The sequence below is a fragment of the Pelodiscus sinensis genome, chromosome 5 (assembly GCF_052426305.1).
Source record: "Pelodiscus sinensis isolate ZL-2025 chromosome 5, ASM5242630v1, whole genome shotgun sequence".
NCBI lineage: Eukaryota > Metazoa > Chordata > Testudines > Trionychidae > Pelodiscus > Pelodiscus sinensis.
The window spans coordinates 54,771,294-55,348,009 of record NC_143056.1 but is presented as its reverse complement, the minus strand read 5'-3'; the positions used below and the strand labels follow the sequence as shown (position 1 = coordinate 55,348,009).

Below are 576,716 nucleotides of genomic sequence, written 5' to 3'. Positions count from 1 at the left end.
GCAAAATAGTATTTAATTTGAAACATTTTGTCATTTGACGTGAATGCTAAGGTTTCTGATTAAAATGAATATATTGCAAGTGATGTAAAGATAGAACCACTGACAATAGTTAAACTATCTTCTTTCTCCCACTCAGAAACACCCATTCACAGTTTCATAGTATCTAAATTAAGGATCTGATTCAACAAAGCATGTAAGTGCATGCACAAGTGGCTTAACTCCTAGTGACTGCAATAGAATTATTCACATTTATAGTTTTAAGCACATGCTGAACTGGGGACTAAATTGGGGAAGGGGAATTACTGAGCATCAGTTATTCATAAAAGTAACAGTTGCCTAGCCATTTATAGCTGTAAATGGCAAAAAATTCGATCAAGTGTCACGTAATCTTATTTAAAATGGAAATACACATTTTAAAAGGGATGCTCTGGCTGCCTACCGGTAATGGAATGTATTGCCATGTAAGGATATGAGTTCACAGATGTGACTGTGTAGCTATTTCATGGTACTCTATAAGGATGCATGTATGCGACTCGGCATAACTTGAGGTTGACCTGGAGCTTATCTTTGAGAAAGACAGCCAATCCTGATGTTAGCTACTAGTTATGAATAGTATACCCTAACCACTGGTGGCATGAACGTCTGTGTGCATATGTACACTGGAGTAGAAACACAATGAGTCTTTTGTTCTAATAGGAACTTTCTTCTCAGTGTCATCTAAAAAAATAAGATAATAAAGCAAGCAAATGCAGTTTCCACAATTTGTGGAGGCAGGAAGTGGATCTTTTAAATTGTCAAACTTCTATAATGTTTTACTTTCAAATAAATTGTAGAGATTTGCTTAGATGATGAATTAAGTCACTGCCTCCATTTCCAAAATTAGATCACTGTGCTAGCTCTGCCTTTGTCATTATATGGCTCAGCTGTAGTTCTCAAGTGTTCAGGCATTTCTTTGTAGGACCCCGTTGGACTCAAGGAGTACGCTGACACAAAAGGCTGTGTAATCATCAGCCATTCCATCTCGCAGTCACAGTTTTTGGGCAGATGGATGTAAGTTGTAACAAGCTCTCCAGATTAATCAAAGAAACAGACTTTCATCTTTGTATGGTGTAAACATTACATATGTGAAACACGAGAGCCTTTGGAAAAAATACCGCTTGGATTTCTCGTGATTTATTAATATTATTACTGAGCCCAATTTTCAGATGTGAGTATCTATATTTAGGTGCCTAAATCCCTGTATTTAGGCATCTAAATGTGAAAGTCACCCCTGTTCAGAAAGCCAGCTTAAAGCTTATGTCCCACTTAAGCCTCACACTGGCATCTCACTATGAGGTTCCAAATGGCATTATAGCTAGACCTTAGGCTGGTTGCCTGTGCAGGGGTAAATTTCACTGCTAAGGGCTGATTTAGTTCTGATAAACAGCTTTAGGTGCCTGCATCACCATGTAACTAATGACTGGTAAAATCATGGCCATACTGAAGTCAATGGGAATTTTGTCATTAAATCAATGAAACTAGAAATTCACTCATGATGCCTAAATATTGATAAGTGCCTAATTTTAGGTGACTAAGTTAGAAAATGTGGACTATTATTAATAAGTATGCCAGACCAAGACGAGATGTTTAGCCTGACATTTAAGTCCCAATAGGGGTACTACCCACTAGGGCCCTCAAAAATGTATCATGTGTCAGAAAGGCACAGCCACTCCCTGATCTGGTTGGTGTACAGTGGTACCATCATTTAGGACCATTCCATTCTCTTTGGTGGCTAGTGAACCATTGGAAAGCACCACAGTAAACTATGGCACATTGAATGCCCTCGTTGTTTATGCTATAACCCTACTTCTCAGCTGCCAGTTGAATAAAAGAAAGAAACCTCATTTTCTTTTCTGATTTGAGCATTAACTATACCTAGAGGTAGTTGCACTTCATATAAATGATATCTATTTATCCAAACTGGGATCTTTCTAGTTGAACAGTGCTGTAGAATGGAAGTACTTTTCTGGAAATCTGAAGTCTGAAATGTTTATTATTAAAACACGGTGCTGTGATGTTTTCTAGATTTCAGCAAGCTGAACTGGGATTTAGCTGCCTTCACTGGAACATTGCGGCATACATACAATTTTACTGTTGTTATCTTTTAGTGGGGAGCAGAGAGAAGGGAAGATGGAGGCTTTGACTGAAAAGCAAAATTATTTGTTGACATGTGCATCAGAAAGAGACTTTTTTTGGCTCCAGCTGGAATTTCACCACTGGACTAGTCTTGTGGGCAATGACAGTTAGAAAGCTATTGATTCACAATAGAAAACAAATTGTTTGTATTATTTTAATTGTTTCTTTCACCAACTACTGACAATGTTTAAACAATCATCACTTAAATAACCACTGCACACTGAGGCAACTGTTGGAGAAAATATTTTCTGGGAACGTCACTGTATTATATCCAACAGGTGTTTCTTTTCCTCTTGCTTTTTGTCTCTTTTTTATAACAACTTTAAAATCTCTTCTCCTCAGGCTCCATATAAGCCATTCAAGAGGAAGAACAGTCAGCACAGTACCATGTCTGTCATGACAAAGACAGAAGAAGTGATCCTGAAGCCAACAAGTTATCAGTGCAGTTGGCCTAGCAAATGGATGATGACGTAAGGTGTGAAGGGTAGGAGGGCAATATACAGTTTGGATCAAACTTCTAGCACATGTGGGACCTCTCTCTTTCTACTTTTCAAATTTAATTGTCTTGTCAGCAAACATCAAACAAGAAAGAACATGATTATTATTCTTTCCATACAAAGACTTTATTCTCCCTAAAAGGTAGATTTGCATAAACATTTTGTACACATCGGAGCTAAGAGGTAAAATATTAATAATTGTGTATTCATTGTAAAATATTTATGTTTAATTTATATTTAGATACATTTATATTTATATAACATTTCTCTGAAGTAACCTAAATGTTTTAAAGACACTTTCTCTTAGCATTTAGATAGATGCTTATAGCACTGCACACATATGTAATATGATTTTCTTTGAGGGGAGAAAGGGAAAGGGAGGAACATATGCACACATGGACCACAAATTACACATTTATTTACACTATTTTCATTTATTACTTAAAAATCAGGACTGATTCCTTTGAACAGCTCAGAATCTATTCACCATACTATGCACCTTATTCTACTCCCACTGAAATCAGTAGAAAAATGTTCACTAACTTCAATGAGAGCATGCTAAGCCCCTGTAACTCCAACTCAGAAAAACACTTTAGCACATGCTTAATTAAATCCATCCTTATTCATCAAAATATGTGCCTTTGCCATTTTTAACACATGCTTAGCTCCTAATTGATGACATAGTAGCAGAGAAAGCATTTAGTGGTGGTGGGGGAAGAGAATCTGGACCAGTATATCTTACAAAAACTGAAAATGGAATTATAATTTGTCATCTTGTAATAATAACAACGATGGGTAAGTTTCATGTGCTTTGATACAATTCACAGTGTAAGCAATACCTATAATCTAAATGTATTTTATATCACGTGATCTGTGGTCAGATAAGTACCTGGTTGAGATAAGAATGAGAAAACATCCATATATCTATGAATTGTGTGAACCTTGGGTTTATAAAATATTCTGGAATGAAATATCATACAAGTAGATTCTTTCTTTAATTCTAGTATTTTTAGCTTCTGGTAGGTCTATACTACCAAGCGTGCATCTACACTGCAGGGCTTAACTCGAAATAAGCTACGCACATTGAGCTATATCAATTGCATATCTCATTTTGAAATAGCTTATTTCAAAATAGGGAGCGTCTAAACAGCACTTATTTTGAAATAGAGCACTCTTCCTCCAACTTCCCTTATTCCTCATACAATGAGGGTTACAGGAGTCAGAGTGAGAAGTTCTCCAGCTTGACAGTATTTTGACACTATTTCAAAATAACTGCCTGCTGTGTAGACACAGACTAAGTTATTTCAGAATAGCTCAAGTTATTTTGAAATAGTGTTGCAATGTAGATGTACCCTAACTCTCTCCAAGGTTTCTCAGTCATTGCTGGCAAGAATAAGAGCTAGATTGAGTCTTAGCTGGCAGACAGAGCCAGAACATACATAGAAATACAGCATTTAAAAATAATGGGGGAAAAGTCATCTGAGCCCGGAAAAGGGATGGCTGGACTGGTGGTCGATTCTCATTTCATTCCAGCTGGTTGCTCATTAAGCCAAGCTGAAATTTGTCTAGGAGGTCAAGGTTCATACCTCAACCCTTGCAAAAAAAATCTCACTTTTATAGCTCATCGGAAATAAGATGAAATAAGATCAGTCTTGCACAGTCACTGCTACACCCACTTATAGCATCAGTTTAAAAATGACTGTGGCCCTGATCCTGCTATGCACTTGCTATGGAGGGCTATCTGAGCTTGCACTACACACAAGTTCATGTGTATGGCACAACTCCAGGATGTGCAGTTTAGAGAGAATACAAATTATCTTTAAAAAGTGGACAAAGGCATTTTATGGATCAATTAAACAATACACATTTTCTCCCATGACAGAGCTGTGAAATAGATTCCTCTTTGGTCCCAGGGGACCTTTTCTAAATCTCCTAACCACTACTTTCTCTGGACAATGCATGTAAATACTGGAAAGAGGTTGAGAGGAGAAAAATACCTTTCCCACCAGAATTAGTGGCTGCATAGTGGATTGCAGCATGGACTCAGACTACGTGATGCTGCAGTTTGGCCTAATCATTTGGGACATGTCAGGTTCCAGCGTATTGATCATTTCAGATTCTGTCTAGCTGTTAGACTTGAATTGGTCCCTGTAGCTCTGCTGTCAGACTAATCTCAGTAATAAGAAAGATCTCGTCAGAACAGAGGTAAGATATAGTAAGACAGGACTCTAGCTCTACCCCAGCCATAGCACTGAGCATCTACTGAATGGTTACCATGGAGAGGACAACGTGGGAAGTGGTGGGGGCCTCATGTTCCCTTTTTCTCCTTTGAGCCCCACCACCCAAAACCAAAGCCATACAGCACTGAGCAAACTGTTATAACAACTGGCATAAGAGTCAGAAATTTGGTTCAAGAAGATTAGGTTAATGTTCAGTTTTAACTGTATCAATCAGAGACAACGTAACTCTTGATGGCTGCAAGAGCCCAATGTAACGGTTCTGGGGGAGAGGGCACATGACAGGCAGCAGAGTGAGAAGTGCCAAGGTAGAAGGCAGGGGCCAGCTCCAGGGGAGTCATTGGCCATCACCAGGATCCTTCAGGAAAGAGGCAGAGTGTGTCAGGGTACAACTCAGAGCTGTATCACCTGCCCTGTCTGGGGAATGCTTGGTTGTATAGAGGAAGCAGGCCTGGGAGGACTGCCCTACTGCCAGCCTTATCCCATCTCCCATAGCATGGAGAGTCAGGGGCCCAAATGGGCTAGGTGACTCCCACCCACTTCTGATTCACTGGCTCCTGGCAGGAAGCAGGCAACAGTTTTCTAACTGTGGGGCAAGTTCCTTGGCAGGAGATGGAGGGTCATCCTGCAGTCTCAAAACCTCTGTGCTAAATGGAAGACAGAAATCTGGAGGAGCACGTGACCCTGCACCTCTGGTCTAAGTGTACTCAAAGCTGCTCTTCCTGATTTATCAAAGTGCAACTTATGACAGTGTGTGACCAACAGACATTTCAAGTAGTTGAATACCGTTACTGCAGCTTACTAAAAGACATGCCATCAGGGGCAAAGCCTGCCATGTAGCCACACAAAGACCCGTAGCAGTGGCCCTACCATGGTTCCAGTATACAAGGTTTGGAGATCTGTCTATTATTCCCTGCATGGTGTTCAGCTCAACAGGCTGTGAGAAGGGGTCAGATGTATGGTGGTAGGGACAGAGGAGCCACTGCTGCATTGTTTGAGGTATCAGATCAAAGCAGCCTCTACAGAATTGCTTTTCAGAGTGTAGGCTAGGGCAGAGAAGAGATCTCCCAAGGCCATTTGTCCAGAGCCCAACCTAAGCTATTCTCTGGACACTAACAGGAGGTTTTGATTTTCAAAACAGTTATAAATATTGCCAGGCTTTAGTACATATCAGCTAGAAAATACATGTCCCGGGCTGTCTCCTAAACTGAAACTAACCAAGCCAATTAGCTTTCAAAAATATTTGTCTATTTTTGATGGCATTGCCACTAGAATATATGTAAGTTAGACATCAGCATTTAGGCTGCAGAATAATTTACTAGCAAAATAGCAGACTGATGGATACATCATTCAAAAGAATACGTGCTGCAGGCTGAGGAGGAAGTAAATATGGCAAGAAGAAGCAGCAAAGAGACATGCAGCAACCAGAAATAAAGATTTGGGATCTTGATTAGTTGACTAGACATGAATATAATAGGCTTCCCAGTTAATGTTTCTAAAATAAAATGACAGCAGAGAGCACTTCTGCAGAGGGTCACTGCATTATAACCGGAAACAGAATGGCTTTTTTTCCCTGGTGTGTTTTTTAACCCCATCAGTGCAAACAGTTAGTTGCATGCTGACACTTTCTCAATTCTAAATTCTATATCCTGGCCAGTGTAGACAAGCCCTATGATACAATTTTAAGTTACACAATTGCATAATTTTTTTATATCCTGGTACCTCATCTCATTCAATACAGGATGAATCTGGTTTGTACAGTTAATGAAGCTGTTGTCTATAGGACCCCTGTATAATTTGTTACAGAAGATGAAATGTATGTACAGGTTGAACTTTTCTAGTCTGGCACACACTGGTTCTGTACCACCCATGGTTTGACCTGATTTCAGTTAGCTGGATGTCCACTTATCAGGGGTGTGGCCAAATTTCCCACATTCCCATAAAGTTTGTTACAGCAACCAGTTCTGGTCTCAGTGTTCTGTGCTGTTATTTAGTTTTAATTTACCCCTAAGTCTACGTCTAGACGGATATGATTTTCTGCAAATGCTTTTAACGGAAAAGTTTTCTGTTAAAAGCATTTGCGGAAAAGAGCATCTAGATCGGCATGGACGCTTTTCCGCAAAAGCACTTTTTGCGGAAAAGCGTCCGTGCCAATCTAGACGCACTTTTGCGCAAAAAAGCCCTGATCGCCATTTTCGCGATCGGGGCTTTTTTGCACAAAACAAATCTGAGCTGTCTACACTGGCCGTTTTGCTCAAAAGCTTTTGCGCAAAAGGACTTTTGCCTGAACGGGAGCAGCATAGTATTTCCGGAAGAAGCACTGATTTCGTACATGAGATCGTCAGTGTTCTTGCGGAAATTCAAGCGGCCAGTGTAGACAGCTGGCAAGTTGTCTTCTAACAGTCCAATAAGCAGTGGAAGTGTATTTGTCATTCATCTATGTAATCATATACACTACACAGTATGTTATAAATCTATTGACATCAGTAAATATTCCACATAAAAGAAACTCTATTTTAGTTGCATATAAAAATCCACACCAAACTTTTATATCCCCCTAACTGATTACTGTGTGTGCAGGGCACATACCTTGCTCTGCTGGCTGAGAAATGCCCATTTGCATTGCTTTTGTGTTTATATACCTAGTTTTGTTTATTTTTCAGAACATATGCTTCTCTTTCTCTGTGAAGCTACACAGATTTGGAACACCACTCACCCCTTTTTGGAATCACTGCTGTGTTACATCATACTCTTTTGGAGGTGGGCCAGGTAGTAGAATGCAGCAGTCAAAGTGATGTTGTCATGGTTTTTAGGGAATCCAAAAACCCATGGGAATGCAAGGATTAAATAATTTCTTCTTTTTTTCAGCTGCAGCAATGAAGTATCCAATTCTTCAACACAATTTTTCAACATAAGGGACTTTTAGCCAATTCTAATGGCAACAGTTAGAGCATATGTGAATTGAGATTATAGTGTAAAATGTTGTCCTGGCTCTGGGAACAAAATCATTTCTATCAGTAAGGAAAGAGAGTTTAATGAAGAAGTTAAAAGTTCAGAGTAGCGTAACCCCTTCCCACCCCCCAGTTCTTCCTTTCAAATGCCGACAAGGTTAACACAGTACGAGTATGTCTATACTTAATGCTTATTTCAAAATAACACAGCTAATGCCATTGAAATAGTGCTGAGCTGGAGGGTCGGGATCTGGGGTGGAAGCAGCAGCAGGAGTGGCCAGCAGGTGGCCAAGGGCAGTGGTGAAAGCTGCACACATGGTCTGGCCTTGCTGCAGCAGCTCCTGCCAAGTGTTTTGGCACAGCTCCAGGTCTGCCTCCAGTCTGTGGTCCTGCCAGTTCAGGGAGCACTGAAGGGCATGCATGCAAACAATGTGTTCCCACTGCAGGACTTCCTGGCCTTGCTTTTACCTGTGGGTCATGCAGGGTTGGGAGGATGGCATGGGAGGTTAGTCCAGTTGGTCCAGTTGTGAAGAATAAAGAGAAGGGCAGTCATCTCAGGAGACAGGGTGCATGAAGCCAGCCCTCATCTCTGAGCCGACACAAAAATTCTTGGGTCAGGTGAAGGCGATGTGCTTTGAGCAAGGCCATCTGTGGCCTAGACAGTGGGCCCTTTCCTGCAGGGGTACAGATGTCCCAGGAGGGAGCCTCACTACCCCCACATCTCAGGGACAAGCAGACATGGGAAAGTGCTGGCCAGACTGAAAGCCAGTGAGCAGGAGGGAGCCACTGGGCAGCTCAGCTTCCCTCTGCGCTGTGCACATGCCAGTCTGGCAGTGGTGGTATCCCACAGGGAGAGGACTTATATCCCTGCCCAGTAGAGGAGAGGGTGGGAGGGTGTGGGGGAGGTGTGTATTAGTGGCAGATGCTGTTTGCCAGGGAGGGTGTCCCCTCCATTTCCTTCCCTCTGGCAAGTTCTCATGAAGGGGCTCAGAGTCCTCTGCCTCACCGCACTTGCCTGGGAGTGGATGCTGCCCAGGAGTGCAGGCATGATCTCATGCGGCACTGCTGTGTGTGTCCATGAGCCCATCCTCCTTAGAGATGGCTTGTGGTGAGAAGTTGTTCCACCACAGAGTCAGGAGTAAGGCAGACCTGTGCAGGAACCCTGTGAGCAGGAGCGCAAGGTTCCTTTGTGGCAGACTCCTGGGGCAGTCTGCTCCAGACTGGCGCTCCATGTGCACAGGCTACTTTGCGATCCCCAGGCTGAGAAGGCTGAGCGAGGAGTATGCAGCACCCTCAATGCCTGCCGCCTTCCCCCAAGTGTGTGCAGGGCGAGTAATGGAACTCATCTGATGAGCCATCTCTGGCATCGTCCAGTCCCTGGGTGACATCCTGAGACAGGGGTACCAGCTCCAGGACCAGGATGACCCCCTGGCTGATGGTCATTGTGTCCATGCTGGCCTCCTCTTCCTCCTCTTGCACCTCCTCCTCACCCCCGGCCGTGCGCTCCAGGTGGCTGATGAAGGGTGTCTCCAGCCCAGAGTCTGCAACAAGCGGGGGCGTTGGGACTGACCCTCCTTCCAGGATGTGGTGGAGATACTCATAATAGGGGCAAGTCTACCGTGCCATCCCTGAGTGGGAGCTGATTTTCCTGAGCACCTATTTCTGGGTGCATATGTAGCCCTTGTGGCCTAGGCTATTGGCCATCTGGCCATAAATGTTTGCACTCCTGTATCGGGTTTGGAGATCCTGAAGGTTTGCCTCCTGACCCCACATCTCAAGGAGATCCAGGATCTCTGCACTAGACAAGGACTAGACCTTGCCCTCCTCTTTTGGCCCCGGGCAAGGTCCTGGAAGCTGCCTGAGGCAGTGCTGGCAACTTTGGAGGGCTCAGCTGGAGCAGCGGGCTTAGCCATGGCAGCAGGGAAGGTTGTGCAGGGTACTGCTGTGTGACAGGATGTCAGCAGGGCCTGCTTTGTGCCACAAGCCCTTTCCCTTCTGCCTGCTGGGGAAGGGGAACTAAAGAGTTTTGAAGAGTGTGGACAGAGTGGCCAACAAGGCAGCTGTGAGATTTCCTGAAGGCCTCTTATTTTGAAATAACTTCAGGTGCCCCATCTACACATGCCTTATTTTGAAATAGCTATTTCAAAATAGGCATTATTCCTAGTAAAATGAGGGTTGCAGAATTCAAAAGAAGAAGCCCATTATTTTGAAATTATTTTGAAATAACGGGCTTGCTGTGTAGACACTCACTTTGTTATTTCGAAATAAAGAGAATCACCGCAGAAGTGTTTGGAAGATGCATCTAATTCCTGTGTTACTACATTTACAGCAGTTTGACAGGTGTGAAGCATCGACACAGTATTACACATTTAAGATAATCTATAGTATTTCTTTTCATCAAGCAACAAACTGCAATGGCATGTTGCACAAAGCTCAGTGTATTCAGTCTCTAGGCATTTGTGCTTGCTGCCTAAAATAGCATGTCTCACTGTGACGGGTTAATCCTTCTTTGGCTCTGGTCCTGGGCAGATTACTAGCTCTAGAATTCTGTGAAAGACTGCTGTGTAAGGCAAGTATTTCACTTAAGTCACTTACCACATTTTCTGGACAGTACAAGTATCTTGTGCATCTGCCAGTCTTTATGTTGAATAATTTCAATTGTCCTGTGTAAAGCTTCAACTAAGTATTTTAATAATTAATTTTAATAATGCACAATTGAAGTTTTATTCCAAATAATATTTTTAAAACACAGGTTGAAACAAGAGCCCTCACGTATATCTGTGCAATTCCAGAGCAGTGTGTTCTCTAAAAATGGCTTTTACTGTTCAGTTTTGTCATGTTTGTATTGTTTAAAACTGCAGAGAGTCTCAACTGTATTAAGTGATGATAATGTTGATAAATGGAGGCCTGGTTTACATCCAACTGAAGGTCAATGAAGAGAGCCCTGCAATTACTGAAAGAAATAGTCAGCAAATATTTGTCCTAACTTTGAAATGGTCAGTTTCATCCCAGACTCAGTTCTTTTCATGTGAGATATCTGTTGATTTTCAATCAACTGAGTTTTTGCTGACATGAACAGTCACAGAAACCAAGCTGAGGTTTTCAAAAGTGACTTTGTTTTTAGGTGCCTTAAGCATGGTGCCTAACTTAAGATACCTTTTAAGGGCTGAGCACTTTCTGAAAATTGGCCCTTTGTAATGTGTGTCAACATTTTGGGCAATCAAAAATGAAGCCCACTCCCCAGATCATAAAAAATAAATTTTGAACATCATGGCATAGTTTAAGTTTTTGGTACAAGCTGGGAGTGCTTGTATGCACAGCTTATTAGAGAATAGAAATGGTACAGTGTGATCAAGCATAAGGACATATAGTTGTGGATATCCCATGAGGAAAAAAAAAGAAGAGCTAAACATGCCAGATACATTTACTGTGAATTATCCACACACAATAAAATACAATAAATAATAAAATAAATAAATAAAAATTGTAATAAATTGAGGAACAAAAAAGTCAACATTGGATTATGGGAATGGAAAGGAAGCTGTTATATATCAATTTGTAATGCAACAAAAGCATATTATTTTTGTTTTAATATTCTGTCATATTTTATATTCTGGCAGTAAGGTTGGATTAATTTAGGGTGAAATTTCAAAGAAGCCTAAGTCCCATTTTCAAAAGTGCCATAGGCACTTAAGAGACTAAGTCTGATCCATTGACTTTCAATTATGTAGACTCTTGAAAATTTTATCCTTAGTCTTTCGCAATTCCCATTATATTTTCATGCTGGAAGAATTTCTAAAGGAGGATAAATAATTATTCAGTAGTCAGTTTTCAGGCTCACTACTTTAGTCCCTCTGAGAATTGACTGTACGACATGGAAGTCACCAAAAGTTTTTAACTTCACAAAAGATCCACAATCACATGGGGAAAGAGACAGTCAGAGGTCCCAGAGAAAGCACTGAGATGTATTTGAAATACATGAGAGAAATGGTGGAAGTTCAGTTTCTCAAGGAAGAGCAGGGAGAATGAGAGGCTCTATGTGAATGGCACAAGAATCATTGCTGACAACAGTTTTGCCAAGGTCAGCAAGCACAGCACAACACTAATTTTTCTTAAGTCACCAAATGCAAGAAACACTGCTCAGAAGCTTTAGTACAGTGGTCTCCAACCTTTTTACATCCAAGATCACTTTTTAAATGTCAGAACAAGCCAAGATCTACCACCCCAAACTTCCCCCAAAACCTCACCCCCTCCTTGAAGCCCCGCTCTCTGTTTTCCTTCTCTCCATCACTTTCTATCCCCAGCCCTTATACACTCTCAGGGTACAGCTACACTGCCACTTTTTGTTTTTATTCTGTCTAGACTGGGCCAAATGTCAGAAAAACCCCTTCTTTCGGAAGCCCCCTTATTTCTCATGGAATGAGCAATACAGGGGTTACCGAAAGAGCATGTTTGCTGTTCTGCTAAAAAAAGCGGAAGGACAAACTCATCCCTGGACACAGAACAGTTTTTCCGGGATACCTCTGAAATCCTGGGAAAACTCCTGCAATCTAGCCATACTCTCACTGGGTTGAGGCAGCATGTGTGGGATCTGGGGTGGGAATGAAAGGTTTGGGTGTGGGAAGGGGTGAGAGGTGCAAGGTCTGGGAGGGAATTTGGATGCAGGAGGAGAAGGGGATGCTGGCTCGGGGAGAGGACTCCAGGATGGGAAGTGTTGGGGTTGGGGTACTGAGCAAGCCGCATGCTTGTGGACGTGAGGGTGCAGGAGTTTGGGCTGGAGTATGTGAGGGGATCAGGGCAGAGAGGCTGGGAGTAAGATGGTGCAGATTTGCAGGTGTGTGGATGGTGCAGGAGTGTTGTGGCAGAAGACTGAGGATGTGGGGTTGCAGGAGTTTGGGGATGTGAGAGGCTCACGACAGGGGGTCCCAGTGTATGACAGGCTCAGATCTAAGGTCCGGGGGGGGGGGGGGAGGTACAGGAGTGTTATAATGCTGCGGCCAGATGGGGGTTTGGCGTCAACTGGGGGTTTGTTGGCCAGGCTTCATTTTTAAATAAAATATGTCAAACACAAAAAGTTTCAGCGTTGTCTTTATTTATGAGAAGGGCGGGGAACCTATTTTGAGTCAGGGGTCACTGACCCACAGAAAAGTCAGTTGGAGCCACACAAGTGAGATGCAAAAAAAAAAAAAATAACTCCTCCAACCCCTCCCCCCCACCTCACTAATGTGGCCCCAACTGTGGTGGTAGGAGCAGAGGACATGGTACTGGGGAAGGGTGCTAGTGAGTGCTGGGGCAGGGGACAGGGTGCCAGTGGGGGGCAGGGGACAGGGTGCAGGTGGGGTCTGTGGCAGGGGATGGGATGCCAGTGGGTTCTGCAGCAGGGAACAGGGGACCAGTGGGGAAAAGGGTCAAGGGACAGGTTGCCAATGGGGATAGGGTGTCAGTGGGTTCTGCTGCAGGGGACAGGGAGTCCCCAGCACGCGCCTCCTCTGGGGACTCCTCCCCCACCGAGGAGGGAAGTTCGGTCACGCACCTCTTCTCGGGACTTTTAACCCCCCGCCCATGCGGAGGAGGGAACCCCCAGTGCACGCCTCCTCTGGGGATTCCTCGCCCCTCCCCACATAGAGGAGGGAAGCCTGGGCGCGCGCCTCTTCATGGGACTTCTAACCCCCGCCCCCTCCCAGCGCGGAGAAGGGAAGCCCTGGCAAGTGCCTCAGACCTGCTTTGTCGTACAGTGCCAGCTGTTTGGGGGAGGGGGAGCAGCCTGCGCACTTCCTCAAACCCAGAAGTGGCATGCAGCTTCTGGATTTCCGTCCACCCCACAGGAAGCCGGCACTACTTCCCTCGTTGCAAGAGGTAGGTAGTGGGGCTTCTTCGGGGTAGGGGTAAATGAAGGGGTCCTGAATGCCTCGTTATCAACTGGTTGGGGCTTCCCGATCAACCAATTGATCGTGATCAACGGGTTGGTGACCACGGCTTTAGTGTAATCAGCCTAGTGAGAGTCAGGTTAACACCCAGGTCATGAGCAAACAAATGGGACTGATCACTCCCCACCAAACCCACAATTGTTTGTACATTTAAGAAAGATGCTGTGCCTTCATTACAACCAACCTGTCTCCTGAGAGCTTAGGGGCATAGGGACATGGGAATTCCACTGATAAACTGGACTTTAGATCTGTGCCTGTCCTGCTAATTCTCAGTGGATGCTGGGGGTGAGTAGGTTATGATAGGACAGTACCTGTAAGAAATTCAAGATACTTTCAGCCCTGACTGAGAGGAACTTTAAGATTTAATGCTGTGGGTCTCACTACATTTGGAGATGATGCTGACCCTACATTGTCACTTCTGAGTCATTACCAATAAAGGAACTACTTCTGTTATCACTACATGTACCTCCCTGTATTCCTTGTCACTGTCTGCACTGCAACAATGCAGTAGCATAATTCATTCAATAACTAGCAGCATTCTTGTAGGTTTCTACTATATTTGAATAGTCCCTGTAACATCTCCTCAAGTACATGCTGCAATTAGTCTCTTAAGTAAATAGCAGCTATCTGAGTTACAATGCCTTTAATTGGCAGGTGATTATGTGTAAAATATGGCCTGGAAGGAGTCCCGGCTTCATTCATGGTCTTGAGGTTTGATTTATATATATATGCACAGTTGAGACTGGGATTAATGTGACAACTTTGCTGGAGTGCCTGGAACAAGAGAGTGGAATTGTTTTGGAGAGACATGAAATGTAAGCTCTTTCAGAGCTGAAGGGGAATACTGTTGGCATGTCAGTAATAGCGCTGAAGCTTTTATTAAGCCATTCACCTCATCTTACGGGAGACATTGTAATTAACTAATATTTCGTAAGGGCCAGCAATATACCTGCTCTGCTAAAACAAAGTGAAAAAGAAACGGTCCCTGTCCCAACACACTTGCCATTAAAACAAAGAAATGGAATAAAATGCATTGGGAAACTCAGAGGAAGCTAACCTTTGAGGGGTTTCCCCCCCTTTCTTTCAAGCACTTTACTAAAGCAGGTTAGCATTAGTGCTCTCTGTGATTATAATGGACCTGGTTAAAACCATTCCTCTTTCAGATCTACTCTCCTGAAAACATTTAACAGCCACAGGTGATTGTAGCTTTATTAGGCCATTGCAGCTCAAAGCACAGTGCAAACTGGCTTTTATTCGATGAAAGTAATTAGCTCAGGGGTTCCATTCATCTTTCTTTTCTGGGCTTTTAAATATTTTATTTTCTTAAATTAACTTTCCTAAGAGAAATAGGTTCATTAATTATCTCTTAAGTACTAAGGCAGCATTTAGAAATCATAAAGTATCAACATTCAACTCTTTCCCTCTAAAGAACCCAATTTGTTTCAGGCGGTTGGGCTCTATTGTTTTGGGAGCAACGCCAAGATCTGGTTCTCTAGTGAAGTAAGAATGCTGCAGAAACTGGAGATCAGTGTAGCGGAGGAATTTAAATGTGTAGGTTAAAAATAACTGATGTGTCAAGTATGGGGTCAGTTTTTATGTGGGACATTTATGGTGAAGGGATTGAATCTGTTACCCATTGTTGAAAGTATTTATTTATAGGAAATTAACCATTTGGAAGCATATGCCTGTCCATTACACTCTGCATTGGAGAATCAGAGAATACGCAGAAACTGATGGCCAGTAAACAGAGGGAAATTGCTTTGTCCTTATAAAGATTAGCTAAGATTTTCTTTAAACATGACATTAATGATTTAAGGAGTTGTCATGTAACAATTCATATGAGATACAGGATTTCCAACTGTCAGAAAATGTATGGACATTCAAAAAATAGAGCATTTTTGGTCTGTCTGTAAAAAACATTCTTTCTTATGAAATATTAATTTGAGAGCACATGAAATTTTGGATTCCTGCATGATTCTGTTCTATATTTACTATCTTCATAATTTTATGAGAGTTGGAACAATCTGTTGGATCTAACCCTCACACACACACACACACACACACACACACGCACAGTATTGAACTATTTCAACTACTACCTATTTTCCAATTTTAAAAAAAGGATCGGTATTATAGTGTTTGAAAAAACATGGCATAAAAGTAGGGAAATAAATATTTTACAGTTTAGTTTAATGAACAAGTCCTATTACATTCCAGTTAAGTAGGGGGAGAGGGAAACCATTGGACAGCTGCAAAAACTGGTAAGTACAATTTTTTTAAGCTGGCAGCCCTGACTGGGCATTTAGAGGCAGTCTCTGGGTTACGTACAAGATAGGGACTGTAGGTTTGTTCTTAAGTTGAATCTGTATGTAAGTCAGAACTGGCGTCCAGATTCAGCCGCTGCTGAAACTGACCGCTAGTTCTGACTTACATACAGATTCAACTTAAGAACCGCAAGTCAGCTGCTGCTGAAACTGATCAGCCGCTGATTCCAGGAAGCCCGGGGCAGAGCAACTGTGCCTCGGGCTTCCTGTAGTCAGCGCTGGTCAGTTTCAGCAACGACTGACTTGGGCACACCTGGGGCAGAGCAGCTGGAGTGCTGCTGGGTTGCTCCAGTAGCGCTCCTCGGTGCTACTGGACCAACCCAGCAACACCCCAGCTGCTCTGCCCCAGACGTCCTGATTCAGCCGCTGCTGAAACTGACCAGCAGCAGCTGAATCAGGACGCCTGGGGCAGAGCAGCTGGGGTGCTGCCGGGTTGGTCCAGTAGTGCCCAGAGCGGCGCTGCGGGACCAACCGGCAGCGCCCCAGCTGCTCTGCCCCAGGGTCCACAACAAAAGCCTAGTCTGCTGGGGGGGAGGAGGCACACTAGCTGCACCCTCCTCCCCCCCCCCCCCCAGCAGACCAGGGACACAGGGAGCAAAGCCGCAGCGGCAGCGGGATGCCTGCCTCTGAGGCTTTGCTCTGGCGCGGGACCCGCCACCACTGTGGCTTTGCTCCCGGTGCCCCTGGTCTGCTGGAGACGGTCCCCAGCAGACCAGGGGCACCGGGAGCAAAGCCGCAGCCGTGGCGGGTTCCCGCGCTTCTGAGGCTTTGCTCTGGCAAAGCCTCAGAAGTGCGGGAACCTGCCACGGCTGCGGCTTTGCTCCCGGTGCCCCTGGTCTGCTGGGGACCGTCTCCAGCAGACCAGGGGCACCGCGAGCAAACCCACCGGGGCTGCGGCTTTGCTCCCGATGCCCCTGGTCTGCTGGAGACTGTCCCCAGCAGACCAGGGGAACCGGGAGCAGCTTTTCTTGCCCCGGAGGTCGAGGTGGCTGACCGCTGCCTTCGAGCTCCGTGGCGAGAAAGCCCCGTTCGTAAGTGCGGATCCGACATAAGTTGGATCCGCGTAAGTCGGGGACTGCCTGTATTAGAACTAAAGACTTTCATGACATGAGTGAGCAATACTTTGTGTATTATGCTGTTCATATATAATAGCCCCTATATAGCAAAACACTAAACTTAATTTTGAGCAAAAGGTTAAGACACAGTATAGATTTAAAAGAAATGTATGTGTATACTTACATTCTTTAAGAAATAGGACTGGGATTATTCATGTGCTTAAAATGAAAGCAAGTGCTTAAGGGGTTATATGAATCAGGACCTATTCATTGATTATCTAGGGGAACAGCAATTAATGATAAATTGTGTGTGCACCTGTATTTTTCAGCTGTGCTAAATTTGTTTTATACACTGTGTGGTATACTTCATAAAACAGATCCTTTTAAGAATGATGAATTCTTCTCTCACTTACAACTGCCCAATTAAGGGCAGAATTATTGCTTGCTTCAGCCACCAAGATCCTGAAACAATATCAAGGCAACATGTGTAGGGCAAAGAACCCATTTAAAGCTCTGCAGCCTGGCATCTGACCACACTTGTATTTGTATAGTTTCTTTAACCTCAGTGTTCTGAAGCAGCTATAGTGACTCAAACTAGGGATTGAGCGATGTGGTCTGGCATCCCTGCACCATAAAATTTAGAAAGAAACTGATTTAGAGTAGAATATTTCTCATCTTATTTTGGGATGGATGGAGTTCCCAGTATTCTTTCTTGCACCAAAGTCAAAGGATCCATTCTTAAAAGACCTGCTCACTAAAGATGGCTGAGCAAAGGTATTTCTGGAGTAGTTTAATGCCAATCCTAATGTGAGGTCATAATATTCTCTTCTATATGGAAGAAGGCACTCCCATGTAGGATAGCATTTAAGCCAGTTCTTAAGTCCCATGTTTTATGCTGTGTGTAAACCCTGGTGTGCACTAGGGAGATATTTCAGAATAACCCTCCTCTTATTTTGAAATAACAAGCAGAGTGTCTACACTACCAAGCCTGTTATTTCCAAATCATGGGCTGGTTATTTCAAAATCTGTACTCTTGCTTTCCTTGAGGAATAATGCTTATTTCAAAATTGTTATTTCAAAATAGCATTAGTGTGGAGTATCCGGTGCTGCTAATTCAAAATAATTGGCATTCAGAGGTCTCTCTCAGCTGTACTTGTAGATGCTATGGCCACACCTGCCAGCTCCACTGCTCCCATCTCCTGTGGAGCTTAAAGCAGCATGCTGCAGGAAAAGGACTTGTGGTGTGTGGAGAGTTTTGCCAGCCCCATGCCACACAGCCTCAGCAGACAGAGCCATGGCAGACCTCCAGCACTTCCTCTGAGCCCCCTGTAGCTGCCAGGACTCCTGCAGCACCTTCAGCTGCCACTGGCCAGAGATGCAGGAGAGTATTGGCCTCGCCCCCATCATCATTGAGTCCAGCCAGGACATGCCGAGCTTCAGCCTCCATGAGGGCAAGATTGTGGAGGAGGAGGAGGAGGAGGAGGCGAAGGAGGTATCCAGCCAGGAGACCATGCCCATAAGCCAGGTCCTGCTCCTCACCCTGAAGCCAGTCCTCTCAGGATGTCTCTGAGACATCAGATGAACCCAGGAAGGCACTTCAGGTGAGTTCTATAACTTTGCCTATACACACAGGGGGCAGGTGATGGGCTGCGAGGAGCTATGTGCTCCTTGCTCGGCCTACTCAGTTTGGGGACCACACAAGAGCCTGTACATGTGTGTGCACATGGAGCGCCAGTCCGGAGCACTCAGCTCCATGATGGTGTCACACAGGAACCCTTCAGTCCTTCTCACAAAGTTCCTGGAGGGGACTGCCTTATTCTGGCCTCCATGGTGGGACACTTTCCCATGATAAGGCACCACAAAGGAGGCTGGGATTATGGAAACACACAGCAGTACCACACACAGCACAGGTTCATGCCCATATTCAGACACATTCACTTCCAGTCAAGCATGGCGATATGGAGAAGACCATCCCCAGCATGGAAACCTGCTAGGGAGAGAAAAAGGAGGGAATCCTAGTAGCACTGTCTCTGGCAAGTGGCCTCTGCTGCTCACACACACCTCACCCAAGACGCCCCCTCCAGAGGGCATGGATAGAAGTTCTCTCTCTGCAGGACACTGCCAGTGCTGGATCCTCTGTGCACGGGACACAGAAGGAAGACAAGCCGCCTCATCCCCCATCCTGCACGCATGCTCCTGGTCTGACTGGCACCTTCCCATGCCTGCTTGTCCCTAGGCTGTGGGTTTAGCATTGCTCCCCTGGGACATCTATGCCCCTGCAGGAAAGTTCCTGCTGCCTAGGCAACATATGGCCTGGCTCGAAGCACATCGCTATCATGTGAACAGAGACCTTTGATGTCAGCTCAGAGATTGGGGCTAGGTTTCATACAGTGTTTCCTGGGATGGCTGCCCCTGTAACTTTTCTTCACAGCTAAGCCAGCATGGGGCATCCACCACCTCCCATACCATCTACCCAACTCCACAGGATCTTCTGGAGGAAACACACCCAGGAAGACCTGATGCATGAACAGATGGTCTCATCTGGGGGCTCAACAAGGAGTGCTGGGAACAGGCTGCTGATCAGAAGGAGCAGCAGGCTGACTGAGAACAGAAATAGACCTCCTGGGACCAGCTCATGCATCAGCACAAGGCCATGTGCTTCTCCCTCACCTCAGTGATAGAGCACATGGCCCCATGCATACAAGTGGGCCACCAGCCACCTCCCTGTTCCTTCCCCAGGGGGTGCCGGGTGCCAGAGCCCCAGAACATGGGGTGGTGGAACCTCTCAGGCAGCTGAAGCCTCCTGGAATGACCAAGGCAGGCGGCAATCCCAGTTCCATCCTTGAGCCCCCTTCCCCTCTCTTCCCCCTTCTACCATTCCAGGTTATTTTCTCAGTCCCTCCTCTGTTGTATATCCCCCAAATAAACAGACTTGTTTTTTCAAATAAAAAAGGCTTTTTCATTTGCTCTGCAAGGAATAGGAGAAAGTGGGAAGGGAAGACAGGAGAAAGGAGTGATGGGAGAGGAAAGGCACACAGAAGGAATGCAAGGGCCCCTTGTGGAGAGACACAGGGGAGAGTCTCACAACTGGCCTTGACTGAAACTCTCCCTCAAGACCTCCCTGATGAACATAGCCCCTTGATGTGCTCATTGAATGGCACTGGTGTCTGGCTGCTCATAAGCCCTGGCCAGCCATTCAGCCTCTGCCCACCACCCTGGCAGGCAAGTCTCCCCCTTGCTCTCACAAAAGTTATAGAGCACTGTCACGTTACTGGATCTTGAGGGGAGCAGCCAGATCACCGATGCACCCATAGGTGGGGGTGTTGGCCCCAAAAATGGTATAGAAGGGGGCCATGTGAGGTATTGAATAGAAGCTTACTGTCTGATAATCCTATGTACGCTGTTCATGTGTTTGTAGAATGTCTGTGTGTACAATTATTAGCATGTAATTGTATGGATACTGAAGATTTCCCTGCATGTGGTTGAGCATTGGGCAGGGCCGGGCCTGTAGACATGCTAATTAGCAAGGCCCTGTGGGACAATGGCTCTCAATGGGCCAAGGACACACCTAAAGAATGGGGGCTGTCACCTGAGAGCTGCCAGCAGGGAACACAGAGATTGGCCGCTGGCCAGGTGACCAACTACAGCCAAGAAGGGACCAGGAAGGAGGTATAAAGAGGCCATGTGGTCGATGCCATCTTGGTTCTCAGCTCAGCACTTCATCCCAGAGGCAGCATTGCAGGGATCGAAGAGCCAGGAAGACCTGTGAACCCATCCTGATGCTAGGATGTGCAACAAGAACTTTTAAACCAGCAGCTGTAACATCTCTGCTAGAGCCTGCATCGAGGACAGGGAGATTCGGTGCATGTAACGTACTAATCTTTAACAACCTTACTCTCATGCTTTTCTTTCTTGTGATAATAAACCTTTAGATATAGATTCTAAAGGATTGGCCCAGCGTGATTTGTGGGTAAGATCCAGAGGGTAAATTGACCAGGGATCTGTGGCTGGTTTCTTGGAACCGGACAGAACTTGTTCGGGGTAGGTGGGATTGGGTGCTAGGACTCCCCCACCTGTGTATAGGCCCGGGGCCATCTGGGGCATGGATATTGCTGGGGTGTCGGAGGGGTTTTGCTCGGGAGGCTTCAGGCAGGTTACTGGAGCGCTCTGTGGGACTGGTTTGTGGCCTGTTTGGAGAGGTCACCAGTCTGGGGGCTGTAAGGAGCCCCGGATTTGAGCACTTCGCCCTGAGCGGACACCCTCAGCTGTTCCCAGACACGGCCCGGTCCATCACACGCACATAGGAGGCCACCGCCATGAAGGGGATGTTGCACTTGCTGAGGTCCACGTGGGTGAAGAGACTCCTGAACCTTCCCTTTAAGCGTCCAAACACTCACTCCACAATCATATCACTTCTGCGCAGCCTGGCACTGAAGTGCTCCTTCGTGGGGTCCAGGCTACCCGTGTAGGGCTTCATGAACTGTGGAGTAAAGGGTAGCTGCATCACCCAAGATGCAGATGGGCATGTCCACCTGCCTGATCCTGAGGTGCGGTTAGGCAAAAAAGTGCCACCATTCATCTTTTGGAGGAGGCAGGCATTCTGGAAGATGCAGGAGTCATGCTCCCTCCCTGACCAGCCAACACTGATGTCAGTGAAGCATCTCCTGTGGTCCACGAGAGCCTGCAGCACTATGGAGAAGTACCCTTTCTGTTTATGTAGTTCCAGGCATGGTGGTCAGGGGCCAGGATGGGGATGTGTGCGCCATCTATGTGCTCCCCTCCCCCCCACAGTTGGGGAAGCCCATGGTGACAAAGCCATTGATGATGGTGTCCACGGTCCCCAGAGTGATGACCTTCCATAGCAGTGCATGGTTTATGGCCTTGGCTACTTGGAGGAGCATGGCCCCAACTGTGGATTTCCCCATGCCAAATTGGTTCCCGGTGGGATGGTAGTTCTCTGGCATGACGAGCTTCCCAGGGTGATGGCCACACATTTCTGTAGGGGAATGGTGGGTCACAGTAGGGTGTCCTGTTGCCTGAGGGCAGGGGTGAGCCACTCACAGAGTTCCAGGGAGATGGTCTTCTACATGTGGAAGTTCTGGAGCCACTGCAGGACGATGTGGTCTCACCAGTCCAAACTGGTTTCCCTCTGCCAGAAGTGGTGTTCAATGGTGTCTAGTGTACTGAGGGGCATTTGCAGCAGCAGGAGCACCAGGACCTGGGTGAAAAGATCCTCCAGTTTGGGCTGTTTCTCATCCTGTGGGCATTCTGGATGAGCTGAGCCATTAGGTGCATCATGAGGCCTGTGAGCCTTGCACTGCTTTGCAGCATCTCTGGCTCCATGTTGTGAGTGCTGGGGCATCTGTAAGGGCAATCAGAGGATGCTGCATCTTTTTGGTGTCCCATGTGGTGGAGGCAGCGGAGGAGTGGTATGTGCCCTTCCCAGAGTGCTTCCGCAAGCTCTAAGTTCAAGGCAGGCTTCAATCGGTGTGGATGCATAATTCTGACTAGTTTCAATGCTTTCCCATAGTGGGGGCATGCTACTTGGATTTTGTTATTTTGAGAAATATTATTTCTATTTTACTTATTTTGAAATTATTTCCTAGTGTAGACATGGCTTAAGTGATTTTCTGAATGGAGCCCTGAATATGATAGAGTTTAAGAAAGGATTTATAAGTCAGCTAGTATGACCTCATGTACATCAGGTCTCAATGCCTCTTCTATAGCCCTCATAGTCCCATCCTGGCTGAGGAGACAAACATACAGCTCAGAACCCAATCTTACTTGGTTTACATGGCAGAATGAAGAATGATTTTGGATGAATAAATGATAAACATGTGATCATTCTTGGAACCTGGACAGGAAAGAGGGACTTGCAAGCCAGACAAGGAACTACCCATAGTAAGCATGAAAGTTAGAATATATCTAAACATAATGGCTGTGTCTAGACTGGCAAGTTTTTCCGCAAAAGCACTTGCTTTTGTGGAAAAACTTGCCAGCTGTCTAAACTGGCCGCTTTGAATTTGCGCAAGAACACTGACGATCTAATGTAAGATTGTCAGTGTTCTGCAAATACAATGACTCTCCCATTCAGGAAAAAGCCCTCTTGTGCAAATGCTTTTGCGCAAGAGGGCCAGTGTAGACAATTGAGAACCATTTTGCGCAAAAAAGCCCCGATGGCGAAAAATGGCGATCAGGGCTTTCTTGCGCAAAACTGCGTCTAGATTGGCACGGACGCTTTTCCGCAAAAAGTGCTTTTGCGCAAAAGCGTCCGTGCTAATCTAGATGCTCTTTTCCACAAATGCATTTAACGGAAAAAAATTTCCGTTAAAAGCATTTGCGGAAAATCATGCCAGTCTAGATGTAGCCAATGATTTTACTTTAGAAAGTCTCAGATGAGTATCCATGTTAGTCTGTACATTTAAAAACAATGAGCAGTCATCTGGCACCTTATAGAAATATATAGGATCATGAGCTTACATAGGCAGATCATCTGATGAAGTGGGTTTGACTCACAAAAGCTCATGATCTTATATATTTTTGTTAGTCACTAAGGTGCCACAAGAAATGCACCATTTTCTTAATTGTCTTTTAAATATTGCACCAAGGCACCCAGCTGAAATGCTACTTCTCATTTACAATATTTAGAGATTTGTCTAAAACATCTTCACAGAACAGAAAAACCCAAAGTTGCTGCTTTAAATGCCTTCTGTCAATGGCACAGCAGAAACATGAGCAGATTTTCTTTACCAAAAATAAATATTTAAAATGAATTCTGTGAAGCTCAAGGATATGCATCTTCAATTGGAGGATAATGGACTACTTTATAAACCTCCTTAGTAGTCTGCAAAAAGAAGATTGGCTACAGGGTTAAACTCTTCAGTTACTTTATCATAATGAATAACTCATACCATATGAGCTATTTAAAATCATGAGACAGTTGTTACATTGCAGCCATTTGTATTACTGGGAATAACCAGGCATACAAAATAACTTGGTTATGTACCTTTGTCCTTACATAGCACTTCTGGATTCCAAATAAAGGAAAGCACACTGAGGGCCTGACATACAGGCAAATAGTAATATTACCATGTTACAGATGAATAAATTGAGGCAAAAAGAGTGTTAGGCCAATATTTGAAAGCATAGTGTCTAACATTATGCCCCCAGAAGTGACATTTAACCTCTCATATCAGATTATTTTGGGTGCTTAGATTTTGGTTTAGATTGAAGGTTACATTTTCAAAGGACCTTAGGCCCATAACTTCAAAGGATTTAGGCACCTAACTCCCAATAAAATCAATGGGAACTGGGAGACTAAATACCTTTGAGGATCAGGACTCAAATGACCTAGACACTTAGGCTATGTCTAGACTGCATCCCTCTGCTGACAGAGGGATGCAAATCAAGCACTTCGGAAGTGCACATGAGCCCGGGATTTAAATATCCCAGACTTCATTTGCATACTCACGCTCGGGCGCTGTGCCGATTACGCGCCCTTTCAAAAGTGAACGTAAAGTGTAGCTTCGGCTCTGCTGACAGCGGGGAGCTTTTTCGGCAGATTCTGTATTCTCCAAAAAATGAGGAGCACAGGATCTGCCAAAAAAGCTCCCTGCTGTCGGCAGAGCTTTCACTTCCGAAAGGGCGCGTGATCGGCACAGCACCCGAGCGTGAGTATGCAAATGAAGCCCTGGATATTTAAATCCCAGGCTCATTTGCACTTCCGAAGTGTTTGATTTGCATCCCTCTGTCGGCAGAGGGATGCAGTCTAGACACAGCCTTAGGGCTCATCTAGACTACTCTAGAGTGTTGAAAGAGGATATGCAAATTCCATGGTAAAAAGAGCAGCTTTTTGACAAGGGGAGGAGGTTTCACTAAAAAAGCCGCATCTAAACTACTTTCACTCTCTAAAGCAGAGCTTTCGAAAGTGAGATCGGAAGAAGATATGCAAATTCCAGCAGAATTTGCATATCCTTTTTCGACATTCTAGCGTAGCATCTACACAGTGCCAAATTTTGAAACAAAGTGCTATTCCAAAACATCCCTTACTCCTTGTAGCATGAGGTATACAGGGATGTCAGAATAGTGAGCTTGAAATAATGGGCTTTCTGTGAAGACACTTGGTAGCTATTTTGGGATACTCTGGTATCCCAAAATAGCATTGCAGTATAGACATACACAGAGAGAGGATGGAAGGGTGATATCCCCTATTTGCTAGTTTAGGTGGCTCCACCCGTAGTCTGCTGCCTTCTGTGGATTATTTTAGGTGCTTCTCTCTCCCCACTGATTGTACCAGGAAACCTAGGTACCTAACTCAGTCTCTGTGAATCACATTTTTGCTCCTGTAATTTTCTAGGCACCTAAATGTAAGACGCTGTGATACTCAGCATTTCATACCCAGGTCTGCTTGTAGATACTATGGTCAGATGCTTTTGAAAATGTCACGCTAAGGGTATATCTTTACAACCCATGGCAGCGAGCCATCCTGACCAGATCAAGAGTCTTGGGCTTGCAAGGCTGACATCAGCACAATAAACATAACTTGTAAACAGTGCTTTGAAGTTGCCGCCCAGGCTGAAAGTCAGGCTTTGAAGCCAAACTGTTTCTCTAGACATCAGAGCTGGAGCCACAATGTCTATGCGGCTATTTTTAGCATGGTAGTGTGGGCCCCAGAAACCCAAGGGAAAAGCTACATGGCAAAAAACAAAAACAAAAAAACCTCGCAGCAGCAAATCTCAGAGCCTGGGCCAACTGATTCATGTTCATGTGGCTCCTGCTATGGTGCTAAAAATAGCAGTTTGGATCTTCCAGCTTGGGCTGGAACTCAGGCTCTGAAACCCAATGGCAGGGGAGGGTCTGAAAGCCCTGGCTGCAGCCCAATGTCAGATATCTTCACTGGCATTTTTAGCCCCACAGTGCAAACATGATTCAGCTTCTCTGGAGACTCAGCCTTCCTGATGTTGTGGGAGGTTTGTTGTTGTTATTGTTTGTTGGCTTTGTGTTTTGACATACCTCACATCGGTAAATCCCGACTGGGAGACTTGTTGCTGTTGAACATGTAGCATACCCTAACTGCCTAACTTTAGGTGCTTAACCTTGACAATTTTAGACTTGGCCAAGGTCACTCACGGTGTCATTGGTGCCAGGAATAGAAGCAGGGCATTTTCACTCCCATGCTCTAAGCTTTACATAAAGTTCCACTTGCAAAATTTCAGTCTGGAAAATGCAGCTGTTGGTATTGCTGTCTCTTAAAGGTTAAGCAAGCTACATGCTCACCATTCATGGACAAATAGAAAATGTATCGGCAGTAGCAGACACGATGATGTACAATAGGTAACCGCATCAAACAAGTAAATAGCAGTTGCCACAAAGTGTTTACAACACAGTATCATCCAACACAGAACAGAATAGGGTATGGTCACGAGAGCTGGAATGCTGAATGGTTTAATCATTAATATCTGTAATATCATACCATATCATAAATAGCATGTACCAGTATGAACAGTAGTGTTAGGCCTCAGTCACAGTGTAGTTATATTGCACCTCTTTTAAAATAAAAAGTTGAATAAATTCACTACTCAAAGCTGAGACAGATTTGCCAGCTCTTTGCTTAAGTGCAAAATAAATAATGATTCCTTTTGCCAGAATTAGGGGAGTTACACTCACTCATTCCTTGAATTCCAGCAGGAGAACCAAATATCTATCAGGATGATTAGCCATAGAACTTTGTCACAAGAGTGTGAGATCATTGTTCAATGTTTAGCTGTCTTTTCAACATGTTTGTGTGTCTGAAACTGCTAATCTTAGGGAGTTTATTTAAGCTGAAGTGAGCTTGTGTTGAGTAAGGCTGTCAGGCAAGACAGCTGCATGACATTTGCTTTAATTTGTGGATACTAACACTACTTGCATTCATAACTGATGGGAGGCAGTATAGGTAATGCCTCACTGAAGGACTCAGAGCATTCTTTGCAGGGCAATTTCAGACCAGAATGCGCTGAACTAATGATAGGAAGGACTAGGAAGTCAAAGAGATGTGGTAATTCTCATAATAATGGAAATCTGATTTTATGTTTTGCAAGTGATATTTGGAGCAGTTTTTTAAAGTGGAGGTTTGAAAGAGTGAGATGCTGCAAACAAAAGTGTAAAATTTAACCTCACTACATTCTATTTCATACATGCCCTGCTAAGCTGCTGAACAAATTACGTAAGTAGCATGGTTTTATGTTACCCAAAATGGATACTATAGCTCGTTGCATATCCAAGCAAAGAACATTTCTGTTCTCGTCTGCCTAACAGGCATCAAACAATCTGCCTTATTTCTGCACTGCTAATGGGCATAGAAATGTTATGGAAATTAGAAAAGTGTTCACTAGGCAAGAACATGGTTCTGATTTATAATAATTTACCACTTGATAAAATATAGCTGCAACCTAGTTTATTTCATACTGTGACTTTCCAAAATATTATTAATAATCATCTTCTCATTTCTACAAAAGGTTTATTTTTATCTATTCCCATGTTTAAAGAAATGTGACTTCTCAATGCAAGTACTGGTGTGGTACCTATTTTTCATGAGATATTTTACTTATTATAGGGAAATTGGTGGTTGCATGAAGATACACTAAAATGCAGATTGAATTCCCCTTTCTGAGCATTTATCCCTCTTTTAACCTCATGTACTAATTTTTACTTTACATTGAGATTTCACAAGTTTTCTATGTACCGAAAGCTTTTGTATTGGTTTTAAGTTGTACCACCACGTTAAGATGAACAATGTCATATTATTGAATTCTGAGATCTGACAAATCAGTTTAGTCTTAAACCCTAATCAACTAAGTATTCTTATTCATTTTGACATAGTACCCAGAGACCAATCAGATCAGGGCTCCCTAGTGCTAGTTGCTGTAGAAACAGGATAGAATGACAGTTGCGGAGCCAAAGATAATATAAGCTAAAAGACAGGCCATAACAGGTGGATGGGACAAAAAAGAGGGGGTTTGAAGGAGATGGTGTAACAAAAAATAATAGGATTGTACAATTCTTAGTGATAACATGTGATTCCTGTTCCTGACTGGCTGTTTAGTCATAATCAACTGGCAGTTTTCTGTATGCATTAGAGAAGATAGGAGTTTTGAGGAGGGACTTGAAGGGAAATAAAGTAGCTTTATAGATTTTGTATTTAAGCATGCATGTCAGCCTTTATATACACACACTAAAACTAACTGTAGCCTGAGAACACAAGTACAGCCATTTCATTTTTTGTGCTCAGGTAAATGTCAATCCTATTTCTTATTTTTCTTTTCATTTTAAGATTTTTAGGCCACACTAACAGAAATAAAACCCTCCCCATGTACTCCTTCAGTGTTGCTCAGATTTTTTCTACTGCAGCATTTTGCCAACTTATAGGCAGGCTGTTCGAGCCTCAGGGGAATGGGACAGAGAACAGAACTGGTGAAGTTGCATGCCCTGGATCTGCCAGTCTCCAGTGCAAATGCGCTCTTGCAGCCCTGGCTAATGCAGTGAAAGCCTGCTTGAAAGCCATGGACCTTCTGTCCCTGCTGTGACAGCAGCTCTTAATGCAGTAAGCCACAGGAGCAGCACACATGTATAGTACAGGGCTGCAGGCTCAAGAAGCAGCTCACAGTCTGTTCCCGTGGAACTCATCTAAGATGCAATATTGTATGAGACTGGCCACTCAGAGCCTCCAGTGAATACTCTCCCCTCAAGCATCACAGAGCCTTTTGCTGAGAAAGGAACAGAGGAAGGAAGGAGAGGAAAGAGTGAGCTGCATAGTAAGAGAGGAAAGAAATGAGGCTGCACCATTCCCAAATAAATTCAGAAGTGGAAGGGTGACAGGAAAAATAGTTTGGCCCTATCTCCTAATATAGGCTAATGTTCCAGGCTTTCACTAATTTGTTGAAAACTAGTTCAGCTACAGGAATCCAAATCCACTGTCATAACTGGTGCCAAACTCCCACTTGTGTCACAGGCAGTTTTCATGATCAGTACAGGATCAGACCCGCCCAGCTAAACATCTAAACAGGACTGAATAATTTCCATTAAAAATCTTGCAGCAGTTAGTTGATAACAGGCTGCACATATGCTGCCACTGCAATTTTCAATCTCTTTTTTTATAGGAGCATCTGGAGGCAGCCAATGACAATCTGAACTATTAAAATTCACTGTAATTCAATCTAGTAATTACCCTTCTATTGTAAAATAGGATATTAAATAAAAGAAATTTACAAGCCAGGCTATATAACATGATCGAAGAACAATAAAAATGTCTACAGAGAGTGTAACATAGAAATGCACAATTAAAAGAAAACAATAGATTCCCTCATTAATTGTATTCTTGTAACAACTAACAGGGCATTATGATGGCATGCACTTTTTACTATTAGATATGCCTGATTCCTCTTGAATAATTCTAGACTTTTGGCTAGGTTTACCTAAAGCTATTCCAGAATGTGATCACAAGTGAAATAAGGTGTTATCCATGAGGATTTCATTTGGCAGGCAATGGCAATGCTGAGAACTTCTGTTGTTTAGCTCTATCTATCCAGGTTTAAAGTCCCCATCACATCAGAATCTGGACATTTGAGGAAGGGGAAAAACCTCTGTTGTGAAACATGAATCTCCTCCAGATAATTATTGTTATTCATGTACTTGTATTTATTTTACAATAAGATTCAGGGGGTTATTATGCAGTAAGGAAAGCACTCATATGCCTCTTGATCCTTAGCTTTTCCAGTGAGGGCAATATTAAATTAAGGCGCTACAGTACTGGGTTCTCAATTTCACCCAGGAAGCTGGTGCCTATGGTGTGAAGTCCTGAGAATGACGTTAAATCAATTAGAAGTCAGACCTCAGCAGGCAAGGGGAAGGATTCTCCCCAATATGGGGTGGGGATAAGAATTTAATTTTGATTTACTAAAACAAGATTTTATATCAGAATGGGCTCTTTCATTTGCTTCACATGTCATTATAAAAGATTTTTGCAGTCATTTTCTGATGAACTCTAACAGCCTTCATTGCTTGTAGCAGATTTTTGAAATTCAGCAAAACGGAATGCAGTAGGGCCAGATAAGAGTCTTTTCTCTGTCCCATGCATTTTAATGCAGTTACAAGCTATTGATCAGTGCTATTTCCCTGCTGTCACTTGCATTCCTCAAGACAACATGAGCAGCCTAGCAAAACAATCACTGAACAAGAGCATTCTAACAAGCTATGCCCATCTTGCTTCGGAGCAGCAGCAGCACACAGTGGGACAGACAGGCCAGCTGCTGTGCTGTCTTTCCCCTCAACTCCCCAGGGGAGGAAAGAGCCGGGCGATTCGACTACCAATTGGACCTAACAATAATCCTAGCAGCCCATCCCTGACCACATGGGACTCCTTCTACCTTCAAAAACAGTGAGGCTGGGATCCCCCTGACCATGCCATGAATCCAATATGTGGCCTCAGTTGCCCTTCCTCCACTGTGGGTAGATGACATGGTACACTCTCTCTCCCCCTAATATCCAGGATGTGGGAATAAGAGAAAGCCAGGCTGGGTTCCTCTTGTCACGGGCGGATGAAAGTTTTGCGGGTCCCAGGGCAGCACAATTTCTACTGGCCCCCTTTTGGAGAAAAAAATAGAAAAAAGGCATCAAATGCACAAATTGAAGGATATTTTCATATTAAATGTGAATTGGGTAAATTTGATAGAAACTTAATTTAGTTGGATAATTTTTATTCTAATTATATTGTAATTCCTTTTTAAACAAAATTCTGCATTAATAAAAAGGGGAGGGATGTCCAAATGTTGAACATAAAAAGTGCCCTCCCCCCAAAAAATAATCATGGCACCTTTAAATCTCACATTCTCCATCCCCACCAGACATGGCAGGGCAAGAATGTCCCAAGTGGCTTTCCAGCTGAGAAAAACTGAAAATACCAGACATTTTACTGGTCTGGTATTTTCTGGTGGTTTTTTTTTTTTTTTTTTTTTTTTTTACCTGTCAGAAGCCAAAAATACTGGACTGTCAGGGCCCATACCAGACACCTGGCAACCCTAGTCATAACTTGAGCCTGCATTTACAATAGGCCAAGGATGTAAGTCTGGGGTTTCTGGCCCCTTCCCCACTGCGGAAAAAGGTCATAATGGTGGGGAGGAGGGAGGGTCGTAAAACTGGCAGTTATAAAGCAGGGGCCTCCTGTATTTGTGGCAGGGGTGGGAAACCTCTCTTGGGTTAGGGGACACTGACCCTACAGAAAAATCAGCTGGGGACCACACAAGCGGGCTGGGGACTAGCAGGCCTGGAGCGGGTCTGGCGAGGGGTTTGAACTGTGCCCCAGGGCAGGGGATTGGGGTTCAGAGTCTGGGAGGAGGATTATGTGGGTGAAGATATCGGAGTGGGAGTAGCTGGGGGGCCGGACACTTCCTAGAAGCGCTGCTCGTCGGTTTTTCCCACAGGAGCTGCCTGGCCATGTGCTGGAGGATTTAAAGCCTGAGGGGAGTGGTGATTGGTGGGTTCCCGCAGCTGCCATTGTCCAGATCCGGCCAATGGGCTTGTGCGGGGGGGCGGAAGTGGCCCTGAGGGACCCTCCCCTGCCGGCTCACAGCTTCTGCACCACAAAGGGCCCCGCCGCACTGTTCTGTTCTGCATGGGGGCGGGGCTGTTGCTGCCTTGCGGCCAGACCCAACCAGCGTGGGGTTTGCTCTGGCCGCTGCAGCGCCTGCGCGGGCTGCCTGCTGCGGTGGGGGCGGGGCTCGAGTGTCCAACGTGCTACATAGGGCTCCCTCGCGGGCCCCAGGCTGCCGACCCTGCTCCAAGCAGGGTGGGTGAGGATTTAAAACACCGGCGCTGGCGCGGGGCCTATTAAAGCACGAGGCCCAGGGCAGCCGCCCCGCTCGCCCTGCCCAATATCCACCGCTGACTCTTGCCCATTACTCCAGATCCAGCACATGGCCCTTGGAGCCCGCTATGGGATAACAGCCTTTTCCTGCTGCCAAGTAATGTAGTTCGTCTGATAGCTCAAGCTACACCAAAGTGCTGAGGGGTCAAGTTTCAAATTCTACTGATCATGCAGACGGGGGAAGGGAATGGTTCAGGTTTCAGCATGTAACATTAGTTATCAGTTATCATTTTTCCTTTAAAACTACCCAGGAAATTGCACACAAATGTTAAAAGTGTGTTATTACAGTTGTAAAATCAAGCATTCAAAGTTAGGAAATGTCAGCTTTAAGGCTGCTTGTACCTTAAAGACTAACAGATTTATTTGGGCATAAGCTTTCATGGGTAACTCCCTTCCCCCACCCACAAGGGTTTTTACCCACAAAAGCTTATGCCACAAAAATCTATGAGTCTTTAAGGTGGAGCCACAGGACTCCTCATTGCTTTTGCAGATACAGATTAACATGGCTACCCTCTGAGACTTGTCACTAATTTGGTACTCCTTGTGTACATGCACTTATTTACATGATCACATATTTTTCTTTGGAGGTCAATATCTAAGGGTATGTTTACACTTGCACCCTATTTCAAAATAGGGATGCAAATGTGGGCATTCGAAATAGTAAATGAAGCCGGGATTTAAATATCTCTTGCTTCTGTAGAGGTCAATTGCAGAAGACGGACAGCCATAATTAAATGCCACTATCATGAATTTCACATATACACTCAAGTTTACAGCCCTGCGAGGTGGAAAGAGACAGTCTGCATTGGAAAGAGACACCCAGCTGCCCTCTTAAGGCCAACTACAAATTGTTGCTAAGGAACTAGAAATAGCGCCCCTCCCTTTCATGAGCCCAACTTGCTAATTTACCAAAGACATATTATAAACAATTGCTGCTGCATATCTCTCTTTGTTTTGTTTTTGCTTCACACCCCTAGACAAGCACCTATGGACCACACCTATCACCTGTCGTGAAGACACTGTTACCACTCCTATGCATCCCAATGAGAATATGGGGGCTCATCCCGGAATCCAAGCTTGTGAGCTAATCAGGAGCTGGACACTGACATCCAAAGAGAGGCACATTTGTATAAATGCCCTGGAATGAATGGATGTGTCCTTTTAAACACCACATTCTGGATTCCTTGTAGAATAGAAACTGATACTGTGGGGAAGTGTGTTATGGATGATATATTCAATCAGATCACTGTGGTACTCACTAATCATGTGGGGTGCTTGTGTGTGGTATCTACTATACCTGTTACCTGGAGTGACCAGACACTCAGTATAACCCCCCTGTCCATGAATGCAGGTGCAATGCCTGTGCCCTAAAAGCTGGTGGGCGCATTTATGCCAAGCCAGTTTATCAGCAATCCGAGGTTTTGGCTAAAATTGGACTCTTTCCCTTGGGCCAAAATGGCAAACAGTGTGGGATCAGTTCCACACCCTTAATAAAATGACCAGGTCATCCGCGAATGGGCATATCGGCATGAGGTGCAGTGCCCCACCACCCAGGGGTGGAATGTAGGGGTCAATTGCAGAAGAACTCTGTATGTGTGAAATATAGGGGTGATGAAGCCTGCATTCTCCCCCCTTTCCCATTCTCTCTCCCCTCCCCCCCGCCTTTCCATATTACTGATGAGCCAGAAACAAGCCTCTAGGAACATATGCCATTGTAGCAAGCACGAATTGTAGATAAGGGTGGGAACGTAGCAATCTTGTTTACCTAAATGTACTGATCATATAAATAAAGTCAAAGAACAAGCAGTACAGCTGAGCCATACTGAAACAAGCAATGAGTAACTCCCGGAAATTTCCAAACTGCCACAAAAAAGGTAGAGACACAGTATTTAAAGCTGCACCAGAGCACAGCAATTTGGACTGATGTTGTTTGGGTACCGGCACCTCAGAAGCTGAGACAGTCTCCCACTTCATCCGCAGCCAAAATGGGGTTTCCAGCTAGCCGAAGGGATGTAAGAAATGCCACTTTTCCTATCATGTTGTTCTTTTAGTTAAGGGGCACAGCTAATAGCTGTCAGGAAATAAACTGCTTGTGTTTGGCAGATACCTGTATAGTGTTTTTTTGTACTTTGAGAACCCAGTGTCAGACCTGAGACTCACTCTTGCCGGTAACAGCTTCATTAGCATAATTGCATCTGAGCGCGATTTCAAAATAGTGCTATTTTGAAATAAAACGCTCTGTGTAACTGCATTATTTTGAGAGAAAACCCTTCTCTCGGAATAATTGGTAAACCTCATTGTATGAAGAATAACAGTTATTTTGAGAGAAGGGTTTTCTCTCAAAATAAATGCCATTACACAGGGCATTTTATTTTGAAATAGCGCACGGATGCGATTATGCTAATGAAGCATGGGATATTTAAATCCCGGCTTCATTTACTATTTCGAATGCCTACATTTGCATCCCTATTTCGAAATAGGGTGCAAGAGTAGACATGCCCTAAGTGATGTTTATTTATTGCCTTTTTTAACAAAAAGCAAGTATTATGTCTACACTGCACTGCTCTTCCGGAAAAAGCTATGCAAATTGCGAACCTCAATTTGCATAGCTTTTTCTGCTTCTTTTTTCAGAAGTGGCTTTTCTAACATTTGGCCCATCTACACTGGGCCAAATATCGGAACTCCTCCCCCTTTTTCGGAACATCCCTCCTTCCTTGTAAAACGAGGTTTACGGGGATGCCAAAAAAGTGCATCTGCTCTTCCAAAAAAGAAATCGGAAGAGCAGACACATTCCCTGGATGCAGCAGAGTTTTTCTGGGGTAACTTTGTAGTGTAGACATAGCCAAGGACATTCCCAGACACAAATTCCATCAGCCAAAATCCCCCTCCCCTCAGAACCTGAGAAAAGCGCAGCATCTTATACTGTGCTCTGAAAAAAAAATCAACAAACCTGAGCTCTGTTGCACCACTGGGACTATGCATTCTGGAGTCCTTACCCCTCAACCAGGTATTCTTCGTGCCAAATCCTAGATTGCTGGTTTGTGTGCTGCAGCTGAAATGAGAACAGAGAAGGCTTCCAAGTTAGACAGGATCAAAGCTATCCAGGGTTTTATTGGTTAATCTCAATTATTTGAAATGTACCAAGAAGCAAATAGAAAACCAGTGCAGTTGTCAAAGAAATGGCATAACATGTTCCTTGTGGCTAATACTACATAACAAGTGGGCAGCTGTGTTCTGCACGACCTTTGCTTTCTAAGCGCTTTTCAAATGTAACCCCAAATATAGTGCATGACAGTCACCTATTCCAGAAGCAATAGTGATAAAAGCTACCATGGCAAGATCTGAGCATGACAACTAATTTTGTTAACAGCAGATGGGTGAAATTCACCTTGTGGAGAGGGCTTTAAAAGAGTGATGCATGGGCTTCATGCTGGGACTCTGCATGAGGTGAATTTCATCCTAAACAATAAGCTTCTCTCTCATCCTCTTTGTATGTCTTCACTGCCCATACTCATGCACATTTTACTGAGATGCCTCGTTAGTTCTCTTGTGGCGATGCAGGGATACAGAGCAGCCCCAAACAGGCACAAAGGTTAGATAGAACCCTAATAGAATGGTGAGTGATCTTGTGATATTCCCATTAAAACTGAGGCAATGGGGTACATGAAAGCTGTTATACACAAAGCATGACCTGAATATCTCACTTGCTGCCACAGTATAAAACAGCTAACTGGCTAGTTGAATGCATTGTTTGGTAGGTCAAGTGATAAAGGAAAACACAATGGATCAAGGACTAAACTCTTTGAACCCCCCACTCCTCAAAAACAGTTTCAAAAGCAGATTTGGTATTCTCAGTTAATAACCTTGCTGTTGAATTGACACTACTGTCTGACCCTGAACTTTCAGTGATAGTTTGGGGTGATAAACTCTGCGGAGACAACTTTGCACATAAAATGTCATGGTTTACTTTGTTGTAAGCTTATTTTTTGATCCTGAAATATCCCAGAAGCCGCTAATATATTAGAAACCATATCTATAGTATTTTCTAACAAGGTATTGTATTATTGCAAAAATTTCAGTATTTAGAAAGATTTTCAGGAGTGAACAGGTGGTCATCCAAATGCTATCTAGTAACATCTAATAGTGGTGTGAACTCACCATGTGTATTAAGACAAAGTTTTCTTAACATTTTTTGTATTATTTTTGTATTCTTTTAAGAGCTCAACTCTTAGTGGAACTAATTGATGAGTGCACCCTCTCCCTACCTGGAAGAAGTTCTCTGTAAAACAGAAAACAGCCAGATATAAAAAAAGCTTTGTCTCCTCTCATACTATGTGTTTGTTTTACCTGCCTCTAGCAACGACCCTAATTGTACATTGCGACCTCTGCAGATTCACTTTTATGCCTATACGAACCATAATGCAGTACTGGGGCCAAGGTTGTTTATCTCTAAGATGACTTTTTGTCATAAATGAAAACTCTGTACTGTAATGGTTAAAAGTTTCTATTTTAATAGAAACTTGCTGAATACAGTGCAGTCCTTCAGGAAAAAAAATGCTCTCTACTCTTTGCCTACTCATTATATTATTCTCATCTTTCAAGTTTTCAGTCTGGAGTCAAATTTGAAACCCACTGGATTTCAGTCACAAATGTTGACATGAATTACACAGGTTCCTCAAATGAAGTCACTTCTTAAACAAACTCTATCCCTGGGGGTGTAAAGTCTATTCAATACTTCCTTCCCCAAGTTATCTTCCATGCTGCTTAACACATATTGGGTAAATAAGTTATTGATGCCAAGGAGTGACACTAGCTGTTCTGCAGGTGAATATAGTGTCATTTCTAATGTTAAGAATTTCAGGAAGCTTGTGTTAAATTATACATTCTGAACATCTTTACCAACTATGCAGTGTCTGTGTTTAAGGCCATTACCATCATTCCTTGGGGAATTACAGAGAACTAGCAAGAAAGAAGCTTAAAAAAATTAAAAACTTGTTTGTTGCCTAAGGCATGTTTTAGTTTGTTGTTCAACTCAGTTCATTTCAATGCTACACTTGATTAGGATATGCAGCCAAAGGAAGGGGAGGCACATGGAATGGATGTAAGTGGCAGGATGCACCTTTATTAATTTAGCACTGAGAAGTGATGCTAATTCCTGCTTTCATTAACCAGATATGGAACCACCTCAGTTCTGGAAGAGGTAATAGGATTCCTATCATCTAACCAATTACCCAGGGTAGACCTGCCTAGGACTTAATTTGACCTTAAATCCTCTCTTTCTCCCACAGATGAAGGGTGACATTTATCAAGGGAAGAGAGAGTTTCAGTCTGCAAAGATTTCAAGTTTCCCATTCTCCTATAGGAACAAGGTCCAGCAATGAAATCCCAGGCCTTTTTTAGTGGTATATGGAACGACACATTGCAATGCCACACTTTCATCTTTATGCAATTATGTAAAAATGAGGTGTCCAACCCACCAACAATCTACATCATTTGTTCCCAACAGTATTTATGGACTGAGACATCTGTCTATGGATCTCATCTTCTGAGATGCCTTTGGTGAGCAACTAAGCCAATCCTCAATTAGCAAATCCGATTATAGATGATGCACAAAAATCCGCCATTTGTGGGTGTTGTACATTCTTTTTGGATCCTATACTGTTCTTGTAATGTCCAGATAAGTTGACTCTCGAAGCACTGAGAGCCTATACCAGGGGTGGCCAACTCACAGCTCTTCTCCCCCAAAGTGCAGCTCGCAAAGCTGCTCCTGTGCACCGCCCCCCCCCACCAATGGCCCCTGCCCACAGCTACCCCTCCCCCCCGCCCAGCCTCTGGCTTACCTGTGCTTACTGGGGCAGTGATTCAAAATGGCACCCAAGGTGGCAGTCATCGACAGGAGCCTGATATGGTCAAAAAGCCTAAGCTTGTTTCTTAAAGGGGCAGCCTTTTTTCTTCTTCTCAACAATTCTTGTGTGGCTCTTCACATTTTTTCCACCTCTCTTTCAGCTTTCTTTGTTAAATGGGTTGGCCATCCCTGGCCTATACTATAGTTTGTCATCAGAACAATCTTTTCTGAGCAATGATTCAGGTCCCCAGTAGATATGCCACATGACTTCACATTGGCCTTTAAGATATCTTTATAATGTGTATACTGACCAACAATAGAGTGCTTTCCATGAATAATCTGGCTGTAGAAGATCATCTTTGATATTTGTGAGGCCAACAGTATGCACATAGACCAGTTCTGACACTGTCAGCTTTTCTGATGGGTATTTTATTCTCTGCCTCTCCATTTCTTTATGTGCCTTTGTGCTGGATCCAATGCAACTAGATATGCTTTTAGGGTGTGTCTACACAGCACCCTTACCTCGAAATAAGATACGCAATTAGCACTATGAAAATCGTGTAGCTTATTTTGAGGTAATTTTGAAATAGCACCACGGTGTACCGGTAGTTCGAATTAGAGATCCTAATTCGAACTACCTACTCCGTTTCGCGTGTATCTGCGGGCACGGAGTTCGGACTAAGGGGGATTTAAAAATGGCGGCGCCCGGGAAGATGCAAATGAAGCCCGGGATATTTAAATCCCGGGCTTCATTTGCAACTCCAGTTGCCCTCATTTGCCTACCTAGCTCGAACTAATGTGCTAGTGTAGACATACCCTATTTGTGCAAGAAACCCCTGCGGAGTGTCCACACATGCCTTTTTGTACAACAGCTGTAGCGCAAAAATGAGCTTACCTACTCTGCAAAAAGCTCTCTGTTCTGTAGTTTTAATGTCAATTTCCTTGTGCAATAGCATGCTTGAGGTGTGGACACTGAGTTTTTGTGCAAAAACCCTGCAGTGTAAACGTAGCCTCTGAGTATAACAGAAAATTATATGCAGGTAGAACTGGATCACACGAAGTAGATGATGCAGGTATCTGGATCCAGAACTTGAATGGCACTTCAAGTTATGCATTATTAAAAAATGAAGAAATAGGCTGGTGCTAAAAAAACCTATTTGTTACCTTAGCAAATAATATTGCTGCTGCCTGCTCCTGTTTTGTTTGTTTGTTTTTTAAATTCTGGTTATACTGCATTATATTTGAGAACCTCTCTTATAAGGGGCTTTATCCCCTCAGAAACTTTTATTAAGGATTTTTACATCCAAGTTAATTTTGGAAGAATGTTCCCAAATTTCACACGGATTATACTACTTGTGTAAATTGTGAATAACTGGAAGAATAGTGGGGATTTTTTGCAAATATTTTGCAAATTATAAGCATATATTTATCTATACACATGCAATACAGTAAGAAGAAAGAAAAGGCCAATAATTCTCTATATTTAGAGCCAAACAACTACTATGAACTGGAATAATTTTTGCTACTTCACACTCGAGTGAAACAATACCTTGACAAAATGGTTCACTGAGAACATATGCTAGCAGTCTGGCTAGGAAGCCTATAGCAAGTTTAAGCAACTTTACATCTGTCTGATCTAAGCCGTATGATTGAAGTAGTGGAAAGGCCCTCAAACTCTCTTTTTATAGATCAGAGTGGCAGAGGTAACATAAGCTTTCTGATTAGTTTTATGGAGTGGTGGAAACTGCTGCAAGTGCACAACCTGTTAGGGCTGGGGGGAATAAAGGGAAATAGGAAGAAGAAAACCAGGTGAAAAGACTGCGGTTGATCATCTTTTTTGGAACAAGATTTTAGGGGGTTGAGGTGAAGCAGGGTCTTCAGCAAGAAGTACACAGGAGCCTTTCACATATTAAACTGTCAAGGCAAAAAGGAGTTAAACTGGTGGTCTTCTCCAAGCCCCTATTCGTTTGCACCAGACAAACATCATATATGACAATGAGTAGGCTGCTGCTGTACTGAAACCACTGCTTGCATGTGGACCAATATTGTCTCATCGTTTCTTGTGCTCCTTCATCTGTCTATAGCCATCTGGTCTCTCTTGTCCTCTGCTTAAGAGTGTAAGCTCTTAGGAGCAGAAGCAGTCCTCTTGTTCTGTGTTTGTACAGCACCAACCACAATGGGACCCTGCTGGTGACTGAAACTCCTGGCTACAATAATGCTATCTTGACACAATTGGTTGCTGATGTTTACTAAAGGGAAAGCCACAACTACAGCAGCAAAAATAAAATTAATTTAAAAAAAAATGCAGTTCAGGACCGAAGAGTCCTGGAGATTTTCATAGAATCATAGAATACTAGGACTGGAAGGGACCTCAAGAGGTCATCGAGTCCAGTCCCCTGCCCTCATGGCAGAACCAAATACTGTCTAGACCATCCCTGATAGACATTTATCTAACCTGTTCTTAAATATCTCCATAGATGGGGATTCCACAACCTTCCTGGGCAATTTACTCCAGTGTTTGACCACATTTCATGTAGCATTTGACTGGCTAACATCAGTGCTTTGCTCTACAATGTTAAAGGAAATAAATTTACCCTCAGCTATTTAATTGTAGAAAATAGATTATTAATAAGAATAATAAAAATAAGAGCATTAAAATCAATGCTTCAACATCAGAAATGAAAAAGTAGCCATCCTTCATTGCTCCCCCCATTCCTACCAATGGGATATTTGCAGATTTTTTTTAAGTGCAAACACAGTTGAAGCACATTCAGGATTTTTCAAATAAATATGGTTTTTAAAAATATTTATCTTTCTTTATTAATTTGGAATTGGAATTCCAGAACTCTGCAATAGATTTCTTCCTCAGCTACATGAATATTGCCATTGGTAAAGTTTAGTGGGCCAAAACAGGGCCCAAATGGTGTCTATAGATATGCATCTAAATGCCATCAATGTTAATAGTATTTTACATGTATACTTAAGGGTATATATGTACAAATCAACTTTATATATAGAGATGACACTGTTTTTCATCTACTGCAACTTTAAATGTAAGGCATTGACTTGCTTTTCTCCTGCCGGTAAGGTAGTCTGGAGATTCAGAATGAAGGACTCTACAGTGATAGAAAATCACATTTACTTGTTTCTCAAGGGGGGCGGGCGGTTATATATTCTTTCTTTCTTCACCTTTTTTCTTAATGCAAAATCTCTTTGGAAAAGGTGGCTACTGAACTAATGCAAAGGGAAGCTGTTCACATTACTGAACACAGCTTGTTCTCCCCATGAGCATTTGACACCAGCTCCCTGATGTCTGCACATGCTGCCCATTCGTCGTCTTCAGCTGGAGTTCTGGATTGGTAACGATATCTAAAGTTCCAAGTGGCCTGGGACCTGCCTATTTTTGAATGGCCACTCTTTCTAGGACATTGTATTATAGGTGTAGTCAGCTGAGTTGACTGAGCTGTACTCCTCTCTGTTCAATAGAGAGGATGCTGCTAGCAGGGCCTATTCTGTGAGGGGCCCAAGACTGTGAATAAAATTTAACTCCTCATCTCCCTCATCTCTTGGCCCAAAATAGCTCTATCTTCAGGGCACTTTGCAAATATCAGGGCCTTTGAGAAGGAGGAGGAATAGAATTTCTGGGGCTGTCAAAGGTGTAAGCAGTATGGATTATGTGGCTAGAATTAGACTTGTGAGTGCTTTTCTCTACATTTTATTCTTTGAATCTGGAAAACACATTCTCACTGGTGAAAATAACATTATCACCTGCCACATGTCACACATTGTTGCCAGTTAGGTACAATGTAAATAACAGTTGCCTCACTCTACTGGAAACCTTTGCGACTGACATGAAATTAACCTCTGTCATTCACCATTGAACTGGCTGGCCCTGACAATATTCAGGAGGGTTCCAATATGTGGCTTGTTAGCGGGTTCTCACCTTCTTTTGACAGCAGCAGCTCTATATAACACCTATCTTGACCATTTGAATTTTGATTTTTGTTGTAGAAATCTTCAAAACACCAGCTGTTGTGTTTTTTAAAGGTTAAAACATTTTGAACATGTGAAGAATGAGATTAAGTGCTAACACCATGCAGTAGACCCTGACTGTGACAGTAATCCAGGAAATCATTTCATGCACATTTTAGAATAAAAAAAATGTAACTGGTACAAAAGAATCCATCTCTAGGAAACAGTCTCCTTCCCAGGAGACTGAGCCTTTCATCTAGATGTACCTATTAATGGAAACCTACAAGGATATGTTGCTAAAAGGAAACTTGCAGCTTATTTTTGTCAGCACATCTACTTGCAGAGAAGAGTAAGATATTTTAAACTTTCCTAAAATGTTCTAAGAAAGGATAGTTATGTAATTTTGGATATGCACAGACATCCTAGCTGCAAATATGGTTTGGGTAAGACTAAATCTGAAATACCATGTTCAGTCCTGGGCATTTCAATACCAGGAACATTCCATACTACTGTTTAATATATTTAAGCATAAACTTTTCTTCACCTGGCCTTTGACATCTATTCAATTCTCAGGAGTGCACGTATTAAGTTAAATTTCTGACCTTTGACAATTAAATTAACCTCCAATGGTCAATCAGATTAAAAACAATTTTACAAATTGGAATAATCTCAATTTATCCTGGTTTTTCAGATTAAATATTATGAAAATCCTCCCTTGTTTGAATTACCTTTTCAAGTTCTTCTTGTTTCTGCCCTTGAGAGATTTAACATTTGTTTGGGCAGTGGGACTATACAAATATGGAAAATGATGCAGGAATCATTATATCAAAATAAAACTATCATGCTCTGGCATTTCTTTATTTTATTCCTTTATTTTTTGGCTTTATCATCTTATACTGCACTGGTGTAACAAAGATCAATAGCAACAGTGAATTAATTTAGAAAAAATAAAGTATCCAGAGACACTTCTTGTCTATATTTAATTTGTGTCTTGGTCAAATTCTTTTAGATCTAAACTAACAAATCTATATTCAAGTAAGTTCAAAGCAGCTGTAAATTCTCAAATACTCCCCTTTAGCAAACGACACTTCCTCTCTGAAATTACAAAGTTTTGTCATTGACTTCATTGATCTCAGAATTTATACTCTAATCCCTTTTGTAATAATCCACTATTTCTCCCATGCCAGTATATCCCTAAATTGGAAGACTAGCATAAAATGATGAAGATGTTTTATACAACATCTAGATAAACAGGGAAAACTATAAAATAAAAAACCAATTTAAGAAATAATATTATTATGTTTAAATTACCTTGTCAGAGTATTTTCAAATTCAATGTTTTCTTAAAAATAAGTGATAGGGACAGCTAACAGATTTGAAATATTGATACAAAATATTGATGTAAAAAAAAAGTCAGATTGTTCCAAGTCTATGATACATTACTTAAAAAAGCAAGAGCAAAAAAAAGAAAAATCCTCACATTAAGGCTACATCTACACTGCAGGTATTTGTTGGCAGGGAGTATGCTAATGAAGTGCTCATTTGCATTTGTTGTGCTGTCATTTGCATATCTCTGCCGATGCTTTTTGTGAAAGAGGTTTTTGCGCAAAAACCAGCAGTGTAGATGGGTTTGTTTTGCACACAAAAAATCCTTTTGTGCAAAATTCTGTATACCTCCTTTTGAGGCATAAGGGATCTTGCACAAAAGGTTTTTTTTTTGTGTGCAAAATGGACCCGTCTACTCTGCTTGTTTTTGCGCAAAAACCTCTTGCACAAAAAACATCGGCAGAGATATACAAATGGAAGCACGACAAATGCTAATGAGTGCTTCTTTAACATACTCTCTGCCGATAAATACCTGCAGGGTAGACGTAGCCTAACAGTTCAAAAGCTGAGTCTGGGGGGCAGAGGAGAGAGCAAGGAAACAGACCTCTATAATGTCTTTCTGTTTACTAACAATATGAAATGCTGCATGGGCCTTATTGAATGAACCACTCCCAGGGTAATGTGAAATACAAAAAGGTTAAAGCAAACCATTTGCACTGGTAATCTTCAGCATTCAGCAGTGTAGTTGGATTGTACTTAGTTGAGTTAGATCTTTTGGGAACAAATTAATAAGATTATTCAGATTGAATTTCATTGATTTTGGTTTCTCAAAGAAGACCTAGGACTATTGCACAGGAAGTTTTAGGGATGTGTTAACTTGTTTCCTCCTCTTAGCTTGATCTTCTTATACTAATGTCCCAATGCAGGAGATAAAAAACTTCCACAAAACAGCCTTATGGTAGGAACCCCTGTCACTGTGAGAATAAGGCAAATGCTTGCTGATACACAAATGCTTTCACTATATACATTAAATAGAATAGATGCCAATTAGTGACACTGAAGAAGTTCCTAAATTTTGTGGGACCAATGAAACTTCTTATTGGGTACTGCAAATGCAAACAGCTCAGATTAGGAATCATTGTATGAAGTAAATTGAAGATCCTGGCTTTCTGATCAGCATTTCTTTACCTACATAGCAAATTCAAGCTCTGTCCCAAAAGAGAAAGAAATATTACAAATCTGGGCTTCTTCCACAGAGCCACCAGCTCCCAGGGACAGGCAGAACAGGCAGCGGTGTCTGAAACTGCACTCAGGTTTAAGGTAAACATCTCCTTTTTACATGTAAATACAGGAAGCATTCCTTATGAAGTGAGATCTTTTCCATTGCTGTTCATGAATAGTTCCGTCTGTTTGCTCCTACTCTTAGTTATCACTTTCCTGTCTTAACACTGAGCCCAAGTTGGGTGCTTGTGGTTATTTACCGCAAGTTCTAACATACTTTGAGGTTTTTGAGGAGATTTAGAAGTGATTTGACTCAGAATATATTAACCGTCCTCCCACCCTTCCAGTTCTAAGGACAGTTTTTGTTTGATACACCTGGGTTCTTGATATTTTAATTAAAATACCTCATGAAGCCAGTCATATATTTCAAATTAATTATTAATTAATTCTGTGGATCTACATTTTTTTAATATTTTCATTAACAGCTCAATAATCCCCTTTAGCTGTCATGTGTAACCACATCTGTCCTTGCATCAAAGAATTAAATACTAAGAATAAGAAGACAGTGTGCAAATCCCACAATAGAGACCTTTCACAAGGATCTTCTCCAGATGTAACAAGGAATCCCCATGCCCATCTATGTTTTCCATGTGCCAGTGCTGCTGAGTGTGGTAGTGTTTTTCTGCCTGGATTTTTATTTATTTTGATTTTTGAAATGATCAAAAAATATTAAAAACTACATTTAATTTTTACATGACAAAGCATTTCCTAAAATCTTTACTTTTTAAAATGCCTTTTATAATAAACCTAAAACCCACCGGCAGGCACATTATCTGTCAAGTTTTTATTTTTACAGTTTAGAGCATGTAGAAACTGTCTTAAAATGTATCCTTACAGGAAAGTTAAATAGCTTTTATAGACAATGTGGAATAGAAATTTTTTCTGCTAAACTCAGTCTCTCATTTCTTAGCTCTTCCTTTTTATAACCATTTCTCAAACTACAGTCATTTGCAGTTTAATTTTTCTACTCTGTGTGCATTCTGGGAAGGCTTCCTGCAGGGGTTTTGCAGTGTAGCATAGAGGACCACTTATCCTGTCTTCAGTAGACTTAAGGTTTAACATTGCTATAAATTAATGATTACATCTTAGCTAAAACCAAATCCTTTATTTTCAATTATGCATAAAGGCAAAGCTTTTGTTTGTTGCCAAAGTCTGAGGGTCAAGGAAATAAACTGAGATACTTGTGATGTGAAAGGTTGACTTTAGAAGAAGTTAACTCAGTGGAGAATTGATAGGAACAAGCTACAGACTTGACTTTTGTCAGTTTTATTTTAGAAGAGTAGGTTTGTTTTGTCTTGGTTTATTTTGACCCCGGGGAACCTTAATTAGCAAATTTTTTCCTCAATTACTCAAGGAAAACTTTGCAAAACTTTAAGGAACCATTCTTTCTACATTCAGAGAGGACCTCACTCTTCAGCTGAATTCCTTTCAGAATGATCACATTTTGCAAAATAGCAAGAAAGAACAAATAACTCACTACATGTGAAAGAAAGAATTCTGAACTTGTGGCCTAGTCAGTGTCTATACCACAAAATATACTTTACCCTGAAGCCACTTTAGGATACACTCTGAAGCCGGAGTGGGCAATAAAATGGTGGCAGTTCACCACGGGTAGCCCCTGGTGGCCGCTGCCTCTGTATTTATTTATGCCTCCACAGGATATGAGTGATCACTATGCCCATTGGCCAGGAATGTTGATCTGTGGCCAATGGGAGCTGCGATCCCCTATACCTTCAATGGTGCAGGTAAATACAGCCATGAAGGGTGTGAACCCTCCATTCCAGTGACACAAGTTTCATGATGCCTACACCAGACCTACGTCTTCTGCTCCTCTACAAAGTGGAGTATTTATGCCAATGTAGTTCTATAATGTAGACTTGCCCTGAGGGACTTCTAGTAAAATATCTGATTTCAGAAGAATATTATATTGTAACTACACAGTGGAGAGTTCTGATAGTTAGGGGAAAGCTTTTTGATATATGCCAGTATTTGTAGCCCAGGAAACCAAACAGTCTGTGATTTATAACTTTGATTTTTCCTCTTCCTTTAAAAGGAACTGTGCATTGGATTATTTGGGGATGGCACAAGGAAGGGCTCTCCTGACTACTTCAGAAATTCTCTTACCAGCTTGCATGGTCCAGCCTGGCTTTTCTTTTCCCTCACAAATCTCTTCACACAGATCTGGTCGGATTCTCCATCTCCAGTTTGGTCTGATCCAGTCTCTCATCACCTTTCTACCCCATTCAGGTTTCCCATCACCTTCCAGCCCCATATTAGTCAACTGCTCACCTTCCACAATTAGACTGGTCAAATAAATGAAAGACTAGTTTAGTGAAAAAAGTTAAAGTTACTTTTGTTTTAAATGGTTCAAAAGTGAGACCTTTAAAAATCATTGATTGTTTTTACAAAAATCATTTTAGAAAAAAATCAAACTTTATTGGTGAAATAGTTATTAGAATTTGTAGTTTACTGTAATTTTTTTAAGCAAATGAATCCATTTAATTTCAAGAAAAAAAATCAAGACAAATGTTATATTTGGGGGGAGGGGAGAATTTCAACCATCTCTTTCCACCATCTAGCCAAACTCTGTCTTACTTTCTAAAATGCAGCATTTTTCTTTGAATTCTCCCAGCCTTGTAACTATGAATTCTTGAGTGCTACTGTTCCATGGAAAGATTGCAGACTATGCTCCTAATCTGAATGCAGATAAAAGCCCCATATGCACAGAAAAGCCTGCAGAAGCAATTACATCTCTCATTTCTGATATGGTGTTTTGCTTCTTTGGTCCAGGCATTTTGCCCTTTATGAACACACAGCATGAGCAAGAAATTAGGAATATCATATCACAAAATTGACCGTCATTAGTTAGACAACTGTTTGATTCCCCCCCCCCCCCCGTAATTCTTCAAGTTATTTTAAGAAACGGTCTGTAGCTCATTTTGTAAATCTAATGAAGAGAACTACATGATGGGCCCATAATTGCTTGCTACAGAAATGGAGATTATAATAATCAAGGTCTAGGAAAATACACAGCAATAATCGGCAGTAACCTGATTTTGCAGATGATAAAGATCTTTTTCATGAAAATATTCCTAAATAATAAAATATAGAGAAAAAAGCAGAAAATATTTAATTTATAGAGGCATGATTATATCTCCTCCATACCACTGAAGGCACCATCAGCAGTAACCAGCCACAGAGTCTTGTGTTTTGTTTAAGAATTCTTTTCCATTTGCAACCTTCGCAGTCTATGCACTGCCTTCAACAAGGTTGATCGCTACTGCTCCTGGAAGAATTTATATTCACTCTGTTCTCTTGGTAGTTTTCCAACTTCTTCTTTAATGTCTCCTTTGGAAGCATCTCTCACACTATTTTCTCCTAAAACTCTATCTTCAGTTGTCTTATTACCTTTTACCATATTCGCACCACTGGTTCCTCTCACGCTCTCTCTCTCTCTCCATTCATTACCTGTTCCATTTTGTTCATGCTCACATTTCCAGCTGCCTCTCTGAGATATGTTCCTGGGTATGCCACTAACAATTCACCTAATATGGCTAAAATTGAACTCCTCTTTCCTTCCAAACTCTATAGTTTTCTAGTTCTGTAAAATGTATGGGAAGAAATACTGTTTTGAAGACAATTTATTCCATTTCACATTCCATTTCATGAAAGCCATTAAGATTCTCCTGCTTTCGTAGTCTATGGGGCTCAGTACTAGCATCTTACCTGAATAATGGTTACAGAAGCTATATTGGGCCTAAGTCTCAGTTGGTGTAAATTGGCATGTCACCACTGAAGTCAATTAAGTCACACCAATTTACACCTCCTGTGATCTGGCCTGTTCAGTTGTCGTTTAAATTTTATCTGGTCATTTCCACAGATTCGGGTTGTGGTAAAGTAATAAAATTAAAGCTGAAAAATGAAATAGCATGAATGAGTGCTACTTTGACCATAGGTTCCTCTTTCTAGAGATCTCTAAGGGCACGTCTACACAGCAGTGTTATTTTGGAATAACTGAAATTATTCCAAAATAACTTAGTCCACATCTACACTACAAGCAGTTATTTTGACATGTCAGAATAATGTTGAGCTGGAGAACTTCTTACTCCAACTCCTGTAAGCCTCATTTTATGAGGAGTAAGGGAAGTCAGAGGAAGAGTGCTCTAACTCAGACTTCCTGCTGTGTAGACAGCGCCAAAACCCAAAATAATCTATTTCAACTTAAGCTATGCAATTGACGTAGCTCAAGTTGCATAGCTTATTTTGGCTTTAGCTCTGCTGTGTAGACATGCCCTAAGGGAAATATGACTTCCATGTTGCCTTTAAAAGATGAATGCAGCAATATCACCCCCAGTGACATCTCAGGAAGAAATACAAAGCAGTCTAGAAAAAAATAAATATTGGACTTGTACTTCTAGTACTGACGAGAATAAGGCAGTTTTACATGGCCCTCTGAGAACATGTGAAAGGACCTTAGGGACTAACAGGTAAAACAAGTGGCTGAAAGAGTGAAAACAGCCTTACAACTGACTTATCAGTTCTTCTTGTGAATGTTCTTCTCATACAACTACAGAGAATGTCATGTGACGAAGAGCAAAGGTTCTTTTTCTCCATCAGGGACAGAAAGGGTCCTGGTATAATCAAGTATAACCACTTTGAGACAATATGGAGCTGCAGCTTGAACCTCTGAGAACCAGAACACACTGTTCCAACAACATCCATGATCTAGCAGGACCACGGATATTGCTGGACCAGAGAACCCAGCTGAGAGTGTGAAATGTTATTTTAAAGCTATTCTCTAGTATAGCTTGTATTATTCAAATAAAAAATACTGTTTATTTCGGAATAGGCCTATACCCAAATTACACAGTTGCAACCCCACTGAAAGCAGTCAAGTTACATATGTATAAAGAACAGTAGAATTTGGCTCGGGGGGGGGGGGGGGAGAAGAGAGAGAAAATGAATATGTTTTTGGGAAAAAAAGTACAGTACATGAGGGTCAAGGTCACACATTTGGAAAAGGTACATGATACTTTGTGATACTCATATATTCTGTTTCCTTACATATTTCCTTTATTCTGCTAACAACTTTAGAGGCATACTTTTTGCTGATAGTGTAACCATGTTGCCCTCATTTCCAAAGTATATTGATATAAATAAATGTATGTGTAACAATTTGTTTCTGTAACCTCTGAAGTGCAAGTTGGTACTTCAAGTTAGATAGGAGCAGAGAAAAACAACGGCCAAACTTCTAAACAATCCTTTAAAACCAAACAGTGCCTGGTCTCTCTATTGCTCTAGTATTTCTGTGCTAATATGCATACTACCCACATCTTTTCCTAATACATCAGAAAATATGACTGTTGCTTTGTGCTTGCCCCTCTCTCTTTTTTCTCCTCCTGAAAAGAGAACAGCAAGAAGAATGGCAACAAATACAATAATTTTCTCATCTGCTGACTATAGTTTCCAACTACTTCAATCCTTGTGTCTTCTGTCTGTTAACATACTGTGCAATGGGCAAGTGGAGAACGTGGTCATTGACTGATGCATTCTCTGCAGTTCAGCATTCATTGTTGTTTTTCTGAATTTGCTTCTTACATACCTTATAGGTCCTACAATGTTCCTCCTTTCTATATTCTGCTTATATTTTTTATTTTTTAAAGTTTTCTGCTTACTGCTAGTGCTAATCTTTATATCCCTACTTAACCTCATTGCCTTCTGTTTCCCTTTTTCATGGTTGGACTTAACTAGGATACATTTCAACTGAAGCTGTTTCTTAGACATTTTCCACTTTCCATAGGAGGCTTCTCTAATAAATACAAGATTCCAGTAAATATTCTTGTGGGTTTCCATAAATCCAGCATTCTGAAAAAATAAAAATGCGTCTGCTGTTCCCTCTAGATAGATATCTTCATCAATGTCTAAACATTTAACCAACTTGAAATGACTAGCTCTCTCAAATTCAGTCTGCTTTATTACACTTAGCTGATTTCTTAGGATTAAGACTAGAATGGTTACAACAAATAACAATACTCAAAAGCAATAATATCAATTATAGATTAACCTATAGTCTGGAAGGGCTAATTCCCAAGGCACTAGTAAATGAAAGCTGAAGGAATGGAGTACACATAAGCAATTTTCATAAAATGTGTCTATTGAAATTCTGATTGGACTCAAATCATTTGTTTCACTGTAGCCACAGGATAATTTTCAATCACTTGTGATATGATATGGAAGGGAATTATATAAATTTCACAGCAGTAAATGGGTGTGCCTCTGAATTTAGATAATTAAGATTAAGCCACAATCAGTAAATGTTTATCTACATGGTGAGTTAAAACATGGCCAGCCAGGAGGCAATTCTACAGACCACTAGTTTGCCATGAGCTAAATTGCCATGTAGACCCTGCCAAAGCATCTTAAAAATTATGAAACTATGTCTAAGCATACATGGAACTTTTAGCGTGCAGGAAGGTCCACACAGAGTTGGTGCATGGCATGTGAGTGCACTATAGAATCACTCCTTGGCTGGCTGAGACTAACTTGCCATGTGGACAAACCCCAGGTCTAGTGGTGTTGAAACTGCTGAAACAGACATATTGAAAAGATTAGAAGAAAATGTAAATTACAAGTACAGAAATTACATCTGGACAAAAGTAGTCTGAATTTGGCTCATTGTGTCCAGTGCATTTTTTCTATACCTGAAACATTCTCTTTGCTAAGTTTGGTATCAGTGTTCTAGGCAGGTGTTTCTCAACCTTTTTTTATAAAGTAACACTTTAAAAAAAATTATAAGTACCCCCAGTACCTACAGTTTTCAGACACAATTTTTTTTTTCTACCATTGCAACACATTTGTTTAAACAACTTAATCATAGCCTGGTGGGCGATGAAATGTTTGAGCGTAAACAGTACAAAAATAATAAAGTGCTATAAAACAAAACAAAAAAATTCAGTTTTCTCCAAATTTCAGTTGTGCTGATGTACCCCCCAGACTTCTCTCAAGTACCCCTAAGGGTACTCATACCACTGGTTGAGAAAGACTGCTCTTGGCTGCTTACGGGAGCCTGGGGGAAATTTTGTTTTTTGTTGTATTTTTACACTTCCTGTACTTTGGTAGAGGTCAAACTGTATTAGTGTCCCAAGGCAAGAGAAATAGCTATATCACATGGCTTCCTTTGTTATCCCAGTTTATGGCAATTACTGAAATGATCTACACTGTTGCTTATTTTAGTATTTTCTGATCTTGAGACCCACATAATGTTCAGACATTTCCAGCACATTCTACATTTGGATTGTTATCTTTCTAGGGGATCACGGCTATCTCCTTGACTGCCAGTTATTTCAGTCATGTTATACATATTCTTAAAACCTGCAACTTCCATCCTTCAGTCTTCCTATAGCTCTTACGAGCCCGTGTAAATGTAAATTTTTTTTCATAATCCTCCATTGGTTTATTTGCTTACTTTGTCCTAAACATTAATCTACTTGCCCAAGAAGTCAGACTGTTCCTTGGTGATGTCAATTTCAGGTACTTACTACACTGAAATTATAGGTATTTGTTAAGCAGTAGAAGCAAGTCCTAGCCTCATCTGTGGGGGGCTCCCCAAGCAGCAAAACCAGGGTACCTTCATTGTAAAGTTTTTTTTTAAAAAAAGAGGGAGGCTTCTTTGCATTGGCAACAGGGCTGGCATGGGAACAGTGTCACTGGAACACTTATAATATAGGGGGTGCTGAAAGCCAGCTACCTCACCCCATCTGAGCTCACACCACCCAGCTGGGGCCAGGAGCAGGATCTTGTCTCTGGTGGGAGGGGTAACCCAGACAGCAGCCAGGGCCAGGGCCAGGGCTAAGACCCTGGGAGCATGGTCCTAGCTGCAGGGCCTAGGACTAGCACCCAGGAGCAGAGCTGTGCACATGGGATTAGTGGCTGAGAATTGGGTTCTGAGCACAGAATCTGGGAGCAGAGTCCTGGGCACAGGGCCCCAGGTGCGAGGTTTCAAGCATGGGGCCAGGAGTAGGGCCCTGGATACAGAGCCCCAGGCCTGGGGCCAGTGCCTAGAGATTGGGGCATGAGTTTGGAAGCCTGAGCTGGGGGGAGGAGCACCTGGTATGAGGCTGCCAACCAGGCCCCACATAAAACCAGAAGGATGCTGCAGCACCCCCCAGGATGACCCAGGATTTGGGCCACAGAACATACAGTTGACTCATGTGTGCATTCGCTTCCTCTAAATAAGTGCAGCTTTGACCAGCCCTGTGAATCTCCCTGAAAGTGTCAAACACTGACACTTCATAAATGTTTTCTCTACATCTCTCTCCCTTAGTATCTCTCATGAATACATTCAGCCAGGCCCCCTGAAGGGGGATAGCTGGGAGTGCAAAGGGAGCAATTGCCCCAGGGCCCAGCAATTTAAAGGGTCCCGGGGATCCCGGCCACTTCTGCTGCAGCAGTGGCCAGAGCCACCAGGACCTTTAAATCACCACTGGAGGGTCTCAGGGCTGGGGAGGGCACCATGCTCTAGGCAGCACAGAAGACTGGCTGCCCCTGGCCCCACCTCTTCTGCCCAAGAGTCTCAGCTCCCTTACATTTCCCCAGTGACTTCTGTGATCACCCAGATAAAAGAACCCCTTGGAAGGGATTAGTAACATTTCTTAAGGTTGTATAACGCAAACTTTGCTGTAAAAGGATTTCTTAAACACACCATTCCTTAGCTGAAGTGTTTGGCGACAAAGATGCAGGCTTTCCACCTGATGCTCCCTGCATTGCCACAAGCCCCTTGGTCCCTTAAAGAGAAGTATTTATCCAGCATCTACAGAGTAAATAAATGAAGTCACCAGAACCATATACACATTTTCAATGACAGATTCCAACTGTTTGTGAGCTATAAATATAAGAGCTACAAATATTATCATCCATCAGCAGTAATTACTATGGTACAGATGGTGTCCTGCTGCTTCACAGATGAGCAACGGTGGTGAGGGCATAAGAAGCTGCCTCCTCTTTTCAACCCAAGCAGCCGCTAACATAATGGCAGCATCCAGGCACAAAGGTAGCACATCTCTTCCTTGATTGCCCTAATCACACCACCTCAAAATGGGGGGTGGGAGATGTAGCCATGGCAGCCCAGGTAGCTGGGGATGAATGCAGCACCCTCCTAAGGCATTTTGCAGCAAGCCTGCTCCCCTTGCACACCCAGGAGGAATTCTGTCTTCTCTGAGATGCATTTGCTCTTGGTGGCACTTCTGCATTCCACCTGAAACTTAAACTTATGCCTAGGAATAAATTAGGCCTAGTTCACCCTCATCATGAAGTTCCGCCCTTCGGAATGATCCATGCTATGTATTTAACATATTCTAACTTTATTGAGTGGGTGATGAGCCCCCCCCTGAAAAGGCTTGCCTCACACCTAGCTTATATTGGTCACCTGGGCAGAATTTAGGGTTGTGGGAAGTGGTGAAAGAGAAGAAGGAAGAACTCCCTTCAATATACAATTAAATAAAAAATGAATTCTTACAAATAAAATTTAGAAAGACATTCTATGCACCCACAAAGTACTTAAACAACAAATGGTCCTGCAGCACCTTAGGGTATGTCTAGACTACAGGGTTTTGTTGACAGAAGTTTTGTCGACAGATACTGTCGACAAAGCTTCTGTCGACAAAGAGCGTCTAGACTACATCCAGTTCTGTCGACAAAGCAAGCCGCTTTGTCGACATAACAGTGTGGACGCAAAGGACAGTGTAGATACAATAATGCCTTCTATCAACAGAACTCTATCGATAAACAGCGTTATTCCTCGTAGAATTAGGTTTACATACATCTACAAAACTGCTGAGTTATGTCGACATAACGTCGACAAAACTCAAAGGCAGTGTGGATGCAGGTATAGTTTTGTCGACAAAAGTCCACTTTTGTCGACAAAACCCTGTAGTCTAGACACACCCTTAGAGACTAACACAAAATATAGATGGTTATGTGCCCACGAAGGTTCATGATACCATCTACATTTTTTTGTTAGTCACTGAAATGCTGCAGGACCATTTGTTGTTTAAGTTTTTTTTCAGTTACAGACTAACACAGCTACCCCTCTGAGACTTTTACACAGAAAGTAGTTTCAACACATGATAACCTTCCATGAATTACACTGAAGTCTTTAGAGAGTTAACTTTTCATGGCTGCCTTTGTGAAAGTCAAATTACGTGCTCTATACCAGTGTTTCTCAACCAGTGGTACGAGTACCCTTAGAGGTACACAAGAGAATTCGGGGGGGGGGGGGGGGGAGTACGTCAACAACTGAAATTTGGAGAAAACTGACATTTTATTAAGTTTTATAGCGCTTTATTATTTTTGTACTTTTTACACCCAAAAAATTTAATCGCCTGCCCGGCTACGATTGAGTTGTTTAAACAAATGTGTTGCAATGGTAGAAAAAAAATGTGTGTGTGTCTGAAAATTAGGTACTGGGGATACTTTTTTTTTAAGTGGTACTTTATAAAAAAGGTTGAGAAACACTGCTCTATACCATATTAATGAATTATTAATATATACATGTTAGCATTCATACTACTGTTGTAACTAGCTTCACGGCACTTTCAAAACATTGTTTTGAATAGTCATTGTGCAAATTACTTCAATGAAACTCAACAAAAACAGATATTTTGAAATAGACTCCTAGCATATGTCAAATCTAAAGGGACTTCTAACACTTTGAGACTCAGGATTTTGGCTGGTAAGAGCTTATATTTTTAGCACAAAACATGTATATTATGTTGTGATAAGCAACATATCCAGGGATAATTGCTACATGCCAACTATGAAACACCCATCAGATTTGTCTAAGTCTGACTTTTGTAAAGAAATAGCATCTGCTTACAATTGCCAGTCATTCTTACTAAGGGGAGGAGAGGACTGAAAGCAGCAGGGGAATGATAAATATCAGTTTGAGTAACAAAAAAAAGTAGTTTATAGCTTTTTTGGCTTATTAAAGAAAAGCTCTGAGCCTTTTTTCCTCATGAAAGAATGAATACAGTTTTTAAATTAGATTAGATATTTGGGTCTTGTCTGTTTTTGTTTCCTGGAAGACTGTATGGGAAACTGGTAGACTAGTAGAATTGACATTATAACAAGTACCAAGAAAACAATACCTGAATGATTGAGAAGAGGAAGAGATTCTGAGTCACAATTGCTTGAAACAATATTGTTGTTTTGATTTTGTTAAGCTGCTATAATGCTCTGATTCAAAGTCCCAGAACCAAACTCACCTTAATTTAGGAAAAGTTTGGGTCTGGCTCATTTTAGCTTTGGCTTCAGAAATATTAACATGATTACAGATTTACACTATAACAGACTTCATATGGCTAAAAACACACTGAAAGAAGTTTACATAAACCTTTGTTAATTTCTTTTTTTTTCCCTTTTCTTTTTACATAAAACAGTGGAACAAAACCCTCCTTGATCTGATTTAGGGAAGCTAAGTACTTAAGGCTGCAGGAATGTTTAATGTTTATTAGTGAACAGGGCTGTCCCTAGCGGAGTGGGGAGTGTGGGGCATGAGGCAGCCTCTCTAATCCAGGTCTTGTTCGCACCCCGCATATTCCTTGAATCTATCCCTGCCTCCATAGCCCACGGTGTTGGGTTTAAATCCCACCAGCCCTGGGAGCTGCCGAGCACCCACCACCAGCTTGCCAGGTCTGGCATGGGTGCCAGGCTGAAGGTGGGCAGGATAAGGCTGCAGAAGCTGGAGTGATCCATCAGCCTGCCCCAACCTGCTGTCCATCCTCCAGCTGGATCGCCCTACTTCATCACGGTGGCAGGAAGCAAAACTCCACTTTCTGCAGCTCCTGCCATTGCCATGAGTGGAGTGCTCATCTGATCCCTGCTGTAGCCCCATGCACCGGGCCCTGCCACTGTGGCTAACATGGGGACTGTCCTGCGGTCCATAGTATGGCTAAGGCAGCCACTGTGGGGGCTCCCAACGTGCAGGACCCGAAGCAGCCTTCCCAAAACAGCCTACAGGTTGGGATGGCTGTGTTTATGAATAATGAGACAAGCCAAAACTGTATATATGAGTACCTGTAATATATTTACAAATTGACCTATTGCATCAAATATCAGCTTGACTTTCTAATACCAGTGTAATAATGGATTGTGAATGTCTTCATGTGTTCCTTTCTTAGCTCTATAACTTATTTTAAATTATTCCTTCTTGTACACAAACCAAAGAGAACTTTCTAGTAGCTAGGATCTGCCAGAGTGCAGTGACACACTTACGGGTGTAGTACATCAGTTCTGTGCCATCTGCACTTTCTTCTACCCTGACGGAAGAACCACAGGAACAGTGAAAAACAGTTATAAGAGAGCCAAAGACCTGGACCTGTATATCTAAGTGATTACTTATTTGCGACATTTCCTGTAACTATTCCTTTGACATGCAAATAAAATGGTGACAAACATGTCTGCCTCTCACCTGCATGAGACCACTAGCATTGTACCAAACTTAAATTAGAAAATTGAAAACCTGGTCAGAGTCCCGAAACTTAGCTCACAGGAGACTAAGTGAGTTTCAGGTATTAGGGAAAAATGCATAGTTGCAGATGGAGATCCTAGAAAGTGAAACCACAGTTTTTCTATGGATTTGACTCCAAACTAATCACCACTTTCTGTTTTCAGTTTCAGTTTCCTTTGAGATTTGTGTGATTTTGACACCAAACCTGAAGCAAAACCTAGGAGATGGACACCCAAGTAAAGCAGATTTCAAAAAGAGTTCGTGCAAAAGCTCCTAATTTTACCCAGCACTGCTGATAACCCCTACCATGCTGACACAAACAGGAACAACAATTTCATGTGTCAGCAGCAATGATCTTCTCTTGTTACTCCTTACCCTCATCCCAAGTATTAAAGTAAATAAGGCCTAACGGTCTAAAGGATTTAAACAAATGGAGTGCAAGAATCCACCTGAGAATTTCAATCCCTCAATTAGGGAAATGTCATTACCATGACCTGCTCAAAAACTTGACTGAAATTTCTCTAACATCACACAGTGCTGGAGACAGCATGCCATTATTTCTGCCCAGTACAGCTATTTTCAGGACTTTAGCTAAGAAAAATAGATTCGAAACAGAGCAGAAATTTGGGAGAATGGCTTAAAGAAAGTGAAAGGCTCTCAGCTATAGAATACTGCTTTAATATTCACAGTGACACTGGATCTTTACCACAGAAAGTGGTAACATTAAATGCTATTAGAGGAGATACATCTCCCCTTACTAACTTCATTGTACCTGGTGGCAATGGAACACAAGTACACGTGGACTTGGAAAGCGGCACCATGTCTAGAAATGTGGGGTAAAATTTTTGATCCCTATTTATAAATATGCATGGAAACTAGGATGAGTCTATCTAACTTATTTTTCATTGTGACTAAAGGGGGATTGCTAAAAGGAAAGGCTAGTTTATCAATTCTCTGCTACATGTAGATCTTTCTGGAATCCTAATTTGACGCACTCCCAGAGCATGTGATTAGGGTCAGAGGATTTAGGCTGCAATTCTAACAAGTATTAGATTCAAATAATCCCATCTTATCTGTTGGGACTGTTATCCAATTTATTCTAACAATCTGCTGCATGTCTTTTTAAGATTTAATGAAGTTTTATTAATGTCTACGCACACCTTTCCAGTGAAAAGAATATGACAAAACAATATTGCAGAATCTCAGAGCTACAGACATCAGTTATAAACTGAACATCTCCTGTGAAACCAAAATCATGGTATCAAGCAACAGCAGAGACAAAAGAAAAAAAAGCAAATACAGTATAGTAAGGCGTTAAATATAAACTGCTAAAAATAAAGGGAATGTTTAAAAATAGATTTGACACGGTAAAGAAGTCCCCGGGTTACGTACAAGATAGGGACTGTAGGTTTGTTCTTAAGTTGAATCTGTATGTAAGTCGGAACTGGCGTCCAGATTCAGCCGCTGCTGAAACTGACCGCCAGTTCTGACTTACATACAGATTCAACTTAAGAACCCCAAGTCAGCTGCTGCTGAAACTGATCAGCGGCTGATTCCAGGAAGCCTGGGGCAGAGCAACTCTGCCTCGGGCTTCCTGTAGTCAGCGCTGGTCAGTTTCAGCAGCGGCTGACTTGGGGATGCCTGGGGCAGAGCAGCTGGGGTGCTGCTGGGTTGCTCCAGTAGCACCACTCCTCGGCGCTACTGGACCAACCCAGCAGCACCCCAGCTGCTCTGCCCCAGGCGTCCTGATTCAGCCACTGCTGAAACTGACCAGCAGCGGCTGAATCAGGACCTGGGGCAGAGCAGCTGGGGTGCTGCCGGGTTGGTCCAGTAGTGCCCAGAGCGGCGCTGCAGGACTAATTGGCAGCGCCCCAGCTGCTCTGCCCCAGGGTCCACAACAAAAGCCTGGTCTGCTGGGGGGGCACACTAGCTGTGCCCCCCCCCAGCAGACCAGGGACACAGGGAGCAGAGCCGCAGCGGCAGCGGGGTGCCGCGCCTCTCAGGCTTTGCTCTGGCAAAGTCTCAGAGGCGAGGGACCCCGCCGCGGCTGCGGCTTCAGTCCCGGTGCCTGTGGTCTGCTGGGGACGGTCTCCAGGAGACCAGGGCCACTGGGAGCAGCTTACAAATGGGGCTTTCTCGCCCCGGAGCTCGCAGGCAGCAATCCGCCACCTCGACCTCTGGGGCGAGAAAGCCCCATTCGTAAGTGCGGATCCGACATAAGTCGGATCCGCGTAAGTCGGGGACTGCCTGTATCTCGAGGCTTGTTTCATTTAAAGAAGATGGTAACTAAGAAAAAATGCTCCTTTTTCAAAGCTGTATTAAGTCAATGTTCAGTTATAGGCTTTAGAAAGGACCATAACATTGTGTTCAGAGTTACAAACATTTCAGAGTTATGAACAACTTCCATTTCTGAGGTGCTCGTAACTCTAAGATTCTACTGTATATCCATTCTCTGAAGTCCATCTATTTATCATTTCCATAAACATTCATATATCAGATTGAATTTGTTATAGACTTGTGTTCCTGGGCCTTAAGTGTCTGGCTGATATTTGATAATTAAGCCAGATACAGGCAAAAAGGTAAAAAAGGTAAATATGGGTATGTCTTAACTATAGAGTTGTGTCAGAAAAATGTCAACCAACCTCACCATTCCTGGCCAGCGTGCACTGCCCTCCATACCTGACTGGGCTCCCAGGACAGACCCACCTAATCTGGTACCTGGAGCCACATCTTCCAACAGACACACATGGGGGAGGGCACGCAGGTTTGCAGATTTCTTCTGGGAGCTGCTTCCAGCCACAGGGGATGGGGACAGAGATGACTTGGCCCATATTTTTGCAGAGTTCATCTCTTCCCCTTACCGCTCTCCTGTGGCTGGAAGCACCTTTGTCCCTTCCTGCCCACACTGTGCTGAAAATCAGCTAACACCTCCAGGCTGCTGCTGGCTACTAACACAACCCAGCTGTTGCCTGTTTTCTTGTTCAAGCATGGGCAAGGATGGGGTTAAGCCCTAAGAATGCATAGTGCATTAGGGCCCAGAGAACATGGCTGCAGGGGCTACAACAAGCCTACCCAGAGAGGTGGATCAGCAAGGGAGAGTGCCTAAGAGATGAAGCAACTCTGTGCTCCCTGAGGCCAGGTGAAGAAGGTGCTAAGCCCCTGCCCAGGAGGTTGCTGTGAACCCTGCAGGATTGGGGAAAAATACAAGCTGGAAGTTGCTTCCCTTCCACCACACCAGAGCTTAGCTGAAAGGTGGAAGAGCTGCCTCATGCCAGCAACAGGGGGTCTTGTTCTTTCCCAGGGCACTGGCACAGCCAGAGGCAGTGGGGGAAGGAAGGAGTCTGCCAGCCAGGCTGTTGCTGAGCTCAGCAATCCAACCAGAGTCTGGTTCTCTGCACTGTGTTGAGAGGGGATGTGCTGGGAAGGGACATAGCAGGAAGAGGAACATATAAAGGACTGATGGGTGGGCAGCAGCAATGACAAGTAACCAGATGCCATCTGATACCTACCTGCACTCACCAGCCACCACTGCTCATAGCATACAGTCAGTGCCAGCCAGAAATGAAACACGGGGTGGGAACCTGCTGGCCCAGAGAGGGTCTGCAGCAGGGGACCTGCAGATGGACCAGCAGATGGAGCAGCCAGCTCTGCGCCCTGCAACTTTGCCTTGTCACCAGCTATGGACAACTCCACCATTGTCAGCAAATGGACTGTCCCGCTCACTGCTGGTGGGAAGGCAGCTGGTGAGCAGGGATCTCGCAGGGGTGGAGATAGAAAATATAGGACAATTTGCCCATTTTTAGGAAAAAGTTGGGACATGTATAGGAAATACGGGACTGTGCCTTTAAAAACAGGACTTGTGGTCACCCTCTGTCTCTCAAGCTGTTAGACAACACCAATAAAGGGTATGGTCACCCACTGCTAAATACAGAAATATTCTGGACTTACAATCAATAAATCCAAAGTGGAGAATATCATCTCTTGTGTCTGGAATGCAATTTTTTGATATAATTAATCTCTTTCCACTTCTCATGTAGAGCCCCATTCAAGTGCCTATTTAAGAACATCTAGGATTTTCTGGAGACTTATGCCAAGAGAGAGCTTCAATTTGGCTCATTTTAAAAATCTAATTCATAAATATGATACAACTGTATTTAAACAACAGTCAGATTTAAAGGGATGATGATGATGATGATGATAAAATAATAAAAAACCTGACAAGAGCCTGCCACAGGGGGAGCACTCACCACTGTGGCACCTCCCACTGGTCACTCAGGTAATCAGCCCTCCTTCCTCAGAATGTCCTCTTCCGGTTGGTGTCCCAGCCTCTGTTGCAGGTCTTCTGCTGGTTCAGACCTGTGTCCCTTCCTCCCACAGTTCCCCTTCTTCCTAGTACTGTCCTATATTGGTGCCCCTGCACTCTGGGGTCCTCCCCTCCCAGGGAACCCCCAATTGCCCTATATCCACCCACTGCCAGTCATCATCTAGCACCTGCCTCACGGGCAAACTGCAATCTGAAATGGCCAATCATGATTGGCGAGGGGGTGTGTCCTGCTGCCTTCTTCATCCCTGGATGCCTCCCTGCAGCCCTACTACCCTCAGGCCTTCCCTCAGAGCCTGTGATGTGGGGATGAGGTCAGGCCAGAGCTTCCCAGCTCTGCCTGCCTTTCCCCACCACTGCTCTGTCTCAGTTCCTCGCAGCCAGGTCCTCCCTATTCCACAGCTAGAGCAAGAGTGAGTTCTCCTTTACTCCAGGAGCCCTTATGTATACAGCCCCAACTGAGCCTTAATTGGCTATATCTGAGCCTTAATTGGCTATATCTGCCTCAGCTGTGAGCTCCACTATCTCAGCCCTCTCCCAGGGCTGGGTTTTAACCCTTATAAGGCCACTGCCGGGCAGATGCTCCATCACAGGGTCCAAAATCCTATCCTATATTCAGCAAGTGTGTTCAGGGTGGGGATGGAAGAGAAGGTAGAGACAGTCTCTCATGTCCTCCAGCTCACCAGTGCAGAAGATGAGCAAGATCTGCTCTCATGAATAATTGAGGCTGGAGGAAAGCAGGTAGCATATCTGTTGGCGTACAACAGGCCTAAGGTAGGATGAGTTACTAGGTTAGGGGTATTGCCATCTCAGCCCCCAGAACTTGGTGTCTACGTTATTGATGACAGCAGGTGCTAGCAAGGAAGTACTGAACTCTTTTCTAAATGAGAAAAGTATGGGGTGTTTCAGAACATGTCTTCCTCAGGTACTTCAGCCCAAAGACATTAGATTAGGTTGGGATTCTCCTCAGGGCTGTCCCTGCAGCTTGAAAGAGTCAAGGCAGAATGTTTGCTTCTCAGAAGAGAAAATAAAATAGTGTTCAGTACTTTTGAATAGATCAGATGAACCTAATCTGAAAGATATGTTAATTAGACTGGAAGAAAATAAACAGGAAGAAAATAGGAAGAGATAAACCACATGGGCATAATCTGTTTTAAATGATTGGCTTAATGCAAATAATTTCAAATAGGCATGAACACGCTGTCAGCAAACATTTTGAAGGAAGCTCTGGAAATCTTTGATGCTATTATTTTTTCTTCCTTTAAATTCCATTAGCCATTCTTTCTCTGAATTCAAACAACTGCTGTAAAGCAAGGCTTTTTTTCTTTAGATTAATCCCAGTGCCATGATTGTTCAAGTAAAGGATGCAATCCTGAAATGTGCTATGTACCCTCATCTCACAAGGCGAGTGAAGGGTGCTCAGCTCCTTGCAGAACTGAGCTCACAACACAGAACATTGTCTCACGAATTACAACCACCGCAGGAAATAGTAGTAACTGAATTGATTTCTTAACTGCTATTGCTGCATATAAAAATAAAATCCTTGATGGTAAGGAGAAAAAGAACTAAACCTGATTATCTGAGTAGAAAATGGAATGCAAATGTGCTACCCCTAATCATAGATGTAGCTAGGAAATTAGCACAGTAAGACTCTGGTTATACTCGAGTATGGGAGTGAAAAGTGGTAAAAGGATTAATAATGAAATAAATAATATTAATGCCTTTTTTATATTATATTTTCATCAGTAGATACAATACACTTCACAATGTTATAATGTATGTACCCTTACAATACCACCACAGGGAAAGCTATTATCCCTATTTTACAGGTGAACAACTGAGAAAAATGGAAGCTAAGTAATTTGCTTAATGTCACATACAAAGCAAACAACAGAGCAGGGAATTGAACATAGTTTCCCAGTGCTTTAACCGCTGTACTATCCATCCCATTCAGACAATTTTGCTTCCAGCATTCTAAAAAGGTTTATACTGGCTCTAGTTAGCACAGAATAAAACAAGACAAAAGGGTTCAGAATACATAATGGTCTCCGCAAACATACTTATTACTGTAACACAGGATTTTGACAGCCCAAATTGTCTGTTGATTTAATCATTACAATAGTTGTCTATGCACAGATTATATTCTTTATAGACTGGATAAGAAAAGTCAGAAATATTTTCTTATAATACAGACAGATCAATAAAGACACAAGAAAATGAGAGGCGATTTATTTCAAAAAAGGAAATATCTAAAGATTCCACATACGTTGCGTTTAATTTTTTTTAGAGTGGGAATTGATAGCAAGCGGCACAGAGACACCAAGGAAATCACAGTGCTATGCTCCTTAGCATCTGCAGATAAATAGCTGTTAAAAATATGGTTAATGTTGTAAAAATGCAACACAAAAAGGAAAAAGAGCAAAGCAATGAGATAAAAAGATGATTTATCCTGTGGCCAGCATGCTTCAAATTGACCAGAGAAAGTAATCTAATCAGACTTTATTAAACTGATTCTGCAGTACATCCCCTATGCCTAGAAGCAGTGTCTGAGCTGGTCTGTAGTCTAATCCTACTTTAGGAGTTTTGCCAACGATTTAGCCTTTCAAAGCGAAAACACAGCTACATACAATTAAATTATTGTGACCTGCTTTTTTCTTTAAGGAAAAACAAATATATTGACAATGGTAACCATCGAAGATGGACTAAACTGGTACCAAAAAAGTTTGGATAACCCTACACACAGACAGGGAATCTATTTTGTTCCCAGGGTTGGCAGAATTCTATTTTAGCCACCTATCACACAGGCTAACAAGCTGCTGCTTGGTTGGATAGGTTAGAGCATTCAACCAAGCCAGCCTTGTAGGTGTAGCACACAGGAGATTATTATTCGAGGGCTTCCCTTTGCTTCCGACACTTTCTCAGTTGCAAAGTAATCATCACTTCCTGACAAGGTAGCAACTTCATCATGTCAAAAAGTAGGGCACAAACCCCACATTGATTAAGAATTCTACATGTAGACATTTTCTATACTTGCCTGGAAGGTCAAATTGAGATTCTCAACTCCAGCTACATTAATTGCGTAGCTGGAGTTGATGTACCCTAATTCAGTCTTCAGCACTGTCTCCACAGCAGGAAATCGGTGGGAGCAAATGCTCCTGTTGACTTCTCTTACTCCTTGTGAATCAAGAAGTACTGACGTTGACAAGGACACCTTCAACATTCAATTTAGTGGGTCTTTACTAGACCTGCTAAATCAAACTCCAGAAGATCAACTGCTGCAGCATTGATCTTCTTGGTAGTGAAGACGTGGCCTTACATTTCACCAATCAAGTAGCAAGAATAAATTCCTCAAGCACTATAACAGCCTAACCCATAGAGCCATAGTCAGTCCTGTGGATACTTTGGTTTATTCTGCCACTCAAACAAACTTGCCTTTGTGCTGGATGGTCTCTAACACTAAAAATCACAATATTCAGGTTATTCCCATTATCAAACAACCAGTCACTTACCCTAGGTCAATTGCACCTTAGACTTCACATCAGAGACAATATTTGTAGCCAATCTTAAACTAAGTCAATGTTTATTAACCGAGAAAAGGAAATGGGTTATTTACAAGATGAAACACTAATGAGTTAGTCTTAGATTTCAAATGTTAATAGAAACTATTACAATATTTTAATTATGTCCTCTAGAGCGATCCACGTGAAGTAGTTTACTTATGCTTAGAAATATTACCCTCCCTAAAAATTGCAAGCAGCATAGCAATATAGTTTTTCCAGTCAGGAATTTTTATTCCCTTCCCCCAGAGTTGGAACTGATGGGATGTGTTTGCACCCATCTCCTTATCATCAGTGGACCAAAGTCACAGTGGCTCATTTGGTTTCATTGAGCCTTCTTGTGTGAAGGACTTGCACTTTCTCTCTCTCTATAAAAATTTTTTCCCGTGGGAAGACAAAGTGATATCATCACGTTACAGCATCCATAGACTGGGGGGGATAGACATGGGCAGGTAAATCCCCACTCCCAGCACTGCTCCTTTTGCCCCAGGCCCTCTCCCTGGAGTCCAGCCCTCTCCAGCAACCATGTGGACAGCCAGGCCTGGCATGCCATGGTCTAGCCTTCCCCAGCCGCCAGGAGTAGAGCCAGGCCTGGGGGCGAGGGGGAAGGTTAGAGTTAGGCCACTGCCGAAGGCGGTGAAGGAGTAGAAAGGGCCCAGGCTGGTGCAGCTGTGGTTGGGGTGTGGAGGGAGAAATGGCCCATGCTGATGTAGCCAGGGGCAGCGAAGAGTAGGAACGGTCCAGGTTGGTGCAGCTGAGGGAGGGAGAAAGAGACCAGGTGCAGACAGGAGCGGGGGAGGAGAGAGAGGAGAAAGGACCCAGGCTGGTGCACCTGGAGATGGGGTGGGGTGGGGTGGGGTGGGGAGGGAGAAAGGGCTTGGACTGGTGCAGATGGGAGCAGGGGAGGAGGGAGAGGAGAAAGGGCCCAGGCTGGTGTGGCTGGGAGCAGGGTGGGGGGAAGGGAGAAGAGGCCTGGGCTGTCTCATCTGCAGCCCAGCATTCCCTCAGGGCTGGGGGAAGAGCTGGGGTTGTCTACCCTCATGAGAGGGGGTTTGGTAAGTGTAGCAAGCAGGGGGCACAGCCCCGTAGTATTAATAAATGCTTCTTTCTAATTTGGTGAGTTACACAGTTACAGAAGGTTACAATACAAGCACTCAACTTCGTACCATGGAATACAGCTGTTACAAGTGAAATTCATATATGCACCATCCTACATGCATTTCATCAAGTCTAAACACCTTTTAAATGTAACATCCATTTAAGCAATGCTAACACTCAGGTGAGCCGGACTGATTTCCAGCTATGCGTTTCTCAGGCATTGGCATGAGCTGGCATTTGGTCTGTCAACATCACACATCTCCATTTACCCCTTCTGTGATCCATCAATATTTATGTCCCTCAGCTCTGTTCTCCCCTTGCTGTCAAGTCTCTGTGAACTCATTTACGTCCTCTCCACTCTTCTCTCCTCCTCCCTTTTGTACTCCTTCACATTTTTCATCTCATTGCAATGTCCATCTTCTCTAATCCTCTGTCACTACATACACTTCCCTCCCCTTTTGTTCTCACACTGCTTAATATTTCTGAAAAAAGTCTCATAACCACCCAGACCTTCTCCCCTCCTTCAGTTTTGCCTTCTTCCTGGTCAAGAAACACTCGCTGTCTAATTTCATTCACGTATAGTATGGTCTGGTTTTGAAATTGCTGACTCCATCTAAATCAGGGGTGTCCAAACTTTTTTCAAAGAGGGCCAGATTTGATGAAGTGAACATGCGTGAGGGCCGACCATTTTGCCTGACATTCTTTGAACCATTAAAATTAAATGCAAATTAACTATTTTATGCAAACTTTATTGCAAACGGCATACTTTTCATTTCGTCACATGGATGACAAATCTAAACAGGTGTTAAATCACTCTGCCTTTCATATCTGAAGGCCAGGGGGCACATATCCCCACTTCTCGCTCCCATCACCAAACCTTTCCCCCACCTTTCCCTCACCTCCCAATAAATAGCACGCACTCAGGTAACATGTGATGGTCGTTTATTTACAAGAGAAAGAGGGTGGGTTGTGGGGAGGACAGGGGCTCTCAACTGGGAGGAAGGAGGAGGGCTGCGATGTGGGAGGGCCTCGTGGGTGGGAGGGGTGGCCTCTCCCACCGCTACAGGTGCGGGGGTCCCGGTGCCCCTCGTGCTGGGTCGGGGCAGGCTGCACCAAGAGGTGCTGAGGTTGGGGAGGCTGTGGAAGGGGGCATGGGCACACCGGGGGGGAGGGGTAACTGAGGGGGGGGTCAGCTGCACTGTGCTGCAGTGCAGGACCCATGCACTCCACGATAGTGCCCAGGAGGACACACACATGGGCGCAGAGCTCCAGGTACTGGCCCCACACCCGCTCCTGCCACACCTTGTCTGCGCGGATCTTAACAGCAAGTGAGTGCTCCATGCGCTCAATCGCACAGACGTGGTGGTGGAGCAGGTGGTGGTAGTCCCGGGAGCACTGCAATGGGCCTTGGATCCTTGGTGCTGGAAGGATGGAGTTGGAGGGTCCCACGCAGGCAGAGGGTCCCGCTGTGGGGGAAGCAGACGACAGTGAGGTAGTCAGTGAGCCCTGCCCCATGGTGTTCCGGGTGCCCCAAGCCTTCCTCTCTGTGCCACACGTGCTACGATGCCTGGGGATGGGTTCAGCTGGCATGAGGGGATTCCCCCAGGGACAGCAGGGGAGCCTGACACAGCCCAGGGACCCCTGGGAGGCCACAGGTGCAGGGGGGGGCTGTTGTGTCGTCCCCTGGGGCAGCTACCGTGTCCCATGGGCAGCCGTGGTGGCATGCTCTGTGTGTGGCACCCCTCGGGCTGTGTGGGATCAGGGCTGCGCCCTGGGATCTGGGATGCTCCCAGCCAGACACCCCCTCCCCCAGGCTGGGCATGTGCTGGGGCTGCCTGCCGCATCTGTGTGCCACTCGGTCTGGCTGCACAAGGTTACATATGCTGCATGCTGCTGCACGGCATGTGGCCAGGTGGAGCCGAGTGTCGCTCCCTCTCCCCCCACCTTGTGACCTCCCTGCCCCATCCACCCTTGCGCGTTGTAGCTGCGACACTAACCGGAGGATCCCTCGCCAGCCTCTGAGGAGGCCCAGGACACGTTCTGGCTTCTGGGCTGGGCTGGTGGGGTCTGGCTGCTATCCAACTCCTCCTCCTCCTCAGTGGACCAGTTGCCCTCCTCCTCCTCCTCCTCTGGTTCTGATGGCCAGACCACCAGGGTGGCCACCGCCAAGTTGACCCATGCCCTCAGGGCCTCGGCCCCCTTGTCGCCCAGGATGGTGTCCAGGCAGTGGTAGTGGGGACAGGCGGTAGCTCCGGCCCCCCCATGCTCCACACATGCATGAGCCGCAGGTATTTGACCTTGGCCCGGACTTGTTCGAGGGTCTGGGCTGGGTGTCCTTTTGCGGTCAGCTCCTGGGCCATCCAGGCGAAGATGTCTGTGTTTCGCCTCCTGAACTTGGGGTTCCAGAGGGCACTCTCTTGGCCCCAGACGTCCAGGAGGGCCTCGACCTCGGCGGTGCCCCAGCATGGGCCCGCCACTTGGTGCCCCTGTGGGCCTGCTGGGTGCTCTGGGGTGGCTCCTGGGTGGGGCCTGCGGGATGTCACAGTGGCTGGGCAGCTGGCATGCTGCTACCCAGGCTGCATGTGCTGTACAGCTCCGCAGGGTGCCTGTGCCTTTAAGTGGGGGGGGGGGGCTGGCTAGGGGGAACGAGCAATTTGTGATTGCGTGTACGGAGTGTTAAAGAGGCCACCTGTGTTTTTCCCCCAGAGGCCAGTTCTTGTGCAAGAAGCCCCTGCCATGCGTCCACACCATCCTCTTGTGCAAGAGCTCTTGCGCAAGAGGGCTTACACTTGTTAGAAAAAGAGCGTAGCTCTTGTGCAAGAAGCCCTGTCTTCCGATGCCGTACTGTAAATCTTCATGCACAAGAGCAGGTGGGCAGTGTGGATGCTCTGCGGGTTCTTACGCAAGAACCCGCTAGTGTAGACATATCCAGAGCTTTCTTGCGCAAGAGTGCCCATGCAGTGTGGAAGCTCTCTTGCACAAAAACGCATTGCTTTTGGAATGCACTTTGTGGTGTGGAAGCGCTTTTGTGCAAGAAGTTTTTGTGGCAGATCTCTTCTGCAAAAAGCTTCTTGTGCAAAAAGCCTGCCGTGTAGACATAGCCTTAGAGACTAACATATACATACATACATATATATATAGTATCAAGAGCTTTTGTTGGAAAATCTCACTTCTTCAGCGTTTTACCCACAAAAGTTCATCTCTCTATATCATTTTCTTGGAGATTCATCTGAGAGCATAGTGATTGTCCGGTTTCACCCACATAGTTGATACTGGGGCATTTAGTGCACTGGATGAGGTAAATCACACGTTGTGATAGGCATGTGTAGGATCAATGGATCTTGAAAGCTGTGTTGTGAGCATGCTGATCATTGTAGCAGTGGAGATATGTCTGTAGGTTTTTCATCTGTTGTTTTGGCAGGGTCTAGTGCTGCTTTGAGTTGGTGTGTCTGTGTGAAACCCACACACCTCTTGGGTGTGGTTCAGTGTCCCATGTAGTGGCACTTAGACCACTTACAGAGAGACAGAATGAATCTGCTCTATGGCCTTAGCTGAGAGGCATCTGTGTTTTAGCTTATGTGGTAGAGGCTCATGCACTAAGCTCGAAAGGTCCCAGATTTGGTTCCACCTACCAGTGTTACATATGCACCATTATTCTCTGGCCAGAGAAGCAGCCTTGGTTCATTTTTTCTTCCAATCCATAAACTTCATTTTAAGTCACTCTGACACTATGAGTGCTTCTCTTGATCCTTGTGAGTTAATTTACTGTCAGATTGCTGGAAAGCTGGACTTCAGAGTGTACTGTGGGACACTACAGAATCATAGTAACTGACAACCACCGATGTGATTGGACAGGTCCGGTATCAGATGCAGGGTCAGCAAAGAAACATGCACTCCCCGTGACCCTGATGCATAAGCTAGAACACAGTGGCTGTGGGAAAAGTTCTGCATGATCTTAAAGATCAAAGAATTATTCTAGAATGGAGCTAGGATAAATACCAACATTGGCTAGTTTGTTGAGACAAAGAGGTGGCTATGAATTATTATTGGCTGTAGTGCTGGCACCTCATCCAGATTAAGGGCAGGTCTGCAGTAATCATTGGTTTCCTTTGTTCTTTCCTGCAATACCACATCTCATCCTGTCTTCCTGATATCTCTTCCGGGATTGTTTGTCATCACTTTCAATTTAAGATTGCAATAAATGAATCCCTGATCTTTCCTCCCGAACACTCACGTCTCCCCAGTTCATTGTCACCAGTGACACCCCTATCATCATCCTTGTCACTTATGCCCTAACCTCTCATTTATTTGTAACAGCTCCCTCTTCTTTCTCACACATACCCAGGCTGTGTTCAAATGATGCTCCCAGATTGCCTAACATTTCCAACAGCCAACTTTTCCTTTCTGTCCATAATGTCAAGCTCTCGTCACCTCCTGTCTGAGCTACTGAAATCTCCTCCACTCTTAATCATCAAGCTGCTAAGATTATCCTCTTGTTCCATTGTTCTGACCATGTCACTTCCCTCTTTGAAAAGCTCCTATGGCTCACTTAATAGGAGCATAGGAAGATAGTACATAGGACTGGAACAGACCTCCTCCTGAGTCAGAGTCCAGTCTCCTGCTATCACAGATAATCTTGGCACATACTCCCATTATATCGAGTTTTCTGTTGTTTGCTCCCACTACATCTAGTGTGAAGCTGTTCTAGAAGCTCACTCCCCAGAGGGTTAGAAACCCCTTTTTCTAATTTCCAGACCTATGAAGGAAAATTGAAAGAATTGGGCTTGTTTAGTTTGGAAAGGAGAAGACTGAGAAGGGACACGATAGAGGTTTTCAGGTATCTAAAAGGGTGTCACAAAAATTGTTCTCCGTGGCCTCTGAGAATAGAACAAGAAGCAAGGGGCTTAAACTGCAGCAAGGAAGGTTTAGGTTGCACATTAGGAAAAACTTCTTAACTGTCAGTGTGGTTAAACACTGGAATAATTACCTAGGGAGGTTGCGGAATCTCCATCTATGGAGATATTTAAAAGCAGGTTAGACAGACATCTATCAAGGATGGTCTAGATCTGGGTTTCCCAATCTATGGGTCGAGACCCAAATATGGGTCGCCATTACATTTCAAAAGGGTTGCCAGGTGTCTTCCCCAGGTGGCTCTTAAGGATCCATTCACACATTTTTTGAATTGCCCTGTGTCACCCAGTCTTCCTGAATTGTTAAAATGGGTCCCCATCTGGAAAAGGTTGGGAACCGCTGGTCTAAATCAGTGGTTCCCAGTGCGGTGACCGGGGGCACCATGGTGCTCGCCGGGGCATTTATGTGCGCCCGGCAAGTGACCAGGGCCGGCCCAAGCCATTTTTGCACCCCGGGTCCCGGGCGTGTGGCGCATGCACGGTGCTGGTCCCAGGCGCATGCGCTGGCACGGCCCCGCCCCCGGGCAAGCGGTGTGGCCGCGGCCCCACCCCCACCCCTAGGCTCACTGCGCATGCGCGGCCATGCCCCCAGGCACCCGGCAGCCCCAAAAAGTTGGGGATCACTGGTCTAGAGGGTACTGGGTCCTGCCATGAGGGCAGGGGACTGGACTCGATGAGCTCTCAAGGTTTCTTCCAGTTCTAGTGTTCTATGATGCTATGATTTAGTCGTGGCCACTTATCCATTTATTTTCTGCATTCAGTCCTCTTTCCTGACATTTGAGTCCCTTCACAACCATCTCTTCTTATACATTCTTGTATTTTATTTGTTCCCTCCACCACTCCCAATCATGCCAATGATGACAAATATAAAAACCAATTGTCAGTCTTTTGCCACAAAAAGCTTCCTGCTTTCTTTCAGCAAATCCCTCCTAAATTCATTTTAAGGCCACTTCCTCATTCTTCTTAAATCCCACTTTTGCTGTGATACATACAAGAAATCACACAACCAGTGGTGGCTGGGTTACATGGCCGTCAGGGGTAACTGCTGTTTTGATTCATTTGCTCTTCTCTGTTTTGAAGAAAACAATTAATTCCTTGGGGCTATGACTCTCTCCATCTTTGTACAATATTTAGTTAAATGGGGCCTGATACCGAGTGGGCTCTTTGGGTGTTATCACAACAGATAATAAATAAATAATGTTAACCTAATGGCATGACTTAACTTTAAAGCATATTAAAGGCCTGTAGGAAACAAGTAATCAAAAGCTGTGGATAGAGTGCTCCCTCTAATTAAAGGGTCTTGCTACCCACCATGCTTCAACCACTCTTCCTGATCTTCCAAATTGCAAAGACTTACCCACCCCCCTTGATCCCTTGTCAAGGCAATTTATGCCTACTGTCCATCCAATTTTTGATTGATTGATTGATTGATTGATTTTGCTTGCACAAATGCCTTGCACTTGGAAGGCTGCCTGGGGAGAGATGCCTGAGGGAAAAGCAAGTTTAAAAATAACTTGGATTTCCTTTATAATAAAAAATGTATGGGCTTAATGGGATCCCCTTCTTCTACATCTCCAGCTGAATATAATAGAAAAGAACATCATTATCACTGTGGCGTATGCATTTGCAATGTGTGGGATGTACTATTTATAGCACAGTGTCCTGTGTTGAAGTGCTGATCTGCTAGTGACAGCAAATCTATTTTTGGCATTGGATAGTGGAATTCTGCCTACTCATTCTTTCTCCTTCTGCATTGGTTTCCTCTTGGCACATGGTTTGGATTAAGAAATTTGATGTTCACTAGAGACCAGCCAAAACTGAAATTTCAATTTGAAAGCCTTTGAAATTTCAGAGTATGGGTTGTATTTGAATTCCAAGACTAGAAACAGCTTTTCTGTTTTTAGCTCACATTGTATCCAGAACCAGATGGGACCACAATGTTAGCTCTCTTCCAGACCCAACCAAAATATGCCAATCTCATATAAGGTTCTGGTCTAAGGTGAGGGTATCATTAAGGCTGGCCAGCTAGTAGAGGCTGAGGGGCCTGGAACAGGACAAAACTTGGAACGTTAATGTCACAAGCACAGAAACACAGAAAAAGTTCCTCGTAGAATTTCACACACATAAAATGATACTTTTCAAAATTGAACTTCAGCATCTTGTGAGAGAGATGCTTCAGCTCACAGATGCACAGAAAGGCACAAATGTAATTAAAAATGCAAAGCTACTTTTTTGTTGTTAGAAAATCACAGTAGTACCTAGATTGGAAGAGCTGCCATCACTGGCTGTGCTACAAAAGCTTTTTCTATCACTTCTGACCTTCCACGTTTTAGAAGAGATAACAGTTCTGTTGATACCCAATTGACAAAGGGAAATGCTCTTCGGAACTGCTGCTGGGAAACCTGCAAATTATGTGACCAGAGTATTTAAATGTCAGTGAGCGGAATGGGCTGGTAAGCTACTGTAGTGGCCTTGGAAAATGTGTCCTTCCCTGAAATTGACTATTTCTGGAGCTGCTGATTCAGCATTAGTTTGCAGTTATCAGCATCCAGGATTGGGCCAGAATTCATTAGAGAACCAACAGGATGCAATATTAGCTTCTCACTAGTTAAACCTGTTATGGCTGCATGCAAACTTATGCATGGGTAGATTGGCCAAATGAAGTCGGCACGTGGGATTGTGATATACTTTTGATGGACACACAGAACCCAAGGCACTGTGTGTGGAGGAGCTCTGTGTACATTGCAGTGCAATAGGGCTTGAACACTAGATCATAGCTTAATTCAGACTTAGACCCTCCAACACTGCAGAGTCCTATGGCTGAGTCTGAGACTGAGAGATCTGTGTGTGGATGGAAGGGGGAATCTGGAATCAAGCCTGATTCTCTGAGTTGGGGCCTACATTGCTATGAAGACATTCCAGCTACATATAGACTACAGTTTTATTGGGAAAAGGCATGCAAATTGCGCCCTGCAATTTGCGTGCATTTTTCCACTTGTTTTTCCGGAAGAGGCTTTTCTGAAATTTGGCTCGTCTACACTGGGCCAAATTTTGGAAGAACTTCCTCTTTTGGAAGATCCCTTCTTCCTCATGAAACAAGGAATACAGGAGCTTCTGAAACAGTGCATCTGCTCATCTGCAAAAAATGTCGAAAGAGCAGACATGTTTCCTGGATGCGGTGGAGTTTTTTCAACCGTAGTCTAGACGTAGCCTTCCAAAGGGACCTTGAGAAATCATCTTGTTCAGCCCCTTACCTGAAGTATGAACAAGTATATGTACACCTCTGTAGATACATACAGCATCTGATAGATATTTTTGTGAAACTGGTTCTTCAATTCTCCAATGACAGGAATTCCACAATTTCCCTTTGAAACCTATTCTAATGTTTAAAATATCCAAATAGTTAGAAAGTTTTTCCTAATATCATCTAACTCTCCCATGATGCATATTAATTTGCCCCTTATTTCTTACCCTAGCATCAGTGGGCATGGAGAAAAATTGATCACAGCCCTCTTTATAACAAAAGGAAAAAAATTATGTAGCACTTTAAAGACTAACAAGATCGTTTATTAGGTGATGAGCTTTTGTGGGGCAGACCCACTTCTTCAGATCATATTCTGAAAGTGAATTGGCATGACCATATATAGCAAAGGAATACAATGGAGAAAGTAAACAGATTATAAACTAAGAAATCAGCTACTAGAACAGAAGGTGGGGTAAGGGGCAAGGAAGAGATAAGGAAGGAGGAAATAGCTTATTGTAAATCAATAAGTGGCTAATCTGGAGTTACTACGAATATCAAAAGGTAGGGAGGCTGTCTTTGTAATGTGTAAGGTAATTAGCATCTTTATTAAGGCCCATTCGCAACATGTTGAATTTAAGCATAAATATAAGTCCTGAAGTCTCCCTCTGTAATCTGGTGTTAAAGTCTCTTTGAAGTAAGACACATGTTTTCAGGTCTTTATGGGAATGACCAGTTAGATTAAAATGTTGACTAACAGGTTTTTCTGTGTGGAGATGTCTCATGTCTGATTTGTGGGCATTAATTCTTTGGCGAAGTGACTGAGCGCTTGTCCAACATATATCGCAGAAGGACATTACTGGCACATGATGGCATATATCACATTGCTGGACGTACAGGAACATGAGCCCTTGATCGTATAACTGACATGGTTAGGTCCATGGGCCTTTATAACAGTCCTTAATATATCAGAAGACTGTTACCAGATCTTTTCCCCCCAATTTTTCCCCCTCAAGATTAAACATGAAAAATTTCTTTGTTTCTTTGGTCAGGTATTGTAAAACTTTTGTTGCTGTCTTCTGGACTCTCTCCAATTTGTCTCCATCTTTTTTAAAGTAAGGCACCCAGAACTGGACACAGTATTTCAGCTGAGACCTCACCAGTGTCAAGTAGAATAAGACGACTACATCCCAGGTCTTGCAAATGATGCTCCTGTTAAAGCACCTCAGAATTTAATCACAGTTAGCTGCTATTCAACATGCATTCCACTATACTCCCCAGATCCACTACAGTAATACTACCACCCAGCCAATTTTTTCCCATTTTATAGTTGTCAATTCAATTGTTCCTTTTTAACTATAGCTCTTTGCGCTTTATTGAATTTCATGGTGTTGATAAGTTTGTGCAGGTCATTCTGAATAATAATTATGCCCTCCAAAGCATTAGTAGCCCCATCCCTCCTCCCCAAGTTCCAATTTTTGTTTTATGCTTGCTAACTGGTCACCCTCATACCCAGCCTCCAGAATTACATGTATTTCAATTTTCATTTCAAGTAAGATTACCCAGTATTATTTAAAATCATGGTCAGTATCTGGGATTCCTTTAGGATTCTGATTCCCCTATGCTCTTAACAAATATCAGGCATCCTTGCCCTACACAAGAGTTCTGTACTTCTGTGCAGATTTGATTGAATAACAAATGATCCCTATAATGGACAGCAAGCATTTACCTACTGGCTCTACAGGATCCCTATGTTTAGTGATAAACAGTGGCAGCAAAGGGAACATACTGTATTTTTCTTCTGCTCCAGTTAGTACCAAGTGTTACAGAAATTAACAGATATTGACTGTAGTATTCCTTGCATCAAAATCTTTGCGGAATGTGACATTGCAACGTGTCTCATAACTGGTGATACAAAGTAATGGGGGATGGGAAAGTGTTTCTAAATAAAGCTACAGATTTTTTGTCCACCCTCCCCCCGCTTTTGTCTCTGGTTGTAATGCTGTGATATTAATAGAGAATGACAAGTTTAAAGCCTTTATTCATAGAAGTGGAGAATATTTTTGTGAAAGCTCTAAAGTATATGGTTCTGTGACTGAGACATTTGACAGTGGTGCTTGTGAAGGAAGAAGAGATTTCCCTAAAAAAACATGACCCAAATCAGTAGAGCGTTACAATAATTAGGAGAGACATTATTTCATGAGCATTTCTGCCAGTGTAACCATGCAAATATATGCTACCAAAATTGATACTGTCAAATATTTGTCTCATTTTAGCTCGTTCAGCACTGGAACTCCATTGTACCAGTCACGAACAAACACATGAAGGCAAAAAGGGCAGAGCCCCTGTTGATGTAAATTGTCATATATCCATACTAGTCTCTCACAGTCAACCTGTTCTACCACTGTTCATCCTTGCCACCATATCAGAATAGATAGATGTGGAAGCAGGATGATAGGAAAAAGCCCAGCTACTCAGATGGTGTGTTAAAAGATAATCCATACTATACCTCTCCCACTCAAATGAAGGGGCTGCTCTATTTGACCTGCATGGTCATAACTGGCCTAAGTGTTCACTTGTGGCTTCCTAAATCATTTTCCCCCACCTATGAATAGTGGGCTTCAAATGCAAGAAGTATGGAAAATTAGCAGGAAGAACTTGTAATACTACAAACAACAACTATGACATAGTTGGTATCACAGAGGCTTGGTGGGATAGTGTAGAAGGCTAGAGCTTGTTCAAGAAGTACAGACAAGAAAAAAGGGAGGAGGGATGTTCCCTTATATATTAAATATATATATATATATTTGGACTGAGGTTGAGATGGACACAGATTTGTTGAGAGTCTATGGGTAAGGATAAAAATGATAACAATAAGGGTGATATTATGGTAGGTAGTCTACTAAAGACCACCTGACCAGGAAAAAGAAGTGGGTGAGGCTCTTTTGAACAACTTACAAAATCATCCAAAGCTCAGGACTTGTTAGTGATGGGGAACCTCAATGATTCAGATATCTGTTGGGAAAATAATACAGCAGTGCACAGATTATCCAACAAGTTCTTGGAATGTATTGGAGGCAACTTTTTATTTCAGAAAGTGAAGAAACCTACTGAGGGGAGCCTATTCTAGATTTGATTTTGGCAAATAGGGAAGAACTGGTTGAGAATTTGAATGTCAAAGGCAGCTTTGGTGAAAGTGATCATGAAATAGTAGAGTTCTTGATTCTATGGAACTGTAGGAGAGAGAATGTCAAAATGATGACAATGGCTTTCATGAGGGAGGACTTTAGCAAATTCAGGCCTGATTTACACTAGACCACAAAGGCTGGCTTAAGGTTTGCAACTCTAGCTAAGCAAAATGTGTAGCTGGAGTCGGCTTACCTTAACCGGACATTGTGTTGAATGTCCAAAGTAAACATGCGTGGGCAATAAAGCAGTTCCTTTTACCCCATCCACTCCTGGTTCGCCCACACTGCAGGAAGCTGTCGGCTTCCCTCACTCTTCCCAAAAGGAGGAGTACCAGATGCTGGCAAGAGCTGCCCTCAGTTTTTGATTTAGGGGTCTATAGTTGTCCACTTTAAACCCTCCCTACCCGCCCCATCAATCTAATCTGTACAACTTCATCTATGCATATAGCACAGCTGAAGTCGATGTACTTACCGCGGTGTCTTCTGTGTGGTAAGGTCAATGGGGGCTGTTCTCCCATCAACTCTGGCTACTCTTCTTGTCCTAGTGGAGTACCAGAGTAAATGGGAAAGTGCACGAATATTAATTTATCATGTCTAAGCAGTCTAAGAAGAAGTGATAAATCGACCGCATTGGATCGATCATTGCAGCATCGATCCACCATGAAGCGAAGACAAGCCTTAAATCAAATTAGAGTGCAATCAAGAATACAATCAGAAATAGCACAGACTTTATTTTTCCTCACAGCATCACCCACATCTTTGCTATCCTTACAATTCAAAAGGTAAGGAAAAAATATGAGTGTCTTTTGAGGAACTGGACTAGATTTATGCATCTTCCACGGCTTAATGCAGAGCATACTCAGAAAACTACCTTCTTACTTTCCATTTAATCCTCACGATGAACCAACTGACAACTTGAAGAAAAGCACTACCACTGTAGATCTCAGGCTTTAATTTAATTTAATTTACCTACCCACAGATAGGTAAAATCTAACAGGAGGTTTTCAGTGACCTGCTATACCTAAGCTAATATTTCCTAACTCTCATCATCTTTACCAGACACATGTTAGAATAAGGCAGTAGCTACTATCTCCCTTTATCCTCTTTTTCTTTCTAATCAGTAGTACAAACTGGGTGCACATATCTACTATTCTGATTTAATAACATGACCTCCTCCTTGACTCTGGGGTAAATGCATTCCAATGGAGCATGGTATACTTTCTTCCCAGAAGCTGTGAGCTTATAGCTGGGTGTAATTTTGCCATTCTGATGTGTCAGTTTACAAAATACAACATGATATCAGCATGGAATAGAGGCAGACCTGGGACTAAAATGAGAAATCTCTCTTTGAATTGCCATCCCAGAAGTACATGGAGATCTTTTGTGATCTGCTTGGAAAATACAAGTTCAATCCAGATGCTGATCTTTAAAAAAAAAATAATTTACACAGACATATTCATCACCAACTCACAAACCTACCCTCAACACACATCTATGCCTGTAGGGCCTCTGAGTATTTTGGGAGGCTACAAGATCAACAGCAGCACAGTCGTAATGTAGACACTTCCCATGTTGAAAGATGTATTCTTCCAATGACCTACAGTGGGGAGTTAGGTTGTTCCTACAGTGGGGAGTTAGGTTGACCGAATGACAATACTCGGGGCTCAATATTTTTCACAGCCCTGAGAAATATAGCTAACTTGGTCTATTTTTTTAAAAAAATGTAGACTTGGACTCGTGTTTAATTCTTTCTCCACCTTCTCATCCTACTCCCATTGACAGAAACACGATGAAGGCTATTATTCCCACAGCTACATTCCCAGAATCTCTGAGTTACAGAACACACCCCTACTTTTCCCAAACTTCTTTACAGTTGTGAACAGAAACATTCCAGTTAAGTGCCTAACTAAAAGGCATTTGAAAGGACAACCTAAGCACGTCTTTTTTTTTTTTTAAATACGAGTCACCATAATTGTAATTCCTTTTTGGATTTACAGTTTAATAGCTTCTATGTTTAAGGAACCATTTCAGCAATAATCGCAAATCACATGGTAAATAACCATTCCATATACTTTTACTTTGCTAATACATGACTTGAAAATCTTGCAGCCATAATACGTTTACAGATCTCTGCCATTATCCTCTGGACTATATATTAACATAAGCAATTTTACAATATAAATATTTGCAACTAAGCTCTTGAAAAGCATTTGCAAGAGATACTATGATTAAGCTACAAATAAATGCATCCATTTCCTGTCCACAGTGGCATCATTGGGACAACATATAATAAATATCAGAGGTTTCAGACTGGAAGTAAGTGACAGTAGAAGATCTCAATCCAGATTCAGCCGGACAAACAAAAGATTATTTGTACTTTTTATCTTGAATGTTGCACATTCCCTTTTTGTTGCACTTTAAATGACCTTTTTTATTTTACTGCTTGCTAATATTTCAAAAGCCCTCAGTGAATTTGTAAAATCATACAGAATTAGATATCATGGATTAAATTAGAGGAGTTCTAAATCATGTCCTACAAAAAACAAAAAAAACACACATGATAATTCATGGTATTTCTAGGAATATCTCATGTCATAATTCTTCTCTGTCAACACAATCAGCATGATTGTTAAATTTTCTTCTGAAAATGTTAACCCAATGATTGACAAATTCAAAGAGGAGATTCCTGGATGCCTTCCTGCTAACCTCAAGAACAGCTCAAATAGATTATATTCCTCTTTTGTCAGCAACTGGTACACTAAAAATAGTGTGGCATATTGTAGATTAATTTTATTTGAATTTACACAGTTTATGTGTAATGTTCTGCCAGCTGAAATCTAATATAAGTACACATGGAAGGGAGAAGATTAAAGTGTGGGGGAGGAATGTGGTCTGCCACAAAAGCTGATGTCAAAATTTGGCACTCTTCCATCCCCCACACCACCGCTGCCCTTGACCCAGAACTCTAGTTTTCATTAGGGTCTCCACTCTAGGAAACCAGGCACAGGAAAAAGCCAAAGAGCTATTGTGTGAGATAGAGAAATGAGCGGTGTATACAACACCACATCAGATACATTTGAATAGGATTCAGTAAAATATCACAATCTGACAATGCAATATTTCTAATCTGTATTTAACTGATTGACTTATGTTATAGTTTTTATATTTAGAATAACATCAACTTTTAAACCACCCTTTTATCTGTTCTGTGTAGTTTAAAAAAGCAACTACTATTGTTCCAAGCACTGAAGATCACTGTCATTGAAAGAGGTGACTGAGGACCCTACTTTAAACTTGTTTACTTTGGGCCAAATCTCAGGGGGCATGAGATGCTCCATATAATGGGTTGCAGAGTAGAGAGGGGAGCAAGCTGTATAGAACCACAACTTTCCTCTTGTCATTCATGAGAGGGAGGGAGGCTAGGAGTGACCAAGCAGTGGATGGTGACAAGTCCTGTAGAGAATAGCTAAACCCAACATTGATGGAAATGTACTTCACTGGGGGGTGGGTTTGATGTAAGGTACTTATTCAGCAGAGGAGGTGAAACTGGGAGGCAGAATATAAACTGGAGAGTCAGTTTGCTCCCCAGGCTTTTTGAGAGATAGTAAAATAAGGGACTCCAAAAACCCACAGCTCAGACCTTTCACTGTCCTCATATCAGTCTCAGTCAGTTGCTTACTAAGGGGCTTGAGGAAGAGGAAAACAATGTTTTAAAAATTAGATTCTGGTTATAAAAAATCTCAAAAATCAGCAGGTACTTACAAGGCAGGAGCAACACCTAAAACTATTTTTAACTTTTTTGTTTTCTTTTAAACCAAATAGATTTCAGTATCTGGTTGTCCCCTTTATAGGGTCTTCCCCTCCTGTGAAGTAAAAGGTAACTCTACATTGGAAGTAACATTCTTTGTGCCCTTGGCTTTTGATGGTAGCCTGTGAGAGATCTTGAAGATCAATTTTGTTTTAGGTGTAGATAATGTAAAAAATATAAAACTGAAGTGGTTAAAAATCTAGGAGTTCTTCTCTTTTCCCTCCTCTAAAAAAGCAAGTGCTTGAAAATGAGGGAAAACAAACATTGTAAATTCTCTCGAATTGTCTTTCAATCGGTTTATCAATTGAAAATTGATACCAAGTCCCCAGTCCAACAAAGCACTCAAACACATCAATAATTCCCTTGAATCATTGGAACTTACTCCATGCATAAATGTTTTCCATGCATCTATATATGTGGCAATTGCTCTTTAACCCACTCACAACTGTGACATGCTGCAGCAGAAGCAAGGTAGCACTTTCACTTGGAACTTTTCAGGTAGAAGGAATGTATTTGGCACTGGAAGAACATAGTTCCCTCATGCCACCTCCCACATATGCGGATAGCAGTTTAAAAAAATAAAGTCCAATATTTTCAGAGAAGATATATAGGAATCATGTAATTAAGGGAGCAGACTTTTCTTAACCTAACTAATGCAAAAATCATATGAAATCTCCCCCCCCCCCCCTTTATTTTTATAGTAAAAATGATGGAAACTCTTAAGACAGATGTTGCAGATTTTCCACATCATACCTGGCCCTGTGGCTGATATGTATTAATCTGCAAATGCTCAAGTTCCAAAAGAGATGCAGAACCATGTGGCATAGTCTATATGTGTGTGTTATTTGTAGTTGAAGAGCAATTCAGTTATTTGCCCTCTTTACTATTGCTAAGGAGGGTTGTCATCACATAAAACTTTGGTATCCAACGCAGTAGCCTCCTAGAATATTTGCAAAAGCAGAAAGTACCCCATAAGTTTTAAGAATATTTCTTTATATACCAAACACAACATTTATAGAATTTGTTTGTGTGTTATGTTATGCCATGTTAAAGTTGTTCTATGCTTTAGGAACACACAGAACTTCATGGCCACAGTTAAAAATCAAGACTCTATTAGACCTGCTCAAACAAAAATGTTTCCTTGAACTCAAAACTAAATACCGTATTTCATTTTCATTTCAGACATTGTTAACAAAAGCAAATGGAATTAGGAAATAGAGAGTTATATTCACAGACAGACGTGAACACCTAACACCAGCATTTTGGCACTATTCACAAAACTAGGAAGAGAGAGGATATGGTATCTCAGGGTATGTCTACACTAGCTTGTTAGTTCGATCTAGGTAGGGTAATGAGGGCAAGCGGAGTTGCAAGTGAAGCCCGGGATTTAAATATCCTGGGCTTCATTTGCATGTTCCCGGGTGCCACCATTTTTAAATCCCCCTTAGTCCGAACTCCGTGGAATTAGGAGTAATGGTAGTTCGAATTAGGATCTTTAATTCGAACTACCTACTCCATGCCACATGTAGCCGTGGGCACGGAGTTCGGACTAAGGGAGATTTTAAAATGGCGGCGCCCGGGAACATGCAAATGAAGCTCGGGATATTTAAATCCCGGGCTTCATTTGCAACTCCGCTTGCCCTCATTACCCTACCTAGCTCGAACTAATGAGCTAGTGTAGACATACCCTCAGTGTTGCTACTCACTGGAGCAGTGACTGGAACCTCGGTGGGTGACTCTTCAGCTCATTCCTCTTCTCTCCGGCCCAAGGAAAATGTAATTATTTATACCAAGTGGAACAGTGTGAACAGGACAGATTCAAAAGAGACAATATCCACCCTGAAAGGGCATTACCTTCCCCACAATTTTGGCACATACTGGCCAAAATGTGACTGGCACATACAATTTGGAGTTAAGTTTGAACCTAGCCTGAAAAATCAAAAGACTTCATTTTGAGAATGTTAAAATAAATGTTTATAGTTTAGTTTATATTTCCTGAAAAAAATTGCCAAAACTGACAAAAGGTTGTGAAATGTTTCTGTTGACCAGAATCTGCATTTTTCAGAGAAAAAAAAAGTCAGGGCTAAAAAATTTGTTATCCTATAGTAGAAACACGTTATACAGGTAAATGGCCCTATCTGAAATTGTTCTGCCACACCATGTTATCATTTCAAAAGTGCTTCAGGGAGATATAATTTCAAAGCTATATCACTGTTGAGGATTGATTTAGATATGGGCCAAAATCAGAAGCATTTTAATCAAACTCTCTGAATTGGGGGAGTTTTGGACAAATTAGGACCCAAAGTTGGTTCGCAAAGCTAAAATCTGACCAAAATTTGTAAAAATCAGAACCAATTATAGTTTTTCTCACATCTGAGCTGAATGTCTTAGATTGTTTAATTATTTACTTTTACCTTGCATTTGTTGAGATCCAAATTGGAAAACAATATTTTTAAAGAAACCATTCTCTTTCTAAATGCTCCTATTTCAGGAAAATATTGGAACATTGTTGGTGTCAGTATGGATAACACCTTTACTTGTATGCTGCTTACTGACCTAAACTACATAAATAAAAGGGCAAGTGCAAACATGATAGAATAAGATGCAGTGCTTCAGTAAAGAACACATGCTTAATATTATTTGGCATTGTGCCATTCTGTTCAGAATTAAAAGATGGATTATTGTGGATTTGTTTTCTTTTAGGAATTAGGGCTGGCACTGGCTTAGCTTCAGTATTGCAGAGGTATTAACTGAAATGCATTTCTGTCTTACAGCTTCATCCCATTTAGCCATTGTGACTTTGGAGTGACTTCCAAAGCAATCCAATCAGAATGAGTTGGCAGATTAATGTTAACTTTCATGTCAGGACTGAAGGCAATGCAAAATGAAAATGCTATAAGAATAGGCATTGCACCAGCCAGGCTGCAGCTATAAATAAAAATGAACTATCCCATGTGAGCTAATGAGCCTTTGTTTAATCTACAAATGGGTAAATAGTTGGTAACCTGGCATTGTGTGTATTAATCATCCTCACATTTACATTAAAATGATGCAATTGCTCCTGGCCAGTACAGTATGTCTTGCTTAAGGGTTCTTCTCTATTCATGAAAAATATCTGACTCAGCCTCAAATGTTCCCCTCCCTAACAGAGCCAACCTTTGCACTCACTGAGACTAATCATGGTAAATGTTATCATAGTTCAGCAAGAACAGCACTGTCCAGATTAAAATGGGATTTATTGTCTCATCTTTTGTGTATGAATGTTTTCCTGCCTGAGAGCAGTGTATATAGAATACAGCTACATTTCATGCCATCATATTTTAAGGGTGGGAGTTCAGTACAGATATAATTTTAAAATATCCACCCACTGTTAATTTATATAATTGATATGTAGGTAGAACCAGTGGCCAAATTTGTGGAAGAGCTGATCAGGAGCGAGACAGATTGTCAGAGCTGTGCAGAGAAGCTCACTGAGATGCCACTCATCCAGTGTTTGACTGAAGTCTGTGCTTCTACCACATCCCTCTCTGATGATCATGAACTACCCACAAAGTTAAAAATACAATCTCCTTTTGGCTCCATAGTAGCTAATTATATGGAAAGCTATTTTTGGTCTTGAGATATCTGAATGATCTGCATGACTGGTAGTCCACATCTGAAATTCCTGCCAAGGAATTCATGTTCTCTAGGAACACAAATGACACCAACATGCAGTATTAATAGGTATCTGGCAGAACGCTTGCTATTGACCTAGATGTAATACCATCAGTTGCAGTATAACTAATCTGATGTACTGCAAAAGGAGGCCTTGAGCCATTTTTACCCAGATACTTTACTTTCAGTAATAGCTGGTAATTCTGTGGGTTGAGATAATTTCTTGTACATTACAGTTGCTAGGTCTCAGAGATTTACATTCCTAATTTGCAAACGCAACCATCCAAGAGTAACCTAGGGTTCCCAAAGCGAAATCACACCCACAAAAAAGAAAGCAGGTTTGGTCCACACTAAAAATGATGCCTCAAAATGTTAATATTTCAGTTAAAATCCACAGGTTGAATAGGTCACCCTTAACTCTGCATGTCAGCAAATACATGCAGATGGTATCATGAGCTTTCGTGGGCACCACCCACTTAATCTGAACAAATGGGTTATGCCCACAAAAGCTCAAGATACCATCTACATGTTTTGTTAGTCTTTAAGGTGATACTAACCTTATCTAATTTGTTGATACTAATTTGTTGGTTTTTAAGCTTGATTTTAGGAAGGCTTTTAACACAATTTGCTTAGAGAATGTAATATGAGAAAATGGGATCCATATGAAATTACTATAAAGTGGGTGCAAAACTGGTTGAAAGATAGTACTCAAAATGGAATACTCAGAGATCGTTGTCAAACTGGAAGGACATATTAAGAGGGGTCTTGCAGGGGTCGGAAATACTATACAATATTTTCATTAAGGATTTAGACAATGGAGTGGTGAGTATGCCTATAAGGTTTTGCAGAAAACTCTAAGTTGGGAGCTCTAGCTAGCTCTTTGGAGGGCATGATTATTATTTAAAGTGACCTTCACAAATTAGAGAATTTGTCTGAAATCAACCAGATGAAATTTAATAAAGACAAGTACAAAGAATTACCCTTGGGAAGGAAAAATGCACAACTACAAAATGGGGAATAACTGGCCAAGTGGTAATACTGTGAAGAGGATTTGGGAGTTATAGTGGATCACAAGCTGAATGACTCAACAATGTGATGCAGTAGCAAAAAAGGCAAATTATTCTGGGGTGTATGGGAAATATGTGATGGAGTGTTTAACTGAGACCAGCTCCCATTGGTCAGGAATGGCTAACTGTGGCCACTGGGAGCTGTGAGGCTCCATGCCTTGAACAAACTGTGTTGCAGCCTGCCAGCGCCTAACAAACTGCCTTGCAGCCTGCTAGCAGCTAACCCTGATGAATCCTATGTGGCCTACAAGTGGACATATCCAACCCCTGATCTATGTAAAGTTGGGCTTGCTGCATTGGAGGAAACTGGAGTAGATGACCCTTGAGGTCTCTTCTATGATTCTTTGTGTTAGACCACCATATGGACTAAAAAAAAATCTCAATCGTCCCTTAATTTAGCCTATATATTGTATTTGCAATATTCATATTCCTTAGTTTTAATCTTTAAACATCTTTTGTTTCTTGAATGATTTTTAGAATCTCTAATTACTTTTGTTGTTCACAACAGAATAGCTGTTGCAGTATATAATCTTGCATGCCCACTCATTTGGCTCCTGGTGCATTGGGGGAGTGCATGACCTAGAATATAGAGACAAAGAAAACTAACAATTTAAAAAAGCAGAAATTCCCACTTTTGATAACTTACCTGATCTAGTTTCCCATACACACAAAAAAGACAGATTTGCTGGTACTATTTTGACATTTTCCCATAATCTAACAGCTCTATTAAATATATTATGAGAGAGAGAGAGAGAACACGCACAATAGCAGACTTAGCAAGTGAAATTATTCTAATGACAAAATTCTTAGCTAAACAAATATCAACAGAATGTCACCTCCACAGCTATTGACTATTTCTGCCAGCAAACTGCCCCAGAAATTAAAAATAAAGAGATAATGGAAAGAGGACAGATACACAATTCATGGAACGTATTTTGAATGAGAATAGTGTATCTGAAATATTGACACTACTGGACCAACCCAGCAGCACCCCAGCTGCTCTGCCCCAGGCGTCCCCAAGTCAGCCGCTGCTGAAACTGACCAGCGGCTGACTACAGGAAGCCCAAGGCAGAGTTGCTCTGCCCCCGGCTTCTTGGAATCAGCCGCTGGTCAGTTTCAGCAGCAGCTGACTTGGGGACGCCTGGGTTTCTTAAGTTGAATCTGTATGTAAGTCAGAACTGGCATCCAGATTCAGCAGCGGTTGAAACTGATCAGCTTCAGCAGCGGCTGACGCCAGTTCCGACTTACATACAGATTCAACTTAAGAACAAACCTACAGTCCCTATCTTGTACATAACCCGGGGACTGCCTGTACTGCTTCCTTCGTGTGCAAGAGCATATTGCCACGCTTGATTTGCATAAATAAGTAGGGGCCATTTTTGCGCAAGAGGCTTTTGCGCAATAAGGATCCATGTAGATGGCTCCTTTTTATTCAAAAAACCCCTCTTGAACAAGAGCCATTGTTCCTCATTTTTTTCAGAAAGAAAGGCTCTTGAGCAAGGGGGGGAGGTTGTGCAAAAAAGAGCCGTCTACACAGCTCCTTTTTGAACTAAAACCTCTTGCACAAAAACAGGCCCTAATTAATTATGCAAATGACGCATGGCAATATGCTAATCCACAATTTATTTGCATAGGCTTTTGAGCAAGAAGGAAGCAGTATAGACATGGCCTCAGTGGCAAACCATCAGAGGGAACTGTATACAAATGGAAGTGACATGAAGGTTTTAGAAAAAGGAAATTTACAAGACAGAAATTCTGTCTAGGAATAAAAACAAAGGCAGTTTTCAGTATAACAGGGAGTGGAGAGAGGCACTGTTCATTCATTGAGAAACGTCTTGGTGGAACAGGAGTGTTCATGAACTCTTGGATCCTGCTTCTTGTGAAACCAGTCAACTATGCAACATATAAGGCAAAGTTAAGTCTGGCATGGCTCTGAGAAGAGTGCATGAGCAGCTGAAAGGCTGGTGGTGCTAGAGAACTGATGCTAGGCACAGACAAGACTCCTTGACTCTGAAGTCAAGGATTACAAGGTGAATCACAATCCTGGCAACTCAGAGAGCTGTCCCATAAGCATTAATATCTCCATTTTACAAATTGATTTTGGGGTGCCTAATTTGAGACAACTTGGATCCAATTATCAGAGTTGGCAAACATCTTCAGCTTCCATTGACTTCATTGAAAGCTGAGTATTTAAGATGTCTGAAAATCAAGTCCAAGGTTGCTTAAATCTGACACTCAAAAATAAAAGCATGCAAAATCAATGGTTACTTTTGGAAGTTTTGGACTAAAGGGTCAATTGTGTGCTTATTAAAGTCAATCCCAAAACTCTTACTCATTTTGTGTATTACTGGTGTAGTCCTTAACCAAAGTCAGGCAGGAAATCTATAACAGATTTCGCCTCTAAACATCCAATTTTCTAATCTCCTGAAAAATGCATTCTTCCTTAAATGGGAGACTAGCATGGTCAGAATGAGTTGAATTGCTATAAATTAATCTCTTCTATGAATCAGCACCATGCTTAGCCAAAACCAATATTTTTATGATTTTCGTCCATTGGGTCCTATGCCAAATATACATTGGGCCAAATATTCACGTTTCCTAATTGTCTCTGAAATGTTTGGCGTTAGACATGCAAAAGCTCTCCCATCTAAAACTCCACGATTGTTCATGCTGCTTCCTATGTATAATATCAAAATTAACTTTGCAACCAACAAGACAAATAAAAAATTTGAACTCAAATAATGTTTCTTCTACAGTTACGCATCTTTTCTGCATTCTGTCTAATTTATATTTTAAGATCTTTGAAATATGTCGTCTTACATATCTTTAAACTGGCACACATTAACAGTGCTGAAAAAGCAATGCACACTAGGACATCTGCACTTGCAGTTATCGAATAGCAAAAAAAGGAAAAGCCCCAAATCTCTAGTCCTAACATCTTTGACACTTACTCCTGCTATTGTAAGTCCAATTAGACTCGGTTATGAGGAACTTGGTCTGTGCTCTTTCCTTCAGACCATGGAGTCTCTGTAAATGCCATTCTCGAGTTGATATGGATGTTAGAGTGTGCCATAGACCTCCTGTAAGGGATTCTCAACCTATTTACCTTTGTGGGCCACGTATGCAGCTCTCTGTGTGTTATGTGGGCCACATCAACACTATATATATAGATATATACACACACACAAAGTAAGGTTTAGTATTTGTTATATGACAGCATCAACATATATATATATATATATATATATATATATATATATATATATATATATATATATTGCTACAAAAATAAGGTTTCATGTTTGTTATATAACAGCATCAATCATAGAATCATAAAGTTGGAAGAGACCTCAGGAGGTCATCGAGTCCAACCCTCTGCCCAAAGCAGGACCAACCTGCTCATAGGCCCTCATAGCCCAAGCCAGCGGGGTTCCCCTTTTTCATGGGGCAACCAGATCTAACAGCCAAAGCCAAAAGAGACACCCCAGGTTAGCAGGGCATTGAGGCCTAGCAGACAGAGCCAAGAAAGCTACTCTGATTCACTGGGCAGCAAGATCTAGTGGCCTGAGAAAGGACAGGCCACTTCCCCAGGGTGGGAAAAAGGGAGAATGGCTGGGGTAGGGGAACCCCAGGCCCTCTCTGCTCCACCAGCTCCCAGTCCATGGCCTTGGGGGTGGCAAGTGAGTTCACCACTGAGCCAGAGGAGATGCTTGGGAGTAAGGCTAGTTTCTCCCCTGGGCCACTTGCTACCATGGTCTGGGTAACTGGGGTTTCTGAATTCCTCTGCCTGGAATGGTTCTGGTGGCCCTAACATCCCTGGAGTACTCACAGGCATCCAGGTATCTGCTGGGTTCTCAGCATCTTTGGCTTCCACATTTAGGGGCTGCCACTGCTCTGAGATAGGAGCCTTCAGCACATATCCTTCCCTTTATAGTTGTACTGCACTTTGGGCATGCTCAATAGTGACAAAGGTGTGTCGCTTCCTCGACCCACAATGAGGAATAACGTCCTTCGAGTCCTGTGTAGGGTGAAAGCACCCTGTCACAGCAGTCCACTGGAAATATTATTAGGGAGTGATAGTTATTCCCACAGGCCCTAAACCAGAGGAAGGTTTAGATTGTACATTAGGAAAAACTCTCTCGCTGTCAGTGTGGTTAAGCACTGGAATAAATTGCATAGGGGAGAGGTTGTGGAATCTCTGTCACTGAAGACTTTTAAGAGCAGGTTAGACAAATACCTATTAGGTAGGATCTAGATAATACTTAGTCCTGCCATGAGTGTAGAGAACTGGACTAGATGATCTCAAGGTCCCTTCCAGTCCTACAATTCTATGATCCAAGCAAATAACTTATGTATAGAGCTAATCTCTTACTTAAATTATGCACTTAGTTAATTCCTTGGTGGTCAGGGGCCACAGCGGAAAATCATTTGAACAGATCAATGTCTTATATTTTTGTTGATTTCACAGTTTTTGGTTTGGTTGTCTTTGCATTGTTTTCTAATCTCAGCTGCTATTAGGTATTTTTCTTCCTAAATATCAAACCATTTCCCCTAAATTCCTATTTTCTCCCCCCATTAAAGTGACCAACATACTGTTTAATCTGTTCTATCTGTACCTATGCAAGAGGTAAAAGAAGTATCTATCACATATGCATAACAATTGTCTCGTGTTGGGTATCTCTAAGTTCGGCTTTAGGATTTTATCAGAAATAAGATGTACAAAATTGAGGGAAGTTACATCTTGGTCATTCAAAAAATAGCTAAAACATTTCTTCCTAAATATGATGAAGAAAATGCATTCTTGGCCATAGGATTTGTGTACAAAGGCTTAGCCCAGTGGCAGGAGCTTTATCAAATTATAAGCCCCAAATATTAGTTTGTTATGGAAACAGTCGCAAAACATTAATTGTAATGTAATTTCTATGTCAATATGTTATCAAATACTTAGCAATGCATTTGTGCCTAATACACACTGTACACGGGTGGTGGTCTTCACTATGTACAGCTTTGTGCAGTTATTATTTGTATAACTCCAGTGCATTAGAAGCGCTACAAACAATAATATTTATTTTGCCTTATTTCTGTTGGATTGTGTTATCCAAAGTACTACTCCTTCTCCGTGCACTGTGCTGTATTATTGATCCACTTATAATTAATTTTGTAACAACAATGAAGGCTATTCTTGAAACAGAAAATAGTAATCCCATATGCAACATAAAAGAAATATTAGGGAATGATACAAATGGTACAGTATGTAAGGCATGTAAAGCTCCCTTTGGAAGCCTGTAGTTAAAAGAAATTACTACTATGGATTGTTTGCATTCACATATGAGCACTTACAAGGGGTGGAGGATTTTGGCTAGCCCAGATATTTCTATGCTCTTTCTCCAAATATAGCCTAAATGTGATTGCCATTTTGTTGACCCAGCCTCTACATGTACAGGTCATAATAAACCACTTTCAGGAAACAGAAAGATGATTATATATTTTCTTTGATTTACTCCTTATAATAGGTGTACGTACACTTTGGTTTGATATATTGAAAATATTCAACAACTTCATTTTTTAACATATTCCTGCACTAAAACCCTATATTTGATTTTTCTTTCAAGACAAAGGGGTTTTATTGCTGATTATATCATAGAATTTTTAGCCAGTCTGTCTGGCAAAGAGGCTTATGAGTAATAAATGAGCATCTGTGATACTGTACAGTACTATACATGATGGCTTTAATGGACTACTAGAGAAAGACCACATATTGTTAAAATTAAGATAACGTTTTCATTCTAAACTCTTGTTTTTGTGGTGATGGTATTTATAACAAAAGTTCCTAACCAGGCTAAAATTGGACATAAATGTGCAAAATTTAAGGCTTTAGTAAAACAAATCAGAACTAAATTGATTCACCTCTGTTTTATTTAGAGAAATAAAAAAATTCCAACTTTGATTCTTGTATAATTCTAAAACATTGTTTATAAACTCCTAAGGTGACACTAAACTGATACCTTTATTCATCTTAGGTAGCACTTTATTCTATAAGTAGTTCCATCAAATTCAGGTAATTAGTAATATAATATTTAAAGATATAAGAATTTGGCCCTTATATAGGATTGCCCAGGTGGGGAAAGGAAAGATGGGCAGGTGTAGCATCCAGTTGCTAGCCTGGAATTTGAGACCCCAACTTCAATTCTTTGCTGTGCCACACACTTTGTGTTATAGCTCTGGAGTGCAATCCAGACCTGCTAGGCTGTGTCATCACTTGCCCTGCAATTCTGCATGTCTTACTATGGTTTGCTGCTGTAACTCCTAGCTTGAGATGCTTGCAACCAGCCTACACACACATAAGTCAGACCCTGAAATGCCTTTCTAATAGGTAGCCCTGGTTTAGCAACTCTGACCCCAGCAGTCTGACTACCACCCCATTACCCAGCTTTGGCTTTCTCCACCTTGGTTACAACAAGGAAGATGACTCTGGTCTACATTAGGACGTTGTTTCGAAATAACCCCCCCTTAGGTCGAATTTATAAGCAGAGCATCCACTCTACTGATTAAATCAAAATCTGTACTCCTGCTTTCCGCAGGGAATAACATTAATTAAAAATTTTTTGGCATCTCAACTGTTTCCCCCCTCCAAAATTTTCAGCAGGATAAGGGCTTGTGCCACATGGAGAATTGTGAAAGCCATGTGTGACATAGCAGCAAGCAAGGTAGCCATGAGCAAACCTAGGGCTTCAGCAGGCCTTCCCATGGCTGCCAGCACTCCTGCTGCTCCCTTGGGAAGCAGAAGAGCTCTGCCTGTGCTGGTGTGGACATCCTCATCATGGTCAGGGGGGAGGAGACCAACCTCCAGGATCTCTGCACCAGAAAGAGAAATGCTGAAGTCTACAGATGGATCGCTGCCAGCCTGCATGACAAAGGCCACACTCAGACACTCTACCAGGTCAGGATGAAAATAAAAGTGCACCAGTCAGGCCTATCACAAGGCCAGAGAGCAGAGCAGACACTCCAGGGTGGCTATTATGCCCAGCTGGATGCCATCTTGGGAGGGGAGCCAGTCACATCCCCTGCCGTCATCATGGAGTCTGGCCAGGATATGCCCAGTATCAGCCTCCAGAAGGGCAGTGTGGTTGATGATGAGGAAGAAGCCAGCCAGAGGACCATACCCACCAGCCAGGACCTGCTCCTCACCCTGGAGCCACTCCCCCACTCCCAGGATGTCTCCCAGGTTTCAGAGGAACACAGGGAAGGCATTTCAGGTGAGTTCTATAACTTTTCCTATATACACACAGGGACAGGCAACACTCCTGTTGAAAGACTGCCCACTCCTCTCTCAGCCTACTCGGCCTGGGGACCGTACAACAGCCTGTGCATGTGGATGCACATGGAGCACAAGTCCAAAGCACTCAGCCTCAGGATGCTCTCACACAGGATCCCCACAAGAGGCCTGCCTTTCTCCAGCTTCCCATGCCAAGACACCACTCAGATGTCTGGGGTCGTGGAACTACACAGTAGTGCCACACACGGCACAGGGTCATGCATTGGTTTCTGGTCAAGCACCATGATGTGGAGGAGATTGATTCTGTGCATGGGAACCTGCTGGAGGGAGAAAGAGGAGCGGAACCTAGTATCACTCTCTCCAGCAAGCTATGTCTGCTGCTCACACACACCTCCCTCATCACCATCTCCCCCTTCTCCAGTGGGCAGGGATAGAAGTTGTCTCTCTGCAGGATGCCACGGGCACCAGTCCTGGCATGTGTGGGACACAGTAGGAAGCTGAGCTGTCCCATCCCCCCTCCCCCGCCTCCTGCCCACAGGCTTCTTCCCATGCCTGCTTGTCCTCGGGCTGTGGGTGTTATGATGCTCCCCTGGAATGTCTGTGCCCATGCAGGAAAGTGCCTGCCATCTTGGCAACATATAGCCTTGCTCGAAGCACATCACCGTCATCTGAACCGAGATCTTTAGTGTCAGCTCAGAGATTAGGGCTAGGCTTCATGCACGGTATCTCCTGTGATGACTGCCCTTGTAACTTTTCTTCACAGCTGGGCCTTGGATGAAACTCTCGCTCAAAGCCTCCCTGATGAGCACACATGTTTGATGTGTTCTCCAAATGGCACTGATGTTCAGCTGCTCACATTCCTTTATTTAACAACTCTCCCTGACATACCTAATTTTTAGTCATAGCTCCAGCATATCCTCAACATAACCCTCAATATACATCCTGTCCGTTCATCACACAAGAATATTTCTGGGTATGTCTACACTACCCCGCTAGTTCGAACTAGCGGGGTAATGTATGCATACCGCACTTGCTAATGAAGCGGGATTTGAATTTCCCGGGCTTCATTAGCATAAGCGGGGAGCCGCCATTTTTAAATCCCCGCTGCTTCGAACCCCGTGTAGCGCGGCTACACGGGGCTCGAACTAGGTAGTTCGGACTAGGGTCCTATTCCGAACTACCGTTACTCCTCGTGAAACGAGGTGTACCGGTAGTTCGGAATAGGCACCCTAGTCCGAACTACCTAGTTCGAGCCCCGTGTAGCCGCGCTACACGGGGTTCGAAGCAGCGGGGATTTAAAAATGGCGGCTCCCCGCTTATGCTAATGAAGCCCGGGAAATTCAAATCCCGGGCTTCATTAGCAAGTGCGGTATGCATACATTACCCTCCTAGTTCGAACTAGGAGGGTAGTGTAGACATACCCTAAGATAATTGAATTACTAGTTTTCAAGTGACACCTCACAAGACTCATTTTGTACAAAGACTATTACAATAGCATGTAGGGTGTGCATACAGGGGAGCTTATTGTCACAGCGAACTTGGACTCGACCACCCCTTAGTTCACTAGCACTAAACCAAAGCTACTTTCCTACCTCCCTGGGGTATTGTGAGGACAAACATTAAAGACTGTGAGATGCTCAGATACTACACTAATTGAGGAAAATACATGTGTCCAAGAATGAGAACCTGTTTTTCACCATCTGTCTTTAAAACACCTCTTACATTCCAAGTGTTCAGTTCCTAATCTTCACGTAGTTACACCAGATCTCAGCCCCAAAGGATACTTACCCTAATACTTAACTGATAGCTTACTACGAATTACTGTAGGCACTCTACCTCTTTTGGCCCTGATTCTTCACACATTTACCCTTGCCCATCAGAGAAGAGTCAGGAGGTGTGAATCAGGAATCAGTGGCACTATGGTGGTGTGATGCTGCTGTGGGAGGACAATCAGGCCCCTCCATTTATTCAGGATGTCAGCTGAATGTTACTAAAATCCACCAACACAAGTATAAAAATCCCCTATCACAGGGGTCACTCACAGCTGGGGCCTCCCCTTGTAGGTGGGGCTGAGGATCAGCTTCTGTCTGGTGTAGCACACCCTTCCATTGATTACTTGCCTCACAGATCTTCCCACTGTCCAGGATTCAGGGTGCTTTCTCGTTGTGTGTCAGACCTCCAGCCACATTACTATCCCAGGGTAGCCAAGTCTCATTGGACAATCTGACCATGTGCCACCTCAGGCAGTCTTCTGTAACTATTGCTTTCTGGCACTTTCCCAGTGACTCCCAGGGAAACACAGTTTTGTCCACTACGCCGGATTTCAGCCCAGTATCAACCAGGTCTACAGTCTCAACTCTTACTGATTTTCCCTTGAACTTCTTCTAGTTTGCCTTTCTTTGCTTTCCTCCCTTTTAACTTCTGTTAGAGACAAGATATCAGGATTTTTACTCCCTCCAGAGTTTCCTGCTACCCACTATCTGTGCTCAGAATGCAACTTCAGACTCTCTTCCTACAGCCCTACCTGCTCCTGCCCATCTGGGTTTCATCTTCCGTGAGTGCATATCAGTCAAGCCTGACTTTTGTCCAGGTGCTTCTCAGCTACTTCTATCCCTTCAGGGCTGGGGTGGGGATGAACACATCATCATGCCTCCAAAAATATTATGTTGGACTTCACAGTAAAACTCCTTGTTAATGTGCTTTTAATATAGTAAATATTCAACACAGCATTTCACATTTATCTGACATTTCACCTAACAACCTTGTTTACAGGTTAGGTATGGCCTCAAGGGAATTTACCCACCAATTAGTAAAATACAATTCCTTACCAAAGCAACCATGCTCTTTGAGCACATTATTAATATACCTACATATATGGGTGCCTATATAGCCCATTGTCAGACTATCTGATGAAATAAAAATAACTATGCACATTTGAATCTGCATTCTTGGGGGATGAAAGCCTGTGGAACGTAAGATCAGAAGTTTCTACCAAACAGTGTGCATTAGGACCACATCTCCCAGGCTTTGGTTCCCAAGGATACAAATGGGGACACATGCTATTTCCTTAATCAGAAGACTCAAAGAAGCAGAGGAGGCTGGCAAAAAGTAAGTTCACGTGAACAGTCACCTCAAAGAATCAGTTATTAAGGTGGACATCTGGGGAGTGCGGAAGAGTATTTCATTTTGTATTGCATACTAATTGATACCAACCTGCCTCAACCCAGTCCTGGAGGAACAACACAGAGATCTCAAACCTTATTTGATCTTTTTCCTTTGTGCTCAAACTGGCAACAAGAGTAGCAATCAGTGTCAACTGTGGTGATTTGTGTGATGTGGACATTTGTTTCCTAGAATGGAATGAAAATAATAATTAATTTCATGTAGATCAAAGTCCTATATAGTCTTCTGAAGAAAACCATAATTCTCTATGCTTAAAATAATTAGGATGAGTAAATACTAGTACAGTATTAGATAGGGTATATTTTTTCAAGACAGTTGCCAAATATTTCAAGACAAACATTTCAAGACAGTGCACATATCCTACTAATGCCTCAAATTTTTCTCTACAAATTAATTGTTTACACCTTCTTCCCATTTTTTGGATGAGCTCTTCAGCATAGATTAATACCACCTCTCCACATACAGCACTGCAACGATACAGTTCTATCAGTTCAGCTGAACTGCATTTGATAAAGGCTCTCTATGCCAAGAGGAGAGCTCTCCCATTGGCATAATAAAATCATCTCCATGAGCAACAGGAGCTATAATGGTGAGAAAGCTCTCTTGCCGACATAGCACTGTGCATACAAGTGACTATGTCAGTGCAAGTTATGTCACTCAGGACAGGAGGTGGTTTTTTCACACCTCTGAGCGACATAAATTATCCCAACAAAGGCTGTAGCATAGAAATAGCCTAAGATCCTCCCTGATAGGATTAGCAGAGACAGCATGTTTCTGAATGGGAGCTTTGGGAGAAACACACAGTATTTAATAGCATTAGTCTTGTAGCAGCAATTTTCTCAATAGTGGTTCATTACCAGCAGTTACCAACCCCCTTTTGGCCTTTAATTAATTACCTTGTCTTTGAATCTTGATGAAGAGAATATACTGTCAAGGGCATTATTTGCTCAATTACCCAAAAGCAATAGACAAATGCTTAGTAATGAATATACCGAGAGAAAACCCTCAAAATCCATTCAATGTTATCATATTTAAAGCTTCGGGAGTAGCCGAGTAAGTCTGTACAGAAAAAACAACAAATGGTCTGGTAACACTTTATAGACTAACAAAACATGTAGATGGTATCATGAGCTTTCGTGGGCACCGCCCACTTCTTCAGACGCCCAGAATTTTGAGTTTAGGATGTGCAGACCCAAAATAAATAGGAGAGAAGGGGGTGAAGGGGACAGAGGGAAAAAAGGACGGGGGATGGAGACAGGTTGCTAGAGGGAATTAGTAAGTATCTGAAGATTGGGTAGTATATTTTTTGTTAGTCTCTAAGGTGTTGCAGGACCATTTGTTGTTTTTTGAGCTTTTTATGTGCATTAAAGATGATAATGAGCCATTCCCATTCAAAATAATCTTTTCTAAGATTTACAAGCAACGGGGACAGCATTAATATTAGACTTTTGGAACACCAGTTTTTTTTTTTTTACTAGAAAGACCTGGGAATTAAGTGTGTAAATACTTTTGTGGATTCATGCCATAGTGTATTAAGCACTCAAGAAAAGGGATAGAATCTAATTCAAACAGAAGAGACAGTGTTTGTCATTTTATTCAGGAAAAAAAATATTTAGCTTATCTCCTGTTGGCATAATGAAGGTCTTACAGCATGTTGAATGTAATGATCTTGTTCTTCATGCTGGCTGAATGGGATTTCAAATGAAATATTTAGAGTCTGTTATAGGCACAGGATATAGTGCTGTTTGATTAATAACTGAAATGTTCCAATAGCAGCACCATGGAAGTGGTCCAACGGTTCTGTAGCAAAATGGTAAGAACCAGGATGAAGGCTTCACTGAGAAATCTGAGTGCAACCCTAACTTCCATGTATCAAATTTAACTCAGTTTCACCTGTGCAAATACAGAATAACTTCGTTGTGTTTAGCAGTGTCATTCCATAGCTACCCTAGCTGACACTTTGACCTCAAATTGTTCACACTAACAATTATATGGAGAATTCATTTTCTCTGTAGACAACAATGTTGATAATGATGTTCATGTTCATTTCCCCTCCCCGTCCCTTTCTTTCTAGATATAAGATGGAAATGGCAATTTGACATTGCAGAACTCTGTGCTAATACACTGGGACCCTCACAAAGTGAAGTACTGCACACTAATCACAAAAATAATGTACATTGCATGTGTCCCATCTCCTATTATTAGATATAACAATAATGTTCATTCAGTCATTTCATGTTAACCATCAGCTTTTGACTTGATAGGTATCTTTACATTTTCCCCAAAAATTCTTAATCCCTGTGAATTGTTTCTTCTGTGTCACAAGAACCTGTCTCAACACTGTTTTACAATATGCAGAAAATGCCACTGCAAGTTTTTCTGCTACATCGCCTCTAGGGATAATGATCATCGATCCAGTAACACATGAATGACAACACTCCAAAGGCACATCCCCCATTGGCTTTTCTTTCTTCCCTGGTGTTATGATTTTAACCCTAATGAATAAAAATCAAGCATGTTTTTTATGGACTCTAGAAATACTGAAATTATCAATGTACTTTTCCCCTGTACACCTGCCAAGGAAACTGCAAAATGTAGGTGTGTTACACATTCAAATTTAGTAAGTAACACTTGCAAATAACACACAAGTACAATTAGAATGCCTGACAAAAGAAAATTGCAACTTCAGTTTCTTCTGAGCAATACCTGTGCCCTTCCCAAGAAAAAATATTTTCTACCTAACCATCTCCACCACATACTCATCTACCCTCCACACACAAATGTATTCAGCACTGTGCCCCTCCTCCTCAAATTATTAATTACCCTCCTCCTTATGGCCTCCTCTCACCTGTCATGCTTTCCCTTCCCCAGGATCTCAGTAACTCTGTTTGTCACAGGAACTGCATGTGGTAGAAGTTGTCAGGCATTCAGTCATGCATGTTCCAGAAGTCGATGGGTGGGTGGGTCCTCTTTGGTCGACTGGGTGGCTAATTGGGAAAATGGATTTATTATGGTTCTTGAGCAGGAGAATAGGGCTTTCCTGACAGGTGGAGGTCTCTCCTGGCTAGTGAAGAAGATGCAGGAATGGAATGCCCCATGGTGGTGACAGTTTAAACCTGAGAAATCTCTCTCATGTCCGGTGGCTAAGGGAACAGGGTTCTTAACTCCTTATTGGCTTATTATGCACTGGCATGGGCAGGGAAGCACCTGAAGGAATGTGATGTGAGGTGCAAAGGCTAAAAGGGTTCTGCTCAGTGCAGTAGCCCTGCATGGAAAAGAAGGCAGTAGCCCTACTTGGCACCTTTCTGGAGAATGGGGAAGGGAGGATACAGTCTGGTGCATCTCCTGTGAGCATCTAGAGGCATTATTTGGGGATGCAAGGAGGAAGATCTTGGAGGAGACCTGGAGTTGCAACAACAGAGAAGGCTGGTACGTATGACAAGCAGATACATCCCTTAGCATATTTAGAGGGAATGCTGCAAAACAGACTTCTTGCCATCTTCAAATGTGGGTAGTTTTTCTATGCTATCTCATGACTGTGTGCAATTCTGGCCTAAAGCTTTCAATTTTCCTAATCAGTTTACATTCATTTAGGATCCCAAGGCTACATTTGTAGGGCTTGAAACTTTTTAAAGTTGAGATTCTCCATGCTGGCAAAGACCAGCACTTTTAACCCAGAGTATGGGCGAGCTCCTCCTCCAGCCCACCGCAAGAGTGGGAGTGCTCCATGGTGTGATGTTATTAAAGTGACAAGGGAGCAGCATGCTATGACCACATATGTCTACATATGGCCAGCAATCTGTGGAAGAAATGCAGTTTCAAAACTTCAGTACCCAAAGATGTCAGTAGAACTCCAATGGACTCTGGAGCAAGCCGTTAATGAAAGCATCCTGCAATTCCTGTCCAGCACATAAATGCATATGTTACATGCTTAAATGTAAGACTTCTGATGATACCACTAAATCTTAAATATATTCCATTTCCATTTTCTTCCAGAAATTTAAAATCTCTGTATACTAAGAAACTAGAATTACCAATGGGTTTGAAAATACAGTAGAGTCCATTTATCTGACCATCCATGATCCAGTTCTCCATATTATCTGAACAACCATGCACACAGGTCCAGAAGTGGGCACACTCTCTTGTTGTCACTAGACAGCAGTGCAGCCACACAATCTCCAATTCAGCAGATTATCCAAATTTTTGCTGATCCAATATGGCCCCATTAACAATTATATTGGCTAAATGTCTATTTAACTGTTTCAACCTAGACTTCTCCACTATGTGAAGAAGGGCAAGCTACTGTACATTATTGCAGTAAAAGTTCTGACCTTTCAATGGACACTGTGATTTAATATGGAACTACAAGCATAGCATCTGATACACCAGTTGCTACACTGGGGGCCATTTGCCTGTTAGATGTAAAGCTGTTAACTTGTCACTATTTTAATTAGTGTAATGCTGCTTTTAACCTAACCAGAAATTTAACATTATTTATAATCAAGTCTAATGAATTGCTGACCCATTAAATAGATTAATGTTGAATCCAAGAGACACTTAAAAATAAAGACAGAAAAGAATCAACTGACACTGAAAATTTTTATCTGTACAATATTTCACAACCAATAATATTTCCACAACCAATAAACTCAGAGCATGAATGTTCATACTATTTAATTTAATGTCAACTAACTAAAGGCAAATAAATGAAAGCATGTATATCTTGGTCTTAGTAAATTGAGATGAATAAATAGAGAGGGTGTGTGTGTATACAAATTCTGAATAGATTTGATATTATCCTCGTTTCATTAAGACATGGAGAACTATAGCCTTTTTTACAATTATTCACATGGGAAGAATCATAGAATACTAGCACTGGAAGGGACCTTGAGAGGTCATTGAGTCCAGTTTCCTGCCCTCATGGCAGGACCCAGCACTGTCTAGACCATCCTTGATACACATTTATCTAATCTACTCTTCAATATCTCCAGAGATGGAGATTCCACAACTTCCCTAGGCAATTTATTCCAGTGTTTAACCACCCTGACAGTTAGGAACTTTTTCCTAATGTCCAACCTAAACCTTCCTTGCTGCAGTTTAAGCCCATTGCTTCTTGTTCTATCCTCAGAGGCCAGGAAGAACAAGTTTTCTCCCTCCTCCTTGTGACACCCTTTTAGATACCTGAAAACCGCTATCATGTCCCCTCTCAATCTTCTCTTTTCTCTTTTTAAACAAGACCAATTCTTTCAGTCTTCCTTCATAGATCATGTTCTCTAGACCTTTAATCATTCTTGTTGCTCTTCTCTGGTCCTTCTCCAATTTCTCCACATCTTTCTTGAAAAGAGGTGCCCAGAACTGGACACAGTACTCCAACTGAGGCCTAATCAGTGCAGAGTAGAGCAGAAGAATGACTTCTTGTGTCTTTCTCACAACACACCTGTTAATGCATCCTAGAATCATGTTTGCTTTTTTCTCAACAATGTCACACTGTTGACTTATATTTAGCTTGTGGTCCATTCTAACACCTAGATCCTTTTCTGCTGTACTCCTTCCTAGACAGTTGCTTCCCATTCTGTATGTGTGAAACTGTTTGTTCCTTTCTAAGTGGAGCGCTTTGCATTTGTCCTTATTAAACTTCAAACTTCCTGTTTACCTCAAACCATTTCTCCAATTTGTCCAGATCATATTTGAATTATGACCCTGTCCTCCAAAGCAGTTGCAACCCCTCCTAGCTTTGGTATCATCTGCAAACTTAATAGAAGTACTCTCTATGCCGATATGTAAATAGTTGATGAAGATATTGAACAGTACTGGTCCCAAAACAGACCCCTGCGGAACCCCACTTGTTATACCTTTCCAGCAGAATTGTGAACCACTGATAACTATTCTCTGAGAATGGTTATCCAGCCAGTTATGTCCTCACCTTATAGTAGCCCCATCTAAGTTGTATTTGCCTAGTTTATTGATAAGAATATCATGTCAGACTGTATCAAGTGCCTTATTAAAATCTAGGTATACCACGCTTCTCCCTTATCCACAAGACTCGTTATCCCATCAAAGAAAGCTATCAGATTGGTTTGACATGATTTGTTCTTTACAAATCCATGCTGGCTGTTCCCTATCACCTTATTATCTTCCAAGTGTTTGCAGATGATTTCCTTAATTACTTGCTCCATTATTTTCCCCAGTACAGAAGTTAAACTGACTGGTCTATAGTTTCCTGGGTTGTTCTTATTTCTCTTTTTATAGAAGGGCACTATACTTGCCCTTTTCCAGTCTTCTGGAATCTCTCCTGTCTTCCATGATTTTCCAAAGATGATAGCTATAGGCTCAGATACCGCCTCTATCAGCTCCTTGAGTATTCTAGGATGAATACCATTTGCCTCAGGTGTGCTTACCCTAATTATACAGTTTTAGGGTTGTCTAGACTATAGGGTTTTGTCTACAAAAGTGGACTTTTGTCGACAAAACTATACCTGCATCTACCCTATCACCGAGTTCTGTCAATTAACGTTGACAGAACTTGGCAGTTTTGTCAACAGCAGTAAACCTCATTCTACGAGGAATAATGCCTTTTGTCCACCGGGCTCTGTTGACAGAAGGCGTTATTGCATCTACACTGCTCTTTGCGTCTACACTCTCATGTCGACAAAGTGGCTTGCTTTGTCAACAGAAGTGGATGTAGTCTAGACGCTCTTTGTCGACAGAAGCTTTGTCGACAGTATATTGTTAGAAAAAAAACTGACCCCTCCCCCCGCCCCAGTAAAAAGTTTGGCCAGGCCGCTCTTGCTATCGTGGGCCACAGTACTCCTTGGGAGAAACCGGCCGCACCCTTCCTGCATACCATTGCCTTTAGAAAAGGGGAGGTGTGAAAAGGGTAAAATAGCCTTGGACTCTCCCACCCGTCACCTTGGCGTGAGAACTGCGGGGCTTACCTGGTCACATGAAACCTGCTCAGTTTTGGCCCAGCCCCTGTGACACATAACCCACTTGGTGACCGTTGGGCCATATATGGCAATATACAAGCGCGGCAAAGCGATGTGCAGACTTGGGATAAATACTCATCACACAGTTTGCTCAAGGAGGTCTTTGCAACACACGCACCACCATGCGTGCGCCTTCCTGTATACTTCAAAGCGCTGCCAGCCTGATCAACCGACCAGCCACCTCCCCCGACTCTCGGGCGTAACCAAGGCCTTCACAACTGAACTGATATCTTTGAAATGTTCCGTGTGCTGTGTAAGTTGGTATGTATGATTTGATTTTTCTTGTTGTATAGCTTAGTGTTATAGTTGTTTTGGTAGTACATAGAGTTTGTAGTTATCACTGTTATTAATTAGTATAGCTTGATATCTTTAGAGCAGAGACTATTCCCCTTGCCGTTCCCATCCTTATATTTCTGATATGTTCAACTAGAAATCGTAGAATAAATATAATAAATATTGTAAATTCATTACTGACACTGTCAATTAAAATCTTAGAATAAATACTATAAATTCATCACTGTCATAAATAAATATCTTTTATTTACTAAAACGGTCCACCTGGTTCTGTCCTTCCCTGCTTGGGTATGCATCATCGGACCCGTGGTTCTCGCAACATATATGTCGACAAAGACTCTGTCGACAAAAGCCTGTAGTCTAGACGTACCCAAAGTTACCCAAAAAAGGTGTGTCTACACAGCAGCATTATTTTGGATTAACTGATGTTATTCTGAAATAACAAAATGTGTGTCTGCACTACACACCTTTATTTTGAAATAACGGCAAGCTGGAGGACTTCTTACTTTGATTCACGGTAGCCCTCCTTTCAAAAGGAGTAAGAGAAGTCGAAGGGAGAGTGTTCTTCCTTTGACTTCCTGCTGCGTAGACAGCGCCAAAAGTCGAATTAAGCTATTTTGACTTCAGCTACACAACTGACGTAGGTGAAGTTGAGTAGCTTAATTTGACTTTAGTCTTGCTGTGTAGATATACCCCAAGTGTGCAGAATATTAGCCATGTGATATAGGTCACCATAAATAATGAATAACTTATAGTGGAGCCATTTAGTTTTTCTAGATATTTCTTCAATACCCATTGTAATGTTCTATACCTTGGGGGAGCAGCCTATAACTCACATATTCTTCATTTGTTTATAATGGTCATCTTGCATGTAAACCATGGTAAGGTATCAGGAGAAAGAATGGTGAAAAAATTAGGAGTACGGGTTCTATTGAAAAGGGTTTTCTTTTTCAAAAGAACTCCATCTAGACTGTGGTTTCTTTTTTGAAAAACCCTTTTTTGAAAAAGCGCTCTTGCGTGATTATGCAAATGAAGCACAAGATTTGTATATCCGCTTTTCATTTGCATTTTTGATCGGGCTTATTTACATTCTTCTTTCAGAAGAGGAATGTAGTTTAGACTTTGCCTGAGAAGACTCCAACAGGGGAGGCTGTCCCAGGTTTAAGGGACAAATCTGTATATTATATATTGCAATACCTAGAGAGGTGAGAAACTGCTTAATTTAATTGTTGCCCAGTCTAAGAAAGTTGGAAGTTTAGACTGTGTGTTTTATTTTATTTTAGTAGCTACTCTGTGACTTTTTACTTATCACTTACATTCCCATAAATCTGTCAATTATTGTGCTCAAACTTATTTAACTCTCTCTTTATCAATGAGTTTGTCTGAAGTGTTTGGCAAGGGTGCTCATGCAGCTTTGCAAAGAGCTGGTGCAGCCTCACTTTCCATTGCTGGAGTGGGAAGCCAATTCATACATTTTCACTGCTTATGTTGAGCAGTGCAAAACAGTATATTCTTGAGGTACTGTGCTAGGCAGATAAAGCTGGGACTTTTCTGTGTGTTATTCATGAATGGTTCCACATGCTGTTGTGCTGACTGATGACAGGGACTCAAGGGATTTGCTGCTTGTCACTAGCAAAGCATTGTGAGAAACAACCCAGGCTGGAGCATTAAAGGGGGCACAGTGGTCCCAGAGTCCCAAGCTGCACTCTGAAGATCCTGTCACAACCATCATTTCAGTAGTCATAATGAACAGTTTATGAACTGCATAGAGGATGAAATATTTGCACAAGTGTTTAACAATTATAATAGCAAAGGGGAAGTTTAAAGGAGTCTGTTTGTCACTTTCCATTTATCAAATAAACTGCTTGCTATAATAATGAACATAGTTCTTCTAGCTCTGTGTAGCCATAAGACCAAGGTTTAAAAAGGTATCACTTTCAAACATATAGATACTTAAAGGGCTACTCGATCTAAGATCCCAAGTATCTACTGAAGCTGACACTAGACAGCCAATAAAGGCTTTATAGGACAAGTCCAGATAATCCATCCAATTCAAAACTCCCAAACAAGATATGCATGGACTTACTATATTTAGTTCTATTAGTCTATAGAAAAATAAGGATGTGTGTGCAAAAATAAAGTCAGGAGGAAGAACGGAAAAAATAAGCAAAGAGTATATATTCAAAATAAATACAGCAGTAATTTTATGTAGTCTTTTACCTTTAACTCACATTTCACTAAAACATTTCACAAGGATTTTCAAAGCACTCGGTGCTGGTCTGACTGCTCCTTGCAGCAAATCCTAAACACTTCAATGGGAGCAAAAGTAGGTCAATGCTGAGCACTTCTGAAAATCTTATATGTAGTTTTTATTTGCTGCAAGCATCTGTCTGACTGGTTTCTTAGTTAAACAAATGGTATGTGTGAATGTATGGTACAGTAGCATCACATCTTCTAGCAGACTTCCTTATATGTAAAAAATACTTTATACAACATCCAACCTAAGTGTTTTTAGTATGAACTTCTGCACGTTATCTGCAAATGGGGGCTATTTTTGTGTTGCCAGCTTCCACAATTTCACCATAAGCTGTCTGTGCTGGAGACAGTCTCATAATGATGTGAACAATTCTTCATGCTATTACCAGTCTAGCACAAATGGGAAAAAACTTTCTGATTGTCTGTCTTCCCCACCTCCTGGGGAAAAGCAGCCAATCAAGGTTATTGGCAGACACAGGCAGAACTCTCCCCCTTCCCTTCAGCAGCAGAGAAGAAATTTTAGGTAGGGGAGGTGGGAGAGGGAGCAGCCTACACTATTTTTGCAAGAAGGGACTGTGGAGAATGAAAACCCATATTCTGGAGGTCAGGATGACTCTGTTTTTTCCTCACCCTTCCCTGCCAGTGTAAAATGAGTCAGCTTCTCTCTGCTTGTCTGGGTTGTCATGTTGCTTTGTTTGGGTCATAGCTGAGATGCCAAATTTAAGACAGACTGCAGGATACAGGGTAGATACCCCCTAAAATTGTCAGCTTAGTCTGTCATTAGAGGTCACCAACCCAGTAACAAAAGTGAGCTCCTGAATCACTACACTTGTTCAGGAAAAGCCACACAACAGTCCCCTAGGAATTCGAACCTCTAGTTACCTCCCAGACAAATGGACTTAGTAACGAAAGTTTATTCAACCCCAAATTCACCATATACTAAGTTCTTCTAACTTCAGAGCATCAGACACAAACAGAGATCAATATGTACTTCTGGATCTTACCCAAAAGCTATGCTGATAGCCAATCCTTCACTAACTCTGGAGCATCAGTCTTAGGCTACATCTGCACTGCAGGCTTCTTGCACAAGAACAGCTGTTGTTGCACAAAAACTTGCAGAGCGTCTACACTGCACGCACGTTCTTGTGCAAGTAAATTTACAGTAAAGCATCGGAACAGAGGGCTTCTTGCGTAAGATTTATTCTTCTCCGCACGAGGAATAAGAGCTCAAGATGGGCAGTGTGGACGGGCAACAGGGGTTTCTTGCACAAGATACCCCTGTGGCTAAAATGCCATCAGAGCTTTCTTGTACAAGAGGGCATCCACACTGCCATGGACACACTTGCGCAAAAGCGCATCTCCTGCGCAAAAGTATATGGCAGTGTGGACGTGCTCTTGCGCAAGAACTCTTGTGAAAAATAGTTCTTGTGCAAGAAGCCTGCAGTGTAGACGTAGCCTTAGGGTAAATGTATACCTGACCTTAATATCATTAGAGTTAGGTCAGTAACAGAGTCTATGATTTTGTGGCAATTCAGAAAAAAATTATTGACTTTTTTTCAATGTTTGGTGAACTGAAAAAAGTCCACTTTGTGTTTATTGCTGAGCAAGGATTTGAATGTGAGTGAAGCCAGTGAGGTAAAAGTTATGAGGAGGAAGAGCATCAGTATCATTACTATTATATCGCCTTGGGCTGTTTTGTGACTGGCTGAAACCCTTTGTGTCAAATTGCCAATAATAGTTTTTAGTGAACCCAAACTGCATTTTTAGGCAAATCATTATTTTTGTTCAGCTATTAGCAGCAGCATCAATGGCAATAAATATTTGTCCAAAGTGCTGACAGAGCGAGCTCTCACCCAAAAGATTTTACAATCTAGAGTTCAAGCCATACCATTAAATGGGTCATTGGAAACTTGCTGTTTAGCTTGTGAAGAAGTGACTTGCAAACTTGTTATGTTGGAAAAGCAGCTTACAATAGTGTGTTGTCTTCTGACACATGCTGCCTTTCAAGGCCCAAACATAAAGGAACAATGTAAGGTAATATTTTTCTGGGTCACCTTGTCAATCCCTGCCTGCAGCAGGAAAGCATCCTTCTTGTGGCTGCTGAGTGTCAGTTTCCCAGCACCACCAATCTTTCAGGAACTCTCCTCTGGGCGATACTAGCCTTGGATCTGCCTTGCAAATTAACAGTAGCTGCATTCCAAACCCCAAGTCCCTTTGAAGGTTCCCCTGTGACATCCAGCCTGACACACTACTTCAGAATCCTTACTTCTTTGCACGTGGATCCCAAATTTATCTCATGTTACTGTTTCTGTAAACTATACAGCACCTGTGAGCATTTATAACAAAAGCAGGTTTACTTAAGAAAATAAGGATTTAATAGAAACAAGAGAGTGGTGGAAACAAACAGCGACAGTACAAAACAAAAATCATAACATGCAAACCTAGGTCTGCATTTATCAATTCTTACTTTCCTGTCTAAAACATGTCATGGACCATGAAACCGGGTCTCCATATATCCATTTATGTGCTTTTTCGTGTATTTATTCAGGTTTTATGGAGGTCCCAACCCAAAGGAGGTTTGAGAGAGCAAGATTATTGTAGAAGAGGCATGATATTGCCATACTTACTTCTCACCTGACTTCAGAGACCGATGGTGGGAGAGTGGTGGCTGCTGGCCAGGTGCCACACCTTGAAGGCAGTGCTCCACCAGCAGCAATGCTGAAGCAAGCGTGGCAATACCATAACACATCGTTTTTTACTTCTCTGTTGCTGCTGGAAGTGGTGCCACCTTCAAAGTGGGGCTCTAGCCAGCTGCCATCACATGCCAGCTGCACAGCTTTGAAGGCAACACCAGCAGTGCACAAATAAGGGCATCAATATTATGACCGCTTGCTCTGGAATAAACTTGGGACCTCCTGCCACAATCCCCTTTTGGTCCAGGGTCCCCAAAGTTACACCACCATGAAATTTCAGATTTTTAAAATCCTATGACAGTGAAATTGACCAAAAGGGACTGTGAATGTGATTAGACCCTATTAATAAAGACCCTATTCACACACACTATCTCAAAGTTCAGTCTGGGGCACAGCTGGCTGATTTCTCAAGAACCAGGATTCATTTTATGAAAGTAGCCCCTCTGCCAGGGGTTTTCCTCCTCAAATGAATCCAGAGTGTCTGTTTTCTCTACTACGGGGTGTAGAGAAAACAGTCTTCAGTTTCTATTCAGCAGCAGGGAAAACTTTTGTCTTGTAGAGGTGTGGTTTCCACACCCACTTGTTTGTGGCTATCTCTGATGATTTTCCAGTAACTGTTCTAGGATGTCATGAAGGTAGACAACAGAACTTTCTGGCTGTCTTGACTAGGCCATCATCAAGACACCTTTCCTCCTGGTGACCAACTTCTACTCTGAGTCCATTAAGCATACTGTCAATATAAATACACTGTTCCTCAAATAAGACTGGTACATACATCTCATAGGGATTATAAGTTTTGACTAGTTACGTGCTTTCTGGAAATACCTTACATATCATTCTTTATGGATAAATATCCTGGAAGACATGTTGATGAGTTTGTCAAGTATGATGGGATAGCTATTTGCAAAGAACAGGAGATCCCTTGCCAGTGGGTCTCTGGGTATGTCTACGCTAAAAACACTGCGGCAGTACAGGGGTTTCCCATTGCTGTGGTAAATCCATATCAGAAGCAGTAGCTAGGTGGATGGCAGAATTCGGTCAGCCTAGCAGTGTCTACATCAGGGCTTAGTTTGGCTTGATTACATTGCACAGAACATGAAATTGTTCTCAGCCCTGAACAATGTGGTGAAACTGACCTCACTTTGTAGCATAGACCAGCCTGAGGTGTCACACCTAGTCAAATGTGCTTTTGTTAAATTAGAACCAATTCAAGTTCTGTTTATGGATCTTTAACATATCAACAACATTTGCTAAAATCTCTTTTTGAGTCTCTATGATATGGATTCTTATGAACGGCTAATGTGCTCTTCCCACTGTTTCTTTTTGCAGTTTTGCTGGGAGATTCTTGAATAGTAAATATGCATACTACAGAAAAGTGCTATTTCCAACTATAAACAATAAGAGTATGTCTACACTACAGCGTTATTTCAAATTAACTTATTTCAAATTAGTTAATTCAAAATAAGCTAATGCGAAATAACGTATCTAGACCCAAAAACTAATTCAAAATAGCGTTTTTCTAATTCGAAATAGTGCATCCACATTGAATGGACCCTGAATCGAAGGTAAGACTGGCCGGAACCAGTGCCAAAAGGGCATCAGGGTCGGACTTAGTGTGGAGCTGATGCCTCAGGCTAGCTGAGGTCTGTGTTAAAGGGACCCGACCCCCCATCCCGGACAGACAGTCTCAGGTTTCTCTGCTCGCTAGTCTACCTCGCTGAGGGACAGCAAAGCATTTGTGTCTTGGAGTGCTCTTGCCCTCACTCCGGACACCATGGCACTCTGCAACATGGAACCAGACCTGCTCCCGGAGACTCTGCTGCATCTCGTGGACACATTGCCAGCAGCCTGGCTGCACTGTCTGCAGGCTGCCATCCGGGAGGACCATCGAGGGACTGTCAGGATCCAGGAGGCCCTGCGGGAGAGCGTCCCACCCCTCAGAGCCCTCAGAGCCACACCGGTCCTCCCCACCGGGGGCTCATGCCCCATTCCTCCCTCTCGTTCTTCCACTTACCCTTCCCTAGCCACCCCTTCCTGATGTCAAATAAAAGACACTTATTTTCAAAAATATAAACTGGGTTTATTTAACACAACTGGGGAGGGGGAATGAAACTCTGGGGAGACAGGGGAAAGGAGGTGGGAGAGGGCAGGAGAGAGGATGGGAGAAGGGAGGGGGAAAACTGAGAGGAGGGAGCTGGAAGAGGGAAGCAAGGGGAAGAAGGGAGAGGGGAAGCATGGTGGATGCTATGCGGCAGTAGACGGCTGCCTTCTTCCACCTAGTGTGGAGATAATGGACATTGGGGGCCTCCCCCCAAACCTCAATGAGGTCCATGATCTCCGCACTAGTTCACGAAGGCGTGCGCCATCTATGGCCCCTGCTGGCCCCTGGGTGCTAGGGGGGCTGGGCAGGAGACAGCTGGCTGCCACTGGCTGCCTGCCTTATCCTGGGGCCACTGGGCCAGGGGCAGAGACTGCTGGCAGGCCTGGCTCTGGCAAGTGCTGTCTGGCCAGAGTCTACCCCTTTAAGGGCCCCGAGGCTGGGGGAGAGGAGAGGCGTTTTCCTGGTTTGGCCCAGAGTGGCCACCAGGGGGAACCGGGAAGGGCTGGAGGCCCTCTAATTCGAAATAAGTGTCTACACAGCACTTATTTCGAATTAGCTATTTTGAATTAGGCATTATTCCTCTTAGAATGAGGTTTAGTTAATTCGAAATAAGGGCTCCGCTATTTCAAATTTATTTATTCGTATAGCGGATTGTATGTGTAGATAGCTATTACAGTTATTTTGAAATAACGTCTGTTATTTCGAATTAACTTTGTAGTGTAGACAAACCCTAAGGCATTTGTATTGCCTATTAGCTATAGGGCTCATCTGTTAAAATTTTGCATAATGATGAGTGTGGGGAGAATGAGATAACTTAAGGTAAAATGCATAATATGTTTCCCAAACCAGAAATGTCAAAACTACACATGCACTGAATTTCAGTAAGGTATTTGTTTAAAATCATAACAAAAATCCATAGATTTCATTCAGATAACTTCAATACAAATGGTACAGCAGCATTCTCTGTCAGAAATATCCATACTTTTAGTTCAGAGGTATTTCCCACACCCAAAGTAAGTGTGGTTTTAGATAAAATTCTGCACGTGTTCTTGGTCAGCTCTTGCACTTATATATAAATACAAAATCTTTAGAATTTCAGCTTTTGGAGTGTTTATCAATTTCATGATTCTGGCTTGGGGCTTTCAAATTGTCACGAGGCTCTCTGAGTGGGCAGCCAGAGGTTTGATGTTAACAAAAAGTGATGGTGCTCATATCTGGGACTATGTTAAATAAGGTTAGGTCAACTGGTTTTAAGTAAATATTCTATTTATAAATAGCCCAGGTTTTCAAATTAAATATTTTTTTAGGAGAAGCATGAGTTAACTCCTCTGCTTGTCCCTTATTTGCCCTTAATTCCAGGAGAAGTAGTTGCATATGGTCATTTTGAGTTAGTCAAGCTGTAACAGCTCTCTACCCATTTATCCCTTCCTGCAATATTCATTTTCCAAAGCTAGATGACAGCTGAATGGAGTCTATAAGAAGGAATTTAACTATTCAGAGAGAAATAAAACATGAACTATCTATGCAGTAGTAAAGGAAATGGTTATATCTGATAGTCACTTGCTTTTACTACAATCTTCTGACTGTCCAAGAAGTTAGATATTATGCATATTTGCATTGTAGATGTGCACAGTACTGGAAGAGATATGTCCTGTAAAAATGCCCTTTTTATGTTTGTTACTGCTTTTATAAAAAATAGTGGCTTATTTTTGAAGCCTTAGGCCTTATGTACCAAAATGTGAGTCTACACTGAACACCTAACAAAGCCAGAACTTCTAAATAACTCCCTTTCCATCTTTGGAAGGTATCAAGAGCCCTCAACTAAAGTAGATCAGGAATTTCTTTGTGAAACAAATTTTATTAGGAAACATTGATTTGTCAAAATGAGAACTTTCATGGAAATGTATCAGTCTCCATGAAACATCTCAGGTTCAGGGTGGAATTTGTGGCTAGAAAGAGACAACCCTAGAGCTGTATCTTTTCCTCTTGCTGATTCAGAGCAGAACCTGGATTCTCCACATGAGAACTGTGTATCCTAATAACCAAGCTATTGATTCTTCTGGAGTAGTCGGTAGCCAGGCCCATCCAAAGGGTTTGCGGGACCCAAGGCAGGACACTGGGAATAGGGCCATGGGCCTGGCCAGTGGATGGTAAACACTCAGCAGCATGGGGCCCCAAAAGCATGGGGCCCAAGACATTTGCCTTGCTTGCCTTGTCCTAGGGCCGGGCCTGTGGGTAGCTGGTACAAACACACACACACACATACACACACACACGTCCCAATAAAACATGAAACACAATATCAGAGCTTTACATTGCTTGTATAAATAGGATTCTTGTGTTCCAAGCCAGCCCTATCCTAAGCTTCAATTTACAACAGAAGCCTGCTAGCTCATCCTGTCAGGGAAGAGATGCAAACCTCATCCTGTCAGGGAAGAGATGCAAACCTACCTAACCTAGGTGTTCACTCAAAACTAAGCAATGTAGCTTGAATACTCACAAAAAGATATCTAAAATCCAGGAATTAATTGGTAAATAATTCTGAACAACAACTAACTTTGAGAAAAAAACATTCTCTGGTTGCAGAATTTTACGAACAGCCAAAATTAGTCTCATAATTTGCTCATTTCAGTTTCTAAGTAACTTGTGTGCCTAGATGCAATGGTGTTATGATGATAAAAGGGGGATTTTTTTTTCTCCTAAAGGGTTCAAACTTGTACAGTGCTCATTGAGTTTTCTGTATTATTAACAGCTCAGTTTTCATTTTTCTGTGATTAAGAACACAAATTGCCCTTACTCACTCTCTATAGCTGTGTCTAGATTGGCCAGTTTTTCCAGAAAATCAGCCGCTTTCCTGGAAAAATTTGCCAGCTGTCTACACTGGCCACTTGAATTTCCGCAAAAGCATTGACTTCCTACTGTAAGAAATCAGTGCTTTTTGCAGAAATACTATGCTGCTCCCGTTCGGGCAAAAGTCCCTTTTGCGCAAAACTTTTGCGCAAAAGGGCCAGTGTAGACAGCTGAGATTTGTTTTCCACAAAAAAGCCCCGATTGCGAAAATGGTGATTGGCACTTTTTTGTGCAAAAGCGCGTCTAGATTGGTCACGGATGCTTTTCCGCAAAAAGTGCTTTTACAGAAAAGCGTCCGTGCAAATCTAGACACTCTATTCCGAAAATGCTTTTAATGGAAAACTTTTCCGTTAAAAGCATTTCCGGAAAATCATGCCAGTCTTGACGTAGCCCATGTGTAAACTATCAAAAATGTTATCTGATAAATCAACCTCCCATTCTTAACACATAATTCTCATGGAAATTTACTTTATTCATGTCCACATATATGGTGTAAATGGCCATCTATCAGAGGCTATGTCTACCCTGCATATTTATTTTTAAATAACTCACATTCTTTCGAAATAACAGAGTGCGCGTCTATTCAGCAAACCCACTATTTCAAAATAATTTCGAAATAACAGGCTTCTTATTCCAACTTCTGTAATCCTCAGTTCACAAGGCGTAAGGGAAGTCAAAGGAAGAGAATTCTTCCTTTGACTTCCTGCTGTGTAGACAGCCCCTAAAGCCAAGTTAAGCCACTTCAACTTCAGCTATGAAATTAATGTAGCTGAAGTTGCGTATCTTAACTCAACTTTATCCTGCAGTGTGGACATACCCATACTTATTTTTCTGATATTAGAAAACATAAGGACATTAAGTTGAGGATATGTCTTAAGTGAAAAATAGGGAAAAAATAGAATCAGAGCTGATGTCCATGATTCAGTAGATAGAATGGTGTGTGAGACAAAAGCCTTTTGTAAGAGATACTCTGCTCAATAGATATTATTGCAGTGACAATATTTAACAAAAAAAAAAAACCCTGACCCAATGACACTGAAATTCAGGAGCTTGTCCCACCTGTGAAGAGTATAGTACTAAGTGTTACGTTTTATTATTCATTCTATTATATGTAGTATTTAGGGCTCACTGAGTCGTGGCAAGCCCCGCTCGCCAGCTGTGCTGTCCGGCAATCTGCGCATGCTCTTCTGGGTTGCAATCTACTTGCCATGGGTGAATAGATTGTATTATTTGTCGAGCCCTGGTAGTATGTGACAGCATCAAGTTGTTTTACAAAGCGTCATTGGCAACTGACTCAAGTCATTGTCTAAATGAACTTAAAGGTATGAGCTAAAAATGTAATATTTTAGCATATATATTAGCTAATAAACATCTGTGTATTATAATATCTTAGCTGCATAAGCTATTGACAGCAAGCAATGCAATCAACAAATCCGGCCCCTTTTCTGCTATGTTCTCTCTGTGAAAAGGCTTCATTTCTGCTGAATGTGGTCTTTATTAAAATAATTTGAAGGATTTATATGCACATATGTAACCATTCTTGCTCAATCCTGGTCCCTGATTGGTGCTCAGGTCTATACTTATTAGTCTGGCAGCCCCTTTAAGACAGTGGGGCCTGAAAGCGGGTCAGGCCACAATGCCTACACCAGCCTAAATGGCAGCCGGACCCTGGTTCAGTTTGGAGCAGGAAAGCAAACTGTTCCCACCATCAGTTTTTAAGCCCAAGCCCTGGTTCAGGGTGGGGCATGCAAACAAACAGTTCTTAGCACACATGGGGAGGGGGAGACTGCCACCCAGTATGGGAGATGGTGGGCCCTCCCTATGCTATCATGTCCTAGCCCACAACCACTGGGGCCACATGGTGGCCACTGGGGTCAGCAGGGAATCCTCTCCAAAACATGCTGACACACATCACAAGGTTATCAGGTCCACCTGACCATCATCCACTTCCCCTGGGCCACTTCTGGACTCCCCCTCAGTCTGAATCTGGCTTCCAGGCAGCAGCAGCTTCACAGGGTGTACATAGTCCACGTTTGGGGGTAGGGAAAAAAGGGTCTCCTCCTCGATGCCTGGACCTGGCGGCTTGGGCCAGTCGTCAGCCTTGGCCAGATCCTCAGGTCCTCCCAGCATGAAAGTTAAGGATAAGCCTCTGCTCCCTCCTGTGGCTGGGGTCCTACTGAGCTTCTAGGCTCAGCTTTTATACTGCCTGCCCCTCCCCTAGGCCTCTGTGGACTTAAAGGGGCAGGCTCTGTGTCAGCCAGTCTGAGCTCAGAGAGGGGTTCTTCTTCCGTGGGATCAGTGAGCAGCCAACCTGTTCACTACAACATATTTTAATGTCTAGATTACTTGTACATTATTATCCATGACTATGGCTTTGAGTGGTTTGCGGTAAATGAGTTTCTCCTCTTTATAACTGAATGCTTGCCAAACCCACAAACATACTAGAGAGTAATATGAATATTTACAATCCAAATATTCATGTAGATATTTTGTTCTTAAGTATTTGCAACTCAACTAATATTGTGTGATGAAAAATCTACAATCATATGCATGCAACATGATAAAAATCCACATATACATGAATTTGCAGAACATAAATACTATCAAAATAAAGTTGTGACTCCTACTCACAAACGTTTGCAAACACTTTGGCCGCATCTACACTAAGACTACCTTATTTATATATGCAAATTTTGTTAGTTTGGTTAAACAACTTGCATGAGCATAAATAGCAGCATAACCATGGTACCATGGAGAGAGGCAGCAGAAATAGGGTGGAGCCATGCAGAAAACAAATCCACCTGAAAATGGTAGGCATGTTCTCAGCACAGCACAGCACAGCCATACTTCCACTATCTCTATCCATGCAACCATGGCTATTATTTATACTCATGCTAGCTCAACGAGAGCTAGCGTATGTATGTATACATGACCAGAGGACTCACATCCATAAATTGTACTGTACACATAGACTTTGAAGCATTATTCACCCAATTCCAATGTGACACTTACTTAGTATTTGTATTACTAACTCACTCCTAGGCTTAGTCTACACTGCAGCGTTTTTGCACAAAAAGCCTTTACGAAAGAGTTCTTGCGCAAAACTTCTTGTGTAAAAGCACATCCAGACCTCAAAGCGCATCGCAAAACTGATGTGCTTTTGCACAAGAGAGTGTCTACACTACAAGGACACTCTTGTGCAAGAAAGCTCAGTTGGCCATTCACAGAATGGCCATCAGAGCACCTGTGCTTTTTCCAATTGGGGTTTCTTGCACAAAAACCTGTCCAGAGCATCCACACCTGCCTTTTTGCGTAAGAGCTGTAGTGCAAAAAGGAGTTACTCCTTGTGGGGAGAGGAATAACTATCAGCAAAAGCCCTCTGTTCTGTCGATTTTCTTACACAAAAAACGTGCTTGAGATGTGGACGCTGCACTGTTTTTTGCTCAAAAACCTGGTAGTGTAGACATAGCTCTAGAGTTTCCACCTGAGATCAGGGTCCCATTTTGCCTATATGCTACACAAACACACAATAAGAGACAGCAGCTGTACCAATAAGCTTATAATCAAAATAGGCAAGTGACAGGAAGGATTGCTATGTATAGATTTAATTTAAGTCATGTTCAGAGTAAGACCTTGTGATTCATGTATTATCTAATGCACATCTACCAGAAAATGAGAAAAGCATGGAACATGATAGAAGTACAAGTGTACGTGCTTGTTAAAAATTTGATCTCTGCCAATAAAAATGCAAGAACGAATACAAGAAACATTTGAGACTTCAGCTCTTTGAAAAGATTTTACAGGTAGTCTATAGACAGATGAGCCTCACCTGTTGTTCATCACTAGTGGTGCGTAAATGATGTACTGGTAGATGTTGGTGACATAATTCCGAAAATGACAAAAATTAGTGATTCAATAAAGCATGAAGAAATGTCACTTTCATATGAAAGGAATACCAGAAAGGTCTTTCTCTAGAAGAGTATGAACATAAAAAATTGTTCAAATTATTTTTAAATATTCATTGTTTTATAACAATCTAAAGAACCATCAACTCTTCAGCAAGTGCTAGACAGACCATGGCAAATTCCATTAACTCGATATTTTGAAGGTAGACTATTTAGTGGTAATTAATTAGTATTCAAACTACTTTGAATCGAATCATCTACAAGACACATTTAGGGAAACAGTAATTTTTCATATAAAATATATTGTCAAAAGAGAACTTTTGATCAATATTTTCAGATAGTGCTGTACAGTAGGCTAATACAAAATTCAAAATATTGCATTTGGAATCTTAGAGATGTTACATTAAATCTAAGATACCTTAAGGCCAGATGGAATAGCAAATTAAACTGCCCAAATTGTCAATAGTCAATTTAGGCAAATCTGGATGCTTTGTTTACTGTACAGTACATTCATATACCCCAAGAGGACAATCTGCATTCAGCCACCAGTTACTAAAGGTAGAAATCTGTAAATAGGTGTATGGTAGTTAAACTGTACAACTGTGATACAATTAAGAAAATATTAGAGCTTATTTCAGTTTATACCGCAGAGATACTTTATTTGGCTTCGGAAGAAACAGGAAAGATATACTGAAAGTTCCAGTGCAGATACTAAAAGCTGGAATATCATCTTCTTCCATGGCCTATACTGATATCAGAATTTGGTCAAAAATAGGTGGAAAAATTCCACAGAAGAGCTCACAAATTCTGGAGCATTTTCTATCGTGTTTTATAACTGTCTACCATGGTCATTTTAAAAACTTACTGATGAGGACGGCAGAGAGATGAGACAGTTATTATAGCATAGTTAAAAACAGATTGTACTAGACTGGATAAGAATAAAAGAGGCATAATCAGTGAACAGGAAGGAGAGAGATGCAAGGGGATAAGGGTAATGACAAGAGCCCAGGAACCAGGGCTCAAGAAGAAAGATAGTTACAGGCAGTCCCCTGGTTACGTACAAGATAGGGACTGTAGGTTTGTTCTTAAGTTGAATCTGTATGTAAGTCGGAACTGGCGCCCAGATTCAGACACTGCTGAAACTGACCGCCAGTTCTGACTTACATACAGAATCAACTTAAGAACCCCAGGCGTCCCCAAGTCAGCTGCTGCTGAAACTGATCAGCAGCTGATTCCAGGAAGCCCGGGGCAGAGCAACTCTGCCTGGGGCTTCCTGTAGTCAGCGCTGGTCAGTTTCAGCAGAAGCTGACTTGGGACGCCTGGGTCAGAGCAGCTGGGGTGCTGCTGGGTTGCTCCAGTAGCGCCGCTCGGTGCTACTGGACCAACCCAGCAGCACCCCATCTGCTCTGCCCCAGGCGTCCTGATTCAGCCGCTGCTGAAACTGACCAGCAGCGGCTGAATCAGGACCTGGGGCAGAGCAGCTGGGGTGCTGCCGGGTTGGTCCAGTAGTGCCCAGAGCGGCGCTGCAGGACCAATCGGCAGCGCCCCAGCTGCTCTGCCCCAGAGTCCAAAACAAAAGCCTGGTCTGCTGGGGCGGGGGAGCACACTAGCTGTGCCCCCCCCCCCAGCAGACCAGGGACACGGGGAGCAGAGCCGCAGCGGCAGCGGGGTGCCGCGCCTCTGAGGCTTTGCTCTGGCAAAGCCTCAGAGGTGCGGGACCCCCCCGCGGCTGCCGTTTCAGTCTGGGTGCCTGTGGTCTGCTGGGGACGGTTCCCAGCAGACCACAGGCACCCAGACTGAAGCGGCAGCAGCGGCGGTTCCCCGCGCCTCTGAGGCTTTGCTCTGGCAAAGCCTCAGAGGCGCGGGACCCCCCCGCGGCTGCAGCTTCAGTCCGGGTGCCTGTGGTCTGCTGGGAACCGTCCCCAGCAGACCACAGGCACCCAGACTGAAACGGCAGCAGTGGCGGTTCCCCGCGCTTCTGAGGCTTTGCTCTGGCAAAGCCTCAGAAGCGCGGGAACCCGCCCGGTGCCCCTGGACTGCTGGAGATGGTCTCCAGCAGACCAGGGGCACCGGAGCAGCTTACGAACGGGGCTTTCTCGCACCAAATTACTAAATAAGCTATTTTGAAATTGACAAGCTATGGAATTTGCATAGCTCAGATTGTGTAGATGATTGCAAGCTATGGGTGCAGTGTAGATGCACCCTCAGAGAAGTGTGTTTTTATGTTCCAGTGAAAATCTATCTGGATTTGATTGCGTTACATGCTCTTCAAAAATCACTATTTCTATGTGCTCAGGAGCAACTAGTTTCTCTGAAAATCAAACTGCACAAAGCATGCATCAGTCCCACAGCCAAACTGTGAATCAGCCCAGGCACAAAACTACAACTTTGGATGGGAGGAACAGGAAACATGGAAAGAAGAGTTTAAAGTAAGGAAAAAATGGGTATAATGAAGTCAATGGAGTTATGCCAGGCCTATGTCTCTTTCTACTTAAATCAGAGAAAGCATTTTAAGTTTCCACTTCAAGTGCAGTTAAAGTCTGTATATCTTAAGCCTTTAATTGTGTGTAACAATAAACATGGACAAAGTGTTAAAAGTTGAATGTCTTCATGCTGGATTCCCTTTAGAAAACAAGAACCTCCACAATACACAACAAGAAAAAATGTTTAGTAAGAATCCTGAAATCTCCCAAGCCACCTGAGAATGCTGGTTTATATCTGATGTGGTTGCCAAGCAACAATCACAATCTTTCAGCTACTAAAAATGATTTGACTGGAGTTGACCTTACTTTTATGTTAAGGTTACCCCTGCAGCCTTCCCCAAAATAGCAGAATTCTGTCAAACTGCCAGAATCAAAATTCTGTCATTACGCAGAAATTTTTGCAGCCCATTAGTCCATAATAGGAATAAATGCCTTTAGCTACTCCAGAGGGGAAGACACAAAAACGACTGATTTATTTCATTTAGAAACAAGGTTTTCACTTTTCACGACATGTACACTTTTTTCTCCTATGAACATTCATAAAGATTTAAAGCATGTAGACTTTGGGACCCAATTCTGCAGTCCTGATGCAAGCAAACTCCCTGTTAAATGTAACTGGACTGTTGCCTTCTTTAAGAGTGAGGTATCATGTCTTACTATTATGTACAGCAGCAGTATCAACTAAACAGAGGCCAACAGCTACAAATGTGTGGTAGTCTGTTAATGTCAGACCAACACAACAACATAAATAACTCAGGAGTCATTGATAAATGTTATTAACACTTACTTTACATATCACATACCTACAACCAGCCATAGATCTCAAAGGATCATAGAATCATAGGGCTGAAAGAGACCTCAGGAGGTCATCGAGTCTAGCTCCCTGCCCAAAGTAGTACTAACCCTAACTAAATCATGCCAGCCAGGGCTTTGTCAAGCTGAGACTTAAAAGCCTCTAGGGATGGAGAGTCTACCATGTCCCTAGGTAACCCATTCCAGTGCTTCAGCACCCTCCTAGTGAAATAGTTTTTCCTAATATCCAACCTAGACCTCCCCCATTGCTCCTTGTTCTGCCATCTGTCACTACTGAGAACAACCTCTCCATCCTCTTTGGAACCTCCCTTCAGGAAGTTGAAGGCTGCTATCAAATCCCACCTCAGGCTCTATAGCGAGGAGGCTGGTACAAGGATGTATATAGAGCAAAATGGAAAACGCACAGCAAAAGGAAATCTAAGACATGAACACTTAAGAGTTTTATATAACAGCCTGCATGAACGCTGCTATAAAACATCCTTCTACCTTTAGCCATTTGATTGGTCCCTTTGCCCATCTCCTTAGCAAGCAGCCCAGGAGACTGGTATCTTGGGGAGCCAGATGCACTAGCAAGAACCGACTGTCCAATCTGCCTGGTTTCTCTCTAAGGTTTTGACAGAATAAACATGTTTGAGTCTATCAAATCATCATTTTCTGGAAGAAAACTGTTCTTTTAGAATATTTTCTATCAGTTCTAATTGCACAAAGCCTTCAGCCCATGGAACAATCCAAATAATTCAGAATATGGAAGCAGATCTCCTCAACAATTCAGGCTTCTGGGAGCACATTAAACCTGACCACTGCTTGCAACACGGCTTTACATGTAATATAAGGGAAAAGTCTCAGCCCTTTTCATCAGGGAGGTTAAAAGCCTGAATCCAGCATTTCTAAAAGATTGCCTAATACTTGAGGATAAAGACTTGTCAACTACTGTGTTCCTCAGATACAATGCAACTTTCTACCATAAGAGCATTTGTGGAGGAGCCAGAACTTTACGGAAGTCTGATCCTAGACTATGGAAATAATTCTAGCAGGTACCAGAAAATTCCACAGATCTCACCACCTTCCACTCCAAGAAAAAGTTGCACTTCTTTCACCTTGATATCTCTGACAAACACATGGCAACATGCACATATATTTTTTTTCAGAAAGAGTCCTACTAAAACACTACACAGCATATGCAGTTTTCCCCATTGGGAAATGGATAAGAAAGAAAATAAACTACACATCACAGATTAGTCACATCACTTAAAGTGCTGCTGGAAGGTGCTCTGACACTACAGTGATATGGGTGATACAAAAATGTATATGGAATAGAATGGAAAATGCACAGGAAGAAGAAATCTAAAACATGAAAAAATTGTGAGTTTTATATAACATAGTCTGCAGGTACACTGCTCTACCATAAAGATAAATATAATCCTGCCTTTAACCATGTGTCTGATCTCTTGGACTTCAACAGGATGATTCCTGCTTAAAATTAGGCATGTGCTTAAGAGTATCTTACTGAACTGAGATCTCAGTAAGAGGTCAGACATATAACATGGGAACTTAAATATGCACTATAGTTTATCTACACTGTAATGGCTACCATATTGGAAGATCTACTTAAAAATGTGATTGGCCCTGAACTGGTCAAAACATGGCCTTATTTTTCAACATAGACCAGAGCAAATAGTACTGAAGCCCTTTTAAATCCCAAGTCTGTATCACAGTATAAAAAATACACATCCATGTGACATCCAACCTGTAAAACCGAAAACCAATTCACACAACTAAAACTTCAAATATGGCTAAGGAATCCATCTCACCCCTATGTCAAATTAACAGGGGCTTTACCTAGAACGTACTGATCTTTAACGTATTTGTGCATCATTGTACAAGATAAATCCCACTACTAACACAGTGTTCATAGATTGCATCAATTCATAGTTTATAAAGCCAGAAGGAAGTATTTTAATAATCTGATTTGATGTCCTGTATAACACAAGCCACAGAAGTTCCCTGAATTAATTTGTTTGAAATAGAGCATATCTTTTAAGAAAAATATCTGTTTTTATTTAAAAAATTGTAAGCAACAGAGAATCCAGACCAACTTTTATTAAATTGTTCCAATGATTAATTACCCTCACTATTTACAAATTGCTTCAATGTCCTACAATTGGGTCTCATTATAACTTTTGTCTTCTAGATTGAAGAACCCTCTCTCAAATTTCTGTCCCTGATGTATGTGTTGATGAACTGTGATCAAGTTGCCCTTTAACTTTCTCCCTAATTTTTGCACAGATTAATCTCCTTAAGTCTATCACTATAAGGTTTGTTTTTCAGTCCTTCAATAAACACTTATGAGACTTCTCTAAATCCTCTCCAGTTTATCAGTATTTTTCTTGAACTGTGCACACCACTAGTGGGCACAGTATTGAAGCTGTGGTTGTATCAATAACAAATACAGAGGTATCATAACCTCTCTCCTCCTATTCAAATAGTCTCTTTTTTACGTATCACAGAATCTTATTAGCCTTTTTTGCCCCAGTGTTGCACTAGAAGCTCATATTCAGCTCAGCAGCCACCATCACCCATGCCTCCTTTTCAGAGTCACTGTTTCCTAAGATAGAATTCTCATCCTGTATGGCCTACATTCTTTGTTTCTCATTTGATTATATTATACCACATGTTGTTTAAGAACATAAAAATAGCCATACTGAGTAAAACCAAAGGTCCATCTAGTCCAGTATCCTGTCTGCTGGCCAATACCGGATGCCCCACAGGGAGGGAACACAACAGGTAATCATCACATGATCCTTCTCCTATCATCCATTTCCAGACAAACAGAGGCTAGGAACACCATTTCTACCCATCCTGGATAATAGCCATTGATGGAGCTAACCTCCATGAATCTATCTAATTCTTTTTTGAACCCTGTTAAAGTCCTAGTTTTTACAACATCCTCTGGCAAGGAGTTCCACAGGTTGACTGTGTGCTGAGTAAAGAAAAACTTCCTTTTGTTTGTTTTAAACCTGCTGCCTATCAATTTCATTTGGTGAACCCTAGATCTTATATTGTGGGACTAAGAAAATAACTTTCCTTATTCACTTTTTCCACACCAGTCGTGATTTTATAGACCTCTAGCATATTCCTCATTAGTCTCCTCTAAGCTGAAAAGTCCCAGTCTTTTTAATCTCTCTTCATATCGGACCCATTCCAAACCCCTAATCATTTTTTCTGAACCTTTTCCAATGCCAGTATATCTTTTTTGAGGTGAGGTGACCACATCTTTACCCGGTATTCAAGATATAGGTGTACCATGGATTTATATAGAGGCACTAAGATATTCTTTATCCCTTTTTTAAAGATTCCTAACATTCTATTTGCTTTTTTGACTGCTGCTGCATACCAAGTGGATGTTTTCAGAGAACTATTCACAATGACTCCAAGATCTCTCTCCTGAGTAGTTGTAGCTAAGTTAGCCCCATCATATTGTATGTATAGCTGGGATTATTTTTTCAATCTACATTACTTTACATTTATCAACATTACATTTCATTTGCCATTTTGTTGTCCAATCACTTAGGGTGTGTGCACACAGCATCCTAAACTCGAAATAAGATACGCAATTTGTGCAATGCAAATTGCGTATCTTATTTCGATTCTATTATGACATATTTCAAAATAACACACTATTTCAAGACATCTCTTAACCCTTGTGGAATGAGAGTTACAGGGATGCCGAAATAGCGCGGCCTTTATTTAAAAAATATTTCAAAATAGCAGGCGGCTTGTTAAGACGCAGGGTAGGTATTTTGGGATACCTCCGGTATCCTGAAATAGCTGTGCTGTGTAGACGTACCCTTAGTTTGGTGAGAAGTTTTTGAAGCTCTTCACAGTCAGATTTGGTTTTAACTATCGTGAGCACTTTGGTATTATCAGCAAATTTTGCCACCTCACTGTTTACCCCTTTCTCTAGTTCATTTATAAATAAGTTGAGTAGGATGGGTCCCAGGACAGACCCTTGGGGAACCCCACTAGTTACCTTTCTTCACTCTGAAAGCTTACCATTTATTCCTACCCTTTGTTTCCTGTCTTATAACCAGTTATCAATCCATGAAAGGACCTTCCCTCTTATCCCATGGCAACTTACTTTACTTAAGAGCCTTTGGTGAGGGACCTTGTCAAAGGCTACATCCACACTGCAGGTCTTTTCCAGGATACCTCTGGAGGAATTCATCAGCTTTTCCAAAAAAAAATTCAGAAAAGCAGACGCGTTCTTTTGCCATCCCTGTAAACATCGTTGTAAAAGGAAGAAGGGATGTGCCGAAAGAGGAGGTTTTTCTGAAATTTGGTTCCAAAGGCTTTCTGGAAATCTAAGTACACTATATCTACTGGATCCCCCTTGACCACATATTTGTTGACCCCCTCAAAGAACTCTAGTAGATTAGGAAGGCATGATTTCCATTTACAGAAACCATGTTGGCTTTTCCCCCAATAAATTATGTTCATCTACATGTCTGACAATTTTATTCTTTATAATAGTTTCATCTAATTTGCCGTACTGATGTTAGATTTGCTAATCTGTAATTGTTAGGATCGCCATTAGAGCCCTTTTTAAATATTGGAGTCACTTTAGCTATCTTCCAGTCATTAGGTACAAAAGCTGAATTAAAGGATAGGTTACAAACCACAGTTAATAGTTCCACAATTTCACATTTGTGTTCTTTCAGATGTTTCGGGTGAATGTCATCTGGTCCCGGTAACTTGTTACGGTTAAGTTAATCAATTTGTTCCAAAAATTCCACTAACACCACCTCAATCTGGGACAATTCCTCAGATTTGTCACCTAAAAGGAATGGCTCAGGTTTGGGGATCTCCCCAATATCCTCAGCTGTGAAGACTGAAGCAAAGAATTAATTTAGCTTCTCCGCAATGACTTTATCATCTTTGAGTGCTCCTTTAGCATGTTGATCATCCAAGGGTTTGCATCTGCTCAGCTTACCAATTGATCCAGTTCATTCTATATCAGTCATGAGCTGAAATAAAAAGCTACACAAAAGAGGAAGTCTTTTGTAAGACATAAGGTTTATTGGATCTACGAAGCCCAGGAACTATGCTATATATTCTTGAATTCCATCTAGATTCATCACATATTTTAACTATTTACGTCAGGGTTGTGCAAATCATGGCCCATGGGCCAGATCCAATTTGCCAGGGTCAACCCCTGGTGGGTCGACACCCCTATTTTAGGAATGGGTGATTGCAGCTCCCATTGGCGGCAGATCGCCATTCCCAGCCAATTAGAGCTGTGGGATGCAGTGTTGCAGTCTGCATTGCTTCCCGCAGCTCCCATTGGTCAGGAATTGATCTGTGGCCAATGGAAGCTGCAAGCATCTGTATCTGTGGAGATGTAGTTAAATATAGTGGCAGTATCCCAGCAGGAGCTAACTCCAGTGAGCCACCACTATTTTACTGTTGCCTAATTTACATACATCCACACACACACATGCATATCTATATATACAACAATCAGACATGCCTTACAACAGGTGGAAGAACCATCTTTTTGGTACATGCCTGTGTAAAAACTTACTTACCTACTCTGATTCTTCACTGGACTTTCTAGGCATTACCACAGTATTGATAGTAACTAGAAAATGCAGCTTGAAAAAAATTAAATGAAATGGGTTTTCATTGGAAATTACTAATTTCTACAAAACAAAGATTATATTAGTCTGTGAGGGTATGTCTACACTACCCCGCTAGTTCGAACTAGCGGGGTAATGTAGGCATACCGCACTTGCAAATGAAGCCCGGGATTTGAACTTGCAAATGAAGCACGGCTACACGGGGCACGAACTAGGTAGTTCGAACTAGGCTGCACGGGGTTCGAACCAGCGGGGTTTTAAAAATGGCGGCTCCCCGCTTATGCAAATGAAGCCCGGGAAATTCAAATCCCGGGCTTCATTTGCAAGTGCGGTATGCCTACATTACCCTCCTAGTTCGAACTAGGAGGGTAGTGTAGACATACCCATAAATACTAAGTTCTTTCAGAAATCAGGCACGGTTTTGAACACTTTCCACATCTCACAGAATCTTGCCTGCTTTCCTACTATTTCATCTAGTAAGTGGATGGAGATCCCATGGTCCATGAATCCAGGACAACCAGCATGGCAGACTGTCCTGGAGGAAGGGACATTAGAGATTCGAGCATCCACAATCACAGAGACCTATGGGCTTACATGGTCCACTGTCCTGGGGGCAGCAAGCCAGATGGACTGCCCAAGAACCTGAAACACCTGGGCTTTTCTTTTGTGCAGAATTTCTGTTATTGTCAAATCAACCCCAAGCAAATTCAAAATATTGAAATCCTGTGTAAAATGGAATTGTCTTTTTTTAATAAGCTTTAATATTCTAATTTTAAACTACGTTTATAAGTGGTGAGTCTATGAACAAAACAAATGTTTGAATATCCATTAATATAAGCAAAGGGACATACTAGAAAAAAGTATTTAGTGTACAATCAAACATTTGTATCTGATCATATATCTTGAGTTTTCTTGATATATCATCAGGATAGGATTCTGTCATTTATTTTAATGTTCTTATACAACTATGAGCATTATAATGTGCACAGTGTCCAGTGACTCTCTTAGAGTGACCAAACATGGTCTGATGAAAAGCTGAGATTCATGTAAATGTTCAAATAAATAAATTTATATTAGAGATTGTGTGTCTGCGAGTATGTTTGTTTGAGAATTAAATGGTACGAGCTAGGATGACCAAATTTGGTATGCAGCTTTCTCCTATCCTAACTTAAAGCAAGGTTTGGTCATGCCAGGAAATGGGATGTGCCTGGAATTCTATTGATAGAAATGTAGCCATGTTAGTCTGGTGTAGCTGAAACAAAAAACAGGACTATGTAGCACTCTAAAGACTAACAAGATGGTTAGTCTTTAAAGTGCTACATAGTCCTGTTTTTTGGAATTCTGTTGTTTTTCCATAACATGGAAATGGAGGGGGAAGAGAGGAGAGACACTATAGTGCAGAGTGACCACTGGGAGGCAGCTGCACCAGGAAGGGAGTGGCCAGCTGGGGTCTGGGCTCACCATCTTGCCAACTACCATCCCAGTTAAGTAGCATCCCTGCCCCAAAGCCCTTTCCCCTAGTCTCAGTTCCAGACCGGAGGGGGCGGGGGGGGACTGGAGAGCCCTACTGGCCCCACCACTGCATCTATCCCAGATGTCTCGGCTATCCATTGTCATCTCCCCGCCCCCCCCCCCCCCCCATCCTCGCTACATGAGTTATCACGCAACAGAATATTTTTGGCAAAATTCAGACAAGTGCAAGTTTCTCTCACTTTTAAACCCATAAATTAGAGTAACGATTATCCAGTTTATTACACACAAGCAAAAAAACCCACCTAATCTAACATAAAACCATTGTTTGTTTGTTTTCAGATGGATTGCCAGAATTGGGATGAAAATGAAAAAGTGGTCATCAACGGCTTACTTAATAAAACATTACATTAACTGGACAGACTACAGTCTCTTCAAAATGATTTTTACTCATACAGTGCCAGATCACTTACCCACATTTTTTGACAAGCCTAGAGATACTGAGCTGTGTTGAAACAGTAATTCTCTATATGGAACACCAGTTTACTGAGACAATGGAACTGTCTGGAACTGTCAGATTCCTGAAAGAAACATGCATAATGATCTGGGAATGATCTTCTTCCATTAACATTATTTAAATTATAATTTTCTCTTTTCCTTTGCAACATTCTTTTAAGAATGTTGCAAAGTAGTTAAACCTTTGTAGTACAGGATGACACTGCTATTTGGTCAGACAACATTGCTGCATTAAGCCCTAGTGCCAATAGACCAAATAGCTCTGACATTAATGAATGAATAAACATATACTTGTGGACATACACTGTCCTATTTATGCCCAACTATAATCACAGATTCACTCAGTTGCTGTTCACGTGCACTGTTAGTGCCCTCTGCAGTGCATTAAAATACAGAGCTAGAAAGCAGTAAAACATAATGTTAATGCTTATAAGATATGAAATGAAGCCCTCTAACATATGCATTTACTAAAAAGGCATGCTGATGACTTTTATCAAGTTAAAAGACAGTATGAAAAATTTCTCGATTTCAGAAAATCACAGGTGTTAACCTGCAAAGGCTTGTCTTGCACTCATGAGTAACTTCACTCTTGTTCCATTGATTTGAATAGCAAAGTTTTCAAGGTATTAAATTACTCCTGTGTGGGTTTTTAGGATTGTATGTGTTTGAAATATATACACACACACACACACACACACACACACACACACACACACACACACACACACATATACACTCACTCACACACACACTTGAACCAATTCATAGCTAATGGATGCCCAGAACAGCAGCATCTGTATAACCTTAGTGACACATCCTGTACATCTCCTTCCTCTTACAGAAACCTGTATCCCCACCTCTGCCATTAACTTTGCTGCTTCTTGATCTCTCTCATGGCAGCCTGTCTCTTCAAAAGAATGTAGCAAGGAAATTCTCTCCTTGTATTGCTGTTTCCATTTTCTTGCCATTCCTTTTCTTCTGAAAGGCGCTCCACCCACCTCTTTTCTTTCCTCTTACGCTGATGTGCTTACATCCATCTAATACCCTTACCCCAAGATTTACCATGAATCTGATTTTGTTACTTAGTCTTTCTTCTTCTTTTTATCATAGTCTATACCCTCATCATCAGGGATATGGTAATACCAGGATACAAATATATAGAAATGACAGACTAGGCAGTGCTTGTGCAGGAGTAGCACTATATGTGAAAGAAAGCATACAGTCAAAATAAAAAATCGTCAATGAATCAAACTAAATCATATAATCTCATGTACATGCATCTAATGAAGTGGGTCTTTGCCCATGAAAGCTTATGCTCTTACACTTCAGTTAGTCTATAAGGTGCCATAGGACTTCTCGCCGCTTTTGCAGATTCAGACTAACACGGCTACCCCTCTGATACTTGACACCAGAACAGACTGATTGTAAAATGCTTGGTGATATTTAAGAGTCTACAAAAGAAGAAAATGCAATCATGGTGAAGGACTTCAACTATCCCCATATCAACTAGGTATTTCTCACCTAAGGATGGGATGCAGGCATAAAAATTTTAGTCATCATAAATTATTTCTTGTTGGACCAATTTTTGCCACAAGCGGAAGGCAATTCATTATTTGGTCCTAAAGTAACACAGGATATGGTCTAAGAGGTAAATAAAGCTGAAGCAGTATGTAATACAAACCATAATATAATTAAATTGATCATCTTTATAGTGGGGAAATGCCAAAACAAATTCACCACAGTAGCATTTAACTTCAAAAATGGGAACTATGCAAAAATGAAGAAGCTACTTAAATGGAAATTAAAAGGAACAGTCACAAGAGTGAAATGCCTGCAAACTGCATGAAATATTATTTCAAAACAACAAAATAAAGGCTCAAATTAAATGTATTCCCAAATAAAAAATAGTAACATTAAAAATTGTAAGGGATAAAAGCAGAATAAAAGAGGTAGTCAGAGACAAAAAAGCATTGTTAAAAATTAGAAGTCAAATCCTAGTGAGGAAAATAGAACACACATTTAGGCAAATTAAATGTAAAAATATAATAAGGTAGGCCAAGGAAAAAAATTGAAGAGCAATTAGCTAAAAAAATACAAGAAAACACTGCAAAGTACATCAGATGTAGGAAGCCTGCCAAGCTGTCAGTGGGGCTACGGGATGACCGATGTGCTAAAAGAGCACTGAAGGGAAACGAGACCACTGTGGAGAAACTAAATGAGTTCTTTGCATCAGTCTTCACTAAAGAAAATATAGGAGAGATGTTCTCATCCAAGACATTTGTTTTAGGTGACAAAGCTGAGACACTATCCCAGATTGATGTCAGTAGAGAAGGTTTTGGAACAAACTGATAAATTCAGCAGTAATAAGTCACTAGAACCAGATGGCCAAGATTTCAAAGGGAACTAAAAAAAAGAAATTGCAGAACTACAAACTGAAATATATAACATATTGCTTAAATCATCCTTTGTACCAGATAACTAGAAGGTAGCCAATGTAATACTGAAGTTTTTAAAGGGGTACTAAAGAAAAGCATGGGAATTACAGGCTATTTTCAATAAACCTATTTTCAGTATCAGGCAAGCTGATTGAATCTATAATAAAGAACAAAAATATCAGATGAATAGTCAGCAGATTTTTCAATGATTTGTAATTTATGTGATAGCTCATTCCTGCTCTCCTTGTTTTACATCTTCCCTGACCTCTATAGGGTGGCAAATTTTGGTTGACTGTATTCCTGGAGATGTTATCAACCCTATGAGTCTAGAATAAATACTAAAATTTATATTAAACAAAAACAAACCCCTCAGTAAGGAGAGAAAATCATAATTAAATGCTAACATTCTATCTGGAATATTTGCTATCAAACACAGAACATTATATATCACAAGATTTTAGCTGGAACTCACAGGACAGGGGGAGAGGATGAAGTGTCAGCTTCTCATGTGAACCAAAATTTTCATTAAATTAAGGGTTTGCCCTCACTGCAGTGTGAGCTCATGTTATTAAGTTGAGTATTGCACCAACTTGAATCCTGTCCAACACACATAAAAACTTAACATGAGTGTGGTTGTGTTTTTAACTTGAGTTGGCTGGGTTGGTGAGACATTTAAACCAAAACTCAAGTTAGTACAACATGTCAGCTGCTAATACAGCCACATATAAAAGCTGTTAACTCCACTGTGCAAGTGCTTTTAACAATGGCTGACTGTCCCAAGAGAGGTTCAGGCTACCTAGAATTGGCTAATTCAGTGGCTAATGTGACCATTCTGTAGCATGGACAGAAACTAGTACCATTTGATAGTGGTCCTCCAGCACCTTACCACAACTCCTCCTGAGAGTACAGAAAGGACAAACAGGTTCTTCCATAATCCTCTGGGAAAGAATTCATAGGGCATCTCAGCTTACTGCATTACTAAGAATAATGCAATATCCTATGTTCTAATCTAGTGCCACACTCAAGTGAATTGCTGTCACATGTCATATCAAGCAGTTAAGGGATCTTATCCATTAGTAGAGAATCCTTAGTTTTGAGAACATGAGTCTAAAAGATGCCACCCATGCTCCAAATAAAAACAAAAAAGTTGGGCTAATCACAGGTCACTAATTTATTTGTTGTGATTATGGCACACACTTTCCCACTGTCATACATGCAAGAGCAATGGAACTTGATTTCTATGGGGGAAGAGCAAAAGGGAGAGGACAGGAGACCCAATATCTGAAACGTGCTAGGGGTTTTGTCTAAAACATGTTGTTTTTAAAAAAGGGAAAAATCATTCAGCTTGATGTTTTTGCATATATAAAATAGGTTAGCACCATCTAGTGGCATTAGACATATTGTCTCTGTTTTAAAACTGCACATCCCTCTATCACACTGGAGAGACAGAGACTCAAGGTTAATGGAGAATGAAGTCCAGCTGTGGAAGGGTTGTCGGGCCAGCTCTATATAGCCAAGAGGCTGAAAGCAGAGGTCGCCTGCAGGGCAAAAAGGAAGGTCACCAGGACCAAGGAGGAAGCCTCAGGATGTGGGAGAAGAGGAAGCTCTGAGATCCTTTCCTGAAGTAAGGAGTCTAGAAAGAGGTTGGGGAGCGGGGGGGAGAAGGTGAAGTAGTCACAGACAGTAGAATAGGCCCTTGTGGTAAACACAGAAGCAAGTAAATGCCCAGAAGAAAGGCTATTACAAAACAAGCAACAGGCAGCAAAGGGGACACTATACTGTGAAAGCTGCATTCCCCTACAAGGATGCATGGAGGTGCATGACCAGTCACTGGAACCCTTACTGCAGAGTACTTCATAGCACTCTTGGACTGAGAAGTGATAACGGTTGGCATCACAGCAGAGTAGCTCCTCACATAAGTAATCTAAATACAATCATCACTACTTTTGACCACATCAACTTTGACTGGAAGAGTATGCCCAGTGAGTCTGGTCTTGAAGATTTAAAATGTGAAGATGAGGAAATAGATTTAAAATGTAAGATGCCAGATAAATTTCTCTATCCCAATTACTAATATTTCCTTGATTATAAGATCCAGCTTCTACAGGCAAATGAAAATGGTAAGTCTACATATTGTCTGAAGATAAATCATCTTCAGGAAAAGAGCAACTTACTGAGTCAAGTCATAAACCCTGACTAATGCCAGTTTATACACTATAGGAGCACAAAGGGATCAAAAGTTTTCTTAAAGGGAGAGCTATTATACAGGAATCCCCTGTGGTATAAAACAAATAGGCTACCTCTACACTGGCCCCTTTTCCGGAAGGGGCATGTAAATTTCACGAGTCGTCGTAGGGAAATCCGCGGGGGATTTAAATATCCCCCGCGGCATTTAAATAAAAATGTCCGCCGCTTTTTTCCGGCTTTTAAAAAAGCCGGAAAAGAGCGTCTAGACTGGCCCCGATCCTCCGGAAAAAGTGCCCTTTTCCGGAGGGTCTTATTCCTACTTCAAAGTCTTTGAAGTAGGAATAAGACCCTCCGGAAAAGGGCACTTTTTCCGGAGGATCGGGGCCAGTCTAGACGCTCTTTTCCGGCTTTTTTAAAAGCCGGAAAAAAGCGGCGGACATTTTTATTTAAATGCCGCGGGGGATATTTAAATCCCCCGCGGATTTCCCTACGACGACTCGTGAAATTTACATGCCCCTTCCGGAAAAGGGGCCAGTGTAGACGTAGCCATAGAGACAGCCTGCTTGACAGCTCCTTCTTCCCTCTTCCTTTATATGGAAGGCACATCTCCCCATCCTATGCAATATGGAGAGAAACCATAGGAGTCAAAGGAGAAGGGACTGGAATATACCACATTGTGGAGATCTTGAGCCAGAAGAACACTCCATACAATGTTATTCCAGACAGTACGGGTTGGAGAACCCCTGTGGATGTTTATGCCGGATTTAATAGGCAGCAGGTTTAAAACAAACACAAAGAAGTACTTCTTCACTCAATGCACAGTCAAACTGTGGAACTGTTTGCCAGGGGATGATGTGAAGGCCAAAACCATAACAGGGTTCAGAAAAAAAAGAGAACTAAATAATTTCCTGGGGGATATCAATGACTATTTGCCAGTATGGACAGGAACACAACACCATGTTCTGAGTGTCCCTCTCATGTATATATCTCAGTCCATTATTCATTTTTCCTATGGTAGCACAGTAGGCAACCATGTCCCTTTTGTTCTGCATTTGAGTCTATTACTAACCTTCCCCGCCCTCAATATATGTTTCCGCTTTATTGATGTGTAAGCAATTTCCATTTTGTACTTTTGCTTGGTATTATTGGTCCCCAGGTATATTACTTTGCATTTATCTAAATTAAATCTCAGATAGTTGGCATTTATCCAATTTCTCTACAAAATCCCTAGATTGCTCAGTAATTTTTCCTTTCCTTGTTTGCAGTCAGATTAAATTTGATATGATCTGCAAATGTGATGAATGTACAATTGCTTCTTCCTGTAGATTGTTTATGAAGATATGGAAATAGTATTGATCCCAAGACAAATCTATTTTTAATGCTTTATACAACTTCCTTAATTTTAAATCTATTTACAGGCTTTCTATTTACCATACAGCAGTCAATTTATCCACTCTGCAATAACTTAGTAAAGCAAACATCATTCTAATGTCTCATTTAAATCCCATCCCATGCAGGATCTTAGTTAATAGCTTTACAAAGTTTAGAGGGGGCCAAAATCAGAAGCTCTCTTTATGCTTTATCTTAGAAAAAACCAGCTATGATGGTTTCCAGTTTAAAATCATATCTAAAATAGGAATGAAAATATTTTATGGCACACCTCCTTGGATGCAGAATAAGAAGAATCGCCATGCAAGAATTACCAATCTTAGGTGATTTCTGTTCATTTGAATCCAAATATAACAAGAATATTTCTGAAATCAGAGATTTTGGATCTTCAGCCTCTTGAAATTCAGGGAGCTCAGTTAAGTTCCTAAATATGGATTTTGGAGCCTAACTTCAGGCATCCAGTTTTGATTGCAGTCCAGAATACGGATTGAGTGATACCACAGAAACAGTCTGACAGCACAAAAATATTCCAACGGGGAGTTCTATTGTGAGGTCTATAGTTAAGGACAAGTACATTTTCTTCTCTTATTTATAAATTTCTGTAAATTCCTTGTACAAAAGAAAACAAGATTCCAGTGGCCTCTAATCATGAGAGAAAGCAAAAGTAAACCAAGGGGGACAGCTTTTGAGCACCTTCTACCAGCCGAGAATAGTAATGGGTGATCTTGGAAACATCAGTAATAGATAAGGATTGGTAACAGTTAGAAGCTGGCCAGTGTGCACAATTCACAATCTGGATGCTAATATGGAAGTCTGTCTCTTAGGCAGATGTGATCATGAAAATACCATTACCAACAGTAGAACACTGGTAAATGTCAGACCACACAGCAAAGGTGACTGCACAGTTGAACTTTGCAAACAAGTCCCCCTAGAAGAAGTCCAAGGAATACATAATTTTCAAGAAATCATATGCCAGCTGATACTAGTATACATATGTAAATGACCAACATCAATAATTCTTGATGACTCCCTACATCGGCTCTGAAAAGTCAACTGTAAACTTCCCCATTAAACTATGTGGTTTATAAATCTATTAGAGCATAAACTTGCTTAGTTATTGACTATGAGCATATATGCTGAAATGTTTCATCCAAAATCAAGATTAGATTGTCTAGTAATTTCTTGGCCTCTGTATCTTTCTTTCATACTGTCAATGCAATACTTCTATACTCTGATGTTTCAGCCATTCACTATGAGTTGTTAGGCATGGCTACTCATAGTTTAATAAGTTATTTTGGTAGTTAAAAAAACAAAAGGGATGAAACATTCAATGAGGACTAATGGTCATGTTTACATTTGGGTTGTCTGGCTGGGGTTTTAGCTTAGGGTTCACCTTATGGTCTCTCTCTATGCTACTAGCTACCATGATTCTTCAAGTTCATTTTTAACAAATGCAATTTCCCAGTGTAGATAACCCCCTGGAGAACTGAGTTCATTTCTCTTTCCAATCCAAGATTGGTTTTGGTTTTCAGCATCCTAGAAAAAAAAAAGTGCTTTTCCCAGGTTCTCTGCTGATTTAGATACACCACAGGAAATAAATCGGTGGGGGGGGGATTCAAAAGTTGCAGTAATGCTGTGGGTTGCCAAAAATCCTTTCCTAAAAAACTATTTGACATTTAATTAACATCTAAACCCTCTGAAAACAGCAGTCCAACCCAAATAATAAACTTCAAAAACTGCCATTATTTCTTTGGGCTCCCCATGCCCATTTGTTGAATTCATCTGTTATCTCATCTTACTTAGATGTTAAAATCCTCAGGGGAGAAACTTTTTTTTTTTGTTATACATATAAGCAGCACCTACTAGAGTGGGATCCTGCTCTGTGAGTGGGAACTGTGGGTGGCCCCACAATACAATTTATAAATAGTTATTATAAGCCTTGATTTTACAATGCAGGTAATTCAAAACATCCTCAGGGCTTTAGGGTACTTGCCAGGTTTAAAACCACTCTTGTTCATTTTACAAAACTCTTCGTTATATTTAGATTTATACTATGCTACCAAGATGACTAACTTACCTGTGCTATATGTACAATGGCATGCTTTCTGTCATGACCTGGGGCAGGGGAGAAGGTAACTTAGCAGAAGATTTACTATTCTTTTCTGACAACAAACAGTCCTGTGGCACTTTAGGGTATGTCTAGACTACAAGCTTTTTTCAAAAGAGAGCATCCACACCTCAAAACAGGATTGAAAAAGCGATCTGCTTTTTCAAGAGAGAACATCCAGACTGCATGGATGCTCTCTCAAAAGAAAGCCCTGATAGCTATTCACAGAATGGCCACCAGGCCATCTGTGCTTTTTTCGATTGCCTCTTCTTTCGAAAAATGTCCGTGTTCTAAGTCCACACAGGCCTTTTTTTGAAAGAGCTTTTTCGAAATATGTGTTCTTGCTCGTAATTTGATGTTTACGAATGTTGAAAAAACCCTTGCATTCTTTTTTTCGATTTAATTTCGAAAGAATGCTATTGCAGTGTGAACGCAGGTGAATTTTTTTTTGAAAAAACAATGTAGTCTAGATATACCCTAAGGGTGCATCTAGACTACATGGCTCCATCGACGGAGCCAACTAAAGTAGTTTACTTGACATAGTCAATGAAGTGGGGATTTAAATAATCCCCGCTTGATTAAAATAAACATGGCTGCCACGCTGTGCCAACAATCAGCTGATCTGGCACAGTGCGGCAGTCTAGATGTGGCGTGGTTGACAAGGGAAGTCTTTGTCAACTGCTCCGGTAAACCTCGTTTCACAAGGCATACCGGAGTGGTTGACAAAGGCTTCCCTTGTCAACCACGCTGCGTCTAGACTGCTGCGCTGTGCCGGATCAGCTGATTGTCGGCACAGCGCAGCGGCCATGTTTATTTTAATCAAGCGGGGATTATTTAAATCCCCGCTTCATTGACTATGTCGAGTAAACTACTTTACTTGGATCCATCGATGGAGCCATGTAGTCTAGAAACACCTGTAGGGTATGTCTACACTGCCACCTTAGTTCGAACTAGGGTGGCTAATGTAGGCATTCAAAGTTGCAAATGAAGCCCGGGATTTAAATATCCTGGGCTTCATTTGCATCTTGCCGGGCGCCACCATTTTTAAATCCCCGTTAGTGCGGACTCTGTGCCTGTGGCTACACGTGACACGGAGTAGGTAGCTCGAATTAGGCTCTCTAATTCGAACTACCGGTACGCCTCGTTCCACGAGGAGTAACGGTGGTTCAAATTAGAGATCCTAATTCGAACTACCTACTCCGTGCCACGTGTAGCCGCGGACACGGAGTCCGCACTAACAGGGATTTAAAAATGGCGGCACCTGGCAAGATGCAAATGAAGCCCGGGATATTTAAATCCTGGGCTTCATGTGCAACTTTGAATGCCTACAATAGCCACCCTAGTTGGAACTAGGGTGGCAGTGTAGACATACCCTTAAAGACTAATATATTAGATATGTTCTTTTCTGATAATGGAAATCCCATGTCATTTAATAGTAAAGAAAATGTTTTCCAAACTCTGCAGTCCTTATCTTCTGTCCCACACCATGATCTACTTCTCACTGTGTGTTGAGGACAAGAGCAGATGTAAGGGAAAGGGAGTAAAGGGAACCACGATTGTTCAAAGGCTTCTTTATGAATAGATTAGAGGAGAGTGAAATAGGGGATGAGTAATTTTTTCTTTAATTACAATTAAGTTATCAAAATAAAGCTCTAAAAGGCTTGAATTATAGTGTAATTACTCATGCTTACTTGCAGAAGATTGCAGAAGATGAAATTTCAGAAGACATGATTTATTGTACCATAATTCATATTCTGTCATGCTCTGTCACCTAATTAACTACTGAATGATGCAATCCTTACACAGAATACAAACTCTATATTAATTTTAAACTAATTCTCTAGACTATCCATTGCAATTGACACCAAAAAGATTTAATAACTACAGGATATTTAAAATAAACTTGTAATTAATTTTATTTTGAAGCTGTGTATCACTCCAATGAAATTAGATTTTTATTTAGAAAAATAGCTTTAAGAAAAAAGGGCACATTCATCTATCATTTATCTCCTTTTAGTTAGTACATTAGAATACTCTTTCTTTTCTTCTGTTCCTACTCTTCTCTAGGCTTTTATTTCTAAAAGGGGACCTGCAAATCCTATTTGGAAACTAAGGGTCTGATCTTGCAAGATGAAGTTAATGAAAGGGTGGTATTATAATATCAGATTCTATTCCCTTTTCTTGTACAGCAAGGAGTACAAAGCAGGGTGGGGCCCACTAGGTGCTACTACAATATAAATGTTGAATGAATGAATGAAATATAAATACCTGTAATGTGGACCAATGGTATTAGGTGCTCAACACATGACATCATCCACTTTTGCTACTCAAACTTAAAAATGTTGGCATAAGTTAGGGCTTGTGTATACTACTATGGCCCAGCTGCATCACTTCAGTGCTTCAGAGTAGATGATACATACTCTGATAGGAAGGGTTCTCCCTGAGAAGCAGTAGCTAGGATAATGGAAGAATTTTTCCATTGACGTAGTGCTCTCTATATGATGATATAGGTCAACTTAACAACATTGATTAGGGGGGTGGATTTTTCACATCCCTGACCAACATGCTTAAACCACCCACATTTTCTAGTGTAGAGCAGCTATTAGGCATTCAACTCCCAATTTTAACATTTAAGTAAGACTGATTTTCATAATTGTCGAACGGCTATGCCTCCCTTTGACTTTAGTGGGAGCAGCAAGCTCAACACCAGAAAATAAGGCCATTTATCGAGATGCCTAAATTGTTATTAAAGCAAAGTTACAATTAAACCTTATCATACATCATATAGTTTAAAAATCAGGTTAATATTCAAATAACCTGTCTAAAGATTCTGTGCCTACATTTTTAATTTTCAGAACACATGAAGATTAAATGTCCTCAAGTCCAGACCAGCAAACTCCATCTTTAAATGATGGGTCAATGGACTGTAATGTCACAGGAACTTCAAGCCATGGTGGAACATGGAGCCAGCTTCCTCTAATCAATGGAGCCAGCTTTCACTGAAATCAATGGGAGTCCTTTGGTTGATCTCAAAGACCCATAGTGAGGGCAGTGCAATTCCACAAATTTTCTTTCAGGGTGATAAATAGCAAAATACCTACGTAATATTATTAATACTAGAAGAATCTGTAAGTGGGTGAAATTAAGGGACTCCGATTTTGAAAGAATATTATCTAGCACAGCACATTAAATGGCACAGCACATCTATGTTGTTTAAGATAAAATATCAGCAATAAGATGAAGGGAAATAGAATCAGAAATGGTTTGCCCTCATACTTTTACCATAATTTAAAAAGTCAACAGCAACACTGATTTAATTAATTTAATTAATATTTTAAGCAGCAACATGTAGAAGAATCATCAGACCCATACTCACAACTGACATTATGTTCCAACATGTGATACATCAAGCATAACTAACTTGAACAGCTCGGTTCAAACTTCATTATTTCACAGTACTTCATTTTAGTTCACCTGTACCTATCTATAAAGCTTGATTTAATATTGGGTAAATTATGGCAACTGTCATCACAGCCTAGATTTTTATTCTATAGACTGATGTCTATGTGAAATTGGATTTTGTGAAATTTACTATATATAGGTATAAAGGAAGAGGGTAAAGACAACTTCTTTTAAAGTGGATGTCTAAATAAGTGTCAGTAGTTTGGTAACTAGTGGATTTCATGAGCTCTATAACTTCCGTCCCTTTCTGGATTATAGACACTATGGGTGTGTCTAGACTATAGGGTTTTGTCGACAAAAGTGGACTTTTGTCAACAAAACTTTACCTGCGTCTACACTGCCGCTGAGTTCTGTCGACATAACGTTGACAGAACTCAACAGTTTTGTCGATGGCTGTAAACCTCATTCTACAAGGAATAATGCCTTTTGTCGACAGAGTTCTGTTGACAGAAGATGTTATTGCATCTACACCGTCCTTTGCATCTACACTGTCATGTCGACAAAGCAAGCTGCTTTGTTGACAGAACTGGATGTAGTCTAGACGCTCTTTGTCGACAGAAGTTTTGTCGACAGTATCTGTCAACAAAAGCCTGTAGTCTAGACGTACCCTATGACTCAGAGCAAGAGTTTTTTTATTTGCCTTTTGTCTCCGGTAGTTCACGAAAAAAATGCCACAGGAAAGCCTCTATTGATTGTGACAGTGAAAGACAGAGGTCATATCCCTAAAGAAGAATCTCAGAAGATTCTGACAGGAAGCTTGTGTAGAGCCATTCGGGGGGGGGGGGGGAGGCGGTTCCCCCAAAAATCCTTTACAAGTTTTTAAAGTAATGATCAGAAGGCTTGAATCAAGATTAAATTCACAGAAGACCAAAATTCAGAACAGATCTCAGTGTATGGGGAACAATTAAAAATTGTTCAGTAATAACAGCTCTCCCTGGGCCATAGGAAGGCTGAGGGATGAGCTGAGTTTCAGTAGCACAATAGATAGAAATTCAAAAGCAGCATGAGGAGCTAACTTTCCCTGTTTTGAAAAGGCAAGATTTGATTAATGCAAGGGACAGGAACTTGCTGAAAGGCATGAATACAATATTTGGATTCCTGTTTTCCACTAATACTTGATAGTCATTGAACTTTAAATGCAAGTGATACCACATGGGAAAATTTTAAATTGTAAGGACTTGAATTAATTTTGTACTGGATTGACAGCCCCTGAAGATTTGCATATCGTTACTCCACAGGTACCGTATGGTCAGTATTTGTGCAACCTGTCCTCTTGTATACTGCAATCCTGACCTAAAGGAACCACCGCTAGGGTTAGTTCAGGCCCTGTGCCTGCCAGTTCTTCACTTCTGTGTTGAAAATGCCAGCAATAGATCCCCCTCAGAGCTTAATGAAATTATAAATCCTACATATAATGGAAACCACTTCAAATCAAGGGATGTTGCAGCACCCCTAATATTTCTAGTTACAGCACCTATGTTCTTGACAAATCTTGTATGCAGTGTAGCTGTAGCTGTGAATGTTCCAGGGTATTAGAAAGAGAGCAGGTAAATGAGGTGCTGTCTTTCATTGCACCAACTTCTGTAGATGAGAGAGACAAGCTTTCAAGACAGACAGAGCTCTTCTTCAGATCTGGGAAAGGTATTCTAAGTCTTTGTCTACACTGCAGGGTTTTTGTGCAAGAAGGCTTTTGCAAAAGCGCGTCCAGACCACAAAGTGCATCACAAAAGCAATGTGCTTTTGTGCAAGAGAACGTCCATGCTGCATGGACACTCTTGCACAAGCAATGGCCATCAGAATGGCCATCAGAGCACCTGTGCTTTTTCCCATAGGGGTTTCTTATGCAAAAACTCCTCTGGAGCATCCACACCAGCCTTTTTGCACAAGAGCTGTAGCAAAAAAGGGAGTTATGCCTCTTAAAAGGAGGTTTACCTACACCACAAAAAGCCCTCTGTTCTGTCAATTGACAGTAGATTTTCTAGTGCAAAAATGCACTTGAGGAGTAGGCTCTTCGAGGGTTTTTGCACAAAACCCATATAGTGTAGACATAGCCTAAGGTTACGTCTAGACTACATCCCTCTGTGAACAGAGGCTTTGTTGACAGGACGAAAAAGAACTTTAAACTTGAAAATAAAAAGGCACCCAGAAGTGCTTCTGGCAGGCATGGGCGCAGCTTTTATTTCCAGGTGCTGCTGCCTGCCCTTTGAAGAGACGTGTGCTCAAAGGGATCCCCCTGGACAGCTGTTGCTCTGCTCCTGCTTCTGGCTTGTCTACCTCCTAGAGGAAAAGCAAAGCTGCTGCAGTTCTTGCTCTGGTTGCACTGCTTCCTCGGACACCATAGCAGTTTATTTGCTGGCGTTTTTTGCTGCTTTTCACCTTTTATTTGGCCATGGAGCCTGAGCTGCCCCTGGACAGAAGATGGCCACGCTGCCATACTGTAGCTTCTGCTGCATCTGCATAACTCTGTCATGAATCTCCTGCTCCATATGGACCCAGAATGCACCGAAGAGACCCTACTCCAGGATGCAGGAGCTCTGATGCAGGGGAGAGGGGCATCCTGACAAGGGGAGGGGTGGGGGGGGGAGGGTTTTCCTCTCAAGCGCTTAGGTAACCTGTCTAACGCCCTGGTTTCTATCTATCTATTTGTCTCATGCTGCAGGTGGTGAGGGCCCTCAGTGCAGAGCTGCTGAAGAGACTCGTCCGTCTCGGGGACCTGGACAACATCATTGCCAGGTTTGCCGCCCCTGGCTATCTGAAAAGTGGAGGAGCCCTCGATGGGGGACACATCGCAATCCACGCACCGCCCCATTAAGCAGCCCAATTTATAAACCAGAAGGACTATTATTCTATGGTGCTGTAGGCCCTGGTTGACCACCTTCCTGCATCCTTTGCCACGGCCTTGGGATCAGGTGGAGCGAGAGCCAGTCCTGGCGTGGGCGGGGGGGGGGGGGAGCTGTTGGGCCTGTGAGGGCTCAGGAGCAGGAGGGGCTGGGGAGGAAAAGGGGACTGGAGGAGCAGGAGGGGCTGGAGGAGTGGTGCCCGTGACAGGGGCAGGCAAGGCGAAGAGCTCCCACATTGTGGCACAGATGGCAGTGCACTGCTGGACCAGCTCATCCAGCAGCCTGGTGCGCCACTCAGCCTTTACTGGAGGGTCCTGTTGAGGTCCTGCAGGGACACTACATGCTCCCTCAGCAGGTCCGTGTACACACGCCAGTGCCTGCGGGTGCCACGGGTCCGGGATGGTGGTGGGGCAGGTGTGGTGCTCCCCTGATGGGTAGAGGGTCTGGCTGTGGAAGAAAAGAGGAGGAAACAATCACTGTCTGTGTCCACCCCTGCTGTCCCCGAGGGCATGCCGTGACTGTCAGGGGCCCTCCTTTGGACAGGAGACTCAGGGGTGTTACACGTGACACTGCGTGTGAGTTGGGCAGCAGCCTGAAAGCCCCACAGGGGCCCCATAATGGCAATGGGACTAGCTGGCCCCCCACACTGCCAACCCACCCATGTGTGGTGACCCCTCAAATCACTCACCTGATGTCCACGGACACCTGGGAGGAGTCTGGGTCCCTGCTGCCTCCTCTTCCTCCTCCTCCTCGTGCAGCTCTCCCACCTCTCCTGCCTGGGCTTCCTCCCTCCGGAGGGGTCAGTCCACAATGTGGTGGGGTCACCCGGAAAAACTTCACCTGCATCTAGACTACAGCCGTGTTGTTTCTAAATTAAATCGAAAGAATGCGGCTTTTCTTTTGACGGCGGTACTCCCCATTTCACGATGAAGAACGCCTTTTTCAACAGAGATCCATCGAAAATAAGTGTGTGGGAACGCGGGGAGCCAGTTTTTTTCAAAAAAAAGGTCCTCCAGGAAGAAGCCCTGGTGGACAGTCCAGGGTATGCTTTGCATCTTTCTGGTTCCTGTCTGCAGCCATCTTTTAAAGGGACAGTCACCCTCACAGCCAGTTGTGGCAGCAAAGCAGCCAGAGCACACATCTGTTCCAGTCCAGCCATATAACAGCCCCAGCACCCCCCTGGACATTCCAGACAGCCTTCTGGGGACCCAACCAGGGGCTCCAAACACCGGGCACCGGCATGGTCTGGGCCAGAGATCAAGGCCCTTCTTGAGCTCTGGTCAGAGGAGGAGGCCTTGCAAGCCCTGTGAAATGCGGACATTTTTGGCCGCATAGCAGAGGCCCTGGCCAAGAAAGAGCGCCACCCCCACATCCAGGACCAGGTGTGCTCTAAAGTGAAAGAGCCTCACCAGGGCTATGTAAAGGCCAGGGAGGAGAGCTCCCATTCTGGGGCAGCCCCCCACTACTGCCCTTATTATTCGGAGCTGGCGCAGATCCTTGATGGTGGGGAAGCACGCACACCACTGCGTCTCGTCCAGTCAGGCTTGGGGGACGCTGTGGTGGAAGCGCCAGAGCAGGACCTAGAGCAGTCCAGGGAGTCTGGAGACAGGGAGATGGTGCCGGAGGAACAAGACAGCAAGGAGACCGTGACCCTCACTCTGGAGCCAGTCACCCAGACCCCAGAGGCCTCCCAGGTGTCATCTGATGCCGGAGACGAAGCAGCAGGTGAGTGCAGTGAGGTTGTGTAACACAGTGGGTGATGCTCAAGGGAAACCTGTAATGCTCACCCTGGACATCATGCAGCTGGCTGTGCACATGCCAACATGTTCAGCAGTAGAATGTAACACATAGGGGTGCACCACTAGGAGGCATAAACCATGTCCAGAACACACCCAGGTGGTTTGTTAGTGTGAGGTCCCATTGGCACTTCGGGACCCCTGTGATGCTCAGGCTGATGCCCAGGTCACACATGGTGTTACCTTCAGAACATCTGAGTCCCCTGACTGAAGGAGAGAGCATGCCCTTTTGGACAGCTGTTGCACACATGATTGCGTCTTCCTCTTTTCCTCCACAGCTGGCCCAGCCGTGCAAGAGGGCTGCAGCACCCCAGCCCCACCTCCATCCCGGGGACATGGGAGCTGCAGACACAGGAGTGTCTATGCAGACATCCTAAGGCATCATGTGGCGGCCGTGCAGGAGCTCAACACCATCCTGCGAGAGAGGACAGAAGCAGAAGCTCGGTGGCATGATCGATTGATGGAGAAGCTTGTCCAGCAGTGCACGTCCCTGTGTGCCACTCTCAGGGTATGTCTACACTACCCCGCTAGTTCGAACTAGAGGGGTAATGTATGCATACCGAACTTGCTAATGAAGCCCGGGATTTGAATTTCCCGGGCTTCATTAGCATAAAGCCGGCGCCGCCATTTTTAAAAGCCGGCTAGTGCGAACCCCGTGGGTTCCATGAGGAGTACAGATAGTTCGGAATGGCTACGTAGTTTGAACTATCTAGCCCGTGCCGCGTGTAGCCGTGCGGCACGGGGTTCGCACTAGCCGGCTTTTAAAAATGGCGGCGCCGGCTTTATGCTAATGAAGCCCGGGAAATTCAAATCCCGGGCTTCATTAGCAAGTGCGGTATGCATACATTACCCCGCTAGTTCGAACTAGCGGGGTAGTGTAGACATACCCACAGGGAGGTCTGTGGCTTGCCTGCTCCTGTGCCTGGTCCTGCTCCTCCAGCACCTCATGACTCCACCCCATCAAACTTCCCTTCCACAGCACCATCCTCTTCCCCCCTAGTACCGCCCTCTCCCCAGCACCCCCCAATCCCCTAGCCCCTCTCTCACCCTGGCTCCCCAGTCCCTCAGCCCCCCCCCCCCCCCGGCCCTCCTCTCCCCAAGGCCTCCCAGACCCAAGTGCACCTACCCTCTTTTGTCCAGCCAACAGTCAATCACCCCACCCGATCTCGTGGCCATGGTGGACCCCAAACATGAGGCACCAGGAGCCTGTGAGCAGGCAAGCACAGTCCAACCTGATCCCCTTCCCCTCTCCAGGTTTCAAGTCCCCTTCCCACTTCCAGGTTTTAAGCACCCGGACCACTCCAGTTAAACACAATATTGGGTATTTAAGAAAATGTTTATTTTTGATGCAGAAAGTATACTTTGAGAAAAAACTGTGTACAATAAACAAAAGATTTTATATGTTTGCAACATTTCTACATTCTTTCAGTTATTGATATTTACAACAATAAAACAGAACTTATTCTTTTCAGACAAAACCTGGTGTTTATTATTTCTACAAACAGGGTCAGGGTGAGGGTTCTAGAGGGAAGGTTGTATTGGGCCTGGGCGAAGCCCCCAGACAGGAGGCCCTCAGGAGAGTCAGTGGCCTCCATTAGAGAATCACTCCTGTAGGGCCTCCCAGATGTGAACACCAGACCAGTGAGTCTGGCAGATGGCAGCTGTCCGGGTCTGGTCAAAGTGCCTCTCCTGACCATTAGCACCTGGCCTCCCCTTTCCTCTCCAGATTATGGAGAACACAACACGCGGTCACCACCTCAGGGACGTTGTATTCCCCCATTTCTAGCTGTGTGAGTAAGCACCGGAATCTCCCTTTTAAACGTCTGAACACACATTCCACCTGGTTGCGAGCCCAGTTAAGATGAGCATTAAACTGCTCCTTGCTCACATCCAGGTGTCCAGTGCAAGGCGTCATCAGCCACGGCATCAGTCACTATTCACATCAGCATGTGCATGTCCCCAACCGCAAAGTCATGATGCAAGAAAAATGTTCCAGCCTGCAGCCTCCGGTAGAGGTATGAGTTCCTGAAGATGCGGGCATCATGTGCCTGCCCTGACCACCCAACACAAATGTCAGTAAATTGGCCATGATGGTTGACCAGGGCCTGGAAGACCATTGAAAAGTAGCCCTTCCTGTTAATGAATGGGGCTGCTCGATGGGGTGGTGCACGGATTGGAATCCGTGTCCCATCGAGTGCTCCTCCACAGTTCGGGAAGCCAAGGGCAGCAAAGCCGACCATGACACTGTCCAGGTCTGCTAGACGGATGAGCCTGTTCAGCAGCTCAGAATTGATGGCCCTCACCACCTGCAGAAAGAGACAAATAGACAGACAACAAAATTTTAGAAGGGATGCCTGATCTTTTGGGAGGAGAACCCACCACCCACCTTCCCCCTCAAACATCCCAGGAATCCCCTCCTCAAAACTTCCCCCACCTCCCCGGCAGCTCAGAGTGAGTGGAGGAGCTCCCTCCCACGCCCACTCCCACTCCCACTCCCACTCCCACTCCCACTCCTGACAGTCTCCCTTTTTTACCCCTCCCAACTATGACTGTCCTCCTACAATGACTTACCTCCATCAGGATGGATCCAACAGTAGACCTGCCCACTCCAAACTGGTGTCCCATGGAGCAGTAGCTATTGGGGATGGCCAGCTTCCAGAGAGCAATAGCGACCCTCTTTTCCAGGGGGATGACGGGCTGCAGGTTGGGGTCCTGCCATTGCAGAGTGGGGGCGAGCCAGGTACACAGCTCCTGGAAAGTGGCCTTCCGCATCTGGAAGTTACAGAGCCACTGCTGGTCGTCCCACAGCTCCATAACGAGCTGGTCCCACCAGTCAGAGCTGGTGTCAAGCCTCCAAAAACGCCTCTCCACGAAGAAGTTTGGAGGCAAGGGCAGTGGGGCTGCATGACGGGTGAACTTTTCATACCTCTGGTCTGGGTCCAGATGGGGAAGTAGCCTCATGACTGTGTCACACAGATGCAGCAAAACTTGCAGTATGATGGCGGGGAGCCATCACCTGCCCAGGGACAGCTCTGGGTCCATGGCAAAAAAAAAAAAAAAGGGGATCCAAATCAGGAAAACCTCCAAACAAAAAAACCTGCTGTGCTGTCCCAGGAAGCTGGGCACTCCAAACCAGCACTGCAATACCTTGCTTACCTCCCAGAGGGACAACAAAGGCAGCTGCAGGAGCAGAGCAACGGGTGTTCAGGGGGCTCTCTTTCACCACGCATCTCTGCAAAGGGCAGGCAGCAGCACCTGGAAGGAAATGCTGCCCCCATGCCCTGGCAGAAGCGGTTCCGGGTGGCTTTTTATTTTGAAAGAGTGTCCAGCAGTGAGGACGCTCTTTTTCAAAAAAGCGGATTGATTTTCCGATCCGCATAATGTAGTCTAGATGCTCTTTTTCAAAAGATGCTTTTTTGAAACCTCAGGAAGATGCTGAGGTTTCAAAAAAGGGAAGATGATGTTCAGGACAATATTGCTGATATAGGTAACCCTTACATCATCATATCTGACAAAGCTTTAGAAGATTATCCAGCTCATTAGAAATGATGGTCTGATATAGCATTTGATTTGCAATAGAGTATATGAGTATACGAGCATTTTTCATTATCTCTATAACAAAGAAAGGGAAAATTGCTGGGACTAAAGGAATTGTACATTTTTTTCTTTTAATCTGCCTGCAATCAAAAGTAACATTTTGAAACGTGCTAAAACCCATTTTCAAAAGTGACTTAGGTTATGTCTACACTGCAGGCTTCTTGTACAAGAACCTTTTTGCGGAAGAGATCTTCCGCATAAAGTTCTTGCGCAAGAGAGCGTCCACACTACCATGGATGCTCTTGCGCAAGAAAGCTCTGATAGCCATTAACAGAATGGCCACCAGGGCACTTGTGCTTTTTCTGATAGGCTGTTTGAGCAAGAACCCCCTGTTTGCCAGCCTTGCACACCTTTTTGCGCAAGAGTTCTTGAGCAAAAAGGCTTACTCCTCGTAGAAAAAAGAATAATTCTTGCACAAAAAGCCCTCTCTTCTTACAATGTACTGTACATTTTCTTGCACAAAAATGTGCTTGTAGTGTTTTTGCACAAAAACTCTATAGTGTAGACATACCCTTAGGCACATAGGTGCCTGGAGCAGTGGCACAGGAATATTTTTCAAAGTGAGGGTGCTAAGCCCCCTTGCCCCTGTTCACCCCCACCATCAGCTGAGACTAGTTGCAAAGCCATAGCATATGGGGCCATAAGCCAGGACCCTGGGTGCTAGATTCTTGGCTGCCCCCTCACACACAAGGCTCTAACCAGGACCCCAACACAAGGCAACAGAGTCCCTGGCTGAGAATCTAGCATGTGGGGCTGGCAGCTGGGAGCCTACGCACTAAGCCGACATCCCAAGGGTATTGCAGCACCCCCCACTGCACCCCTACTTCCTGCACTTATAGCCTAAAGCTTCTGAAAATTCTACTAGGTTCCTCAAAACCTTTAAAAATTTGACCTTTGGGTTCCTAACTCTGACTTTCCTCTGTTACATCAGCTTGCCAGATCAGAGATTCTCAGGACACACAGTGCGACCAGCCACCAATTCTTTCTGGTTGCCACTCTCAGACTTTCTCCTAAAACACATAATAAGCTTTAGAAGCACCAAATAAATATACCCGTACACACATGCAAATTGCTGTCATTTCTTTATTGCTAGCTAGTCAGTACATTGTGAAAAGTGATGTTATCAGATATACATGTATCACTTTTCACAGACGATTTAATCAGCCCTGCCAAGCCTGTGGACAAATGGAGGGTCAGGAGAAGCAGCAGAAGCCAGAGATAATGGAGGTTGGTGGGTGGGTATTCAGGGGATGTAGTAGGTATACAAAAAGAAACTCTTAAGGTTATATTTTTTTTTCCTCTTAAAGACTGTCTCAAGAACTGCATTGCTGATGCACCAGGGGGCAGCATTTCACAGGAAAAAAATTGAATGCTGGATTCATAAAGTACACTGCTGAAAGACAGCATAGAAACAATGTTGGACTGATTACATCAGCTCAAATATTTTATATCTAGTAGTTAAGCCAATTTAATGAGTTCAAGGAACTGAACTAAATTAAACATTTTTTCCTGGATTTACTCTGCCTTCTTCTTTATTTACTGTAGGGGTGTGGTTATGTTACTCTGTTCTACGTCAGATAGTGAGGTCTGCCAACATTGCTGTTAGCTGCAGCCAGTGCATGATGATGGCAACAATTGACTCAGCAGCATGTACTGGCTCTCACACTTCAAGGTCACCTTCCAGAAGCAGCAAACTTCCAAATGCAGTAAGTTAACTTGATCGGCCAACCCCAATAATGTTGAAGCTGAGCTTCCTCTCTTATAGAATTAGGAGATCTATGTTTCTTAAAAAATAGTGGAAACTATTCAAAACAGAACATTTTAAATTAGCTGATCCTGAAATTATTTCATGAAGATGCCTGTTAATTCAGCACGACCATTTATTTTAGGGCCCTTACTCTACTGATAAACCTCCTGTGCTGCTAAATCCCAGTAATTACAAAGTATGGCTTGTGAAATCCTATGTTTTACATTCCATGACTATTTCTATGGCATGTCTTAAAAATAAAAATGAGTAGAAAAAGTAGGGCCCCCAATCGGTTAATGCATTTCCACTTAGTTTTGTCTCAGCCCACAGATGAAGAGGAGTTTCGTGAGCTTGTCCCATTTTCTCACTTCAAACCCACGGCGCATATTGGCACACTTTGCCAAGACTTGGAGCCTGCTCTGCAAAAGCCAAGGATTGAAATTGCCATTGAGACACTGAGCAATGGGGAGAAGCTTAAACAGCACTTGCTTACAATTTGTGTACTCAAACCAGTAGCATTATATTAGTATTGCATTACACCTACTCACAAATTAATATAGAGGACTTCATTCAGGGAGGTGGCTTCCCCACAACACTAACAGAAAAAACCAGTCAGTATAAGCTGCATGTACATGGGAGAACGATGCTGACCGTCTCCTCAGTAATGCAGACATACCTTAAGATTGCAAAGTGATTTTAGATACCCAAATTGAGACACCTTGGAAGATATTTTTAAGCATGCTGAGCACATGGGCTATAGGGATATTTTTTTTAAAGATGGGTGCCTTCCAGAGTGTCTCATGTTGGGTACCCACATCCTCAGTCTCCCCTGACAGGCCAAAAAATCCTAACAAAAATCCTGTCTTCATCTCTGGCTTTTCTCATCTTCAAATGTGGCCTCATACTTGTCCCAATATTTGCAAACCAAGTGCATTCATCAATAACTTCCCACAGTACACCTGATTCAATCTTTGTATTCCACTAGCACGAGCCAGCAGAACCCAGTCCCTGCCCTCCAGCAGCAGAAAGTTTGCTAGAAGCAGGGCCACAAGGCACCAGCAAACCCCTTTCTGAACTTATCAGAACCATCCCCAGAACAGAGAGGATTCAGCTGAACTTAGGAACAAAGTGCTTTTCCTGGACAGCCTTCGCTATCAAGGATCCTAAGGAACCCTGGCTAGATTTTAAAACTGCCAAGCTTCTCAGTGGAATATCGACAGGTAGACAGGCACTGTACCACTGCAGCTGGCCCACAAGGGTACATCACCCACTCTGGCATAGCTGCTCCCACAAGTCACACGAGCACCTATAGGATTGACTCCTTAAAGGCTAACAAATTTATCTGGGCATTAGCTTTTGTGGGCAAAATCCCAGGTGGTTTCAGTTTTGCCCATGAAAGCTTATGCCCATATACCTTTTCTATGCAGGACATTATTCCACTGCGTAGAAAAGATAGGATTGCCTCTTGTTATACTGCCTGACATAACTAGGAGACACTGAATGATCTAAAACTCAAAAAGGAGTCCTAAAAAAGTAGAAACTAGGTCAAAGTATAAAGGATAAATAACACAAGTATGCAGGAGCAAGATTAAAACGGCAAAGGCACAAAATGAGCTCAATCTAGCTAGCGACAAAGAGAAACAAGAAAGCATTCTATACATATTAGAAGCAAGAGGAAGACCAAGGACAAGGTAGACCCATTGCTCAATGAAGAGGGAAAAACAATGACAGAAAATGTGAAAATGGCAGACGTGCTTAACAACTTCTTTGTGTTGGTATTCACCAAGAAGTTTGGTGGCAATTGAATGCCTAATACAATGAATGCCAGTGAAAATGGGGTCGGTTCAGAAGTTAGATTAGGAAAAGAACAAGATAAAAGTTACTTAGAAAAGTTAGATGTTTTCAGGTCACAAAGGCCTGATGAAATGCAACCTAGAATACTCAAGGAGCTGATTTAGAAGGTATCTGAGCCATTAGCCATGATCTTTGAAAAGTCATGGAAGAGGGGAGAGATTCCAAAAGACTGGGAAAAGACAGATATAGTGCCCCTGCCATAAAAAGGGAAATAACAGCCACCCAGAACTACAGATCAGTCAGCTTAACTTCTGTGTCAGGAAAGATAATGGAGTGAATAATTAAGGAATTCATCTGCAAACAAGTGGAAAATAATAAGGTGATAAATAACAACATGGATTTGTAAAGAACAAATCATGTCAAACCAACCTGACAGCTTTCTTTGATAGAAGAACAAGCCTTGTAGATAGTATACCTAAAGTTTAGTAAAGCATTTAATACAGTTCTGAATGACCTTCTTATCAATAAACTAAAGAAATACATCATGGATGAGGCTACTATAAGGTGAGGGCATAACTGGCTGGATAACCATTCTGAGAGAGTAGTTATCAATGATTCACAGTCAGCTTGGAAGAGCATAACAACTGGGATTCTACAAGGATCAGTTTGGGGATCAGTTCTGTTCATCAGTAACTTAGATAATGGTATGAAAAGTATGCTTATAAAGTTTGCAGATGATACCAACCTGGGAGGGGTTGCAAATACTTTGGAGAACAGGGTCATAATTCAAAATGATCTGGACAAACTGGAGAATGGTCCGAGGTAAGTAGGATGAAGTTCAATAAGGACAAATGCAAAGTACTATTCTTAGGGAGGAATAATCAGTTTCACACATACAGAATGGGAAATGACTGTCCAGGAAGGAAAATTAAAGAAAGGGATTTAGGGGTCATAGTGAGCCACAAGCTAAATATGAGTCAACAGTGTGACACTGTTGCAAAAAATAGCAAACACAATTCTGGGATGCATTAACAGGAGTGTTGTGAGCAAGACACAAGAAGTCATTCTTCTGCTCTACTCTGCACTGGTTAGGCCTCAGTTGGAATACTGTGTCCAGTTCTGGGCACCTCTTTTCAAGAAAGATGTGGAGAAATTGGAGAAGGACCAGAGAAGAGCAACAAGAATGATTAAAGGTCTAGAGAACATGATCTATGAAGGAAGACTGAAAGAACTGGGTTTGTTTACTTTGGAAAAGAGAAGACTGAAAGGGGACATGATAGCAGCATTCAAGTACCTAAAAGGCTGTTACAAGGAGGTGGGAGAAAAAAATATTCAAGAAGCAGCAGTCTTAGATTGCAGCAAGGGAGGTTTAGGTTGGACATTAGGAAAAATGTCCTGTCAGGGTGATTAAAAACTGAAATAAATTGCCTAGGGAGGTTGTGGAATCTCTGTCATGGAGCTATTTAAGAGTAGGTTTGACAGACATCTGTCAGCGATGGTCTAGGTCAGGGGTGGACAATAATTTTTAATGGGGGGCAATCTAAGATTTTGGCAAATGGTCAAAGACTGCATGGAAGGGATGCAGAGTCTGGGATGGAGGTTGGGTGCGGAAGGGAGTTTGGGTAAGAGATTGGGGTGCAGGAGGGAATATGAGGGTTTAAGAGGGAGTTTGGGTGAAGGAAGGGGTTGCGACCTAGACAGGGGTTTGGGGTGCAGAGAAGTGTTCCCTCTAAGCCATGCAGCAGCACAGCTTCACAGGTGATTAATCAGCCCTTCCCGGTCAGTCAACTCCATGCGCAGAGCCCTTAGCCTCTGAAAGGATAGGGCTAATTTATCACCTGTGAAGCTGTGTTGGTGCAGGGTCCAGGAGAGGCTATGGGTGCAGGAGAGGATTCTGGCCTGGGGGAGGGGCTGTAGGGGGAGGAGCAGGGCCTTGAAGGGAGCTTTGACCTGCAGGAGATAGGGAGAGGGGGTACAGAGGATTTTGGTGGCTGGTACTTGGAGGGGAGAGAGCGGGTGGCTGAGAGGCACTTTACAATTTCTCTTAAAGGAGAGGCATTAGACAGTCTTGGAATGAACTGTATTCTAAGTTATTAAAGGGTGAAGAAAACATTAAGATTCTTGTTATTCTGGTTTGGAAACAATAAGAAAATTCGAAGACAGTCTGGAAGCCTAGCAGGCAAACATAATAAGTGGAGTCACAGGTGACTGGCAAGAGTGATGTGAATCTATAATCAAAGGAAGCGATGAGGAGTCCTGTGGCACCTTATAGACTAACTGAAGTGTAGGAGCATAAGCTTTCGTGGGCAAAGACCCACTTCATCAGATGCATGTGAAGTGGGTCTTTGCCCACGAAAGCTTATGCTCCTACACTTCAGTTAGTCTATAAGGTGCCACAGGACTCCTCATCGCTTCTGCAGATTCAGACTAACACGGCTACCCCTCTGATACTATAATCAAAGGTGCTTACAGTTTGCTAGAATTTAGGAACTTCCAGAGGCAGGGCATGTGAGAATGTGTTTCTACATAAATGCAGAAAAAATGTAGGATTTTTTTAAATTCAAGATTGATCTTGCCATTGAATAAACAATACCTGCTGAAGTAGAACAATAAAACATTTGATGATTTTGATGATCCTGCAAATGTCATATTTCTTATGCCATCATCTTTATCAAAATGCAGCTAATAATGATAAAAGAAGTCACTGTTGCAGGCCTTGAAGTTGCTCTGCAATATCAGATTCATTCAGGATCAATCTCCATTCACTATTGAATTCAATGAGAGTTAAGCATGCACTTAAAGTTAAGTATGCATGTCTTGTGGTTAAAATTAAGTTTTGCTGAATCTAGATCTTAATCCAGCATGGACATTTTATTCCAGACAATATGAGACAATATTCATTTGTCTGGCTTTTTTACAGTCTTAAACTTCTTGAACTTTCTCTTATATTGATCTATTCTGGCACCCTGCCTAGAAGCACTTCATACTGTACATTTTCACCGGTTATCAAAAAAGTTTGAACTCTTGAAAATGTTCTATTCTTCACCCAAAAAATGCTACCTGTAAATGATGTCCATGGGGGAAAACAGATCACATCCATTTGAGTAAATGGATCTACTTTTCCATATTGTTTTTGGTCTAAGATAGAACCAAGTTTCAGTTAACCCACAGGTGACTGGCATTAAGTAAATACCATTACAACTTTTCTACATCTGCAATCCATTCTTGAACATTCATTATATTTATATCCACAATAAACCTCACATTTTGTTATCTTAATGATCCCAGCTTATATTTTCCACTTGTTGATGAACATTGGACTAGAACAGAAAATGAGTAGGGAGACAACATGCAGATTCCTAGTCTGCACACAAACTTGACTATACAACAGTCTCCAAAAACTTCCTGTTAGAGTGAAACTCAGTTTTCTTAAAATTCTATTTCATCCAGAAAGTAATTAGAGCCCTCCTCTAATCACACATTTTTCTGATACATTTCAGTGATAACCGAGCACTTTATAATTCTAATCAACAATCTACTGTGCAGTCTCCAGTTGGAAAATTCAAAATAAACTTGAAAAACATTACTTCAGAATTCTGCATTTCTTTCCACATACAGGAAACATATTTGATTTTTTTCTTTATAGAACAATGTCTACACACATAGCTACAGAGCCATAAGCAAAACTAGAGATAGATCTGAAGTAAAACCCACATCTAACACCCCACACCTCGAACTGTGTGAATGTTCAAAATCTGAACTCAAGTAGGAATATTGCAAATAAATCAAGTCAGAATCTCCTACCGAAACCACTCTGACATTTAAAGCATTCCAGATTAAAATCTGTATGCAGATTTTGCAACATCAGCCCATCTCTGACTGCTGTAATTTCCTGAATTAAATGCTTTTAAAGAATTCAGAAGTTCAATGAGAAAGTGATTCCTAGAATTTACTAACTGTGCAAAAACATACATTAAATTAATTTCTGATTTTTTTAATTATGTAAATTAATAGTAAATCATTTCCTAAATATTTGGCATATGTGAATGCTTTGTGATTGGGCAGGTAAGTCACATGAAAGTTTCATTGCTCCCTAAATGAAAGAATATGCAATAACACAATTCTAGGTTACTAGCGTTTGTAACATTCAATGGGTTTTCTTCATTTTGTCAGCAAACTTTCCAATATGGGATATACATTGTTACCAGTATTAGGCTTTTATTGTCATGTTAGTAAGTATTTTTAAGCAGTCAGAGGTGCTCATTTCCACTCTTCTGTTCTCCTCTTTGTTTTGTGCCATTTTTATGCATTTTTAACATGATGCCGTGAGTTGGTTATCAATATCAGAGACTAAACATAGGGCCTGTAGCTCTAAGGCTAGGAACTGCTGCTGCCCAAGTTAAGACCCAGCTTCCTTAGCTCAAAGTTTGTGACAGACAAACCTTCTAGATGTGCACTATCCGCTAGATGACAAAAAGAGGCACATTGTTAATTTGAGTTCTCCACAAAACCATCTGTTTTCCAGGGGGAGGGATCTCTGACTACCTGACTTCCAAGTCTGCATATACTTCCCAGCTGGAGAATTAGCTAGCAGGGAAGATTATCAACCTGCAGATGGCTAGCAAAGAGCCAGAGAGCTAAGGGACTGGTGGGTGGGTGAGCAAGAAGCCAGGGAAGGAGGCAAGCTTGTTGTCAAAACTTTTGACAGAATGTATGCGCTACTGTGAATGTTTTGGTTCCATCATATCAAAAGTCCAACTGAACTCTGTTCCATCTGAAGAATTTTGGCCAACTCTAGTTATCCATTCCCTTTATGCAAGAAAGCTCAAGTTTCAGAAGTCCCTTAGGGTACGTCTAGACTACATGCCTCCGTCGACGGAGGCATGTAGATTAGACAGATCGGCAGAGGGAAATGAAGCCGTGATTAAAATAATCGCGGCTTCATTTAAATTTAAATGGCTGCCCCGCTCTGCCGATCAGCTGTTTGTCGGCAGATCGGGACAGTCTGGACGCGCCGCGTCGACAAAGAAGCCTTTCTTGATCGGCACAGGTAAACCTGGTTTCACGAGGCAGACCTGTGCCGATCAAGAAAGGCTTCTTTGTCGACGCGGTACGTCCAGACTGCCCCGATCTGCCGACAAACAGCTGATCGGCAGAGCGGGGCAGCCATTTAAATTTAAATGAAGCCGTGATTATTTTAATCGCGGCTTCATTTCCCTCTGCCGATCTGTCTAATCTACATGCCTCCGTCGACGGAGGCATGTAGTCTAGATACACCCTTAGAGATCACATTGTATGAATTGCCTGTTGTAACACAATTCTTCTGTATAGGTTACAGCAGTTGGCATTGGACCCTGGACTTCTATCTCCTCCTCTGCCATACACAAGACAAAGAGGAAAAGGTTTGAGATATTCTAAAGTCAATCATGACAATCAAGCCCCATTTTCTCAGACTCTGTCCAGACACACCAAAATGACTATTCCAGCCCAGAGTCTTTTGACCCATCCTTTGAACTTGGATCAGGCACTGTCCAAAGTTCAAAGAGCTGCAGCATTGTCCTGAAGGGTATTTGAGGTCTTTCAAGGGCTATGTACACCCATGATATCCTTCTCCAGTTCCTCATTTTTAACATTACTTCAGTCTCATTAACCAATTCCACTTAAATAAGTGTCCATCTTCTCTTTGCTTTACAATTACTTCTTTGATATGTTGTCAAGTGCATGCAATCTTCCAGAGATCCCCTTACTAATAAATGAATTTTTCCACCTGAATTGTTTCCAGTATTCTACAATGGTCTGTTCATTAATACATAAGAAAACAGATCCAGACTACAAAAGACTATCACAAAAAAGGCAGCTGCAAAACTATTCCAATTCATATTTACACCAGTCCCATATAAATAACAAAACAGTCTTGGGTTTTGCTGGTATGTCCAAAATTCTTGAATTATTAAAGAGCTACATCATCAAATATTTATTTTATGTAAAGTTTTTGGATTGGAATCAATTGAAATATAATCCCTAAAATTCCCCAAAAGTGTTTTTCCTGATATTGGTGGATAACTTGTAGAATTCCAGGTAAGTTTAAAGAGTCAATCTTAGAGAAAAGGCAGAAAAGTGTACTGCAGTACAAAATGTCCTGACTCTTCGATCAGAATGGGTTGTCTCTATTTTCATGCTGACTTTGTCAATTTCAGTTAAGGAGAGTGAGAGCTGAAAAAGTACAAAAGTAGTATGAGCTTATAGGAGTCACTGCCACAAAAATCCCATCTCTCTAGTGCCTACTGAAGAGAATTAAAGGCAAATAGAAGCCACAAAAGGACAGAATACTTACAAAAGGAAAACTAGGATGAAAATTTAAATACAATCTAAAAGAAATACGAAAAATGTGAGCAAACATATGTGCAATAGTAAATATTACATATAGTTGAAGAAATAGTGATTTTTTTATCAAAATAATTTGGAAGGGAGAAAGGGCATAAGAAACTAAGCTTTGAAACATCAGAAATCTATACTTGTACTCTAAAGATAAGTTTTAAACTAGTGAAGCAATCTTAGTTGTATACAGCTACAACCAACCCCTAAAGTAACTATTAATGGAATAATTTCAGAAGGAGGCCTCAAATGGGGTCCCATTTGGAATCTGTTTTGAGTTTGGTGATGTTTAACATCTTGATTAATGACCTGGACATAGGAATAGAGAGCATATAGATCAAATCTGTAGACAATACAACTAGGAATGAATTGCAAACACCTTGGAAGATAAGAGTTAAAATTCAGAGGGATCTTAATACATTGAAGAAATGGGCTATGGGCAACTAAATGAAATTCAACAAAAACAAATGGTGAGGTACCACACTTTGGCGGGGAAAATAAGATGCACAAATACAGAATGTGGAATAACTGGCTTAGTGGCAGCATTTCCAAGAACAATCTGGAAGTTATGGTGGATCAGAATCTCAACATGAATTGACAATGCAATGCAATTTTGAGTTACATTAACAACGGTATAGCATGCAAGTCACAGGAAGTTACACTGCAGCTCTACTCAGCACGTAGGTCTCCTCTGGAGTATGGAGTCCAGTTGTGATTAGCAATGTATAGAAAGGATATAGAAAAACTAGAAAGGATCCACAGATGAACAACAAAGATGATCAAAGGGATGGAATGCAAGCCATAGGAGAAAATGCAGAAGGAAGTGGGTATATTTAGTTTGGAAAAGAGGAGATTAAGGGGAAAAGACACGATAGCAGTCTTCACATACTGGAAAGGCTGACATAAAAGGAAGAAGACTTGTTATCTCTTATGACAGAGTGCAGGACAAAAGGCAATCAGCTCAGACTAGAGCATAGCAGATTTAAGTTAACTCAGGAAAAACTTCCTATCTGTAAGAACAGTAGGACAATGGAAGAGTCAAGTTTTGGAAGGTCCTTCACTGTAGGTTTTCAAAAAGAGCTGAGATACTAAACTATCTAGGACAGATGGCTAACAACAAATCCTGCATGTTGGCAGGTGGTTAGACTAGTTGACCGAGTGGTCCCTTTTAATCCTGTGATTATAAAATACCTTCTTCTGCCCAGGAAATAGCCATGCCTTCAAGGGAATGGGATCTTGAGAGAAACCTGTAGACAGTGGAATCCACACAAAACCTGCTTTAACTTCTGACCAAATCCTATTGTGTCTGTTTTAAAATTTAATCATAAGAACTAGATCATTTCAAACTAGCTTGATTTCCTTCCCTTACTATGTGTCTGGACAGAAAATGAGTAGCCCAATGTAAGGCGACTTGGATCCCAACTGGAATATCTAGGTATTATTAGGAAATAAAAATAAGGCACTTTTGTTTAGGGCTTTTATATACATTTCCAGGTCATCCCTCACTCAACACAAACACATTGCATGGAACCAGATGAATCAGTGAAAAACAAGATCAGGCAGGAGAGAAGGGTTGTAGGACAGCTTATTGGAGTTGGTCCACCTAGTAGGTGGAAGAACTACTTCATCTAGAAAAATCACAACTCAGACTTCTCTCAAGGTGTTAGGAGGCTATGTACACTGAACAATCCCACAAAGCATGCCAAATCCTAATGTATTGCACTACCCAAATGGATACTGATGGAATTCATCACAGTTCAGGCTGGCTTGTAATAAGAAAGAAAAGAGCTTTGGCATAAAATTGAAGAAATGAATGGAAATTCAACATGTATATTTGATCCCAAATAGCCACAAAATATCATTTCAAGCAGGACTGAACTAAATAGGGAATCATGGATTAGTTTGAGGGTCTTAATTCATTTGGTTTTCAGCTGTTTGTAACTAATCATATGGTAATACACTGAAGGAAGAGAAAAATACAATGCAGTCTCTCCTTTTTTTTTTTTTTTTTTTTTTTTGGTAGGAAACCAAATAAAAAAACTGGGGTAGAGGGTAGAGAGTGGCTCATGAATTTAAAAAAGAGTTCATGAATTTGCAAATGTGCCTGCCTAGTGCAGATAGTGGAAACACCTCCTCAGACATCATGCTATATAATGCACTTCGACACGGTTGCTTGAGAGGTAGTAAATGAACTGCAGTCTGTACCCAGAATGTTTGATCAAAAGGAAAAAGTCACAGTTGTGCCAAGTTTAATTCACAAGAATGGCCTTAAGGAAATCAATGTGACTGTATCTCTCCGCAAAAAGATTTCACAAACTATTTCATCAGCACAGCCTTAACAGAGCAAATAATCCAAAAATCGAAAACCAATTTAAGAAAAAGAGTAGGTAGCTGTCATTTGCAATAACTTGTTTGAAATGTGCTGGCAAAGCAAAACTTTCAATTTGAACAGCTATTAGCTGGACACCAAATCATGCAGCCTTTATTACAAAATTTGCAGCACATCCATTTATATTTTAAAATAAAAAAGTATGGTTAGCATTTGAATCCCCTTTCATACAAAAATAAAGATTAACAGCCTCATTCACCTGGGCATTTCATTAACTGAACACTTTTCATTAAAATCACATACATACATATATCAAGTCTTGGGTCTTTTGGAATTAGTTACAAAGTAGTACATAGAACATAAAGTGTCTTCCCAATTAGCTCAATGGGTGATGGATCAGGCCCTAAATTTCTGGTTATAGGACATGAAGAGATAACATGATTTTCATGCCTTTAAAAAAACACTATGTTGAAATAAGTATTGGCTTATGTTTAAAAATATATTTTAAAAAAATTAACTCTATAAATAGAAAAATAAAAAGGCTAGAATTTTTGAACATTGGGGCCTAAAGATACACACATTAAATAAAAATGAATTCAGTAACAGTGAGATGACATAGCCATCTCTGCAAATCCCTACAAAGGGATTTTAAGCATTGATCCAGCAAAGGCGCACGTGTGTGTGTATGTGTGTGTAACTTTTCACACTACAGTTCTACTAAAATTAGGAGGTTTACTCACAGTGCATAAAATTAAGAAGTTTGCAGAGTCAGGATATAATATTTTCCATTAATAAAAAATTGGGTCCACTTAAGCAATTAAAATGAATACAGTCACTGATCTTTATTTTTCCAGGTGATTAAACTGATCATACTTTTTATTTCAAAATCTAAATGTGCATATTTTTATTTCGGCAGAAGTCAGAGAGAGATGTAGGTGTCTACTATCTCTGGAAATCATGCCACTCTTCTTAAGTTCCTAACTTTAGGTGGCAAGATTTGAACATTTCGGTCATAGTATACAATACTAAAAAGGTTTTGTGAACCTGGCAAATAAATCAGTTTAATCTTTCCATATAATAAAAAAATACACCAGACTAGATGTAAATAATGCTGATGAATCAGCAGTTAATGGACATAGAAACAGTCATTAAACATCTGTCCAGATGAAACATCTGTAGTGATTTTCTACTGCACTCTCTATATTCCAGTTGATTGCAAGAAGACCAGGGAATGCAGAGATGTATGAAAAATAGTGAAAGAAAAGCTTTTCAAAATCTAAAAAGATTTTGAATTGGCTCCAGTTTGGGATATCTATACAGGTCAGTTTATATTTAAAAATAAATAAGCTGGCATATTCCTAAGTGTGTCCTGTGTTACTGTCTAAATCTGATCCTTCAAGATCTACATCACTAGCATTAATGGAGGTCTCCATGTCTATGTCCATCACCTAAAATACAATCTATGGCGAAATCCTGGCCCCACCAAAGTCAATGAGAATTTTGCCATAGACTTCATTGGACCATGGTTTCACTTTACATGTTGTAATAACCTGGCCGGCATGCATGTATACTCGTGCCCTCTTACACTGATGTCTTGTAAACTGGTTCACGTGAAACTCAAATGGGGCTCTACTTAGGCACATGAGTGATGCTGCTCAAATCACCTTGCAGGTAACCAGACCTCTGGGAGAAATGGGAGAAATTTAATCTCTTGGCTATCGCCTTACACCATTAACAGTGATTCCCCTTCAGTTTCAGTGAAAGAGTGCTGCTCTTTTGCAACAGTTGGGTCTTGATAACTGGAATAACTGAATGGCCACGTCAGGCAGTGTTATCAAATCTCATATATTTACTGTTAGTTCTTTGATGTTTTTCTCTTAAAACTTTAGCTCCTTGAGCTCCCTGGAGATGGGTTTGTCTTGGCTTTATTTAAAATTATATATACAGTATATATGTGCAAACCCTAAAAGCTCAAAAGCTAGGCAGCAAATAAGGACCCTATATTTATTAATATTCATACTTCACAATGAACCCAAACACATGATTGTTTTCCGCCTGATTCCTGGTTTTTCAACACTTGGGTTGGATGGCACTGAGCATAGTGACAATTATGAAGTCATTATTGTTTATTATTAAAGAGCTTCACTAAAACTGGAATTTCTCTCCTATGAGAGATTCTGATATTTTATATCCTAAAATGGTGACAAAGTTAAAATGTCAAAAATATTTATTCAATGATATTCTGAAAAATGTTGACATGGAAGTGGTGAAACATTTTTCATTTTGGCATTTTCTACTGAAACAAAAGAATACTGGTATTCCCAACCCTAATTTTTTGTTTTGGTTTTTTGAATGGACCCCAAAATTTTCATTAGTAACCTGTGTTTCACTGTGGCATTGCTTTGCCTTATGGGAGCTGTAGTTCAGTCATATCATTTTCCCCCATTGACTGGACTTTCTTTCTGAATGACACCTCCTATGATATATCATGTGACTAACACAGGTTGGAAGTTGTGTCCAATCCTGGGAGAGGTCATCTGGCCATGGATTCTGGTACATAGGAGAGGATGAGGGCAATGAGATACTGGAATTACAAACTCCTAGGAGACTGTGAGGCCCCACAGGTAAGTAAAGTTTAATGCTGAACTGGCCTGACAAAATATTTTGGGTCAGTTCAGCCTGAAGTACTTGATTCAGTCTAAAACAATCCAAAGTAAAATATTTTTCTGTTTTCTCAATGGAAAAAAAATTGAACATGTTCTTAAAAAAAATCAACATTTTCCACAGGAAACTTAATTTTCTGTCAAATTTCAATGAAAATTTCCAACCAGTTCTATTTCTACATTTTAAAATTATAACAATACATGGGAATGGTTTGAAAATAAGAATGAGTTGTGCTTTTTAACTACTGTGAGACAATAGGACAGCTAACTGCCCTGATCTGTACTGTCATCAATAATGAGTATACAAAGCTAAAGAGGATCCTCTAGAAACACAAATTTGCCTGGGTTGGGGGAGAGGGGAGGAAGGGAGCTGGGAAGCAGAGGAGGAAGGATAGAATACAGTGATCTTTACAGTTATTCATTGGGTAGGCTTAACTGCAATGCAGATTTACTGAAGTGACTTGCACTTGTAAGAGTGCTTTTTGCCCTCCCTCATCTGTACTTTTCATCATTCTATACAGCATCTCCAACAGGTTTGTAATTTGCATCTGAAGAGGGCAAAAATTATACATATCAATTTGAAAAGAAATCATCTCTCATATCAGTCCTTGGTGATATTTTTATTATAAATGTTAATTAAATAATTACTCCTAAATTATGCACAAAAACTACAGATAAAAAATATACTTAAGTGCCGCTGAACAAGTCTATATCAAAGTAGCCTGCTAGCAAGACAGACTCACTAGTGGGCATTCAATTTGCTCTTCAAGAGGAAATATTTAGATTTTTGCAGGTGGTTATTTAAAAGGTCTGGAGCTCTGGCTGCCACCACTGCTGCAGTAGTAGTGGCAGAGACAATCAGCAAAAAATGAGGTCAGAGGGAAGGGCCATTTACAAATCTGGCCTTAAGATGCAGAATATATGAATATAGGAAGACTATCCATCTGATCTTGCACCTGAATGGGGGTGAGAAAGGTCAGTTTCTGTCCTATTACTATCTTTGCATCCAACCATAGCAGATATTTTTGACCAAGTTCAAGTGCTTCTCAGCTCATCAAGATTCCAATTTAAATATTGCCTCCACCCAACCCTTCTACTATAATGTTGGCACAGAAAAAGTACAATATCCTTTAATGCCCTAACTCGCCATCCTATCTTCTTACCCATTCACTGAAGCCTTTAAAAATCTCCATGAGCAAAAACTCAAGAAGAATTTGAGAAAAATATTGTAGGGGCCCAACATTTAAGCCTTTTTCCTAATCGTCTGAACACCCCATGTTCCTCATGTGACTTAGATAGCCAGTGTAGATAACCAGTCTGTCTTCCCCTGGTTTGTGAATTGTGCTGGGGCCGGCAGAAGTGGGCATGCCCAGATGCAGAAACTGAGGCGTGGAGGAAAACATTTAATCTGAAGGGAAAAAAAAGATGGCTACAGGGTTCAGCAGGAATGTTGTGGCTCACAGCAGAGACAAAACTGAAATGTAGGCACCTAGGCTATGTCTAGACTGCAATCCTCTTTTGAAAGAGGCTTTTTCAAAAGATACTTTCGAAAAAAGCCTCTTTTGAAAAAGAGCGTCTAGACTGCAAGCAGTACTTTCGAAAAAGCAAGCCGCTTTTTTGAACGAGAGCACCCAGGCAGTCTGGATGGTCTCTTTCAAAAAGGCACAGTTTGCCTTACATAGCACCTTTTTTCGAAAGAGTGCTTTCAAAAAAAGGCATTACTCCTCGTAAAATGAGGTTTATCGCGATAGAAAAAAAACTGCCATGTTCTTTTGATTTACTTTCAAAAGAATGTGGCTGCAGTCTATACTCAGGTGAAGTTTTTTTGAAAAAAGGCTCCTTTTTTTCAAAAAAACCCTGTAGTCTAGACACACCCTTAAAGTCTGAGGTTTAGGTACTTATGTACCTTTGTGAAACCCACCTTCAGATCCCAGGTTATAAGGTAAAAGGAGGTCTTACATATTTATTTTTAAAAAGCCCAGAAATTTCATTTTTCCCACCTTCAACTAAACAGAGTAGCCTATTCCCTTTAGTGCCAAACTTCCACAGAGTCCTAACAATCATCAGTCTGTCAATGCCTCACCTCACTTGCAACCAATTTATGCTTCTGTTCCTGGCCCATTCTTCTCTCCTTCCCATTTGCAGTGATATTCACCTCTAAAGGGTGCATAAATGGAGCATTCCCTACTTTGCTCTCAAGCTCAATGATTATATTTGGTCCCTGGCGCGCACACATACACAGATGATGTAGAGGGGTGTAAAGGAAAAGGAGACATTTGTTTTTTAAAAGCAATATTAACTAAATTCAACCCCTGACTTAGAAGTTTAAACTAACATGTCCTGTTCCGGTGCTAAGAAGTCAGATACAAACATTAAAACTGTGAACAACAACTAAAAGGTGAAAAGGTGGCTAATTTTGTATTAATCACTGCTTCCAAGGGAAATTGTTTCACTAGAGATTTTTTTAAAACTTTATTTCCTGAGGACTAATTGACATTTGCTGCATTTTAGAAGACAATCTTTTTTAGGGGCAGGTTTTTATTTTTTTAAGTCTAGCAAATACCAATTTTTTCAACTCTGACAACATTTAGGGTGTGTCTAGACTACAAGGTTTTGTCGACAAAAGTGGACTTTTGTTGACAAAACTATACCTGCGACTACACTACCGCCGAGTTCTGTCCACAGTAAGTCGACAGAACGCGGCAGTTTTGTTGACAGCAGTAAACCTCATTCTACGAGGAATAACACCTTTTTTTGACAGAGTTATGTCGAAAAAAGGCACTATTGCATCCACACTGTGCTTTTTCAAAAGAGTGTCTAGACTCTCTGGTGAAAAAGCGGCTTGCTTTGTTGACAGAACAGTATCTGTCGACAAAAGCCTGTAATCTAGACGTACCCTTAGTGACAGTTTTTCTTTTGTCTTTGGAATCTAAGCTTCTGGAGTCATAGGATTATGTGGGAATATCAGCATTCTTTATGCAAATTTTGATCCCACAGAGTAGTAGATTCAAAAACCATATTCAAAACCTTGAGTTCAAAAGCCACGGAACAGGTAAATGCTTAGGGCTGGAAATAGCGTGTGATCATAACCACATATATGGCACAGTAGGTTAACTAAAGCAGCCCATTTTTCCAAGCAACCAGGATAATGTTAACAAAATCAGAACTGCATTTGGTAAGGTACATGATTTTTCTTTGCTGTATAGTATTCTAAAACATGAACAACAATTGCCATTGGTTGATTAAAAAAACAATTCTCTGAGGGGGAAAAAAAGCTAGTTTCACTTTTATGTTTTCAGAAGAAGCAATTTCTATGTCATCATTTTACTTACATTTTGTCTATAGCAGCTAACATTTTTCAGGTGCATCTTTAATCTTGTATCTCCTATTGAAAGAAAAGCACAGATGTACAAGTGAGAAGCACAGGGACTAGGTAGAATGGAGTAGCAAGCCAGAAATTTAGAAAAGCATTTGACTTGTTTCCTTTGTGTATACAATATATGTGTATTCTTAGTAATAAGTTTTGTATCATTGATGTAAAATAATCAGTGCAAGCTTGTACTATAACACAACACTACAAATATTGGCATTTCTACTAAGCTTGTTCATACATTTAAGGAATACACACAGCCTTTTTAAAAAAATTCTCATTAGAGAGTAGCAGTGCTGAAGTCACATTAAAAAGATAACATTCATACAATCTGGTTTTGTCACCCACGACCCCCATCATCTGAATGCTCTTCTTCTAAGCTTAAAAAAAGAGAAAAAAGGAGACTGGCCCCAAAGGAGTTTTAGAAAAAAAGCTCTTTAAAGGTCTATATTATAGGATTCTATCAATGTCTATACTGGCATCCTGCTTCTGCCAAAGTAGTCTGTTAAACCAATCTCATAACTTCACTTCCACGAGAGACATAGCTCTTACATCGATACAGTTAGGGTTAAACAATATCTGTATAGACACTATTATTTACATTGCCTGAAAGGGGTGGACAACTAGAGCCCTACCACCCATAGCGCTGAAAGCCCACAGTTATGAGCCACATGCCAGCTGAGGTTAGACCCAGGGATGCCAGGCTCCAACTGTCAGTATCCCACAATGTCCCACTTCTTTAAACTCCTTTTTGGCTTTTCTTACTATATTTTTATACTTAATTTGACAGAGTTTATTTTCTTGACTAGGATTTAACTTCCACTTCTTAAAGGATGACTTTTTATCTCTCACTGCTTCTTTTACTTGCTTGTCAAACTATGGTAGCACTTTTTTGGTTCTCTTACTATTTTTTAATTTGGGGTATGCATTTAAACTGTAATGGTGTCTTTGAAATGTTTCCATGCAGCGTGCAGGGATTTTACTTTTGTCACTGTACTGTTCTATTTCTATTGAAACTAACCTCCTCATTTTTGTGTCATTCCCTTCTCTGAAACGAAACGCCACAGTACTGGGCTGCTGAGTTTTTTCTCCCACCCCAGGTATGTTACATTTTATAAGATGATAGTCACTATTTCCAAGCGGCCCAGTTATACTTACCCCTTGGACTAGACTGTGTGCTCCACTTAGTACTGAATCATGAATTGCCTCTCCCCTTGCAGATTCCAGAACTAGCTGCTCCAAAAACCAGTGATTTAAGGTATCAAGAAATTTTATCTCTGCATCCTATCCTGGGGTGACGGGTACCTAATCAATATGGGGATAGTTAAAATTCCCCACTATTTATCAAATTTTTTCATTTCCCAGGTTACTGGGTGGGGGTTCGAGCCGGTTCTGTGTGAGATGGACCCCAAGATATTGAACCCGGCCCTGGTTGCTGCCAGACCTACCAGGCAGAAGGGTTACATTAGGAACAACTATTTTACTAGGAGGGTTGTGAAGCACTGGAAGTCTCTCTAATCTCCCTTAGCATTTCATACTCACTATCACTGTCTTACTGCATTCTTATTATTAGAGCATGGAATTCTTATTATCTACATTCTTATTATTAGAGCATAGACTTATACCCATAGAGATTCTATGGAACATTTTGGTTCATTCAATATTTTTACTTCGAATATACATTTTCTTTCATGCATAGTGCCACTCTCCCACAAGCATGACCTGTTCCATCATTGAATCATAGAATCCTAGAGCTGGAAGAGACCTCAGGAGGTCATCGAGTCCAACCCCCTGCCCAAAACAGGATCAACCCTAACTAAATCATCCTAGCCACAGCTTTGTCAAGCTGGGACTTAAAAACCTCTGGGGATGGAGATTCCACCACCTCCCTAGGTAACCCATTCCAGTGCTTCACCACCCTCCGAGTAAAATAGTTGTTCCTAATGTAACCCTTCTGACTGGTAGGTCTGGCAGCAACCAGGGCCGGGTTCAATATCTTGGGGTCCATCTCACACAGAACCGGCTCGAGCCCCCACCCAGTAACCTGGGAAATTCACACGCCCGTGGGTGCCTCTGAGAGGCAATGCTTCCCCACTCGCAAGTACAGAGTCTGAGTGTAGGAAAGAAACATTTATGGAACAGAGAGAGAAGTCATCTGCCATTAACTTGGGAAAATACCACAAACAGAGTTCATAACCCAAACATGAGTTAAGCCCCCCGCCCCCAACCAAGAATCACCCGAAATCCCAAAGTCCGACACCCCAAAAGTCTGTCCCTGGTTAGTGCCACCCAGAGTCCAAAAGTTCACTCGTAGGGTTTCACCTTCCAACCTGGGTAGAAATGGAGGTGGGGGGATAGTTAGGGGGCACCATATGAGTCACTCCACCATGCTCCACCAGCTGTCTTGTTCCACGCCACCGGATGCTCCACTGGTCGCCTGCCGCCACTACTACCAGCCGCACCGCATTGCCGCTCCTCGCCCACTGCCGCTAGTTGCCACTCCTCGCCTGCCGCCGCTCCGCACCACGCCACTGGTCGCCGCTCCTCACCTGCCACCCCCTCCGTGCCATGCCTCTGGTCACTACTCCTTGCCTGCCGCTCCTCACTGGCTGCAATGGGTCTGCCTCCCAGCCAAACCAGTGATTTCAGCTCTTAATGATTTCAACTCTTTAACTACCACCTGGACTGGCAAAGGATTCCAGCTTCCACTGGACTAGCAAAAAGACTCCTCATGGAGTCTGCTTTAGGTCTGTCCTTAAAACAAAGGGGGAAAGGGGCAGATTGGGCCAGTCTTACAGCTCACACCTGGAAGGTGTGAAACAGGCTGACTCAAGCCCTTTAAGCCTTTCCCCCAGCTCAGTTCACTCAACTCTGGAAGGGGGGAGGCTTGTTCCTCGGAGACTTCTTACAATGATGGTGGCGTCTCTCCTGCAAGCACTGGTGTCATGTTTTACAGTACCCACATTTAGGGGTAGCATGATTTGTGACCCCCACAACAGCCCCAAATTATTTACAATATACCGCATTCCATTCCAACACTGATCCTCCATCAGCCCTGGCTGAATTGGATTTACATAGCCACACCTCGTATTCCTTCCCCATCCCGGCATGAGCTGTATTTACATATCAACAGTTAACAGTTAATTATCTTTTAGAGCTAAACAATTTTAGTGGGCACACCCACCCCAGGGCAGCTCTCTCCTTTTAGCTTGCTGATAGCAAGCAGCAGTTCAGCCCCTGCTTACACTAATATCCAACCTATACCTCCCCCACTGGAACTTGAGACCATTGCTCCTTGTTCTGCCATCTGTTGCTATTGAGGACAACCACTCTCCATGCTCTTTGGAAGCTCCCTTCAGGAAGTTGAAGGCTGCTATTAAATCCCCCCTTATTCTTCTATTCTGCAGACTAAATAAGCCCAAATCTCTCTGCCTCTCCTCGTAGATCATGTGCTCCAGCCTTCTCATAATTTTGGTTGCCCTCCACTGGACCCTCTCCAATGTGTCCACAACCTTTATATAGTGGGGGGCCCAGAACTGGACGCAATGCTCCACATGTGGCCTCACCAATGCTGAATAAAAGGAAAAAAATCACTTCTCTAGATCTGCTCACAATGCTCCTTATAATATGCACCCTAATATGCCATTAGCCTTCTTAGCTACAAGGGCACACTGTTGACTCCTATCCAGATTCTCATCCACTGTAATCCCCACCTCCTTTTCTGCTACACTGCTGCTCAGACAATCAGTCCCTAGTCTGTAACAATGCTTGGGACTTGATGAACCTCATCAAATTTCTTTTGGCCCAATCCTCCAATTTGTCTAAGTCACTATGGACCCCATTCCTACCCTCCAACATATCTACCTTTCCCCCAGCTTAGTGTTATCTGCAAACTTGCTGAGGGTGCAATACATCCCCTCATCCAAGTCGTTAATAAAGATGTTGAACAAAACCAACCCTAGAACCGATCCTTGAGGCACTCCACTGGAAACCAACCACCAACCAAATAATGAGCCATTGATCATTGCCCATTGAGCCCAACAATCTAGCTGGTTTTCTATCTACCTTACAGTCCATTTATCCAATCCATACTTCCTTAACTTGCTGGCAAGCATACTGTGAAGGACCGTATCAAAACCTTTGCTAAAGTCAAGGTATATCGCATCCACCAACTTCCCCATGTACCCAGATCCAGTTACCTCATCATGGAAGCTAATCAGGTTGGCCAGGCATGACTTGCCCTTGGTGAATCCATGTTGACTATTCCTCAGCACTTTCTCCTCTTCCAAGTGCCTCAAACTGGATTCCTTGAGGATCCCCTCCATGATTTTTCCAGGGACTGAAGTGAGGCTGAATGGTCTATTGTTCCCTGTCCTTCATGTATAACAAGGGGGCTTTTGACCGTAAGACTCTGGGTTCAGTCCTGCAAATCAAGCTTCGGAGGAGTCTCACAGGAACCCCGACTCCTCCCTCAGTCATCCTTGACTGGCCAGCACACAGACTTGAGCCACAACAGCCTGGAGGACATGTAGGGAGTGGGTTTGTCTTTATGAAGCATATGCTAACTGCTTTTCTACTGTATTCTCAATAAACTAGGCATATTGCCTGTTCCCCTGAAAAAGATCCCATGTGTTTCTTATAAGCACCACAGTGGGAAGGGACTTCAGTGCTTCCTGATGGCACACACATCAATTTCATGAAGCAGTTTTCTTAGTCCAATCATTCCAAATAAATTTCATGTCACTTTTCAACAGGCCCTGTAAAAGGCGCATCCATCAGCTCCATCTGAAAGTGATCCTGCACTGCTCTCCAGTGGTGTGATGAGCATTATGAACACAATGAGGCTGATCCTGCAGTATTTAAGGATCTGTGAATCTGAAAATGAATCCATGATGTCTGATCTGCTGTGTGTGTGATGGATAGAAACAATTTAAGATTGCTGTAAGCATTCACCGAACAGCTGCACACTGTGGACTGTTGCTTCTGGTTGTACAGAAGAGGTGGAATAGGAGCAGGAAAAGGTGCAGCACAGGAGGGATCATGGGGGGTGGAGAGAGATAAGGCCATGCAGGAGTAAGGTCTTGGGGTGGAGTGTGGGTGGGGTCATGGACTAGACGCCAGTGTCCCAACACACTTCTAGGGAGCTTCCAGCATTCATATTCAGCCTCCCCAAATGTGAGAGTCATGTGCCATGTGTGGGTTACTTCAATCCCTCCTCTACCAAATGATAAAAAGCAGAGCACTCTCTCTCCCAGTATCAAAGCACAATGAGTCCTTGCCATAGCTCCCATCTCCTGCCTCAGGCATGTCAGAGCCAGAGTGCCAGGGAGCTGGCATGGTCAGCTGGGAAGATGTTATGTGAACTGTCCATGTCAAGCAGCTGTGTACTTGGCTAGAGGGCCATGGAGTTCAAAATGGTGACTAGAGTGATTACAGTTGGCATTTTACTTAGGGAAACATAAGCACTGTGGCATCTATACTGATGCTGTGTCACTCGAACCACGACGCCCTAAGCACTATATCTTTTGTTGAGGTGGTTTTATTCAGACAGCATAACAGGAGAGTTACATCAGTGAGAGGATCTGTCTTATATCAACAAAACTGTGTAATATAGACATGGCCCTAGTGTAGACAAGCTTATCTGCCTCAGTTTTCTGGTTCCACATCTTAGCTTATTGTTCTTAGTAATCATTGCAGACAGTATTTTGGACAGTGACATCTGCTTTATTAAGGATAATGGTTTGATCGTTACATTCATTAATGACAGTATTGTTATTGGTTTTCTATTCTGACCAACTCTCAGATGGGAATTGTGTAAAGGCCAGTAAAGAAGCTGGAAAGGGTTAATGACTGTTTTATAAAAGGCATTTCCACCAGTTGTTTCATCCCTGCACTTCGGGGAGAATGTGGGTGGATATTTTCTGGGGTGATACTTCTGAATATTAGGGAGGAAATCACCACTAAAATGTTTGCGACATACTCATATTCCCTCTTTTCAGGCAGGTACTATGACAGACTATATATATTGATTATCTTGCTGCTGAGAGTAGTTGGGGAAAAAATTAAGACTATGGAATTGACATCATCAGACAACTTTTCTTTATACTCACTGAACTTTAGAGGAAAAAATACTTACTTTGAGAGTATGACAAGTAATTACACTTGACTTTAAAGTTGGTTTTTTCCTTTACTTCGCTATCAGATTAGAGTAGAAGGCTGAAGCCTCACAAAAGCTTTTTTAGGCATAAAACTGAAGTGAATCCAAAGCGTCTTTCATATCCTTGAAAGGCTACATGCCATACCATGCTCCAGGAGTAAAGAACAAGATATGAGAATTTAAGTCGTGACCTTTTTTACCTCTACAAAGATTATTTCAAACTTATTGGGGTGTTTTGCTTTTTTCTTGCTGTAAACCAGTGGTTCTCATACATTTTGGCCTATGGCCTATCCCACTCAGTGCAAACCTTTCCATTGACCACCACTTGCTAATGGAAACTTGACACTGATTACATAATTATGCCCAAGCCGTTTTGTTAGTGCTGCAGCTGGGGGGGGGAGGGGGAATTCAGCTTTTTGGGGGCTGGGAACTGTGGCATTGGGTATCATTGGTGGGGGAAGGCATTGCCTTCCCAAACCGCCAGCCTGGCCCCTGCTCCAGGGCCAAGGAGGCTGGGGCCACACACTTCCTGGCCTCCTGGTGCTCCAGGGCTGGGGAGGCTGGGGCTACGTACCACGTGCCCTCCCCATAGTGCTGGAGTTAGGGCCTCTCAATGCCCAACCTGCCCTTGGTGCTGCACAGAGGTGCGGCTTGGGCAAAAGGGGCAAGACCGGGAGCTTGCCTCTCCCAGCCTTCACCCACCACCCATGGCAGGGAGCTAAAACCCAAATTCCCCATCAGGTTGATGTAGGTTGGGTCCCCAAAAGCCAGGCTACTATTCACTTGAAATCATCTCAGACTTTTGGTAACTGTTTGGGGTGGGCTGAACTTATTTCTCTATCACAGATAAGTGTGTATGTGATGGAGAACTAATAAAAAAACTAATTTTAGGTAAAAGCATTCTGGTTTATATCAATCATTTATCAGAGACTATGTCCCCATTGACTTATTCCCGACACTGCATGGAAAGAAACAATTCAATTACTAGTGTGTTGCGTTCTAAAACACGTGGGTAACTGTATGTACTTTAATGCACTTCTGCATCGATGGAACAAATTACATTTCATACAAACATCAAGGAAAATATACACTAAGTCATTCAGTGCTCAGAGATTGATGTTTAAAAAGCTAACAATAATTCACTGCATGGTTTTTATCTAATTTTTATATAAGTTATGAATGCTAAACCATCCTTCATCTCCTTCCATTTGAACTGAAGTAACTGCTTTATTATTTTTAAACCATTTCTTCTGCTTACTAAAATCCATGTTTCATTGCAGTGTGAATGCACTTTAAACTTAAAAGTGAAACAGAAAAATAATGTGGAGGTATGTTTGAGCATTAATCATATAAAAAGCATGCCACAAATGACTACCGGAGATTAATGTCCAAGAGACAGAAACATGGGAGAGAAAAACTATAGGACTGGATTAAGACCTAACCAATGCACTTTTTCTAAATAATCTGACAAGATTTCATGCATTTGGGAAACGATTAGTAATCCAAAACAGAAGAGAATGATTATTAATCTGTAGTAAGAAAATACTAAGTTTCCATTGTGCACACACACCACAGGAATTAATATACCTTAGCAGTTTGCTATGAGAAAAAAAAAACTATTGTATATATTTTAAATAGTGCTGATCATACAATGCCAAAGGGAAAATACTCAGGACTGATATTATCTACAAAACAAGCATCACAACCCATGTTGTATGGAGACTTCTCAAATCTGATCTGTCACTGTGCCTCAACCAAGGAAGGCTTGTTAGGAGAGTACGGCTCTCTGCCTCACCTGGTTTAAATCAATGCCATCTTAGACTGCTATGTAAAATAGCTGTTAGATGTCACAGATCTTATCCCTAACATGGAGGCACAACTTTTAAGCATGACAGCCTAAAGTCTTCCTGGTCAGTTCAATCTGTAGCCTGTGCTGAGTCTCTCAAGAATATCAAGCTAATTCGGTGGGTCTGTGGTGTGGACACCCATCCACTGAGTTATAAATTAAGATTATCAGATCACTTGTATGTAGAGAATCCAACAACACACAGAATATAATTTGCAGACACAATCCCCCACACTCAAAGAAGCAACCTAGAGATTTGAAGCGCCATATTCCATTACCAATCAAATGATTAGATACTCTGATGTACATTGAAGTTCCATTTATCTTTTGCTCTTGGTGTTCTGAAATATAGACTTCTGGGAAGATCACAGTCCAGCTGGGCTAGAAGAGGGTTGGTGGGAAGGAGAGGAAGCTTGGCACACGACCCAGCTGGGCTGCTGGAGGAGGAAGCCCAGTACAGTGGCAGGGCTGTGGGTGGGCCTGGCAGCAGGTGAGCCAGAAATGAATCTCCCTGGTCCAGCAAAATCTCTTATCTAAGAGTAGTCAGGTCCCTAGGGTGCCAGACCAGGGAGGTCCAACCTGACCTGTAGTGAAAAAAAAAAGATCATCACCAGCTATTCAGTTATTTTGCCTTGCCAGAGGATTTGCACACATGGAAGCATTTTTTGGAACAAGCTGAAATTAAAACAACAATATTCCTGCCTCTGAGCATTAATTTCCTTTGTAGACTCACCAAACTGCTGCACTTTGCATTTGCTGACACAGAAAAATAACACTTCTCAACAGCACGCCACCAGATGGTAACTGGCATCTAAAAATAGAACAAAATATCGAGATTGCCTGCTGTTTAGTTGTGCTTTAACTGATGTGACAGCAGTATGTCAGCCACCTGGTAAATGCAGTAAAAGGAATGGGGATTTGAATAACTGAAGGCCACAAAGCTATAGGAAGTGCCCGGGCAACAAACTAGTGACAGGGCTACTTCAGTACCATAAACTCATGAACTGGAGAGGATGTCAAGGGACACAAAAATCCCAGCAGCTATTCCACCACTTGGTATATTGGAAAATGCAGCATGATTAATTCAATCAAGCCAAATCTACCCAACATACTAAAACAGCACATTTCCAAAGAAGAGATGAAGCAGTAAACTGCGATTGCAAACACTGGCCTCCTTGTTCCAAATATACAAGTTCCTTGGAGTTGGAGCTAAAATTTCTGGAAGAGAAAACAAGTGTGAGACTTGAGCCTTGTACCATGAACAGCAGGGATTTACCTAAGGCAGTACACACACAGTATTAGCAACAAGACAAGGATAATAATAATTTTGGACCTCTGAGCAAAAATCTGGAATGGATTCCTCATTATTTCACTCACCAGTGCAATACGCTGTCAGTCCAACAAACACATGATCTGTGATTCTAGGGGCTGCTCAGTACTGGACCCTATAAAGTGCCAATACTTGGCCATGTAATATCAAGAGAGCCTAAGACATGAAGCCTGAGACCTGAATGAGTAGTAGTCAGTCCCTGTTAATATAAAGCAAAGCCAGTAAAACTCAGGTTGTGAGCATGTCAGATTGTGCCTGCAGCAGGCTCACAGATCCTGACAAGAACGCACACACATTCTGAAGAAGTACTAGGCAAAGGACACTCACACAAACACATTCCTGAAGGAGGCAGGCCAGTATGGGTAAGGACTCCTGGGACCTAATATTATTAATTTATTATTTGTATTATTGTAGTGCCTAGGAGCCCTACTCATGTACCAGGGCCCTGTTATGCTAGACATACCAACACAACAAAGTTAGCCGTTGCCCTAGAAAACTTAGATTTCAACTATAAGACAAGAGTCTGGTGAATAGAGCAATTTAGAGGGGGTAAACTTTAGGTAACAATGAGACCATATTGCTCAACATGACAGGCTATGATATTAGTGCAGTAGCGATTGAGTAATGATAAAATTGTTTTTCTGGTTGGTTGGTTGGTTGGTTGTCATTATCATGGTAAAGAAGAATTTTGAGGAGGAATTAAAAAGACAGGCAGCTTTCTATAGTTTTCCACTATTAAAAATATTGAATATTTCCTGCGGGTCCTATTGGCCAGGTCTCAGTCGGGACTCCTCTATATGTCCAGATGTTGTACAGGATGCAAGTACCCCCTCACAGTCTCTCTCATAAAGGAACTCACATGGTACATGGATGACTTCTGTTTCTGTGCTACCTAGAATCCTTTCACACCTAGTTCTTCCCAGGATAGAGTTTAAAGGGATTTCTTCCCTTATTGGCCAGAATAAGACATGGGGTTTGTTCTTTCCCCTCCAGCAGACTGACGACTCTCCAGTGGCAGAAAGAGGAAAAAGTAGCAAACCAGATTTGGAGTGGAAACAGAGTGGAGGCCCATGGGTAGATGAGTGGATTGCTTGGTCTTGATGAAGTTCAGGAGGGGCTTATCAGCAAGAAAGTTTTTTGTAATGGGGAATCGGTGAGAAGGGGAATTGGAGGCACCTCAGAGGGTTACAATAGGGACCTAGAGAGTAATAGGTGATAGAGAACCCTAAACATCAGAATGGAAGCTGTGGAGGCATCAGGGCCCTAATTTATTGACTGTGTGTTGAAGTGGGAGATAATGAGAAATTTCACTTTTTACAAAAGGAGGTGGTGCTGATACACTGACTTTGAGGTGAAATTCTGCTCGGTTACACTGGGATAAATCTGGCATTAATCCAGAGGAGGAAAGGCAACTGAACTGAGTAGGAGCAGAATTTCAACAGATTTTTTTTTCCGATGCTAGGATTGCACTGACATAAAACTACTGCTCAGATCTCCCCAATTTGTAGGATGCTATGATCATGCATGGGCAGCACAAGTCACAGAGTGGGAAAGGACTTTGTATAAGGAAACATATCATTTTTTACCTTCTGTCACCTGCTCTAGCTTAGAGCTCCAACTTGCTTGGTCTTGTGTGGTGTATATTCATTAGCACAAGCACCAGAGTTTGGGAATTCCCTGTGATAGTGTATACGGTGTCTGCTGAGCTATTGTCTCACTGAATTAGAAGTTAATGGTGAAGCATGCCAGTTTGGAAAACAGAAAGGGAGACAGGCAGCACATTCAGCTCGCAAGAGCTAATTGTATAGCCTGAAACTGCATGGAACATAGCATTTAAGGCACGTTTGGACAGTATTAGGAACCATAACTTAGGGTCATGTTCATGCTGACTGCATAATTGTCTTAGGACCACAAAAAAGCTGAGCTGGATTCAATCAAAATAAGGTTTCAAAAAATGTCAGTACTTTCCTGCAGCCCAACAGGTGATTCCCGTATACTAAAGGGATCATCAACATCAACTTCTTTAAGACTGGTCCAAGGCTTACGATGTGTGGAAGATAGAAATTCCATTTCATGTATGATTTTGAAATCAAACTTCACTTTGAATCAGAAGTAGAGTCAAAAGTTTTCGAATTTTAAGACAAAAATCTGGAAAAAAGTTATTTTGGACTGATCAAAATGCTTTATTTTTTTTAAAAAAATTAAAGGGTTATAATATGTTACAGAATTAAACATGGTAAATTCAAAATATGACATCCCAAAATAGTGTAAATGACCTATGTGAAATGGAATTTTGGTGAAATTGACACTAGTATTTCCATTTTGGCAGAATTGCCTTTTCCAACAGAACATGGTTCTGTCAAGGTATTTCTGACCAAACTTATGTAAAATCCCTTGTTACTGCTTTGGTCATCAGATGATTATTGTGTATTGCATTGGCACTATCTAGCCGTAATGCTAGAGCAGGTGTGTGTATAATGTGTTCCCTTATTAAAAATATTTTAAACAGCATCATCTTCAACTAAAGATCATAGCTAGAGCCAACAGTGTCAGGGTCGGAATTGTGTATGTACTGATCAAGATATCAGAATTCTGTTATGTACTTTATGAGCCACTTCTGTTCAGCAAATAAACAGGAAGGAGATGATCAATAGCACTTGTGTACTGCAACAAAATGAAGCATCACTTATTCCTGAGGAGAAAATTAGTATTTTAATGAAAAACTGTTTTTTATTATCTCTATAATGTATAATGTTTCTTGTGTGATAGTAACCAACAGTATCCTGGTATTTCTTGTATTGCATGCACTTTATACATAGAAACTCTCTCAAGAATATCTAAGTACTTTTTAAACTTCAGTTCAATTAAACTTCACAAACCTGCAAGTTAAAATCTTTTAGCTAGATAAATTAAGGCACAAGATGGCTAAGTGAATTCCCCAGTGTTTCCGAGTCAGTGACTGAGCTAAAGTTCTCAGACTTTTGATTCCTCATTAGATAACAACCTTCCATATTTTACTCCAATAATGGTGTAACATGATGAATGTTCTGCCCCACTCTGGCCAGAAAGGGCTAAAGAAGGCTAGAGGGAGCCTGTGCAGAGCCCTGACCAATTAGGGAGAGGCTTTTAAGAAGCCAGTCGGAGGGCATCTTGCTAGAGAAGCCCTATATATAAGCAGCTGCTCACCAGAGAGAATGCAGTTGGGTCTTGACCAGGGAGCATACAGGACTGGTTCCCAGCAGAAGGACTTTAGTGGGAGCAGTGTTGGGCAGGCTCAAAGGAGAAGGAGAGAGGCTCCAGCCTGATATCTGCCAGGCTGCAGGCCTTGATGCAAGGGCCAAGGAACAGGAGGCAATAGAGGGGGAGAGAGAGCGAGGGCAGGCAAGAATGCCACCAAAGGGTTCCTGGGCCACGACTCAGTAGTGGATGGGCCTGGGTCCCTACTTCCTCCTTGCACCCCACCTAGCCACACTGAGGAGTGGTCTATATGGACTGTGGCTTGCCGCTGAGGGGAGGGGCTAGACTGGGGTTGCAGTTGGCCACAGTGGCAGGTGCAAGATCAAGGACTGCTGATCTAAAGAGGATGCCATGATCCGGGGAGTGTTACAGGTCCAGAACAGAGCATGGAGAGAGCACAAGACCACAGGGGAGACACCAGCCAGAAGGGGGCACCTTGCTGAACACAGAGCTCATTCCCAGCAGGAGGCACCACAGTGGTGTCTCACAACCCCATTACATAGAGATCAGGAGTTTCATTCCTGAGCGACATTACAGAACAATATCAGAAGCACTGAAAGAAAAATATCAAGCGAGAAGATGGCTGAGTATAAGTAGAAATATCACAGGCCGAGGAGTGTTCATAGAAATAACTGGATTGGACACAAAACCACTGGTGAAATATGAGGAGGTAATAACAGTCTTCAGATGCGATTGTTAGTTACGAAGCCTGATTATGTTTTTTTTGTTCTATGCTACTAGAGAAGTGATTTTCAACCTGTAGACAGCAGATTATGTGGAAAGGTTGTGATTCCCATTGAGCAGTGGATTTGTTTGTGGAGCCCTAAACATTTCAAGTGGAAATTTTAAGTTTCTCTTTGGAAATCTTAGACCTAGGAGTCTGTGGAAATGTTTAGGGGTCCACAAACAAATCTTAGACATAGGAGTTTGACATTTTTAGGGGTTAACAAAAAAAAGTTGAAAACCACGGTACTAGGAAATAGACTTCCTAGTTATTACAGGTTATAAATGAATTGGATTCAAAGTTTTGTTTTGAATAACATGTCTGAGGTTCAGTGCAACACAGTGTAGCTATGGAGATTTTTTTTAATTAGGGCTAATTAACTTTGATAACTAGGATGATAATTGTATGTTGGCCTTACATCAATTTTAGTTACCATTACAATTAAAATGCTGGGGAAAAAAATCCCCTCTTAATTAGCATATGCACTGATTAAACTATACAAAGGCACAGCAGTGGTATTTCTCCTGATATTTAGCTTTGATGATTGATGAGGACATCTAATTCTCAGGGACATTTATTGTCAAGCCCTTGAATTCACAGTAGAAAAAATAGTAAGGAAGAAGCCATCGTGAATTGTGCATTTTGTCTTTTATGCAAATTTCAGTGCAATTATGTTCCTAATAGCATATTTCAAAGTATATAATGGCACAATTTCTGTTCTGCAACTCTAGATATAATCAGTACCAGAACAGGAGTTTTCCAGCAAAGCACTCATTACTATTCTTGAATATACTGTTCATCAACTTCCAGATATCTTCAGCCTAATAATCATATTTACAATTAATGGTTACTTTTTCACACAACAGAATAATGATATAGATTTAAGACAGTGAACACACATAGGACAGTAGGTTAGACTGGAATGGTTGAAACAAATGAGGAAAAAGATCTTACTATTCTACTTACACTCACCAACTACAGGTTTGACCTCCCTGATCTAACATCCTCAGAACCTGACTGGTCCCCCAAAAGGGACCCCTCTCACCACTGGCCCCCCAGCCCATTGCCAGCTTTGCTTCCAGCCTCAGCCAGGACCCCAGCTCTGCTGCCAGTCCCATCAAGCTATCAGCTCCGAGCTGTTGGCTCTTCTGCTGCCTGACTCCCGGGCACCGGGGAACCTTTGTGATTCAATGTTGCCAGAGTAGAGAATTCTGGTTTAGGGAAGTGTAACCTGTAGCACCAAATACAGCAAATGTGTACTCAGTCACCAATCCTGGTAACATATGCCATAGATCTTCTTCCAAGCAGCAGTGGAGTATTCAAGGATAGTGTAATATCACACTAGTATGTGATGCAATTCATGTTTGATATGGATCATGAAGTTAGTAGACAAAGCCATTATTGTCTGCATTCTAAAGAAATACGTGTAGAATACAAATATAAATGTAACCCAGAATGTATTTATTTGCTGACAGGATTTGTTTTCTCTTATCTAATTTGCATTCTTTCATCTTTGGCTGCTCCTAGGACACACAGAAGGAGAGATGGAGGAGAAAATTTTTCAGAAATGTTCACAGGCTGTTTTTCACATCCACATCCCTCCCAAGCATTTTGCTTTCCAATCACATTTTTTTTAAGAATGTAATTAGCTAGAATGTCAAAGGATAGCTTCTGTATTGCTAAAACTTGGAATGGAATTTTGCACATGTTCATCTTGTCCATGAAAAGGATAGAAATTACAGATACCAAATGGTTTTGTAACTAAGCAAGAACTAAGTATGTACACTAAATTTTGCATGAGTAAATTATTACTTGTAGACAAAAGTGACAGTGCCTAAAAATACTGTGAGGTCCAGTGATTGTTTCTGTATAAATGTAACCCTTCTGTCAGCTAGCACTGACAGCAGCCCAGGGCCAAGTTCATTATCTAGGGCATGGTTTCCCAACCTATGGGTCAGGACCCAAATATGGGTCGCCATTACATTTCAAAAGGGTTGCCAAGTGTCTACCCAGGTGGCTCTGCCCTCCTTCCTCCCCGTTTCTGAATTGCCTTGGGTCACCAAGTCTCTCTCAACCATCTGGAAAAGGTTGGGAACAGTTGATCTAGGGGTTCCTCTCTATCCATCCAACACAGAACTGGCTTGAGCACCCAGCCAGTAACCTGGGAAATTCACACATTCCCCTGGGTGCCTCTGGGAGGTCATGCTTCCCCAGTTTGAGCATAGAAAAGAAATTTTTAATGAAAGGGTAAGAAAAGTAGCTTAGCATTAATTTGGGAAACCACCACAACCAGAGTTCATAACCAAACCACGAGTAAACATCCCAGCTCAAATGGATTGAGCAATGTCCTTTATCTCTCAGGCTCACAAGTCCAGCTATGTAAGTGTCCCATTCACATGCCCAACCCTTCTCTATACCCCACTCTCAGTCACTGCGCTTGGTCAGAGCAGACCAGAAGTCAGAGGTGATCTGCAGAGTTCACCTCTCATTCTGGGACGGGGCGGGTAGGAAGCATCTCACCCACTCCGCTAGTCACTCACCATCCACCTGCTCACTGCTATCTGGTGCCATGTTGCTGGCTGCCTGTGGCCACTCTCACCACTCTATCCTACCAGCTGCCCCTCTGGCTGCCTCCTACTGCTCCTGCCAGCCGCTCTCTTCTACCTGCCAGCCATGTAATAGGTTTGGCTCTGGGCCCAACCTAGTGATTTCATTTCTCTGTGATATCGGTTTCTCAGTGATTTCAGCTCTTGGCCTGCACTACAGTCCAGCCAAAAGATTCCAGCATCCACTGGAATAACATTAATCAAGAGACACCTTATGGAGTCTGTTTTAGTTCTATCCTTAGAAGGGTGAGGGGAGGGAAACAGGTTGAACCAGTTTATAGCTCACACCTAGAGGTCAAGTAGCATGCTAGTTCAGAGCTCTGCCCTTTCCCCCACTTGACTTCACAGAGTCTGTCCATCCAAGATTCTTTACAATGACAGTGTCTCTCCTTTGAACTAAGTTAAACAGTCTGCTTTTCTGCATTCCCAATAATCACGAGCATTAGTGGCCTTGTTTTACAATTTCTGCAGTTAATTTAGGATTAATTACAGACCATGCCATTAAAATTCCACCAGTTTTGAACACTCACATCCTGGTCTCAGGACTTAAAGAAAACATATTTTTTCAGTTATTTGTCCTGACAGCAAGAGGAAATGTACCTTGCAACAGTGATAAACTACATATGTACATCTACTTTAAAACAAAAAGGGCATGTCTAGAGAGGAAAGACTAATTCATGGCTCTACCTAGCTTCCTTCTTCAAGAATTTGATGGAATGATTATAATAAATAAGGGTATTTGGAGAGCCATGTTTTGACTGATACAAAAGGATCCAAGAAAAAGCTAAAATACAACAACAATATTTTTACCCCCTCACACCTGTTCTAGTAGTTGCCAATTTTTTTCCACCTTCTTCCCAAAGGCTATCCTGACATTAAAAACTGTTCACCTTGATGTATGGTAATATTTGAAAGAGACTGTAATATTACTGAAAGTTGTTTTTCAATCCAGCACAATATAAAGATTATGGGATATACAGACATGGCGGGTAGAAAGTGAAGGTACGTGAAGATGATTAATTTTGATATGCCTAATACACCAAGAAAAAATGCTGCAGTAATTAAAAAGTAATTAAGTACATACTATAATAAATGGAAATGATCCTAAGAAAATAACTGGGATTGTTGAATGTAAGTGCCGAAGGCAGAAACACCAGAAAACATTAAGGTATTCTTTCCATTTGTTAGGGAATCTAATGGTACATGATTCTGCATAAACATTTGTAAATGTACTATGTATTATGATTTCATTTGCAACATTTGGCTCCTAAATTCAATAGTGCATTAACTCCTGCTAATTTTGATACCTATAGTCTATATGGGTGCATCTACACTGGACCGTTTTTCTGGAATAACGGCCATTATTCTGGAAAAACAATACTAGCGTCCACACAGCAATTGCATTATTTCAAAAGAAAATTGAAATAATGGAGGGCTTTTTCCAACGTTGGTAAACCTCATTCCATGAGGAATAATGCCTCTTCTGAAAAAGCTCTTTCGGAAGAGGGTGTGTGTGAATGCTCCACAGCTAGTATGTCAAGACAGCTCCTCACCAAGGCCACTCTAAACTTATTCCTTCCCAGTGCTCTTGGGACTCTAAATCAAAATAGCATATTCACATTAGGGGAGGTTGCCTCAGACTAATTTTGAGGCTTCCCTGTAGCGTGGACACTCTATTTTGAAATAAACTATTCCAGAAGATATCTTCCAGAATAGCTTTTTCCAAAATACACTTGCAGTGTAGACATACCCATCATTACTATTATAGCATGAATAAAAACACCAATATCATAAAACAGTGCTGCTGAACAAAGCAAGACACATGATCTAATCCAGGCGAAAAGTAGAACACAAATACAGTTTTACATATTTAGCATTATTTCCTCTGCCCTCTTTAGTATATCTCTCTCAACATAAATATTTTTTCATTTGTCTCACACGAAGGCGCTATATTTCTCTTATTAATAGCATATTTCCGTGGCATTTACAGAGTTGAAACATTTCTGTAAGCAACTCACAAAAATGATTAGTATTTGGGCAGCATGTTAAGGATATCTCTTTTTTAAACCATGCAGACTATTTATAAAGCAGAGGCACTACCATAGGGAAAAATAACACAATTTCTCCCATCCTTGTGCAGTGCAGGATTTCTACCCCATCTTGAAGTGTATTGACTTATGAACTTACAATATCTCCAGCTTAATCCTGCAGAACGGAACAGATGGTTTACTAGATACATTTTACTGCCCATGACCCTCAGGAGTTTAGATATATTAGTCAGCAGATCATTAATGTTTTGCTGTACAACCACAGCAGGGAGCTGAAATCAAAGTGGACAGCTGAAAACAAGAGCGAGTCCCTCACTCTCAATGATATATCTAACAAGTGGGCATTTGGCTGAAGTGAACAATCTTAAACTAAGGGAAATTATTTAGACTCAAGCCAATAGCAATGTTCAGAGATGATGAGTCTTTAGGGAAGTGAAGTTATTTTGCCAAAAGATTTCTCTTGACTAAAATAATTTTAAATACAAAATCCTAGATCCTTTGAAGGCTTGTCAGCCTACTTTGTGTCCTGAGTTTTAACTAAAATTTTTCATTTCCCTTCCACATTATTTACAGAACAAAGAATCTGACTATAATGAGCATCACTCAGAGTAAAGGAAGCTAAGATTTAGTACAAGAGAACTTCAAAGGTGAGAAGCAGCAAACGGGCAGGGAAGGATGAGTTCCAGGAGGTGACAAAAGGTTAGCAGTTTGCAAAATCAACTGGAAATGAAATACATACCCATTATAAGAGACAGTCCCTGCCCTGCCAATACTAAATAAACAGCACAGGCAAAGACCACGAGATAAGTATATTATAATCCCTACTTTAAAGCAGAGGTACTGTCCAAAGTCACACTAGAAGGCTATAGTAGAGTCAGCAACTGAACCCAGATCTTCTGAGTCTCAGTCTAGCACCTTAAGCACAAAATCATTCTAGCTCTCCATACAACAGCCTACCAAAAAAGGGTGATTTTTCTGTCACGTGACTGGAACCTCAGCTGCCTACTCACAAAGTGAAGTAAGATGGAGTCTGCAAAGTCCCATCAGGCAATGAGCCTCAACAGTCATTATTGGCTTAACAAGCTTCTTGAAATAATCCCCATCTAACACCATTAATCAGCTACAGATGCAGAGGCAAACTTCATTAATTGAACACCCAAATGTTTCTATCATGAAAAAAAGATACTGCTTCTGTAAAGGAATGATGGCCTCCCAGCCAATTGCTTGCTCTTGAAGGGTCATTATTCTATCTTCAGATTTAAAAGCAAAACATGAAGCGAAGGCATGAATAAATTAGACAAAAGCAGCAGACTGTCTTTTGTTGGGCCCATTTATGAAGAGTGTTGAAAACCAGTAGTGCTTGATGCAAGTGGTAGGTTCTCAACACCTTTTAAGATCAAGCCTTGTGTTTAAGTGTCTGAGCTTCTTCAAATTCTTGTTTTGAGGGAGACACTGAACAGTCTCTTGGTCAAACTCCTATGGAACTTAATGGGAGTATTGTGTTTAAATACCCCATTTAACACTAACCTTGAGAAGATGTAGTAGTGAGGAGACTAATGCTGAGGTTTTGTGCTGCAGTGTCAGTAGTGAGTCTGCAGAACAAGTTATAGCCCAGTGGCTGACAGTGAACATGCCTGCTCTATGGGCCAAACTAGCCCTCAACATTAAATTACAGTGGCCAGGAATCTCCCAAGTCTGCATGTGAAGTGCTCCATAGTCTAGCATCTGCTTCTCCTCCAGACACCTTTCATACTGTTTGCAGCTCATATACACTTCTGATGTGACATACGATGAGCCATAGCTGAGGCAGAATCCCTCCCAATGGTCTTCTGTACATTCCTCCTTGTCAATGGTGCAGTCTAGTTTGAATCATGCAGGATCTTGGAATGGTGGAGGCATATAAGTGATAGCATGGAATAGGTGTTTCTAAGCTACTTATCTCACACTTCATGTAACTGATTAAAGACATGATTGCACATTAAACTAGGTGTGAGACACAGCATTTGCCATTAAGAACTGTTTCCAACAATTGCCTCACAGCTTTCTCTTAGTCTCAAGATATGATATGGTTGTGATAGCTGGGTAAAACAATGATTTTTTCTCAGTGGTAATGCAAGCAGTACCCTGTATTCCCCTCCATTTGATTTCAAGAACTTATTTTGCCTTTTAAAAACCTTAAGAATAAGGGTACCAGAAAAACAAAATGAAATTGTGCATAGCAAACTGTTGCAAAATAGCAATTACCAAAAAGAAGAGAAATTGATCACTACACTTACACATACCTCCTCTTTCAAAAGAGGAAGATAAAATAGTATAGTTACCCTACAACAGACTCTGGGAAATTCACCTTCACAAGCAGTGATTTAAACCATCTATTTCTAGAGTAGGTTTGAGGCTTGGTCACTGGGCCCCGGCCCAGCTTTTCAGAGGTATATAGATAGTGCTGTAGTCAGTGTAGCAAGGCCTAACTCTCACTAATTTCAATGAGACCTAGATGCCTGGATGGTTGTAATGGGGCACAACCCTTGGACATTCACCCATTGAGGCCCCTAGAAGCTCTGCAGATGTATTGCCGTCAGCATCTAGTTGGTGTCTTTCAATTATCCAAACCATAATAGCACAAAACATACAGTCCCTTTGCGGAGTCTGGTTTATTAACCTTTTCTACACAATAACTCAGTTCTTTAGTTGCTTATGTTCACACTCATTCTGGGTCCATATAAGAGCTGTGGGAGGTTTTTTCCCCAGAGGTTGCCTTCTGAAGTCACTGAGGACTTGTCCGTACTTACCTGGAGATTGATGCTACAGAGATCAACCTTCAGGAATTCATTTTAGCAGGTCTAGTAAGGACCCAATAAACCAAATCCTGAGCGAGCCCCTGTTGATCCCAGTATTCAATGGAATTGCAAGGAGTAAGGGAAGTTGATGAGAGAGATTTTCCATTGACAACCTACAGTGGGGCTGCCCCAGAAATTCAGTTTAAGATCTGTAGTTGGACTCAGCGTAATTCTCATAGCTGGAGTTGTGTATCTTAATGTAAGGGGACTGTTACCCCTTACTAAAACTCTGTGGGAGTTTTTGGTTTGCCAGCTCGCAGTATCTGAAGGGGAAGAGTTCATGAGACTGACTGACCCCAGAGACAATGGAAAGCAGCCAACACTCCAGCTCAGCCTGATTGACAGGTTGGACAGGCCAGTGAGGACAGTGAGAGGCCAGGCCCCGTCCTCCCTGTGAGCAGGGATTGTTCTGGGTCTCTCTGAGCAAGGAGAGAGCTGAGAGAGCAGTGCAAGCTGTGTGCAGAAGAAGTCCTGCCAAAGGAACAGAGAGCTGAGAGACTGCTAAGAGGAGCAAGCTGTGCCGAGGGGCAGTTTTTGCAGCAGCAGAGCCAGGCATACACAACGCAAGGAGTGCAGACCCTGTGTTGAGCAGCAGACTGGCAGTGCTCAGAGAGCCAAAAGGAACAGAGAAGCAACACAAGGAGCTGGAACTGGCCAAGCAGCACAGCCTGCAGCTGGATGTGGTGAGCACCTGGGACCAGCAAAGTGTGGGGAAAGGCTCTGGACTGGGAGAGGGGTCTGGCCACTTCGAGCTTGAGACTGTGTGGTCACTACCAGAACTAGCGTGTCCAGCCTGTAGCCCCCCTGCAGCATATCCAGGGCCTCTAAGAAAGAGACTGTGGACTGTCCTTACACTCTGCAGACTGCTGTTTTGATGTCCCTGTGCTACAGAGCAGAGCTGTGTGTTCTCATTTAACCATTCTCATTTTGTCTTATTCTTTTCTCTTTAATCAGTTGTTGTTTAATAAATTGTATTTGCTTTGAACCTTATGAAGTGATCACTGGGCCAAGAAGGCCTGCAGTGTAAAGAGACACCTCGGAGTGGGGACACCCTAACTCCTGCCCCTAGTGACTACAAGGTCAGGGATTAAGCCCCAGGAAACCTGGGCCCAGCCTTGTTGGGGTTTCAAGGGCTCTGCTACTCAAGAGAGTGGAGGGGGAGCCCTCAGGATCAGGGAGCCGTGGGGTAAAGGAAGTGGGAGCGGGGACTCAGATCCTTTCGCTGGTTCATTTCACCGGGGTGGTATAGAAGCCAGGAAAGTTCCCCACAATAGCGGGATCATTCCCCCGCTTACATTAAGTTGAATTTCTGGCATAATGTAGAGCTGGCTTTAGTCTCTCCTCTAGCTCTCCCTCTCAGACTTGGGTTTCCCTACTAAAAATCATTCATTCTCTGAAACCAGGAGTCCATAGCCCCGCTCCTGGGAGCTGGGTTATAATTTAGGCCAGTTTTGAGCTTCAGCTGAATTCTTCTGCAGCTTGTCCGTTTCCTCAAGCAGTCCTTTCACCTTCTAACTAGGAAAAATTGCCTGACAGTACTTCCCTTCATAGTGCTATCTCCCCCACCATGAGAAAGTAAGTAGCATATATAATGGTTCTCTCCCTAAAGCTCATTCCACTTGGCTAGGACAGAGGAGAGCCTTGCCCCACCCATTCTGCAAAGCTTCTGGTCCCAGGCCCTAAAAGTAACAGTGACAGGATTTACTCCCAGGATCACTTTTTCGCTCTCTAGGTATTGGTGTGTGTGTGTGTGTGTGTGTATATATATATATATATACACACAAACACCATATATCACAGCAGTGTTCCCTGTAAGCTGAGCAGTTGGAAAGCCCTGCAGAGAGTCAAATACAACCCAATGATTAGCAGAGTACCCACAACCAGCAGCGTGTTTCTATTGGTAGTGCACATCTGTATCTGCATATGGAAATTTAGAGGGAACCTTTCAAAATCTCAAAGGCCCACACCATAAGATTGGTGGTGGGCTGGTCCCTAAGTCCTGCCATCCTTCAGGGGACAGATCACCCTGTTACAGTGCTTTTGAAAATCCTACTATGGTATAGGTGTGATCCAAAATGTTTGAATACTGAGTATCGTGGCACCTAAAATTCAGAAAAATTTCAAGAATGCTGTGACTCACAAAGACTTCAGGTATGTATCTAGACTTTGTATATGCTGACTGAAGGAGGGCATGCCTTAGACCAGTGGTCTCCAACCTTTTTACTCCCAAGATCACTTTTTAAGTCTCAGAACAGGCGAAGATCTACTGCCCCGCCCCTTCCTTGAAGCCCCGCCTACATTACATGAGGAAATCTAATGTAAATGTACTGCGCAGGTGCGCAGTTCAGAGAGGGCTCAAGAGCTACTCTTAGAGCCCGAGATCTACCGGTAGCTCACGATCTACTGGTTGGTGACCACGGCCTTAGACAGAAATCCTCAAAGCCAGCATGTGAGATGAGAAGCCATTTAAGCTACTCCATGGGAAATGTCAACAACAGCAGGTATATGAGTTAAGCCCTGCCCCTCTGTCAGAAAGAGGCCCTACTTCTGTTAAATATCCACAAATGAGGGGAAATAATACATAATAATAAATAGGCATTCAGCCAAGTAAATCACACGCTGCGATCTGAAACAAAATGACTGAAGTGGAAGAGGAAAACCTCTCCTATCATAGCCTTTAGTTTATTCAGTGGATAGACATTCACCCAGGATGTGGGAAACCTCTGGGCCAAGTTCCCACTTCCTTCCATAATTTAGCATAACATACACACTTCATACTGTATTCAATATAATTCAGTGTTTTAATGCACACTTCATAGTTAAAGTGTGCATTAAAACACTGCATTATATTGAGTACTGAGATGTTATTCTCTCTGAAAGAGGCATCAGTCAAGAAAAACTACAGCAAGTACAAAGTGAGACCTTAAATTGACATCAAGTAATAGTACAGAGAAAAAAATACTTCTTTAAAGTGGGGATGTCTAGAACTCACAAATGGATAGACAACCCACCAACAATACCCCTGAGAAAGTTGCATCATTTAATTCTACAAAAGCCTCTTGTTAACAAAGCCCTATGCTAGCCCTGCTTCTCAAAAGGGTTGTAGCAGCCTTGGTAACAATTTAGCAGTTTTCAACCTGAAAATTACATCAGCTGATGGAAAATTCTGCTGAAGGTGTTAAGTGGATTTTACTGACTGGTGCAGGCAACTTTTAAATACAATTAGGTGTAAATGAGATTGGTGCTCTCAGAAGAGCACAAATGAGTATTGAAAGAATGAACCATGAGCATGGTTAAACTGCAGAGAAGCCTTATACAATATGTGGATAAAATAACTATGGGAGCATCCAAACCTGAAGAAAAGGTTTATGTCTACACTACAGTTTACGTCAGCAAAACTTACCTCTCTCAGGGATGTGAATAAACCACCCCCCACACAACAAGTTAAATTGATGTAAGAGCCAGTGTACACACTACTATGTCAGCTGGAAAGCTTCCAATGCCAACATAGTTTCTACCTTTGGCTGAGGTGGTTTTATTAAGTTGACAGGAGAGCTTTCGCCTGACAGCATTCAGTGTCTTCAGCAGGTACACTGCAATGGTGCAACTTCATCAGTATGGATGTATCTACACTGCAGGGCTGAACTTGAAATAGGCTATGCAGATTGAGCTACATCAATTGCGTATGTTATTTCAAAATAGCTTATTTTGAAATAGGGAGTGCCTACAAAGCACTTATTTCAAAATAGAGCACTCTTCCTCAGACTTCCCTTACTCCTCATATTATAAGGGCTGCAGGAATTGGAGTAAGAAGTCCTCCAACTTGACAGTATTTTGACACTATTTCTAAATAACTGCCTGCTGTGTAGACACGGGTTGTTATTTTGGAATAGTACTAGTTATTTCAAAATAATGTTGCTGTGTAGACGTACCCTACAGCTGCAGCTCTCTACATGTAGACAAGCCCTTTAGACTGAAATTTCATAGGTCTAGTTTGTCAGCATGTTGTTGTAAGTGATATATTATTTTGACTGTGTGTGTTGCTTGGTATGCAGATGTCATCCACTCTCAGTCTGCTCTTGAAACATAACTCAAAACCTGATGGAAATTGAGGGGGTTTATTATATACATTAAAGACAGAACAGGCCTAATTAAGTTATCTTGTTAATCCTGATCAACCCAGAATGTTTCCATATGGTGTTTTTTCTAGTACTTTATCTCATCTAATTTTAAATACCGTACCTCCCGGGAAAGAGATTCCACCACTTCCATGAGCCTTGAAAACTATTTTACAAAACTTATGTCTTAAAATGGCCTTCAGAAGGAAGATGGACTGTCCCCTGAAACTGATAATTCGAATGTGGTATAAACTCTACCATCAAAATACATTATAATGTAAAACAATACGACAGCTATAAATTTACTAAAATTATGCACCCTGAAATATCCTATTCTATATGTGTATCTGACTCGTAACAACTACTAAGCAACTTTCAAATGTAGAAGAGATAGTCCAATGGCTCCCATCCTATTACTTGTGGATGCCCTTCAATTAAACCACAACATGTACTTACCAATGAAAACTTAGTAACTGTGGATGAAGGAGGTTAAATTATGAATCCCCATGTCCCCCTTTCTGAATTTTGTTTTAATGTTCCTTTGCAACAAGACTTTTCAAGTGGTGGGTTTTTGTCCCCATGGACAAGTGAGAATTTACTTAAGGAAGATGTAATATCCTTCCATGGTGAGTATTACATAACAAGAGATAGGTGTAAGACACACAATTGAGATTTAGAGATATATGTTAAGAGCTCCTTGGATTTAAGATTTTGGTTAAGGATAATATATATATATATATATATATATATATATATATATATATATATATATATATATATATATATATATATATTTGCCAGCCCAGACCTAGATCATGGTTTGGATTTCCAATCACCGCTCCTGCCAGAAAATTTGGTGGTATCAGAAGCTACAATTTTGATTTTGTCTTTGTTTGCTATCTGGCATGTCTAAAATATGCAAAGTACACCAACTATTTGAGCAAGAGTGAAATAGAATTCCATGACTTACCCGCCTAGGCTGAAGAAATATTGCTATACAGCAACTCCCCAGATATTAAAAGCTTAAATCTAATTAACAGAGGATTCAGGTTTTCTGTTTGGTCAGAATTAAGATGATTTCCAAGGGATTCCTTTATCTCTTTCTGAACATGAATTGACATTGCTGTGCAGACTTTTGCTGATGAAAGAATTAACAGCTAAAGGTTTTATTTCTGATAACTGAAAAAGTTATAGAAGATGATTGAATCAATACACCAGTATTGTCTCATGTAAGAAGAAAATATTGTCTCATGTAAGTCCCTCCCCTCCCTCCTTCTACTGTCACGGGAACTTAAATTCATTGGTCTACTCATAATTCTAGAATCCTAACACACTTAAACCTCTTTAATCTAACAAGCTTGGGAAACAGGGCATGCCAGATTAAAGAATTCCCCAGACCAGGGAGGATGGTGCAGGGTCTGGGCATGAGGGGGAAGGAGGTGGGGAACTTACCCGTACCCCGCTCTTGGGTGCAAACGTTGCTCTGTGCACCCTGGTTCCAACCCCAGACACTGAATCAGGGAAAATCCGCAGGAGCAGTGTGTCGCTTCACTGCAGTTCCTCTAGCTGGGATGCAGGAGGATCGGCAGTGCACAGAGTCACTTCCTCCTCCGCTTGCCAGGTCCATATGACAAATGTTCCCAAGTTAGGGAAAACCAGAGTACAGAGGTTCCCTTGTATTACCAGTCAAATCTCTTGTTATTTGATAGTAATGACTGATACAAAAAGTGACTGAAAACTTGTTTTGTTTCTTCCTGTTCTTTCTAGAGACAATAATCTGAGTCTTTTAAATGATACACAGCCAGTCAAATTGTATGGCAATGGTTGTGCCATGGCAAAATTAGTTGTATGATCCATAGAGCCTAAACAGAAGGAGAAACAGATATGAACCATTGTCAGGGACATTCTTGGCTCGCAGTCCTTTCACCTCAGAATGTATTTGTGGTCAAAAAGTGATTTTTTTTAACCACTGATTGATCAAAAGATCTATAGAATGGAGGAATACGTAAACCTATGTATTTGTTTCTATACAATACATGCTTCTGAGGTGGCTGTGAGGCATGACAACAGTGGTATAGTTTGTTCATTACAGAAGAGATTGTTTCTTTGGATAGCATTAGTCTTTAACGTTTAAGATACAATTACAAGCATTTTTAACTTGGGTTCTTATTCTTTTCAACAACAAAATTATCCATAAATGGTTTTCACTGTCACACTGAGGTACATAAGGAGCTGGACAAAATAAGACAGGATTAAAACATTTGATAATGTCGAGACAGTTGGTAAGCTGTCATTACACCCATAGTTGACTCAATGTTCCCTAGTACTCCCCCTCCTCTCTCATTTTATGGTTAGAGTGTAAGCTTTCTAGGAGGAGGAGGTATCTTCTTTGTTCCATATTTGCACAGTGCTGACCAAAGGGAGTAATACACATAATTAATTGCTAGAAGTCTGATGTTAGAATAGTAATCTTCAGAGTGATCCCATGATTCAAGAGTAGGCTAGTCACTGGATCTCTAAGTTTGAAAGGTAGGGCTACGTTGTTTTGAAAGGTAGGGCTACGTTCTACCACCTGAAAGCCCAACTCTTTTGGAAATGAAAGCTTAAATTCTGGAGAACAAGGTAGCAGTGTGATAGAAGTGCCAGGATGCTACACCCCTAAATACCTGACCAGTCCAAACCGTACAGTACAGTTGCGTTGCTACCAGATATTGCTAAGTTTTACAAGCTGGCATCAAAATCCAGGTACAGAAGAGGTAAAGATTCTTCTGACTTTAATTTGATAGCACACAAGCAGCCTGGCTTGGGTAACATTCTAATGCAAGAGCATGACTTCTTCTGTGGGTGATAGGAAAAATACTGATTTCTTGGCATGCCAGGGACATACAAGCACATTTTCATTATTGGTGATCTGTTAGTTATAGTTCTTACAGTGTAGTTTGATAGTTTAATGAACTGCTTCTGATGAGAGGTGTTTATTGAGCCACTACCTCCTTTTTCCAAGTAAACCCTTGTGAATAGTTCAAATCTACTCATTATTCTTCCTTGGCTCATACCCTGATAATCACTTTCAAAGCTATTAAAAGCCATTAACTGGTGCTCTACAATAAACAGTGTCCAAGACTTATGAAGGGCATTAAACTAAGGAAAGTTGGCCAAACTTTTCTTTGCAGCCAAAGGACCTGCCTTTTACACAAGGAATGGGCAAGGCGTGGGTAAGAGAGCACTGAGGTGCTGTTCCCAGGGGTATCTGGCAGGGGTCAGGGACTGGGTTAAAGAACTGTAGTGGTGCTGGCAGGTCCACTACATCACAGAGCCTCAGTTAACTGGTTGATAGGATAATGCCTTCTCCATGATTTTCGAGGTGACTTTTCCTCAGCAGATCTCCCAGCACCCCACCCAGATACTTAGAATAGATGTTGGGGATGGGATTTTTGCCTTAAAGTAAAACTGCACAAACTAAATAGCCACCTGATCTTACTGTCACAGTTCACATATACAAACTGTGTTGCTAATCATGCTCCATTAAAAGAACTGACATGCCAGAAAATGTATGCTGTACCACAATGAGACCAGAAATGTAACAGTTGGAAACAACCGGTGGAGTTGGTTAGCCACACTGGGATATGTGCTGAACCCTCTAGGGGTGTGTCTAGACTACATGCCTCCTTCGACAGAGGCATGTAGATTAGCCAGATCGGAAGAGGGAAATGAAGCCGCGATTAAAATAATCGCGGCTTCATTTAAATTTAAATGGCTGCCCCGATCTGCCGATCAGCTGTTTGTCGGCAGATCGGGGGAGTCTGGACGCGATGCCCCGACAAAGAAGCCTTTCTTCATCGACACAGGTAAGCCTCCAGGTTTACCTGTGTCGATGAAGAAAGGCTTCTTTGTCGGGGCATCGCGTCCAGACTCCCCCGATCTGCCGACAAACAGCTGATCGGCAGATCGGGGCAGCCATTTAAATTTAAATGAAGCCGCGATTATTTTAATCGCGGCTTCATTTCCCTCTTCCGATCTGGCTAATCTACATGCCTCCGTCGAAGGAGGCATGTAGTCTAGACACACCCTAAGTGGGCCTAGTAGGAGGCATTTCTTCCAATTTCCTCTGGGGTAGGCCAACTTTTTTTGACCTATGCCCCCACTAAGCTGTGGCAAAATGATAGTCAAAATGAATCAGCCAACCTGATCACTCAAAAATATTTCCAAATTGCTAACTGTGGGTGAAGAAGATTAATTGCTATTAATGAAATATGAAAAGCACTAAGTAAGAAAGGAGAGAGACTCTACAAAATACACTTTGGAAGTACCCATACAAATGAATGACATTGAGCGATATTGTCAGCATCAGTTCTCATATAACAAGCTAATAATCTGTACAACGACAAGGTCTCCTAGCAAAATGTATACTGAACAGTATGAGCAGCGCCCAAAAGTGACAACTCAGAGAACCAAGGTTTCAGTGGCCCAGATGCAAGTAACACTTTCCTTTCCTAACTAATTTTAGACCAAAACTATAAGGAGTCTGGTGGTACTTTAAAGACTAACCATTGCTTTAAGGTGCCACAGACTCCTCATTTTAGCTGAAACAGACTAACATGGCTACCACTGAAACCTGAGTTTGGACAGGCAGGGTTATCCCAAGGAAAAAATGTCTTTGGCAGTGCTGTAGGGGAAGTTTCAGTTGCTGGAGAATTCCATGAGGACTACATTGCGATCCTCTGTGTTTATGAGGGAAGTGTTAAGACCAACCAACATTTCCGCTGTTTCTGTGTGGATTAAAGATCAAAGCTGTGAGACTCCCATATAAAAACATCTTAAAGAACAATTCTGTTTTAAAATACACAAGCAGCAAGAGGTCACAGTGATGCTACGTCAACAGTTTTAGACAAAGTGTAAGAATCGTCTTGGGATTCCAATTCATTCAGGTCAACCTGGCTTCCTCATTCCCTTCCAGGGAATTCACATTGTCTCCACTCATGGAGTTCCAGCTACTCAAGTCTGGTCTATCCTAGATTGTTAGGTTGACATAAGGCAGGTTATGTCAGCCTATGTAAGCATCTATACTACAAAGTTCCTCCCACAGATGTAACTCATGTTATGCCAGCCTAATAACTCAATTTCCATGAGAGGTGTAAAGCTTAAGGTCAGTGCGATTAGGTTGATGCAGGGTCTATGTATACACTGCGTTGCTTAGCCTCTTGCTGCCTTTGATAGCTAGAGCCCTGCCCAGAGCTGACAACCAGAGCCTCTGGGAGTGTCCCACAAAAATTGGTGGAAGCGTTCCTGTTGAGGGCACGCACTACAGAAGGAGCATAATACAGACATCAAGAGCAGATTTAATTGCTGTAGTGGTTGTAGATCAACACAAAACAACTTAATTTTGTAGTGTAGAGCTGCCCTCTTCCTTTCCAAATCCTTTGTATTTTTTTAAAAATAAATACTTTATTGCAACCATTCCCAATTCCTTTCCAGCTCAGCTTTACTTAAGTTGTTTGAAACTATGTAGTTTGAGGAGGTTCCAAGATCCCCTGGCTTTCTGATTGTCATGGTTACAAAGTCACTTTTCTAGCTGTAGTCTTGGAGCCATAATATTCAACCTGACCTGCAGATAGGGAGAGATGTTTTAAGAAGAAAACAGTCAGCATTAGTCAACAGAATTTATTAAGCAGGGCAGGAAAACCTCAACAGAACAGGTAGTATTTCAAGGCTGCAACAGCATTTAACTACACAGGTCTTATGTAGGGAGCGTCCAGAAGCCATGCGTATTACACATTTTGGTGAAAGGCCAATACAGCTGGTCAATTTTCACCTGAAGAAGTGGGCTGTGCCTACAAAAGCTCATGATACCATCTACATGTTTTGTTAGTCTATAAAGTGCTACCAGACTATTTGTTATTTTTTAAGTTTATCTTTTCACACTGTTAGGAAAAGCATTTGCCACCCCAGGCCTCCTACCTAAAAATGAAAATGAAGGAATTCACTGATCCCCTCCCCCGTTACACACAAAAAAGTATTAATACAGCTCAGGATAAGAATTTAACTGTGCAATAGTCAGAAAGATGAAAATCACCTCTTCCATAGCATCAGTAAATCAGCAACACTGTATATAGGACTTAAACATTCAAACAGCACAGTGCGGTTGAGTTAAGTCTGATTGTGGAAAAAAACACCTGAAAATACATTTCTGTGCTATTCACTAGATCTGATTGATGTAATCAATGTCTCTTCCAGAGTTGCTCCTTTTTCACTTTGTAGATTCTCTGCATTATTGCGGGTGGTCTTATTCCAATGACTTATTTGCTGCAGAGCACCACCAAGAATTAGACTATTTTCACTTATCTGAGCTTCTTCCCTTAACTGCAGGATTCTCTTCCCTACAAGAGTCAGGCTGTGACAGAGCTCAAATTCTTTTTCAATTATTTTTTGCTGTTTTCCTGCCTTCTGTGTCCCTGGCTCTTACCCGTGAGTCATGCCAGTGCTGGGTCTAGCTCTTCACAGAACTTCTCTTCCCTGATTAGTATGATACTTTTTTTATCTCTAATGCCATCTCCCACCTCCCTGGCCTGACTGCCACCATCTTAAAGCAGAGGCCAGAGTGTCAATTTGAGCTCTTTTTGTCTCATTCGACTAAGATAAAACAGATCCCAAGCTATGGGAACTGAAATGCAGGTTACAGAGTGAATAACAAATATCCGGTGGTATTGCTCAATGTATATCCTTTTGAAGTCCCCCTCAGGAATTATGTCGCTTTGAATCACCTTATGTCCTCCCTGCTTTTGGGAGACTGTGGCTAAGAGGTTATGTTCACACTACACCTCACTTTTGGTGGCCATAGGGGCCTGTGTAGATACATGCCCACTTTTCACTGTGGATCCATCCACAATGTGGTGTGTGGCTACACGTGTCAGCCAAAGGCTCTAGTGGGGTGGGGAGGTTGCTAGGAAAAGCTGCTATTCCCTTCTGCCTCCCCATCTGCCAGAGTCCTTGCTGATGGCAAGGAAAGGCTCCCACAGCAGGAAACTGCATGCAGGAGCATCACAGGGGGCAGGGGAGATACCGAGGGACAAAGCCCCTGTCACCGGTTCCCGCTCAGGGGGCTGGCATCAGGCTCCCGGGGGCGGGGTTGTACCCCCCCTAGAAGTCCCTTCCTACCCCGAGTCCGAGCCCACCGGCTCTTGTCCTCCCGCGTGGTAAGTCCTCCAGGTGGCCGTGCCTTGCCTCTGGCTTGCTGTCCACCCCGATCTCGGCGGCTGCTGGCTCTGGCCTCCGTCCCGGCCACGGCTCGTCCATCCCTGTCGGCCTCTCACCCCGTTCTTGGCCTCCGGCCCCACTCGGATCCTCTTGTGGCCTCGGTGCCGCCAACTCCTGCAGGGGGAAGAGGAACTGCCCGCCGGCCGACCGCCCCGGCCCGTGCTTCCGGTCTCCTGCCCCCCTCGCCCCCCCCAGCCTCTGTAGGCCGCTTTTTAAACTCCCCGCCCAGCAGGGATTGCCGGCTTCCACCTGGCTGGCCTCACTGCCCTGGCTCTGGGGTTCTCCTGCCCACCGGGTTGCCTGCCGCCCTCTGCCACCTCTGCGCCGCAGCAGATGGCGTTTCCCAATCCCGGTCGCGGGAGGGGGTTTCCCGGCTCTTGTCCCCCCCTCCCGGGGGGCTGGCTGCCCTTCCCTGTGCCGGGGTCGAGTGCAGGGTCAGATTCCCTGTCACAGCCCCCCAAAACACAAGCTTTTTTTCCCCACTACTAGTGCTGCTGGTGTTACAGTACAGATGCAGCATGCTGCCAAGCCTACAGTTTTCCTCTCTCCCACCAAAGAGAATAGCACCTGTGGAGACTGCCACTACTGTGGGATGGGGGTAATGCTGCCTTTCCAGAGGTCCTTGCACACTGCTCTGGAGGAGGGGGATGCTGACTCAGAGCTGGCTCTAGGGGTGCTGGTTCCAGAGAGGGGCCAGTGGTGACCTGGGAAATGGTATTGCCACTGCCAGGCCTATGGTTTTATTTTTAATTCTGTGCAGCCTTTGTCTCAGCTGGGAGCCCAAACTCCACTGCTGACTTTTAATAATGCCCAAAGTGATGTGGGGCAGGGCAGGGCTGGCTCAATCCCAGGCATCTAGCTGGAGAGAAGAGCCCAGCCTGGCCACTGTGAAGGGGAGAGCAGAGTATCTCCTCCTCTCCCTGTCTGCAAGGGAAAGAAAAACACTCTCCTCGCCCTGCCAGAATCTCTTGTCCTCAACCCCACTCCCAGATTCCCAGTCCCTAGCTCCACCTCTTGCTTTCCCCATGGCCGCCACACCAGCTCCCCGCCCCCGAATCTAAACACTCTAGCTGTGCATGGATCAGAAGACCTCCCATCTCAACCCCTCTGGTCTCGTCACAGCCTCCTCCCCTTGCCCCATTACTCACCCCAGTCCCGTGTAAATATGGCTCATGGCTCCAATCCTGTAGGCAGCTCTAGTACCCATTCCTCTCCTCCTGCTACCTCAAAGACTTTCTGGCACTTGGCCCTTGCTTTCCTATGTTTGGTCCCAGCCCCCCATGCTAGTGCTTGTCCTTAGCCCACTGCTCATATCCATCAATTACTTGCTTTGTTTTCCTGTTTATTCATAGACTGCAGAATTGCTGTTTCAGCCTGCAAAGCTTACACTATTGAATACATTTAGTAAACATTTTAGAACATGTCCCTTTCTACTCCCAGCTTGAAAACCCAAGTGGCACCCCTGACTGCTGCAGACTTTACTCATAGTAGAGAAGGGCTCTCCAGAAGCAGAGAGCTGGCAGTCTTTCCCTCCAACCTCCTGCCTCCTGCCAAAGTCTTTCACTATTGTAGGGAAAAGCTCCAGGAACAGAGCAACAGTGGAACACTAGACTGCTAAAAGTAGCAATGTATTCAAAGACATGCCGTTTGGGTGAGCAGCGAGCTGTGTAGGGTAGGTATAAAGGATAGAAACCATGATAAACATAAGGATTTTTTATTATTAATATGATGGGCCTCTGCTGATGCATTAGGAAAAATATCAGTAACATGTTTATTGGGGAGATTTCTCCAAGCCCCTAAAGGGGCTTGGGAACATTAATTCCACTCTCTTTCATCTAGTCTTATGCTCCTGACTCCACTGGGTGCTTCTGAAAACCTCCCATTATACTTTGCCTTACCACAGTGCACTCATTTCATACAGTGTGTAACAGCAGATCTCCATTTCTAGGGTATAGATAGCAGGGACAAACTGTCGTCATTAAATACAATGTGAATTGCTGAGACACTGAGTTGCCTAAAGGCCATACCACAGTGCACTCTTCAAGAATGACAGTTTGGTCCTAATGCCATCATATAGGATGTGAACCTTGGATGCTTAGTAACTGGGAACATCTCCAAATAGTGAAATAAGAAAACTGTGCAGGGTGGGTACCAGGAGAGAAGAAAACAGCGGTGTCAGAAAAAGCCATAAGCAACCTTAGCTATTACTGTGCCACCTGAAAATGGAATGAACTGGCACTGAACAATAACACACACATTCTCCACTTTCTCTCTCTTTCGCTCTGTGCTAATAAAAAGTTTGCTTTATAGGAGGGGGAATTAGGAAGAGGGGAGGTTTTTCATTTAATATTTACCTAACGAGTTATGATAATTAGTGATGCCTAATACGTCTGCGAGGCTGTCCTCATGAAAGGATGCTAGGAGTTATGAAACTGCTGCTGGCAGATAAATGGTACCTGCCTCAGCCATCTGTCTTACAAATGGTCCTGTATGTACAGCTATTATTTCCAGACAGATGCTGGCAGCTCTACAATTGTTCACGGTCTCGGTGAAGAATGGTAGCTGTCAAGAGGTTTGAGAGCGTTATGGCTTTTAACAGACCTGTTTTCGGCTTGTCTGAAATACTGAAGAACAGCACGTGGAAACAATAGAAATGGATGTAAGGCTTATTACTGAACAGAGATGGCATATTTATTATTCTTTGCTTCGCTAAGCAGAAGTATTGCAACAAAGGTTTGTGTGTCCTTTTGACTGAAAGCAGTATGGAAAATCAGGAAAACAATAGGGGACATAGGTGAAAAGAATTGACATGGACACACATCTCCATGGACTAATATGTAGAGCACTACATCTTTCCATGTCCTAATCTGCAGCGAAGAGAGATAGAATGCCTTCTGATAGCACTCACAAGGAATGAATGGAACTTAACTTTGAGAGAGAAAGAGAGAGCAAGAGGCTACGTCTACACAGCTTCCCTCTTCTGCAAAAGCCTATGCAAATGAAACGTGGCTTAGCATATTGTGCTTCATTTGCATAATTATTTAGGACTGATTTTGTTCCAAAAGGCACCGTCTACACAGTGCCTTCTTGTGCAAAAACCTCCTCTTGCGCAAGAGCGGTTCTTCCTCATTTCTTCAGGAAGAATGGCTCTTGCGCAAGAGGAGAATTTTTCACAACAAGGCGCTGTGTAGACGGCACTTTTTGGCACAAAAATGGCTCCTAATTAATTATGCAAATGAAGCACAGCAATATGATAATCCATGCTTCATTTGCACAGGCTTTTGCGGAAGAGGGAAGCTGTGTAGGAGTAGACAGAGAGAGGAAAGATAGTGTGTGTGTATTGAGTGAAAAACAGGCCACTAACACAATAGTCACATTTTACAAATGACCCCATATTTTGGGTATGTCTACCTTCAAACTTACCGAAGATTTGTTATATTTAATAAAGGGGGTCAAAGTTTTCTGAATAAAAAATAAGTCAAAATTTTAATTTTCCATGGAAAAGGATCAATTTCATTTTTACAATTTTTTTCTCATGTAAAGAATTAAAATTAAAAAATTGAAAGATATTTAAAATTAAAAAAATTGCTGTGAAGTATCAATTTAAATAGAAAATTTGATTTTTGATATGCTGAAGCATTTGTTCAAATAGATGTACATCTTTTGAGATTTCTGATTTGAAACATCCCAGAATTTTCTGTTTGGTAAACGTTTTTGACATTTTGTTCAAATTTGGAATGGAAAATAATTTTAATTTTAACTCTTTTCCTTGAAAGAAAAATCCCCCTTTCCAGCTGCTCTAATGTTGAATAGTGCTAATATAACTATTGAGTGGAGCAGCTACTTTATATTTTTGTTGTTCCTCTGTAAAGCAGGATAGTGAACGTTAGGGCTACGTCTAGACTGGCATGATTTTCCACACATGCTTTTAACGGAAAAGTTTTTCCGTTAAAAACATTTGTGGAAAAGAGCGTCTAGATTGGCACGCACACTTTTGCGCAAAAGCACTTTTTGCAGAAAAGTATCTGTGACAATCTAAACGCGGTTTTGTACAAGAAAGCCCCGATCGCCATTTTCACCATTGGGGCTTTTTTGCACAAAACGGTTCTCAGCTGTCTACACTGGCCCTCTTGCGCAAAAGCATTTGCGCAAGAGGGTTTTTTCCCCAAATGGGAGAGTCATTGTATTTGCGGAAGAATACTGACAATCTTACATTAGATCGTCAGTGTTCTTGCGCAAATTCAAAGCGGCCAGTGTGGACAGCTGGCAAGTTTTTCCGCAAAAGCAATTGCTTTTGCGGAAAAACTTACCAGTCTAGACACAGCCTAGCTGTCTATACATCTGCAGTTTCATTTTCCACTTAAAAGCCTTCTGTCTGCGTCTCTGTATCCTCCTAAGTTCCCATGCTGAAAGTCTCACCTTCATGCCTTCTCCACCAATATTACAAAATTCTTGCCCTTTCCTTGTTTTAATTCAGAAGACAACCATGTTCCAGTATGTCTGTGAACCTATTTAACTCAGAGTCTTACTAGTCTAGTTACTGTGCAAATATACACTAAATGACAATCTCTGCACTAAAGAACTTACGGTCAAACAGAGAAGACAATAGATGGATGAAACACACAGGAGGGTAGGAGATGAGTAACTGAAATAATAGAATGTTACAAGCTGCGTGTATGCAATTTCTAGCCAGTCAATAGCAGGAGAGACTGGCTTTATCATGCACCATTCAGTTAATGTCTTTGGTCAATGCAACTGGATGTTGCATGATAAAGCTAGTCTCTCGTGTCTTTAACTCTGCATTTTTACAGAGCCAATTTTGCTTCATTAGTACTGGTCCTACAATTGACAGGTACTTTTTCCCCATTACAAATAACTTGGTTTGTTATTTCTACTCCAACTCACAAAAGCCCATGAATACTATATATATTTTGTTAGTCTCTAAGCTGCCACAGGACTACTCATTGTTTTCAATATTTTCAGAAATCAATTGGCTTCTAGTGGCCAGTAGCTAAAGGGAGAGGCAGCAGGAGGAAGAAAAAAAAAAACAGGGAAGGGGCTACTCCAGAACCAAATAAAAAAGCTGATGGGAGTGATCACAGGAGGGAAGCTCAGAAAAGAAGAGAAAAGCAGAACAAGAGATATGGACACATGATTTAGAATAAATAAATTTGTGAGGGAGGATAGATATTTTGAGAAAAAACAAACAACAACAACAACAGAGCAATGAAAAAGAAAACAGGACAGAAAGGAATTGGAAAACACAAAGGGAAAACAAAGTAACCCTTTCAAGGAGAGCTTGAAATATAATAAAATAGTGTTATAACTTTTAAGATATTGCCTTGAAGGTTTAATCATTTCATATGATATTTTTGGTGTACAGTGAAAAAAGCTGCAAGTATGAGGACAGGCAGTGGTCATTCACTCATTCCCTCTGCAGGATGAATATGGACACTAGCCCTGTCACAGTGTCAGCCGACAGTCAGGGCAGTGAGTCCCTTATGACCGGCTGAAGTTCTTTTAAAATGTGCTTGGTTCTTTACAGCAACTGAAGGAGTCAGGTTAAAGCTTAAACAGTTACTATTTTATTGTTACAGGGTAAACTTAGTTGTTAAATGCTACTGCTGTGTTACAGATAACACAGCCACTACAAAGGACAGGACAGAAATTACACTAATAAGTCACTTACAGGTACCATGAAACCCTTTTGGTTCTCTGAGCTCTTATTAAATGTATGCAAATAGACACATAACAGGTATATATTCTCACCCCTGCATTTCAGACTTGGCGTGGCCAGCGTCTTTCTCTCAATCCCTCGGGAAGAAGTAGGGTGAGGTTGGGCGTCCCACAGACCTCGGGAGACAATCAATACCTGCCAGCAGGTATAGATGATTGGAGCTCAAATGGGGTGGGCTACTGAACCCCTCTTTATACCCCTTGGGTCATGTAGGCTTCTTCCTGGGCTCAAGTGGCCAATTAGGAAAAATGGCTTTGAATGCCAAGTTTCCCACGAAGGGTGCAAAGCATAATTCACACCTGGGAAAATGCAGACAATGGGCACCTCTGGTATGTGATGGGCGAAGATTCCTCTCCTGGGACAGTGCAGGCATGTCAAATACTGGTACTAGCCATCAGGGCGACGGGAGGCCCTGGGTCATCAGCTAGCCCATTTACTGTCTGGTTTCTGTTTATGGTAGAGTCAGGGACAGGCAGCACACCTATGTTCCCATGGCATCAAAGGCTGACTGCCTTTCTCTTGCTCTCTGGGGGGGGAGGGGCGGAAACCAAGATGGGGTTCGTGTCTGGCTACACACAGCTACGTGGCTCTTCTATTTTTCCTCTATTACTGCACTGACACTTCTTTGTATTTCACTACCCCATTGCTGGTTTATTTGTTCACATCACAGAAAATACTGCCCATATTCCTTAAAACTGTCAACTCCGACTTTTCCACAAATGGTTCTCTTTGGGCATTCCCATCAACCTTTCTTGGGTGCCTCAGTTTCCCCCCGTCAACTGGTAATATCCATCTGTCACAGGATCAGAATAGTCTGGGCTTATCCTCTTCTTTAAGGGGTTTTCAAGCAGCTTCCTGCTGTTTTCTTTCTGGCCCTGTCTCTGGATTCAGCCTTCCATATTTCCTGTCCCCAAGTTCTTCCCTTGGTTGTTTGGCCCATTTGCAGCTTCCCCTTCTTCAGTTAACACCTCCCCACTAATCCTCTGAGGCTGCATCTTGACTACCACTTTTTTGAGAAAAAGGGTACACAAAATGCAATCTGCAATTTGCATACCTTTTTCCAATTGTTTTTTCGGAAGAGGCTTTTCTGAATTTGACCTGTCTACACTGGGCCAAATTTTAGAAAAGTCTCCTCTTTCAGAAGAACCTTTCTTCCTCGTGAAACAAGGAAGACAGGGCTTCCGAAAGAGCACATCTGTTCTTCTGCAAAAAACGTTGGAAGAGCAGACATTTCCTGGACACGGCAGAGTTTTTTCCAGGATACCGGAGGCATCCTGGAAAAACTCTGTAGTTTAGACATAGCCTGAGTGAGGTGTCTCCCTGCCCCTCATTAAGGCCAACCTGACTGAAACCAGCTGCCTCAAGGATGACTTCCTTTGAAGCCATCCTGAGACAGGTATCAAGGAGAAAAATACAAAAACTTGCTCACATGGCTGTGGGTATAGTGGTTTCATTGACACCACACAATTTTGTTTAGGCCAGCGATTTTTAAATTTGCCCCTTCTCAAACCTGCTTTCTGTATCTATCTCATTTGGTAGCAAGGCATTATCTTGTACACCAGCTCCCTCAAATTCTCTCTGTAATTTTGGAGCGATATGGGGACATTATATTCAGAGAGATTACTCTGCAAATAGGGGCTCAGATTCTCCAGACCAGCAGAGCTGTGCTTAGCACCTGTCCAGCAGAAGGAAAATTTGACTTTTATCCACCTTTGTGGCTCCTTGCTTCTGTTACCAACCTCATCTGCCCAGAGTGCCACAGGGCTGATTGCACATTTGGAACCTGGCCCCATCCCTCTTTCTTTGGCTGTGTTTCCTTGTCCAGTAGCCTGGAAGCAAACAGCGTAAGAGCCACTGTTCTGACCCTGGGAGAATGCTCTAGCAGGGAATTAACGTTTAAGGATTTGGGTAGCAGACTAAATGTAAAAGGCTGCAGCAGTGCCAGATTTTGGCCCATTGTATTTCAAATATTTACTGAATCCAAGAAAGAGACAATATTGCTCAGTAAGTTATTTTAAAAGGGGTGAGTAAATGCCCGAACCAGCGAGAGGTTTCAATGGTAACAATATAATTACAATAGTAATTGTAGAAATCCAGAGATTCTGTTCTCACACTTATGCAAATTCAGAGTATGTATAATCATGTAAGACATCAGTGAGAGATCTGAAACAGACTCAAAGTCTTTATATTCCATGATAATTTTGACTGCACAAATCCAAATGTACAAATAGTTACACGTAAGGTCCAGTTGCATTGCCTCCACACCTAAAATTGCATGAGCCATGTCAATCTTGCAGAACAGCCAGAAATCAGGATGCCTCTAAATTCATAATCACAAAGTAGCCAGTAGCAACTGACCTCAGGCAGACATACAGCCAGTATATACATTTAATGGCCACAAAAATGCACACAAACTGGATTAGATGCCCTACATTGAGTGTTAAGGTTAAATATATTAAGGTTGATTTTTTAGCACTCAATTTTGTACGTGGAAGGTGGAAGACCTTTGTGTGCAAGAATTAGACTTAGTTCAAAGCAGTGCACCCCCAGTAGGGTGGCTACTATCCACTTTAGAGTGATGAACTGTGCCACAGGCTATCCCACAGTGCCTGTACACCTTTGCATTCTGGATTATGCTCCCAGTGCATGTTGGGACCACAACTGTGGCCCTGGGTACTTGTCATCAGTGTCCCTTAATACACTTGATTCCTCTCTTCTCCTCCACTGAAGAGCAACATTAAGCATCTTTTCATGCCTTTCCCCTCCCCCCGGGTTAGCTGTGCAGATGTCATAGAAGTGTAAGCATGGAACTCATTGTAGATCCCATTGAGCATCAAAACATCATGATATTAACCATGGTGCTTCTGGAGTATATCCAGAGCATATCCAGGATCTGCTGGAACAAGGACGACTTTCAGGGGGGCATGATCATACTCTTCTGTGAAACACTTGACTTGAGCAACTAGCATATGCTACCGGCATTCAAGCCTCTGGATACAGTTGGTTCCGCTGCTGTCGACACACACAGAGTAGTGGGACCACATTCTGATGCAGTTATGGGGTGATTGGCCATGGAAGCAAAACTTCCATATGCATAAGGACACTTCCATGGAAATTTGTGAATTCCTTTCCCCACCCTGAAGTGAGAGAATACGAGAAGGAGACCAGTGCTGACAGTGGAGAAGCACGTGGCAATTGCCCTGTGGAAGCCCGTTGGATACCTGTCAGTTTGGAATCAATTCAGACTGGGGAAATCTACATGGGGAGCTGTTGAGGTGTAAGGAGCCAAGGCAATCAATATCCTTCTGCAATGGAAGGTAGTGACTCTGGAAAACGTGGACGACAGTGGAGAGCTTTGCCATGATGGGGTTGTCCAATTGTGATGGGGCAATAGATGGAACACACATCCCCATCATGGTACCCAATCACCTTGCCAAAGAGTACATAAACTGCAAGAGGTACTCCTCAATGGTGCTGCAGGGGCTGGTGGATTGCAATGGCTGTTTTACTGACATCAATCTGAGATGGTGCATGCCTCTTTAGGAAGTCCTGCCTCTGCAAAAAGGCATTAAAATGCCCATAGTGATGCTTGGAGATCCAGCCTAGCCTTTGCTCCCATGGCTCATGAAACTGTACACAGGCAGCTTGGACCATAGTAAGAAGCAGCTCAACTACAGGCTGAGCAAGTGCCAAATGGTGATAGAATGTGCTTTTGGGCATTTAAAGGGAAGGTTTTGGAGTCTACTGACTAGGTTAGACCTCAGGGAAAGCAACAGTGTTAATTGCCTGCTGTGTGCTCTGTAATATTTGTGAAAGAGGAACAGTAATATGGCAGTAATTTGAGGAGCTCTCTCACTACTGTTCCTGCTGTAACGAAAAGTGAAGGGCAGACTTCAGGAGATACATTGTGGAGTGTAAAACCTAATCTGTTAGAATAAGAGAAAGATCTATCTGTCTAAAGACAATACAAATGTGTTATGTATAAGGCCACAGTTATACTTTTATGTGGCCACTATGCTGCAGGTACACCACAAAATTCTTAGGGAAGCAGGCATGAACCTGCAGGAGGAAGGGATGTCGGTGTAGCAGAAGGGCCAGGCAGGGGCTCACACAGTGCCTGTTTGTTCAGCACCCCACATTTACTGGGAGAGTGCAACTTTTCCTTCCTGTAGGAGTGGATGAGAGGGAGGGGGTCCGGGTGTGGCACTACCATAAAGTTGACTGTGCAAGGTCTAATTTAGCATTACTCCATGTGAAAGCAGGAGTAATAGACTGACTTTGACAACCCTTAAAGTCGATGAAATAGGCTTGATGGACTCATTGTTTAGAAAATTGACCTAATGCAGCTAATTTCGACCTAAAAACTCCAGTGTAGACCAGGCTTTAGATACATTAGACTTTCACACAGATGAAACATTAAAGCAAACAAAATGTCATTTTTGTGAACCTGCTCCATGAGATATATATTTCCATTTACAAATGAACATGGGCTCATTGTTTAATGTTTTAAGAGGATGAGAACAATAACAGTCATTAAAACCATTAATTTTTTTCTCTACATGCAGACCCCAGTCTGGCCAGCTGTCAGAGCTGCCCTGAGCAGTGAATAGTGTATGATAATGTCTTACAGCAGGCAGCTAAGAAATGTAAAGAGAGATTAGAAATGCATTGCATTAAATGTGTTCTCATAATAAAATGCAAACATGAAGAAAATTACTTCAGACTTCCATGCTGAGAGTTGTGCCTCATTCAGCACTTTTTTGAAAATGAGTTCAATTGTTTGTACATTTGCATGATCAATAACAGCAAGAACCACTGTTTTATTCCATAGACAATTAAATCTTTACTGTGGAAACAAAGAAAACTTGTCCTTATTCATACATGAGCCTTATAGACATCATATTCAGTGTAACAGATGACAGGAGACACTCTTCTCAATTATACATTATAGCAGGGGTGTCCAAACTTTGTTCAAAGAGGGCCAGATTTGATGAAGTGAACATGCATGAGGGCCGACCATTTTGCCTGACATTCTTTGAACCATTAAAATTAAATGCAAATTAACTATTTTATGCAAAGTTTATTGCAAATGGCATACTTTTCATTTCATCACATGGATGACAAATCTAAACAGGTGTTAAACCACTCTGCCTTTCATATCTGAAGGCCAGATGAAAAAAAAAATCCAGGAAGCTGAAATGTATGTCAGGAACATTGTAAAGTACATTACATATTATTGGTAATAAAGGTTGTCTGTCAACTTTTAAGTTCAAAAAATATGAACAAGAACATAACACCAAGTATACATGTTGTGTCCAAATATATTTATAACTGATTTAGACCAACTGACATTAACTGAGATTTTACAATGTATTCATCTCAATACATATGGATTCGTTGGGGGCCATAAAAGATAGATATTGCCAAATTACCTGGGGAGCCGTATTAAACCGGAACACGGGCCGCAATTGGCCCCCGGGCCGGACTTTGGACATGCCTGCATTATAGCCACTGATCACAAAAGGTTCACAATATACTCTTTTCTGACGATCATAAAACATTTCACACGATCCATCAATATGATGGATTTCATTTAAAAATGCTTCGCAATATGCATGGGGTGAATTGCAGAATCCTAATAGTCTACATTTCACTGCATAAATACGTGCTAAAGACAGTAAAAAGGTAATTACATTATTAGCCAAATTAATGTAGCATAGTTCAGAATGATGCCAACAACAAAAATGCTTTCACCATCAAAAGTTTCATATCAATCTGGTGCTTCTGGTAGAAGAGAGGGTTACTTACCTATATCTGGAGATGCATCTAGTTGTATGGCCCCTTTATGTAGTCCAATCGTAGAGGTACATGTGCACTATATGCTGGAGCCTTAAGGCATTTGTAGCAGCATATGTTGACCCACACATGCATCATGCATCTCCTCAGACTCCCACCCAAAGTTGTAACTGGCTGTGTAGGTCAATGTCTTTCCAGTGACCCTCTTATCATTCAGTAAGCAGCAGAGCGTCTGGACAGCAGGTATTGAAATACAAATAGGGATTACATATCCCAAAGATCCTCTAGTTACAGATAAATGGTCCTCTCTTCTTCTTTGGGTGGTGGTCCCTATGTGTTTGAAGTGTGTGAGAGTAGCAAGCAGCGTGGAGATGGGTGCAAGGATGCAGGAGGAAATGCAGTCTGTAATATGGTGCAGCCCATGGAAGTATCTGCAGTCACCCAATGGGTGATGGCATAATGGCAGAGGACAGTGTGACTTGATCACCGTGCTGCAGCTTGACAGATGTCTTAATGGGAACTGCCATCCTGGAGGGTCCCTTTGGCTGGAGGAAGTTCAATAGTTGGTGTTACTAGTCTTGTACCTCTTCCCCGGGTGTTTTTTTTGGCCACGCTTTGTAAAAGGCCATGATACTCCCTGTGATCATCAGATGGAGATAGAGAGGCAGGAATGAGCACTTCATCCCCAATGGAGGAAGCAGTTCTATGGAAATCTCTTTAAGTCAGCACTTCTAGTTCCAGCACCCTGCTTACACTTAGGAGCCTGTTGGTATCACCAGAAGATCTGGAGCAGACTGGTAGGAGAGCTGAGTGGGTACTGAGGATGGTATTGTTTCCAGGATGCCCAATATGTCTAAGGGATAGGGACCTAGAGATGTCAGGCCCTAGTGTATCGGTACCATACCATCAATACCGTGTTATCAGTAGCAGTGTAAGGCAGGCAGAAGCAGATCTGTGCTTGGATATGGGGGAGGTGGGCAGGCTCTGGGCCAGAAAACCCTTTGGAGTACAACTATCTCCAGAAACATGAGATCCTGCATGACAGGCAAATCAGTGTGCTGTTGAGCAGCAGCAAATGTGGGTAGGATGGCCCCAGTTTTCAGATGAACAGAAGGGACTTGAGTTGGCTTGGGGTCCAGGCAATATCCTTGGCAGGAGCCAAAGATTGAGGCAGAGTTCAAATAGCACGCTGCAGCGAAGGTCATGGAAACAGTAGTGGAACTGGTTGTGCTGGTGCATGACATTTCATTTGACCTGAAATGGCTCAGGTGGAAAATGCTGCTCTTAGAAGCAGCCCTCAACAAGAACTTACCTCTATGCCCATGAGAATGCTTCCTACTCGGTCTAGGCTTGTCCAGGACCACTGGATCTGAGGCACAGAAGGTACTTGGAGGAGCACTTGCTCCCTGTGTTGGCCAGGGCATGGTTGATTTCCGAGATCTTGGATCCCGTATGCATGTGGCCTCATAGTCCCTCTCCACCCAGAGGCAAAGATCTTACCTTTCTCAAGTCTACAGTGGGAAACCTTACAGGCGGCACAATGAGCAGCAATATGGGCATCAGAGTCAACACTGATGCTCATTCACAGACGATGAATGAGGGCATGGAACACAATACTTGAACCAAAGACAGTGGCGCATAATCCCTGAAGCAGGTCGGTAGGGGAGAGAACTGACCTGGGAAAACGATCACTAAGGAGGCAACCTATCAAAAAGTTCATAATTTGGTTGACTTCTTCCTCACATATCACTTGATAGGAATCGTCTTTCAGTAAGTGTTTGTGACTTTCTCATAGGGGATGGCATGAGTCATTCTTTCACGGTGCTATATAGTTATATCCATCAGTTGCATACATCTTATACTTTTAAACTTCATTTTGAACAGATATAAGTTTTCCTGGATTTTACTTTTCCCCTTAATATACTTATGCATCTAAATAAACGAATAAAGGTATTTTGAGGTAATGTCCCTAACTTGGATAATGACAAACATGTAAAATTTTTAATTAAAAAATAAAGGAGGAGGTAACATTCTGATACAGACTTCTTTGAGCAGTGCAACATTTAGGAAGGAAATTAACAGTGTTTATGCAGCAGAAGAATTCAGATGCCTAGAAGGGCACAAAAATATTTTAAAATAGTTTTCACTATGGTTTCCAGCAGAACCACCACATTCTTTTGAGAAGAAATTATTGATCCTGGTACAGTAAAAAATTGGATTTTTCTTTTTAATTAGCAACCACCACCCTTTTTCAACTTTGACTGAAGAAAGGAGAACAAAACCTTACCAAAAAAAAAAAAAAATCCTGCATCATCATGACAAAAAACACCACACCAAATAATCCAGGGAATTTTTTTTGTCACAGTTAAAACATTTAATGACAAAAGTAGGGTTTGCAACAATGAATCAACAGAGTAGATCCCACTTTTTCAGAATGGCACAAAATTAATTTTTACATTTTAGAGAACTAAGGAATTAATTACAACATATATCAGCAAGTATTACAATTTTGGTATTTTATCGGAAAACCTACCTTTAAGATCATTTGTTTAGAGAGCACATTTCGTTAATATTGTCACGTGAATGCACAATTTTTGCTAGCCATATAAGTAGGTTTTTAAAACAGATTTTGCAGTATACCAGTCTCAAGTCCAACAATACAGGATCTTTATTATTTGCAGAACTTTAAAAAGGTAATATAAGGAAAACTATTGATCTTGTTTCGTTTTACAAATGCATTCTTTAATATGAAACATTAACCTGAATTACTATATACTTTATGTACACAAATATCTAATAATACTAGTGTTGTATACTACAGCTAAGTTCCAGGAGGGAACTATAATGTTCTAAAGTTCATCTTCAGCATGGGATGTCAGCACATTTTCTTAAAACCTTCCTAAGTACCATCACATCTAGCAGTTTACTGAATACCAGAAATGAAACAATGTAATAAACATTACTTCATTTCTTCAATGCATTGAATTCTTCGAAATCAATGCCGAAAAACAGTCAATGGTGCTAAAAACACCTATTAAAGAACAACAGTTTAAGCCTGTGAAAAGGGGATCTGGAATTTAACAGTGTGCCTGTGACCTGATCTGCCCAGGAGATGTTTAAACCTGTAGCCTCTTCAAGCACTATGGATTGTTACCTGAACTGAAATAACTTATCCCCAAGTATATCCATCTGGGGTTTAAGCTTCTCTTCTAATTTATTTATAACCTTTCAGTAAAAGCTCAATGGCAACAGTTCAAATCTTTCTCTTTGCCAGTGAAGCTACTTTTGTGAATGTAGGTCTCATTTCTGAATTTTCATTAATATACTTCATTTTTCATATTGACTACCCATGCTATCAGTTTCACAACAGCAGCAAAATCCTTGAGAGCTCAGTTCCACACTCTGTAAATATATGTCGACACTGCAATTAAACACTCACAGTTGGCCCCTGTCAGCAGACATGGGCTTGTGAGGCTGGCTGCAGGATTAGAAAATTGCAGGGTAGGTTTGGGCTCAGACTGGAGCCCGGTCTCTTGGACCATACCTAAATGCAGTGTCCCAGGCTCTGGCTCTAGACCCAGCCTGAATGACTACACTGCAGTTATATAACCCCACTGCCTGAACCCTGCAAGCTAAGTCAGCTACTAAGGACCAGTTGTGCTTGTTTTATTGCAGGGTAAACATGCCCTAAGAGAGGGGAAAGGATGAAGACAAACCTGCTTTGCTGTCAGAACTATACTATACTTCAGAAAAAGATTCCAATGAAATTATTTTTTCAAATATTCCTAACATTTTGTTTTCAACCAAAATCTAATTCCCAATGAGAGACTGTTTCCTTCTTTTTTGCTGGTGTCTAGTAAAAAGCCCTATTTGTCAAAATGCTGCATAATGTGTTTGTGAAGCTACAAATTCTTTCATGGCAAGTTTCAGTGATCAGTAGCTTAAATGGTGCTTGGGGCCTCACATTTTTAGTGGCCTTGTTCTCATTTGCAGCTTATGACTGGCCAAATTCTTTCCCAGCTGTCAGCTTCAGATGTGACAGGGTTCTTCTTGATGTGATCCTACAGAAATGATAATGATGCTCCCTACTTTAAGCATCTTCCATTTTGCAATTAATTTTTTTGTACAAAATAGCAAAATTAAAAATATATATTTTAAATGAACTACATGTACAAACTATACATTTAACTAGATGACTTCAGTAGGTTGACTTAGAATTTCTTCCCAAATAAAGTCTCCTTTTTGTAATATTGATATTTTCAAGAGCTATTACTTTCTTCTTAGTTTTCACTTTCTCCTTCCCTACCTCCATGTACTGCTTTATTATTAGATACTAAGCTCTTTAAAATGTCATTAATAATGCAAAATCTTATTCTGCATTAACAATGAAAATGACAGTATAAGCAGAATACACTGGCTGGCTGGTTGATTAGTAAGAGGAGAAAAGAAGATTGTGAAGATGCATGCAGCTAAGAACCAATGTACTAAAAGCTGAAGGTACAAACCTTAGCTTATATTTTGTGTATTCTATGTAAAATCAAGTATAAATTCTTGTACTGGCGTAACATTTTAATCCTATGAATAAATAACTTAAGAATTTCTGAAGGAATATGAGGAAAACAGCTGCCTGTTAAGGAAAACAATAGATCAAAAATAATTATGTTAACAGATCTGCAATGGAAAGGTATTTTTCCAAGCTAATTTCATGTTAAACATGTTTTCTGTATAAAATTTATGAAAAACTGAGTAATTTGGAAAGCTTGTTTTCAGACTTTCCTTTATCTAAGCCCGATACAAAAAATAATAGTTGAAAAGAAACCATGCAAAGATTGTTAAATTCTTTACTGTGTTAATGAGGCACAAACATTGTGTGTGTAAAATCAGATTTTTCTTACATCTTAAAATCTCAAATTCACATTCTTTATGTTATATTATACAATCCAAACTGATCTGGAAAGTACAATAGGGATATTTTCAAATGCAGCATGAATAGCAGGGCCACATTTGTAAGTCAAATTTGCACTTCTGAATGCTGGTGATGGCACATGCGAAAGTTTCTACTGAAAAGCAGAAATTATAAGGCGTGCCGTTTCACATAACAAATCTGTCTGCGTTCCACTACAGGATTATGATCTGCTATGCATATATCCAATATTCAAAGTCCACTAGCATTGTACAAAAGGGGGAAATATATAACCATTATATGGATTTTATTCTGTACAGTAATATCACTCATAGCCAATTTAATACTTCTTCCTGTATGACACCACAAAAAAAATAAGATGGTGCCAGCTTAATCTTGATAAGTTTCTTATTTGGTCCAGTTTACATATTTTCAAAAATACCTTCAACAACTTAAATACAAAATAAAGGTTGGTGATACAGTAGCATTGCTTAGCAAAATTACCATAAATGGGTAGGAATGCAACATTTTCCTGTATGTTAACTGAATGACTGATCTTCACTGAATTGGAAAGATAAAGCAGGTGAAAGTTTGGATCTCCAGTAAAAATTGCTCAATCTAGTTTTTCAGTTCCTCCTGGGAAGATTGCTATGTTAGGCAGTATCTCATCATTTGTGCTTCATGGCGAGCTGAAAAAGAACGAGAGAGAAAAAGTGATATTATTTGCAATTATAACCATTCCTGGCTAAAGCAACCAATCTAGACTGGAGATGGGCTGTACATGAAACCCCCTCATTGACAATTAGGGACTGGGTGGCCGCAGCAGCGGAGCCTCCCTGCAGGGTGGCCAGAACAAAGTGGCTGTAGCCATTGTGGCAAGAGGGCACGAAACCAGGTAAGGTTGCCCCTCGTGCCCAGACCCTCTCCCCTTTCCAAACGCCTCACTTCCCTCCCCCCAAGACTACGCACCCCCAGTTTGCTCTGACACCCACCCTTGTTCTTGCATCCTCTCTCCTGGCCACACACTGCACCCTCCCTTGTTCCTGCTCCCTCCACCTGGCTAGACACCCTTCTCCAGCCTGCTTCTAAACCTCAGCTCTCTCCCAGATCCTGCACCCCATCCGCATCCTCTTGCTAGCAGCCCCATCTTGTGCACTGTACCCCTCATTTCTGTCCCTACCCCAGAGCCTAAGGAGGCCCATAAAATCCACTAACTCCAGAACCCCAGAAAAGTAAATCTGGTCTATGGGAAGCCCTGAACCTCAGTTTCCCCCCTTCCCCTTCCCTTCACCCCATGAGCCTGGGGCACCAGAGGAGTGAGATCTCTCAGTTGGGGCCACATCAGTGAGCATTGGGGGGTTTTGGAGGAGTTTTTTTGCTACTCACTTGTGTGGTCCCCAACTGATTTTTTTTTTAATTATCTAGATGTTTCAAGAGATCCACAACCTTTGCCCCAGGCAGGCAAGTCACTATACCATTCTCCTGATCAATCCCTTATGTCTAACACCTGTTTTTTCCTAATGACTGGAGTTCCTTTCCCCAGAGAGGTAGCCTCAGTGCAAGAGGGTCCTAACAATGGGATCATTTCCCTCTGCTCCAGTTGAATGATGACAGCAGTAAATATCTATAACCCAACTGCCGCAAAACTGGAAGACTAACCCATTTGTCCAATACATAAGAAAAGATCTGGGTAGTAGTGGAGTGCAGGAGCTATACCCTTTAATGGAAAAATAAACGTTACATTTAGTTACAACAATGGGTGAAAGCCAGTGCAAGTGACTGGTTAGAAAAGGAGGACTGGAAGTGCTCCAGAATTTTTTTCCCTCCCGTGACAGTTTTGTATTGTGGGTGATTTTCCCTTCTACTCCATTTTCCCCACCCTGCTTTTTCTTCTAACTGTGAATATCACTCTAGGACTGTGCAATACCCAACATACTGTCAGCACTCAAAAGAAAAATACTCAACGTGACTGTATATTGCATGTTTTAATTCTGTGATTCCCAGAATGGGATTTTCTTTATGTGGCCTGTGGGAAACAAACAATACCGCCTTTTGTCCAAAGTAGATCTGTTTGTGGATTTGACAATGTTCTAAGCAGACAGGACATGAAATTAAACTATAAGATATTATTGCATTTTGAGAAATATTTCTAGCTCTTTAAAATTATTGGTCACATGTTTAAAAGAAGATACATATACAGTGCCCATTTACTAGTGAAATCTGTTTACACTCAAGTGGACCACAAATGCTGAAGTGGTTGTGGGTAGAAGGAAAGGGAAGTTGTAACCAAAAACCCGGTCATGGTATTTTAATAAGGTTTCGCAAGATTAGGGGCCATGGAGTTTATCTCCCTCTTCATGATAGGATTAGTTTCGTCATGTGTTTGTAAGTACAAAGTGTGTGATCTCTATAGCTGATTCAAAATGAGTTTAGAACTCTCTCCTCACATTCTGCAGTACTGTGTGCGCTCCATGAGATGGTTGTAGAAATTGTAACCTGATTTCTGTCCATGCCCAAGGTGAAGAAAGGAAATTTCTGTCAGTGTCTTTATTTCAAGTTAAGGGAACAAAAAAAAAACCAAGTAAGGGCAAGGGTAACATTTTCAAGAGAAACTACAATATGTGTGCCTCTGTGACAATCCCCTAAAGTGAGTACAAAATAGCAGAATATACTGTGTTTTACACGCTGACAATCCCCTTGTAGAACCCCCTCATCCACAGCCTGAGGAACACAGAAGTGAATAATGCTCTGAGGAAAGCAGTGAACAAACTCAAACAATTCCTGTATCTATGTAACCGAGTGGTGGTTTAGCAGTGAGGACTGCAAACAAATTAGTTTTCTAGCCCATTTTGATGTAATTTTGCAGAGTCCATTATTAGTGTTCATTATTTGCAATGAATGTGTTTGTATTCCTACAAGCCCTGCCGGCCCCAATTCTGATCAGAGTTCCAGGGATTGTTTAGGTTCTTGCACCAGCAAAATTTAAGGGAGCTCCTGTTTCACATGTGTGAGCAGGTTTCACTGTACTAAAAGCAAACACAATATAGACAAACAACAAGGAGTCCTGTGGCACTTCAAAGACTAACAGATTTATTTGGGCATAAGCTTTTGTGGGTAAAAATCACTTTGGGTGTGTCTAGACTACAGGGTTTTGTTGACAAAAGTGGACTTTTGTCGACAAAACTATCCCTGCGTCCACACTACTGCTGAGTTCTGTCGACATAACGTCGACAGAACTCAGCAGTTTTGTCAACGCTGGTAAACCTCATTTCACGAGGCATACCGCCTTCTGTCGACAAAGCGTTATTGCATGTAAACTGTCCTTGCGTCTACACTGCCATGTCGACAAAGCAAGTTGCTTTGTCGACAGAACTGAATGTAGTGTAGACGCTCTTTGTCGACAGAAGCTTTGTCGACAGTATTTGTCGACAAAACTTCTGTCGACAAAACCCTGTAGTCTAGACGTACCCTTTGTCAGATGCATGACTGACTGAGTGGCTTTTACCCACGAAAGCTTATGCTCTCATAAATCTGTTCGTCTTAGGTACCACAGGACTACTCATTGTTTTTGTGGCTAGAGACTAACACGGCTTCCCCTCTGAGGCTAATCCATAGACAGATGGGGCAACTTCTGATAATAGTTTTGAGAGGAGAAAAGAAATTCCACAAGTATTAATGGGCAAGAAATGGTATTTTTAAAATACAGCAGTAGGAGCCACTAGGATATCAGTGAGTGATATTGCCTTGTTCTAAACCAGACAGCTCTGTTTTTCTAGTACATGTTCTAATGTGAGTACACTATCACTCACTGAAGGAACTCAGAACTGCTAGTTTCTATTTGCTCCTTTGCTTCTTCCTTGGTCAGATCCTCACTATTAGTTCTATGCAGCCTTTATTTTGTTTTGCTCCATTCTATTGTATCATAACAGCTTTGGTTGGAGGCTGCCATAGACATAAACGTATTATTATTTTAAAATGATACACCTGTACTATTACAAACTCTTCTATTCTAAACACTGAAGAAACTGTGAGGAGAAAGAAAAACTGAGAAGCTATTACAAGATTTGTTGGTGACAAGACATCTCAGACTTTCCCTTCTGTGGTTAAACCTATGCTGCTTCCTCTCCCTTGCTAATGGCAATTTTCCCTATTTAGGTCAGGAATAACATTTGCAACACTAACAAGGCAAACTCAAGATCCATTATACACTTTGCATTGACTTTTTAAGGCATTCATCTATTAATGTAGTGTGCTAAAATGCTGATTAACAACCTCTGTCAACAACTCTTGCTCAATGCAGTGAGTTGCTAAATTAAGTCAAAGAAACATGCAGCTATTCATGTACGAAGACCATTAAATAACAAAACAATCCCTAACTATGTTGTACTGAACTAAAAAGCACACAAATAATCAGGTCTGGACCTGATCTGAGAACATTCACTTATGGAAAAGTGAAATGGAGTAAAACTTAACACTATCCACAACAGGATTTTATGGTATATTTTCAGGTGACACACTACCATCCAGGTCTCTCAAACATACAGTACATCTGAAATTCCATGTGTCTGAATTTGACACGCACCCCACAGGAAGACCACTAGAAATACCTATCATTTCACTAGAGCTATATACGTAAATAAAACAAAACAATACTTAACAACTTTGCAACTTCATTGCCTCCCAAACTGATCTAACTCCCCTGGTACTAAATATCTGTTCTTTCTCTCTCTCATTTTATTTCCCACTAAGGCTGTGTCCTACACTGGGCAACTGATGGGTTGGAGAAGAATGTGAGGAACAGCATAGTTCCTGGCTGTTCCCTCTTCTCTTTCATCTTAGCAGATACCCTTCTGCTGATGCCTCTCCAGACGCTACTGTTCCTACTGCTTCAATTTAAAGTGACATACTGTCGGCATCCAACCATTGTATACATGTAGGTTAAAAAAAAGCCTCCATGGAAAGTGTAGTACAACAGCATGCTCACTGGGCTGCCTCGTGCAGCTTGGCCTCTGGAAACCTTCTTTTGCATAATTTTGCATGCCACAAATGATAATAAATCTGACAGCATGGATGAAATGTAGGACATCTCACTTGTAGTGAGAGAATCGAGGCATCATTGGTTAAAAAAAAAAAGGAAGGTGGGCTGAATATTTCTAGTATCACTCTCCTGCATTCTAAAAAGAAAGTGGTGGGGGGAGGGGAGGGAGATGGAGGTGCGACTAACCATACTTACTAGCTCCCTTCACAGAATTCTACATGGCAATTTGAATTGGGGTGGGCTAAAACTTACAGTAGTAACTTCCTTTTACTCTCTCTTCCAAAGCAATCAAAATGAGTAATAGCTAGTATTGGACAGGTGGAAAGACAGTGCTGCAGCCGAGTTTTGACTGTTGGTGAGAGTCTGCCTTCCATAATTCTTGTTAACTGGCATGAAGACAAATCTATTTCTATGTAAGTGGATTCACTGTTAGCAAACTCTGCCAGCTCCTAAGTGATTAATAAACCAATTTTAGAATCTCAAAACACAGTTCAATTCAGGCACCTTGTTCACTCAACACGGAAAAAGCATGTGGGGGGAAAAAAGGGGCTAGACAATCCTCTTGGCCAGCAGAGACTCTTCCATAAATTCAGGCCATAGATTTCATGTTTCTGACACATATCCTTGAATTTTATCCTGGCAAGTAATTTACTATATTACATCTAGTCAGTATATTTTTAGGCAATATTGACATCTAGCGCACACAGCCCCTCCAATCCCACTGCATTTGGAAGGCATTGTTAAATACAGAAAACCTGCTTTACATTGCAGCTCAGAATCAGTTTCTACCCACTCCTTTGCAACAATACTTCTAAGTGGGAATGAACATAAAGTAGTTACCATGTTACTGGCAATCATATGACTAACAGAGACGGAAGTATGCAGAACATAGTATACTTTGCATGATGGAGACGTATCTTCAGTATCAAACGTTTAGCAGTGGTAGATTAGATGCCCTGCTTAAGAGAACCAGTTCAACTACAGCCACTATTTAAGAAAAAAAAAAAAGGATGAGGATGAGAATGAAATAGATTACTATGTGTAGCCTGCAATTCTAGACATTTTAGGATACCGAGGAATACAAATTAAATCCTATTTCTAGAATTATGCTACTAGGGTGGATGATACTCATGTACAAATAACAAACTAAGTGAAATTGGGCCAATTTGGCAACATGTTTTATCATATTTAGTACAAAGGTGAACCAAAATTTGCAAAATGAAACAATTTAAAACTAACGTGGGAGGAAAATTTCTAGGTTCCTGAATGGTTCTTACTATACACTTATGCAGGGGCAGGCAAAGGGGCCTCTCCATGGATCTAGTCTGCCAAGATGGGGGATCCAGCCTGTGGCTGCCCTTCTGCTTCCCCGCCTCCAGACCAATTGAGACCAGCGGACGGGAGAGCATGCAACGTTTCCTCTCCCTATCTCCCCTTAACCCCACTAGGGATGCGCAGCATCAAAGGGAACCACTGGCTGTTTTAAAACACCCAGCGTTTCTCTCTAGATACCATGTGCCCCTGGTATGGCGGGGACAGGGGGCAAGAGACTTCGTATGCTTTCCCTTGCCTCCAGGTCCTAACTAGCTTAGAGATGGGGGAAGCGTGTAAGTTCTCCTCTCACTGTGGTGCCTAGAGGGAAACGCCAAAGCTACATCTACATTGTGCTTTCTTGCACAAGAACATTTGCATATTTAATGAGCTGCCATTTTGTGCAAGGGGCTTTTGTGCAAGAGCCATTCTGCCGCTTATTTTCAGGCAGAATGGCTCTTGCACAAGAGGGGTATTTTGCACAAGAAGGAGCAGTGTAGACTGCTACTTCTTATGCAAAAGCCCCTTGTGCAAATGGCGGCTCAAGTATGCAAATGAGACGTGCCGATATTCATCACCGCACCTCATTTGCATATGTTCTTGTACAACAAAGTGCAATGTAGACATAGCCCAGGTGTTTTATAACAGCTGGCGATTTTCGGGAGTGGGGGAAGACTTCAAGCATTCCCCCACCTCCTGGCCCCATCCCTTCCACCCAAGGCCCTGGCCCTTCTGGGGAGGCCTGCAGGGCCGAAACTAAGGTTTTCTGCGCTAGGGCAAGATACTAAACTGTGCCCCTCCCAATCCCCAAAAATGATAAAATTCTTAATTTTTTGTATTAATTTTATTAATTTCACATATATTGAGATTGCCAATAGATGATAGTAAAGATATAAATGAAATAATATTTTAACTTTCTAATTTTATGCCCCTAAATGTACTGCAACTGGGGCGAGTGCCCCACTTGCCCCAATCTTGTTACGGCTCTGGCAGCCTGGGACTACTTTAAAAATTATTGCACACACCTACACGAATGTATAAAAATGGAAGTTTAAACATTTATCTATACAGGATATTTTTATTTGCTTATTGACGTAAACCAACATTCTCTTCAAACTGCAAGTGCTGTAAAAGTTTTAATTACTTTGGAAGATTATACTCCAATATCAGATACTGTTGCAGCCTCTGATGTCAGGTAGCTCCTCTCTCTCATGCATGTGCCTTGGCCACTAGTTCCAGTCATATCTTGCTACCCTGGGACATGCTAGAAGTAGTTCTAAACATATTTTGTGCACTGATCACTAGATTTAAATATAAAGGCCAGACCAGAATCCAGAGAGACTGCCAGATCAGAGAATTAGACCAGAAATGACTAGATTAAGAAATGTTTGCTCTGGAGCAGTGACTCTCCATTACGTACAAACAACATAGATCAGTGATGGGCAACCTGAGCTAGTGAATGGGCCGCATGAGAGGCCCACCATCTCAGTGGGCCACAAGATTTTCACAGCTAAGATGGTATTTCAGGATAGGATAGTTTTGCCTATCTAGAATTTGTGGGCCACGCCAACTGAACCGTAGCAGCACTTTGATTGGATGCAGTGGTAGCGCATGGCTCTCAGTCAATATTGTGGGCAATCAGCAGGCAACTCACTTCCTTGCTATATGTGCATGACGCTACCGTAATACTAGGAGGAAAAAACTACACGGACTGAAACCAACATAATCTGGCAACTCTGCACATGCACAATGATAAACAAAATGTTGCATGGGCCACACATGGAGCCCCGATGGGCCGCGTGGAGCCCCAGAGCCACAGGTTGCCCATCACTGGCATAGAGCTCTGTAAGCAGCCTTATAAGGTATAAGCCCTTTTTAGCTTGCAGGACAATCATATCTCCAGGAACAAGCTGCCATTTCCTTAAGTTGGAATGAAAACGTACTTCTTTCCCATATTTCTGCTGAAATATGAAACAGACTAAGTGGCATAGAACATATTGTTGAGGTAACATTTGCAATTCCCCTGATATTCCCCTTGTCATAAAATGGACAGTAAGATTACAAAGTTCATTTCTTTCCACTTCTATCTTTTTTCATTTGAACATCAACAAAGTAGCCCTGTACAACGGTAGCTAATATTGATTACAACTCTCAGGATAACTCTGAGGACATGTGTGCATGGAATGGGAATGAAATAAATCCTGAAATGCTGGTTTTCTTTTGATTTTGCAACATGGAAGTTATGCCTAGTCAAGGAAAGTGTCAGAACACCAGGTCGGCTGCACATGTGAGGGACTTTATAAATCCCTGTAAGTGCCTGTAATTGAGGGACAGTTGTGAGACAGCATGATGCTTGTGAATGTTGGTGATCAATTGAAAAGTGCCCAGCCATTTGTAGCTCCTGCAAAGGAGGAATAATGAATATAAAGCACTATTCTGAGCTAACGTGAACCCTATTCTGATAAAAATCTTACCTTGTGTGCAGTTTCTGCAAACTGCTGGGCACTGTTCTTCATATCTTCTGTCTTTTCTTCTGCCCGACCTAACCTTTCGCCACGCTCATTCAAAGCTTGACTTGCCTTCTGTACTGCACTGGTCACACTGTCTGCTGCTGAATGGAGTATGCTGTTTCCTGAAATGTCAAATGTATCATTAGCAACCCAGAGTTAACAAGCAATGCAACACATTTTTTTTTTTAAAGTGAAAACCTTACCAGATTTTTCTTCTGATTAAAAAGTTATTTTCACCCCTTGGTTTATTCACTGTAGAACAGCAAGCCTGCTAATCCATTACATCTAGTTAATGAATCATCACCAAATGTGGGCTTGGTTGTCTTAAACCTGACCACAATTGATTTAGTCCTAAGCTATACCATTAACTGACAGTGACCAAATCACATTAAAACAATACATTTTAAGAAGCAAAAGAAAGTTGTTATTTTGATGAATAGTTAATTGAACAGAGTGTGCTAATGAAGTCATCTAGGGGCATGTTATCGTTCAGGTCACAGATTTACTCATCTGGTAGTTCAGCTCAAGATAGTACTTGAAAAACAGAACCATTCACAGCAATTCACCACATTGATGTAACAGCTCATCATAAGTTTCTACACAACCTCTCTTCCATAAGGTTACCTAATCCTGTCACCCTTGAGAATCAGGCATCTTGCATCTGAATAACTCAGACTCATAGACTTTAAGGTCAGAAGGGACCATTATGATCATCTAGTCTGATCCCCTGCACAGTGCAGGCCACAGAATCTCACCCACCCCTCCCAAAATAATCTTCTCACTTATATCTCAGATATTGAAGCCTTCAAATACTTTGAAGACCCCAAGATGCAGAGAATCCTCTAGCTGTGATCTGTACTCCATGCTACAGAGGAAGGCGAAAAACCTCCAGGGCCTCTGCCAATCTACCCTGGAGGAAAATTCCTTCCCGACCCCAAATATGGCGATCAGCTAAACCCTGAGCATGTGGGCAAGACTCATCAGCCAGACACCCCTACTGCTCCCCATGCCACCATACAAAACTTAACTGTATTCATAATCACGCTTTTCTTATCTTCTCTTCAAATCATGGTCTGCTTTTGTGCTTTTTACATTCTTTACAACTCCCTGTCTTCACCATGCCTATGTTCATAACTTCGGTTGAGATTTCTCTCTTTTCTTTCATTGCCAGGCTTCCATTACATCTTGTTGCTTTTCCCCATCTCAACACCAAAAGCAGTACTCTCCCTCTTTATTCTTATTGCTAAAACCCTCAGTCAAATCTGGCCATATGTCATCCTACCCCTTTGACTAAAATGCCGAGGCAACAGTCAACTTTTACCTATTTGATCATGCACCTACCATGTCTTAGGAAAAAATCAAGTATGAATTTTAGAGGTCTGCTCAGACTTGTTCTACCTATGATCTCTATGTTCATTTCTTTCTAGTCCCCCTCTTATCTGATTAGTTGTCTTTACTGCCTCACTTTGTTTCCTTTCTTATATATGATTTTGCATTATCTTATAAAAGTCCCTAAACCAACAACAGCCTTCCATTTCTTGTATAATTCCAAATCCTTAAAACTGATTTCACTCAAGAACATGTACTACCTTGGTTTCCTTAGTACAGGCCTCTATGTTCTCATGAACATAATTAGCCACTTGTGTTCTGTGTGTATTACATTTCAAATATCCAAGGCTGTAAATGCCATTACAAAATCATGCTATTAAAAACATTTGGAAAATATTTACATGCCAGATATGTGTGTGCTAAAAGAATTGTACGTCCTTCCATGCTTCAACTACCATTCTAGAGCACGTGTCTATGCTGATAATGAGTTCTGCTGGATAATGATCCAAAGCAGGGTCAGCTAGTACATGTTCATTTTCATCATCTGAGTTGCATGCTTATCATTTTTACAGTGCATATATTTGTAATAAAAATAATATAAAGTGAGCACTATATACTTTGGATTTTGTGTTGTAACTGAAATCAATATTGAAAATGTAGAAAAACAGCCTCAAATATTTAATACATTTCAGTTAATATGCTATTGTTTAACAGTTTGATTAATCATAATTTTTAGTTACTCACTTGAGATAATGGCAATTAATCAACAGCCCTCCAAATATAATTGACGAACTCTCCATAAATTAACTTCTCAGTATTTAAAGCTACTTGCACTATACCAGTAGTCATTTCATTCCATTAATAAAATTGTCATACCTTCAGGACTAAATGCTAGTTTAACGAGCTATTACTTTAATATAAGGAACTAATATAAAGATTAGGCATTCACCACTTGTGTTTTATAATTCTGGTGCCTTTCACCAGAGACACTCATGTTTTAAAACCTATTTACAATCTATTTTGGAAGATAAATAATTCGCATAAGTCACACAGCAAGTCTATATGTGGACTGTCAGAAATGGAATCCAGATACAGCACCTGGTCCTTGCTTTCACCCCTACACAAGCTATTGGGCGGGTCAAAATCAACTATTTAAAAAATTGCTCTGCTAATTTCCAAAATTATCTCTTGCCCAGTTGCAACACTGTCTGTTACCATGGGAGTTCTTCCACACGTTATGAATAAACCAACTGAGATGATGCAATCAGTTGAGCTGTACTCGGAAAGTGATTCTGCATAAAGGGGTAATAAAACTCATTCAGCACACAAAAGGAAGCAATAAACAAAGTTTGCTTTATGACAAGAGGTTAGTTTCCTTTATGGGACTACCTGGATAATTAGCAACGTTTGCACAAATGTACTTAAGTAAATTTGGACTTAATTCTAAATTGAAGGACAAAATATTCTCAGTTTAAAAAATTCTTGTTTTTATATTTTGCAACTAGCTACGAAATAAATAAAACCAACAAAAATTAAAGTGAAGTCCAGTTTTATCATTTATTTGCCTGTAAGTTACAAGAGAGGGGAAAATTAAAAGTCATCTTGACATAACCTAAGAAACACCACAACCATAGTAACACCTGTTTATGCACATTTCAATGTTTGGGGGGAAAAAATCTAGTTACTGATGGCACTCATTGTATTTAATTCATAAATTACAGCCAGAACCAAGCTTTGTGGTCAGTTACAATAAAACCACACACAAATATATAACCCCTACAAAACAGACTAGTGCATCAACACCACACATGCTATCAAGTTAAGTGAATACTACTACTCCCTCTCTAAAAACCTGGGGACAGAGCAGAGGGGAAAAACAAACAAGAACACGCTCACAGACTTTAAGGCCAAAAGAGACTGTTTCGATCATCTAGTCTGACCCCTGAACATTTCCCACCACCGAACCTTACCCACTCATTCCTGCAATTAGTCCATAACCTCTGGCTGGAGTTACTGAAGTCCTCAAAACTTGATTTAAAGACTGTAATAACTCAGAGGCTTCCCTGACTATGGAAGGTATTTGCTAACAGCAGACACAAACTGACCTTATGTCATTATGTGCAACTTCATCATCCCATTACCTCCATAAACTCATTCAACTTAGTCTTGAAACCAGCTAGGTTTTCTGGCCCTGCTACTCCCCTTTGAAGGCTGTTCCAGAATTTACTTTTCTGATGATTAAAAACCATCTAATGTCAAGCCCAAACTTGTTGCTATCCATCCATTTTTTGGTGCATTTCAAATGCCAGCAAATGTCAGATCCATTGATTAAAGAAAATTTGTTTAAACACATTAATCAGGTTAAGATGTTTTGATTGAAATATGCAATCAGTACATTTCTCGCTAAAGGACTAGGGAGCTCTTGTATACAGGAAGGCTGTAGAATTTTATTTGGTGCCAAAAGTTGAAGGCTGTTTTCAGAAACTGTAAGGCTGGGTGCCAGTAGCTTGGGAGGATAGATTCATGATACCACCTACAGCTGGAAATTGGGGGAGGGAGAAACTTTGTTTTTCAGCAGTCTCCTTCAGGACATTGAGACAACTTTGGTGGTAATAGTTATCTGATTTTCCTAAGCAGTTGGCTGCTTCAGTTTTTCCTCAGAAATTCTCATTTAACTACGACTCTGCTTGTGTAAAGCTGATTCTATTGCTTTTCCTTTAGGGCTTATTTTGGCTTTTACTCAGGTGGTTTGTCCTATAAACAAAAGTACTGGAAAATAACCATAAGAAATAACACCCCTTTTTATTATATTCTGACCTTCTGTACTCTTCATTGGTGGTTTTCTAGGATGAGATTTTCAAAGGCACTCTGTTCTCACCAAAGTGAACAGTACTGATATCAGACAGCTGCAGAGTGCTTTTAAAAAATCCAATCCTGAGTGTTTTGAAATGGTTCATTAGAATGGATATTTTGCTGGTCTTGAATTACTTTCCGTCTAAAAATGGAGCACACCTAGAAATTCTTCAAAAGATTTTCAGAGAGGTCAAAATTCTATATTTAATACTTTTCAGCACTGAACAATGTGGCTCTGATTTTGTCAGCATGCCATAGTAATTAGGTTTTTTTTCCCCCTAGCTCTTATGGTATTGTATTCTCTTCAGGTGCTTTTTTGTTACATTTTGCTGTATTCGGCAATCCTACTAAGACAGCTATTATGTGACTGACTTTGGTGCCTTGTTTCTGGCTATTGGTTCCATTTGAACGGCAGTTTAATTGGAAGTTTAGTGTGGATCTGAAAATAAATGTAGTTTAGAGTCTAGTGTCTGTACAGCTAAAATAGCTGATAATGCAGGCTCCTGTTCCCTTCCTAGCAAAGGGTCATTGGATAGGTATGATAGATTTGGGAGTAATTTTTCCTCTCCTATGTCCCTGCACTCCAGTATTAAAGTGCTCCTAGGAAAATAACTAACATGATCTGTAGTCCCCATAAAACTGAGCTTTACAACTGAGAATCTGCTTGAACTGTGCATGCCCTGAGTTAATATCTAATGCTGTCAATAAGCCACTACTTACAAGTGCTAAACTGTTTTTTAAAAAAAGCAAAAGACAGTTTGTGCTTCCATTCTATTCTCTGGGGGAGGGTGGTCCTTACCTCCCCCCCCCCCCCCCCCAGTTTTCACTGAAAGACTGAGTGGCTAAGATCTGAGCCGTCCTCTCCCATTCTGCACAGAAGAGCATGTGGCAGACTTTTTTTTTTTTTACACTACTCTTTTTGGTTCCACTGAAAATTGCTTATTCAAAACTGACAAGGAACCCTTTCATGTTTCTGACATAGATAGCCTAAAAATCCCTACAACCAGAAGATTATCCACACCATTTCCTTTTTATCCTCTGAAGAAAAAGCTGGTATAAATCTTGGAAGTCAACATCATCAGACTAGTGCAGTAGATTAGTTGAGGTAAATAGCTGAGGTACCTTTACTGGGAATACTTTGCTCGCAGTTCAATGATGTTTCAATCCAAGCGTATGTGCTAACACAAATGCAGCTAGTTACAACAGTCAGGTAAAATATAAAGAGGGACAAGTGTCTATGAGGGCTCAAAACAGAATTTTTTAGGTAATAACCAATATCCCATATACCAGATGGCTAGCCAGTTCTAAATTCCACATCAAGTCCTCAAGATACTTTGGCCTAATGAAACAGATTACTGTTGATGGAATGTCAGAATACCTTATGACTTTTTCTTTTTTATAAAATTGCCTATTTTACCATTTTGATAAACAGTTGTGTCATGTTCTTAAAGACAGACACACAAACATTTGTATCTATCTCAGCTACATACTAATGAGAAATCAGGTATTTTATAGTGATTTTAACTAAATTATGTCAGCAAAATGTGTGCGCTAAGGCCAATTATTTCAGCTTGAGATCTTGAAAATTGAAGGAGCACGAGGAGCTAATTCTCTTCCTCAGTTTAATTTCACTGTACATGAAAGCACAGGCAGATCCAAATATAGTGCCTACAAGATTTCTTAATCAAGTGGCTTAATAAGCTAGATTTTAATGAAGCTTTTCCTATGTCTCTATGATGGCCTCTCTCATCGCAGTTTCTACTCCTAGGAAGCCAACATGCACTTTAACAAAAAAATCAATAGGCACAAATAAATTGTTTAGCATGGAGCTAGACATTTCATTTCTTCATTTCATGTAGTACAATATACACCAGAGAAATAAAGACCTCTCTCCCCACCCTCAGCAATTTCTATTTGCATTTCTAAATTATATGCAAAGTGCATCATGTTCCTAATGAACAGCAGTAGTACAAGGACACAAACCCTTTTGTGAATGCTATAGGTCATTTATCAAAAGTAAGAAAAGTAAGTCCTTAACAGATCATACACAGAAGAAGAAAAAAAAACCCCAAACATAGGCAGATGTCATCACAATAATCAGCACACGTGTCAGTCTGTCAGATCAAAAAACTAATTGGTCTCCAGAAATATAATTGTTGCTTGTTTGCTTGATCTGTTTTAACATATTAATCATATTCTCTACTAGCCATATCATGAAACACTTCAGTCTGACTTTCCCAAGGCTCTAACTATAACTTACGGTGTTTGATTTGTAAAGAATTATAGTTCATTTTTAATTGTGTATCTGGTAACAGAAACATTAATGATTCCTGTCTGTTTTGAGGAGGAAATATGTGTAGTTCGCTATCTAAATAGAAGAAATGGACTCGTCACATTTGTAAAATACGTATGAGTTTGAAATAAAAACTTTTTAGATCATTTTTAAAAGGCATTTATAGAGCCTCCTCTGAGCCCTGTAAAACCAGAGACTGCTTTACAAATATGATATACTCTTGACTTTGCAACTCATGAATAAAGCAGCTGTTTGAAACTCAAAGAGAAAATGTATACTAGAGAATATATTCCATACTTATCTATCTACCTATATACATGTATGTGAATACAAATACATTTTTAGTGTGAAATATTGGCCGTGGGAAATCAATGGGAGTTTTTGGCCAAGACTTCAATCCTAAATGTGTATTGTTCCTTAAAATTCTGCTTTATAATGGGTCTGCCCTCCAGCTAACTTGAAGTACCACTCAACAGTTTAATCTACAACACAATTAAGACATCAGCTACTGTATAAAACATTAAATATCAAATAATGTGAAATTAAAGTACACAGTTTGGGAAAACAATTGACCAGTTAAAACTGGGAACATGTTTGTAAGGAAGGGAGGTGTTTTAAGATGCTTTTTTGTAAGTGGAAAGCATGATCTAAGGGTGCAAGGAAGTCACTTCCATACACTATAAGAATGGAGTGTTCTGCTATCCTCAAGAGGTACAACAGCAGGACTCCTGCTAGAATGTACAATCAGAATATTTGTATATGAAGACCAAATATTTAAGCAGCATGGAAGGGTATACCAAGAATTCCATACCTTTAAATATATAGCATGCAAAATACTTGCTCTGGGCTTCTGATGGTACTTGTACACGTAGTATATAACTGGTTTGATTTCACAGTGATAGGATGTCCACAAGTGTGAAACTATGCAGCCAATATTCCTGACAATAGGTTATATTTGAGAATACTGGAAAGTGTTAAAAGTTCTTTTCGATGTGAGATTGTCCTGTTGGTGAGGTTGGTGGAGCACTTTGGAGGTTTTGGGGGTTTTTTGTTGTGATGTTCAGCGTGAGGCCAAGATTCTCGTAGAGAAGGTGCTTAAGATGGTCTGAAGAGGTACGGGAGGAAAGAGTAGTGACCATATTGTCATCGACATACTGGAGCTCCATGATCAAAGTCATGGAGGTCTTGCTTTTGGCCTTCAGTTTCCTGAGACTGAAAAGCTTCCCATTCATTCTGCAGACAATCTTTACGCCATCTGGAAACTTGCCATCATTGAGATGGAGTGTTATGGCAATGAAGATGCAGAACAGAGCTAGGGCAATGACGCAGCCTTATTTGACTCCCGTTTTGACCTCAAAGGGGTTGCATCTGGATCCACTGTTACTCAGCTCTGCGGCAGTCATGTTGTCGTGAAGCAGCCTCAGAATGCTGATGAATTTTTTGGGGCAACTGATCTTTGAGAGGATGGTCCACAGGGTGCTAAGATTGACTGACTCAAACCCCTTGGTCAGGTCAATGAAACTCATGCATAAGGCTTAATTTTGTTCACCCATCAGCAATTGCAAAAAAAAAAAAAAAAAAAATGCAAAGATCATGTGCATTGTTCCTTGGAATGGTCGGAAGACACACTGGGACGCTGGAAGAAGTCACTGTAGTGCTTAAGCTTAGGAGAGTAGTGCACATAGGAAGATGCCTATGCATGATGTCTTTTAATGTGTGTGTGTGGGGGGGGGGGGGGGGACTCTTGCACTGCAGCCATCACGCAATTCTTGAGGATAGAAGGCTTGGATCCAATGGCACGGAATCCACGACAACTGGGAATCTGTTGCAGCCTTCATACGCTCTCATAGCTGTTGTAGCATTACCCTTGCTATCCTCCGCCAGTTCTGCTGTTAAGGACTTTTAGGATCATTCTTTGTCTGGTCCCTCCCCCTTGACCTTGCCGCCATGGGTGGTCCTACCGAGAGTACAAGACTCATTCTGGCATCGCTCTTGGGTTCATTGGAATGTGCAAGCCTACTAACCACAACAAGGTGACAATCCAGAGACAGTGAGAAAAAAGTAAATAACTACCACTTAAAGGTCAGTAATTGAAGTTGTTCAAGACACTTACAACTTCTGATAAAGTTCTTTTAAGTTTAAGCTCTTAGATGGTAAGATTAGTATAAAGCAACATAGTGAACTTTCTAGTCTCTCTCAAAACTGAAGGGCTGAGACTGATGTTCTGCTGCAGAAGGAAACCACTGCTGAAAAACTGAATTTGAAAGTTTCTGAACATAGCTAATAGAAAACCTTTTCAGTTGTTCATGTGGCTCAGTCCACTTTCAGCCACGTGCAACCAACATTATCTCTTTACTTAATTATTATTGCTGTTACATTATCTCAAAACAAAGCAAGTTATACCTGATTATATTTTACTCAATGCTTATCTTTTATATTCGTAAACTCCTAAATCTGAAATAAATTTTCCCTATAACATCATAAACTAATGCCACAGGATTTAAGACTTTTTTTTTTTTTTTTACTGTATAATCTCACTCACCCCAGACTGAGGTAATAGTGATAAAAGATGGATTTAGATAGGTTTTCAAAAAGCACTCAATCTTGGTCTGAGTTCCCAATGATTGCTTAATGTATCAGCATAGCCCCACTGATTCTGATGATCAGGGCTTGACAAACCATGGCATAATCTACTCGCCAGCCCTGCACTGTGCATGCACCAGACCCGCATTGCGCATGCGCATGCCACCGGTGAATGGGGCGACCGGCTGAAATCTACTCGCCCCGGGCGAGTAGATTCACTGATTTGTCAAGCCCTGCCGATGATCAATATAAGACAATGTGTTGATTGCAGGATCACCATGTATTATATTAGCAATACTGCATATCTGGCCAAACTCAAGTGTGCTTGATTTATGCTACTAAACCTGATGTTGATATTATGTTGGATTCCATTTCAGACAAGTCCAAACCTTCCTATGGATGCTTAATGCTACGGATGTAAAAGAGTACTTGAGTTGACTACTCACATTTCCTCCTCCTTGTTGTCTCTACATCAGTTCCGGACCTACTTCCTCTGTGGTTCTGCATGTCCGGTTTCAACCACATTTAAACTGCAGAGCCGCAGCGGCCCCTTATCAACTAATCATGTACTCGATACAAATTATATCAAGTACGTGATTAGTTTTTTACTCAATACTTAACATCCTTACTTAATACACCAATAGGGATGGGTGGTGGTACAGCAAGTAAAGCAAATTGGAAAAAATTGCATTTCCAAGTTTCAACTTCAGAAAAAATATTTCTACATAGCTCTAGTTAAAGATTTATTTAAAGAAGAAGTTTAAAAAATACTGAACACAAGATTCGGCTGTTCAAATATAAACATGTTTCTCTAAGGAACAAGAAAAATCAAAGGCAGTTTTCCATAAAACAAAGGTCATCTGAAAGCTTTCCCTCTTTTCATTCTCTAAATTTAAATACTAGAAAATATACATGTGTTGCAGAGGTAAGGAGAGAAAAACTATTTTTGGCACTGTCGTCACAAAATTTCACTTTTCTAAATACATGACCTAGAAAACACCTGAAAAACAAAACTATTATATTAGAGTGTACACACTCTCTGGAAAGAGCTCAATAAGGAAATAAAAGCTTAAGTGAAGCTAAATAATAGAACCAAACTTGTAGTCAGTTTCAATACAAATGCTTGTATAATGTAATAAAGTGAGCATATCAGGTAATCAGTAGAAACTTAAAAAAATAATGAATAGTCTTGCAGCATTTTAGAGACCAACAAAATGTAGATGGAGACCCCTTAAAGTCCATTCATCTGAAGAAGTGGGTTGTGCCTATGAAAGCTCATCTACATTTTTTGTTAATCTCTAAGGGTACGTCTAGACTACAGGCTTTTGTCGACAGAAGTTTTGTCGACAGATACTGTCGACAAAACTTCTGTCGACAAAGAGCGTCTAGACTACATTCAGTTCTGTCGACAAAGCAAGCTGCTTTGTCGACATGGCAGTGTGGACGCAAAGGACAGTTTAGATGCAATAATGTCTTCTGTCGACAGAACTCTGTTGACAAAAGGCGTTATTCCTCGTAAAATGAGGTTTACCAGCGTCGACAAAACTGCTGAGTTCTGTCAACGTTATGTCGACAGAACTCAGCGGTAGTGTAGACGCAGGTTTAGTTTTGTCGACAGAAGTCCACTTTTGTCGACAAAACCCTGTAGTCTAGACACACCCTAAGATATTGCAAGACGATTCTTTAAGTTTTTTTTTCAGTTACAGACTAACACACGGCTACCTCTTTGAAACAATTAATCGGTAGCTTTTTTAAAAAAAGATGGCCACAGTGCATTTGTTTCAAGTAAGAAGTCCATGTTAGCATTAATAATTAAAGTGTCAGGTCTGTAAAGGGATCTAATTGTCAAGTGTCACCTTCACTATCATCTCTTGTTTATACAACTATTTTTACAATAATTTTAGTATTGAGCATCATAACTGCAAGACAAACTTCATTGTCTCCTCATGACACATGCATATTCATCCTGGCTGGCCTTTTGAAGTACACTAGATCACAAGAGTATGTCAATATACTACCTATGTTTCGGGCAACTTGTGTCTATGATAACTCACTGTCGGTGGTCTTGGTAGAGCAGGAAGTGATGACTAATCAGACAAGGAACCTCTCAATGAATCAGATAATTTCTTATTTAGTTACTCTCTTTTAGTGACTGCTCTTATGTCAATGTTCCAGAAAAAGACGCAACAACAGTTTGGTAGGATTAATAGTGGAGCTTGCATAAACAGATTTTTCAATTTGGTAGTAGATCAGGGAGAAAAATAAGCAACGTTCTTTTGGGTTGATATGAAATATTTTTGATTTTTGTTTTTCTTGCCTAAACAAAAATGGGGGAAAATGTTTAGGCTCAAATGGCATGGGGGGGGGGGGGAGGTGGGGAGGAGCTGAGCTCCTTCCCCAGCAGGGTCTGTAATTAGGGGGCAGGGCCTGTAATTGCCTCATGGGCCAGATGAAAGCCCAAGGCAAGCTGGATCCTGGGAGGTTTTTGTTCACTCCTGCTCTTAGGGCATGTTTTTTTAGACTTTTAATTATTTGTGTTGCTTTTCTCTGGACCATCTCCAATTTCTCCACATCTTTCTTGAAATGTGGTGCCCAGAACAGGACACAATACTCTGAGGCCTAATCAGTGTAGAGCAGAGCATAAGGATTACTTCTCAAGTCTTGCTCACAAAACTCCTGTTAATGCATCCCATAATCTTTTTTTTTTTTTAAAAAAATACGTCACACTATTGACTCATATTTAGCTTGTGGTCCACTATGACCCCTAGGTTGCTTTTTGCAGTACTCCTTCCTAGACAGTCACTTCCCATTTTCTGTGTGAGAAACTGATTGTTCTTTCCTAAGTGGAAAACTTTACATTTCTCCTTATTAAACTTTATCCTATTTACCTCACACCATTTCTCCACGCTTCCCAGTTTGGTGGTACCTGCAAATTTCAAAAGTGTACTCTCTATGCCAGGGGTGCCCAAACTTTTTTCAAAGAGGGCCAGATTTGATGAAGTGAACATGCGTGAGGGCCGACCATTTTGCCTGACATTCTTTGAACCGTTAAAATTAAATGCAAATTAACTTATTTTATGCAAAGTTTATTGCAAACGGCATACTTTCATTTTGTCACATGGATGACAAATCTACACAGGTGTTAAATCACTCTGCCTTTCATATCTGAAGGCCAGATGAAAAAAAAAATCCAGGAAGCTGAAATATATGTCAGGAACATTGTAAAGTACATTACATATTATTGGTAATAAAGGTTGTCTGTCAACTTTTAAGTTCAAAAATATGAACAGGAACATAACACCAAGTATCTATGTTGTGTCCAAATATATTTATAACTGATTTAGACCAACTGACATTAACTGAGATTTTACAATGTATTCATCTCAATACATATGGATTCGTTGGGGGCCATAAAAGATAGATATTGCCAAATTACCTGTGGGGCCTTATTAAACCAGAACACGGGCCACAATTGGCCCGCGGGCCGGACTTTGGACATGCCTGCTCTATGCCATTATCTAAATTATTGGATGAAGATATTGAACCAAACTGGTCCCAAAATTGACCTCGGCAGAACCCCACTTATGCCCTCCAGAATGACTGTGAACCATTGATAATTAATCTCTGAGAATGCATAACTGGCTGGATAACCAATCACCTTATAGTAGCCCCATCTAGGTTGTATTTCCCTAATTAATTGATACGAAGGTCACGCGAAAGTGTAGCAAATAATTTACTAATGTCTAGGTATACCATGTCTACCACTCCATGGTTGACCAGAAGCTTTGTTCATCTATCAGAGAAAACTATCAGATTAGTTTGACATGATTTGTTCTTTACAGACCCTTGCTGGCTGTTATGTATCACCTTATTATCTTCCAGATGTATGCAGATAAATTCCTTAATTATTTGCTCCATTATGTTTCCTGGTACAGAAGTTAAACTGACTGGGCTGTAGTTTTCTGTATTTCCCTTTTATAGATGGGCCCTATATTTGTCCTTTTCCAATCTTCTGGAATCTCTCCCATCTTCCATGACTTTTCAAAGATGATATTTATTTATTACAATATTTATACAAGGTCTGATTTGTTCTCCCATTTATACCATAGGTATAAAATTGGAGAAAGATCATTTAAATATTTTAATATCTTCTATCACTTGGCTTCTTCTATTTCAACAGTGATTTCATTTGCTGTCATATTTAAAGTCCAGATATTTAAGCTTTTGGAAGAGATTTGTATTCCCATCAATGTACTCTTGCTTTGATTACTGCTACCAATAGTTTCCAATTAATTCTAATTGCACCTCATTTTAAAATCAAGTCATTCTTCCTAATTTCTTAACAGATTTCATTCAGCTACTAATGAATTCCCATAACTCATTAGGATTACATAAAAAAAGAAAAATACTTAATTCAAAACATCAGGCCATTAAAGTCCTCTGCAGATCATCATCAGCCAATCCAAAACTGCTATCAAATAGAGCTGTTTATCAACAAACTTAATTTTAAATTATAAATAGGATTTAAATTCATGAATGTGTCAGTAAGTTCCGTTTCTCCATGTAAGCTGAAGCTAACTTTAGTACAGTATTAAAGCAATCCAGCCACTGAGGATCTCAGTGACTTTCTGCATAAAAGGAAACCCTATTAAATCCTGCTACAGTGCAACATGGAGTTTTGGTCACTATGTTAAAACTCTTAGCAACTAGATGTCATTTTATTCTGCATTTTGATATAATACCAACAAAATTAAATACGCCATGGATTCATTTGGCCTTTAGAAAGTCTTTAGTTACAATTCTTTTGCCACAATCATCCCATTTTCTTTGAATATCTTTGAAGGAGGGGTGTCATTTGAGACTTGATTGACCATTCAGTAGGACTTTCTGCCTGTCTGCTTCATTTCTGAAGAACTAATGTAAATGGTTATGTTTTAAATAAATACACCATTATCTGTGGGGAGAGAACAAATTCTTTTTAGAATGGGGAACAGGTTATTTTTGATAGAAGTATTGGAAATGACACCTTGTTAACTAGAAGGCAAATCTACACTAGAAGTGCTAAATCAGCAAGCCCTGAATATCAGCAAACATATTGTCATAGAGGAGTGGGGAATCTCTAGGTCCTGCACCCCTCTCCACAGCCAGATGTGTGTGTCAGCCAGCAAGCAGAACAGAAGGTTTATTTGTTCACAGGGATACAGTGTAGCACAGACTTGTTAGCACAGGAACCAGGAGCAGTCAGTACAATCCATCTTGGGGATATGGTCACAGAGACAGGATCCTGGTCCCCCTCCCTGTATCCTAAGCCAGCTGAGACTCCCTCACACACTCTGCAACCGATCCCAGCCCTGCAGGCAGCCCCACCTCTTCCTTTGTCCAATTTCCCTGGTAAAAGGTGTTATCTAGTTGCATTCCCCCCACCTCCCACCTAGGTTCAGGTTATAGGAGAGTCTGAGCTATTGTGTATGTGATGAGCTGAAGCAGCCTCCCCCTCAGTGGGAGTCAGACTCAAAGCTCCCATCACCAACTGGGAAACGGTGCAGAGCCCAGGGAAACTGAGGCATACACACAAGATTACTACAGAGTAGCACGGGACAGTAGTAATCATATACAACATGGCAAGCAGAGTGAATACAACCCCCACTTCAGCACACATGTTAAGGAAAAACAGAGTAGATTTCATATAAAAGATTAAAAAGAGAAGAAACTGTGTACACCCACTTGTCAATCAGCATGTAGTCTAGGAATCCTTCTGAACTATTCTTACACTACACCCCCAAATTGTAACTGCAGTAAAACCTGCCATTTGCTCTTTAAGGATACTCTACCCCAAACTACCAATTATCAGATATTCACACTTGAGCATAGTAAATCTACGGGTTAATGGAAAATAGGAATAAAAAATGTGGTTTAGAAAAATCTCCACCTTTAGACATGAAAATCAAGACTATGAGCTGTCCCAAATATTAACTCAAAGACAGTTTCTCTCACTGTACTTGAGACTTCTAAGGCATCTGTTATTTTATGGAGTACTAAAGCTCTCAAAAGAAGGATTAGAGATCCGCGAGGAGCTAAATACAGTGCCTTTTCAAGACTACTATTGGCTAAGAAAACCTTTTTACTAGAGAATGACCCACATTCATGCAAAATGCAAGACCCATCTTTTGTGCTACTTCCTTTTCCTAGGGAAATAGTGACATTACAAAATGTAATTATTTGCTTTCTGAATAGGGAAGAGTAAAAATGGAAGGACAAGATCTGTGAAGTCCCTGAGAACTCTTTTTACTAGTGAAGAGATGGTGAAAATTGGGATACTGCCTCATTGGGATTCAGGCAGTGTCACAAGTACCCCAAGTATAATTTCAGCCAATGCACAATCCAAAATTATTTAAATTAAGTACATTTCTGAACACACTAAAATGGCTGCATTTAATATACAAAATGTTTGTGTTAACTGGATGTTGTGTTTTTAGTCCAAGAAGATTGTAAATGTTGGAGGAAAGTCACTTGTGTAGTTAAAATTGCATTAATATACTGTTCATTGCACTGATAAAAACCACATCCATGGATAGTTTAGTAAGACAGCTGATAAAGAAAAAATCACAAACAAGATTTTCTGCATAGAAAATCAGAGGAAGAAAGTAATGAGAGATCCAAAGAAAGTTTATATTGTCAATGTTCACTAATATGGTCGATGCCAATATGGTCTATGTAAGAGATTGATTCATTTGATCATTTTAAATAATTTAAAAAAACACACATTGAATACATACCTGATACTTTCTGAACACTTCCATTTTATCTCACTTGACATCAAACTGTTCCATACAAAAAATTCTGTAGGTGCCAGGGTGCCAAATTTCAAACATTTCCCTAATGTTCACATAGCTCCCCTACTATAAAAAGAAATAATCTTCATTATATTCATTATTTGTATTGTGGTAGTAATCTCAGGCTCTAGTCAGGATTTTAATCCCACTTTACTGGACACAATACAAATATGTAAGAATACACATCTCGTTACTATCTAAAGGCTATTATTCTCTCAAAGAGTTATACACATGCTTTACTTTATGCCCTGTAAGTCGTTCCTTTAACTTTTGGTTCTATACCGCACCAGGACCTAATTTGTTCAATTAAATCATCATCAAGGAAAATTTTTTAAGTTTTAATGCACAGTTGAATACCGTCGCATTTTGCACATAACGAGCTGTACTATGAATTGGAGGGGTCTGTCCTCTTTGAAATTGTCCTGAAATTCTATAAACTATTTAATAATTTAGTTATAATACAAGACCATAATGATGTGTATGTGCAAGTTGATTCAAACAGCTAGAGATACTGAGATTTCAAAATGTCATTTGGAATGAAACCCCAACACCCAAAATTCTCTCTTCTTTTCTCTACTGTAGCCCAGACTCTGAGGCAGTTTGCAGCCCTAGAGTTGTGGACCCTGGAGTCTGGCTCTTGAGAAGCTGGGAACCTGGAAGCTAGGGCTGCTAAGGAGCCAAGTAGTTGGCAGGAAACCATACACAAGTAGTTTCTGGTGGAATTCCACACACACAACACCATGGAACATTTCAGTGTCAACAAATCAGCAAATCCCAAAGACCAAATGCTTAATCCACAATGTTATGACCAATTCTACAAATAACCTTAACATCCGAGTTTCCTGAGTGCTGACCTATGCAACTGTAACAATAGCTTTTGTATGGAATTGTATGGGAGAGGACAGAAAGATTGGTGTAAAGCAAGGAATTACTTTTATGTATCAACTGACTAGTTTCAGTGAAAATTTACATGCGTATAATTAAAATATTTTTACTGCCAAGGCAAGACTCTGAAACGTAGTGTTTATAGCTGTAAGTGTAACCACCAGCAGGCAGATTTGAACCTAGGACCTCTGAAGCATAGTACAGGAGCCTCTACCCTCTTAGCTAAAGGCCAGTTTGCTCGCAGCTCACGTTGTAGAGGTCTCTTGTTCTTATTTGCTGCTGTGGTGTAGGTGCCCCTACATGGGATAGTGAACCACACTAGGTGTGTGGGTTACATAAGCAATAAACATTTCATCATGCCAACACAGCCAAATATATGTTCAGCCTCTGAATGTGAAGGTACGTATACAAATAACTAAATACAAACATAAGAAAGAAGGAAATTGCTACCTTAAGGGCCACTTCTCAATTTCATTGAAATAACAACTACTGTAAGAGTCAGTCTGTGTTACCATAGCAAAAAGGCTATTACTCCTCAGAATTAAATCAGTGTTGTGATCACTGTGACAGCAACGGAAACAAGATCTGCTGACATACTTGACCACAGTTCAACCTGAGGGCAAACTTTGGTAATTTCCCAGGAGCTTAAGTTCTGTATCTAATTTGTACAAAATGCAATATCCCTTATATGTCTAAAAAAGGCATTTTAAAAGGCAAAAGGTCAGTAAGATGCCCAACTCCCAATGAAAGCAGTGCACTTAACTACTCCTGCCTTTCCAAGTCTTCCCCCTACCTCTTAATTTTAGAAAGGTGACCAAGACTACAGGCCTCAGGAAGTAAAGCTCAGTATTGTTCTGAACAGAAGATGTAGCATCACAGAAAGGCAGAGCAATATCATATCACCTTCTTCAATGCAGAGAACTCTAGAAAGGATGGAAATAGCAGGTGGACAGTAAACTTAAGGGCAGGTACAGTAGGTGATTTTAACAGGACACTCAGGCAAATCCTCCTCTTGTGCTAAGTTTCAAGTAAATGTTAATGTCCACAAAGTGCCAGTTTGTTTTGTTTTTAATGACTCATCACACATTAATTTCATAGACCACAGTGGAATGATGAAGGGCTGAATTAAACACCAGGGCTACGTCTAGACTGGCATGATTTTCCGCAAATGCTTTTAACAGAAAAGTTTTTCCATTAAAAGCATTTGCGGAAAAGAGCGTCTAGATTGGCACGGACGCTTTTCCGCAAAAGCACTTTTTGCAGAAAAGCGTCCGTGCCAATCTAGATGTGGTTTTACGCAAGAAAGCCCCGATTGCCATTTTCGCGATCGGGGCTTTTTTGCGCAAAACAATACCGTGTTGTCTACGCAAGAGGGCTTTTGCCCGAACAGGAGCAGCATAGTATTTCCGCTAGAACACTGACAATCTTACATGAGATCGTCAGTGTTCTTGTGGAAATTCAAGCGGTCAGTATAGACAGCTGGCAAGTTTTTCCGCAAAAGCAATTGCTTTTGCGGAAAAACTTGCCAGTCTAGACGCAGCCCAGGATTTTAATCTATGACTCCAGAAAGATCAGGTATTGCAAAACAGACACAGATAGTTTACAAACATTAGATACTCATATTTCCAGCCTCCATAAGTTAATGTCCCTATTATAAAGGAGTGTGTTATTTTCATTTTTTAAAAATGATTATCTGAGATTACTACATCCTTTTACTCAAGACTTTTCATTTCCAATGCAATGTAACTGTTAGCAACAACACTTAACAAGTACCATGTTCTCCAAATGTTAGTTTGGTGGTGGTGGTTTGTTTTTGTTTGTTTTTAAACACACTGCAGTAACGTCATCCTTGGCCTATTTGCTGCATTTTACCAGTTCCTGAATTATTTTTCAATAAATAAAAATACTGACATAATGAAGCCAGTAGCAAAGGGCTCGTGAGCTTGTGTACATCACTTGTTTAAGTCCCTTGTTTAAAAAAATATAGGTGTCAAATAGAATCTTAGAGAAATGTTATTTTTATTAATGCAAATTTGAGATGCTAATTCTACCCTGTGGTATTAAGAAGAATTTAAAATGGCATGTACACAGCGTGCTTGCAAGCAAAACATCACCAGAATGCCAATCCTCAACCAGAAGGGTTGCTTCAGTGTTCTAATGATTGGTTTCAAATACTCAGAAGTCACAGGTTTGAATCTGAGCATTATTGACTCTTCACTTCATCCATGCAAGATACAGGAAGTTCCATGCAGTTTATCATGAGGTGTCTTAATAATGGAGCTCTATTGCATCTGCCATTCCATACCCCATAAGGGGAGGAGAAGTATTCCCCAGATTAGTCAATAATTTACTCATACAGTTTTACTCTTCAACAGTGCTTAACCTCTCTGCTGCCCTAGATTCCAGAATAGGTCCATACCACTTACCGACTATGGCTCATTAAAAAAAAAAAAAAAAAAAAAAAAAAAAAAAAAAAAAAATCAGAATTTCTAGTATGTGGGAAATTCTAGCATTTCAAAATTCATTTCCAACTGGCCCAATAAGAAGAAAAGAAAGTGTGTGTGGGGGAGACAGACCAATGAAACCTGACCAGTTGCTAGCGAAAGTACTGGGAATTGCTAGCGAAAGTACTGGTATTAAACCCCAAGACAGCTATAGTTTTTGGTTACTAACATATAAACAACTTGGAGAGAGCACTTGAAAAATGAAAGGAAGAAAAAAAAAAAACAGCCAGGAGAAAGGAAAGAGAGAAAAAGGCCAAGAAATGAAACCTGTCGTTACCTAAAAACAGCACTTCTGATTTTTTTGATTGATCAATGGCATTATCTCTATATGTAACATGGTAAGTTGACTCACCTGACAAAACAATGTAGTTTAGCCCAACTCTACATTTTTGAGTTAGCCATTTGAGGTGGATCATAACTGCTATTTAATAGCACCTAGCAATTTTGACTGGCAGAAAAAAACAGTGGTCTAGGAAAGAAATATAAAATATTGTCCAATTGTGACTGAAAGGGAATTTTAGACAGAATCCAATAACTGAAGTTGATATTTAGCCCAACTCCTGTGGAAAAAGTATTATAGTATCCTAAAATGTGATCCCCATTTTCCACACTTTATTATGTAATTGTTATAATTTTTACCCATTTTGGCTGAATCCTGTACAATAAAGTATTAATTATGTAGAAGCTTTTGATGTCATGAAAGCATACTTTACTCAGTCCAATTTGCCAATTCATTGTTTTGGAATCCATTATATTTGTATTTGCATAAAACCTTTTTTTGTATCTGCAATTCTGCACTTAGAGCCAAAAATGCCAGGTTTATGGTACCACACTTGTGTTCTGCTGGTGGATAATACATTTTCACATCCTCAATAGATTAAACTGGTACCATCAAAGTTATCAGAATTAAAAACTGAACCTCCTGAATCACAATTTTTGTTAAAAAAATATAAAAGCCCAATTGATCATGAATAATATGCCCAGTTTCTCAGCTGGGTAACGTCAGCAAACAAGAGAAATGACACCCATAGAAATTATTTTTTAAATGGAATTTATATGTAGGCACTAATTTGTCATTTCCTCAACAATGACAGTCTGATGGGGGAGTACACTCCATTTCTTCAATACTTATTTTAGCCTAATAATCAGCCAAATTTTGAGACAAAATTAAAATTAAAAGACCAAATATACAAGACACATTATTATGCCTATACTCACTAATAACCAGCACTCAGCATTACACTCATGGCACATACATTCAAACATTCATCACCCTGGATATCATTTCCTTAAAACCAGAGTGATCAGGTGACAGTCCTCATTGCATAGGCCTAGAGGTATTCTCAAAAGAAAGAATGAGGCCAACAACTCAATCAGGCCAAGTTCAGTGGGCTATTTACTTGTAATGGAGGTTGCAGGAAGAGATCTTTCACATTGTAAAAGTCACCAGTAGGGGAGGAAGCAAGATAGAGTCCACACCCAGGTGGGAAAAGGGAACTTTAAATGGGGACTGGGGAGAATACATTGTAATGGTTTACAGGACTAAAAAAAGAGATGGGAAGTGAAGATTGAAGAAACAAAGGAACCACCATTTTGATCCTGGAGAGGTGGATCTTCACTGGAACAGCAAGTCAAAATGCAGAAATTGCTTTAAGTTGAAAAACCTTCTTGAAGAACTACAATTGATTAGAAGCATGTTTTTTATTTTTGTTTGTTGATAGACATGTTTATCTTATTTTTCATACTTGGTATTACTTAAAGGTATGGCCACTTTTGTTAAACTTGCTTTACTCTTACCATAAACTAACTCATTGCATTGCTTAAGTTTGTCCACCCCAGTTAAATTAGTATGTGTCTGTCTCTTTAATGGAGCAGGCAACTTAATCTCAGAGTGCTTAGTGAGAGGGCTGAACACTGCAGAGAGATGTGACTGATGAATTTGGGAGCGGGAGTTCACTGATTGTCACCCACTATTGGAAAGGCAGAGTCCTGAAGAATTTAATGGCAAGTCAGAAAAGTTGTTGTGTCAGGAAGCTGAGGCATAACTTAGCATCAGCAATGCTCCACTTGCGGAGGCTGAAAGGAAGAAATGCAGTGGCTCACAGTTCTGGGAAACCCAGCAGGTTGTCACTGAGCTGTCAGGCCCAGGACCAGCTGAATGTGCTAAACACCCAAGAGAATCCTTCCAGGATCCTAGGCAGTTGTTACTGCTGACTAAAGTTACATCTAGAGAGTAGCTGATGCTGGTCACTTGGAAGTCAGCTTTGCCCTATAACCAGTGATAAGCAGGAATTGAATTCCTATTTAAATTACTAGATGAAATAATTCAATGATACAATGCAATGGATGCTAAAAGTAGGAAAGCAAGGAAGAGAATGTAATCCAGTGTGGTGCAGTAAGAATTAGTTATTTTATGAAGCAGTATGACCAATCAATAGAATTATTTACTTCACTTCCTTTTTTAAATTAATACTACATTTATAGTCTTTCTTCTATATACAAATATAAATATACATATACATTAAACATATATTTGAGCATTTGGAGTGCAACGAGTATGATCAAGTTAACAAATAAGAATAATTCCATTGTTAGAGAAACTTAAACCTCAAAGCCTTTTGCAAACAAACTCATTGAAGATATCACTTCATAGAAATGTAGCCACAGATGGAAGACAACATTAAGAGCCCTGAACAAATGTTAGTGCTGTATCCTTAATGTTGTTGGATAATAAGGAAAAATATTGCTAGGTTAAAAAGTGATTGTTTGTTTCTTCTGTGTTTTTGTTCTTGAAGGGTTACTATGAAAAGTTGGAATGATAAGATCTTCCATTTTTAGCTTCATGAAATGTTTATCCTTACATGATGTTGAATTTTGCAGTCGAAAAATGGGAGAAATGGAGTGTAAACAATAATAGAAGATTAAGTTTGTGCTGCTCACTAGTTTATTCTTTTGTTTCAAATATAATACAAGCAATGGGCAACAGGTTTGACAGTCTTGGAGAAAGAGTACACTGCACATACTGATTCTTCCTAAAATTGAGGGACACTCTCCTTATAAGTATCAAAGCATTTGAATACATTTCAAGGTCTTTCAACCAGTAACCTCTCTACCTTTGTTAAAATATTCTTTTGCATCTTGCCTTTCAAAAGAAATGTTAATGTGACATCTTATTAGTGTGGACACCTTTAGGAGTACAAGTTCTCTGAAATGAAACAAAACAAGGTGGCCAACATCAGCAATGGTAAATTATAAAAGGCTGAGAGGACAAAGCATGAAAATCACTGGGATGGAGCTAGGAAGCCAGTTTTATTATGTACAAGATCAGGGTTTTCAATTCCAGTGTATATTCACTTGTATAAAATTGTGGGTTTTTTTAAATATAATTCCTTTGTATTCTTGTTACTAATGTGTGTCAAACAGAGCCAAATGAGGAACCAGAGTAAAACATGGTATTCAGCCATTTGCTATAATAGCTGTATGTTGGCTCAAGGAGACAAGCCTGTGCAATGCAGATCTATGTGCTCATACTCAATGAGAGGTGAATAAGCCTTATTTCACAATGCTGTCCAGTTGCCCACAACCCTATTTCTTAGACAAATACACACAAGTTGACCCATTTTACCCATCCTGGCTGTCCTCCCACTCACTTAACTTTGAGACTAATGGAGTCAATTGACAAGTCTTACAAACTTGCTACATCCCTTGCTCATTAATTCTCCACTTGAAATCAAAGTTTACCAAATTAAGAAATACTAGAAAAGAGGCTGTGAAGCTGCTTTTATTCTCGATCACAGTACTTATCTATCACAGATAATGAAGCACAAAAGCCAGTTAACAACATGCCCAATAAAACAGGAGAGCAGACTGATTGGAGATGACATCTTAGCCATGAGGCTGATTCGGGCTATGTAAAAATGGAACACTGAGCGCTTTAAAAAGAGCCTTAAGTCGTTAGTCCAGAAACATCACTTGTAGTCAAATCTACTTTCTAGGGCGTATTCATGCTTTCCATTAATTTACATTTTCTTTAAATACATTTCTTATTAGTCCAGGGTAACCTACGATTTCCACTCGAACCAACTTGCCTCTATAAAAACAGAAGGTAAATTGCTCAGTGCTGAGTAGTCTGATAACACACATGTAAGAAAGTCACAATGGGACAGGTTATGAAGATTCCATCCTACCCTTTATTAAGGGTACAAAGGATTTGCTATGGTCAAATTAACAAGGACTGCCAGTTCAAATCAGAGGACTCAGAAGCCACTGGCAAAACATTACTCATGTGAGATGCTACTTTATGGAGCTAGAGCATAATTTCAAAGTGTCCATGTTACTGAATAATTAATTTTCAATTCTGCAGTTATTTAATGGAATATTGAGCTTAGCTGACACTCTTCCAGTTTTCTTTTTGTTGAACCTTAAAATTTCCAATGTTTAAATTCTGGCATTCCAACTCATTTCTGGGAATAGCTGTTGGTAGATGCAAGTAAGCAAAAAGAGAAAAGTGAAGAGTTGGCAAATGGGATAACAAAGCTTAAGGGAATGTGTTGCTTAGCAAACAGCATTCTTGTCCCTTATAGTGTAGTACTCTGGAGTTGGGTGTTTTAAGTATTGAGGCAACATACCTGTTTTTGGGTCTTCTACCTAAATCACCATATAAAGTTTTGCTTGTGAAAGGAATTATAAAATATCCGTCTTTTATGACTCAACTCTGTATTTATATTAACAAATTATATATGAATGGTACCTTATTTCTTTTCAACCTCAGTTCCACAGGTCAGTGACACACTGGACAGTATGATTGATAGTACTGTTCGGACTTCCCTGGTTGGCACCCTCGGGACCCAAATAATGGAGTTTGCCAGATGTGGAGAGGTCAAGGCTTCCTACCTGGCTGGAGGCTCTACTTCCGGGTGGGGCTGCACTCCTCTGCTGCCTCTAGCCCCACACTGTGCCAGGCCTGGCTCCTTATTCTCTTCCCCACCATGTGTGAGTTTGGGCAGCATGCTCAGCTGACTCCAGCCCTCACCACTAGCCCCAGCCGGGACTGCGCTCCTGCACTGCGCCAGCACCAACCGAGGCTCTGCTTCCCATAGCTCCAGCCCTGACTGAGGTGCATTCCTGGCCGCCTGCCCTGCTACCTTCAGCCCGGACTAAGGCTTGCTCTCCTTGCTGCCAGCTGTGGCCAGGGCTGAGCTCTTCCCTTTGCTAGCTCCACTGGGGCTGGGCTCCCCTGCTGGACCACAGATCTTGCTAGACCAGAAAGTCCCGTATTGTAGAGGTTCAACCTGTATACAAAGCTTTATAAGAATAAAAAATTCAGGTCACACAGCTTAATTACTAAAGTAATTAAATACATAGAGCTAGGCAATGCATAATAAATTAAAATGTAACAACTTGTGTGCTATGAAATCCACAAAGACTGCAAGTTGTAATATGTAATCAGGAATACTCAAAGAACCAATAAATACAAAATCCTAAAAAGAGATAAATCACCATTCATGTGTAATTTATTTTGTATAAACACAGAGTCCAGTCATAAAAGATGGATATTTTACAACTAATTTCAAAAGAAAAACTACATATGTGATAATTAAGGTAGAAATTTTTTTAAAAAAAAGCCATCACTGAGGCACCAGATGGTAGAATTCAAGTTAGTGAATGGTTTTTATGCATATCAAGACGACAAATTTGGGGACAAGATGGAAAGTGTCATTAATTTCTTCCTTGTTATACAGTGAGGGCTTATACGCACACTGGAACTCCTCTTTTGGAAACGAAATAGTTATGAGAACAGGCAATTCAGACTCAATGTTCTCCCCACTTCAGTCACATATATAAAGGAGCAAATATGTTTGTTACTTTCAACCCTCACTATTTCCAAAGTGACTGCACATTAAAGGAAGCAGGATGTCTCTCACATTTGGTATGACAGTTCTGGAGACAGACTGTGATTATTTTGTTTGAATGGAACTGAAATGATTAAATAATCAATGTGATGCACACAAGACTTCTCTGTGACAATAGTCTATGACGACACCAGTTTTCAGCAAAATATTTCAAATAAGCTATGTATTGTAGAATTTTCTAACAAGTTGGGCTGCCAATTAATCATAGCTCATGTGATTAAAACAAATATAATCACTATTAATCACAGTTTTAATCATTCTGTTAAATACAAATTGAAATGTATTAGTATTTTGGACATTTTCTACACTTTCAAATATAGTAGCATCAGTCTATACACAGAATGTAAAGTATAAGTTCTAATTTTATATTCTTTTGATTACAAATATTTGCCAGACTGTAAAAATGATAAACAAAAGAAACAGTACTTTTCATTTCATCTCATACAAGTACAGAAGTGCAATCTCTTTATTGTGAAAATGCTATTTGCAAATATAGTTTTGTTATATAAATATACTCAAAAATAAAACAATTTAAAAATGTAGAGCCTACAAGTCTACTCAGTCCTCCTCCTTATTCAGCCAACCGCTAAGACCGCTAAATAACTTTATCATAGAATCATAGAATACTAGGACTGGAAGTAGAATAGTGATAGAAATGTAGCCGTGTTAGTCTGGGGTAGTTGAAGCAAAATGCAGGACAATGTAGCACTTTAAAGACTAACAAGATGGTTTATTAGATGATGAGCTTTCGTGGGCCAGACCCACTTCCTCAGATCAAATAGTGGAAGAAAGTAGTCACAACCATATATACCAAAGGATACAATTTAAAAAAATGAACAAATATGAAAAGGACAAATCACATTGCAGAACAGAAGGGGGATGCGGGGGGGTGGGAAGGGGGAGGAAGGAAGGTAAGTGTCTGTGAATTGCTGATATTAAAGGTAGGGAGAGTGGGATGTTTGTGAGTTAATGGTATTACAGGTGATAATTGGGGAAACTGTCTTGGTAATGGGTGAGAAAGTTCAAAGACTTGTTAAGTCCTTGTTGGTAAGTGTCGAATTTTAACATGAATGACAGTTCAGAGGATTCCCTTTCAAGTGCAGATGTAAAAGGTCTTTGTAGCAGAATGCAGGTGGCTAAGTCATTTAGAGAGTGTCCTTTCTGGTTAAAGTGGCAAGAAACTGTTTTCTCTTTGTGATCTTGTCTGATATCTGTTTTGTGGGCATTAATCCTTTGGCGAAGTGTCTGAGATGTTTGTCCAATGTACATCTCAGACACTTCGCCAAAGGATTAATGCCCACAAAACAGATATCAGACAAGATCACAAAGAGAAAACAGTTTCTTGCCACTTTAACCAGAAAGGACACTCTCTAAATGACTTAGCCACCTGCATTCTGCTACAAAGACCTTTTACATCTGCACTTGAAAGGGAATCCTCTGAACTGTCATTCATGTTAAAATTCGACACTTACCAACAAGGACTTAACAAGTCTTTGAACTTTCTCACCCATTACCAAGACAGTTTCCCCAATTATCACCTGTAATACCATTAACTCACAAACATCCCACTCTCCCTACCTTTAATATCAGCAATTCACAGACACTTACCTTCCTTCCTCCCCCTTCCCACCCCCCCGCATCCCCCTTCTGTTCTGCAATGTGATTTGTCCTTTTCATATTTGTTCATTTTTTTAAATTGTATCCTTTGGTATATATGGTTGTGACTACCTTCTTCCACTATTTGATCTGAGGAAGTGGGTCTGGCCCACGAAAGCTCATCATCTAATAAACCATCTTGTTAGTCTTTAAAGTGCTACATTGTCCTGCATTTTGCTAGGACTGGAAGGGACCTCGAGAGGTCATCGAGTCCAGTCCCCTGCCCTTATGGCAAGACCAAATCCAGTCTAGACCATCTCTGTTAGACATTTATCTAACCTACTCCTAAATATCCTACATTTATAGGGGATAATTCTGCCTGTTTCTCTCTTACTATAATGTCACCTGAAAGTAAGAATAGGCATTCCCAAGGTATTTTTGTAGCTGGCATTGCAAGGTTTCCTGAATGAGGGAGGTTCCCAGGCCAGCCCAGCGCGTGGAACAGGCCGTGAGTAGAGCTGCGCTGAGCTGCCCCCAGAGCAGCTGGCTCATCCCAGGCTCTTGAGGGGTGGAGTGGGGGATGTGAATAGAGTACTCAAGTACTCGACTACCCTCTTACATCCCTACTGAAACTATTTTGAAATGGTTCATAAGTGATAATGTGTGTGTGTAATTTTTTTGTGTTTAAAAAAATGAACTAGTTCTCCCTGCTTGCCCAAAAGACCACTACATGGCATGGTTGGAACCTAAGTTGCCTGCAAGCCGTTCGGTTGCGCAACCACACAGCCCTTTAATGAGCCCCACAGAGGATCAAGAGCTCCTGCACAGGCAGAGAGCTTAGGTGATTGGTGGGGAGGGGCATCTCACTGAGCAGCAGCTAAATGGAGCTGCCTGCATAAAAGAGGAGCAAGAGCAAGTAGGGAGGGGAAATAAGGAGGAGGGAAGAAGTGGCGGGGAGGGGGAAGGGGGAGAATTGTAGAGATGGGGTGTTTGGAGAGGAGGAAGAGGAGTTAAAAGGGAGGGGAGTTTGAAGAGTCCTATCTGTGCAAAGAGAGAGAGGAAGAGGACGAAACCCAGCACTCTCCTCAAAACTCCTGGACTAGGAAGAGAGTTTGGGGGAAGCTGACTGCACTGGGCATGAGGGGGAATGAGGGAGATTGGGAGGTGCTGGCACTGGGATGAGTTGGTGAGGTAGGGGGAGTTTGTTTGTGCTGTGTTCTGTCCTGATTTCCAGCTAGACCACTGGTGCCTGCAAGTTTGAGAAGCAGGATTTTATCCCAGCCCCCAGCTGGGCTGGGGGGAGCAGATTGCACAGGAGCAGTTGCTGTCTCCACACCTCAGACTTCTCCTTCCATTCCTAGTCGCCTGCCTAGCAAATCCTAGTCTCACTCTGAAGGCTCCCCTTCCCCGTACCCACCTTAGAGGAGTTTCCCACTCCCCTTGTCCAACCAGTCCCAGTTCTCTCTCCGCATCTAAACACTTCATCAGAGCAGACTGTCCTCCCGTTTCATCTCCTTTCCCTCATCCCAGTCATTCTCGTTCCCACTATCCGTGCCCAACTATAGTTCAGAATTCACAGATTTAATGACATGCTAGCCTGGATCAGGAAATACAGACAGTGTCTCCATTTCCTGGTTATTGTCTTCAGAGAAAATACTCTGATCGCTACAAAAGGTCAAGAGCCAGATGAAAGGAAAGCTCGAGGAAACCTGAATTAGCATGTCCAATTTCTTATAAAATCACAAGGGTCTCAGGGCCACCATGTGAGGGGAGATTCTGCCTGACTCAGTCGAAACTCCTGGTGGGCTTCCCTTGGAGCATAGCCCCTCTGTGCTACTTGAGTGCAGGGCCATAATGACACAATTTAGTCCTCAAGTAAAAATTCAGCTAGAGGAGAAACAAAAATTGATTTCAGGGTATAAAGTAGTTCATCAATCAGCTGTTTTCTGTAAACTTTGAAAATCAGTGATGACTAAAATGAACTTTCTGTTCAAGAGAATAAATACTTTTTCTCACTATGTATGACTTAGTGATAGAAATGCAGCCGTGTTAGTCTGGTGTAGCTGAAACAAAAAACAGGACTATGTAGAACTTTTTAAAGACTAACAAGATGGTTTATTAGGTGATGAGCTTTTGTGGGCCAGACCCACTTCCTCAGATCAAATAGTGGAAGAAAACTGGCACAACCATATATATATTTGGTAATAATAAACCATCTTGCTAGTCTTTAAACTGCAACGTAGTCCTGTGTTTTGTGTATGACTTGTGAATTGTCACCTCCATTGCAGAAATACTGTAATTTCTCTTCTGTTTTACTATATTCGAGTTAAATGATATTCAGGAGCAATATCAGACTATCCACTTTTATTATGTACTAGATTAACACTGAAAATAAACTTGAAGGACTATGCAATTAATTGACTAATAAACTGCTGGTGGTTGGACTGTTAAGAGGAGAGATGCGAGGCAAGAATACCACCTCCAGCAAAAGAAAATTCAGTATCCATAATATTTTGGAGCTGTTAGAGGAAACCATGAATGAATACTTGTCCCCCTGAGCACAATGCACCTTGGCACTTATCAGCTAAGCTTTATAAATCTGAGAAAGTGAATAAATCAAGTTACTTGCTCTGCTCAAACTCACTCTAGGACACAGTAACATTTAAGGTAAAGATTTCTGTGAAACTGGAAAATTAGCAAAGCCAAACAGAACATCTGCTACAAAATAGGAAGGTTTCAAAGTTTTTCAAATCTTAAATACACTAAGGCATTATTTGAGTGAGGGCAGTCATATTCCACCTATAAACATCTCACTATCGTAAGTTATCCACCATTGTTTTTAATAGAATTTAATTTTAGCACAATAGTGATTACAGGATTCATAAAGGTTTGTTGCTCCAATTTTCATCAGAACAAACTGCAAATATGATTAACTTAATGCTTTTGCCAAGGCCCACGGACTGACTGACAGCTTAAAAATTGGCTTCTAGCACATGTTTATTTTTATAGGATGTTCATTGCTTTCTCTCTCAATAGATGACAAAGGCATCTCTCTGAAAAAGGACTTTATTATACAGCAAAACATATACATGATCGTCACTTATGCCATAAACAACATAATTCAATTTAAATTAATGTTTCTAGAAAGACCGAAGGAACCACACATGTAACAAAACAAAATATACAGCAGCCTATGTGAAAGGTTTCATAATTCCCATATCCAGCAGAGGAAAAATCTAACAAAATAACTATGGAAATTATGTATTCCTTTAAAGAGAAGAGTCTGCAGGAATTGACTAAACTGATCAGTGCAGAGGTTCATCTATTCCTATAGCTTGTGTTAGATGTCAGCCGTACCAGCTATTTCACAGAAACACCACAGAAGAGAGTTATTTAATAACGTTTCCCAAAGAAAGGTACCCCTGAAACTGTAATAAAGGAAAGTTACTCACCTTGTGCAGTAATGACGGTGCTTCGAGATGTGGGTCCTCATGGGTGATCTGGTGTTGGGCTCATCCCAGAGCCACAGATCAGAGACTTTTTCAGCAGTGTCTTGTCAGGCTGTGCATGCTCTCATGACCCTGGAGTTTGCACAGTGGCCCAAATCCCCTCAGTTTTTTCATGAATGCCCAGTTGCCTGAGCTGTTAAGCCAAAGAAGAGGGAAGGAGGAGAGTGGCTAGTGGAGCACCCATGTGGACACTCATCTCGAAGAACCATTGTTACTGCACAAAGAGAGTAACTGTCCTTTCTTCTTTGAGTGATGTCTCCGTGGGTGCTTCACTGTTGGTGACTACCTAGCAGTCTCCCAGAAATGGGAGGTGGGCTTTGGCTAGGTTCTATGTGCCAATGATAAAAACGTGCTGGCTTCTGCAGAGTTCACGTCTGCTGTAGTTGAAATTACATAATGTTTCATAAAAGTGTGACTGGAGGACCAGGTAGCGGCTCAATATATGCCCATGATCAGAACTCCTTTCAAGAAGGCTGTTGACGCTGCCATAGTGCATGTGGAGTGTGCCCTAAGAGGAGAGAGTGGAGTATCCCGTCTTTACGGACTCTGGTCATAAGGCTGCGGCAGTGGGCACAGGAGTTTCCCCCAAGCATCACACTAACTTTGCCATGAATTGCTGTTTACAGTATGATACAAATGGTGCTCTTTGCACGTCAAAACAAAGAGCAATTTTGTCAGTCAAGAAGGTGACTCCCCACAGATTTATTTTTATCAAGACACTTTTATAAAATTATTGGATAATATAACGGAGCAAATTATTTATTTTCTGGCTTAAATATTGTATACTTTGCAGTCGTTTACCGTCCTCTCTTTCATTATGAATGTTTCTTTTGACTTACTTTATCATCTTCTACAATTTTATTTTCCCCAATAACAAACATACTGTTTATTTGATTGCCCTAGCATATGTTTGTTTTAGGAAGGCAATTCTGAGATATGATTACGTGCACCACTTTCCGGGAGAAATCTTGGTCCTACTTTGTTCTCAGTACAAGCTACTCTCTTTAAAAACAACAACAAATTTTGAAGTTTTAGCTGTTGATTTATATGACATCCTCAAATCAAAGAATGGTGAAGTTGATTAACTTTGTCATGCCTATGCAATGAATAAAAGTTACCATGCATAACAAAAATGCTCTTTGGCAGTATACCCTCCTTTGCTTTTTGTTTCCATCTCAACTTTCACAGTAACCAAAGTAAGTAACTGCAACTCCAGCACAAAAAAGCACTTCTGAAAAGTATTTATATTACTTCTCACTGAGAACACCGCATTCTAAGTAGCAGAAATTGAAATAATTTCAAAGAATTTGACATTTATATTATTTGCCTGTTTATTATTGCATGAAGGTTAACACAATATTGATAGTTTTTCCATTAGGATAAAAACTTCTACCACTATTTTAAAACCTGTATTAATTATCCTGCTTTATGGTACTTCGACTTTATTCATTGCTTTTTCTGCTATTAATAGACATGTCAGTTTCTATTTTATGATCAAACCTGCAACAAGGGTTTAAAAGCCACAAAAAATACCCCAAACTTGTTCAGTTTTCTTTTAGTAGCATTAATGCTTCCTTTCAATGTGTATAAATATAGCACTAAAGTAGTTATCTTAAGATCTACCTATTGAATAATACAATCACTATCTTTGTCCTTTAACCTGTTTTTTATATTTTAAATTCACTCATGTAACAGTTTGTTTTCATGTGCACAACTGCTACGAGAAAAGGACAGATATACATCCAGAACAAATTGGTTTTCTGTTTATTTTATCTTTTAGCTTGAGAATTCCCAGAAGTCAGAAATAAGCAAATTTTAAGACCAGAATAGCTCTAATTCTGTAACTAAAATACAGTCAAGTGTGAGGTTTTATTCTGAAAAGTGATTTTGTAAAACTTTGGAGACATATGGTGAATGAGGTAATATTTTTTACTGGACCACCTTCTGTTGAACGATACAAGCTTTTGAGCTTACACAGAGCTCTCTTTCAGGCCTCGGATACTACTCATTGTCACAGCTAAATGCAAGATGGACCAAATTATTTAGCAGAATGTTTGTTAAATACAAGTATCCATTTTAAATGAGGTGGCTCATTAACACCCCTTCTACTCATAGGTAGGCGAGAAGTTTGGATAGGTGTGGGGAGTCTGATGCTGGATTATAGATTATTCTAATAAGACAAATCCAATATGCTTGTTCAGTCCACAGTTTTTTGTGCCCAGAAAAGTTATGAATTTAAGCTTGCATGACTGATAGACTGGATGAATGCATAACATTATTGGCACTAATTGCCAGCCTTTGTGATTCAAAGAGGCTCCCGCTGATCCCTCTAACTGTACTATATTCTAGCTGCCCAAAATCAGTAGCCTAATGATCCACCTCAGCAGCTCAGCCCTGGGACTTTTCTACCTTCACTTCACAGATGTTATGTGGAGCACAGTAGGCTGCTATGACCACTGGAATATTTTCCTCATTGAGCTCTAATCTGCCAAAAAGTCAGCATCACCTACCTTTTAACATGCCAAAGGTACAGTCCACAATCATCTGACACATGCTGAGCCTGTTGTTGAAGCATTCTTTGCTGATGTCTGGGTTTCCAGCGTAAGGCTTCATGAGACACAGGAGCAAGAGGTAAGCTGGGATCTCCTAGGATCCCTATGGACCTTTGAACATCTCCCAGGGGAATCTTCTGCTCTAGAAAGGAAGTCCCAGCATGCAGCTTTATAGAAAGTCCAGTGTTCCTAAATATGCCTATGTCATGAACTTTCCCTGACCAACCATGTCAAGGAAATGGCACTGGAGATACACCAGTGCAAGACCATGGAAGAGTAGCCCTTTTGGACGACGGACTCCATTGCAAGATGGTCTGGGACCAAAACTGGGATTTGGCCATCTACCACCTCATCACAGTTAGGGAATTCCACAGCTGCAAAGCCATCCATTATTTCCTGCATATTACCAAGAGTCACAGTCAATGTTCCCTCTAATGTTATTGTCTATGTGCTGAATAAGAAGAAATTACTCACTCTGTAGTAACGATGGTTCTTCGAGATGTGTCCCCGTGGGTGCTCCACTTCAAGTGTCGGGTCCCGTCCCGGCGCCGCTGGTCGGAAGTTTTCCATAGCCGTAGTTGGGCCGGACCGCGCATGCGCGAGCACGGCACGCGGCGTTCGCGCCTTTGCAACGGTCCGGCCCCCCCTTGTCAGTTCCTCTCGCCGCTCGGTCCCTGAAAGACAAAGCAGAGAGACCCGGAGCGGGGAGGAGGGTGGGGCGTGGAGCACCCACGGGGACACATCTAGAAGAACCATCGTTACTACACAGGGTGAGTAACTTCTTCTTCTTCTTCGAGTGGTCCCCGTGGGTGCTCCACTCCAGGTGAGTAGAAAGCAGTAACCCAGAACGCGCTCCGGGTCAATTATTTTCTACCATGGACAGTACCGCAGAGGCTACCGCAGCGTCTGAAGCCCACCTTTTTGTTATGGCATAATGACGTGCGAAAGTTATACTAGAAGCCCAAGTAGCCGCACAGCAGATATCCGCTAGGGGAACTCCCCTTGCGAATGCAATGGAAGTCGCTACAGCTCTCGTGGAGTGAGCCCGAGGTAATGAAGGAAGAGGTTTGTTTCTAATTGAGTGACATTCCGTAATGCAGAGTGTGATTAATTTTGCAATGCGTTGAGTGGAAAGTGCTTTGCCTTTCGATCTAGGTGCCAAAGATACCAACAACCTGTCAGTTTGTCTCCATTGGCGTGTTCTGTCTATATAGAACGACAGCGCGCGTCGGACGTCAAGTGTGTGAAACAGAGCGTCTCTACTGGAGGAATGAGGTTTGGGATAAAAAGTCGGTAGAACGATAGGCTCATTGATATGAAAAGAAGAACAAACTTTGGGGATAAAGTCCGGATGTAATCGGAGTGTTACCGTGTCCTTGGAAAAAACAGTGAAGGGGGGGCTTGCCATCAACGCCCCCAATTCCCCTACCCGCCTTGCTGATGTAATTGCAAGCAGGAAGACTGTTTTCATCATTAAAATATGTAGCGAGACCGATGTCAAGGGCTCAAAAGGTGGGTACATAATGGTATCCAACACTAGATCGAGATTCCAGGAAGGAGAAGGTGCGCTTCGTGGCGGATATAAGTTTTGAAGTCCTTTCAAGAACCTCTTTGTAATTGCGTGAGAGAAGAGTGCGGAACCCTCTACTGGTTGATGAAAAGCACTGATGGCTGCCAAGTGCACTCTTAAAGACGATAGCGTAAGACCTGACTCTCGTAAATAAAGGATGTAGTCCAAAACATTCTGTAGAGGAGATGATAGGGGGTGTATATTGCTCTGAATGCACCAGTCAGAAAATCTCCGCCACTTTGCCAGGTACGTATTCCGTGTAGACTCTTTCCTACTGTGAAGAAGTACTGTCTTGACCTCTTCAGAGCATAGATTTTCATCTCCTTTCAACCACTGAGAAGCCACGCCGTCAGATGCAGCGGCTGCAGCCTGGGGTGTAACAGTGCCCCCCGTTCCTGAGTGAGGAGATCCTGATGGAGAGGAAGAAGGTAAGGTGGCTGGATTGACATCCTGTGTAAGAATGGAAACCAGGCTTGTCTGGGCCATGCTGGCGCTAGCAAAATGACTGTTGCCGCCTCTAATCTGATTTTCTCCAGTGTTCTGGAGATAAGCGGCGTGGGAGGAAACGCATACAGAAGTGCTTTCTTCCACCTGATCAGAAACGCATCGCCGAGAGAGCCTTTGCCGAGCCCTGCTCTCGAGCAATACAGGTGACATTTCCTGTTGTCGTATGTTGCAAATAGGTCTACCAGTGGAGTACCCCATCTTTGAAATATCGCAGATAGTATGTCTGTCCTCACTTCCCACTCGTGATCCGTGGGGAATTGTCTGCTGAGGGAGTCTGCAATTACATTGGCGGTGCCAGGTAAGTACGATGCTGTTATGGTTACGCTGTTCTGTATGCACCAGTTCCAGCACCGCACTTCTTCGGCGCATAGGGAACGTGATCGTGCTCCTCCTTGTCTGTTGACATAATACATCGCCGCTACATTGTCTGTCAGTATCCTTACTGTAAGCCCTCTGATCTGGGGAAGAAAGTGTTTGCATGCGTAGAAGATTGCTCGAAGTTCCAACAGATTTATGTGCAGACGCCTCTCGCTGAGCGACCATTTGCCCTGTATTCGCTCGCTGTCCATATGGGCCCCCCAGCCTATGAGCGAGGCATCCGATGTTATCTGCACCGTTGGTTGTTGCCGATGGAATGGGACTCCCGCGAGGAGGTTTTTCGCTTCTGTCCACCACTGCAGCGATCTCTGAACATGTGGTGGTAGCCACACTAGGTTCTGAATGTCGTGTCTCACGGGGACGTAAACCGTGGACAGCCAATGTTGAAGGCCCCTCAAGTGGAGGCGCGCATGAGGAACTACTGCAGTGGCCGCTGCCATATGTCCGAGGAGACGAAGGCAATTGTGTACCGATATGGTCATGTTGCCAGTGAGTATAGTAACGAGATCCTTGATTGCTTGAAATCTTTCTTGAGGTAAGTAAGCTCTTGCCATGCGCGAGTCTAGGTTTATCCCTATAAACCTTATAAACTGATTCGGAATAAGTGTCGATTTCTGCTTGTTGAGAAGGAGGCCGAGTGATTCGAAAGTTTGCTCGACCGTCGCCACCATTTGTGACGCCTCTCGCTGTGTGGCACCTTTTATTAAACAGTCGTCCAGGTACGGATATATTATCACCTGTAACCGACGCAGATGAGCTGCTACGACGGCCAGGGTCTTTGAAAACGCTCTGGGAGCTGACGCAAGTCCGAACGGTAGAACCCGATACTGAAAGTGATCGTGGCCTATCACAAATCGCAGAAAACGTCTGTGCGCGGGATGTATTGTGACGTGAAAATACGCATCTTGTAAATCGAGGGCAGCGAACCAATCATTTAGATCGAGGGATGGTATTATGGAATTCAGGGTCATCATTTTGAAACGCTGTCTGCGAAGATAACGATTCAAACCTCTTAAATCGAGAATGGGCCTCCAACCCCCAACCCCCCCGTTTTCTTTTCCGTTAGAAAGTATCTGGAATAAAACCCTCTTCCCTTGAACTGCTCGGGGACCCTCTCTATTGCTCCGATATCCAGGAGACGATGAGCTTCCTGTTGCAAGAGATTTTCTTGAGATGGGTCCCTGAACAGGAACGGGGAGGGTGGGGTGGTGGGGGGATGGAGGCGAAAGGAATGGTGAAGCCGTTGTTTATGACTTCCAGTACCCATTTGTCCGATGTTATTTCGACCCATTGGTGATAGTAAGGTCGTAAGCGGTGGTGGAACATGGGTTTTTCCAGGTTGATTGGTAGTGTGCGCTTGCCCTCGACCAGGGAGTCAAACTTGCTGCTTTGAGGCAGCCGTGCCTGTCACCGTAGGCGGTGGTGGACGCCTTCGCTGGGGGCGCTGTCTCGATCGCGCTTGGTCGAAGGGGCGATTTTGCTGCCTCCTAGACTGATAGTCATACCGTCTTTGGTATGGGAAATAACGCCGTCGACGGAATGGTGGTGCGTACATGCCGAGCGTATGAAGGGTTGTTCTTGAGTCTTTCCCAGTATGAAGGACCTCGTCTGTTTTCTCTGCAAACAATTTTACCTTATCGAACGGGAGGTCTTCTACCTTGGAGTGCAGCTCCTTAGGCACCGCGGCCGTGGCGAGCCAAGAAGATCGCCTCATTGATACTGCTGTTGCTACTCCCCGAGCTGCTGTATCAGCTATATCCATAGCTATCTGAAGGTTGGCCTTTGAACATGCATAGCCCTCCTTGAGAATAGATCGTAGCAGCTCCCTGTCTGCCTCTGATGATCTTTGGGACAGCTCAGTAAGCTTTGTTATACTATCAAAGCTATGATTCGCCAGGAGAGCTGTGTAATTCGCTATGCGAAGGAGCAGCGTGGCCGATGTGTAAACCTTTCGGCCAAAGGCATCCAGTTTCTTCGCCTCCTTATCAATGCCCGCATTTTTCAGCTGCGGGTTCTTAGCCCTTTGGAGAGCTGCGTCGACCACCAAAGAGTTTGGTTGCGGGTGAGTGAAAAGAAATTCTGAATCTTTAGATGCTATAAAATATCGCTTTTCCGCCGGTTTCGAAGTTGGTGGAGTCGAAGCCGGGGTACGCCAGATTTCTGCTGCTGATTGGAGGATAGCCTCGTCCATAGGCAGGGCGACCTTAGATTGTTGTTTAGGGTTTAGGTTCCTCCAAAGCTTAAATTGTTTCGTTGGAGTGTCCAATATCTGAACCTCTTGAGACTGGGCCACTCTCCTAAACAGATCTTGAAAGTCCTTTGTGTCGTCTGGGGGAGATGGGTCCCCCTCAAACAGTGCGTCGTCAGGGTAGGATGACGACATATCTTTTTGTGACATATTGTGCAGCTGATCGTCCGCATCCGATATCTGCCCTTCCTCAGGCTCAGATAGCTGGACTGAAGGTGAGTGGTTTTGCTGTCGAGATGACGCCCCCTTCCAGTCTTTAATTGGTGATAATTGTCGCGGTTCATGAGGAGTATGGCAACAGCAATGGCTAGGACGATAGTGATGTCTTTCATATTCAGATGCTCGATTGCCCCTATGATCAGGGTGATCAGGAGATGACCTTCGGGAGGAGTATCTACTGGCATACCCCCTATGATAGGATCTTGGGGGGGAGTAACTCGGTGAACGAGATCTATATGATGATTCCCTATAATAACGATGATACCGCTCGCGACGATCAGAATAACGAGACCTTGATCTCCATCGCGGGGACCTTGTTTGGTTATGAGAAGACGCGAGATGACTAATGCTTGGTGAATGAGAGGGAGAGATTGAAGGCTCGAGTGAGGGTGAAATTGAATGCCTCGTTACTGATTTCTTAGCAGCCTTAGTGGGGACTGCAGAGGCAGAAGGAGCCTCCCCCCCTTGCACTGATAAGGAAGAATTGGCAGGGGGAGGACTAACCAGGACTGCGTCGTCCTGTTGTGTTACTGCCCTGGCCGGCACCTCAGTCAGCTGTTCCTGCGGTGCCGTTGTAACTGTAAACTGATCGGCCGGTGCCGAGTCGGCACGGAGGGGGGCGCTCTGTCTACCCCGTTCGCTGAGCTCCCCGGTGCCGTCTGTCAGGGTTGCATCCGGTGCCGGACTCGGTGCCGGTTTACCCTGACCTAGCCCAGGCATTTGCGGTGCCGTTCTGACTCGCGGCTGGGCAGACAGCCGCGGCTCCAGCCCTTCTAGCGGTGCCGAGCGCTGTATGTCATTCGCGCTCTCAGCGGGGCGTATAGCCGGTGCCGATGACGTGCGGCTTGATGTTGCCGCCTGCGGCTTATTTGATCTCTCCGGCTATCTTGCGGCCCCGGAGGCCCCCTGTTTATGTCCCTGAGGCACACGGGACAATGAGGGTGGCGGGAGGGAATGCGTAGGGGAAGCCCTTTTCTTTTTTGTTCCCGTTGCCGGTGGGGACTTCGCTCTTTTACCTTGCCCTCCGGGCGCTTCTGAGAGATGTTGCTCAGAAGGCTGTAGCGCCTTATCGCAGAGGAGGAGTTTTAAGCGCATATCCCTTTCTCTGCGCGCTCTGGGAGTTAATTTTGCGCAGTGAGCGCATTTTTGCGGTACATGCGACTCTCCCAGGCATCTCACACAGGCTTCATACCCGTCAGAGGCAGGCATGGCCTCCTTGCAGTGTATACACCGCTTAAAACCTGGGGAGCCAGGCATAATCTCCCTCTTCTCTTCTTCTTCTTCTTTTTTTTTTTTTTTTTTTAGTATTATTATTCAATTCGACTAACTATTATTCTTCTATCTTTTTTTTTTTTTTTTTTTTAAGACTGTCCTGTGAGGAGAGAAGCGGCGTTCCGCCAGCGACCACGGGCGGCTGAGAGGAACTGACAAGGGGGGGCCGGACCGTTGCAAAGGCGCGAACGCCGTGCGCCGCGCTCGCGCATGCGCGGTCCGGCCCAACTTCGGCTATGGAAAACTTCCGACCAGCGGCGCCGGGACGGGACCCGACACCTGGAGTGGAGCACCCACGGGGACCACTCGAAGAAGAAACTTTGTTATGTACAGTAATATAGAAATGATGGACATCATGTCCCCACTGGTAAATAGCATGTGGAAGATGTGTGGCAGTGGTGGGCCTGAAAAAATTAGGGGATAGGAGAGGGCTCAGAGCTGGGGCAGAGGGTTGGAATGCATGGGATGGAGTGGGGGGAGTGCATACTTCGGGGTGGGGCTGGGGATGAGGAGTTCAGTATGCAAGCAGCTCCAGGGAGAGAGAGGACTACCTTATCCCTCTCTTACTGCAGCAGCACAAGGCTAGGTGAAAGGTGCCTCTCCCTGGGCACGGCAGCTCCAATGGGGCCAGAGAGATACTTTTCTCCTGGCTGCGGCAGTTCCATGCTGGGGCTGGTTTGTGGCCAAGGATAGGGCTCCTCTCCTCTGGCCATGACAGGTCAAGATTGGGAATGGCAGCGAGGTGAACCTCTCCATCCTACTGCCCTAAGCCCTTGGATGGGCTTAGTAGGCAGTTGCCAGGATGCACAGCTTAGAGGGAGCTTAGGTCACAGCCCTTTGTAGCAAGACAACTGATGGCCCTGCACCGTTTTATCACCACAACCCCCACAGTGGACTCCCCAGCTCTAAAATGATTCCTGACTGGATCTGACAGCTTCCACACAGTGATTGCCACTGGATTTTCCACTATGAGAGCAGTTCTTATTGCTCTGCACTTCGTTCCAGGAAGGTGGCTTTACACATCCACCACTGCTCATCATCTCATGCCTGCATCACAATTCTAATTCCACTCTCTTTTCCAAGTCTAGTGCCATTGGTCCACTGTGTGCAGCTGCTCTGAATGCTGGCAGGAATCTTGAATTGTTTCTTTCTATTGCACATAGCTGGGTAGGCACCACAGATGCACTGTCTGTTTTCCAGCTCCTGAAATACTTCAGACCCAGCTGCATTGTATCCATACACCCAGCACCAGACAAGTCAACAATTCATGATCCATGCTTTCAGGCATAGATGGAAGGCACATGGTTTACAAAGCGCTGTTACAAATGCTATGAAATGAAGTTGGAAGCCCATGGAATGAAGCAATAAAAAGAACTGTATTATGGGAATAGTGATAGAAATGTAGCCGTGTTAGTCTGGGGTAGTTGAAGCAAAATGCAGGACAATGTAGCACTTTAAAGACTAACAAGATGGTTTATTAGATGATGAGCTTTCGTGGGCCAGACTTTGATCTGAGGAAGTGGGTCTGGCCGACGAAAGCTCATCATCTAATAAACCATCTTGTTAGTCTTTAAAGTGCTACATTGTCCTGCATTTTGTATTATGGGACTGGGAGCATGTCCCCATGATACACTGCAATCCATTTCCCATGGCAGAGAGTGTGGCTACTTACATAGTAGGATAACTAAGAATGCAATGTACTGTCAAGGCAAGAGCACAAGGAATGGTATGCACGCTGTTGTAATTAAAATGGCACACGTTTGTTGACATAATGCGAGTCTACTTAACTCTAATAGGGTATGTCTACAGTACCCCCCTAGTTCGAACTAGGGGGGTAATGTATGCATACCGAACTTGCTAATGAAGCCCGGGATTTGAATTTCCCGGGCTTCATTAGCATAAAGCCGGCGCTGCCATTTTTAAAAGCCGGCTAGCGCGAACCCCGTGCCGCGCGGCTACACGCGGCACGGACTAGATAGTTCGGTTTAGAAGCCTAAGCTGAACTATCTGTACGCCTCGTTCCACTAATCCAAACTATCTAGTCCGTGCCGCATGTAGCCGCGCGGCACGGGGTTCGCACTAGCCGGCTTTTAAAAATGGCGGCGCCGGCTTTATGCTAATGAAGCCCGGGAAATTCAAATCCTGGGCTTCATTAGCAAGTTCGGTATGCATACATTACCCCCCTAGTTCGAACTAGGGAGGTAGTGTAGACATACCCATATAGATCAGGCCTTAATTTGCCAGACCTGAAGAAGGGTGCTGAGTAAGCTTCAAAGCTTGTCTCTCTCACCAACAGAAATTGGTCCAATAAAAAGAAATTTCCTCACCCACCTTGGGACTGACGTAGCTGCAACAACTTTGTAAAATGTTATTGTGAAGTCCTATGTATATGTTTTCTAAATAAGTTCTACATCAAATTTGCTCAAATGTGTTTTTTTATTTTCTAATTGCCCGGGCTGCAAACTCTGCCTGTGGTAAAATGCTCAAGCTGCTGTTCTGGGCTCTTATCCCACCATCGTCACTTATGCTGTTGGAACTTGGGCTCTGATCCAAAGCCCATCAGTATCAACTGAGAGACTCTTACTGCGGTTTGTTTACCTTAGCAAAATTAGAATCCAGCTCCCTCTCCCAAGGCTACTAGAGAATGAAACTCTTAGACAAGGTGTAATTTTTACAGTTGGTTTTCTGACCATAACTATATTTTACAGCAAAACTATTTTTAGTGTACTTTTATCACAAAGCCATGTTACTCATATTTTGCGGAAACAAAAAAAATCTTAATGAAATGGAATTTGTCCGTCACGTATGAAGATGAGAGTTTCCTCTTATTATAAAGCTCCAACTGTAGCAAGACAGAAAACTATAGTTATTAATATTTGTATATATTTTGGTTCATTTAAGAGTGGAATTCCATAATTAACTGAATATGCGCTCTGTCTTAAAGTCAGGGAAAATAGCATGTTTTAAAGATGTGACGTTAAACATAAATCAGGTATTTTAGGAGGAAATAGGATATTGAGGAAGTAATATCACTAAATGCAATCAAAACATTATTGACTAAAGGGGAAAAAAGAATCATCAAGCTTATGCAATAATGCAAAACGGCCCATTATTTTTTCCTACTCTTTTTTGGAACTTCTAGTTCTTTCCCTTTCATTCACTCGTGAATGCCTCTGTTAACAGCAGGATGAGAAAGACTTGAAAAGAAACATTACTGAGAATTTTTGCTTTTAAAGTAATATGACAGCAATTACATTTTAGTATTACATTGTCAGTCATGAATAATATTGCTAGCCAAACATATTACCTTGCATGCAAAGTTTGTTTCCCCAACATGCAGTCTCAAGATTGCAAAACTCATGGTAAATGTTTACAGCTTTGCTTGTACTGTCAAATAGGACCAAACTGGCTCACATTTAAATGTCACAATGAACCTGAAGGCAAAGCAGTTTTTAACATATAAATATGTTTACGATTAGCCCATGAGACTAGTGAAAGCACCATATTGTGCTATTTGTGCATACTGAATCTGAGCCAATTTGTAGTTGATAAAAAGCGAAGGACTCATTATTATCATCATCACTGTGGCAAATTATTCTCTGAGGAGGAAGAACCGGATGTTCTGTAAGTAACTCCTGCCAGCTGTCCTAGAGCAAAGGTTACAGAAGCTAAAGATACCTTTATTACAACAAAAAAAAAAACTGCAACAGCTGAACTGGTGAAGCTGCTTTTTTTAATTCAACTGGCAGATGGACTGCTTTCAGACTCAAATGTCTAGCATGTAGGCTGACACAGAAAGTCCCAGATCATATCAGGAGCAAGGGTCATCATTGCTGTCACTGAATTACTATATTTTGCAATTCTCATATTTATCTACAGGTGGCAGCAACTGTTTATTCATGGAAGGGCAGTTGCAATCTTAGTTAAAATAGTTCAAATATAACAGGGAGCAATCCAAAAAAAAATATTGCCAAGAACCATAAGGGTGAAATTTTATTCTAGTGTAAGCCCAATATTTATACCAGGAATTAATTTGGCCTATGGGTTCACCGATAATTTATAGAAATATGAATGAAGATATAAAGACTTTGACTTTAAAGGAAACATATGTTGGGCTTGATTCTGATCTAACAGCAGGTGTTTTGTTTTCTTTTCATATATGTATTTACGAACTTTTAACACGTTTAAAAATTGTTCTCATGTAAATATCAGAAAAACAAGCAACAGCAGTTGTTGATTAAAGTGACATGATATGGCAACACAGTCATCAGACCTTTATATTTAACAGGGTTTACAAAACGTAGGTTGTTTTTAGTGATTTTATTAAACGAGTGAAGAATTCGTAGGGGAAGTAGAAAAAGGTGGCAACCTGGGCAGCAGACCACGAGATGGTTGAACTCAGGATCCTGACAAAAGGAAGAAAGGAGATTAGCAGGATATGGACCCTTAGACTTTAACATTCAGAAAATCAATGTTGACACCCTCAGGAAACTGATGGGCAGGATCCCTTGGAAGGCTAATATGGGGGGGTGGGAGGGAAGGAGTCCAGAAGATCTGGCTGTATTTTAAAGAAGCCTTATGGAGGGTGCAGGAACAAGCCATCCCAATGTGAAGAAAGAATAGGAAATATGGTAAGCAACCAGCTTGGCTTAACTGTGAATTCTTTGGTGAGCTTAAACACAAAAAGGAAGCTTACAAGAAATGTTAACTTGGACAGATTACTAGGGAAGAGTAAAGATATTGTTCAATCATGCAAGGGTGTAATCAGGAAAGCCAAAGCACAACTGGAGTTGCAGCTAGCAAGAAATATGAAGGCTAACAAGAAGGATTTTTATAGGTATGCTAGCAACAAGAAAAAGACTTGAGAGTGTGGGACCCTTATTGAATGGTGAAGGCAACCTAGTAACAGATGAGGAAAAAAGCTGAAGGACTCAATGCTTTTTTTGCCACAATTTTCAGAGACAAGGTCAGCTCCCAGACTGTTGCCCTGGGCATCACAGTATGGGGTAAAGGTGAACAGCCCTCAGTAGTGAAAAAAACAGATGAAGCACAATTTATTTAGAAAAGTGGACATGCCCAACTGCATGGGGCCGGAGCTAATGCGACCAAGGGTACGAACAGAGTTGGCTGACGTGATTTCAGAGCTATTGGCTGTTATCTTTGAAAATTCATGGTGATCAGGGTTGGTTCCAGATGACCGGAAAAAGGCAAATCTAGTGCCCATCTTTGCAAAAGGGAACGAGGAGAATATAGGGAACTACGGATAGGTCAGTTTAACCTCAGTCCCTGGAAAAGTCATGGAGGAGGTTCTCAAGGAATCTGTTTTGAAACACTATGGGTATGTCTACACTACAGCACTAATTCGTACTAACTTAGTTCGAATTAGTTAATTCGAACTAAGCTAATTTGAATTAGCGCATCTAGATTTAAAAAGTAGTTCGAATTAGCGTTTTGCTAATTTGAACTAGCATGTCCACACTGAGTGGACCCTGAACCGAGGTTAAGGATAGCCGGAAGCAGTGCCGGCAGGGCATCAGATTAGGACTTAGAGCGTGGAGCTGCTGTCTCAAGCTAGCCAAGGGCTGTGCTTAAAGGGACCTGACCCCCACCCCAGACAGACAGTTCACAGGGGTTCCCCGCTTGCAAAGCAGTCCTGGCTTGGAGTGCCCTGAGTGCCCACACTCGGCACATCACAGCACTCAGCCATCAGCCCGGCTGCACTTGCCGCAGGCTGCCATCTGGAGGGGGGGGGTGTCAATCAAGGGGCTTCAGGAGAGCTTCCACCCCGAGGAGCCCGCAGAGCCAGCCCAGTCCTCCCCATCGTACCCCATTCCTCCCTCACCTCCTTCCACTTACCCCTCCCTAGCCCCCCTTCCTGATATATAAAATAAAGGACACGTGTGTTCAAAAACAGAAACTCTCTTTATTTAACAAAACTCGGGGAGACTGGGAAAAGGAGGTGGGAGAGGGGAAGAGAGAGGGTGAGAGGGGGCGGGCAACTAAAATGATCAGGGGTTTGGAACAGGTCCCATATGAAGAGAGGCTAAAGAGACTGGGACTTTTCAGCTTAAAAAAGAGGAAACTGAGGGGGGATATGATAGAGGTCTATAAAAGCATGAGTGGTGTGGAGAGGGTGCATACAGAAAAGTTCTTCATTAGTTCCCATAATAGAAGGACTAGAGGACACCAAATGAAATGAATGGGTAAGAGGCTTCAAACTAACAACAGAAAGTTCTTCTTCACAAAGCAAATAGTCAACCTGTGGAACTCCTTGCTGCAGGAGGCTGTGAAGGCTAGAACTAGAACAGAGTTTAAAGAGAAGTGAGAAAGTCATGGAGATTGGGTCCATGGAGTGCTATTAGCCAGGGGGTAGAAATGGTGTCCCTGGCATCTGTTTGTGGAAGGCTGGAGATGGATGGCACAAGACAAATGGCTTGGTCATTGTCTTCGGTCCATCCCCTCCAGGGTCCCTAGGGTTGGCCGCTGTCGGCAGACAGGCTACTGGGCTAGATGGACCTTTGGTCTGACCCAGTACGGCTCTCCTGCCCTAGACGGCCACTTTCCTGTGCCTAGTGCAGAGGTAGTGGATGAGGTCAACGATGTCTGCACTAGACCAGGCAGGTGCCCGCCTCTTGCGGACCTGGGCAGGCTCCCAGGAGCCACCTGCCTGGTCCCGGGAAGAGGTGGAGGGCTGGGTGGCAGCGGGTGGCTGGCTCATCCCGTGCCAGGTGCAGCATCTGCTGGCTGGGTGCTGGCAGGCTTGCACCTGGCACGGGCACCGTAGCCAGCCCGTGCCCCTTTAAGAGCTCTGGGGCCAGGAGGGGGGGCAGAAGAGTTTCCCTGGTGGTGCCCAGAGTGGCCACCAGGGAAAGCTGGGGAGGGCTAGTCTCCCACTAGTTCGAATTAAGTGGCTACACAGCCCTTAATTCGAACTACTTAATTTGAACTAGGCGTTAGTCCTCGTGGAATGAGGTTTACCTAGTTCGAATTAAGCGCTCCGCTAGTTCAAATTAAGTTCGAACTAGCGGTTTGCTAGTGTAGCACCTATCAAAGTGAATTCGAACTAATGTCTGTTAGTTCGAATTAACTTTGTAGTGTAGACATACCCATGGAGAGGAAGGTGATCAGGAACAGTCAAAATGAAGTCATCAAGGGCAAGTCATGCCTAGCCAGCCCATTTGCCTTCTATGATGAGGTAACTGGCTCTGTGGATATGAGGAAAGCAGTGGACACGGTATACCTTAACTCTAGCAAAGTTTTTGATACAGTCTCCCACAGTATTCTTGCCAGGAAGTTAAGGAAGTATGGATTGTATGAATAGACTATAACGGGTTCCCAAACATTTTGACACAGGGACCAGTAAATCCATTCACGAGCTTTTGGAGGACCAGTAACATTAATTTGCATATTCATTAAGCAAATGATGAATATTCAAATAAGCTGTTTCTGGTCCTCCCAAAGTCCCCAGTGCCAGCGTTAGCAAAGCTTTTCATACAGTCAGCCACAATATTCTTGCCAGCAAGTTAAGGGAATATGGATTGGATAAATGGGCTGTAAGATGGATAGAAAGCTGGCTAGATCAGCGTTTCCCAAACTTTTTACTTTAGTTGGAACCCGGTTTTTTTAGTACTGTTTTTTGCAGCCCAAAAATAAAAACACATTTTTAAAAAAGAATGAAAAATGAATACATATTCAGTTTTCACCCAGCTGCATCCTCCACCCAACCTGGGCCAGGGCTTGGGGGACCCGGCACTGCATGGGCACTCCAGGAGGTGGGAGCAGGAGCAGACTGGGGGTAGGGTAGCTGTCTAGGAGGGAGGGTGCAAGGAAGGGTAGGGTTGCCAGGTGTCCGGTTTTGTAATGGACAATCTGGTATTTGCGGGTTTTGTCTGAGAAACAAATTGAGAAATTACCAGACATATAAAATGTCTGGTATTTTCTAATCAGGTAAGTTTTATTCTAATTAGATGTATCAGTTCTTAGCTGCAAACTGCTTGGATAGTAGAAGTGCTCATGCTGCCTGAGTGTGTCTACCTGCCAGGCAGTTCGCAATTACTAGAGGGAGGGTAGGTGGTGGTGGTGGTGGGGATGGGGGGAGGGGAGGAGGGAATGGAATCCCCAGGCAGACTCACTCCTCTGCCAGGGTCTGCATGTGCCCATGTCAGTCCTACTCCCCCCCCCCCACCCCACTTCTCCCAGTCAAGCCCTGCTGCCCCCGTCCAGCCCTGCTTTCGGCAGCAAGTTTCCCCTGCCTCCCACCAATCTCCCCCGGTTAGCCCTGCTCCCCAAACGACCCACCCCACAACCAGCCCAGCTGCCCCGTCCAGCCCTGCTTCCCGCAGCTGGTTCTCCTGTCCTCTTTCTCCTGTTCTCCCCTGGCCAACTCCCCCACCCACCATCCAACCCTTGTTCCGCCGCCTAGCCCCCCCGATTTCTGCTGGACAGCCCCACCGCCCCAACCCTGCTTCCGCCACCTGCCCCCGCAGCCATCTCCGCAGGACAGCCCCGCTGCCTCCAACCCTGCTTCCGCCACCCGCTGCCAACCCACCTGGATCTCCACGGGATAGCTCTGCTACCCCTAACCTTGCTTCCACCGGCCGCCCACCCGCCTGCCCTGATCTTCGCGGGACAGCCCCACTGCCTTCAACCCTTCTTCCTGGTGGCCAGTTCTCCCTCCCCCCCCACCGCCACCTCCTCCCAGCCCGCCCTGCTATGCTCCCCTACCGGCAGCCACACTGAGGTCCAGTATTTTGGGAAATGCTGGACTATAAGGTGGATAAAAGCTGGCTACATCTTCAAACTGTTGATCACTTTCCGTTGAGCCTGATGTCTAGTTGGAAGCCAGTATCAAGTGGAGTGCTCCAGAGATTGGTCTCAATCAGTTTTGTTCAACAACTTTATTAATGATCTGAATGATGGGGTGGCTTGCACCCAAAGTAAGTTTGCGGATGACACTATGATGGGGAAGGAGAAGAGGAGGCACATACTCTGGAGGGTAAGGATAAGGTCCAGAGTGCCAGAGTTACCTAGACAAATTGGAAGATTGGGCCAAAAGAAATCTGATGAGGTTCAACAAGAACAAGTGTAGAGTCCTGCACTTCGGACGGAAGAATTCCATGTACTGCTATAGGCTGAGAACCAACCGGCTAAGCAGCAGTGTGTGGTTTTTTTGTTTTTTGTTTTAGATTTTTGGATTACAGTAGATGAGAATTTGGATATGAGTCAACAGATGACCTTTTTGCCAAGAATGCTCACGGCATATTGGGCTGCATTCGTAGGAGCACTTCCAGCAGAAAAAGGGAAGTGATTATTCCCTTCTATTCAGAATCTTAGAGGTTTTTATGGCCTGTCTTGACAAAGCTCTAGCTGGAATTCTTTAGCTCGGGTTGGTCTTGCTTTCAAGGAGCAAGCTGGATTAGATGGTCTCCTAAAGCCTCTTCCAACAATAAACTTCTATGATTCTATGAAATCTCTTTACATATTCACAAATTAGGAATTTCTATTAAAAGTTAATATAAAAAAATTGGATTGGTAAACTAGGTATTTTCAGGGAAGCGTGGAGGAGCAAGTGCTCAACAAAAAGTTGGGATTAGAATGTCCTCTCTGCTTTGAGTTGACTTGCTTGATAGTCTGATAAAATGTTCAGAACAGCCAATCCACCCTCTTCGATGGATCTGTACAGCGTATATTCATTCACTATTGTTCATTTTTTTAATCCAATATAAATTCCAACATTATCTTCGTGACATATTTCTGGTGTTTATCTAAGATAATTAGAGCAATAAAATACCATTCAGGGAGGTTTTGCAAGCATTTGGAGGATGGGATTAAAATTCAAAATAATCTGGACAGGCTGGAGAAACACTTAAGTAAACAGAATGATATTTAATAAGGAAAAATGCCAAATATTATAGTCAGGAAGGAATAATCAATTGCATACTTATGAAATGGGCCAGGATTAACTAGGAAGGAGTGCTGTGGAATGAGGTCTGAGGGTCATAGTGGATCACAAGCTGAGTATGAATTAACAAGTAACAGTGTCACATAAAATGCAAACATTCTCGGATGTATTAACAAGAGTGTTATAAACAACATACAAGTATTAACATACAGTTGTCCTGCTCTTTTCCATGTTGATTAGGCCTCAACTGGACTATTGAGTCCAGTTCTAGACACCACATTTCAGTAAAAATGTGGACAAATTGGAGAAAGGAAAAAAAAGCAACAAAAATGAATGAAGGTCTAGAAACATGAGCTATGAGGAAAGATAAAAAATTAGGTCTTAAGAAGACGGTAACAGTTTTCAAGTACATAAAAGTTTGTTACACAAAGGAAGAAGATATTTGTTCTCCTTAGCCTCTGTGCTAGGACAAAAACCAATGGAATCCATGACTGGAGATTTTTAAGATTAGGTTAGACAAATCTATCAGGAATAATCTAAATCAGAACTACTCAACTTTGGAAGCCCCAAGGGTCACAATAATGCTCACAGAACATGCTGAGGGCTGCAACTTAAGTGTGGTTGCATATACGTGAAAATATATATGAAAATATATGCAAATAGCTTCTTTCACACTGACAGACATGAACATAAAGATTAAGGCAAGACTAGACAACACACAGGCCCCATTTAAGTCAGTTCTGCTGATATTAATAAAATACATTTACCCAATTTCCACCCATATAACAGCACTTTTAATGAGCAATGACAGTCCAGGAATTTAACTACTAAAACACATATCAACTAGAGTTGCCAGGTGTCTGGTATTGTACTGGACAGTCTGGTATTTACGCGCTCTGTCCGGTTAAAAAAAAAATCAGAAAATATCTGACATGTGCAATGTCCGGTATTTTCTGATTTTTTTTCTGGCTGCGCACCGGACGGAAGCCTGGCATGGGCGAGGGAGCGGCTGGGAGTCCCAGCTTGGAGGCAGGGCCACAATTGCTGCTGGGAGCCCTCAATTCGTTGAGTGTGAGGAGGAGGGGAAGCCTCCTCCTCGCTCGTGCGTTGCTGGGAGTCCCGCTCCCCGCCGGCCAATTTGCTCACCCCCCACTTCCCAGCTGGCCAGTTCTCCCCCACTTTCCCTCCTGATCTTCCCCAGCCAGGCCCCTGCACCCGCCCCAGCTCTGCTTCCCGCCAGCCCGTTCCTCTTCCTTGTCTCCAGCGCCGCTGCACCTGTCCGCGCCCCCTCCAGCTCTGCTTCCCGCTCCCCCTTCCTCCTGGCCACCGATCCCCTCCAGCTTTGCTTCCTGCTCCCCCCTTACTCCTGGCCAGTCGCCCCTCCCCTGATATCCCACAGCCAGCCCCGTTCCACCCACTCCCCCCCCCATCTCCCTCAGCCAGCCCCATTGCTGCCCTCCCTTCCCAGCCAGCACCACTCCCTTCTTGGCTGCCCCACCCCCAGGGATGCGTGTTCGGAGCGTTTTTTTTTTTTAAATGATTATGGTAACCGCTAGCAGTGATCCGCTAGAAGTTGGTTGGGTTTTTTTTCCCCCTCAACAACTTTGGTCCCCACCCCCTCTTTCTTTCCTTGAACAAAATTTTTTCTCGGTGTTTTTTTTGGGTGGGGAGGGGGGTAATTCGGTATTTTTCTGTCAGCCATCTGGCAACCCTAATACCAACCCAAACCACACCATAGGCCACAAACAAATGGGCCGTGGGCCGCATGCAGCCCATGGGCCACATGTTAAGTTGCCCTGATCTAGATAATACTTAGTGCTGCCTTGAGTTCAGGGGATGAAACTAGAACTCTCGAGGTTTTAAATTAGAGAAATATCCTTGGTAGAATGTTCATACAGACTGTGGTTATTCTATCCAATCAAGAAACTCAATATTTTTCCCAGCAATGACAATCTTTTTCGATTTGCTGAAGTAGTGGTTTGACATTTATTTCATTAACATTCTACTGCTATTCTCACTTCCTGGGCCTCTTCTCCATATCCCTGCACCTTTCTTACTCTTAATTTATGGCTTTGTTGCAATGAAGTCCCAATGCCACCAGAGGCATAGCGAAGGAGGCGCAGGGGGGGCAATTACCCCCGGACGCCACGCTAGGGAGGTGCCGGGCCGGGGTGAGAGCGAGTGCATGCTGTGCAGGCTCATCTGGCATGGGCTGCAAGTTATATGGCCGGCCTCCCCGTCCCCGTCCCGTCCCTGCCGTGCGCAGTGTTCAGTCAGCTCCCCCTTGCCTGCGCATGCTGCGTACGGCATGGATGGTCCAGGGCTGGGGGGGGGGGGCGGGGGAGGGGGGAGAGGAAGACGGCCATATAACTTGCCACCTATGCCAGCTTTCAGTCAGCTCCCTCTTGCCTGCACACGATGCGCAGCGTTTGCAGGTGACCAGGGAGACGCCCGGGCGTGACATGACATCATGGCCCGGAACTTTAAAAGTGTTCGGTGCCGCATGTTGCCGGCCTAACTTCCGGTTTAGAGTCCGGGGACTTTTGGGGCCCGAGCGCAGACTCCGGCCCCGCAAGTGGTAGGCAGAAGGTAGGGCAGGGCAGGGCAGGGGAAAAACTAAGGGGAAGAGGTGGGTGAAGAAGGGGCTTGTGTGGAGGGGGGAGGGGAGAGGAGGAGCTTGTGAGGAGGTGGAAGGGAGAGGGAAGATACAAATGTCAGGGGGCCAAGTGCAGACAATGAGGAAAAGGGCAGGAGGGGAGATGTCAGTGGGAGGGGGGACAGGGTGATGCTGGGAGAGGAGAGGGGAAGGGTCTGGAGGGGGGGAGGAGGTGCTGGGAGAAGGCTTGAAAGAAGGGGTGGGCATGAGAAAGGTGGGGATGGAACAAGTCATGTGTGAGGGCACAGGGGCATGAGGGGAATGGGGGCAGAGAGTGGTGAGGGGGTAGGCATCAGGGAAAAAGAGGGCAAAGGGGGCAGGGGCAGTAAGGGAACGGGGAGGCACGAAGAGGGTGCAGGGCTAAGGGAAGGTGCAGGTGCCAGGAGATTCTGGGGGTGAAGCAGAAGGTCAGACACCTGCAGGGGAGGGACCAGCACCAGAGGAGAGAGGCAGGTCAGGTGTGTAGAGGGAGGTGTTAGGAGAGGGAATGAGGAGGGATAGCTCACCTGATCAGAGTGGGGCTACTGGAGGAGTGGGCACAGAAGGGAGAGAAGGGCTGGTAAGAGGGGCTCAGGTCGCAGGAGGGCTGAGGGCAGTGAGAAGGGCAGGAGTCAGGACAGCAGAGGAGGGTGAGGAGTTGGGGGACAGCAACCACCAGGGGAGCTGATGGAGCAAGGAGAGGAGACATGGCAGCATAGAAAAGGTAAAGGTTTTAAAATATTTATTAATAACTTGGTATGCTGCCCACGGCCAGTTTGTTTGCACCCCGCGGTGCAGTTTGGGTTTATGTGGGGATCAACACTTGGCCGGTGAGTGGGAGCCAAAAGAAAAAAGCAGTCAGTGTAATGATCTCCTGTTGATATGCGTTTTAGTAGTTAAATTATTGGACGGTCATTGCTCATGAAGAGTGCTGTCATATGGGTAGAAATTGGGTAAATATTGCATTTTATTAGTATCAGCAGAACTGACTTAAATGGGGTCTGGGTGTTGTGTAGTCTTGCCTTAATCTTTGTATTCATGCATGTCAGTGTGAGAGAAGCTATTTGTATATATTTGCTTGCATATGCAACCACACTTAAGTTGAGGTCCTCAGCATGTTCTGTAAATATCAGTGTGGCCACTGGGGCTTCCAAAGTTGAGTTGCCCTAGCTCATCCCTGACAGGTGTCTGTCTAACCTGGTCTTAAATATCTCCAGTGATGGAGATTTTGCAATCTCCCTAGGCAATTTATTCCACCCTGACAGGCAGGAAGTTTTTCCTAATGTCCAACCTAAACCTCCCTTGCTGCAATTTAAGCCCATTGCTTCTCATCCTAACCTCAGAGGCCAAGGAGAACAATTTTTCTTCCTCCTCCTCCTTATGATACTCTTGGATACTTGAAAGCAGCTCTCGTGTTCCTTTTCGGTCTTTTCTTTTCCAAGGTAAACAAGGCCAATTCCTTCAGCCTCACCTCATATCTCATGTTTTCTAGAACTTTCATCATTTGTGTTGATCTTCTCTGGACTTTCTCCAGTTTCTCCATGTTTCCTGAAATGTGGCGCCCAGAACTGGACATGATACTCCAGCTGGGGCCTAATGTAGATGGCTCAGTCCCTGCCTAGGGGACGTGAGACTGGGCGGGTTAATTTCAAATCCTCCTGTTTATTCTTTTCTTAAGCCAGGAAGGCACAGTAGTTCTGATGGGGGCTCTGCAGGAAGGCAGCCTGCACTGCCCCCTGCCTGAAACCTTGTGCAGATGTTAAACAGCTGTCCAGCCTACCCTAGAGGTGACTGCATTTCACCATGCCAGAAGCAACACAGCACCAGCAATGGACAAGAGAATGGCTCCCAGACATGGCTTGCTCATGACTGCTTCAGTCCCATTGGATGGGCCTCAGCCTCTTTTCTTCCCCTCCCCTGCTTAGCAATGGGGCTGTAGACTCTGGGGGGAGAAGGGTGGAGACAGGCAGAGGTGTCTTCCTGCAGCAGATGTAGACATGTCTCTGTATTAATCATTCTCTCATTGAAGTTTTTAGCTTTGTATTGAGTCCTTTTACATGGAAACTATAGTATTAAGTCTTGGTAGAATAGTCCCTAGGACAAGTGTGGCAGAGACTGTCCCTGTGGGGTGAATAAGGTGGGAATGTGTAAGGCGGAAGGTGAGCACCTCTGGGCAGCTGCAAAGGTTGGAGAGGGGAGGGAAGCCAGATCCAAGTTCAATGAGCCCTGGGAAGTGGGCCCATTGAAAGGAGACTGGACCTGTGGATGGTTTGGGGGTCAGCAGCAAGGGCCTGTTTTGGGAAGCTGCCTCTTTGGAGGTGAATGTGGCAGCATTGAGACACCACCCAGAAGCCGGCGCCACAGACACTAACTGCAGATTCATGGGATGGCTCTCACAGATCTTGCACATGCATAAGATGATAGATCTGCAGGGGGGGGGCAGTGGAGTAGCGAGGGGGCCGGAGGGGTCAGTTGCCCCTAGGCACCATGCTAGGGAGGCTCCAGTTTAATCCCATTCTGCTCCCCCCATTATCCCTTCAGTTCATGTGCTCCTACTCTGCCTACCACTGGCAGCTGGAGTCTCCTCCCTGCCTCTCTGCGCCAAGCCCGACCCTGCTCCATCTCTACTGGAGGGTTAGTGCATGCAGGAGCCCAGCCCCAAACAGTAGGGAGTGGGGGAAGAGGCAGTACAAGTTCCCCTCAGCTGTGCACCAGGTTCGGGGCTGTGCCACATGGCGGCCGGGGGGGGGGGGGGGGAGAGGGGTGCAGCGGTGCAAATTTTTCCTTTGTCCCTGGGCGCATAACACCCTCACTATGCCTCTGAATGGCACCCTATCCAGGGTTCTATAGTTCTTCCCACCAGCCAAGCCCTGGTCTTAAGCAGCTGACACTGCACCTCAATGTAATAAGCTCTCCAAAGCCAGCTGTCCACTGGCTGAAAGCAGCAGTACTGTGAGCAAGTAACCCAATTTTCATTCCTCAAGCTCCAAAGAGGAACTGCCAGGGTCTGGCCCAGCAGCTTTCTTTATAGTGGCTTGCTCAGCCCTGTTTGGCTGCCTCTCACACCACCACTAAGGGAACTTGAAGGACTTCTCTACTGTTCTTTTCATGGGGTGGATTGTGGCAAGGCCACAAGCCTTCAGTAGGGGACTTAAGGGCCTAATCCACCCTGTCACAAGGAGACATTGGACATCCCTGCTTAGTCCCTTTGTGCAATTCAACCAGGAGATATGCAATCCTCTTAACTTGCATAGCTCTCTGCCTAGTGAAGACAAGAGAAAGTTCTTTTTTATGATCTGGTATTATGAATGATTGTAAGTATTTTCTGACTATTACCTGATATTTATTTATCAGACACTCCAGTTTGATCTAGAATAATATAAGCAAGAGCATAGACAGCACTCATAGAATCACAGGGCTGGAAGAGACCTCAGGAGGTCTTTGAGTCCAGCACTCTGCCCAAAGCAGGACCAATCCCTAATTAAATCATCTCAGATAGGGCTGTGTCAAGCTGAGACTTAAAAACCTCTAGGGATGGAGATTCCATCACTGCCCTAGGTAACCCATTCCAGTATTTCACCACCCTCCTAGTAAAATAGTTTTTCCTAATATCCAACCAAGACCTCCCCCACTGCAACTTTTGAGACTGCTGCTCCTTGTTCTGCCATCTGTCACTACTAAGAAGAGTAGTCTTTGGAACCTCCCTTCAGGTAGGTAACGGCTGCTATCAAATCCCCCCTCACACTTGTCTTCTGTAGACTAAATGAGTACAAATTCCCCAGCCTCTCCTCGTAGGTCATGTACTCCTACCCCTTATTTTGGCCGCTCTCCGCTGGACCCTCTCCAATACATCCTCATCCTTTCTATAGTGGAGGGGCCAGAACTGGACACAATACTCAAGATGTGGCCTCACCAATGCCAAATAAAGGGGAATAATAACTTCTCCTAATGCACCCTAATATGCCATTAGCCTTCACAGCTACAGGGGCACACTGTTGACTCATATCCAGCGTCTCATCCACTGTAATCCCCAGGTCCTTTTCTGCTGAACAGCTACGGCAGTCAGTCCCGAGCCTGTAATATTGCTTGGGATTCTTCCATCCCAAGTGCAGGACTCTGCACTTGTCCTTGTTGAACCTCATCTAGTTAGTATTTTTGTTAGCATCTTTGTGTCATGATTTAACAATGATATAGGTCTATATGAACTGCAAAGTAAGGCCCTTTCCATCTTTAAGGAGAATAATTACAGTAGCTTCATTCATGTGGAAGTTCCTCCTCTTACAGGGTAGAGTTGAGAGTATCTCTCAAGGAATCCACTGATAATTCCTTCAATATTTTGTCAAAATCATCAGGAATGCTGATGGGTCCTAGATTTTACCACTTTTCATATTTGCCATTGCTTCTAGGATTTCTTCTTTTATTTTTTTATCTAAAGTTTCTTTATCAAGTATACTTATCTCCGGACATTCTACTACGTCCAAATATTTTTTAATGAACTTCTGAGCTTGGAGTATTTACTTTATAAAAGATATTATAATACTCAGCAAAATTAACACATTTCACTAGATGTGTAACTATCTTTTGGAATAATAGTTCTTAACTGGTGGAATAAATCTCTCAGCATTTTTACATAGTCACAAAAACAGATGGAGCTCACTAACCTTCAAGAGTAAAAGTGTGGATTTGGACAAAACTAACTACAGTTTCCTTCCATATCAAAATATTAATACTTTGGTAACACATTTTTATCTATACACTTTTTGCAAGATGCTGTAGCAAACAACAGACTTTTAGAATTCCAGACTTTGCTAGGTAGAAGTGGGCAAAATTAATATTTTTCTGAGATGTCATAACACATTAGAAAGCTATAGTCTTTTCTGCTTCTCTCTTCCAATGAAAGTGCATAATTATTGTCTTCAGAGACATAAGAACCAGCTTAATGAAAAATCATTTTGCCTAAAACAAAGGATCGTTTGAAATCACTCAGCTGGGAATATTTAAATGACTACTACAGGTTGCTTGAAATTTAATGCAGATTATATTGTGATGATGATACTTAAGCTAAGCTTCTGCAGATACATAAAAGATTAATTTTGACACCAACCACCAATTTTCTTTCTTGCTAACACCATTTATGTCATAGGTAAAATCTCATATACCATCACCAAATGTAGACTCTACAGGTATCACATGCAAGAAGCGGGGAAAAACTAAGCACACACTATTTATTAGCAGAATTGCTAATGGGAAAAGTGCCCATGTCAAACTGCTGTTCACAGCTTCTTCAGGAAAGAAGAGACTGAAGTGACACTTTTTTGTCCATTTTATTTCTGCCCAAGTGGTACCAACTAGCAATGGCAACACTTACCTTAGTCTTGTTTAATTCTAGTCAGCTGCTACTTGGCAAGGTTATTAAAGTAGCAGAAGAGTGCTATCTGAAGAGTGCAGATTAAAACAAAAAACAGTATTGCACTGGTTCAGACACACTGGTAACCCTGCTGTGATGAACTTTGTCCTCTCTAATTTTAAATGGCTCAAGTGAGATAGATTATTTCACAGTTTAAATTACCATAGCATTTGCAGATAATCAATCAGCAATACAGAAACAATGCCATCTTATTTGTTACCTTCACCTATGGTGACCATATTTTCTGAACCAAAATTAGGGACACATTAGCCACGTCCCCATCCCTGACCTCCCCACTTCCCCCGTTAGCTGCATCCCCTGCCACAAGAAGTCCTACCCCTGGAAGTAGTGCTCCTGGGGTCAAGATGGACACATGACCAGAAGTAAAGGGTGTTGTGTGACCCCTCTGAGAACTCCTCCCAACATCCTTCTACCAATAGGGATGAGTTTAGTCCCCATAGAACCCCCTATGCAATATCCTGCAATTGCATTAACTCGGGGAGAGAGGCTGGGGGAAGAGTTCCCTCTAAGATTTTCCTCCCATGAGCCGAATGAATTTTGTCTTGTGCACCAGTATTGAGTCCACATGCGCTTGTTCAGATGTGTGCCACTGTGGCACCCAAGCTATTAATAAATATCTTAAACCTTTCCCTTTTCCCTCTGCTGCCCTGTCTCCTCCCCTTACGCCATCAGCTTCCCTGGTGCCTGTTGCTACCCACCCCTCATTCTCTGTCCTGGCTCCTGCTCCTCTCACTTCCCTTAGCTCTTTAGGGCCTGCCTCCCTCCCCTGCACCAGCCCTTCTCTTCCCCTTGTGTCCACTCCTCCTCTAGCCCCACTCTGATAATCTGTAGCTACCCCTTTCCATCCCCTCTCCTAACACCTCCCTCTACCTACCTGCCCCTGCCTCCCTTTTCTGGTGCCTGTCCCTACCTTCCAGTGTCTGCCCTTCTGCTTCACTCCCACAATCCCCTGGGACCTACACTTTCCCCCCCTGGGATCTACACCTTCCTGGTGCCTCCCCTTTCCCTGACAGTCCCTGCCCCCCCCTCACCTCTTTCTCCCTGATGCCCACCCCCTCACCACCCTCTGCCCCAGTATCTCTCATGCCCCTCTGTGCCCTCACACATTACTTGCTCCATCCCCTGCCTTCTTCATGCCCACCCCTCCTTTCAACCCATCTTCTCTTGGCACCCACTCCTCCCCTCTTCCTCCCTCTGGCCCCCCCCTTTCCTCTTCCAGCAATCACCCTGTCCTCTCCCTTCTCCCACCCCCACTGACACCTTCTCTCCACTTCCCCTCCTGCCCTTTTCCTCATTGTCTCCTCTTGGCCCCCTCTCCACCCTGCCCCTTGGTGCCTTCCCCTTTCTTCTCCTGCCCTGAACTCCTCCCCTCAGCACAAGCCACTTTCTCTCCTCACCCCTCCTTCTTCTTAGTTCTCTCCCTGTCCCTCCCCTCACCGTCTGCCTTCCAGTTTGTGAGGCTGGAACCTACGGTCAGGCCCCAGAAGTCCCCACAGCCCCGGCTCCAGCTGCTCCTGGGGTGGGACCATTTGCTGGGACTTGAGCCAGGGGCGCCTGCTGTGCAATTTTTAGTCTGCAGTGCAGTCCTCGCAGGCTGTCTAGCTCACGTCAAGCGGCAGCTGCAGGAGACACATTCTGGTGAGGCTGTCCCGGCTGCTGGTTGACTCCAGCTGGAGCTGCCTGCAGGGACTCAGACTTGGCACTAAAAATAGCTCCACAAGAGCCTGTGCTCCAGTCCCAGCACCTGCCAGGCCTAAGCACACTCTGCCCTGCATTGCCTCCGCCAGGCTCCACGCAGCACCTGTCAGGGCTCCAAGGTGGCCTGGAGGAGGCAGCGGCAGGGCTCTGCATTTAAATGCAGAGGTGCAGTGTATGGGATGAGCGCAAGCCAAGACTGCTTGGTCCTGGCTCATGCTGAGTCCAGCAGCTCCTGTTCGCGGCAGACAGGGCTGGCCACAGACAGTGGCTGTTCTAGCAGCAGCCCCCATCCATGGCCAGCCCTGGATGCCGGAAATGGGCTGGTGCCGAAGCAGCCTCTGTTCTTGGTGGACAATGGAGACTGCTCCCCACTGGGACCCCTGCAGATAGGGGCTGCTTCACAGCAGCTTCTCCTTTCCCCCCTGCCCTCTGATTGAGGCAACAGGCAGGGGCATGAGGCATCCCAGAGACAGTGCTGGGGCAAACCAGCTTTTAAGAAGCACTGGCTCCAGTTCCCCAACATTGCTATCTCTGAGAGGCAACGGGGGGAGGGAGGAGGAGCTTGCTGCAGGGAGCACAGGGCGAGCAAGGATTCAAGCAGTCTCTGCTCGCTCCATGTTACCACTGTGACGCTTCAGACTTTGAAATGTAGCAAGAGCCCAATGCACTATTTCTCCGCTGTGCCTCTGCATCCCCTGCCCCCCAGAGATGGTGCTGCAGGCAACCAGCTTTTAAGTCAGCCGCCCCTTCCCCCCCCCAGCACCAGCAAAGGGCGGGGGGGAGGAAAAAGTCGAGTCACTTCTTGACTATTTGATAAGCTTTTGCTTGTTGGATAGTTGACTGGTAGCTAACATCTCTATTTTAACATGTGGCATCTATCTGAATACATAAGAAGGACCTGTGATCTCTGGCTCAGGCCCCAGCCCTAGTGATTAATGGGAGGGGTCTAGGATCAGTTTGCTCCAGGCCTTCCATTTCAGAAGAGCCCCCAAACTGAGTGGCATTGAGACTCAGCATGTAGGGTTGTAGCATCATTCAGGTTTGGCCTGGAACCCCCTCTGCTGTGACCTGGTGTGTTGTAACTCTGTTGTGACAGCGGGCCCATCAGGGCAAACCTGAGTGGCACCTCCAAACTGCATGCCATATTGCAATGCCTGGAAAAGAGAGCTGGGTTTCTTTCCATAGGATAGAAACCAAGGTGCCACTAAACAGTGAGCATAGTGCAGGCTGGAGAACCCACTCAACCCTGGGCCTCCCCTTACTGTAAATATTTTGGATGCATGGAAAGGGGGCCTCATTTTCAGATTCTGCCCTGCAACCCTAAAAACCCTTCTGTGAGCCGCGGCGAGCAAATCTAACTGATTGTGCCTGCTTCAAACTAAGGGCTAGTTGGCTAGTCGACTAGCCAATCCTCCCCCCACCTCCTTGCTGCCTCTATCAGATAAAGGCAGCAAAGTGGGGAGAGAGGGAGTACTTCAAAGCGGCAGTGCCAGACAGCTGATCCCGCATTCAGCTGTGTGGTGCTGCCCCCTTTGAAAAGCCACCTTGGCATTTCAAAGTAGCGCTGCACAGAGCTGACCCTGGGCTTCATGTGGCTCTGCCCCATTGAAAGACCGCTGCGGCATTTGCGTGGAACCCAGCGTCAGCTGGGGACTCCCCAGCTGAACTTGGGTTCCAGCGCAGCGCATAGAGCCCAAGGTCAGTTGGGGAGTCCCCAGCTGATCCCGAGTTCTGGGGAAATGCCGCATGGAGCCCGGAATCAGCTGGGGAGTCTCCAGCTGATCCAGACTCCGCATGGCATTTCAAAGTGGCAGCACAGCATGAAGTCCAGGGTCAGCCCCTTCTGTGAACTCTTGTACATTTCAAAGCTGGCATCCGCGTGCAGCCCGGAGTGAGCGGGACTTCCTGCTGGTCCCGGGCTGCACACCGACTTCTGCATTCCTCCTTTGAAATGTAGGAAATTTCAAAAGAGGAATGAGGATGTGCCTATTGACTAATCGAGTAGTCGATGGAAATTCCATGGACTACTCAATTAGTACATTGCTCAATATTTAATAGCCTTACTTCAAACACTTGTTCAGGAGCATGTGGGTGGTGCTGCTGCAGTCTGATGGCAAAACATATGCTGTGGGCTTTGAAGGCTCTTTGGAAAAGACCCATGTTCACTGGTGAGAATGTGTGTGTATAAAAATAAATGGGAAGGGCGGTTGATGTGAGAGTGTTTTTGTGTACAAATTATACACAACTCTTTGACCAGCTCTTCTCAACATATTTAAACCAGATCCCCAGCTGTGGACTTTAAACAGACTATCACTGAAGGAACTATATACTCCATACAATAAGCCAAAAACCAAAGCTTGTCCGGTATATGAGCTACCTTAAACAAATGGGATAAAGGCAAATTTCCATCTGGATTTTGAACACCCCAAATGTTGAAAGGTATTGCATTCTATTATTTTGGATTGATAAATTACTAGAAAAGGGTCATTTGCAAAGTCCGTTCTGAATTTAGATTCTAACACCTCCCTCATCAATCCCTAAAACTGAGTGGTTTAGACATGTTTTGGTTCAGTGCAATTCCTACTTTTCTCCCATTTTAAGCTTAGTGATATATATCACTGCATTTTTTATTACTGTCTCAGAACATTGTGCTTTCAGACAGAGATTCTTTGGAACATAACAGGCTTGGCCCTGAAAGTAGTTTAAGATTTCTCTTCACTTTCTCAGAGCTACAGATAATTCCAGTGTATCGCCAATAGCCTCTTGCTTCACAACACAGATGCTAATGTCAGTAGAGTTTTTGTGGTTACTTAATAGCTATTCTGTTTTCCTGTGAAGTTGTTTGACATACTAAAGATGCACAGGTTTGCATGTAGAACAAACTAAATAGCACCACATTCTACTCCACATTACCTAGGATCTTTTTCAGAGATCCTCCACAATTTTTATGACAATTGTTTTCTCTCTATAAATACATGTGAAGCCATAAACTGTAATACAAGCCAAAATGTTTTTTTCCCTAATACCATGAAAGCTTCTGCTCAGTCACCACCACCCCATCAATTCATTCCTCCTACCTCATCAACCCACACAACCCTCAGTTCACACTCCAAGCACTCACCTCATCTACTCAGAACCCACCAGCAAGACAGCCCAATCTCATCCTACCAGCCTCACATCTGCCTCCCTGAAACTGTAGGCTCTAATTCAGCCTTCCCAGACTCTCTTCTGCTCCTCTTAGGGCTCTTCACACTCCCCAGGCCTAGAAGGAGGGGGGCTGCAGTGGGGTTCCCTCTCCACTTGCCCAGCTGGGGCTCACAGCACAAGCTCTGGCCAACCAGGGCTGCCTGACAGCAGAAGCCTCTCTTTGTGGCAGCTGGAACTCCCAATATCAACTGTTCCAGGAGACTGGGCTCCCATTTACATTCACAACCATCCTGGGATGACAACCTGCTGGAAGCCCTGGGGCTGATTGACAGCAGGGGCCTCTTCTTCTGCATGCCCCATGAGGAAAGGTTCCCTATATCAACTCTGGGCAGCTGATGCAGGAGCGTGGACTGGGGCTGGCTGACAGCAGGAACCTCTCTTCACGGTGGCAGAGACTGCTGCTGTCTGCAGTGAGCTGACAGCAGGAACCATAGTTGCCTGGGGCTGTTAGCAAGGAACCCCGCTGCCATGCAGAAAGCCCTGGGGAATGACTGGACTGACAGCAAGGCACATCAGCCACCACCGCAATTTCTAAGTAAAATCAACCCTGACTCACAATGTGAGGACAGAACTCTCAAATGTTAGGCATCAGGATTGATTTTACTTAGAAACTGCATCTTTTGCTATTAATTTGGGAGAGTTGGCACGTCTGCATTCAGGAACAGATGTCACAAGACAGACTTATGTGGAGTTGGACAAAGTGAAACAGCTCAGGAGACAGCCAGGTGTGAGTCATCAGCTGGGAACTGGTAGTTGGAGCCATGTGAGCTCATGAACTTGCTTTACAAAAGGGGCATAAAGGAAGAAGAGCAATTTAAATGAAAATTGCCCCTAAATAGCGGAAGAAAAGCAGAGGGAAACCCATCAACCAACAAACTTAAGGAAATGTCTGAGGTAGAAGGAAAATAAGCATAGGATGGTATAATAAACTTAGGGTGGGTAAGGTGCTAAGGAGGAGGAATGATCAAGTGGAGAAGATCAAATCAGTGCAGAATTTGGAACAGGTGTGAAAGAAGTATTCAGTGAATTAGAGGTGAAAGGGAATAAGACACCCTGGGAGAGAGAGGCTTGGGGAGGGGAGTCAATTAATTTGAGGATGGAAGATAAGGGCATGCTCTGATTGTATGAGGAAGGAAACAAAGTCCAGGGGAAGAGATGGCAGTAAGAATGGATTTCTGAAAGACAAGACTCAATTTCAGAACGGCTACTTGGAAACTGAGGAGACTAAGCACTTGTGACATGAGTAGTTTTTGGGAAAAGCTTTTGGAGGGAACACAGCTTTCAACTGGAACTTTATGAATAGCTAAAAAATGTTTTCAAGGGAGGTGACCCAGATGGCTGAACTGGAGGGGTAAAAGTGGAAATGTATATTATGCATTGGTTCTTTTAGTAAAGCAGTCTGCAAAAGAAGAGGTTCAAGTGTTGTATTCAAGACTAGTCAGAACAAAATCAGTTGGAAGACTTGTGGCTCTTGATAAAGTAGTATTGTAAGCCTTTTGAAGATTGGAAGTTAAATAAAGCTTCCATCTGGGCACATTCAGATCCATTACTTCCAAAGAATTAGTGTGTAGTCACAAGTACAGTTGGGCACATACCAGCTCAAACAGTAAAAGATCTGTCAGAACTGGGGATTGCATATAGTAGTCTATCTTTGTCAAGTGAAGTAAATACCTATAGAACAAGAATACTTGTCTGTGTTACGAGCTGGTGAAAAATGAGACATTGCTTTGCAAACCTTCACTTTTCTGAGATCATCTTTTCTCATCTCAACTCACTGTACTGGGTCTTTTCCACTTCTAAAACACAGTACAGGCAGTCCCCGGGTTACGTACAAGATAGGGACTGTAGGTTTGTTCTTAAGTTGAATCTGTATGTAAGTCGGAACTGGCATCCAGATTCAGCCGCTGCTGAAACTGACCAGCGGCTGACTACAGGAAGACCGAGGCAGAGTTGCTCTGCCCCGAGCTTCCTGGAATCAGCCACTGATCAGTTTCAACAGGCTGAATCTGGACACCAGTTTATACATACAGATTCAACTTAAGAACCTCAGGCGTCCCTAAGTCAGCTGCTGCTGAAACTGATCAGTGGCTGATTCCAGGAAGCCCGGGGCAGAGCAACTCTGCCTCGGGCTTCCTGTAGTCTGAGCTGGTCAGTTTCAGCAGTGGCTGACTTGGAGACGCCTGAGGCAGACCAACCGGCAGCGCTCCAGCTGCTCTACCACAGGCGTCCGGAGAAAAGCCTGGTCTGCTGGGGGGGGGGGGGGGGGCACACTAGCTGCGCCCCCCTTCCGCCAGCAGACCAGGGAGACGTGGGTGGCGGACCGAGACGCACCGCGGTCCCGCCGCCCGGGTCCTCCGCGGCTTTGCTCAACGTCTCCCATGTCTGCTGGTCTCCAGCAGACCAGGGGGACGGGGAGCAAAGCCGTGGAGCATGTGGGCAGTGGGACAGCCGCGGCGCGTGTGGGCTGTCCCACTGCCCGCGTGTTCCGTGGCTTTGCTCAGTGTCTCCCTGGTCTGCTGGAGGGTGGGGGGGCGGGGCTTCCCCCCCTGTGGCCAGACAGCCCGCCTCCATCACATCCATCTTATTTGCCTCTCTGAAGCATACAGGGCAGAGAAGGAGCAATAAAATCAGCATAGTCTATGCTGGCTCATCTGATCCTGAGAAGCTGAAACATAGATATGAGGAGAGATCAGGATATGTGAGACTGCCACCGGCTGGCACCTATGTTGATTCGAACACACACACAGTCCCTGGAAGAGGAATTTCCCACTGAGAAAAGAATCCCCAGTAATTCCAATTTAGTTATCTCTCTTACAAGTGTAAATTAAGTTCACAACTCCCTTGTAAGAACTGGTCTCACAAAAGACAGAGCAGCCCCATTTGGCATGACAGATAAGAAAGAGAAATACGTGATCCCATGAGTATAAAAGATGGGCCCAGCACACACTCACTTTGAGTGTCATTCTACCCTGTACCTGCTGGTCGGGTTAGGTGTTTGACCTCCTGAGGTTCTATGGGGACGCCCACCTCGTATTTTCGTCTTTCCTAGGAATTGAGGGACCGGCCCTGGCCTGACATGCTGGAGTCGAGTGGCACAGAAGGGGGTAAAAATTGTACCTGGATGTGGTCCTCTGTCTTAAGTGTACACATAGAAAGAGTAAGCTGTTACTTGGTACCATTATTTCTATTTTTCTATCTTTATCTTCTTTGTAACCATTTTTAAGATCTATATTTTGCTAGCAGTATCTATATTTTGCTAGTAGTTAAGAAATAGAGCAATAGCCATTGTAACCATATGATTTATAAGCTTCTTTAATAAACCTGTAACTGTAAGTTTTAACCTGACTCCTTCAGTTGCTGTAACAGAACCAAGCACAATTTAAAAGAACTTCAGCCGGTCTTAAGGGACAGATATAGGGAGCCCTGACCGTCGGCTGACACCGCTCCCCCCCAGTAGACCAGGGAGACGCGGAGCAGCTTTTCTCGCCCTGGAGGACGCAGGCGGCGGGACCGCGGCGCATCTGGGCGTCCCGCCACTCCAGTCCTCCGGGGCGAGAAAAACCCCGTTTGTAACTGCAGATCCGACATAAGTCAGATCTGCGTAACTCGGGGACTGCCTGTACATTATTATTCGGTGGGTATTTGGTGTTCAAGCAATTTTTCATGTGTGGGAACTAAAAAGAATTGATTGTTTTGAGATATTCAGGAATCATTTGCCACATTCACTGAGCAATATCTAGAAACTCTAAAGAATACCTTAATAGAGTCCTGGGAAAAGTTAGATCTCAGTCCTGAGTTAAGGAAAGTGACAAGGAGAAGAGGTGGCCTGCATTCTTTCAAACAGTGGGAATAGTGCTCCTTTGAGTCAAGTGTGGTGCTTGTGAAAAATCCAGAATTAGCAAGAATACAGTTGTAGATACTGAAATCATCAAGAAATTTGTAAGTGAACACCAATGAAAACAAGTGTGTGCTAGAAAGAATGAACTAAGGCAAATGAAATTCAGCAATGTCAAAATGGAACCATCACATTGATGTCACTCAAGACATAGCTTCATCTGTTCCTATGGCTATGATGTCATTAAAAAAGCCTACTTAATATTATGGGCAAACTTTTTTGGATATCAGTAGCATATAAATTAATGTGCAATGGCAGGCAAGCATATAATTTTTTCACTGAATGAATGAATGTATTAAGGATATAAAATATGACCTGAAATACTATCGGAGATCAAAATTCTCAATCTGAATGCTTATATAGCTTCACACATGAAGACAACTTATAGTGTAGATGTTCTGCCAATTTCATTAGCAGGTCAGATGATGAACAAAAAATGCTTCTATGCTTCAGAAATACATAAAATGCCCAACATTGTGAGGAAGTGAAAACTTTATGAGAAGAACTGAATGTAATGCTAAGGAGGAAGAAACAGAGTTCATTGAACATAAAATTGAAACTAGAAGAGAAAACCTCTGAAGATGTCTCTAAAAAACTCCCAAGATCCTAGAGTAAAAGATGATAGAAAAGACAGTAAATAAACCATCTCAGTTATACACAACAGTCACATTAGGTCCAACATTTTTAACAAGAAAGATTCTTGTATTCTCAGAAGCTAAACATATGGGCTACGTCTACACTGGCCCCTAAAAACGGAAAAGCCATGCAAATCAGGTAAGTCAGGATAGGGAAATCCGCGGGGGATTTAAATATCCCCCGCGGATTTAAATAAACATGTCCGCCGCTTTTTTTCCGGCTTGGGGAAAAGCCGGAAAAAAAGCGTCTAGACTGGCGCGATCCTCCGGAATAAAGCCCTTTTCCGGAGGTAGGAATAAGAGATCTTCCGGAAAAGGGCTTTATTCCGGAGGATCGCGCCAGTCTAGACGCTTTTTTTCCGGCTTTTCCCCAAGCCGGAAAAAAAGCGGTGGACATGTTTATTTAAATCCGCGGGGGATATTTAAATCCTCCGCAGATTTCCCTATCCTGACTTACCTGATTTGCATGGCTTTTCCGTTTTTAGGGGCCAATGTAGACGTAGCCATGTAGTAAAAAAGAGTTGCAAAAGATTACTGTATCTCTGAAATGAGTTTTAGTATAAATGCAATTAAAATATTGGGCAGTGTTCTAACATCCAACACATTTTAAAGCAAAGTAAGTTAAAACCTTTTAAAACCATCAGGGGAAGGAACTGGGAAGGAAGATTCTCAGGTAAACTTACATTTCCCTAGAGACCAAATTACTTGGTACGTCAGCTGAATTTTTATCTATTCTGATGAGTAATCCATCTTTATTAGGATAACTGATGTCAGCTCTTAACCCAGTGGTTAATATTATAAGTAATGCCATCAGAAAAAACACTTCTACAGCAATCAGATGTAGTTCCTCCTCTTTTTTACTTACAGAATCCAAAAAACAACACTTACCACACACTTTCAATGTTCAAAACAATGCAGTCACATTAACACAACTGTGTATACAAGCTACATTCTAACCACAATATACATCAGATGAATTCATGTTCAATCTGTAGAAATATTTCAGTTTCCCTTTACTTACCTCCCATAATTTTGGACTGGCAGTTAATAAATTCTGGTTTCTTATCTGTAAGGTAGCGCTGGCAAGTGTGGTGAAGAATCTGAAAGAATGTGGATTTTTCAGAGGCTGTGCTTGCTACCCATTGGTCAAAAGCATTTTCAAATAGTAAATCAAATTCTGGACAATCCTAAAAAAAAAAAAACAGTAACATTGGTATCACTGACACTTTATTTTAAAAATGGTTTGAAGGTCACTTGCAGCAATGGACATTTTGAATAACATAATTTAAAATACATTATTTTAATGACAATCCACTTTTCTAGGGCTATGTCTAGACTGCAAGCATCTTTCGAAAGAGCCTCTTTCAAAAGATCGCGTCTAGACTGCAGGCGGATCTTTCGAAAGAGAAATCCGCTTTTTCGAAAGAGAGCACCCAGCGAGTCTGGATGCTCTCTTTCGAAGACGGCCTCTTTACATTGAAGAACGCCTTCTTTCGAAAGAGGAACTTTCGAAAGAAGGCGTTCTTCCTCGTGAAACGAGGTTTACCGCCATCGAAAGAAAAGCCGCGTTCTTTCGAAATAATTTCGAAAGAACGCGGCTTGAGTCTGGACGCAGGGGAAGTTTTTTCGGGAAAAGGCTACTTTTCCCGAAAAAACCCCTGAGTCTGGACACGGCCTAGCTGATCTAAATTTTTCTTCCTGCAGAAATTTTTCTTGGAAACATATATGTTTCTGAATGGAAATTCCAATGGATATTCTTAAGCTTTCGATAAAATCTCAATATTGAAAGATTTCAGCCAAAAGAGTTGCAGTATCTCATGGGGGTGTACTGTCCTTGTGCACCCTTTCTCCTCTAAAGATGTGTCTAAACTGTTGACAGAGGGATGTAGATTAGGCACATCGCTATTGCAAATTACAATGTGCCTAATCTGCATCCCTTTGTCGGCAGAGGGGTGTAGTTTAGACACATCCTAAGAGTGGACTGGACTCCCCTTTTGAAAATGGAAAGTTGTGCAAAATGAATTCTTTGCTTGTGGGGCATGATGAGAGATGTACTCCAAATGGGCCTTTTGGGCCATTGAGTAGAATGGGAACTCAGGTAGCGAACTACTATTTGTAACTGGAATAGGTTGCCATGTTTTCTAATAGGCCTCAGAGTTGGCAGTCTGCATTTAACTTGAGCAGCAGTAAGTCAGACAGCAAAATACAGCCACACTCCAAACACTGTGCCAACCACAAAAAGAAATGAACTCTGATCATGTGATTTGCTTCTATCACATGGCAGACCAGGATAATCCATCCATATTAATGACATGACAAGAGATATATGTACTACGCCACAACAGGACATTGGTGCAGCCTTCAGATGTGTTTAGCCTTTTGCCTACAAAGTGCTCCAGTAATTTACTAATTAATGCCACAGAGCTTAATATTGGAGCATGTCTGGTGACACTGAAAATTAAATAGAGATGTTTATTGTACTGTATTCTTTCACGAAAAAAATAGTTAATAGGAGGAAAAGAAAAAAATCTACTGTATTCCAACTAGAGTGGAAAATATATTTAAAGGAAGGCTCAAATTGGTTACATTTCCAAACTGCTTTTGACGGGATAGCTCAGCACATGTTGGCATTTCCCTCTACTCGCCGGTTATACTCTTTCCACACATCACCCCCCAACCACACAGCAGCCTCCATTATCTTTTCCCACTACACACACTTAGTATAATGGGTTATGGATTTTTTTTCATTTTCTTTTTTGGTAATAACATCTCAGATGTACACAGAAAGAAGTTGGTGCATCACCATTAATAAAGATCATATGACCAATCAGAATGTGGCCTTAGATAATCCAGGATCTCAGGTAGACTAACTACGAACATATTCCATTGCATAATGAATTTGTTTACTTTATGCTTCACAATGTTTATGGCTATAAGATGTGATTGAAATCCCCAACTCCTAATGCTCCACACATTAATTTCTAGCTGATGCATAAATAGGTTTTAGCTTTAACTGGCTTTCCTTTGCAAATCTGTCTGGTGCACTTAACACAGGCAGATGTTCAAAATTCTGAACGGATAAAAATCCAGATAAGAAGTGTTATACTGAGTTGCATATATTCCTTGAAAATTGCATCCTAGCTCTTTGGGACATTGGATAGACAAGAGAGAGATTTACATTTTAAATGAATGGTTCTCAACACATTTACCATTGTGTTATACATATGAAGCTACGTGTTATGTGGGCCACACCTGTACAATATATATGCTACCTGTATGGCCCTAATGATGTCTTGGGGGCAGGTGTTGGGGGCAGGTGAGCAAAGCCCACAGGTAAGTACTGCATGTGCGGGACTGGGAGATGGGTTGGAATTGGGGGGGACTACGGCCTATAATGGCAAGGAGAAAGGAGGGTCAGGGCACAACAGGGAGGCAAGATCAAATCAGTATCTTAGATGCCTATATACAAATGCGAGAAGTATGGGTAATAAGCAGGAAGAACTGGAATTGCTAACCAATAAATACAACTATGATATCATTGGTATTACAGAAACCTGGTGGGATGGGACGCATGATTGAAATGTTGGTATGGAAGGGTACGGCTTGCTCAGGAAGGACAGACAGGGAAAAAAGGGAGGAGGGGTTGCCTTGTATATTAAAAATGTACACACTTGGACTGAAGTGGAGATGAATGTAGGAGATAGCTGTGTAGAGAGTCTCTGGGTTAAGCTAAAAGGGGTACAAAATGAGGGTGATGGGGGACTTCAACTATCCAGACATATGTTGGGAAACTAACACAGCGAGGCACAGGCTATCCAATAAGTTTCTGGACTGCATTGGAGACAACTTTCTGTTTCAGAAGGTTGAAAAAGCTACCAGAGGAGAAGCTGTTCTGGATTTGGTTTTAACAAATAGGGAGGAACTAGTTGAGAACTTGAAAGTGGAAGACAGTATAGGGGACAGTGATCACGAAATAATAGAGTTCATGATCTTAAGGAAAGGTAGAAGGGAGACCAGCACAATTGAGGTAATGGATTTCAGGAAGGCAGATTTTGATAAGCTCAGAGAACTTGTAGGTAAGGTCCCATGGGAAGCAAGACTGAAGGGAAAAACAACTGAGGAGAGTTGGAAGTATTTCAAAGGGACGTTGTTAAGGGCCCAAAAGCAAACAATTCCGCTGTGTAGGAAAGATAGAAAATATGGCAAAAGACCAGCTTGGCTTAACAAGGAGATCTTGCACGATCTCAAAATAAAAAAGGAGTCATATAAAAAATGGAAACTAGGACAACTAACAAAGGAGGAATATAGGCAAGCAACACGGGAATGCAGGGGCAAGATTAGAAAGGCAAAGGCACAAAATGAGATCAAACTAGCTACAGGCATAAAGGGAAACAAGAAGACTTTTTATAAATACATTAAAAGCAAGAGGAAGACCAAGGACAGGGTAGGCCCACTGCTTAGTGAGGAGGGAGAAGCAGTAACAGGAAACTTGGAAATGGTGGAGATGCTCAATGACTTCCTTGTTTCGGTCTTCACCGAGAAGACTGGAGGTGTGCCTAACGTAGTGAATACAAGCAGAGAGAGGGTAGGTTTAGAAGATAGGATACACAAAGAACAAGTTAAAAGTCACTTAGGGAAGTTAGATGTCAGCAAGTCACCAGGTCCTGATGAAATGCATCCCAGGATACTCAAGGAGCTGATAGAGGAGGTATCTGAGCCTTTAGCTATGATCTTTGAAAAATCATGGCAGACAGGGGAGATTCCAGAAGACTGGAAAAGGGCAAATATTGTGCCCATCTATAAAAAGGGGAATAAGAACAACCCAGGAAACTATAGACCGGTCAGTTTAACGTCTGTCCCAGGGAAGATAATGGAGCAGGTAATTAAGGAAATCCTATGCAAACACTTGGAAGGTAATAAAGTGATAGGGAATAGCCAGCATGGGTTTGTGAAGAACAAGTCATGCCAAACTAATCTGATAGCTTTCTTTGATAAGATAACGAGCATTGTGGATAAGGGAGAAGCGGTGGATGTCATATACCTAGACTTTAGTAAGGCATTTGATACGGTCTCGCATGATATTCTTATTGATAAACTAGGCAAATATAACTTAGATAGGGCCACGATAAGGTGGGTGCATAATTGGCTGGATAACCGTAGTCAGAGAGTTGTTGTTAACGGTTCTAAATCCTGCTGGAAAGGGATAACAAGTGGAGTTCCTCAAGGGTCTGTTTTGGGACCCGTACTGTTCAATATCTTCATCAATGATGTAGATATTGGGATAGAGAGTACGCTTATTAAGTTTGCAGATGATACCAAACTGGGTGGGGTTGCGACTTCTTTGGAGGATAGGGTCATAATTCAAAATGACCTTAGCAAGTTAGAGAAATGGTCAGAGGTAAACAGGATGAGGTTTAATAAAGAGAAATGCAAAGTGCTCCACTTAGGAAGGAACAATCAGTTCCATACATACAAGATGGGAAGCGACTGTCTAGGAAGGAGCATGGCAGAAAGGGATCTAGGGGTCATAGTGGAACACAAGTTGAATATGAGTCAACAGTGTGATGCTGTTGCAAAAAAAGCAAATATGATTCTAGGTTGTATCAACAGGTGTGTTGTAAGCAAAACTCGTGAAGTCATTCTGCCGCTCTACTCTGCACTAGTTAGGCCTCAGCTGGAGTACTGTGTCCAGTTCTGGGGGCCACATTTCAAGAAAGATGTGGAGAAATTGGAAAGGGTACAGAGAAGAGCGACAAGAATGATTAAAGGTCTAGAGAACATGACCTATGAAGCCAGGCTTCATGAACTGGGCTTGTTTAGTTTGGAAAAAAGAAGATTAAGGGGGGACATGATAGCGGTTTTCAAATATCTAAAAGGGTGTCACAAGGAGGAAGGAGAAAATTTCAAAAGATCGCGTCTAGACTGCAGGCGGATCTTTCGAAATTTGTTCCTCTTGGTTTCTGAGGACAGGACAAGGAGTAATGGGCGTAAAGTGCAGCAGGGAAGGTTTAGATTGGACATTAGGAAAAAATTCCTAACTGTCAGGGTGGTCAAATATTGGAATAAATTGCCAAGGGAGGTGGTGGAATCTCCCTCTCTGGAGATATTTAAGAACAGGTTAGATAGACATCTGTCAGGGATGGTGTAGGTGGAGCTTGGTCCTGCCTTGAGGGCGGGGGGCTGGACTTGATGACCTCTTGAGGTCCCTTCCAGTCCTATTATTCTATGATTCTATGATTCTATGTCACATGGGCCATGGCTACTTGCTGATTGGAGTCCATAGGCTGAGAATTGAGAACCACGGCCTTAAACCACTGTCAGTTTATTGGATTAAGGGGAAGCCTGTAGGGAAGCACTGCACCATGAAAGAAAGGTCTGACACCTTGCAAGGAACAAATGCAGCTGGCATTTGTAGGAAGAGACAGTTCAATTAACTCTCCTTTCATGCCCTGTCTCACCTTTGCCTGTACACAAGTACTGATCCATCTTATTGGAGGAAGTATCTAGAGAAAGATATACATCTCCATAGGATAGTCAAGAGTTAGCACTTAAACCTGGGCATTTGAGAATACTGGTTATAGATCAACATGAAAAGATGAACTATCCTGGATTTTTTGTGAGGAAGAACTCAGGGAGAATGGGTAACAGTCATGACAGGACCCTGCCCACCTTCAATTCCTATAGCAGTAGTATGACCTTGATCCTCAACATTAAAAACAAACATTCTAATAAAGTTACTTTCTCCCGATACGTGCAATGTACTCACCCGATTAGAGTCTATTCCATTGACCTGACTAAGCTGCTCAAGCATCCAATGCGATCTCCTTACAAATGATGTGGTGCCTTCAAACTGTTTGACTTTTGTAATAGATGCCTGAGAAGGTTTCTTGTTCGTCACTGAAAACATAAAAGAAAGCAAAAAAGTATAAACACATGCAGCACATTTGTGTGTGAATGCTTACAGAACTGAACACTAATTGTAAGGAAGGCAATACCTTTCACAGAGTTGAGCATAAGGGAGGAAAAGAATAATCCCAATCTTTGTAAAGCACTCAGATTAATTGATGAAAGGATTATGAATGGCTTAGGTTTTATTAACATCAAAATATCAACCAGAAATCATCTTTTTTGGGACAAGCACAGAAAATAACAGTGACCTAGCACAGTAATAACGCAATGGATGCCTTAGAAATAAAATAACAAGAAATGAAAAATAAATTTTGAGGCAAAGGGAATGTGAAAAATGCTAGGAAACATCAAGACAACCAAGAAAAGCACAAAGCAGAATGACGGGGAGGCTCTGGAACGCAATCTCTGCGACAAGAGCAAGACAAAAATCTAAGTTAGAGTTGTTTTGAGTTCAGGTGCTTCACTTGTGCCATAGAAACTGCATAGATGGAGATTATAATTTTTCTCCTTTAAAATAAATAAAGATTACTTGTATATTTCATGCACAAACTATTTCCTTCATAAGTAACTTTTAATATACCTGCATTTACAATTATTTACTACACTTACAGTATTTTAAAGTTATGAATTAATTACTGCTTCATAGTCTTCCTAAGCACTATATATTCTACAGTTAAGATTACTAAAGGTAGATCATTAGTATAACTAAAAGATAGGGCTTAAATGATTAAAAAACAATCGTTCCACAATTCAAGATGTGAAAATTTGCATTCATATCACAACATTGCAAGCTTTAGATAAGTTGTTCCTTCAGAGCATACATCCCCAGGCTTTCAAAAATCACCAAGTCAGGGCTTGGAAAATTATTAGAGGGAGAGGGGGTGGGGATTGATTTTTGTTTCTTTGTATTTGCCTTCTGGTTTTCAAGACTTTATGGTACATTTGCTTCATGTTTTCATACCAGAAACAAACTTTTAAAAACAAGTAAAAGCTGAGCAACTGCTGCTCGGCCAGGCTGAGCTGCCAGTTAACTGGTTATCCCAGTAAGCATGCTGGGAAAGGCAAATGCTTAACAGGTATGAAATAACATGACTCCTAGAACTGGCACTTTAAGACAGACACCAAACACTGTGAAAATAGGAAACCTGCACAGCACCAGAAGTTGGTTAAAGCAGTGTCTTAACACAAGTAATGGATCCAAACATAAATACTTTCTAAACCTTACATATGCTTTTTAATAGGGATGACAAAACCCATTTTAAAATGTTAACTGGTTAAACAGTTGATTTAACTGATTAACCGGGATCACAGGGTGAAGGGCTGCTCCAGCCTGGCCAGGCTAGCCATGCTGTGGGCAGCTCTGGTCAGGCCAGGCCAGGCCACTGGTTAACTGGTAAGTGTGCTGGTAAGGCAAATGCTTTCCGGGTAACCCTTTACATCCTACTTTTTATTAATACATTACAAAACAATGGACTGTTATCCTGTATTATAATTATGTCATAGTTTCATGTACAAGTTGTGTTTGTTTTTCCTGGTTCCCTATAATACTTAAAAGATGCTGGGCAATGAAATCCGAACACTTTTGGTACCTGCCATCATTGTCAGCTTTCCCTAGTTAAGAGGGTTCAACTGGTGAATCTCAGCACTTTCAAGAAGCACTAGAATAGGAAAGTGGGCAATGGGGAAGCACTGCTGAAGGGCAGAAGTGGGCAGCAAATTTTTTCTGTTCCACCTAAGGATGTTAAGAAGGGGTTAACTGACTAATCGTGTACTCAGTACAATTAGTATTGAGGGCATGTTCAGTCAAACTGCGTCTCTGCAGTTTATATGTCGTAGGAGCCCAACTCCTGCTACATTGAAACTGCAGAGCCATGGGAGGCAGGTCCAGGACCAGCACGAGCCAGGACTCAGCAGTCCCAGCTCGCACCAGGACCCAGAACACTGTGGTTCTGCTTTTTCGATGTAGTAAGGGCCACAAAGTCTCCTCCCCCTGTCAGGGTGGGCCACACCTAGAAGGGACAGCCCCCTTCTGCCTGAGGCCCGGCCCCCTCTCCCCGAGGCCCTCAACCACTTCCATGCACTATATTTTTCATGCTGCGAGGCATTCTGAAGACCCTTATAAGCTTCTATGCTGCCGAATGCTTTTGCAAAAAGAATCAAGAAGTTATGCAACTGTGTCCTTGTTACTAGTTTAATATTCTTATTCCTGTACCTTTTCGTTGGTCTTGTTGTCAATGCCTTGGCCAACACACTCATGTTTTCCTCCTCTTGTATTTTGTAACAATGAAGCAGCTAGATTTTAAACTCTTCAGGCCACATGCTGTTTCCCTGCCTTCTCTTGCCTCTGCGTATTACTTTGGGCTTCTATATCAGTGATTGATTCATGGCCCAAACAACAAGGGGTCCTGTGGTACCTTAGAAACTAGCAAATATATTATGGCATAAGGTTTTGTGGGTTGCAGATCACTTCCTCAGAAGCATGGAGTGCCACAGGACTCCTTGTGGGTTTTGCTGAAACAGACTAACATGGCTACCACTCTGAAATAGCCCTAAGCATCTACCAGTAGTGTTTAGCGACTAACTGCCTACACTGATTTTATAATGACAATATTTAAAAAGTTTTCCTTCTTATTTGCATGCAGCATATTGTCAATGCATACGCAAGCTATACATAATGACAATACTGTCAATATCATTTCCCTGGATATTTCAGAAATGTAATTGAATTTTTCACTAAAAATAGCAAAATACAGTTTGATAAAAAATGTATTTTAGTACAGAACTCCTTAAATTCTCGCTTGTTCAAATAGACACCATAGATTTCAGAACAAAATAAAGAGTATGTCAACAAAAACCAATCTCTATTATAAGACCAATATGCTGACAATATTCTAGAAACATTAAAAGTAGGAGTAACACCCCATACCAGAGTGCCATTACACTTTAAAAATAAAGAAAACCGTACAACTTAAATAAACACAGTAACCTCAATGTTTTGAAATGTGCTTAAAAGATTAAAGCTAACTTTCAACAACAGGAAAAAAGACTTCCTGTATTAGATTCACTCCCTAAACACAGAAAGGAGATGTTCTTTTTGCTGCTGTAAATCAATCATTTTTGACCTCTCCACAATTAATTTAGGAACCATCTTGCAGTTTGTGAATAAGTATTTGCATATTGAGTTATATCTTATTCCTTGTCTCCTGCTTCACTTTTCTGCTGCCTTATGGTCTCTTCATTCACTTGAAAAAAACATTATCCAAGCATTTCTAACAATGCTGTTTTGTAAATTCATTGTGACAGACAACCTGATTATCTAATTCACTATGTTATTACTGTTTTCACCTTGTCTTCTGGATTACTTACACTTCTAAAATCATTTTACTTTCCCCGCCCGCACAGCCTGAGTCTGAAGTGGAGACTGTAAAGTTTAGGAAGACTTGCTGTGTTTGTTGCTTTCAGATGTTGACATTTAAATCTCTCCTTTTTTGGTACAGCACATAAAGCAGCATGTGAAACTTGCAGATGTATATATTTTAAATCAGATGTTCTATAAATGTACTGCTAAATAACTGAACAATACAAACATTTTTAAAAGAATGATAGCTTTGGTCAGGCAGTTTTTATTACTACATAATACTAAAGTAAGTCCACCATATGCTATGCCACTTCCCCATCACTTGTTAGGGGGGAAAAAATAAAGTCATTAAATACAACGTAACAAATCAAAGTATATGGGTATAAAAAGACATGGTTTTGCTGGTGCATTTGAGTAACAAACAAGGATGATCCACCAGAGAAGTAGATGGCAGCATGGAATGGGTCACCGAAATATCCTAAAACAGTGTTTCTTAAACTTTGTAAGACCAAGAAACACCTTTTTTTTTTTAAATGAGGAACACCAAGGATGTTTTGTTGAGCAAAAAAAAGGGGGGGAGGGAGGGGGAGGGGGAAAGTTATTAAAAAAAAAAGTTACCCCTTTAAGGGTGGCCACTTTGAATTCTGTTGTTCTCCGTGGCACACCCCGGAATGACTTGCGGCACTCCAGTTTGCCCCGGAACACAGTTTAAGAAACACTATTCTAAAATCCTCTTCAGTACAGAAATAAACCCCACCTGTTCACATAACCCTAGTTGTTACCTACCACCTCACCCTGGAATCCACAAGGGATATCCTCAAACAACTACAACTCATACTCATTTTGAAAGAAATGTCTCCTGAACCCCCTCTTCTGGCCTTCAAACAATCCCCCAATCTCTCCAAGCACATTATCAGAAGCAAGCTCCAACACATACTAGGGATGTAATAGTGTAGTCAACTGAATAATTTACCGATGAGCAAAAGCTTATCGGTTAATGCTGTTGACTACATGCATTACCCACCGGTCTCGAATTTTTTTAGAGGGTTATCCAGCAACCTGGCTCAGTCCCAGCTCACGCCAGAACCTGGGAACTATCCCCACTTGCTGGCTATACAGTCCAAGTCATTTAGGAGCTGGGGTGTCTGCCTGCAAAGTTCCTCAATGACTTTCAGTGCAGAATCACAGCGGTAGTAGCTCCCGGGACCCGGCGCAAGCCAGGACTGAGTGCTTACAGTGCTAATTCTTATCAATCAATCATGTAGCCAACAACATTTTTGTTGACTACATGATTAATGAATTACATGCTTCTTAACATTCCTAGCACATACAAGGACACCACCAACTCAAAAGTGGCATCAGACCCTTCCAGAACAGCAGATGTAAGATGTACAGACACCTGTCCCTCGTAATACACTTTTCAAAATCCATGGGTCCTATACATGTCTATCAGAACATGCGGCGTACCTCATCTGAAGAAATAAATGAAGCCAGACAGTCACTACACCATTCTGGAATGAACTCACACTGGACAATGGCAAAAAGACGTAAGTACCACATCACCCAAACGCATAGTTCCCGTGAGAATCTGGGCAGCCGTGCACTAGAGAAAGAAAAGTCATACACCTAATTAGAGGAGCTGCATAGCTGTGGCTCCACTAATTACGTGCCTCCTGGACCCTGGAGAGGATGTGGAAGAAGGTGAGGTGATGAGGGAAACAGAGTGTAAGTGAGGGAAATAAGGGACGGGGGGAGGGGGGGGGCAGATTTTGGGCTACCGTGACTCCCAGCTGGGTTGCAGCTAAAGTTGGATTCTCAACACAGCAGTCCCAGGGAGAGACAAGATTCTCTTGCAGCCCCATGCCAGGCTAGTAGAGCAGGCTGCACAGGAGGGTGGAAAGCTGGAGGGTCCTGGGGGGAGCAGGCTGAATGTTGGAAGGAAGGAGAATGTGCCAACATTTTGGGAAGGTTGCTGACTTTCTGGGGGTGTATTTTAGGCAAATGTTGGGCAGGGCAAATACTGTTAATACTTCCACTCCCTACTATATGCAGGGTTTCATAGGACTTTACAACCTGCTGTTTACATAGCCACTTGCCACAAGTTTTCTTGCTCAACTGGCAGTGTAGCTAAAGCTTTAGATCAGGGATGGGGAACCTACTGTCTGCAAGTCAGATGCGGCTGGAGGCTGCCATGTGGGGGGAGAGCAGGAGCACCAATGTTCCTCCCACAACCTATGTAGCTTAAGCACCAGCTCCCTGCTGCTCAGGAATAGGGAGAGATGGGAGCTTTGTGGGCCAAATCAAAGCAAGTTGCAGTCCGCACCCTGTCCCTGTGGTAACTTACAGGCTCCACTCCCTTGCTGGGAATTGTGGCAAATAGGAGTAGCGGAGGCCAGTACCTGCAAATGCTGGTGCTCCTGCAGCCTACCTCCTGACCAGTTTCCCCAGATGCTGCACTAGCTGGTACCCTGAACCCTAGCTCCCCTCTGCACACCCCTCTCTTCCTGCCTAGACCCCACACTTCCAGCCCGACCTGCATCCACCTCCTCAGCCAGATCCTGTACCCTACCTACTACCTAGACCCCACATCCTCACCTTTTGCACAGTCCTGAATCTTTACTTCTCATCCAGACCACACATACCCACCCTCAGCTCCCTAACAGGCCCCTCTCACATACTGAGCCTCTCATTTTTGTCCCCACCTCAGAGCCTTGGGAGGTGCACAAAATCTGATAGCTCCAGGCCCCCAGATTAGGGATGTAAAAGACTAGTTGATCAGTCTTTTGACTAATCGACAAGTCAATATCCCGCCCTCCCTTTGCTCCCTCTATGAGGCAGAGGCAGCAAAGGGGAGGGAGAAGGGGTACTTCAAAGTGGCAGCACTGCTCAGACAGCAGTCAAGAGATCGATGATACAACTAGCCCTGTAAATATGTCAGTAAATACAAGCACTTATCTCCCAAATGGGAACCACAAAATAATGCAAAAGCTAGTCTCTGAATATCTCTAGTTCTGGCTACCCTCACCCCAATAGCCTTAGAAAATAGAGAGATGAGTTTTATAAAATCCCGGCAAATATTTTTTAACTGAACCAATTTTGAAATGCACAATGTTTGGGGGGGGGGGGGGGGGGGACATAATCTTATTTTTTGTAATCTACTTTGCGGATATTGATTTTGGATTGCTTCGTTCTGTATGTCTTTACTTTGGAATTATAGATCTTCATTTCAAGACTCCCCCGCCCACAAATACACTTTATAAAAAGTTCACACATACTGACTGCTGAAGATTAACAGCAGGCAGTGTCAAACTACAAAATCCTTTAGCTAATCAGAAATTCTAGCACAAAAGGCTTGATTGCTTCATCGCAATACAACTGGAAATTTTATGTATTTATAAAGTGCTGAATGAATCAAATAACTACTGATGCAAGGAATTAGTGTATAAGTCTTGGAGTAGTTATAAAGGAAGTGATTGCTACAATTGTTTATATTTTAACAAAAAGAATTTTAGCTTTAACTGTGAATGCCCATAGTTGCCAAGTACTTGGACTAATTTTTATTTTATTTTTAAATCTAGAAGATTTTAAATATCGATACCAAAAACAATGGACATAAAACAATGTCACAACAAGAAATAAAACAGACTACAGGCTGAAACTTTCTGGTCTGACAACATCCATGATATAGCAGGACCTCAGATGTTGCTGGACCAGAGAGCCTTGGGGGGGGGGGGGGGGTCGCTGGAGATAGGGGGCCCAGAGTCTGTCAGCAGGGGGCCAGAACTGACCTCCCCTGGTCCAGCAAACTCTCTCATTTAGGACCAGTTAGGTCCTGTGTGTGCCAGACCATTTGTTTTATGAAAATTATGTTGAGTGATTGAAGATGGCCATGGAAATGTACTGTGGAGTTAAAAAAAATCCCTTTAATTTAGCATTTTCTTGTTTTTAAGGTTTTTAGTTGGGGTATTGTTATGCCTAGGTAACATCAATTCCTTTAAAAAACTCATTTATGGAATTGCAGATAGGTTAGAAGAGTAGTTTTCTCTAAGAAAAGACAGACAGACAGACGATTGGTTAATGTTAATTCATGTGAAAACTGAACAGCTCCTTCATAGCTTATGTACTATAATCCACTGCAGAAAATACATAGATTATTTAAATTATATGTAATAATTATGAAAAGTGAAGTGTACATTCTTTATAGGTTTTTTTTTTTCAGATGGACACTAATTTTCCCTCTCAAAATGGAGTTAGGGTTGTCTTCTTTTGATTTATGAGCATACAAAGCAACAAATATAATAAAATAAAGACAATACTGACATTTAAGGGAATGAGAACATTTACAATATATACACAAGTAAATTTGCTATCATTTTAACAATAGGGGATTTTTATCACTCAGGATAAATAAAACACGCTGGAAACAGAAAGACAACAGAGAGGCTGATAAAATTAAGAATTATACAGATATTCTATGGATTACATGAAAACTAAAGTTAAGAGTAATGCCTCTTACAAATATTAAATAAACCATGAAAACAATACTCCTTCAGGCTTTCAGGTACCACAATGTGTATATAGTAGAACTTCCAATATATAGCACGAGTACATAACACGTATTCCATTCCCAATTTTTTCTCACCCCTATTTAGCAAGCCCATGAGGAATACATAATATTTGATACATTTTCAAAATCATACCAATTAAAACTCTAAATTCAAGTTCTCAAAACTTATGTGACGATGAATTTTATATACAATATTATCATTTACTAAAGGGAACTGCAGTCTCTGACCTTCAAACACAGTTATCTTTTTGGGGTCATCTATCCAACCACTCAATTCCATGCCACTTTCTGGGTCCATCTTTATATTTAGGACAAGGTGGAGAAAAGTGACTATGCTGAAATACTACAAAATTTTCAAAGAGCCTATGACGAAGGGTAAAGATTATCAAATTCACAGTTTATATAAAGAAAAGATACCACCAACCGGGATTTCAGAAAAGTTTCAATTCCTCTTTGAGATTAACTGATTTCTAGTATGTGAACTGTCAAGAAAAGAGATGTACCTTTACTCCCATAAAATAGAAAGAACTCTCCTTTCTTCTCATAGTTTATATGACTATCCTGGAATAGTGTTTCCCAAAAGCTGAGTTTCCTAATTCAGGACACTGATACCACTTGTGCCAACTTAAAACTGTTTAATTCTGGCAAGATCCCATGGGGAGCAACTTGCATTATCATTGTCCAAAAAGAGGCCTTGCACTATATTTTGGGAAGAGTACCTTCAAGAGTAATTTTTGACATAGTTAATTAGTGTGTGTTCTGAAGTGCAGTTTGCAATAGGATTCTACAAGCAGAAAGGCCTGGGTTCAGTCTGACCTCCAGTTTTATCCCTTTCCCTAATCACAAGCCCTCAGCTGAGAACAGTCTCCTAACCTTGTAAATTTGAACTGTGCCTCCAAGGCTCACGAGATTATACCTCGTGTAGCTGGAATGATGGGATTTAGAGCGCTAGGCAGTTAACAGCTAGGTTCTAGCCCAGTTAGGGATGCAAAGATAGAGCAGAAACTTAAGCATGATATGAAATGGACTTGGCAGTCTCACTCAAGTTCAGAGCACTTGAGTGAAGACTGCCCCAGAGTTCTACACAAAGAATAAATAGAGTCATCCTAAAGTGACTCCCACTCCTGCAGATCCATTGATTAGACATCTTAGCAGTAGTCATTGCTTACTAAGGGTCAAACTCAATAACAGACCGAGGAGAAAGTATCAGGCCATCTCACATCTTTCATGATCTTATGTTAATGTCAATGAGCAGTGGGAGCCAATCAAATATCACTGCACAATCTCCTCCATATTTAGCTTGTGGTCCCCTATAACCTCTAGATCCCTTTCAGTAGTACTTCTTCCTAGATAGTGGCTTCCCATTCTATATGTGTGAAACTTTTATTTCCCCCTAAATGGATTACTTTGTATTTCTTCTTATTAAATTTAATCCTATTTACCTCACACCACTTCTCCAGTTTGTCCAGATCATTTTGAATTATGACCCTATCCCTCCAATGTATTTGCAACCTCTGCCAGCTTGGTATCATCTGCAAATTTTATAAGTGTACTCTCTATGCCATTATCTAAATCAGTGTTTCTCAAAATGTGCTCAAGACATCTCTAGAGGCTCTGCGAGGTTGACAAACTGGAAACATTGATAGGTACAACGTATACAATCAGTGGACCGCTGGGGTTCTGCATAAATTTTTATGCACCTAAAGAGCTCCATAGCCCAAAAAGTTTGACAACTGCTGATCTAAATCATCGATGAAGGTGTCGAACTGAACCCATCCCAAAACTGACACCTGCGGAACCCCACTTGTTATGTCCTTCCAGCATGACTGTGAATCATTAATAACTACTCTGAGAAAAGTTATCCAAGCCAGTTATGCACCTACCATATAATAGCCCCATCTAGATGGTATTTCCTTAGTTTATTGATCAGAAGGCAATGTGAGACTATATCCTATACTTTGATAAAGTCTAGGTATAACACATCCACAGCTTCCCCCTTATCCACATGGCTTGTTATCCTATCAAAGAAGCTATCAGATTGGTTTGACATGATTTGTTCTTTACATTTCCATGCTGGCTGTTATCTATCACCTTATTATCTCCCATATGTTTGAGGATGAATTCCTTAATTACTTGCTCCATTATCTTTCCTGGCACAGGAGTTAAACTGACTTTTCTGTTGTTTCCTGGGTTGTTCTTATTTCCTTTTTAATAGATAGGCACTATATTTGCCCTTTCCAGTCTTCTGGAATCTCTCCCAACTTCCATGACTTTTCAAAGATGATAGCTAATGGCTCAAATGTCTCCTCCATTACCTCCTTGAGTATTCTAGGATGCATTTCAGCAGACCCTGGAAACTTGAAGACATCTGAGTTTTCTAAGTAATGTTTAACTTGTTATTTTCCTATTTTCACTTCTAAACCTACCCCATTCACTCTTAAGGCACCCAGCAATCATCAATCTTCTTGGTGAAAACCTCTGCCAAGTTTTCTGTTATTGTTTTTTCCTCTTCAATGAGCAATGGACCTACCCTGTCCCTGGTCTTCCTCTTGCTTCTAATATATTTAGAGAATGTTTTCTTTTTACCCTTTATATCTCTAGCTAAACTGAGTTTGCTTTGTGCCTTCACCTTTGTAATCTTGCCCCTACATACTTGTGTTATTTGCTTATATTCATCCTTTGTAATTTGACCTAGTTTCCGCTTTTGATAGGACTCCTTTTTGATTTTTAGATCATGTAAGATCTCCTGGTTAAGCCAACGTGGTCTCTTGCCATACTTTTTAATCTTCCTTATGCAGTGGAATAGTTTGCTTTTAGGCTTTTAATAATGGTCCTTTGAAAAACTGTCAAGTGTCTTCAATTGTTTCTCCTCTTAGTCTTGCTTCCCATGGGGATCTTACCTACCAGCTCTTTCAGAATTACTGAAGTCTGCTTTTCTGAAATCCATAATCTGTGTCATTGGTAGATCCAGTCCATTTTCCACTATATAATAGGGCCCATTTCACCTCAGATGGCAAGGTCTTCCCCCACAGCTTTAATATAATCCCGTCTGTAAGAATGCATTATATCACGGCTGTGGGGGAACGGAAAATGGGTCAAAAGCCTTCTTTGGTTAGCTCCTGCTTCTATCAAGAGTGAATGTTGAATACAAACCATCTTTTTTCTGCAGAACAGGGTAAGAAATTCTCATGGTGGGAAATATTAGAGTCCCAGACAAGATGAAGCCAGATCAGTTTCACAACTCCTGTCACAGTACCAACACAGGGTCAGCATCATCCAACCAAGGCTTGCTTATGCAAATGTGGTAACACTAAAACCTAAGTGTCATTACCTTGATGCATTCCATGTTAAATCTATATCTTAACATAAAGACAACCAGGGGCGGCCCGTGGCTATAGGTGGACTCGGCCGCCGCATAGGGTGCTGCCGCTCAGGGCGCTCGCCGATGACATCAGTCCATTGACAGCCCTGCAGGCGGGGGTGCCGATCGCGCGTTCTGCCTGGGGTGCCAGCTGCCGCAGCTGGCCTCAGGCTGCTTCTGATGGCAACACTTAAAATTCTCTTCAATTTGACAGGTAGTATCGGCTATCTTTAGCCCCAATACTGAAATCAGTGTTTTTCCATGGAGGCCCAACTGCCAAACCATGCATTGAAAGTTCCAGGATCAGAACCTCAATCAATATTGATTTAACATGTTAGAATATAATGCCAGAACACCAAGTGATCTGTAGCAGGTTTTTCCACAGCTTCCAGAATTACATAGATTAAAAGGACTAAAACAATCTTCTGTCATATGGATGAGTGATAATCAACAATAGACTGAAAGCTACCCCACAGATGCATACTTAATCACAGTACTGTTCAAACAATCACTGTACAATTCAAACAAGACATTAAACTGCCCTCCAAGCACAACTAGACAAACTCACCTTTTATTTATATAAAAACCCAGGAAGGATATTCTAGAAATAAAACCTGAACATTATTCTCTGGAAGTAACACTAATAGCAGAAAAGTAGGAATAAAGATTATTAAACTAATATGGGATTCAAATTGTGCAACCTCAGTTTCTTCTTTTTTCTGTCTAATTCTTCAGTTTTATACTATAGTGGGCTATGTACAAATAAAATAAAAAGATGTTTTCTAAACAAAAAATAATCAAATGAAATAAGACCAATAGTGTGAGATGGTTATTCAAATTTAGGGACTATATATTTTAGAGCAATGTTTATGCATCTTGGCATACATTTTTTAAATTGATATTGCCTATACAATAAAAACAATTTAAAAACTTCCAAACGTATGTTAAGTCATTTTATTACAGGTTGAACTTCCTTGGTCCAGCAACCTTGTGACCTGACAAACTCCCTTTCTGGCTGTTGGCCCCGGTGCCACTGGCCAGACTCCCAGCCACTGCCCCCTTGTCACACCCCCAATGACCCCCTCCCTCAAGCGGTCCCCCTGGGGAGAAAGGTCAGCATTGAATATTGCTAGCATTGTTGCAAGCATCCCAGGGCATTTGGGGGAAGGATCAAAGGTATGAGTGTGGAGTCAATGAAGGATTCCTTTGTAGGTTGCGAGAAGCCAGAAAGGGGAGGTGGGGGGAGGGGGGGGGGGGGGAGAAGAGAAGACAAGACAAAGAGAGGCGAGAACTCCACACTTCTGCTATGCCCAAAGATAAGAGGTTGACTCCAGCCAGCTCAAGGCCACAGCACACATCTGACTCTTGGCTACCGGCCAAAAAAGAGGGGGGGCTGGAATCCACCAACCAGCAACAAGAAAGACATTCAACTGAACTGATTTGCAGAGCCAGCCCATAACAAGCAAGAAAAGTGAAGGCCAGCATGGAGGAAAGCAAAGAGAACAACAGAGTCTAGCTGGTGTGTTTTGGGAAAGTAAAGATGACCACAGAAAGCCAGTTTAAACTGTTACAAAGAGCACCAGGAACAGAGGTCGCAGAATGGAACACCCCCAAAGGAGCCCAGGACTTAAAACCCTCCTAAGAGCAGGAGCAATTCGGAGAGATCACAGTGGACCCTGGACAACCTGTATGCATAGGACCGAATTCCCGTCCACCCTTCCCCCTCTTCTTTCGTTACACCCAGGCCTGGCCTGGGTAGTGAGTGTGTATGTGTGAGTATGAAAGTGGGTTAGGGCTCGCTAGGGCTAACACTTTCTTCCTTCCTCTGAGTGACGTGGGAAACACCTATCACTCTCCGCTGTTATTTTATTATTTTATCAATAAACCTTTAAAACTTAGACTCAGACTCACAGACTTTATGACCATTATGATCATCTAGTCCGACCACAGACTCTCACCCACCCCCTCCTAGAATAATCCTCTCACCTATATCTCAGATATTGAAGCCTTCAAATACTTTGAAGACCCCAAGATGCAGAGAATCCTCCAGCTGTGATCTGTACCCCATGCGAAAAATCTCCAGGGCCTCTGCCAATCTATCCTGGAGGAAAATTCCTTCCCGACCCCAAATATGGTGATCAGCTAAGCCCTGAGCATGTGGGCAAGACTCACCATCCAGACACCCAGAAAGTTCTCTATAGTAACTCCTATCATCCCTCCATTGACCTATTTATCACTGATAATGAAGCATCAATTAGTTACCAAGATCATGTTATCTCATCAAACCATCCCCTTCATAAACCCATCTAGTTTAATCTTGAAGCCAGATAGATATTTTGCCCCCACTACTTCCCTTGGAAGGCCATTGCAGAACCTCACTCCTCTAATGGTTAGAAACCTTTGTCTAATCTCAAGTCTAAATTTCCTACTAGCCAGCTTATATCCATTAGACACTTGGTGTGTTCCATCATCTCCTCCCTCAACGATTCTGTGGCTTCAGCCTGATCACCTGACGCCTCAGGCACATTGCTAATAAAAATCTGTCACACTCTCCTCCCCCCACGCATGACTAATGACACATGACATCAGAGTATTGGTATATACAGCAGAAAATATACAACACAAAGAGGAAGAACAGTTCAGTCACTGGGAAATGAGCATGGATGTTGGAAAACTAGTTTCTCTGTTCCACCTCTAACTGATCCCTGAGTAGGATGCTGTGTTTCTCTGTGCCTCATTTCCGTCACCCCCCCCCCCCTCCCATGCCATCTGTAAAATGGGAATAGTAGCACTTACCTACTTCCAGGGTGTTGCAAGTATAAATGAATTAATGACTGTAAAGCAAACAACCTATGCTAATGGAGACTCTGGTATAGGTGGCACAAAGTAATAGGGATGTAGAAATTAGTTTAAAAATGTAACTATGTAACTGTTAAAAATCATGGCAGGTACACTGTTAAACACACTATGGGCTTTGCAATATAAAGTTTTATATTGCAGAGCATGCAGGGAAGCCACCTGGGAGCAGAACCATTCCAGGAAACCAGAGTGTAACCTGCAGTGGAGGAGAGAGGCAGGTGTGCCACAGATAGGGGCTGCTCTGGTGGGTCCTGCAGGGCTTGAGCAGCCTCCTGCCTAGAGCGAGTGAGGATCTACTCTAGCCCTGACCTGTTAACTAAAACCAGTAAGCCTCACCCGTTAAGGGTGAGGCTTACCAGTTAACGGGTTAACCATTTACATTCCTAGAGTGTAATGTCTACATTTAAGTTTGCCCAACACTTTTTATTATTCGATCCCATTTTCAGTTGCTTATAAAACTTTGCCAGTAACCAAGTGGGATGAAACTGGAGAGAAATGGTTTCCAAACCCATCATGTAATAATTAGAATTACATTTCCATACCAGAAATATTTGTTCTGCTAGCTGTTCTGCCACTGATGACAATTATGTCCTCAACACTGCTCAGGATGGGAACAGAAAAATTAAATGAACCATGGTACAAGTTTACATGTATAGGAAATAAAAGTAGAGATTCCTCAACTCACTCACAGACCTGATGAATGAAAGCATCCTGTATCCCTAGGACCTATGGTGGGATCTTGGAGAAATATTTGAGCATTCAACAAACTGAGGACTCAGGTGCTAACATTCTGGTAGTGGTAAAAAATGAGGGCAATAAATTTACCAGAAAATAATTTTGCAATCCATTCTTTTCTTTTCTCTTTTTAATTCTGTTAAATTTATGAGAAGTAAAAATCTTAAGTAACTGTTTATGGCTAGTTTTATACTTTTCAGCTTAACACTAAATTAATTTAGTTTTATTGGTAGCATGCAAGTTTGACAGTTAAACAGAGCCATGTTCTTAATTGACTTTGGCAGGTCATTTTGTATTATATTTAAACAGAAGAGCTGAAGTAACTAAAATTATTTGTTATGAAACTATTTGCACGCGTTTCTTTGAATGAATTATTAGATTGTAAATGCACATCAATATTTTTGTAGATTTGTACTTTAAAGCACTAGCTTTATAATATCATCTATCTGTATTTATATATATACTTAGAATGCTTTTCAACTAGAGGTGGGTTGGTGTTAAATTTTTTAATCGGTTGACAGCCCTAATTTAAATTGAGATTAATCACACAATTAATTGTGTGCGCCTCCCCTTTGAAACGCCACGGTGGCGTTTCAATGGGGGCAGCACTGCATGGAGCCCGGGATCAGCTGGAGTCTCCAACTGAGCCCAGGCTCCATGCAGTGCTGCCCCTTGGAAGCACTGTAGCAGCATTTGCAAGAGGCAGCACATTAGAAGCCTGGAACCAGTTGGAGATTCCAACTGATCCTCGGCTCCGCATTAATCCTGTCCTGCATTAATCGCAGGCCGTCAACGCAGGTCAATTGACAGCCCTAGTTTAAACAAATGTTTAATCTGTTAACCTTCATGGTTACATGCAAGTGCCCACACTCCCTGCTGCCTCTGTATTGGGGGGGAGAAGGCTGGAGCTGGTGCTCGCAGGGAGCTGCCTCTACCAGCAGCATGGCGAGGAGGAAAGCTAGCTCCCTGTGGGCCTCGATTCCCACCTGCTCCCCCCCCCCCCACCCCACCCGGCTGCTGCCTCTGATACAGCCAATGCTCGTGACTTAAAAGCCGGCTTCCTACATGTACTGGAACAGAAAATTTCTTTTTTTCTGGTATAAACACAGAAAGGCTTTGATTGTGTACTATTCGCTATAGATTGCTCTCTCTACCCTTCCCCCGCCAGCTTTCTCCTTATGCTTTTCAACTTACTAAGTTCATCACTTCCTACTGGATAAAATCGAGAGCCAGCTGTTTATTAAACAAAAGAATGTACGTTAACAAAGCAGTTCATTGTCCCCACCCTAGAGTCCTCTTTTTCCCCAAAGTGTTATTTTTAAACAATCTGGTTTAGCTCAGAATATTTCAGGAAAGTAACAGAACACACAACACAATTTTTAATAGCTTTTCTATAATATTTCTGGAAACTGTCATTTTGGGAAGAATTGCAGTATGTTCCATATGGGTTAATGTCACCAAAAACCTCCTCCCTCTTCTTCCACCCACAATATATTTTGCAACTAATGGGGGAAATGTATAAAAGAACTGAGGGAAGTTTCTAGATACAACAGACACAAGCTGTATCTGCCAAAATGTAAAGATTCTCTTTCCACATCCCTTCCAAGAGTTCAAATAATAAACATCTCACCACATTGATCTCAGTGTGATTTGGCACTTATGGTATCCATACTATTAGTTAAGCATGTCAACCTTTTATTCCTACTTCCATAACCCTTCCACGTAATGTCTGAAATTAGAAGAAATTTATATTAACTAGGGATGTTATAATGTGTTTATTTTTGTAAACGTGTGTCATAATCAGGAGTGCTGACCAGCACCTGATGACTAAGGGGTTAACTCATGTACCTAGCCAAGGTGTTGGGCAGTCAGCCAATAACAATGCAGGTAGGAAATTCAAACTGGAAAACAGGGGTGTTTTTCTCTCTCTTCTTTGTTTGAGATTCAGAGAAGTTTCTCCCCAAGTATCGAGGGAGATGGGAGACGCTTCTCTCTCTAAGAACAGACTTCTTAAAATGCATAAGTAGGGAAAAGTTTAGATAGTCCATCAGGGTTTGTTGTTTTCCTTATTTGGGTACTTGGAAATAATGTCTGAGCTTACTAATTGGTTTTTTTCTCTTTTGTAACTAAGTCTTACAGCCCAGGGGGTTTTCCCTGAGTATCTGTATATAATGTTGGCTCTTTCCATCTAGCCAATTTACTATGCTTGCAACTGAAGTTTTGTTTTGATAATGAAAGATTTTTTTCTAATTAACTCGTATTGGTTGATTGTTGCATCCTTAGGACTCAGTGCCTAGTTACAAGGGCAGAGTCTGAAGACAGACACTTCTGAACCCATTCTCACAAGAACCTTAGTAACTTGCAGAATCAGGCAGTATGAACTACCAAAAGTAGGGTACAGTAGTCCTTGTCAAGATATCTGAATAAATTTATGGCATCTAGGGTGCCATATATAGTGCTAATCCTTCCAAATTACTGACAAATATGGACTCAGTTGTTAGTATTATACTATTATTAATTTTCTAAAATGCTTGAAGGGGGAAATATATCAGGTGCAGTATTACAAACTCACAGATGGTATAAATTAGTTTACACAAAATACGTTGTTTCGTTATACTTATAAGCAGCACACGGGATCATCTTCAGGTGGATAAGGCAACACGCTGCATTTCTTGACAATATGACAAAGTAACATATGCATTTACACATACACACCCCCACACCCACCCACCCACCCCCCTGCTAATGGAATAGTTACCAGTCTGTTGCTTGGCCCAACCTATTGGCCAGATAGGTCAGGTGCAAGGTAGGAGCCGGATTCATGTCAGTCTGGACTGATGCCTCTCCTCGTCTTGATCTTAGCAGGACAGAACCCGAAGTATCACACAAGACATCCTATCTTTTATAGGATTTTCCTTCCATGCAAGTCTATGCATTTTGCCTTGTCAGGCCATAATTAGTCATTCAGCATCACAATCATAAGAACATAAGAACATAAGAACGGCCATACCGGGTCAGACCAAAGGTCCTTCTAGCCCCGTATCCTGTCTGCCGACTGTGGCCAGCACCGTGCCCCAGAGAGGGTGGACCGAAGACAATGATCAAGCGATTTGTCTCCTGCCATCTCTCTCCAGCCTCTGACAAACAGAGGCCAAGGACACCATTTTATCCCCTGGCTAATAGCCTTTTATGGACCTAACCTCCATGAAATTATCTAGCTTCTCTTTATAGTCCTAGCCTTCACAGCCTCCTCTGGCAAGGAGTTCCACAGGTTGACTACACGCTGTGTGAAGAAGAACTTTCTTTTATTAGTTTTAAACCTGCTACCCATTAATTTCATTTGGTGTCCTCTAGCTCTTCTATTTAGGGAACTAATAAATAACTTTTCTTTATCGGCCATCTCCACACCACTCATGATTGTATAGACCTCTATCATATCCCCCCTCAGTCTCCTCTTCTCTAAACTGAAAAGTCCCAGTCTCTTTAACCTCTCCTCATATGGGACCCGTTCCAAACCCCTAATCATTTTAGTTGCCCTTTTCTGAACCCTTTCCAAGGCCAAAATATCTTTTTTGAGGTGAGGAGACCACATCTGTACACAGTATTCAAGATGTGGGCGTACCGTAGTTTTATACAGGGGCAGTAAGATATTCTGGGTCTTATTTTCTATCCCTTTCCTAATAATTCCTAGCATCCTATTTGCCTTTTTGACCACCGCTGCACACTGCGTGGAAGTTCAGAGAACTGTCCACGATAACTCCAAGATCTCTTTCCTGATTTGCGTAGCCAAATTAGACCCCATCATACTGTACGTATAGTTGGGGTTATTTTTCCCGATGTGCATTACTTTACACTTATCCACATTAAATTTCATTTGTCATTTTGTTGCCCAATCACTCAGTTTGGTGAGATCTTCCTACCACATGTGCTTATTGGGGAAAAATCTTCCTACCACATGTGCTTATTGGGAAAAAGTTGATCTCACAGTCATCTGATATCGGTATGCTGACAGCCCTTTGAGGGTGTAGTCTTTCCGGCAAAAGTTGTGATTGGTTCCCTATCAAGGGGTGCTGCTTCCTTCTAGCTACAGGGTTGGTCAGTTTGCGCCAGTAGTCAGCGTCTTCTGAGTTCTTTCATTTAGTTGATAATTATTTGGTGCTTCTGAGTCTCTGGCCCCTCATCTGACTATTTGAGCATGCAGCGGCCTTCACACTTCTTTCTCCTAAAACATTGTCTCTCATTCACACAAACAATACAGAAAACAATACAGAATTGCAGCAAGGAACAAAGGGGCACTTCTAAGTCACTTTAACAAAGCTACAAAATCTTTCAATTTTAAACTTCTTTCTATCTACTACAAGGCCTTATCTAACACTCAAATCATTATGTATTACAATATTCCATCCCTTTATTTTAACATGCTAACATCAAACAGAACTTGAGCTAAGTTAACAAAGCTGTCTAAGTCTATCTGCGGTCTACCTCTTATACTTAAGTTTAATCCAAACCTTTGCTAGAACGTATTTATTATAACAGACTTAGTTACAAAATTCCAATTCCAGTGCTACATTTCTATATATATTACACTAATTGTGCTGCAACTAAAATATCATGGGGGAAATTTTCCTTCAGGCTAATCATTTTTTAGCCTCACTACATCATATTAAGATAAAAACCATAAAATTGAAAACGAAGACCTGTACAGTATGAAAAAAACGAGTTTTGCCTTCATGTCATTAGTTCTTAATAGATTAGTTTGGCCTTTCTAAATCAGATAATTTCTTAGCTATTTCCCCCTTCTTGTAAGCAGACATAATATCCAGGATCCCTAACCAGAAAAAGGCCTCCATTTCAAAGAAAGCTTGGCATTGTAAATTACCCTCTAGATGTCAAAAGGCACTTTTCTACCATGTGAGTTGTTATCTGCAACACTGTCCCACAGACACAGCTCACACAGAAAACTAGGCCAATCCGGTATATAGCTGTGGAAACACAGGACAAGTCAGAGTGATCTATTGAGCCTGGTCTAGGATCTATGATCAAGTGGATAAGGAGGCAGGTGCATCAGTGGGACTCCTGAATGTATTTCCTTCCCACAACTGTAGACAAATATAGTTTTTCAACTCTCTGCAAATGTTGAACATGTCTGCATGGCAAAGGGCCAGATTGGCTTTTGTTTAGGATTGCGTGAACTATCATATTAAAGCAGCATCAAGAGATCAGCCAGTTTGTTACACCCTAGTCAATAGGAGTAGGATGAGTTGGTAGACAGGTTCAGCAGACCTTTTTGTTGGCACGGCATGTTACTCCCTGCATGAGAATGGAGAGTCATTTGGAGATTCATAGACTTGAAAGATTAAGGTTTCAACTGTCCCAGCACTTCAAACAGAGCTAACAGTAAGGGCAACTCAAGGGTCTGGCGAAGCTATACGCACTGGCTCATTCGGACCAGAGACTAGAGTATAATTCGAGCAACCACAAGTGATGTGTGGGTCTGACTTCCACTTGTCAGCATGAAGCTGAATGGAACCACAGCATTCCCTAGACCGCAGAACAGTATTCCAGCTGGAGCAAAAACACCAGGGAGCTAAGACAGACACACAAAGCACTGAAGGGCCTTGCTCCATAAGAGGGTTCCAATAGTTTTCATATCACAGAAGTACAAAAAGAGATCTTCCTTTCCATGTGAGGCCGGTATCTCAGGTTGTGGTCGAGTTTCACTCCCAAATATGTGACAAGCATTTGGAGCGGCCGTAACAATCCTTGTCCAGAGAGCAAGGAAGAGAGGTTGACGGGCAAGGCAATTGTTTAGGTGGAAAGTAGTTGTCACCGACTTGGTTTCACTGAGAATTAGTATCCACTGGGTGGAAATAAATCGAAATATCCATAGCTCAGATGGTGTTACTTTCAATGGAAAGTCTCCAGTGTCACCAATACATGTTGCATTGGCACACACATGCTCTTGGCCTGTATTTCAGGAAGAACACGTTAATATACATTTAACAATAAGGAAGCCGAAACTGGCCCTTTTTGAAGGTGATTGTGGAGAAATGTAAGCTGACTGATTTTCTCCACCAAACTGCAAGATGAAATCTCTGTTAACTAAGAATTTCTTGGATGAACCACACTATTGGCCTACAAGGAATAACTTGCAGCAGCTTGGCAGTCAACCTAATGAGCCACACAGTGTCATAGGCTGTTGACAATAATGACTGCATCAAATGTTATTTTCTAGACAAGCTTCCTTGGATGCTACTTGCACACAATTCCAAATGCTCGGAAAGAAATTCAAGATCTCAAATTCAATCAAATATACAACTGCCCTTTCATAAATATGATATTCTACTACTTGTCACAACACCTTCCCCCTTCCCCCCCCCAAAAAAAACCCTTGAGATTTGGATTTGTTAAGGTATTTTGACAAGTCAAGTTCAACTAAAATTCTCATTCCCAGAACAGTCTATATCAATCCTGTTCTCTCTCCTGCATACCCGTCCCCAATTCAGCAATTGCCACTTACTTATTTACTCAAGGATAACAAACTTGCTAAATAAGTTGCATCACATTCATACAACAAAAATCCTTTGCATTTAAGTGACCAGGCAGAACTCTGCTGCTTACTAATATTGTGTTTTACTCTCTGCACCCGTTGGCTCGGAACTTCTTAAGCACAGTCAGTGCATTAGTGATCAGCATCTCACATAGCTTTTGCAAAACAATTTTATAAAAAGAATTAGGACTAACATTTAGTCAAGTATATTTAAAATAATCTCATTTCACGATGTCCTTGAATATAAGGCTTAATACTAATGAACGATATCCAGTAGAGGTCTAGGAGGGTAGCTTACTGGTTTTTTCTTAATCATATTTCAACATCAGAATTTTGTGCCTCTGGAAAACTTTAGAATTTAGACCAGGAAAATCTCTACAGTTTGTAAGTGGAATTTGGCAAAAGTCCTATATGAGTCAAACAGATGTGCCTCCGTAAGCACACAGGACACTAGGAACCATCTCACCAGTAATGTGAAAACAATGCTTGAACTTTATAGCAGCCAGAGCTCTCGGGGCAGGAAGCAACAAAGGAAAATAAGCAACAAAGGAAAATAGATGCTCCAGTTCATTACAAGGTGTATAACATTAAAAGTACTGGAAGTGAGAAAATAATGGAGTTTTTGCTTCACTGACCCAACAATTTTCCATCGCAATGGGGCCACTAGGGCTGTTAAACTTGCTGAGGCCCAGGACTGAAGCTTCAGGACTCATTGCTCAAAGAGCTACCAGTTTGGTAACTCATAATGCCATCTTCCTATCCATTTGTGGTCAGGAAAGGTCTTCGCAGGTTTCCCTGCGCCTACTGGCTACAGTGGGGATGGGGGAAGAAGCAGAGTAAGGTGGCCTCACTGCTTTGCTCCCACAGCTGCCACGACGCTCCACTCCTGCTAGGAAATACAGGGGCAGTTCCATCTCCTCACCCCGGAATGGTGAGGCCAGGAAAGCAAAGCAGCATGGCTGCTTGCTCCACTTCTCCCCCCTCCCTTTCTGCTATGAGTAAGTGTGTGGAGGAGACAGGAGGCACGCTTGGCAACCCTCACTTTGGCACCCCTGCTGCAGGTAGCTAGTCTGACAGATAGTAGCGAAGTGTAATGCAATCGTAAATCCATTTAAAGATTGTCTGGGTGAAGATAGCTTGTCCCAAGTCTCTGACTGGTTTCATTCTATGTACCGTAGACTTCCGATAATCCAGAACCTATGGGACCTAAGTGGTGCCGGATTATCAGATATGCCAAACTATCAGGAGGTACTATAAACTGGTTATATATATACACACTGTATACTGTATATAAAGTGTTCTTAACCCTTTTTATTGTACATACTGTATACAGTAATGTTTTAGTTTTTGTAAGACTTTTTTACCCTTTTTGCTCAGTTCAGCTGCTGCCGCTGTTACCCTGTGACTCATTTTTTGCTGAAGCTCACTCACTAGGCTCTTGCCATTTTGATGCCGGACTATCGGGAGTGCCAGACTATTGGATTCCGGACTATTGGAGTTTTACAGTAGATAGAAGTTCAGAGCTTGCCATATATTGAGGAAATAGAGTCAATGTTCTGCAGAAGTGAGTGGTTTTGGAGAAAAAACAAGTGAATGGCTTGATTGATCTGAACTGGAAGACCCTCCCCTCCCCACCGTTGGCAAAAATGTGGGGTGTACCATAGTGAGACTGTGCGTGACACACAGTGAAAGGTGGGTCTGCTTTAACAGATCCAAGCAGCAACTTGTCTCATGGCAGTAATTTCAGCAAGCAAGGCAACTTTCATGGAAAGGAGGGAGCACAAAGGTAATTGACCAACGGGTAGTCTTGTCAGCATAGAGACAATTGTATTCGGGTCCCATTGCCTGCTGCAAGGGTCCCTAAGCAGGCAATGATTCTCTCACAGACTGGACAGGTTCTGAGGGAGAGCATTGTGCTCAGGGTCTCAATATGATCAATAGGTCATATTCGACAGAGGTTCTGGAGATCCCCAGAACACAGGTTACCATTGACTTCGTGGTGATTGGGGGCAGTAGGTATTTTCATAGAATAAAGAGGTTTCCCATGATGCTTAAGAATAGAAGCCAAAGGGTGGTTCTTCTCCCAGTTCGGAGTTGGCAGAGAAGACAACAGATCCTGTTTCTAATGGCAGAATCATTTGAGATGGTTGAAGAGTGTGGATTATCAGTGCGGAGGATGAGGGCTATTATGTCCCCTGGTGAAAATATAATGTCTTTAGTGGTGGGAGGGCCATGGGGTGGAGATCTGGCTCTGCGAAAGCAAAGACTTTATGGGGAGCCGGTATGGCCTTGGATCTTCTTGTTATATGAACATGCAGGGCTCTTTCCTGGTGTGGGAGGGCTCCAAAAGCTCGGGGGGTGCTGGAAATGGTGTGTGGCTGGTTGGGGCTAAGCCCCTAGATTCTGCGCTTCTTGGCGGGGTTTTCTTTGTGTGCCTCAGAGGCTCGCGGTGCCCCTAATACTGCCACTAAGGCAAGAGTATCCCGCTTGCCAAGCACTTTTCATCATAGGCAAGTCCGGGGTATGGGAGGTCAGCCCCTACGTTAGACCACAGGGCCTCTCCTGTTTCTTGCAGGCAGCCCACCAGCCAGGAGGGGGGTTGGGGGAACCCGGTCCCACTCACTTGATCCGGGTTCCGGTCCAGGGCCCTATAGGGGGAGGGGGAGTAAGACCCAAGTGGGTTGAGGCCTGGCTCTTGCCCCATGGTACAGTGGCCCCTCCTTGGGCCACTTCCCCAACCCCTCCTGAGTACCTCCTCCCAATGCCTTGGGTCAGGCTTTGTTGCAAGCTGTCTAGGGTCAGTCTCTTGTGCTGGGCTGCTCTGTTCTTCACTTCTCCTCTGGTCCGTCCCTCTACTCCTTTCCCCCTCCTTGCCTGGGGAAGGGTTATTTATGGTGTACTCATCAGCCTTAACTGGCCTCAGGTGTTCTGATTAGCCTTCCCTTCAGGCTGATGACAGATAGGCGTCAGGTGTTGAACTGCTGGGCCACAGTCTCTGGCAGCCTATAATGGGAACATAAAATGCATGTATCTTCCCATGTATCTGCCTTCTACTAGGCTTTGGCAGCCCCCCTACTCTCAGGCAGCCACAGATGGTACTGATGGATGAGAACCCAGAACCACTGGGTCCCATTGTTTGTGGGTCTTTTTCTCTCACCTATGGTTCATGGACTATGCTTTGTCCCCTTGGGCTAAACTGGTGGAAGAAGAGTACATCTTCTTTGATTTGGAGGAAGACTTAGTCCCATGCTTATGGGAATACTTCCCTACCTCCCAATTAGAACCCACCATGAATCTATACATATAGTTTCACTGGCACTAGACTCAGATGTAGTAGCAGAAGGTGTGATCCTGGTAGAATCAGGCAAATATATTGGCTGGGAAGTGGGGGTTCACACACAGTCTCATGAGACATTTCTAGAGGTAAAGTGCCTGGATAACTTGGGCGTGGCTGGGGAAGGATTGACAAATATTGTTCTGTGCGGCGATGTGAGCTCGCTCAGGCAATAGAATCAGTGTTATTGGTCATCACTGACCAAGAAGGGTCATGGACAGGAGGTGCAGGGTTTGAAGCCCAGAATATTGGACAGAGTCTGGTATCTGCACATAGATACCAGGATTGTGAAAATACCCACGTGTATCTAAACCAACTGAAGCTATTTTTAAAAATGGGAGAGGGGACAAAATTTGTAAACTACTATGAAAACTGTTTAAAAACCTATGTACAACTATTGTTTCTAGAAGTGCATCTGAGGCAAAATCTGGATTGTGTGGTGGTGAGAAGGAATTGAAGATGTGGTTGACCTGCTGTTCCTCACTTTGGCACAACGAATGCAGAAGTTGAGGGCCCACAAGAACATTCCAAAGCCTTGCCTCTACAGGCTCTGATACAAAAACTTCCCCCCAAAATCCAAATACCCAGATTTTGGGAAATCTGCTGCCACCATCAAGTGTTTGAACCCACAAACAGGGGTGGACACTTGAAACCAAACACAGGGGTACCCCAAGCTCTTTCCCCCCCAAAAGAACTTGAAAAAAGAAAAAAGAGAAAAAACAAGCTGCAGTCTTTGGTAGTTGACCCCCTCTCAGTCAGGCATGCAGATACACACGGACAGACCTTCCAAGACACAAAAATCAACCAATACCAGCTAATTAGAAAAAAGAACAAACTTTTTTCATCAAAACAAAGCTACAGTTACAGCATAGTGAATTGGCTAGATGGAAAGAGCCACCATTTCATAGATACTCAGGGAAAATCCCTGGGTTGAAGACACAGTTACAAAAGGAAAAAAAAACACACTAAACTTAGAAATTATTTCCACATCCCCAAACAAGGAAACAATAACGCCTGATGGACTAGCTAAACTTTTCCCTACTTACACATTGTAAGAAGTCCATTCTTGGAGAGAAGAGGGCCTCCCATGTCCCTCAGTACTTGGAAGAAACTGTTCTAAATCTCAAACAAAGGACAGAGAGAAAACCCCTCTCTTCCAGTTTGAAATTCCTACTTGCATTGTTAATGTCTAACCACCCGATACCTGGCTAGGTACAGGAGACATTAGATAAGCCCTTAGGTCACCAGGTGCTGGGCAGCCCTACTGATTATGACATCTACCCTTTATCACCTCAAATGGAAACACAAAGTAAGCAAGGTTGCACATGCAGAGCAATAGACACACCTTTCAAACCTTACAACTCCAAATGTGTGGTGTGCATGTGTAATGTTTAGTAGAATGCAACAGAGAATGAAGAAGAATGACTGTGACATAACACTACATATTAATGGAGGTGTGCAATAGGTATCAACGTGTGTACAAATCTCTATCATCTGAACTTCTGCCTACACAGTGGAATAACAAAGCATTGTTTTTGAGAAACAGTCTATTCCCATGTTTAAAAAAACAGAACTCCTTTTCCTTTAATTTAAACTGCTTATTTATTGTAGATTTAGCATTCAATGGTTTGAAACATTAATGGATTTATATTTTAAGTTATTACCATTCTTTTTCTTTCCTCATTCAGCAAACAGAGCTTATTAAATCATTGCTAGAGGCACTTGACATGAGACTGGAGAATAGTGAAAATTTGCTCATGCGGAAAGTTTTACTGAACCTAAATTGTTTCTGATTTGCCATTGCTTTCTGGCAGTAATAGTTGAAAAAGCACACTGCTGAGATGATGATTCTAAATTCAAGTCTCACAAAAACAAAATCTGTGAAACTAAACTCTCAGGCTGGATAGCCCAGCTTGAGAAATTAGCCACTTAGCCTTCTTTATTATTATAAAAGGAACAATCAAGATGAAATTAATAGAATCACAAGCAGCTGCTTTCATCTGAATTATCAATGAATGTGAAGCTTGTCTACATTTTAGAAGAGTACTTATCTCCCTGCCCTCGTATCTGTTCTTTTCATCTTAGGAGCAAAGTAGTAAAAGAATTGCTTGAAGTAAAAAGAATTAAACGACATCGTGCTATTCTTATGATAATTGTTACAGGAGGTTATTGCGTTCATATTCACAGTTACCACAAAATCCCCTGTGAACATGCTTGTCTAATAACACACAGTATATGGATTTTTAAAAGTGAGAAGGATAACACATTATGTACTGTCATCTCCAGATATTACTGTTCATAAAAGTACGGTCACATGCTAGTCAATTCATAAAGTACCTTATGAATATGTTATATGTTGAATATGGTTAACTTAGCAAAAAGAAATAGACTTTTTTTAAAAGGGATGTTAGTAAAGGTAGCTGTTCCCAGAAGTGAGGCAAAAGAATATTTTTAGTTAAACCACTGTGAAAGCCAGTAAACGTCATTTTAAAATACATAATGGGAACTTGAATGCCTTTGAGAGAAGCTGCTCTTACTTTTCAATATAAAAACACTGAAGACTGGAACTAATACTCTGTCAGCTGTTATGTTTGCATGCTGTTCGGAAGAAAAAACATAGTATAAAAGCCCATATTTCAGCTTCTCACCAACACTTCCATCTCTGCTTCCAATTATCTCAAGTATTAACTTGCTAAAACTTTCAAGTCAAAGCCTTGTAGGTAACAAGGTCTTTCAATTGAATGTGGCTTCCAAGGGCTCCCCCAGAACCTGCAGGCTAGAGGGGCTGAAAGTCATCATCTCCTAACTGGAGGTGATCTATGTTAACTAGGTCTTGTCACAAAACAGGGGGCTGGATTAGATAACCTCTGGATATCCCCTCCAGTTACACATTTCTATGATTCTGTCAACCTCAGTTACTGCTAATAACAGCAATCTTCTGAAAAATGCTGGAAGATTCATCTGTAAGTTCTCCCTCTGCCACCAGTCCACTGCAGTTAAGTTTTTCATTGCAGTCAGGTAGGTCATCTGGCATAAATGCACTCATTTCTGTGTTTTCCTATTATATTTCCTTAAAAAAAGGTCAGTGTACAGACTCCCATGCTACAATACTGTAGCCATGTTCCTGTTAGCAAATTCAATATGTTCTGAGGATATCTATTTATTTTATGATAGTCACATCCACTTTTCATCAATCCTGGTTTCCTTTTGTAACAATTGAAATTAAGGCTCCTACACAGGAGCTCTTTCCTTTTAGAGCACATTCTAGAGGACTGGTGGGTTTGGAAGGGCATATGTATACCTTTAGAGCTGCACAAGTGCCAAGTGAGGACCAAAATTAAATCAGGGGCATGTTGGCAAATCAAACGGAACCTTTTTAAGGTAATAAAAATGGGAATTTAAAGTTGTATATACAGAATATCTATAGTGAAAATTAAAAATCTGTACCCTTTGAACAGGGTTGAACACCTGTACAGGTTGAACATCTCTAAACAGGGACTCTCTGGTCCAGAGGCTGTTCCAGGACCTAAGAGAGTTGGTGGAGAGCTGGCGGCTGGGAGTCCATTGGGCCAGCAGAGCAGTGGGCTGCTGAAAGTTGGGCTGCCGAAAGTTGGGCTGCCTGGCGAGGTCAAGGAGCCCAGTGAGGCTGGCAGGGCAGCAGGGCTGGCAGCAGGCGAACAGCTGGGCCAGGGTTGAGTGGGGTGTTAACAGAAGGGTGGGAGCGGGGGAGGGAGCAGAAATGACCTCCCCATGTCCAGTAAAATACCTCATTTGGGACTGGTTGGCTCCCAACGGTGCTGGAGCAGAGATGTCCAACCTGTAGTAGCAAACATTTACATTGTGCATACTAGGGATGTAAACAGTTAACTGATGAGCCTGGGCTCATTGACTAACCTTCAGTTACACACAGTGCCCCCTCCCCCATGCTGCTGCTTCTGTATCACAGGTGGGAGGAAGGGAGGAGTCGGTGGTAGCTGGTATGCACAGGGAGCCAGCTTTCGCTGCCTCCTCCCTCTCCCATGTAAATATGTAACTGCTGAAATTTTCAGCAATTACAAATTTACCTAAATAAACACTTAACATCCCTAGTGCATACCCTCATAACTAAACAATCCATCAAACAAGAAAGCAGACCTGTAGAATGCAAATGAAGAAGTTTACTGTTAAAATGCTAAATTTCAAAGCAAGCTGTTATTGTATGTGATCATCGGATATCAAGGACTCAAAAATGTGTTCTTCATTCTTTGTCAAAGGAAAGGCTCAAATGAGTAGTGCCAGTCAGCATGTTTTGGATTTTTTGCCTTTTTTTTTTTTTTGGACAGAGAAAAGAAACTTTAAAGTTATTGATTAAAAGTTAAAATATAACTTAGATAGGGCCACGATAAGATGGGTGCATAATTGGCTGGATAACCGTAGTCAGAGAGTTGTTAACGGTTCTAAATCCTGCTGGAAAGGGATAACAAGTGGAGTTCCTCAAGGGTCTGTTTTGGGACCCGTACTGTTCAATATCTTCATCAACGATGTAGATATTGGGATAGAGAGTACGCTTATTAAGTTTGCAGATGATACCAAACTGGGTGGGGTTGCAACTTCTTTGGAGGATAGGGACATAATTCAAAATGACCTTAGCAAGTTAGAGAAATGGTCAGAGGTAAACAGGATGAAGTTTAATAAAGAGAAATGCAAAGTGCTCCACTTAGGAAGGAACAATCAGTTCCATACATACAAGATGGGAAAGCGACTGTCTAGGAAGGAGCATGGCAGAAAGGGATCTAGGGAGTCATAGTGGACCACAAGTTGAATATGAGTCAACAGTGTGATGCTGTTGCAAAAAAAGCAAATATGATTCTAGGTTGTATCAACAGGTGTGTTGTAAGCAAAACTCGTGAAGTCATTCTGCCGCTCTACTCTGCACTAGTTAGGCCTCAGCTGGAGTACTGTGTCCAGTTCTGGGCGCCACATTTCAAGAAAGATGTGGAGAAATTGGAAAGGGTACAGAGAAGAGCGACAAGAATGATTAAAGGTTTAGAGAACATGACCTATGAAGCCAGGCTTCATGAACGGGGCTTGTTTAGTTTGGAAAAAAGAAGATTAAGGGGGGACATGATAGCGGTTTTCAAATATCTAAAAGGGTGTCACAAGGAGGAAGGCGAAAATTTGTTCCTCTTGGTTTCTGAGGACAGGACAAGGAGTAATGGGCTTAAAGTGCAGCAGGGGAGGTTTAGATTGGACATTAGGAAAAAATTCCTAACTGTCAGGGTGGTCAAATATTGGAATAAATTGCCAAGGGAGGTGGTGGAATCTTCCTCTCTGGAGATATTTAAGAACAGGTTAGATAGACATCTGTCAGGGATGGTGTAGACGGAGCTTGATCCTGCCTTGAGGGTGGGGGGCTGGACTCGATGACCTCTCGAGGTCCCTTCCAGTCCTATTATTCTATGATTCTATGATTCTATGAAAAGAAATCCCTGGACTGTATCTCTGGACTACTTGGATGCTTATAGGGGAGTGTATAAAATGAAAGTAGAGATCCCCAGAGGCAATCTGGGTAACCTGAAAAGACTTGCAGGGAAATTGGAAGTTAATTACATCAATGCCACACTTGGGAATTGGGCATATATTTTACCTGCTTTAACCTCAATAGCTAATAAATCTTCAATCAGTTTACTGTAGAATTGTCTACTTACATTGTCTTTTGCACCCAATCTAGGATATCAATTAATCTGGGGTAAGCGTGCTCTTGAGATTGGAAGCTGCCTCATGGGATGTGGTTTTTGGTGTAAATAACCATTTTCTCACCAAGTCCAGTTTGTCTGGGTGGCAAGATAGAATAGAGAAAGGGGATTTTCTGTGACTGCATGGTAAGATTGGTATAACAATTCAGGAGCTCATGTTTGTCACTAGTTTGGTGAAATCTAATTATAGAGTACACCAACAGCTGGAGGGGTGTTTGCCCTGATTTCTGACAGTCAGGTCTGAGGTCAGCACTCACAAATGAGTGCCACTCCAGACAGTAGACACTTCCCACTTCCGTTATTTATTGTACTCAACTCTGAACACCACAATGTGCATGGAACAGAATCAACATCCTAACTAGTCTACTTCTCTAAAGAGCTCTACTGGGATAAGTTTTAAGTAACAACAATGCAGTGAATGTACTATGAAAACTGTAGTGGAGACAGCAGTAGTTGCACTGAATTCTCACCAAATGGTGCATGCATTTTATCCACTGATATGAAAAAAACAGCCATTAGCTGTCCACATTTAACTTTTCTTTGGAAAGATTGTAAAAGTGTAAGCATGTTTTAACATCTTAACCTAATTAAATTTGTTACATGTTTTCTTATTAACCATAATAAAAGTAAGTATTTCTCAATTTAGCAAGCAATGTTTCAAAACAAGTGTTATAGAATTATGCTTTGCATTGCCTGAAAGGTTTAGACCTACTTAAAAGAATGTTTAATTTGTCATTTAGAAATTGTTACTTTTAATACATGAAACTATCATAGAAATGGAAAAATGGAAGGGATCTCAAGAGGTCAGCTCTATACCCCCACGCTAAAGTAGGCCCAAATATACACAGACCATCCCTGATAGCTTTTTGTCTAACCCGTCCTTAAAAGTCTCCAGTTATGGGGATTCCATGATGCTCCCGGGTAATCCACTTGTATGTATTGTGTCAATGTTGACAGTTGTTACCAAAGTGGTATCTTGGTCTGTCAATTAAATCACCCGTTCAGCTGTGTATGCTCCCCCTACGCGTTGCACTATCTCTGTGCAGATACCAGCACAACATACTACAAGAGAACCCCAAAAACCACAGAATCAGATAAGATATAAATAGGGTTGCCAGGTATCTGGTTTTTGCCCGGACAGTTCAGTATTTTGGCCTTCCGTCCAGTAAAAAAAAAACCAGAATACCTGATATGTAAAATATCCAGTATTTTCTGTTTTCCTCAGAGGGAAGGCCAGAGTCATCTGCGAGGGTGGGGAGGAGTGAGGTAATTTAAAGGCACAGCAAGCTTTTATTCTTTTTTTTTTTTGAGCTGAACCAATTTTTCCCTGCCTGTTCGGGATTTTTTGTGAAGGTATCTGGCAACCCTAGATACAAAGGCATCAGGCCAGGTTTATTGTCATCAAAGCACAGTTCTAGACCCCTGAATCAGTCATGGTAACACCAGGGCCGGCTTTAGGAAGTGTGGGGCCCAATTAGAACAATTTCGACAGGGCCCCGCAGCAATTTTGGTTGAGCAAAAAAAAAAAACAACCACAGCATACACACCGTTCAACAACACAGGCGCAGGAAGCTGACGTACTCCTCCTCCGGGGCCAGCAGGGGCGGCAGATTTGTATAATTTTTGGTGGTGCCCCATTAGCCACACCCCCTGACCCCCATGAACCACGCCCTGACACCCATTAGCTACACCCCGTGACACCATTACCCAGGCCTCAGGAGGTAACACGCTCGGGGCAAGATGGACACATGACCAGAAGTAAAAGGGGTCATGTCACCCCTCTCGAAGGACTTTTCCCACCATCCTCCAATCCTTGCCTACCAACAAGGATTAGTTTGGCCCCCACCAACCCCCCCTAATGCAACTATCCTGCAATTGCATTAACCCAATGTGTGTGACATTAACTTGGGGCAGAGACGCTGGTGGAAGCGTTCCCTCTAAGGCTATGTCTACACTCACGGCTTCTTGCGCAAGTACAGCCATTCTTGTGCAAGAATTCACAGACCAGCCACACTGCTCGCCTGCTCTTGCGCAAGAAAATGTACAGTATGGCGTGGTAAGAGAGGGTGTCTTACACAAGAGCTGCGCTCTTTTCTAACAGGTGTAAACTCTCTTGTGCAAGAGGGCAGTGTGGACGTTCGGCAGAGATTTCTTGCGCAAGAAACTCCTATGGCTAACACGGCCATTGGAGCTTTCTTGCTCAAGAGAGCGTGCACACTGCTATGGATGCTCTTGCGCAAAAGCACAGCTCACACATGGCAGTGTGGACATGTTCTTGCGTAAAACTTCTTACGCAGGGGCCTTGCTCCATCAGCTCCCCTGGTGCCTGCTGTCCCCCAACTCCTCACCCTCCTCTGCTGTCCTGACTCCTGCCCTTTTCACTGCCCTCAGCCCTCCTGCGACCTGCCTCCCCTCCACCAGCAGTTCTCTCCCTCCTGTGCCCACTTCTCCAGCAGCCCCACTCTGATCATGTGAGCTACTCCTCTTCACCCCCTCTTCTAATACCTCCCTTTACACACCTGCCCTGCCTCTCTCCTCTGGTGCTGGTTCCTCCCCTGCAGGTGTCTGACCTTCTGCTTCACCCCAGAATCCGCTGGCACCTGCACCTTCCCTTAGCCCTCCACCCTCCTGGTGCCTCCCCCTTCCCTTACTGCCCCCCCCTTTCCCTGATGCCCACACCCTCACCACTCTCTGCTCCGTTCCCCTCCTGCCCCTCTGTGCCCTCCCACATGGCTTGAAAGAAGGGGTGGGCATGAGAAAGGTGGGCATGGAGCAAGTCTTCTCCCAGCACCTCCTCCCTCTAGCCCCCAATGCCCTTCCCCTCTCCTCTCCTAGCATCACCTTGTCCCCCCTCCCACTGACACCTCCCCTCCTGCCCTTTTCCTCATTGTCTGCACTTGGCCCCCTGGCATTTGTCTCTCTTCCACCCTGTCTCTTGGTGCTTTCCTCTCCCCCCCCTTCCCCCTCTGCATAAGCTCCCTCCCCTCCCCCGCATAAGCCCCTTCCCCTCCCCCCACACAAGTCCCTCTTCGCCTCTCCCCTCCCCCACTGCACAAGCTCCTTTCCCTCTCCCAACCCCTCCCCTTAGTTTTCTCCCTCCCCTACCTTCTGCCTTCCACTCTGCAGGGCCGGATTCTGCGCTCGGCCCCCGGACTCCAAACCCGGAGCACTAGGCCACGCTGTGCTGAGCACTTTTAAATTCCTGGGCCATGATGTCACGTCATGCCCGGGCAACCTCCCCGCCCACCTGAGAATGCTGCACATGGCAGCAGCAGCAGTCGCCAGCGAGGGGGAGCCACACAGAGCCACGCACGGCAGGGACGGGGCCAAGGGGGATGCTCTGGGGGCTGGGCGGGAGGATGCTTGGGGGGGGGGGGGCTGGCAGGTGGGGACCAGGGCCCACTCCAGGCAGAGCCGGGGGAGAGGCCCAGCTACACATATTGCATAATAAAGTGATAGGGAATAGCCAGCATGGGTTTGTGAAGAACAAGTCATGCCAAACTAATCTGATAGCTTTCTTTGATAGGATAACGAGCCTTGTATATAAGGGAGAAGCGGTGGATGTCATATACCTAGACTTTAGTAAGGCATTTGATACGGTCTCGCATGATATTCTTATTGATAAACTAGGCCTTAGATAGGGCCACGATAAGGTGGGTGCATAATTGGCTGGATAACCGTAGTCAGAGAGTTGTTGTTAACGGTGCTAAATCCTGCTGGAAAGGGATAACAAGTGGAGTTCCGCAAGGGTCTGTTTTGGGACCCGTACTGTTCAATATCTTCATCAATGATGTAGATATTGGGATAGAGAGTACGCTTATTAAGTTTGCAGATGATACCAAACTGGGTGGGGTTGCAACTTCTTTGGAGGATAGGGACATAATTCAAAATGACCTTAGCAAGTTAGAGAAATGGTCAGAGATAAACAGGATGAGGTTTAATAAAGAGAAATGCAAAGTGCTCCACTTAGGAAGGAACAATCAGTTCCATACATACAAGATGGGAAGCGACTGTCTAGGAAGGAGCATGGCGGAAAGGGATCTAGGGGTCATAGTGGACCACAAGTTGAATATTGGAATAAATTGCCAAGGGAGGTGGTGGAATCTCCCTCTCTGGAGATATTTAAGAACAGGTTAGATAGACATCTGTCAGGGATGGTGTAGACGGAGCTTGGTCCTGCCTTGAGGGCGAGGGGCTGGACTCGATGACCTCTTGAGGTCACTTCCAGTCCTATTATTCTATGATTCTATGTTTCATTACATGCTTGTTACCTCCTATTCACCACCTGTCATCGTACTTTCACAATTTGTAATTCTACAGCTACCAAGAACCAGTGAATGCAAAAGTTATAACCACTTCTAATAGTATTGAACTCTAGGAGAAGCAGTCAAGGATAACTCCATCAGTCTGCTGTCACATCCATGGATTTCATCCTAACTAGCATTTCCAGAGCTTGTTACTTGCCCTGCTAGAGACTAAGGATGTTAACAAACATTTATTTTTGTAAACATGTAAGTCATGTAAACTGTGTTCTGTGGCACACTGGTGTGCCGCGAGGCAGTCGGAGATGTGCTGCAGAGAACAGAATTTAAAATGGCCACGCTTTAAGGGACAGGTGACTTTTTCCCCCCTCAATAACTTCCCCCAATCCTTTCCCTCCCCCCGCAACTCCAACCTTCCCTCCCCCCCCCAAAGAAATCCTTGGTGTTCCTCAGTTTTAAAAAGTTTCACACACACTGATGTAACCGCTGAAAAATTCAGCACTTACATGTTAAAATTAAAGAGAGACACCTATCTCCTAGAACTTGAAAGGTCATCGAGGCCAGTCCCCTGCCTTCACAGCAGGACCAAATACCATCCCTGTCAGCGTTTGCCCTATATCCCTAAATGGCCCTATCTAGGATTGAACTCCCAACCCTGGGTTTATCAGGCCAATGCTCAAAACACTGAGTTATCCCACTGCAGTGGGGCAGATAGTAGCTGATAGTTGCAGGGAGCTGGCTTTTAAGCTGGTTCCCTACAAGCACCAGCTCTGGCCTACCTCCTAGTCCTTTCCCCATGCTGCTGCCTTCAACACAGAGGGAGCAGAGTGGCAGGAGGAGGGGCACTCTGCAGGAGCCAGTAAATGCAGGGAGCCAGTTTGAAAGTCAGCTTCCTATGTGTACCATCTCCCACCTGCCCTGCTGCCTCTATCTGAGGCAGCATTGCAGGGAACAGGCGGCTCCCCTGAGCACTGGTTCATGCCTACTACCCCATGCTGCTGCCTCTGAGAAGCAGCATAAGGAGACAAGCAGCTCGGTGAGAGCCGGTGTGTGCAGAGAGCCTGCTTAAAAGTGGCTCCCCAGCACCTCCCGCCCCCCATACTGCTGCCTCTGACACAGAGGCAAACATTTAACAATAATGGTAATTTACTGCTGGGAAAAAACCTACTAATTCATAGGCAATTTTTAAGCCTACATTGAATGTTCCTCTAAAAAAATACATTATAGGAATTTTGAGGAAGTTCTACAGCTGGTGGCACACAGGAGGTCAGACTAGACTATCACAATGGTTTTGGCTTTGGAATCAATTAACATAAAAGGGAGGCGACAGCTCACACAAAATAATACAAAGGAAACACCTCATGCAACCCTACAATGTGCAGCATGATCTTTGTACAGGAGTATTCACAATGCTACTAGACACACTATGTTAATATTAGCAACTGGAAGAAAATAATTATTTTGTTTAGCAGTGTGAGCCTAAGAATTATGCATTTATAAAGGAATTTAAATTGGATGAAGGAAAGAATAATTGTTTCTCAGATCCTGATTTCATTAACCTTTAAAGGTTAATAGATAGTGTTTTTTTTAAAGCAGATAAATCATAATTGGAAGTAGGGAGAAAAACAAAATAGTAGGTTGAGGAAGGAGGCAAGTATGGAAAAGGGAAAGAGAAATTAAAACTGGAGAAGCAAAAAACAAGGGATTTATTACAGGTAACCAAAACTGTTACTCGTTTCCTCTAGTAGCAATTATACAACTGTGACTCTCAACCAGATGAGCACTTCAGACAGCAGGCAGTAGTCCCATAGCTGGGAATTACACTGACAGTTTAGCATTAAAGATTTCTTAATGAAGTGGAGCTATCTGCTTTCTGAGCCAGCTTCAAAAAAGGAGGTCATCAAAAAGGCCATATAAACTGGTTTTACATTTAAGTAGAGAAATAAACAAAGTTACAAAGTTGAAGAGACTACAAAAACAAAAATTTCAGTGTGCAGTTCAAGAAGTAGAAAACCCTAAAGAAAGCTAGTACTTGGATAACAAATATTTCAGATTATTAAAATAATCTTAAGTCTTAGAATCACACTAAACTAAATCCAAGGACAAGCAACAGGGTAGAGAAAGCCTGCATATTTACATACAGAAAACAAAGGGCTTGGAGACAAAGGAAACTGATAGGCTGTCTACACTGGTGGCTTCTTGCGCAAGAACTCTTTTGCGGAAGAGTTCTTGTGCAAAAAATTTTCCACAAGAACGCATCCACACTGCCATGTGCTTTTGTGCAAGAGATGTGCTTTTGTGCAAGAGCATCCATGGCAGTGTGGATGCTCTCTTGTGCAAGAAAGCTCTGATGGCCTTTTTAACCATAAGGGCTTCTTGCGCAAGAAATTCATGATGCCTGTTTACACTACCCTCTTGCAGAAGGGCTCTTGAGCAAGAGGGCTTATTCCAAGTGGGGAGAGGAATAACTCTTCCGGAAAATGCCCTGTTTTATAATGCTATACTGTAAATTTACTTGCGCAAGAACGCTCGTGCACTGTAGACAGCAGGCAAGTTTTTGCGCAAGAATAGCTGTTCTTGTGCAAGAAGCTGCCCGTGTAGACATAGCCATATTGTATATATTGCTGGAATACCTTTTAGATTTTCACTGTCACTTTAAATAATCATACAAGCCAATTAGAGAGCATCTTTATCATATGAGCGGTTCATTGAAGATCTCCATACTTCATTCTTCAATCTATGTAACTATTTATAGCTGCCTTATTGAACAACGGGCAAAGAGGTGCAATATTTAGTGAAGCTGGCAGTCAGTAACAACACTGTTAATATATCACAAATTAACAAGAGTTTTTGAAATCCTGCTATTTAAATATAGCCACCGCCAAGAAGGCAGATGTGCAGACTTGGGCTATCAAGAGATTTAAAAACATAACTGTGATTAATCACACTATTAAATAATAATAGATTACCATCTATTTAAATATTTGGGATGGTTTCTACATTTTCAAATATATTGGTTCAATTTCAACACAAACAATTATTTTTTATTACAATTATCTGGAAGGGTAAAAATATACAAGAAATAAACAGTATTTTTCAATTAATCTCATACAAGTTCTGTAACACAATCTCTACCATGAAAGTTGAATTTACAAATGTAAAATTATGTACAACAAAAGTAACACACAAAATTTTAGAGCCTGCAAATTCATTCATTCTTTTTGTTCAAGTTCTCAAACAAGTTTGTTTACATTCGCAGCAGATAATGCTGCCCACTTCTTATTTACAACATTACCTGAAAGTGAGAAAAGGAGTTCTCATGCCATTATTGCAGCCTTCGTGGCAAAATAGTTACGTGCCAAATGTGCTAAAGATTCATATGTCTTTACGATTCAATCAGCCTTACAGAAATCAGACACAGACATGCTAGTCTGTTTCAGCAAAAACAAGGTGTATGGTCATGCCTTAAAGTAAGGATGTAAATGTTTCTCAGATAATCGAGTAGACTATTTGCTCTCTCCCCCTCCCCTTGCTGCCTCTATCTGATAGAGGCAGCAAAGATGAGGGAGATGGGGTACTTCAAAGCGGCAGTACTGCCGAGCTCCGTGCGGCACTGTCCCTTTGAAACACCACCACAGCATTTAGAAGAGCCAGCCCGACATGGAGCTCAGGGTTAGCTGGGGACTCCCCTGCTGATTCCAGGCTTCATGTGGGTGCTTCCACTTTCGAAAAGCACGAGAGTCACCACTGAGGACTCTTGTTCATTTCAAAGCTAGCACGCCACATGCAGCCCGGAGCTAACGGGAAGTCCCGCTGATGCTAGGCTCCATGCGGGTGCTTCCACTTTGAAATGCACAAGAGCCCTTGGCTGCATGTGGAGTTCCAACTCTGAAATGCACAAGAGCCCCAGTGTGGGCTCTTGTACATTTCAAAGGAGGAATGTGGAAGTGTCTATCAGCTAGCTGAGGAATCAATGAAAATTCCATCAATCACTCAACTAGTAAATTAATCGATATTTAACATCCTTAGTCCATACACAGAATATGCAGCTGCGTACAGTACCTGAAAATTTGGGACAGCACTAGGTCTTAATGTCCACTCACCCACCTCTTCTTATCCCTGTTCTATGGCTCTGCTTCCTCTGGAGAGTATCTAGTTAACTTAAAAGTCAAAAAGCTTGTCAGAACTACTGGCAGAACACCGAACCTGTCGAAGAGCTATTGGAGTGGTTATGAAGCCATTTAAGTGGTATTTGCAAACCCCAGGTATATGATGTCAGTTTCTGAAAGTATTTGTTAATCTACAAGACCTTAGTTTAAAATTTGCTTTAAAATATTTCATTAGTGTTTTTCTGAAGATTATAAAAATCACATCTCTGAAAACATCATCATTCCTCTGCTCAGGGCTGGCGTTGGGATAGAGCACCAGTTTAAACCCCCTTCATTCCCAATCCAAGTTAAGCGTGAAGGAGATGGGAACGAAAAATAAAGCTTTTAGAATACTTATCTATCCAGCTAGAAACCATAGCCAGTGGAAGAACTAAAAACCTCACTGAACAATGTGTTTCTTTTTAAAAGTTCATCTTGCTTAGCTAAATTATACATTAATAGCAGGAGTTAGAGATTGGACCTGAGAGGTAGGCTAAATTATCCTTTTCCATACAAATCCTTTCAAATGAGAGGACTCTTAAATTTTTGTCAAAGATTATTTCTGCAGCCTTATCTCTGTGGACCATTTTGCATGCAGTAGTTTATTAGGAAGCATTAGAATGCTCTCATTTAACAGACTGCACAGAACATTTCAGCAGGAAGCTTTAACAGCAACAAAATTGGGTGTGCCTGCAGAACAAGTGTATCTGCATCCCTGGGCAACAATGAAGTGTGATGCTGAACGGAGAACACCTGAAATGCATTCAACCACAAGTTCAGTAGTAGTGACCCTTTCTATATCACGCCTTTAAAATATATATTTTTAAGACACATCTTCATGGGAAAAAATAAAAAATAAAATTTATTTTACAAGACACCAAAGAGCTTATAATTAAATTTAAGAACAAAACAAAAATCTAATAAATGTTGACCTAAATGGGGCTCTTTTCCTTAAAATCTTCGTTCTCTCCCTGCAGCTGTTTCTTATGGAAGAGGTAACTTTCTGTTGAGCATTCGCTAGAATGTCAGACAAATTAACTAGTACATCAATTATCAGAGGGGTAGCCGTGTTAGTCTGAATCTGCAAAAGCGGCGAGGAGTCCTGTGGCACCTTATAGACTAACTGACGTGTAGGAGCATAAGCTTTTGTGGGCAAAGACCCACTTCATCAGATGCATGTAGTGGAAATTTCCAGAGGCAAGTATAAATATGCAGGCCAGGATCAGGCTGGAGATGACGAGGTGGATCCAATCAAGGAGGATGAGTATGGCTGTCACTGGTACGTTATCCTGCACATCTACCAACTTAATGTATGCCATCATGTGCCAACAATGCCCCACTGCTATATACATCGGCCAAACTGGACAGTCCCTACGTAAAAGAATCAATGGACACAAATCTGATATTAGGAATGGCAACATACAAAAACCTGTAGGGGAACACTTCAATCTTCCTGGACACACAATTGCAGATCTAAAGGTAGCCATCCTGCAGCAAAAAAACTTCAGGACCAGACTTCAAAGAGAAACTGCTGAGCTACAGTTCATCTTCAAGTTTGACACAATCAACTATGGATTAAACAAAGACTGTGAATGGCTTGCTAACTACAAAAGCAGCTTCTGCTCTCTTGGAATTCACACCTCCAGATCAGCTGCTAGAAGTGGGCCTCATCCTCCTTGATTGGATCCACCTCGTCATCTCCAGCCTGTTACTGGCCTGCATATTTATACCTGCCTCTGGAAATTTCCACTACATGCATCTGACGAAGTGGGTCTTTGCCCACGAAAGCTTATGCTCCTACACTTCAGTTAGTCTATAACCGTGGTCCCCAACCCGGCGCCCGCCGGGCTCTTTACATACGCCCGCGGAGCAATCTGGGCTGGCAGGTGCCAGCCCCGGGCGCATGGCCGGTCCCGGCCCCGGGGGCGCCGCGCGTGCCCTTGCCAACTCCGGCCTTGGCCCCGCCCCCGGGGGCACCGAGCGTGCCCTTGCCAGTTCCGGCGCTGGCCTTGGCCCCGCCCCCGGGGGCACCGCGCGTGCTCTGGCCCCGGCCCCGGTCTTGGCCCCGCGGCGCTTACGGCGCGCCGGCCCTGGGCACGCGGCGCTTGCCGGGGGCGCCGGCCCCAGGCGCATGGCTATGGGGGGGGGCCCTGCCCCCGGGCGGGCAAGTTTCCCCGCCCCCTGGCGCCCGCCAACCTGAAAAGGTTGGGGACCTCTGGTCTATAAGGTGCCACAGGACTCCTCGCTGCTAGTACATCAATGAATGTGATGGCACAGTGTATGTGCATTCGTTCTGTTACCCACCAGCTCTGTGATTCTTGGGGAACCAGAACATGGTCACCTATCAGCCTTGTGCTCTTGGGGAGTCAGGGAGTGACATTCATGGAAAACCATCCCCCTCCCTCAGGCCTCTACTAGAATCAAAGACAAAGCAAAGAAAAGGCCAGGGAAGACACACCTAGCTGCTTCAGACAAGGGTGATACAATTAAGGAAACACCCCAGCCTCATTTACATTAAAGATGGAACAGAGGGACATCTCATTAGCATACAGAATGGAGAGCAGCTCTTCCAAGCCAGGAACCGCACTTAACTATGGGACACCGAAAGCAGAGAAGCACTGCCTGATGGGAAATCCCTGTTCCAGATGCTAATGAACCTAGGCCTGCTCACACCCAGATTAGTCATTATCAGACCAATTCTAGTAACGATCCTATTGACATCTAAAATACTGAAACTGCCTAATTGCATTGTGAGCTCGTTCAAGGAACATCACCCATAATCAGGGGTGATCAGTCTCTATTGTCTCTCCTCTTTCTCTTTGAACTATCCCTATAAAAACTCCTATCCTTGCCCCAAGAAAACTGTTTTGATACCTGGACTTAAACTGCATCAGTTCCATTGAGACTTCTTCATCTCCTGTCTGATCGTGCTGGGGGCTCTGTCCTGCTTTTCTCCTGCCCTCTGGACCCCCGGCTACCATCATCATCTGGGAACCCCGATCAGTGCAAGCTCCGTGGAGTGGTGAGGTCTCTCTCTCTTTTTCTCTCTCTCAACTATCTCTCTAAGCATAGCCTCCTGACCCTACCCTGTGTAAACTGTTATATGGTTACCTAACCTTTGTAATCAGTTTCAATTTAGATTTAATATTGTAATTGTTAGATTTAATATTGTAACTGTTTGATATCTATTCACTACTCAGAAATAAATCACTTTCATTGTTAAACTGGTTGCTTCTCTCTCTCTTTCTCTTTTGCTCACTCTTTCTTAAAGGGTGTTGTTTTGGCTTCCCCATTCGCTCTGCAACAACACTTCTTGTACCCAAGCAAAAGATCCCTGTAGTGCCTAAAATCCTGTGGGATTTGCTCATCGTGTGGTTTACCAGTGAATGACTGTGGTGTGAAAGTGGGGATAGGGGGTGCTGAACCTGGGGGCTTATGAGGATGGCAGCTTAAAGTGCTGTTTAATCCAGCCCACGGAGTCCAAAGGCACATGAGGGTGCAGTGTGGCATTGCTGTGAAACCCAGCCAGCAGAGTCCAGGGACATACGAGGGGGTCAGCTTGTGAGTGCTGAGTACCCAGTCCTCTCAGACGTGCTCTGTTAGTGGGTGTGAGTGTCTGTGTGTGTTGCCAAGGTGGTAAGAACCCCATCCTGAGGAATCTAGTTCCTGCAGGAGAGCTCCAGTGGGAGGGAGAATTGGCAGCAGGGAGAATTCAGCTCCATATGAGAGCCCAAGTAAGCACCAACAGCACACTGATAGAATTGTTAACCTTCCCCCAGACCCATAAGGGTAACCCTGATAAATGAGCATACCCCAGAGTATTGGGCAAATCTGGTAACAGTTCATTAGTACCAATTGTCAGATATCCAATTATCAGATTTGCAAACAAAAATAAGGCTGGCCTTTAAGTGGTTGTTAAATGACAGCTGACAACCTTAGCATGTATTCTTAACAAACTCTATGCACTCCCACCCAAAATGAATTTACAAGGTCAACTAATAGTGACTCTTGGCTTTAAAGTCAGCACCTTCCCAGGGAACCAAAAAATTAGAGATTCAATAACAAAAAATATACACCTAAACTGCCAACTTGTCAAATCAAATAGACCAGAGATTCCTGAAGAGGGATCTGTGCACTGCATTTCCAGGTGATTCACAGACCTGCTTCCATTCAAACTGTAGAAGCATGTGCAATTCAAAGAAAAAGGGGTCACCAGGGAGCCAGAGATATGGCTCTTTTGAAACTCAAGCCCAGCCCCATCCCTGGCTTCTCTGCAGGAAGGAGCCCACGCTAGTGCTACAGCTGACCTGGGCAAAACAATTTGGCCTGCAGACACAGCTAAGAGCCCCCAGGCAGACTCCTCTGCTTGCCCTCCCCTGCACACTGCTCAGAAAAGTGGCTGCGGGGCCATTTGTGATGCATAAACGGTTAGTTGGGAAAGAAGGGGGAGTGGTGCTTCACAGTTGTTCCCATACCCAGCACAATCCCATTGGCTGGTTTCTGGCCAATGGAAGCTGCCTGTTTCAGAAACTGGCAGCACGTGAAACAATTCCCCCAACCCTTCAGACTCTTAGTCACAGAGCACATGGCCCTGCAGCCTCCCTACACCACATAAGCCAAACCCTCTGCCCCCTTCCTGAGCCTAGAGGCTGCACTCCAATCCCCTCCCCCAGAACAATCACCTGCTGCCCTAGATCACAAGCAAAACCCCTGCTCCCATGCCTTAGGTCTCAACCCCCTCCTGTCCTAGGTCACAATCCAAACTCCTGCACCCCAATCCTGTGCCTCAGGTCACCACTGCCTCCTTCACCCAAACTCAGTGACCCCTGACCCAGAAAAGGTTTCCCATCCTGCCATAAATAAAGACAATGTTGAAACATTTTGTGTTGGACGTAATTTTAAATGAAGCCTGGTCAACACCTCCCATCTGACCACAGCGTAACACAACACTCCTGCATCCCCCACACACCAACCCTGAGCCCATCATACACCTGAACTCCCTTCCCTGAGCCCCACATCCCCCAGTCTCCTGCCATGACACTTTTGCACCCCCCACAGCTCCCAACCCTGTGTCCTGAGCCCATCATACACCCCAACCCAAATTCCTGCACCCCCACATCCCCATCCCCCTGCCATAAGATTGACAGAAGACAGTCTGAATGCATGCAAGAAGCTGGATTTGACCAGTTATGATGTAAACTCCAAAGAAATGTGTGAAAAATGCAGCAACAGAAGTCCCATTAAATAAAGTCTGTGTGAGTACAATGTTTCATTTGTGCTATTTTTAATCATTATGTCAATATTAATAATAAGTTGTATTTTCAGTCATGCAAATGAGCATTCTTATACGGTTCTTTGACGACTGTTTGTTCTGAATTTTGATGTAGTTTGTCTCTGATTCCAAAAGGTTGCCTACCCCTGTCCTAGAAAGTTTCAACTGCATAGGCATCCACCTTCAAGCACTTATCTCTGACATTTCCAGAGCTCCCCAGCATGCTTGTTTCAGTTTGAGTGCTTGCATAGGAACTGAAGTAGGTTAATGAGTTGCTTGGGCATCCATTTAACCACGGCCAAAGTTTTTACAGAGCAGAACAATCATAGCAGTAGCCAACACAGGACAACCTAAATAATCTTCACAGTGATCTGGAAGGATTAGGAATGCAGACAACAACATACCACCTAGCAGTGAGCTACAGCCCGGGAACATAAATAAAAAGCACAAGGACAAAAAGAGGAAATGTAACCAAATAGCCATACATGTTCTGTCACAGCTTTTTAATCTTTTCTCCTTCCTACTGGCCTAATATTTCACACAACCAAATGCTAAAACTACCATGGGAAAGGTGTGAGGCCAGGAGTAGTAGGTGATGTTTCCAACAACAGTGGTTCACTGTACAAGAAAACAGTTCAGGTATTCTCAGATTTACAGAATCTTTTGAAGAGGAAGATTCTGCCATTTTTCTGGCTGTTGATTTAGACTGGATTACTCTGAAAGTAAGGCACTACATAGTGAGTAAGGGGAGGGGAGAAGGAATCTGGCCCTCATTCTGTATGCTTACTATATTTAAATTGTGCCTGTTGATTTCTCTTGAGTGAGACCTGCAGTGGATTATTAGCCAGTGGGTGTTTCCCTGCTATCTAACACACACATAACAGATGTTTAAGAGTGATAAAAGAGGAGATAGCTTTCTCGTCCTTTCACTTTTGTCAAAGTCTGTCCAGATAGAAAAGGCTTAAATTTTGTTTTTAATCAGCCTACTGCCATGAAGAAAGGCTTTAGCTTACTGTAAAAGATAATAAGCACCTTCAAGCTATAGAACTTTTGTTCAAATTCTCATAGCAACACACACATTTTCACCCACAAAAGCAGTTGGGGATCTTTACTTCAACTGCACTGTGGCATTTAAAAGAAATGGCAACTCACAGGAAAGTGAACGCTCTCTTCTCCTTGCTTTAACCTAATTTATTGCTATTTCTCTTGGTGAAGATGCAGGTGGAGGTAGTTATTTAAGCACAAGTTACCATACTGAAAGTTTATTGAACTGACTGGAAAATAAGATTTGAGACAATCTTGCCAAATGTGGAAGCCTGGGGGTCTTGGACCATGCTGGGTAGGAGGTGGCACCAGCACTCAGTGGATGGACCCTGACTCGTGACTGCTCTTTGCTCCAGGTAAGCCCCATTGGACCAGGCCCCATACAGCAACCAGAGACTCCGTTCCCCCTGCTGCACCCCCACCAGATATGCCAGCACTCCTGGGGAAGACCCAGTTCACCCTGCCCCATCCACTCACCAGTGCCCCTCACCTTGGGAAGGATGTGGGGTGTATCGAGTTCAGTCTGGGAGCGATGTAAATCTGGTACAGTTCAGGGAATGAATAGTGACAGTGTAAATAAACTATATTAAGTTTTGCATATTGTTTTTAAAAATGTTTTAAATAGTTTTAATTTTGCCCCAATTTCATACAAAAATCTAAATCAAGCCCTGGTAATTAATATACAGGGTTCTGTCTGAGATGGGTTGACATGGAGCTACCTGGCCCCCAAGCAGGTTTTGTCAGTGAGGCACCAGTTTAATAATACTGCGTAGGGCTATGGATGGTCCTGCCCAAGAGAGTTCTGGTGCCTTCTTTTGTTTTAGCTGCCAGACAGAGAACAAAACTGTTAATGGTAACAACAAGGAGTGCTGTTTAGGAAAGGAGCTGAACTAGCAAATACTTAACTGTCTGTGCTTTAATATTTTCCTGAATATATCTTAAAAAAATAATTACTTGTTTATAAAATCTTTCCTTTTAATGATATATAACATAATCCATGCAAAGGATGGTACCTTAAGTTAAAAAAGAAGACTACATAAAAGAATTTCACTGAAGTCAATTAATTTTTACTTCTCTGTAAGAATAAGTATCTGAACTGTAAATATGCACTAAGCTTAGTGAATGGTCATGGAAAACAGGACTATTACACTAGTGGCCAAGAAAAAGAGATTTTTTTACTCTCATTCTTCAACAATGATCCTTGCAGTCCACCCTCCCTAAATTGCTCCCATAGTGGTCACTACTTCTATCAATATTACCTTTCCTGAAAAAGGCAAAACATTCATGTTATATGTAGATTTGTAACAGTGAGGGTATGTAACTAACGGAATAGTTGCAAGGGATAAAATATAGTCACCATGCCAGAAGGCTCTGTTTGCAGGAAGTCAGAATAGATGATTACTGTATAAAATTCCATAAACCCAAAAGTACGCATGTAGACACATGCTTCAATTATACATTCCAATAGTCAGCTTCATTACCTACTGTTAAGATGCATTTTACTTGGTGAATTCAACATAACAGATCACATGCTACTTTATTTACAATGTTGAAAGGCACATGTCACATTCCTATTCCAATTCAAATCAGGTATCTTACCATACAATTTATTTAGGACCGTATTTGTTTAAAAATATGCGCCATAGTAAAGAACAAAACATGTTTAAGTGGCTTACAAACTCACTTAAGCATTTTTGCCCTTAGTATCTATAGCTGGGATAAAAGCAATTAATGTGGCACAAAGTCTTTAAAATCTTGCTGACGAGAACAAACCAAATCAAAAAGCTCACCCCAATACAGTAGTCATGGAATTGTCAGGAGTTAAATTACACTTATTGCCTTGTAGGAAGGAAATCACACTCCCTTAAGGCTATTTAAAACATTTTATTGACTACTGCTCTTCTTGCATATGTGACTGGACTTTATCCTATAGCATTTTATTAATTTTTGATACCCACTTTTACTCTCTGCTACTGAATTTGCACCATCTTCACATACAAGACCGAAATAGCAATATTTTATACAGTCACACTTGGAGCCATTCAAGCACATTTCCTAAGGTAGCTTAACTCCCTTCATTTATTACAATTTGCAAGTTTTGATTAACTATTGTTGCCTTAAAAAAAAAACTACCAGTAAATCTAATGACCTTGGAAACAGTAGCTCTATGCTCTCTCACAATTACTTGCTATAGTGATGTCTGCTGAACCATCCTCCACTGCATTACATTCATAACAAGTGGGGTAGGTAGAGTCCTAATAAATGAATGAGCTTTTTGTCCAACTGGTGATTTTTGCAGGGGAACCTACATATATATTGCAAAGATGCAACGATGTTGTATTGAAAAATGGCTAGAGTTTTTAATGATCTGTTTTAAATGTTCGCAGACAGTTACAGCTCTGAGTAGTAGCTAGGGGTAAAAAAGAATAATCTGCTCACTAACTGTTGGGAAAGTATGTTTTTCTTCCTGGTCTGTATTTTAAATACAGATCTGTGGTTCTCTCTGGTGCCCTTTGTGCAGTGGCCCACAGCCCACACTGCTCAATGCAGATCTTTCTGTGGCTCACCAGTCAACCACCCATGATGACTAAACGGGTGTAAGAGGGTGTGGAGGTGGGGGTCTGGCTGGGGATGGGGGGGGGGGTCTGTTAGGGAGCGAGTGGAGCCACTTCTTGCCCCTGTGAACTGGATCTGGCCCACAAGGCTCATCCTTCCCTCCCCATACAGAGATAAGCCAGCATGGGATACCTGCTGGGGGTTGGGGGAGAGAGGAGAGAAGCCCACAACCCACCTGCAAGATGGTCATGGACCACACTGAGAACCTCTGCCTTAGTGGCATACCTTTTGCACTTCCAGTTAATTACTAATATTGGGAGAAACACATCCATCACTCTGGTTTACCTGTGATGGAATTTCCTCCCTCTGCAGCTCATTTCTTTCATCTTTTCCATGCATATGGCTCCAGTAGCAACTCCCACTGCGTTAACCTCTATCTCCAGATTAACACTCTTCATAAGGGCTCTCTTTTGCCAATATGGTGCCCTAGTCAGGTTGCTTTAACAAGCAGCTTGCCCCTTCTCTAATCCAGGCAACAGATAAGTAGAGTCATCCTTATTCTTTCATTCCACATTATCTGATTTTAGCAGCTTGCATTCCAGGCAATTACCAATCCCTCCTCAGAGGCAGCTTGTCAGTCATGTGAGCTTTCTCTCCTGCTCCTAATAATGGTGCAGGAATTAGTTTAGCTAACGGGATGAAAATCAGCTAATGGTGGGGCCAAAAAAGAAACAGTGATCTAACATTTGAATCAACTTGAGAAACTACAGACAGAAAATAAGATTAAAATACTCATTTCTCCTTGCGGTTTTCCACATATTTGTGCCATAATTGCTTTATGCCTGTATTTTAAAGTATCAATGTTTCCACATAATAAATCTAACTTCTCACCCATACATTTCTAAACAAGTAAAACTATACTAAAAGTTGATGCTTCCCACATATCCTGGATGGCAAAAAAAATCCCATTATACCAGAGGTGGGCAAGATACGGCCCACAGGCCACATCAGGCCCGCCAAGCCGTTGGATCCAGCTCACAGCCTGCCACGCCAGGAACCTCAGGCATAGAGCAGCCAGCCACTTCAGAGCAGCCCCACACCACTTCAAACAACTGTCTGCAACCCCTGGCGCTCTGCTCAGAGCACTGGGGGGAGAGGAGGAGGAGGATTTGTGGAAACTAAACTCCTTCTCAGACTCCACATCCTCTCCCGCACCCCTGCATCCCAGTCTTTAACCTCCCTTCTGCACCCAACCTCCGTTTTAGTCCCTGCACCACCACCACCCGTAGAAAAGTGCAGCTCTTGACCACTTTCCAAAATCTTGGCATGGCCTTTCATAAAAAGTGATTATCCATCCCTGCTCTACACTTAGGGCTGCCAAGTGTCCGGTATTGACCCGGACAGTCCGGTATTTTCGCCTCCTGTCCGGTTTAAAAAAAAAATCAGAAAATACCAGACACCTAAATTGTCCAGTATTTTTTGATTCCCCCTCTCTCCCCCCCCCCGGCCAGGAGGTGAAAATACCGGACACCTGGCAACCCTACAACATACTCAGCAACCAGGCCCAGCCCCGCCGGATCCAGCTCCTCAGATTCCCCCCTCCGCTTACCTGGTTCCATTCAAGAAACCAAGATGGCCACCAGCAAAAAGCCTAAAGACTTTTCTTAAAGAGGTCATGCTGGGTTTATTTTATTTTATTTTTGCTTAACTCTTGGGGTTTTTTTATTTTTTTTTTTTTTTTGCTCGACAACTTTGGTCTCTCCCCCTTCCCAACAGAATTATTTCTCCCTTTTGGGGGGGGGGGGGGGAGAGGGGGTCGGTATTTTTGGTTAAGCCACCTGGCAACCCTATCTACACTGAACAATGTTTCGGGTATTGAGGTGCTCATGTTAGTCTAGGTCCTAGGACAAGTCACCCCAGTGCCATGGACACAGAGCCCTCAGGAGGCTACCCCATCTAACAGCAACGTCTGTTAGACTATCCATATGACCAAATGCTACAGCCACTATTCTGGTTTGCCCTAGGCATACCATTACCCTCCCTGAGTACAGTGTTCCCTCTAAACTGTGAGGCAGCACTGCTTCACAGAGCATTAAACAGCCCTGCCCAGTCAGGAGCTCAGGTCTCCCTGCATGGAGCTGGCTGACTGGACAGGACTGATTAATCACCTGTAAAGCTGTGCAGCTTAGAGAGAACACTGACTGAATATACCACCTCTTCTCGCCTGGTTCATATATTCACAGAGTTTGCAAGGGTCAGTAGCACAGGGCCACTAATGAAAGCTCTACCAATTTCCTGCTGTGTCTCTGGTAAGCCATGTGCCAGCTCAGTCAAAGGCTAAGCATCAGCTGAGAATAGACACACTCATAGCAGGAACTTTAGGGGATAGCCAAATTAGTCTGTTTCAGAAAAAAACAACAAATGGTCTGGTAGCACTTTGTTAGTCTATATAAAGTACTACCAGACCATTTGTTGGTTTTTTTTCATAGCGGGGAGGCAGGCCAATTCACTTATGTACTAGTATAGATCAAAATGACTTAAATATATAAGGATGTGTTTGATGTTTATATTTCATAAAGACTAATGGGATGCTTCATGCATTGTTTTCCCTTATCTGTATCCACTTATAATGCAATAGCAAACATTCACATTGTACATACGTTGTAACTAAATAACAGCCTCACATGAGAAAGCAGCCTTGTGTCATGTAAATGAGTTTTAGCAGAAAAGTACTAAATCTTGCACATTGAAGGCAAGTGGTCGCTGAGAGTGATGATCAGAGATCAATGACTCTAAATGCTCTCTCCCAAACAAAGGAAGATGGGCAGGGACTCTGTTTTCTGTGACAAGATGCTGTAAGTATGGAAACAGGGACCAACTCTCTCTGAAATGTTTGGCTTCTTACAGGGTAGAATAACTGAACAAGAAAATGGGGATTCCCAGAGTTATTTTAGCTAGCCCTAAGACTTGTATGACACTGGCAGATTACTTTCTCTCTGCTACCATTACACACCTGTACATATATTTTTATGCATCATCTCTCAATAACTCTCACTCCTTTAACTTACTTAAGGGGGTAGTCGAGTTAGTCTGTTACATCTGACTGGTCATCTGAAGAAGTGGGCTGTGCCCACGAAAGCTCATGATACCATCTACATGTTTTGTTAGCCTATAAAATGCTACCAGACCATTTGTTGTTTTTTTCCTTTTTCTTGGCTAATGAACCTTTAATTGGTTTGTGACAACTGGCTACTGGTGGTGACACTGCTCAGAAAGAGGTAGTCAAGAGATGGACCTCAGGCCACACCCAAACTACCAGAGGCTTTTGAATGGACAGAAAATCTTTTTATTGATTTATTATCATTAATGTGAATTCGGTATTATTTTCGCTGGAGTCTGGAGTTTGACTTCACCTTAACCAAGAAATTTGTATTGACAAAAATAATTGACAAAAAATAATTGGTCTAAGATCTAGGATGCACACAGACCTGGGTAAGTGACTAGTCTCCTGGGTCTGGATATAATCTGAATATGTTTGTCACTTACACCAAAAGTCCCATCATCACACAGTTCAGCCTGCCTGAGTAGCAAGATGAGTCTCCTGAGGCTCTTTGCAGCGCATGCTATTAAAACATTATGTGTTTTAATTATTAACCAATCTAAAGTTATTAACCAACTGTAGTTGATAAAACAATATTCAGTCAGTCATTTTGCTATGAAAATATATTTGTATTTACTCAACATGCTGTTTAAATATGAATATACTGTACAGCAATACAGTAAATGAAACATCAAATTCACAGTGCTGTGGCTCTCTGGGGATGTGCTGACCACTAATTTGGCTCCTCTAAGCCACTGAGGTCTGAGCATGATAGGTCCAAGGTAATTATCTGTGCACCCATTACACGACTACTGTAGTGCTTTAGGAGTTCACATTTGTTACTGGCTTGATGAAATCTAATTATAGAACATGCCACCAATTTTTGGGTGCCCCTCCTGCTTTTGAGAGCCCACCCTAAGGTAAGCACCCATGGTCATGAGCCAACTCCAGACAGTGAGACCTGCACCACAGGGATTTCCCTCCTCGATGCCCTAAAGCTCATTTATAGCTTTGACAGGCCAAATCAAGGTCAGAATGCCTCTGCATGCAGGTATACACATAAGCAGCAAAAACTCAAACTGCCTCATTCATATTATGTTTTTAATACATAACTGTAAATCACATTTTTATGCTACTATACTACATCTTAATATCTAAGACATTCTCTCTACAATTGCTCTTCGATCTCCTGAGGTATTAAATAGTAGCCAATTATATTCCTCAATTCAGCAAGTTGGGGGATTATCTTTTTCAGGAAAAGTGAAAACCTTGGATATTATGTCCATTATATACAACATTATTTCTTGGTTTACACTGGTGTTCGCAACATTTTCCAATGTATCAGCTGTACATTTAATTAAGTCATGTTAGGGGTCTACTATAGGCCACCTACCCAGGCAGAAGAGGTGGATGAGGCTTTTTTTAAACAACTAACAAAATCATCCAAAGCGCAGGATTTGGTGGTGATGGGGGACTTTATCCAGATATATGTTGGGAAACTAACACAGCGGGCACAGACTATCCAATAAGTTCTTGGACTGCACTGAAGACAACTTTTTATTTCAGAAGATTGAAAAAGCTACTGGGGGGAAGCTGTTCTAGACTTGATTTTAACAAATAGGGAGGAACTGGCTGAGAATTTGAAAGTGGAAGGCAGCTTGGGTGAAAATGATCATGAAATCATAGAGTTCATGATTCTAAGGTTTGGTAGAAGGGAGAATGGCAAATTAGAGACAATGGATTTCAGGAAGGCAGATTTTGGTAAGCTCAGAGAGCTGGTAAGTAAGGTCCCATGAAAAGCAAGACTGAGGGGAAAAACAACAAGATTAGAAAGGCAAAGGCACAAAACAAGCTCAAACTAGTTACAGGCATGAAGGAAAACAAGACGACATTCTAGAAATATATTAGAAGCAAGAGGAAGACCACGGACAGGGTAGGCCCATTGCTCAGTGACGAGGGGGAAACAGTAACAGGAAACTTGGAAATGGCAGAGATGCTTAATGACTTCTTTGTTTCGGTCTTCGCCGAGAAGTCTGATGAAGGAATGCCTGACAGTGAATTCTAGTGGGAAGGGGGTAGGTTTAGAAGATAAAATAAAAAAAGAACAAGTTAAAAAACACTTAGAAAAAAGTTAGATATCTATAAGTCACCAGAGCCTGATGAAATTCATCCTAGAATACTCGAGGAGCTGATAGAGGAGGTATCTGAGCCTTTAGTGATCATCTTTGAAAAATCATGGAAGAAAGGAGAGATTTCAGAAAATTGGAAAAGGGCAAATATAGTGCCTATCTATAAAAAGGGAAATAAAAACAACCGAGGAAACTACAGACCAGTCAGTTTAACTTCTGTGCCAGGAAAGATAATGGAGCAAGTAATTAAGGAAATCATCTCCAAACACCTGGAAGATAATAAGGTGATAGGGAACAGCCAGCATGTATTTGTAAACAACAAATCATGCCAAACCAATCCGATAGCTTTCTTCGATAGGATAATAAGTCTTGTGAATAAGGGAGAAGCGGTGGACTTGGTATACCTAGACTTTAGTAAGGCTTTTGATACAGTATCGCATGATATTCTTATCAATAAACTAGCCAAAAACAACTTAGAAGAGGCTACTATAAGGTAGGTGCATAACTGGCTGGATAACCGTACTCAGAGAGTAGTTATTAAAGGTTCACAATCCTGCTGGAAAGGAGTAAAAAGTAGGGTTCCACAGGGGTCTGTTTCGGGGCCAGCTCTGTTCAATATCTTCATCAACGATTTAGATATCGGCATAGAGAGTATGCTTATTAAGTCTGCAGATGATACCAAGCTGGGAGGGGTTGCGACTGCTCTGGAGGACAGGGTCGTAATTCAAAATGATCTGGACAAATTGGAGAAATGGACTGAAGTAAACAGATGAAGTTTAATAAAGACAAATGCAAAGTGCTCCACTTAGGAAGGAACAATCAGTTTCACACATACAGAATGGGAAGCGACTGTCTAGGTACATGTCTAGGAAGAAGTATGGCAGAAAGGGATCTAGGGGTTATAGTGGACCACAAGCTAAATATGAGTTAACAGTGTGATGCTGTTGGGGAAAAAAAAAGCCAACATGATCCAGGATGCATTAACAGGTGTGTTGTAAGCAAGACACGAGAAGTCATTCAACCGCTCTACTCTGCACTAATTAGGACTCGGTTGGAGTATTAGGCTCAGTTCTGGGCACCACATTTCAAGAAAGATGTGGAGAAATTGGAGAAGGTTCAGAGAAGAGCAACAAGAATGATTAAAGGTCTAGAGAACATGACCTATGAAGGAAGACTGAAATAATTGGACTTGTTTAGTTTGGAAAAGAGAAGATTTAGGGGGGACACGATAGCGGTTTTCAGGTATCTAAAAGGGTGTCACCAGGAGGAGGGAGAAAACTTGTTCTTCCTGGCCTCTGAGAATAGAACAAGAAGCAGTGGGCTTAAACTGTAGTAATGGAGGTTTAGGTTGGACATTAGGAAAAAGTTCCTAACTGTCAGGGTGGTTAAACTCTGGAATAAATTGCCTAGGGAGTTTGTGGAATCTCCATCTCTGGAGATATTTAAGAGTAGGTTAGATAAATGTCTATCAGGGATGGTCTAGACAGTACTGGGTCCTGCCATGAGAGCAGGAGACTGGACTCGATAACCTCTCGAGGTCCCTTCCAATCCTAGTATTCTATGTTCACAATTGCTTTCAAGAATAGTTTTAAGTGGTTGTGTTACACAGGGAAAATGGACCAGCATATGTTTTCGAAATAACTATCCTGGAATACTTTAGCTAGTCCATGTGGGCACTCTACTCTGGGATAAATATACCTTTATTCTTGAATTGTTCGTATACGTGCTTTGGAGTACAAATGTCCATATGGAGAGATATTCCAGAATAGTTATTGCAGACTAGGTTATGCCACAATAGGTATTCCAGTCAATTTACTCACATGGCTCATAGGAAGATTTTATGAACACTATTATCAAGTTCTTTATTAGAGTCTGTATATTGCATTTACTCTATTGCAGTCATCCACCAGTTTTGAAATTTGTTTACAAAAGCCATTAGAGCTGTTCTTTGTAAGTATTGTTCCTGCTTCTATTGGAAATTTCAAATGCATTCAGCACTGGTTCTCTGAAGAAGTGGACTGTGTCTATGAAAGCTCATGATACCATTTACATGTTTTGTTAGTCTTTAAAGTGCTACCAGACTATTTGGGGTTTTTTTAAGTTTATCCTGTACAGACTAACTCTGCTACCCCCTAAAGCTCTGCAGCACTGATGTAACTCTTTGTATTACAGTCAATCAGTCCTCTGAAGCAGTGTTTCTTAACCTTTTTTTTTAAATATATAAAAGTACACCTTTTCAAAAAAAATTATATGTACCCCCAGTATCTACAGTTTTCAGACACACAATTTTTTTCTACCATTGCACCACATTTGCTTGAACAACCTAATCATAGCTGGGTGGGTGATGAAATTTTTGGGTGTAAAATATAAAAAATAATAAAGTGCTGTAAAACTTCAAACAAAAATTCAGTTTTCTCCAAATTTCAGTTGCGTTGACGTACCCCCCTCCACTTTTCTCGGGTACCCCTAAGGGTACTCGTACCACGGGTTGAGAAACAGGGAAGAGGGGTGGAGGGGCACTTGCTGGGTACCATGCTAGAGGAGCACCGGGGCTGGGGTAGGAACAGAGCACATGCTGCTCTGGGCCACGTGACCAGCAGAGACCCGGGAGCTGGCCGCGTGATGCCTCCCTCAAAACCAGCGGTGGCCAACCCGCGGCTCTGCCCCCACAAAAGTGCAGCTTGGGAAACCACTCCTGCGCCTGCCCCCGGCTTCCCTGTGTTGACTGGGTGGAGCTGCAGGGTTTTAAAAATGGCGCCCAAGATGGCGGCCATATTAAAGGAGCAGCCTCCTTTTTATTTTGTTTGCTCCACAATTCGGTTCTGGGGGGCTTTTGGGGGGATGGGCAGCTTAACTTTGGTCTCCTTTTTTTCCTCCTACAATTTTTTCCTGGGTTTTTTTGGGGGGAAGGGGGGAATTGGAATTCAGTAGTTTTTGTTAAACCATCTGGCAACCCTAGTTAGGCCCTGGCCCCCTCCGGAGCCACAAACACCGGAGAAGCAGGTAGCTAGTAGTTTTCCACCTTCCCAGAGACAGTGAAGCTCAGGCGTTTCATTTCAGCTCTGGAACAGCAGGCAACAGCCTCTGGTTCTGGAACCTAGCCACGGGCCTTTGGCCCGGGGTGCATGCCTCATTACCCCATGCCTGCTGCCATCCTCAGCCCTTCACCCATCCCATTACACCTGGCTCTGCTACCTCCCTAACCAGGGCTTAATTTATCTTCCCAGGGTTGAGTAGGTCTCCTGTGAAAAGTGATATTTGTATTTTTATTAATATCACTTCTCACTACCATGGAGTAAGCTAGCAAGTCTTCTGTGGGGAAAAGTGACATACAAATATCACTTTTCATAGAGCAGATTTATTAGCGCTAGAAGAGGTAGAAGTCTACAAAAAGGCAACCAAAAAAGCAAAAGAAACAACACACACAAGAATATAGAAATCACCTGATCTGTGTTTCTCTTTCGTTTAGGTCCAATAAAGAATAGAGAGCTGTATATTGTTTTTATGATTGAGTCTGCAAAAAACCCTCTACATAAATAAATTGCAATGATTTGGACATGCATATGTGCCTATTGATTTGATTTTCCTAAAAATGTATTCAGTATTTCAGGAAAATGTGTCAGAATGGCCACCAGCAAAAATTGGGGACTGTACTCTGAGATCATCAAACAATCTGTCATGAGAAAACCGTGAACTAGAGATTTTGGGCCATACTGGGTCCAACAGGAAGAAAAGCTTTGAAAAATAAATCTCTTATAAAAGATCATGTTTCCCTTATCTGAACTGTATTTAACCCAGCCCTTTCAGAAAATTACTGTACCCACACAAAACTGTCACTCAAACTCTAGGGGTGCCCACTTTTACCCAGTTCCTACGACTCAAGGCATAACCCTGTTAATTTAAATATCCACCCTAACCCAATTCCTAGGGCTTGAGGTGGTGTTTCCTGTGGGTTTGCAGAACCTTTTACTGTGTAAATCTCTTTCATTAGTAATATTCTTTCTCTCTGTTTATTAACAAGAAGATTTACCTAGCATTGCTTGAGTCCTTAATTTATTTTTTTAGTTTTTGGAAAATAGAATAAAAATATACATACTTCATGTAAATAATTGCTCTGGGGTGGGGTTGGGGATGAGGGGTTCAGTATGCAGGCTACCCCAGGGAGAAAGGACTACCTCAGCCCTCTTTCACCACAGCATCTTGGGGTCCTCACTCCCAAAGGGCAACAACTAGCAATCTTCCTGTACAAATTGGGGGAGGAGCTTCACACACACCCTCCCCCACACACTCTCTCTAAATGGTGCCTGGGGGGTGGAAGCCTCAAGCAGTCATGACCGGGAAAGGGGGTTAAAGGCAGCCCCTTTCACCTGCCTGGTGATTACTTCTCATAAAACCATGCAAAGAAGGGACAATTCCGACTTACATACAGATTCAACTTAAGAACAAACCTACAGTCCCTATCTTGTACGTAACCCGGGGACTGCCTGTATATTAGATATCAAAGAAAATAAGATACAGAGATTTACTGGAATTGTGTCTGATATTACTATGAATTTCATTTTATAGATTAGTTGGGCCAGCAGCAGGAAGCCGAGGCTGAAGATTCTAAATTTAACTGTTCTCTCTCTCACTACTCCCCCGACTGGTTAATGCTTTCTGACACCCTTACCGATACCCTAAAAACTGAATTTTCAAATGTCTGACAAACAGAAGCTGGAAGAAAATGGTGTGAAATTCCATGTTCTCTTCAAAAGCAATGGTATTACTGTCATCAGCTGAAACTCGAATGCTGGTAGTCCAACAAAAACTCAAGGGGGGGGGACCAAGAAACATACTTTTCAAACAAAGGAGAAATGTTGGATGAGCTCAAGCATAGGAGAAGAGTTACATTACTCCTGCTGAACATTTACTTTAAAAAAAAAAAGCAGTGAATTTTGTAAGACTTCTATTTAGCAGCTTGCTACTCTCCAAAAACACTACTGTACCTCTCCAGACACCAACTTTTATACACCTTCATAAACTAAATCTCTCACCTCTTTACCTCCCACTTCCTATCAGTCAATTGCCTTGACCTGCCTATTCAACCCACTAGTTCATTAACTCTGTGACACCACCAACTTAACTTGTTAACCACCCAAACAATAGCCTGTTGGTTATGCCAGTCCTTACTTTGCTTTGCAATACCAGTCCCCAAACCCTTCTGAAGCATCCCTCTGTAGTATTCAGCTACTTATCCACTGAACTTTAGTACCAAATATGCAGTTCCTCAAAAGAATACTATATACACAACAGCTTGAATGACTCAACTCAGGATGAAAGAAAAGACAGGACTATGTAGCACTTTAAAGACTAATATATATGGTCATGCCAATTTTCTTCCACAATTTGATCTAAGGAAGTGGGTCTGGCCCACGAAAGCTCATCACCTAATAAACCATCTTGTTAGCCTTTAAAGTGCTGCATAGTCCTGTCTTTTGTTTCAGCAAGACCAAACAAACACGGCTACCTCTCTATTACTATTCAACTTAGGATGAACTCCTTGTATACTACTAGAGCATTAAGATACATTTCTCATGAATTTGAGTGAAAAAAAATCAAGTTTATAGTCAAGTACAAAGATTTAAGAGATAGCGAGTAAGGATAATGTAAAACATCTACAACAAAAATCAATACATACATTCTAGAAACTAAACTTAACTGGTTAATCTCCTGTCTAATTATTTTAGACACAGATCAAGACAGACAGGTGAGCTAACATCATTTGTCTGAAAGAAACTTGTGTGTCAATCTTTCCTTGATTCAGTCATTAGGAATGTATTTTTATTATGCATATAACTTTATATAGTCTCTGTGTATACATTACACAATGATATTAATGACCCTGGCTTTCATTCAAGATTGAACACAACACTCTGGTGAACCAGAATGTACATACCAGGCTGAGGATATTCTCGTAATCCACTTTATCAATGGCCATTGAAGGATTCTTCAGGTCATAACATGTTAAGTACAGGCAGTCCCCGGGTTACGTACAAGATCTTAAGTTGAATCTGTATGTAAGTCGGAACTGGCATCCAGATTCAGCCGCTGCTGAAACTGATCAGTTTCAACAGTGGCTGAATCTGGACACCAGTTCCGACTTACATACAGATTCAACTTAAGAACCCCAGGAGTCCCCAAGTCAGCTGCTGCTGAAACTGATCAGCAGCTGATTCCAGGAAGCCCGGGGCAGAGCAACTCTTCCTCGGGCTTCCTGTAGTCAGCCGCTGGTCAGTTTCAGCAGCGGCTGACTTGGGGACACCTGGGGCAGAGCAGCTCGGGTGCTGCTGGGTTGGTCCTTACTATAATCAAACTCAAATGCTGTTGGAGATATAGAAGTGGTGATCTAAGGTGAAACTAGTAAACTGAGGTACACTGGTCCATTAGGAAGAGAGAATCTAGGACAGCTGTGGATATCCAGTGACCACAGGCTAATATCGCAGGGGGACCTTTGAAGGGATTCAGAATCTGGGGTGCATCTATCGTCAATAAACACAGCTAGTATAGTCCAGAGGAGAGTGCTTGAGTGACCATCCAGCTGTCTGCCTTAGGGAGCAAACACCTTGCACAGGCAAGACTCTGTCATACTGGAAGTCAGTGGCAACAAAGTGACACACAGCCCTTGAGAAGCATCACAAGTACTCACTGCTTAGTAAAGTTATGTGAGCACCTGCCTCACATAGTTATGTGAGCACCTGCCTCACATAGTTTGAGCACCAAAGTGTCACTATTCAATCACATGGCAGTTGCTAACACCAGGTTTACACTACAGATCTATATTGGTATGACTCTGTCACTCAAATATACGAGCATATCACATCCCTAAGCCGCATAGTTATAGCAACCTAACTCCCAGTGCAGACAATGCTATATCAATGGGAGAGGTTCTCTCATCTACACAGCTACTGCCCCATCAGTGGGAGAAGCCCTGAACATGACAAGCAGCCTTTAATAAGTCTGGGTATTTACTCATGACAAGGAAATTTCCTTTAAGAGGCTAAAATAGGAACAAAATGGAAGACATCAGAGCTGCCTTACAGCATGAGCAGTGTCCAAGCAGGAAAATGATAAAAAGAATAGGAAGCAAAAAGTAGGACCTCGGTTAGGAGAAACCAAGAAGTAGGCCACCCTGAAGGCAGTTGGAAGGGGCGGGAAATCAGTAAAAGAAATCTGCTTTTGTGGTCAGGGATGTAAATCCTCACACACACCATCTCTATGTGTAAGCAAAAAAAAAAAAAAAAAGATTGAAAGATAAGTCTATAGTAAATATTTTCATTTCCTTAGGATATTTCGTTGGAAGTCTGTGTCAGCATAGAATTTATTCTCATTTTATAGTCAGTGATTTTGATTTTTTTTAAACAGATATTAATTGTTCAGGATAATTCAAAGTGCTAATCTCCTGGCTGTTGAGAACAGTATCAGAATTAAACAGAAAATAAGGCTTGATATCATTTCCAACACAAAACTAGCTAGGGCAAGAGTGCACACATACACAAAAGGAAACTAGAATTCAATTTGTCCCTGGTGTGATTATGAAATATTCCTCTATTCTTTTTCCAAAGCAGACTGAATTGCTCTGAGTATGCAAGCACAAGACAAAATGAGAATTCCTCTTAAGTTTAAAGTTCTAAAAAAGGTTCATTTCAGGACAGATTGGTTACTCCTAAAATCTGTTAATCATCAGGAAGGACATGTGAAAAACAAATAAAGCATAAACTTTAGTGTGCTGGACTAAGGTTCAGTAAGGGTGGTGAAGGTGTAAGTGGTGGGAAAAAATAATTTCTGTAAAAATCTCACAATATTTACTTTAGAGAAAACCCACCTCCCATAACAAAAGAAAAATCTTTAGTTTATATCTCCCTCCTCACTACTACCTAATTAAAAATGATTCTCACTGTATCATAAAAGCAAATTCATATCCAAGATAGCAACACGTAAGAGTGTCATTTCACTAAGGGTTTAGCTCACCTTGCATTCACCTTAATTAATATGATGCACACAAATACCCCTAGGACAAAAAACACATTGTTCAAATCTTCATACACATATACAAGAGTATCTAAAACGAGAATTCCACTTGCTCTTCTTTTTCTGGTGTCTCACATCACAACAAAATCTTAACATACTTTTTGAGTACATTCTGAGAAATGAGAAACTATTATTTGTGACGCATATCATCCTCTATTCCCCGAGACCTTCCAGTCACTCAGACCCAGTAACCAGCTTAGGCTCAGCTGCTTTCTGGGAAAAGGACGGAGGAAGAGGAGGCATCCATCATAAACTGATCTTAACTCATGCTGAACATGATCTTTCAGTTTAGCAGCTTCTTGGCTGCTGCACTTGACAAACATTTACTATATTCATGTATTCCTGAGGCTCAATCTTCTGAAAAATTCTCCATTATCCATATGGACTCAGATTTTTCTGATGACAAGTAAGCATACAGATATGAGCAAAGGACTTTATCTGAACAAACTGGCTGTGTCTACTTTGGCAAGATTTTGCACAAAATCTTGCCACCTGTCTACACTGGCCGTGAGTATTTGCGCAAGAACACTGACGTTCTAATGTACGAAATCAGTGCTTCTTGCGCAAATACTCTGATGCTCCCGTTCAGGGATACGCCTTCTTGCACAATTATTCTTGCACAAAAGGCCAGTGTAGACAGGCAATGTTAATTTCTTGCGCAAGAAAGCCCGATGGCTAAAATGGCCATTGGAGCTTTATTGCGCAAGACATCTACACTAGCATGGATGCTTTTGCGCAAAAGCACATCTTTTGCGCAAAAGCACATGCCAGTGTAGACGCTCTCTTGTGCAAATACTTTTAATGGAAAAAACTCTTCCATTAAAAGTATTTGAGCAAAATCATGCTAGTGTAGATGCAGCCACTGTGTTTGAGATAGGGGGAAAGGGCAAACATAAAAACACCATAGACGTGCTTGTTGAAATGAAATCATTGACAGAAGCTCTGAACTTCACCATTTCCATCTTACATAGTAAATTTTTTTCAGCATTTGAAGACCCAGTGAACAAAGGACTAACTATACTATATCCAAAGTACAGGAATACTGTTAGCACCAAGATATACAGCATCATTTGTTCAAGTTCAGCAACATTTTTCCCTAGTCTTCTTTTTTTTTTTTTAAACATGGATTTCTCCTAGTTGTTAGGTTTCAGATCTAAAGTAGTATGAAGCATATAGCTCTAATAATTCAACTCCGCGGGGGGCCTGGATCTCCACATGATGCTTAGCTAGACAGTTCTTGACCATAATTCACACTGCTGATCTGAGTAACCTTAGTTGGCTGCCTGGGATTTAATACAGAAATAGGTCTGAACACTAAAATTTTGGACAGCCTATTTTCTACTATTTCTTAAGAATGGACATGTAAGCAATTATTTAAATACTGTAGTATAAATTGGACAGAACTCTAAATTTACCCTTTTTGAAGGTTATCTTTAAAAGGCAGGTAAAGCCACATATGGCTGTTGTACTCCATTTTTATTAGTAGTAGCATTAATTGCATTAATCACCAGTAGTTAGCAGAAAACTCTGACAAGCTGTTAATCTGGGAGTGAGGGAGAATCCACTGAAGTTGTGCAAGTTGAGACTTGTCTGGATTGACTTCCAATTTTCCCCACCTTCCTGATGCTAAGGGAAGCTTTCTATTTCCATCCGGACACACACACACACACACACACACACACACACACACACACACACACACACACACACACACACACACACACACACACACACACACACACACACACACACACACACACACACACACACACACACACACACACACACACACACACACACACACCATACTTCCCCAGCCATTTGTTCTCAAACAGGGACCAACAAAACATAAGCATTCCCTATTGAAAACTGGAGTCATTCTGGAGCTGGCTTAGAGCAGGAAGGTGGTGAATTGGGAGGAACAAGTCAATCTGTTTCATATCTGCGTTTATATTTATTTTATACAGTATCTTTTAATGCAGCCCCTGTTACCTGGATTTTAAAACATGTTCAGTGGCTTTCTTGAAAACTTTGAAATATGTGAAGTCACTGATGATAAGAAGCGACAAATAAATAATATATTCATCTTGCACAATATTTTTGCAAACATCTATCCATATTATATGGTATTCAATAGACTTTTTTTTCTTTACACCACAGAAACAATTTGGTTTATACTTGTCATATAGATATCGCCTACGCAACAATGATTTGTTTCCTATACTAAGAGATCATGTGAACGGATTTTTTTTCTCCCTACCCCTTTTTCTACAAAGCTCCCCTATATCTGGTGGTCATTATTACAAGCTTTTGAGGGTACCTATCATTGTGCTAATTTGGCAACTCTTTATATGCTTTGAGACAAGACAGAGGAAAAAAACAAAAAACACCAAAAAACAAAAAACAACACACACCATGCTGCCTGCAGTTTTTAATTTGACCCACTCTGCTAAAGAATAAATTAGTCAGGAAGGTCAGGATAATGAGGTACATAATGCAATGGAAAACGCTAGCTTTTATTTGCATCTTGTAGGGAGGCAACTGCAGAGATGCAAGTTTGTTCCTGACATTCATAGAATCATAGAACTGGAAGAGACCTCAGAAGGTCATCAAGTCCAGCCCCCTGCTCTAGGCAGGACCAATTCCAACTAAATCAACCCGGCCAGGGCTTTGTCAAGCCGAGACTTAAACACCTCTAGGGATGGAGACTCCACTACTTCCCTAGGTAACGCATTCCAGTGCTTCACCTCCCTCCTAGTGAAATAGTTTTTCCTAATATCCAACCTGGACATCTCCCACCACAACTTGAGACCATTGCTCCTTGTTCTGCCATCTGTCACTACTGAGAACAGCTTCTCTCCATCCTCCCTTCAGGAAGTTGAAGGCTGCTATCAAATCCCCCCTCACTCTTCACTTCTGCGGAGTAAACAGACCCAAGTCCCTCAGCCTCTCCTCGTAAGTCATATGCTCCAGCCCCCTAATAATTTTGGTTGCCCTCCGCTGGACTCCAATGCGTCCACATCCTTTTTGTAGTGGGAGGCCAAGAACTGGACACAATACTCCAGATGCGGCCTCACCAAAGCCGAATAAAGGGGAATAATGACATCTCTGGATCTGCTGGCAATGCTCCTCTTAATGCAACCTAATATGCCATTAGCCTTCTTGGCTACAAGGGCACACTGTTGACTCATATCCAGCTTCCCATCCACTGTAACCCCCAAGTCCTTTTCTGCAGAACTACTACTTAACCAGTTGGTCCCCAGCTTGTAACTATGCTTGGGATTCTTCCGTCCCAAGTGCAGGACTCTACACTTGTCCTTGTTGAACCTCATCAGATTTCTTGTGGCCCAATCCTCCAATTTGTCTAAGTCATTCTGGACCCTATCTCTGCCCTTAAGCGTATCTATCTCTCCCCCCAGCTTAGTGTCATCCGCAAACTTGCTGAGGGTGCAATCCATCCTCTCATCCAGATCATTAATAAAGATACTGAAAAAAACGGTCCTAGAACCGAACCTTGGGGCACTCCACTAGAAACCGACCGCCATCCTGACATCAAGCCACTGATCACTACCCGCTGGGCCCGGCCTTCTAGCCATCTTTCTATCCATCTTACCGTCGATTTATCCAATCCACATTCCCTTAACTTGCTGGCAAGAATATTGTGGGAGACCATATCAAAAGCCTTGCTAAAGTCAAGGTATATAACACCCACTGACTTCCCCATGTCGACCGAGCCAGTTACCTCATCATAGAAGCTAATCAGATAGGTCAGGCACGACTTGCCCTTTGTGAATCCATGCTGACTATTCCTAATCACTTTCCTCTCATCCAAGTGCCTCAAAATGGATTCCTTAAGGATCCCTTCCATGATTTTTCCAGGAACCGAGGTAAGACTGACCGGCCTATAGTTCCCTGGATCATCCTTCTTCCCTTTTTTGAAGATGGGCACTACATTTGCCTTTTTCCAATCATCCGGGATTTCTCCCGATCTCCACGACTTTTCAAAGATAATAGCCAAAGGCTCCTCAATGACATTTGCCAACTCCCTCAGTACCCTCGGATGCATTAAGTCTGGACCCACGGATTTATGTACGTTTAGCTTTTCTAAATAGTTCCTAACCTGTTCTTTACCCACCACGGGCTGTCCATCTTCATCCTATCTTGCGTCACTTAGCGCAGAAGTCCAGGAGCCGACCTTGTCCGTGAATACAGAGGCAAAGAAAGCATTGAGTGCTTCAGCTTTCCCCACATCATCTGTCACTAGGTTACCTCCTTCATCCATTAGGGGCCGCACACCCTCTCTGATCACCTTCTTCTTGTTAACATGCCTGTAGAAACCTCTCTTATCCTTCACATCCTTAGCCAGTCGTAATTCCATTTGCGCTTTCGCCTTCCTGATAACCCCCCGGCATTCTCGAGCTATACCTTTAAACTCCTCCCTGATCATATGTCCAAGTTTCCACTCTTTATAAGCTTCTTTTTTGTGCTTAAGTTCACCAAGGATTTCCCCTGTAAGCCAATCCTGTCTCCTACCATGTTTGATTCTCTTGCTACGCGTCGGGATGGTTTCTTTCTGTGCCTTCAATAAGGCTTCTTTAAAATACTGCCAGCTGTCCTGGACTCCTTTCCCCTTCATGTTAACATCCCAGGGGATTCTGCCCATCAGATCTCAGAGGGAGTCAAAATCTGCTTTTTTGAAGTCCAAGGTGTGTATTTTACTACTCTCTTTTCTTCCTTTGGTCAGGATCCTGAAATCTACCATCTCATGATCACTGCTTCCCAGGTTGTCACCCACCTCCACTTTCCCTATTAGTTCCTCCCTGTTTGTGAGCAGAAGGTCAAGCTGCGCATGGCCCCTGGTTGGATCCTTCAGCACTTGTGTCAAGAAGTTATCCCCAACATTCTCCAAAAACTTCCTGGATTCCCTGTGTACTGCCGTATAGGTTTCCCAACAGATGTCAGGGTGATTCAAGTCCCCCACAAGAACCAGAGCCTGTGATCTGGAAGCTTTGCTCAGTTGTCTGAAGACTTTGCTCAGTTGTCCGAAGGCATAGCCCTTCACTCCTTTGGAATAATGTTTGAATATTCTGGATGAGCAGATTTAACAGTGAGCTGGAAATGATAAGGAAGCCCTTAAAGAAATATGGTGCTAGTTCATTTAGGGGTTGGCATGTAGTAGTAATAGCCATACAAAAACCTACTTGCGATACCAGCAGCAAGTGCAAGAACCAGAAGCGACGGTGTGAAATACTTTCATTAGTCTACACTCTCAGGAGATTGGCAGGAACATTCTGAATGAAATGGAGCTTCCTAGTGAGCGTTGAAGTCTTAACAGGTAGAACCTACTGCAACAAGACCCGCTGAAGAGCTTCAAAATGCATGTGACTGAGGGTGTTTGACAGAGTTACTACAGTATTTACTGATCACCTATCCTTCAAAAACTGGAATTAGGAGTGAACGAACTAGTTTGGATAAGAAAAGTGGTGACCCTCTCTCCCCCAAATTCAATTTATTTGTGGATACTTCTAAAGAGATTCGTTTTTGTACATTTCTAATTTCACCTCTGTGTGTGTTCCATTATTTCTAGTCTGAATGGAAGCAGAAAGGATCAAATTTGTTAAAAAGCCTGCTCTCAAAGTTAAAGCATAATACTGCTCTTTTAAAGAGATCGCAAGATCGCTTTAACATTCCAGATATATATTCCATCAAAAAGTGAAATTTAAAGATTATTCAAAAGTAATTTAAAAATTCTAAGCATTTTTATTCAAAAAGAAATAATTCTACCACAATCCAGATGGTATTGCTATGCAATTGGACTAAATTTTTGACTATCACATTCACTAGACCTAGTTCTGAATTCCCCAACTTTTATAATATTATATTAACACAGTTCCATTCATAACCTTCGCTATTCTTCCTTTGTCTCAGCTCTCACCTTGATCCATACTTTTTAGAAACATTCCTTTTCTGTTTATGCAGCAAATTTAGCTAAATAAAATATATTATACTCTACGAATAGCCCCTTAATACTGGAAGAACAGATGTCCAGGTCTGTCGGCATGTGCATTTTCAAGGCATCGTAGTCATTGAACAAGATGCATCACAGAGCATCACCAACATCTTAACTGTAATAGTGTAGCATAAATAAACCTATTTAGAATTTCTTTAAATCCCTAAAAGTTCACAGGTTTTTTTAAATGTGTTTTCTTCTTAAGTTTCCTAAGTGTTATTGAAAACAAACACAATGTAAGCTTTTGGAATTGTCTACCTTTCTTCCATTTGGGAGGCACAGAGTCCTGTCATTTGTTAGTTTGCACGCCAATCCTTTCCAAAAATCTTTAGGGAAAATATGAAGGTGAAACTCAAAACAAGAAAACTTATTTTCCCACCATCAAAAACTTTTCTACAGATAATTTGATTAGTGCCACGTATTTATTTCCATGGTTAATTATCGGTAGGATATACAAGTTCAGTGACATTCTTCGGGCATGGATGCACAAGACTTGCACCAAGCAATTCCCAAGACCTTACAGTTTATACTAGGCCCTGGCAAAAAGATCCAATAGTTGTATAACTCACCTTTTCTGAGGGTTTCCTAGGGCCAATATTTACACAGAGGCAACAAGCTATTTGCAGCACATATTTTACCATGTATATACTAATAGCCAAAGCTTCTTTGCCAGTGAGCTGACTTGAACAGGCATCACATGTTGCCTTTAACAACCTAGGCAACAAAACAAAGTGACAGCCAACAATGAGTCTCTCACACATACGTATAGTCACTTTTAAGCCACTAGCAATTCAAGATATAGAATCATAGAATAATAGGACTGGAAGGGACCTCGAGAGGTCATCGAGTCCAGTCCCCCGCCCTCAAGCAAGACCAGAGAGGGAGATTCCACCACCTCCCTTGGCAATTTATTCCAATATTTAACCACCCTGACAGTTAGGGTCCTAATGTCCAATCTAAACCTCCCTTGCTGCACTTTAAGCCCATTACTCCTTGTCCTGTCCTCAGTAACCAAGAGGAACAAATTTTCTCCTTCCTCCTTGTGACACCCTTTCAGATATTTGAAAACCGCTATCGTGTCCCCCCTTAATCTTCTTTTTTCCAAACTAAACAAGCCCAGTTTGTGAAGCCTGGCTTCATAGGTCATGTTCTCTAAACCTTTAATCATTCTTGTCGCTCTTCTCTGCACCCTTTCCAATTTCTCCACATCTTTCTTGAAATGTGGCCCCCAGAACTGGACACAGTACTCCAGCTGAGGCCTAACTAGTGCAGAGTAGAGCGGCAGAATGACTTCACGAGTTTTGCTTACAACACACCTGTTGATACAACCTAGAATCATATTTGCTTTTTTTGCAACAGCATCACACTGTTGACTCAAATTCAACTTGTGGTCCACTATGACCCCTAGATCCCTTTCCGCCATGCTCCTTCCTAGACAGTCGCTTCCCATCTTGTATTTATGGAACTGATTGTTCCTTCCTAAGTGGAGCACTTTGCATTTCTCTTTATTAAACCTCATCCTGTTTATATATGTTCTGGAAATGCCAATTATATTTATCATCAGGGCTCGCCGAGCAGCAGCAAGCCCTGCTCGCTAGTTGCGTGGTTCTGCGCTCTGCGCATGCGCAGATTGCTCTGCGCCAGCTCTTCCGGGGTGTAAACTACTCACCACAGGTGAGTAGATTACATTGTTTGTCAAGCCCTGTTGATCATCTATGTAAAAAAAGGTGATAAAACTCAGCTGTTCACAAAATACCGTATCATGTAGCTCTTAAACTTCAGACATAAGTTAGATTTAAAATATAGGGAACAGCCAGAATGAGAGGGAGAGTTGAGGGAGAGACAGAAAGAACGGATACTTACCTCGTAACTGTGATTCTTCGAGATGTGTTGCTCATGGCCATTCCAATTAGTTGTGTACGCACAGCATGCATGCGCCGTCGGAAGTTTTTTCCCTCAGCAGTAACCTTAGGGCCAGCAGGGGAGCCCCCTCGAGTGGCGCTAGTATACCGGCCCACATAGTTCCTTCTGACCGGAATACTCCAGAGAGGGTGGCAGGTGGGGATTTAGAATGGACATGAGCAACACATCTCGAAGAATCACAGTTACGAAGTAAGTAATCGTTCTTTCTTCTTCAAGTGATTGTTCATGTGCATTCCAATTAGGTGACTCCAAAGCAGAACCTATGGAGGAGGGCCGGATGTTGAAGCTACAGAGGAGTGGAGGACTGCCCTGCCCAGGACAATGTCTTCCCTGGCTTGATACATTAGTGCATAGTGATTGGCAAAGGTATGGACAGAGGACCATATAGCGGCTCTGAAGATGTCCAAGATGGGAACCTGTGCCATGAAAGCGATGGAGGCTGCCACGGCTCTCGTGGAGGGTGCTCTAAGGGGTGGGGCTGATACCCCTGTGTGATGTAGTGTGGGTACCTTGCTGGTTGCTAGGCTTGGGCTGTGGGTGACCCCCACTGGCTGCTGTCTGTACCATGGCCCAGCCAAGTAGCTGATGGGACAGGGAGGTAACCTGTTCTATCGGTTACCTTCCAGGGTGAGGTACAAAGGAAGGTGGAATGCCATCCCTGGCTGGGGGGAGGGCTGGAAGGGATGGGTGTTTAGTTTCAGTCTGGGACCATGAAGGAGACAGCCTAGGGAAGGGGCTGGAATTTAGGGGCCCAGTCTTCCCCATCTCAAGGGGTCTGAGGCATCCTAGGCCTGCCCTGTAACCAGATTACATCTGTGCTGTATCCTGGAGAAGCAATAAACTCCCTCTATTCTACTGGCTGGTGGAGTCTGTTCGTGCCACTACAGGGGTGCAGGAGATGGGGAAACCCCAATGCGCCGTCACACCCTGTCAGGACGTAGCACTCCTTGATACAAGCAGTTATCCAGGAGGAGATCTGCTAGGAGGACACGGGTTGGCCCCTCACCCATTCAGTGATGGCCACAAAGAGTTGCGGTGACCTTCTGAATGGTCTTGTCCTGTTTAAATAAAAGGCTAATGCCCTACATGCATCTAACGTGTGTAAAGCCTGTTCTTTCCCAGACTCATGTGGCTTGAGGTAAAAGACTGGCAGGAAAATATCCTGGGAGGTATGAAAAGATGACACCACCTCCGGCAGAAAAGCTGGATGGAGGCAGAGCCTAACCTTGTCTTTGAAAAACACTGTGTAGGGGGGATCTGAGGTAAGCGCCCTGAGTTCGGATACTCACCTGGCAGATGTGAGTGCCACCAGGAGAGATACCTTATAAGGTAGGTATAGGAAGGAACATGTTCCCTCCTATAGCGACATGTCGCTAAGGGTTAGAACAGGGATCCCATAAGTTTAGAAAGGAAGGACCAGGTTTAGGTCCTGCTGGAGGACGTGTGGGTAGAGCCTGTCCAACCCTTTCAGAAACCTGACCACCACTGGTTAGCAAACAGGGTTTTCCTCCCTTCCCCTGAATGGACGGCCGATATGGCCGCCAAGTGAACCTTGATGGAGGAGGAAGAGAGGTCCTGGAGCCTGAGATCCAACAGGTAATCCAGAATCAGGGGGATCGTAGCCTACCTTGGATGCACCCCTTCTGGGAAGCCCAGATGCAGAATCGCCTCCACTTAGCAAGGTACGTGGTTGTAGTGGAGGGCTTCCTGCTACTCAGCAGGACTTCCTGAACCCATTCTGAGCACTGAAGCTCCTCACCTGTCAACCACGGTGCTTCCACACTGTCAAGTGCAGCGAGTGCAGGTCTGGGTGGCGGAGCCTGCCCAAGTCCTGAGATTATCAGGTCCGGAAGCAGGGAGGGTCATGGGTGTCTCGTATGACAGGTTGAGGAGGATTAAGAACCAGTGTTGCCTGGGCCATGACAGGGCGATTAGAATTGGGGATGCCCTGAATTCCCACACTCTGAGGAGGACCCTGTGAATTAGCAGGAATAGTGGGAAGGCATACAGCAGGCCCTGAAGCCAGGGAAGGAGGAGAGCGTCTCCCAGGGAACCCTGTCCCTGCCCCATGAGGAAGCAGAACTGAGGGCACGTTTTGTTCTGCCCTGAGGCGAATAAGTCTAGATGGGGAGACCCCCACACACAGAAGATATATTGAGCTATATCCCACTTCAGGGACCATTCATGTCCTGCAAAGGTTCTGCTCAGCCTCTCCGCCAGACCTTCTGGGAACCCAGGAGATACGAGGCCATCGGGTGGATATTTGCCCTGATGCAGAGGTCCCACAGGCGAATCACCTCCAAGCACAGGCAAGGAGAACAAGCCCTGCACTGCTTGTTTATATACGCCACCACTGTCGTGTTGTCTGACAGGATGAGGCCAGACCTGCCCCAGAGGTGGGGAAGGAAAACTGCACAAGCCAGTCTGACTGCCCGGAGCTCTCTGATGTTGATATGCAGGAAAATCTTGTCCACAGACCACGCATGTGTACGTCTCCTAAATGGGCTACCCAGCTGGTGTCCAACGTGTCCGTGACAAGGCAAGTGGACAGCACTGATCTGGAGAATGGGACCCCGGCACAGACCTCTGCCTGATGGGTCCACCAGACCAATGTGCTGAGGACGGGTGCAAGAACCATCATTACTCTGTCCCAACAGCGGACGTCTGGGTTGTGGGCTCGCCATAGCCACATCTGTAGCGGGCTCATGTGCAGTCTGGCATGCTGCACTACGTAAGTGCAGGCAGCCACGAGGCCTAGGACACGCATGCAAGTCCAGGCAGTGGTTACTGGAAAATTCTGGAGTGCCTTGACTGCTGTCTCTATTGTGCAAAACCAGGAGCTGGGTAAAGAGGCTCTTGCTGACAGAGTCCAGGCTGGTGCCTACAAACTATTATTGGGGTGGGTGTTAGGGTTGATTTGTCCAGATTTAGCAGGAGCCTAAGTCGAAGAGTGTGCGGACTATGGTGATGTGGACTCTCACCTGGGTAAGGCGGAAATGTATAACATCAATTGTAAATTTACCCTGTGAATCTTTGTACAGTGCATAGGACTGATGTTATTTATTATACATATGTGTGTATGCCAATTTACTCATTTACAATGCATAAAGACTTAAATATAGCAGAGTTCTGCAATATCTCAAAGTGGAGTCTAAAACTCCATTTTGAAAACCATAGAACTTTCTCTGAGCATCCATTTGAAATGTGAATTCTGTGACGTCCACAGATAGCAGTTAGAGATTTAAAAACAGCAACTCACCTACCTGTTAAAATTTGAATAAGTTATGAATATTCATCAGCATTCTCCACTGACCAGAAAGTAATGGGAATACAACCCCCTCCTCCAAAACTCAGGGGGAAACACACTCTACCGCCTCTATCGTAGAGATGTTGGAGCTCCTCTTGAAGCAGAGGCTCATGAGAGGGGTCCCTGAAAAGGGAAAGGGTAAGGGGTTGGGAAGGAGGAGGTGAGTGGAAAGGGATTACGTAACCACTTTCCACTATTTCCAGCACCCGTTGGTCCGACATAACAGACTGCCAGGCTTGGAGACAGTGGGATAAACGGTCCCAGAAAGTTAGTGGGGAGAGTGGTAAGAAGCCCTCAGGGGTCCCGTCAAAATCCCTGACGGGGGCCCGAGGGTTTGTTGGGGGAGTCCCTGGTTGTTGCCTCGAGACAGGCGCGGTCAGCACCTTTTGTTCCCGCCATTACGACTCCTGCTCCTACGATGGGAGAAGTCAGGACATGGGGTTTGAGGGGGTGCCCTAGGAACATTCCTATGTGTGAAAGTGCGCCTCTGTGTAGCAGAAGAGTGCATGCCCAAGGATTTTATGGTAACCCAGGTATCCTTGAGGCCATAGAGCCTCTGATCGGTCTTTTCAGAGAAGAGCAAAGGGCCCCTCAAATGGGAGGTCTTGGAGGGTGTTTTGGAGCTCCAGGGGAACCTCAGGACTCTGGAGCCAGGAACTACGGTGTAGGACCACACTTGTGGCCATCAACCGGGTAGCAGCATCCACCACGTTGAGAGCCACCTAAAGCACTGCCTGGGAGATCGCTCTCCCCTCTTCGTGGAGAGCCTTAAATTCCAAACGGGAGTCCCTGGGGAGTAAATCCATGAACTTGTCCATGGACACCCAGGTATTATAGGTGTTACATGACAAGAGGACCTGCTGATTCGCAATGCGGTACTGGATACCCCCGGATGCATAGACTTTCCTGCCTAGCAGGTCAGTCGTCTTGGCCTCTCTCTTCTTAGGGGTGGCAGCAGGCTGACCTTGTCTTTCTGTACCACCAGGGAGCCGGGGGAAGGGGGAGAAAACAGGTGCTCATTGTCCTCTTGGGGAACAAAGTACCTCCTTTCGGCTCGCTTACCAGTCAGGGTGGATAGATGCAGGCGTTTGCCACAAGGCCTTAGAAATTTTGGCTAGTTTTATTAACAGAAAGAGCCTCTCTGGAGGAAGCATCCGAGTGTAGGATGTCTACCGTAGGGTCCAAGTCTTCAGACACCTTCTCTGCCTGGACCTCCAGACTTTGGGCCAGGCGGCGGTGAAGGTCCTGGTGGGCCTTAGCATTCATGGAGGGCATGGATGGTGCAGAATTGCCTAAAGCCTCGTCCAGAGCAGAGGATGACAATCCCTTCTGGACCTCTCCCACAGGGGTGTCCAAGTGCGAGGAACTCAGGGACGAGGAAGAGGGAGGTTGTCTCACCGGAGCCGTGCTCCCCCCGGGGCCTTGAGACAGCGACTGCCCAAAGTAGGGGATCTGGCCAGAAGTGTCGCCGAAAAAGGAACTCCTGGGCCTGAGGAGACTGAACCCAGCGTGTGTAGATCTACACCCTAGCTTTGGTGGTACGTCCAGGGTGTCCAGAACGGCCAAGAGATTGTGGGGGCCACATTTCCTGCAACAGGTTATGACCACTGTTGTTGGTAAAGGCGAGGAGGGCTGTGGTTCTGGGAACGGAACTGAGAGCGGGAGGGCGGTGCGAACAGGACCGCGAGCCCCTTGAGGACCAGGTGGACTCCGCCTCCGAGTCAGACGAATACTTTAAGGTGGACCAAGGTGGAGCCGACGCAAGTGCCGACAAAGCTATCACCTGTCTGGTCATGGATTCCGGCTTGCTGCGGTGCCGAGCCAAAGGCGGTGGCATGGCAGTGTGAGCGTACCGCGCAGAGGTAGGTGCTGGGGCCCTCTGGACTGGTAACGGTGCCGAACAGTGGTGTCACGCCGAGTCTGGTGCCATGTCCTGGGGTGGCATGCAGCCTGGGAGTGGGAGGGGGTGGCAGGAGAGGAAGAGGAGTCAATGAGGACCTTCGCTGCCTCGGAGGGCTCAGGGAAGTCCTCTACGGGACTGATTTCCCTGTGCTGGGAGGAAGGTCCGCCTGTCCTGGAAGGCCCAGGCTCCGGACTCGTCAGTGCCGTGTGCCCCATTGGAGGGCATACAGAGGGAGCATGTCTGGACGGGGACTGTCCCCTGTTAGGTCTCCTCTTTTTCTGAGGTGCCAGAGACTGGGATTGGTGCCGGGACCTCTGCATGCTGTGTGCAGAACTGTCCCACACCGACGCTATCGCGCTTTGAGAGGCCAGTGCTGGGTCCGACCCCAGTGCCAGCCTGAGAGCTGCCTCCATTAGCAGGATTTTGAGGCATGATTCCCACTCACGTTTAGTACAGGGTTTGAAGGTCTTACAGATCTTGCAGGCTTCTGTGAGGTGAACTTCCCCCAGACACTTTAGATACGATGAATGGGGATCGCTATAGGGCATAGGCCTGTGACACTTTTTGTAGTGCTTAAAGCCTTGCGGACCAGGAATGCCCGCTGTGGGGTAACTAAACAGAAAACAACAAAAGAGTCTAACTTAATTTGCAAGTACTTAGCTGGAGACTAATTGAAAGAATGAGAAGAACAATGCAGAAGACAATGATTGCTGCAAAGAGCTGAGGCTTGTTCCAATGACCGTTACGGCGGTAAAAAGGAATTGAGTGGGTGAGGGGGCCATCAGGGATCTATATGGGCTGGTATACTGGCGTCACTACAGGGGGGGCTCCTCTGCTGGCACTAAAGATACTACTGAGGGAAAAACTTACGATGGCTTGTGCACACTGAGTACACACCTAACTGGAATGCACATGAGCAATCACTCAAAGAAGAAAAATGTTTACCATCCACACAATGAGCATTTCTAAGGCATCTAGTTAATAGCAAGCTATTGAATTCAATTCATTCACGTTGTTAGCTTTATTTATCAACTCTCAATCTTTGGTATTTGCACTAACAACACCTACAATCACTACGATTAATGGTATAAACAAGACATGAGGTTATACACTATTAAGATAACTTTCTAGTATTAATGTAATTACTAATACAAAATCTCTTTTTAAAAGGACAATATCATTCTTACACTGGAATTATCTGAGATCCAGTGTCGGGGTGTCTACCCAGTAATCAGAAGCCTGAATACAGCTCTGGAAGTCATTTTTGCCCTGTCATGATCTACTTAATCAGGGCTAAAAATAGCAGTGAAGACATGATGGTACAGACATCTATCTGTGAAGACTAAAAACATGAGCACAGGTTGAACCTCTCCGCCCGGCACCCTCAGAACATGACTGGTGTTGAACCAGAGAACTTGCCAAACCACTCGAGGTCAATATTATTCAGCAGCATTACCAGCACTTCCGTGCTTGTGGGGTTCTGAGAAGACCATTAGGTGTAAATTAGGGCTAAATAACACAGAACACTGAGAGCCAGGACCGATGCCTGTAAACAAACTTTATGGGACTGTGGAAAAGCCACACGTGATAAGTGGACAACCAGCTAATTAAAATCATGCCGAACCACAGATGCTAATCCAGGATTCTGTGTAGGCCATACTGAAGCCCATGCTGCTATATACGTCAATGCTGTTTTTTTAGATCTGTGAGCAAAATTAAAGCTAGCACAAGCTGCAATCACATCTTCAACTGAAGTGCAGACATACCCTCAGGCTAGGACAGGGATGGCAATCATTTTTGCCCGGGGGGCCACTTCAAACATTTCTGAAGTGGCCCCAGGCCACCCCAGAAGGGACGGGGCCCAAACAGGAAGGGGCAGGGCTACCCCACTCTCAGACCAGGACTTGAGGGTGGAGGAGCCCCTTTGCCCCCCCCTTCCCATTAGGCATCCATGCCCTGGAAGAGGCATACTCTCCCACACTCCCCCACACCAATCAGGGCCTGGGGGAGTGTTGGAAGCCTCCTTCCGCCCTGCGAGGACTATGTGGCACTTTGAAGTGCTGCGGGCTTCTGGCAGGACGAAGGAAGCTTCACACAGCTCCCCCGCCCCCAAGCCCTGATTGGCCTGGGGGCAGGAGAGTATGCAAAGCTATTTTCAGGGTGGGGACAGAGTGGAGAAAGCTTTGGGCACTCCGCCACCCTCAATCCCTAATTGGCCTGGAGGCGGGGGAGCAGCAGCGCCTCTGCTGATCCAGCCCACAGAGGCCCTTTTGCCCACTGCTGGCTTGGGAGTTCATACTTATGCCTGAATTGTTAGCAGTATAGAGAGTTAAAGATATAAAATTATATTTATCCACAGGATCACAGAGATCTTATAAGAAGGAAATTAATGATAAAGTAAGAGTTCGATGGTCCTCAAAATATCTAATTGTGTAGGATTATGACCTTTGCCCTTCAGAAATGCTGCCTAATCTTTTTTTTATTTACAGTATTTTCCGCACAAATACTTACACAGCTGCGTATTATTATATAGATTGATCCCACCACTCCTTGGCCACTCTCACCTTCGGGAAGCTACGCCAGACTTACACTAATGACTAATAGTTTATTAGGTTACATCAGTTTGTTGCTAGAAAACAAACACTACCTTTATGAACATAAAAGAGTCTTGGTTTACAGAATCCTTTCCCATAGAAGCATGATTCATTATTTCAGGATATTATCCGGTACATCCTAAGGTAAAGAGTACTCTCTCTTTTCTTTTGTACTTAAGAGATACCTTCAGAAAACAACTAACCACTGCTACTAGTTCCATTTGGTTTACAAATAAACTTACCAGAACTGCATTTCAGATTAATGGGGACAAAAAACACAGTGCTTTTTGGAGATTCAAGCAAGCATAGCAATCTATTATCCTGCAAACTTTCCAATCCTATAGCACTAAACTTTCCCAATCCTTTTCAAGATTCAGGGACTCCAAACCCATCAACTCCAGGAGTTCTAGAAAACGGAACTTTTTTTCAACTTCTTCCTGTTGTACCAGAAATGTAGTAGTCACACAAATACAAATATACAAAGTGATTGGCTAAAGGGGCTGTGTGCATTTTGGAAAACATAGGTTACTTTTTGAACTTTTACCCATTTATCAGTGCTTCAGAATAGCTACAATGGTCAGGATGCTCTTAAAGTTCTTCCATTCAAACAGGTGAAAGGGAAAAAAAGGCAAAAATACAGACTCCTCTCTTTCCTAGACATGTATAACCCCTATACACAAGTAGATCTAAATCTCTTTTGCTTGGGATCCCAAACTGGGCTATTTATCACTACACTCTAAAATATCAAATAAGGGGGAAGTTCAAGGAGCTGCAGTGTGATTTTGGAGGGCAACAGGGGGTGGGGAGAGGAGTGAAGAAAAGATGGCAACAAGATAAAAGCTTCACTTTTCCTTTTATTCCCACTGGCTTTAAAAACTTGCATTTTGTTGCTATTTGTTTTCTGAATATTTAAATGCTACTCAGCAGGCACCCCTCAGAATAAATCAGTGAAATGTGCTCCACAGATTATGAAACTGCTCTACACTGCATATTGCAGCATTACAAAATGTGATAAAAACATCTGTCATGATGGCTCAATACTGCAAAGATACGTGGAAGCATATAATACCCCTCCATAATGTTGCATAGATGTGTATAATTAAGAACAGAGTGAGGAAAACCCCAAAAGGCACAGAGATATGAGGATGTATATCAAACCCTACATTTGTTAACAAGACTGATCTAATCCTAGAAATTGTCATTCCTAGGCAGCCTGCCTCTTCACACCAGTCTTTTTATGACATGTTCCTTCCCTCAATCTGTTTCCAGCCCTATCTCTTGGGATCCTTTTCTTTCCCCCATACTACATGAAGTTGGGTCATATTTTGACCACACCTCCTATTCAGCCTTCTCCCAGTTTAAGAGGTGGAAACTTGTTGCTGCAGATAACTCAGGCAGCTAGCATGGGTGAAGATGCCTTCTCCTAAACTACAACATTTCTCACTGCTTTGGCTGGGGCTGTGCCATATAGCTAACCACTGTTTGATTCAAAAGTAGTACTCAGTACTCAAATGAATAAATAGGAAAAGTATTACTTAATACTCTTTTTATACTAACTTTTTAAAGTATCCAAATGCATATAATATAATGGTGTGTGGTGAGCACTATTTGAGGCCATGAAGAGGTGGGCGGGCGCAGCCCTCCCACTGCTCAAAGTCCCTCTCCCAGCCCTGCGGAGGGATAACTAGACCCAGGCTCAACTGATTATGGGGGACAAATAGTGACTAAAGAAGGGGGTGCAGGTTACAGGTTCAAAACAAGGGAACCAGATGGGGACACTGAGCAGAGAACCCTGGACAGCGCCCAGTGCTCCTCAAAGCTGTCCATGGAGCCAGTGTATGCCACCTAGAGGAACTCTGCCCAGATACATGACACTAGGGAGGAACAGAAATAGGCCCCACAGTCGCAGTGAACCCCTTTGTCCAGCATCCTCCTCCTGGCGTTATATATGGTGGTTTTAGCCAGGGCCAGGAAGAGGTCGACGAGGAGGTCCCGTGACTTTATGGGGCCACAGATAGGGTGTGCATAGATAAGAAGGTGTGGAGGGAAGTGCAGCCAGAACCTCAATAAGAGGTTCTGGAGGAGTCAGAATACGGGTTGCAACCTGGTGCATACAAGATAAGCATGCACCAGGTTTTCCCTCACGCCACAAAAGGGGAAGGTGTCCGAGATTGGGGTGAATTGAGCCAAGTACACTCCCATGCTCACGGCTCCGTGAAGGAGCCACCAACTGATGTCCCCAATAGGCCACGGGATTAGGTTGGAATATACGCTGGCCTACTGGGGTTCCCCACCCTGTGTGTGTGGTGAGCAGGGGTGGCTGTTCACTGACAGAGGGAAGAACCCCTCTCTGAGCCCAGATGGGCCAACCTGGGTCCTGCCCCTTTAATGTCACAGAGGCTGAGGGCCGGGATAGGGAACATAAAAGCCCAGCCCAGGAGCTCAGTAAGGCCCCAGGTGCCAGAGGTAGCAGAGGCCTGCCCTGAGCTCCCACGCCAGGAGAAGAGTCTGAGGCTGAGGACTAGCAGAGGCTGAGGTCTAGCCAGGCCCTTGCTCTGAAGAGGAGACTTTCTACATCCTGCCCAAGGGTTCAGACTACCCCAACCCTGAGGACCAGCAGCCAAGCATGGAGCCAGGTAGATGTGGAGGGGGAGTTAGGAAGTGACCCTGGGGAAGTCAATGACTGTTGGGCTGATCTCATAACATTCCACAGTGTTTCGGTGTGTTGCCGAATCCCTGCTGACCCAGTGGCCCACTGGAAGGGCCTTTGGCCGAGATGCAGTAGAATAGGGAGAGTCTGTATCTCCCCTGCCAACCCACGTACTGGGGGACAGTCTTGCCCTCCACACTCATGGCTGGGGGGGGGGGGGGGACTGCATTTGTTTGCCTGCCCCACCCTGAACCAGAGCCTGGGCCTTAATAACTGAAACTATGTTTGTTTACTTGCTTGCTGACCCACCCTGGACCAGGGTTGGGCCTTACTGACTGTGGAACTGCATTTGCTTTGCTGCCCTGCCCTGCCCTGCGGCCCCATGGTTTGAAAGGAGCCACTGGATCTTTCCTTACAGGCCTGAGCACAGGTCAGGGGCCTAGGACTAAGCCAGCCGGATTACATGGTAAAATTCATTGGTGTTAATTAACAGACTTCCTAAGGAAGTAGCAGAAAATTATTTCTCTTTTTAAGACACACACCAGGATCATCATCAGTTATGTTTCTATTAAATTACTGTTGCTAATATATTTTGAGATTTTATTAATTTAAAAACCCCGACATCCCAATTAGAAGGTGTACATACTGACAAATCAGTTTCAGTTGCTGTATGCTGCAGTTTTCCTTTAAGTAGGTTTAAAAATTTCAGCTGCCAAAAATCTGCCACTAAAGATCCATCACATGATATTTTGCACAATTAATTTTAGATATGCAGGTTATTAACCCCAGGCATTAGAGTTTTCTAAATTTCTTTGTATGAATGTCATTATTCTGGATGAATAATAATAAATAATGCTTGGGAGTTGAAAGCCTTTGGCTATTTAAGCTTTCTAAATCTATCATTTCAAGCTGTCTCAGAAATGTATATACTGTATGTAAATGCTTTGAAACTATAGGAGCAAACTCCATGGGTGCTCTGAGGCTGGAACACCCAGGGAAAAATATTAGTGGGCACTTAGCACCCACCTAGCAGCCAGCTCCCCATCTTCCCAGCATCTTTTTTCTGCTGGCGGACACACCAATACCTCCAGCCCACCACAATCAGGTGGCGGCAGCGGTGGGGGTGGGGGTGGGAGTGGGGGTGGGGGAGAGGAGAGCAGGGACGCATTGCACTGGGCAGGAAGGAGCAGAACTGGGCAAGAAGGAGCAGCATGGTGATGGAATGGGGCAAGGCATGGAATAGAGGGAGACAGTGAGAGCAGGGCCTGGGGTGGAGCGGGGAGCTGGAGCATAGGAAGTTGGATCCTGAGTTTAAAACAATTCTTTCATTTGAGAATATATCTGTAACAAAACTTCAAAGCCTAGTTATCAAACAATGAATTAGTCCACTCAAAGTCAGCTCTTACCATGACTATCTGGTTCTAGATTCAGTGGCAGAGGTGAAACTCAGTGAAAAAAAGAAGACGGAATGATAGAGTTCTATTGTACCAAAATTACTGTGTATGGAAATTATTAATATTTCCTTAATTTGTTAAAGAAGTCTTTGTTCCAACTTGCCTTCTATCTGATATTTCCTCCACTAAGGCAAAATTTGAAAAGACTGGACTAGATTACACGATTAGAGTCTTAATAAGGTTTACAAATATTTATCTAGACACAAAAAATGAAACTACTTAAGAATCTTATGTAATGAAAAAGTCAAGACATACTGTAGTTTATCCCTCTCTTCAGTGTTTTAGAATGTTTAAGACAATCACTCACATATTCATGTTAGGTCCAATCAAGCCCTTACCTTAAATATTTGGATAGGAAAAGAGTGAAACTTGTTCTAAGTGATCACCCAAGGTGTACACAAAAATATGACTGTTTAACAGAACAGGTCTTCTACATAAGATTGAACATGCACTTGGTACATTTTAGGGATACTTCACAGGCTTGTTCTGTCTTAAGAGCATGCCTAGAAGTACAGGTACACAGACTCATGCAGGTTTACTGTGCTTTATCTTTGCAAGCGAAAGTTGGTTACACAACAGAGATCTGCCAATCTGGTGTAGGATTTCAACTGGGAAAAGTTATTAAGTTGTGATAACTGCACCCATAAAGGAGCAGGAACTGAAGCCTAGCAGTTGGGATGTATTGTAGAAAGAAATGAAACTCAAGAGTTTAAAGAAGCCGTCTGTTACTGGTTTTACTCAAATATCAAAGTTTAAAAATTTGAGATCCAGAATAGCAGACATTCCATCATTTTGGTATGGTACAAAAAAAAAAAATGAGAGACAGCGATTCTGTTCTGAGAAAAGGCAAGAATACATGGGTTGTGGGGGCAGCTGACTCTCCCAGGGAAGCAATACCAGTTATACAGGAGCTTAGAGAACAGCCCAAGGAGGATTTTAAATTTAACAGGCTAGACAAAGGGATGGAACAAAATCTCAATGCTAATTCTCTTTGTGCTTCTCTTCATCTCATCAGCCATCCTCTCATGGGCAGTGGGAATCACAGGCAAAGGGAGCCTTAGACTCCCCTAGCAACCAACCCACCTATGCTCAGTCCCCACCACAGCCTCTTCCCCTGTGGCCCCACACTCTGCTCCTCTTCTCAGACACACCCCACCTCTTCCCCAAGACTCTGCCCTCACTCCATCTGAGCTGGGAGCATAGAGAGAAGGGAATGGGGGAGAGCATTTGTTAGAGGTGGCCCATGGGAGTCCTGGCTAAATACCCCCAGGGAATAGGGAGGCAGGTCTGGGGCTCTACTGACAGAATTATCCCCCCTTCATGACCATCCAATGCCCATCTCCTTGGCATCTCCTTTGTCCTCCAGTTCCCTGCATTTCATAGCTCTGCATTACAAACCACCCCTATGGTCAAAGCAGCAGCAGAAACAGTACAGACCTATAGCAGAGAAGGCACAGAGAGCCTGGGGGAGGAGACCCCTGCAGGGAGGCAAGCAAAAGAGAAGGGATTGCAAAGAGTTGGAGGCAGAAGAGAACTGGAAGAGAAGGGGAGGAGAGTTTGGTCCATAAGAGAACAAGCCAGAACCAAGGCAAAAGATCCATCCTGGGGAGGAAGATAACCCAGAGAAGGAGGAACCATTTGATGGCAGGAGATAAGACAGAGAAAGGTAGGCCAGAGAGCAGGAATGAGACCATTTATAAGTAAGGGCTGCAGAACAGCTCCCCTTCTGCTGCTGTAGCAGCTGTTTCCCCCCAAGCCCACAGCCTCTTAGTGGCCCAGCCAAGGAAGCAAAAGCAGAAGGGAAGAGAGGCACCCTTAGCATATGTGATTGACACTGCCTCAGCCCGCCATGGGGCTTTTTTTCCCCTGGGGAGGGAGAGAAGGGGTACAGCCAAGGTTGGGGGTCACAGTCTGGGTGAGCTTCCAGCACTCATGCCAGCCTCCCCAAATGCTGGAGGTACCACTCATGCATCCTATCTGTTTATTGATCACACTTTGATCAGGCCAGGTGGGTACAAAGACTACAGAAAAGGCTTAAAGTAACTGGGATCAGAGATGTAAAAACCCATTTAATTAGTTAACTGGTTAAACATTATGTTTAACCGGTTAACTAAACAAACAGGACAAGCAGGGGATCCAACTGGGCTCATTCTCGTATTTCTGTGTTTTAGGGTAGGGAAAAGCAATTTGCAAAGTTCCATCAAAGTGGCCTTACACATGCAAAAACTTTGCACTCACTGCTGATCATCCCATAGCTGCATAACTATGCTGTCTCACCACTCTGTTCTTGTCAAGTCACCAGAACTGGTGTTCCACTGTGTCAACAGGATTGACTGCTGCCAGCATCTGCTGACTGCGCCACTCAAGCATTTCACATGTCTGTGTTCATGGTCTCCTCACATTCTTCCTCACTCTGTTTAGACTCTGGATGCACTGCAGCATCAGGTATGAGGTGTTTGCAATGATTACCACAGCACTTTGCAGCTGAACAGGATCTGTGTTTGCCCTGCTATGGTGTCTGCATGAATAGCCAGGCCAAAAAAGGCATGAAAAGATTGCTTGGCATTGCTTTCAAGCAGTGGGGGAAGGAGGAAATGAGTGCATTATGGGACGCTGATGAGCTGTGTCCAGTACCACCCACTACACTGTTTTAGTCCCATTGGGCAGTGGGAGTCTAACCCAGAATGCAAAAATGCAACAGGAATTATGTGATAGTCTCCCACAGTGCATCACTGACAAAGCTGAAGGTAGAAATCCTACTAGGGCTGCACTACATTGAACTCTTGTGCAGGGACATGCACCTTAAATTTTACAAAATTGGGTGTTAAAAAAAAAATCGAGCTGAGTAAATTTAACCTAATTTTGTGGTATAGAGATGGCATTAGCAGTGGAGACATGCTACTCTCTGAGCAACAACCTTAGTCTTAGTCTCTGAGCAGCAATCCAACTGTGAAAAACTGTCAGAGGTTCCCACAAGAGAATGACATTTTGATCTGAGGAAGGGGGTCTGGCCCACGAAAGCTCATCACCTAATAAACCATCTTGATAGTCTTTAAAGTGCTACATAGTCCTGTTTTTTGTTTCAGCTAGACTAGACTAACATGGCTACATCTCTATTACTATTTTCAAGGAAGTACTGCAAACGTTCATGTGCATGTATTTAGTCTTTAGATAGCAATAATTTAGAAAAAACAAAAGCTAAAGGAAGATATCAGGTGAATTAAGGCAGAATTTGCTTTTCATATTCAAGGCAGCCTAAGGCAATTTACAAAGGAAAAAGGAGAGTAGGGACTTTCCAGGCAATTCAAACAAACCACATGACTAAAGCAAGAGCTCACAGACCTGTTTGCTCAAAGGTGAAGGACAGAACAATAAAACGAAACACAGAATGGTGGCAACACTTACTAAATATGTATGTATACTATGCATTAGCGGCTGAAACAAAGGCCGTTAGGATCTCACTCATGAACATAACGTGCTTTTAAAGGAGGCTGAAAAGTATGAATTGTTTGTATCTTTATCCATTCAGTAAGTAATGGGTCTAAAGATTCCTACAGTTACATACATTGGGATTCATTATTGTAAGGCCAAAATAGGAGGGGAAAGGAGGAGTGACTGGGAGTTAAGGCACTAGACTGATCTGGGTTCAATTCCTGGTTCCTCCACAGTCTTCCTACGTGATGTCAAACAGGTTATTTCACAGATGCTGACTTTCAAAAGTGCTCAGAGGTGCTCAGTGCCCCGTGTCTACCAAAGTCCTGCCCGCATTGCACCCCTTCTTCAAGGCCCCATCTCTTCCCACAGCTGCTCCACTCTTGCCCCGTCTCTTCCTACCAAGCTCTGTCCAATTCCCCTGAGTGTGCTGCATCCTTGCTCCTCTCAAGGGGGAAGCTGATATGGGGGCTGCTGGTGGGTGCTCAGAACTCACCAATTTTTCTCTGTGGGTGCTCCAGCCTCAAAGCACCCTTGGAGTTAGTGCCCATGGGCACTTAATCTCCCTGGGCCTCAAATCCTGTCATAGCATGAACTGACTGCTTTTGAACTGGCCTTGCTGCTGGGGCTTAGAGCTTTTCTTTGTCCTCTATGCCAGCAGGTGGTTTCAACCCAAAGGCTTCCTGCTGTAGGCTTCCGCCTGGCTCTCAGTCCTTGTCCTCAAAGGAAACCTGCAGAACACCTGGAAAAGACAGGCCTGGCAGCTTATACTCATAACTCTGCTAGACACTAGAAAGCATGATAAAGAAGAAAGAGTTACTCACCTTGTGCAGTAACGGTTGTTCTTCGAGATGTGTCCCCGTGGGTGCTCCACTCTGGGTGCTGGTGCGTCCTCGCGCCGGCGACCGGAGACTTTTCTAGCTGTTTCTGCCGCAGCGCGCAGGCGCCGTGGCGCCCTCTAGTGTTGTTCGAACTGAAGGGCGCCTGCGCGCGCGCGGCTCCTCCGTTCCTTCTCTACCCACCAGAGCATCAGGCTCCAAGCAGGGGAAGGAGGGAGGGTAGTGGAGCACCCACGGGGACACATCTCGAAGAACAACCGTTACTGCACAAGGTGAGTAACTCTTTCTTCTCCTTCGAGTGGTCCCCGTGGGTGCTCCACTCTGGGTGACTACACAGCAGTTGTCGGCTCGCGGAGGTGGGTTTGGAGCCGTGTGGTAGTAACTGTAGACAGCACTGCTTGTCCAACCGCCATAGAAGATGCTATCGAGGTGGAGAGAGCATAGTGTTGTGCAAAGGAATGGTCGGATGACCAGGTAGCGGCATTGCAAATGTCTTGTAATGGCACATTATGGAGAAAAGCGGTCGTGGCAGCCACTGCTCTAGTGGAATGAGCTGTGATAAGTCCAGGTAAATCTTTGTTATATAAAGTATAAGAGGTCTTGATGCAGGATGTAATCCATTTAGAGATTCTTTGAGATGAGACTGCTTGTCCCTTAGATCTATCCGCGTATGAGATGAAGAGTCTAGGCGCCAGGTCCAAAATTTGGTGGCTCCCGAGCATAGAGAAGGGGAGCGAGCGCCACCCTGACGGTTGATGTAATACATGCATGTGGTATTGTCCGTCATAATGGTGATGGTCTTGTGAGCTATGTGCTGAGTGAAATGCTGGCATGCGTATCTGACTGCCCGTAGCTCGAGAATGTTGATGTGGAGCGCTTGCTCTACGAACGACCATTTGCCTTGGGCTGTGATGGTTCCCAGATGAGCCCCCCATCCCATGAGTGATGCGTCTGTTATGAGTGTTAGAGTAGACGCTGGACGTTGAAAGGGGACACCGTGTAGCATGTTTCGAGGGGTTGTCCACCAGAGCATGGAATTGATAACGCGAGGTGGGATCGCAACATGCTTGCTCATTTGGTCTCTGAAGGGTTTGTATACCGTAGCGAGCCAGGACTGAAGGGGCCTCATGTGGAGTCTGGCGAGATTGACGACGTAAGTCGTAGAGGCCATGTACCCTAGGATTTTGAGGCAATGGCGGATCGTGACAGTAGGTGGCGCCTGTGTTGCTCGGACAAGGTCGCATATCGTTGCGAACCTGTGATCGGGAAGAGTGGCCCTTGCTGCGATCGTATAGAGGAGGGCGCCTATGAATTCCAGTTTCTGTGTGGGACGCAAAGTGGATTTTGCGTAATTTACATGGAACCCGAGACTGAGTAGGAGGTCTACTGTGGTGTCTGTCATGGCCTTTGCTTCTTGGAAAGACGCAGCTTTTATGAGGCAATCGTCCAGGTATGGAAATATTATGATGCCTTGGCGTTGGAGAAAGGCCATTACGACTGATAGAGTCTTGGAGAATACCCTGGGAGCCGTAGAAAGGCCAAACGGGAGTACTCTGTATTGGTAATGTTGGGTACCCACTATAAATCGTAGAAAGCGTCTGTGAGCAGGATGAATTGTAATATGGAAGTACGCGTCTTGAAGGTCGAGAGCCGAAAGCCAATCGTGTTGGTCGAGAGAGGGAATGATAGTTGAAAGGGTAACCATCTTGAAACGGTGGTATGCGATGTATTTGTTGAGGCGCCTGAGATCTAAAATGGGACGCCAGCCTCCTGTCTTCTTCTGGGTTAGGAAGTACGTCGAGTAGAATCCCCGGCCGCGGAATTGTGTTGGTACGTGTTCTACTGCGCCCAGTTGAATGAGGCGTGAGACTTCCTGTAGGAGTGCGGTTTCGTAAGAGGGGTCCCTGAAAGAGGGAAGGGTAGGAGAGTGGTTGGGCGGGGTAGAGGTAAAGGGGATGACGTAGCCAGACTGGACTAGATTCAAAACCCACTTGTCCGAGGTAATGAGGGACCATTGGTGGAAAAAAGCTCGGAGGGGGTAGTGAAATTGTAGGGTAGCTATCGGGAGGGTCGACGGATTGGCCTCCTGGCTCTCGACCAGGCCTTCAAACCTGCTGCTTGCCAGCCGGGGGATGAGGTGTGGCATGTTGCTGTTGACGCTGAGGTCTACGGCGAAGTGGTCTTTGTTTACGGAAATCGTATTTGGGCTGTTGACGGAATGGTTCCCTGGGTCGTTGGTAAGGCTGATATCTATTCCTTCTAAAAGGAGGAGTGTACATTCCTAGAGTTCTAAGGGTTGTACGGGAGTCCTTCATAGAATGTAGCACCTCATCGGTCTTGGATGCAAATAGATTGGTGCGATCAAAGGGTAAATCCTCGACCTTTTGTTGAAGGTCCCTAGGGACGCCAGAGGGTTGTAGCCATGACATTCGGCGTAGGACTATTGCGGAGGCTGTAATTCGAGCCGCAGTGTCTGCCACGTCCATGGCTGACTGTAAAGCTGTGCGTGAAATGGCCAGGCCCTCCTGCATGATGCTACGGAGGGTTGGGCGTTTATGCTCCGGGAGATGTTGAAGAAGGTCCTGGAGCTTCGCGTAATTGGCATTATCATAGTCTGCCAGCATAGCGGTATAATTGGCCACTCTAAGGAGTAGTGTGGAAGAAGAATAGACCTTTCGGCCCATAATGTCCACCTTTTTGTGATCCCTGTCTTGTGGGGTTGATCTTAAATTAGGCTGTTTACCGTTGTGTCGGACCGAATCTACTACCAGGGAGTTAGGGGGTGGATGGGTGAACAGAAAGTCCATATCCTTGGGAGCGATAAAATATTTGCGGTCTACTCTCTTGTTTGTTGGTATAATGGACGCTGGCGTTTGCCAAATGTTGTTGGCTGGGTCCATAATAGCCTCATCCATCGGGATGGCGATTCTGGTAGCTGTTGGGGGTTGAAGTGAGCGGAGAAGTCGATATTGTTTGACCTGGACCTCCTGAAGATCTTTTTCTTGAGCTAGTGCTACTCGTTTAAAGAGCTCTTGAAACTTTTTAGTGTCATCTCCCGACGGTGGGGCATCAGTGGTGACCGCTTCGTCTGGGGAGGAAGAGGAGTTATGCATCGGAGATCTGGTCTCGCCGTCAGAAAGTGAATCATGGCCATCCGAAGGAGCAGGAGAGTTTGGCTCTGTAGCTGATGTGGTAGCAGGAGGAGAGGCTGGAGGTGGCCTCGAGACTGTAGATGAGGGTCGGTGGTGAGACCTCTTTGGGTGTGGACTCCACGGTTGCCATTGTGTGGTGTATGGCAGTGGTGGATATGGGTATTGGTGTGGATACCATTGGTGCGGAGGAGGAGGGTATGCGTACTGAACCGCAGGCATTTGCCAGGATGGAAGTCTTTGAGACGGGCTGGAATGTTGTGATGAGAATCTGCTTCTAGGTTCGGTTCCGATGCCACTAGCTGAAGAATAGTGTGATCTGGTAGAATGGATGGAGGAAGCCGGGGATGGCGGTGCCGACGAGGTGTGACTCCGCACCGGGGATCGGTACCGGCTTCGGCTTTGAGAGGGTGCCGAGCGGTGCGGTTTCGGCGGTGATGTCGGTGCCGACGTACCTCTCTGCACCGAGGTTTTACTGGATAGGCTTTCGGTGCGGGCTTTCTTCGGTGCAGGGCCCGGTGCCGTTAGGTGTTGTTTCGGTACCGAGCAACCATAGACGGTGCCGTCAGAGCCGATGACGGCTTAGGTGCCGAAGCGGCCGGTGCCGTTGCCTTTTGATTTGGCTCAGAATGAGCTCTCTTATGCGGTGCCTGCGTCTTAGACCGCGGCGCACCGGAGGTTCCCGGCATGTCCACAGTGCTCACCGGCGATCCTGAGGACATAGCTGAGGCCGGAGGGAGAGCAGATTTTGGTGTCGCGGAGGAAGAATGGGTAGGAGGCTGATCTTTCTCCATACCCTTAGCTTGCTGAGGCGAATCGTCTGAGGAGGGACGGAGCGACTTCTCATATAAGAGAGTCGTGAGTCTGTTGGCTCTGTCACGTCGCGCTCCGGCTGTTAGCTTAGAGCAGTGCTGGCACTTCTGCGTCTGGTGTGCCTCCCCCAGACACTTAATGCACGCAGAGTGTCCGTCGGACGCCGGCATGGCGTCCCGACATGATTCGCAGCGCTTAAAGCCCGGCGAGCCGGGCATGAAGGGCTGGGGAACAAGCGGCGAACCGCAACTTTTTTTTTTTTTTTTTTGTTTAACTGGTTAGGGGGGGGTCTAAGAACTTGGATAATGAGGAAAGAGGGGGGTAAAAACGATAATTTTAACTGTTTTTCTCTGACAGATTTGGCAGAGAGAGAGCTCCGTCTGCTGCCGAGGACGGTAGAGAAGGAACTGAGGAGCCGCGCGCGCGCAGGCGCCCTTCAGTTCCAACAACACTAGAGGGCGCCACGGCGCCTGCGCGCCGCGGCAGAAACAGCTAGAAAAGTCTCCGGTCGCCGGCGCGAGGACGCACCAGCACCCAGAGTGGAGCACCCACGGGGACCACTCGAAGGAGAACACTGGATTTATGGGTTATTACAATAATCTGGAAACAACTAACTGTGTCCCATGACTGCAGAGGTGTTAATGGGCCACTTCACTTTGAATGGTCTCTTACAATATGCGCTAAGCACTTATGCTAAATAATCTATCCACCTTGGCTGCATCTAGACTGGCAAGTTTTTCTGCAAAAGTGGCTGCCTTTGCGGAAAAATTTGCCAGCTGTCTACACTGGCCGCTTGAATTTGCGCAAGATCACTGACAATCTAATGTAATATTGTCAGTGTTCTTCCACAAATACTATGATGCTCTCGCTCGGGAAAAAGCCCTCTTGCGCAAATGCTTTTGCACAAGAGGGCCAGTGTAGACAGGTAAAAACTGTTTTGCGCAAAAAAGCCCCGATAACGAAAATGGCGATCGGGGCTTTTTTGCGCAAAATCGCGTCTTGATTGGCAAGGACACTTTTCCACAAAAAGTGCTTTTGTGCAAAAGCATCCATGCCAATCTAGATGCTCTTTTCCGCAAATGCTTTTAACGGAAAAGTTTTTCCATTAAAAGTATTTGCGGAAAATCGTGCCAGTCTAGACACAGCCCTTGTGTTTAGTTGTGGCACTCTTTCCTAGACCTGAAGAAGAGCCTGTGTAAGCTTTCTGCATGCGCCAACAGAAATTGTAGGCATTACCTCACCCCAGTCTCTCTTAATTACGAAAGACGCCCACATTTTCCCCAAACACTTGTGGGTCCCCTGTGAATGCTTCATAATTTCTCAAAGGTGCCATCACGCACATTTTGGGAAGCACTGCACTATACAAATTTTTTTTTTTAAATGTGAAACAATGCACAATTAGAATCTGACCCTTTTCTGATAGAAGAAGGTTGGAAGACTGGAGGAGGACACAGATTCAGCTGAAGAAGGAAACAGTAACGTAACCCTGCCTTGTTCCTTTATTATTTATTTCACTTGCACAAATAGACCATACAGGTCACAAACAGAGATTTTCCCAGTTCAAAAGTGCATTACAGGCAGTCCCCGAGTTACGTACAAGATAGGGACTGTAGGTTTGTTCTTAAGTTGAATCTGTATGTAAGTCGGAACTGGCGTCCAGATTCAGCCGCTGCTGAAACTGACCGCCAGTTCTGACTTACATACAGAATCAACTTAAGAACCCCAAGCGTCCCCAAGTCAGCTGCTGCTGAAACTGATCAGCAGCTGATTCCAGGAAGCCCGGGGCAAAGCAACTCTGCCTCGGGCTTCCTGTAGTCAGCGCTGGTCAGTTTCAGCAGCGGCTAAATCAGGACGCCTGGGGCAGAGCAGCTGGGGTGCTGCTGGGTTGCTCCAGCAGCGCCACTCCTCGGCACTACTGGACCAACCCAGCAGCACCCCATCTGCTCTGCCCCAGGCGTCCGGAGAAAAGCCTAGTCTGCTGGGGGGGGGGGGGGCGCGTACTAACAGCGCCCCCCCCCACCCCCAGCAGACCAGGAAGACACGGGCGGCGGAACGAGACGCACCGCGGTCCCGCCGCCTGGGTCCTCCGCGGCTTTGCTCCCCGTCTCCCTGGTCTGCTGGAGACCAGCAGACCAGGGAGACGGGGAGCAAAGCCTCTGAGGACACCGGCAGCGGGACGTCTGGGCTGTCCCGCTGCCGGCTTCCCCCGCGGCTTTCCAAAGCCTCGGGGAAGCCGGCAGCGGAGCAGCCCAGGCGCGCCTGGGCTGCCTCGCTGCCCGAGCCCCCCCGCGGCTTTGCAAAGCTGCGGGGGGACTCGGGCAGCGAGGCAGCCCAGGCGCACCTGGACTGCTCCGCTGCCGGCTTCCCCGCGGCTTTGCAAAGCCGTGGGGGGGAGGGGGCGGAGGGGAGGGCAGCCCAGACGCCCCTGGGCTGCCCGAGCCCCTCCGCGGCTTTGCTCTGCGTCTTCCTGGTCTGCAGACCAGGGAGACGCAGAGAAAGCCCCAGAGTACACGGGCGGCAGGACCGCGAGGTCCCGCAGTCCGTGTACTCTGGGGAAGCCCCGTTCATAACTGCCTGTACTCGTTTAAGGCAACAACAAAAAGTAATCAAGCTGGTGAAAATGCATTCTAATTTGACTAGGCATTCCTTTGCCATATATTTTTCTTATTTGTTGTTCTGTACTCAAGAATACACATTAGTATAAAGCTCAGAAGAACAGATGTGAGACAGAAGCTTGTCTCTTAGTTTCTTTAACATACAGCTTGATACAAGATAAAAGACTTCATTTTAGATCTTTATCAGCCAGAAAAAAAGGGGGGGGGGGAGGAGATACAAGAAGATTCAAAAGCCTATTTCTGAATAGGAAAATAATTATTAAATGTTATAATACAATATCTGAGAGATAACTACCGTGTACAATGCTGTGGCAAGGAAATACTACAAAGTTACTTATCTGATAAAGACTAGGTTTGAAGTTCACCAATTTGTGACATCACATGTCCAGTATTAGAACGTAGAGCTCTCCACGATCTGGAAATCTTGATAGAAGAGACACTACCTCAGAAAAAGTTTTACCTCAGTGCATAACTGGTATCTATTTCTTATCATTTTTAAATACCATAGTAAACAATTTAACAGCAGGGCTACTCAACCTACTTTAACCCAAAATTATTATTTGGAAATTTCTATCTAGGCACGCTGCATATTTTTTCGTCTCACAGAAGACAAACACCAATCTACCAAAACTAACATGGATACAAGATGAATTAACAGCTCCCATGTCATCAGCTGCCTTATTTGAGAACCACAGTTCTACTCCAACAGAGTGGCTTTTACTTGACTAAATTTTTATGAAAACATGTGGTTCCTAAGCCTACGTAGTAAATAAACCCAACCTGCACTATAAGGCCATACAATTGCCATGATTTGCTGAACTGAAGGATGGACTGCAATCCCTATTCCGGCAACAACTCCAACTTGTCTTGAGAACACTCCATAATGGGGTTCAACTCCTGAATTCTGATACAATGCGCCCCCCCCTCCCCTTCTGAACATTGACCTAGTAAAGTAGTCAAGCAAAAACATGAGAGAACAGCTCAGCTAAGTGACTTAGACCCTATCTGGGGGCTGGGGAGGGTTGGAGGGAGCCCTATAAGCAAGTAAGTTAAGATTCTCTCTTTTGAACTCAAACAATGAATTGCTTCCCCATATTCTTAGGCTAAGGGCAGCTGCACCTATGCAGCAGCACCATTGCAAGCTCTCTAGAGTAGCCATTCTAAGGGAATAGGAAAGCTCTCCTATCCACTTAAGAAGCAATAACAACTATCTGCAGGAGAAGCTATCCCATTGACACAGTTCTGTCCACACGATGCTTAAGTCAGTGTAACTTACATCACTCGGGGGGAGGAGGGGCTTTCACACTCTCGAGTGACATACTAACATAAGCAATAGTATATAGACATAGCCTTAATTCTCAAATTCTAGATCCCTAATATTATAAACATTTTGGCTATCCAAAACCACCCTTCATGCCTTTTGTACACACAGGCCGATATATTCCAATTGAGAATAACCTTAAGTTTCCCTTATGCAAAAAAACAAAATCCTATAAATATGGTTAGTTCCAATAACTTGGTTTCCCATGCTTGTCTGGTTTGTGTACAAAAACATGAATATGTTCATGTTTTTCGTGTTTCAGAACAATTCCATGTACTGTCTTTGACTGTTGGGCAAAACACAGTAGACCTCAGATCATCTGAATGAAATAAAAGATTTTTTTAACCTCTCCAAACTAGCTTAAAGCCACCACTAGTTTTGAATCTAGGAGTCTGGAACTCCTTCTACATAAATGATGATTTTTTTAAAAGAGGCAAGTAGTCACAGCTACAATAAAATTTCTGAATGTAATATTTATATTCAAAACGTTCTGTTGCATTGAAGAATACCTGAATCTATTCACATTTACACAGTAATCACAATCCTAACTGAACAAGTGGTTATCAATCCCAAAAGCTGTTTTCTGATTAGTAATTTCTCACTTGCAAAGTAATTAAAATGAAAGCCAAGACATGAAATATCTTGAACAAAGATGAAGATAGGATTAAAGGCAGTCCCCGGGTTACGTACAAGATAGGGACTGTAGGTTTGTTCTTAAGTTCAATTTGTATGTAAGTCGGAACTGGTACATATAGTAGGGGAAACTCTAGCCAAACATTTCTCCAGAGCTCAGTTTTATTCTCCCACACCTCACTTCCCTCAGTCTTTTATTCTCAAGCTGAGGTGTCTGCTGAGAAAAGCCGCTCCGCATCTCCCTGGTCTGCTGGGGGGAAGCAGCTAGTGTGGGGTTGCCTCACCCCGTTTGTAAGTAGGGATCTGATGTAACTCGGATCCATGTAACCCGGGGACTGCCTGTACATAAATCAGCTATTAAGGCCAACTTCTTCAAACCCATGTCTCTAAAGTTGGTATCAAAATCCATTGTTAGTCATTTAAATATATTATCTTTTTTTTCCCCTAGAGGTGAAAAAAATTTAATGAAAGCTGCAGGTTTTGAGCACCTGAAGGAAATAGGCCACATATCTAAATGATGTACCTCAGGCATTCAATTTTGATCTAAACTCATGGCCAGTCTTTTGTGTATATTTCTCCCCTCTCCCCTAAAAATACAAAGTAATTGCAGGCTATCCTTGAGGAAGGACACAAAACCTTTTTGAAGAGGGAAAAAAATACTAATATCTATAGCATTGGATCAAACACACACATGCAGCCAGAGGGAATTTACTGTTTCAACATAAATTACATGTTTTTTTCCCTCAGGATGGGATCAATACATGTAGTCTGCTAAAAAGAAATTCAATTTTAACAGTATATAAAAGGGAAAAAGGATCAATAGGAAGGTCAAGAAAGGCAAGTCACACTGCAAACAAAAAGCAACTACACCTCCTACCAGTACAAATTGATTCTGAAAACTTTGCACGTAGACAATTTAAGGCCTAGTTTACACTAGAAAATTAGCTCAGCATAACTATGTTGCTCAGGGATGCAAAAAATCCATAACACTGAGGATTATAGTTAAAACAACCCTGTGTAGGTGGTGCTAGTGTAACTGCCACTGGGCAGATTTGAACCTGGGACCTCTGAAGTATAGGAGCCTCTACCCTCTGAGATAAAAGCCAGCTGGCTCCCAACTCATGCTGTAGAGCAGTGGTCCCCAACCATTTGAAGCTGCTGGGCGCCAGAGGGCGGGGACACTTGCACATCTGGGGGCAGGGAATACGCCACACCCCCATGAGCCACAGTGCCTGGGGCCAGCAAACCTATGCACCACGTGGCCACCAGTGGGGCCACCCATTTGCAGCAAGCCTGGGGCCAGCGTCCAGCAGAGCCACGCACCCAGGGCCAGCACCCCCCCCCCCCATAGCCGTGCACCCAAAGCCGCCCCCTTCCCCATAGCTGCGTGCCCAGGGGCGGGGATGCCAATTTGCCGCGCTCCCGGGTCCAGCGCCCCCCATAGCCGCGCGCCCGAGGGCCAGGGAGGCCAATTAGCCATGCGCCTGGGGGCCGGGGCTCCCCATGTGCCGTGCACCTGGGGCACAGGCGGCCACTTTGCAGTGCGCCCAGGGCCGGTGCTCCCCATGTCCCGCACACCTGGGGCACAGGCGGCCGATTCGCTGCGCTCCCGGGGCCAGCGCTCCCCATGCGCCCGGGGCTGGCTCCGGCACCACGCACACGCCACGCAACCGGCGCAGGGCCAGCCCCGAGCACTTGGTGGGCGCCATGGCACCGTGTTAGGGACCACTGCTGTAGAGGTCTCTTGATCTCAACTGTTGCTGTGGTCTAGGTACCACTTGCATTGCTCAGTAACCACACTAGGGCTATGTCTACACTGGCGGGTTCTTGTGCAACAATGGCCCTTCTTGCACAAGAATCTGCAGAGCGTCCACACTGCCCGCCTGCTCTTGTGCAAGAAGATTTACAGTACAGCGTGGTAAGACAGGGCTTCTTGTGCAAAAGCAATGCTCTTTTTTAACAGGTGTAAGCTCTCTTGCGCAGGAGCGCTTAAGCAAGAGGGCAGTGTGGACGCTCGGCAGGGGTTTCTTGCACAAGAAAGCCCTATGGCTACAATAGATATCAGAGCTTTCTTGCGCAAGAGAGCATCCACACGATCATGGATGCTCTTGCGCAAAAACACATCTTGTACATGGCAGGGTGGAAGGTCTCTTACACAAGACTTCTTGCACAAGAACAGTTGCGCAAGATGTTTTTGTGCAAGAAGCTGCCAGTGTAGACATAGCCTAGGTGTGTGGGTTACACTCGGTCAATAGAAGAATTCTTCGGATGAGCTACTGGCTCTTGGAGAGGTGGATAACTTGTACCAATGGATGAATCCCTCCCATGAACATATGGAATGTCTACACTGAAGCACTGTAGCTGTGCAGTTGTAGGGTTTTAAATGTAGACAAGATTTCAAAGTCACATTTCTTAAATTCTATTGACTTCCAATAACAATCAGGGGTCTATTTTTTTTTCAAAATGAGATTGAGATGCTTTTGAAAAATTTACCTCATCTCAAACAGAGAAAACTAAGCCACTTGTGTAAAGAAAGAGATTCAGAATTTTATTGAAGTACTAAAACACAAAAGTACATATGATAAGATGCAGATGACGAAGTGATTTAATTACATGTAGAGGACTTAAAATAGCAACCGTCTCAAGATTAACACAAAAGCTAAAATCTCGGAGCTGCAATGTGACAGTGAAACTAGCTGTGAAGAGAACATTAGTCATGTCTATGCTGTCAGTCTTTCAAACTCCAATGCGGTGTATGCTTTTGCATAGCAAGTTATATTAGCAGCTCCTTCAGTTTTTCCTAGTTAAGTCAGGGATGACTTGGAGGACTAAGCTGGGGAGAAGGGGATTTTCAGTGCTGCCACAATGGAGCATCTTTTGGAAGCAACAAAATCATGGAAATATTGAAAACAATTCCACAAAGGCATTAACTACTTCAGCAGCTATGTAGTTAAGGATTAGTCAAAAGGAGACTAGCTTAATAATTTTAAATGTATTTTCCTTATATTTACATTGCCCTAGTTTTTAAATGCTATTTCACTTCACTCATGAAAGTGAAAGTAAATAGCTGAAGCACAGGAATAGGACACACTTGGTAGTTTTACAGCACAGGAAAGCTGGTAATGTGCATTGTCTGGAGAGGAAATGCCATTCACAAACATGCCTCAAAAACAGAAGGGAATAGAAATGGAAAATATAGTATGCAGGACACCTGCTCACAAATGTTCATAGTCTCGAGGGGGAAAGATCTCCCCATCCACTTGCAAGGAAGTGCAGTGATTATTCCTTTCCAGTCTCCTTCAGCTTCAAAAAGTAAAATATGGCAAAGGATCTAAAACATGAATCCTTGAACCTACAAAAAGCCTACTTTCAACACTTAATCTGAAACTTCACAACTGTAAGAATTCTATGATATCATTTCCTTGACTTTGATTAAGAAGTTTAAATTGTTTTAGAATGTTTTCCTTAAAACAGCGTTTCCCAAACTATGGGCTGTGGCCCGCTACCGGGCCACGGGAAAAAAAAAACGGGCCTCAGGGTGGCTGCCAGAAGGGGAGCGGAGCAGGCTGGGGGGGGGGGGGGGGGGGAGAGAACTGGCCGCCAGGAAGCAGGGTTGGGGGCAGCGGGGCTGTCTGGCTGATGGGGGGGGGCAGGCGCAGGCGGCCAGCAGAAGCAGGGCTGGACCGGAGGGTAAGGAGGGGGACTGGCCGGGGCAGATTGGGAGGACGACGGGAAAACCAGCCTCGGAAGCAGGGCTGGACAGGTGCAGCAGGGCTGGCCAGGGGAGATCTGGAGGAGAATCGGCCAGCGGGGAGGTGGTCGGGGGATTGGAGCTGGGAAGGGGAGATGGGGGGAGAAGACGGCCGGAAGAAACAGCGCTGACCAAGGGGACTGGACGGGGGAAGATCGGGAGAAGGAGGACGCCGGAAACTAGCCGCCAGAAGCAGGGCTGGCAAGGGGAGATAGAGAGGAGAAGTGGGGGGAAATCGGCTGGCTGAGAGGAAGTCGGGGGAGCAGGGCTGGCTAGGGGAGATCGGTAGGGAGCAGGGGGGAACTGGCCACCAGAAGCAGGACTGGATGGGGGAGATTGGGAGAAGTGGAGGGTGAGCAAATTGGCTGGCGGGAAGCTGGACTGACCTGGGCACACGAGTGAGTCTGGCCCTGGGAATTTTGCCCCTCCTCCCCATACCCTCTCTCGAGTAGTTGCAAACTGCCTGGCTGTTCGCAGCTACAAACTGATACACCTATTAATAATATAACTTACCTAATTAGAAAATACCAGACATTTTATATGTCCGGGACACCTGGCAACCCTACCCCTGCTTGCACCCTCCCTCCTAGCCAGATACCCCACCCCCAATCTGCTCCTGCTCCCGCCTCCTGGAGTGCCCGTGTGGCATCAGGTCCCCCATGCCCTGGCCCAGCCTGGGCAAAGGATGCAGCCAGGTGAAACACTGAAAATGTATTCATTTTTAATATGCATTTATATTTTTGAGCTGCAAAAAACAGTACTAAAAAAATGGGTTCCAACTAAAGTAAAAAGTTTGGGAAACCCTGGTTTAGCCAGCTTTCTATCCATCTTACAGCCCATTTATCCAATCCATATTCCCTTAACTTGCTGGCAAGAATATTGTGGGTGACCATATCAAAAACTTTGCTAACGCGGGCACTGGGGGCTTTGGGAGGACCAGAAACAATTTATTTGAATATTCATAATTTGCTTAATGAATATGCAAATGAATGTTACTGGTCCTGTAAACGCTCATGAATGGATTTACTGGTCCCTATGTCAAAAAGTTTGGGAACTCCTACCTTAAAACTTCCTCAAGCAAAACAATGTCTCAAATTCTTGCATATTCTTCTCCTACAAGTCCCAAAGTACCTCTGGCTGGGTTCTGACACAGATGAAACTTGCAATTTAGCATGACAAGAACAGAGATGAAGACGGAGAACTGCAGAAGGGGAGCAGAATGTGTCATACAAAGTGGACAGAGAAAATTGGAACATCTCATGTGCTTTCCCCCCCCCCCCAAGACAAACAACATATAGGAGGCTAAAGGAGGACAGACAGTATACATATTACCATACGCATACCATATGCATCTAGTTATATTGTAGGTATCAATGACAGCCATTAATCACAAACCTGGACATACTTATACAGGCTAAGGCTTTGTCTAGACTACAAAGTTTTGTTACCAAAAACTGACTTTTGGTGACAAAATAGAGCACACATACTGCAATGTGATTTTTGTCAGGAAAAACGCCTCGTTTTGGCAACAAAAAACTACCTAGGAGAGACTTCTCTTTTCCCCTCCCTTTACTGTTGACAAAAAAACAGTGTAGACTGTTTTAGTTTTGTCAACAGAAATGGCTTCCACCAGCATCCCACAATGCTCCCCTGGTGGCTGTGCTCAATGTTTTGATCTCTATTAACCTATAAGCATGTGCCCCTCCTCTTTGAAAGCTCAAGGAAGTTTCTGAAAGCTGAGTGAGCTGCTCCCTTTGGGGAGCAAAGAGTAAATCATTGGACTGCTCCTGTTCTGCCCTCCACTAGGAACAGAGTGGCAAACATACTGCTGCTGCAGGGGGAGAGGACAGGCTGCTCTGCAGCTTTGACATTCCTCAGCAGGGAGAGCTCACAGAACTAGCTGCCTCCCCGGCAGCTGAGGAGACAGAGGGTAGTCTAGACTACATGCCTCTATCGCCAGAGGCATGTAGATTAGGCTACCAGACATAGGAAAATGAAGTGGCGATTTAAATAATTGCCGCTTCATTTAAATTTACATGGCTGCCGCGCTGAGCCGACAAACAGCTGATCAGCTGTTTGTCGGCTCAGCGCGGCAGCCATGTAAATTTAAATGAAGCGGCGATTATTTAAATCGCCACTTCATTTTCCTATGTCTGGTAGCCTAATCTACATGCCTCTGGCGATAGAGGCATGTAGTCTAGACGTACCCAGAGAGAGAACTCAGTGGGAATAAATACCAAGATGCACAGTGATCAGCTTTGCCTTCCCACAGTACTGCACTGGGGGATACCTACCCACCGTGAATTGCTCACACTGTCTGTGATGGTACCCCAGTGTGGACATGATCTGTCGACAGAGGGAATAAGAGTGACCACCCTTTGGCAATTTTTGTTCTGTCAACTTTTAGATGTCAATGTAAGTTTTGTTGTCAAAATTGGTAGTGTAGACATACCCAAAGTGAGGGAACAACTAAATGTGCCTGTGATTTGTGATAGCTGAAACAGTAGAGGCCACTCACTACCCAATGCACAGGACAACATAGCAAAGGCTAAGCAGAAGCTAGCCATGTGGGCTGAGGGATTTCCTAGGAGACTGAACAATTGCAAGGGGTAGGGCATTGTTTGGTTGCAACTGGAGAAAAGAACCAGAAAGCGAGGGGTAAACCAGCAGGCAGTTAGAGCAACAGTGATGTTTGGCACTGGGAAGAATCCAACAAACAAGAGCTTCTACTAAGTATAGTACTCTCTGAAAAGACAGTGTTGGATTTCTGAAGAAGCAAACTGTCTCACTGATTTGCATAAATTCTCTAACAAAACAAGTTTTCACCAAATAAATACCTTCCTCTTATAATCAAGTTCTTCTTCAAATGGAAACTAAACACTCAAGGCTCACATAGTGGCTAACTAGTCAGGTTCTTCAGGGGCATTGTATTATATATCTTATTGTATACAGAGAGAAGAGCTTAATACAAATTATATTCAACTACCTAGTTAGTAAAGCTTGGCCAATTTCTGGCAGCTCTCTCAGCAGAGGTAGGTTTTCAAACAACCGTTGAAGGAGAAGAGAGCTGTGACCTTATGATTGGTTAAGGGAAAAGATTCTATTCCATGATCAATGAACAGGATGCAAGGAAGCACAGAAATATCAGTAGAAGTGGAGCAAATAAGGAGTAGACATGGGTACCTTTTTTGGCTCAGAAATTACTGGCACAATAAAAGTCAGTCAGGAACCACAGGAGATTGAGAAGCAATAAAAGAAGAACAGAAAACAAACCAAATGCATGCCCAGAGCCTATGGGGAGGGGCTGGTAGATTACCTCCTCCCCCTCCAGGAACTGGGGTGGGACCAGAAACGAAGGTATAATTGTATGGGAGGGGGCTTATGGGAAACAGGCTTGGGGTGTGGAATCTGGCAGGATGGTAGGGTGCAGAAGCGTGCTGGGGATGGGGTTTGGGGCAGACTTGGGGTGTGGAGTTTGGGAGGGATGGTGCAGGAACAGGCTGGGTGCTGGGGGGGTCTGGGAAGGTGGTAGGATGCAGGAGCAGGCTGGTGGTGGGAGGGCTGCACAGGAGGGGAATGGCAATCTGGAATCTGGGCAAGACAGTGCAGGAGCAGGGTTGGGGGTGGGGCTGGGCAATGGGGGAGGGGTGTGCTTACTTGCACAACTCCCCAGGGACACACATGGCCATAATTGTGGATGCCAAATCAGAGAGATATGGGGGTGGGGGGGAAGAGGAAGACTCTAGGCAGCTTTCCCTGCACTGCTGTTTCCCCAACTGGGGAAAGAGGAAGAGAAATGGCAGTGTGGCCCACTAGGCAGAGCCCACAGGCCGGATCTGGCCCCAGCTTGCTTGGCTCTAGCCCGCAAGGGACTCTCCCATCACTGCAGTGGAGAGCTGGCACTCCACCTTCTTGGGAGGGCGGGCTACAGTACCAGCACGAACCCCCCAATGCTGGCGGCAGCTCCGAGCCTCCGGGGGGCTGGATCCAGGCAAACTGGGGGCTGGATTTGGCCGGCGCACCATTGGTCCCCCTCCCCTAAATGAAATATGATATTTATGCTGGTACTGTAACTGAATGGAGTGCAGTGACAGTTACTGCAAAGTATAATTTAAAGTCCTGTCAACTGAATGAGCTGGAAGTGTAACTTAAAAGTTACACTGGCTGAACCTCTCTGTTCCAGGACTTCTCTAGTCTTGCAGGACCACAGATGTTGCTGAGCCAGAGAGCCACAGTGGCAGAGATTGCAGTGACGGGGGCCAGGAGGAAAGCTAAGCAGCCTGAATTTTCCTCCCCACCTCCGATCAGGCAAACTCCCCTGTTCGGGTCCACGGAGGTCCCCCAGGTGCCAGCGAGGTCCAATCTATAGTTAATTATTTCTACACATTTAAGGGTACAGTGGTGGTGGGGGAAGGGTATCTTTTTGTTTTGCTTTGTTTTGTTAATGGCAAAAACAGTATTTTGCCATTAGTATTTTGCCTATCGATTTATACCATCAGTGACACTCAATTTCAAAGTGTTTTATATGGGAATAACAAACGTCCCTCCCAGCAATGCTGTTCTGCAACATAAGTGGTAATTGAGGCATCTGAAACATTTCAAGGGAAACAGAAGCTACATTTGATAGCACTGTAAAAGGAGACAGCAAATTGAATTGCAACTTTAAAAAAAATCAGGAGAACAAAAACAAAGCTTAAGTTCAGAAATTCACATTTATAGTTCAAAAAGTTGATTTTCAATTAGTTTAAAAGGGTCTCATACACAAGCAATCCTATCATTATAATAAAGTTAAGCACAGAGCATTAGTACAGAATAATGGGTCCTTGGTCTCTGCAGACTTTCAGTCAGAATTCAGTAACCCCTGGTGTTTGAAGCTGTTTATTGCTTTCCGGGTGAAGTCCCTCAGACTTGGCAGCACAGAGATTTAAAAACCCCCCAAAAAAGAAAAAAATGTTATTTCAGCACTTCACTTACAGTGAGGAGTTGCTCTGAAGATAGATTATGAGAGTCCAATGGAAGGCAAAGGGGATTGTGTGTGACAGACAGAGTATACTCTTACAATTCCTTTGCTCTTCTGTTGATTTTTCTTGGTGCTTGGAAGATCAGTTATTATTTTCATTGACAATTTTGAAATGAAAAAGCTTCAGATTTATATAAAAGCCATACAAAAAATATTCTCACATTCACCATTTTTCAATACACTACTATATGAGGAAAAGAAAGGAAAGTGAGCTGCTTAGGCCTTGCCGGGAGATAACGGTACTGGTTTAAATTAGTGAGGTTTTTATATGAACGTAGTCTAACCGGTACCAATTCTTTGAACACTTGACAATAAGGTTAAACATCATGCTATATGAAACATGATTTCCTAAATCTAGACCATATTCAATGCTCAGCCCTTTGAAGTGAATAAGGAAAAATTATTTACTTGTTACCATAATAAAAGAACTAGGGGTCACCAAGGGTATGTCTAGATTACATGGCTCTGGCGACAGAGCCATGTAGATTAGTTTATTAGACATACCCAAAATGCAGCAGCGATTTAAATAATCGCTGCTTCATTTAAATTAAAATGGCTGCCGCCCTGAATGGCTCATCCCCGGAGGCATATCCGGGCAGTCGACAAATGCCTTTGATGTTGACCGCGGAGCACCCAGACCTAGCGCACTGAGCCGACGAACAGCTGATTGGCTCAGCGCGGCAGCCATTTTAATTTAAATGAAGTGGCAATTATTTAAATCACCGCTTCATTTGGCTATGTCTAGTAAACTAATCTACATGGCTCTGGTGACAGTCATGTAGTCTAGACATAAGCCAAATGAAAACAAGTATAAAACAAACAAAAGGAAGTTTTTCTTCTCACAGAGCGTGGTTGCCTGTGGAACTCCTTGCCAGAGGAGGTTTTGAAGACCAGGACTTTAACAAGGTTCAAGAAAGAACTAGATAAATTCATGGAGGTTAGATCCATCAATGACTATTAGTCAGGATGGGTAAGAATGGTATCCCTAAGAATCTATCAAAGGCTGGGAATGGGTGACAGGAGAGGAATTGCTTTAAGACTCCCTGTTCTGTTCACTCGCTCTGGGGTATCTGGTATTGGCCACTGTCAGAAGACAGGAGACTGGGCTAGGTGGACCTTTGGGCTGACCCAGTATGGCCATTATGTTCTTATTTACACATTTCTTTAACAACAAGGCCAAACAAAAAATCCTTTTTAAAGAACTTAAGTTTAAGGTTATGTAACATGCAAACACAAGACAAGTTAAGTCTGAGTCACTTAACATCTTGTCACACAGTCTGGTGGTGTGAACGAGGTGGTAACGTAATACAGATGGAATATCTGTTTTTAATTTAGAATTTACTAACTTTTCTCTATGTTAACTCCTTTCTAACCCCTTTAAGTGATAGAACAGAGGTTGAAAATGAGTTTATCTGCAGTTACTGCTTTTCTTTGTTTCCCCTCTGTTTACTGCTTTGCTTGTTTTCTTCTCCATCTCCACAGATAAATGGTATATGGTTCCTCAATACTTGGCAGTCCCACTTTATCACTACAGCATAATAAAAGGCTTTGTGTAAGCAAATAGGATTTCTTCCCCTCCCCTTGCCCTATTATTCCACAATCTAATACAGTGATTCCCAAACTTTGACACGCACCCCCCTTTTTGATTTTTGAGAAACCCTCACATCCCCCCTCCCATAAAAATATCAGCAAAACTTGGGGTGGGATTAACGGGAGTGTATGTGGCTGGGTCGCCTCGCGCCCCCCCCCCCCCCCCCGGAATTTCTTCACGGCCCTCCCTCCTAGTTTGGGAACACATGATCTAATACATTATGGCTCTTCTACACTACAAATTACTTCAGTATAACTTACGTTGCGCGGGGGTGCAAATTATCAGTGATGGGATGTAACTAATCAGCTGTCAGCCCTGCTCCCAGGGAAGCTTCACTTCAGACTGCCAAGGGGGGCAGGGCACTGCTCCAGCACCTACTGGATAACCCTTTATATCCCTACTTCTTACCTGTCCTCTTGGGAACACAGACATGGAACAGAGGTTCCTTACAGAGATCTTTAGGTTCCTAGTAGTTTCGTATAATATATACTGAATTTACACTTGGAATGAAACATGTTTAATTTTAAGACATCATACAACACACAAATTACCACCTCAGCAGTCAATATAGAACAACTATTACCATGATTGAGTTTCAGGTTTCTCTACATATAGGAGTTTAGATTATAACACTAAGACGCAGAAGGAACTTCTTGTCCATGGAATAAGTATAAGCATAATTTAACAAGTCATTTTATATGAGCTGATTGCTGACTGTTTTTCATTTATTTATATTGGGTTTTTCTAGTTTTCGTGTTTTTGCCTATCAGGCTCACGTTCAGTACAAGCTTATTCTTCTACAAGCATGATACCTAAATACGGAAGAGGAGGAGTGGCTTGGCAGAATCCAATATTTTTAAATAATTTTGATAAGTATCTACACATTGATTTTAAGTGTGTAAATTTTCATAGTTGCAGGAGATTGCTTGACCCCATCAAAGAAACCGTACTGCTGACTTCCCCAATTATTTAATGACTGTAGACATTGATACCTGCATTCAAAAAGTTAAACCTGTGTCAAAATATAAAAATTACATATCCCAAAACGAACACATGCTCAACCAGCATTGTTATTACTTCGTTTGTCTTAGTTTCCATTATTATTTACAGAAATATTTTATCATTGCTAAACATTGATTTTAGAGTGTGTCTGTGCACGTGCACGCGCGCGCGCACACACCCACCCACCCCATTTACCAGTTAAAATCTGATCCTTCCAAACCTAAAAACATACAGTAACATTTTCTATGTCTAGTTTGCCCTTTGGTGCGTGTACAACATTTGCACATCTATAATGTATATCATGCATACAAGGAGAGCCAGTTTTGCCTTTTTATACTTGTGATTTACATGAATTTGTATTGGAAAGACATCATCGTGGAAAGACTAAAAAACCTTGTTTGAACACACTTTCAGTTTACTGAGAAATTCCAATGGTGTCTTCCAATATGACCACTGGTATACAGCTTCTTCTTATCATAACTCAAAGCAACGCAAGGATTTCGTTGTGCCAGGAAAAGGAGATGTGCCTGGAATGGAATTAACTTCTCATAAAACCATACAGAAAAGAGAATCACCAGGCAGGTGAAAGGGGCTGGGTGGGAAGGGGGCACACCTGAAGCATTCTCTCCTCTCCCCCCACACATATCGAAACACTGCGATCTGTTTCTCTTCATCAGAGAGTGAAAGGTAGTGCATAGTTTGCTGGATTCCTCACTATGGCTGGGAAGTGCAGGCAGCAGATAAACCTGGGCCTGCTCCACCCAGAGGACATGCACCCCTCCTCAGGCTGGAACTGCAGCAGCCATGGAAAAGCATTTGTCACCTGACCACAGGCAGCTGCGGTGAAAGAGGGCTAAGGTAAGTCCTCCCTCCCCAGGCCAGCCTACATACCAAATCCCTCATCTGCAGCCCCATCCTAGAGCAATGATTTAAATGAAGCATGTGCAGCATTTTCCAAAAAAAAAAAAAAAGAAACATTGAGTTAAGGACCTGAGCAATGCTAGGAAAATCTTTTAGTAGATTGAACTGTATTCCTAATTAGCCTGCAGATGTATTTCACTGTGATAACCCTTAAAGTATTCAGCACAGAAGTGCAATTCCTTCAACTCCTTAAAGATTGCAGGAGAAAAGCAATGGAGGAAGAATGAAAATGGAAATTACAATCTATTATACTAACAGCTGAAAAGAAAATGCTACAGAGACCACAATTCAGACTTACAACTCATATCCGTATTTCTGGGTTTCCCATTATTTGGCTGTCAGCCATACCATGTTAGCCAGAAGGTGGTATCAGTTCATCATGAGTTTCAAAACAAACAGTTTAAAAGTGTGTTAAGAGAAAATAATATGAAACCAGAATAGTAAACATATGGGCTGTGTCTACACTGGGCCACTTATTCCGGAAAATCAGCCGCTTTTCCGGAATAAGCTGCGAGCTGTCTACACTGGCCCTTGAATTTCCGGAAAAACAACGATGCTCTACTGTACAAAATCAGCCACTATTCCGGAAAAACTATTCTGCTCCCGCTCGGGCATAAGTCCTTATTCCGGAACACTGTTCCGGAAAAGGGCCAGTGTAGACAGCCCAGTAGTCTTTTCCGGAAAAAAGCCCCGATCACAAAAATGGCGATCGGGGCTCTTTTCCGGAAAAGCGTGTCTACATTGGCCACAGACGCTTTTCCGGAAAAAGAGCTTTTCCGGAAAAGCATCCTGCCAATGTAGACGCTCTTTTCCGGAAATACTTATAATGGAAAACTGTTCCGTTTTAAGCCTTTCCGGAAATTCATGTCAGTGTAGACGTAGCCATGTTGTTACTATTTGTTATTCAAATGGAGAACATAAACAGTAAGCTTAAATCATTGTAGGCAAATACTGGTCCACAGGCCAGATCCAGTCTTGCCAGGGTTAGTTCCTGGCATGCCCCGCTGCCATATTTACCTGCATGTTCACAGCTTCTCTTGGCCGCAGATACTGTTCCTGGCCAATGGAAATGGCAGGAAACGGTGTCCCAGTCTGTACCGCTTCCCATCACTCCCATTGGCTGGGAACAGAAATCCACAGCCAAAAAGAGATACAATCATCGGTACCTGTGGCCGTACAGGTAAATACAGCAGTTGTGACCCACCAGGGGCTAGTTCTGGCCAACCACTGCAATGTTACTGCTCACCCCAGCTTACATGCTTGGGCAAGAGACATCTCCAATGTGCCTGTGTAGGCTTCCGCAGCTGCTCCTGATTCCACACTGATCACTAAACTATTTCAGAAAGATTATCCTCAATAGTTTGAAAGCTGAGAGGGCATTATCACTCAGAAGTTTGACAAATACTATACTGTATTAGGTTATTACTGTACTACCTACAGTGCTCAAGATGTGTAATTTTTTCTGAAGTACTGAATACATAAATGGCAGCTGCACTTCAAAAAAATATGACACTTTGGTTTAAACCAATCACTTCAGATCAAAGAATGCTCATAGGCAAGCATAACAGCAAAAAAATAAAAATCCACTCTACTGCACATCTTTTTAATTGAAGGGTGTCAGTTTAGTTAAGTAAAAGAGACAAAGGTCCTAACTAAATCCAATGTACTGTTTACTAGACATATTGCTTCCTTTTTACATTCCTTTCAGCAGAGACAAAGGGAAAAAATCCACTTCTTTGCTGTTGAACATGCTGCAGGGGAATATTTGTTTTTTAAAAAGCACCACTGTCGTTAATTTGACAAGCATTGAATCATTTCTATTGCTGTTTAGTTGTATGAGAACTTTGCTTGTTTGAACAAAATTCAAATCTGGGCCAAATTTCAAAGTGTTCCTTCGAGGAAAGTGACCTGACATCCCATTTTTAAAGGTACAGTCCTGTAGAAAGGCTTAAATACATATCCCCCAAATCTCTCTTAAACAGGGACACATCCTGCCCAGGTCGGCCTCTCACTGTCCTCATCCTGCTTTGCCCCTTTACCCCAAGGAGCACGGAGCTGCTCCATTCCCTAGGCACCTTCCCCATCTTAGCAACCTCTCTGGCCAGGTTCGCTGAAGCCCCTGAGGGCATGCAGTCAGATTTCCTGCCACCTGGTGCACAATGTATCCTAGGCCTTCACTACTTCTTGGTCATGTTGTAGACAAGGGATATGAGGTTGGGTCATGTCAGTGGCCAGCAGCAGCCTGGAGATAAATTCTGCAAGGACATGTCAGTTCATCCATTCCCCATTCAATGCAGCTGGAAGCAGCTTCAATTCCTTCCCTCCAACATAGTGCCAAAAGTCTGCTGCTGGATGCATTTTGCTGTAAACCTTAGCAGACATCTGGGGAGTCAACACAAGAGATCTTGCACACACACACACCCACATTAAGAAGCTAAACTACAATTTGTATCGACTACATGATTAGTCGATAAGGACCACTCTGTAGAGTCGCAGCGGGGATAGCTACAGGAGACAGCTCGAGCTGCAACTGAGCAGTCCCTGCTCCGGGACTCACCCATACTGCGGCTCTGCATTTTAAATGTTGTAAGAGCTGCCGAGGTCTTGCTACATTTAAATTGCAGAGATGCAGTGTCCCAGACCAGCGTGAGCCAGGACTGCTCAAGTCCTGGTTCACATTGAGTTTAACAGCCTCTGTTTGCAGCAGCCAGCCCCTCTTTGTGGCAGACAAAGCTAGCCGCAGACTAGGGAGGTAAGTGACTATAGTATACAATTAGCTAGATAATCGCATCTGCAGAGACACAAGCGGGGGTAGCTCCAGGAGCTGGGACTGAGCAGTCTTGGCTCATGCCAGCTCCACAGCCAGCCCTGTCTGGCACCAGCCCCCATGTGGCAGTGCAGCTAGGGATGTAAGCGACTAGTCGACTATCTGACAAGAATTTGCTTATCAGCGTCAACTTTACTAGTCGCTTTACTGCCTCTTTCTGATAGAGGCAGCAAGGGAGGGAGCAGGAGCCAGTGCTGGTTCCCCACAGCACCATCTCTGTGGAGGGCAAGGGAGGCAGAGACTCAGCAGGAAATGGCGTGAGTGGGGACTGCTTGAGTCCCTGCTCACGCTAGTTCCCACTACGAGCACTTCTGCTTTCAAAGCCCAGAGGGCTCTTGTACATTTAAAAAGCAGAAGTAGCACGAGGCTAGCAGGGACTCAAGCAGTCCCCATTTGCCCCCGTCTTGCTGCAAAGGAGGGATAAGAGCTGGTGCTAAGAGGATCTGGCTTAAAAGAGGCTGCTCTGGAACCCACCCCTGTTTGCGGCAGACAGGACTGTCCGCCACAAACAGGGGATGCTGGACTCGGGGCGAGCCAGGATCGAGGAGTCCCAATTCATGCTGATCACCGCGCCTGAATTTAGTAAGAGCCCAATGGCTCTTATGCTCAGGGGCTTTTGCTAAATTTAAAAGGCAGAACTGCAGTGTAAGTGGCTCCAGAGCTGACACAAGCCAGCTCCTGGAGCTACCTCTGCTTGCAGCTGTACAGAAGCGATTATTTGGCTAACCATATACTATACCATTAGCCAGATAATCACATTTAACATCCTTAGCTCTGCCCATGGCAAGCCTCGGTCCACCATGGAGAGAAGATGCTTTGCAGCAACCTCCCCATCACACATACGCCCTGCAACCTCTAATAGCGCTGGGGGGATAGGGGGTGACACACCATGGAGACGGTGCTGGGAGGAACCGGCTTTTAAGCTGGCTCCCACAAGCACCAGCTCCTGTTCTTCCCCCTCCCTCTGCTCCCTGTTGCCTCTCAGAGGCAGCAAGGAATGGGGGGAAGCGAGTATTCATACTCCAGCCAATTACTTACTAACATCCCTAACCCCCACACCATACAGTGCCTCAGGAAGACAAAGACCCAGGTACCAAGAGAGTTGGGTCCATTCTAGGGGCCCATCTAGACATTGACGGGAGTGTGCCAGGCAGGGAGGGTCAGGTTGGTTGATTTCCCCTCCCTCTCCCATGTAAGAGAAAAGTATGTGTGTGGTGTGCACGCATCTCTCCTCATGACTAAAGCATTAAAGGTGTTAAGTAAAAAGAATCCAACTACACAGTATTTCTTTTAACAAGGGCTCAGTCAACCTGATGTTTATTTGAAAATTTGTACCACATAGCTTGATCATCATTGAACTTGCTTGAATACAAGTAATTTTACCAGGTGCTCCATATTCAGCATAGGGAAATATGATCACCTTACTTAAAGGATTTACAAATAGTTTGAGTCATCTTTTCTTTGTCCCCATTTGAAAATGTCTGACTTCTTTGGATCATTGCGATGATATTTATGCTGTAACCCATACATTGCATAAAAACCAACGTCATCAACAAAACCCTCACACCATGTAGGACAGCAATTATGTCTGTGGCATGCATATTATGTTGTCATAGTATGCAGTTAACTCAGTCTGAATGAGCAAAACGAGGGACACTAAATAACACTTCTGACTACCTGATGTTAAAGCATAAAAGTAAAATATGCACATTTAAAAAAGCTAAAATCATCAGTGCTATGTTACTATATTACTCTTCCAAATTCAAATTTGTAGCCTTTGCTAGGCTGCTTGCTTGAAGCTTAATGAAATATAGCACTGCATACCAAAAACATGCCTAAATACTTTAGCAACAACTAGACCATCCTTCTCCTTTCTATGACCCCTTGCAAAGATTATGTTCTTTCTTCCCATCCTCACCCAAAATCCTTGATAAAAAACACAAGTATTTTTTTCTATCTCCTTTTTAAATTAGGTGACAGTGACATTCTTCACAAAGCTGAACACATTTCAGTTACAGCTAAATTCCCGTGATCCCAATGACAATCATATTCTGAAAGGATCTTTGAAAGGAACAGGGTAGTATTCGTTTCAGACAACTGAAGGAAATAAGAGAAGCAGGTACAATATAAAGTTCATCCCTCTGAGGAATAGCTGGATCAGATTAACAAAGACCTAATATCTCCAAATACACTAACCATGGGATAAGTTCACACTGTGCTACTATGCCAAAGCTGGTTTTAATAAGATCTGTGAAGCCATCTGATAAATCAGCTGCTGTTTGTCAACTATGATATGACAAACCGCACACTTTCTGCATTCAAATATAGGCTTATTGAAGATGTAGCCACCATAGTTCATCCACTTGCATTATAAAAATGCAAGTCACTCCGTTTCTTATAGCAACAGATGATAGTCAATCAGTTAATCAAACTTCAAAGATAAACCAAAAGGATAGCTGAAAGTCAAAATCATTCATCTTACCTGACAAGCAGATATAGGTTAAATATTCACCCTGGCCCCCAGTTGCTAGGAAAGGGATCTTTTTCTTTGTTCTCCTTTTCACTTGGACAGCTCCCAGCATCCTTTCATCATGTGGAGCAAAAATTTCTTTGTTGATAGCAGCTTTGGCACTCATTGTAAATCAGAGATGGAAGAGGCTGCTGCCCTCTCTAAAATAAAATCAATCAAAAATTAAAACTAATGCCAAGTTATAAGAGACTACATTTGACTTTCATGTAGATCAATTATTTTGGTCTTCAGATTTAGGCTTCAATGACTTGAAAGACCTTAGACGATAATTCATCTCTTTTCATCTAGTGGTGGGATTTTCAAAAGCACCTAAAAGTATGTTTTCACTACAGAGTTAACTCAAAATTTACCCACACGCAAGTTATTCTCTATGCACACAAGAAGCCGTGGTTGAGCAAGAACAGTGCTGCAAAAGACTTGCAATGTCTGCACTGATGTTGTACTCAGGATGGTTCTTAGTGGTGCAGTAACCCAACCATTTTATTAATTCTTCACCAGTGAATTGTGCAAAATCACATCTGTCCTTTCGGAATAGACAGAGATAATTGTGCAAAGATAATGAAGGACTAGCAGCATGCAGACAGGCACAGGTACCAGTTTCCTCTGGACCCCAAAGATGCTTAAACCCCTGCTGTGCTCCAGACCCCACCTCAACCTGACCCAACCTGAGATGAGGGTCTGAAACATAAGCCCATGGATCACAGGCCAGGCGTAATGCCTGAGGCCCAGAGTTAAACTGTGAGCAAGAGGCAGGCCTTGCTCAAAGAAGTTGGCTGATATTACACAAATACTCATACCTAAGAGGTACAAGGCACAGCTAGTAAATACATTCCATAAGTATCGAATTAGAACACCTCATTAAGAAACATCTTAATACCAACCTCCTCCCCACAAACAGACATACCGACCCAAGTTCAGGACAGGGTCTACACTGACAGCATGATAGACAATAATTGAACCCCTCTTGCATGGAGTAAGGCAGGGGTGGGAAAGAGGAGGCACCCTTACTATAGAGCAGCTGCAGCCGCTTTAAACTGCAGGCTGCTAAATGCTATGCAGTCTGGGCAGGGAGGAGAAAGCTTTGTGCACTGTCCCCACCCCCTAGCAAAATTCCCTCTGCTTCCATTGGCCAGTTTTGCTGAAGGCAGGGGCAGCAAATGAAGCCTCCTCGCTTCCTGTACTAGAGCAGAGCCACGTGGAGCAGCTCAGCCAGCAGTAAGGCATGGAGCCTGTCTCAGGTTTGTGCAGAGCTGCTGGCTATGAACCGCCTAGGTAAGCACCTCCCAGACAGGGCCTTCCTCTGGCACATGCCTCCTCACTCTTCCCCCCCCCCCCCCAACTACCTGCTCCAGGTGACCAGCTAAACCTTCTGTATCTCCTCTCCCCACCTCCTCTAAGTCACAACTTCCTTCCAGACTCTGAATTTTGCCCTCCCCCCGGCGAATCCTTTTCTGCACTGTACTTCTCCCTGCCCCTGCACCCCATTCCCCTGCCCCATGTCACCACCCAAACCCTCTGCATCCTTTCTCTCCTCTTCTCCCAGGTCACAACTCCCTCCTGCACCCCCACTTACACTCCTCCCCCAGACCAGAATCCTCTCTTGCACCCATAACCCCCCCTTTCACCTTTCAGACCCCATACACCCTCCTGCAGCCTAGTCCTGTATCCCTAGCACCCTTCTACACACCTCACCCACTGTCCCAAACTCCACACTCCTCCACGGAAGTGTGGCCCTTGACCACCTATCAAAATCTTGGAGTAGCCCTTCATTAAAAATTATTGCCTACTCCTGGGTTAACAGGTGGTAATTAAGCAACAGGAGGTTGCAACGTGATATGTCAGAATGATGTGTTACTTGTTAATGTGTTACTTGTTTGTACCTGTGTATAAAAGTGTACCCCAAAGAGCGGTGTTTGGCTGGCCTACGGGGCAGTGATGACTTCCCATATTACCTCATGTCACAGACTGAATTGGTCCATTATTAAGAGAGTCCACGAGTGTAGTGGTTCAGTATTGTCCACTGACAACTATTATTGTACTTCATTTAACAATAAATCTAGTCAGGCATCTTCAATCCTTGTCTGATCTTGTGGTCTTTGAGGGCTCTCAGAGTCTACTGTGTTGATTAATCGTGCATGGTCAATACAGTAAACAGGGGCAGCAAACATACGAACGCACACAGCTGAATGGTTATCATCATTGACTGAGCAGGAGATGTGTCAGGATACCACACCAGTAAATCCTGACTGCTACAATCCCTACCCCCAAGCTCTTACCTAACCTCTTCCCAATGGAAGTCCCTGTCCCCTAACCCTTTCCCATGCCCACACTCTACTCCATTTCATCCTGGCCCGCTCAGCCACCGTCCTCCCCAGTGTGACCTACCTCTCCACCTTCCTCCAACCCCGCACACCACCAAACAGCTGATCACAGCAGACAGAATGCTCTAAGAGTGACAAGGAGGAGTTGATCAGCAGGGCCGCTATCAGATTGGAGATGCAGAGGAGGAGCTGGCTGCTGGTGGGTACTAAGCACCCTCTAATTTTTTTTCCTGTGGTTGCTCCAGGAAGTTAACACCTATGCAGATATGTCCACATTACGAGTGGTCATGTGAGTAACACATGAATCACATTCACTTGCCTTGCAGGCAAACTCCCTCCATCCCAAGCCCTGTGCCCCCTCATCTGTTCTGTGGAGATAGAACAGAGAGTGAGAGGGGCACCCTTACATCAGGGCCCCCACCTCTTCCTTCCCTGTCCTGCACAGCAAACAGGAAGCTTCCAGGGAAGGGTAGCTCCAAGACAAAGGGCGGGAGACGTGCAGCAGTGGAGGAAGGAGCAGCTGAAGTGCCAGCATTTGGTAGCCTCTTAGCCAAATGAGTCAAGATCACCTTGTCAGAGGCTCCAAGACCTACCAGTAGATCCCGATCTACGGGTTGATGACCACTGCTCTTGAGCAAACAAGTTAAGCACCTCCACAATATAGTTAAGAATGCTTATGTGTGAACCGGAATCAAGTTAGAAGCAACTCTCAAGTAACTTCAATTAACTCGGCATTGAAGACAAGCCCATAAAAAAAACTTGTGCTATTCACTGACATTTGCAGAGGCAAAACTGTGGGAGGGGGGGTTGGGAGGGGGAGGATGGTTAGCATCTCTGAATCACCTAAGTTTTATTACTCAATTGCCAATGTAGACATAGCCTTAGTCCAACATTACAAAATCTGTTTGAAGATCAGTTTTCAAATTCATTTGGAAATTAATGAAATGCCCCCAGTACAGCCTCTCTATTTGTACTATGTCTAGTGTATTTAATATAACTCTTAAAATGAAAGGGCAGAACCTCTGAATTTGCAGGAATTACTACTGAAGGATTTTTAGAGCCATTCAATACTATTTAAATGACTCAATATAGCTCTTCATTCATCCAGCCACCTCAGAATCCAAGACAATGATTAACCCTCATTTGTCTAGTTTCAAGAACATAAGCCAAGCAGGTCAAACTTAGTTGAACCTTCCTCCCCAAAACACCTTACATATAGTCTAATCTCTGACTTACAAACCATTACACAGATGCTAAACTTTATGCATGTTTGTAAACTCCACGAGGTTGGTGTTATTCATGAATGTATGCAAGTCTGCAGGATGATACATACCCCTTCTCTCCCAAAAAATTAATTTTCCAATTTTAAAAATTCTTTCTAATCTTCATAATGTACTACAATTTTGATTCATCAGGTTTGTTAAACAAATTTTTCTTCAAACTTACATTTGAGTACCTATTTTGAAATTATAAAATGTGCCTTTCAAAAGGAAAAACCTATTCAATTTTTCAGTCATACAAATCACTTATGTATAGTGTTGCCAGGTGTCTGGTTTTGAACAGGACAGTCCAGTATTTGAGCTCTCTGTCCAGGAAACAAATTGAGAAAATACTGGACATATAAATATCCGATATTTTCTAATTAAATAAGTTTCATCATCATCATCATCGAGTACATAGATGTGTACTGCCTGGCTGGTAGACACGCTCACACTGTGTGAGCATGTCTACCAGCCAGGCAGTACGCAACTACACAGTAGGGGGGCAGGGCGGGATGGAATCCCTGGGGCTGTGTGCAGGATGGGATCTGCATGTGCCTGGGCCAGCCCCGCTCCCCACTGACCAGTTCCTTCTCCCCATCTCCCCCGTCCAGGCCTGCTCCCCCTGGCCAGCCCTGCTTCTCGCCAGCCATTCCTCTGCCCCCCATCTCCACTGGCCAGCCTCGCTCCCCTCGACCTCCTCCCAGCCAGGCCCGCTCCCCTCCCGGCTGGCCCCCTCCCATCTGAGATCAAGTGTGTTCAGTATTTTTTTGAAATCATCTGGTAACCCTACCTATGTAATTTACATTTACAAAATTTACAACCAGCTCTACATAAATAACATTAAAACTAAATTTAGGCCATGTCTATATGTACAGTGCTGCAGCAGCACAAATGAATTGATAAAGCTGCACTGCTGCAATGCATCTAGTAAAAATGCTCTATCGGTGAGAGAAAGCTTTCCCATCCACATAAAACACTACTTGGCCAGTATGAGAAGCTATGTCAGTGGCAGAAGCTCTCCCAGAGACATAGTGCTGTGCACATAAGCACTTGCCAGTAATTTATGCCACTCAAGGGAGTGGAATAGTCATACTCTTGAGCAACGTGCATTTTAGCAACACAGGCTGTAGTCAACATAGCCTTACCCTGAATTATTTCTTAGCATTGGAAACCATGTAATCTGATAGCTGGGTTAAAACCCTGCACCTAATTTAAACTGCAGCTATAATTCAGAGGTGATTTTTTGTTGTTTGTTCGTTTATTTTTAATTAAAGTTGCCTTTTTAGGGAACTTTAATCAAAATAAAAGCTCCTTTCAAGAAGTCTATAGTGAGCTCACAATATTTTGATGTCTCAATTGTGTCCTAATTCCCCTTTTTCCTCCAATTCCCAGCCTGCACCCTTTTCACAGCATCTTTTTGTTTGGTGTATCATTGCATAATGCACAGCTAAATGCCATAACTCTAGTCAAAGGCATTCAAGCTCTTAAGCCTCGTTTTAGGTCTTGAATTCCTTTATATGATCAAGTCACTGATAATTAGCCCAGAAATTGAGTTCATGTAATTTAAAAAAAAAAAAAAAAAAAAAAAGAATAGGTAACATTTGCTATCATCTAGCTAACAAAATGGGGAAGTTTCAGTCTTAGTGCATTAAACATAAAAATAAATATAGGATCCAATGTTCAGCATGCATACACAGTAATTTCAATTTAAACCTTTACGTTTGCTCTTTGCACATAATTACCGTGGTAATCCCTTTATTTAATAATAAGGTTATTGGAGAGATTCTGAATTTATTCAGGTGAGAGCACAATTTTTCCCAAGTACACTATTCATTCATTTTGGGACAAATCAGAACCGTTAATAATAAAAAACCATGGAATGATATTTTTATGCAGACACCACTTACCACAGCTACACTGCTGGGGTTATGCAAAAAGCTTCAGAAATATTTTCATGGAATTCACCTTTCAGGCAACTAAGTAAATAACCTAAGCTAACTCTGAAAAACAGACTCAAAGTATATGAATGAAATCAGAAAGAAATATAAATCCTTCACTTTACCTATTACGATATTCATTAAAAAAAATTTGACATCTAACTTTTCTGACATACCACAGTTCATTTCTCTTCTGAGCTTATGGAAATAGCTGCAATATCTCACATAATGTGACAACTGGAGGTAAAATGCTGACTTGTTAAATGTGACGACTATAAAAGAATATTGGCTTTTGCCACACATAGGGAAAGATTTAGGCCATATTCTCAGAAGAAAAGCTGCAGCGGCACAGTGGTATCTGTGTTACTGTAGTACTTCAGTGTCGTCCAGGGGCCACGTCTAGCCCACCAACCCACCAGATCCAGCCTGCAGGAGTCTCCATCGAGCTCCCTTAAACCTAATTTTTTAAAGAGTAAAGGTTATTTCAAAAGAAGCGTTTTTTCCTCACAACCACGTCTAGACTGCGTTTTTTCTTTAGAAATAGGCTATTTGGAAAAAGCACCTGGATGCCATTATGCAAATGAAGTGCAGGAAATTCAAATCCGCACTTCATTTGCAACTTCGCTCACCTGTATTTGTATTTCTCTCTCGAAAGAGAAATGAAGTGTAGACATACCGTACTTGTATCAATAAATGTTACAATAGGAAACAGCTAGCAAAATGTCCTTTCAGGGCCACTAACCTCTTGAATTCACTTAACATAAGAACATAAGAACGGCCGTACTGGCCCAGACCAAAGGTCCTTCTAGCCCAGCATCCTGTCTGCCGACAGTGGCCAGCACCAGGTGCCCCAGAGAGGGTGGACCGAAGACACGATCAAGCGATTTTGTCTTCTGCCATCTCTCTCCAGCCTCTGACAAACAGAGGTCAAAGACACCATTTTATCCCCTGGCTAATAGCCTTTTATGGACCTAACCTCCATGAAATTATCTAGCTTCTCTTTAAACTCTGTTATAGTCCTAGCCTTCACAGCCTCCTCTGGCAAGGAGTTCCACAGGTTGACTACACGCTGTGTAAAGAAGAATTTTCTTTTATTAGTTTTAAACCTGCTACCCATTAATTTCATTTGGTGTCCTCTAGTTCTTCTATTTAGGGAACTAATAAATAACTTTTCTTTATCGGCCCTCTCCACACCACTCATGATTTTATAGACCTCTATCATATCCCCCCTCAGTCTCCTCTTCTCTAAACTGAAAAGTCCCAGTCGTTTTAACCTCTCCTCATACGGGACCCGTTCCAAACCCCTAATCATTTTAGTTGCCCTTTTCTGAACCCTTTCTAAGGCCAAAATATCTTTTTTTACATGAGACCACCACATCTGTACACAGTATTCAAGATGTGGGCGTACCATAGTTTTATACAGGGGCAGTAAAATATTCTGGGTCTTATTTTCTATCCCTTTCCTAATAATTCCTAGCATCCTATTTGCCTTTTTGACCGCCGCTGCACACTGCGTGGAAGTTTTCAGAGAACTGTCCACGATAACTCCAAGATCTCTTTCCTGATTTGTCATAGCCAAAATAGCCCCCGTCATACTGTATGTATAGTTGGGGTTATTTTTCCCAGTGTGCATTACTTTACACTTATCCACAATAAATTTCATTTGCCATTTTGTTGCCCAATCACTCAGTTTGGTGAGATCTTCTTGGAGTCCCTCACAGTCTGCTTCTGTCTTGACTATCCTAAACAGTTTGGTATCATCTGAAAACTTTACCATCTCACTGCTTACCCCTTTCTCCAGATCATTTATGAATAAGTTGAAAAGGATTGGTCCCAGGACTGACCCTTGGGAGACACCACTAGTTACCCCTCTCCAATCTGAAAATTTACCATTTATTCCTACCCTTTGTTTCCTGTCTTTTAACCAGTTCTCAATCCAAGAAAGGACCTTCCCTCTTATCCCATGGCCATATAATTTACACAAGAGCCTTTGGTGAGGGACCTTGCCAAAGGCTTTCTGAAAATCTAAGTATACTATATCTACTGGCTCCCCCTTATCTGCATGTTTGTTAACCCCTTCAAAGAACTCTAATAGATTAGTAAGACAGGATTTCCCTTTACAGAAACCATGTTGACTTTTGTCCAACAAATTATGTGCTTCTACATGCTTCACAATTTTATTCTTCACTATTGTTTCTACTAATTTGCCCGGTACTGAAGTTAGACTTACTGGTCTGTAATTGCCAGGATCGCCTCTAGAGCCCTTTTTAAATATTGGTGTCATGTTGGCTACCTTCCAGTCATTAGGTACGGAAGCCGATTTAAAGGATAGGTTACAAACCATAGATAATAGACCACAGACCACTTCTTCTGGTCTGATGGAGGAATAAATTGTTATTTGGCAGGGTATGAAGGTGTTGTGGAGGGGAAATTTCCGCTTCTCTGATAAGTATATTTGTTTGCTACCACCGCTTTTGACTTATAAAATATGTAATCCAACTATGTCCATGCAGGCATCCAGAGCTTATCATCAGCCTTTTTTATATTTATATGTTCAAACTACAAAAAGATATATCTATAGGCAGTGGGTAGCTCAGACAAGAAGGAGCCAGTCCCCTCACCTCAAATTGGAGCCACTCTGCCCCCTGCCTGCACAGCCCAGCTCCATTGGCAAAGCCCCGTGTGGCACTTGGCACTGAGCTGGCTGGCTGCCCAGTAACAGGATGAACAGGAATACCCCATGGAGGCCAACAGTAAGAGCGGCCCATGAGGACCTCACAAACAGGTACTAGAACTAATGGTGCCAGAGGTGCTGCTGCAATCCTTGGCCTGAAGTGTTTTCCATCATATACAGGGTTTACAGTTTGGATCTCAGCACCTCCAACTCTTTTCATGATGCTGCAGGCAGATTCCATCTGAGTGCAACTTGTTCCCAAACAAGCCAGCCCGATCACTGATGTGGCAGCCATGTCCTTCCCCCTCGGGTGCCTGCCAACAGAACTGAGGCTGGTACTAAGTACTGAGCAAAACAGAGGAAGGGAAGGGAAAAACAGCCTGAGAAGAAAAGGAGCCAGACACAGAGACAGCCAGCCAGCTCCAGCCACCAGCACCATTACACAGCAGCCTATGTTCAGTCCCCACCCCAGAGTCATCCTCCACCACAGATACCCAAATAATTTCCTTCCCACATCCTTCCATCATTTTCAGCATTCCCCACCTCCCTTCAATCCCTTCTACAAACCCACAGGACCCTAAAATAAACACCAACACAATATACAGCCCTTGCTTAAACCCATCCAACCCACTGCTACCTCACCCTCAAATCCCTTCCACATAACTCCATATAAAACCAAATTCCACAAAATGGGTGTGCGGTTCAATCCACACCAGTAAGTGGTTGCATCACCAATTGCCCTGTAACCCTGGGTGCCCTGTAATGCTTTGCTTTACTAAAAAGTCTACCTCTTGAATGTATGTGATCATGACAATCTTAGCTTTTACTTTAAAAAAAGTATTCACCATCACGGTTTCAGAAAGGTTGAAAACTTGGACCACGAAGATTCAAGAACCAGAAAGAAAGAATCACCAAAAAAAAAAAAAATCCTAATTATTATTTTGCAGCCCAATCATAATTTTTGAATACACTTGACAACCAATATTGGAAGTAAGATAGAATTCTAGACGAAAAATAGAACCCACACTGTTTAATTTCAAATTGTCTTTAGAATTTTTATATTTTGTAATAATGAGATGAAGCATATTTTGTACTGTAGCAATTTCAGGCTGTTGCAAACAGAAACCGCAAATAGTTTGGCACGATGGCTAGTTATTGTCTTTGGAACTGCCACAGTACAAAAAAATCACCAGGTGCCAGCAATCTAAGTAATCACAGCCCCATTAAAATCTACTCAACTGCCTGATTTTCACCCACAGTAGAGAAGCATCTCATTTCGTAAATGAAATAGCTACAGGTTCATTAAAGGCTTGTTACTAAGCGCTTAACTCTTATTACATGCAGAAATGTGTTCTACCCTGAAAGCCAGATTACGCTTGGTGGAATCAGCAGTTATATCATGGATTCAGATGCCAATCCATTTATAAAGCTCTCATGTTTCATAGTTTTGTACTGCCACCAAGCACCACTACCATGTTAGTTTTGTACTGCCACCAAGCACCATGTATGAGCCACTACACATGCCCCTAATCAGTCTCATATAGATGCTTGTTCTTGAGAGTCATGGGGTAGCGCATTGGTCTTGTAAATCCAGGGTCTTGAGTTCAAATCCCACAGAGCCTTAGGGACAGTTTCTGGTCATACCAGTTTCTGTTCACACCTAGGACAAGCAGCAATGGGTTTAGGTTAGACTTTGACAAGTAGCAGCTTGCAGCTGGACAGTTTACTCATTCAGCAACACAAGGAAAAAATAATGTTAACTAAATCTACAGTAGTTCTAAGACTACATTAAAATAATACATTACTTATGGTCAAGCAAATCTGTCTGAGTGAAGCCCAAAACAAATCAAATAGTTAGCCACTCAAAGTTTGTGGGCAGTCTCAGAAGAGCTGGTATCTCTCATCGTGTGGTCATTATGAACAGGAGATGACCAGATAACTCACCAACACCAGATTCCACAAGTCTCTCTCCTGTGATCCCACTAAAGAATACCAAAAAACCTGAAACAACTGCTCATAAAGCTCCCAGGTGCTGCTCAGGGCCAACGTTACACTAACACCCTCCCCCCCCCCCCAATCCCTGACCAGAAGTTTTCTGCCTGCTACCCAAGATACGCAAACATGGAAATCCCTGACGACCCATCATCTCAAGCTTTGGCACACTTACAACAGGATTATCTGGCTATATTGACTCTCTCCTCAGACCCTATGCTATCAGCACTCCTAGCTATCTTCGAAACACCACCAACTTCCTGAGGAAACTACAAAACATCAGTAATCTTCCTGAAAATACCATCCTGGCCCTCATGGACGTAGAAGCTCTTTACACCATTCCACATGAAGACAGATTACAGGCTATCAGGAACACCATCTCCGATGACAGCACTGCACACATAGTTACAGAGCTCTGTGACTTTGTCCTCAGCCACAACTACTTCCAGTTCAGACACAATTTGTATCTTCAAGTCTGCAGCACAGTCATGGGCATCTGCATGGCACCACAATATGTCATCTATATGGCTGACCTTGAACAACGTTTCCTCAGCTCTCGCCCCCTAACACCACTACTCTACTTAATGCTACATTGATGACATCATCATATGGACCCATGGGAAAGAGACCCTTGAAAAATTTCACAGGGATTTCAACAACTTCCACCTCACTATCAACCTCAGCCTGGATGAGTCCACACAAGAAATCTACTTCTTTGACACTACCATACAATTAAATGGCCAAATTTCCACCACCATATCCTGGAAACCTACCAACCGCTACACTTACCTTCATGCCTCTAGCTTCCATCCCATACACATTCTCAATCTATTGTTTATAGCCAAGCCCTAAGATACAACCGTATTTGCTCCAATCCCACAGACAGAGATCAACACCTACAGGATCTACTTCAGGACAGGCCCAAAAGAGAAAACAGAATTCCACTTGTCATCACCTATAGTCCACAACTTAACCATGTCCCCCCACCCAACGCATTATCAACAATCTACAACCTATCCCGGAAAATGACACCTCACTCTCAGACAGGGCCAGATTAAGACTGAGGGTCTAAGCACTGACAAGATTATGGTTCTCCCCCTCTCCCCCATATGTAATTCAAAATAAAAACAATACTATGCCATAAAATCTCTTCCTTTTTTTTTGGTGCCCCTGCTTTGCTGGTGCCCTAAGCACGTGCTTAGTCTTACTATTGGGTAATCCAGCCCTGATCTCAGAGGCTTTGGGGGAAAGGCAAATTCTCACCTACAGACAACCCCCCTGACTTCAAACACATTCTTTCCAATAACCACACAACACAGCTCCATCATAATCATCCAGGAACATACCACTCCAATCAGCTCTGGTGCCAACTCTGTCCACAAATCTACACTAGCAATTTCATCACTGGACACAACCACATCAACAGCGTGGACCACAGCTGGTGACAGTTTCCTGAAGAAAATAGAGATGAAACTATTCATGCTACCAGAGGATCTGCCCTCTACGTACAGTATAACTTATACGTAAGAATTTCCAGTTGGTATATTGTATTAGTTGTCAAATCAGATCATATAAATAGATGAAATTTTGAAGACAATTCCAAGGCAACAAAGTTCAGGTTTTCCATCTGAACTTTGCACTGGACAGTCTCTAAGGGAAAGAATAATGGACACAAATCAGATATCCAAAAAGACAGTACACAAAAACCTGTTGGAGAACACTTCAATCTGCCTGAACACTCATTAATGGATCTCCAAGTCACCCTGTTGTTTCAGGCCAATTCCACAAGCCAAATACACAGAGAAGTGTTGGAACTTAACTTCATTCACAAGTTTAATTCTTATGCAAATGGTATGAATAGGGACATTGGCTGGCTGGCACACTACCTTCCACATCCTAATGACTTAGCACCTCCATAGGTTGGTTGGTTAAGTATCAGAGGGGTAGCCGTGTTAGTCTGAATCTGCAAAAGCGGCGAGGAGTCCTGTGGCACCTTATAGACTAACTGAAGTGTTAGAGCATAAGCTTTTGTGGGCAAAGACCCACTTCGTCAGATGCATGTAGTGGAAATTTCCAGAGGCAGGTATAAATATATAGGTATATATTGGTATAAATTTCCACTACATGCATCTGACGAAGTGGGTCTTTGCTACGAAAGCTTATGCTCCTACACTTCAGTTAGTCTATAAGGTGCCACAGAACTTCTCGCCGCTTATGGAGGTGCTAATTGCTCTTATCGGCCTCTTGTAAGTATTTGAACCATCTACTTCCAGTCTCTCTTTTTCCCTCCCCTCCTTTTTTCCTCTACTTTTCCCTCCTTTCCTCCGCCCCATTCACATATTTATTCTTGGATCTGGACTTCTAATACTGAACAAGTGGGCTGTACCCATGAAAGCTCATGATACCATCTACATGTTTTATTAGTCTTTAAGATGCTACTAGACTATTATTTGTTGTTTTTTAATTTTTCCTGTTACAGTCTGTTACCTCTGAAGCTTTTATATTTCATCCAGTTAGCGGCCTTCTCATTGCTTCCTGTTGTTTCCACCGTACAGTAGAAGCAAGAGGATCCAGCCAATGTCTTCATTAGGGCTCCTTTAGATAAGCGATCTTAAGTTAATTCAACATACAGGGAGCAGAAGAAAATAGTAGAACTGGAGCTGGCAGTTGGAAAAGAAAGCCCAGTAGAATTAAAGCAATTCAGAATGCTGTGCAAGACAAGGAAAAGAACCAGCTACTCAGAAGAGCAGTAGAAAAAGGAGGCAAGGAAACATGCTCAGAGGAGCGAAGGACAGAAACATTGAGAAGGGAAAATAAAAAAGGCAAAAGGAGAAAGTGTAATTCATTTATTTACAAGCAAGGGCAAAATACTTCTTAAACTAATGTATGCAGTTTTTGTTATTTGCTTTCAATGTATAAGACTACTATTCCAATGAATAGCACACTCTGGCACAAACAGGACTGTGTCCAGAAGACAGTCCATGCTATAAAAAGTGTTGAGTAACTAACTGTTGCTGAAACAACCAAAAGGGATTGAACTCACCAAAGGAGAATGGTCAAATAACTTCAGTCAATGGTAGTATCATTCTAAAACACAACTACATTCATAAGAATAGCTTCGCTGCTTTATGATTTTGGGATATTTGCTTGCTGTAAATACTAAGATAACACATTTGACTATTAACTTTCATATTTTATATCTTTTGCTGTCTCAAGAAAAATAGTTAAATGGTTCTGAAGAGTGTAACTGCCATTCTGAATACAAGAAGGTAATCTATACTTTTCAAAATGCAAAATATTAAGAGACTCAATTTCTAGACTTGATCCCAGAAGAGTTTTGGACTTAAGTTATCCTAAAATGTAATTAAAGATTTTAATTAGCTCTTCATACAAGGATTAAACTAAATAGGTCAACTTCATTTACAGAGACAAGGTGAAATCCTGAAAAGGCTGTTAGTTTAGTAAAACAGCACGTTCAAGTCTTTCAATCGGTTAGTTTTTACTCTTAAAAAAAAAAACAATCCCCCCCACTTTCAAGCAAAATACTGTTTGCTTGAAAGATTTAGGTATTGCTTAAAATGATAGCAGCTGCTTCTCACATTGCAAATGCCTACTACAAACCTATTTACATACACTCAAAACTTCCCAAAATTACAAGAAGCCATTAAGGATTTAGCTTCAATGAAGAAATTGTCTTAAACAACTGAATTTCCAAATTGACTTTTCCCACTTCTGTTCACCAACATGTTTTGTGACATGTAGTTTACAAAAAGTTTTTAAAATATGAAAGTAATGAAGGGCATAACAAGTGCGGCTCTACAGGGGTCTGTTTCTGTTCAATATTTTCATCAATGATTGAGATGTTAGCATAGAGAATACGTTTATTAAGTTTGCAGACGATACCAACGTGAGAGTGGTTGTAACTGCTTTGGAGGATAGGGTCAAAATGATCTGGACAAACTGGATAAACGGTGTGAGGTAAATAGGATGACATTTGATAAGGACAAATGAAAAGTACTCCACTTAGGAAGGAATAATCAGTTTCATACATAGAGAATGGGAAGCAACTGTCTAGGAAGGAGTACTGCAGAAAGGGTCATAGTGGACCACAAGATAAATATGAATCAAGATTGTGACACTGTTGCAAAAAAACCAAATGTGAGTCTAGAATGCATTAACAGGAGTGTGGTGAGCAAGACATGAGAAGTTATCCTTCCGCTCTACTCTGCGCTGATTAGACCTCAATTGGAGTATTGTGTCCAGTTCTGGGCACCACGTTTCAAGAAAATATGGAGAAATTGGAGACGGTCCACAGAAAAGCAACAAGAATGATTAAAGGTCTAGAAAACATGAGCTATGAGGGAAGACTGAAGAACCGGGCTTGTTTAGTTTGGAAAGGAGAAGACAAAAAGGACATGATAGCGGTTTTCAGGTACCTAAAAGGGATCACAAGGAAAACAATTTTTCTCCCTTCTCTTTGGCCTCTGAGAATAGGACAAGAAAGAATGCAACAAGGGAGGTTAGGTTGGACATTAGGAAAAACTTCCTAACTGTTAGGGTGATTAAACACTGGAATAAATTACCTAGGGAGGCTATGGAATCTCCCTCTCTGGAGATATTTAAGAGCAGGTTAGATAAGACATTTATCAGGGATGGTCTACTCTAGACAGTGCTTGGTCTGCCGTGAGGGCAGGGGACTAGACTTGATGACCCCTCAAGGTCCCTTCCAGTTCTAGCATTCTGTGGCTCAGTAGGGAACCAAATATGGCTCCTCTGTCATTCCCAAAATACACACAACTTTTTAAAATTAAAATGAAAAATTCATGATTTTAAAAATGTACAATTACTCAATGCCAAGATAATTATTTTTTGGTTGTTTCACTTTTAACTGTTCATTTTAACAACCATCTATCCTGTCCATTCATTGGGGATCATTGTGAGGGGGTTCACTCATCACCACAGCACCCCCTGCAGTCTGTCCTAGGAATTAGCTCCTTCTGCTGGTAGGGTGCCTTCCCTCGGGTGGTCTCTCCCCTCTTTCCTCCAGGCCACCGCGTTCTCTTCAGGATACTGCCCTCCGGCAGTGCCCATGTCAGTCTCTGAGCCCCCCTTCCGGGGGTTGTTGTTTCTTCAGCGGGCCGTGCTTCAGGCCCTACAGTCTGAGGGTTTGCTTGGCCAGAGCTCCCCAGCCCTGCCCTAGCTCCAGGGAGCCTCCTACTCCCCCAGCAGCCATGCTCTCACTGCTCTCCCCCGGAGCAGCAGCCCATCCTCTTATATAGCTCCCAGTTGGGCCCTAATCAACTAATGCAGCATCAGCTGGGGCTAAACTCCCAGGCCCTGCTCCAGGCTGGGGTTTGCCCTTAAAGGGCCTGTGCAGGGTGAATGCCCTGTCACAATCATGAATATTCTGTTTTCATTTGATTGGTCAAAAAATCTTTCCATCATCATACATGATGGTGAACTCTGTAACCCCCAACAATAAAAATGGTGAAGAGAAAGAGAGACGACGAGTACCAAAATTTCCAAAAGGAGTGGACAGACTTGAATGCATTTGTGGAGAGGTCTGCATCTCCACATTGTCTCATTTATAATGACGGTTCTCAAACAAGAAAAAAACCCACAAATTTCATGACAAAACATGCAACATTTGCAAAAAATACCCTAAGAGGGGGACACACGAAAGAAAGCCTGAGAGGATCTGCAGCAAAAAATGAACATTGGACAAAATAGCCTGCTGGCATGGTCAAATAATGGTGGGTGATTAAATGCTACAAGTTTTGTGGGCTCATACAGCATTATTGGAGAGGAGAAGCCTTTCACTGACAAGGATTACTTGAAGAGATGCATGCTAAACACTGGTCATGAACTATTTGAGGAGTTTCAGAACTAGGAACAACAAGGAACAAATGCAAAATTTGAGTACAGCTACTTATTTTTCATTTGCTTTGGACAAGACAACCAACAGGTATCATTAATCAGTTGTGTATTCTGGGACAATATATTTCTGGTAACGCCATTATGCATGAAGAAATGATTGAGAAATTACCAATGAAGAAATCAAACCAGGAACAAAGACATCATTAAAACAATGATGAATTTTATCCAACTGTATTTCTTGTTTACAATCTTGTGTCTGTGTATACTGACAGTGCATCTAGCATGGTCAGCAAATAAAGGGGATTCCTCACTTTTTTTTAGAACAGCTGAACTGCCCACTTTTGAACTTCCATTGCATTGTAAATCAGGAGCCACGCTGTGCACAATCTTGTGGAACCGTACTCAGAAATGTAATGGGACTGGTGATTTGCACTGTCAGTTGGATTCTTGCCCTTAATCATCATCAGTTGCAGCCAGTACTTGAAGTGGTAGATTCCGAATACCCTAGTCTACTAATGCACAATGTTCACTGGTTATACTGTGGCAAAGTTTTGTCTTGTTTTGTTTTGCTACCTGCATTAACAAGATTAAGTCATTTTTAGATATGAAGGGTGTCACAAACACTCTTTCAGACTGACTGGTTGGTCAAGTTTTACTATCTCATCAACGTTACCGGTCATTTGAATGCGTTAAACCTTACGCTAAAAGGGCAAGGAAATACATTCCTGACTCTGCATCAGGCAGTGTTTGGATCTGAATCAAAACTGACTATCTTCATCGAAGATATCAAGATGGGCAAACTGACATTTTGAAATATTATGAATATTTTGTGATTTCTATCAAAGAAAGAATCCAAATAACAGCCTTGATATGCAACAGCTTTGTTTCTAAGCTCCTGATGGTATTCAAGTCTTGTTTTGTTGACTTTTGCAAACACAATGCTCAATTTAAGTAGAAGATTCGTCTACATAAAGTGTCCGTTGAAGAACTGGATTTGACAGTCATTCCAAGCATCTCAGTCAGTGATTTGGAAATGGAAATAGCACATATCAAGGAGCTGGATATCTGGGTGGAAAAATTCATCACGCTGAATTCTGATTTAGAATGCCTTAATCGACAACATGCAGAATTGGCAAAACCACACAAATGGGTTGACTTGAAGAAATTGGAGCATAATGATAATATGATTCTGCAAACTTGGAAAGAACTTCCTGTCACATTCAACATCATGCAACAGGTCATCTTGGCTTTACTTTCAATGTTTGGTTCCACCTATGTATGAGAGCAGGCTCTCTGTCTCATTTGAATCATATCAAAGTTAATCTGCACTCAAGATTGACAGAAGACAGCCTGAATGTGTGCATGAAGCTGAATTTGACTGGTGTAGATGTAAACGTCAAATTCAAAAGATGTAGCAGAAGTGCCATTAAATCAGTAGTTCCCAACCTTTTCCAGACTTGGTGACCCAAAGGAATTCAAAAACAGGGGGAGGAGAGGGGGCAGAGCCACCTGGGGAGACACTTGGCAACCCTTTTGAAATGTAATGGCAACCTATATTTGGGTCCCGACCCATAGGTTGGGAAACCCTGTATTAAATGAAGTTCTTGAGTATAAGGTTTCATTTACGATATTACTAATGTCAATAATTAGTAATATTAAGCTGTATATTTTCAGTCACGCAAATGGGCATTCTTATACTGAATTGATCACTTGTTCTGAATTTTGATGTAGTTTGACTCTATGGTTTGAAAAGGTTGCCAACCCTTACTCTAGCTAGTGGTCTAGATAGCTCTCTGCAAGATCCCTATCCATTTCATTATTTATCACTCCCTCAATTTTTGTCAGCTGCAGTCTAACAGTGAAGGTTTTATGTTTTCTCCTAGGTAACTGGTAAAAATGTTTAATAGTGTAGGATCAAGAACCAATAACTTTGGTGATTGTTGATAATTACATTTTGAAACCTATCAATTAACCGGCTTTTACTCCACTCCATACTTTATATTGTTCTAGGTTTTAATATTTTAAAATATTTTAAAAGCATTAACAAGTCAAACACCTTACAAATATATTAGTGTAATAAAATCAGCAATATTACACTTATCAACCAAACATGCAATCTCATTAAAAACTGAGAGCAAGTTTGATAGGACCTATTTTACATAAACCCTTTTTGAATAGTATTGAAGTCAGGCTGCTCCAATAGATTTTTCAGGAAAGACCTTTATCAGCCCTACCACCACCAAGCTTTATGAAAACTGGCTTCTGAATATGTACAACTGAAAGATGCATTAGGCAAAATGCATCATGTAACATATCATTTTTAAAGTTACAATCTGATGAATGTGTATATTTATTTTTGTGCATTTAATATTTCCACCTTCATATACAAGAACGATAAGTGTGGATTTCTTTATTCAAGATGCGCTAATGAGGGCCATTACTGATATTCCAGAAACTCAATGGCCTAGTACTCAATGTAACAGTCTATGAATAGTTTTGTTTTTCCTCTAAGTCTGGGTTGTGGTTGGCCACAAATTAGCCACAAATTTATAGACAATTAGTCAGTCTTGGAGATGTTTACAAGAGTAGAAGTTAAGAAGGATCAGAAGTGTACACCTGAAAGAAAAAAAAAATCATAGAAATAATAGAACAGAAAGTTTGAAATGTGAGAAACTGCAGCCACTAGCATTTTTCCCAAAAACCTTTCATAAGAGTTGACAGTCAGCTGGTTGCTAAAGTGACTGAACTGTTACATTTTGACACATATGCATCAGAAATAGAAACTGTTACTATGCAAACCAAAATACAGTTGAAAGTCAGATGCCAGAGTACTGGTTTTTTTTTTTTAAAAGACCAAGTAATAGCAAATGTTGCGGACATTATATGAACATTAGGGATGTGAAGGACTAGTCAACTATCCAATAAACAAATCGAGACAACAAGGGAGAGAGGGGGAGAGCCCAGGATCAGATACTCCGTGCAGCACTGCTGCTTTGAATGCTGCAAGGAGTCCAGCATCAGGCTCCTTGGCAGCATTTCAAAGCAACAGCACCGTGTGGAGCCCGGGATCATCTGGGGACTCCCCAGCTGATGCTGGGCTCTGTGTGGCACGTCCACTTTGAAATGTGGTGAGGAGCCTGATGCCAGGCTCTCCGCGGCATTTCAAAGGGCAGCACTACTTGGAGCTGGGGGGCAGTGGGGGAGTCCCCTGCTGACCCCGGGCTTTGGCACTTTTGTCTTTGAAGTGTAGCAACAGCCCTATTGACTAATCAATAGCAACCCAACACATAGGACTGTTGCTACACTTCATAGGTGGAGGCACCCTATTGACTAATCAAATAGTCGATGCAAAAATGCATCGACTATTCGATTAGTCAATTGCCCACTACTTAACATCTTTAACAAACATTAACATTTTCTTTGGGTCTTTGCATCTGCATAAGACTGCTCTCTCTACAAGTGAAACCTACACAGACGTTAAGTTCTCACAGCAAGAAATCCAAAGTTTAAGGCCACTGGGGACCACCAAATCATCTAGTCTGACTTTCTGTGCATCATAGCCTATCAGCAATACTCAGCACTTGCACGCTAAGCTCAACAACTAAAATTGGTCCACCACAGGCCAAGAATATAAGGAACTAATATGTGCCAGTGCCTGAGATCCTTGAAAAAGGTAGGAAAAGGGTTCAGTGAGTTATACTCCGACTATCCTGGAAAGTGATCTACACCCATATGCTGCTGAAGAAGGCAAAAATCTCCATGCACTCTGACCTGGGGGAAAATTCCATCAACCCCCATATATGGCAGTTAGACCTGTGGATGTGAACAACAATCAAGCACCCGACACATAAGATTTGATGCTAACTCAGAACTCCAGCGCTCCCTGTCTAATGTCCCGTCTCTAGCCATGGCCATCCCTGATGCTTCAGATATAGGAGATTTATTTATTTTAAGAATACACTTTGGGGGTAGGAGGAACAAATCCCTTCCTGACTCCTGTAGATGGCCATCTGAAAATATACTTCACATGTCTGAATAACAGATCCCTGGTCAATTCATTCATGTGGCTGCTTCCAACTCCACACTGAATTCTGAGAAACTCAGACAACCATGAACTTTAAGATACAGTGATGAGATGTATACTTATCAGACTGGTTCAAGACAGAGAGTTAAAGTGAAAAAGTTGAAAAGCTATGCCCTAAAGATACTGTCTCTTTATACAAGAATTCATCACTACATTTTATACAATATCTACATGCACGCATGAGTATACAAACTGGAAATTTATACACAGAATTTCTGACAAGGATTAATTGTTAAGTCAAAATGAGTTTTAAAGAAAAAGGAGTTTGAAAGTTTACTATCATGAATGATCCAAGTCAGCATGCTGATGCTTATCATTCAGCCTTTAGATAGATTCTAAGCTCAGTTGTGGGATTTGAGCAAGACTGACCATCTGAAATGTAACACAGTCATCACAGCAGTTTAAATTTGTGTCTTCCTTCAAACGAGGCTTGCTCCACAGGGCTTAATGAGATTTAAGGCTAGTTGAAGAAAATGGGGTGGACCACAGCCGGTGACAGTTTCCTGAAGAAAACAGAGATGAAACTATTCATGCTACCAGAGGATCTGCCCTCTACGTACAGTAACTTATACTTAAGACTTTCCAGTCAGTATATTGTATTAATTGTCAAATCAGATCATATAAATACATGAAATTTTGAAGACAATTCCAAGGCAACAAAGTTCAGGTTTTCCATCTGAACTCTGCACTCAAATGTTTGACTCTTCAGACCTACTATTGTTAGAATTATAGTTTTTTGGCCTTTCGTGTAAAATAGCAAGGAGACAGATGATTTTTCCCACAGACTCGTAATCTAGATAGTATTGAAAATGAAGTAAAGAGCCTCTACTAGAGATGTAAGCAACTAGTTGACTATCTGATAAGCTTTTGCTTATTGGACAGTTGACTAGCCCTTCGATTAGTCACCCACCCCCCTTGCTGCTCTATCAGAGGCAGCAAGTGGGGGAGGGAGCAGGAACCAGTATCAGGAGGGAGCCAGGAGGCTCTTACTACATTTAAAAATCTGATGCACAGCCGGGGGTGGCGACGGGGGACAGACCCAGTGCGAACTGGGCCAGATAATTCCAGGCTCGCACCGGGTCCAGCCTGCTGCATACCAGCATTTTAAATGTATTAACAACTGGCAGGCTGTTAATACATTTAGAAGGCAGAGCCTCAGTGGCGTTAGCTCCCAAGGCCAGGTCTTAACCCCGCTGTGGCTCTGCTGCTCATTGACTAGTCGATGGAAAAGCCATCAACTGGTTAATTAACCTATATTTATCATCCCTAACCTCTACAGATATAGAAAAGCAATGCAATTAAAATAATTCCTGACTTCCAACATGGCTGGGTGAGCATGAAACATCAAGTGACCCTTTCTGTGAAATAATACAAGTTTTTGTTTTTTTTTAAATGGCATCAGAGAATTTCAAGTATGGGGGACAGCTTTATTAGCAACTAGCCTAGAGGTATGAAATATCCTTGCAGCAAGGGTTTAGAAGAAAATTAATCTTACTAGCTTCAGGCCAAAAGGTAAAACTAATCTTTTCTTATACAGTCACAGTCACCAATATTTCTTGGGAGGACAGTGGAGGAGGGGGCGAGGGAGGAAAAAAAATCCAATCTACTAGGGCCAATAAATGATGCTGAAGGAAAATACAAAAGAGATACTCTAACAATCCACTCTGGGAAAGGGGAGAGAGAATAAGATAATTTGATTTAGGTCTTGATGAGTTTACTACAGATCTATAAGGTAATAAAATACTGTATAGTGATAAGGAACAAGCAAGACACAACAAAGTTCAATTCCTAATTGTTGTTCAAACAAGGCAAGGAGGCAAGATCAAATTAATACAAATTCTATACAGTAGAAAACATATTACACAGGGTGTAAACTCCCTAAACCTGGACTCTCTGGTCTGGCAACATCCATGGTCCATGATGGTCCATGGAAGTTCCTGGACCACAAAGCCCAGAAACATGGAGGTCTGGCAGTGGGGCAAGAGTGTGGTTGGGAGGGGACCAGTGATTCAGCCCAGAACCCTGTGTTGAGGAGGGGGCGGATCCACAGCAAGGAGTTCCGCCCTCAGCAGTCAGGGAGCTCCAGCAGCAACCAGGGAGCTCTGGCCCCAACACCAGCTTGCAGAACTCCAACCAGGCCACAGAGCTCCAGCCATGGCACTCCAACCCTGGCAACAGTAGGACCAGTGGTAGCTAGAGAGCCCCAGTGGGCTGGGGCACCAGTGGGGCCAAGCTAAGAGCCCGAGGGCAGCCGGGGAGCATGGATCATGATGGGAAGGATCTCTCCTGGTCTGGCAAATCCCCTCATGCAGGACCAGTTTATTATATATAAACAGAAGTGAATTGATGTCAATCACTGTAGTGGCAAGTCAACAAGTAATAGCATCATACCATACATTTCGGAGTTTCCCATACATAATAGTTTACGGCCTTAAAAATCACAGCCCAGATTGTTCCTATGGCTGCTGAAAATGTAGGTCTCGAAGTACTTTTTTTTTTTTGTATTCTCACAGGCTCCCATAGCTTTTCATTGTGTCGCCAGTGCATTATTTTTATGATGCAAGCTGTCTCAAGCGCATGTTATCTCAAGTTGTTTGCAGTAGATAAGCTATCCATTCCCAAGGCTATCCTCTATATTTGTGTGCCTTATTTGTGCCTGGTACAACTTTCTGTTCATATTTGAGGCTTAAGCCATTTATACAGATTGACCAACAAATCTTTCATCCTGTGAAGATAATTGAAACTGGATTCTGTTGTAATGACCATGTTTTTTGCTTATCAGCACTGTACAGTTTTGGGTGAATTCATTTCCAAAACCACATGGGGCAAAGGAATCTAATTTTGTACAAAGTGGAATGTAATATACTTATTTTATAGTGCTAGAAATGTTCTGTGGTTTTGCTGAAAACCATAAGTCACAACATATACGAGACAGATGACAATCTTCACTTTCCATACATTTGCAAGAAACAAGCTAAAGAGGCATATTGAAAAGGGGGACAAAGAGTAATGTGACACTGTATATAAGATGTTCATTTGTATCATTGTACAACTGAATAGCAGTGGTAGCAAAGTATGTCATATAAGATGTCAATGGAAAAGTTGTGTTTTGCTAGATTATCCTGTTTATATGCATATATCATCTTTGTATCTGAATATGGACTTGTATCTTACAGGTGTTGGATTCCTGCATAGTGACTTCCAGGTAGAATCTCCATTAGAGCTAGACAGTTACGTACTGATTGCCTATCAAGGATACACAGCTCCCACAATGGCCATAGAACAAACTCTTCTCACACAAGACAGTTTTTCCTGAGGATGCTTTACATGGTTTGCTGAATCTCAGAGTGGCCAATGGCCCCATGCAGTCTGAAGCAGAGTATGAAGCACTTCCACTTAAAGAGATAGGTATTGTGAGTGATCTGTCTTCTAATCTGGGGTGGAACAGCTTTTACTTGCTGGGAACATCTTTTCTCTGCCTCAGAGAACCATATAGGAACCAGGCAGTCAGATGGAGTCTCTCTGGGTGCCTCCATTCTGAGATAGGAGGTCTGGTTGAGTCAGAAGAGGGTAAGGTGGTCAGAGACATTTGAGAGAGAGAAGGAAACCAGGTCTATCTGGCCTATGCCAAGGCCATGAGAAGGACTCAGAATCCATCTGATTTGACCTTCCTGAAGACTGGCTATGAGTGGAATGGGAGGAAAAGAGTAATGGAAAGGAGCCTCCTATGGAATTAGAAAGGTGTCACCCAATGATCTGGGGGCAGCACAAGCCTCTCGGAGTTGAGCACCACATGGAGGGAGCAGCCTACATTTTGAAGCATGTTGGGGCTGTAGCAGACAGGGAGTCCAGTCTGCCTTGGGGGTGCTGCAGGCAGGGAGGCACTTAGGTAAGCGCCTCCCAGCCAGAGCCTGCCTCTAGCACCCCAGCCCCTCCTGCACTCCAACTCCCTCCCCCAGGTCACACCCTCTGTGCACGCACACCCTGCTCCCTGGTCACAACTCCCTTCCAGACCCTGTACCCCCTACTATACCCCTCCCCAGGCCAGAATCCTCTCTTGTACCTATACGCCCTCCCTGATCCTATACCCCAATTCCCTGACCCAGGTCACAACTCCCCTCTTTCACTCACTCAAACTCCCTCTCAGACCTCACACTGTCTCCTGCACCTCAATCCCTTACCCCATGTGCCCTTCTGTACCCAACCTCCATCCTGGACCCCGCACCATTGCCACAGAAAATTGCAGCTCTTGACCACTTTCCAAAATCTTGGAGGGGCTCCCCACCAAAAATTATTACTCACTCCTGTTGTAATCTACTGCAAAGCTTGTTACATGCAAATTCTTACCCTAAACAGCTGTTCTTATCTCAAGTAAAAGCTTCAACTCGGGCATTGATCTTTACAGATTTTCATAGTTCTTCAAATATCTATTGGTGGGACAACCTGTTTCAAAAGCCAGCTGAAGACAAAGACTGATTATTTAAGCAATGGGAAGCAGACTTTGCCTCAGGATGGGAAACCTTTGTTGAGCAACTCCCAACTGATGGAAAAATACCTGGTTCAAGAGGGATTCCAGTAACAGCTGGCAGAGTAACTAGGGATGTTAATAGTTAACCAATAAGCTTCAAACCCCAATAAGCTTCAAAGGTTTAACCAATTAAAGGGGATCTTGCATCCCTAATGATCACGTGTCTTTCTAGGACCAACCACAGTTTGGGCTTATCGGACAAACAAGACTATTCACAAGGAGTTGATTTGATCAGAGCCATTAAGTTTCGGGGGCCATCAGTAATGGAACCTCATTTTCACATTTAAACAGAGCCATATTTCATATATATAACTTCACAACAAGAATGGTAAGTGCACAAAAACAGGACATATGCATTCAGTAGATTGTCACATTGGAATTGGTATGTTACTTGACCTGTTTTGTATAAATCCTCTTCCAGTTATACATATTCATATGCGAATTCTCATAAAGCCCGGGAGTGGGGTGTGACAGAGACTAGACTGAAGTCGGTGGAATTATAATGGATGATAGGAGAGGGATCACTTGATGATTTCCTGTTCTGCTCATTCCCTCTGGGGCATCTGGCATTGGTCACTGTCAGATGACAGGATACTGGGCTAGATGGACCTTTGGTCTGACCCAGTATAGCCATTCTTATGTTCTTACAGTAGTGTCCTTGGAATAATGCTGATCAGGATATGGCCCTACATCCTAATGGGAGTTTTTAATGGAGATAATATGCATATTTACACCCCAGTTTTTAAGGTGAAGACCCTCTTAATTCTGCTTTCCACCATAATGATACAAGGCCTTGCTACACAGCAGGCATTGGACAGATACTTAAAGTGACAGTCACAAAGAGTTTACAGTATGACAACAGATATTAAAAAAATCAAAATTGTATTCTTTATTACTACAGTTAATTAACTAGCTTCAAAATCGTAGGTATTAGCAGCCAAATGTGTGTGTGTGTTCATACATAACTGAGTGGAATACTACATATTTGTCTCAGTCCAATACTTTATAATCTAACACTTAATACTAAGAAAAAAAAAAACTATGCATGTTGTGCTACAAAACAAGAGATTTAGCACTTTTCTAATGTCCAATGTAGGCTGACATGTAAGATGTTAGCAGATCTGTTAGCACATGTGATATATTGCATTAATGAGATGTAATTTTTTTCCCTGCGATAAGAGATAAGTTGCCATTATTGTCTTTTTTAGGATTCTACATTCCAAGAACCTATTGGACCTGAAGTTACCCGTGACTATTTTTTCACTGTTGTGTGTTCCAATACACTAATACTTTAAAAGCCAAAGTAAAGCATACAAATTTTGGACCCTAGTCACATGGTGGGAATGCCCATCATAACGACTGAAGTGCAATTCCACCTCTCTCAAGCTTATACCACCCACTTCAGTTTTCCTTCCAAGCACTAAAGCCATGTGTTGAAGGGATAGGTTGGAGGAAGAGAAATACCAAGTCACCAGTCATAAGCACAAGCAACATTTTAGTCAGTCATACTGTGAAGACGTGTCCAATGATATGGATATTTTAGAAAGGATCAAATACAATGGGAAAGTGTTTGAAAAATTATTGCCCTCAACCCATAGTTCTTAGCATTAAGTAGGACATTAAATAGGGCAGTATCAGCAACATACTACAAAAGTTGATTATTTCTCTAGGTCCATCCAAAGACATACCAAATGAGAGCCAGGAGACAAGCTCCCTATTTGGTTAAGCAGTTCAGCTACGTAAGAGAATCTCATTCAGAGGCAGCTTCCTTCTATAGCTCCCATGCTTACATGAACATAGATTACACAATAAATAGCAATTTCATCACTAAACATTTGTCTCTATCGTGATATCAGCAGAAAATAAAACATTGTTTGTAGTGCCAACTGAGACACTAATAAGTAGACAAAGATTTCAATTAACCTGCGATGCTGATGCTGTGAAACAATGTATGAAGGGAGAGGGAGTTGGAGATGATCCTCCATCAACCAAGGCTAAGATGTGGTCTAAATTACCAGGATTTACAAAAGACTGGTGACAAGCTGGTAGTTAGGCATTAATTCTGACAAAATCCCAATTGATATTTTGAAAGCATAGATGGGGAAACACTAGCATGAATATTAAAAGTTGGACATTTTATTTTTGCCCTTTTCCACTAAATGTGCAGATAGAAACAGAACTGAAGTAGTCCTGTTAACAATGGTGTCAGATTAACAAAGCCCATCCCATACTTCAGTAGTAATTTACGAGACGAAAATTCACAAATGCCAGTTGCTATTTGCACAAGCAAGATGTACATAAAGGTGCCTGCCGCAAACATCCTGATCAAATACTTTACTGTGTATCAGATTCTAAAGTCTCTATTTATTATTTCATTTGTTAACACACAATTACCTCGACTTCTGTCATTCTTACTTCATCAAAAGTAAGGATGAAGAAAAGAGTCAGGTGACAAATTATTCTTTACCAGCTTTGTGGGAGATTTTAGTGGGAATGTAAAAGGTTAACTAGTTAACCAGTAAGCTGGTTCCAGTTAACCAATAGAGCTTGGAGCAGCTCCCCACCTGTCCTGGCCACACTGGAACAGCCCTTCTAAGGTGGGCCTGACCATGCCCCTCCCCGCTGCAGGTTACATGCTGGTTCCCTGGGAGCAGGGCCAGCAGCAGCTGCCAGTCCTGCTCCTGAGCAGCCATCTACAGAGCCTGCAGCAAAGCTTCCTCCCTAAGAGCAGAACTGGCAGCAGGCCTTGTCAACCCTGCTGCTTCATGAAAGCCTCCTCCCTGGAAGTGGGGGCAGCAGGGACTACTGACCCTGCTCCTGGGGAGGCTTCGCTGTAGGCTCTGCAGTATAAAGCTTTTATTTTTTTAGTGGTTACACAGTCACATTTTAATGAATTTTTACAGCCCTAGTTTTTACACCATTACAGACAGACCAAGTGAAAAGAAAAGGACTTCCTTCAGCAGCTCCGCCTCACCATGATAAACAAATGAGAGCAGGAGAGAAGGGTGAAGCAGAAAGCAGCCTTCCATTCCTATGCAGCCAGTAGCCATACTACTGTTCACAGCATCCTGGGACTGATTGAGCACTGCCTTACACCTTATGCAATCATTTCCATCTGCAGAATGTAAAAAATGTTACAAAATGAGAACTGCAGTACGTACACTGTGTGCAACTATAAGTGATGGCAGAAGAAACAAGGTAAAGGAAACCAAGGCCTCATTGTCCAAATACCACATCAATTGATATGAACACATGGAGTCTGTAGTGCACAATAAAGGTGAACAAGGGCTGCAGAATAGCTGCCATAGCTCTTCACTGGGGAAAGAATAGTTAGATGTCTGTCAGAAGACAACTCTTATGTGTCTTTGGGCTTTGACTGTGAGAAGATATAGGGTTTCTTAGGCATGCTCCTTAATCTATTTTAGAATTGCTAACCCCAAAGCATTACAAAATAGAACAATGGGGTTCACAGAAATTCCCCAGGATGTTGTGCTTAAGGAGTTTCAATTGTTTTTCCAATAAAATTCATCTTGTGCATCCCCATGTAACTTGGTCTAGACCCTGGGTCAGCAACTTACAGCACACAAGCCGATTTTTAGCAGCACATGGGAGGGAGTTCAGCCTCGCCCCTCCTCCCCAGCGCAGCCACTGGAGAACATTCCCTCCTCCCTGTAGCAGGTAAGCCGGCGGTGAGAGAAGGCAGTGTGGGGCTGGGCCTGAAGCTCCTCAGAGGCACCTTGGCCAGCCCCAGAGGTGCCACTGCGGGAGCCACAGGGGCTGGGGCCAACCCTGGACCACATGGCAGCGGCATCTCTAGCCTCTGGGGTTGGCCCCAAACCTCATGGGCCATAGCAGTGCAGTCTCCATGGCTGGCCTCAGACCACAGTGGCAGCAGGGCCTCTGGGACAGACCCGGATCACGTGGGCGCGGGCAGCAGGGCCTGCCTCCATTGCTGCAAGGAGGCACAAAGCCAGGTAAGGTCTTTCCTCATGCCTAGACGCTTTCCTTAATCCCCTCCTCCACCCTGCTCCAAAACCCTCCCTTGTTCCTGCTCCCCCTACCTGGCCAGACATCCTACTGCCAGCCTTCTTCTGCACCCTACCCCCAGACCTCACTTCTCCCCCTCCTGCACCTTACATCCATCCTAGATCCTGCACCCCATCCCTATCCTACTTGCTGGCAGCCCTGTCTCGCACCCTTTACCCTTACCCCAGAGCACCTAAGTCAGTCCATAAAATCCACTAACTTCAGAACCCCAGAAAAGTAAATCTGGTCTATGGGAAGCCCTGAACCTCAGTCCGCCCTGAACCTCAGTCCACCCCTTCTCTTCCCCTCACTCCATGAGGCTGGGGCAGGAGAGGAGTGAGGTGTCTCAGTTGGGGCCACATCAGTGAGTACTGGGGGTTTTTAGAGGAGTTATTTTGCTTCTCACTCATGTGGTCCCCAACTGATTTTTCTGTGGGTCAATGACCCTCAACCCTTGTGTGACGGGGTGCCCCCGTCCCTGGGTGCGCCCGCAGACAACCCCGAGAGCCGGGGGAAGAGAGCGGAGACCGGCTCGCTCCCCCGGCAGTGCGGCGCATGCACCCAGGTCCGCCTGCCGCATTTAAAAAGCGGCCGGACCAGCTGGTCAGGGGCGGAAGTGGCGGAGAGCGTGGGGCCGGCCGGGGCATCCCAGGGAGTGACCGCAGATGCCGGCCGGGGGAGGACCCCGGCAGGGAGCAGGGGGCCAGCCATCGCGTCCCCGCGGACGCCGGCCGAAGGAGGAAGCTGGCGAAGAACCTGAGTAGCGGCAGCGGAAGCAGCTGGGAGCACGGAGCAGGTCCGGGCGCCCCAACAAGTAGCCGCGGACGCCGGGCAGCGGGCAGAGCGGCCCCCGATGCCAAGAGCACAGAGGCGAGCGGCAGGCGCTGCGGCAGGGCGACCCGGGGTGCCGAGTCGGCAGAAGCAGCCAGGGAGGTTGCTAGGAGGCGAAGGACTGGGACGCCAGGGGAAGAGTGGTCCAGTCCCCAGGATGTGCACTGGACCCAAAGGCGAGACGGGCCCAAGACGACGGCCCCTTGAGCAGCACTTCCAACAGACCTGGAGGGGCCCTGAGTAACCCCCCGACGGGCGCCGGGTCCTCCCCATCCCCGATTACGGGGACTCTCCCCCAACCGTGGGGAAGCGGGCGGCTTGCTGGGCGGTAGGTTGGTCTCTCCCAAATAAGTTGGCGTAGATTGCGATCTAACCCCCCTCAGAGCGCAAGCCTAGAGCAAAGCTAGGGAGTGGGGCCTCCGTGCAGTAAACATGAGGACCCATTCCCACATGAGTTTGGGGGGGAGGGGAAGGGGGAGGATCCGTGACACCTTGTCAAAAGGAAAACATTGAAACCTTTTGCGTTGGATGTAATATTTTACTTTGTTTAAAATGAAGTTTGATAAACTAACATGATAAATTTAAAATGCTTCATCTAGTTTAAATTAAAGAATTCTTCCTAGCTGCAGCTGGTTCAGAAAATAAGATCACTGTACTCTCCTCTCCTTTCACTGGCACACAGATCCATGAATAAGTTAATCTTGGTACACCACTTGTGAAAGGTTGCTGACCCCTGCACTAAAAAGGTAAGATCTGAATCTTTATTTATTTATTTATTAATGAAGCTGCTTTAAGTAGGACGATTATTGACTTTAAAAAGTAACATTGGCACTCAGACCTGTACACAGAAGCAAGTCAGTCAAATCTTGGCACTCCACCTCTGAAAGGTTACTGACCCCTGGTCTAGACCAACTAATTAGTACATGTATACAAAAGAATCTTTCCTGTTCAAAAACAAAGGGATGGGCACCATCTAAACCCGCGGTGGGATACCTTTCTTGGGTCAGGAGCCACTGACCCAAATCACTGACGTGGCCCCTGACTGAGAAGCAGAAAGACACTCCCTACATTCCCAGGCTAGTAGATTTCTATATTCCAGCACTGTGAGGAGTTTGGGGGGGGGAGGGGGGAGCTGGAGCACCAGTAAACCTCTCTCCCCATGCTCATGGGGAGCCCCTGAGCCTCACGGGCTAGATCCAGGCAAGGACCTTAGGTTCCCCACCCCTGATCTAAACAGGGTGTAGACATGGTGAAGAAACTAGAAAGACTGCCACAATCCATTTCGTGTCATCAATGTGCTATGAGCCTACAGCAGTTGAGACTGAAGTACTGAATAGGTCAGAAAAATGGTTTCACAAGAATGAAGATCTAACTCAGAAGAGTGGAGGTAGTGGAAGGAACAATTTCATGCAAATCACAACTTTGTCTAAATGAAAACAAGTTTAACTCCATGGACTTCTTTGCCTTCTGTGACTTGGTTACCAGAAGCTAACAGTGTTATTTTACAGCTCACTGAACAATTAAGCCTGACAAGTGACGCAGTATAATTAGCATTTCATCAGATTTTTAAAAGCAATTTATTTGTACAACTGATACCTAGGAAAAAAAAATCTTGAGGCAACTTTTTAGCCTGTTAATAAATACATAAGAACACAGAATACAAGCATGCTAATACTCTAACATTAAAAGTACATGGTTTCTGTTTTACTGTGATAGTTCCTGATCTCATACATATAGCTGCAAGAATTTAACAGCACTCTTAACATTTCCACAGTCTGCCAGTTGGTTGACTCATTCTAACCAATGTAGTTTTGCTTGGTATGGAAATATTTCCATAAAGAGTGGAACTGCTATTATGCATTTCTCAGCAAAGTTGTATGAAACTTTGAGTATGTTTCTCAATGCTTTGTCGTGAAATTAGAAGTTTCATTATTTCTTCCTGTTTCTCTCCTCACTCATATTGTGCTATTTATTTTAAAACACACTCCCCCCAGTAAAAATCTGATGGTACAATATGGTCCACTGCTTGCAATGCTACATTTCTTGTTAGTTTTTCTACAATGGGAATTAGCCCTCTGAGAAACAAAGAGGACTATTGAGGAGTTGAGATTCTCAATCCAGTATAAGACAGCATTTCGCTTCTGTCCAGAAACTAAGGGCACTGAAGAATTTTAAATTTTATCTATTGCTCTGATCATCTTGTTTGATATAGTACATATCCTTCACTCTGGGCAAGTAAAGGCTAAATACAGAATACAGGCAGTCCCCGGGTTACGTACAAGATAGGGACTGTAGGTTTGTTCTTAAGTTGAATTTGTATGTAAGTCAGAACTGGTACATATAGTAGGGGAAACTCTAGCCAAACATTTCTCCAGAGCTCAGTTTTATTCTCCCACACCTCACTTCCCTCAGTCCTTTATTCTCAAGCTGAAGTGTCTGCTGAGAAAAGCCGCTCCGCATCCCCCTGGTCTGCTGGGGGGAAGCAGCTAGTGCGGGGTTGCCTCACCCCGTTTGTAAGTAGGGATCCGATGTAAGTCGGGATCCGATGTAAGTCAGATCCATGTAACGCGGGGACTGCCTGTACACAACTATGAAAAAAAAAATCACTTCCCTCAGGTCAGTAAGAGAACCAATTGTTTCCATAATGCCAAGGAAGAGAGCAGAATTCATATAAAAATGTGTTTAACCGAAGTAGAACAATGAAACAAAAATAGACATTAAGATCAAACTCTCAAAACAGATCAGACACATACAAATATGCTACCAATGTGATAAGATATTAATACTCTGTGATCATTTAAAGTTCATACAGTTTTGGTTTACTAATTGTAAATAATCCATTCAATTCCTTCAGACAAAGTATACCAAAAGGATATTTTTAGAAGTGTTCCAAAAACAAAACAAAAAAATCCAAAACCTCAACTTTTATCCAATCATATGTAGTGATAAAGTCCATAATTGATACAAGTGGATAGAGCCAAATGTATTACTATTACGGAACACACATTTCCCCCAGTTGTTCTATAGCTGAATAATTTACCTGGAATACCAGCACATTCAGTTTTCTTTTATCAAATGAGAAAAAAAAACATGCAATCTACATTATGCAGTAAAATGTGGTCTCCCATAGAGATCTTGAAGTTTATGCACATTTTTATATTAATGGCTCTTCAGTGTGAGTTCTAGTGTCAACTACATTTATAGCAATTCCAACAAAGGCGGCAGCCACTCACAGAACGTTGATAAAAGTGATAGGAATCACACTACCATGCATGTTAAAAGATAAGAAGTGTCTACAAAAAGGACAGATCAGGAATAATAGCCTCTATTTTTATTTGTATTACTATAGCACTTACTAGCCCTAGTGATGGACCCAGACCCTACTGTGCCAGGTGCTCTACAGACCCAAAATCTTAATGTAGACAAGCCCCGAGACACATTCTATACTTATCTGAAAGCAGTCCATCAATATGGGATAGTAAAAAGGATTTTAAGACCTCTCTGTTCAGGACATGATTAATCATATCAGACAGTTTTAGTACAAATAATTCTAAGGTATCAATTGTGCCAAGAAGATAATTTGCATTATTTTTATCTGTCAGGTATGACTCATAATATGATGCTGTTGCAGCTATGTTGGTCCCAGGATAATACAGACATAAGGTGAACAAGGTAATATCTTTTAATATATCAATTTCTTTTGGTGAAAGTGACCAGCTTTTGAGCTCTCACAGAAGAAAAAAGCTCTTGTGCGTGAAAGCTTGTCTCTCTCCCCAAATTTAATTCAACAAAAGATTTTACCTCGGCCACCTGGTCTCTGAAATATGAACAGTGTATTTTATGTCCTGTTTACTCCACACCCAAACTTCTCCATCAAGTATCTCAAGTATTCTTCCACTACAGCAGCATTCCTTGTATTACATAAGAGGCTGGCATTTATGCTTCTGGCATATTGCACCATGAAGTAATTGCAGTGCTCCTGTGGATGATGAATGTATTCAACACTTTCTGAAGTCACATGTAGCTGAGCCTAAATAACTCAGCACATTAACAGCAGTAGACCCTGTACCATTTGAATTATAAAAGGTGACGCAGACAAGAATTACAGAGGACTACAAGACTCCCTCTGGGTGCTATAGTGATATCATCAAAGCAAATCACTTGAGTTATTGTGTTACTGAAATTGATGATACAGTGTAATGTGGAGATTTGTGTTAATCAATAAATGTGCTGGACAGAATTTTCAGTTAACTATTAGAAGGAATTTTCTAAATCTAAGGATAGTTATGCACTAGAAAAGATTACCCAAGGAGGTTGTGGAACTTCTGTTAATGGAGGTTTTTAAGAACAAGTTACATAAAAACTTGTCAAAGGTGTCCTTGGTATATTTAAATCCTTCCTCATAATTAGAGGAATTAACTAACTCAGTGTTTTTCAAGCAGTGGTACGAGTATCCTTACGGGTAACTTGAGCGAAGTCTCGGGGGTATGTCGACAACTGAAATTTGGAGAAAACTGAACTTTTGTTTAAGTTTTACAGCGCTTTATTATTTTTGTACTTTTTATACCCAAAAATGTCATTGCTCACCCGGCTACAATTAGGTTTTTAAACAAATGCATTGCAATGGTAGAAAAAAATTGTGTGTTTGAAAACTGTAGGTACTGGGGGTACTTTTTTTAAAGGGGTACTGTATTTAAAAAAGGTTGAGAAACATTGGACTAACTGAACTTATGATGTCCTACCCAGCCTGGAGATGCAATATCCCTTTTAATTGGTTAACAGATTAAAGGGAACATGAGCGATAGGCCTGGGGATGGAGCTGGAACATCTACCCTCTCCCCTCCACCTGCCAGACCCAGGCTCCCGGTGGGCTGAGGCTGCTCCAGACGCGAGAGCAGTCCCTGCCTACAGGGCACCCAGACTCCTGACATCAGAGCAGCTCCTGCCTGTCCATGGCAGGCCTCCTGCCAGCATCAGGCAGGGAGCTGCTTCAGCCCCCACCAATTAATGGGCAAAGGTAAGCATGCTTATTTCTACTCAATTTCTTTTTAGTTTAAAAAAAAAAAAAGTAAGTTAATGCTTGAACTACATAAGCTTCTCCCTGTAATGAGCAAGTTCTAGGACACAGAAAATCACTGATATTAGTCTCCAAAAATAGGCTCAGCATAAACAGAGTTACTGGGATGATGAAACACACTTTTAGCAGAACTTCTTAATCTAGAGAAATAGCCATGTAAAACTCTGGCAGCGTAAGAAACAGGTTGGCATCCATCCAGAGTTCTGTATGATGCACTACATGAATCAGTCACCAGGAAGAAACACAAATGAAATTCATTAAAGTATCCTTAGAGAGGCTCTCTCTTGTAGTATACAGCCACATCTATTATCTTGTAGCACAGCCATTTAAACAGAGATAATCTAAAACAAAAATGACATGAAGCAAACGTATGCTGCTTTTTAAATGTATAAAATAATTTTAAAACAGTGTCTCTAAACATTATATGCAACATGCACCAAGATGAGTTTTCAATATGTACAGCAGAATCCCAATTGACCGCTGGACAACTAGGTGCATGCCCAGTGTACAGAAAAGCCAATTCCTCACATTCCCAAGCAACTTCAAGAGTGGCTGAGTACATCTACACTGAATTTCAGATCACAACCTGCCAGGTGACCATGAACTCTGCAGAACAGAGTACCTAGTGCTAGTGCTCTACTCACTCCAAGGATCATATCAGCTAATTTTTCCCACTGTAGGACTTAGTAGAAAGAGCAATTATTTCTACCAAATCTAATTCCCCTTTTCCTTCAACCTCAGAGGAGTTAAAATTGACTATATCTGGCCCAACTGCTTCCCCCTAAGAAAGATGACTAATGGTGCAGGCTGCTAAGTTTCTTATCCAAAGGGAAAGGGAGATTGGAGAAACGGATAATGGGTAAGATAAGAAAAGAAAGAAGAGTGAGGGAAAGAACAGAAAGGAAAATGGATTAATCATATCCTTGAACACAAGAGCAGAAAACTGATGCATCATGAAAGTAAACAAGCATGTTATCCTCATATTTAACATAGAACTTAAAGTAAAATGCTTTTGAAAATGCTCAACTATTAAAAAAGCCATATCAACAGAATACATGTAAATAGTTATAAGTATAGCTACAAATTCTTAGGTGACACAAATATGCCTATAAACGCAGCATTGCTACTTATAGGATTATAAATGTAACTCTAAATCCTAGTTATTTCAGGTTCAGTCCTCTGACTTTGTGCCAAAGCCCAAGTTCCAGCTGTAACTTGACACCATAGACAGACACCAGCCTATCAACGTAAATTGATATAAAGAATACAATTCCTTCCAATTTATAGTACACCAAGAGCTTCCGGGGAAATGAGTCTCTGAGGCTCAACTCAGCAGGTAGAAAAAGACTTCACTTGTACCACAGCTAGAGCATACTTCCTCTGGCAAGCTAATACATATGACTTGTCCTGGGCAGGGAAACAGGCAGCGGGTCAAACTAGCTGCCCAAGTATTTGTCAAACACAGTGATTCTCAACCTTTTTTATGCCACGGACCAGCAAACCCATTCACAAACATTTGGCGGACCAGCATCATTTTATTTACATATTTCCATATTCATTATCCAAATGACAAGCAGCAACGCAGGCAGGTGGAGCAGCCATTAGTGGCGCACGTGCCTCCCTCCTTTGCACCTCCTCCCTCCAAGCATGTTTCTCCAAGTGCAGAGTGGGGAGGATGCAGGGAGGCACCTCCTGCTGCCTTCACCTGAGCCACCACGGCTGCCGGAACTGAGCTGCTGGGAATAGCTGGCTTGAACTCCCATAGCCGCTGCAGCCCAGCAACCAGCGGTACGCAGTCCAGTAGTAGGTCATGGCCAGGCAGTTGGGAACTGCTCATCTAAGGGATCCAGACAAATCTGTACTCATGTGGTTAGCCCTAGCTGTCACTAGTGCTGTCCCCAGTTAAAATAGTGTAAGTGTTTTGGCTTGTGGAGAACTTCTCTGGCTATCTGGGAAGCACACTCCAGCTGCAGTGTGTATGTATCCTTAGTTAAGGATTTAATATTGGACTCCTCAAAATTAATCATTTTGCATTTGAGTGTGAGAAACCTAACCTCAAAATTCTTAAGCTTTCCATAAGCAACTGAGAATTATAGGTAGTATTCAATCTTTAATACCATCCCCTACAAATTTATCAACTTTAATTTTTGACGACATAATAGCAAAGCACTCGGTGCTTTGAGACTACTACATATGTAAAACAGACCATCCAAAAACTGATCTGGATCCTCTGAGAGATGCTGATAAAACCTGATCGAGAAACCACAAAGCAAAAAGATGTTTTAGACCTACAGCTATTTTAATAAAGGGACATGTATAGTGCCCTGTAAGGTGCACATTTGTGCAGTCATATACGAAGGAGTAAAAGGCCACATACCTAATTAGTGAGGCCACAGGCTGGCTCCACTAATTAGATCTTTCCTGGACCTGGAGAGGAAATGGAGGACAGTAAAATGATGGGGGAAATAGACTTAGGGGCAGAGGGATGAAGAGTTTGTGATGTCCAGACTCCCAGCTGGGCTGCAGTAGTGGCCCGGAGAGGAGAAAGTTCCAACTGTGTTGTCACTGCGGAGGCTGGGCTTGAATAAGCAAACTGCAGGGAGATGGGGGGAGGGGAGTTAGAGGCTCTGATTCTCACTGGGGCATCCTCAGTGCAGAAGCACCAGTAAAGGAGCAGGCAGCACAAGGGATCAGGGAGGGCTCCAGACAGTAAGCTGCATGGGGGGGTGGGGGGGGTTGCTGGCATGCTGAGGCATGGTGGGATGTGGCTACGTGGCAGATATGGTGCTGGGGAAACTCTGCTGTCTGATAAATGCATCATAGTGAGCTCAATCCAAACACATGATATTGCATGATTACATTTCAAATAAAGTTTACATGGGTGTTAATGGCTTAAGAAAGAAAATGATTCTTTTAAACATCATTCTTTTGACCTGTTGTAGAAATCTGAAAACTGATTTTTTTTTTGGGGGGGGGGGGGAATAAATCACTAAATCCTGTGTTACTAATACATAGTAAATTTTTAAAACTGTAAGGACTTTACCATGGATCCTTATCTATTTGTTTGGCTTTTTTAGTTTGATTCCATACAAATAATTTCCATTACATTTTAGAATTTGTTTGGGGAGAGGTACTGGAAACCATTAAGACCAGATCTTTGCTAACTACAGTAAACTTCCAATAATCTGGCACCTTTAGGACCTGGGGGTGCCAGATTATCAAATATGCTGGACTATCAGAAGGGGGGAGCTATGAGGGGTCTGGGGTGGAATGGGAGGGGATGCGCCCCTCGGCGCTGCAAGACCAACCCAGCAGCACCCTAGCTGCTCTGCCCCAGGCATCCCCAAGTCAGCCGTTGCTGAAACTGACCAGCAGTTGACTCAGGGAAGCCGGGGGCAGAGCTGCTCTGCCCCCGGCTTCCTCAAGTCAGCCACTGCTCACTTTCAGCTACAGCTGAATCGGGGAAGCCGGGGACAGAGCAGCTCCAATTATCCAGCTGCCTGGAGCACTTCCAGGTTCCAGATGGTGCCGGACCATCAGGAGTGCCAGACCATTGGATGCCGGACCACTGGAGTTTTACTGTAGTATAGTTCTGGCTCCACAGAGTACGTCCATTGATTCCTAAGTAGAAAGCACTAGGTGGAATGTAGGTGTTTTGTAGGATGAAGACCTTATTTGCAAGCCCCTTGAAGCATGAAACTGTCTGCAAACTAACAAGCCTCTGAGTTGGTGACACCCACAATGTGAAAGTTTCAAACTAGGAGGTCTTATCTGTTTTTACAGGTCTTGGTTAAACTTGTACAGCATAGGTCCTAAATACTCAATGAAAATATCCACAATCAATCACCTACATTTTACTTCCCTTTGTCTTTTCAGTCACTTTTTTATTGTGGCTTTGTTTGCTGTCTGTGTTGTTTTATTACTTATCTTTATTTTTCTGTGTGTTTGCATTATTTATCAAATTAAGAGGTGACATCTCAGAGAAACTGTGTATGCTTGATGTGAATGCATTTTACTTACTTTGATGGGGTACAGTCAAGAAGTTCCCTTGGGATTGTTCCCCGATATGCTGATCACGCCACTGACACCCACCTTCTTGAGCTCTAGGGCTTCCCACCACCCTGTCCTGCTAGGCCAGATCTCCTGGTCTCGCCCAGGCAAGACACAGAGTTGGGGTAACCACCCCATTGCAGAGCAATGCAGATACTGAAGCACTTCAGCTATGTGAGGATACAGTTCTAGGTTTTAGCACCCAGGAGACCAACCCTTAAATGGGATTCAAACCCTCCAAGCAAATCAATCTTTATGTAAAAGTTTTACCAAGGGAACTTCATGAGGACATTTATTGATAAAGATGGCAAGAGAGACATATGCACAATGGTCGTTCCCCCTAGATAATTATTTACATTGGTCCTGACTGTACTTTAATAAAAATACTTTTGTTCACTAACAGTAGGAGTTAAGTGGGTGTAAGTGAAAACAGACAGATCAAAGTAAAACACTAAATTAAAACTAATAGAACACACATAGCTATCTCTAATCCACTAAAAAACATTGCATGCAGATTCTCACCCTAAAGAGCTGTTCTTATTTCAGGCATAATCTGCAAGTTAGAGACAAACTCTTTTACATTGACTACAGTTCTCTTTGCATCTTTAGGGTGTGCAGGCCATTTCCCCAGGCCAACAGAAGGCAAAGGGCTGATAACTTTGCATTGCTTAAACAGACTCACCTGCAGGGCAGGAACCTTTTGCTTTAAGTCTCCTCCTTCCATAGAAAACCAACAGATTCAAAAATGGATCACAGTACCAGGTTGTATGGTCACATGTTTACCTAGGACCAACCACCTTCTGGACTTAAAATGACAATTAAGGCTATTTACAAGTTAAGTTGATCATCAAGTCGGTAAGAGTGGGGGTGGCACCAGTTATGGTTATTAACACAATTCGAAATATGAACAGTCTCATACTTCATATTTTAACTTCACGTATAAGAATGATACATGCACCAAAATAGGACAGACATATCCAGCAGATTGTAATATTAACATTGATAGTTTGGAAAAACTACCTCATGCAACCTATCTCTGAGTTATGCATATGTATACTCACAAGCCAATTTTCATAAAGCATGGGAGAGAACTGTCTCACTCTTCCTTTCAAATATCAGAAAATATTGTATTAATATTTGTGATGAGGACATGACTATTTCTGGTTGACTCAGATTTGTTTATCATCTTAAAGCCGAGCTGTGTGTGCAGTTAATATGCATGCTAGCCAGACAGTTGTGTAATGCACAAGTACGTAGCATGCTAGCGTTTCAGATGCTTCATTTTTTGAGTTCAGCTTCCTCTAAGATTTAGCGGTCACGACTATGTTAGGTTATTCCATTGGACCTCTGGTGCATTTTTTTACGGTTTTACTTAATGGACATGACATTGTTTTATTCATTGCTGGTTTTAGTATGCCATATTCTGGAGTGTTTACTAGCTTGAGTTATTAGCCAGGATAATAAAATAGAGTAGTGTTATTTTCTTTTTACTTGATTTCACATTAAACATCTTAACCGAGCATCTGGTTAATTATTCCTTATTTTCGTATTTTTCCTTCTTCCATATCTGTGGTCTCTCTACATATAGACATAAACAAACAAACTAGGTTTTTTGTTTGTACTGATAGTGCACATCCAAACATTACCATGATATTGGTGTCGCACATTAGAAAATTCAACCTTTACATGGATGGACAGGGGACACTGATCCTACTCTAAGTTCAGTTGTGCAGCCATACTAATATGTGACATTCTGATATTTAGCCATGAAAAATAGGGATGTTAAATTTAAATTAATTAACTAGGAAATCCCATTGATTACTTGACATCGACTATTCGATTAGTTTATAAGGGTACCTCCACCTTTGAACTGTAGTAAGAGCCCTGACGGTGGGGCTCTTGTACATTTCAAAAGCAGAATTGCAGCAGAAGCAGCATGAGCAAAGACTGCTTCAGTCCCTGCTCGTGCTGTTTCCTGCTGTACCCCCTGCAGAGACAGTGCTGGGAGAAAACCGGCTTTTAAGCCCTGCCGCCTTGCTGCCTCCTCTCTCTGATAGAGGCAGCAAGGAGGAGAAGAGACTAGTCGCATCACTAGTTCACTACCTGATACGCTTAAACTTATGCTTATCAGATAGTTGACTAGTCGCTTACATCCCTCATGAAAAACTCATGAAATGTCAGTAAACGTAACTGAAAATTAATCTGTACCTCCAATATTGTGAATTTCAAGCTTTAGAACATCTTTATCTGTCAAGACATTCTTATGGTAATTAGCTCTCCTAATTTAGTAAATGTATAATTTGTAATTGTGATATTCCTGCTACATTGTATAAATAAAGAGTTGAGTCAAGTGATTATACTGAGGTTGCAAGAGTGTCCATCCTATCAGAATATTACCACCTTCAAGTTATCATTTACTGTACGCAGCTGACAAACCTAGTAAGATTTTTTTTCCTCCCAAAAACACATGTAGCCCAAGGTCCAGTGTGTTTCAGCAGCAGCCCTTGGAACAACAAGTTGTGGACTACAAACTGCGGCATGTTGGGAGAACTTCCTGGTTCCTTCCAGGATGTGCCCTCTGCCCCCAGCAGGGTCTCAGCAAGGACTATGCTAGAAGCAGCACACAGGCTGCATGCTGAGAGAAGGGGGCTGCTGAACTGTTTTCCTGTTCTATGTTTTTTACAGGTAGGACCAGAAAGGGCTATAAAGCACCCAGAGAGGAGTTTAAGTGACACAAAGGGAGAACCTGGACTTGGTTACGTGGGGTTTAGTTACTGTGGGAGTTGGAACATGTGTTCCAAGGGGGCTGTGTTGTGCTGTAGGGCCTCTGCCCCCATGAGGGTCTCAGCAAGGACTGTGCTAGAAGCAGCACACAGGCTGCATGCGGAGAGAAGGGGGCTGCTGAACTCTTTTCCTGGTCTATGTTTTTTACAGAATAAAGCCTATTCCTGGTGATTTGTCGGAGTGGGTCTGGTCTGAGGTGCACTCACACATACACAACGCAGAGCACACCAAGCAGCCTCAGGCCTAGCCCTCCCCCCACAGTGGTGTAAGAAGTCACAAGCTTCCCCTAGCCTCACACTGGGCTAGCCAACAGGAGGGGTTACACACAGATGGTTCATGAGGACAATAAAATAAATGAACCTTCAAATCTAGTATTACCAATCTTCTCAAAGGGATTCTTTCCACCCCAGAAATTTTACCTGCTTAAGTAACAATTCCATATTCAATTTACATAATTCCCCAGTTTCTGGGCTTGCTATCTGGATCGACTGTCAGTTACAAGAGGGTGTAATTCAAGACAGACAAATCCTTTTAGAATATAAAGACAGCAGAGGATTCATTTTATTAGTTAGCCTCATTGGGTTCTTTTTTTTTCCCCCCTTTTCTCCTCTGATAAATTCACACACACACACACACACACACACACACACACACACACACACACACTTCGTCAAAGTCACACAGATATAAGGAAGAATTTTGGGGGAAGGAAAAGGGAAAGATAATGTGATATCTTTAGCACCCAGTATTGACTTCCATAAATACACCATAGCTATCTGATCAAGAAAAATTCATGCATGATATATACTTAGAATCACACAAAAGACAAAGGGCCAGATTCCCAAGTCTGGCTGAGCTGTGATCATTGTAGGGCCTGGAAATGGCCCAAGGGGACATTTTCTTACCAAGATCCTCAGCCCAAAATAATTTCAGACATCACAAGAGTTGTGTTTTTCCTGCTACAATAGTCCACTTGGGCCTACAGTCCCCTGATCCCCTTGCCTAGGAGTTGCTGCCAGAGGAGCATGCCAGTAGGAAGCCACTGAAGATATGCATCAACCCTGACCCCCTCCTGCACTCCAACCCCCTGCTTCAGCCCAGGGTCACCACCCTGCAACCTCTCCTAGAACCCATACCCCTTCCTGCAGCCCAACCCCTTCCCCAGCCTGCCGAAAGTGAGGGAGGGAGGGGGATGGAAGAGGGGCAGGGTGGAGTAAGGACTGAGCAGGAGGGCTTGGGGGGTGCCTGAAAGTTTTTAAATCAAAATGGGGATCTTAGAGTTGCTAAAATTTGAGAACTGCTGATATAGCTTAGTCACCTCTACGTATAGGTACTTGTATACCCGTGCAAAATCTCTGTATTCAAATATAACTGTCCATCCTAAGGGGATTGTAACACTTTTACAACACCACCATAGCAAAGCAGTACAACTTATGTTGTACTAGGAATCAAACTGGGTTTAAGGGCAAACAGTTGTAGCCAACTATGTGCAGAGGATACTCCATACTAGCCTTTACAAACTTTTTAACTATCAAGTAATATTTAGTGAATAACACAAGGTACAAAAAACTAGTGAAGAAAAGCAAGACCTTAGAAATTGGGGAGAGGGGAGGTCAGTCGTTGCCCCTAACCCCCCCCCCCTATCAAGTTACTTGCCTATCACGCTAATAATACAGTTGTTATGATTTAGATTAATTCATTAATATATTAATGGGTAGATTTTGTATAAAGGGAATAGTTAAGAGCAGTAACGCAAAAAATCTGCTAAAGGCTGGTATGCAGCACAATGTGCTCTGCCTGCCCAGTGCCTCAGACTGGAGCAACTGGGGGAAAGTGGGTGGCAGATCTACCTGGCCAGAGGTTACACTCAGGGGAGTGTGAGGCAGGCATTGCAAAGCTGCTCTCTGCATTCCCGCAGGACCTTTGTGTTAGCTTGACTGATGTCTGGGTTCAGGTGTAATACACTAGTCCTTATGTCTGCCCATTGCAGTTTGTGAAGGCCCACTGAATTCTAGCACACCAGCACTCAAATTGACCCACCTGGGTATAGGTCCATACAGTTTCTTAGCTAGGGCCAGGGCATGTTTGTAAATAAGAGACTAGCAAGAGCCTTTAATTAGTGGTCCTGCTGCTTGTACCTGTCTGTGTGCATATGCTGCTTGTTACAGTGCCCTTTGCTAGTAAAAAGCCCTGCCTCCCCCCCACACAGCCAACCACAAGCCTATTGGTGGCATGTACTGACTGGGCTGTGTGGCAGTCCAGAGGCTATTAAGCATAGGAACATTATAAACATCCCCTACTGAATATGCATCAAACATGTCAGCATCAGCTTCACTTAGTATAAAAGTGGGACCCCAGCCTAGAGGCAATAGGGAGATGAATATGGGAGTCTTTGGAAGGGCCAGAATGATGGCCCCTGGTGACTGGGAAGATGAAGATAATGAGAAAGATGATGGGCTAACACCTAATGTTATTCTAGAAGGAATGATGTAAATCTATGGTATGGATATATGCATGTACATTCCCTATTTTATGAAACTAGGGTGTTTGTGACTGTGCTAACTATACTAATAAACTATATTTGTAAATATACTGGAGTTTCTAAATTGTACGTGTTGCAACTGTGCACAGCAGGGTTCCCAAACATAGAATAATTGAATACTGGGCCTGATCCTGGGACAAAGAACCTGGCAACCCTAAAAGTGGGTAATTAGAAATTTAAACGTAATCTTAGATCAGGCAACAGTGAGTTCATTTGTTAAGAACTCCTCCTAAATGGTAGGAACTAGGACCACCAAATGTGATATGCAGCTTCCTTTTATCCTAACATAAAGCAAAGTCAGGGTTTGGTTGTGCCAGGATAATGGAATGTGCAGAGAATGTGACTGTTTTGTAAGGAAAGGAAGGAGTGTGACAGCAGGGATAATTATACTCAAAATTCCTCCCAGAGCTTACACTTCTCACCCCTTCCCACACCCAAATCCCTCATTCCCCTCCCCCCCAAGCCCACACATCTGGTCTCAACCCAGTGAGAGTACGGTTAGACTGCAGGAGTTTTTCAGGATTCTAGAGATATCCTGGAAAAACTCTTCCACATCCAGGGACGCATTTGTTCTTCCGCTTTTTTTAGTGGAAGAACAAACACGCTCTTTCGGTAACCCCCGTATTCCTTGTTCCACAGGAATAAGGGAGCTTCCCAAAGAAGGAGTTTTTCTGACATATGGTCCAGTCTAGTCAGGCCAAATATTGGAAAAACCTCTTCCTACAGAAGAATTGAAAAAAAAGTGGCAGTGTAGAGTGTATAAGGGCTGGGGATAGCAAGTGATGAAGAGGAGGAGAATCGAGAGGGCGGGGCTTCAAGGAAGGAGTGGGGTTTTGGGGGAAGGATGGGGCGGTAGATCTTGGCTTGTACTGACATTTAAAAAGTGATCTTGGGTATACAAAGGTTGGAGACCACTATCTTAGTTGCTACCTATTTTACCAAGAGACAATAGAAACCTGAAAGTCGTATATCTTGACAGGTAAGTTAAGGTGGAATAGATTTTAAACAATTATTTATTTGCAAGTGAAGTATATAACTGTATTCAGTGGTGATATTGAATCCTAAAAAAAATTAGTCTTTTTAATAGGCTGCATCCAATATTACAGTAAGACTAATGGCCAAAGTAGCAGAATCACAGTGCTTACCAAGGTGTAGCTATTTCAACTGGAATAATTCTGAACATAAATATTACATAGGCCTGAGGTATATGGAAACACCTGCCTTAATCTTTCATTTTGTCCTTCATTTAGGCTGTGGCAAAAGCAGGATTCAGATGCCAGAAAGGATTCTCCCAGCACTACTATATGCTTTAGAGGCGGGACACTACTTTGGTAAGATGATTTCTTAACATCTTTTTTACTTTGATGTTATGTTTCAGGAGGGTTTTCTTTTAAAAAAAGATGGGCTAAACACTGAAGTTATGGAGATAGAAATGTAGCTGTGTTAGTCTGGGGTAGTTGAAGCAAAATGCAGGACAATGTAGCACTTTAAAGACTAACAAGATGGTTTATTAGATGATGAGCTTTCGTGGGCCAGACCCACTTCCTCAGATCAAATAGTGGAAGAAAGTAGTCACAACCATATATACCAAAGGATACAATTTAAAAAAATGAACAAATATGAAAAGGACAAATCACATTGCAGAACAGAAGGGGGATGCGGGGGGGTGGGAAGGGGGAGGAAGGAAGGTAAGTGTCTGTGAATTGCTGATATTAAAGGTAGGAAGAGTGGGATGTTTGTGAGTTAATGGTATTACAGGTGATAATTGGGGAAACTGTCTTGGTAATGGGTCAGAAAGTTCAAAGACTTTTTAAGTCCTTGTTGGTAAGTGTCGAATTTTAACATGAATGACAGTTCAGAGGATTCCCTTTCAAGTGCAGATGTAAAAGGTCTTTGTAGCAGAATGCAGGTGGCTAAGTCATTTAGAGAGTGTCCTTTCTGGTTAAAGTGGCAAGAAACTGTTTTCTCTTTGTGATCTTGTCTGATATCTGTTTTGTGGGCATTAATCCTTTGGCGAAGTGTCTGAGATGTTTGTCCAATGTACATAGCAGACGGACACTTTCGGCACATGATAGCGTAGATTATATTTCTGGATGCGCAGGAATATGTGTTCTTGATCTTATAACTCACTTGGTTAGGTCCAATAATGGTATCAGCAGAATGAATATGTGGACAAAGCTGGCAACGGGGTTTGTTGCAAGGGAAGGTATCAGTCAAAGCGGCAGCAGCGGCGGTTCCCCGCGCCTCTGAGGCTTTGCTCTGGCAAAGCCTCAGAGGCGCGGGACCCCCCCGCGGCTGCGGCTTCAGTCCGGGTGCCTGTGGTCTGCTGGGGACCGTCCCCAGCAGACCACAGGCACCCAGACTGAAGCCACAGCCGTGGCGGGGTCCCTCGCCTCTGAGGCTTTGCCAGAGCAAAGCCTCAGAGGCACGGCACCCCGCTGCCGCTGCGGCTCTGCTCCCCGTGTCCCTGGTCTGCTGGGGGGGGGGCGCAGCTAGTGTGCTCCCCCCCCCAGCAGACCAGGCTTTTGTTTTGGACTCTGGGGCAGAGCAGCTGGGGCGCTGCCGATTGGTCCTGCAGCGCCCGTGGGCACTACTGGACCAACCCGGCAGCACCCCAGCTGCTCTGCCCCAGGTCCTGATTCAGCCGCTGCTGGTCAGTTTCAGCAGCGGCTGAATCAGGACGTCTGGGGCAGAGCAGATGGGGTGCTGCTGGGTTGGTCCAGTAGCACCCCAGCTGCTCTGCCCCAGGCGTCCCCAAGTCAGCTTCTGCTGAAACTGACCAGCGCTGACTACAGGAAGCCGGAGGCAGAGTTGCTCTGCCCCGGGCTTCCTGGAATCAGCTGCTGATCAGTTTCAGCAGCAGCTGACTTGGGGACGCCTGGGGTTCTTAAGTTGATTCTGTATGTAAGTCAGAACTGGCGGTCAGTTTCAGCAGTGTCTGAATCTGGACGCCAGTTCCGACTTACATACAGATTAAACTTAAGAAAAACCTACAGTCCCTATCTTGTACGTAACCCGGGGACTGCCTGTACCTAGTTAGCAACAGGATTATTCAGCCACCAGCAGTGCAGAACATGGCAGCAACATGTGCTTTCTAAGGGTAATTTCAATGAAAAAATCCAAGGGGAGCTTCAATTATGCAGAAAGCAATTACCCAGTTGGAATTAGGCCAAGAGACTAGGGTTAATAAACCTATTTGTCCAAAAAGTACCTTAATTTTATGTTTAAATCAGGAGAGGAGAGAAGAAAAGGAAACTGGGTTACTCTGGTGATACAATCAATAAGTTATTTACTAGGATTTACATTATTAACCCAACACACAATATCACTCAAGCCACTAAACCTTTAACTCTGAGGTCTCATGCAGTGGAAAGATACAATTTTAAAAGTTCCAGAAAGATCAAATTGGTTTATTCCACTCCCCAATCTTTGCAAATACTTCAGTTAGGGAAAACTGTATTTTATTTTGAAATTCAGAAATTTAAATCAAGACATCCGAAACTCAAGAACTAGTTCCTTTCCTTTATATACAGAGTAATTTAAAAGAGAGAGCATCTGTAAGCTGGAAAAGAAACAGAATATTAAATGTTAATTAAATTAGGCATAACATATCGGAAATGAATTAAGTAAAGGACCAATACATTTTTTTAAGGAAGTTTGTCAACATTCCTCTTCTAAGTTTTCTGCAGGGATGTTATTTAGCTGTATATTCAAGCAAGCAGTTCAAGCATTTAGGGCAGTGGTCCCCAACCTTTTGGGGCTGCCGTGCGCCCGGCGCCGCCCATATGCCGCACACCCAGGGGCCAGCACCGCCCTTGCGCCGTGCACCCGGGGGCGTGGCTGGCCCTGATCACTCGGCGGGCACCACTTTGGGGAGCACTGATTTAGGGACTACACTGCAGTTCACCAGGGACACCATGGAGGAGAAGAAAATTATGCTTTCAGAAAAATATAAGACCTGTGATGAACACAAGACAGTGTCTGTCGCCACAATCTGGCCAGATAAGTTCAGTTCTTGGCTTCAGTGTGCAGCAATGTTTACAGAGTCCATGGCCAGAAGAGACAGTTAGATCATCAAGCGTGACGTCCTGTATTTCAACAAGTTAACTCCTGTATTGAGGTCAATATGACATGTTTGAATAAGACATAACCAGTTGTCTGAATCTGATGACTTCAGATGATGAAAGATCCACCTCTTTCCTTGCTAGTTGTTCCAATGATTAATTAGGCTCATTGTGAAAAAAATTGTACCTAATCCTTAATTTAAATTTGTCTGGCACCAACTTTCAGGCACTGGTTCTTATGATTTTTTCTGTTCAATGGTCAGTATTTTTTTCTTGTGAAGCTATTTACACACTGTAATAAGTTCACCTGCAAATCTTTCCGATAACCTTAGCTCGATGTGTTCAGCTTATGTCTACACTACAGACTATGTGTCAACATAATTTATGTCGCTGCGGTCAGGGGAGGATGGGGAAATGAATAGGGACTCAGACCGCTGAGCAAGCTAAATTATGCTGACAAACACATGTGCACAGTGCTGAGTTAGTGGGAGAGCTTCTCCTGCCAATACAGATTCTGCTGCTCATGGAGGTGGTTATTTTATGCCAATGGGAGAGCTCTCTCCCATCATCATATAGCATCTTCACAGACACACTGCAGTGGCACAACTACATTGTTCAACTGTGAGGCTGCAGCACTGTACTTGTGGATGTGTCCTCTTTTAAACTTTCCAGGTTTTCAACAATTTTTTTAAAGTGTTGACACCAGAACTGTACACACAATTCTAGTATCAGTCTCACAAACACCGTATAAGCAAACAAGTGGGGGGGGGAAAAATCACCCCCCTGATCACATCTACTTCTCCTGTTTGTACAGCCAAGGATCACATGGGCTCTTTTCACCCAGAAATCACATGGGGGGCTCATATTCGGTTGCTTAGCCAATATGACCCAAAATCCTCTCTCAGAGTGAATCACTGCTTGCCAGGATTACAGCATCTCATTCTATAGGTATGGCCTGCATTAACTGTTCATATGTGGCTGTAATAAAACACTTTTTGTCTGAATGGGCTCAGGTTACCAAGCAATCCAAACAGCCAGACATGTATGTATGACCACCCAATCATCATCATTTACTAATTTGCCAATCTTTCCGCAATTTCTTTTAAATGAGCAGCAATGTAATATTTATTTTCAGTTTACTGATGAAAATTCATACCTACTATCAATTACCTCCCCACTAAAAACACCGCCATTCAAATAATAATTCTCCACAGAACATTACCTTTTGAGATCCATCAGTTCTTCATCTACTTAGTGTACACTCTAGTACTAATTTTTTAATCATAATGTTGTCCAATTAAAAAGTATATTACATCTGCACTGAAAAGTGCTGTATAAGCTTTCAAGCTTGTCTCTCTCACCATTGGTCTAATGAAAGATATTACCTCATACACCTTGTTTCTTTATATTACTTTATATTTCTTTATATTACAGCTTCAAACACAAACCTGCAATGTCATCAAGGAATTAAATCTGCTTTGTTTGATAAGACCTATTTTCCACTTTGACAGGTATTAATTCTTGTCTCAATTCTATATTAAATGCATCCCATTTCCATTACTTAGCCTAGAACTAATGTCAAGCTAACCAACCTATTACACCTAGGTAATTCCACTTTGCTCTTTGAATACTGGCACTTTCCAGTGTTCTGGAAAGATGGCAAAACAACTAGAGCACTAGCCTAAGACTTGGGAGACCTACTTTCAAGTCCTGCTTCTCCACAGACTTCCTATGTGGCTGTGGGAAAGTAACTTAACCATGCTGTGCCTCAGTCCCTCAACTACAAAATGGGCATAAATTTCACAACACTCCTCTGAGGGAAGCAAGTCAATACAGGCAGTCCCCGGGTTACGTACAAGATAGGTACAAACCTACAGTCCCTAAGTGGAATCTGTATGTAAGTCGGAACTGGCATCCAGATTCAGCCACTGCTGAAACTGACCAGCGGCTGACTACAGGAAGCCCGAGGCAGAGTTGCTCTGCCCCGGGCTTCCTGGAATCAGCCGCTGATCAGTTTCAACAGGCTGAATCTGGACACCAGTTCTTACATACAGATTCAACTTAAGAACCCCAGGCGTCCCCAAGTCAGCTGCTGCTGAAACTGATCAGCAGCTGATTCCAGGAAGCCCGGGGCAGAGCAACTCTGCCTCGGGCTTCCTGTAGTCAGCGCTGGTCAGTTTCAGCAGCGGCTGACTTAGGGACGCCTGGGGCAAAGCAGACGGGGTGCTGCCGGGTTGGTCCAGTAGCGCTCAGAGTGGCGCTACGGGACCAACCGGCAGCACCCCAGCTGCTGTACCACAGGCGTCCGGCGCAAAGCCGCGGAGCACGGGGGCAGCAGGACAGCCCAGACGCGCCGCGGCTGTCCTGCTGCCCGCGTGTTCCGCAGCTTTGCTCCCCATCTCCCTGGTCTGCTGGTCTCCAGCAGACCAGGGAGACGGGGGCAAAGCGGAGCAAAGCCGCAGAGCACGCCGGCAGTGGGACAGCCGCAGCGCGTCTGGGCTGTCCGCTGCCCACGTGCTCCGCGCCTTTGCTCCATGTCTCCCCAGACCAGTGGACATCCCAGATCTGCCGTGGCTGTCCCGCTGCCAGCGAGCAAAGCCGGGGAGCACGCCGGCAGTTGGACAGCCGCGGCGCATCTGGGCTGTCTGCTGCTCACGTGCTCCGCGGCTTTGCTGCCCGCCTCCCTGGTCTGCTGGAAACCAGCAGTCCAGGGAGACGGGCAGCAAACCCCGTTCATAACTGCGGATCCGACATAAGTCGGATCCGCGTAACTCGGGGACTGCCTGTATAACATTATGTGACACTCAGGCACCACATTAATGGGTGTCATAAGCACATAATTTTTAATAAATCGCAGAATACTGGGAAAACTCCAGAACCTAACATCTGGAGGCTAGACATGACCTCAGTAAACTCTTTCTAGAACTCCTGAGTACAAGTTAACCAGACTAGGGATGTAAAAAAATTGTAACCGCTAAAATCTGCTACTCATGAGCTGGCTCTTGACATGCACCAGGTCTACATTGGTGCAATCTCGCGCAAAAGCAGCTGCTCTTGCGCAAAAACTTGCTGCCTGTCTACTTGCGCAAGAACACGCGGCCAGTGTAAACTGACGTTCTAATGTATAAAATCAAGGCTTCTTGCGCAAGAACTCTGACGCTCTCGTTCAGGAATAAGCCCTCTTGCACAAGAGCTCTTCCAAAAGAGGCCAGTGTAGACAGGCAACATGAATTTCTTGTGCAAGAAGGCCCTATGGTTAAAATGGCCATCAGAGCTTTCTTGTGCAAGAGAGCGTCTACACTGGCATGGATGCTCTTGCGCAAAAGCACATGCCAGTATATAGACTCTCTTCTAGAAGAGTTTTCACAGAAGAACATTCCTACAAAAGAGTTTTTGCACAAGATCACGCCAGTGTAGACGTAGCCCATGAGTTTGTGTATCACATTTGATTCCTTAGCACTCGCCCTTTCCACTAATAGATTAATGCCACGCTACTTCAGCTAGTCCCCAGTCAAGATTAGCTTTCCCCCACCCCCAGTCTGAGAAATGCAGGCCATCCCTTTTATACAGACCTCTCCCCCACCTCCAGAGTATGGCCCAATTTAGTATTTGGTTTACAGTAGCACCTAGAAGCCCATTTTCAAACAGAAAGACAGTCCCTGCCACCAAAGAGACAACAGATGGAAGCAGACAGACAAGTGAGGAAAAATTAGAACTTAAGGATCAGCAAGACAAGGAATGGTCTCATCTCACCACAAGTCCAACCACTGTCAATTTTTGTAGGCACCAAGCACAAAGTTTTGAAGAACAATGAGTTGGTTTAGAAATGCTTACGGGGCCTCCTCCCCAACATTAAGGGCAGCACAGGACAAGCACGAAGGTGCTTGTTTGAAAAATGAACAATTGGATGAGGAAGGCTGATACCTGAGGATGGTGGGAATCAAACGCCTCAACAGTGAACTGGAGCCAATAGCCAGGGTGGGGATAGGCCACGAAGGGCTGTGAAAGTGAAAACAAGTCGTTTATGCTTAATAAGCTAGAAAAGGGGAAGTCAGTGAATAGATTTAAAAAGGATGACAAGGTCAGAACAACAGCTAGGAAAAAATATCTTTCCAGCAACATTCTTGATGGATTCAAGCAGAGAAAGACTGCCTTCATCCAGGGCAGAAAACAAGGCATTGCAGTAATCAAGATGTGAACTAAGGAAAGCTTTAGCTGGATGTGAAGGGATAGGGCAAGCTACATCTTGGAGGGGTTATTCTGATAAATCTTGCATGATTGGATACAGCTGCAGCATGAGATCAGAAATAGAGGCAGCAGATGAGCAGATGCTTGGGATTAGCCAAGGTTGGGGATTGGTAGGGCAGACCTTGCAATTAAAGAGAGGGGAAAGAATGAAGGTTGGAGGAGAGTGAAGCATGGAGAGAATCTGCAGCTGTATCAGTGGTAGAAAGAGAAGAAAGGAAATGGCTTAGGGCAAAAATAATCAACATTAATGTGCTATGTACTGGTACCTAGCTTTTAAACTGGCTCCCCACAAGCACCAGCTCCTGGGGAACCATCTGCCGTGCCTCTGATACAGAGGCAGCAGAGCAGAGGGGCTGGCAGAAGCATGGGAAGCCGGTATCAGGGGGTGAGGGGGAAGGACCTGCATGTAACCATGAAGGTTAACCAAGGAGCCCTGGCTCATCAGATAACCATTTACACTATCAAATCACTACTTTTCAGTAAGTTTCCCCATGAGCACCAGCTCCAGCCTGCCTCTCCCTGTGCTGCTGACAGAGGCAGCAGCCTTCGGGGGTTTAAGGGAGAGAGGTCTCTGTGGGAGCTGCAACCCATCTGCCCCCTGCGTGTAAACATGGAACTGCTGAATTTTTCAGCAGCTACACACTTAACTAAATACACATATTTTAACATCTCTACTAAAAAAACTGAAGGACAGGGCATGAGAGAGGGGGCTGGTGCATTGTGCCGACAGACCAGGTTATAGAAGGGAAGATCAGAAAAATAAAGAGTTTCAGGGAATACAAACTAGAACCATGGATGAAAAAGTGGCCTGGGCGAAGTAATGTATACCTAATGCTTATCAGCTAGTCAACTAGTCACTTACATCCCTACACCATACACCCACATATAAAAACAGAACACGAGCAACTTGTATTACTCACACATTAAATTATAAGCTTTGTTTACTTGTTTTTACCAGGTGTGCTGCACAAACATATCCAACACACTAGTACAGGGTAAGACTCAACTGCTGTAGATATTTTTGAATATAGAGAGATACTGTCTATATAGGATACACACAAACTTGTGGTGATGTTACGCGCCAAAATCTTCAGGAAGATATGCCATAGCATATCATAAACACAACTAAGATATGCTTTATGTACAACTCATGTAAGATACCATGAGAAAGGTTATAATTTACTAACTATAACCATCCTATTTGTATGCACATATCATTTTTGTATCTGAAGTTAGGAATATACTTATATGAACTCTGCTACCTGGGTGACACCCACTGCTAACACTTCAAGTACAACAATGAGAAAGCCAGACAGGGCTGATGGTCCATCATGAAGGACAATGGCCTGTGAAAAGAGTGTCCCCAAGAAACCCAAGCCAATACTACCACTGACTCATGGAGGCTTGGATCACTGGACTCTAGGATTACATCACCTGATAGAGATGTGAAAGTTTAACCAGTTAACCCATAGGTCTCATCCTTAGAGTCTTAGGCTATGTCTACACTAGGAAGGTTTGGCAAAAGAAGTGCTGTAGACATGCAAAAGTCACCAAATGTGAAAACCAGTCAAACTGGTTTTTCTGCCTCCCATTGTCAACATTCTAGTGTTACATTGCTCTTATCTACTAACTGTGTGCTAGCAAAGCAATGTGGGTAAGTATCCCACAGTGCAGCATTGTGCGAAGGCAGAGCTGATCCTTGTACTTTTTGGGATTCCCTCTTAGCTCTCTGTTTTAATGAATGTCAAAGCAGCACAGCAGTTTCTCTCGCCCTTCCCCTGCAGCAGCAGTCTGCCTACTGCTGTGTTTCTAGTGCTGGGCAGAACAGAAGCATTCCAATGATTTGTTCTTTGAGATGCTCTTTTTGGGGAACACTCAGCTGTCAGATACTTTGACAACTTTGAAAGGGAGAGGTGCATGCCTACAGGGCAGTAGAGATCACAAAATACTAAGCACAGACATCAGGGCAGGCATTATGGGATACTAGCAGAAGCCAGCTCTCTCGAAAAAGCAAACAACATAGTCCACACTGGCTCTTTGCTGACAGTAAAGGGAGGGGAAAAGAAAAGTCTCTCTCAAAGCTGAAAGTTGTGTACACAACACTGGGTGTTTTTCCAAACAAAAGGTGTATCGTTGTGTAAAAGCACTTAATGTTTTATCACCAAAAGCCAGGGTTTTTTTGAGACTAAATGTGCCAATGTAGACAAGACCTTATTGGTTAAGGTTAACCTGTGGATTCTGGAGCAGCTCCCCACCTTTAGGGGGCCTGCCATGGACAGGGGCTGCTCAGGCTGGCTGGAAGTGACCCTGTCTACGAGGCACCATGGCCCACCACAGGCAATGACTGCTCAAACCCAGCCAGTGCAGTCACTGCCTGTGGGGGGGTGGGGAGGGGAAGGGGGGGGGGGAAAGAGAGGGAGAGTGCAGTCAGAGGCTGCACTGGCTGGGCTGTAGCAAGCCCTGCCTATGCTACAGCTCTTTATGGCTCTAATGACTCTGCCTCCATGAGTGGGCAACTTATACAGATGAGAGCAATGTTGTAGATACAAACTGCTGTACTTTGTTCTAACTCTGTACAGTAGTGTAGACCTCAGCTTCAAAGCATTTTCACAGGAAATCTCTCTACTTAGTGCTCTTGGGAAAGACAGCTTACCTCACTAATGGATACTGAAAAATTAAATCCAAGCTAGAAGATATTAATTTTTTGTTTAAAAAAACCCCACAGGACCGAAAGCAACGACCTTTCATCAATTTCATGCTTTAGTCTCACAAGTACCTTAGCACTTATATAACACCTTCTACCTGAAAATCTTTTTTCAATTTCACAAGCAGTAACAGAGTTAGCCACCCAGTATCAGAAGTCTGAGACTTATAGGTTATATGTATCGGATACACTGGAAGGGGACGTCTCTTTCCTGGAAGTTGCCAAAGACGGCAAAAGATACAGGAATTCATCAAGTGTGCATAAAAGCAAATTAAGTGCCATGTTTAATCCTTACAGTTCAGTTTTCAAAGATTAAAGTTGTAGTTAGATTCCGCTGAGTATCGAGAATACTATAATGCTTAGTCCCTGCCTTACTTTAATATGCATTTAGTTGGGTTCTGCCATTCCTACAATTTAGTAGGAGGAGAAACATATGGCAGAGCAATGGGAGCCAAACCATCCAGTTTTCATTGACGGCAACTGGATTCCTTCCATTAACTTCGGTAAGAGTCAAGTAAGTCAATGCATGAATTTGTATATGGATGTGTTATGCTCCAGTAAATTGAAAGTGATAATCTTCAGGAAGCTTTCTGGAGTATTCAAATTGGTTTGTGAAGCGGGAAATAATTTATACATTCAATCTCGCGTACCTATTTCAAATATTTTCCCTGAAACGCTGGTAAAGAAATAAGATTTGTAAGTGCCACTTCACAAATTATTTTATATGGCTGGACTAGTATTCACCCTGTCATATGTACTTTAAAAGAACCCAGCTGCTAATGTAATACATATATTGTACACATTCATATCCACTTTTACATTACTGTGTTTTATAAAAAGAAAAAGTTAAACCTAATAAAATAGTCAGAAGCAAAAAAAAAAAAAAAAATTTAAGGGATTTTATTTCTGTCCTGAGTAAGAAAAAAATAAACACCTTGAGAGTTTTCAAAATGTTTAAGCCACTCATACTTTTTAAACCTACAGTTCTTGCATTTATAAAAAGCATTCTTGTACAGCAGTTCCCAGTACTAGTATCACAAAGCTATTGTCAATCCTCAATTTCTGTCTATTGTCACAAAGGAGCTGGCATAGCAATATGAGACCAGAGCAAAATATTAGCTCACAAGCAAAAAGCTGTGGGAAAGAAAAACCTATGCTCTTGAAAAACCCACCATTCCTGTAAAAAACCCTGTGACGAGAAGCTGCCTATGAAACAGTTGTGGATGCCAGTTTTACCTAATTTGACTAAAGTATAAATAACTTCAGGCTCCATAGATCAGCAAAGTGCTAATAAAAGCCAGACAACAAGACTAAAATCCAGTTCTATCACGTTAAGTGAAGACTGGAGTGGAGGAGGGGAGGGGGAGGGGAGAGGAGGAGCCACTAGTCGACTATTCTGTTGACTATCCGATAAGCATTTGCTTATCAGATAGTTGACGAGTCCTTAACATCCCTAGTGTGAGCCAGTACTGAGCCATACTGCTGGGCAGCCTGCTAAAAAAATGTATTCACAGGGGTAGGATAAATGCGTATAGTCTATAACATTAACCTATAAGTTTTTGCTTATCGGTTAATAGACTATATTATTACATCCCTAATTCCGAATGGACAATCTGATTCTGGTTTGAACCAGATTTGTTTAGGTATAGCTTCATTCACTTAGAAACAAGTGTAAATTAAACTGTCACAAAACAAGCAAACTGAAGTAAGCATCAACACAGATGTTTGCACATTCTAACTAGATAGGTTTAACAAACTGTTGCAAGTTGGTGTATAGGCTAGACATACAATAAACTCCTCGATGTGGTTTGCAGAATGTCTGCTTAGTTGGGTTATACATACAGTTTGTTTCAATGGGATTCTCTTCAGTAAATTACAAAAGATTTATTATCAAAACAAGTATCATGCAGTCTGAGATTTTCAGACAGTTGTAAAGCCACTGGTAACTTCAAAAAAGCCACAGTAAAAGGAAGGCATGGGGGGAGTGGGAGCGGGCGATACCCAATTCAGGATTTTTGGTCAAAAACCTTATTAGTACAAGTCCTCTCCCATAAAACATATAGCTTTCAGGAGCACCATCCAAGTGATACAACGAAATGCCCACCAGCCTTGTAAAAAGGACAGTTACCTAGTTCAACTCTCTCATGGGTACAAAGCACCTAACTCAGGGATCTCACACTCAATTTACCTTACAACCAGTGCCAATTCTCAAATCCTCCTAGAAGGCCAGCTATGGCAAGGCTGGGGGAGGAGGGTTGGCAGGAGTCTCTGTGCACTTTCCCTACCCCACAGGTCTCCAACCTCTGCCCATTCTCCAGCCCCACCTGCCACTTCCAGGAGCCCTCACCGTCACCACCAACAGTACAGTGGAGCTACAGCTGCTGGTGCTATGGCCCTGTGGTCTGGGACATGCAGTGGCCACCCCAACCATCCTTTGGACGGGATGGTGCCCCACACACAGGTTAGCCCACAGCACCTTGGGCAGGCTAGGACCAGTAGCAGGGGTCTCCCCTCCCCCATTCAGCTTGCACCACTCTGCCACCATCTGCCAGGCCAGCCAGTTGCTCTGCTTCACTGCCACTGGTGAAGGGCTGGAGCTGGGCCCTTCAACTTCTTGCCTTTTCAGTGAAGTGGAGCAACTGGACAGGCCTGGGAGATGGCAGCAGAGCAGAGTGGAGCAGAAGCTACCACATCACTTTGCTGCCCTGCAGGTCCCATGGTTTTGGTTTAGTGGCCCAATTAAAAATAATTGTGAATTTGAACTGAAACTAATTTGCCATCTATTGTTATAGCAGGATCTGTTGCTAGTTTGCCACTCTTGAGTTCACATGTGGTAGTCTGAACAGACACAAAAGCATGTGAATCACCAAGTTGGTCCACCTATCTAGGGTTGCCAGATGGTTGAAACAAAAATACCAAACACATCTCCCCCACCCAAAAAAAAAAACCCACACCACCACAACACATCGGGCAAAAATTCCGTTGAAGGAAAAAAATGGGAGAGGGGAACCAAAGTTGTTGAGCCAAAAAAAAAATTCAGCTCAGGATTAAACAAAGACTGTGAATGACTAGCTAATTACAAAAGCAGCTTCAGCTTCTCTTCTCTTGGTATTCACACCTCCAGATCAGCTACTAGAAGCAGGCCTCATCCTCCCTGATTGGATCCACCTCATCATTTCTAGCTTGATTCTGGCCTGCATATTTATACCTGCCTCTGGAAATTTCCACTACATGCATCTGACAAAGTGGGTCTTTGCTCACAAAAGCTTATGCTCCAACACTTCGGTTAGTGTATAAGGTGCCACAGGACTCCTCACCGCTTTTGATAGATAAGCTTTTGCTTATTGGATAGTTGACTAGTTGCTTACATCCCTATTAGGCCACCATGTACAACACTTATGCCAAAAGTTAATAAAACTACAGCAACAACATTAGGGAAAGGGAGCACACTTTAATAGACTGCAAAATAAAATTACAAGGACTTTAAGGAGAAGTTATTAGTCAAATGCCTGCATTTTACCAAGGGCCAAGAAGCAAAAGGACAGACCAACTTAACTTGAGTGCACTATTTCACAGATCTTCTCACTTATTATTATTGCCCAGTGAATGTCTTACCCAGTTTTGCTTCTGCTATGTATAGTCTTAAACATAGTACGTGCTTTCCCTGAAGAACCAGTCACTTCTATTGTGGTACCTTAGGAAGCCCATCCTACGGACTTCTGGGGCCCTGCACAGTACCCCTACACCGGATGGCAATCAGAGGGGGGGAGGAGAAGAAGGGGGCATGATTTTAGAGATATTATTAGCAACACACTAATATTTTAAAGCACATTTTAAGCAAAGGTTTTGTAGACTGTAACAGTAAATTCAGAAACTTCTAGTATGTACCTGGGATTGGCAAATGCCTGTTAAATAGCTTCATTACCACTTGAATGGCTCTTTAACCAGGTTCAATGTTCCACTAAAATCCTGGTCTGGCAGGATTTTTCACTTTTAAGTTAATTAGATCCTCTCTAGAGGATTAGGAAGAGGTAGGAGAAGGGTGAGGGGGGAAGACAGTAAGAGGGTCCAATGGTGCCCCCAAATTACATCTCTGTGATACTCCTGAGACAACTGGACTCAGCACCTTTGTTGTTTTCCTGAACAACCCCGTGTCTAGGTCGCCCATGCTATGGCATCCTTCAGAGCAGAGCTCTAAGCTTCCCCTCAACCTGTATTTTATGGTGTAGTTTTATTTTATGTCAGAAAAGATTATTTATTGTATGTGGTAAGTGTCTATTTCCATTTTGCTCTAATTTCTTAGGGCTGTGAGGATTTATTTGGAACATGACACCTATTTTCAAAATATTATTGTAGTTCTTTTCTATTAAACAGGTACCTAGACTAATTTTCCAATTCATAAAATACAAGGATTTATTAAAAGTGGTAAGATTTTGCATTGCCTCCCAGGTTATGTATCCAGTCCAGATCTCAGTTATTTGCTTATTCCCAAAAAGATTTCAAGTGGAAGATAAGATGTCCTGTTTACATTTACCTGCATAGTAATGTGGTAGTGCTTATAGCAGTCCATCATGCAAGTAGATGGCTGTGTCTAAAAAAAAAACTTGCCAGCTGTCTACACTGGCCACTTGAATTTCCGCAAGAACACTGACGATCTCATGTAAGAAATCAGCGCTTCCTGCGGAAATACTATGCTGCTCCTGTTCAGGCAAAAGTCCTTTTGCACAAAAGGGCCAGTGTAGACAGCTCAGATTTGTTTTGCACAAAAAAGCCCCGATCACGAAAATGGCGATCGGGGCTTTCTTTTGCGTAAAAGTGCGTCTAGATTGGCACGGACGCTTTTCCGCAAAAAGTGCTTTGTGGAAAAGTGTCCGTGCCAATCTAGACGCTCTTTTCCGTAAATGCTTTTAATGGAAAACTTTTCCGTTAAAAGCATTTGCGGAAAATCATGCCAGTCTAGACGTAGCTGATTAGTATACTGTCCAGAGCCTATATTTTAATTGGAAGCCTTATGAGTGCTTCAATTCACACACCTTTTGAGCTCCACAATGTTAGTAACCTTCATACTGTAGAAAAGTGGATTCAGGAAACCCTGGGATGGCTTTGCCATATACACGTCACAGTTTCTGCCATATACACTACAGAATTGTACAGTTAATGTGATACAGATTGAACCTCCCTTGATCGGCACCCTTGGAACCTGAGTGGTCCTAAACAACAGATTTTGCTGGATGCGGGGAGGTGTCAAGGCTCCCTATCTGGCTGTAGGCTCTGCTCCCAGCTGGGGCTGCACTCCTTGCTGCATGCAGCTGCCTCCAGCCCCGGCAGGGACTGCGCACCCCCATGCAGTGCCAGATCGGGTCGGATCGGATCAGTTGTGCTTCTGGCCCCCACTCCGCTACCTCCAGCCCTGACTGGAGCAGCACTCCTTGCCACCAGCCCTGGCCAGGGCTGTGTTCTCTACTGTGCTGGCCCTGCTGGGCCTGGGCTCCCCACCACCAGCCGAGTCCAGGCTGTGCTTTTGAACCTGGCCAGCCAGAGCTTTCTGGTCCAACAATATTTGTGGTCCTGCTGGTAGGGATGTAAAATTTCAATTTGGCTAGTCAAATAGTCGATGCAACTCTTCCTTTGAAGTGTAGCAATAGCTCCAGGGCTGTTGCTACACTTCAAAGACAAAAGCACTGTGGGGAACACAGGGCTAGCGGGGGACTCAACTAGTCCCCTGCTGGTCCCGTACTTTCCTCAGCATTTCAAAGCAGCAGTGCTGCATAGGGTCTGGGGTCTTCAGAGGAGTCCCCAGCTGCCCCCAGGCTCCATGTGGCACTGCCACTTTGAAACATCACAGAGAGCCCAGCATCAGGCTCCACATTTCAAAGCAGCAGTGCTGCGTGGAGCCCAGGGTCTAATCCCAGGTTCCATGCGGCACTGCCGCTTTGAAGCATCCCCTCTTCTTCTTTATCCTCTCCTCCCCCCCCCCCGCCTCTTTCTGATAGGCAAGAAGGGGGGTGGGAGGAGTGACTAATCAACTAACCTGTCGATTATCCGATAAGCTTTTGATTATCTGATAGTCAACTAGTCGTTCACATCCCTACCTGCCAGACCACAGATGTTGCTTGACCAGAGTATCCTGGATTTTAGAGGTTCAACCTATGCCAAGATTACAGCAGACTCTGCTCCCTGTCTCCCATCCCCTCCTCCCCCCCCCCCCGTCTTCCCCTTTCCCCTATTTATTTTGAGTCTGCACATCCTAAACTCTATAAAGTGCTACCAGACCATTTGTTGTTTTTAACAGTAATTACAGTTATTCTAGCTAGATTCAGCAGTGAACAGGCTTTTATTTATTTCACTCTAGAGAACATGTAGAAAATAAACCTGGCATCTTTGTTTGGGTGTTTTCATGGGGAGCGGGTAATGACAGTCAGGGGCAAAATACATTCCCCTCCTCCTATTTGTTTCTGAACACTAGAACACTTCAATAAAGACAATGCAGAATTCACACTACAATGAACATTTCTTTTAAAAATTCAACTGGCTAAAATATGAAGTTTGAAGTGTCATGGGAGATTACAGAGAACACTGCCCTCCCAAAAAACACTAAAACAAACCATCATGCAAGAACTCCCTGAACAGCTAATTATTTTAAAGCCATCCTCTGATTTTAAACAACATGTAGTACTGAAAAATCATGAACCCTCCCACAGGAAAATAAGTCGAACAGAGTTCCAGCTACAAGAAAAATGTATTTATCTTAGGACCCTTTTCAAAACATATCCTGTTATCTCTGAACGCAAACATTGTAAGCACAACAAACTTTCATTTTATGGATAAGGATCTTTATCCCAAAAAGCAAACAGACCTACCAACAACTCCAGGAAGTTAGTAGGACTAATTCCTAGAGATAATGTTTCCACATTCCCATATCACATTCCTCCCTTGGCTGAAGGAGCTGTTAAATAATCCAGTCTTGGCAAAGAGGAAAAAAGCTACCCATTTGAATATCTTGACATGGTTAAATCACAGTGGTTTCTTTTCTGTTTCCTCCTTCAAAGACAATTTATTTGGGGGGAGGGGTTAAATGACATTCAAATAGCTACCTACACCTACAAAGAACCCTGCTATTAAGAGGACACTGGAAAATTGCAGATATGGGGGAAGAGAGAGAACTGTCTCTTCTCCAGTGCTGTTTAATCATCAAGTCTTGTGATACCTAAAATGCAGGAGACACATAGTAGGTTTCAGTGACCTCCTCCATAGAAGTGTACTGCAGCCTTGATTAGACATAACTAGCTGAGAACACTCAAGGTAATGCAATACCCATCCTCCAATATTTCAGGAAGGAGAGATTGAAGAGTGTATTCTTGCTGGTGAGGAGGAATACCAGAAAACCTGAGAAGATGCCATCACTCTTCTTGCCAGAGGACTGGTTTGAGAGTCAGTTAAGAAGAATTTCTTTGCTAAGTTGCAGAGTGTATTGATACCACCACCTCTGCCTCACCATTAAGACAAAGGATCAAGGGAAGGCATTCCTGAGAAGTAAGATGGAGATTAAAAGGGAATAGTCAGGTGAGTTCAATGTAGAAAGGGAAGGAATAGCATGACAGAAGTGAGCTCAATTGTCTTTTAAAATGTAAAGTTACCATTGCAGTACTTTGGATCTTAACAGCGCCACTGTTTAGTGTAGAAGAAACGCCAAAGCTAGCTTTAAAGCGGGGTTCGGAAACCTCAGGCCAGGCTTGCCTAAATCCAGTCCCTGAGGCTCACGAGGCCCTGCATTGGGGAGCCCGTGCTGGCACTTCAGCCGCCCTGCTGCCCCACCACAGAGCAGGGGTACTCCTCTTGGCTTTGGTGTGTGAGAAATGTGGGGAGTCTTTTTTTTCCTTCTCAGCAGGGGTGCCACTTCTCACTTGTGTGCAGCCCCTCACTGATTTTTCTGCGAGTCAGTGGCCCTGATCCAAAAAAAGTTCCCCACCTCTGTTTTAAAGAAACGTGAGGCTTACAAACCTAGTAGCACTGTCCACACTAGAAGAAATAGAAAAGGGTGAACAAGCAACATGGTGATAAACAAAGGTAACCTTAATAAAGAACCAGCAGTCCTGTGGCACCTTGGAGACAGGTTATAAGTAACACACAAAGCAGGTTAAAACATTATATGCTCATTTTTATCCCCATCTCTCCCTTTAAGAGTCTCACCAGTGAAAATGGGGAGAAAATGCCCATTTCTAGATTGCCTAATCATTTCTGGAACAGTTCCCCAATAACAATTTCTACCTTTAGCAGCCCTTCTCTCCTACAGGAGAAGCATCTGACTGGGGGGTTATTCAGTTACTGAGCGGAGCCCAAAGAAGCAGGCAGGTAAAGAGCACAGGAGCTTTTTCCCCTGCTCTTCTTTTTAGACCCTTTCAAAGCCTAGAGCCAAGGCAACAAAGACTGGGGCAGACTCCGCTCTCGGTTACTCCCATGGCTCCAGGGACGCCGATTTCTACTGGCGGTGCAGCCAGTCCCAAAGTCGGAGCTGGGGTGTCCTCCCCTGCAAAAAAAAAATCTCTCACCCCATCCGGTGTAACGAGCAAGCAAAACACGTTGCAAGAAAAAACAAACCAAACACGCCGCATCCAGCCACTGGAAACCCGAACTACGCGCCTGTAAATCTTTAACTTTTGCTGCAGTGACAGCAACCCCGGAGCGCCGTCAGGCTGGCTCACCCCGACGCCGCTAAAGGCTGAGACCTGGGCCACTGCCAGGCTCAGAGGGAGCAGGATCCGGCCCTCGAAAGCGCACCCTCCCAGGCAGAGCTCTCCGCGCCAGAGGCTGCTCGCAGCCCCTCCCCATGTGCTTTTCCTCGAAGGAAAGCCAGGCTGCGTTGACACCGGGAGAACTAGCCCCAGCCCTCGCACGTGTGGGCTCCGCAGGCGGCTTAATCCCTCGCTCTCTGGGCTTCTTCACACTTGGCGGGAGAACATCGCTCGGCAGCGTCCAACCCCCACCCCGCGCGCACACCCCGGACAGAAGCAAAACCCGAGAGCAGCCACTCACCGAGCCCCTGCACCACAGGAACTTAGGGCAGCTCAAGTGCCGGACTCAAGCTGTTGCCGCCCGTAAGTTGCACTGGAAAAGCAAAGTCTCCCCCCCCCCCCCATAACTACTGCAGCAGCCGCCCTGCCCGCACGTAACTCCCGGCTGCAGCGGGGCAGACCTACCTTTCGGCCCGGCTCCCGCCGCTGCTCCCCGGGCTGCGCGCGCTCCGGCTACTGGCCAAGAGCTTAGCGCGCCGCTCCCGCCCGGCCAGCCTCCCGCACGCACTCACCCACCCACAGTGAGCCTCAACGGCCACCCAACTGTCAGCCCAGAGGCGTGAATGCAGCCTCACGTGCGGATGCAGAGCCAATCCAGAGCGCGAGACGGGCAGGCTCACCCTCCCCCCGCCCTCTGCTCTCCTCCCAGCCCTGTGGACTGCGATCGCTCCGAGAGCTCACTTCGGGTTTGGGACCGTCCAGCGCTGGGAGAAGCAGCAGGATCCGAAGTGAGCCAGGCTTTGATCCCGCACTGCACCCTCTTCTCCACCAACTCCCAGTGCAGGCTGGGAGCCAGCAGCTCGCTCTGAAGCAGGAGAGATCGTATTAAATACAACACATTAATTACGCACGACCAATATTGAAAGCAGTGACTGAAGGAAAAAGGAAAGTCGGGCAGAGTGAATCTTGGAAAGAAATGAAAAACCTTTGAGGGAAGAAAGTGCTGATCGTTCCATGGGTTTCCTTCCTAGTTTGAACACTAACAGATAAACAGCTGTCCGAGAGGGGTGTATTTCTTAGTCACCCTTTGAAATCAAAGGGAAATCTATAATAGAGTTAGGTGCCTAAATACCTTTCAGGATCTGGGCTTTAATTTCACTAATGCTCTGGTTAAAAACGGATTGGTCTTGGCCAGGTCCAATCAAAACTTTTTTTTTGTCAACAAAATGTCTGTTTTGCAAACAAGGAGTTTTCGCAACAAATGTTTATTTTTGTTTTTAAAAGTCCTTTTTTGTAAAAAAATAAAAATAAAAACACATTTAAATAAAAACATATTTGCTTTGGATAAAATTTTGCAACCTGCTCACAGGATGTAACCTTGGTTGACTTCCCAGCAGTTTAGAGGAACAGGATCTAAAGCAAATACCTATGTGGTGAGTGTCTTCACAAATAAGTTGTACTCAGAGAGGTAACTGGCATGTTTGTAGGACTGGGTCTTTAATGTGGAATTAAAAGAATTTTGAGGAGAAGGGAAATGCAAACAACATGAAATTCATTTAGACAACGTGATTTCTAGTTTTCTATGTCAGAAGCTTCACAATGCCAATTTTGCTGAGAAATGCAAACATATCCACCTAGTAACAGAATGCAAATCAGTATGGCAGAGATGGGGAACCTAAGGCCCAGGGCTGGATGCATCCCCTGTCTTGCTTGGAACCAACCTCCAAGACTCAGGGCCCCTCCACCCCCCCAGCATTGGGGAGCCCACACTAGTGCTCCAGCCCCACCCTACCCTGCCCTGTTCCATCATGGAGCTGAAACACACAGAATCTACTAGGAGCAAAATGCAGGACAATGTAGCACTTTAAAGACTAACAAGATGGTTTATTAGATGATGAGCTTTCGTGGGCCAGACCCACTTCCTCAGATCAAATAGTGGAAGAAAGTAGTCACAACCATATATACCAAAGGATACAATTAAAAAAAATGAACAAATATGAAAAGGACAAATCACATTGCAGAACAGAAGGGGGAGAAAGGAAGGTAGAACAGGGGAGGAAGAACAGAAGGGGGAGGTGGTGGGAAGGGGGAGGAAGAAAGGTAAGTGTCTGTGAATTGCTGATATTAAAGGTAGGGAGAGTGGGATGTTTGTGAGTTAATGGTATTACAGGTGATAATTGGGGAAACTGTCTTGGTAATGGGTGAGAAAGTTCAAAGACTTGTTAAGTCCTTGTTGGTAAGTGTCGAATTTTAACATGAATGACAGTTCAGAGGATTCCCTTTCAAGTGCAGATGTAAAAGGTCTTTGTAGCAGAATGCAGGTGGCTTCCTCCCCTGTTCTACCTTCCTTCCTCCCCCTTCTGTTCTGCAATGTGATTTGTCCTTTTCATATTTGTTCATTTTTTTTAATTGTATCCTTTGGTATATATGGTTGTGACTACTTTCTTCCACTATTTGATCTGAGGAAGTGGGTCTGGCCCACGAAAGCTCATCATCTAATAAACCATCTTGTTAGTCTTTAAAGTGCTACATTGTCCTGCATTTTGCTTCAACTACCCCAGACTAACACGGCTACATTTCTATCAGAATCTACTAGGGTGGGCCCCCTTCGCCTGTGAGGCTAGGCAAACTAGGCAGATGCCTAGGGTGCCGCCAGCCCCGATGCCCCGTGATTATGTCACGGCCATTGACAGCCATGCATGTGGGGGCACCGATCGCGCCTTCTGCCTGGGGCGCCAGCTGCTGCAGCCGGCATCGGGCCGTTCCTGCCCCTAGGCTCTGGTGTGCAAAGGGAATTCAGGGAGTGTCTTTCTCCTCAGTCAAGGGCCATGTCAATCAGGGTGGATTTGTTTGTTTGTTTGTTTGCATGTTTGTTGGGGGGGGCGGGGTTCTTTTGGGTTTTTTTGCTTCTCACTAGTATGCGGCCTCCAACTGATTTTTCTGTATGTCAGTGGCCCCCGAACCCAAAAAAGATTCCCTACCCTTGCAGTATGGGATGGAATTTTTGCCTTATTGAATATATTCAAGAACTGAATCGTATACAGCAATGGATAATGTTACAGAGGAAGACACAGTAACTACAAATGTAGGCCCTGATCCTGCAACTTTTACTGCACCAATGGACCCACCAACTCTGTCAGAATGGAGCCTTCATTCTAAGGGCTACATGTGTGGATGAGTTTTCAGGATCAGGAAAGTATTTTGCTGCTGTATTTGTCAAATGACTTTGAATATTAAATTAGATTTTTTCTGCTTTTGGTGCATTGCATGTGACATGACGTTACCATACAATGTCACTTTGAGATCAGTACCAATGCAATGTTTAAAAACAGGTAAACCAGCTAGAATGAAAATCCTTTTGTTCTGTTTTATGTCTATGTTAAGAGAGTATTTTGTAATGTTTTCGATTTCAGTTTTCGATTTCAGATTTCAGCATTTGAAGAGAGCTAGTATTACATTATTATACAGTTTTTAGGGATGTAAGCAACTAGTAGACTAGTGCAGTGTTTCTCGACGAGTGGCACATGTACCCTCAGGGGCATGTGAGAGAAGTCTGAGAGGTACATCAACACAAGTGAAATTTGGCAAAAAATATACAGGATTTTGTGCTACAATGGGGATCAGAGAGGGGGCAGGGGTACGTGCCTGTCAAATTGAATGTTTGGAGCCACACGCCCAGACGTTAACAGCTGCTCTGCACACACGCCCCAACACTGGTGGGAAAAGAGTGTGGCTGTGGCAGCAGCTCCGGTGAGACCTAGGGCAGTTCCAAGCTGTGGGGAGAGGAGGAAAAAAAACCATCCACAGCTGCCTCTCCTAGTTCATTTCCTCTCTGGCAGCCTCCCCGGGGTGCTCCAGCGGGGTGGTCGGCTGAACCTGGAGACGCGTATTACCCCCACCCCCGCCAGCAACTCAGTACAATGCATCCCCATCACCCCTTCCCCGTGGCGCTGCGGAGAGGAACTAAAAGGCTGTGAAGTGGCACAATAAAGCTTTGCTCCAAAGGCCCCCCATTAGTGGTATACCAAAGGGCAGCAGTTGCCCTCAGGCGCCACACTAGAGGGGCACCAGGCTGAGGTGGGAGCACACAGCCCCACGTGGTGAGCCCTGCATTGGCGGGCCACTTGCTCCCTGCAAACAAGCCACCGAGGGAGGGCCAGGCAGCGGGAGCGGGCACTTCAAAGATAGGGTTACCTTAAATCCGGTGCCTGGTCCTGGGGGGAGAGGAGGCACATTGGGTTAGAGCAGGGAGCCAAAGGGGGCTTAGCTGTTTGGGAGGGGTGGGTGCACTGGGTTAGAGCAGGCAGTTGGGGATACTTACAAATTTTTTTTAAAGGGGGTACTTTGTAAAAAAAAGGTGGAACAACACTGGACTACTCAACTACCCAATAAGCATTGCCTTATCCAGCAGTCTAGTCGACTAGTCTCTTCTACCCACCCTGTATCAGAGGCAACAAGTGTGGGAGTAGGAGCCAGTGCTTGAGGGGAGCCAGCTTAAAAGTCACTTCTCCCCAGCACCATCTCCGCAAGGGGGCAAGAATGGCAGGGGAAACATTCTCCAGTTTCACCAGTCCAAATGCTGTGTCTCTGGCTTTTAAATGTAGTAAGAGCGGCAAGCGCCTCTTATTACATTTAAAAGCTAGAGGTGCAGCCGAGATAGTTAGTGCCGCGCCCTGCCCTTAATCAACTAATTGAAATTCCATTGACTACTTGATTAGCGGACTAATCTAAATTTAACACTCATAACAGTTTTAGGAAAGAGTTTTATATTTTCAATAATTTTATCTAACTCTGCAGACTAACAGTCCACTAGCCACTTCATTGTTCAGTATTTTTTCTTAGTCAACTAAGCTTCACTTAACTATAATGGGAAATGTAATTATCTATCAGTATAGGTCTGGAATGGACCCTGTATCATTAGAATCTGTTACCACTTTAGTTCATTTAGGACTCAATCCAAAATCCATTGGAATCACTCCCATATATTTCAGAATTTTGGGTTGAGGGCTTTGGAAAACATCCAACCTATGTGGCTGTATGCTAAACTCTGTAGCAGAGCCTTCTCCAGGTGCATGACATTTTCGCATTATGTACTAGGGACCTGTTATTTTTCATTTGGCCAGCACTCACCTTCCGTTTTCCCTGTAATGGGAGATTAAACTTTCAAAGCATGTCCTTTCTTTCTGAAACTCTCACTGCCAATACAGCCAGGTGTTTCCAGCACTCACAGATTTTTGATCTAACGCACAGCTTTGGAAGATATCCAAAGGCAACTGACCAAGACTTCCAAAAGGGTAAATCCATTTGGAGACACAGACACAGGAGCTAGCCCTCCTCACATTGCTATAAAATGCAGTATTGCTGATGTCCACAAATCACAAGTCAGGACCCGTAAAAGATGACATTGGCTTAAAAATCATGAGATTTCTCCTAAAATAATAGATTTTTATACATTTTTATTTGCTTACTGGTTTTCTTAAACCTTCAAAAGTACACCTGGGTCCCATTTCAGACTGTTCTAGTCAACGAGTGCTAGAAACTTGAAATCAATCCAAGTCAGGAGCCTAAGTACCTTTGAGGGTATAGGCCTTGCTTCTTTTTAAAAATGAAAGTTAAGATTCTCATGTAATTTCATCATTTCATGAATGGAGGAGACAAACCCCTCAAAAACCATGAGAATTGACGATACTGAAAATGGCAGTTTTCAGCTCTGGTCTACCAGCTTTCTACTTTTTTCTTCCTTCATTTCTAGTTCTTTTCCTTGCAGGTTCCCTTTACAAATTTTATATGTCTAGACTGGTGAGTGTTATATTTTATGCTTAAAAGCTGCCCCAAATCCAGCTGCTACTCTTCTCACCCAGTCTTACCTGTCAGCTGTTCCCCATATCTTTCAGAAATCCTTCCTTTTTGCCTCTGTCCTCTATATGATATTTCACATCCATTAGTTAATTATTGAAATTAGCAATGCTGAATCATGAAAATGAAGTTCTGTTTTGCATGTTTAAGAAATAAATCTTCTCTTGTATTATTACTTTGGTCATATGCTTGATTTTGTGTCTGTTTCTCATATTTGGGCCTTGCCATACTGAGAGCTCATCTGATGAAGTGGGTTTTGCCCAAGCAAGCTCATGATACTATATATATTTTAGTTAGTCTCTAAGGCTAGGCTTTTTGAGGAATACAGGATCCATCGAAAAAGGGTTTATTTTCGACATCTGCGTCTAGACTGCCGTTTCAATTTTTTTTTTAAAAGCTCGGTGTCGGAAAAAAGCGCAGCCATGGTTATGCTAATGAAGCATGGGATATTTAAATCCCTGCTTCATTAGCAATTTCAACGTGCCTAATCTACATCTCTCTGTCGACAGAGAGGAGTAGTCTAGACATACATAGCCCAAGGTGCCACAGGACTACTCATTGTTTTTAAAGTTACAGAGTAACACGGCTACCCCTTTGAGACTTTTCCCCATGAAGTCACTGATTCTCTCTTGAATACCTGAGAGTGAAATCAAGTCTTTACTATAGAACAAGACTTAAGGAACAGCTGCTGGAAACTTCTACACTTTTTCCAGAAGAAGGAAGTCTCAGAAGATGCCACCTAGTGGTCCAAACCTTCTTGCATCCTTCTGGAGAAAGTCACTCACAACTTGTTCCTGGCCTATGGAAATAAGAGTTCTTTCTTCTTCTTCCTGGGGACCTCCTACTTCCTCCCATTGCACTAGACCTTATTGCATCACCTTGGTGACTCTGAATGCCTTTTCAGGTAAGGGGATGGAAGGATATAATATGAAGAATCTGTTGAATTATCTATTTCCATATTTATGGAGCTTAGTAGAAAAAATTATAATTTTCTGCTACTTTTATTTATTTCTCTCTGGAAGGACTATTTTTGGGGAGTGTGGAAGAATACTAATAAGATGCCGTTCATATTACATACGTAGTACTGTGTTGTGCCATTGCACAGCCCAGCCAGTAGTAAATAAACAATCATGTAAAACAAGTTTGCTGTTCCATCAAGAGAATCTGGTGTGGCAGCACCGTAAAACAGAAGAGAAAAGCTTCAATTTTTTCATATCAATGAGGATTTAATATGTAGGTTATGCATGATTACTGTTCCCCCAGCATATGCTCTTTAAAATGTGTGTTGTGCAAAATGAAATACTGTCAAATTTTAGAATGATCTTTGTCATCTTTTTGTGGCTTCCATCTCCTCATTTTTATCTCATTCTTTTTCCTCTTTCCCCATCTGTGCTCTAAATGATATCCCTAACTGAAAATTCAGGTGTATCCTAACTCTTACCTGCAACTGAACATCAACCTATAACTAAAACTAAGTATTTTCCAAAACAATGGGCCTGATTTTCCTCTCACAATAGGGCTACGTCTACACTGGCATGATCTTGCGCAAAAACTCTTTAGCTTAAGAGTTCTTGCATTAAAGTAGTTGTGCAAGAGAGCGTCTACACTGGCATGTGCTTTTGCACAAGAGCATCCATGCCAGTGTAGATACTCTCTTGTGCAAGAAAGCTCTGATGGCCATTTTAACCATAGGGCTTTATTTTGCAAGAAATACATGTTGCCTGTCTACACTGGCCTCTTGCGCAAGAACAGTTGCGCAAAAGGGCTTGTTCCTGAGCGGGAGCAAAATAGTTCTTGCGCAAGAAGCCCTGATTTCATACAGTAGAACATCAGTTTACTTGCACAAGAACACACGGCCAGTGTAGACAGACAGCAAATTTTTGCGCAAGAGCGGCTGCTTTGGCGCAAGATCGCGCCAGTGTAGACACAGCCTAGTTGGTATTGATATAGTGCCATTGACCTTTAAGGAGTAACTGTGTATTTTGAACTGTATTAAGAGAAAGAGTATGATCCCCACTTTTCATTATTAAAATCAGAAGAAGGAATGTTATTTGGCTAAACATACAAGCTATGGAAACTCTGGCTGTGTGCTGGTTATAGGTTTTAGAAAACGGAGACATTTTATGGAATCTGACTGCTCAATGTGGCTTGTTTTACCAACTGATGTATCTAGGTATAACAACATTTCTGATTGACAGGGAAGTTTATTATATATGGTTATAATGTCATGACTGATACCTTAATAATATTTATAATTTGCCCACACAAATTCTAATATGATTTGTAATTAGGCAAGGTAAATACAATATAAAATTATATACAATGTGCATGGCACACCTTTCTGTTAATCATTACTAAGTGGTTATTGTCAGCCATGTGGAAACACTAGTTATGCATCACTGGTAGAGTCAAAATGAGGACTTAGACAAATGTTTTCGTAACAGTTTCTTGCACTTTTATGTTTAGGTTTTTGTGGCTGAGAGTATGAGGGTGGTCAAGGTCCATGTCTCAAATGTGCATAACCTAATCATTTGAATTCTTAAAAAAACACCTTCCTATCAGTGCAAAGTGGAGGAAAAAGCAGACAGTGCTAGACAGGGGGTGTATTAATTACATGTACAATGTTTCACTGGCTCTGTCTTTTTAAACTTGTTTTCCAGTTTAATTAATACAAACATATTCTTTTTTTGAGAGGGAGCTGTTTTGTGCAATTGAAATTATGGCTTTGAGTGGAAAGAAGAACACTAAAAGTGAGATATAAATCAGAAAATGTTTGATTTCTTTCAAAAACCTGCTGATTGGTTTGTCATTGTTGTAATGATCCGTGTCCCTTAACTTTTTTGTATTTCTTTTAAAAAAAAAAATTGTAATGGATGTTTGAAACAGAATGGCTTTTATGAGGAACAACGACCTTTAATCTCAACCAGATACAACATATCATAAGTACACCAGAGACGGGAGAGTGTTGAAATAGTTTTCTTAAATCCAGTAACCACATTTTATTACAATACCACCTTCCACACTACTTCTGAAGAGCCAAGTTTCACTCTGACCTCAATTTTCACAGGTGCAAATGACAACATTAAGATGTCTAACTACCTTAAGAGCAGCGTATGACAAAAGTTCAGTATTACCACTTGTGCTGACAGCTGATTACAGCCAGTAGTGGACATTCTTAAAAAAAAATTTTTTTTTAAAACCACCTTCCTATTTTCTAAAAAAGGTTTATAAACCAGAGTCTTACATATAATCTTGTGAGGAAATCATGTGAGGAAATCACAGAGAATCATGCTAGAAACTTAATGTTTTAGAGCAAGCTATTAATGCCATAGAAACAATCTTTTGTAACTCGTTCTAGCTGGAGAGATTATATCCAGAAATGGGATATCATTACAAGAATAATTCCTGTTGGGTGTCACCCTAAATATTAGCGCAACAGGTACTTTTCAGCCTGAAAGGCATGTACACTGATCAGCTGTTTGTCGGCTCGCCCGCTAGTCTGAACGTTCCCCCTGTCGACATCAAAGCCCTTTGTCGGCAGCCCCGGTAAACCTCATTCTACGAGGAATAACGGGGCTGCCGACAAAGGGCTTTGATGTCAACAGGGGGAAAGTCCAGACTAGCGCGCGAGCCGACAAACAGCTGATCAGCTGTTTGTCGGCTCAGCGCGGCAGCCATGTAAATGTAAATGAAGTCGCGATCATTTAAATCGCGGCTTCATTTGCCTTTGCTGATCTGTCTAATCTACATGCCTCTGCTGACAGAGGCATGTAGTCTAGACACAGCCTAAATGAAATTCCTTTAATGGACAGCTTGATTGTCCATTTAAATTTATAATCAAGTGAAATAAAATCATATCACTGCACACCAGGGGTGGGGAAACTGCAGCCCCCAGCTTGCATGGATTCAGCCCCCGAGGCTTGCCTCCCCCCCTTCCCAACAGCATTGGAGTGTCTGTGTTGGGCATTCCAGCTCTCCCACTCCCCGCTCTCCCTCTGTCGGGCTAGAGAACAAAATCTACTTGCCTGGTGTCAGCAGCCTCTGACCCAGAAAAGGTTCCCCACCCCAGATGTATACCTTCTAATCACTGTACAAATTTTAACAATTACATTATCAGAATAATACCCTGTGAAGTCAGTATTATATTCTGAAAGTCAGAGATGGGAAAGTGAGGTATAGAAATATTAACAACTGCAGTTTCTAAGTTGGTGTAGTTTGGGGCACCTCCATTTCTGAATCACCACTTGAGACTCTGTAAGGAAAGTAATCTGGAATCTCCAAAGTTGCTCTACTTGCAGTGTGTAGAGGTGACCCACTTGCTCACCTTGCTGGGATGGATGGTATGTACTGTATTTCTTTCTGTAATTATCTCATGTGTACCCTGGGGGGTCATTGAATCAGATAAGGTGATGGGTGGGTAGGGCCATGGTTGCATGTAGTCAGAGTGATGAGGCTTAGGGTGATGAGCAGCTTCTCATGGTGGGTGGGGTTCTTCTGTGTTGGGGAGGAGTGTTGGAAGGAAAAAAAGCTGTTGTTTTCATCTGCCTCCTCCTCACTATATATGGAGGGAGGAGCAGGATATAAATGAGGTCACTCAGAGCTGTGGCTTAGCGATTAGTCAGTGCCAAACAGCAGTTTGGGCTCAGCAACTTAGAGGTACTTTCTCTGGAGGAGCTTAGCACTGAGGACAAAGGTTTCGCCAGAGAAGCTCTCTTTTTGAGAGAATCCCAGCTTGGAGAAGTCATGGTGAGGTTCCTAGTAGTCTTAGAAATTGGAGACTTATCATTTCTGAGGGTTTGTGTCTGTGAAACTCTGTGGATGATGTTTCTTGAGGAGGGTAGCCCCTGTTTCATTTGCCCTCACTTTTGAAAAATGAAAATTAAATCCTAATGAGGAAAAATAGAAAAGAGCATAAGCTCTGCAAAAAAGTGTAAAAATATAATTAGGAAGGCCAAAAAGAACTGAATAATAGCTGAATAAGACCTTTCTGCCTTCTACCTGATCCTTCATTCATCACTAGCCTCCCAGACCTACTGGTTCTTTTGAGATGCTGATTTTCATTTAAGTCTTTTTTGTTGTGGGGAGGGGCAGAGAATACAACAGGGAACAGCTCCATTTTGCCCTACTAATTCAAACGCTGAAAGGCTTTAGATTAAATTTGTTAATACTTGTACACTGATTTTGAAGAGCTAACATAGTACAAAAATTCTGGGCAACAATCTAGAGATCAGTGTCACTTCTAGTTGTTACTTTTCTTACCAAAACCATAAAACATCAAAATGCATAATGTAGCTGGTGAACTGCATACAAAACTCATGCTTAAACCTCATGTCACGTCAGAGTTACTGATCTCATAGTATAGAATAGATAGTCCTTGTGCCATGAGTGCCGGGGACTGGACTAGATGAGCTCTACAGGTCCCTTCTAATCCTATGATTATTCTAAAATTCCAACTGTGGAAGAACTAATGATACTTAGGAAACATGTTTATTTGTTAGGCTGCTGTCTTCCGGCAGGATAATATTCCCCCGGGCTCTTTAGCTCCCACATTAATCAAAATGGCATCTGGTGATAGCCAGAGTCCCCACATCAAACGTATGTGTCAGAAATACCCAGATGATCTTGCAGTAAAGAATGTATTCAATTTGTTGAATTCATAACCCAGAATTCCAATTAGCTTCAGGAACTGTAGGGTAACTACATCACTCCAGGTGCATCTACACTGCACCCATAGCTCGAATAAACTACACAATTTGAGCTATACAAATTGCATAGCTTATTTCAAGTCAATTTTAAAATAACTTATTTCATAATTTGGTGCTGTCTACTGTGGGAGAAAAATCAAATAACTCCAATTGTATCTAAAGGGGGGACTGTGCAGGAAATCAAAACTCTCTAAAAGAAAACTGCTGTAAGGGTTAAAAAGTTTTCCAGGCCTCTCTCCCTGTAACAGAGAGAAATCAAATTAACTCTAATCAAGACCCTTACAATGCCTCCTATCTCAAGTTCATGGATACTCCTAGTCTGTCACAATTTGTCATGTAAACCCTTATCTTTGTCACAGTTTGCCTTGTAGACTTCTCCACTCCACATTCTCATATGGCTTTGTTCTGTAAAACTTACTTCTAGCACTTCTGGGGTGAACAGAAGTCTCAGAGTACTTCTGCTGAGACTTTGATATGTTAAAGAATAACAATCCACAACTGAACTGTCTAAGCATTCTGTATATAGGATACCTAATCTGTATCTCTGGGGCTGCTTCACTCTTGGTGTGACAGCCTGCATGCATGTATCATAAAGTTTTCTCTTCTAGGTTTCTCTCCTGCCTCACTGATTTGATTTGACCTCCAGCCTCGAACCCTTCTGGGGGCTCTGTACCCCAGGGGAGCGAGATTTCCCCCTCACTACACAGCATCAAATTTCAAAATAACCAACTATTCTGAAATGTCTCCTACTCCTCATGGATTGAGGTTTACAGGGACATCAGAATCATGAGCCCATTATATTCTGAAATAACAGGCTTGCTGTTAAGATGCGGGACAGCTATTTTGGGATACCTTCAGTATCCTGACATTGTGCAGCAGTGTAGATGTAGCCTTTATGAGTCTATGCAAGCCCTGGTAGAGATGTGCAGCATTGACTTTGTTAAAATTGGAGGCTAAATGGCAATTTAAATAAATTCAAACAAATTTTATAGCATGGACATATCCTTATTAATGGACCAGAATCTCACATCTGATTGCAGCCTCTTTCCAGCATTTAGAAAGCATATAAGGACCACTAGCCAAGCCCAAATTTCTGGGAAAAGAATTACCTGGGTGTAGAGGAACTCACTGCTGTTGTATTTGTGCCATAGCTCTTCAGTTCTGCTCTCTGGCACATGCAGCATGTTGAAGCCAACGTCTATTCCACTGGCACAGAGTCCATCAAGACTTTACATAAGTGTGGCAACTTGAAGCTTCCCAGAAGCAGCTCTAATGACCTGTCTACACTGCAGCGGGAAGTGTACTCTCCAGCCTGGGTGGACAGACACAAGCACATTAAAAATAGCAGTGTAGCCAAGGAAACACAGTCAGAAATTCAGGCTAACAGCCTCAATGCAAATCCACCCTGACACTAGGGTATTCACCTACTCTGTCATCCAGCCCTATCACACATCAGATACATGGACTGCATGTAGAGCTTACCTCCCAGAGAGGCATATGACGTGTTCTCCTAAATGCAGTGTAGAGGTAGCTGTAGTGGTCCCAGGATATTAGAGACAAGATGCATGGGGTAATATCTTTTATTGGACCAACTTCTGTTGGAGAGAGAGAAAAGCTTTCCACCTTGCACAAAGCTCTTCTTTGGATGTGGGGAAGGTATTCAGAGTGTCAGGGCAATAGGCAAGGTGGAACATATAGTTTAGCACAAGTAGTTAGCACATTGTATGGGACCATTTGATGTAGAGTGGTCCATTAACACCTATTGTAGGCAAAAAGAAACTATTAGTAAGTTAAAATATTGTAATTGACCATAAATCAAATATATCTGTTAAATCCATAATTTTTATTATCTAGAAGAGTAATGAATGTAAAGCTCCCAGGCTCATCTTTTGAAAAGAAAATCATGGCCACTCTACTGTAAGTGGTCCCTTAAAATATGTGCTAACTACGTATGCAAAACTGTTCTAACTTGTATTTTTCTAAAAACTTAAAAAACAACAAATAGTCTGGTAGCACTGTCAAGACTAACAAAATAGGCAGATGGTATCATAAGCTACCATCTACATATTTGGTTAGTTTTGAAAGTGCTACCAGACTGTTTTTTGAGTTTTTCCTCTTACAGACTAACTTGGCTACCCCCTGAAGCCTTTGTATTTTGTTGTGAGGCTGCGAGTACCAAAGCTAAAGAAGAGCTCTGTGTGTCTTAAAAGCTTATCTCTGTCACCAACACAAGTTGGTCCAATGAAAGCTACTACCTCACCCACCTTGTTCTCTTAAAAATGCTTTAATGCACTGCTGGCTTTTGCTGTTGCTAGATCAGATAAGGAATGTTAAGCATGTCAGCACCGAGTGGCTAAACTGTATAGTATAGCTTAACATTTAGTTACCGCCTAAGAATAGAAGCAATGCTATGTCCCAAATACCATGGCTACGTCTACACTGGAGGCTTCTTTCACAAGAACTGTTTTGCGCAAGAGTTCTTGTGCACAAGGTGTTGTGCAGTGTCCACACTGGTCAAAGAGCATCGCAACAGCGAAGCGCTTTTGCACAAGAGAGCGTCCACACTCCCAGGCCCCACACTAGGGTTGCTTCTGTCTGGTGTTCACATCTCCCTCCCATTCCCAACCCTTCCATCCCCCTCTTCCCTCACCTCCCAATAAACACAACTGTTTTTGTTAGACACAATAAACTGTATTTATTTACATAGGGACGAAGGGTGGGCAATGGGAGGCGGCTTTGAACTGGGAGAGGAGGGCTCTCAACTCGGAGGGGGAGCTATTGCTGGGAGGGGCAGCATCTGCCAGTGCTTCCTCGGGTGCAGAGGCCTTGGCATCCTTCAGGCCGGGTTGGGGCAGGCAGCATGAGGAGGTGGGCAGGACGCAGTGCAGCAGGAGGGGACATGGCAACGGCAGCAAGAGGGGCAGCTGGAAGGGGCATGGCCATGGTAGGGAGGGCAGGAGGATGCAGCAAGGCCATGCCATAGAGCATGGCATGGCCGATGTGCGATGTGAGGGTGGAAATTGTGTTGCACATCCTGTCGCACCTCTGGAGGAACTGCCCCCAACTCGGCCTGCAGCTTGCTGGTGACCACCACCTCCATCCTCTCCATAGCCTGGACGTGCTGCCAGAGGAGCTGGTCGCACTGCCTGGCCCGTCCGACTGGTGCCTGGGTGGTTGGTGTTGCCACCGCAGGGCTGGAGGGTCCCTCACTCCTGGTGGTTCTGCTGCAAAAAACACATAAAATGATGAGGCAGTCAATCAGCCCTGCCTACAGTGTCCCTGAGCCCCATGCCCTCTGCCCTGAGCCCCACATGACACCACACAACTGTGGCTTGGGCCCAGTCAATCCCCTGTGTGTATGTTCGCATAAAGGACTAGCTCAAAATCCTGGGAGTGAAGTGATCCTCCATGGATTGTAACCCTTGGGAGACACCACTGTGAATAAAGACCCCTTTGTATGCTAGCCACTTGGCATGGGGTGTCTGCAGAGCACTGTGCACACTCTCTCCCCAAGGTAGAGCACATGGCTTCTACTCTTGTCACTATCTGAGCATACACTGTTGATGCTGTCGTCATGTTTGCATGCACATCCCCATATTGCACGGGAGCAAGTGTGGCAGACGAGGTCTGGGTTCTCGGACTACTGTCAATTGATTTCCTCGGAGATGGAGCCAGGGCTACTGGGAAGTGTTCCATCCTTGCAGCAAGACTCTGTGGCCAAAGGCCCAGGCTGGCCGCTTCCCCAGCCCCTCTCCCCGCAACCTTTAGACAAGTAGCCCAGGGAAGTGTGTGGCTGCAGTGGGGGGCTTCCCTCGGGGGAAGCCCAGTGGCCGGAAGCAACCGAGGGCCTCCATGGGGGCCACGCTCACAGGGCTGACTTACTGCGCTTTTCTCAGGAGCAGCTGCTGTGTCGCACGGGCAGGCATGGCTGTGTGCTGTCTGTGTGCAGCACCCTTTGAGAGGTTTGGGGTCTGGCCTGCGCCCTTGGGGGCTTGGCTGCTTCCAGCCGGCATCCCCTTCTCTCCCCCGAGCAGGATGTGTGTGAGCAGCAGGGTCCCAGGCATGCCCTGGAGCTGCCTGCCGCGTCTGCGTGCCACACAGGCTGCACGAGGTTGCACATGCTGCATACTACTGCACGGTGTGCAGCTCAAATTGCCTGAGTGATGCTTCCTCCCCGCTCCTGGGCATTTGGCTCCCCCGCCCTTGTGAGTGAGAAGGGGAGCCTCGGCCACTGGCTCCAAGTGGAGGGTGATGGGGCGGTCCTCTCCTTCGTCCTTGGAGCTGGTGGTCAGGCCACCCTCCTCCTCCAAATCAGGCGTCCTGACCACCGGGATATCCCACCGGTGAGGGCCCTGGGACTGCTGTCTTGCCGAGGATGGAGTGCAGGCGGTCATAGTGGGGGCAGGTGTTGGCTCCTGCTCCCCCGCCCTCAGTGGCCCGGACATAGCCCAGGCGCAGCTCCTTTAGCTTGGCCTGGACCTGTTCAAGGGTCTGGGCTGGATGTCCCTGGTCTGAGAGTGCCTGGGCCATGCGGCCGAAGATGTCCGCGATGCGGCGACGGACATGGGGGTCACGGAGGGCTTCTTCTTCTGCCCACAGGTCCAGGAGGGCCTCCACCTCAGCTTCAGCCCAGCGTGGTGCGCACCGCTTGGTGCCCCTCCGGGCCTGCTGGGAGCCGTGGGGTGGCTGCTGGGAGGAGGGTGCAGGCTCACAGAGTGCCTGTGAAGTGGACATCTGGGCTCCTGGGTGCAGCAGGGCAGAGCCACATGGTGGAGCTTCTGTGTGGGCTGCTGCTGCCACGCGACTTCTGCAGGCTGCATGTACCTTTAAGGGGGGGTCTGGCAAGCAGGAAGTAGAGAGCTTGAGTGCGAGTACAGAGCGTTCAAGCAGCCACCTGCGTTTTTTCCTGGGAGGCCAGTTCTTGTGCAAAACTCTTGGCTGCCTGTCCACTCTGCCCTCTTGTGCAAGAACGCTTGTGCAAGAACGCTTGTGCAAGAAGGCTTCTTCCTCATACGGAGCGTCAGAGCTCTTGCACAAGAAGCCCTCTTTTCCGACGCTGTATTGTAAATTTACTTGTGCAAGAACACACATGCAGTGTAGACGCTCTGCAAGTTTTTGTGCAAGAACGGCCGTTCTTGTGCAGGAAGCCTGCAGTGTAGACATAGCCCATTAGTTTTAGCCCAAATGGGGCTAGAGTCCTTGACTAGACTATTGACTAGCTGTGAGAAGCATATTCTCAGCTGCAGTGTAGACTTGTAAGTCCTTACAATTGTGTGAATGCAAAAGAAAAAGCAGTAGAATCAGGGAAATGGAATTAGCTCACTGAGATAACACCAACCCCTCACCCATGGCTAAGCAAATCCATGTCACAGGACAGAATATGGTTCAAATTGCCTTTCAAAAATCTTGTAAGAAACTAATACTATAGAATAGCTTATTTTAATTCATTATCATACTGCATTTTTAATCCTAAATAAAGAAACAGAAAAGGGGCATTTTATTGTAGAACAGAAATGTAAACACTTTTGAGGCTTGAGTATTAGCAATCCACCTCATTCAGGAGACACTTGCGTTTTTAATGCTGATATTGAACCTCTAAAATATCACTCTGATCAAAACATTCCAGCTCATCTCCATCTCTCAAAAGAATTTGGAAATTAAAACTTTCATCCAATTACACAGAGCAGCTCAGTCTGCCTCATCCAGAGTTCAGAAAAGAGAAGAAAAACTAACAACATACAGGCGTTCATGAGAAGCTGCCAAATGCCACTCTTTGAGACCAAACGTTATTGTTTTAATGATTATGTTTACCTACGTTTCCACAGCCAGTTTTGACAAAGATACAAGAAGACAGTCAAGAAAAAATACTGTCCCAGAAACAATTGTGCACAGCTATTCCCTGAATTCTGATACCTTCATTATGTCTAAAAATACTTTAAAATAGGGTAGACATGGACTCTTCACTTTTTTCTCCTTTTTTCTGTCAACCTCCAACTGAAAAATCCCAGAAATTTCAGTATCATAGATCTCAACAAACTTGTTATATCCGGAAGTAGGTTCAGGGCTGCTGCTGATGGAGAGTCAACCTAGACTGGGGTTGCACCAGTGTAAAAGGTCTGCAAACTTTCCTCTGCTGAGGACTTGTAGAGAGAGAGAAATTATCCTCTTGCCAGTAAGGGTGCATGGCCAACGTGTCTGGGTAAGGCACTTGTTTAGTGTGACACCTCGCCCCACTCCCCCCCCCCAATAAGGCTTCTGTGGTAGTCCCAGCTTTAAGGATCCTTCAGGTAAACACTTGAGGAAAATTGGATTGCACGAATTCCCCTAGATGCACTTGTGCTTCCCTCCTCTTCCCTCCCCATTAGCTGTGGGAAGCACAATCAACATAGGCCAAGCCAAACGCACTTTCAGTTTCGAGGTAAAAAGGATCAAATAATTGCTTTTAGGTTAGAATTCTATGCATTCAGATTGAGTAACTGTACCTTACTACCCAATTTGTACATTCACAATACGGGTTTGGGATATATGTGATTTGGTGGTCCTCTGAAAATCTTTCTGTTAAAGGTGAAACTACCTATTGTGCCGTGAGCCCTAGACTATCCATGTTGCTTTCTAACAAGAGACTCCACGTCATCAGCTAACTACATACATATGTCAGAAATAAATCACAACTTTTGGCTTCAAAGAGTAAGGACTCAGAGGCAGCTCAGTTAGATCAAGCAGTAGAAACATAAAATCCTTTAAAAGGCTTGTTAGTTTCAGTACAGAGCAGCACACCCTGTCCAGAGCAATAATGGCACCATCATTATTCTTTTCATAACTTCCAGTAATTAGGGTTCCACAGGTCAAGCTAAATTATCATCACTGATGATTTACATCACTGTTGTTAGCACCATTATACAATTTCCAGAAGTCCTGTCCAAAGTATATTATGAAAGACATCAATAAAAAATCTCAGAGAGGTAGCCCTGTTAGTCTGGAACTTTCAAAATAACAAATAGTCCTGTGACACCCTAGAGACTAGCCAAAATATGTAGAATCATGAGCTTTTGTGGGTAAAAACCACTTTGTCAGATGAAGGCTATGTCTAGATTACTGAGCTTTTCCAGAATACCAGATGTTTCCCAGAAAAACTCTTCTGCGTCCTGGGAATGTGTCTGCTCTTCCGCGGTTTTTTTCCAGAAGAGCAGACATGCTCTTTTGGAAGCCCTGTCTTCTTCCTTCCATGAGGAAGAAAGGCTCTTCCAAAAGAGGAGGTTTTTCCAAAATTTGGCCCAGTGTAGACAGGTCAAATTTTGGAAAAGCCTCTTCCGACAAAACTATTTTTCTGATAAAAAGTGGCAGTGTAGACATAGCCAAATTGGAGTAAAAATAACAGAAACCAACACACATATATAACAGCAGAAAAAGCTCATGATCCCATATATTTTTGTCAGTTTCTAAAATGCCACAGAACTACTCACTGTATGTCAAGGAACAGAAATAACACTTTACTTAATCTGACCAATCAAAATCGTTCAATTTTTAAACATTTACAAGACTTCTTAAAGAGAATATTGAACAGAAAAAAATGTAATACTTTTTATACTGTGAATTATGCTGTGTACTTGCAAATCGGTATCACAGACATAACTGAGAAATGAGAGTTGGTATAGAAAATGAGAACACACAAGAAGAATTTATTTTATATATTTCAATTGATTATTCATTCCTGCTCTATTTGAAGGACAATTGTCTCCCAGTCACTTTGTTTTAGTCTAGTAAGTTACATAGTGAAGCAAGTATTATCAGCAATTTTTAACTTGCGTATTTCTAGTAAAGTGATGGAATAAAATATCTTTCTATTGCAAAAAGCATTTTACTCTCAAAGTCAAGACAAGCAATATTTTGAGATCAATTTTCATGGACTCTTTATGTCAGACACAATCAGTGTTGGAGATATTTGAGATCACACACACACACACACACACACACACACACACAATGGCTTGTGTAAAATTTGGAAGAGCAGCTCTGAGAGACCTCTCTCTTTTACTTAAGGATAGAATCTCATGACAGCCTGAAGGGAAAAGTCTTTGTGGCAGACAGAAAGCCATGCTTGCAGTATAACCAAGTGCCTTCAAGAAAGTGAGGGCAACTGTCGTGTTGCATGTTAGTTTTATTTAAAAGTTTTTCGGAGTGTTATTTTAACAGGTAAATTAATCTCGTACATTCATAACTATGATGTAGTTTATCGCTGTGCAATAGTATGAAAAAAAACTAGGTTAACTAGTAAGTAACTAGGCAGTTAGGAAGCATTATAGTTTGTTTACAATAAATTTGATACGCTCAAAATCTTTTTACCTTTTATTCATTAAAGCAACGAGTTACTTGTTTGCTATTACAGTGGTTTTAAATGCTTGACTGAAATATAGTGATGAAATTAATATTTAGATTGTATAACATTTATTTCCCTTGCATTTTATAAAACTTACATATTTCAAGCATTTGACTTTTTTTTATGTAAAAGACATGAGAACGGGATACAAACAAATTAAAGAGAAAAAGTTATTTAACAGAATGTAAACTACAAAAACTATAATTTATATTTGTCTGTAGTTACGATCTACTAAGTGATCCCAGTATCAGTGGATATTAGTAGTATTTGTTCTTTTTTTATTTACGTTCTTATTTTTTGCTGACTTAGAAATAAATAATAGACACATAATAACAAATGATTGGGGCGGGGAGGCACAAATTTTACCTTTGCCCCAGGCGCATAACACCCTCACTATGCCTCTGACCTACTTTCCTTCTGTGTCAAGATTACTGCCTTAGTGGATATGGGGGAAACTGCAGGTATCATGAATCTTGACTTTAGTGGTGCTTTTGAGGCAGTCCCAAACAACATTCTCATGAGCAAACAAGAGAAATGTTGTTGAGATGAAATTACCCTATCATTGGGTGCACAAAACTGTATGCCACAAATAGTTATCAACAGTTCCTGATCAAACTAGGATTCCTATCTAGTGAAGACCTGCAGGAGTCTGACTAGGGTCTGGTCCTATTCAATATTTTCATTAATGACTTGGATAAGGGAGTGGATAGTGCATTTACAAACTTTGAAGATGAGACCAACATGGGACAGAGGACAGAATAAGAATTCAAATGAACTTGGTAAATTGAAGTCTGAAATCAGCAAGGTGAAGTTCAATAAAGACAAGTGCAACATATTACACTTAGGAAGGAAAAATCATATGCACAAATTCAAAATGGGGAATAACTGGATAGGTGGCATTACTGCTGAAAAGGACCTGGGGGTTGTGGTGAATCAAAAATTCAATATGAATCAACAATGTAATGATGTTGTGAAAAAGGTTAATATCATTTTGAGAGTAGTAATAAGAGTATCATATGTAGACACAGAGGATAATTGTCCCATTATACTCAACTTTAGCTGCAGTATTGTATTAAGTCCCGGGTGATAGACCTTAGGAAAGATGTGAACAAATTGGAGAGAGTCCAAAGAACAACAAACATGATAAAGGATTTACAGAAAATGATCCATGAAGAAAGGCTAAAAAGCTGGGTATGTTTAGTCTTGAGAAAAGAAGATTAAGGAGAAAAGAACTGAGGGAGGAGGGGAAGCTTAAGCCCCCACCCAAAGGGCGCTTGGAGAGGGGTAGGAGGCTTGAAGCTAGGACAGTCCTGGACTGGAAGAGAGGGCCCCCAGCCAGCTCCTTTCACCCTCCTGGTGAGTCTGTCTCTTTTCCATATGATTTTCTGAGAAGCAAACCCATTCTAGGCACAGCTCATTTTCCTGGAAAAAACAAACTCTTACCTTGTTTTAAGTTATAACAACAGGAAGTTGTATTCCAAATTTGGTGGTACTATGCCTTATCATTTAGGAGGCGTTCTTGAACAAATAGACAGACAGATTGATGGACAGACAGAAAGTCTCTCTTGAATATGTAGTAGATATCATACTTTACTGATATGTAATATGGAGAATTATAGAAATCTTAAAAATAAATATCAAATTCCACACCAAAACAGATTACAATAGTGTTAGCCAACCCTTAGCCTGTGGGCATATGCTGTCTCATTAGGGTTTTATGTGTAGCTCATAAGGCGTTTTGTTTACTGTTGCCCATGTGCAGGGTTGCCAGACTGGATTACACTGCAATATTTCAGTGAATGCACTGGATTACAACAGCAATATTTCAGTTCTTCTTTTATACTCATAGGCTGTGTCTACATTGGCACCCCTTTCTGGAAAAGGGATGCTAATGAGACCAGTCGGAATTGCAAATGCCGCGGGGGATTTAAATATCCCCCGCGGCATTTGCATGAACATGGCTGCCGCTTTTTTCCGGCTCGGGGTTTTGCCGGAGAAAAGCGCCAGTCTAGACGGGATCTTGCGGAAAATAAGCCCTTTTCCGGAAGATCCCTTATTCCTACTTTCAAGTCTAGACTGGCGCTTTTCTCCGGCAAAACCCCGAGCCGGAAAAAAGCGGCAGCCATGTTCATGCAAATGCCGCGGGGGATATTTAAATCCCCCGTGGCATTTGCAATTCCAACTGGTCTCATTAGCATCTCTTTTCCGGAAAGGGGTGCCAGTGTAGACACAGCCATAGACAACATCTACACTGCACAGTTATTTCGGAATAAGCTCTTCTGGAATAGTTATGTCGAAATAGCTTATTTCGAAATAGCACATCTGCACTGCAGGGGAGCCTCAAAATTAGTCTTGCTATTTCAGTTTAGAGCCCCAGGAGGAATAATTTAGAATGGCCCTAGTGAGAGGCTATTTTGAAATAGCAAAAGTGGAGCGTCTACACACGCCTTATTTCAAAATAGTTATTTCAGAATAGGCATTATTCTTCATAGAATGAGGTTTACAGAAATCGGAATAAGATAATTGCTGTGTAGACTCTTGCATAGTTATTTCAGAATAATGACCATTATTCTGAAATAACTTTGCTATGTAGACTCATCCATAATTTCCACCTTGAGTTAACATTAAATAAAAGTGATCATGGAATAAATAATCGGTTGTCAGTCATAGGAAAAAATACTTAAACATAAAGCAATCGTGTTTTATCTCAGTCATTAAGTCAGAGGGTCATGAAAAATTAATCCACAAAAAATTATAGAGATAATGAGTATTATAGTAAAATATAATTTGCATTTTAACAAGCATATCTAAATCATGCTTAAAATCTCCACTGGAGGACAGGAACCACTGCTGCTTCTAAGATGTCACAGTGGCTACAACAGATCAGGTTTTAGATTAAGAGCAGCTACCTCAAGATGAATTCAGGCCATGCTAAAATGATGCTAATGGGGTAAGAAAACACTTTAAAGAACGAACTGTGTTACGATGCCTACCTTGCACCGAACTTGTCCAGGCCTTTTTGTCAATGAAGCTTTGTGAAGCTTTGGGGTCCTGTTTTATTTCTCACTAAATCTGGAGATACAAATTGTATTATTATCTAAACATGCATTCTTTCATCTGCAGTTCTTTATGGAACTTTTCCCCTTCCTCCTGGATGAGAACTTTGTGATATTGATGCATGCATTTGTTACCTCCAGACTGGATTACTGAAATTCACTGATGCTAAAAGTAAAGACAATGCACAGGCTCCCGTTGGTACAGAATGCCTCTGCTTATCTACTTTGTGGTTTGGCAGCCAGTTGAGCTAAGGACACAACTTCCAGCCAGAGCTGATTCTAGGGCCCCATTACTGGGGCAGGGAGATAGGAAGGGGAAAGGGAAAAGGAGGCATCGAGTATTTTGGGTTCCTGAATGGGTCCATTAAATAAGCAAATCTTCCTGGAGTACAGGGCCAAGTTAGATCCCTGGAAAATCTTGGATTTTAAGAGTTTTAAAAAAGGAAAATTGGACTACTGTGTCAGTGTTTTGCTGTAGTGTATAATTTACATAAAGGATGAAGACTCTCCAATCTGCTTCTGTTTCAAGCATAATTTTCTCTGGCAGACTTTCTGGGGAAAAAAACCCAACAAACTCCCGACATGAAAATAGAATTAAATGAAGTATTGACATTGGTAAAGTGCTGCTTTCTATCATGCCAGAAAGGAAAGGGAAATACAGTTCATACTTTTCACCTCATTTATGAATTATTTATGACTTATTTCTGCTGATAACCACAAATGCAACTGCTCAGTTTAAAGCACATTATCCAGATATGCTAAATTATACTGTTCTTATTGTGAAGATCCTCCAGATGGGATCTGCTTAGATAGCAAGAACACAACCGTATTTTAATTTTCAGCCTGTGCTCCAGAAAAATCTTGAAACAATAAAATCTCTGCTAAGACCTACTCAGTAGTTAGGAAGACACACGTTTACAAAATAAGTCAGTCATTAAAATCAAGTGCTTCCAAAATGAGCACTCAAAACACCTCCCTCCCCGAGTCCTCAAAGATGTACCCCTCTCCTCTCTCAGATGACCCCTCTTTCCCTCAAACACATACTAGCCCAATCATCTTTGGCAATTATGAATCAGAGACTGTTCAGCTGTCCTTAAGAACAAGATAAATCTGACGTGTGTTTCTGGTGATAAGAGATTTAAGGGACGTGAGAATCATATTGACTAAGACTTGTATTCAATTTATTTGGCCCCTCTTCCTGATTTCTTGGTAGAATATGTGTTATCAGTCTGTGTTATTTAAGAACAGTTTTACCTCTTTTCTTGCTCCAGAGACTGGTTAGCCTGTGTCTGTTTCATAGCTGTCAACTGCACATGCACCTCAAACGGCTATTAACAGACTAGGGGTGCTTAGAGAATGTCATTTTACTACCTTCTCCCTAATCTCCCAGTTTTCACAGCTTCACCAGTTTTTGCCCCTGCCTTCACACCATTCTTACTCTCTTAGGGTATGTCTACACTAGGTCGTTAGTTCGAGCTAGGTAGGCAAATGAGGGCAACTGGAGTTGCAAATGTAGCCTGGGATTTAAATATCATGGAATGAGGAGTAACAGTTAATTTGAACTAAGGAGTTAGTTCGAATTAACGTTTAACTGCCGCGTCTAGCCACGGGAAGTTAGTTCGGACTAAGGGGGAATAGGGAGTAGTGATGTGAATGATTAGTTTACAAATGCTTATTGGATAGTTGACACACTAGTCAACTGGTCGCTCCCCCAACCAGGCAGGTTGGGGGGGGGGAAGAGTAGGGGGTGATTCAAAGTGAGAGCTCCACGTGGAGCCCCAACTGGTCCCAGGCTGTATGCGGCATTTCAAAGTGGCAGCACCGCATGGAGCCTGGGCTCAGCTGGGGACTCCCACACCGACCCTAGGCTCCAAGCAGCGGTGCTGCTTTGAAATGTTGCAGGGAGTACCGGGCCAGCGGGGGACTGCTTGAGTCCCCTGCTGGCCCCATGCTTCCCGCAGCACTTTTGCCTTGGAAGTGTAGCAACAGCCCTGGGGCTGTTGTTACACTTCCAAGGCAGAGGCACCCTTATCAACTAATCGAATAGTCAATGCAATTCAATTAGTCAATTAATCTAAATTTAACTTCCCTACCACAGAGCCCTTCCCTAATGGAACCTCATATTGGGGAGAGAGGGGAGAGCAAGGAGAATACCTTCCTCTCTCGCCATACTTGCTCTCCAACTCTCCACACAAAAGGAGAAAAACTCCACTGCTGCATACTCACTGAAATGGGGTTGGGAAGAGTCGATTCAGGGGGAGGTGGAAGGTGAACTAGGAAAATGTGCCGTTTTAAAGCTTGTGCAGAGATAATTCCAAAGCAGTTAAAAGGAGATGTAGTCATTAATTCCAGTAACCACAGTGGTCTTTGAAATCTTCCGCTCCAGATGACCAGAAAGGAGCCTCTACCCTATTTTATCAGAACCATGGGCTATTACTATGGCAGGGTCAGGCGTTTGAGTGGTAGGAAGAAGAACTTAGCATTGAGAGCTATAGTATAGTATCATGGCCCCACCAGGACCTTAGTTCCTTCGGTTTTTTCTCTCAAAACTTCAGTCTGGAGCTCCTGGGACTCCTGCCGCTCTTTGTCCCCACCAGCACATACAAGGGTGCCATTTATGGGGAGGAAGGGAGGCAGTAACCCCACCCTCTGAGTTTGAAGCCCCTGGATATCATACTTGAGGTCTACTTAAAGCTGCATGCTCTGACTCCAGAGGCAGTTCTTAAATGCAACAGAGTTTGAGGTGCTTATAGCTTTGCCTTTGGGGCAGTGAGTTTGTTATAGAAAGAGGACAGCAGGGTGATTAAGAACAACAAAAGGCTGGGCATTCCAGTAATTGAAGGATTGTTCAATCATCATGAAAACCTTGCTGAGTACTTCACTTTAAAGGACAGGAGGGAAAAAGAGTAGAAATGAGTGTTGTACATTTGGATTACCTGTTAAACTCATACATATTCTTGAAAAAGGGGTGAACAGGGACTAATGCAAATATGACTACAAAGAGCTACAAAGGGGTTTCATAAAACAGGGTGATTGAGCAGCACAAAGGCAGATGGAATTCAGTGTTGATAAGTACAAAGTAATGCACATGGAAAAATATAATCCTAACTATAGATACAAAATAGCTGGTACCATTAAAGAAAGAAATCTTGGAATCAGTGGAAATAGTTCCCTGAAAACATCTGTTCAATGTGCAGTGGCAGTCTAAAAACTAACAGAATATTGGGAATCATTAGGAAAGGAATATATAAGAAGACAAAATACCATATGGCCATGGTGGAAAAAAAAGTGGGTCACCAGCTGAGTAATGGCAAGTGTGGACTGAGCTCTGGGATCAAGACAGACTTTAAGTCCATCTGGCTTGTCTTTGTCCTCTGGTGGTGAGAAGATTCACATAGGTAGCTGAAAGACATTGAGCTCTGTGTTTTGGGGCTCAGGATTGGAGTAATACTTGTGTTTGCATTTCTTACTTGTTTTACATTTCCAAAGGCATTTCAAACAATGATTTGTGCCTTTATTCAGTACAAACAGGCCAGAGTGCCTGTTCAGTACTTTGTTCAGTACAAACAGGCCAGAGTGCCTTCTTAATTCAAACTGCAGGCATATAGCTTTTTGAATGACACAATCTTTTAGCAGCAGACCCATTGCTTAGTGAAAGCACTTGCCCTTCTGCGACCCAGAATCAAAACTTTTTGGTGGCCAAATGAAATTTATATCCAGTCTTTAAGACCTGATGAGAGCTCATTTCAAGCTACCAAAATAACTTTTTATATATAGCTTGACTTAGGCAAGGGGCACTTTTTAGACCTGTAACCTCAGTTTGATGGATCAACAGCTTTGGGGCCTTCCAATTAAGAAAATGCTGTCAGCTTAATTTAGCCCCTGAAATTTAGACTTGGAAGATAAAAAAGAGAGGGGGGTTGTGATCTAACAATAAAGGCACATGAAGTATTTTCATGATTGTTGGTTGATTCAGTTATTTTTATTTCAGGATTCCATGAATTAGCCCAATCACATCATTTGGTTCATACAAGACAACTGGAAAGTGAAAACAGCTATAAAACAAATGAAACTAATAAATCTGTTTTCATAAGTCAAGCTAAATAAAATTCCTAAAAAAATTAAAATAGTAAAATGTTTGAAAGTAACTCATCTTTAAGAGTCCCTTTAAAGTGAGGAATCAGTAATACAGAAAAGTTTGGCTGATAAAAGACATATTATTTTCAGCTCTGTCTTAAGGAGTTCTTTAAAGTGATATTTTATTGGAGTGGGTGGAATTAATTTAGTTCCCAAATAATTCTAGTCCATTTCTTTACAATGAAATTGTACATTTCATTCTTTTGTGTCACTCCTTACAAGTTTAAGGGATTGATCATGAATGGTGCTGAGAGCTCCTTATGCACCTTTAAATCCCAATAATTTCCCTAGTTCCTTTAACTGAGAGTTGTAGGTATTCAGCAATGAAAGGAGGTACTCGGCAACTTGTATGATTGAGCCTCTGAATGCTATAAAACATTGAAAAGCTAAGGACAGTGTAATGACTTATATTTGTTATATGTATGTCTCATTACTCTGGAAAATTTTTCACTCATACATGGGATTTCATTCATAGTATTCAAGAGATACTTTGGCTCTGAAGCTGTTCTTCACAAAACATTATCTGAAAATTTTGGGTCTGGATGTTTAAAAGACTTATGCATTTACTTCACTTTAAACAGACTTTGTCCCTTTGGTCTCAGTGGAACTATTTGTGCTTAAAGTTAATCATGAAAGTCTCTACACCGTCCACTATTTTCTATTCACTCTTCAAACTATTTGCCATTGAAAAAAGAGATCCTATTTGTTTTCTCTTTTATTTTTGGGGTGGATTTTTCACATTCCTGATTAACGTGGTTAACTTTTTTCTCTTTTATTTTTGGGCTGCCTCAGATTCCTTCTTAGCTGTTTGCAATATTCCAAGTACTATACCATTCCACTGCTGTCTTGTGGTTTGGTAGATGGCTAAGTAAAATGAAAGGATAATTTATTTATGTGTGCAAAATATTTGTGTTAGCACTGTTTTACAATCTAGATTTTCATCTTTGTCTAATTCTTTTAGCTCTGGACAATTTTAAGAGCTGTTTTCAAACACCGTGTTTTAAAATACACATAAGACATTTGGCAGGCAAGACTCTTAATATTGTAATCAAAGGTCTAGTTTTGAAAATGCTATTTTACCAGGTTTACTTTTACATGCTCCCAGTATTAGATACTACAAATAATGGAGGCACAAAGTTACTATTAATATATAGGGTCTGATCCAAGGTTCCCTCCAAGCCATGCAGTAGCACCACTCTATAGTTGCTTAATGAGCCCTGCCCAGAGCTACCTGGCTGGGGCAGGAGCCCTTCTCCCTCAGCTACAGCAGCAGCTCCCTGCTGTGGACAGAGCAATGAGTTTCTCCCAGCCTGTAGAGAGGGGACTCTGATCCCACATTTATTGAAGTAAAATGTCAACACTCCCACTGAGTTTAATGTATGAAGCAAGGGCATCATTTCAGGAGGGCAGCGGGGCTATACTGGTGCATACCAAGATGCTGCTTGCTTTTCTTTCTCTTCCCCGCACTATCGGGAGTGAGGGGAAAGTACCCAGCTTGTGTGAGGGCAAGGGGTAGAGAAGTAAGTTATGCAAACTGTGCACTTTTCTCTTGCTCCCTGATACTGAGAGAAGGGGAATAAGTTCAAGCACTGACCCAGTACCCATGGCAATAGTTCCAAGGCTGTCCCAAAATGATGACACTATTGAACATCTGTGTGTACTCTGAAGTCACACTGAGCCAAACTTTAAGATGTGGCTGCTTAAGCTGCATCTGCAAAATAGGTGCTCCAGCAGCACAGAGACAATTGTGTATGCAAAAGCCAAGACAGTTATGGGTCAGCTCCTCATCTGCATAGTTATAGCTCCCTTCTATGTCCAACTGCAGATTGTTAATTGCAATTTGGAAATGTAATTTTCAAAAAATTGCCCCCTGAAGTTTACCATAGTCTGCAAGCAGGTTGTGTACAAAATAGCATGTACTGAAAAACTGCTTGCCTTCCTCACACAATTTTATTAAAAGCAAATGTAGAGGAGGGGCTAGATTAGTTCTCTATCAATTCTCTGCAGTCCTTTTTAGGTCATGACCTGTCTACACTTACAATGCTATAGCTGTGCAGATGCAGCACTTCAGCGTAAATGCTACCTATACCTATGGGAGCGGTTTTTCCACTGGCAAAGGTAATGTGTTCTCAAGAGGCAGAATTCTTCCATCAACCTAAAGCTGTATACACTGGAATTTAGATTGTTTTAACAATACTATTAAGAGGGGTGGATTTTTCACATTCCCAATTAACATGGTTAAACCGACCTCATTTTCTAACGTGGACCAAGACTAGATGTTTGCTCATTTTATAAGGTTGCTGTCACCCCCAGCAGACAATCTAAGCTTCAATCTCCATTTGGGATCTGAAAAATCAAACTATGCTTTCTCTCTGATATCACTGTTAATGATGATTCTGAAGTGAGACCTTAGCTGGCAGTTTGGAAGAAATAAAAATAGAATTTGGCTCATTCTTCCATACCTGTACTGTCTCTTCAAGGCTAGAAAAGTAACACTATAACCTCTGCTCTTGACATTAAAGTAAGTAGGCTTGACTTGAATATGCAAAATAAATAGATATATTGAGTAAAAAAATGTCACTTTTCTACTGTTACTTTTTCCATTTTTTACCTAATTCTTAACATGCCTATATGTCTGCACCAGCAGGGTTTTTTTTTCTGAAGGAGAGACAAAATGTATCTATGTTCAGTAACAGTATAAGATAGCTTAATCAGTCTAGAATATCTCTCTAGCATGAGCTATATGCCTATCTTATCTCCCTTTGTAAATGCCATTATTGGTAAGTACAAAGCTTCAGTTGATCACTGAACTCTATTATGATGCATTAAATGTTTTGCTGTAAAAAAATGAGCTGATTTCTGAATTCACAATAAAATAAAAGAGAAGATTACTATCCTGCTAAGTATTTATCCAATAGCAGAAAGGCTGCTTTGGGCAGCTGCCAAGAAACCAGCTAAATCCTGCATGTGCAACTGCAATTTTAACATTAAAAAATAGATATAGAACTAGTGCAACTACAACCAACTTTCTGGGATACGCTAACTACGAACAGATTCATATTAATTAAAAAATCTATTGGAGAAATAAATGCAGTCTCAACACCTATCCTTCTACAGATTTTCAGAAAATGCATGCCAGCTGAAAGTGAATTATCTTATTTTTGAGACCACCTAAAAAGTGGACATTTCCCATCATTTATTAGAAAAGAAAAAAATTGATGAATTTACAACGGTTAAGAGAAAGCGTAATGAAAATAATTGTTCGTGAATTTGGTGAACCTTTGTGTACAGTATTGAATGCATTAGATTATGTTAAAAATGTCTGGCTATACTCAACAAAAGAGTGATGCTCAAGCTGCAAGTCTGTATGCCTAGGTATTTCAGGAGTCTGTGGATGATTTTGAATGCCATAAGCACATTAAGAATAGTGATAGAAATGTAGCCGTGTTAGTCTGGTGTAGCTGAAACAAAATACAGGACTATGGAGCACTTTAAAGACTAACAAGATGGTTTATTAGATGATGAGCTTTCGTGGGCCAGACCCACTTCCTCAGATCAGATAGTGGAAGAAAATAGTCACAACCATATATACCAAAGGAAACAATTAAAAAAAATGAACACATATGAAAAGGACAATGTGATTTGATCAACTCTCTTAGAGATTTCTTAGGTGTCTCCTGTCTGAATAAGGACACTGTTTGTGCTCATAAAATACCCCTATGGCAACTACAGCAGTTGCTTATTTGGAAAAGACCTACATTGAAGTATGCACAGATCTTGATCAATCTTTAATGGTATAAGAGTTTAGTCCTTCTTGGAGCAGGAAGAGAGAGTGATTATTCTTGTATTTCTCTTTATTTCACCTCTTCCTTCTCATCTCTTCTGTTTTCTTCCCCTACTTTGGGAACACGCTTTCCCTCCATCTGATCCTCCTCTCAACCCCTCCCTTTCCTACCCATTCTTCTCAGACAAGGCTCCTGATGTTCCCACTAGTGTTAAAGTATCCCTGATCCCACTGGTGGTTCTGGTCATTCAGGACAGCTTCTTTTCTATCTCCTCTGCTTATGTATTTACTGCCCCTAGTGGTCTCAACTAGGCTAGCTCCTCTGCCTTGTATGTACAGGTTAGACCTTCGTGGTCCAGCATTCTCAGGACTTAATGGAACCAAAGGAAGGAGTTTGCCAGACCGAGGAGGTCAATTCTAGCACCTCGGAATGGGGTCTAATTCCGGGCTCACCCGCCCCACCCCACTGGGTATCCACCTTTCTGGCCACCCTGGGATGTTGGGCTCCCAGTTCTGCTCCAGGCCACTGACCTCCTGGAGCTCTCTGGTCCAGGGGCTTTCTTGTCCTGCAACATCCATGGTCCTGCCAGACCACAGATGTTGCTGGACCAGAGTGTCCCAGACCAGAGAGATTCAGCCTGTACCTATTGTAGGGGACATGCATTCCTATGAGGCAATTCAAATAAATGAAGAACCAACAAAGTTTTCTTTAGACTCACTATGGACAATCAGCAGGGAATGTGCAATCCACATTGATCACAGTTTGAGGACTAGGACTCCACAGGGCTCCTCCCCAAAGAGTCCTTCTTGGTCCTGCAGAAGACAGTAGCACAGCTCTGCTTAACAGCAGTGGGAGTAGGCTCCACATAGTCATCTACTCTGACCCTACTTAGTTCAGGAAATTTAATCCCACAGGTATGTAGCTGCAGGCATGGATGGACCAATATGGTGCATTATTTACATTTTTAGTTTAGAAGTTGTAAGCACTTATGAGGTAAGCCTTATAATGGAAATTTTGGCAGTCTCTATGACCACGCACCAATGCTGCTACACCTCATAATTAAATTCTCTCAGGAATATTTTTATGAGCACTAAAGTATCATCATGAGATGTTTACTTCACTAACCAGTTCCTTAAGTGAATGGCATACTGCCCTTTTGTTTCCCATCAATTCCCTTTATTAGTGCATTTAAACAAACACCCATCAGTTACTGGTATCTACCGTCATAAGCCAAAGTAATGCAGACTAATGTATTAATCAGTGGTACGTTGCTAATTATTTATCATTAGTAATTTACTTTACTTTCTTTGAATGTCATTTCAGTATCCAACACATCACATTGATTTAATCACAAAAATAGCATCAGCAAAATGTAGTCTGGTATCCAGAAGAAAACAAAGCCAGTTTATTTTAGATTTCCATATTATAGCAGGGTATGTCAATTCTTCTCTCCAGTTCCCTGTGCAATATACATTTGTGGGAAGCAATCTGTTGTTGACAGGTTCTGTCAGGTTGTGCAGTCATTTCGCTCTTTGTTTTACTGGATATCTGCCAAAGGGCTTTTAATTTTTTCCCATGGAACTAACCTGAATTTGTTTGGACAAATGCTCTGCTAAGTAACCTTCTCTCTCTTATTTGCTTTCTTAAGTTTATAACTTTAGTCTGTAAAGGCGCTGACAAAACACAGAGCTGACCTGAACAAGGCTTTCCTCTTGTTACATATCTCTTTTTTTACAACTGACAACTTAGTAGCACGAGTGGTGCTATTTGAAGCAGAGAAACAGACTGCATTTCTTTGCAGGAGACAGTCTTATTCATATTTACTTTGCTTAAACAGAAACTCTGACTACAGAGGTATTTTCAAACAGAATCTCAAGCAACATGGACTTTTAATAGCACTGGACCCTTATAAAAGTAGGGATGAAGAAAGCCAGACTCCTTACTACTGCTTGTGCCCCTTCCCCCTGGACTGGGACTGGGATCAGAGCTGTGCTTCCTGGAGGAGGGGATCCAAACAGGGATAAGGGGGTTGAGCTAAGACCAGGAGCTGAGATCGTGGATATGAGGCTGGCAGTGGAGCGTTGGGTGCAGAGATAGTAGCCCTTATGCAGAGCTAGTAGCACAGCCTTGGGAGTGAGGCCAACAACCAGGACCCCATATGGGTACAGGGCTAGCCCACAACATTTTGGCACCTGAGGTGGGGAGCGCAAATGACGCTCACATACTCACCAGCAGCAGACACAATTTTCTACACTTGCGGTCCTAGAGGTGCCTGCCCACCCCCACATTCTGGCACCTGAAGCAGTTCACCTCATAAGGCCAGCCCTACATGGGTAGCCAGAAGTGGAGCTCTGGGTGTGGGGTCAGGAGCAGAGTCCAGGAGCAGGGTAAGCAGCTAGAACCTTTTGTGTGGGGCCAGGAGCAGAACCCTGTATGAAACTGGGCTTCTGCAGCATCCTGCAAACCCATGCAGATATTTATTAAGAACATACATTCACGGTTATATGTATATTTCCTTCCCAACTGCATTACAAATGAAAAACTTTTTAAAAAATGGGTTTGTACCTTTCTCTCTCTTCTTTATACATGTAAAGGTCCCTCTCTTTAAATTAATAGAAATTTAATTAAAAAGTTTAATTCCTACAGGTCACTGTGTTTACCAGAGAATAATTAGGAAAGTTGAACATTCATTAGGAACTGGAAGTAGACTATTACCACCACCCAAAATCCCATCTGACAATTTTAGGCCCCAATTCAGTAAAGCATTTAAGCACATGCTTAAAAATCCATCCCTATACAGCAAAATTATTAAGCACATGCTTTGATAGGCCTTAAACTAGTGCTTAAAATTATGTGTATGCTCAGGAGCTTTGTTGATTCACAGCCTTAGGCCTGGTCTAAACTAGACCAGGAAAGCTGGCTTAAGTTATGCAACTCCAGCTACACAAAAGGTGTACCTGGAGTCAGCTTACCTTAAGCCAAGCCTTGCTGGCATCCACAAAGAGGAAACCTGACGGGAGCAAACACTCCTATCGGCTTCCCTTACTCCTTGCAAAAGGAGGAGTACTGGAAGTCAGCAGGAGCTACCCTCAGCTTTTGACTTAGGGGTCTATAATAGACCCACTAAATCAAATACCAGAAGATCAACTTCTGGAGTGTTGATTTTCTGGTAAGTATAGAGATGCCCTCTGACAGTCCAACAATCCTTCCCCTGTTAAGTGGTCAGCTTAATCTTGTCTCTTGCAGTACCATCTGGCCACTGATCTTTTAGTCCTCATCATGTCGACATTAGTTTCAGCAACATAACTTTGCAGAGTACTCACAGTCTTAGATGAACCTGAGCATTGCAAAGTGAGTTTGGAAGATATGGAATTTTGGTAAGCTTTTTTATCTGGAGTCTTCTACCGATTAGTATGTCAGAATATCTCACAACTAGGAGCTGATAATAGTGGTACTTAACTATCATATAATAGGTAGACCTGTTCACATAATTAATTACTATTCACTGCATATTCATTGTTCATCCAGAGGGGAAACCTGAGGCAGTGAAGAGCTTTGGTATTTCTATGCTTGTATATCTCACAAACAGTCACCCTTTGACATGACTAAGCATGCTTTATGTAAAGATAGATTTGGTCAGATTTAGACATCTGCACATTTCAGAAGACAGAAGAATTGAGGTGGATCAATACATATTTAAGCCGGCTGGTTCCAGTCCCTTACTCATTTAATATATCACAAGAACTGAATTATTCACCGGGATCAGATTTCAACCCAAGTCTGATCTTTTCTCCATCCAATAAACACTTACTTTGTATTCATTCTAAGGCCTTGCAGCTAGTGTGATAGTAGAATTCATTCTGTATCTGAGGGTCTTTTGACTTTGAGTCTAAATAAAAAAGATGTTGAAGAGAAATCTGCTGGTAAAGAAATTAAATTGTGGCTGTCTTCAGCCATTTAAGAAATTGTACATTACATTTCTATGTAAGAACAAAAGTAAAATGCAGCTTCTGAGTGATCTAAAATGAATCCTGGCTGCTTTTTAAAAAACTTTTTTTAAATAGAGGATTGAGGCTAAGCTTCATCTAACTCCTAAGATTTTATCTAAATAGCAAAAAAAGATAAGGATTAGTTTTGGTTTCTCTTAAATGCATGTTAAATAAAATGGATGTACAGTGTAATGCATTTTTATCAGATTTCATATTGCTTTCAAGTTGCTAAGTGTCACTCCCATGCTTAAGAGTGGCATTACAAATATTCCAGCTAACAATGTGTTACATGAATCTTAGTTTGTTTAAATAAAGTTACAGTTCATGTCCTTCAGCTCCCTAATCTTTTTTTACACACCAGTGGCTGTAACACTGATATGACTGGTTCCCCAAACAGAATTAAAGATGTAGTACTATAGCTAATTCCTTCTCATATGATGTTTGTGTGTATGTATAGTAAAACAAAACCTCACACTTCTGGGGGGAGTGGAGGGAACCAGGAGATTTGACAGCAATTAGATGGTTTACTGGAACCATGATTTCCTTTGCAAATATCACATTTTCATACTTTTGGATTAATCTCTCCAACCAACTTTCTTCAAGCAGGGTGAGGTTTTCTAACGTACCTAATGGTATGTCTACACTACAATGTTATTTCGAAATATCTAATTTTGAAATCGTTAATTCAAAATAGCTTATTTTGAAATAACGCATCTAGACACAAAATGCATTTTGAAATAGCATTTGGCTATTTCGAAATAGCATGTCCACACTGATAGGACACTGAATCGCATTTAAGGCCGGCTGGAACCGGGTCTGGCAGGGCATCAGGTCAAGAGTTACCTTGTGTGACTGCTGCCTGAGGCTATCTGAGACCTGTGCTTAAAGGAACCCCCCTGAACAGCTGGTTCTAAGGTTTCCCTGAGGGACAGCAAAGTATTTTTTTCTCTGAGTGCTCCGGTTGCCCTCACTCAGGACACCACAGCACTCTGCCACATGGAGCTGGAGCCACCCCTAGGCACTCTGGTGCTTCTCCTGTTGCTGCAAGTCTGGCAGTACATTCTGCAGGCAGCAACAGTCTCCCTGGTGTGCCCCACTGGGGTCTTGTGCCTTCTACTTACCCCTCCCTAACCCCCTTCCTGCTGTACAATAAAAGACACATGTATTCATTACAACAAAGCCTCTTTATTGAACAAAACTGGGGGCGGGGGGAGAATGAAACTGAGGTAAGACTGGGGAAATAAGGTGGGAGAGGGGAGGAGGGAAGGTGGGGGAGGAGAGGGGGAAACCTAGGAGGAGGAAGCTGGCAGGGTGAGGCAATAGGAGGAAGGGGGAGCAGAAGCTCAGGGCTCAGGGTTGGGGGTCTTGCCGGCCCAAATGTGTCCCAGCACTGTGGATGCGGGGGCCTCGGCATCCCTGGGGGCACGGGTAGGGTGGGGAGGAAGAAGCAGGAGTGGGAGGAGGAGTGGTAGCTGGGGAGGCAGCAGGGGCTGGAGCAGAAGGAGGCAGCAAGCTCTGCCCCAGGGTCAATTGACGCTGGGGGGCATGGACTATCAGGATGTGGTCCACGGCATGAAAATAGGGGCAGGGTCTGGGTCTGCTCCTGGTTGGGAGCTGCCACCTGTGGCCCTGGCATACACCTGCACCAGCTCCTTGATTTTCATGTGAACCTGCTCCAGGGTTCGCATGTGGCCTTTGGTGGCCATGCTGGCAGCCATCCGCCTGTAGACAGTTGCGTTCCTCTGTTTAGTGCAGAGATCATAGATGTAGGATGTATCCCCCCAAACCTGAATTAGGTTCCTTATCTCTGCAGTGGACCGGGCAGGTGCCCACCTTTTCCAGCCTCTGGCAGGCTTCTGGGAGCTGGCAGACTGGTCCTGGGGAGCCACAAAGGGCTGGTTGGCACTGGCTGCCTGGCTCATGCTGGGGCCACTGGGTCAGGTGCAGCGACTGCTGGCTCTGGGCCGGCAGGCTTGGAGCTGGCACAGGCACTGTGGCCAGAGTCTACCCCTTTAACGGCTCCAGGGAGGGGTTGAGGGAGAGGAGTTTTCTTGGTTGTGCCCAGAGTGGCCACTAGGGTACCCTGGGAAGGGCTGGAGGTCCCCTATTTTGAAATAAGCATCTACACAGTGATTATTTCAAAATAGCAATTTCAAAATTGGTGCTATTTCTCGTGGAATGAGGTTTACCAATTTCAAAATAAGCCTTCCGCTATTTCAATTTAATTTCAAAATAGCGGTTTGGCTGTGTAGATGCTGGTAAAAGTTATTTCAGAATAACATCTGTTATTTCAAAATAACTTTGCTGTGTAGACATACCCTATGTGAATTAGAAGCACAAATTCCATTGCAAGTTGAATGGGATTTGTTCTCCTAAAATCACTTTAAGTCCTTTTTTAGAAAGCTACCCACAGTTTCTAGGTTATTCTGGTATTGTCCTGATTCAGTATCTCAAAAGTATAATTGCACCTGTATTTTATATTATGCTCAACATCAAAGTATCTGAACATCTAAAAGAGATCAACAGGTATTTGGATATCTACAAACAAACCCTGAGGTGAATAATGTAAGTGAGCAGCCCTTGTATTTGCAAGATGTAGAGCTCTCAGATAATCTGACTGAATAGTAAATCAAGGAGTTGTTAAGAGCAGTGTGGTATAGTCAAGGGTAAACATAGGTAAATGGAGTTTGCAGACTTCTCATTTGGGAAATATGGAGTTTAGTTTAGATTAACTGGACTTACCCGGCGTTGCTTGGGAAACCGGAGGAACAAAATTTAGGAAATTTAGGAAAGGAGGGGAACCAGAGCCAGGGGATCCCCAGAGCCACAGACCCTGGGGGCTGATGGCTCCTGGCCCACACCTGACCCTCTGAGAACAGCAGGACCCTCCTCCCCCCAGGACCGAGCAGCCAGCCCCCAGGAGAACAGTACACAGTCCTGCAGCCAGTAGCAAGGTCACTTCTCTTTGCAAGGTTGGCTTAGGGATCCACCTGCCCTGCCTTGGCAAGCAAAAGCTCAGAGCTCACATCTAACCCTGATGGCGGGAACCAGACGCAGAAGAGCCCCACTCACAGTACAAACAGCAGCCGGCTGGCTTCACAGCAGTCTAACGCATCGAGGGTTGAACCCAGCCCCTCTGCCCTGAGCTGTAGCAGGCACATGGATTCCTTCTGCTCAGATAAGCCCAGTGAGGTGAGCAGAAAGGCTGGCCGGCTTTGCTTTTGGTTTCTGGAGTGGGGGGCGGAACTAAGAAAAGGAGGATTTCTAGGGTGCCTAAAACCACTGGTCAACGAATCTGACTAAATCTGAGCAGACAAGAATCAGAACATAAATTTTACAGACACGTATTGCTATGAATCTAGTATATACATGGTTTCATATTGTTCTTTCATACGATTCACTTAAAGACAAAGAAATGGTGAAAAAATAAAATTAAGGTGTGGAAGGACTCTGAAAGAAAAAATGGTACAGTATGGGTGTGTCTAGACTACATGCCTCCTTCGACGGAGGCATGTAGATAGCCAGATCGGAAGAGGGAAATGAAGCCGCGATTAAAATAATCGCGGCTTCATTTAAATTTAAATGGCTGCCCCGATCTGCCGATCAGCTGTTTGTCGGCAGATCGGGGGAGTCTGGACGCGATGCCCCGACAAAGAAGCCTTTCTTCATCGACACAGGTAAGCCTGGTTTCACGAGGCTTACCTGTGTCGATGAAGAAAGGCTTCTTTGTCGGGGCATCGCGTCCAGACTCCCCCGATCTGCCGACAAACAGCTGATCGGCAGATCGGGGCAGCCATTTAAATTTAAATGAAGCCGCGATTATTTTAATCGCGGCTTCATTTCCCTCTTCCGATCTGGCTAATCTACATGCCTCCGTCGAAGGAGGCATGAAGTCTAGACACACCCTATGACTGCCTGCTACATCAACACTGAATCAAAGGAAAGTAAGAGAAACCAAAGAAGAAGGTTGTTAAAATGATTCCTTCCATTGTGCACTGAAGAACTGAAATTTTTGTTTTGCCACTGGAGTTGATATAGGTGGAAGATAAATCTTGAACAGAAAATGTGATCTTTCAGAAAACAAAAACCAGGCTGTTTCATGTTTAATTACTAATAGTAACCTGTATTTGGCAGCTAAATATAGCAGGAGAACAAATTTGCCTCATTATATGTTCTAGTTTCTTTGACTGTCTGAAATATGTGAAGGCAAAAACTACTATACGGCAATGATCAACAATCATGTAGAAACTAAGATAAAGTAAGTATTGGTTTTCATTTGAATTGGATATATGTTACCAAAGCTCATCCCAGACAGATGATTTTAAAATCTATATTGCCAAATTCAGAACTATTGTGTGAGGACTTGTACATTTTGCATCAAGAAATCAGTGTACATGGATCCAAGGGAGTCTAAATTTTGGTAACTTACACACTGTAACGACAGCAATGTATAACCTTAGATCAGCTTATCATATATAATCTTTAACCATTTATAGATCTCCTCTGCATTTGGCTCACTGAATCTGAATTTGGCTCACTGGTGTAGCTCACATGCCAAGAGGGAAAAAGGAGGTATAGCTGGAAAATCAGCTCAAAAAATGGTCAAGTAAGTCACATTCTACTTTAATTACCCAAGTCTGACCCGTAGGCGTATATCAGGAAATCAAGACATCCATACTTCCATTTATCATTTCACATATCATCTCTGAATTTGGCTCTATATCTCTGAAAAATTGTCAGCTACTTTCAGGTAATCCATAAAATGCTACTTCAATTTGCTTTTTGTTGTTTTAAATTTTTAAAGATACTGCCTTCATCAACATGCTACTGGATGACAATAAGGCAAAGGAAAGGATTAAGCTCTAAATAGATTGGTCCAAATTTTACATTTATCCTGTAATACAATGTATTGATTATTATGCCATGAGTGAAAACATCTGCCATCCATAATATGTCTCTACCCCACTTTAAAATAGTTACTTGTCATTCTACTTCTAGAGCTTCTCCTTTTCTCTTTGGATAGAAACTTTACCATCAGAATGGTACATATTAATTTATATTTCATCAGACCGTAACTGTTTTGATAATATATGGTTGGTTATCTTCTCTTCCATTCAGACACTCTCATCAACTCTTTTCATGCTTTCTGCTTTCTTGGCAACATTATCTCCCTTAAATTCATGAACAGTGTTTGAAACTCCCCATCTCCTGGGTTTGGTTTGTTTTGGTTTTTTTTTTTTGAAGTTTCAAAATTGTCCACAGCTCTTAGGTACAGCCAGTGTCAATTAAAAAAAATACTCAACAGTTGTCACTCAAAAGTGATTGTGTTGCCAATGCCAAGCTTTCAAAAATTATGAGATTAGTTTAACAACCATGGCATTATAGAATCATAGAATACTAGGACTGGAAGGGACCTCTAGAGGTCATTGAGTCCAGTCCTCTGCCCCCATCACAGGACCAAATACTATCTAGACCCGTGGTCACCAACCAGTAGATTGCGATCTACCGGTAGATCTCGGAGGCTCTAAGAGTAGCTCTTGGGCCCTCTCTGAACTGCATGCCTGCGCAGTACATTTACATTAGATTTCCTCATTTGAGGAGCAGCTACTCACCAAGCAACAGCACAGAAGAGTAGCTGTGAGAAATGGTGGGATTTTTTTTTAAAGTAGCAGTATAAGGATTGGGGATAGCAAGTGATGGAGAGGAGGAGAATAGAGAGGGCGGGGCGGTAGATCTTGGCTTGGTCTGTCATTTAAAAAGTGATCTTGGGTGTAAAAAGGTTGGAGACCACTGATCTAGACCATCCCTGATAGACGTTTATCTAACCTACTCTTAAATATCTCCACAACCTCCCTGGGCAATTTATTCCAGTGTTTGACTACCCTGACAGTTAGGAACTTTTTCCTAATGTCCAACCTAATCCTCCATTGCTGCAGTTTAAGCCCATTGCTTCTTGTTCTATCCTCAGAGGCCAAGATGAACAAGTTTTCTCCCTCCTCCTTATGACATCCTTTTAGATACCTGAAAACGGCTATCATGTCCCCCTCAGTCTTCTCTTTTCTAAACTAAACAAACCCAATTCTTTCAGCCCTCCCTCATGGGTCATGTTCTCTAGACCTTTAATCATTCTCGCTGCTCTTCTCTGGACTTTCTCCAATTTCTCCACATCTTTCTTGAAATGCAGTGCCCAGAACTGGACACAATACTCCAAATGAGGCCTAACCAACGCAGAGTAGAGCAGAAGAATGACTTCTCGTATCTTGCTCACAACATACTTGTTAATGCATCCCAGAATCATGTTTGCTTTTTTTGCAATAGCATCACACTGCTGACTCATATTCAGCTTGTGGTCCACTCTAACTCCTAGATCTCTTTCTGCCGTACTCCTTCCTAGACAGTCGCTTCTCATTTTGTATGTGTGAAACTGATTGTTCCTTCCTAAGTGGAGCACTTTACATTTGTCTTTATTAAACTTCATATTGTTTACCTCAGACCATTTCTCCAATTTGTCAAGATCATTTTGAATTATGACGCTATCCTCCAGAGCAGTCGCAACACCTCCCAGCTTGGTATCATCTGCAAACTTAATAAGCGTACTTTCTATGCCAATATCTAAATCGTTGATGAAGATATTGAACACAGCCGGTCCCAAAACAGACCCCTGCGGAACCCCACTTGTTATACCTTTCCAGTAGGACTGTGAACCATTAATAACTACTCTCTGAGTATGGTTATCCAGCCAGTTATGCACCCACCTTATAGTAGCCCCATCTAAGTTGTATTTGCCTAGTTTATTGATAAGAATATCATGCGAGACCGTATCAAATGCCTTACTAAAGTCTAGGTATATGACATCCACCGCTTCTCCCTTATCCACAAGATTTGTTATCCTATCAAAGAAAGCTATCAGATTGGTTTGACACGATTTATTCTTTACAAATCCATGCTGGCTGTTCCCTATCACCTTGCCACCTTCCAAGAGTTTACAGATTTCCTTAATTACTTTCTCCATTATCTTCCCTGGCACAGAAGTTAAACTAACTGGTCTGTAGTTTTCTAGGTTGTTCTTATTTCCCTTTTTAGAAATGGGCACTATATTTGCCCTTTTCCAGTCTTCTGGAATCTTTCCTGTCTCCCATGATTTTCCAAAGATGATAGCTAGAGGCTCAGATACCTCCTCTATCAGCTCCTTGAGTATTCTAGGATGTATTTCATCAGGCCCTGGTGACTTGTAGGCATCTAACTTTTCTAGGTGATTTTTAACTTGTTCTTTTCTTATTTTATCTCTTAAACCTACCCCCTTCCCACTAGCATTCACTGTGTTAGGCATTCCTTCAGACTTCTCGGTGAAGACCGAAATAAAGAAGTCATTAAGCATCTCTGCCATTTCCAAGTTTCCTGTTACTGTTTCTCCCTCCTCACTGACCAGTGGGCCTACCTGTCTTTGGTCTTCCTCTTGCTTCTAATGTATTTATAAAAAGTCTTCTTGTTTCCCTTTATTCCCATAGCTAGCTTGAGCTCATTTTGTGCCTTTGCCTTTCTAATCTTGCCCCTGCATTCCTGTGTTTGCCTATATTCATCCTTTGTAATTAGTCCTACTTTCAATTTTTTATATGACTCCTTTTTTATTTTTAGATCATGCAAGATCTCATGGTTAAGCCAAGGCGGTCTTTTGCCATATTTTCTATCTTTCCGACGCAGCGGAATAGCTTGCTTTTGTGTATATATAATATAATATTGTGTGTATATATCAATAAATGTAAATAAAATAAGTTCTATTTTCCTTTTATTTAAGTCTTTAGTTAGTTATTTTTCCAAGTTCCCATCTAGGACTGTAAGAGCCAGAAACAGCATAAGAAAGGTAGCCCTCTAAATAACATGAAGTTCAAGATACAAATCATGGCAGTTGGGCAATAGTGTAGTTTTAAATTATCTCTTTTCAAAATATGGTTCGATAGTAAGTGCAAGTAGATGGGACAGTGAACATCAGCTTTCAAATAGCACCTGATTCTCAACACCCAGTGACCATTTGCTGTGGTTATTTATCTGCCTGTTGGAGGAGTAAAGTTCAATCATTTACATCAGATGTAGTACAGGCAGTCCCCGGGTTACGTACAAGATAGGGACAGGTTTGTTCTTAAGTTGAATCTCTATGTAAGTCGGAACTGGCGTCCAGATTCAGCCACTGCTGAAACTGACCGCCAGTTCTGACTTACATACAGAATCAACTTAAGAACCCCAAGCGTCCCCAAGTCAGCTGCTGCTGAAACTGATCAGCAGCTGATTCCAGGAAGCCCGGGGCAAAGCAACTCTGCCTCGGGCTTCCTGTAGTCAGCGCTGGTCAGTTTCAGCAGCGGCTAAATCAGGACGCCTGGGGCAGAGCAGCTGGGGTGCTGCTGGGTTGCTCCAGCAGCACCACTCCTCGGCACTACTGGACCAACCCAGCAGCACCCCATCTGCTCTGCCCCAGGCGTCCTGATTCAGCCGCTGCTGAAACTGACCAGCAGCGGCTGAATCAGGACCAGAGCAGCTGGGGTGCTGCTGGGTTGAATCAGTAGCGCCCAGAGCGGCGCTGCGGGACCAACCGGCAGCACCCCAGCTGCTCTGCCACAGGCGTCCAGAGAAAAGCCTAGTCTGCTGGGGGGGGGGGGGAGCGTACTAGCTGCGCCCCCCCCACCCCAGGAGACCAGGAAGACATGGGCGGCAGACCGAGACGCACCGCAGTCCCGCCGCCTGGGTCCTCCGCGGCTTTGCTCCCCGTCTCCCTGGTCTGCTGGAGACCAGCAGACCAGGGAGAAGGGGAGCAAAGCCTCTGAGGACGCCGGCAGCGGGACAGCCGCGAGGCGTCTGGGCTGTCCCGCTGTCGGCTTCCCCCGCGGCTTTGCAAAGCCTCAGGGAAGCCGGCAGCGGAGCAGCCCAGGCACGCCTGGGCTGCCTCGCTGCCCGAGCCCCCTCTCCCCGCAGCTTTACAAAGCCGCGGGGAAGCCGGCAGCGGAGCAGTCCAGGCGTGCCTGGGCTGCCTCGCTGCCCGAGCCCCCCCCCCGCAGCTTTGCAAAGCCACGGGGAAGCCGGCAGCGGAGCAGTCCAGGCGCGCCTGGGCTGCCTCCCCGCCCCCCCCCCCCCCGGCTTGCAAAGCCGCGGGGGGGCTCAGGCAGCGAGGCATCCCAGGCGCACCTGGACTGCTCCGCTGCTGTCTTCCCCGCGGCTTTGCAAAGCCGCGGGGGGGGGGGGCGCGGGGAGGGGGCTCGGGCAGCCCAGGCGCCCCTGGGCTGCCCGAGCCCCTCCGTGGCTTTGCTCTTCGTCTTCCTGGTCTGCAGACCAGGGAGACGCAGAGAAAGCCCCAGAGTACACGGGCGGCAGGACCGTGAGGTCCCGCAGTCCGTGTACTCTGGGGCAGCCCCATTCGTAACTGCGGATCCGACATAAGTCGCATCCGCGTAAGTCGGGGACTGCCTGTACTTGAATTCAAGGACTCCAAGTAGTTGTTTTGATACAGAACTGTCAATAGTTCAGTCAACTTCCCAAAGTTGGCTTACTTTTCTCAAATACACGCTTATATGACAACAAGACAATATTTAATTCCTAAAGTCAGGGTAATATGATAGTTAGAAGAAAATACAGGAAAGCAAGTATAAAACAAGATGAAAACAAGTGTTCACCTTGCAAGACAGTCAGAGGTTTCCCTTTGAAATGTGATTCACTTTTCCCTTTCTACTACTTTTTTTTTTACCCACATACAAGGGGGTACAAGACACACATAAACAAAGGCAAGTGACCAGCTACAATTTCTTTACTAGTCTGATTTGCTGATTAATTGATTTGTGGCCTTTTATAGCAGATACACAGTACAAGTAAATCACATGAAGAAAACTGCACTCCCTATTACAAACTACTGAAAAATACAGCAGGAATTTTTATTTTTGGCCATTTTGGCACAACTACTGGGTAAGGAATAAGGGCATATGTGACTTCTAAACTTTTACTATGCCATTCCCTACCATTCCCAAATCTTTAATTCAGTTACAGCTTTTATAGATAGTTACACCCACTGTCTATGAGCTTTTGGAGGCAACTGCTAACATAATGTTTCAGATCATATTTTACCAGATGTGAAATATTATCTCAGCTGGAGTAAATTGGTACACCTCTATTAAAGTCAATGGAGCTATGCCAGGTTATGTCAACTAAGGATCTTTAAAGTTTGCACATTTTTATTGATCTCTATTTGCCCAGCATAGAGATCCAAGATACCATAATTACACTTTTGTGAACTCAGGACAGGGATTGCATGAACACTTTGCCACCTTTTATGCATTTGAATGTGTGGATATCCCTCCTCCCCATTACAGTACCTTTAAATATTGTTTTAGGTAAAGTTTTCATGTCATTGCATACAAAATTGGAAGCACTAAGGCTACTGCAGTATTGCTAAGTGAATTGATTGCCATTTGGCATACTTGATTTACTGGCATTCTGACTCATTTGATCAATAAGCTGAAATTAGAACAAGATACATCACCTAAGATTTTGAGGAAAATTAGGCATGTCTATCATGTCATCGCAATCTCCTGTAGATAACATGGTGGTAGAAAATGAAAGGCAAGATTTAGATATGGTCCTATATTATTAGTATTGTTATGATAAGCATCACTAGGTGATGAATTTGCTTTCTGTTTTGATCTTGGATTAAAGGCAATACTTAAAGGAGAGTTGCTCTCTGGGAACTAGACATTGATGCTGGTCTGAGATTCCTGAAAGAAAGGATTGTGTGCATGCTGTGTGGCTACCTTTGTTTCAAGATTAATTTACACTTAAAATATAGCTAGGCTCCACCTCTGATTACACCTCCACTATGAACATGACCTGATATTTGCTACCAATCAACAGAAGGAGGGTAATAGTGTCAGAACAGGACAGGATATTAGAAGGGGCATAGGTATTATTAATTTATCTAAAGAACACATTAAATATAGAAAAATTAACTGCATTTCAATCTGCTTCCACTTATCATAATTAATAGATTACTAGACTATGACTCTGAACACCTGGGTTCTGTTCCCAGTTCTGCCAACCCAAAGAGCCATGCAAGCTATCCCATTTTTTATAGGAATCCCTTCTTATTCAAATCTATGGATTTTGCTGCATCATGTTGTAATCAGTCACTTTGCAACATATCTGCATCTGGAGATTATTTTATTGTTGTTTAATATCAGTCTGCTGATGATTTTTCAGGGTGTTTCCTTACCCTGGTTTTGATGGGATTTGTTATTTTCACATGTTGGGAGTGCTTGCTTTTAACTTCAGGGTCATCAATCTGCCCCTCATTGATCACCAAATATTATGGACATATTCAATAGTTCCTTTGCACCCCTAAGGCTCCAACCCCTCCTCTGAACCATCTGCATGCTATGCTGTCCTTCAGACTAATCTCTTCTGAGACACTCACATTCTTCACTCATACAAAAAAAATTACATAGTTGCTTCATATAAGCAAGGATTACATAGATGCTGATGTAAAAATAGATCTAATACAAAATATTTGGAAAATTAAAGTAACTATTACCATTACAAATTCTTCCATAGAACAAAAAAACTGTCTCTCACACTTAAATTAAAGAAGAAAACAATGGTAAAAGGGTGATAAAAGTGACAAATAGGCCCTTTTGATCTGTTCCTTCCATAACATTCACAACACAAACAGCTTGTGTCTTTACCAACAGCACCGGACTGTTCCTTTCTGTTCATCAGAAAAGATGACTGGTAAGGTGCACTGAGGCACATTACATTGCCTAAAGCTACATTTTAGCTACATGGCTACATTGCCCAGGTGTACTTGGTCCTGCTTCAGCCCAGGGGATGGACTAGGTGGGTGTTGTAGAGCATACCTGTCCTATAGTGCCCCCTGCTGACGTAGTGTGGCACTCTACATACTTCCAGTCTCCCTTTTCAACAAGCCAAAGTCTTAATTTCAGGGATTTTTGACACTTGGCTAAATAATACCCTTTGTATGAGGCTTGTTTATTGCAAAGCTTCATACAAAGAGGGTCCATAACAAGATGCCCCAAATAAACAAAGCATGCTAAGGTTTGTTGGCAGTCCCTTAGGACTCTCTTTTAGTCTCTCTAATATAAGAGACAGCCCCAGCTCTCTTCCTGGAGCTTGAGTAGTTCAGGCAATTGTTGTCCCTCTCTTCACCAGGAGAGGGTGGGTAGGCAATTTCTTCCTCAGCTGACCCTAGTTAGTCCTCAAACTCAGAAGGTTTGGCAGCCTTCTCCTGTAAGGCTATGTCTACACTGCAGGCTTCTCGCGCAAATACTTGATGTGCTTTTGCGTAAGAGCGTCAATGGCAGCGTGGACACTCTTTTGCGCAAGAAAGCTCTGATGGCCATTTTAGCTATAGGGGTTTCTTGCGCAAGAAATTTCTGTTCCCGTCCACACTAGACTTTTTTCACAAGAGCTCTTGCACAACTAGGCTTATTCCTCGTGGAGAGAGGAATAACTTTTGTGCAAAAAGCCCTCTCTTCTGATGATCTACTGTAAACTTTCTTGCACAAGAATGGGCGTGTAGTGTGGACGCTCCGCAAGTTTTTGCGCACAAAGCCTACAGTGTAGACATAGCCTAAGTGTCTGTTCCCTGCTAGTTCAGGGACCTGCAGGGGTCTTCTTACTCCTTGCGGTGTCTACAAACCTCTCTCTGCTATGAAGGAAGAGGCAATATTTATGATGGCCTCTTTTCCAGCTGACTCCTTTTCAGTGGGAAAAGAAGGGACCTGCCTGACCTTTTCTGCATGGTTCCATAGTAATATAATAATTTCTAAATGGAATTCCTCCCAGGACCCCTTTCCATCATTCCAATGTCTCCTTAGGCTATGTGTATCAGACCATCCCAAGCTCTTGATGATGCGCTATACTATGTGACCAGGGGCGAGGGGGCTGCCCAGCAGGCAGTGCAGCCCTTAAGGGGCAGACTATACCGTTATAATGACTTTTGACCTCCAGCCCTACATTCCTATAGTTCAATGTCCTCTGATTATGCTGAGAGTTCCAAACAGTTTCAAGGTCTGTTGACAGGTTAAATCCTTTTCAGCAGTAAAGTAATACAACTGAAAATAAATAAAACATTTCCCTTTGTGTGTCAGCTATTAATTTTAGCAACAATAACTAAACCCAGACTTATGACCCTTTAACCTTGTTTGTTTAATTTGCACTATGGGTGCTGAATCTGTCTCATCTCACTAGTATCTATGGACAAGTTATGTAAGACATATTAGATTGTGCTTGAAAATGCACATACATTTTCATTACAATAGACTATAGTCTGTACACTCAACTTTAGAAGATTTTGTATCCCAGTGTTTGCTCCTTTTTGAACAGACTGAAACTTATCCAAATTTTAGTATGCTTTACAATATAAAGGACAGTTCTGGCAGGTAGAATTCATAATTAAATTTTGTAAAACGTGTTTACTAATTTGTTTGCCCTAATTTTGAACATTCATGCTCAGAAGTTCAGCTCTGACCTGAACATTATTGGATTCAGTCCCCTTTAAGAAACCGTGGAAAAGGGATTGAACTAGAAAAGGAAGGTCAGAGAGAAAAATATATTCTGAAAAGAAAAAATTGGATGAAAAAATGGAATCAGTAGGGCAGTGGTCACCAACCCGTAGATCAGGAACTACCGGTAGAAATTGGAGCCTCTAAGAGGTGATCCTAACTGGTTTGATTGGGGAGGCAATCACGTGCAGGTACTGCAGTTGCCCTGCTGCTCCTGCCCAGAGAATCAGAGCTGCCTGCTGGGAGCCTCCTGCTTGTTGTTCAGTGTTCAGGAGACAGAAGCAGGGGGATGCTGATGTCACTCTGTCTCACTCCCTGTACCCTTTCTTGACAGAGTGAGGAGGGTGGGGCAAAGGCAGGGCCTTGGAGAAGGGGTGGGGCATGGGCATTTGGGTTTGAGGAAGATCCTGGACTGACAAATTCAAAAAGTGATCTTGTGCTTAAAAAGGTTGGAGACCACTGCAGCAGGGTAACAGTTTCTAATAAAACTAGAAGCACTCTTTGTTTCTGTATATTAGACTTTATGTATTATATATGCTTTATATATTAGATATACTTGATGCATGTGTTTGTATGTACTGTATACACTATGGGTGTGTTTACACAGCATGGCTTAACTCGAAATAAGCTAAGCAAATTGAGCTACATCAGTTGTGTAAGTTATTTTGAAATAGCATATTTTGAAATTGGGAGCGTCTTCACATCACTTATTTTGAAATAGAGAACTCTTCCTCCAGCTTGACAGTATTTTGACATCATTTCAAAATGATTGCCTGCTGTGTAGACGTAGACTACATTATTTCAAAATAATGGCAGTTATTTTGAAATAATGTTGCTGTGTAGATGTACCCCAAATGTCCCACTGAAGGAGTTTTTTGGGATTTCCCATCCAATTCATATTACAGTTTCCGTTGGACTATGAAAACTTGTTTATTTTTTCTTGACTTAAAAGATGCATGTCTACACCAAAGAAACATGAGGTTTGTAAACTGGATTAGTTTTGCATACCATGTAAAAACAAAATATGGTTCAAGTAGTTTGCAAAGCCTCCACATCCCCAAGATTCACTCAACCCTAATTTGCACTAAACAGAGTAGAGGTACATCTGGACTGCGTCACTCTTTTAGGATACCGGAAGTATACTGAATAGCAACACTACCTCTTTAAAAGTGCCTGCTATTTCCCAAAATATCAGGAGTGCTATTCCGGCATCTTTGTAACCCTTGTTGCACAATAAAGGTATGTAGTGCCTTATTTTGAAATTTGGCACTGTCTACACAGTGCCAAATTTCAAAATAACCTCTTTCGACCTAGACTCAGAATAAGCTAGGCAATTTGCATGTCGCAAATTACGTAGCTTATTCTGACAGAAGAATGCTGTCTAGTTGCACCCTATGTCTTGTTTTATTTCCCTGGTGTGAAAGGAAAACTAACAAAGTGGTTATCTTAATTGTCTAAAATTAAGTATAGCAATTACCAGGATGTTAAGAAGTCTTGGAAGCCAAGGAATTCACTACTAAATCTTACTGAGCAATAATTACCTCATATATATATATATATCTGTGAGCAATTGCGACATGAAAAGTTGTGTTAAAGCAGCCATGTTTTATAAATCTTTAAAATCCAAAAATAAATGAAAGTACAAAGAGCTACAGATCTTCCTGCCACAAATTCCTCCCAAATAGACCCAGAAGAATAGGCTGAGAATTGCAAACACACATGTAGCTTTTCCAGATTGTAGAAACTGATTTTCAACTAGTGTCTCAAACAGTCTGGCTTCTATTTCAAACAGTGGGATTTATGCCATGGATTGCAACAGAGGCAGAAGTGAGATGCGCATTAAAACTAAGTCTGGTGGCAGCGATGTTTTTGGAGTTATACTTGAACATTGTTAAGTTATGCCTCTTAGCCCAAAATAACACCTATGTAGCCAATTCCACTGTACAATCCATGGATCCTGCAGATGTTCTATTGGTGAAATTCTTCACAATTGAATTAATATAAAATACAAAGTGTTTTCTCTGTTCTCTTCAATAATCCAAGTAAGAAATTCGTCTCTTAGTTTTAAGTAAAATCTTGACTGAAGTGAAAAAGGAGCTCGGAGGGGGAAAGTTTAGGAACTGTCATTTTACCCACAGAGAGCTAGATTTTGCTCTACCTATGTTGTAGCTTGCAGGATCAGGGACTTAAAGATGATGGAGATGAGCTGATTTGGACCACATTCTCAGAGGATAAGTCTGCACATTAAACCAGAAGATACAGATCTATATTAGTAACCAGATCCTTTTCTAGAGTAAAATTTGAACTTTGATAGAGATTTTGAAGAGAGTTTGCACCTGTACTTGGAACATTTACTCTCTGGGGATACACTAAATTTTCAGGCATGTTAGAAGTAAATCCATTCAACAGATTAGGAGCTAGAAGCAGGTAAAAATGACACATTTCTGAAATTCAGACTTGCAGGCTTACTTTTCCCCTGGATCTTTCTAATTAATAGATGGTAAGGCTGTAACTCTTAAAGTCAGATGGATCTAATCTCAGAAACTAAATCTCGCACTTAAATTATGCTGGTTTTATTTTTTCCATGTACAATTTATTACCATATGGATATACACATATGGTCACGTGCACAAGTGCAAAATAACACAGACACACACACACAATCCGTACCCCTTTTCGCTTGGTAAAAAAATTCATAAAAACAAAAGAATGTTAGTCAAACATCCTACTTCATGGCTCACACTTATTCCTCTTTGGAATCCCCCCCGCATGTATTTACAGTGTAATATTTATAATAACTAAGAATATTATATAAGAATAATATATCCTGGCAGAAAAGAGTTCTGTTACAATAATATATCTTGGCACAAATAACAAATGTTGGTTTTGATTGCAATGTTCAGTTTTAGCTCCTAAAAGGAAAAAACAATAATTGTGTATGTGTGCATGCACACATGTATGAAGAGAGAAAATCCCTCAGGACTGCTGACTGAAAATCAGCCTTATTTAAAAAAAAAAAAGATGACCAACTTAACCTAAAAATATCTGAGCTGATTGTTTAGAAGGTGATCTTAATGTGTTGTGGTTAAGAAAACATATTAGAACAATATTAGAATTTGTCTAATATTGGAACTTCATTGAGAGGAAGGCTTGCTTATAAGAATATTTATCTAACAATCGTTCAGGTACCAAGATCTCCAACTATACAGTAACTGTTCCTGAAATAGCAATGTCACTGGTAAGTAGACTCAAAATAGAAGGGATTCTCCTTATCCAAGCAATAAAGATTTTGCTGCAGACAGATGTATTCCTGCAAGAAACATTAAGCCCAAGCCCAAGCCCATTCCAAGTTCACAGTCAAGCAAGCACAGAGTTCAACATATTTGGTCAGTCAATAGAAGTTTGGCCTGACTAAAGACTTCAGGGTTTGTCTCAAAATTAGTTCAAGGCAAAATGAAAATTTCAGCATGGATGTGGAAGGTCTGGCTATGTGGATTAGTTGGGGAATCACCTCTCTTTTTACATTTTGAAGACCACACTATATACTTCACTGCATGCAAATGCATTGCAGTGCCTACACAGAGCTCCCTGAAGTTAAGGGTGCTCTGTGCTGGTACAATAAATAGCAAAATTAGTTTAAAGGTAAACATCACTTTGAAACCAAAAAACGGAAGTAACCAAAATCAGTTAGGCTATATCTAAACTGCAATTAGATTGGCTCATACCAGATGACTCAAGTTTATTAGATTTGGTTTAAGGGGCTATGGTGGAAAGCCTCAGGGTTGAGATGGGAAGGTCTCAGCACTGAGGCTGCAGCCTAACCCCGAATGTCTACAACACAATTTAGCAGTTCCCAAAGCCGTGTTGAAGTCAGCTGGCACAGGCCAGCCATAAGTTTCAAATCTCACTGTAAACATACTTAGTGGCTCATAGGAGAAACCATGACTGTAAGTGTTAGTGCTTAGAAACTTTCAGTTTACTTTTAAATTAGGAGAGAATGAAATTCACCCAAATGCCTGTGCCAGTTTTGCTGTACCAATCCAGGTTTGTACTTCAAGATTTAAGTGGTATAAGTGCCTTGCATGTATTCTTTATACTGTGCTAAATTTTAACCATAATGATTCAAGGTCTAACAGGTTCATTTTTATATTATTAAAACACCAACCCTCTATTTCAGTTCACTTTGTTTGTCCTGATTGCAACTGGCATTCCCCAAACATCTTGCATTTGTGTCTTCTAGTTACTTGAAATTAGGGTTGCCAGATGGTTTCAACAAAAATACCCAACACACTTGACATTACATCACAATCTACATTACATATTTTATTTAGAAAATACCAGACATTTCTATTTTCTCATTTCTATTTTCTCAATTTGTTTCCTGAACAGAAAGCTCAAATACTGGACTATCCAGTTTAAAACCGGATACCGGGCAACCCTACTTGAAATTCTGAGAATTCTTCAGATTAGTTTTTGTCAACAATTTACAACACTAAATAGCTCAGTATTTAGTTAATAAACTGTATAGAATTTTCTAGAAAAGAAGCAATTAAGGTGCTAAGTATGTATCAATTACTTATAAGAACAAATGGTAATTGATATGTGAATGAAATAAAGTAATAATCCATGCAGTAATTATGCATATTACATAGGTAATAGCACTATAAATTCAGAGCTCTTTATATACCTATTAAGATGTCATTTCAGTTAATCAGGATATTAGAATGTAATCTGGAAAAAATGTGGATTTAAGAGTATTAGAAAGATCAGACAGAAGCTCAGCTTCAATTCACTTAGATACCATGGTGAAGGCACAGTACAAAACCTAGATTGGATTAGATTGGCTAGATGTACAAAGACTGCCAAATGAGAGTGAGAAAGCGTTTCGTATAATGCCTACAAGCAGTAAGATAGGCAAACTAATAATAGTGAGGGACAGATTCTGTTCTAATGTACACCTGTATAAACCTGAAGTTATTCCAGTGACCACACTTAATTTATATTGGTTGTAGTAAGGTCAGACTTTTAATCCACAGTAGTGGGATTTTTTTATGAAATAAAAATTCACTCATAAAAAGTACACTTCATTAGATGCATTATATTTTCTAAATATAAGTAAAAGTTATGTGTTTTTAGATAATTTTAAAAGTACATAGAAGCAAGAAGACCGCTCACTGGACAATCAAGGTGCTAAAGGAATATAAAACAGTTGTGGAAAAGCTAAATGAATTCTTTGCATCAGTCTTGGTTGTGAAGGATATGAGGGAGATTCCCACACCGAACCATTCTTTTTAGGTGGCAAATCTGAGGAACTGCCCTAGGCATGATTAAGGTGCTAATAAAGGAGGTTTTGGAGTAAATTGATAACATTTAAGAGTATTAAGTTACCAAGACTAGTTGGTATTCATCTGAAAGTTATGAAGGAACTCTACTGTGAAACTGCACAATTAGTAACTATGGTAGGTAAGGTAACCTATCACTTAAATCAGTGTCTGTACCAGATGACTGGAAGATAGATAAGCTCACACTGATTTTAAAAAAAGGCACCAGATACAATCCTGGCAATTAAAGGCCAGTAAACCTAACCTCATTCCCAGGCACATTGGTTGACAGTAAGGGTATAGCCACAGGTGGGCCGGAATGGGCCATGGCCCACCCACTTTGTATCCAGGCCCACCCGATGTTCCAGTTGGGCAGCGGGATCAGAGCATGGGGGCTTACTCCACTCTGCCTGGTGAGCAAGCTGGCGAGCGGAGCTTTAGCATGGGGCACTTGGTCTGGAAAGTGGAGATGGGGCTTACTCCCCATCCCTCCTGTCCTGCTCTCCACAGTCTCCCCACAGCCTCTCATCTGAAGTTGGGGTCCCTCCAAATGGGCATTTCTGGCTATGCCACTAATTGACAGTGCAATAAAGAACAGAATTATGAGACACATAGTTGAACATAATATTAGTCAGAGTTTTTTTTTCCCTAAAAAAAGGGAAATCATGTCTTGCTAATCTATGAGAACTCTATCACAGTGTCAAACAAGCATGTGGACAATGGTGACCTTCAGAAAGTCTTTCATAAGGTTCCTCATGAACGGCTCTTAAGCAGTTATAAGATAACAGGAAAAATCCTTCATGGTTCAGTAAAAGCTTTAAAGATAGAAAACAAATGGTAAGTTTTCACAGTGGTGAAAGATAAATAGTGGACTTTCCCAAGATCTGTAGCATTACCAGTGCTGTTCAACATATTCATAAATGGTCTGGAAAAAAGGAAAGCAGTAAGATGGCAAAATTTTCAGAAGATACAAAATTACTCAAGATAACTACATCTAAAGTTGTCTGCCAAGAGTCACAAAATAGGGTATGGCAGATGAAATTCAGTTGTTGATAAATGCAAAGTAATGCATATTGGAAAATATAATCAGAACTATGCATATAAAACATTAGGCTCTCAATTAATTGTTGCTTCAGAAGAAAACAGATCTTGGAGTCATTGTGGGTAGTTCTCTGAAACCATTTGATCACTGTGTAGTGGCAATCAAAAAAGCCAACTGGAATGTTAGGAACCTCTGGATAATAGGACAGTAAATATCATAAAGCCACTATGGAAATCCATGATATGTCCACACCTTGAATACTGCACACATTTTTGGTTTCCCCATCTCAATATACATTAGAATAGAAAAGGTATAGAGAAAGGCAACAAAAAAGATTAGGGGTATGAAATAGCTTCTATACTAGAAGAGTCTGGGACTGCTCCAGGGGAGCTAACAGGATTGCCAGTCCCCTAGGCAATATGTGTGGGGGAACAGCTTCACACTCCCAGAAGGGGTGGAGTCTCAGGAAGTAGAGGTGGGGCTGGGACTGTCCTCATTGCCAGCTGGAACATGCTGAGGCACCATTCATGAGGGATTGAGAGGGTCAATAGCTCCCCCTAAAAGTTTGAACCTCCTGGATTTCATACTTAAGATTTGCTTAAAGTATGGCCCTAGCTCCAGAGGGAGTTGTTAACTGTAACAGTCTGAGCTGCTTCCAGCTTTGCCTTTGGGACAGGGAGTTTGTTTATAAACAGAGGGAGGCAGAGTGATTAAGATAACAAAATACTTGTCATTCAATTAATTGAAGGAATATTAAAACATTGTTGGGTCCTCCACTTAAAAGATAGGGGGAGGGGGAAAGTAGAAATAAATAGTGGTATACTGCAGGGATCGGCATTTGGACCACTGTTGTTAAATGTCTAATAAATGTTCTTGAAAAAGAGGTAAACAGTGAGGTGGCAAAATTCGCAGATGATACAAAATTATTCAAAATAGTTACATCCAAAGCTGACTACAGAGAGTTACAAAGGGATCTCACAAAACTGCATGATTGGGAAACACAAAGACAGATGGAATTCAGTGTTGATAAATGCAAAGTAATGCAAATGGAAAAGTATAATTCCAACTACATATACAAAAATGTGGGGGACTAAAATGCTATTACCGCTCAAGAAAGAGATCTTGAAATCATTGTGGATAATTCCCTGAAAAAAAATCTGCTCAATATGCAGTGACAATCTAAGAAGCTAGTAGAATACTGGGAATCAGTAGGAAAGGAACAGATAATGAGACAGAAAATATCATATTGCCTCTATATAAAGTCATGATATGTCTACATCTTCAATACAGTAGGAAGATTTGGTCACCCCATCTCAAAAAGGATATTTTGGATTTGGAAAAAATACAGAAAGAGCACCAGAAATTATTAGGGGTAAGGAACAGCTTCCGTATGAGAAGAGATTAAAAAGACAGGAACTTTTGAGCTAGAATAAAAGAAAAGACTTCAGGATCAGAGAATATGTTAGAGGATTACAATATTATGAATGGTGTTGAAAAATTGAATAAGGAAATGTTATTTTTTCCTTCACTAACGTAACACAAGAAGGTCACCTAATGAAATGTATATGCAGTCAATTTAAAATGAACAAAATAAATGATTTCTTCACATTCAATCTGTGGAACACTTTGCCAGGAGACAGTGGAAAGGACCAAACTATAACTGGGTTCCAGTGAAAACAAAATAAGTTCAAGGAAGATAGGTCTATCAATGGCTATCAGCTAGAATGGGCAGGGATGGCATCCCTAGCTGGGAATGGGTAACAGGAATCATTTGATGATTGTCTCTGTTCATGCCTTCTGAAGCACCTGGCATTGGCCACTGTTAGAAACAGGATACTGGGCTAGGTGGACGATTGATCTGACTCAGCATAGCCCAGTGGTCTCCAACCTTTTTACGCTCAAGATCACTTTTTGAATTGAAGTGCAATCCAAGATCTACCTGGAACCCAAATATCCTTGTCCCACGTTCTCTGTGCCCCTTCTCTGAGGCCCCACCCCTGCTCACTCCATCCTCCTTCCCTTTCACCAGGCTGGGGCAGAGGGTTGGGGTGCAGGCTCTGGCCTTGGATTAAGGGATCTGGAGTGTGAAGGGGCTCTGAGCGGGTGTGTTGGAGGGGGTTCTAGGTGCAGGCTCTGGGAGGGCATTTGGATGCAGGGGGGCTCAGGGTGCAGGAGGAGGTTTATGACTGGGGTAGAGTTTCAGGATGCAGGTTCCAACTGAGCACCGCTTACCTCAGGTGGCTCCTGCATGGAGGCGCAGTGGGACTAAGGCAGGCTCACCCTTGTCCTGGTCCTGCATCATTCGCAGAAGCAGCCAGAAAACTCCCTCCCAATTTCTGTTGTGTCCCCTCTCTGCTCTGTGGAGATAAAATACAATGTGGGAGAGGAGGCACCTTGACATCAGCACCCTGTTCTCCTTTCCCTTCCCTGCCCTGCACAGCAAGCAGGAGGCTCCTGAGGGGACAGCTCCAAGACAAAGGACAAGAGATGTTGCAGCAGTGAGGGAAGAGGCAGCTGAAGTGTCAGCATTTGATAATAGCCTCTTGGCCAAACCAGTCAGGATCACCTGTCAGAGGCTCCAAGATCTAAAAGTAGATCCCGATCTCCTGGTTGGTGACCACTGGTATAACCATTCTGATGTTCTTATGTGCCCAAATGTATCTGCTGTAACCTACGAGACCCATCTCTTCTTCCAGAGCTCAGATAGAGCCCAAGAGTACTGACAGTCTCTCTCTCCCTCTGCAGAATTGGTAACAAAGTTAGAATATATATTAAAATTTTAGGGCTAACCAGTGTCCCTTAAGTGATTTGCCAGAGGATGTCAGAATATGTTAGTATTTGAGATGAGTGGGTCTAATATTCATTTAATTTTCTCTTATATATAGGAATTAACTACCGTTGTCCTGTCAGCTAATTGCTATCTGACAACTCTCCCACCCTCCAAAAAACCCTTAGAATTTTCCATGACTTAGTAGCCTCTGGAAAAAGGTGATGTATGTATATGGATCTGAGCAATATAGGGTAGATCACTCACTAGCTGCCTTGTTTTGTCTATTCCCTCTGAATCATTGGTACTAACCAGTGTCAGAAGACAGTTGATTGGCATAGATAGACCTTTGTTTTGACCCAGAATGACCATTCTTGGCCATGTCTACATTACATGGAAGATCGATACTGCCACGGTCAATCTTCCAGGGTTCAATTTAGATGCACTAAATTGAATTCAGAGGGTGCCCCACATTGGTGCCAGTACTCTTGCTCCTCATGAGGAGTAAGGGAAGCTGAAGGGAGCATTTGCTCCCATAGACCTCCAGCTGCATGGATGGGATTTAACATACATTGATTTCAGCTACGTAATTAATGGAGTTGGAATTACGTATCTTATGTCGACCTTCCACTGTAGTGTTGACTAGGGCCTTATGTTTTACTACACAGTGGCCTCAGAGATGAGGTGGAGTTGCACAGATATAACCAAAGGCAGAATTCACCCTAATAGGTGTTTTTCATGTCCTTTCCCAGTTGCTAAAGTGGCTGTATTTTATTTTAAATTAAGATTACTTTGATGGCAGTTTGGTAGTTTTAGTAATTTCTACTCTATTAGTATTTGCACATTTACTGAGATTAATCATGAAGAGCTGAATATATTTATTCTTCAGTAATGTCTTGCCAAAATGGATGAGCTAGGCAGAAATTGAAATCTACATGGGAAGTGAGAAATAGTGGAAAAGATTTTCAACTTCTTGTTTATTTTGTGGATGAATAAATTCTGTCTAATTTTTCTTTTATGTTGCAATGGCTGGTGTTTTATTTTCTTTTTTGCTGTGTCCAGGACATTCTTTTGTGTATTTGCTGAACTATGTGCCCATTTCAGAAACAACCCACAATGAACAAATTTGCACCGTGTTTAAGTGGAGCAGTCAAGGAAGAAGGGGCAACATTTTTAGTCTCATACTGTGTTGATAGAAAAGTTTAACCTATAATTTGCTATTCCGTATCAGTGATAGTGAAGAAAATTTTGTCTTGCTTGCTGTTAAATGAATATTAGGTAATAAATTTCCACTGACCTGTATTTTCATACAGACTAATCATGAACTTTTTAGTATAGCCTGATGTACTTCATCAGTAAAAATATGAAAAGAAATAGTTACATAATCTTTCACCCATAAGATGATCCAGAAAATAAATTTTAGACTAGTATATCTGCTGTTTTAACTTATATGTAAACATATTTTAGTGTTTTAATGATACATTTTTGATTTTAGGGAATAACTCAGGGGGAAATATTCACATTACTATCTTGCAAACTATCCCATGTAAAATGAGCTTGGTGGTTTTAGCCTATTTTCCAGTACACAATTTTCCATTTTACTAAAGAAAAAATTTGCTAGCAAAGGTAGTGCTAGTTTCATCCAAGAGAGGCCAAGAACTGAATGGGCACAAGTATTCAATTACTGCTTTCCATGTGGATGGGGAAGAATTTTTTTACAGTTATAGCAGTAGGCAGAGATTAAGGAGATGTGAATTAAATTTCCAGCTAAGCCACAGACACCCTGTTTGATTCTGGGCAATTCGGGCAAAATTTTCCAAAGTGCACAAGTGATTGAAGTTCTTAAGTCCTATTAAATAACAATGGGATTTAGGAGCCTAAGTCACATAGATGCACTAGAAAGTTTTGTCCTCAGTGTCTTCATTTCTGTACTTCAGAAATGTTATGAGATTTTGGAGAAGGTCAGACACTAGCGAGAGGGCTGCCATATGAAAATAAGAACATGAATGGAGGATTGATGTTTTTGGTGAGTTAGTCAGGAGTAGTTTATACTGCTGCCTGTGCTGCATTATCTTTAATGTGGCTTTAGGTAATCCAAGCTGTCAATATGGACTGCTCATAAACACTAAAATTCATACAAAAATATTAATCCTACTTTTAAAAATGCAGAAATGCTCTTGAGATAAAACTAGAAAAAACCATGTGAAAATAGAAATGACCTCTTAACCCAAAACTAGAAGGCTAGCTTTAAAAAAATGTGACTGAAGCACTTTACTCTCTACTGGGACTCAGAAAAGACACAATTTTCTCATTATGACAGCTGCTGAAATAGACACCTATTAATGGTAGCAACATCCTACAGTTTCATTACCTTTGGTTTAGTAACTGCCAACTAATGACAACAAATTACATTTCTTTGAGGTTTTTCATATAACCATCTCTCCTAAATTATAATTTCTTACATAGCCTGAAAAAGATGCAATACTATTAGCATTCTGCACTATTTAACTGCAATAATTTAGTAATATTGTTTCCTAACAGGCATCTCAGAACTGACTAATGGAAGTATCAGAAGGGTTAGAAGTTCACAAAGAGGTGTGAAAAAAATGCACTGAAGCTATATTTTATCTCACTGCTAGCTACTGAGCCAGTAGGAAGAACATATGTATCTTTGTGTCTGTTCATAAAAACCAGATGGAAGCAAAAGATAACAGAGGATGTTCAGACTGAGATCAATCTCATAAACATGACTTTGTCTTAGCAACAGCAATGGATTAAAAATGGATGAACATTATTGATTAATAAAAGGGTAATATGTCTGTGCTAAAAGTTACTTTGCAAATGTGGGAGAGCAACTGGCTAACATGTATCTGCTATAGCCAAATTGTTCAAGATCCATCTCTAGACATCAAATAAGATCAGTCCTATTTTCAGAGTTGTTGAGCACAAGCAAATTAATGCTTTTCTTGAAAAAAAATACTTAAATTAGGTGCCTAAATATAGACTCATTTTAAAACCTAAGGCTACGTCTACACTGGCCCCTTTTCCGGAAGGGGCATGTAAATTTCATGAGTCGTAGTAGGGAAATGCGCGGGGGATTTAAATATCCCCCGCGGCATTTAAATAAAAATGTCCGCCGCTTTTTTCCGGCTTTTAAAAAAGCCGGAAAAGAGCGTCTACACTGGCCCCGATCCTCCGGAAAAAGTGCCCTTTTCCGGAGGCTCTTATTCCTACTTTGATGCTTCTGGGCTTCCCCACCCACTTTGAAGTAGGAATAAGATCCTCCGGAAAAGGGCACTTTTTCCGGAGGATCGGGGCCAGTGTAGACGCTCTTTTCCGGCTTTTTTAAAAGCCGGAAAAAAGCGGCGGACATTTTTATTTAAATGCCGCGGGGGATATTTAAATCCCCCGCGCATTTCCCTACTACGACTCATGAAATTTACATGCCCCTTCCGGAAAAGGGGCCAGTGTAGACGAGCCCTAACAGTTTCAAATGAAAGTTCATAGAAACATATGGGACAAAATGTCCAATACCTCAGAACTCAGTTCATTGTTCACTTTTCCCTGAGAGAGGAAGTAATTGTGTATCCTTTATACATGGACAAAATGCTAGCTTTAGATTGGAGTGGGCAATAATTTTTTGCCAGGGGCCACTTCAAAAATTTTTGAAGTGGTGGGGCCTCAAATGGGAGGGGCAGAGCCAGGATGCTTCTGGGCTTCCCCACCCACAGACTATGATTGGTCTGGGTTTGGAGGAGCCCCTTTGCCCCTCTTCCCACTAAGCACCCATGCCCCTCGTGGTGGGAGGAGACTTCCTATGCTCCCCCATCCCAGGTCAATCAGGGTCTGTGGCCGGGGGGAGAGGGGGAAGTACAAAGCCTCCACCCACCCTGCCAAGAGCATGCAACACTTCTAAATGCCATGTGCTCCTCACAGGGCAGGGGCACGGCAGAGGAAAATTTACACACTTCTGCCACCTCCAGGCCAATCGGAGTTTGGGGGCAAGGGAGCGCATGAAGTCTCCTCCCATCCTGACAATAGCATACGGCGGCCCCTTTGCCCACCCCTGCTTTAAATGGTTGTCATCAGAGGATTGTTTTCTAACCATGTCATAGTTGTCAAGAATTTTGCATTTGGAGTATTCCAATAGTTAAAGATAAGGGCAGGACCACGGCTTTAATGCACTAGGAGATAGGTTGGAGCAGGGGCTAGGGCTCAGCCTGTTTTTTCTTCTGCTAATCCAGGAGGAGATTCAAACTAAAAGGGTGCCATTTGAGCACAAACCTGTGCTTAAAAAAACAAAACAAGGTGCAGAGTGTATTTCTTTCAGGGTAGCCCAGTGCTCTTAAATGTCTTTTTCTGGAACATCTCATTATCAGCGCTTAAGTCCTCTGCTTGGATTCTTGCCTGTCCACTGCTCAAACACTGTGATTAAGTCTGGCTCCTTAGCTAAAATGAAAGATTCTCTGCACCTTTGCCTCCTCAGCATGGAACTAAGTACCATCTTTAGGATCAGAGCCAGGCAGGAAACAGATTTCCTATCCCACCAAAAAACAAACAAATAAGCAAAAACAAAAACCAAGACATGCCTCAAGTCAGACAGAGCAGGGACTTAAACCTAGGTCCTCCCCATCATAGGTGAATGCCCAGTGGGCTTTTAGTTAATGGCTATTTTAGTGTATAGTCTCTCTCTCTCAAGTTCCACCCTGGAACAGAGAAACTTTCTAACAAAAGTTTTGTTGAAGCTGGTATATTCTCACTAAAAATTTTAGTTTTGATTAACACATTTTCTAAAAAAAAACCCTCCCTACCAACTCTATTCAAGATGAACAACGAAGATAATTTCAGTCTCCAACTTCACATTAACAGCCAGTATCTGATGCCTGATAGACATGTGCAATTCCCATTGGCTTTGGAGGGGAAGTGAAAGTATATCACTGAGAGCAAAAATTGGCCCTAAATATTCTTTGCACTTACAGTGCTAAGACAAAGCTTTGAAGAGATGAATGAGTGCTCCGGCTTACATTGGTCTCTCAAAGCTAGAGCACAGAGCAATTGATGAGTCTGCTGCTGCCTTAGAGGTAATGGACATGGCCCTTTAATAAATAGTGCATGATTTGAGATTACAGAGTCCTGGCTCCAAACATCCAGAGCAGCAACGAACAACCTAGGCCAGTGAGTGGGCCTCATCAGTGGCCCTCCTTCTTCTCACTGGGCCACAAGATTGGTGTGACTAAGATGGTCTCCTGGAATAACTTAATGCACAAGGAATGCATAGCTCTCACAGGCTATGTCTACGCTATTGGTTTTTTTTGGCAGAAGACATGCAAATGAAATGCTCATTAGCATATCTAAGAGGATTGGAAGGTGATATGCAAATGAGAGTCTGATATATGCTAATGAGCATTTAATTTGCATATCTCAGACTCTCATTTGCATATTATCAACTTCCAATCCTTTTTGTGGAAGTGATTTTGCTGCTAAAAAGCCCTGTGTGGACAACTCTGTGCAAGGACAACAATAAACCAAATGTCTTATGGACCACACATAGAACTCCAATGGGCCACAAGCAGCTTGCAGTCCACAGACTGCCCGCCACTGAGCCAGAGGCACCAATAGAAGTAGGGTGTGTCTAGACTACAGGGTTTTTTTTGAAAAAAGTAATCTAGACTGCTACCGCGTTTTTTCAAAATTAAATCGAAAGAACGTGGCAGTTTTTTCGACCGTGGAAAACCTCATTTTATGAGGAAGAACACCTTTTTTTTGAAAGTGCTCTTTTGAAAAAAGGTGCTATGTAATAAGAACTGTGCTTCTTCTGTGCTTATAGGGAAGACTGTTTATAGTCCCTAGAAAGATTTTTCATATACAGTGGCCTGGTTTTGAGAGTATTTCTTTTTATTCTTCCTTTTTTCTTTAGATTCTTTTAAGCAAGGATAAGTTTTCATTTCCTTCTGATGAGCAATTCAAATCCTTTAACAAAAATGTTCCATTGACTCATTAATATTACTTCACAGTATATTTCCTTTCAAGGGGACGGATGGCTGGCAATTATGCAAATATTCTTTAGCTTTTCCCTTTCACATTACTGACACTAGTAACTCTTTGACTTATGCTAGTGAGAACAACAGTTATGATTACATATGAGATGAGTTAGTAAGAGATTATATATGTATCTTGCCCTTTAATATCCACAAATGCTATAACTATAGTACTATTTAGGACTCTCATTGCTTTCCCCCTTCACAGGGTTATACCAGCATTAACTAATACATTTTCACTGTACCCTTATGTGTTAGTTATTGAATATTTGTATTTTTATTTTCCATATGGAGAAACTGAAGCAGAAAAGTTGCTCAGGACCACATAGTAAATGTGTATTCAGTCTGATCAATATAATGCGCCGCTTTTTATGTGCAGACATGATTTTCTGATTAGTAAAACATGAGATTATCCATTCAAGTGGCAAATATATTAGATCACTCACCTCATTTCCTCTCTTAGGCTTGGTTTGTGACACTAAGCATTATGCAGTCAAGTTCAGGTTTTAAGCGTCCCCTCCAAATTGCATTTTAGTGAATGTAGTGGTTGTGGAAATTGATGTATTTTTCACTGACCTTTCTACAGATAATCTCAGTATGTCTGTATGATGTGACCAGATCTCCTTTGAATTGAACTGAGACTACTAACTCATTTCACATAGATTGCCAAACCATTAAAGTAGAAAGCACTGATGACAGGGCCTGATTCAGAGAAACAGCCATGAGGTAAAAGGTTCCATATCTTAAATGAAAATGTAGGGAACTTAGTCCTCCTTCGCCCTCACTCTTATTTAAAAAGTCTTTAGGAATACTTCTTTTCTAGTCTCTTCCCAGTGCTTGTCTCTATACTTTTTTACAATAAGAATATTTCCAAGTTACACATTAGAATGTCTCTGTCCTATAGCCTTTACTTCAGAGGATAAAATAAGTTAGTAAACAATTGCTTGCAAAATTTTAGACATGTTAATAATAGACAAATAGAAACAGAACAAAAAAGAACGTTAAGGTTGTGGTATTGAACCTGCTCCTCCAAGATACTGTAGAAAAGTGATGCTCCTCATGTCAGAGAAAAAGTATTGCATCATTAAACAGGAACATAGTTCTCTGTGGAGGATCATAAATATGCATACTGTAGTTTTTCTGCAACAGAGCATAACAACTTGGTTTCCACATTTGCTTCCCTTAGGGGAAACTCATTAGGAAATATACTGTTTTGCAATATAGAGTAAATGAGTATAACCTACATAAGAAATACAGTATTATCTAAAGAAAACTTTGGGTAATTTCTCCTCTTTTGAAACCTGGCCCTTCCACTGACACTCAGTTTGACTTCAGTGGGAGCACAATAATAGTAATAATTACCTGGCATTTATATAGCAGTTTTCACCCATAGGTTCTCATAGCACTTTACAAAGGTGATGGACTGAATGTTTAATTTGCTGTCCTTCTTAATAACCAAAGAAGTCTGTGAACAAAGTACTCACCTGCAAAGATGTGAATGCAACCATCTGCTCAGTTTAGTGCAGTGGCTCTTTTTCTTACTTGCTAGATCAGAAGTTAGAGAACCTCTTGTTTGTGCCTTAACTTGATGAACAGGATGACTCTAGATTTTAGAAGCAAATTAATAGTAGTGATTCCCTACTCTTGCATTAACTCTGAGTTAATTAAACTTCAATTAAACTTCATTATGATGTGATGTCACAAGACTATGGTTTAGTATTGCTCTTTAAGGAAGCACTCTGGTAAATAGGTTTTGTCAAAAACCTCTCTAAGCACAAAGCAAGGAAGTGATACGAAATTATAAATAGTATTAGAACCCATGCATTCTAACAGGACAATTGCTATCTCAGTGGCCTACAGCAGAGGTTAGACCTCACCTTTGCTGAACTACTTTGCAAAATTATTAGTACATCTCCATTAACAGAGCTATTAACCAGTTTGGGCACCAAATTCCTAATGTCAATGGATACTTCATGCTGTTTTAAGATGTAGGGGAAAATATATTTAAAATATACAAATGGACTGGAGTCTATACTTCACAAAAATATCTTCCAGGTTTTGTTATGCTCTCACCTTGGCTCTCTCAATAGCCCAAACCTGCTAGGTCTGCATATATGTATAAAGCAAGGGTGGGCAAAGAAATGGTGATAGTTTGCCAGGGTTAGCCTCTGGTGGGCCAACACCACTATATTTACCTGCACTTCTATAGGTATAGGTGATTGCAGCTCCCATCGGTGGGGGATGGACATTCCCAGTAAATGGGAGCTGCAGGAACTAGTGTCCCAGTCCACGCTGCTTCCTGCAGTTCCCATTGGCTGGGAATGGACCTCTGAGGCCAATGGGAGCTGCAATTGCCCATACCTACAAAGTGGAGGCCCGTCAGGGGCTAAATCCATGGGCCAATATTTGTCTACCCTTTGTCTCAGGTTTGCTATGAGAGTGATTAAATAGCATTATTTAAAAACCACAGGTACAGCATTTGAGGTCCTGTGAAATTGCTGCTTCTTAGTATATATATTCTTTGAACAATATGGAAGGGCTTTTTCCCATGTGTTACCTCAATCTTCTGCTTGTCCACACAGGACCCTTAGAAACATGACACTCTGGCAACTGGCTGTTTTTTTTTTTTTAAACTACATGTTTAATTTTTGTAGGAATCACAGGTTTTAGTATATATAGTAACAAAAATTCTACTTGGTAAATATAACATTTACATCATTTTAATATTTTGACTATACTCTGATTCTGCATGGAAGTTCCCACTGGAGCCTTAGATGTTAACATTTATAAAATTATTAATATTTGGGGACAAATTCACCCCTGCGATGACTTCACAGATTTCAATACATTGTGATTAAAGATGAATTTGACCCATTTTCAATTCCAACCAACAGTGAACAGTCTAATCACGTCAGGTACTTATACTGGAGGTGATGCATAGTTCCACAATGGTAACCATTTTGGACGTAGCTAGGCAGAGGGGAGAATTCCACCATCAGTAATATTTCTCTCTGCTTTATTTCATATAACTTCTGTAAATAAATACAATTTACTTTTGGGAACCTACACAATAGGACATTCTCAGCATCTGAAGATTGATCTGTGTGGTCTGTGTTCCCTTCTCCCCTTTTTAAATACTTACAAATCAATAGAAGTCTTTACTATCAAAACCTCACACAAGTCAATAGAAGACCTCCCGCAGATGTGTCAAACAATAAGAGAAGCTCTAAAGAGATATGGATTCTGCAGCCAATAGAACGCGGACTATAAAGAACACCAAGATGTTCCCTTAAACACAGGTGACAATTAAGGCCTTTATCCTGAATGGTCTCTGCCCAGGCATAAACTTTGGGCATGCCAGAATCAGGACCTATGCTTGCAGTGCTGAAACACATTCTGTAAGTAAGAAAAGCCCAGCCCTTATATTTGACAGATATGAGTTAACAAAAATGAAAATGTACCTGCCAAGAAATTTTCTGTAATCAGCTCCTCTGATTTAGCACTTCGTAAGGTTGAATGATGGACATTTCTATAGAAAATTATTGGATACATCTGCATGTTCCTGTTCAGAGAAACACATGAAGATCAATTTAGCTGCTTCTGCAAATTTTTACTTTGATCAGTTAGCTAGATTCCAAGGATCTAAAGATTAAACATGCAGCAGAGATAGCAGTATTGCCAGTTGGACAAAGAAGAGATGAAATTAGTTAAAAAATGGACAGTGCAGTTAATTAAAACAGACGTTATAATGAAAATACTTTTCTTATCACATCAAAAATGATCAGCAACTGCCACTGGATTATATTTTAGGATGGCACTAGAGAGGATAGCCTTATGTGGACTTGAATACTGCCAAAAATTAGGTAGTGCATGAAGGCATGTGGTAGATTGTCATTTTTTGCCCTGAAAGAATTCTGTCAAAGGCTCTAGCTGTGTAACATCAGACAAGGAGAGCTGGACACAGAAGAGTAGATGTGCACGATGTGAGTCTCAGACTTGCCCAAGGACTCAGCAAAAAAAACCAAACCCAAAAACATTAGCTTAAACAACCAGTCCTCTCCTGGCAAAGCTTCAGTCAGAATTTTCTACTTGAAAGAGCAGAAGAAACAGAATAAACAACCTCTGCCCAAGGGGCACTATCAGACTGTGATGCATCAGGGTGAAGTTTTACTTCTGGCAGGTCTGTGGTCAGGACTAAGAGTAGCATCTGAATAGGTTTGCACAGAAAAGATCCTCTCACAGATCTGCAATCCTGATGCCTTGCATGACCCTGCTGGGTCGTCACACATATTTTGATCTTTTATGATTTGCAAGGATGATATATTTTGTAATCACAAGGAAAACTAGACTTTAATGTATGAAAGAGTCTAACCCACAGAGAAACTGATTTTCAAACCTTGACACCCACAAGCACTAATTTAGGTAGTCAAATTGATAGCAAGTTTGAGCTTTGAGGTCCAGATCCCTGACCCTTTCTTAGCCCAAGCAATAAAGTGGCATACTAGATTGAGGCATATCAGGCAGGGGTCAGGGAGGAATGCTTGCTTCCAGCCCAGGAGGTGGTTGCAGATTAAATAGGTTACTTCAAGCAGTAGAAACATGCCTGCATGAGGCAGAAGACTGGAGGAAACATGCAGTGATAGATCATCTGTAACCTATCCCATCCGCTATGCTGTAACACAGGGTGTACACATGGGATGGACATCCCTAAGTCCTGCCAAAATCTTCCTACCAGCTAGTGCAGAGGAGGCAGACCTATTTATCTGTTAGATAATCCTCCAGTCATGGAGGTCATGGGCACCATTTGTGTGGGGTGGAGGGAGGAGGGAGAGGGAGAGGTGGAGCAGCAGCCCCCTCTCGATTCCCTACTGTAGCAGAATATTGTCTCCTACCTTCCCTCTCGAGCCAGGATGGAGTGAGAGGAACACAGATGGTTTTCTTTACTCCTTTCCAGTGTTCCCTGTAAGCTGCATGGCTTTTTTCTGAGCCCAGCATTTCAAAGCTCAAAGCTCCTGCTCAGGCAGGAAGCTCAGCTGTTAGGCGAGGGCAGGGCATTTGGCTAAGCAATAGTGGCTGCCTGCTTGAACTGAGAGGCTCTAAGAGCCAGAGCAGGTAAGCATGGGGAAATATTTATACGGAGGAAATAAGTGGTTGGGGGAGGGAGGTGTAAGCACTTTTGTCCCCTAAGTGCTGACTTGATAGACACAATGCAGAACGGGGCAATTCATTTTAAACACAGTTAAAAATTGGGCCCTGTGCATTAACCTTAGGATGACAGTCAGTTTGTATCTCCTCATTTGGGCCCTCTGGTCATCAAAAGCTGTCTCATACTGCTTTCACTTTTCCAGTACATTTCATGCACTATGTGTGGGTTTCTGCTCTGAGGCATTGTTCTGAACCAGGTCTGTAAAGATAGCTGCTCAACTATTCCAAAAGAAAAGCCAGTCTGTGGTAGCCTTTTCCTTCCTACATTATGGTGGGTGTGAAAGTAAGTGTGTAAATTAGAAGGCTGCTTATACAAATTCTACTGAGTATAACTGAGTATAAACAGCATAACATGTCTGAGTCTCTGTATTTCTCCTACCTCCTTGTATGGGTGTTTTTGGAAAGAGAATTAATATACATTAATGTACACATTCTCCATTTAACTCAGTATTTAAACTTTTTGAAACTTTTTCTCATATTGTAAGCCAAACATCTTTCTTTTAAGCTTCACTTCCAGTTTACACTCTGCTTCAAAAATGGCCAGATGGGATTTTGTTAAATTTTGTTATTTAAAAATTGGATCACAAACTAGACAACTTACACATCAAATTTAATCTTCTGGCAGTTTTTAAAGCTACGTTATAAATTCAATCGGCTTTTCTTTGCTCTAAACTTATTTCATCTGATCTGTAATAGCAAGACTAGCACAGCTACTATGTATTGTGTAGACGGAGAATAGAGGGCCCAGTTCTCCTTTCACATACACTGGGGCAAAACCAGTGTCACTCCATTCAGGGGAGTTCACCCTTGAGCTATGGCTCCTTTGTACCAGCTAAACAGTGTGAACAGGGAGCTGATGGGGTCGGAGGAAAGGGAGCAACTGCCCCTGAAGCCTGGCAATTTAAAAGAGCCACCACTGCTACAACCCACCCAGCCCCTCCCTCTTGCCCAGTGGCTGTAACAGTCTATCTGCTGCCTGGAATGTGAAGCATCCACAAAAGTGCTTTAGACTTTTCCAGAGAATAACGCTCAGACAGAGTCACATAGTAATAGAGAGGTAGCTGTGTTAGTCTGATCTTGCTAAAACAAAAGGAAAAGCTATGTAGCACTTTAAAGGCTAACAAGATGGTTTAATAGGTGATGGAAGCTCATCACCTATTAAACCATCTTGTTAGTCTTTAAAGTGCTACATAGTTTTTCCTTTTGTTTTAACAGGGAGTCAGAGAAATGTCTCATCCAACTCTACATTCTGCCATCAAATTTCCCTGCATCAAGGCCTTCTAGGGCAGGTGTGTGCATTTGGCAGGGTGGGAGGTAGGGCAAATAGTAGTGTTTAGGTTAGTTCTCTGCCACAGTGAGGATGCCAACACAGATCATTGCTTATCAGCAATACGTCTTTGCATTCCCCACTTGGCTGTATCCATTTATTGTCTTCTACTTAGATTGTAAATCTCTTGGGGGCAGGCATTGTATTTTTGTTTGGTGTACATGGTCTACTATAATGGAGTCCTGGTCAATGATTAGGCCTCCTAGAACATGATATTCCACTCCTGCAGTGTCAGAGATGGGCTTCCATGATTTGCAATGTGCTGAACTGGTTGTCAGCAATCTCTGAATGGTGAAATCAAAAGCTGCTTGTCTTCTGCCACAGCACCATCACTACCATTGGTGCAGAGATGAAGCTAATCCATCATCTTTAGGCTTCTCCTGATTTACACCAGGAGAGTGTAAGTGAGGGGAAACTCAGAGCCAGAGTTTCAAAACTTGTGTTACATTAGAAAGTTGTGATATGTAGAAAGAAATGGTTAGATGTGCATTTTAAAAGTTTACTAGAGGCTATGATGGGTATTTGGCTGTTGGTTCATTTCTCTTGACTATTTTTCTTTTAGATCAAACTGGGAATAATACCACTGTTTGACAAATCAGTTCCAGAAAAGAGAATTAAGAAAACAATATTCAGGAGAATTTCTCCCACAGCAGGGACTACAATTGCCTCTGCTACACATTAGCTCCCTCGACTAAAGAATGAACTGGCTTCTATTATTTTTCTGCTGCTGTTGCTGCTTCTCAAATTAGTCTGACAGCTTGGTTGCCACAGTCTGGAACTTTTCATGCTGAGAAGCTCAGTTTAATCATCCACAGACTGAACTGCCGGTGGAAGGGATAAAACATTATCTGTAAATATTTTATACTAAAAATTTGAAGAGCATGGAATGTCACATGTGATTGTGCCCCCATCAAGGTTTTGGGGATTAATCAGTAGGGTATGGAAGAAAAATCCCAAAATAATCATTGGCAATTTCATGGATTATATCTCAACCTTTATTAACAAACCAAGGTCTTTGTCTGAAGTAAAAAAGTGATCACGTACTTGAGGCTAGGATTGTTCTCTGCTGTCTCCTTTGAAACTCAAGGCTCTGGTTTGTGGTAGCAATTGCTACTTCTCCAATGTTTACTGTAGAAGGGGAATCTGCAATATCCTATACAATCTCTACTAGCCAATGTGGGAGTTTTCAAGGAAGGCCTTATTATTAGACCTAGCAAGATTCCAACTCTGTCATTGATGCCCACCTTCTACACTAGCTTCCAGAGAACTCAGGTTTGATCTGCCTGGTGGTGGTTATGTAATGGCCACCGGGCAGATTCAAACCTGGGACCTCTGGAGCTTAGTATAGGACCTTGTACAGCCTGAGCTGTAAAACCAGCTGGCTCTTACACTTACACAATGAGATTTACGAATAATGAGACCAATTCTCATATGATCCCAACAGCATTTACATTATTTCACAACTTCTTCTTTGGGAATACAAAAACGTGGCCAAAAAAAAAAAAAAGTCAGATAATCCTGAGAGTACATAAGCAAACTGCTCTCAATGTCATAGTTCTTTTCCGCTGGCATGTTATTACTGTACAATAATTTTCATCTGTGAAACTGAGATGCTGTCTCTCCTTCTTTGTAAACCTAACCATGCCAATAAAACCAGACAATACACTAAGCCCTTTTCAATAGCACCTCAACAGGATTTACATTGATAAAAGATTAAAGAAAAAGAAATAGTTCAGAGCCACATCAATCTGGGCAGAGAGACTTTAAAAGTGAGTTTTTTCTGAGAAACTACCTATACACAAAGAGAGGTATAAGAGACCCACAGGTACAGGAGTTGTCCTGTAGTGAGCTCTTTCAGTCCCATGATTCCATGGGTGTGAAAGGAATGGACCTTCTGAGAACTGGAGGCAGGGGGCCATCTTGCATGGATGGCTATTCTCTGACTTTCCTCATACCCCAACAATCTGGCCACTGCTGGAGCTGGTGCTCCACTGGTTGGATGCCCTTCAGCTGCTTAGTGGCAAACAAGTGACGGGGGATAATTCAGTTTGAACTCATGGAGCTCCTAAAATGGTACTACTACTGAGAGAAAGGTTTGTGGTAGATGAAGAATGGTGTGGCCCCCAAAGATCCGTGGGAATTCTCTTTGAGTACTGTAGCATGCATACCCTTCACTAGAGTCCTTATCTCATAGTAGCATTCCTCCTCAAGTACCTTAGGTTGTGTCTAAATGACATCCCTTTTTCGGTAAAGGGATGTAAATTAGGCACATCGATATTGCAAATGAAGCCGGGATTTAAATATCCCATGCTTCACTTGTATAATGGCGGCTGCTGCTTTTTTTCAAAACTGAGTACAGGATCATCCCTTTTTCCTCAAGGAGTACAGGATTTTTTGAAACAGGGCATTTCTCTCGAAAATGCCCCATCTAAACTGCCGTTTTTTTTAAAAAAAAGCTCCGTTTCGGAAAAAAGCCGCGGCTGCCATTATGCAAATGAAGCATGGGATATTTAAATCCCGGCTTCATTTGCAATATTGACGTGCCTAATTTATATCCCTTTACCGAAAAAGGGATGTAGTTTAGCCACAGCCCTAAGGCCATTGACTAAAGCTGGTCAGATCCTTGAATTTCCATTCTTCAGGAAATTCCAAAACTCTGTTTTGTTCTCCCCATTCTGAACTGGAGCAACAGCAATACAAATTTTGAACTGACTACAGAAAGAAATACCAAAATGTCATTTAAGAAAAAAAACATCAAAATCTTTTGTGTGGACTTATAATGTTATAATTTATACTTTAACATTTAATTAAAAATAATATGTTACTTTATAGTTGAAACATTTGGCTACTGTATCTCATGTGACTGACATAACATGTTATTAAAACATGAAATAGGAGAAGAAGGGATCTCATGGCTCATTAAGTCCAGTCATTCTGTCTTATAAAATATGTATTTTAGAATTAATTGAAATGTTTCAAGTGTTACAAATTTCAAAATCAATTATCAGTTTATAAAACCATAGACAACATAATGTATTTCAATTTGTCTGGTAATTGTATTTTGCTCAATTAATATTTAAATTTGCAATTTCCTATTGTAATTAGTATAATACATTTAAAACAATGTTATATTTGTATTTAATAATACAAGTTGAACCTCTGTAGTCTGGCACTCCTTGGACCTGACTGCTTCCGATCCAGAGAATTTTCCAGATCACAGGAAGTCAATATTGTTTAGCAGCATTACCAATACTTCCACTGCTTACTGGGCTGCTAGAGGACATTTAGGGATAAATTAGAGCTAAGTATCAGCACAGAACACTGAGAGCTAGGACTGTGGCTGTAAAACTTTATGAGATCATGGGAAACTATGAGATCATGGGAAACTAGGATATCTGAAAAGTGGATATCTGCCTAACTAAAATAATTCTGGATGACAAATGTTTCTAAACTAGAGTTCTGGACTAGAGAGGTTCAATCCAGAATACAAAACCAGAAATATCACACGAATAGTCAAAAAATTCCAGCTACTGTATAGTTAGCATTGGTATCATATTTTAGAATTAGGAACTCATCTATCTTTCAACACCCTTAGGGGGAAACCACGGCAGAAAAGTTAATGATTTTATATGTCCACAAAAGTATGTTTCAGAGATGTTGGCATGGAAGATTTTTGCCACCAGACCTGAGATTAACATGCTGCTTCTCTCACTGCTGCGCTGCCACTCCCTGTGGCCAGAAAGCATATTGGCTGCTGAATACAGAAGCCGATTTAGATGCAGAAAGCTGTCTAGTGGCTGAGAGGGAGTTTGTAGTAATTTTAGCACCCACAGTAGAAATCTAGCCAACCCCATTGCTCATAGTTATAAATGACATGGGATTTCTTCAGATGGCAAAGGAACCATGGCCACAAGTTTTACTAACCCGAAAGGCCAGGAGAATTGTAGGACAGTGGATATGATAAAGAACCCATAATACTTAGGAAAAAATACCCCAGCAATCTTTTAACCCAATTGTGGCAGTACCATGCAGGGAAGGAAGGGGAGTCCCCCCGCGACCCCGCTCACCTGTGCCTCTAGCCCCTTGTCTCTGCCCCTGTGTCTCTGTCCCATTGTCTCTGCCCCTAGGGAAGCTGCCGCAGCACCCTGGCTTACTCTCAGCCAGGGGGCGAGGAGGGCTCTCAACCCTCGGCCCCACTCACGGGCCGGCGACGGAGGTTTGCCCTCCAGCGGGCTCGGCCCTCTGCACTCCTCGGGTGGGGGGGTTGGAGTCGTCTGCCGCCTTCCCCCGTCCTTGGGTCCCTAGGGTGGGTCGTCCCGTGATGGGTCTGGGCTGCGGGGGCCCGGCGCTCCTCCTCTGGTCCTCCGGCGCTCCTCCCGGGGTTGCCTGCGGGGGTAGAGGGAATGCCGCCAGCCCCCTCCCCTTCCAGCTCCCCCCCTTTATACGCCAGCACGCCCGAGACGTGCCGGTCCGTCCTCCGCCTCCCAGCCGCCTCCTCCCGGGACCAAGTGCCCACCGCAGGCAGCGCGCCTGCCTGCCGCACACGCCCACACACCTGCCTCCCGGCTTGGCGGCTTTTCCTCCTGCCGGCCGCTCTCCCCCGTGTCCTGCCCGGCCGTGTCACCCAGCGCTTCGCCAGGGGCGCTGTTGTCAGTGCGGGGAGTGTCTTCCCCGTCACACCAATGCACAATTTTCACTGTCAAGGCTACCATCATAGCAAAGAACACAAGAAAAAAAAAGCTGACTTTGAGGGCCAACCCTACCCCAGAGCTCCCCTTCTACTGGTTTTGTGGTCCCGAAAGGCCACACTGAACACTGTGAAAGATTTGTCTGTGCCATAGCCCTACGATGTGCTTTTGTAGTTTCAATGAAGAGGCCTAAATTTATTTTTTCCCAATTACAAGATGTGGCTGTTAACCAATCTCTAGGGGCATTTACAAAAAGCCAAAGCTACATACAAAAAGCCAAGGCCCAATACCTATCACTATCATAACTAAATCAATGTACTCAGCCCACAGTTTTGATCACAAACAACCAGAGACTAGCACATGGCTCATAACACAAAACAAGCAACCAAAAGTACACACAATTAGAACAATCCTTCAGCAGAAGGAAACTCTCTTCCTTGGCTTTTGAAAATTGTATGCAGCTGTCCTGGCTCCTTTCTTTGAGATCTGAGGCAGCTCCTCTGGGTCCTAGCTAACCTCCACAATTTCCAGATCAGATGTTGCTGTCTCCATGTATTAGCACACTGGCCACATGGCAGACCTATGGTCACAAAGACCCTCTTTTGCACTTTGAAGTATCTGTACTGCCCATCAGAGCATGCTATGCTCAAAAGAAAATAACTCCACCCACAGCAAAATCACCCATAGCAAATAGGGATACGAACAGGTAAACGGTTAACACATTACCCAGTAAGCATCACCTTGCTCCAGCCCTGCTAGGCCCCTGCATGGAGCCGGAAGCCGCAGCTCTGCACAGGGGTTGGAGCCAGAAGCCCTGTGTGGGGCCGGAAGCAACGGGACTGAAGAAACCCTTGTCTGCAGCGGAGGGGCCTGCTCCAGCCTTTTCATCCACCTCCCTTTCATCAGTTAACTGGTTAAATGGGATTTTACATCCCTATCAATAACCAGCCTCCTCAGAGGAAAGGTGAGCAAATAGGTCTTGCAGTGTACCTGAAAAGGCATACGTTTCAGAGGAATAGCCGAGGTAGTCTGTACAGGAAAAACTTAAAAAACAACAAATAGTCTGGTAGCACTTTATAGACCAACATAACATGTAGATGTTATCATGAGCTTTCGTGGGCACAGCCCACTTCTTCAGATGAACTGATCTAACTCACTATATTAATATGTAGGTATAATTAGACAAAGTTAAGTGCACTCAAGTTGTTGTGTCCCATCCAAGACCTTTCAAATTGACTTGCAAAACTTCGGGTGTTGCAATCAATAATAATGAACCATTCATTTAATCACTGGAAAACACAACAGATGAAACATTTCATTCTTAATTCAGTGTCATGTCAATTTAATTTGTAAATAACAAGGAATGTTTTGAAACTGTAATTAAACTCTTACTGAGCAGGATATTAGGTAGGATATAACGAATAATTAGGTCTGATTCGGCTAACCGTCTAAGCTTCAGAAAACAAAGATAAATAGACTCACTGACCGCATCCAGGTTGAGTCACTATCAAGTAAAACAGTTGTTTTCACATGGTGAGATATATTCACCAAGAAGCTGTATACACACGCGGGCCACTCAGTCCCAATGCAGCAGCTATGCACTGGCTCTTGGGCACCAAATATGTGCCATGCAAATAATCTTCACAAAGGTTTATGCAGACTGCCATGGAGAGCAGTGATCGGATGGGAGGTAGGCATTACAAAAAAGGGGCCACTGGACACACATTTCTATGGATTCAGTGTCCCTAACACAAGTCAAATATAATGGAATGCTTGGAGTAGTGGCTGCAAGGAAAGAGGTCACTACATTGCAGCCCCATGGTTTTGGCCTCAGAATGGGGTGTAGATTCTAGAGCTTCCCAGCACATCCTGCCCTTTCTGTAGAGAGTCTAGTTATGTGGGTGAAGGGGCCATCAAACCTGTGACAGCAACATCCAAAGAAAAATATGAAAGACTAATTTACAGTTTGGTAAATGCTTATATATTTTTTGGGGGGAAATATACCCTAAAAGATCTATTTTAGTACAAAAGATCCCTTTTGAGATGTGTATCCTTCTCAGTGTGCTCTTAGAATCACTTTTAGAGCCCTGGAGAGTGTTTCACTCATTACCAACTATGTCTTGGCCCCTATCCTGAAGGCATGAAAATATGGGCACTCAGATTTGAAGTGAAGAGCCTGAGAGCAGACTTCTTCCTGGGACTCTTCAACTCCATTTCTACACTAGATGAGAAATGTTCGTGAAGAATGGGATATTCCTGTCCCTCTAGGGTTTATCAAGTTTCCAATTCCTATCAGTCCAGACCAAACTTAGAATGTTGTAATGGATAATAATGAACCATTCATTATCAATGGAGAACATAGCAGATGAAACATTTCATTTTCAATTTAGTGTCATGTCAAATTAATTAGCAAATAGCAAGGAAGTTTTAGAACTGTAATTAAACTCTTAATTTAGTATAAGCATCACTAAGCCACTTGGCTAATGTAGTTTGTCCCCTTCAACCTCAAACTCTTGCAGCTGCATATTTGAATGAAAAGTTGTGATAATAGTAGGTTTAAGATGAAACTCATAGGCTGTGTCTACACTGGGCCACTTATTCCGGAAAATCAGCCGCTTTTCCGGAATAAGCTGCGAGCTGTCTACACTGGCCCTTGAATTTCCGGAAAAGCAACGATGCTCTACTGTACAAAATCAGCCGCTATTCCGGAAAAACTATTCTGCTCCCGCTCGGGCATAAGTCCTTATTCCGGAACACTGTTCCGGAAAAGGGCCAGTGTAGACAGCCCAGTAGTCTTTTCCGGAAAAAAGCCCCAATCGCGAAAATGACGCTCGGGGCTCTTTTCCGGAAAAGCAGCCTGCCAATGTAGACGCTCCTTTTCCGGAAATACTTATAATGAAAACTATTTTGTTTTAAGCATTTCCAGAAATTCATGCCAGTGTAGACACAGCCATAGAGCCCTGCAAATCTGTGGATATCCACCTTATATTCACAGGTATCCACATGGATGTGGAAGGGATGCAGAGATTCACAGCTCATTTTTGCAGATGTGGATGCGAATACCAATTTATTTTTAGTACAGGGAAAAGCCTCTAATAGAATGAGAATTTACGTGGGCATTGCTGTTCTGCTGACCCTATCATTTTATGGCTAGTGAACATGACAAAGTGTACATAATATCATGTTCAAGTCTGCTTCAGTTTTTCCTGCTTTGTGCATCTAAGTATCATGTGAAGCAGTCAAAAGACTGGCATTAATCCAAAATATTTGGGTCCAGGATTATTTCAGTGCTTTTCAGCTTTGCATCTTTTTTTTTTTTTTTTTTTTTTTGCCACTAAGACTAAAATTTACTTTATATTACTTAACACTTCTGTTTTCTCATTCATTCTGACCATGAAAATGGCAAGCACATGTGAGGTAGGTTTGATTCACACTGGCATAAATCAGGAGTAACTCTATTGAACTTAATGGGAGAGGACCAGTAAGAAAATGCAATTCAGATCAGAATCAGGCCTGAATACAGAGAGTCTGTCAAAGTTCTGGGCTGAATGAGCTATGCATAAAGTGTTGTATTGTACCACAAGTAAATGCACTAATTTCTCATCTTCATGGGAAGGATGTTATGTGTTAGCATAAGTGCCGACTCCATGGAAAAAATGCTTACATACCACAATCTTCCCTTCTCCGCCAGTACCTCCTGCCAGGCCCTGCTGATCAGCACTTCACTCTCCCCCTTAGCATTTTCCCCTCCCTCTCAAGGTATGTCTACACTGCAGAGTTTTTCCAGAAAAATGGCAGTTTTCCCAGGAAGACTACACTTACATCCACACTGCAATTGTGTTCTTCGACAGAAAGTCGAAAGAACGTTGTTTTTTTTCTGACATTGGTAAACCTCTTTCTATGAGGAAGAAGCCTTTTTCCAAAAGAGCTCTTTTGGAAAAAGGCGTATGTGGATGGGGAAGAGGGGTTTTTTTTAGAAAGAAGAGGCCTTCAGGAAAAAGCACAGGCGCCCTGGTGGCCACCCCATCCATAGTAATCACAACTTAAATGCAAGATAGCATCCAATCAATGAAAAAGCAGATTGCTTTTTTACGTGCTTTTGCCATGTGGACGCTCTCTTTCAAAAGAAGTATTTCCGGAAGATCTCTTCTGGAAAAGCTTCTTCTGAAAGAAGCCTGCAGTCTAGACATAGTCTCAGCTGTTTGCTGTGGATTAGATATTTTGCTGCATCAATAGGTGCTGCATCAATAGGGGGGCAAGAGGGCTCAGCACACTTGAGAGAAGGGGTGGAACTGCACGGGGAAGAGGAGGGGTGGGGCTAGGATGAAGTGGGGTGGGATTGGGGTTTGGGAGGAAAGGGTGGAATGGGGATGGGGCTTTATCAGAACATCCATCCCCCAAGCAGATTAGAAACGTGGTACATATGCATCTTAATTACAGACAAAAACTAGGATACCCCAGTTTGGGGACTTTTGATACTACTTTATTTTTTTTCTAATGCACCATTTACCTACAGATATCATACAGATATCTTTAGAACTATGAGATTACTTAAGTTATGACACACATAAATATCCTATTGTGAAAGATATTTTCACCATTTTTAAAGAGAAAAATTATAAAAGAGGAAATGCCTAGTAAGAATCTGTGAGGTGTCATGAAACAAGAATCTTTCCAAGGCTTTCTTAGGCTCCAATTCACCAAAGCACTTTTCAAAGGGAGTTAGATATGTCCCTCACCACATGTCCAATGCTTTGTAGACTAGGAACAGGATTACTCGCGTAAGTGTACATGTACATGCTTTTCGAATCAGGCTAATTAGTTCTATATTATTTTGTCTTTATTCTAATCTGATTTCAAGTATTGCTATAACTCTAGTGATGTCTCTGGAATTATTCCTGATTTATACCACCATAAGTAAGATCAGAATCAATTTCTTAAAGAGTAACATAGGCACGGACTCCAGGGGTGCTCCAGGGCTAGAGCACCTATGGAATAAAATGAATGGGTGCTGAGCATGTACCAGAACCAAGCTCTCCTTCTGCTTCTATTTCCCTCCTATGCTTGTTGCCTGCTTATGGCCATACTGAACAACTCCTCCCTCTCCACAGTGCTTTCGGAGTGCCACGAACAGCTGATTAGTGGCATTCAGAAAGCTGGAGGAGGATGGGGGAAGAGCAGAGATGGGATGCACTCTGGGAAGGAGGTAGGGTAGGCATGGGAAGAGGTGGGGTAGGAATGGAGGCTTTGTGGAAGGGGTGGAATGGGAGCGGGGCAGGGAAGAGTTAGGGTGGAGGGAGGGTGAATCACCCCTGGCTAGAGAGGAAGTCAGTGTCCAAGAAGATTAGCAATTTGTTAACATCAGCCTAAAATAAAAAGCAATCCATGGACAAAATCCTATGGTGCAAACTATCTTTTTGTGAAAGACTCTACTTTGTGCACAAGATAAGAAGAACAAAAACAAAGAGGGATTTTTTAGCGATACACATGGTTTTACTCTTAAAGCCCCTCCTGCTATGCTGGTAAATAATTAATTAAAACTGAAACAACTGTTGGGGGAAGGTACAAACTTTCAAGCTACAAAGATCTTTTATTTGGGTCTATGTAGCTTGAAAAGTGATACCAAGTAGGGATATTAGCATGTAGTTAAGTAAACGATTAACCAATAAGCCTTGATTTATCGGTTAATCTTGTGAACTACACGCATTTCCCCCTTTCCCTTGCTGTCTTTGGATCTGCCTGCCACCCCCACCCCTGCACTGCCTCTGATAGGAAGGCAGCAGCAAAGAGGGTGAAGGGAGCAGGCTAGAGCCAATATGCGTGGAAAGCTAGCTTTCAAGTCAGCTCCCTGTGTGTATCGGCTCCTATGGACCCACTTGCCCCCCCTCGCTACCTCCAATAGAGGCTGGGGGTGAGGGACAGACAAGACCCCATGTTGAGGGAGGAGGGCAGTTTAAAAGCCAGTTTCCCATAGCACCAGCTCCATGATGCCTCCTGCCCCCCTTGCGCTGCTGCCTTAATCAGAAGCAGCAATGAGGGGATAGAGTGGAGGAAGGCAGGGGAGGCTGCCACAAAGCAGCCTCTGTCCACAGGGGGTCCAAGCTCTCTACAGACAGAGGCTGCTCTGCATCCCACAATATAGCCTCTGTCTGTTAGGGAGCTCGTACCACCTCTCCCCCCCTCCCGCCATGGACTGGGGCTGCTGCCACCCCACACTGCTGCCTCTGTATTAGACGCAGCAAGCAGAGCAGCAAGCAGCCAGTCTGTGAGGAAAGCTGGTTCTTAAACTAGCTCCCCTTGTGGACCAGCTCCCGCCTGTCATCCCATGCTGCTGCCTCTGTTAGAGAGGCAGCAGTGTAGGGTGGCAGGGGATTCACCGGGAGTGGGGTTGGAGTGCATTGGCTGCCGCCCCCAGGGACTATAGAAGAGTTATGTAACCAATATTTTATGTGGTTACATGACTGTTCAATTACACGATATCTAACATCCTTAGTACCAAGAATTCCAAAAAAAGGTTTTACTTATCCATCTTATTTTTCTCATATCCTGGTATTTACATGGCTGTGGACAAATAATTAAAAATAGATATAAAAAAATTAAAATAACTAATGTTTTAGTGAAGTAGTGGAAAACTGATTTTGTTAGTTAATTAAAACAAAAATGTAGGAGTTGCCGTAGTCCAATATCCATGTACTTCAGAAGAAGAGGTAAAGGCTTCCAGCTAGTTAAATATGAGGTAATCCCCCTGGTTATTCCTGAAAATCCCTCATATCACATCTCTTCTGGATCTCTAATATATCTCTTCCAAAATTTTTGTAGCCCTAATTATAAGTCTGCATATTCTTGCTGCCCCTGTAAGGCTTCGTCTTCACTGCAAGATCTTTCAGCAGAAAATATGCTAAAAGAAGCAGTGTGGACAGAGTTTTTTTTGCTCAAACCCCTTTGTGAAAAAAGAAATGGCAGAAAATATGCTAATGAGACAACGGATTATGCTAATGAGTCCCTCATTAGCATATTTTCTACTGGAAGATCTTGCAGTGAAGATGTAGCCTAAGAGTTTGGTCCCTTCCCGAATCTTGTTGAATTCTTGGCCTCAGCAATTTCCTTTGTGAATGAGTCCTACGATATAATTATATAATTGGTGACAAATATTTCTTTTGATCAGTTTTGCTAATTTTTAATTTCCACATTCTCTAGCTCATTCACTCATCATATCTCATAAGAGAGGATACAATACATTCATTTACAATAAGAAGGCAGTGGTCTAGAGACCATTCTGTTCTCCCTGTCTCATAACAAAAATAAGGCAACCATCAATGAAAGTGCATTGGCAGGGCTTGAAATTTTGCCAGTTGTGTATGTGATTGGAAAATAGTGATGATGATGTCAGTAGGAATGGGTGAGGCCATGTGCATCCCATTTTATTTGATGCTTCTCTTTTTAAATCTCTCCCATCCCCCACATACACATTTCCCATTAATTTTTACTCCTGCAGAGATTGTCTGTAATTTTTTGGTTATTCAGTCACAAGCAGAATAGTAATTCTACAACAACTATAAAAATAAAATACCCCTCCCCCCCTCCACACACATTCTTTCTACTGATGTCAGCAAAATGCCCTGACTTGCTGAGTGCCAGTGATGATTTATGGTTAGTTCAAGTTTGTGATTCTGGCTAAGATGTTTAGAGAGGAGTTACTTGCAGACCTGGAAAAAAGGAAGCTGGACCAACCTTTGCAATGAGATATTTTATAGAGCGTTTGTGCTCCTGCATTACAATAGCCCCAAGACACCATAGTGACTAATATTCTATATATGCTACAGAGAGAGAGAGAGCACGTACATATGCTTTCGTAGATGACAAAGGGTGATTTTAACAGCGATTTAATGAGAACTATTTAGTGATAAACTGAAGCCAGGAACAAAACAAGACTAGTGTTTTTATTGTATTTTCAGGTGCAGAAAGTGTTTGCCAAAGAAATGACTTGTCTTATGAATATTTACAATCTTGAGTTCAAATAACACCAGTATTGTCATCACCCTCACAAAATGGCTTTATCTGAATTATGGCCTAAGATTGGTTCCTATATTATCTGAATATATTTCCAAACCTTAGGCTAAAAGAACCCCTGTAATAGTTATTTTTCTACACAGGCCTGAATAAAAATGTTTGCAGCTGATATATAAGGCAATTATGCCTTTCATTTGTCCAAATGACCCTGAATTCTTCCCTTTGTTTGCTTTTTCTTGGGTTGCTTTTATAATATTAGAGACATCTCCCAATTTGAGTGATAGTTTATTGTCGTTATTCCTTTTTAAGAATCAGACAAGAGAAAGTACAGAAATTGGGCACTTCCAGGATAACAATTTGAATAAGTCAACACTTATTTTAATAGCCTGCAACTATAGGCTTGTGCATTATCTTCTGGTGTATGAATCTTGGATAATAAAGGGAGGGATGCATCAGAACTGGAGGTGAAAGGATAACACAAGGTCTAAACTGCCATCCCTTCCAGGCTGATAGGGATGAGTATTATCATTGCCTGAGTATAGGTCATAGTTGGGGGGTGGGGAGAGATGTGGGGGAAGAATCAGAGTAGCAGAAGTTTCAGCTTCACTAAACAAAGGTTGGGATTTCAATCTAGCTCAAAAGAAACCACATACCCTGAAACAGAACTTGGAGAATAAAGCAAAGCAATATTAGTGGACATTCCTGTCAATACCTGTCAGTTTGCTTCTTTAGCATTCACAGATGAATGAGTTTTTAATTTGTAGGAATAAAAAATGTTAATAAGAGAATTCTCATCAGCAAGCTCTCCTGGCCTATTTGGAAAGCTCTATTTACTGCTCACAGAATAGATTAAAACAAACAAACAAACAAAAAAAGCAGACATGTCGCACTTTAAAGACTAACAAAATGGTTTATCAGGTGATAAACTTTCGTATGATCTGAAGAAGTGGGTCTGCCCCACAAAAGCTCATCACCTAATAAACCATCTTGTTAGTCTTTAAAGTGCTACATGACTGCTTTTTTTGTTTTACCAAGATCAGACTAACACGGCTACCTCTCTATTACAGAATAGATTGTTCAATCAATTATGTAGGCTCACACACAATTTATAAACAAAGTACTTTTTATAAAGTTTAGGGGTAATATTTTCAAAAGTGCCCAACTGATTTAGGAGCCTAAGTCCCATTGACTTTCAGTAAATTTTGGCATTTAAGATAAAGCATGACCAATTTATGAATGGGATTAGTTGATGGGATTGCCTTCAATAGCAAGGTACTGGTCTTGATGAATAAGGAGATCTGTAAAGGCATGGGCCACTTTTGGATGCCCCCTTGTGGGTCAGCTGAGATACTGCTGATATATCTTGCTTTCATTTCCTGTGTTTGGGATGTCAAACTTTAAAAGCCTGGGACAAAGAAAAACCAACACACACTAACAAAATTGTCCCTCTCCATTTAAGAGGAGTTCAGGAGTGAAGCAATTACAATGAACAGTTTGTAAGGTGAACCATTTGTTAGAGCTCCCAAACCTAAAGTCCACAAAGTCTGAGTCCAGCTGAGCTGGTATCCTAGAGCTTGAGGGCAGGTCTACACTAAAAGGACAAGTTGATCTAAGCTATCCAATTTGAGTTACATTTGTAGCTTAACTCAAATCTACTTACCACAGGGCCAACACTGCACGGGATTGACAGAAGATAACTTTCCTGTCGACTCCCCTTATTCATCTTGTTTTGCTGGAGTACTAGAGTTGACAGGAGAGTGATCAGTGGTCATTTTAGTGGGTCTTTACTAGACTCACTAAATCGATCACTGGTGGATTGACTGCTGCAGCATCGATCCATCCCGTAGTGGAACCAAGCCCTGAAAGAGCAATCATCACCTATCTCAGCCTACAGAGCTTCTAGACCCCTTTCTTGTCCATCTTCCTAGTCAGGTATTAATATCCCAGCCCTGGGTAGGAAAGGACCTCCTTAGTTATGCACAAGCTGTCCCTGCCCTTTACAAGGTCACTTCCAGGCTTAAATTCCTATGAAACTTAGGGTGAAATTCTGACTATTTGAAGCCACTGTCAAAACTGCCATTGATTTTAATGGGCCTGGAATTCACACTTAGGCTCTTACGTACCCAAACTATTTTTGATAACGGGACTTAGGAGCCTAAGTCACTTCTTAAAATTTTATCATCAGTCATTTAATCAGGGAACAGAAACAATAACATGTCTAGGTAACAAATAATATGGCACTTCCCTTTCCTGTAACCCCCTCAACCCATATGTAACTAAATAGTTTCTTCCTTCAAAAGCTTATTTGACATACCTGGAAACAATACCTTTCAAGGTAACAATTGACAAGGTAACAATTGAAACAAGGTATTCCTGAATAGCTATAGTGGAATAGCGCCCCCCCAAGGACATTTTATTTCAGAATAAAAGTCACTTCTATTCCATAGGGAATTTTTTCAGAAACTAGAAGACTTATGTGGCATTGCTCAGGTCCTTCGGTGAGGGGGGTGACGGTGTGGAGGGTGCAGGATTCAGGACAGGAGCTTGGAGATGTGGGAGACTCAGGGCATGGGGTAGGGCTGCAGGAGTCAGGGAAGGGGACTAGGAGGCATGGGAAACCCAGGGTAGAGGTGGGAGGCTGCCAGCTTCTCCTCAGGGCCCAGGGTGGGGAGTCTATGCAGGCTGCCCATTGACTTCTCCCTGAGAACGGCTCAGGACAGAGACATGCAGCTCACCTGCTGGCTTCTCCCTGGCTGACCCAGGATGGTGGGGGCCATGCTGCCTGCCAGCGGTTGTACCCAGTGCTGAGGTACTTGTTGCCCCCCCATGGCCATTCAGGTGTATAACTGTCCCTGCTGTCATATTCCTCCCTTTCCATTTGAGGAAAAACAATCACTTCCCATGTACATCCCATATTCCTGGCACGACCAAACCTTGCCCTTCTTTAAGTTATGATAAGAGGAAGTGACATACCAAATTTTGTGGCCCTAGCTCTTACCATTTAGGAGGAATTCTTGACTAAACGGACTCACAGATGGACAGATAGACACACAGATGCACAAACTCTCTCAAATACATAATAGGTAAAGTTACTTCTATTGCAGAATAGTCTCTACCTAGGAAGCTATTCAATTTTAGTTATGCCAGTCAATTTACCAATGTAGATAAAAGTCTAAAAAAATAACATCTCCAAAATAGTTTCTTCATGGTACACTCTACTTAAAACTCCCATCATTCCTCTGGGTGTACAGTAATACCAAGTTCTCATCAGCATTTGTTTCTATGGGACTGTTTCCCTAGCAGTTAAGGGGATCTCTGTATTACATGACATTAAGTGATCTCATTTGTGTGCACCCATTTGCCAATTAGCATTATAATGCAAGTTTACTCCCTTAATATTTCCCCCCTCCATTTTAAGGTATTTTTATTTTCAGACAGGTATACTTGTCTTATGTTAAACACCCACTACGATTATGTAGCACCCAATAGTAATAATCTGCACAGTATTTGTCTTCTAATGTAAAACAGCTAGTTTAGAAAAGTATTTCTGTTACAAGGGCCATACTTTTACCTCTTTTCTTGTCTTTAAGAGTTGGACTCTGCTAAAAGGTCAGTAGTTCACAACTCATTTGAGCAGGCTATGTTATAGCAGTGTTTTTTCCTGGTTGCAAGCAGTTCAGCAGGGCACAATCTTGTTTGATTCTAATGCAAGTTTGAAAATAATAATTCTTGTTTAAGCATGGTCCTGGTCTGTAAAATGAGACGTACTCTTTGGAGAAGACCCCCAAAAAAACCATCCAGGCAGGGACATTTTCCCATCATTACTTTCATCATTTCAGTTCCCTGGGGATATCAAAGATGGGGCTTTTAGTGTAGGCAAAGCACCAGCAGTTGTATGCCAGCATTTTAACCCTTATACCCTAACCAGACCTGCTCTGAACAAGGTTAGATGACATGATGCTTAGAATACAAGCGGTTTTTCTCATCTACCCATCACTGCTACCCTCAGTTGAGTTGAACTGGCAGTTGCAATAGTATAAAAAACAAACAAACAAAAAAAACCCCCAACACCTAACAAAAATAGTTCTACCCCAGATACATTCTTCCTCTTGACACTGTGGTTTCTTCGCTCTGCAGCTGAAAAGGCTATACTGCTTTATGATCAGAGTAAAAAACTATGCATAAAGCCAATATATTCAGAAAAGTACAAGACACTCATGTATCTCCTTGACCTAATATTATACCAGTGGCACAAAATATTAAATATTAATCCAGGTACAGCTACTGCCTAGTAATGCCATTTAAATTTAACACATTACATATGAGCAGTCTGACTTTTCCACTGTAAATGGCTGAGAGTATTAAGTAGATTTTATAAATGTTTTCAACACACCGTGTTGCTCTAATTGTCACATATTTAGTACTCCCCTTCCCTTTATTAGCAACTGGAAAAGTTAAAGCATTGTTTATACATTTTTAAAATTTGCTACATGCCTGTTTTATGTATTCCCACATTAATAATTGCAAGATTGCATGGCCACAGGCCTGCTTCTTGCTTTTGAATATTGGGCTACATGGTGCAATCCTGCCCTTATAAGAAGAAACTCTGCTGCTGCTCACTCAGACTGACAAATCAGGACTGCGGAATTCAGGGCCACTGTTTACTTAGGGCTAAATTTCATAATCTTTTCCCACACCGACACTCACTTTACTTAGACTAATCCCATGGTTTTGATGTGACTGCTCACCAAGGCAGGTACTTTTTAAGCATGAAGGAGAGTGGTGGAATCAAGCCACTGGGTTTTCACTCTTTCAGGCTCAAGACCCTTTATTTTTTTTAAATCAATTTTTGCTGAAAGCATCCTAGGTTTTACAAAAGCTATTCTTCAATTTATAGCCAATTTTCACTTGAAATTAGGACCACTCAAGTACATGAAAATCCAGTCTATTACATTAAATAGATGTGTGTATGTAAACAGAAAATGTGATGCTGACTTTGTTAAACTGAGGGAATGTAATGGATCATTTAATCTGCCTTCCTCTATAGCACAAGCCATAGAACTTCCCCAAAATAATTCCTAGACCATAACTTTTAAAGAAAGCATTCAATCCTAATCTAAAAATTATCAGTGATGGAGAAGATGTCACAATCCTTAGGAAATTGTTCAAAAGATTAATTACTCTCACCATTAAAATGTACACAATATTTTCAGTCTGAGTTTGTCCAATATGGAATTCTCTTATATTGGCTGCAGAGTGCATGTATTTGTCAGCATACAGTTTTATGCAGCTAAAATATAGTTTATGAAATATACCCCACCATAAAACTACTTTTATCATGAGTACTTGAACTTTTCTCTACATTTTGCTTTCTTTCTGACCTTTTGTTCATCAACATTAACCCAGATATTTACCCAGGAAACTGAAGTTAATTTTTTGCACAGATTTTCACCTTTTTAAAAATTTTCCCAGATAAATTGCTGGGAATTTTTAAACAAAATGGAAACTGAAAACAAAGGGCCCTGTTTATTCAACAGTGGTAACCTGTCAAAAGTATGTGTACAGTATAAAGTCTTTTATCACGAGTGAAAATACATAAAAAAGATGTTTTTACTTCTATAAAAGCTCACTCTCATTCTAAACAATGCCACTTATCTTGAGTTAGATATCTCATCTTATAATCTTAGTGGATTTTTACTTGAGTGCAACCAGCTGAAATAAACACTGGGTGTAGGTATAATGACAAAAGCTGGGCAAATTTTTGGGGTTGATTGAGACTTTTTACAAATTTGCTAATTTGAGTGCAATAGGTTTTTTTTGGGGGGGGGAGGGAGAAGGAGACTATTAAAAAAAGTTGAAACAAGGTATTTAAACATTTTCTAAACAAAAAACTTAGACCTTTCAATTTGCAATTACTTTTCATTTTAAATTATGTCCACTTATTTAATAAAGGTAAAAAATCTCCATGAAAACAAAATGAAATGTTTTGCTTTGGGTTGAACTACATGTTGGATCTGAAATGATTTTTTAAGCTGTTTTCTTTGTCTGAAAATTTTAATTTGTTTATTTCAGGTCAATTCAAAACTCATTTTTGCTATTTTTTAGTTCAGCCACTGAAAGAAAAAAATTATTCTCACAGAATTAATGTTGAAGTCATCTAGCCGCATTAAGGTGAAAACTAGCTGTGCCTTGTCACCACAAGGATTTTTCAGTGACATAGCTAATTGAAATATTTTTTGGCAATGAAGACACAGATATAAAGGTACACGATCCAGATTAAAAATCACAGGCTAGATATCTCCCTTCTGTGGAAAATTCAAAGGAGAGATTTAGGAAGCGGAGGAAAACTCTGAGGCTGTCTTGGAGGAGGGAGAGAACTCAGATCAGACTGTTTTGTTGCGTTAATGAGAAATGGGTTTGTTCAGGTTGGATGGCAGTTTCAGTGCTCCAAATCTGAAAGCTGAATGGGGTCTCTCCACCCAGAGTTTGCTGTGCATCCACACTACCTCCCTGCATCATGTCTCTCACCACTTCTGTCAACATGGCTCTGGCCAGTGCAGGTGTGGAACTGTGCATCTGTTTGGATGGCTGGATTTTTTGGCTGTACTCACAGTTCTGAGGATGACTTGCTTGTAAACTGGAGTTACACTTAGTGAGTCAGTCTTGATTTAGATTCAGTTTGAATAAGCACTCTAGAGATTTTCTTCATTATGCCTTTCAGAACCATAGAAAAGCTTAACTTCATGTTTGTTTCTAGGGACAAGGAAATGTTTTTTTCTGACCCAGGCTGTGGTGTTTTGTTTAATTTGTATCTGACTTGGTCCACCCATTACAAATGTCTCATACATAGCACAGGGAAAGCCAACATACACATACAGAACTGCCTTTTTCAGCAGGTAGTGCTAAACGACAAATTAGCCTGGATGTTCTCAATTATTATCAGCCTATAATTTGGGCAAAATAATTACATTTTTTTTTTAGGCACATAAACATAACTAAACCTTTCTTTGAAATGCATGCCATGTTTGGAATCATTAAAAGAAAAGTAGATTGTTCTCTAGAAGTCAAGGTATAAAATGCTTGGAATTATTAATACGTTTTTTCATTCAGTTTCCCTAGACAGATTCATAATAGATATGGCAATGAAAAGCACAATGGTGTCTTGGATTGATTTTATGGCTAGAACTCCTGAGTTCCAGTTCTACTCTTGTTGCAGACTTGTTTTATGGCCTTGGGCTAGTGATATATATTTACCTTGTGCAGTACCTTACTCCTCCAGCTGTCCTTTTGTAAGCTGTGAGTCAACATGGAGGTAGCAGTCCTCAGCCTCTATATGTTTCAGTTTTCCCATATGTAAAATGGGGCTGATGTTTACTTATGTGCCTCATAGGGTTGTTGAGGGGTTTAAATAGTTGATATTTTAAAATGAGAATTAGAGTGTGGTCTAGCACTGAGTTGGGACATAAGACAACTGGACACTATTCCTGGCTCTGCTACTGACCTGCTGGGTGACCATGGGAAAGTTGCTTTAACCCCTCGGTGCCTCAGTTTCCCTATCTATAACAATGGGACTAATGCTAACACTGTCCTTTGCAAAGTGCTTTGAAAGCTTTGTATTAAAATGGAGGTAGGTATTCTTATTAAATATCCTAATTACTGCACCACTTGGAGAGATCTACAGGATCCTTCTGGAATGCTGTCAATCTGCCAGACTGATCCAGCACATAGCAGTGTATGCTGTCCTGAGATGGGGCATGCAATCTGTAAAGCGAGCCTCATAAAGATGTTCAAAGTAAGAAACCAAACTTGGTGCTTAAATCCATTAAATTTAATTTAAGCAGAGTGTGGTAAGTCTACAATAGTGTTGAATCATAACAATAGTGTGTAATCGGCATTTTAATGAGTTATACGGATGGTAAAAATGTTTGAACATTACAAAGTACAAAATGTTGTGGGGGTGGGGTGAAGAGCAGAGCACTTAAATTAAAGCCACATCCTGTCATTCTGAAACCCTAAAAGCATCAGTGGGGAATGATATAAATGGACAAGCTATTTTCACAAACACACATAATTTGCTTTATCCTTCTGAACTCAATCCTTCTCCCACTGAAATAAATGGGATTTTTGATAGGGACTCCAGTGGGAGCAGGAATAGATCCACTGTCAGCAGAATATTTTATATGGTCTCAGAAAACCTGGAAATAATTTTTAGCAATTTTTCTGTCAGGAAGGTAGATTTCAGCAAAAGTATATTTGTGCATGACTTTTCACATACTAGGAAACTTGGATGTTACCAAAAAGTGTTTTGAATGACTACCACAGTCACAAAATCTATACCATCTGTAGTTATTGATTTTGTTTTCATAGGGAGCAGATCAAATAGTTGATTAAATTAAGCAAATTTGCAAAAATTTACAATGTTGCAAAATACCACAAGCTCAGGAATACTTTTAGATGAAAGATAAATAGTAGAAAGCAGCGTTTCCCAAACTGTGGTCCACGGCCCGGTACTGGTCCGTGGAAAAAAATACCAGGCCTCAGCATGGCTGCCGGGGTGTTCTGGGCTCCCAGATTGTGTGGCGCCAAGTCCCCCAAGCCCTGGGCCAGGCTGGGTGGAGGATGTAGCCGGGGTTGCTGGGTGGTGACGGTCTCTGTGCAGCTCCCCGCCGGGGCTCGGAATAATGAGCAGGATCCCAGGAAGCACTTACTTCCTCGGTGGGTGGGTGAGTGAGTTTTGGCCGGTCCTAATGCCCTGCCATCCGCTGGCTCCTCCAGAGCGAAGGGGGCCGGGGCTGAGAGCTGCCAGCCTGTGCCTGGGGGCAAGCTCTCCGCAGGGCAGCACAGCTGTAGGAAGTGCAGGGCTCAATTCAAACAGTTTCGATGTGGACCGCGCCTGCCACAGGGCCAAACCCCACTCCCACAGCGCAGCCAAACCCCCCGTGCCTGCCTGCCCTGGAGCCAAACCCCCCTCCCGTGATGCAGCCAAACCCCCACACATGCCTGCCCCAGGGCCAAACACCCCTCTTGCGGTGCAGCAAAACCCTGGGGCTGACCCTCCCTCCCGCAGCACAGGGAAACCCCTGCGCTCGACTCACCCCTCCTGCGGTGCAGGGAAGCTGCTGCACTCCTCCTCTGGGGCCGACGCCCCCTCCCACAGCATGCCCGGCACGCCACTGAACTGTGGGAGAGGAGCAGCCAGCGCCACTTCCGGAACCCCCAGAAGTGGTGCGAAGCTGCAGGCAGGACTTCCGTCCACCCCGTGGGAAGCTGGCACTATGCCGGAGGTACGTAGTGGGGCTTCTCAGGGGTGAGGGGAAAATGGGGGAGCCTTAACGCCTCACGATCGACTGGTCAAGGCCTCATGATCAACTGGTTGGTGACCATGGCTTTAGGGCGCATGAAAAGTGCACTGTCTTTGTGTTCCTCAAATGAAAACTTTGTGTTGGCTTCATATGAAATTTCAAAACTAATAGCTGAGACAAGTTATCCACATACTCTTGGCGAAAAGTTAATACTTCCTGCATTGCATATTAGTACATTCCATATTTATGGAGGAAAAAAAGGAAATCAGTTGGGTTCGCTGTCTTTATCCAACAATACAGGGAAATGTAGAATTGAAGTTATGGTGAAAAATATTGAAGAAACTCTCATACGTCAAATACAGAGTAGTCTTTTTTTTGCATTACAAGTGAATGAAAACACTGATATAGCTGATGCTGCCAATTTGATGTGTTTTGTTAGATATGATTATGAAAGCTCCATTCAAGAAGATCTCTTATTTTGTAAACCACTTCCAACAAGAACAATGGCTGCCAAAATTTTTAAGCTAATCGATGATTTTATTATTCAAAGTGATATTGACTGGAAAAATGTGTTGGACTGAGCAGTAATGGGGCTTGAGCAATGGCAGGGTCTTGCACTGGGCTTGTCCCATGGATTCGAGCTGTACTGCCAGACTGTGCATGGGTGCACTGTAGTATTCATAGAGAGGCACTAGCTGTGAAAATTATGCCATCACTTTTGAGTTCCACTCTTCAAGAATGTGTGAAGTTTATAAATTATATAAAATCTTGTCCTTTGAATTCCAGAATCTTTACTGCTTTGTGCAACGAATTAGGAAGTGAACATGAGCATCTCTTACTATACTGTGAGGTTCAATGGCTGTTGAAAAGGAAATATTTTGAAATGACTCTTTGAAATGTAGGATGAAGTTTTATTGCTCTTGAAGCGACACCCTCCATAGGGGCAAAAGATGTTATATTTACATTTAAAGACAGGTTTCATGAATTTGATTGGTTAAAAATGGTGGCTTACTTATGTGACATATTTTGTCTTTTAAATGACTTAAGTCTTAATTTACAAGGCATTAAAATTAATATTTTCAAAGTTTACAAAAATGGTGAGGCAACAATTAAAAAACTTCGTTTATGGGCACAGCGAATTAACAAGAGAAACTTTAAATCTTTTTGTACTTAAACTGAATTACAAGAAAAATATGCTGAAACTAATATCTCATATGCGATTTCTGCAGCAATCCAAGAACATCTCTTGGGGCTAACATCAAGCTTAAATGAATATTTTCCTCCAGTTGACTCCAGTAAAATGTGGATTAAGAACCCGTTTACCGTTGGCACCGAAAATGAAGAAATATTACAATTGAATGCATCAGACGTGGATTCATTAACTGAACTTTCCTGTGACTCTGCATTAAAAGAGAACTTTGATAAACTCTCCTTGACTGATTTTTGGTTGAGCTGTAGAAATGAATATTCACATTTATCCGAGAAAGCAGTCAAATTCTTAATGCCTTTCATCACGACATATAAGTGTGAAACTAGTTTCTCATCTTTGGTTTTCTTAAAAAAATAAATATAGAAATAGATTGAATGTCAAACCAGATTTGAGGATAAAACTTTCTTTTGCTCCTGACATAAAGTTGCTATGTGATGCAAAACAACATCACCCTTCCCATTAGTTCTCTTTTTAGTTATTTAAAAGCTATAAAGTGTACACATAATAAATGACTTATATTCAACTCATTCAATTATAAATAAACAAACTTTACAACTGTTAAAATTCTACTGGTTAAATTGTAATTAAGGTAATAACAATAAGTTAGGCAGTATTTTATATCAAGATTTATATTATGTATTATTATGCATAAATAATAAACAGTGAACATTTATTCATTTTTCATTTCTTTATATGCATTTATATTTTTGGGCTGCAAAAAACAGTACTGAAAAAAAACCAGGTTCCAACTAAAGTAAAAAGTTTGGGAAACCCTGGTCTAGCCAGCTTTCTATCCATCTTACAGCCCATTTATCCAATCCATATTGCCTTAACTTGCTGGCAAGAATATTGTGGGTGACTGTATCAAAAGCTTTGCTAAAGTTGGAACTGGGGGCTTAGGGAGGACCAGAAACAATTTATTTGCATATTCATCATTTGCTTAATGAATATGCAAATGAATTTTAACAGTTCTCCAAAAGCTTGTGAATGGATTTACTGGTCCTCCGTGTCAAAAAGTTTGGGAACCCCTGGTATAAAGTTCTTGCAATAAGTCAATGAAACTATAAAATCAGAATAGTCAGGGTACATCTACACTGTGGGCTAAAGTCGAGTTATTATATGCAACTTTGGCTACGCTGATTGCGTAGCTGAAGTCCAAGTAACTTACTTTGGCTCCCTTACTCCTCGTGATATGAGGGTTACAGAAGTCGGAGTAGGAAATTATTTTGAAATAACAGGCTTGCTGTGTAGACACGCTTTCGGCTATTTTGAAATAACATGAGTTATTTTGAAATAAGTGTGCAGTGTAGACAGAGCCTCATCGATTAAAGTAACAATGTGTGGGGAAACATAACGCTGCTTGGTGTGACTCACGTGCATGAGAGCCAACCTCAGAGCAGACTGTTTGGAACTAGTGCACAAATCTCAAACTGGCTGAGAGTTTTATACTTGTATTTTACTAACCAATTATCAAGTGTAAAATCCTTAAGTCCTAACATGGAATCACAAACAGTCCTTGCGGTACTTCCGTCTAATTCACCCATCAGATGAGAGTGCCTTTGTGAAAGGTGATCTTTGACTTACACAGAGAATCACAGTAATATTCAGGTTGCTCCTACTCCCAATGGACCAGTCGCATGCCTCAAGTCAATTGCATATTTGATCTCATGCCAAGAACAATGCTTGTAGCCAATCCTATAATAAATTCTATAAAGATTTATTAAATAGGAAAAGGAAACCAGGGAGTTGCTTTCAAGGTTAAAGCAGGCAAGCATAGATACACAAGTGATTTACATCATCTAAAGTTTTGAAAGATAATAGAAGCCTCCATATTCAGTAAGCTGGATGTGTCCTTTAGGACTAACCCAGGCTAAGCAGGTAGGGATCTTTCTTATACCAAGAAAGAATAAGCATGTAGGTCAAAAATTAGAGGACACTAACTAGAGACACAGAGAATTCATAGAATGTTTTCTTGCTAGATTAGAAACAAAAGAAAAAACAAGGCAAGGGAAAGCTATAACAATAACAGAAGATGTGCAAATGGCAGAAGTACTAACTGCCTTTTTTGTTTCAGTTATCACTATAAAGTTTAGGAGTAATTGGACATCTAACATAGTGAATGACAGTGAAAATGGAGTAGGATCTGAGGCTAAAATAGGAAAAGAACAAGTTAAAAATGACTTAGACAAGTTAGATGTCTAAGTTGCCAAAGTCTGATAACACATTTTAGAATACTCAAGGAGCTGACTGAGCTTGGAAGATGGTAAATATAATGCCAGTCTATAAAAAGATCTCATAAATAAGTCACAAAAATATAGCTTAGATGTGGCTAAGGTAAGATGGGTGCATAACTGGTTGGAAAACCATTCCCAGAGAGTAGTGGTTCACAGTAAGGCTATGTCTACACTGCAGGTATTTGTTGGCAGAGAGTATGCTAATGAAGCACTCATTAGCATTTGTCGCACTGTCATTTACATATCTCTGACGATGCTTTTTGCACAAAAACAAGCAGTGTAGATGGGGCGATTTTGCACAAACCCCCCCTTTTGCACAAGATCCCTCAAAAAAGGAGGTATATAGGATCTTGTGCAAAAGGATTTTTTGGCGCAAAATGGACCCATCAGCAGAGATATGCAAATGACAGTGCAACAAATGCTAATGAGTGCTTCAATAGCATACTCTCTGCCCACAAATACTTGCAGTGTAGACGTAATCTAAGACTGAAAGTGCATATTGAGTGGAATTCCTCAGCGATCAATCCTGTGTCTAGTTCCATTCAATTTTTAATTGACGATAATGACAAAGTACTCTCAGAAAATTTGCGGACAATACCAAGCTTGGAGGGATTGCAAGCAATGTTTCCTTTAATCCTTTTTTCCATCTATGTGAAGAATAAATTTCGATCCATGTGAAGAATACATTTTATGCACACTGAGACGTGTGTGAATGTGTACCACCAATAGAAACTCAAAACCTATCTGAGACAGTCTGCTAATCAGTGAGGTGGCATTTGAAGTTCTCTTGAGTAGCTGTACAAGCAGTTTCAAGTACTTTGGAGGATAGGATTAAAATTCAAAAATAATCTGAACAAACTGGAGAAAATTATCTGAAGTAAACAGGATAAAATTCAATAAGGACAAATGCAAAGTACTCTACTGAGGACAGACCAATCAATTGCACACATACAAAAGTGAGAAATGATTGCAAAGGTAGGAGCATTGTGGAAAGAGATTTTGCGATTATAGGAGATCACAGGTTAAATATATGTGTGTGTAAAATAAACTTGCAACACCATTGAGAAAAGACAAACAAACTGCAGGAGTGTTGTTGGCAAGACACAAGTAGTAATTCTTTCACTCTGCTCTGCACTGATAAGGTCCAAACTGGACTACTGCGTGCCACAATTCAGGTAAGAGTGAACAAATTGGAAAAAGTCTAGAGGAGAGCAACAAAAATTATTAAAGGTTTAGAAAACGTGACCTATGAAGGAAGATTGAATAAACTGGGTTTGTTTCGTCTGGAAAGGAGAAGACTAAGAGGGAACATAATAACAGCTTTCAAGTACATACAAGAGGAAGGAGAAAAATTGTTCTCATTAAACCTCTAAGTATTATAGGACAAGGAACATTGGGCTTAAATTGTAGCAAGAAGGTTTAAGTAGAACATTAGAAAAAGCTTCCTAACTGCCATGGCTGTTAAGCACTGGAACAAATTGCCTACGGAAGTTTTGAAATCCCCCCTCACTGAAAGATTTTAAGAACAAGTTAGACAAGCACTGGTCAAGAATGGTCTAGTTATTACTCGGTCCTGCCTTGAGTGCAGGGGACTGGCATAACACTGTTGACGATCAGCCCTTCACATTAACTAATGTCTCTCTCCCATCTGGTGATTTGCACAGAGGCTTATAATACAACTGCTCAAATATTACCTTATACTAGGGGACACATATGGTAGAAGTAAATTTAAAGTGTTCAGTAACTGATAAGCATTCAATACATTCTCAAAGCTAAATCCATTCTTACAATTCTAGTATCTGTTTTAACAATACTAGCATGCAGTTGATACAGACTGGTTCCAGGTATGTATTTGTCAGTGTTGAGTGTGACCTGGCATCTGGTCTACCAGAGTCACAGAGGAGAAAATAATCCTCCTACTTTTTTTTTGTTTGTTTCCTCCTCTTCCTTGCCTGGTACAGAGAGCTTACCTTCTTGTTTCACTTTAATGACAAGGAATAAAAAGCCACTAGAGGTGCAGTGTTAGAATTATGAGACTGCTATATTGTACAACAGGATATGTGCAAAGAAATCCATCAAACTGCTCATGCTGAGAACACATGACCTAGTGCTCTGGCTTCCAGCCAAGTCTCATTCCCAGAGAAGGGATCATAAGGACAGGTGCTGCAGGAGGATATTTGAACAGCAAAGCAATAGGCAACTTGGGAGTTTGGCACATTAAAATCCAGTTTACTATTACCCTCTCAAAATACATTCAGGGCATGTGCATTCCTTGTACTCCCCAAATTTCAGTGGGTAATACGAGGTGTGCAATCAATGCAGTATTGGACCTTAAATCGCAATTCAGAAAGAAAGTCAGAAGTCCTCTCACTTTCTTAAAATTACCTTTCACATTTCAAATGGTATCTGAACATATAATTTAAAATCAATGTAGAAAGGGCTGGAGGAACTTTCATGTTCGTAACAAACAGTAGAGGGCACAGAGAACTACGTCTCATTGTATTAACTGCTAACTATTAATTAGTCAGCCACTATATGTATCAGGATCGAATTTGGCCTCATCCTTGCAGGATTTGAAATTTCAAACTCTCTCTCAGCTGGCAGAATTAGTAAAAATTGCAAAATACTATCTGATTGTGTATGTAAGAAAGGATAGGTGCAGATATAGAAGGGTTTAAACAAAATAAACTAAATATGAAATGTTGGCATACATATAATTCAGTTCAAAATATGGCTAAAAGTGCAAGACAGGTGGTCTTTTAAATATGGCTTGCATGATTTGACTCTTACTTGTTGGTTTTGCACAATAAACTCAATTGATTATGGAGGACTCACTCTTAATTTACACCAGTGCAACTGAGATCAGAATCAGCATGAGGACCAAGATCCACTGAGCTCATTACAAAGTGAGCTAGCTGAACAGTTGATTCTATTTTGCTCCTGCTAAGCCTGAGATATGTGCATGCATAAGCATTGCAGAACAAAGCTCTTTGTGTGAATTAATCTTGTGTGGTTAATAGAAGGTATCTGGGAAAAAATATTTTTCTCTTGTTGGTAAAGATATTGGGCAGACTCTGAAAAAGTTCATTGATTTATTTTTTACAAAATGTTTAAAATATACCTGATAAAATATTGGGAAGTTGTTTTTCAGAGTCAGTATTTGAGAAAGATTTTATAGTATTGATTTTAGTTCTGTGCACCTGCTCAGCACTGCAAACATATCTTAAAAGCCCTATCTCTGTTATTCATATAGGTTTCCCTTGCTTATTGCAAGAAAATGTTTTAAAGCAGCATTTTGTGTGGTATTGTACCTAGTCACCTTAAGAACTGCTGTTGCAACTGCTATTCTTTTCTTTAGATTCTTTGAATATTTAGGTCTCATGAAAGACAAAGCCAAGAATCTGAAGTCCCCTATTTAGCCATAGAACAGGTTCAATATGAGCAGTGTAGTGCCGATAATCTCATTACTGTTAATCTTCAGAGACCCTCTTCAAGGGATGAGCAAGTAGCTTAATTAGTTTTCCAATGAACTTTTGTAAAACCAGGTTAATTTTGGTCCTTTTGCCAAGCATGCCAACAAGTGAGGCAAATAGAGATAATGGCAGTGGTACTGAGATGTAGACATCTATCTTTCAGAAATGAAGATTGTCAAAACAAAGTATCAGCCTATAGGAAATGTCACATAAACCAGTGAAGAACTAGAAGTCTTGGCATTAACTTTTAACCGTTCTTACATTGGGGACAAGTCCAGCTTGCCTTACTCAGGGTATGTCTACACTACAGCGTTATTTCTAAATATCTTATTTCAAAATAGCTTATTTTGAAACTACATGTCAAGACACAAAATGCATTTTGAAATAGTGCGTCCACACTGATAGGATGCTGAATCACATTTAAAGCTGGCTGGAACCAGTTCTGGCAGGGCATCAGGTCAGGAGTTACCTTGCGTGGCTGCTACCTGAGGCTATCTGAGACCTGTGCTTAAAGGAACGCCCCCAGACAGCCGGTTCTAAGGTTTTCCTGCTTGCTTGCCTACCTCGCTAAGGGACAGCAAAGCATTTTTTTCTCTGTATGCTCTGGTTGCCTTCACTCAGGACACCACAGCACTCTGCAGCATAGAGCCAGAGCCACGCCTGGGCACTCTGGTGCGTCTCCTGAACTTGTTGCTGTGAGCCTGGCAGCACATTCTGCAGACAGTAACAGTCTCCCTGGTGTGCCCCACTGGGGCCTTGTGCCTCATTCCTCCCTCACGTCCTTCCACTTACCCCTCCCTAACCCCCTCTCCTGCTGTACATGTGTTCATTACAACAAAGCCTCTTTATTGAACAAAACTGGGGTGGGGAGGGGGAAATGAAACTGAGGTGAGAATGGGGAAAGAAGGTAGGATAGGGGAGGAGGGAAAGTGGGAGAGAGGAGGGGAAAATCTGGGAGGAGGGAGGTGGCAGGGGAAGGCAAGGGGAGAAAGGGAGAGGAGAAGCTCAGGGTTGGGGGTCTCACCAGCCCAACTGTCTCCCAGCACTGTGGGTGCGGGGACTTGGGTGTCCCTGAGGGTGTGGTGAGGGTGGGGAGGAAGAAGCGGGAGGGGGAGAAGGAGTGGGAGGAAAAGCGGTAGCTGGGGAGACAGCAGGGGCTGGAGCAGCAGGAGGCAGCAAGCTCTGCCTCAGGGTCAATGACCACCTGGGGGGCACGGACTGTCCTGCCCCCCAGCATACATCACGGCATCAAAATAGGGGCAGGGGTCTGGGTCTGCCCCTAGTTGGGACCTGCCCCCTGTGGCCCTGGCATTCACCTGCCGCAGCTCCTTTATTTTCATGTGAAGCTGCTCCTGGGTTCGCATGTAGCCTTTGGTGGCCAGGCTGGCAGCCATCCTCCTGTAGATGGTTGCGTTCCCCCATTTAATGTGGAGATCATGGGCGTTGGAGGCATCCCCCCAAACCTGAATTAGGTCCCTTATCTCTGCACTGGACCGGGCAGGTGCCCACCTTTTCCAGCCTCTGGAAGGCTTCTGGGAGCTGGCAGACTGGTCCTGGGGAGCCACGGAGGGCTGGCTGGCACTGGCTGCCTGGATCATGCTGGGGCCACTGGGTCAGGTGCAGCGACTGCTGGGTCTGGGCTGGCAAGCTTGGAGCTGGCACAGGCACTGTGGCCAGAGTCTACCCTTTTAAGGGCTCTGGGGAGGAGGTGAGGGAGAGAAGTTTTTTTGGTTGTTCCCAGAGTGGCCACTAGGGTACCCTGGGAAGGGCTGGAGGCCCCCTATTTCGAAATAAGCGTCTACATAGCGATTATTTCAAAATAGCAATTTTAAAATTGGTGCTATTTCTCATGGAATGAGGTTTACCAATTTCAAAATAAGCACTCCGCTATTTCAATTTAATTTTGAAATAGCGGTTTGGCTGTGTAGATGCTGGTAAAGTTATTTCAAAATAACGGCTGTTATTTCGAAAAAATAACTTTGCTGTGTAGACATACCCTTAGGGTGTGTCTAGACTACATGCCTCCTTCGACGGAGGCATGTAGATTAGCCAGATCGGAAGAGGAAAATGAAGCCGCGATTAAAATAATCGCGGCTTCATTTAAATTTAAATGGCTGCCCCGATCTGCCGATCAGCTGTTTGTCGGCAGATCGGGGGAGTCTGGACGCGATGCCCCGACAAAGAAGCCTTTCTTCATCGACACAGGTAAGCCTGGTTTCACGAGGCTTACCTGTGTCGATGAAGAAAGGCTTCTTTGTCGGGGCATCGCGTCCAGACTCCCCCGATCTGCCGACAAACAGCTGATCGGCAGATCGGGGCAGCCATTTAAATTTAAATGAAGCCGCGATTATTTTAATCGCGGCTTCATTTCCCTCTTCCGATCTGGCTAATCTACATGCCTCCGTCGAAGGAGGCATGTAGTCTAGACACACCCTTAGAGATTAACATTGTACTTCAGTTAGACTGTTTGCAGTTACATTATTATTAATTATTTGTATTACTGTAGTGCCCAGGAGCTCTAATCCTGCCCCAGGAACCCATTGTACCTGATGCTATATGAACACAGAACAAAAAGGGTGCTTATTGACACTTGAAACGCCACGCTGTGATTCAGTGTAATTTAGACACTACCTAGGTCAGCAAGAGAGGTTTTCCCATCAGCATAGATAATTCATTTCCTCAGGAGGTGGTAACTAAGGCCTTGTCTACATAGAGATAAGGTTGAATTGATTAAGGTTGATTTTTAGCACCAGATTTTGTAAAGTCAAAGGTGCATGTCCCCACTGTATACAAGAGTTCAACGCTGTACATCCCCAGTAGGGTAGATACCATCAACTTTGACAGCAATACATTGTGCGTAGCGATCCCACAGTTCTTACCACTTGTTGGCCTTCTGGGTAATGACCCAGTGCCTGATGGGACCAAAGCAGTGCAGCAGGTGGTTCTGAGCACCTGTTGTCAGCATCCCATAATGCACTCATCTCCTCTCTCTTTCCCTCACATTGCTTGAAAGCAATGCAAAGTAAGCAATCTTTTTCTGCCCTTTTTTCTCTGGTTATCCATGCAGATGCATAGCAGGGTAGCAGATGTCTTAGCAAGGTAAGCATACCTCCCAGCCTGGAACCAGACAGCAGCAAAGTTCTGTTGCAGTCATAGCAAACATGTTGTGCCTTATGCTGCACTATGTCCAGAGCCTATCCAGAGCCTGCTGGAATGAGGAATAATCTCAGGAGGCCATGAATAGTCTTTTCTGTGTAGCACTTGAGATAAGCAATTGTCAGATGATGGTAGCATTTGATCTTCTTGACACAGTGGAATGCCAGTTTTGGTGCCATGAGACAAGCACATAGTGGTGGGCCCACATAGTTATGTGATATGCGATGATCAGCAGTGGCTGCAAGATTTTGCATGTGTAAAGCAAAGGGTAGTGATGTTGGGAAATGTGCAGAACATAGTGGAGGGCTTTGCCATGCTGGCGTTCCCTAACTGTGGTGGTGCAATAGATGGAACACACATCCCTATCTTGGAACCTGACCACCTTGCCAAAGAGTACATAAATTGCAAGGGGTACTTCTCAATAGTGCCTCCCACATTAAGTGCGCTTGCCTGTAAACCCTTTCCTCCCTGCCTTATACAACACAAGCAATAAAAATATTGTTGTTGAGAAATCAGGCATTTTTATTTAGTGAACACCAGCAAGAAGGGACAGAAAAGGAGTTCAGGGCAGTAGTTTGTGGGGAGTGAAGGAAGAAGGGAAAGTGGCATATTACAATCCTCCCATTCAGCAATCCCACAAGTGAGAATGACAGTCCAGGACACATACTTGGGGGTTGAGTGTAAGGCTGCCCTTGACTTCCCCCTTCCCCACATTCTAGGGCCCAGGGAGAGGTGCCTATAGAACGTGGTAATGTGTGTTGGCATTGGACAGAGGGTGCTTGTGCATCTGGCTGTCATGTGAGCCGGCTGTGCATATCATTAGATCTCTCATGGCCATCAAGATTTTCTTCACTTTGAGTTGCCTGTTTGCTTTTCTGTCCTTATGCTCTGCTCTCATCTCCTGCAGCAGCATTTTCCTCCACTCACTTATCGCTTCCTGTCCAAGTGGGTAGATTGCATTTGCTCATTGAACATGTCATCCCTACTACGTTTTTGCCTTTGAACCTGTGATAGACAAACAGCTGGAGGAGCCAGACCCAGGAGAGTGTGCAGCAGGCTTGCTGTTGCTCTTGCTGTAATGAAAAGTGAAGGGCAGACTTTATAGGAGATGCATTGTGGAGCATAGAAACTCTCTTTAGCATCTAGGGATGCCTGTTCAGGAAAATAGGTACATGTTATACAGAAGGCTAAAGTTATGCTTTTGAGTTTTCTGAGACAGTGCAACTTTCCCTTCCCACATGAGCCCGCAGGTGGAAGAGGGAGGTGGTCCCACGAGGCCATGAAAGTCAATTTACCCAGCGTTGCATCTGCACTACTCCAACATCAACCTTGCAAGGCTGAATTTATTGTTACTCCTCATGAAAAGCAAGAGTACCAAAATCCAGTTTAACATCCCTTAATGTTGACAGAATGAGCTTGGCGTTGTGGACTCATTATTTAGAAAAATCGACCTAATGTGGTTCAGTTTGACCAAAACTCCCAGTGGAGACCAGCCCTCAGTAGAGGGAAGAATTCTTCTGTCAACCTAGCACTATAGCAGCTGCCCCAAGTGTCCTATGGATGGGACAGTCCCTCATACTGAGGTTAGCCTGCAGGACACAGGGTGGTTTTGGGGACTACCTGGGGGGCCTGGTTTAGGCTCGAGGGGAAGAGCACAATAGACTCCGTTTCACTTCCTGCCACCATGGGGATGCAGAGGACCGGCTGGGAGATGGTGGCAGATCAGAACAGGCTGCTGGGTCACTCCACTTCCCACAGTTCCTGTTGCTGTGGTGAGTGTGATGGGTTGGGAGCACTGCTCCTGCTGCACTGTGCCAGGCTCCTTGGTAATCCCCCAGGTCACATTGCTCAGGATAGGGAAGAAGCGAGTTGGAGGGTGGGCCCTGAGGCAAATGTGGGGGGTTGCCTGGGGCCCTCTGTCCTCTAAGGATGCCCCTGACTGCACTGCAGCTGTGCCACTGTAGTGCTTTAGTGAAGATGGTATGTCTACACTACAGAGTTTTTCCGAAAAAAAAACTTCAATTACGCCCACTCTGCAATCTCATTCTTGTGAAAGAAAATCGAAGGAACAAAGGGTTTTTTCTGAAAGCGGTAAACCTCTTTCTATGAGGAAGAAGCCTTTTTGTGAAAAAGCTCTTTCAGAAAAAGGCGTGTGTGGATGGGGAAGAGGGAGTTCTATCGAAAGAAGAGGAAAAA

General features: G+C 42.7%; 1 protein-coding gene across 2 annotated transcripts; it reads right to left on the bottom strand.

Moving 5' to 3' along the window:
• Positions 1-212,422: 212,422 nt before the first annotated feature.
• Positions 212,423-472,914, bottom strand: STXBP6 (syntaxin binding protein 6). Of its 2 annotated transcripts, XR_003089378.3 has the most exons (7): positions 472,755-472,914; positions 408,509-408,696; positions 297,052-297,182; positions 291,307-291,472; positions 223,808-223,965; positions 220,863-221,009; positions 212,423-215,673 (listed from the first exon to the last, which is right to left on the bottom strand). XR_003089378.3 is itself a non-coding variant. In XM_006123263.5 (6 exons), the coding sequence occupies exons 2-6, from the start codon at positions 408,660-408,662 to the stop codon at positions 215,653-215,655; spliced, it is 630 nt and encodes a 209-aa protein (XP_006123325.1). In that variant the 5' UTR covers positions 408,663-408,696; positions 472,755-472,914; the 3' UTR covers positions 212,423-215,652. The 2 variants fall into 2 exon arrangements, 1 of the variants encoding a protein (XP_006123325.1); XM_006123263.5 differs by lacking the exon at positions 220,863-221,009.
• Positions 472,915-576,716: the final 103,802 nt, after the last annotated feature.

Excerpts from the sequence above, each read along its gene's own strand:
- STXBP6 (XM_006123263.5), bottom strand. The coding sequence starts at position 408,662 with ATGAGTGCCAAAGCTGCTATCAACAAAGAAATTTTTGCTCCACATGAT. Across the intron at positions 297,183-408,508 it reads AACCTATATCTGCTTGTCAG|TGACGAACAAGAAACCTTCT; the intron begins GTAAGATGAATG and ends TTATGTTTTCAG. Across the intron at positions 291,473-297,051 it reads ATGGAATAGACTCTAATCGG|GATTGTCCAGAATTTGATTT; the intron begins GTGAGTACATTG and ends TTTTTTTTTTAG.